At 38.0% G+C, this 548,991-nt stretch overlaps 2 protein-coding genes across 4 annotated transcripts; one reads left to right on the top strand and one right to left on the bottom strand.

The window, feature by feature from the left end:
* Positions 1–24,646: 24,646 nt before the first annotated feature.
* On the bottom strand, positions 24,647–25,174 carry LOC150087091 (uncharacterized). The gene has a single exon (XM_090372372.1). The coding sequence runs from the start codon at positions 25,172–25,174 to the stop codon at positions 24,647–24,649; it is 528 nt and encodes a 175-aa protein (XP_090228498.1).
* A 135,480-nt stretch (positions 25,175–160,654) lies between these two features.
* LOC150087090 (nuclear factor 1 A-type-like) lies at positions 160,655–545,529 on the top strand. Of its 3 annotated transcripts, XM_090371809.1 has the most exons (16): positions 160,655–160,834; positions 198,401–198,557; positions 227,466–227,553; positions 243,889–244,044; positions 281,202–281,393; positions 321,050–321,233; positions 342,816–342,872; positions 351,712–351,774; positions 397,898–398,236; positions 420,727–420,924; positions 452,092–452,273; positions 462,806–462,938; positions 478,797–478,967; positions 512,821–512,945; positions 532,658–532,898; positions 545,427–545,529. In XM_090371809.1, the coding sequence occupies exons 3-16, from the start codon at positions 227,545–227,547 to the stop codon at positions 545,519–545,521; spliced, it is 2,145 nt and encodes a 714-aa protein (XP_090227935.1). In that variant the 5' UTR covers positions 160,655–160,834; positions 198,401–198,557; positions 227,466–227,544; the 3' UTR covers positions 545,522–545,529. The 3 variants fall into 3 exon arrangements, with proteins under 3 accessions (XP_090227935.1, XP_090227937.1, XP_090227934.1); XM_090371811.1 differs by lacking the exon at positions 198,401–198,557 and having other exon boundaries at positions 462,806–462,926; XM_090371808.1 differs by lacking the exon at positions 198,401–198,557.
* Positions 545,530–548,991: the final 3,462 nt, after the last annotated feature.

The following is a 548,991-nucleotide window of genomic DNA, read 5'->3' as shown; positions in this document are numbered from 1 at the left end:
ACCACCAGGGGAAAAAAAGTGTTTAAAAATATGAGGGATACATAGCCATAAATGTATTATGTCTAGAAGTGTTTAAGTGTGGTTTCACAGGCCGATTTTCATGTTGTGTTGGTTGAAAAACCTGGAATAGTTCAAGGGGAAAAACGCTATACCATCCGCATGAAATCTGCTGACTATAGCCTTAGCTGAAGAAAGCTTTAGAATAGGTTACATTACAGTCGTCGAACCCAGATTTCTCCAAACAAGACACAGACAGCGACGTCTCGTTCCGACTAGGCTGCCATCAGTCAGTACAACATGCAAATCAGCCAGTGAAAATACTTGTCGCTCATATCAGTATCGTTTGAAGTCACTGTTCACTAGCCAATTTACATGTCGCGTTCAAAATAACTCACGCGGAAAACTCCTACTTCCTCGACCTAAGACCGACTGACTACAGCTTGTATTATTATTATTAATCCAGTTTTAACCCCTTTAGAGAGAATGCGCTAGGAGAGTATGATCTCATTACTCAATAGCTGTATTCTCAACGCATTTGTACCAAATGGAAGAGGATTTTAGGAATTCCTCCCATCAGTGACGGAAATCGAACCCAAAGCTCTCCAAATAAATTGAAGACGGTTGCACACCCTGCCGACTGAGCTGCCACGGATGACAAAATGAGACATAACGCGGTAATAAGAAGAAAATCACAAATAGCTGCAAAAAGTATGAATTCATAACAAAAAGAAAGTAAATGAATTTTATTGAGCGACAACACGCGATTTGATGAAAACTTTTGATAAACAACAGGTCTGCAAGAATTCAATTTGTTGAGTATCCGATTCGTTTGACATTTTTGAAGACACTGCAAATACGAATTCCATCCCCCCCTTTCTTTCAATTACTAGATGAAATTAATCAGATTAAATTTTTATTTTGTTATTACATATTATATTTGATTTTACGATGTAGCTGAAATCTGAAGAACAATAACCTTTAGCATTTCAGTGTCCTCAGGAATGTCTCTTTTTTTTTTTTTTTTTTACAAAGTTCTTGTATACCCGCAGAAGGAAAAAGAACAAAATGGTTACTTTTTGAGGGGGGGGGGGGAATCCGTTCTGGGTGTAACAAAAATAACTGCTTAGATAGGATTATTGCACTTTCCCACCCTTAAAAAAAATTGCAAGTTAGTGAGTGGTACAACCCTGTGCGGCATTAAGGCTGGGCGGTTCGTTGTCGGGAATGTTTATTATTATTTCTTTTGCTAAAAAAAAAAAAAAAAATGCATCGTTTAAGGTGGAGACAAGAAGCAATCATTAGTTACGTCAATTAGCGATTTTGTCAATTTAAAAGCCGCAAACGAACACATTGCTCAAGTTTTCCAGACTAGCAGTGCGTGGCAGGGAATTTCATCGTGCCTCGAATGACTACATCATAACTGATAGCTGGCAGCCATGAAAGAGTCAGGTTCACGCAATATTCTTAAAGGGTTTAAATATTGGCATTATGAATGAAGTATTTGTAGGTTGTATGCGTATTAGGATCATCTAACATGTAACAGCTTGTAAGTACAGCAACTTGCAAGAACATGAACTGGCAATTAAGTCCCTACATTTTCCTACCCACAAATTTTTATGCAAGTTTTAAGAAAAAAATAGTGAGAAGCCACCCAAAACCATCATGCAGAGCAACCTCCAAATAGAAGCGGAGTGTGACAGCAAATAAAGTGAACAGAATAAAGGCATGCTGCAAATATCATGAACTCAAAGCCTTCATTTAAGAAAAAACTGTCCGCCGTATTTAGATCTTAATCCATTCTTGCACTACCTAGAAACTTAAACTCTTACCAGAACCTGTTATTGTCCTAATGAATGCAAATTATAAATCTACACTGTGGCATAGCGTAACTACAGACCACAGAGGTCGGCTATTAGAAGATTTAATTTTTGCCCATCAGTTATACGTTCTTAATCTCCCAAATAAGTCTTCTACCTTTTGTAGCAGCTTGGGGCAGTCTAACATAGATGTGACTCTGGCAACTAGTAATATCTGTTCTCTAATTTCTGCATGGAATGTACATGCAGACTGGACAGTTTCCGATCATTGACACTTATCTTTTGAGTTATGTTCTTCTAAAACTACTACAGGTCGGCCCAATAATTTTATCACATTTTCCCTAAGTAATATAATTTGGGAAAACGTTGATAAAGCAATATTTCGTCGTAAAAAGATCTTCCGTCTGATTCTACAAACTCTGTGGACCACCTTGATAATCAAGTGACAAATTTTGTTAGAAACACTATCTTTAAACCTATCACAAAATCTACCAAAAGGAAATTTTCCTTACAAAATGAACCCCGTAGTGGCGAATGAGCTAACGATTTAACGTCGCAAAGTTCATCAAGTTAGGCGTCTTTATCAAAAAGCAAAACGTAGTAGACAGCCTTTACTTGTGGTCAATAGGTTACATTTAAATTATAAAATTAAGAAGATATAATAGTAAGGTCAAATATAGGCAGAATTTTGTACACGCAACTGGAAATCAAGATCCGTGAGATCTTATATATAAAATCAGTAGAAATAAATTAACTCCTTTAATACAGTAACTTCAAATAATACCTTTTAAATAAACTCTGAACTAGACAAACTGCCAATCAAATACTGGAGAGATTTTTTTCCCAATAATGATATAACTCTTGATTCTGCATACCATTCTGAGGTTAGGAAAGAAAATGAGCAAAATGATTTGCCCATTCTACTCCTTTGTTTTCTATGGAAGAGCTTAAAAATAGTATTTCTTCTATGAGTAATAACAAATTGCAAGGTACTAATCTACTGGAAAGAATTTTTATTAAAAGATTCCTCTCTATTCAGCCAAACAAATCGTTAAAACTCTTCGACAAGTGTCTTGAGGCTGGGAATTTCTCTGTTTGGAAGTCTCCTCTTATTAAAATAATCCTAAAACTAGTTAAACCACCAAGTGATCCTAAATCATGCAGGCCTATCGCCTTATCATCTCATTCAGGCAAATTATTAGAAAAACTCATGGCATACAGATGTAATCAACTTATTTTAGAAAATAATCTATCCTCCTCACTTCAGTGTGGCTTTAGGTCCGGTTGTAGTTGTGAAGATGCGTTTATTGAATTGAAAAAGCTAATTGATAGCTCTATTCATAAATATACACTAAAAAAATTTTATTGATTTCGAAGGCACCTTCGGCAATTTTGATGGGAGAGTGTCCTACGGTGCCTTAGAATCGCTATTTTTCTAGACATCTCTTCCTTCTGTAAAGAATTACTTTGCTGAACATACTGTTCATCCAAACAAAACATCAGCCGCTATTTAAAGATGTTTCTTGAGTGTGCCCCCAGGCTTCAATTCTTAACCCTCTGGTGTGCAACATCATCCTCGATGATTGTCTGTCTTCTATGTCTGACATGGCCGATATGCAAATGATCACGTTTGCCGTTGTTCTCTCCATCTTAATACATGGTAACTCCAGGTCCAAAATGGAACAACGGGCTAACTCTGTACACGAAAACTTGCTGGATTGCTCTGAAAAATAAATGAAGAGTGTCACCATCTAAAACTAAAATGATGATATTTCCTCGAAAATTAGAACATAATAGACCTCTGGTTGTGTCAAGTTTAATGGAGCATCTTTGCCACTTGTTACCACTCATAAGTACCTTGGAATTATTCTGGATAAAAAAACTGTTATTCTCACAACACATCAAGAACTCTCCAAAAAAGTTAAAACTATTGCTAGCTGTTCTGAGAACTTATAGGATAGTTTCAACTGCATCTTTACAAGCTATTGCAGGCTTATTACCTCTAGATCCGTAAAAAGGATTTCCTACTATATTCGTAAAGGTTATCCTCTTAACTTTTTCTGATTTTATCTATGATCCAACTGCCGATTCAATGAATGAAAATGCGAAATGTAGGACTAAGCTATATAAAAGATGGCAAGTGAGATGGAATTCCTCGACCATAGGACCAGTGACCAAATGTTTTATACCTGATATTAAATTCAGTACCTCAAAACGTAATCAGCTTTTGTTTTATCCAAGCTTTCTTAAATCATATATTTTAATTGGCTCATTAGTTCAATAGTTCACTGCTTCAACGCTTGGGTCAGAATCTATTTTGAGAGGGTACGTGCTTTACTGGGACTGGCCCACCTTCCCGTGGTATAGACGAGTACCCAGAATCAACTCTCCAGATGACTGATGCTTCTAGGTAGCCAAGTGGCCAGAACACAACAACAGAACATGCACACCTCTCACACAATCGCATTTCTGCCCTTTACAGTTGATTCTGTTCTGTTCTTCACAGCGACACGAGGCGGATTTGAACAGACATTCCAGATGCTGCCCTTTACATATACACATGTCCACATATATCCTATTTTCACGTACAGTGATCAAGACCACAAAGAATCCACTGGAGGTAGTATAATACTAGTGGATGCCAGCGGTTCCCGTACCCAGACAGCCCAAATCTGGGTACGAGCAGGTAAAAATTCCGTCTCTAATAAACTGGAGACCAGCGAATCCTATCCCCGAAGGGGCTAGCATTAAAAAAAAATCCTCTCCTCAAAGGGACGTGAAAATAGGAGACTGTTGTATCCATATGACTTGTGCTTCATCTTAAGGGTGCTGGATATAATACATTTAGTATAGAACGTGTATAGTTGTGGCATGCTTCCTCACCACTGCTGCAAACAAGTCGGAATAAATAAAAATAAATACATTTTCTGTTTATACTCCGGAACAACCACATGGTCAGAGGAATTATTTTTCTGATATTCCACAGAGGGTTCTGAATATAATGAAATGTTTGTCACTCAAAATTAAGAAAGCCGATAGACTCTTTTAGTATGTTTTATCTTTTTTTCTTCTTCACCCCGGTAAGTCCTGTATAGTTTTGTCTCAAATTATTTAATGCTATATGTTAGTGTTTTATTGTTATTATATGCGCACTGTAATTGGATCTTCTGTTGTGTTGCGCATGACTTGTTCAATAAATAAAATAAACGAATTTTTAATGTTAATAAACATTTGGAAATTACTTCTATGGATAGCACACCTTTATCATTGACTACCTTGTTTTAAAACATATTTCCTTTTATACAGCGAAATGAAAAGAAAAATTCAGACGAATTTTGAGAAAATTTAACGGAATAAAAAGCAATATAGCAGCACTTCAAACATTCGAAACTAAATGTACTGTATAAAACTTTTATATTTTCTTCGAATGTTAACAAAATACTCAAAAGCATTTATTTTCTTTCGGTTCGCTTTAAAAAGTATATATTTTTAAAAAGTATTTTGTTTATTTCCTCATGTTAATCCGCTGTTATCATTCGAATGTTTTACTCGGTACCATTATGACTCTGTAATACTTCGATTCTTATTATTCGTACTTAGCCTAAAAGTCCAAATTCTGCAATTACTTTTATAAAAAGCACTTTTCGCCACACTCCTCTTTCTTGAAATGTATCTGCACATATCAGAAGTTCTGCGAAACATCATGGAAAGATGACGACCTTCGGTGACGTTTCGGTGCGTGACTAAGCGAGTGATTCAGTCCCTTCCTGATGTTGGTGGTTCCCCCTTTGGCACGGCGAAGTAGTGTTGCATAACTTTGCCGCACTTTCTTCTCCTACAGCTACCTCAAGGACAAGAAGTACAGAGTTTGTTACAAGTTGACGCTGGAACTTGTTTGTTTTGCCGCTAAATAGAAGCCGACGAAATAAGCATCGTCTCTTTTCGAAATAAACAATGCATTTCTCTGAGTAAAGATTACATTTCACTAGTTTTAAATTTAACTACTACTTCCCATAATGTAGAAAGCTTTCTTCGTGTTTGCCTGGATCCGTTCCAAACTTAACACAGCTCTAAATATTTCAAGAAGTGACCAGGGCGAATTCCTTATATAGCGTGTGTGTGTGTGTGTGTGTGTGTGTGAGAGAGAGAGAGAGAGAGAGAGAGAGAGAGAGAGAGAGAGAGAGAGCTTTAAATAAATTCGAAAATTCACGTATTGAAGATATAGATGACGTTTCATTTTGTGTGCGGCTGCCATGTGGTATTTAAAGTTAGAACTTCAAAGTCGTACATAAGTAGAAACTTCAAAAAGAGACATTTCATATGGAACAACTTCACTGCACTGTTCTGTTTGTGGAGAAAAACCTGTTGCTTGAAGAGAAGCCATAAGCTTTTAATCCACAAACAGCAAACCGATCGAAAAATACGCGCAATTACAAACGCATCATTGTCGTAGTTGCTTTGGCACTTAACACACAGACCTAATACCTAACAAGCTGACCTGGATAGGCATTGTGGGATTTCTCTTCAAACCACTTCGGTAAGCACTGAGAAAGAAGGCTGGTCTCTTTTCAAGGTAAGAACTGTGTTTGAATACCATTGATCACACATTTTGGTGTTGGTTTTGTTGTTATAGCAGATAATGCAATTGTTTGGTTGTTGTTGTTGTACGGTTTTAGGGGCAGCGACAACTTCAGTCACATTGCATGTTTCTGTTGTCCATTTGCTGTTTGCTGAACGAAAAACCTCAATTTCTGGGGGGGAGAACCCAGGTTATCCTCGCGTGAGACCGACTAACTTAACCACATTGTGAAAGAGACCGATAAAAATTCCTCGGGTCATTGATCGGATTCGTACTCATTCGGCTTGTGGAAAACGGTGATTATACCAATTGCACTACCACGAGGGAATAACGCACTCAGAGGAGATGTTATGGAAATGTGTTCACTAAAGTACCAATCGATAAAATTCGTGTTCTTGCTCAGTTGGTAAAGAGAAATACCGTAGCTTGCTTTGTCAGCAGATACAAATCCAGAGATTATAGGACCAAAGGTATTCAGATATACCTCCAGGAATATTGTGAATTGTGCCAGAAGTCCTTCACGCATGCTTATCGGCTTAGAGTACCAATATAAATATCATAGGACTACCTGTGTAGCAGCGGTACATTAGAAACCAATATGAGTCACAGATCGGGACAAAGAGACTTTCAGCGTGAGATATTTGTTTGACACAACTGAAACTTCAACCTCCAAAAATCTTCTGTTGTGGATGCTATTCAAAAATGGAAGAGGGTAGTTATACTTCAATCAAAGAAAGGCTCGGACAGATTCACAAGCTCAATGAAAGTGTTTCACGAATCATAAAAATGGTAGTTTGTCCCTTATCCATGTCATCTGTGGAAAAATATCAGAGAGCATGTAAAAGAAGCCACTGGATATATCTGTCTGTATAAAAGATCAGTGAATAACTAATTCACCTTCACCAATGCAAAATAGCCTTTAGATTAGTGTCATTGCCCTTCACGTCTTTTGCATCACCTTTGTGGATTGGGGAGACATTAACGCTTCTCCAGTCCACGGAAATCGTTCGGAGACTAATGATTATCTCATTAGCATTCCCAACGGGAATGATGCACTCACATGCTGTCCACTCCTGGATCCTTTGTCCGCTTTGCTAGTGAATTCTCGTACTCGAGTTGCGCCTGTCTTATCCCATTAGCGGTTTTTTAATATAATACGCCTGTAATACTCATAAAAATCATTACGTCGCTATATTCTCTAACTTTCCCTAAATCAATTCTTTTGCTAAATAAGCCACTAACCTCTCTTTTCATTGATATGCAATTCTAGCTTTCGGAATAAATCCCTTGAATAATCTTGCAAAATGGTGTAACCAGTGGTTGCTTAACTTAAACCCTGAAACATTTTTCATGGTTTAAGTTAAAATAAAAAAGGAATAAAAGACAGGTATACTAAACACAGGTATGACTACAAACTTGAATACTTTTCCATTTCCCAAAGTAACTGTGTCATGGAGCTTGGTGTTACTTAGAATCTAATGGGTCATCCCATATAAATATCTACTCAGCATAGGGAATGGCAGATTTTATTAGAAGGCACGGATCCAAATTTACATCAGACAAGGTACAATTTGTACTCTACTCATCATTGGTAATACGCACTCTAGATTACGCATCTGCTTGTCTGGAATCCACATCTTTCCACACTTGTGGAAGATGTAAAAAAGTCTCAAAAGAGATTCATAAAATACCTCTGTTATAAAAATAATATCGCATACCACACTGAAGATTATATAAAAATTTGCAATGTCTTCAATTCCTTTACAAAATTATTAATACCAAGGTAGACTGGCTGGCACTTCTTGAAGCTGTCAACTTTAATGCCTCTTACTCTGTTACACGAGATTGTTTCTCGACGTTTCGTCAAAGTATACAGAGAAGTAATTATGGTCTATATAGCCACATAACTCGCGTGAAGCCAACTCAATGCATCTTGACCTCTTCGAAGTTGACTCCGCCTTCAAAAGAGCCATTAAGGGCATTGGAAGTGGGATAAATGGCTATTTTATATTGTTATTATGATTGTATTACAACTAAACAGTATTCTAAAATTCATATTTTTAATGATTTAATATTTCCCTTCTATGTTTCTAATATTTTAATATTTCTAATATGCTTCTTCTTTCCGTCTTCTCTCCAGATACAGTTCTATCAGCAAATTTAAAATACCTGCAAAAAATAAATGTGTAACTGCAAAAGTCTGTTCTTTGCGGTTTCAAGAACCTCCTAATCTTCGAGAGCCTGTCCATCGGGCACGTCGTTCTTGCCAGCACTGGACGCAGCACGAGACTGAACGGCTCAGAGGGCTGTGAAAAGAACGTATGTTAAAGCCATAGCAAATTGTAAGCGTGATACTTGGCTTGATTTTGTCCGTACATCAGGCAATTCAAACCTTCTTTATAAAACTGTCCATAAAATAAAATAGTCCAGATTGCAAATTTACATGATACTACAGTATATCATAACGTTGAAACTACACTGTGAACTCTATCCTTGACAGATTATTCCTTGATAACGATCCCTCTACTGATCTGAAAGTTCATTCTGACATTGGTACAGCTAATTATACTTATTATACAGATTCGCAATCATTATTGGAAAATAATTTAATACTTAAATTTCATAAGTTAAAGCCATAAATATTACTCCTGTTATTCAGTAAGTATCTACAGGATGGTATCTTCCCAGTCGTATAAAAGACTGCCCTTTTAAAACTCATCAAGAAACCAAACTTCCTTTAGATGGTAAATTATTCAGACTTATCGCTTTGCTTGCTGACTTAGGAAAGCTTGTAGAAAGCATCATGGCGTCAGAATTCTTCAGCTATTTCAAAGTCAAGACCCTCTTTCCGCCGACCGGGCTAGCCGAGTGGGTAAAGTACCTCCCCGGCAACCCAAAGGTCGCGGGTTCGATTCTCGCCTCGGGCTTGGATCAAAGTGCTGCAAAAACCTTGGGAGGTGCAATATGGCCACAGAAGCCAATGCGCCAACAACTGCCAAATCAAAAAAAAAAAAAAAAAAAACCCTCTTTCCTCAAAACAATACAGCTTCTGCGCTGGCAGGTCTTGTGAAGACCTGCCAGCGCATTTGTTGATTTCAATGTACAAATTGAAAATTCCAATGCCAAATATGAGTTGACTATTTTCGATGATTTAGAGGGCGCTTTTAAATCCCTGTGGAAGGACAGCGCTCTGGACGTCTTCGTCTTCGGTCTCTGCAAGCTGTTATATTCAACTCTTGTTGTTGCTGTTCGGAGTGGTTGCTGTTGTAGTGAAGAATTCCGCCGTGCACTACAGAGATTGTTTTAGAAGCGTATGGGGGAGAAGAGAGAGAAGTCTCAGTGTTAGGAGAGAAAGTATCGAAAAGGGTAGCCGCCGTAGCCTAGTGGTCAGGCGCGCGGGTGCATAAGTACACGTGCCTTGAGTGACCGGGGTTCAAGCCCGTGACTGTTGAATACGGTGCTGTTTCTTGTATTCTGTCTATCTTGTTAACTCCTCTGACTGTTTGGTCGTCCCGGAGTATAAACAGAAAATTTATTTATTTAAAAGGTACCTGTCTTGTCCAGTTACCCCTTAAGCAGTAACGTTATTGGGCAAAGTTTATCTTATCTGTCGTCGGGCATGTTCCTGTGTTACAAGTTGATCCAAAAGTAGAATTACAGTCCAGTCAGATACTGCCCCTGGCTCCTACTACTGCTGCGGTAACTTCCTTCAATATTAGCAGAGAACTGTTCCCGAAATAAGATATTACTGGAAGAGCTATATGGCAGACTTCAACTAAGAAGAGACTTCACCGCACTCCGTGGAAGGAATCCGCACAAAGAAACTCCACCGTGAAAGAGGAGGAAGGTAAGTCCTCTGAACTGTGCTGTATTGGAAAGGGCTGTAGATTATTTTAGAGTAAGGTTGAAGTTGAAGAAATTACGATAAATAATGAAATGTTTGTTAGTGAGTTGGTTTATTGGTTGAAGTTGTAAAGAGAATTCATATTGATAAATTAAGAGAGATATATGGACTTGTTAGTATTAAGTTAGCTTATGGGTTGCTCTTGTGAAGAGAATTGATATTGCTGATTAAGTGAAATATGAGAAAATGATTAAGATTGATTTAGTTTGTTTGCAGCTGTAGAGAGAGTTGATATTGTTAATTGAGAGATATTTTATGGAAATGATAGCATACATTACGTATTAACAGATTAAATGAGAAAAACGAATAGATTAAATGTAAATGAATACCAGTTATGTTACAAGGGGTGACCATTTAATTCGCGGACGGGTCCCAGATTTTACTGGCGCGAACTCTCGATAACTACCGCTACAGGCGCTCTCCCTGATCGCTACTGAGCACACTGTGTGCGCATGCCAGCACTTGCCATGCGCACACAGATTTTTTTTGTAGTCGTATGTCGCTAACGATCGTTTTGAAGCAAGTATCACGTCGGACATACAGATTGAACAGCGATATGTGATTCGTTATTGTGTCAGACGGGGCTTAAATGCATCGGAAACAGTTAAAAAGTTGAATGAAACGTATGGTAACGAGTGTCTTGGTAGAACGGCCATATTCTGGTGTTTATTATTTATTTATTTATTTATTAACACACAACTGTATATACATTCTCAAGTTATATTCCGGTGTGACCGAACTTTCCGGTGTGAAGTGGTTTCTCCATCAAGACAATGCCAGGCCCCATGCGGTTAATATTATGCAGGCAGTGATCACTGCCACAGATGTTGAGGTTCTGCCACATCCTCCTTATTCATGGACTTAGCTCCGTGTGATTTCTTCCTGTTTCCACGTCTGACAGGCAAGCTTTTCGCGTCCGGCACAATGATGCTTGCAGAGCCACAACGGAAGCACTTCGCAGTCTTTCGAAAAATGGCTTGCAAAAAGCATTTAATGCGTGGGTACGATGGTGACGAAAGTGTGTAAAGTTCATGGAAGAGTACTTCGAGAAGGAGAAATCCACAGAAGATCCAGATGATGACAATTAAGATAAAATTTTGCACCAGTCCGCGATTTAAATGATCACCCCTCGTATATACTGTATTTGTAAGTAGTTTTGTATAGTAAATGATTTTGTTTTATAATTTTTGTGTCATTGCTCATGAGAATCCCTCAGCTCCTGGAAATTCTGATATTTTAACCCAGTCAGGTAGCATGTGGACCTTAGTGCTTGAGGGGAGCTGTTGTTTTTGTTCTAAAATAATTACAACAATTGGCACAGATGCCAGATTAATATTCATAAAAAATCAATATATCAATATAAAAGCAATCAAAATAATATTAATAAAATATCAATTAAAAAATAAATAGCATAAAGAGAGAAAATAACCCCCTGCCACAGCCGTCAGAATTCTTCAGCTATTTTCAAGTCAGAACCTTCTTTCCTCAAAACAATACAGCTTCTGCGCTGGCAGGTCGTGTCAAGACGCACTTGTTGAGTTCAGTGTACATATTTACGGAGATGGGAGAAACCCCCGGTGCCGTCAGACAACTAACTGTACATATTGAAAATTCCGATGCCAAATGAGTTGGCTATTTTCGTTGACTTCGAAGGCCATTTTAACTTCCTCTGGTAGGACAGCGCCCTCGAACGCCTTCGGTCTGCAGGCTGTTACAGTCAACTTTATCGGTTAAATATAATTACCAACAGGAAAAATCAACGTAATATCAAAAGGTCGACGCATTTCCCAAATTATGACTAGGGTTTGTCCCCAAGGATCTATCTTGGGCCCTCTTTTATCTGGAATGTACTCCTCAATGACTAGTTGGCTCGTATCTTTGATAATACAAAAATTATAGCAAATGTTGATTGCCTTACCGTCATTATTGGTGGTAGGTCGCGCTCTGCCTTGGAAACTCAAGCCACCATTGTTCTCTCAGACTTCTGCCGCTGGACAGACCTAAATAAATTGCTCATCAGTCCAATAAAACCAAGATGATCATCTAAAGGTAAGCTGGACATTAACAAATCCCCTAAAATAAAGATATACAGACATCAACTACCATTGGTAACGGAAATAAAATACTTATGAATCAGTTTATCACAAAGTAAATTTTGGTTCTCATCTTCTTCATTTATCTGCTAAAATACAATCTTTTGCTCGTTATCTAATCCGGACTTTTAGGATTTATTGGGGTCTTTCTCGAAAAGCTCTACAGGTGTATTACCACTGTCGTCTTTCTGCCCGTATACAATTAACAATTCAGGAAGACACTGTGGAAGGCTATTTATACCCCCCCTCGAAAGCATAGGGTGTCATCACAACCATACAGTTTCGTTCGGGTGCATTAACTTTTGTACCTCGGTAGCTCAGTGAACGTTGTTGTTGATGGTGACATTGTTTTGTTTGATTTTATATGCATCAGCGATTTAGACCTTACTGTACGTTCCCATGAAGTATCAAAGCACCTATTTGTTTTCACCAAGTCCTTCCGTGTATCTGCCGTCCGTTCGCATGTAATAACTCTACTCACGGTGGATGAATTTTTCTTTTTGAAATTTTATTTTGTACAAAGATATGTCAAGCCATCCCAAATTTCATTAAAATCGAACCAAATTTTATGGAATTTTTTTTTTTTTTTCTTCATTCAGTGGCTGATATAGTCAGTAAGATTCTGACTAAATCAACCACGGTTCTTCCCAAGTAAATCTCGGGTTTTACGTCCAGCAAAACAGACAAACCGACCAGAGAACTCACGCAATTTACAGACATAACAGATACGGGTAGATAGATAATTCTCGGGTGGCCATAACATGACAATTTTCTAATAAAAAAAAAAAACAGTTCGCTCGTCTGCATCTATCCTGCAACGAATCAACATCTTTTTTTTTTTTATCTTTTTTAAATTTATAATTCTTGGCAACTTTTCTAAGGAAGAATGCACAAATGTATTTAAATGGAAATTTTTTCCATACACCGCTTGCTCTTCATTAACACAAAATACACAGTGAGGCAAAAAAGTAATGAGACTGAATTAAAAAAATATACATCTAACGCGAGTATCGCTCTAGTGAGGGCGCTAGAGATGCACTTTGGCAGTGCCACCTACCCAACCCAGTTTACCTTAAAGTTTTAAAGACATGGAAATTCTTTGGTCATCATGTCTAACGTCACCATCAAAATCAAAGAATGGAACAACGGATCAACATCAAGTTTTCTGTAAAGCTGTGTAAAAGTCCCATTGAAAACACACAAAATGTTACGAACAAATTATGGAGATAAGGCTCTGTCCCAAGCACAAATATTTCGGTGGTTTAAGCATTTTAAAGAAGTCAGGGAGGATGTCGCAGACGATCCTCGAAGTGGATCGTCTGCTACATCCGAAATCGACCTGAAGTCTCGAACTGGTGGACAAAGTGCGCAATTTACTAAAGCCAATTAACATTGAAAATGCTAATAAGTGAGTTAAATGTGAATAAGGAATTAAACGTGGGAAAAAGAAAAATTTACGCGAAGTTTGTTGTACACTGTCTGCATGATGAGCTAAAATTTATATGACTGGATGCTTGAAATGATTTCGTTGAAACATCTGATTATGAAACTGGTTTGCTAAACAGTATTAAAATTAGAAAACAAGTAGACGGGAGTTGTGTCGACGGTTTTTTTGAGATTTATAGCATCTTGAGCAGACAAAATACCTATTAACCCCTTCGCTAGCAGGCCTGAGGCGCAGACAACACTTTCTGGAAACTAGCGGTAAATTTTAAATTTTCCTTTTAAGATATTCTTTTAGCTTTTGATAGTGCTCTTTAACGAAGACCAGGTGGCCCCAGAGAGCTTCAGATATGCACTTAAGATATTCCCGAAGAGGCCAAGGTCCGATATCCAACAGAGTTATTGGAAATTGAACGTAAAATGCAGGTGGCCTGTTTTCCGGAAACCAGCACCTTTAACTAGCTTAAATGACTCATGTAAGTTAATGGAAAAGCAGAGCGTAACAGCATGTCAGGATTCCTTTATTTTGCAGGTTTCCAGTTCTGTTACTCCATCTGCTTACGGGAATAAACTTTAGTTTAAGCTTATTAAGTCAGCGGCTAAAACAGTGCGCTGATTGGAGGAATGAACTAGCAATACGGCGGATGCGCAGAAACGAAATGTTCTCGCTCAATACTTTTCTCCTGTAGTTTTTTCGTGTTTAAGTTAATCGACGGCAGCTTTTTTTTTTTTCTTTCTTTTAATATACAGTCATCCAGATAAGATTTGCGCAGGGCTTACGTTCCGGGAAAACACTGCGCAGTACAAATCTGCACAATGCGAAACGTAGTTTATATGAAATATGGGGTTTGTTACTGCGGTACATTAAAAAAAAAAAAAATGCCTTTACTCACAAAAAATATTTAACATCATTTTACAATTTTAAAATGATGTAAATTGTAAAATTATCATTTTACAATTTACAAAAAAACAACAAACAAGTCCCAACAATTATTCTTGGTAATACATCGTTTTTAATCTAAATCCGTTACTCCTTAAATGCTGTCTTGCCGAGATAAACTTGCAACAGTACTCGGTGCTTTCTGGAAAAAAATTAAAGTTGTTAAATTAAAATTAAAAAGTTAAAGTTGTTTGCTTAGCAGCACGCCGTTTTTCTTTGTATAATTGTTCATTAGGAGTTAAAGCTAATGATCAACTTGTACGAAATTTTAAACTTCTCACCAAATTCATATCCACAGCTCCTTGGATAAGCTGAATTGCAAGTTTTAAAAACTCAGCTAGTCTTTTCCGGGTCAAATTTAGTGTTTCGCTATCTCTGTATCTTCCTCCTTATATTTGTTTCATCATTTTTGTTATATTCTGCACATTCTGATAACATATCGTCCACAAATAATTGTTCTCTATGAGCTTCAAGGACTTCTATAATATCTGCTGGTTCCAGGTCTTCAAATCCATCTCCACTAATCATTTTTCCAGTTCTCATACCACTACCTCTGTCATTTCGACCATGGCTTCTGTAACGGAGCTTTCTAGCCACAACTTTTTCCAGGCTACTTTCATCGTTGAGTTCTTAAGTTCATCCTAGACGAACTTAATATTTTTTACAGAATCAAGAATGTTATAATTCCGACAATAATCACGAATCGAAGGACTCTTTGTTCCATCAGTAGCTTCCACAAATTGTGAAAAATATCTTGGGTGACAGAGTTCAAAGGTGGCAATAATACTTTGATCCATCTGCTGAATTAACAAAGTTGTATTCGCTGGTAGCAAGTTTACTTTCACATTTGGATGGTGAACAGATAACCGGGCGCATTGCCAACAAACAATAAGCAAGATTTTGAAAGATTTTAAATATTGTCTGAAGGGCTTCTCTTCAGACAATATTTTTCTGCTTCGACGCAAAAGCAATTTAAAAAACCAATTCTCGAAGAGTTTAACTGACATTTAGGCTTTTTTGCTCACTTTCCAATGAACTGGTAAGGAGCTTTTTGATTCCTTTAAAAGCACGAGGATTTGCTGAGGTGTAAATTAAAAACGGTTTCCACTTAAAGTCATCCTCAGCACTGCCACATAACAAAGTGGTAAACTCTTTTGAAACTTTGAAATTTGAAGAGGTTCTAGCCTCTTTTGGAATGAATGTTCAAAAAGAGGTGGGAACATACGGCTTCACATACGATTCCAAAATAAGCTGGTCTCATAAGCATTAAACACTTCACTTGCTAGATAGCCCTCAGTCTCAATAATACCCTTTAAAGTTTTAGGATACAAGGAAGCAGCTTCCGGATCACCACTGGCTGCTTCGCCAGTTAATTTTAGATTGAGAAGATTTTGACGCTTTTTAATATTTTCAAACCAACCCTTACTGACCTGAAAGACATTTGCATTGGATGGACCGGCTTCTTCTTGCATAGGATTAAAAATTTGCAGAGCTTTGGTTCGAATAACATCAGAACTAGAATTTTTTTTTGATTATGATCCTCTATCTAGAAGGCAAGTAATATTTCAGTTTTCTCTTCAAGATTTCTCACTTTTTGAAGTGCTTTTTTTGCAGCCAATATAGAGCAGGTAACTGAAATTTTAATTTTCTAGGCCAGTGGCACAATCTTAATGCCATTTTTTAATTCCTTAATGATTTTTAATTTTTTCCTCTAAATTTAAAATATTTTAGTTTTAGCTTTCTTCATTATAGGCCCTGTAAAATAAAAATACTCTACGTATATAGTTAAACGCACCTTTCATGTACGTAAGAAATAGAGAAGAAAGCAAAGAACTATCATTTTCATATTGAATGGGATGTGTCAGCGAAAAACATTTTATGTTATTTGAAAAATCACTCAGCGGCGAATCTCTTACAGCGCATTCCAAAATACCTGACCGCGCAATAGCAAAACCGCGCAATCGAGGGATGGTTGTAATTAAAAGTTTTTAAAGTTTTCATCTTTCAGAGTTGGCATCCCTACTTCCGTGTGTACATAAATAAATAAATAAATAAATAATGCCACTCAGTGCACACACGCAGACTAGCGTGTGTACTGCTTCGAGTAAAGCAAGTTCGCAGAACTGAAAACAGATGCTGGCTAGCTGCTTTCTGCTTCCATATCTAGTGAGTAGGAGTCATCGTAATATATAAGGTCATCTGCAGGGCTTTCAAGCAAATGAACACCGGCGCTGCTATTTTCGGACGTCTACTTAAGGTGCTTTCAAAGAAGTGGTCAGCGGAAGATCAGTAGGTAAATTTAAGTTACCATCTCAAGGGATGAAGAAGTTAGAAAAATAACACGGTGATTGGGTTGGGGGGGAAAGAGCGGAGGAGGTACACCAGCTGGGGGATTCGTAGCAATGGATCATTAAGGTTGGTCCAGAAGCTGAGAAGTAGGCCAGATTTTCAGAGAACTGTTCTCTATATTAGAATGTACTTGAAAAGCTAAACGGAAAGACTTCATCTAAATAGAAAGGTTTTGCTCCACTTCGGTGGAAGGGATCCGCGGAAAGAAACCCCACCGTGAAAGGAAAAGGAACGTAAATCCTCAGAATTGTTGTTTACAGTGTAGCGTTGATAAAGGGCCGTAATAAACATTTAGATTAATGTAAGATTAAAGTAATTGAGAGTAAATAATATATGTTTGAAGAAAATTAAGATAAATCCAGGTATTATGTAAGACGGTATTGTTAATGGTTAAGAGATAATGTAGTGGTACATGAAAATGTGAAATTGAAAGGAAAGGTTTATATGTGTACATGTGCGATATGAACGGAGCTGAATTTTTTTTGTTGTTGTTTGTTTATTTCTGTAGACAGTAGAGTGTACACGAGTATGATTATAGAGTATATTATATTGGCAAAAGAATACAAAGTAGGCTTATTAATTAATTGTAGGATTAATTGGAATTGCAAAGAGAATTGTGAATTAAGATTGAGTTAGGTTATTGATCGCAGTTGTAGCGAGAATTAATAGTGTTGATTAAGAGAAAATAATGAAATGACAGTAAAGGTGATATTATAACAAATTAAATGGAGGAGCTCAATAATTTAATAGTTACGAACATCATTACGTATATACCTGTACATAGTTTTGTATAATAAACAGGGCCGTGCAAGGGTACTTGGGGACACGGATACAAAAGGTGTTAGGGGGCCAGGTTTATTTATGTTGAGACTTTGATGACTCCCTAGATCGGGGCCCTGCTGCGATGCATCCAATGCATTCCCCATTTGCACGACCCTGATAATAGACGTTTTATAGTGTTGTGTAATTTGCTTATGAGATTCAGAATCTCACTCCAATACATACATTATAAGGAAAATCCCTCTGCGACTGGAAATTTTTTTGATTTTTTCCCCCTCAGTCAACAGGTATCTTGTGGGCCTTGGTGCTTGAATGGAGCTGTTGTATTAATATAAAGACAATTGCCACCGTCGGCAATACTAAGGTACTGGGGAATAAGAAATAAAGTAAAGAACCCCCCCCCCACAGTATAATTCCGGCATTCTAAAAAAAATATCGTTCGAAAATGTTTAGAGAATATTAATTATAAAACTGGTCGTAATGAATAAAGACAAAGACACAATTAGCCAATTATTATTATTTTTTTAAAGCAATATGAAGTTCAAGCCTTTGTGCAAAACAGAAATATCTTGTATGGACAGAACTTTCGATTATTGCGTCAATACCGTTCTTGTATTATCGGTACAAGTTACCATCAAAGAATATCCGGTTTTGTCCAACTTGGGTGTAATTTACCATTGCAGTAGTGAAAAACCTCCTAAAATAAAACCTTTTTCAACTTCTCTGCCCTCAGGCAGGTTCAGGGCGCCATTGACGCCATGCTTCTCTATCTTGTGCTTTCCTTTTAATTCCTGCATAATTTGCTCTTCCCATCCAATCAATCATTCCGATTCACCTTCTCCCAACAGCTCTCTTCCAACACACCTTCCCCTCAATATGCTTGCTCTTCTCAAAACATGTCCTATAAAGTTCGTTTTTCTTCTTCTTAGTTCTTTTACTAACGTTCTCTCTTCTCCTACTTTCCACAATACAATACTTACTCGTTACTCACTCTGTCCACCCATTTCGCCCTTTCCATTCTCCTCCACATCCACATATCTAACCGACTGATCTCTCTTCCCAGTGTTCATGTCTCTGAGCTGTATAGTACACCGAGTGGACAGAAATCATGGGATAACTACAAATAGCGGGTAGGTCTATCTTTCGCCCGGATAAGGACAGTCACACGGCGAGGCATTAAGTCCGCTAGTTCACGAAAGCATTCCACAATTATTTCCATCCATGCTTGCTGCACCGCTTATCATAATTCGGTCGCATTCCTGGGTGGAGGATCCAAAGCACGAACGGGCCTTTCCACAGCATCCCAAAGATGCACACAGGGTTCATGTCCGATGAACAGGGAAGCTTCCATGGTGGTAAAATTTGCGGAATGCTCTTCGAATCATGTTATATTCACCACGGCTCTGTGGGGAGAAGCATTATCCTGGTGGAAGAGTTCATTGCCCTGTGGGTGCACGATGACCATGAAGGGATGTAGATGACCTGCAAGGATGGACACGTAACCTGGACCGTTCAGACCGTTCAACTGGCACACGTTTGGACCTCTAGTATGTCTAGACGCATCTCTGAACAGTCCAGGTTACGCGTCCATCCTTGCAGACCATTACCGACCGTTCACCTGCCTGAACAGTTCTTTGTTGAGATGATGGGTGCATATCTTCGTGCGGTTTCAGCCAGATAAATATGCGGTTTCCGCCAGATAGATACGCATCCTCCCGTCCGCTCGAAATAACTGGAAACGGGACTCATCGGACCAGGAGACCGTCTGCAATCATCCAAGGTCCAGTGCCATGGTTCTTCGCCCAGTTGAAGTGCAGAGTTATGAGTCGTGGTGTTAGCAATAGGAGTCTGGTGGTTCGACGGCTCCCATAACCTATTGCGGCTAATGATCGTTGATGATCTTGGTGGAGACGTTTCTGGCACCTCCCTCGTTGAAGTCGGAGCCGATTTGTGCCACTGTCGCTCTCCGGTTGGCTGAAACAATGCGAGACAGATGTATAGGTGTAGAGGCCTTTCTACTAAAACGAAGTTAACAGCCAAGTTCACCCACCACCTTTTCCCACCCACAGCGCTGTCCATGATGAGATGTTATTCCGGAAATGACGTATTCCCAATACACTCTTGATACTGTCAAACGGGGATAGTACAATTTCTGTACCACGCCCGAGATGCGTCGGGCACCCACTATCATCCCTCTTCCAAAGTCGTTTAACACACGACGTTTATCCATACTGACATCGAATTACTGTCTACGTGAATGCAGTGTACCTATATATCTGCCAAGTGGTGGGTTCGTCTAGTGGAGAGAGGGGTGACAGCGTCGAGTTGCCCAGGAACCAGTTATCCCATGAATTCTGTCCTTTCACTGTACAACAGTCCATATTAATGTTTTCACATTTGCTTTCTTAATTCCTTCATGAAATTTCTTCTCAATAGTTCTTTTCGATTACTAAATGCCTCTTTGCCCATTGAATTCTTGTTTTTATTTCCTTCAGGCTTTTCCCATTTTCTGTCATTATATGGCGCACTATGGCCATAGTTGCCGATGCGCCTAATAAATCCCGAAACAAACAAACTGTCATTATGTTCCCAAATATCTGTATCTGTCCACCTGTTCCAATTTTATTCCATCTAATGTTACATTGGTTCTTCTTCCTGGCCATTTTGATATTAACATTATCTTGGTTTTCTTGCTGTTAATATTCATATTGTACTCCTTTACTTTGCTGTTCAAGATATCCAAGAAGCTCTATAATTCCTCCTCATTATTGGCAATCAATACCTGGTCGTCTGCATCAGGGGCCCTAATATATACACTGAGTGATCACTGAATTATGACCACCTACCTAATATTTCGTAGGTCCTCCTTTTGCCCTCAGTACAGCAGCTATCCGAAATAACTTTGATTCAACAAGATGTCGGAAGCGTTCGGGAGGTAGGGCCAACCAAGCTATGTGTAATGCAGCTAACAATGCAGGTATGGAGGTGATTGGTGTATCCAGACGCCTGATATGCCTTTCCATAGTGTCCCACAAGTGCTCTATGGGATTGATATCGGAGGAGTTCGGAGGCTAATCGGTATGCTGGAAGCCAGAACTGTGTTCCTCAAACCATTCCTGCACATCAAGTGCCCGATATCTCGGCGCATTGTCATCTTGGAAGATGACAATGCACCATCGCCATTCGGGAAAAAGTGTAACATGGGGGGGGGGGTATACACAGTCAGCAAACAGTACAACTACCTCCACCGGCCTGCACTTTTGGTACCATGCATGATGGACGAAGCGCCTCATGTTGTTGACGCCAAATGCGTACACGACCATGCACGGTGTGGAGTAAATAACGTGACTCATCCGACCAGCACACTTTCTTCCAGTCTTCTAACGTCCAACTCGCATGCTCTTGCACCAGGCGAGTCTTTTACGCCGATGAACCTCCATTAGGAGAGGATGCCGTAGGGGTCGTATGCTGGTATAGCCCAGTGGTGCGCAAACTATGGGGCGCGATCCCCAGAGGGGTCGTGGGATAAATTAAAGGGGTCGAGGAAATTTTTAAATAAAATTAGTTTTTGTGTACATGAAAGCCAAAAAGCCTGTTGTTGAAATTACTTTTTCAATACTATAGGGGTAGAGACCTTTGCTACTCGAACGAAGTCTGAGATAAGAATGAAGCATATTACCACTCTTTATTTTTTAGGGTAGTTTCACGTGTGATGCAGGTGGTTTTCTTACTTATTGTCCTTGTGGATAATACGGCTTAATTTGCTCACTGGCTATGGACACAGAAACCAGCTGACTAGTGTGACTTCTCAGTATGTATTAATACTTCTCAGTACTACTCAATTGCGGAACCGTAATCCCTCTAGCTCGTGCTTCCTACAGCAGAAATTGCGTTAAGGCCAGAGGTGCGAATCAAAAAGAATAGAAAATATCAAGAAGAATTTATGAGTACGGCTTTACTTACAGTGTTGTTTATGATGAGCAACGTCCTGCGTGCGTAATATGTACGAAACACTAGCTAACGAAAGCATGAAACCTATTAAATTAAAAAGACACTTACATACGAAACATTCAGAGATAATGAAAAAAACTGAATTCTCGTTCAAAAGACACGCCAACGCCATACAAGATCTGAAATCTTTCATAAAGAAACACTGCAGTTCCTTGTAAAGCTTTAAGAGCATCGTTGGAAGTTTCATATTTAATAGGAAAAAAATTGAAATCACATACTATTGCTGAATCTCTTGTTCTCCCTTCTGCAATAAAAATGATTTCAATTTATACATGTAGAAAAGTATGGCAAAGATTTAAATACCATTCCTCTAATACCAATATCAATCCAGAGACAGTTATCGCGAACAACATAAAATCCAATTTATTAAATCGATTGAGAGAAAGTTCAGTTTTTGCAATACAGTTAGATTAATTCACAGATATTTAAAACCTTGATCAACTTTGTTTTATATGTGAGATTCTGCTACGAGGGAGATATTTTGGAGAATTTTCTATTTTGCAAAGATTTGGAATTAAGAACGACGGGCGAGAAGATTTTTAATGCTATAAATATTTTCTTTCAAACTAATATTGCTTATAGTGGAACTGCTTTGCGATTTGTACTGATGGTGCAGCTGCATTAACAGGATAAAATACAGGTTTTAAAAGGCAAAGTAAAGGAAATTGCTCCAAATATAGTTTTGGATCATTGCATTATTCAGTACATTATTCAGTACATGGAAACTGATTTGCACGAAGTTTTGAAAGATGCGATAAGTCTGATCAACTTTGTTTAAAAAGTAGAAGCTTATATAGCAGACTTTTCACAATGCTTTGTAATGAAATTTCAAAGAATGAAACGCTTCTTTTATATACGAAAGTGGGGTAGTTTTCCAGTGGTAAAGTGTTGCGACGTCTCTTTGACCTAATGAAGTTTTATTGTTTTTTTATCGGGTAAAAATCGGACCCTTGCTCAATTGTTCACAAATCAAAAATGGCTTGGAAAACTTAGTTCCCTTGCTGATATATTTGAAAAACTTAATGATTTAAATTTATGTCTTCAAGGACAGGGAACAAATATACTGTATTAATACTGCGTGATAACATAGAAACTTTTAAAGGGAAGCTTAATCTTTGGGAAACGGAATTTGCGCGTAATAATACTGAAATGTTCCCATGCTTTTCTGATTTTGTTATAATAGTGACATTTTACAATTTAGGAATATCATTGCCACCCACCTAACAATGCTAATTAAGCATTTTTCCAAATGATTTAATGTATCTCCAGAAAAAAAGTTGTAAATTACCATGCAACAAAAGGAAGATCTTATCGACTTGTCGTCTCTCGAAGCATTACTTGCTCTTTTCTTTTGGCTTTCTTTTCGAGACGCGTATGCAGAATTATCGAAAATGGCAATACAAAACATTGCTACCTTTCGGGTCTACATATTTATGTGAGGTTTGTTTTTCAAAATTAACATCTATAAAAACAAAAAAGCGTTCCACAGAAGATGACATGAGATTAGTAATTTCAAACATTTCGCAAAATATAGACCAAATATTACCGGTTATCGAGGCTTGTCATTCTCATTAATGGTTTTGTTTTGTAATTGTTCATTTTTTATTGTTTTGTAATCTTAATTGAAGAATAAGAATTTCATTTGTTGTTTTTCTGTATTCAATTAAAATACTAAACGATTATTTTAATATTTAAATTGAAATGGAAACAATTTTTTTATTCCTTTCTCAGTACTCAAATAAAATTTTGTACTGCATAATCTATAAAATGCCATTTTTCTTCTCTAAAAATCTAGTCATCCTACCTCGGGGTTTACATTGAGGGGTCGCGTCAATTTTATATTTAATAAAGGGGTAGCGATCGAAATAAGTTTGGACGTCACTGGTACTATAGCCCATACGTTCAAGCTTGCGACGCATGGTCATGCCAGATATTGTTCCGGGTTGGCCCATGTTGTATTAGGTAGTCAATTCTTCAACAGTGCTGCGCCTGTTCGCGTCGTCGAACCCGGCTCACTTCTAACGTCAACCTTTCGCTGACCTTTGCAGTTTTGCCATCGGGTCGTTGTTTGACCATATTGACGGCAATCCTGGTACACTTTAACAACGGCGGCTCTCGAACACTTCACCAGTTCAGCCGTTTGGGAAATCGAGGCACCAGCTCGTCGAGCTCCCACAATCTGTCCTTTATCAGAGTCCGATAAATTCTTCCTTTTACCCATCTCGCTCGGAATTTACTACCTACTGAACCACTGACACCTTATCTATGATACGTAGGTCGACTAACTGCTTACTCTCGTACTTCACACGGTCAACGGGTCGCATTCAGTTTTCATAGGGTTGGTCATAATTCAGTGATCACTCAGTGTATGCTTCTAAATATATATTAAATAGTAAAGGGGACAGGGAACATGCTTGCTTACACCCTTACCAATATCTGCTTCTTCTGATTCCTCTGCATCAATCCGAACCACAGCTGTCTGTCCCATGTAAAGTTCCCGAATGAGTTTTAAATCTTTTATCTAGCCCAATCTTTCCTAGGACTTCCATCAGCTTAACCGAATTCACTCTGTCAAAAGCCTTTTCGAGATCAACAAAAGTGATTCCCAGATCTTTTCCGATTTCCATGCTTCTTTCTGCTAGTAGTCTTAATATTCCTATTGCCTCTCTGGTCCTACATCCTTCTCTGAATCCGAACTGATCTTCTTCAGTGAATTCACACTCCTTTGCTTTAATGCATTTTGAGAATCTCTAGTAATATTTTTGAGGAATTGGAAATTAAAGTGATTGTCCTGTAGTCGGTACAATTTATTGCATTTTTATTCTTTTCTAATGGGATAATTATGGATTTTAGAAAGTCTTTGGGCCTGCTTCCACATTTATAAATTTTCCCGGAAATCTTTTCTGAACAATTCTTTTTTGCCTCCTCTCCAAGTCCTTTTATAATTTCTGCTGGCATGTCATCCAGTCCAGCTGCCTTCCCTCTTTTTAACGAGGCCACTGCCATTTCAAATTCTTCTCTTATTAATTTCGGTCCGAAGGTCTCTTCTTCATCTTCTGCTGTCACAGCACAGACTTTCGGTTTATTTGTTTTCTCATAGAGCTCTTCTATATATTCCTTCCATCTTCTCCTTATGCGTTCTTTGTCATAAAGAATTTTTCCATTCTTGTCTTTTATCTTTCCATTAGTCTCATTCCTCTTGTTTGTTAAGCTCTTGACTTTTTCATACATTAGATCACTTCTTCCTCTTCTTGCCATTTCCTCTAGTTCTCTGCACTGTTCTTCCCACCATTTCGGTAAAATAAATTAAATCGGCAAAATTTATCACAGTCCCAGCATGCAAATCCGTGTTTCTCCTCAGTGAAGTGGGACGGAACTTCAAATAGATAGTAAAAAGTTAAAATTAAATATTTAAATGTAGTATATCTGTACATATTTCGTTAATATCACACACACACACACATATATATATATATACATATTATTAACCAACTGCAACATAAGTTTCCGAGAAATATCTTATATAACAGTAATTAAACAATACTGATCATAGGTTTTTGCTTCAACCACCACCCATAGTAAAAAGGGGAGAGTTAGCAGCCCGCCCTGACGTGAGTCATATCCCTGCAGCATCTCACGATGTGTCACCCAGAGACAGGCCAAAACCACATGGGCTGACACCACAATTTGATGTCCTGTCACAGAAAAACCTCATCAAAGTGCGGATGGGGAGGACTAAGTCAAACAGCACACTCTGCACCGCTTAACACCAAGATTAGAATAGGGCTGAGCATCCATTTCTAGCCATAGTAAATAATGCGGCCTAACTTAACAATAGATGAGAGCTCAGTAGGTGTTCCTTTAAGCTCGAAATGCCCTAAAGGCTATTTCTTCCTGCCCACAATCCTAGAAATTTTCGATTGGGGATCTGTATGTGTGTGTGTGGGGGGGGGGGGGGCATTTACAGTTACTACGATTGTTCTGAATGGAATAAACGAAAATTTGCCAATTATCAAAAACACCTTTTTCTTGCCATTTCCTCTAATTCTCTGCACTGTTCTTCCCACCATTTCGGTAAAATAAATTAAATCGGAGAAATTTATCACAGTCCCATCGTGTCCCATCACTCCAACTCTTTATTTTATCATCAGAAAAATCCATAACAAAAGCGTAACCAAAAGTGAGCCGCAAGTCAGTGATTTTTAAATTATGTTTTAAATGGTAAATTCATATTTATATTCAACAAAAAAAAAAAACGAAACAAGTTAGTTATATTTCAGCGGGTTAGATTTCTTTATTCTTTAAATAAATGGAATTTTTTCTTTACCTTCCAACTTAATATTCACGTTTATGATTTCAAGATATTAAACAATGATAGTACAGTATCCTATCGTAATGCAAGTTTTCTTATTTCTGCTTTGATTTTAATAACAATTGAAACACGACAGGTATTTAATGTTTCTACCGTGATTATTATAAGTAAATAGTTTATGTATTTAGCAAACTGAGAAAAAATAAGACCAAAATGCTTTTATGCGTGAACAGAGAACATTTCGTTTATGCACATCCCCATATTACTCATTCACTCAATCAGTGCACGGCAACAAACAATATAAATACTGTACATACTATTTTTGTTTATACATCAGAACGACCACATAAGGCCAGAGAAGCTCATAAGATGACACAGAGAGAAAAAATACAAGAACAGCACCATATTTAATGTTCTGTGCTTCAGCTACAATATATGGTAAGCCCATGCGATATGTATGAGAATAATAATAACTGTCGGATTGCTTTTGGTCTAATTTTACTGAATTTTATTTCGTTTCGAGATACATCTTTCTAAAAGTACCAAACGTCAAGATTCATTAAAATCCATCCACTGGGAGTTGACTTATTACATGCGAACAGACAGACAGATGAACGTGCATGGTGACGACAAAAAGCGCTTTACGCATACTTAAAAATTAACAAAAATTCAATAAATGAATTTAAAATAAAAATTATTAAAATATTAAATAAATAAAAAATATTAAAATACTGTTCTAATGAAATTTGAAAGAAGCGATGCAAGTTATGAAAGATTAAAGTATACAGTACATCTTCGATTAAACGGACTATTTGGGGGTAAAGCGGCTAAAAGCAAAAACAGTTTTCGAATTTTCCAGAATTTATGAAAAAGTGTTGTACTATGAATTAAAAAACATAAAAACATTAAATGTAATACTGTATTTTACTGACTTATTGTGAGGAGTAGAAGGGCTTTAAATTTTGCTGTGAAATTTCTACTGCCACATTGTTTTGTCGTACAGTTGCAGTGGAAATGCTATAAAGCTTAATCTAGTGTCTAAAGAGTTCTGTAGTACTCTAGCTGTAGATACAAACTGCGCCTTACTGATATCTAACACTGTTCTTAGATTGATGGAAGTCATGGTGAGAAAAATTGTGGCACACTAGCACTCTGCTTTATTGGTAAAATATTTTAGCTGATTGCAGATACCCTGAGACTAAGGCAGTTACGTCTCCGGGTCCTGTATAGACACTATCCATTATTTCCATCAAGAAAGTGAGTCAAAAGGCAAGACAGGCCCTCTAGCAAATGAAGTCTAAGCTTCGCGAAGCTGACAAACCTGATTGCCTCTCGACGCCCCCTGTCTTCAATCACTTAAAATCCGAATTACTAAATACTCCTCGATCTTTGTTTAATCTTGTAAATGAGATTCCACTTTTATATATAGAATGCACCGCGTTGGATCTGCATACTCAACATGAAATAATCGCTGAAGCGATTATTTCATGTTGAGAATGTTGTTCTTCATTCTTATACGTTAAGAAAAACAATTTTTGGAGACCCCATTTTAGGAAAGATGTAGACCGCTTGAAAAGAATTATAGAGAAGATCGATCAGATTGGCCAGAAAAGGCCAATCTGAGCATAAAAGGGTATTCTCAAGACAGACGAGATTATTTCAGCTAGAGTGGAAACCAGGTGTGTGCGCGGTGTGATGACCTAATCGAGGCATTTAAGGGCTTCAAAGGTATATATAGAATGCACCGCGTTTGATCTGCCAACTCAATATTAGTAAGGCCAAATTATGAAAGAAAGGCTCACGAACGGAAAACTCTTCTACAAAACCAAAGGATTCATGTTTGCCATCCAAGATCAGGTAATCAACACGAGAAACTACAGGAACTACATTGCAAGGACCCCGGAGTACCAAACGGATTATCATACCGAATATGGAGCAGGAAAAAAGTCACTCGGGTTCAGGATTTGGGTTCGCTTCGAAAAGTTGGAGACAGTCTTCCCAGAAAGACAGTGAAGCAAGTGACGCTGTCCTCCTTATGGCTACAACAAGGAAATTGCAAGACCATTCAACTAATCAACTGGAAGTGCTTCCTGCACAACTTCCTGCATAAGTTTCAGATTAATAGACCGAACACTAGGCAAGTTCGTACTATTAACATCTCCAGCAGGGGAATTATTTACACTATACAGGGTGATTCACTACCAGTGGGACAAACTTACAGGAGGTGTAGGGGGTACAAAGACGAAGCGGAATCACATAGCATTGCAGGGTCCGAAATGCCTTCGTCATGCGGTAGAGGACGTTGAACGGGAGGTCGCGTGAACAGTGATCCCTCTGGAAGTCAGCATTTGCGAACCGTTTCTGTTGAAGAAACCAAGTAGCAAAAGTCCTCCGGAGTGGATAATCCGCAGGCTCCAATGATTGGATGCGTTGCAGATGGTATGAACTCATTTGGTTTGTTGACAGTATCCTCCATACAGTGGATTGGGAAATACCCAATCGTTGGCCTATCGCTCGAGTACTCGTACTCGGATTGCCTTCTGCAATACGTAGGACATTCTTTTCATTGTCTGGCGTCTCGTCGTTCGCTCTCGATTCATGGTACCTATCGTGAAACAACCAGTCTCACGTAACCTTCTGTGCACACGTGCGAAAATCGTATGATGAGGAGCACGCCTGTGCGGGAAACGTTCCTGGTACAAGCGCAGAGCGGCGCGCCCGTTGCAGTCCGCAGCTCCATACGCGAGGTGCATGTCGGCCAGTTCAACGTTTGAATACTCGTCCATCCTACTGCCTCGGGAACCGGGTCGCAAATGCTGACTTCCAGCGGGATCGCTGTTCACGCGACCTCCCGTTCAACGTCCTCTACCGCATGACGAAGGCATTTCGGACCCTACAATGCTATGTGATTCCGATTCGTCTTTGTGCCCCCTACACCTCCTGCAAGTTTGTCGCACTGGTAATGAATCACCCTGTATACACTGGAATTGAGTGTGTTACTCCTCAGTCGTGCTGTTTCCAAGGCCTTTTTGTAGACAGGACAGTTGCTATCTCTCACCGAATGGTGAAAATCATGTTTTCCTTCCTTACAATTGATACACGATGGCTCTTCGTTTTTATTAGGACATTCGTTAAACACATGACCACCATGCCCCAAGCAGTGAAAGCATTTCGTCACAACAGTATAAGGTCTGTGTCTATGAGAACTTCAGGCAAGAGATATGGGCTCCAGAGTAATTATATGTTTGTAAATCTTCGGAGAAAAACTAACAGCCCGATTTACAGATAAATTTGACCTTGCTTTAGTTGAGAAGCGAAAGAAAGTTCCGTTCTTAACCTCCGGAAATGTAAAATCCGAATCACCAAGATTTTTGTTATATAAATTTTCCAAGGATCTCGTCACGTGTCAATTCCTTTGGGACATCATATATCAGTACAGTGGGGTTTCCCTTTCGAGGAACGCCTGAGCTGATACCTGCAGATGTAAGACTCCGAGGAGAACAAACACTCCAGATGTGTTTTAGAGGCCGTTTCCAGACACAAACTGAAACAGAATCTCGTCGCACTCAGCAAGAAACTATGCCGACACAAAGAGAGCAATCAGAGAAAAACAAATAACTGAATCTTCAGTGGCGCCTCCGTAGCCAGGTGGGCAGGAGCAGCAGTGCGTAGCACACGCTTCTTGATTAGACCGGGGTTCGAGCCCGTGGCCACTAAATACGGAGGATGCGGAAAGGTCAGGGAATGACCAGGGCGTATCCCGGGAGCAATATGACCGTAGTTGCTAATGCTCCTAAAAACGAAATAACAAACAACAACATAACTCTTCCATCTTGCAGTATGATTGATGATTTTGAGGTTATGATGAACATCATGGCGAGATACAATATTCCTTACATTTCGAGGGTACAGCTTTAAAACGGTGTTCGCAGGCCGGCAGCTAATTAGTACATCGGAATGAACCTATTGGTAACTCTCTAGGAGGCTTCCGGATCAGCTAGTGTATAATCTTGCTACCTCTACTCTGCCAGATAGTGACTGGAGGGAGTCCGAGTAGTGTGTATGCGGGGAGCATTGTCGAGGCCACCTTATGTCAAGGATCTGGGTATATTCTTACCACATGTACGCCATATCCAAAAATTTCATTACTTCATACAGCATGTCCCACCCACTTTTTCTTACTATTGAATACACAATGAATTGTCAAACTAATAGAGCAAGCTTATCTGCGAAAAGATCTAAACCTCCCAAACACTTCCTAATTCATTTCACAAATATACGTGGTCTCAATTCTAATCTCAACGATGTCCATTTCCACTTGCAGTCTGCCAAACCCCATGTACTTTTTCTGACAGAATCTCAGTTATCGGTTGATTCAACTACTGCTCATCTCAGATGCCCAAACCTTTCGCCTCAAACGTGGTACTTGTGCATATGTCCGTTCTGATATTCCCTGTCAGAGACTTGGCAATTTGGAATCTCCTCTCTTTGATCTTCTCTGGTTTAAAATCTCTCTACCTCATTGTGTCAAATTCATTGTTGTCTCTACCGTTCTCCCAACTCCACTAATCACTTGGAGCTCTTTGACTTCCTCTCTTTGCAACTTGACTTTCTCCAGTCCAACTTTCCCAACAGTGAGGTAATTTTCCTTGGTGATTTTAATGTTCACAATTCCAGCTGGCTTCCGTTTTCTAGTCACACCAACCCAGCTGGTCGAGATGCTGAGGCTTTTGCAATTACTAATGACCTACCACAGGTTGTTCATTTACCTACAAGAATACAGGACAATCCTAATCATACAGCCAATACGCTTGATCTTTTTCTCACAAACAACCCTTCTAAGTACACGGTCGAATTGAGAGGTCCTTTAGGCACTTCAGATCACAACTTGGTGATTGTCTCTTCTCCAATGGAACCTTTATCTCATGGCTATTCCCAACCTCGTGTTGTTTGGCATTACAAGAATGCAAAATGGGATGACCTGCGAGACTTCTTTTCTTCTTTTCCTTGGTAGGATTATTGTTTCAAAACCTCTGATGTCAACGTTTGCTCACATCGTGTCAGTGAAATTATTCTTGCAGGAATGGAATCCTTTATCCTACACTCCACTTTAAAATCTCGTCCTTTATCTAAACCTTGGTTTTCCAATAAATGTGCAAAGTCTGTTCAAGAGAAGAATTTTGCATATCGTAATTGGCTCGTTTCTAATTCTCCAGTTTCATTTTCTGCGTGCAACAATTGTAAAGCAGTTATTAATCAATCCAAACTAGAGTTTTAACAGGCTAAGAGAAGAAAACTTGCTTCTTGCCCTAATGGTAGCTGAGCATTCTGGTCTCTTGCCAAAGCTATTGGCTGCAACTTTTGCCCATCTCTGCTCCCACCTCTGTCCAAACCAGATGGTTCTGTTGTCACTTTAGCCACGGATAAAGCTGACCTGCTAGCATCCCATTTTTCCTCCAACTCGTGTATTCCATTATGCCATGCCTAATAGATCTACGGTAACCTGCCTACAGTCATTATCACAGAAAATACTTCAGGCCTGGAATGACAACGAAGATCTTCACACCATTTTTCTCGACATGAAATCTGCTTTCGACTCAGTCCAAATAACACCCCTTCTTGCCTTACTTGAGAGATTCTACGGGATATCCGGAAAGATGCTCGAGATCCTCAATAGTTTGCTATCTAGGAGAATGCTTCACTTCGAAGGAGTTGGCGTTAAAGTCACTAAAAGCGTCGAAGTAGGGATTCCACAAGGTAGTTGTCTCTCAGCCTTGTTATTTGCAGCAATATTCGTTCCACTAATGGATCAAATTCCAGCGTTCCTATCTTATGCTGATGATATTGTTTGCTATTTGCCATGCAAACGCAATGTTGGTCCTTCACAAGAAAGACAAACCGCCTCTGAATCTGTAAACAGCTACCTAAATACATTCTATAAGTATGCTAAATTTTTTGGCCTGTCAGTCAATCCAGAGAAGTCAAACTATCTCATCTTTACGCCAAGTCGGATGACTTCTACTGATACTGCATCTTCTCTACTTCCGGTATTGGCAGGAAATGTCATGACTCCCACAGACAGTGTCAAATTCCTAGGAGTAATCCTTGATGCCAACCTCACATATAAAAAACAAATCCAAGCTCAGTATTCCAAAGCCCTGAGAGCGTTCTATGGAATGAAAATTGATCTGTGCAAAACGCACAATAAGAAAATAATCAAGAAATACCTCGCAACTTACTTCTGTAGTGTACTCTCCTATGCCGTAGAAGTTTGGTCGGCGGCACCACCCACCAGCCTCAGGAAACTATGGGGCCTCGAATTCTGGGTGCTGAAGTGGGCCAACTTGTTGTCGCACCAGATCTACACAACATCTAAATCTACTCTCTGCTGCAACCTGCAATATACGCCCATAGTCCACAGAGCCCATGTGCTAAAAATAAAGTCATTCCTTCATCTGTGCTCAGCTAGGCAGGATCAAATCAACATCTGGAACACGGTTGGTTGGCGTTTGCCTGCCTGGCAAACGCCAACCAACTCAAGGCTCCAGCGGTTACAGAATTTCAAAAGACACTTCCCAAATGTGATTCTGGACACTCTCAACTCGCTCAACATCGACATCGACCTGTGGACGATAGACAAGGCATATCGAGATGGCATCTCGTCCCATCTTGCTGTTTGTAAAGGACATTTGTGTAAGTGCCGATCTTAGTTAGCCGATGTAATTTCATGTTCAGCTCAACTTGTAGGCCTTTTTCGCTGTAATTACTACTTCATTCATTTTACATTTTGACTATTATCTTTACTTTGATCTATTAATTATTATTTAGTTATTATTATTATTTTATTTATTTATCATTTATTTTTATTTTTTTTTTATAAATCAAAATCACTTGTATAAACAACCAATTGTAAGATTCCTCTGGCTTTCTGTGTAAGGAATCACTAGTGTATAAAATTTATGTTAATAAAGAATCTTATTATTATTATCTTGATAAAACACCTCCAACCATTCCCAACAAGCTCCATTCAATGCTCCCTGTGGTCTTACGTCAAAAGGATGTCAGAAGGATTTTGACGAATCTTGATGTTAAGAAAGCTCCAGATCCCAATGATATTTCCCCACTTGTTCTCAAAACCTCTGCTGAACTTACTCCTATTCTTTGCTGCCTTTTTTCGCTTTCTTATTCCAAAGGTGTTTTTCCTTCTGCTTGGAAATTGGCTCATTTCCAGCCAGTTCCTTAAAAGGCAGAAAATCCCTCCCATCCAATTATCGTTCCATTGCAATTACTACTACTCTTTCTAAAGTAATGGAGAAATCAATTAATCGCCAACTCTTAAACTACCTAGAAACCTTCCGTCTGATCAACGATCACCAGTATGGATTCCGTCAGTGTCGATCCACTGGTGATATTCTGGCTTATGTTACCCATTTATGGACTAATTCAATGGAAAGGTTCGGTGAAACACAAGTAGTTGCTCTTGACATCTCAAAGGCTTTCGATCGTGTTTGGCATAAAGGTCTTCTAAACAAGCTTCCATTTTATGGTTTGCCAACTGGTTTTAGTAAATTGGTTATCCAGTTTTCTCTCTGATCGCTCACTGAGGGTGATGGTAGATGGCTCTCTGTCTAACTTCTCCACTAATGCCGGTGTCCCCCCAAGGTTCAGTTCTTTCCCCCCACTCTTTTCCTCTTGTATATTAATGACCTTCTCCCATTGACTGGAAATCCTATCCATAGTTTTGCCGATGATAGCACATTGCATTCCACTTTCCATTTTGAGAACCTTGTCCTGCTCAAATAGCTTCAACTTCTCGAAAATCTGCTACTAATTCCTTAAATGCCGATCTTCAGGTAATTCTCCAGTGGGGTAAAGACAACTTAGTTGATTTCAACCCTTCTAAAACTGAGTCTTGTCTTCTATCTCGCAAAAAAGGATTCTTCTGCTCCTATGCTCATCTTTAGTGACACTCCGATTTCTAGGCAAAATGATATCTCTTTTGGGGATTACCCTGTCTTCTAATCTCTCTTGGCACAAACACATTACAAATATTGCTTCCTCTGCATCTAAAAAACTTGGTTTTCTGTTTCGCTCTCGGCGTTACTTTTCTTCCAAACAGCTGCACATTCTGTATAAATCGCAAATTCGTCCTGCCATGGAATATTGTTCCCACATCTGGGGTGGTGCCCCCAAAACCTCTCCCAGGCTTCTTGATTCCATTCAGAAGAGGGCAGTTAGGTTAATTAATAATTCATCTCTAACAGAGTATCTCCACTCGCTTTCTCATAGACATACTGTTTCTGCTGCATGCCTCTTCTACAGATACGTCCATGGGCACTGTTCTTCTGAATTGGCTCTTTTATTATTATTACTATCATCAGTTTATTCAACAATAATTCCCGCTCTCTCTTTCAAAACAGTCCGAACAAGTGCCGCCACCAGCCAACATCCATTTAATGTCCAACTCCAAACTCACAGAACCAACTTTTCATCTTCCTCGTTTATTCATTTAACTGCCATTTTCTGGAACAACCTTCCTTCATACGTATTTCCTGAAAATTACAGTCTACAGAAGTTCAAGTCCAATGTCAACAAATACCTTCTTTCGTCTTCTCAACCTCCAACCCAAGCACGGTACTAAGTACTATAGGTTCTAATACCTCTCGTGTTTGGGGTTTACATAAAAAATAAAAAAAAAAAAGAAAACTGAATCTTCGATGAAAACCAAAAAGCCTTCTGCAGGAGCATCAGACAACAGAGGAAACAGGCCACCCGAATAGAAGAAGATTAATTTCTGGGGCAACATATGAAGCAGCGAAATAAGATCTAACAGCCAGTACTCATGGATAGAAAAAGAACGGAAGAAAACCAGGGGCATAAAAGCTATGTCAGAATGGGAGATCCGTGAGGAAGACGAATAACAGGCGTTTAAGTATTCTCACAACTGGCAAATCCTAAGAACAGATAACTTCCACAAATACTGGTACAAGAATTTCACTTATACACACGAGCACCTAGCAGAGCAGTTCACTCGGATGATGTCGCCCAAAGAGAATCGCAGAGTTTCTTACTTAAGGGATCACATACCTGAAGCCTAAGGACCAAAATGTAAGAAACCCGGTAAAATACAGGCCGATCACCTGTCTCCCAACAATCAACAAGATCCTGACCAGCTGCATAATCAAGAAGAACTTGGAGAGCCAAAACATCATGGCCGAACAGCAGAAGGGATATAAGCGGAGGAACAATTAACCTTAAATCGACAGTTATGGAGCAAGCCTACAAGAAGCAGTGCAACCTGTACACGGACTACATTGACTACCACTAGCCAATCGACAACAATCTCCATAGCTGGCTAACAGATACTGAAGATCTACAAAGTCAATAGGACATAAACTTCCTAGAAACAACCATGGTGAAATGTACTACCACCATTAAGGTTGTGAATATCACAAGCAGGCTCATCCCCATCAGCAGAGGTCACTCTAGTTCTGTCTAGCACTCAGCTTCCTATCCACCATGCCCAACAACAGCAAATAAGGATATACCCTCAAAGAAGGAAGGAAAAACCTGTACACTTCCCTCGTGGGTAGCACGGTTGGTAGGATCGCCGTCTTCCCCACAACAGTTAGAAAAGACCTGAGTTCGAGTCCATCGATGAGGGTAGAAATTTTTATAGGCCTTTTTCACAAAGTGGCTGAGTTAGTCGGTCTCAGGGGAGGGTGGTATGGTTTTTTTTTTTCTGGAAACTCGGGTTTTTCGTTCAGCAAACAGAAAATCGACCTCAGTACACATGCAATTTACAGACACTATATATGGAGCAACATGGATATAGTCCCTGATGCTCCTAAAACCCTACAACATTAACAATCTGTAGAGCCTCTCCCACCTGATGTACACAGATGACATCAAGCTCTACGTGGGAAATGAGAAGCCACTGAAACAACTACTTAGGATCACCGAAGGATTCAACAATGCCAGCAGGATGGAATTTGAAATAGACATGGGGGAAGAGACCTGTGAATGACGCAGGCTCTGCAGTTAGAACATAATGAGATAAAGGCCTGCCTGACTGAAAAATACCATCAGAGACCAGAAGTCTGTTCAAATCAAAGCTGAATGGAGGAAACACGGTTGAAGCCATAAACACCTATACAGCCCCGGTGCTAACATACTCCTTCGGAATTACAGATTGGACTAACATTGCGCTGGATGAAATCACGAGAAAGACAAGGACAATGATGAACAGCACTACTCGAAATCGGCCGCAAAGAGAGACTGGCAGTAGCCAGGAAAGAAGGAGGTAGGAGCCTGATAGATTTCATCCAGCAACAAAAGAAAGTGATGGAGAACCTGAAGGATTACTTCCAGAAAACCGCAGCACCACTCTACCAAGCCATGAGGAAGACAGACAAGAGGCATACCCCCACCCAGCCTGAGTGAGGAGACCCCTCCAGCCCAGATAGAACAAACGAAGCTAAAAGGATGGCAAAGAAGGCAACTCCATGGCAGCTACTATAATGACCTCTATCAAGACCACATAGATAAAATGGCTCTGAATGCATGACTCACGAGAGGGACGCTATTCCCTGAGACTGGACGATTTTTGCTCGCCATTCAAGGCCAGGTTATGAACACCAGAAACTATAGAAACATCGCAAAGGAACTCGAAGTGACAGATGAGACATGTCGACGATGCCAACTGGCCTCAGAAACGATATAACACGCCACCGAAAGATGCAGGGTGAATTACCCAGACGGAGTACACTCACAGACACAATCAAGTCCCTAAGATAATACATCAAAAGCTAGCAAAATACCAGTTGATCAAAGAAAGTGTATCTTATTAAAGTACAAACTCCAAGCTGTACTGGACTGCACAATAATAACAGACAATACAATTCCGCACAACAGCCTAGACAAAACCCTCGTTGACAAGAAGCAAAAGTCTACCTGTCTGATCGACATAGCGGTGCCCAACACTGGCAACTCTAGAAAAACTAGGAGGAAAAGATCAGAAAGTACACAGACCTAAGACAGGAGATCAAAGAGATGTGGCATATGGAATAAGCAAAACCATCTCTATCACACTTTGGTATGGTGCCAAAGTCTCTACATAAAAGCTGAAAAGCAATAGGTCTCCCAAAGAACACCTACAAGGAACTCCACAATAACCAAATTCTGAACACCCTGTAGAATAGGGGGATTTCTCGACCAATAGTAATAACAGCTGGATATAACAATCACCCTGTGCACTTGTTACCGCAACCTTCACGGGGGTGAAACACCCTCATCAGGGAGAAATAGCAAATAATAATAACAAGAAACATTCCCATTCCCACAAAGTGATTATCAAATTCTGGATAGCCAAACTCACTGTCTCCACGACCTTATGAGGCAAGTTATTGTAACGTTCGACAATTCGCAGCTTATAGGTGAACTTCATGAGATCTAATCTTCTGTTATTTCCTTAGCTTTTATATTTGTGTTCCCTGATTCGTGTCTCACCCTTGGTAGAACAGAATTGAGGTGGCTGAGATATTGAAGGGATTCAGTAAAAATGAACCTTCCTCATTCATTTTACTCAATGCCTTCAGTGCCTTAAACACCTCAGTTAGATCTCCCCCTTTTGATGTTTAGTTGTCAAACTTTGCAGTCCATATTTTCTGAGCCATATTTCACATTTGCGTTCATCACTAATCTGGTCACTCTTCTCTCAACCCTCTCCATAAGTTCATTTGGAATATTGTATCCAGGCCTGAATACTATGTTCCAAATGCGGTTTAACTGTCCTCTTGTAAAGAGAGATGATGACTTCCTTCTCCCTACTAGCAAAGGCCCTATAAATCATAAGACAAGAACCGCATGCCTTCGTAGCCGCCTGTTTACACTGCATGGAAAATTTCATATTAGATCGAATCATAATACAGTACCTAGTTCTTTTTTCCTGTTGAACCACTTTTAGCTCCACATTTTTGTTCCGCAAATGCACGACCTTACATTTAGAAGCATTAAACTTTATTTTCAATTTTTCAGACTATACATGTAACCGATCCAATTCTATTTGAAGCATTATGGCCTGGATGAAGTTGCCAAACACCCTTCTCACTTACCTTCAAATCATCGGCAAACTTTGATTCCTTAACGCGGATATCCTCGTCAATACCATTTATGAAAATTAGAAATATAAAAGGCCTCAAAAGCGATCTCTGAAGGACCAGGCTTATTCGGTTGGTTCACCCTGAATAATGATCGTATAAACAACCCTAGTCTCTTATTTTTTAGCCAGCTTGCGATCCAGCGTAAGATTTTACCATTTTCCAGTAATTCCAAAATTCCAAATTCTTTCAGTTTATACGTATATCAGCCTTACATCAGGGACGGTATCAAAAGCTTTAGTAAAAAGTCTAGATAAATCACTGTACATGTCGAGCATAAACTGTTTCTGCACATAGCTAGGAGCAAACTGGGTTTATTACTTACTGAAAACATATCGTCACTGAATTGCTCAGGTCTTCAGAATGCCTAACTGCCCACCGATGAGACTCCATTGAGTCGAAAAGCGGAACTCGGAAGTGACATACATATTAAATAAAAAGGCACTGTATAATATATACATGATTATTTTATTTTCAGGCAGAAAGTATGTAGACAGTAATGGCTGAGAACTTGACAGTTGATGAAAGCAAGTGCATACTCAAACAAATAGAACGAGTATGCGGAATTTTTCGTGAAGTCTCCAACTCCCTCAAAAGGGTTATCCATCTACAGATTACGTGATAAATTCTACCCGAGATTCATCGTTAACGCACCTTTATAAATATTAGAGCAACAAGGCTCAATAACTATTGTTATTCGGATAGTTAATGTATCAAACAGAGGTCGATCAATAATTGCTGCCACCCGTGAAAACAAAATGTTCTGACACATGCTTTCTAGCAAAGTCCAAAGAAATTTTCTTTTTTTTTAGGAGCATTAGCAACTAAGGCCATATTGCTCCGGGATAAGCGGTGGTCATTCCCTTGACCTTTCCGCATCCTCCGTATTTGGTGGTGATGGGCTCGAACCCCGGTCTAATCATGAAGCGTATGCTACGCACTGCTGCTCCTTCCCACCTGGCTACGGAGGCGCCCAAAGAAATTGACCAGGAGGGCTGATACAGAGGATAAAATTTCACAGAGAACTTTCGGTCTCTGTGAAATTTCTCTTTGAATTTTTCTTTGGAGGTGTCCGGTACTTACATTTGAAGCTGTATCAACTGAGTCTGAAAATGATTTGTTGGAAGATAACACAAATCGACTCTTTCGATTATACTGAATGAATAAAGATAGGGCCAGAGGCGGATTTAACTGCGGGCGCACCGGGCGCGCGCCCTGGGCCCCGACTTCTGAAGGGCCCACGCAAAACCCCAACAAATTAGTTGAACTAATATGTTCAACTATTAGTTCAAAACTTTGTGATTATTATTATGCTATTATTAATTATATTATACGTATATTATATTCAAATTTTATTGGAAATAAAACATTAATACTACATAATATTTTTTATTTATTTAAAAAAATGGTTAACATGTATTTTTATTTTCCCTGTCTCTCTCTTTTTTTTAAGGGGCCCAATATTTTCTTCTGCGCCCCAACCGACCTCAATCCGCTACTGGATAGGGCAATGTACTCCTTGCGATTATCTGGTTCTACAAAGCTTGCTTCAAATTGTCAGGACATATCAAGAGGCATAACTGTGTTTATTGGACTCCAAACCCGCCCCCCTTGTCACGATAGCCGAACAACTAAAAGTGCTCTTTATGATCACAGTCACAGGAGACAGACACGTCGCTGAGTATGAAGAAGGACATGGTCACACCACAGCTGCACAAACAACCCAATCACTCCAGAATTTTCCTTCCAGTGGGATGATACTTCGCCTCATTGTGCTAGAGAGGTACATGTCTTCTAGCCCCAGAGTTTTTTCAAAGGTAGCGAAGGTCAATCGAATAGCCATCAAGGTCAGCAGACCGCAAACCCATTGACCTTTTCTTTTGGTGAGGCATTATGGACACCTCTTATCACTGGCGATCTCAAACGGCAAAGTACAGTGCACTGCGGCAGACAGACTCCTGGAATGTGTAACATAAAGGCAAACGTTTTGAGCACCTAAGGAATTAACACTTCAAAGTGTTTTTTAAACTTTTGTACAATTCATATATAAACCTATAAAAATAAATAAGCAATTGTACTCCTACTTTTACCCCAATTTATATGCCTATCTTAATTCAATCGATGTAATTGCCTTGAATATTTAAAATGGACACTCCTCTAGACGAACCAGGCTGTTCCGAGGGCAGTGGCGGATTTAGCACTTGAGAGGCACCAGGCGCAATTCAATTTTGAGGCCCCCTCTAAATATTTTCGGTACCACTACATTCTACGCGCACGTTTTTACTACAGCACGCGCTCTAGATTTGGTTTTAATCATTTTGGTTGCGCAATTCTTTCATACATATTTTAACTAATGTTTAAATGAAAAAATGGCACAACTAAGCATTAATGATAATACGTATTCTACTTCAGATTCACTTAGTTCGCATAGATATTTCATATAATATGTAGGGATATTCGCATAAGAGTTTACTAACTTTTCATATTAAATTATAGTTTTATTCAGTAACGGTAATAATGATGAGTGTAAAAATTAAAAATGAAACAATTTTTTTTTTTTTTTTTTTTTTTGAGACCTGAGATTTGAGGCCCCTCTATTTAAGAGGCCCCAGGCGCGCGCCTGTGCGGAAATCCGCCACTGTCCGAGGTGCCCACTAATGTGGAAATAAAAAGATGTTAATAATAATAGAGATACAATGCGGCTTCTCAGTAGTTTGAAGTTGGATAATAGCACTGCGACATTATTTTCTCGTAAAACATACACGAATAGCTTCCCCGGTGAACTTTACCCACCAATCGAAATGTTTGGTAAAGCGTTACGTAACGTTATTATAACGTTAAATTTAAAAAAATAAATAAAATTAATTTTTTAATTTTCGAGAGAGAGACTTGCAATTTCAAAAATATTTTGAAAACATTTTATAATGTTACAGAATAACATAAAAATCTGAAATGTTATTCCATCCCTGCTTAGAATACTTAAGACAAGAAGGCTTTCCAGTGACAGGTTCCCTTTCAGAAACTTCTCTGAGCTTAATGGTACACCAGGGCGAATGAGATCAGGCGATTCGAATTAAAATAAGCAAATGTTTAAAAATGTCCGAAAAATACAAAACTAAACTTGTAATTTTACTGTTTAATCCGTGCAAGGGTAATGTCATACAAAACCAACCTTATTAATTAGAGTAAGTCAATACGAGATCAATAATTCGCTTTTTGAAGATGCAAACTAAAAAAGCAGAAGGCAGATATATTCGGTCTTGGCAAACACGTCTTTCTATTTAATATACTTTAGTTAAGTTCTTAAATTTTATTAATATTTCCATTATTTATTAGACAATTAGAAAAGTATCTTAAATCCTGCTAAAGTTGTTTGTCCGTTTATTTCATATCTTATGAGGAAAAAGGAATTTTTTTCAAAAGGTTGAGTTCAGGAAGATTCGGAATATAATTTTGGAGTCATTAGGATCACTCAGTGTGAGTGATGTTAGCGTACTTTAATTACAAAATTAAATTCTAATTTCGATTCTTTCTAACGTGGTTTTATTAACACATTAAAAATGGAATGAAATTATATCAGAATACTGTTCCCAAAGCTTCGTCTGAGATCGACAAACGCGAAGCAGTTATTAAATTAAAGAAGGTATATGCGCGTTTTGTTTTATGTCACGCGGCTGGAACTTTCAGAATTCGATGTACTCTTCTTCAGAGAACTGCTGCAGCATAATGAAATTTAAAGCAATTCTGTAAGCAATACTATGTAACATAGACACTGAATAAGTTTTTGCCAACCGTTTAATCTATTTGTAGAAAAGAGGTTTTGGCTTGATATTTAAAACCATTGGTAAAACTGCATATCGTAAAGTGACAATGGTCTTAATTATAAATTTAACAGCAATTCTCAGGTGGCAGGACTGGTGCAGCCGATTTAGGAAAGGCCATCCACAACTCTCAGTCAGGAAAGCGGAAGGACTATATAGAGCAAGAACCAATGATATAGTTCGAGAGAGAGACAATAATCTAAGTACGGCATTTGGATTAAAAATATCCATTTTTGTACAGTAAAAAGTTGAAATTTACTCATCTTACTACCTCAAAACCTTCCAAATACTGAAAACTAATGAATCTTACTGGTTTGTAAGTGATAATACTTTCAAAAGAAAGTAATACTGTTCAAATGACCGTTGATACTACTACTTGAACATACTTGCTGATATATAATTTGTATGTATTATTATATATGCAATAATAATATATTACTTGTGTGTACTATAATATGATATGTTCGCATTATGATTTATTTACATTATTTTATTGTATGATTTGATATATTTATTATTGGCTGCAATGTACAAATGTGTGCGGGTTCTCCGTCCCTGAAGGCTGTTCAGGGGCGAAGGAAACTGCAGCAAATCGATTTAATAATAATACTGACGGGTCTGAAATTTAAGCAATCTGCTAAGCACACACCTTTTTTGTATTTACTGCCTTTAAGAAGCACTGTAAGGAGCGAAGAGTGGATAATGACAACGGTGACGTAGCTGATGGCCTCTGGCAGCCGTTCAAAATCGTGACTTGCGTACAGCAGATAGCGACCTGCTAAACATAATAACTAGTGTTTCTACTTTTACTGTTTTTTTTTTTTTATTGTTATTTTATTTTTGTTATCCACCGTAGTGACGGTGATACCGACTACAGTTAACTTTACAGGTTGCGTTGGCGTGATTGCCATGTGTAATATCGCATTTAAATGTGCGCGTGGGTGTTAGCTTTAGAACAACCAGTGGGAGTTATCATCTAATATAAGACACTGTGCAGTGACAGGTTTAATCATCATTGGTTAGCACTGCGTCATCCTCACTGAGTATATCAACAATAGCACTTAATGGGGAAGGTAGGCAACGTGCGTCGTCAGGGGTACTGGAAACGAAGGAAGAGAAAAGTTCAATCTAGCCCTGATACACAGCGAAATATATGAGTAAGTTTCCGAACACTTTCTTTTTCAATCTGAACTGCTATAGACTTGCCAGCAAAAAAACCGAAAACACACGTTCACCAACGCCAAACCGAATCAGTTCTACCGGCTGATTATACGGGTTAACAAATTTAAAACATTTTTGATTTTTCTCGTAAATAATGTGACCTTTTGCTGTCACATTTGCTTTTTGAGAAATTAAATATTGTTTTTCAATTTATTAACAAATCATTTAACAAGCTTTAAGAAAATGTGTATATTTATGAGCTTAATTGTTTTGAGTTCTTATTTCCGCTGGCACACTGTTTCCCCGTCCCCCATCTTAAGTATCCAGCAGCGATCGGCATGCATGCTACACTTGCCTCATACTGTTTTTCTATGCAAGAACTGTTGTGGTGGAATTCCATCCTCGTGTTCATTGCTAACATCATCCAAGTTCGGGAGTAGAAATTAAGATGCGAATGTAGGAAATCAATCTATAAGCTCATATGTACGAGGGGATATCAAAAAGTTCATACCTAGAAATAATAGCCCTAGAAAGGTGAAACTTCACAGGAACTTTAATCCTTTTCTATGTACTCTCCATGTATAGTAACACATTTCTCCCATCTGTCGATCAGTTGTTTAATGCCTTGATCATAGAAGTCCGCACTTTTTGTCTGAAACCACGATTCCACTTCATTGATGACTTCCTGAGACGAATCAAAGCGGCGTCCACGCAATGGTTTCTTCATTTCTAGAAACAAGAAGTCCGACGGTGCTAGGCCAGAAGAATAGGGTGGGTGCTACAGCAGTTTGAAGCCGCACTAGGCAACAAAGTTGGTGGTGGCAACGGCCGTGTGAGCCGATTCATTATCTGACAGAAGACAGGCACCTTTCATTAACGTTCCATGCCTTTTCACGTTCAAAGCATCACGTAACTTTTTCAAAAGATTTCTGTAGTATTCTCCGGTAAGTGTGGAACCACGAGGAAGGTAATCTGTCAGGATAACCCCTTTTCTATCCCAAAACATGGACATCACCTTCTTCGCAGATGGAGTGTTCTTTGATTTTTTGGGAGGTGGGGAAGTGGTGTGCTTCCACTGCTTTGACATATCTTTAGTCTCCGGATTACACTGGTACACACAGCATTCGTCATTTGTCACCAACCGATAAAAAAAAAGTTTTCACCATCCGCATTACAAAAATCCAGCTTTTGGCAAGAACATTGCATTCGGCATTGCTTCTGCAAAGACGTCAGCAATTTTGGAACCCATCGTTCAGAGACCTTAGACATGTGCAGATGGCCAGGAAAAATGCTGTGGACAAACCCGTAACTAATTCCCACTGCATTTGCGATGAAATGAATTGTCACACGTCTGTCACTCAGCACCAGCTGCTCAACCTTTGCTACCGTTTTGCTGTCTGTGGATGTTGATGGTCTTCCTTCTTTTGGCTCGTCAAAGACACTTGTACGACCGCACTGGAACTCCCGTTTCCATTTTTTTTTTTTACAGTGTTATAGGATAGATAATTCTGCCCATGCATAACTTTTATTTATTCGTCAATTTCCTGAGGTTTCTTGCCCTGCAAATGCAGGAACTTTGTCAACCATTGTGTCCTTCCTCAGATTTCCGACTCCACTTCTGGTGTACCTACGGGAATTAAATTTCACATGTTAGTTATTGATTATGTAAACAACTTATATTAAAAACGGCATCTTCCTTCTGATGTTTTATTTAAGTCAGGGTACGAACTTTTTGATACTCCTCGTATTTTATAACTCTATTCTTTTCATACTTGCAGGAGATAGCCACAGTTTGTTGATCTTTGATTTGCTAGAAGGTTTTGACAGAGTGCCTTGAAGGCATTCCACTTTGCTTTTTCAAGTACTGTACATTAAAAACGCCAGCAAAAGCTCTTTCGCGTCCTTCTTTGTCCAGCGCACTTTACTTCTCTGCTACAAGTTTCACCAGTTCACTTGACATCAATTTAGGCACCTTGAAGAGTATTTCTTAGTTGGTAAAAAATTACATGTAGCTTCTATGATTAATTCCTTGAACCCCTTCTATGACTGAACGCTTGAACCCCTCATTTTATCCTTGATAGTACTTAAATCTTTAAGTAAATCCCAAATCAATACACTGTGATCGCTGCCCTAGTTTCAAATACTGCGCCCACTCTCACAATCTTTTTAGGCGCGTTTGCATACATATACAAGTATGCATATGCTCTATTGTCTTCACCATGTCCCTCTGCATGTACCAGATGAACTCCCAATGGTCGAATTTTCATGAAATTTTATATTTGAGCCTTTTAAAAATATTTGTCGAGCCATTCTAAAATTTCATTAAAACGAAATCTGACAATTATTATTTCTTTTTCCGTACGAGTCAGTGGAGAGTAATAAATATTATACAATTGCAATTAAACTGAATAGCTAAGTTTAGAGAACGCAAAACTATAGAGTTTTATTAAGTGTTCTATAAAGTTATAATCTTAGTAATTAATTGATAAGGAGATAATTATATCACAATACAAAAATTTAATTTAAGAAAAAAATCGAACGCGCTTAAAAATTGTATGTAATGCACTGTTTGCCATAACCGTGTCGAGGGTAAGGCGAACGCGGCTCTTGCCTCAGGTTAAAAATTGAAAGGGGCGCCAAAAGAAAGATTAAACAATTGCCAACGTTGCCATCATTACCAGTAGGACGCCATTTTTCATTCTTGCCTCAGGTACTAAAATGGCTCGGCACGGCCCTGCTGTTTGCATTCACTAATTTGTTTGTTTATAATAAGAGCCATAGTTTGAAGAATGTGGTCGGATCCACAGTTACTGTGCTCTTACGCACTTTCACCCTGCTCTAAAATAAAACGCTTACAGTCGCTTAGAAACAGAACAGTTATGAGTACGGTACCGTACTGTAAAAAAACGGCCTCCGACTGTACTGTACACGGACATATCGCAGATTTCGACTGGAAAAATATTTAGTAGGTGATGATATTCTAGTTCCAATTAAATACTATACTGGTCTATAGTGAGATTCAGCCAAGAACAAGGAGTGACATCATAAAAGTTTAGCGCGTTAGATCATGGAAATGACACCCTTAATACAAAAATACAAAGAGTATTTTCGTTTTATTTTTTCTCAAGGATTCCCCATATTGGATTTTTCATACGCGTTTACTGTGTTGTGTGGAGAACGTTGTGGAACGGACGTGGAACGGAAGTGGAACGGACGTGGAACGGACAACATCATATAATCTCCAGATCTCAGCAAGTAAACCAAAATGTATAATGATGAAACAACCCTTTTATCATAATATATTTTAATGTGTCAAAATATATATATATGACACATCTGTTCTGTCTCAATGACATATTCTTGTTGTCAAATACCTAATTGTGCTTCTCGATGAGAAGACGAGTGTTCTCCCACATATGAAATATACACAAAAAATAAAAGTAAAATGATATATGAGTCGTACGTATTGTTAGAACAGCGTGAGGGATAAAAAATAGTAGCTCTATTTTCACTGGGTGGGAAATGTGTTCACTTAACCTGCAGCAACAATATATATCATACAACCTGCAAAAAGGAAATATGCTGTATATATAGACATATAAAGTGCAAATGAAGACACGAGGTCGGAACTCCACACCTTGTTTATCTTAACCTTGATTCTGGAATCTCTACTGTTGTCACGGGAGATTTTAACAAGCCCCTGCCAAGGCAGCAAGATGCTAGAAGGGTCCTTATCAAGGGTAGACCCTGGATACGGTAGGGCTTACGCAACTGGTAGATATCCTAACCAGAGGCAATAATACCTTAGATCTACTCTATCACAATTTGGACGGTATGAATATCATGTCACCCTTCTTTAGGTTCCAGTCAGACCATATCCCGATCGCCTGCGAATTCTTGTTGGTACAAACGCTAGATGCAACTTACCACTCCCGTCAATCTAAACGGCAAATAACGACAAAAACAATCTTTTCAGTGAAGTAATTCTTAAACACTAACCGAGTTTAATTGGCAGAATCTATATGTCCTCCCCCCTCCGAAGGAAGCTTTATCCCTGCTTAGCTGAAGAATTCAGACAAAAAGCGCTTGCAGGGGCATCAAAAGTAATTCGGATCACATCGAGAACGTCCCCATGGTTTAATTTTAACATCAAATTTGCTTTTCATCGCAAGCAGAAGGCCTACCGAAGATGGCAAAGAACTAATAATCAACAGGATCTCACCACCTATAAAGGGAAAGAACTTTATTTTTAAGGCAAAAAAAGAACGGCTGACAGGAAGCTGATAATTTACAGAATGCGACACCCAAAAAGGATACGCGCGTTTACTTGAAAATAGTCTACAATGAATGAGAAGACCTTCATGAAACGGGCAAAATTGGCCATCGAACAGCCCAATGAGCAGCATAATCAGTCGGTCATTTCAGTGGTAGGACTCACGAGCAAACCAGAATTCACTAATTTCACCACCTGGAGAGACCAACTGATCGATACCATAAAGAAGCTACCATTAAAGTCAGTAGTAGGTCCGGACGGGTTTACGCTCTTCTTTCTGCAACTATGCAGTGTCTACATTGTTGATATTCTGGTGCATAATTTTAATCAAATCGTCACCAGCGCGGATCCCCCAGAAATCTGAAACACATACTTTGTGCGCCCAGTACCAAAATGTAAGCATCCGAAGGACTGCAGGCCTATCGCCATCAGCTGTGAATTCCTGAAACTCTTTGAGAAGGCCATTCACTCTGCGCTAACAGAACACTGCTTCAACCATAAGCCTCCCTATCTCCACTGTAATAAAAGGCAGGTCTACTAGTACCAACTTGCTTGACACACTGAGAAGAATACAAAGAACTCTTAGCTGCCGAGTGCAATTTGATGTCGTCTTCTTCGATGACATCAGCATATCACCGTGTCAGTATTTCAACGTATTAAGGCATCAACACTGACACGGTGATATGTTGATTTCACATCGAAATACTTGGAGAACGTTGAAATACTTGGAGAAGTATTTCAACGTTACTGGAAATGCTCTACGAATTTTAGAAGCAATTCTAAATCCTAGACGGCTCCTAGTTACTCATCAAAGCTATCAATATAGATGCTTGGTCACTAGAGAAGTACCGCAGGGAGGGGTCCTTTCCCACTTACTGTTTTCTGCAGCTCTTGAACCTTTCCTTGTATCACAACAGGACTTTGTCTTATGCGGCAGATTATAAACTGTACATAACATCATCTAATCCTGAACAAGCAGCTACCATCAATCAATCAATTGGCCAATCGGGGAAAAAAAAAAAAAAAAACACAACTAGAAAAGTATCTAGATTCAATCAGTTTAGAACTTAATCACGCTAAATCAGTTCAAATTACCTTTATAAACAAAAGGTTAAAAAATGACACAGAAATCGATATCGCAAGGGAACCTGTAAGAAAATACGTTACGCATAAAGACTTAGGCTTAATGTGGGATGAGGGCTTCACGTTTCAGCAACTAAGCGTTACCAAAACGAAGACCTATGCAGCGATGTGGCTGCTACGTCAAGAGCTCGCAGGAATACATGACCCTCAGCTTATTATCCGAGATGTCCAACGCTGCCTTTATCCCATACCATAATATTCCTCCATCATTTGGTCCTCAGCGCCCAAAACCCATTTCAACAAATTTCTCGGGTTAGAGTATTGGATCCTCAAATGCCTTAACAGAATGACAGGAAGGCAGTATACCATTTCTAGAACGGTGCTGTACTCGAATATAGACGTGATGCCTTAGAAATATTCCAACAATATTCCAACACTAATAAACTTATAACCGGACCTATCGATGCACCCAGAATCGACGATATCGTCAGGACTCCCAGGACACTTCCAGGCTGACCATCGGCTCGCTCTTCATGCAGGGCTAGTCAATCTTGGTCGCTTAAGTAATAGGCTTCCCGGAAACACAATTCAGCTAATCGACAGACTAGAGATTGATCGAGACAAGTTCTGTTCTGTGTATACAGATCGGAGAAACTGCAGGAAACCTTCAGGTGGATGGAGCTGTAACCCCTGGCATGGTGCAACCCCTGGCATGGTGCCGTGAAGGGTATTGTATGGTCGTGGTACCTGCGTGTACCGGTGAACTGTACAATAAAGATCTTATTTATCTTCTATCCAGTAGAAAAGCCCGAGAAACCAAGGGACCGAGATGTGGCCAGGTTCGCCCGTGACTCCTGCTGCTAAAATTATATCGAAATTTGTGAAGTTGAAAATTCGTCTGCTTTAAATCTGCTACTTAAATTTGCAACTATTTCTTATTTATGGCAGTTATTTATGTAAGTTTACTTTGTAAAGTCCGCTGTTTGTTAAAATTGATTTATATATAATATAAATAATTAATTGTATTACTGATCGCCCTCCTGGCTGAATGGCCGTGTAAGGGATACAGACATATTTATTGGTTAAATGAACTGATTTAATAATAACAGGTGGAAGCCTTCCGATTATCCACCACGTTTATCTTCATCTTTTCTCTAATATTCGAACTGTTATCCCCGCGCTCCTTTTCCAATAAAATTTTCCAGGGTTTTTTTTTTTTTTTTTTTTTTTTTTTTTAGGGGTCCTCCCTGGCAAGCACAGGCGGTGGCCTTTCCAGGAATGGGGTTGCAAAATAATATATCTTCCATTATATTAGTTTCTGCAACATATCGAACATATGCAATTAAATGAGCATCGAAGTACGCAGCCGAGAAACTAACTGATCGCAAAGATCTTCAGATATATCATCGATTCTTCTGCTAACTGTATTATCAGCAAGCGGTATTTGTCGCAACTGTTTCGCATATGATTCGCCGAACATTATTTTAACCATATCAATAGCTGCTGACAAAACTAGAGTTTCTCCTATTGTGTGTGGTTTTTTACATTTCGCGATTCTGTAAGAAACTTGGTACGACGCTAGAAATGCATTTGATGGAACAGAAACTATTTTTTTGAACGTTTGCTTTTGTTCATTAAACTCGTTCTACTTTTCTTTGAAAAAATTCTATGGGCTTACCAGCGCATTAAGAATGCATAGTTTTAAAGTGCCGTTTTAATTTGCCTGGTCTCACTATCTGCAGCCAAAACTTTCGTACAAAACAAACACATTGGTTTTTCCAAGCCATCTATAATAACACTTGTGAATCCTAATGATAAATAGTATGAATCGTATTTCTTGTCTTGGGAGTTCTACCTCCTTGTTCCCTGTTGCTTGTATTCCCACTACCTTTACTTGTATCGGCATCAGTATCTTCATTATTAGTGGATTTTTCTCTTGTAACCAGTCAAAAATTTATCCATTCTTCTAAAAATATTAGAATTAAATTTATATTCTTAAAAAATACTTCTAAATTCCTAATGATTATTATCAGTAAGTAATCACGCTAAAAACAATAAAAAACACAATTGCACACCGCTGAAACCGTATTTTCAACCATGCAACACTCTGCAATCTACCTATATATGTCATATATAGGTAGATTGCATATTGGTGGCGGCAAACTAACTGAAGTTAGAGTGAGATAGGTGGCGGTAAATGCTTTAAAAATAGGTTATAAAATTTAATATTACGTTATGAAAGTTTATTTATATGTATATATTTTTTATTTATATATGTTATGTTATAAAAATTACATTTCTGTTAAACTTTTCGCGCCTCCTTTTGCACTAGTCCGCGCCTCCCAGTTTGGAAATCGCTGCCGTAGGTGATCGTACACCAGAGGTGGAACCCGGAATCTGAGGAAGGACACTATGGTTGACAAATTGGAGTATCGAGCAGTGATCAAGTTCCTGATTTTGCAGGGCAAGGAAACTCGGGAAATTGACGAAGAAATGAAAGCTGTCTATGGACAGAATTATCCATCCTATGACACTGTAAAAAAGTGGAAACGGGAGTTCCAGTGCAATCGTACAAGTGTCTTTGACGAGCCAAGAGAAGAAAGGACATCAACATCCACAGACAGTGAGACGGTTGCAAAGGTTGAGCAGCTGGTGCTGAGTGACAGAATTCATTTCATCGCAAATGCAGTGGCGATTAGTTTTCATTTCACCGCAAATGCCTCTGCCCACAGCATTTTACATGACCAAAAAAAAAACTATTAATTCATATGTCTGTTAATTGCGTGTGTTCTAAGGTCGATTTGTCTGTTTTGCTAGATGAAAAACCCCAGATTCTGAGAGAAAAACCTTGCTATCTACACCCGAGACCGACTAACTCAGCCACGGAGTGAAAAAAGCCCATTAAAGTTCCTCGCGTCATCGACGGGATTCGAACCCGGGCCTTTTCCAGCCGGTGTGGGGAGGACGGTGACGATACCACTGTGCTACACACGCAGACCATTTTACATGACCATCTGCACATGTGTAAAGTCCCCGCACGATGGGTTCCTAGATTGCTGACGCCTTTGCAACAACAATGTCGAATGTAATGTTCTCACCAACTGTTGGATTTGTGCTACTACAGCACCCACCCTATTCTATTGACCTAGCACCTCCAGAGTTCTTCTTGTTTCGAGAAATAAAGAAACCATTGTGTGGATGCCTCTTTGATTCGTCTCAGGAAGTCATCAATGAAGTGGAATCGTGATTTCAGGCAAAAAGTGCGGAGTTCTTTGATGAGGGCATTAAACAACTGATCCATAGATGGAAGAAATGTGTTACTATACATGGAGAGTACATAGATAAGGATTAAAGTTCCTGTGAAGGAACCTTTCTAGGGCTATTATTTCTAGATAATGGTACGAACGTTTTGATACCCCTCGTATATATTTAAGTGAAGAAAAATATCTTTTTAATATTGCCTTATACGACTGTTATCAACTATTCCCTAAATATTTGGGCAAGTACCAATACTTCTGACTTAAATCTAATTAATGGTTTTTTACAGAGAATTTACTAAATTTGGTTCGGGACCATAGAATTTGATATAACGCCAGCTTGAAAGTTATATTTTATTTCATATTTAATTTCCAAATAAGAATTCATAAATTAAAATTTAAGAAAACAAAAGACATAATATACTCTTTAATTCAATCTCTTCGTCTACATCAAGTTCGCCATTCTTCCAGGCGTCCCGCTTCCAAGATTACTAAATCATCCTTATTATTGATTCTCCCAAGATTACTAAATAAATATTGTTTAAGGAATCCCACTTGTTTCGCTAAACCGGCGTTAGTCAATTCTGATGTTAAATTTAAAGAATCTTATTTCATAAATATATGCTTCGTTTTTTTTTATAAAGAGACTACCAATTACTAATGAGGAAACTGAATTATTTATTAATACTTTTCTTGGAAATATTATCCTATAAACATGATAACAGGACTATACTTTGTATTTCATTATTAATATTATATTAAAAATGAAATATATTAAACTGCTGTGGAACAGTGCAAGGCAGCAGCATCCACAAAATGCAAATAAACTCTAAATACTCGTAACACACATATACACATATACACATACGCAGTCCCAGGATTTTCTAAAGGGAGGACAATACAGCTAAACGTGTTCTGGGGAATCATTAAGCTTTAATCATCATGTAGTTATATGTATATATATAATGACATTAAAAAAATAAAACAGATAAATAAGAAAATAAATAAACATGAAGTATTTATTAGAGGCAGTAAATACAAATCCTCCACATGATACCCAATATATTACTGAAATTACGTACTGAAAAATTAATACAAATGCCCGGAGTATGGCAAAACTGAAGAGCGAAAATTTAACATAAACCTAACAATTAATCGTAATTGGGAGGTAGAGAAGGGGTAACAAGACGGAAACTGTAGCCGAAAGCCTCCGAATAATTCAGAATATAATTTAAATCCAATTCAAGAATTGGATTTAATGGTGAAATTCCATTTTAAAACTAAAAATATAGAACCAATTGTATAACAATTTAGCGGCATCCCCCTAGTAAGGTACCAGTTCCGATAAACGTGAAATATCACCAAAAGTGACTAATCAAACTACTAAAACAAAATAAACTAACAATAGACCGACCATTATGCCCCATATCGACAGAGGACCACGAGGCCAATAATGGTAATGGAATTACTGCATTTCAATCGCTAGACAAATCGTCGCATAGGCGAACCGATCGAAGGACCTACCCACCCCTCGTTCCTCCGATCGAGCCACAAATGCAGAGGATTTGCATAGCGGTGGTCCTTATGCAGTGAAAAATAAACAATAGAACAGACTAGCACTCCACATTTGTATTAATTTTTCAATACGTTTTTTTTTTTTCAGTAATATATATATATATATATATATATACATATATAAAAGGTAAGGAGGGTAAGAAAGAGAAAAGGAAACAAAGAAAAAGGGGAAGAGAGAGGAGAAAAGAAAAGAAGAAGATGAGAAAATAGATGTGCCTGAATGCGCAAGGCGAACGGGATACAACTATAAAATATGAATTAGAAATAATTAACAAAAGATATAGTAAGACGGGAAAGTTATTAACAACGTGCCAGGCCTAATGGAAGAAGATAAGAGAAAAAGAAAATGTTAAGAACCTAATAAATTAAGTGGAATTAATGGTTGAATTAACAAGACAAATCATATTTACAAAAGCTAGAAAGGAAGTTGAAATTAATGAATATTAAAAATAGTGATAAAATAGAAATGAAAATGAAAATAAATTGGTACATAGATCAGCTATTTAATCAGGGGACTACACCTGATTATGTACCAAAAAACTACAAACCCATGTTGATGGAGGTAGCATTAAAGAATAATAATACTGTGAAAAAAAAAAAAAAAAAAAAAAAATTAATAGTAACAATAAAACCTCCAGAAACATGAGTAAGGTAGCCCCAACGCAGTGTGTATATTTAAGTAAAACTGTTGAATTAAGTTAAGGTAAAAGAAAAAAAAAATTGTAACAGGCAGCAGCATAGAAATGGGAAGTAATACAAGGTAGGGGAGGGTAAAGGTAGTAAAAAAAGAGAGGCGAAGATAGCGAGAATAAGAAAAGAAGGAATGTCCGAATCGTCCTCGTATTGCACTAATAGTTCAACGGACGGAAAAAGAAGAACAGAAAGTAGAAAGACGTAAAGAGAAGGAAAAAGATTTTAAAAGATACTAGGCAAGCTAGGTGCGTAAGTACCCAACCTCTTGGAGAGTGACTTGGCTGTGAAGGTGTTAGTAGAAGAGGAAAACTAATATCGCTAGCCTTTGATATATTTTTTGTTAATATCAGATGTAGAAAATATAGCGAAAAAACAAGTAAAAAGTCAAGTGAAAAGAAGAATAAGAAGAAAAATAAAATTAAATACCTTTAAAATTATGTAGCATCAATTAGTAAAATGCATAATAAACATGATTAATAAATAAAATACAAACAGGGAAAGCAATGACGACGGTGAAGTTGCTTAGTAGAAAAAACAATGGGAGGAAAAAGGTGCGATTAATAATAATTAAAAATAATAAAATAAGAACGGAAATGAAAATAACTTAGAAAGTGAAAAGGCATGAGCATCGTTCAGAATAGAAGTCATATGATAGAAGCTTTAGCTACAGGGGGTGATGATAAATTTTTCTTGTAGATCTGAGATGGCGTTTTTGAGATTAGAATGCCTAATATGCGAATTATTATAAAGGTTGTAAGTTTTTGAAACTGATTTTATAATATCTTGATATACAACATTTATCCAGTTATAGAATGCTTCATTACTACATATAGTAATGAATATTGTATTATTAAATTTACACACAAATGGTTTGACAAAATTCCTTGGCATCATTTGCTAAATAATCGTAATAATCTCCTCCGATTTTATAATAATTTCAGGTTTAACATTCATCACTGTTTCAAATATGAGTCTCCTATCGGACTCAAAATTTGCAATTATGAAACTTTAGCTACCAATTTAGGCAATTTGCAACTTTCGGATCTTCCATGTCACTGTAATAACTCTATATATGCTCCTTTCAGAGCCAAAACCATGGACATATTATCACTGGCAATTTGGATATTGTCAACAACATCTCCCTCAAATTGGCCATGGAAAAAGTATTTAAATTTAGACATATTCATAAAGCCTATTTAAATAATATATACAGAGACTTATATCTCAATATCTTAAATTTCTGCAACAAGTTAGCACAGAAATATACACTACCCCATGAAGCATTCTATTTGATTTGATTTGATAGTTGTTGGCGCATCGGCTTCTGTGGCCATATTGCACCTCCCAAGGTTTTTGCAGTACTTTGATCCAAGCCCGAAGCGGGAATCGAACCCGCGACCTTTGGGTTGCCGGGCAGGTACTTTACCCACTCGGCTAGCCCGGTCGGCGAAGCATTCTATAACTGGATAAACGTTGTATATCAAGATATTATAAAATCAGTTTCAAAAACTTGAAACCTTTATAATAATTCGCATATTACACATTCTAATCTCAAAAACGCCATCTCAGATCTACAAGAAAAATTTATCATCACCCCTGTAGATAAAGCTTCTAACAACTTCGCAATCTTCTGTAAGCAGTTTTACTATACTACTCTCAAAAAGGAAGTCGACAGCAATGCCACCTTTTTACGTTGTAATCTTGGCATTAATACTACGACCATCAAAAAACTTATAGCTTTGCATAAAAAACTACATACCAAAATTCGCAATTCTACATTACCTTTTTTATATATGATAGCCAAGTTCCATAAACATCCCGTTGGCTTTAGATTCATCACTAGTGCCAAAAAAAGCGGCTGTTATCTTCCAGGTAAACAATTTTTTAAACTAATAACTACTATCTTTATTAATATTCCATCCACCTGGATCATTAATAATAACCACAAAGTCATTAAAATCTTTAATTCTAATGCCAACATCTTTAGTATCGAAACTTATGACTTTACTAACTTATTTACTTCCTTGCCAGATCATTTAATTATTTATGTGCTTAATCAATCATATCTTAAATACAAGCACGTTCTACCCGTGGATGAGATTGTCTGGAATAATTATATCAACCTATGTATTCTGAACAACTACATTTACGATGGCATTAGTACCTACAGACAATCTATAGGAGTTCCCATGGGCTTACAAATTTCCAGTATAGTTTCTAACGTATTTCTTCACTATTACGAAGATCTTTATATTCATAATAATCCAAACCCTAACTTCTTTGCATTTAGATATGTTGATGACATCTTGATTTTACATAATCATTTTGAAAATATTGCAAAATTTATATATCCTACTGAACTTACCTTAAATAAAGAAAATAATGGTAACCAACATGCAAACTTTCTCGATTTAAATATTACTTTAAATAATTCCCCTATTCACCATACCTTGGAGGTATTTGATAAAAGAAGTCAATTTAATTTCAACATTATTTATTTAACAAATTGGAATTCTAATATTTCTATTAGAGTTCATAAAAATATCATTCATACACAAATTATACGTCTTGCATATCTTAGCAGCAATCAAGCATTTTTTTTCAAAACTTTAAACGGCATTTACACAAAATTACGTGTCAATTATATTCCAATTAATTTTATAAATTGTATTATTAAAAATCTTTCTAACTTTATTAAAAAAATTTTTAAATTTATTATTAAAAATCTTTCTAACATTAAACAAAAATTCGGATTCACCATGTCTCATTTTGATTAGGGTTAACATGATAATTGTACAGTTGTATATTTAAATGGTGGTAATTCCACCACTTTGAAAGTGATCACATCATATGACTTCTATTCTGAACGATGCTCATGCCTTTTCACTTTCTAAGTTATTTTCATTTCCGTTCTTATTTTATTATTTTTAATTATTATTAATCGGACCTTTTTCCTCCCATTGTTTTTTCTACTAAGCAACTTCACCGTCGTCATTGCTCTCCCTGTTTGTATTCTATTTATTAATCATGTTTATTATGCATTTTACTAATTGATGCTACATAATTTTAAAGGTATTTAATTTTATTTTTCTTCTTATTCTTCTTTTCACTTGACTTTTTACTTGTTTTTTGCTATATTTTCTACATCTGATATTAAAAAAATATATATCAAAGGCTAGCGATATTAGTTTTCCTCTTCTACTAACACCTTCACAGCCAAGGCCCTCTCTAAGAGGTTGGGTACTTACGCACCTAGCTTGCCTAGTATCTTTTAAAATCTTTTTCCTTCTCTTTACGTCTTTCTACTTTCTGTTCTTCTTTTTCCGTCCGTTGAACTATTAGTTCAATACGAGGGCGATTCGGACATTCCTTCTTTTCTTATTCTCGCTATCTTCGCCTCTCTTTTTTTACTACCTTTTCCCTCCCATACCTTGTATTACTTCCCATTTCTATGCTGCTGCCTGTTACAATTTTTTTTTCTTTTACCTTCACTCAATTCAACAGTTTTACTTAAATATACACACTGCGTTGGGGCTACCTTATTCATGTTTCTGGAGGTTTTATTTTTACTATTAATTTATTTTTTTTTCCTTCACAGTATTATTATTCTTTAATGCTACCTCCATCAACGTGGGTTTGTATAGAAACGCAGTTTTTTGGTACATGGTCAGGTGTAGTCCCCTGATTAAATAGCTGATCTATGTACCAATTTATTTTCATTTTTATTTTATCACTATTTTAATATTCATTAATTTCAACTTCCTTTCTAGCTTTTGTAAATATGATTTGGCTTGTTAATTCAGCCATTAATTCCACTTAATTTATTAGGTTCTTAACATTTTCTTTTTCTCTTATCTTCTTCCATTAGGCCTGGCACGTTGTTGTTAATAACTTTCCTGTCTTACTATATCTTTTGTTAATTATTTCTAATTCTTATATACATATATGACATTGGCACTGAAGGTATACAAAACAGATTTATAGCATTTAATTCTTATGAGCTGGATATCATCATTCTTCTCTTTCTTGGTGATTACTTTCTACTTCTGGCTCTCTTCCTCTGCATCTAAAAAAACTTGGTTTTCTCTTTCGCTCTCGACGTTACTTTTCTTCCAAACAGCTGCTCACTGTACAAATCGCAAATCCGCCCTACCATGGAATATTGTTCCCACATCTGGGGCGGTGCCCCCAAAACCTCTCTCAGGTTTCTAGATTCCATTCAGAAGATGGCAGTTAGGTTAATTAATGACTCCTCTTTAACAGAGTCTCTCCACTCTCTGTCTCATAGACGTGCTGTTTCTGCTGCATGCCTTTTCTACAGTTATTTCCATGGGCACTGTTCTTCTGAATTGGCTTCTATAATTCCGGCACTCTCTGTCAAAACAGTCCGAACACGTGCCGCCACCAGCCAACGTCCATTTACTGTCCAACTTCAAACTCACAGAACCAACTTTTCATCTTCGTTTATTCATTCAAAAGTTGTTTTCTGGAACAACCTTCCTCCCGTATTTCCTGAAAATTACAGTCTACAGAAGTTAAAGTCCAATGTCAACCAATATCTTCTTTTGTCTTCTCAACCTGCAACCCAAGCACGGTTGCTAAGTATTACAGGTTCTAATACCTCTCGTGTTTGGGGTTTACATAAATAAAAAAATAAAAATGAACAAGCAGACAACGTGCAACACAATATGTCTCCGGGTCAAGTCCTGCTAATTAACCGACTTGTGAATACAGTTCAGCGTGCAGTTAACTAAATACGCCCTGATAGTAGTGAAGGTCCTGACGGCATCCCTGGTTTTATTATTTGATTGTCCAGCGTATACATCATTGATTCGTTAGTGCATATCATTTCCAGGTGAATTTCGCAGCCATTCCTTCCAAGACAATGGAAAACTTTCAGGATTACACTGATTCCTAAAAAAAGCTTGCAGTCATAACATCCCGGCCATCGACCAATTGCTGTTTCGTCAATAATTACTAAAATTATTGAAAAAAATCAGGCTCCCATATCTTCAACATGCAATCTTAGCTAATGCACCTGTTAACATGCATTTTGGTCCTAGAGGGCGCTCCACAACAAGTCTAGCTGACACCGTTGTGCGCATCCAAACTGCGTTTCAAGACAAGGCACAATGCGATGTATTTTACTTTGACATCAAAGGTGCTTTCGACAACATAGAGCTCAAAAAAGATTTTGAAATACTAAAAAATCATTTTCTCGTTGACACAATGATTATTTTCTATCTTCAGTACAGCCTAAATCGCAGATTTCTCCTCTTCCCCACTAGTACTGACAATATTCTCGTTGCAACCTCAACAGGCATTCCTCAAGGAGCCGTTCTTTCAAGTACTATATTTTCAGCATCTCTTCAACCACTTCTACAAGAAAATCCAAATCTACTGGCATATGCCGATGATTTAAAGTTATTTATAATCTCCAAAGCCAGTGATGATATTCGCAAAGTTATCAATGATGCGAATTCACAGATTTGTGAAATCAAGTATCTGAAAAGATCTCAATCTGACTATAAATGCAAGAAAATCTCTCAAATTACTTATTCCCTTCAGAAACAACCCAAACCACATAGAAACAAAAATTGCAGATGACCCAATTCCAAATGTTTATGCTCACAAACACCTTGGAGCTGTTTTTGATAAAAATCTCTCCTTTAATGCCCACTATTTATATTTTTCTCATAAAATTCAAAAAGCAAAATGGTTAATCAAACAAGAAACAGCAGCGATTCAAGACAGAAAAACAGTCATTAAGCATGTTCAAAGATGCATCTTTCCCATTCTTCCGAAATCTGGTCTGGTGCTCCTCAAGTAACCGTCAAGAAATTCCTTGCCCTAGAATATTGGGTTCTTAGATGGCTCAATAGTAAGCTTCGTTTTCCCCATACAATATCCAGGCAACAGCTTTATGAAAACTTAAAAACAAAGCCTCTGCAACAAATGAACAACGAGTCTGGAGTCATGCTTCTTGCAAAGTTAATCACTTCTGCATGCGATTCCCCAAACTTATTCAATATAACAGCTGCCCCCAACAGGGAAAATTCAAGAAACCAGCAATTCAAATCCAACATCAAACACATGGACAGAATGTTCCCCAATGCATCCCTTAACCTCATAAATAATCACAACATTGATTGCAATAGGTTAATCAAATCTGAAGCTTACAGAAGTCAGATATCCGATAAAATGAAGAGAAATAAAAACAGCACCTTGCCTACAACCCAAGTAACTGCAACTGAAACCAAATGTCCTTTTCTGCAAATTATTTTTTAATTCATAAGTATAATTCCTAGTCATTGTTATATGAAATCTGCTATGTACATATATTCGATTATTTTATGTTCGCTATTTCCTTTGTATTATTATCTACCCCTAGCCATGCGCTGTGATGGGCTTGCTGTATTTGCAATAAATGAATATTTATATATATATTAGCAGATTCTTAAACAGGGGTTATCCCCTTGCTACAATAAACCGAATTAGGGTTCAAGCTAAGGATAGGATACAAAATGCTACACCAACCAACAATAGTAATATCAAAAAATACTTTATTTCTGTCCCATATGTTGGACAGTGGCACAAACAGCTTAACAGATTCTTTAAAGATACCGAATTTAAAATTGTGGCCAGGCCAATACCGAAATTACACACTATACTGAACAATCGCTCAGTTCTTTCCTTGTTCGCAACACAAATTAATGACCTGGTATACAACATTTCGTGCGGTGATTGCGACTCGTCTTACCAAGGTTCGACGCATTTTCCTTTGAATATTCGTGTTAATCAACATGCGGCCTCAGTTCGTGCTTCTCGTTCAACAGAGTCATTAGCCTTTCACGCCGTTAACGAAAAACATACTTTTTTTTTTATTTAACGAGGCCAAAATACTTAAGTGTCCAACATAATCATACGCAACTATTAATTGCAGAAACTGTGGAAATAAAGTTAAGCGAAAATTCTGTTAATGTTCGCCGGCCATATCTGATCTCCGATTCGTGGGAGAAGATTTTTTTTTTTTTTTTTTTTTTTTGATTTGGTAGTTGTTGGCGCATCGGCTTCTGTGGCCATATTGCACCTCCCAAGGTTTTTGCAGTACTTTGATCCAAGCCCGAGGCGAGAATCGAACCCGCGACCTTTGGGTTGCCGGGCAGGTACTTTACCCACTCGGCTAGCCCGGTCGGCGTGGGAGAAGACAAATAATCCTTATTAAAGTTTCATGCTCACTCCTATTCGATAATTTTCATTTCTGTGATCACGACATACGGTCGAAAAGCGTTGTCAGCTTCAGGAAGGAAAATCGTTTTGCAATTTTTTCGTTAAATTCTTTTAATTAATTTTCTTATTTTTAACTGCGTTAAATTGATTTTTAATTTTGTTCTACCTACTATATTGAGGTAAACTTCTCTTATTATTTTACAAATATTGATGTCAACGTAGAACGTATTGAACATTACAGCTCTGGTTCATACTATTTAATTTTTAAAAATATTTCTTTAAAAATTACTAAAAATTTTATTTAAAAAAAATCTCTTAATTTTTTAAAATATTTCAGAAGTATTTTTAAAAATTAAGGGTGAATCGTTTGCGCATCTGAAACCATTTGTATGGTTCCAGAAATTTAAGACTAGCCATGAGACGTCTTTCAAAAAAGTTGCAAAAGTGCAGCTGTCGACACTGAGACGAAAGAGAATTGTCTAAGAAATGTTTTGTTGACTTAAGATCAGGACACCTTCGATACTGACAAAACTGTTTTTTTTTTTTTTTTTTAAGTTACTACCTGAAAAACGCTTGGAGGCAGAAATTGTGTGTGCCGAGAACGCATAACGGAAGTTCAGTGAAGCTTCTTTAGAATCTTTTGAAACGTTTATTATTTCAATGTTACATCGGTTTAATATTTTACAATTGTTTTACAAGCTTATTACAAAGTTTTTACAGATCTCTCCATTGTACTCAATGGAGTTGGTTTCGGTGGTCGCATTTGCAAGTAGACGTGCTCTACACGCCTTACAACGCTCACCATACTCTTCTTATAATGCAACATGCTGTTTTAATATCAAATTAAAACAGCATGTTGAATTATAAATGTTTTCCGTCAAAATTTTTTATGAAATACGGTAGAGAATGACGAAAGTAATACTGTATTTGGTTTTCAAATTTTTAAAATCGGACTGCTAGGAGCTGAGATATAGAGATTTAAAACATGAACGCGACACGCGTTCGAGTTACATTGTGGCCGCGCTGTAGGGGTAGTGATTGCACCATGCGTCACTGCTACGTATTTCATTTCGTGTCGCATTTTCGTTGATTTTTGTCAATCCACGGACGCAAGTTACTCGTGAATTGCGTGTGTTCTCTGGTGGGTTTGCCTGTTTTGCTGAACAAAAAACCCCAGTTTCCGGGGGTGACTTGCTATCTCCGCCTGAGACCGATCAACTCAGCCACGGAGTGAAAAAGCCCATAAAAGTTTCTCGCGTCATTGACGGGATTCGAACCCGGGCCTTTTTCCACACGGTGTGGGAAGAACAGTAACGATGTCACTGCGTTACTTGCGACGACATCGGAGGATGTCGTCGCAATGAGGAGGAACTCATTGCAGATGTTGTTTATTGTTATAGAATTTTTGGCGCACCTCAGCCTTATTGCGCCGTATACATTATGTCTGTAAATTACGCGTGTTGTTTCATCGCTTTTTCTGTTTGCTGGCAGAAAAATCCGAGTTTCCGGAAAAAAAAAACCCATGCTACTCTCGGCTAAAACCAACTAACTCATACGCCATGAAAAAGGCTATAAAAATTCTTCAAGTCATCAACGGAATTCGAACTCGGGTCTTTTCCACGCCGTGTGGAGGAAAAGACGGTGATTATACCAACTGTGCTACTAGCGAGGGTTTCAGGTTCCATTGTAGAAGTAATGGAACCTGAAATTTGTAGCAATACAGGAAAGGATTCTACTACAGTTCAGCAAAAAGTTTCGTAGAAAGATGTTCATCAAGGATTAGAACTTTCACATCGTGTTTTTCTAGTGCAGCCCAACTTGAAAGCGAATTAGCCATCATGCGCCGTGATAATTCTCTTTTAAAACATGCTTTGCCACTGAACAGCGAATTTTGACATTGTATTTTAAAAGTTTGAAGCGAATTTCTCTGTCTACAGTTTAGTACTTGATATATATTTTTGTAAATAAAATAAATAAAGTGCAGCCTTTATCAACCCACTGCACGATGGAAGCCTCCTCAACAATTCATGCTGAGGGAAATGGACCATAATCTGCCACGCTGGTCCAGTGCGGGTTGGCAGATCGACCGTATTCAGGGGCTTGAACCCCGGTCTACCCAAAGAGCGTGTGATACTGCACTCCCGCTCCTGACCACTCGGCTACGGACCGATTCTATATATACTGTATTTAAGTAAATTAGGCATGTACAGTAATTACTCTACAAAGTAATTACTATATATACCTAATTTACAAATTAATATTACTACAGCGTACAATCAATGCAATCTTCATTTTCTTTTATGTTATGTTATGTTAGAGCATTACATTAAATGTTCAAACTATTATTTCTTCTTTTGATGATTTTATAAGCAATCGATATAACGTCCTTTCGATATAACGACATTTTTCTCAAAAATGTTGTTATATCTAAAGATTCTACAACAGTTTAGCAAGTTTAGGCCTTGATATATATATATTTAAGTAAATTAGGCATGTACAGTAATTACTCTACAAAGTAATTAATCTTTATAACGATTCCACAGGTGATTTTTCACCTGTGGAATCGTTATAAAGAGCTTCGACTATACATATTTAATACTGTATATATTTTAATAAAGACACACAGATTTAAATCAGGAGAAACAATGAGAAGTCTAAAATTTTAATATTATATTTTTATATTAAAAAAACTATATATATATATATATATATATATATATATATATATATACAGGGTGATTCACTACCAGTGCGACAAACTTGCAGGAGGTGTAGGGGGCACAAAGACGAATCGGAATCACATAGCATTGCAGGGTCCGAAATGCCTTCGTCATGCGGTAGAGGACGTTGAACGGGAGGTCGCGTGAACAGCGATCCCGCTGGAAGTCAGCATTTGCGAACCGGTTCCCGAAGCATAGTGGCATAGTGTTTTGTGGAAGGCGCCACCGGTGGTTTCCCATATCTGCACCATGGTACTTTGTGAAGAATTTACAGAATCTCTGTAAAAGCCAGAAAAAGTGTGGTGTCTGGTTTGTGACAGAGTTGTGCTGTAGTCTGTTGTTCTGTCTCTGGCTGCTTAGCCGCAAGGCCCCTAAGGGAACCCCAGTTTGCCCGCCACCACCACTGGGAGGTGAGCCAGGCTGCCCATTTTACTCTGGCTGGCCTCCGCCAGGGTTGCCTGAGCTTCCTGACGGAGACCAAAAAAAAAAAAAAAAATAAAATAAAAAATAAAAAATAAAAAATTTTAAAAAATAATAAATAAAAAATAAATAAATAAATAAAAAATAAAGTAAAATAAAATAAATAAATAAATAAAGTAAAATAAAATAAATAAATAAAAAAAATAAAAATAAAGTAACAGATTAAAAAATAATAATAATAATAATAAAAAATAAATAAAAATAATAAAATAAAATAAGTAAAAAAAAGTAATAGATTTAAAAAAAAAAAAGAGAGAGCGAGAGAGGAGAGGGGCATAGAAGAAGGGAGGATTTGAGGGGGAATGAATTTGGGTGGGTTGACAGGGGAGAATAAATCCACCCTAATTTAGGCGAAGTATAGGAAAAGTGTGGGCTTAAAAGTCACAGGGGACAGGTGCTCCTGTGTAATTGTCAATGGCATAGTGCCTGTAGATCCCGCACTGAGGTCAGTGCCAGCAATCCCGCACCTAGATCGGTGCCAGCTGTATATCCTACCCATTTCGGGTTTGCAATGACTTTTAAATCCCGCACTCCAAGGAGTGCTAGCATCCCGCACCTTGGATGGTGCCTGCAATAGATCCTACCCTATTAGGGTTTGCATGATTATGTCTGCGTTTTTCTGGGGGAATGGAGAGTTATCCCACGCCGATCCGGTTTAGTTCTTGGGCTCTGAGTTCTGCAATCTTAGCTCGCCTAAGTGCAAATGTTTCCTGCGCGTAGGTGGTTAATGCCTTATAGGTGTCTTCCTCGAGTAGCAGAGTGGATTCTTGATTGCGAGGGTTTCTCTGTATTGTGGTGAGGAATTTAAGCCTAATGTTGTCGTAGCTGGGGCACTCATACATGAGGTGCCCCCAGGACTCCTCTTCGCGGCAGTGGCAACGTGGATCATTCTCGATTCCCATGGCGGTCAGTTTTTGTTGGAAGGATCCATGGCCGGTGATGATAAAGGTCACATGGAGGCCAGGCGAAAACCAGGGTGGAGGTTCTGGGTGAGTTGAGCTTATGGATGGAAGGAATCGTTTTGTGATGACCCCTTTTGTTGTAGTGTCCCAGTCATGTTGCCATATCTCTTGTAGATGTTGGGTTATCCGTTGTCTTTCCTGCCTGGTGCCGTTTGTGGTGTCCAGTTGAAAATTTAGCAGTTGGGTTGGAACTCCCTTCCTTAAGTGATAAAAAAGCCCTCTTTTAACCACTTCTAAGTATAGTGGCTGACATCCAGTTAATACCTGCAGAGCAGGGGTGCTGACGGTGCGGCACGCCCTGCAAATTGAAAGGAGCATGAATCTCTGGATTGAATCCAGCTTACGTTTATTTCTTGCTAGGATGGCTTTTCGGTACCAGATCGAGGCACCATAACACACAATTGGCATGTATGCCGCTTGGTATATCAGAGTAAGAGCTTTGTGCTTTAGCCCCCAGTCTGCCCTGCTGACCCACCTTATCATAGCACTGTACCTTTGAATTTTGTTAGCTAGATATTTTAGGTGGTGGTGGAGGGTAAGCCCCGAGTCTAAGAAGATACCTAAGAGCTTGACTTCAGTGTGCAGCCGTATGGGCATAAAGTTTAATTTTATTGTAGGTGGTCTTGTGATTTGTAGCCTGCCTTTAAGGAGTATGGACTTTGTTTTCTCTCCTGAAATGGTAAGGTTGTGCAGGGCTGCCCAGTTCTGAAGTTTTACCAGTGCTCCATTTGCCATTTTCTCCAGGTTCGTCCTGGTGTTAGCACATACCAAAAGGACAAGATCATCCGCGAAGGCCAAGGACTCAACACCTCCCAGGTCCATGCCCAGGAACTCATCCAGGACAATAGACCAGAGGAAAGGGCCAAGCACAGAGCCCTGCGGACAGCCTCCATCGATGTACCTAGTCACTGTCTGGAATCTGTTGGTAACTTGGACTTTTCTACCAGTTAAATATGACCTTAAACTGTTATATAGAGACAGTAGGATGGACGAGTAACGGGCTGTAACGGGCGCGCCGCTCTGCGCTTGTACCAGGAACGTTTCCCGCACAGGCGTGCTCCTCATCATACGATTTTCGCACGTGTGCACAGAAGGTTACGTGAAACTGGTTGTTTCACGAGAGGTACCATGAATCGAGAGCGAACGACGAGGACGCCAGACAATGAGGAGAATGTCCTACGTCTTGCAGAAGGCAATCCGAGTACGAGTACTCGAGCGATAGGCCAACGACTGGGTATTTCCCAATCCACTGTATGGAGGATACTGTCAACAAACCAAATGAGTTCATACCATCTGTAACGCGTCCAATCATTGGAGCCTGCGGATTATCCACTCCGGAGGACTTTTGCTACTTGGTTTCTTCAACAGAAACGGTTCGCAAGTGCTGACTTCCAGAGGGATCGCTGTTCACGCGACCTCCCGTTCAACGTCCTCTACCGCATGACGAAGGCATTTCGGACCCTGCAATGCTATGTGATTCCGATTCGTCTTTGTGCCCCTACACCTCTTGCAAGTTTGTCGCACTGGTAGTGAATCACCCTGTATATATATTTATTTTTTTGATATTTTAATATCAAATTAAAATTTTTAAAAAATTAAAAATTATTTAATTTAATTTATAAAATAAAAAATTAAATTAAAGTATACGGAACAAGTGAAGTATTATAATATATTTTATAATACAGTACTTCACTTGTTCCGTATATAATCGGTTAGGAGCATATTTTAATATGCTAATTCGCAATTTCATAGCAATGCAGAAGTATGGAGGTTTGCCAGGTACGAAAAATATTTCATTGTAATATTATTATGTACGATTATCAATATTAATTATCATTATTATTGGCAGTTGATACTTGATACGTATTACAAGCTCGTTTATTTTAATTATCGCTGGCATGCACAATTTTATTACGTTATTTTCACTTATACAAAAAAATTAAAAATTAAAACTTTAAAGCAATTTAAAATAAAAGATGAATTCCTCTATACCTATAATAACTCACCTGTTGAGTGTTTCGCCAACAGTTGGATCTATTACCCGCCACCATCTTCTACAATGAAAAGTAACGTCATTTAAATTCATTGAGGTCGAACGCATGAAAACTGATCTCGACATCTTGAAGTATTAGGCATTGATAAATACTATGATACATTATTATTATTATTAATAGCCATATGGTGCAAGAAGGCCTGAGGCTTTTACTGCACCAGCCAAAAAAAAATTGAGTTATCCTGAGTGAGAGACAGACAGAGTCAGAAGTAGTAGGGAATCATCAAGAAAGACAAGAATGATGATATCCAGCTCAGGACCCTGGGTGTGCCTAGCCCATACTCACCAGATGTGAGCCCCTGGGGTTTATTGTACGGAGTAATCGAAAACCTGAAGTAAATTAAGTAAATATGAACAACGACTATATAGGTTGAAAGCAATCATTTACCGATATTTAGAAATTCAAAAGAAAAATGACAGCAACATTTTGTTACCAATCGTAACGTTTACCAATAAACAAATAACACGCACAGTTTTCACTCGTTCTGGCGGACGTGACAAATAATGCATTCTAATGGACAGTAATGGATTTTGAGTAAAACTATTAACATGATATAACCCAATACAAAATCGTATTCAACTTAAACATTTGCTTAAAAGCTAAACAAACTGTTTATATAAATATCTATATAAAAATTTGAAATATTTACAACGATTGCTCTGCATTTAGCAGTAAATATAAACATGACACATACCTAGCCATGCTATAGAATGCAAATAGGATTGCTTTTAAACGCCATTTGACTCTTACGGTACAATTCGTGTACAATCACAAAAATGGGCTGTAGTTTCGTGAAGAAGAGTAGCAGTATACTGAACATTCAAGCATGCAGCAGACCAACCATAGCGCAATGGAAGGAATGTAAACTAGTCCAGCAGGGTAAACTAGGCTGCTTGTCGAGAAGTAAAATGAACGAATTATAAGTAGAATCAATGTGAATATCAGTATGATATCGCTGCTGTTTATTTGGATTTCCACGAACCACAACAGCCCAAAGCGACTGATATTTGTAATAATGTGTGACACAAGCTAGGATGGTTATATATTTTAATTAATATAAATAGATAATTAATTAAATATTGGCAAAAGGATAACAACAACGTCCCTTCACAGTGAAGCGCGAATGGTTTTACATAAGATACATATCAAACCACATAAACAGACAAGAATTAAACAAGAAAGGATAGTATGGTTACAACATTAAATGGGTAAATGAATCGAAGAGAAGTTACTCTCCATGGTAAGGAGGTTTCGTCTCGAGACATAGCTGTGGATAGTTTCTTCATAGTTCAGAGGAGTGGGATTTCTGGCTTACAGCCCACGTGAGTAGCACAAATAGTATAATCATCGTCCTCTCCACACCAGGTAGAAATAACCTGAGTTCGAATCCTGTCAACGATGCTAGGAATTTTTATGGGTATTTTACACAACGTGGCTCAGTTAGTCTGTCTCAGGGTAGCATAGTTTTCTCTCCAGAAATCTCGGGTTTTCCGTCCAACAACATCCAATCGACCACAAAACACTCAATTTACAGACATATTATATACAGCGCGATATGACAGCTGCTGATGTGCCTAAAACCTACAACAATAAAGCAAACTGGCTTACAGTTCTAACAGGAAACTCAGACTAGGGCAGTCTTAAACTAAATAAACTTTGGACAAGCTTAGAAGAGATCAAAACTCGCTAAATTAGAGACACCAAGTAACCAGATTATGATTTGCTGATTTTAGGTCAATACCTAAAACGTGGTTGGTTGCTTGGTTGGTTAGTTGGTTTAAGGGTTTTAGGGCGCAAGAGCGTCTAAGGCTATAGTGAGCCTCCTAAAACACGAAAACTGATTGCCACTCTTCAAACGACCGCTTCGAACCTCATTAGTCCTCATCAGTGAAGAGATTAAAGAAACAGAAAGATCAAATGAATCAAATGATCACAGCAGTAGCTATGATGTAATACACACAGACAGTGTGTATTACAGTAGTAATTGCACGAGGATAGAAATTTGATGACAATCACGATACACGATTGGTCGAAGGCTCACAAAGAACAGTTCCAGACACTCAAGCGGAGGGCTACGACTGCTTTTATAACTGATAGCAACGGCTAATGGAAAACGTAACATGGATGGCTATAAGAGGTGATCTCCAGGAGACGACGAGGGCATCGGTTAGACTCCTGTGTCCTGGCAGACTATGGATTACCTGTACAGCGTTGGTGGAAGATATTTGGAGGTTGCAGCTCAACTGCTGAATTCTATTCTAACTTTGGAGCAACCTTAGATCTTAGAAGCTTGGCGCAGGCTTCAGGAAGGCTTGCTTCTACAATCGCTATATGTTTGTGTATCAGCATGTGCAATTTCTATACCTAAGGTGGTTAAGGAAAGGGACTGTCTGCAGTCCGTGTACGCTAATGTGAAGGATAAATGTATACTGCTCAACAAAATTAACAGAACACGTAGAAAACGAGTGTAACTCGTACAGTTTGTGATGAAGCAAGACAAAATTTGGTATGGTGGTTGTGTACCATAGAATAACCATGAAATGAGGAGACAACAACAAACTTCTGACAAGTATAAGGGACATTTATAGGGACTGTATAAGAATTACCAAAAAGATCGCATTACAGAAGTCGACAAAAGATGCTCGAAAATATGGTCATATGACATTTGGCCTCACTGGAACCATGCAATCTGACACCATCATAGATCATCAGAATATATCAAACCCGCCGGGCCCCTGCCCACGAACAAATTGACTAAGCAAGACAAACACTGAACTTCCACGGACGAACACTCAACTGACCGCACTGAACAACCTAGGACGCGACTACATCCCAGGAATGGATAAAATATGGACTGGACAACTAAACGCACAGCCGGAACTCCATGGACCTGACAAAACAGCAGATTCTCTGTCTGCAGACATCCAGTTGACTGGACTAAACAACTTTGGACAGGACTTCATCCCAGGAAAGGCTAAAATACTTATTGGATAACAAAGCACACAGCGGGACACTGTTCTAGACACGAAAATCCACGGACTCGACAAAAAATAGCTGATACACTATTCTATGAACATCTAGCTGACCTCATTTAATAACCCAGGACGGAACTTCATCCCAGGAATGCTTAAAATACTAATTGGACAACTAAACTCACCGCCGGGATCTGTCCCAGATGTGACAACCCACGAACCTGACAAAATGACATACTGTTACTATGCCTTACTACAACCCAGGATGGGACTCCACCCCAGGAATACTTAAATTACATGAGTTCAGACGACTGAACTCATGTCAGTAACCTGTCCCAGATGTGACAATCCATGGACTTGACAAAACAGTAGACATACTGCTACCATGCCTTACTGGCGATCTGTGTCGGCTGCCTTGCCCGGCCCACTTTCCTCTTCTCCCTGGCGGGGAGGGGAAGTGACGGTCCTCCTGTCTCCTCCCCTCCCTGCCACCCCTCTTTTCCCTTCTGGTGGAGCATGGGCATGCCCCACTGAACCTGTGATCGCCTTCCCTACTGACCCCATACTTCTGTATTCCCTCCCCGCCTTCAGTCTCTCTCTCTCTCCCCTTTTTACCTGCACGTAAGCGAATGCCCCATGTGAAAAATTAAATTGCACACCATTTCGGCCTCTCAAACTCTAGCGAGCCTCCCACATGCGATTTTTTTTTTTTTTTTTAGGTCCTAGTCACCGAAGCCTCAGGAAATGGTTGGTAGATATGTACCTGTCAGAGAAAATATGTAAACTATCGGGTACCTGGTCTGCCTCCATGGGGCTGAGTGCAGGCGACATTGGACCTCAGCAGGGGTCCAGGGGCTAAATGGCCAGAAGAACAACGATACACAACACTGTACTTACAAATCCAGACACTTTTAAATAGTTTATACAATTAACATTAGGCAATCACGAAAACGATTGAGTTCTTGATTCTTTAGGTTTCATGGATGTTGTTATTGTCTTTTCATTTTCTGTTCAACACAACACACCATACGTTTTCTGGAGAATAGGTTTTAAATCTGTGACTTAGATGGTCTATTTAAATGTCCTGCTATCCACTCGTATTCCTCGGGGCAGCTTAAAATAGTAGAAGTCCTGTGAACAACCGACTTCTGTGTTCCAGGATGATAATTGTCCCATTAGACAATTATCATCCTGGAACACAGAAGTCGGTTGTTTTACGCGCATCAGCAATTTAGACCATATTGTGCCGTATACATGTCTGTAAATTGCGCTGTTCTGTGGTCGATTTTCTTTTTACTTAACGAAAAACCATGCTGTCCACACCTGAGACTAACTTAGCCACGTTGCTAAAAAGGTCCATAAAAATCCATCGCTTTATTGACAGGATTTGAACTCGGGTCTTTTCCACCAGGTGTGGGAAGGACGGTAATTATACCAACTATTCTAGCCACGTGGGCTGAATACAGGAGTATTGAAATCATGAGTGTCCCTTAAATATTTAGCAAAAGGCACAACCTGATTATCCAGAATATTTCTATCGCTACCCTGTTCACCTTAGTTGTGCCTTTTGTTTCCACATATATTGCTTCCAAAGAATCACGAATCACTGACCCACTATCTCTTCCACAACAGCATCAGTAGGTCTCTGATGCTGTTGTGGAAGAGTAAAGTGTGTTCGTGTCAAACGGCACCAGGTTTTTTTTTTTTATGTAAACCCCAAACACGAGAGGTATTAGAACCTATAGTACTTAGTACCGTGCTTGGGTTGGAGGTTGAGAAGACGAAAGGAGATATTTGCTGACATTGGACTTGAACTTCTATAGACGGTAATTTTCAGGAAATACGTATAAAGGAAGGTGTTCCAGGAAACGGCAGTTGAATGAATAAACGAGGAAGAAGAAAAGTTGGTTCTGTGAGTTTGAAGTTGGACAGTAAATGGATGTTGGCTGGTGGCGGCACGTGTTCGGACTGTTTTGAAAGAGAGAGCGGGAATTATAGAAACCAATTCAGAAAAACAGTGCCCATGGAAATATCTGTAGAAGAGGCATGCAACAGAAACAGTACGTCTATGAGAGAGCGAGTGGAGAGACTCTGTTAGATATGAATCATTAATTAACCTAACTGCCCTCTTCTCAATAGAATCAAGAAGCCTCAGAGAGGTTTTGGGGGCACCACCCCAGATGTGGGAACAATATTCCATGGCAGGGCGGATTGGCGATTTATACAGAGTGTGCAGCTGTTTGGAAGAAAAGTAACGCCGAGAGCGAAAGAGAAACCCAAGTTTTTTAGATGCAGAGGAAGCAATATCTGTAATGTGCTTGTGCCAAGAGAGATTACAAGTGAGGGTAATCCCCAAAAGAGATACTGTATATCATTTTGCCTAGAAATCGGAGTGTCACTAAAGATAAGCATAGGAGCAGAAGAATCCTTTTTGCGAGATATAAGACAAGACTGAGTTTTAGAAGGGTTGAAATCAACTAAGTTGTTTTTGCCCCACTGGAGAAATACCTGAAGATCGGCATTTAAGGAATTGGTAGCAGATTTTCGAGAAATTGAAGCTGATTGAGCAGGACAAGGTTTCTCAAAATCGAAAGTGGAATGCAACGTGCTATCATCGGCAAAACTATGGATAGGATTTCCAGTCAATGGAAGGTCATTAATATACAAGAGGAAAAGAGTGGGGGAAAGAACTGAACCTTGGGGGACACCGCATTAGTGGAGAAGTTAGAAGGCAGAGAGCCATCTACCATCACCCTCAGTGAGCGATCAGAGAGAAAACTGGATAACCAATTACTAAAAACAGTTGGCAAACCATAAGATGGAAGCTTGTTTAGAAGACCTTTATGCCAAACACGATTGAAAGCCTTTGAGATGTCAAGAGCAACTATTTGTGTTTCCCTGAACCTTTCCATTGAATTAGTCCATAAATGGGTAACATAAGCCAGAATATCACCAATGGATTGACACTGATGGAATCCATACTGGAAATCGTTCATCAGACGGAACGTTTCTAGGTAGTTTAAGAGTTGGCGGTTAATTGATTTCTCCATTACTTTAGAAAGAGTAGATGTAATTGGAATGGGACGATAATTGGATGGGAGGGATTTATCACCCTTTTTAGGAATTGGCTGGATATGAGCAAATTTCCAAGCAGAAGGACAAACACCTTTGGAATAAGAAAGTGAAAATAGGCGGCAAAGAATAGGAGTAAGTTCAGGAGCACAGGTTTTGAGAACAAGTAGAGAAATACCATCGGGACCAGGAGCTTTCTTAGCATCAAGATTCCTCAAATTTCTTCTGACATCCTTTTGACGGAAGACTACAGGAGGCATTGAATGGAGTGTGTTGGGAATGGTGGGAGGCGTTTTACCAAGATCATTAATACATGAGTTTGAAGAAAAATGGGATGCTAGCAGGTCAGCTTTATCCTTGGCTGAAGTAACAATAGAACCATCTGGTTTGGACAGAGGTGGGAGCAGAGATGGGCAAAAGTTGCGGCCAATAGCTTTGGCAAGAGACCAGAATGCTCGGCTACCATTAGGGCAAGAAGCAAGTTTTCTACTCTTAGCCTGTTCAAACTCTAGTTTGGACCGATTAATAACTGCTTTACAATTGTTGCGAGCTTTGGTGTAGGCAGAAAATGAAACTGGAGAATTAGAAGGAAGCCAATTCAACGATATGCAACATTCTTCTCTTGAACAGCCTTAGCACATTTATTGGAAAACCAAGGTTTAGATAAAGGACGAGATTTTAAAGTGGAGTGTAGGATAAAGGATTCCATTCCTGCAAGAATAATTTCACTGACACGATCTGAGCAAACGTTGACATCAGAAGTTTTGAAACAGTAATCCGACAAAGGAAAAGAAGAAAAGAAGTCTCGCAGGTCATCCCATTTTGCATTCTTGTAATGCCAAACAACACGAGGTTGGGAATAGCCATGAGATAAAGGTTCCATTGGAGAAGAGACAATCACCAAGTTGTGATTGGAAGTGCCTAAAGGACCTCTGACTTCGACCGTGTACTTAGAAGGGTTGTTTGTGAGAAAAAGATTAAGCGTATTGGCTGTATGATTAGGATTGTCCGGTATTCTTGTAGGTAAATGAACAATCTATGCAAGGTCATTAGTAATTACAAATGCCTCAGCATCTCGACCAGCTGGGTCGGTGTGACTAGAAAACGGAAGCCAGCTGGAGTTGTGAACATTAAAATCACCAAGGAAAATTACCTCACTGTTAGGAAAGTTGGACTGGAGAAAGTCAAGTTGCAAAGAGAGGAAGTCAGAGAGCTCTAAGTGATTAGTGGAGTTGGGAGAACGGTAGAGACAACAGATGAATTTGACACAATGAGGTAGAGAGATTTTAAGCCAGAGAAGATCAAAAGAGAGGTGATTCCAAATTGCCAAATCTCTGACAGGGAATATCAGAACGGACATATGCACAAGTACCACCTTTGAGGAGAAATAATTACGATATGCAACATTCTTCTCTTGAACAGCCTTAGCACATTTATTGTAAAACCAAGGTTTAGATAAAGGACGATAATACAGCGAATAATTTGGGCATCTGAGAGCAGTAGTTGAATCAAACGATAACTTTGATTATGTGAGAAAAAGTACATGGGATTTGGCAGACTGCAAGTGGAAATGGACATCGTTGAGATTAGAATTGAGACCACGTATATTTGTGAAATGAATTAGGAAGTGCTTGGGAGGTTTAGATCCTTTCACAGATAAGCTTACTCTATTAGTTTGATAATGCATGGTGTATTCAATAGTAAGAAAAAGTGGGTGGGACATGCTGTATGAAGTAATGAAATTTTTGGATATGGCGTACACGTGGTAAGAATATACCCAGATCGTTGACATAACGTGGCCTCGACAATGCTCCCCGCGTACATACTACTCGGACCTCCTCCAGTCACTATCTGGCAGAGTAGAGGTAGCAAGATTATACACTAGCTGATCCGGAAGCCTCCTAAAGAGTTACCAATAGGTTCGGTCCAGTGTACTAACTAGCGGCCGGCCTGCGAACACCGTTTTAGAGCTGTACTGTCGAAATGTAAGGAACATTGGATCTTGCCACGATGTTCATTATAACCTCAAAAGTCATCAATCATACTGCATGATGGAAGAGATAGGGAAGGGTTGACCGGAAGTTAGCTCTAGAGACTAAACATGGGTTCCACCACTTCAAGCCTCCAGTAAGCAAAGTGGTGGTGTTGCACCGGTTGATGAGGGTTATCTACCACTTAGTACTGCCTGGTAACATAGAGGCGACGTTCTTCTATGTGGTGTGGGCGCCACACCTTGACCCCTGCTTATGTTGGTTCACACCTGGGTGGTCACCCACTATGTACTTGTGTATGGAGGTTATACCCAGGATTACTAACAGTTCCACCCTCGTGAAGGTGCAAGCAGAGGATTTGGCTGTCACATACCATCCGGACTTTACCGAAATTGGGTCCACTTTACTTGAGTGTCACCCGAATATCAGTTCCATCAGCGTTTTAGACTCCCAGGTAGCAAGTACAGCTTGTCTGGCATATCTGAGAGAATGTCTGTGACAACCTCAAGGTTACCCCCCCATCTTCGCGTTGCTTTCATTGTAGGTGTACCAGTTCACTGGAAAGGCCAGAGATTTAAGGAGTCTTAGTTGACCCCTAAAAGCAATAATTCATGAAGTGATTCTGTTAAAGGAAGGGTTGCACATTATCAATGTCCGCTTATGTGCGTCGTCCAAGAAAGTGTAAGATTGCCATCGGCATACGCTTCACTCAATCCATTTAACAGCAGCGAATTTGATTATAATATCCTAGATTACACTTCTGCTGTTTAATAACTTGTTTCTGAACTGCCTTAAAATGTTATTTTGTGTACAGAAAAAAATGGCATGGGAGGGGGGGGTATTTCTCACCGAAAGCTGAAGTCTATAAATAACGAGCTTAATTTCTTTTTTTAATCATTTCCCATTTTAATCATTCCCCAGAAATCATTAGCACATGAAGTTTTTGCGTTTATGACGTCAAAATATAGTTCAAGTGACGTGTTGGTAGACCTTGACATGGTTTTAACCAACTGGTGGTTGCAGTCAGCGCGAAACAAGTAAACTATGTACTAGAACCCTTCAACCCCAAATGGGGAAAGAAACTGTGGGGAACTGTTTCCGGTTGGTGGAGTTGAAGCGGTGTACAATGAACATTAATAGGCGTCAAAATATGACTGAAATTTTTACACATCAGAAAATTATTATAATATAGTTATAATTAGCATCCGACACGATATGTCACTCAATGGTCATGCCATTGAGTGACAATGGGTCACGCCCGCAAGACTATCAAATACTGTATTTATATACCTTATGTAGTTTATAATACTTATAATTTATTTTTGTATAATCTAATTTAATAAGATTTTTACCATTTACATACTTATTTAATATTATTTTTATGTTTTCTTCCTCTCCACCTGATATGGTATGCTTCTATCTAGCTGGGGCTCCTGCCATAGCGGTTGACTTAATTTACATCATGTAAAACCCGTGGATGGCCGCGAAGGGCCATATTGCAAGTATCTCTTACAATATAATTGATATTCTAATTAAAATTACACTATTTTTAAATGTATAACGGATTCACCTACTGTGTAACGTTATCTGATTGAAAACGATATTAAATACTTTAGGTTAACTACGTTGATAAAAATAGTCATTTCTCAAGGGCCTAAGCCCAGGTGCTGTCACAGTCATGGAGAGCCAAGAGAGCCCCAAGACAGTCGACGGAAAAACCTAACGCACTATTAAATATGCATGCTACTAGCATGAACTAGAGTAACGCAATTTTCAAATAAAAAGAGTAGGAAAAATTAGTAATGAACTGATATGTATAAAAATATTTAAGTGTTTAACTTATGAATAGAATAGAATAGAATAGAATCTTTAATTGCAGCAATGATAGACATACAATTAGTCCCGTCACGGCAAGGTGGTGCCAGGGGTTAACAAAACATATTTACAAAAGAGATACACATGAGAAAAAAAGATAAATCAGATTATTAACAAAGCACAGTTTTACATTTTCAGTTCGACGAGGATACCCTTCCTGTATTTTTTATCATTGACCACTTCTTGGAGGTCCCCGTCGATGGCTTGCAGTGAGGGCAGCATTTGCTTTGGCAGGAATCTGTCGGTTAGTACTAGCCGGTTACGGTTTGCTAGCAGCTGTGCTGAAGACCGGAGATAAGAAGGAGGAATGCGCCAAGAGCAGTGATCCCAGAAGTTCGGCTCTGTAATTTTACCGGTGGCCATCTTGATGGTGAACAGTAGCAGCCTTCTTTCTCCGATGTAGGACCGGAGCCTGCGTATGTGAAGTGCTTCTGCTAACTGCGTTGATCTGAGAGCTGGGGGAAGGTGGAGTTTGCTGTTGGCCCATTTTAGAAGCCAGAATTCGGCAGAGAATATTCTTTTAATGTTGGATTCGGCGGCCGATGCCCATATATCTGAAGCATACAGTATTGTCGGGTAAAGAATTGATACGATGTATCTTTTTACCAGTTGTGGGTCGGTGGTGTGGAGCAGCTGTTGTTTGGCGACCCAGCGTAGTGAATTCAGCCTCGACTGTATGAGGTTTATGTGATCCTTGAAAGATAGTTTGGAGTCGAAGACGACCCCCAGATCTTTGTGTGTTTGAACACTTGGAACTGAGGAGCCGTTAAGCACAGGCTCCAACGTTGTTGGGCTGTCCTTTAGAGAATAAGTTATTTGTGCCGATTTTAGGGGGTTGATTTGGAGGTTGAAGGTATTGAGGTAGTCAGCCATATCCTGCAGTTTGCTAGTGATTTGCTGAGTGATTTCGGCTGCCGAGTTGGATGGCGATATTCTAGTAAGGAGCTTGACATCGTCAGCATATGTGATCCAATTGCACTTATTGGTCACAAATGGCACCATGATTGCTGAGAAGAGAATGCCAGACAGGACCCCCCTTGAGGTACACCGGCAGTTATGTGACGCGTGAAGGTCTTTGTTCCGATCTTTAGAACAAGGGTCCTCTTCGATAGGAGAGATTCTAGGAACCAGAAAACATCGCCGCGAAAATTGAAGTAGTTTTCTAAGAGACGTAGGAGATGAGATATATAGATGGCATCAAATGCGGAATGGATGTCAAGATATATAACTGACAATTCCTGTCTTTGTTCAAAGGCATCTAAGATGTGCAGAGTGGTTGTTGCAAGGTTAGTTATAGTTGACCTTCCTGATATCCCATAGTGTATTTGCTGAGGACTGTCACGGAGAATTTGATGGGTGACAGACGGTAGCAATGCTTTCTCCAGAATTTTTAGCAATACAGAGGCGCAAGCGATGGGCCTATGTTGGCTTGGGAGCGTCGATTGTTGGTGCTTAGGAAGGGGCCAGACAGAGTACCTGTTCCACTGGGGTGGAAAGAAGTGAACTTCGAGGCATCTGTTGTATAGGTTGAGGAGTGAGTCGATGATGAAGACACTTAAACATTTGATTATGAACTGGGGGATACCATCGTCACCGGTGGTTGTTGTGAGAGGGAGAGTATTAATGGCCTGCATCAGTTGTTGCTTAGAAATTCGGATCGTAGCGAGACTATCAGTGAGATGAGAGCGGTTGAGGAGTGGCCGATTAGGTAGAGCTGGAGGTTGATTAGAAAATCTGGCAACGTAGTTGAGCCAGTCAATTGGGTCGATGTTGCTGGAAGAACTAGCCTTTGTTCTGTAGAATGGTTTTCCCCTTTTTAGGGTTCTTTCGAGGTGTTTTTTAATTGCAGCTGATTTGTTTCTGTTGAATTCGGCCCTGGCTTTGGAGAATGAAATGCGGTCTTGGACATTGCCGGAAGCTTTCCACTTGGCGTGTAGTAATTGTTTGTAGTGGAAACTTTGGTTGAGCTGGGGAGTCCACCATGCTCTGGAGCGCGGAGTAATGGTGACTGTCTTGGTAGCGGTGTGAAGGGCTATGGTATTGATCCATTTGGTCATTAAATCGATTGCGAGGCTCAGTTCACATCCATCTAAGATGTTCCATGGGACTGTGGATGCGGCTTCAATGCAGAGTGCTGGATACAGGAATTTTGGAGCGGTGACCTTTTTCACAGATTTGGTTTTGGGGGTATTGAAATATTTTTTGGGTAGGAGAGCTGTAAATATGATTGGTTGGTGGTCTGATTGAAACATGTCGGCTGTGGTTTCTTCGAGTTGGCATGTTTCCGAGGAATAGACTATGTCCAATAGGTTTTGGTCTCTCGTTGGCTGGTAGTTAACTTGGAATATTTGGATTGATTGGAGAGATTCTGTGAGACGACTTTTGAGGTGTTGGGTAGATGGCGGAAGATTGAAGTCCCCACATACGATGTGAGTGGCTGCGGGGTGGAGATTATTTATTAACCAGTTAGTGGCTGCGTCAATGGCCATCATAGTTGGTGTTGGAGGAAGGTACAGGGATGCGACGTCTATAGTGGTACCTTGATGTTCCAGAGTTATCATTAAGGCTTCCACATTTTGAGAGATACTTGAGACAGTATCTCAATTCCAAAACACGAACCCCGAATAATCCAGATAAGACCATATATAAGGCTTGGAACGCCTCGTATATGGTCTGGGTGATTTGTTAGATGGTCGGAGAGATGCGGAGAAGGTAGGCGCAGTCAGCGGCAACTGAGCCTAAGGCTTACCGGGGAAATCTCAGTGGGCCAGAGGCAGGTGAGATTTTGGCTATAAAAAATATGGCCAGAAACACCAGCATGTGATTCCAGAAGATTTCCCTGGTAAGAATTTTTGTCCGCCTCTAGACGCAGTGAAGGTAAAAATCGACTTGAAGAATTGTGTGATTTAAAGCTACTTTGATTTGACAGCAAATTCTGGTTTTTAGGCCTCCACAATACATGCAAATCGACCCGTGAACACACCGAGCTGTACAGTCAAAAGAGCTGGCGCGCTATAACCAGAAGAGAGTCGATAAATTCCAAAACACGAACCCCGATAAGCAGAAGTACATGTAAATATTTTGACCAGCATTTTTCATATATTTAAATACAGTATAACGTAATATACGAAGTTTAAAATTTGTGAAATATATCCAGTAAGTCTTGTTGCTTGGACTTACAAGCAGGGAAAGGCCCACAAGGAAACTCTCCTGGACCCAGTAGACCAATCCGTCCCTAAAAGCACTGCTGTAAATGGAAACTTGAAAAGTATACCCGTACCCGCCATGGGTAGTCTAATGCAGGTGGAAGACTGTTGGAACAAACTTCTATCTGGTATTCTGGAAGTGGATAGTTTGAATAAATTTAAGGAAGAACTAATTGAAGTATTAGACGGGATGGAAAGGTGATTATTTATTTATCTATTTTTATTTATTTATTTTTATTTATTATTTGTTTATTATTTATTTATTTTTTTTTTTTTTTGGCTGATGCTGTATATAAGCTTGCTTTCTTGCATTATTTACCACTATTAATACTAATGCGTAGTAACTTAAGGCGAACAGGCTCTCGTGGATAGCACAGTTGGTATACCCACCGTCTCCCCCACCACAGATCAGGAAACGGTGAATTTGAATGCCGTCTATGACGCGAGGAATTTTTTTGGCCTTTTTCACAACATGATTGCGTTAGTGGGGCGCAGGTGAGGCTTGTTTTATCTCACAGAAACTCGGGGTTTTCTTCCAGCAAACCCACAGCAGAACACACGATTTGTACATGTACTATATATATATACAGCGTAATGTGGCTTAAGTTATTAATGCGCCCAAAACCCTGCAACCAACCAACGATTTTGAACAGTCCCAATATGTTACAAATAATAATGATATTGATAGAATTTAACATCGCATAAATCTGAATCTATACTTCTCTGTGAAATAACTGGCATAAGAGACAATGAAGAAGTTTTCTATTAATTTGATTCTATATACAATACTATATGTTACTGATATATATATAATACTATATGTTACTGATGTTTTTGATACTATATGTTAAAGAACATTATTGTAAAGGTAGGGTAATAATCTCGGTTTGTACGTAGCTGTAAGCAAATTAAGTTTGCTATGAAATGCATCGATCTCATATTGGTTATACAGGATATTTCAAAACTGCACAGAACAAATGTAGAAGAATAGTCCTGAAAGGATGTCCACCTGAAAGTGTTCAAGAATTACATTAGAATGTTTTCGTTTCTTTTTCCTGAAATTTGGATAGATTGCACATACCTCCTCTCATGAATGATAAGAAGGAATATTTCTTAATTTATATTTATATGATTAATTTGTTAAATAAATAAATATACACAGTTGTGATCTCTGAATTTTTCTAAAGGTTGTGGGGATCTAAAGCAGTGTTCCTGGGAATCGTTAAGCTGTAATCATCATGTAGCATTAAAAAAAAAAAAAAAAAAAATTACATTATTTTGCTCAGAGTGGGGGAAATGACCAATATAACCCCTAATGAGACCTCCACTGAATACACATAGCAAAAATATTCACAATATTCACTTCCCGTGTTATGCATATATTGCCAATAAAACAGAATGAATACCAATATATATATATATATATATTTATTTATTTATTTATATAGAGAGTTTTTTCTTTAGTTAAACCACGTCAGTACAAAGATACAGCAGAAAATAAAAAAATCTCCAGAAATAAAAACTCGATCAGTGCTGCCATCTGAAGTGAAAATATATAACAAATCAGAATGGTAAATGAAAACCGCATGTCAGCGGCATAAATTTATTTTTCGAAACCATTTTACATATTAGGGCAGCAGTCCTTCAGCAACATTTACATTAATAAACAAACGAATCTTCGATGAGGACCAAAGAGGCTTCTACAGGAGTCTCAGAGAAGACGGGAAAGAAAGGAACGGACCACCCGAGCAGAAAGCGATTGAGGAGTTCTGGAGAAACATATGGAGCAGGGACTTATTATTATTATTATTTTAGGATTACCCGTAATTAAATACATTAACCCGTATTTGTGTCTGTAAATTGCGTATGTTCTATGGTTGATTTGCCTGTTTTGCTGGACGAAAAAACCCCAGTTACTGGGGAGAACAACCTTGCTACCTACGCCTGAGAACAACTAACTCAGCCACGGAGTGAAAAAAGCCCATTAAAGTTCCTCGCGTCATCGACGGGATTCGATCAGGAACTCCCACTAAAACAGTGGATCAGGAACTCCCACTACTGGTGAACCCCAGGAATAGATAACAATCACAACTACTTGTACAAGACACACACACACACACACACACACACACACACACACACACACACACACACACACACACACACACACACACACACACACACACACACACACACACTTGGCAGAGCAGCTCACCTGAATGATAAGGCACACAGAGACAAGTCCCAAGTTTCTCACCAAAGGAATCACATATCTGAAGACGAATATACAAGAAACCCGGCGAAACACAGGAAAATTACCTGTCTCCAACGATGTACAAGATCCTAACCAGCTCCATAACCATGAAGATATCAGACCACTTGGAGAGCCAGAACATAATGGCGGAACAGCAGAAAGAATGCAAGCGGATGAGCAAAGGATGCAAGGAGCAAATAACCATAGATGCCGCAGTTATAGAGCAAGCCTATAAAAAGCACCGCAACCTGTACACTGCCCACATCGATTACGGCAAGGCCTTCGACACCGTGCCTCACAGCTGGCTAAAAGAGACACTGAATATCTACAAAGTCAATCCCATGGTGACAAACATCCTAAGAGCAACGATGGCAAAATGTAGTACCACCATTAAAGTAGAGAACATCACAACCAGACCAATCCCCATCAAGAGAGAAATCTTACAATGAGATGACCTGGGACTGCCCCCATTGTCCTCTCTGGAGTCACCTTCCCTATCGTCCACATATTTCTATCTTTCCCCCCACCCAGGCCTTCAGTTCCCCGACTCTAACCATTCCAACAGCGCACGCCACTAATTTAACCAGCTAAATTCCACTAGTGTTCAAATTTAACTTCACCTCCGTTTCAACGTCATTTGGCCTAATTCTAATTTCTAGCACCAATCATTTTTTGTTATAGGCCCTAGCCACCGAAATCTTCGGAAACTAGGTGGCATGGCTTGCCAGACTACTAATATAAACTTCTAATGGGTGCCTCACTTGCCTCTTCGTGGCAAAGTGTGAACAAGGAGATGCCAACAGGGACCCAACGGCTAAAAGGTCAGAGAAACAACATAGCACGAAATTACACAACAGAACAATACTGCCAATTTTTTTTAAAAATCTCTGTCAGAAAAAAATCCTCCAGATTTCTGTTACATAAACACAGAGTACACAACGTGGAGATGGGTGGAAAGCCCTTGTGCCCTTACCACCACAAACCCTTTACACTTTTCACTTTAACCCACTGTGGTTCTGTTTAGCACATAACTCGCAATCCACCATGCCCAACAGCAGCAAGTACGGAGGTTATAACCTCAAAGAAGGAAGAACCTGTACACCCTTACTCACCTGATATACATGGATGACATCAAGCTCTACGCGGCAACCGAGAAACAACTTCAGCAACTACTCCGGATCACCGAAGAATTCAGCAATGATATCAGGATGGAATTTGGTCAGGACAAATGTAAGGTCCACGGATTGCACCAGGGAAAATTAGTCGGCCGAAACCACCAGCTGCAGACTGATAAAGAGATCGACGCCATGACAGAAGAGACCTAGAAATACCTGGAGATGAGGTAGGCTCAGCAGTAAGAGCACAAGGAAATCAAGGCCTTCCTGACCGAAAAATACCGTCAGAGACTCAGAAGCCTGCTGAAAGCAAACCTGAACGGAGGGAACACAGCTAAAGCCATCAACTGCTGTGCAAGTCGGAGTGCTTTTTTTTTATTTTTTATTTTTACTTATTAACACACAACTGTATATACATTCTCAAGATATATTAATCAATTTATATACAATATTTATATACAGATTTTATATACATACTCTTATATATACTGTAGTCTTTCTGTACATTGATTGTGTGTGTCCTGATATGAAGGGTGGCTCCTAGACATAGGTATTAGGTATTAGGTATGTTGAGAGTCTAACGGTTCCTGGGATTTCTCCCATCTCCGCGTATGTTCTCTGTATCGGTCAAGCCAGAGATTTAAAAGTGTGTGGGATATGTACTATGTAGTATGTTGTGCCCATTGTTCATCCGGCCTGTTAGCCGCCGGGCCCCTAGTGGGGCCCGACGTTACCAATACCAGCCACGAGGAGGCCAGCCGGGTGTTACCAGTGATTGAAACAGTACTCTGGCAGGTCCTGCCACCTACTTTCCTCGGATTTCAGTGGCTAGGACCAAAATAAATAAAATATAAATTAGAAAAATAAATAGTCGCGAGGATGTTTTATTGCGTATTTCGGGTTTTGCTTTAGGAGCACTGTTTGGGGTTTTACGCTGAAGGTCTTGATAAAGCCTGATTGGGTCGGGCAAGAATTTTGGTGTGCTTAGAATTTTGATGTAGGGCTAATCGCTGTGTGAGATGACAGATTTGGGTGGGGAGACAAAAGGCTGGGGGGTGAAATAGGAAGCAGAGGGGTCGATAGGGAAGGTGACCCCCGTTTTTCAGTGGGGCATGCCCATGCCTCACCAGAGGGAAATAGGGTTGGCGAGGGGGGGAGCGTGTGTCTCTCCCCCCACCAAGGATTAGGGTTTTAAAGAAATCTCGCAGGTGTGAGATTTGATAGCCAGATGGCACTTTAGTTCTGATGTCATTCCATTTTTCATAATTTTCAAGAACTTCGCTGCGGCGCGCTTGTATCAAATCAGAGATGGTTGGCCGCAGGATTCTTGCTTTGGTCTCTCCCAGGAGGAGTAGCCCTGCGCAGGTCTCTTGAGTTTCAAATGGCGTGTCTATTTCTTCATGCTGAGATTTTATTCTTTTGCTCTTGCTTTGACTCTTCTGTGTCTCTCCTTTATTTTTACTTCGTCCATGACATTTGGTTTTTGATATATCTATTGGGTGTTATTGTCCTCCCGAGGATCAGGTTGCATTGAGATAATTGTTTTCCTTCTTGTGAATAATTGTATTGCGAAGTTAGTTAGTGCTGTGTACTCTTCCTGAGTGTCCAATAGTCGAGACTCTTGGTGAATTGGGTTATACTGAATTCTTACAATAAGTCTTGCTCTTATATCTTCATAGTGGTCGCAGTCATGCATGACGTGACTCCAAGTCTCTGGTTCTCCACATGGACAATTCCTGTCTTCTATTATGCCCATTGTGTTTAGTTTATTTCTGAACGGGCCGTGGCCTGTTAATAAGTAGGTAGTGTTGAGGCCCGGGTATATCCATGTTGGTGCTTTTGGGTATTTTTGTTACAAGGGGAAGAAATTTGTGGGTTATTGCTCCTTTGGTGGTTTCATTCCACCTTGTCTGCCAAATGTGAGTTAGGTGTGCATCAATTATTTTTTTGCTCCTGCTTCCAATCATTGGTAACATTGAGGGTTAAGCCGTTAGTTGTGATTGGTATTGCCTTTTTGTAATAATACAATAATCCAGTTTGTACTACCTCTAAGTCAAGGGGCAGTGCACCAGCAATGACCTGAAGCGCTGCCGTACTAGTTGTATTGCTTGCCCTAGTGATGGTGAGTAGTATGTTCCTTTGTATTGTTTCTAATATTTTCCTATTTGTTACTGTGTTAGTCTTCGTCATCCATATAGGTGAGCCGTAGATAATTGCTGGTATAAATAAGGCTTTATAATATAAGGAGAGGGTCCTCTTGTTTAGTCCCCAGTCCTTTCGCGTTATTCTTATTATGAGTCCTGTATATTTGCGTATTTTCTTCCTGAGGTAATTTAGATGAGGTTTAAATGAGAGATTGCTATCTATAATTATCCCTAGATACTTTATCTGGTTGGTTAGTCTGACAGTGGTACCTTCTATTTTGATTTGTGGCGGCCGGTTTAATTTAAGCTTTCCTCTAAGAAGAACGGAGCTGGTCTTTTCCGGTGCTATTTTTAGATTGTTTATTTTGGCCCACTCCTGTAGGGTTTGTAGTGCTTTGTTTGCTTGCTTTTCCAGATTTGCTCGTGAGTCCGCTGCTGTGGATAAGACCAAATCATCAGCAAAGGCCTGTGCCTCCACATCGCCCAGGTCCTTGCAGAGAAAGTCATCTAGAACAATGTTCCACAGGAGTGGCCCCAGGACCGATCCCTGGGGGCAGCCCCTGCAGACAAGACGGGTGAGGCTAGCATAAGGTGTGAGGATCTGCACTTCCCTGTTCGTGAGATAGGTTTTTAGGCTGTCATAAAGATTTTGTGGCAAAGATGCAGCACGGAGTCTTGCCAGGACGCTCGGCCACCAGAGGGTGTCGAACGCCCCAGCAAAGTCCATTGCAATCACTAGAAAATACTTGTTGGTGCATTGTGTGGCTTTGTTGAGAAGATCCAGAATTGCATCTGTGGTTGAAGAACCCTGTTTAAAGCCATATTGTTTTGGACTGCTGAGATTTGCTTCTGTGTAGTAGTGTTCGATTCTCTTGTACAATAGCCTTTCGTAAATCTTGCTAACTGTCGATAACAGGGCTATCGGTCTATACGATGTTGGTAACTCCAGTGGTTTTGTTGGGTTTTTTGGTATCAATTTTAGTATAGCTGTTTTCCATTGAGTTGGGAAGTGGCCTTGTGCCAAGCAGCAGTTATAGAGTCGCAGAAGGCTCCTAGACATAAGCCCATCTCCACCTTTTACTCCTGTGAAAGCTCAGAACGTCTGCAAAACAGGCCTGAAAAAAGAGCGTTATGTCAGGCCATTTCGCCACCAGGGATTAACCAACACCTGGATCAACCATTCTCTATGTGTGCTGTAAGTCCGAGTGCTAACATACTCCTTCGGGGTCATAGATTGGACTAACACAGCGCTGGAGGACATTATGAGAAAGACAAGGACAAGATGACTAAGAACCGCCAACACCACCGAAGTCAGCCATGCAGAGGCTGGCAATGGCTCGGAAAGAAGGAGGAAGGAGCCTAATAGATCTCACCAAGCAAAAGAAAACAGCGATTAATAACCTGAAAGATTACTTCCAGAACACAGAGCAGCAATCTACCAGGCCATGAGGAAGATAGACAAGCTGTAACCCTACTCAACCAAAGTGAGGAGTCTCCTCCCACAAAGATGGCACAAACGAAACAAGAAAGATGAGGTTGTTGTTGTTTGGTTTTTTAGGAGCATTAGCAACTAAGGCCATATTGCTCAGGGAAATGCGGTGGTCATTCCTTGACCTTTCCGCATCCTCTGTATTTGGTGGTGACGGGCTCGAACCCCGGTCTAATCAAGAAGCGTGTGCTACGCACTGCTGCTCCTTCCCACCTGGCTACGGAGGCGCCTATGGAAAGATGAGCAAACAAGACACTCCAGGCCAGACACTAAAATGACCTCCATCAAGACCACACAGATAAAATTGATTGCGTCCAATGCATGGCTTACCAGTGGGATACTCTTCCCTGAGACTAAAGGATGCGCCCATACAAGACCAAGTAATCAACACCAGGAACTATAAAAAAAAAAAAAAACCAAACTATTATATTAGGCTACCTGAGATCGACTAACTCAGCCACGAAGTGAAAAAAGCCAATTAAAGTTCCTCGAATCATCGACACGATTCGAACCCGGGCCTTTTCCACCCTGAGTGAGGAGGGCAGTGACGATACCATTGTTCTACCGCACAAACATTAGAAACTATATAAAATACATCACTGAGCAGCTCGGAGTGTCAGATGACACATGTCGACGATCCCACCTGGACTCAGAAACGATCCAACACATCACCGCGGGATTCAAGGTAATCAACCCAGACTGAGTACAATCGTAGGCACGATCAGCTAGCCAGGGAAGCTAGCAAGGACATCGGAAGCTAGCAAGGAAATGCCAGCTAATCAAAGATAGTGTACCGTATTACAAGTACAAATCCTAGGCAGTACTGGAAACTCCAACCCACAAGCTGCACTGGGACGCCGTAATAACGGATTAGGCAATTTCTCACAACAGCTCTGAAATTACCCTTGTTGACAAGAAGGAAAAGGCTACCTATCTGATTAAAATGGCAATGCCCAAACGGGCAACCTCCAGAAAACGCAAGAGAAAAAAATCAGGAAGTACACGAACCTAAGAAAGGAAATCACAGATGTGTGGCATATGCTACAAGTAACAATCATTCCGATCATCGTGGCATCCACCAGTATGGTGCCAAAGGCCCAACATAATAGCGTAGTAGCAATAGGTCTACCAGAGAACACCGACAAAGAACTCCAGAGAGTTGCAATCCTGAACATCTGCCGTTGTACCACAGGGTGGTTGTTATGTCTGGTTGAGAGTTCCTCAACGAACAGTAACACCAGACATAACAACCACCCTGTGAAATAATAATAATAAACAAGGGGCTTTTCCACATGCTCGCTTTGCTCGTCAACCCCCGCGCAAGTTTTTCTACATAAAATGTAGAGGTAGGACGGAGTAAGTCAAATATTTTCTACGTCAAAGACACACCTGTCGAAACGCACTGATGTTCTTCCTCCCCCTTTTTACTGCCATTCTTCAGCTATCTCCCGCATGCTTTTTTTCTTCTTTTGTTCTCTACCAGGAAGCTCAGGCAACTCCTGATTGAGAACCGCCAGAGTAATGTGGACAGCCTGGCTCACCTCACACCCCTCACGGTGGTGGCAGGCAACGTGGAGTCCCACTAGGCACCCTGCAGTCAAGAAGCCAGCACAAACAACAGAACTGAACACTAAACTATACATGCAACACACAACAATTTTCTGGCTTTTACAGAGGTTCTGTATTCATCACAAGAGTATTGATGGCGCAGATGTGGGAAAACACAGGTGCCACCTTACCCAAACACTATGCCACTATGATCGATATTTAATCAGAAAATGACCTATGTTATTATTTACCTGTGCGAATTCCTGGCAAATTCAATCCTCAGAGTCAAAAACCAACCCTTTAACCTACCCAACATTCTGCAATACCTTGTGGGAAGCCACGATTGATATCACCCTGACCACGAGGAATATTGAAGCCCACGTGACCGATTGGACAGTGCAAAATGCCTGGACCACATCGGATCACCGTACAATAACCTACCAAATCAGAAGATCAATGACAAAAATAACTACAAACAGACAATTGGCAAACAGATTCGCAATCCAAAAGGCAGACTGGGAACTGTTCAGAGTACAACTGACCAGCAAGGCGCAAAAAACGCTGGAGGAACTGAACAGACAGGCGGTGGACAGAGAGATTAAAAACCCAGATACACTCCAAGAGAAAATCACCAGTATCATAACTGAAGCAGCAGAGACAGCGATGAAGAGGAAAACCCCCTCAGTCGGGGACATGTCCTGGTGGACTCCAAAATTGCAAAGATTGAGAAAACAGGTCCAGACAAAACGGAAAGAAATCCAAAGAGCACGGAGAACATGGCCACCAACAGAGGTAGCAGTACTACGGCAACAATACAAAGAGGTGCGAAACACCTATACAGAAAACATTAAAAAGAACAAGCGAGCCTCTTGGGAAAACCTGGTCTCCAAGACAGGGAACCAGAACCCCTGGGGCGTAGTGTATAAAATCACCACAAACAGGCTCCCCAGGGGAGGAGCATCCACTGTAACGAGAAGGCCTGACCAAAACGTGGGAGGAATCGATTACCAATATCCTTAGTGCTATCATCCATGAACCACCAGATATCCTTAATGAACAACAAAAGGTAATATGCCAGGCAAACCAAACGTGTAGAACCCAAGAAATAGAACCGCCCTTCACAGTCGATGAATTACAGGGTGGGGCCTTGCAAATGCGCAACCGGAAATGTCCCGGCCCGGATCTCATAGAACGAGAGATGGTCAAAAAAGCCGTGGAATATATACCGAACCTGATACATAATCTACTCAACCGATGCCTGGAAACTGGGAACTTCCCGACAAGTTGGAAGACTGCACACCTAAAACTTATCTTAAAAAACCCAACAAAACCTCCGGACCAACCAGCCTCATATCGCCCCATAGCCCTACCCTCTACCCTAAGCAAACTCTATGAAAGGTTGCTCCACAAAAGGATCATGAACCATTACAAAACCGCCAACCTGGAATCACCCAGGCAATATGGATTCAAACCGGGCTTCTCGACCATTGAAGCAGTCCAAAACCTCATAACCAAGGCAACCCAAAGTAACAAGAAGTATTTTATGGTAATAGCAGTGGATTTTGGTGGGGCCTTCGACACCGTCTGGTGGCCCAGTGTCCTTGGCAGACTCCGGAAAGCAGCACTCCCAGAAAACTTGTATAACAGTGTCCGGGCATATCTGTTGGATAGGAAAATTGAGGTCGTCACAACTTTCCGAAGAGTTGTTAAAAGCGTCCGAAGGGGCTGCCCACAGGGATCTGTCCTGCGGCCACTACTGTGGAACATGGTTTTTGATGACTTCTTGGCTCTGGACCTGGGAAATGTGGCCAGTCAGGCCTTTGCTGATGATCTCATTTTAATGGTGGAAGCGGACTCCAGAACGGGACTTGAAACATAGGCAAACCAAGCACTACAAACCTTACAGAATTGGGCAAAAACACATATGTTAATGATTTCACCAACCAAGACAAACTCAGTGTTACTAAAAGGCTCTCTAAACATCAGACGACCACCGCAAATAAAGATAGCGGGATCCACCATTAAACTAGCAAAGCAAATAAAGTATCTAGGTATTATACTGGATGGAAACCTGTCCTTTACACCTCACCTCACCTACTTGAGAGAGACCACCTTGCTTCCTGGACAGTCCGTGAGGACTGGACCACCTCTGACCACAGGGTACTAACCTTCCAACTACACCGTTCACTAGTCACTCAACCAACCAACCGAACTCAACAAAGAAGATATGCCCTGAATAAGGCTGACTGGAACCTTTTTAAGGAGGAATTGACCAGTGCAACCAGCCGCTTCAATCCTAGCGGCCTCAGCCCAGACCAGCATCAATGCGCCATTACACAGCTCGTCAGTAATGCTGCAAACAAGGCTATCAAAAAGAAGAGAATCACACCTGGTGTTGTCCCCTGGTGGTCACCTGAACTCCAGACTCTTAGACGCGAAGTCATTTACCGACGAAAACGCTATCAACGTGCAAGAAGAACATGGTCTCCAGAAGAAACAGAGGCTTTCCTGCAGCAATATCGAGTGACCAGGAACCAGTATACCACAACAATAAAACAGCGCAAAAGGCGCTCATGGGAAGCCCTGGTAAGCACTGAAGGGAACGCCGATCCCTGGGGGATTGTGTACAAAGTGACCACTAACAAGCTCCCCAGAGGTGAGGTCGTATCAACCACAAAATTACCGAACGGACTGTGCACCAGATCGTGGCAAGATACTATCAATAATATTCTAGACGCTACATTCCAGCAGCCTGCTGACCCACACACACCGGAACAGCTACAGCTCTGCACGGAAAATGAAACATATCACACAACTGCAATTGAAAAACCCTTCACCACAACCGAGCTCAACTTAGCTGCATCTAGAATCAGAAACAAGAAGGCTCCGGGCAGAGACATGCTCGATCCAGAAATCGTCCAGAAGGCCATTGAACTTATTCCCACTACAATACTCAACCTGTTAAACCACTGTCTCCACCAAGGATTCTTCCCCACACAATGGAGGACTGCAATCCTTAGACTTATATTGAAGAATGCAACCAAACCACATGATCTGCCACAATCTTACCGGCCCATTGCACTGCTGCCAGTCTTCAGCAAACTTCTCGAACGGATGATCTCCCATAGAATAGAAGCCCACTATAATGACGCTGGTCTCTCCTCGCCTAAGCAGTACGGTTTCCGGAAAGGACGCTCCACGATTGATGCACTGGAAACAATCATTGAAGCTGCTACCAACTGCAACTCCAAATACTTTCTACTAATCTCCTTTGACTTTGCTGGTGCCTTCGATTCCCTCTGGTGGCCCAGCGTCCTGGGCAGGCTCCGAAGAGCGCATGTCCCAGAAAACTTATATAGATGCATCAAGATGCTCCATTACCGGCGAGTTGTCGTGTCTGCTCCCCACTGCAGTGTCTCCAGACCAGTCTTCAGGGGATGCCTTCAGGGATCTGTCCTGGGGCCTCTCCTCTGGAATCTGGTGCTGGATGATTTCCTGAACACCAAACTCAACAATGTACAAACCCAGGCCTATGCAGATGACCTGGTCATGCTCTTTTCTGCCAATAACAGAACCCAACTAGAAGCAACTGCCAACCAGGCCATCTCCATCCTTCAAGCTTGGGCAGAGCATAACAACCTAAAGATCTCCCCAGAGGAAACCAATTCGATCCTACTAAAAGGCATCCTTGATTTGAGAAGACCACCCCAAATCAAGGTCAATGGTGTTACAGTAAAACTAAAAACAGAGCTTAAATATCTAGGTTTGATCTTAGACAAAAACCTTTCCTTCACTCCTCATCTAGACCAACTCAGGATTAAGATCAGGAAGTATGTGCCCAAGTCTCAAGAGTTGCCCGGAAGGACTGGGGCTTAAAGAAGAGAACGCTGTCACTCTTCTATAAGGCAGTTTTCATCCCTGTTATTACTGGAGTCTGGTACAAGAAGGCCAATACCGTAGTAAACAGATCGCGCCTAGGAACTATCCAGCGCTCTCTTCTCCTTCTGTCTTCGCGTGCCTGTCGCACTGTCAGCACCCGTGCGCTCCAGGCCCTCAATGGATCTCTTCCACTGGACCTGGAGATTGTTCGTCATGGGTTGCTCTACCAAATAGCCAAAGAAAGAGCAGTTACTTGTGCAGGTTTCACCACCTACCCAGCAAATAATATAAACGCTGAAAAGAAGAGACTTAATGACCATCTAACAGACACCTGGCAAGAAAGATGGCAGACATCAACTAAAGGCGCTGTCACCAAAAGATTCCTCCCTGATGTCAGGGCCTCCTACCCCCTCACACCTGTCTGGTTTTCAACAGGACTCTATGCTACCTACCTCCTCACTGGACATGGCTCCTTCCAGAAAAAACTACATGACTTCAGAATTTCAGACTCACCCCGCTGCCACTGTGGAGAGGATCAGACGTGGGAGCACCTTGCCCACAGCTGTGAAATCTACGAGGACTTCAGGAGGATCCTAATAACAAAACTACGCTTCAACTACCAAAATCAAGAACACCTCACCCTACAGAATGAAGAAACTTACCGAGCTCTGACTCAATTTGCAATGGACTTATTTACCAGGCAGAAAGCGCTACCACCACCACCTTAGTATCCGAATCAATAGGTCATAACAACCATGACTGCCAATTGTTGCTACGCATAATTGAGCCATGGATGCTAACGCCTTGGACCAACTTGCACAAGACTTGACCAGCAGTGCAATAAAAGACAGGGTCCGCACATACTTTGACAAATTCCTCATCATTGATTTCTGGACAAACTTCTCTCGACCAGATGTGACACATCTCATCAAGAAGAGGCCTAGCATCGATCCCTGGACTTGACCATCAATCTTGGACTCCCGGTTTTGACCACCCCCACTGTTCGTTCTGATGGACTACTGGAGCAGCCTTCAGTCTGGATGCGACACAGACTCACCAAATGGAGTCCCAATGACGGCACCTGAACTAGACCTTACTGAACATGACCCATCCACCATAGCAGCACTCACACTGCTGGATTTCCAGCAAGTTGTCGGCTCCAACTGACTGGCTGTGCTAGCTGTACCTACCCTAAACTTGCAGGGTATATCTCTCTCTCATTTTTTTTTTTTTTTCGACTTCTTTCTTCTGTTTCCTGCCATCCGTTTTTTCACTCCCCCCCCTCATTTTTCTCTTACAGAATGATTTTTTTTTTTTTTTTTTTGTGGGGTGGTGGTTTTCGTCCACCTACTACCCCCACTCCTCTCTCTGGTGAGGCATTGGGCATGCCACACTGTCATCAGGGGCCATCTTCCCTATTGGCCCCTTTCTTCTGTTTCCTACCCTCCAGTATTCTGCCTTCCTCCCTTACTTTTCTCTTGCACAACGTTTTTTTTTTTTTTTTTTATTTAGTTTATATATATATATATGTGTGTGCGTGTGTGTGTGTATATATATATATTTATATATACACACACACACGCATGCCCCACAGGTCTAAATCTAAAAACATCAAAATTATTGCCCGACCTATTTGGCCCTAGAACAAGTTATCAGCGAACAACCCTACGCTCTGTTAAAATTACAACCGTTGCTCAAGAAACAGCGATCATCTCATTCTCAAATCTGGTCCTAGCCACTGAAATCCCAGAAAAGTAGGTGGCAGAACCCGCCAGAGTACTCTAGCTACAGTGGTACACCCGGTCAGCCTCCCCGTGGCATGGTGTGGTAACGTCGGGTCCCACTAGGGGCTCGGCGGCTAATAGACCGGAGGAACAAAGGGCACAACACAATATACAGCACATGACCCCCACACACTTCAAATCTCTGGCCCTGATACAATGTACACCCGCGGAGATGGGAGAAATCCCAGGAGCCGTTAGACACTAACATGCCTTATACCTGATATACTTGAGAGAGAAACTAAGGAACTATGCAGCACTTGTAGCAAGAGTATCTCGCAGGGACTGGGGACTCAACAGGAAGACCCTGTCCCTGTATTATAAAACAATATTCATCCCAGCGATCACCTACGGATCGCCAATCTGGTTCAGGAAGGCCGGAACTGCGGTCAACAGAAGACTGCTGGACACTATCCAAAGAAACATACTTCTAACTATAACTAGGGCATGCAAAACGGTGAGCATCCACGCTCTGCAGGTCCTGGCAGGAGCTCTTCCGCTGGACCTCGAGGTGACTAGATGTGGACTCATGTATTTACTGTCCAAGGATATACCTGCCTCCATCTATGACTTTACTCCGGGGGCTCACATCTGGTGAGTATGGGCTTGGCACACCCAGGGTCCTGAGCTGGATATCATCATTCTTCTCTTTCTTGGTGATTCCCTTCTACTTTTGACTCTCTCTCTCTCTCTCTCTCTCAGGGTTACTCGGGAACTTTTTTTTTTTTTTTTTTTCCTGGTGCAGCATAAGCCTCAGGCTTCCTTGCATCATATGGATATTAATAATAATAATAATAATAATAATAATTTGGCAGCACAGATGGGAGATGTCGCCAAAGGGTCAAGTTACAAGAAGCTTCATACCGATAGTCGCAAAAATGTACCCAAAAGCCCCCTCGTGGTTCTATCCTGGGCTAAATACAACCTTGCTCCTGACGGGCCACGGCCCATTTAAAGCAAAACTGAACGCACTCGGAATAATAGAAGAGTCCACATGTACCTGTGGAGAAGCTGAAATTTGGCAGCATATTATGCACGACTGTGAATGCCACGAAGAACACAGAAGTAGACTTATAACTGAGATTCAATACTTGCCGAAAAATCAAGAGTACCATCTACTGGATTCAAAAGATGAATACAAAGCCCTCAGCCGATTTGCACTTAATGTCTTCAATAGACGACGAACAGAAATAGCCATCCACAACGAATAAATGACCACAAATAATAAATAAAGGCAAACTGATAAAACATCAACACAGAGGAAAGGATAGCAAAATACTAAGGACAAACGGCGTAATATGCAGCAGAATAAATGAAACAGCATCGACCTAGGAACTAATGGGAGTGGCTCCAGCCAGGATGTTGTCGCTCCCAGGATGAAACCACACACATAGAAAAGGACCAAACCCCACCAACGAGTCATCAACAGACTGCACTTGCTGGAGGGCACTGCAAATTGTCGCTATGGCGAACTGGGCAGGGCTTCCTGCCCAGTTCGCCATAGCGGCAATTTGGGAGGGGTTATGCTATTAGTTAAGAAACACATAAAATCCAAGGAAGTGAAGCCAGTCGACATCGCTGGACAGTGCAGTGTCGAGTCAGTTTGGTGTGACATAAGCATTGGGAGATCAAAATTGAGAGTAGGAGTGTGCTATAGGCCTAATGACTCTCATGAGTATAATAAGAAACTGTACAGAGAAATAGAGTGGGCCAGTAAATCAGAGAGTCTTATAATGGGGGATTTTAATTTCCAAGATATTGACTGGAATTTGTGGGTTGGTCACTCGCACACTAGCAAGGCTTTTTGGATTTATTGGATGATTGTTTTCTACATCAGTATGTTCGGGAGACAACTAGAGGGAGTAATACTCTTGATTTGGTTATCAGTAGTGATTCTTCATGCATTAAGAATCTGCAGATAAATGAACCACTAGGTGGCAGTGATCACAGTGTTCTGAAGTGGGAGTTACTCAAAGAGGTAACTACCATTAGGGGTAAAGGGAAGGGGTATTGCTTTCGTAAAGGCGACTACGATGGACTGAGACAGTATTTAAATTCTATACAGTGGGATCAACTGATGATGTTAGCAACAGCAAATTCAAAATGGGGACCATTCAAAGAACTTATCTTGGAAGCTACTAGGCTTTACATGCCAATTAAGAAATATTGTTCAAGGTTTAGGCCTAAATGGATGTCAGATGAACTAAAGAGGCATATGGCAGAGAAGAAAAATGCATGGGATACATACAAATTAACACGTGACACAGAAGCCTATGATAGATACAAGTTGATCTGTAACCAAGTTACAAAGGAGGTTAGGCAGGCGAAGGCAGATTACGAGAGATCCTTGGCAAGGGATGCGAAGAAAAACAGCAAAGAGTTCTTTACTTAAGTAAACTCTAGAAGGAAGGAAGGAGATGGATCAGATTGGTCCACTTGATATCGATGGGTCAACTGTTGATGACCCTGCTCAGGTAGCTAACAAACTAAATGAATATTTTGCATCGACATTCACACATGAGGAGTTATTCAGTGAGGGGAATGCCAGAGGTGTATTCAACTCTGGCGGTAAGCTAGAGAATCTTCTAATAACTGAGAGTAAAGGGGAGGAGAAATTGTTGAAGATAAACACAAGAAAGGCACCTGGGGTGGATGGAATCTATCCAGTTATATTAAAGGAGGCAGCAAAGGGAGTAAGCAAACCCTTAGCCATAATTATGAGAGCTTCCTTGGACTCAGGGGAGGTACCCATGGACTCGAGATGTGCAAAGGTGACCCCAATTGACAAAGGAGGATCAAAGGCTGACACAAGTAATTATAGACCTGTGAGTTTAACTTCTGTTCCCGGAAAATTAATGGAGGCACTGGTTAAAGAAGCACTGCAGGATCATCTAGACAAGACTTCAGTTATAGCTCAGACACAGCATGGTTTTGTTAAGGGGAAGTCTTGCCTGACCAATTTCATTGGACACTATGATGCAGTCACAAAAGAACTGGATGCAGGTAATAACTTTGATATTATATACTTGGATCTTAGAAAGGCTTTTGATACTGTTGCACATGGCAGACTGCTGCACAGATTGGAGCAGTGTGGCATTGGAGGCAAATTGCTGCTGTGGATAAAGGGGTGGTTGAGGAGGAGAAGACAGAGAGTGGTAATCAATGGACACTGCTCATCGTGGACTAATGTTATTAGTGGAGTCCCTCAGGATTCAGTATTGAATCCTTTATTGTTTTCTGTATTTATAAATGATATTGATGATGGTATATCAAGCTTAATGTCCACGTTTGCAGACGATACGAAGGTTGGCAGGGTTGTCAAGGACACTACTGACACTATGCTACTGCAACAGGATCTGGAAAGGTTGAGCAGATGGGCTGAGAGGTGACAAATGAAGTTTAACATTGACAAATGTAAAGTACTACATATGGGAAACAGCAACCACAGAGCAACGTATCAACTCTGTGGTACTACTGACAGTGGTAGAGAATGAACGGGACCTGGGGGTGGTTGTGCAGGCAGATATGAAGTTTTCTGAGCAGTGCAGACGGGCTGCAAGAGTAGCTCATGGTGCATTGTCAATGATATATAGGAATTTTTCTAGCAGGGATAAGGAGGTGATTATTCCCTTGTATAAGGCAATGGTCAGGGCACACCTAGAGTACTGTATACAGGCCTGGAGGCCTCATTTCAAGAAGGATGTAGAGCTGCTGGAACGAGTACAGAGAAGGGCAACAAGATTAGTGAATGGAACAAAGGGGTGCTCTTACGAAGAAAGGCTTAAGTTTTGCGATTTACAGTGTCTGGAGACTAGGCACCAGCGAGGTGATCTGATAGAGATGTACAAATTGGTTTGAGCATGCTCAGTGCTGATGGGATTCTTCCTCTTGCTCAGAATAATCACCTGAGAGGGCATAAATTCAAATTGAGGAAAGACAGATGTAGGATAGATGTGCGGAAATTTGCCTTTAGCCAGCGGGTAGTTGGTTGGTGGAACAGGCTTCCATCCCTTGTCGTGGAAGTTGATAGCCTAAATAAATTTAAGGTTCAACTGGACAGGTATTTGGAACGAACGGAGGGGTAAAGTGGAAGTGGGTTTTTTTTTGGCTGATGCTGCATAAGCTTGCTTTCCTGCCTCATATGCCTTTACTAATGCTAATGCTAATGCTAGTAGACACGACCAAGTAGCCAGGATAATACATCAGAAGCTAGCGAGAAAATACCAGTTGACCAAAGAAAGTGTACTATACCACAAGTAAGAACCCAAGGCAGGACTAGAGACTCGAACCCACAAGCTGGAATGGGACCGCGCCATAATAACGTATAAGACTATCTCGCACACAGAACGGACATAATCCTTGTGGACAAGATGGAAAAGGCTACCTACCTGATTGACATAATTGTGCCGAACACTAGCAATGTCCGGAAAACCCACGAGGAAAAAATTAGGAAGTATATGAACCTGAGACATGAGATGATAGAGATTTGGCATATGCAAGAAGTATTAACCATTCCAATCATCGTGTCAACAACCGGTATGGTACCAAAGACTCTACATAGCAGCCTAGCAGCAATAGGTCTCCTATAGAACACCTACAAGGAACTCCAGAAAATCACAATCCTGAACACCAGTAGTATAGTCAGAGATTTCCTCGACCGACAGTAACACCAGACATTACAACCATCCTGTGTACTTGGTAGCAGTATCCGTCACGGAGTGGAATCCCCCAATCGGGCAAAAAATAATATAAGAGCAACAACAACAACAACAACAACAACAATAATAATAATAATAATAATAATAATAATAATAATAACGAAAGACATCGAGCTTCTTGAAAGGGTGCAAAGAAGGGTAACTCGCCTGGTGAGATCGACAAAAGGGCGTCCTTATGATGAAAGACTTCGAATATGTGGGTTGCAGAGTTTGGAAACTAGACACCTTAGAGGAGATTTGATTGAGTTGTTTAAGGCTCTGAGAGGCATCAGTAAAATGAATGAGGACAAAATTTTCAAGATTATAAATGATGCTAGAACTAGGGGACATAAATTCAAGTTACGGGGGGAAATGTTTAGATTTGACTGCAGGAAGTTTTATTTTAGCCAGCGAGTTATAAATTACTGGAATAAGTTGCCTTCATGGGTGGTAGAGGCCGACAGTTTGGGGAAATTCAAAGGTCATCTGGATAGTACTTTCGGGTAAGGGAAGCGCATAGGATGATAGGTTTAATTTCCTTTTTATTTTAATTTTTTATTTATTGATTATTATTAATTAGTTATTTATTTATTTATTTTTTGTTTTTATCATTGTTTTGTTCGGATTTTTTTTTTTTTTTTGGCTGGTACAGCATAAGCCATAGGCTTTCTTGCACCATGCGGCCGTTACTAATACTAATACTAAGTGTCTGACCGAAAAATATCATCAGAGACTCAGAAGCCTGCTGAAAGCAAAATTGAACGGGGGAACACAGTTAAAGCCATAAACACCTATGCAGCTCCAGTACTAACACCGAGCTAGAAGATATCATGCGAGAGACAAGGACAATGATGATCCAGAGCCGCTAACACCCGAAGTCAGCAGTGGAGAGACTAAAAATAGCTGAGAAAGAGTGGCCTGATAGATCGGATAGAGCAACAGAAAACAGCGATAGTTAACCTGAAAGATTACTTCGAGAACAACACAGCACCACTCCACCAGGTCATAAGGAGGACAGATAAGTGATATACCCCACTCAACCTAAGCGAAGAACCCGAACCCATCCAAACGGCACAAGAAATTAAGAGTTAGAAAGATGGGCAAAGAAGACATCCCATGGAGACATCCCATGGAGACACTACAATGCCCTCCATCGAGATCATATCAATAACATTGCTTCCAATGCATGGCTCATGAACAGAATGCACTTCCGCGAGACTGAAGGATTCATGCTGGCCATCCAAGACCATGTAATCAACACCAGAAACTATAGAAAATATATTGCCAAGGAGCCCGGAGTGTCAGATGACACATGTCAACGATGCCACCTGGCCTCAGAAATCAGCCAACACATCACCGCTGGTTGCTAGGTGATCACCCAGACTGAGTACACTCATAGACATGACCAGGAAGCCAGGATAATACATCAGAAGCTAGCGAGGAAATACCAGTTGTCCAAAGAAAGTGTACTACAAGTACGAACCCCAGGCAGTACTAGAGACCTGAACCCACATGATGAACTAGGACCATGCCATAATAATGGATAAGACCGTCCCACACAACAGACCGGACATAACCCTTGTAGACAAGATGGAATGGAAAAGGCTACCTAACTGATTGACACAGTGGTGCCCAACACTAGCAATGTCCAGAAAACCCATGAGGAAAAAATTAAATTAGGCAGTACACGAACCTCAGACATGAAGTCAAGGAGATTTGGCATATGCAAGAAGTATCGACCATCCCGATCACCTTGTCAACCACGGGTATGGTGCCAAAGACCCTACATAACAGCTTAGCAGCAATAGGTCTCCCAGCGAACACGTAGAATGAATTCCAGAAGGTCGGAATCCTGAACACCTGTAGGATAGTCAGAGATTTCCTCAACCAACAGTAACACCAGACATTACAACCACCCTGTGTACTTGGTAGCAGTACCCGTCACGAGGTGGAAAACCCAGTTAGGGAGAAATAATATAAGAGCAACAATAATAATTGGGGATGATGCAGGCACAGCAGTTACAGCACAAGGAAATTAAGGCCTACCTGACAGAAGGCGGCTCATATCTGGTGAGTATGGGCTTGGCACACCCAGGGTCCTGAGCTGGATATCATCATTCTTCTCCTTCTTGATGATTCCTTTCTACTTTTGACAGTCTCTCTCTCTCTCTCAGGGTAACTTGGCAATTTTTTTTACTGGTGCAGCATAAGCTTCAGTCTTCCTTGCACCATATGGCTAATAATAATAAAAAATACCATCAGAGACTCAGAAGCCTGCTGAAATCAAAACCGAATGGAGGGAACACAGTTAAAGCCATAAACACCTATGCAGTCCCAGTGCTAACATACTCCTTCGGGGTCGTAGATTGGTTTGTTTGTTGTTTGTTATTTGGTTTTTAGGAGCATTAGCAACTAAGGCCATATTGCTCCAGGATATGCGGTGGTCATTGCCTGACCTTTCCACATCCTCCGTATTTGGTGATGACAGGCTCGAACCCCGGTATAATCAAGAAGCGTGTGCTACGCACTGTTGCTCCTTCCCACCTGGCTACGGAGGTGCCTTCATAGATTGGACTAACACTGAGCTGGAAAATATCATGAGAAAGACAAGGACAATGATGACCAAGAGCTGCCAACACCACCTGAGAGCTGCCATGGAGAGACTGACTGACAATTGCCCGGGAAGAAGGAGGAAGGGGCCTGATAGACCTCATTGAGCAACAGAAGACAGCGAGAGTTAACCTGAAGGATTATTTCCAGAAACACACAGCAGCACTCGACCAGGCTAATAAGGAAGATAGACAAGCGGTATACCCCACTCAACCCAAGCAAGGAGTCCACTTCAAATCAGGAGATACAAATGAAGCTAGAAAGATGGGCAGAGAAGACACTCCAGGGCAGACACTACAATGATCTCCATCAGGGTCACAGAGATAAAATTGCTTCCAATGCATGGTTCATGAGCGAGACGCTCTTCCCTGAGTCTGTAGGATTCATGCTCGCCATCCAAGACCAGGTAATCAACACCAGGAACTATTGAATATACATCGCCAAGGAGCCCATAGTGATAGATGACACATGTCGACGATGCCATCTGGCCTCAGAAACGATCCAACACATCACCATAGGATGCAAGGTGATCACCCAGATTGAGTACACTCATAGACACGACCAGGTAGCAAGGATAATACATCAGAAACTAGCAAGGAAATACCAGTTGATCGAAGAAAGTGTACCGTACTACAAATATGAACCCCAGGCAATACTATACTATAATAATTAATGATACACACCAGCCAGGAATTAAACTAAAAATTTACTATACAATGAAATAATATACAATGAAATGTGATGCAAATAAAATAAAACACTGATTAAATTATAATTAAAATATAGTTAAAAACAATAAAATTAATTAAAATAAACTAGGTTAAAAGCGATAAAACAATGAAATCTGGAGCTTTCGGAGAACTGCCGTCTCCTTCTTCAACAGCATACTACTAGTGCTAAGACACATCCTTAAGTAGCCGGTCCATGGCACTCATGCACGTGATCATCAGACACATGATCTACATTCTCCATGCGCGTATCGGAAATGGAAGTGGCTCGGGAGCGTGTCAAACAGAAACGGTCATCCCTTCTGAGGACAACTGCCTCAAACAGGGGGTGTAAACGGATCCCCCTGTCCCTATTAATAGTATTGTGACTGGATGAACCGTTTCGCAATCTCTCGAGCCACTTGCGTTCCCAAAATCCATGGGTGCGGTCGGTAATGACCGCGTCTTCAGGGGAGATCCGATGCTGCTTTTCCCAGAAATGCTCTGCCACAGCAGACCTCGCATAGTTAGCAGTCTTGATAGCGGTCGTGGGTTCCCCCAGACGGTCCTTTAAACGTCGGCCCGTTTCCCCCACACACGTTTTTTAGTTTAATAATTCCTGGCTGGTGTGTATCATTAATTATTATAGTATGGAAATTCCCAGCCCCATAGGCCTGTTTCAAGACCCAGGCAATACTACAGACCCCAACCCACAAGCTGTACTAGGACTGTGCCATAATAATGGATAGGACAAATCCACACAACAGACCAGACATAACCCTTGTGGACAAGAAGGAAACGTCTACCTATCTGATTGACATAGTGGTACCCAACACTGGCAACTTGCGGAAAACCCATGGGGAAAAAATCAGGAAGTACATGAACCTAAGACAGGAGATCAAAAAGATGTGGCATATACAACAAGTAACAACCATCCCGATCATCGTGTCAACCGCAGGTATGGTGCCAAAGACCCTACATAACAGCCTAGCATCAATAGGTCTCCCAGCGAACACCTACAAGGAACTCCAAAAAGTCGCAATCCTGAATACCTGTAGGATTGTCAGAGAGTTCCTTGACCAACAGTAACATCAGACATAACAACAACAACCCTGTGTACTTGGTAGCAATACCTGTCACGAGGTGGAACCCCCAATCAGGGAGAAATAATATTAGCGCAGCAATAATAATAATTCCCTAGGGACTCCCCTGTTTCAACTTCAATCCAGCTAAATAGATCAGTCCATATATTCTTGATCCTCTGTTCTGCCTGGTCAATTTCATCCTCTCTCAAGAGTGTTCCCTGTTACCTGGAGCAAATATGACATTGTTCCACTACATAAAACTCAAACACCAATCCAAGCTGAAGCACTACATTTTTTTTTTTTTTTTACATTTTTATTAAAAATGAAGGTGGCACCCAGAATGTTAGTTCAAATCCACCTAACTCTCAACTGAGTACCTTACAGCTTCCTAAAAAAAAAAATACATAAAATTTAACACCAACAATTGGTCAAAATCATAAACAGTTGTAGGTACCAAGAACTCTAACATTATAAACAAACTTCTACAACTCTAAATATTGTCCAGGTCTTTTTGATAAAACAAATCTTCATATTATCCAATAGGATCTTCAGATGAGAAACAGAAGATTTAAAACCACAACCGCTGCACAACCAGATAGTATGCCTTGATTGTTCAAACTAAATCTTACTGCCATGTAAGGACTTCAGTCTCTAAACTTCACAATTTCATATTGATGAAGATTTTCAAGAAATCACTTCATGCAATAGACATCTAAGGTTAAACATTGTTAGATAAGCACCTTATAAGGTCAAGGTCTTGTTCTTGTCCTACACAACCATAATAAAATTATGTACAAGGAAAGTAACCTCGTGGAAGCATGGCTATTACAAATTTGATGTATGATACCCATTATCGTTATTACAATAACATTGCAAACAGAATGCATCATGCAACAAACAAATTAACTAAATAAAATACTAACATAAACCTGCAGAACAACAAAGTACTAACAGAAACCTGAAGATCAACAAAATAGATAAATTATAGTACATATTGCAAATAAAAACAATCCCAATACCAAGAGTCATGCAACTTCAGTATCCATCCATTATTCCAAAGGCACCTCCATAGCCAGGTGGGCAGAAGCAGCAGTGCATAGCACACGCTTCTTGATTAGACCGGGGTTCAAGCCCATGCCCACCAAAAAGTGGGATGCAGAAAGGTCAGGGAATGACCACCGCATAACCCAGGAGTAATATGGATTTAGTTGCTAATGCTCCTAAAAACCTAATAACAAACAAACAAACATTATTCCAAAGATCAACCTTCACCAATCTATACATTAGATAAATCAACCTTATCCATACAACAGATAAATAAAATATGCCTGTACAGGGTTAAAAATCACACTACATAAAAGTAATAACAAAAATTTATAACATTGAAGTCATAAATTAAACATTATATAATATTATATTAAACTTCCAATCAGCCACAAAAATTCCACTTTTAAATAACTAAAAACAACATATTAATTTAATGGGTAAAACAACAAGGAAGACCCAAAACAGCTATCGATAAAATGAAACAGTAAATCCACCAACATATTTGAGTTAGTCAGGGACCATCTGTTACCATTAACCACTAGAAATAGTGAAAAAACATATTTCAAAATCATCATTCGTAAAAACATCATTTGCAAAAAAAATGCTCTGGTAACCAGGCCTTTGGCAGTCGTGTCCCATCTAGTTTGCCAACTATTAATCATTTCATTAAAACATCTAGTTTTTTTCCTTATTAATATAGGTGTCAGTGTTGATAATTATCCCAAAAATATCCTGAAGCACTATAGACTGATATCTACTACATTCATGCTAATGAAGCTGCTGGAAAAAGTTCTTGTCCTACACAAAAAAAACACCTTCTTCAAAACAATCAGGAAAGCAACTTCAGTATCCATCCATTATTCCAAAGATCAACCTTCACCAACCTTCTGGAAGTTCTAATTTCAATATTAAATGCTTTCAAGCCCAGAGTGGAAATGGCAGCTGTTTATGTTGAATCTGTCAAACATTTACTCCCAGATAACATCATCATTTATCTGCAATTTCTCCTACATAACAGAATAGTGTACCTCAACTCATAACAACGTATCCTAAACCAGATCTATCCATGCATGTATGCTGCAAGGTGGAATTTTATCCAGGTTACTTTACCACTTATTCTTTAGGTTACTTTACCACTTTCTCCTTATTCCATTTCTGTGTAACAGAGATGGTGTAATTACCTATACTGATGATATAAAACTCTTAATGGAAATACTACTATCAACTGATACTGGAGCAATCACAAGAAATATAAAATAAAAAATATAATACAAAATATATTCCTTCTACCTAGAATGCAGGTAATGCTTATAAAAATTTATCCGACAACTTTGCAGAGTCCCTCAGGTCTTGATGGTCAAGAGCCGATCATAAGAAGGATTGGGACAGCGATGACCACGAGTTGTCAACACCATCTGATGATAGCCATTGAGAGACAGACCTAGCCCAGAAAGAAGGAGAAAGTGGATTAACAGACCTTATCAAAACCACAGAAAAAAAAGATTAAATACCTACATTATTTCCAGAAAAACAGAGTATCACTCTAGCAGGCCATAAGAAAGATAAAGTGGCACACCTTTCAGTATCAATGAGATGGGAAACCAACTAAACCAACCCAGAACAAAGAAACAAAAATGGAAAGCGAATGAAGAAAAGCACTCCATGGAAGGCACTACAATCACCTTCAATCAAGACAACCTTCATAAGAAGGCTTCCAACACATGGCTCACCAGTGGGACACTCTTCCCTGAGACCTCACCATCCAAGACCAGATAAACAGCAGAAACCAAAAAAATACATTGCAAAGAATCTTGGAGTGGCAGATTACATGTAAATGATGCAATTTTGCCCTAGAAACAATCAAGCACAGCACAGGATGAAGCATGGTGATTATCCAGATGCAGTACACTTACAAACATAAGCAGGTGGCCAGGATAATATATCAGAAACAGGCAAGGAAATACCAGTTGACCATAAAAATATACCAGATTATAAGTATAAACCTCAGGACATATTAGCATTAGTAGAGGCATACAATGCAAGAAAGCAAGCCTATGCAGCATCAGCCAAAAAAAAAAAAAAACCTCCCACTTCACCCCTCCATTCGTTCCAAATGCCTGTCCAGCTCAGACTTAAATTTGTTTAGGCTATTAGTTTCCACAACAAATGATGGAAGCCTGTTCCGCCAATTAACTACCTGCTGGCTAAAGGCCAATTTCCACACATCTATTCTACAACTATCTTCCCTCAATTCGAAACTGACTGTGCCCCCTCAGGTTAGTCTGAGCAAGAGGAAGAATCCCATCAGCATTCAAGGCTTTATACACCTCAATCAGATCACCTCACAGGTGCCTACTCTCCAGGTGCTGCAATTTGCAGAACTTAAGCATTTCTTGGTAAGAGCACCCCTTTGTTCCCCACAACAATTTTGTTGCCCTTCTTTGTACTCGTTCTAGCAACTCTATATCCTTCTTAAGTGAGGCCTTCAGACCTGTACACAGTACTCTAGGTGTGGCCTGACCATTGCCTTGTATAACGAGATAATCACCTCCCTGTCCCTGCTAGCAAAATTCCTATATATCATTAACAAGATTCCTGACCTGCCCTGAAAGCCCGTCTGCACTGCTCAGCAAACTTCATATTTGACTGGCACCTCCGTAGCCAGGTGGGCAGGAGCACCAGGGAATAGCACACGCTTCTTAATTAGACTGGGGTTCGAGTCTGTGACCACCAAACACAGGGAATGCAGAAAGGTCAGGGAATAACCACCGCATATCCCCGGAGCAATAAGGTCTTAGTTGCTAATGCTCCTAAAAAGAAAACAAATAACAAATAACATATTTCACTGCCCAATTACCCCTAGGTTGTTCTCACTTTCCAACTTCCCTGAGTGTAGTGCCACACAGTTGGTATGTTTCTCTTTGGTTGTTGCTACCCATAGGCAGTACTTTGTATTTCTCAATGTTAAACTTCAGTTGCCACTTCTCAGCCCATTTTCCCAACTTATCTAGATCCAGCTGGAGTAGTATATTGTCTTTACTGTCGTTAACAACCCTGTGAACCTTTGTATCATCTGCAAACGTGGACATTAAACTTCATATACCTTCATCAATATCATTGATAAATATACAAAACAACAATGGGCCAAACACCAAGCCCTGGGGAACTTCACTAATAACATTTGTCCACGAAGAGCAGTGTCCACTGATTACCACTCTCTGTCATCTCCCACTCAACCATCCCTTTATCCATTGTAGCAAATTACCCTTAATGCCATACCTCTCCAATTTGTACAACAGTCTTCCATGTGCCACAGTATCAAAAGCTTTCTTGAAATCCAAGTACAGTAAACCCCCGCTATTTGCGGTTTCGCGTATTCGCGGTCGCTGATTTAATATAAAATGAAACCTAAAAAAATGTGAATTTTAAAGCGCCGTGAACATTTTCCGCCATAAAAAAACGTGGGCATGGCTAAAATTATCTTTCCCAGTCAAAACAGCGCTCAGTGAGTGGGGGATGGGGGTTGAGGGGTGACAAAATCGCGAGCGTGGATGTTTCTCGCTAATCCTTGTTCAGTATGTGTTATGCGCTTGTCATGAAAGGTTTCGTCGTTTGCTTTTAATTTATATGCTTATAAATTGAATAAATTTATCAATTTATAAATTGATATACTTACAAAAGTGATAAATCTACCGTTTTGCAGTGTAAAACAGACTTTTTCAAGTGTGTTAACGGAAGAAAGTGACTTTATTGTGGACAAGTTCTTTCTAACCTGTAGAAAAATATAGCTACGAATAACAAGGGAAATGTGAAAAGATCAAAGAAGGCGATGACATTAGCAAATAAAATTGAGTTATTAGACAATATTTCTAATGGTGAAAGAGTCTCCTCAGTGGCAAAACATTATAAAATCAATGAATAAACGATACAATCAATCAAAAAATTGGAAGAAAAAATCTGCCGTAGTGTCCGTTAAAACGCCCTAATTGCTTCAAAAATTTGCTCTGTAACTCATGAAGTTAAATTAGAAAAAATGGAAAAAGCTTTAAATCTGTGGATAGAAGACCGAACTCAAAATAAAATTCCGTTTAGTTCACTCATAATCCGTGAAAAGGCAAAACTCCTTTATCAACACTTTAGCGAAACTGGTGATAGTACTGGCAGGATAAGTGTTTTAGCTAGCAAAGGCGCTGGTTTGAAAGATTTGTTTGATATTTCTAATAAATATTACATTTAATATTAAATTGTTTTTTATTTTCATTTCATTTGGATGCTATATGCTTGCATTTCACTGTGTACATAGTCAAAATATGAAGATACATATAATACATAGACAAAATTTTAGACTAGTTTTTCTTATATATTTCATACTTTGGAACGGAACCCTTTTATCACTATGGGAGCCATAACTCAGTATTCGCGTTTTCGTTATTCGCGACATATCTCAGTCTTTACATTTGTCAATGTTAAACTTCATTTGCCACCTCTCAGCCCATCTGCTCAACCTTTCCAGATCCTGTTGCAGTAGCATAGTGTCAGTAGTGTCCTTGACAACCCTGCCAACCTTCGTATCGTCTGCAAACTTGGACATTAAGCTTGATATACCGTCATCAATATCATTTATAAATACAGAAAACAATAATGGACCCAATACTGAACCCTGAGGGATTCCACTAATAACATTAGTCCACGATGAGCAGTGTCCATTGATTACCACTCTCTGTCTTCTCCCCCTCAACCACCCCTTTATTCATAGCAGCAATTTGCCTCCAATGCCACACTGCTCCAATTTGTGCAGCAGTCTTCCATGTGCAACAGTATCAAAAGCCTTTCTAAGATCCAAGTATATAATATCAAAGTTATTCCCTGCATCCAGTTCCTTTGTGACTGCATCATAGTATCCAATCAAATTGGTCAGGCAAGACTACCCCTTAACAAAACCATGCTGTGTCTGAGCTATAACTGAAGTCTTGTCTAGATGATCCTGCAGTGCTTCTTAAACCAGTGCCTCCATTAATTTTCCGGGAACAGAAGTTAAACTAACAGGTCTATAATTACTTGTGTCACCCTGTGATCTTCCTTTGTGAATTGGCATCACATTTGCACATCTCCAGTCCATGGGTACTTTCCATGAGTCCAAGGAAGCTCTAATAATTAATTATGGCTAAGGGTTTGTTTACTTCCTTTGCTGCCTCCTTTAATATAACTGGATAGATCCCATCCACCCCAGGTGCCTTTCTTGTATTTATCTTAACAATTTCTCCTCCACTTTACTCTCATTTATTACAAGATTCTCCAGCTTACTGCCAGAGTTGAATACACCTCTGGCATTCCCCTCGCTGAATAACTGCTCATGTATGAATATCGATGCAAAATATTCATTTAGTTTGTTAGCTACCCGAGCAGGATCATCAACAGTTGAACCATCAATATCAAGTGGACCAATCTGATTCATCTCCTTCCTTCTAGAGTTTACATAAGTAAAGAACTCTTTGCTGTTTTTTCTTTGCATCCCTTGCCAAAGATTTCTCGTAATCTGCCTTCGCCTGCGTAACCTCCTTTGTAACTTGGTTACAGATCAACTTGTATCTATCATTGGCTTCTGTGTCACGTGTTAATTTGTATGTATCCCATGCATTTTTCTTCTCTGCCATATGTCTCTTTAGTTCATCTGACATCCACTTAGGCCTAAACCTTGAACAATATTTCTTAGTTAGTATGTAAAGCCTAGTAGCTTCCAAGATAAGTTCTTTGAATGCTTCCCATTTTGAATTTGCTGTTGGTAACATCATCAGTTGGTCCCACTGTATAGAATTTAAATGCTGTCGCAGTCCATCGTAGTCGCCTTTACGAAAGCAATAACCCTTCCCTTTACCCCTAATGGTAGTTACCTCTTTGAGTAAATCCCACTTCAACACACTGTGATCACTGCCACCTAGTGGTTCATTTATCTGCAGATTTATCTGCTTCATAATGCATGAAGAATCACTACTGATAATCGAATCAAGAGTATTACTCCCTCTAGTTACCTCCCGAACATGCGGATGTAGAAAACAATCATCCAATAAATCCACAAAAGCCTTGCTAGTGTGTGAGTGAGCAGCCCCAAATTCCAGTCAATATCTGGGAAATTGAAATCCCCCATTATAAGACTCTCTGATTTACTGGCCCACTCTATTTCCCTGTACAGTTTCTTATTATACTCATCAGAGTCATTAGGCCTATAGCACACTCCTACTCTCAATTTTGATCTCCCAATGCTTATGTCACGCCAAACTGACTCGACACTGCACTGTCCAGCAATGTCGACTGGCTTCACTTCCTTGGATTTTATGAATTTCTAAACTAATAGCATAACCCCTCCTCCCTTCCTATCCTGTCTATCCTTTCTGTAGACATTGTACTCCCCAAATTCCAGTTCTGCATTCCTTATATCTGTGTGACACCACATTTCTGAAATCCCCACAATATCTTCCTTTGATGTTTTGAGCAATACCTCAAATTCATCAAATTTATTTACTAAACTCCTAGCATTGGTGTACACGCAAGTATACATGCACCTGTTCTTTTTCTTAGCTACCCTAACACAACCCATGTGTTTACTTGTACCCCAATGATTCCCAGCAGTCTCTGAAATATCCTGCATCTTATTTTCCAGGCTGCAGCTCATTCCAATAGAAGCAGTGCAAGAATCACTTTCACCTCTGCCAGTGGCTACTGTTAATCTATTAGTCCTTGTATCCCCCGAATCTAGCAGTTGTCCGACCCACCTAACACTGCCGCGATAGCATCAGCAAACATTCTTGCACCCTTTCTATTTAAGTGTATCCCATCCTTGTAGAACCAGTCTCTATTGTTAACAAGTACAGACCAGGCTGAAAAAAATTCTACCCCTTGAGCCTTGCACAATCTTTCCAGTGCCGAATTGATCGACAGGGTTCTCATCGTATACTCCCTCCTATCGTGTCTGGGCAGAATTGCAGACACTTTGAAATTCAACCCTAATTCACAGCTTTTTTTCAACAGTGACCTGTACTTGTTAAGTAATTCCGCCGGTCTCCTACTCTTAATATCATTAGTGCCAACGTGTACAACTATATCACCTTTTGTGCCCTTAAAAGATGATATCCGCTCTACAACGTCATCAACCTTTGCCCCCGGCAGACATACCCTGGTCCTGTTCCACCTATCCTTTTTACAAAGCATGTTTCCCGTTTCCCTGACAATAGAGTCACCAATAACTACTAGTTCCTTTGGGACCAGCGCATTCTGCCTTGGGGGCTGCCGTGTGTTAGAGATCCTTGGAAAAAAGCTGTGGTAGGATTGCAGCACAAGAAATAACAAGATGATCCTGCACAACACTGGACATAATAATCACTGACAACCTACCTGATAAGACTCCTACCTGATCAACATAACAGTATTCAACACAGGCAACCTCCAGAAAAACCTACAAGAAAAAGATCAGGAATTGCACAGACCAAAGGAAGTCAAAGAGATGTAGCACATGGGAAAAGTAATGAACATCCAAATCAATGTATCAACAGCTGGCATGGTGTCAAAAATATTACATAAGAAACTAGCAGCAATACACTTCTCAGAGAACAAGTATAAGGAACTCCAGAAAGTTATGATCCCAAATACCCATAGGATAGTAGTAGTAGTAGTAATGGGAAATGATGCAAGAAAGCAAGCTTATATAGCATTGGAAAAAAAAAAAAAAAAAACATAATTCACCTATTTGTACCCTCCAAAAATGTATCATTCTCCCTTGAATTTATCCACCCTATTCCCTTGAACAACAGATTGAAGCCTGTTCCAATAATCAACCACCCACTGGCTGAAGGCAAACTTCCACATATATCTATCCTGCAACCATCCTTCAGCTTGAATTTATTTCCCCTCGTGTGTAGTCTCATCAAGTGGAAGAATACCATTAACATTCAGCTTCTTCAACCCATTCATCGTTATAAAAACCCTCAATCAGATCTCCCAGCAGGTCCCTTGTTTTGAGATGCAGCAATTTGCAGTGCCAAAGCCTTTTTAGGTAAGAGCACCCTTTTGTTCCCATCATCAATTTGGTTGCCCTTCCTGGCACCTGCTCTAGCAGATCTACATCCTTCCTAAACTGAAGCCTCCAGACTTGTATACAATATTCAAGATTTAGCCTAATCAAGGCCTTATACAAAGGGATAATTGCCTACATTTCCCTGCTAGCAAATTTTCTGTATATCATTGACAAAACCCCATGAATTGTTTTGGCAGTGTCTGCACTACTCAGAGAAAATCATGTCTAATTACCCCAAGGTCCTTTTCAATCTCCACTACCATGAGTGTAGTACTACACAGTTCATAAGTTACATTGGGGTTACTGCAACCTGTGTGCAGTACCTTGCATTCGTCAATATTAAACTTTAACTGTCATTTCTCAACCCGTCGAACTAATTTTCCTAGATCTTGTTGCAATAGCTCACAGTGATGACTGTTAACCACTGTGCAAACCTTTGTATCATGTGGAAACATACACATAAGCACGATATACCTTCATTAATATTAGCATTAGTAGAAGCATAGGATGCAAGAAACAAGCTTATACAAAATCATCTAAAAAAAACAACTTCCCATTTAACCCATCCATTTGCTCCCAAATTTTATTCCAGTTGTTTGTTCAATTTATTTAAGCTATCAATTTCCACAACGTTTGTTCCAGCAACCAACCACCAGCTGGCTAAAGGCATTTTTCTGCACATCTATTTTACAACTGTCTTTCCTCAATTTGAATTTATGCCCCCTCAGATACGTAATCCGAGCGAGACGAAGAATGTCATCAGCAATGAGCTTGCTCAAACCATTCAAGGCCTTATACACCTCCATCAGATCACCACACAGGTGTCTAGTCTCCAGATGCTGCAATTTGCAGAACTCCAGCTTTTCTTGGTAAGAGGAACCCCTTGTTCTCCTCACCAATCTCATTGCCCTCCACTGTACTCATTCCAGCAGCTCTACATCTTTCCTAAAATGAAGCCTCCAGACCTGTAATGTTGTACTCAAGGTGTGGCCTGACCACTGTCTTATACAAGGAGATAATCACCATCTTATCCCTGCTAGAAAAGTTCCTGTATATCAGGGGTGGCCAGCTAATTTGTGATGTGATCTACTTTTTTGTTTCAAAATGTGCGCGATCTAACAGCTCAAGAATTTCATTGCACATGGTTAAAAAAGTTAATCAACACATATTAAAAAATGTTGTTTATAAATCTTAAAATTAAATACAATTCAGAATTCTTATTTTAAATTCATACATATATAAATTTTTAATTTATGTGAAGTTTGTGTGTTCTTGTCATGTGCCAAGCTTTCAAAATCAGGGATACATTGTGATAATGCCAACCGTAAAGAGTCTTCTGTGCGAGAGTCTGTAAGAGTAGGACGATTCTTCATCTTTGTTTGTTTCAAATACGAAAAGGCCGATTCACACAGATATGTGGAACCAAAATAGGAGTTCACTGCATTTTTTTTTTTTTTTTTTACATTTGAGTACTTTTCTCAGCATACATATTTCCAAAAGTCTTTTTTTTTTTGATGATCTGACTTTTAGGAAGATATTGTTTTTCAGTGTAATAATTTCATTTTCAAGTAATATTTTGACTCCATTGGTAAGACCTACCAAGAAAGGCTTAAATTCTGCAAATTGCAGCATCTGTAGTTACCTGCGAGGCTATCTAATCAAGTATATGTAAGGCCTTTAATGTTTGAGCAGGTTCAATGCTGATGGGATACTTCCACTTGCTCAGATTAAGAACCTGAGGGGGCATAGATTCAAATTGAGGAAAGAATAGATGTGCGGAAATTTGCCTTTAGCTAGTGGGGTGGTTGATTGCTGGAACAAACTTCCATGTGCCATTGTGGAACTAGACAGCTTAAATAAATTCAAGGAAGACCTGGACAAACTTTTAGAGTGAACGGTTGTGTGAAATGTTTTTTTTTTTTTTTTTTTTTGGCTAATGCTACATTAGCTTGCTTTCTTGCATCATATGCCTCTACTAATGCTAATGCTAAAAGCCAGATCATGCAACCACTCTGTATCTTGTAGCTGCTGATAATCATCTCCCCTTTGATCAAAAATTGTTTTAATTTCATTCAGCGAATTTTGAAATCTGTGTAGAAACTTACTCCAACGCAGCCACCTCACATCTGTGTGTAACGTCAGATCTGGTTCATTTTCATCAAGTTGCATTTTGAAAAGTCTCCTTTGAAGAGATAATCCTCTGATGGAAATCACGATTTTGAGAGCTGTTTCCATAATAATTTTAGTATTTAATCCTTTGCTGGCTAACATTTGCTGATGAAAGATACAGTGGTAACTCAAAAAATCTGGGAATTCATCATCCTTTTGGCACAATGAGATGAATCTGTTAAGATGCCCCATTGTTGCTTTAGCTCCATCTGTTGTTATTGATACGAACTTAAATAGTGGTAATTGAATTTTTTCAATAAAATTTTTGAAAAAGAAAGTGAGTCATCTTTTTTGCAAGAAGATGACTCACTTTAAATGATGCTGCAGTTACTGCTATAGATTGTAAATTGGGTGTCATGAAGAAATTTTGTTGTGTGAATAATCTGGATTTAAGTTCTTTTAATTTATTTTTTCTAATGTCATTATTAGGTGGAAAATTCGATTGGTATTTACCATGGAGTGCGTTGGAGTGCCTTTCTAAATTTACTTTTTTGGGTATATAGCCACGAAAGCATTGCAAATCAAAAAACATTTTTCTTTTATCATTACAAGAAGGCATTCTAGTTCCCACTCTTGATGAAAATGATACGTTTTACTCTTTTTCATTCTATTCATTTTAAATCAAAGGGTATTAAATTAACTTATAAGTACTGTCCAGTTATTAATATTGAGCAATCTAAATAAGAATTTGACAAATACACTATCCTCTCCACAACATAACTACATGAATTTTCACTAGCAAGCCTAGCAGCTGCAAAGTGCCAAAAGTAGTCATGTGGTTCAATGGATTTCTAATAAGCGTATGCAGTGGGTTGCATAATAATAATAACATTTGACTAATCTGTTTTTATATATATTTAAAATTCATCATGATCAACCGAAATCAAAACCTCAATCAACTTGTTGGCTACCTCTGCTGTATATCATTGACAAGATCCCATGACCTGCTCTGGCAGCCTGTCTATACTGCTAAGAAAACTTCATATCTGACTCACTCATGTCTTTTTCCTGAATCATCCTCATGTCTTTTTCATTCTCCACACAGTTGGAGAATGAAATGTAGTACTGCACAGTTGATAATTTACTCTGGGGTTACTGATACCCATATGCTGTACTTTGCATTTGTCAATGTTAAACTTAGTTTAACATTGACAAATGTTAAACACCTCTGAGCCCATCTGTCCAAACTTTCTAGATCATGTTGCAGTAGCATGCTGTCATTAACAACCCTGCCAAATTTATATCAACTGCAAATTTCATCATTAAGCTTGATATACCATCATCAATATCATTGATAAATAGACAAAACAAGAATAGGCCCAACACTGAACCCTGTGTGGCTCCACTAATAAGATTAGTAAACAAAGAGCAGTGTGCATTGTGTACCACACAATGTCATTTCCCACTCAACCATCCATAGCAGAAACTTGCCCTTAATGCCAAATACAAAATACACCAATTTGTACAGCAGTCTTCCATGTGCATCCATTTCAAAAGCTTTCCTGAAATCCAAGTATATGATATCAAAATTATTTTTAGCATCCACTTGCTTTGCAATTGCATCGTACCAATCAAATTGGTCGTACAAAATTTCCCATTAACAAACCGAAGTCATGTCTAAACTATAAATGCAGTCTTTAGCATAGGCACATGATGCAAGAAAGCAAGCTTATAATAGCATCAGCCAAAAAAAAAAAAACCCCTTATTTCACCCATCCATCCGTTCCAAATGTTTGTCAAGTTCTGCCTTGAATCTATTTAGGCTATCAACTTCTACAACAACAGATGGAAATTTATTCCAGCAATCAACAACCCACTGGCTAAAGGCAAACTTCAGCACATCTAACCTACAACCATCTTTTCTCAATTTGAATTTATGCCTTCTCAGGCGATTATTCTGAGCAAAAGAAAAATCCCATCAGCATTGAGCATGCTCAAACCATTCAAGGCTTTATACACCTCAATCAGATCACCTTGCAGGTGCCTAGTCTCCAGACACTGTAATTTGCAAAACTTAACCTTTATTCATAAGAGAAATTCTTTGTTCCATTCACTAATCTTGTTGCCCTTCTCTGTACTCATTCCAACAGCTCTACATCCTTCTTAAAATGAGGCCTCCAGACCAGTATACAGTACTCAAGGTGTAGCCTAATCATTGCCTTATACAAGGGGATAATCACCTCCTTATCCCTGCTAGAAAAATTCCTATATATCATTGACCAGACACCATGAGCTACTCTTGCAGACAGTCTGAACTGCTCAGAAAACTTCATATCTGCCTGGACAATTACCCCCAGGTCCTTTTCATTCTCTACCACTGTCAGTGTGGTACCACAGAGTTCATACATTACTCTGGGATTACTGCTTCCTATAGGTAGTACTTTACATTTATCAATGTTAAACTTCATTTGCAACATCTCAGCCCATCTAGATCCTGTTGCAGCAGTGTACTGTCATTAGTGTCATTAACAACCCTGCCAACCTTCGTATCGTCTGCAAACTTGGACATCAAGCCTGATATACCATCATCAATATCATTTATAAATACAGAAAACAACAATGGACCCAACACTGAACCCTGAGGGACTCCACTAATAACATTAGTCCACGAAGAGCAGTATCCATTGATTACCACTCTCTGTCTTCTCCCACTCACCCATCCCTTTATCCATAGCAGCAATTTGCATCCAATGCCACACTGCTCCAATTTGTGCAGCAGTCTTCCATGTGCAACAGCATCAAAAGCTTTTCTAAGATCCAAATATATGATATTAAAGTTATTCTTTCATTCCAGTTCCTTTGTAACTACATCATAGTATCCAAGCAAATTAGTGAGACAAGACTTTCCCTTAACAAACCCATGCTGTGTCCGAGCTATAACTGAAGTCTTGTCTAGATGATCCTGCAATGCTTCTTTAACCTCCATTAATTTCCCTGGAACAGAAGTTATACTAACAGGTCTATAATTACCTGTGTCTTCCTGTGATCCTCCTTTGTGGAGTGGGGTCACATTTGCACATCTCCAATCCATGGGTACCTCCCCTGAGTCCAGGAAACCGTCATAATTATGGCTAAGGGTTTGCTTACTTCCTTTGCCACCTCCTTTAATATAACTGGATAGATTCCCTCCACCCTAGGTGCCTTTCTTATGTTTATCTTCAGCAATTTATCTGCCACTTTACTCTCAGTTATTACAAGATTATCTAGCTTACTGCCGGAGTTGAATACACCTCTAGCATTCCCCTCCCTGAATAATTCCTCATGTGTGAATGTCGATACAAAATATTCATTTAGTTTGTTAGCTACCTGAGCAGGATCATCACAGTTGAACCATCGATATCGTGGACCAATCTGATTCATCCCCTTCCATCTAGAGTTTACATAAGTAAAGAACTCTTTGCTGTTTTTCTTTGCATTCTTTGCCAAAGATTCCTCACAATCTGCCTTCGCCTGCCTAACCTCCTCTGTAACTTGGTTACAGACCAGCTTATATCTATCATAGGCTTCTGTTCCACATGTTAATTTATATGTATCCCAAGCATTTTTCTTCTCTGTCACATGTCTAATTAGTTCATCTGACAACCATTTAGGCCTAAACCTTGAACAATATTTCTTTGTTGGTATGAAAAGCCTAGTAGCTTCCAAGATTAATTCTTTGAATGCTTCCCATTTAGAATTTGCTGTTGGTAACATCATCAGTTGGTTGCACCGTATAGAATTTAAATACTGTCTCAGACCACTGTAGTCTTGTCTAAATGAATCTGCAATGCATCTTTAACAAGTGACTCCATTAATATCTCCCATAACAGAAGTTAAACAAACAGGTCTGTAACTACGTGTCACACTTTGATCTTCATTTATGAATTGGGTATACATTTGTACATCTCCAGTCCATAGGGACCTCCGCTGAATCCAGGGATGCTCTTGTAATAATGGCTAAAGATTTGCTTACTTCCTCTGCTACTTCCTTTAATATAACTGGTAGCTCCCATCCAACCTCTCTTATGTTTAACTTCAACAATTTTTCCTCCACTTTGCTCTGTTATTACAAAATTATTTAGCTCCCCATTCAAGTTTGATAAACTTCTTGTCTCTATTCTCTACAGAATTCCTCATGTGTGATTGCAGATGCAAAATACTCATTCAGTTTGTCAGCTACCTGAGCAGGATCATCAAATGTCAAACATCGATATCAAGTGGACCAATCATTTCCACCTCCTTTCTTCTAGAATTTACATTAGTAAAGAAGACTTTGCTGTTTTTATTTGCAACCCATGCCAAACATTTCTCGTAATCTGCCTTTGCTTGCCTAACCTCCATTGTGACTTGATTACAGAGTAGTTTATATCTACCATATGCTTCTGTGACACCTGATTATGTATATGCAAGCCACACGTTTTTCTTCTCTGCCAAGAGTCTCATTAGTTCATCTGACATTCATTTGGGCAGTATTTCTTAGTTGGTATGAAAAGCCTATTAACTTCCAAGGCTAATTCCTTGAAAGTTTCATATTTACAATTTGCTGTTGGCAACATCATCAGTTGATCCCACTGTACAGAATTTAAAAACTGTCTAGGACCACTGTAGTCGCCTTTTCAAAAGCAAAAACCCTCCCTTTAATCTTGATGGTAGTTACATCTTTAAGTAAATTCCACATCAATACATTGTGATCACTATCACCCAGTGGTTCCTTTATTTGCAAATTCTTAATACAAGAATAATCACTGCTGATTATCAGATCAAGAGTATTACTCCCTCTGGTTGCCTCTCGAACATGTTGCTGTAGAAAACAGTCATCCATAAATCCAAAAAAGCCTTGCTAGTTCCAACTCACAAGTTCCAGTCAATATCTGGAAAGTTAAAATCCCCGATTATAAGACATTCTGATTTACTGCCCCACTCTGTTTCTCTGTATTATTGTTCTCTGTATTCATCAGAGTCATTAGACCTATAAGGTGTTGGTCAACACATGAAAAGCAGATATTGTTGGGATAGCCGAGTGGTCAGGCTCGCGGGTGCATAAGTACACATGCCTTGAGTGACTCTGGTTCAAGCCCGTGACTGCTGAATACGGTGTACTGTTTCTTGTATTCTGTCTATCTTGTGAATACCTCGGACCATTTGGCCATCCCTGAGTATAAACAGAAAAATTTATATCAAAGATTATATCAGTGGTGTCACACAGATATAAGGAAAACAGAAATGGAATTTGGGGAGTACGATGTGTACAGGAAGGATAGCCAGGATAGGAAGGGAGTGGGAGTTATGCTATTATTTAAGAAACATAAAATCCAAGGAAGTGCAGCCAGTTGACAGGGCTGGACAGTGCAGTTTCGAATCAGTTTGTGTGACATAAGCACTGGGAAAGCAAAATTGGGAGTAGGAGTGTGTTATAGGCCTAATGATTCTGATGAGTATAATAAACAACTGAACAGAGAAATAGAATGGGCCAGTAAATCAGAGTGTCTTATAATGGGGGATTTTAATTTCCCAGATATTGACTGGAATTTTTAGTTGGCCACTCACACAATAGCAAGGCTTTTGGGGATTTATTGGATGACTGTTTTCTACAGCAGCATGTTTGGGAGGCAACTAGAGGGAGTAATACTCTTCAGTGGCATAGCTACCATGTAGGCAGGCAAGGCAATTACCTCCAGGCCTGGGCCCTTTATGCACCTGGCGTCTTTGGCTGTCTCCTGTTTTTGCAATTTTCATTAATTACGTAGGGGCCCGAACATGTTCTTTGCCTCCGGGCCAAAAACGTGTAGCTACGCTACTGATACTCTTGATCTGATTATCGGTAGTGATTCTTCATGCATTAAGAATCTGCAGATAAAGAAACCACTAGGTGGCAGTGATCACAGTGTGCTGAAGTGGGATTCACTCAAAGAGTTAACTACATCAGGGGTAAAGGAAAGGGTTTTTGCTTTTGTAAAGTGACTACAGTGGTCTGAGACAGTATTTAAATTCTATACGGTGGGAACAACTGATGATGTTACCAACAGCAAATTCTAAGTGGGAAGCATTGAAGGAATTAATTGTGTAAGCTACTAGGCTTTTTATATTAATTAAGAAATAGTGTTCAAGGTTTAGACCTAAATGGAGGTCAGATGAAATAATGAGACTCATGGCAGAGAAGAAAAATGCATCGGATGCATATAAATTATCAGGTGACACAGAAGCCTATGGCAGATATAAGCTAGTCTGTAATCAAGTCACAAAGGAAATTAGGCAAGCGAAGGCAGATTACGATAAATCTTTGGAAAAGGATGCTAAGAAAAACAGCAAAGACTTCTTTACTTATATAAACTCTAAAAGCCAGGGGATGAATCATATTGTTCCACTTGATATTGATGGCTCGACTGTTGATGATCCTGCTCAGATAGCTGATAATCTTAATGAGTATTCTGCATCTGTATAATGCCAGAAGTTTATCAAACTGTAACAGGGTGCTTAATGATTTTGTAATAACTGAGATTAAAGTGGAGGAGAAATTGTTGAAGGTAAACATAAGAAAGGCACATGGGGTGGATGGGATCTATCCAGTTATATTAAAGTAGGCAGCAAAGGACCTAAGGAAGCCCTTAACCATAATAATGAGAGCATCGCAAGATTCAGAGAAGTTTCCTCCCACTGGAGATGTGCAAATGTGACCCCGATTCATAAAGGAGGATCAAAGGGTGACACAAGGAATTACAGACCTGTTAGTTTAACATCTGTTCCGGAGAAAGTAATGGAGTCACTGGTTAAAGAAGCACTGCAGGATCATCTAGACTTCACTTATAGTTCAGACACAGCATGGGTTTAAGGGAAGTCTAGTGCGACTAATTTGATTGGATACAATGATGTGGTCACAAAGGAACTGGATGCAAAGAATAATTTTGATATCATATACTTCCATCTTATGAAGGCTTTTGATACCGTTGCACAAGGAAGACTGTGGCACAAATTGGAGCAGTGTGGCATTGGAGGAAAATTGCTGCTATGGATAAAGGGATGGTTGAGTGGAAGAAGATAGAGAGTGGTAATCAATGGACACTGCTCTTCATGGACTAATGTTATTAATGGAGTCCCCCAGAGTTCAGTGTTGGGTCCACTGTTGTTTTCTTTATTTATTAATGATATTGATGATGGTATATCTGATTTAATGTCTAAGTTTGCAGATGGTACAAAGGTTGGCAGGGTTGTTAATGATACTAATGACAGTACGCTACTGCAAAAGGATCTAGAAAAGTTAATAGATGGTTAAATTAATGAGAGGTGGCAACTGATGTTTAATCTTGACACGGGTAAAGTACTGCATATCAGTAGCAGTAACCCCAGAGTAACGTATCAACTAAATGTTACTACACTGAGTGTGGTAGAGAATGAAAAGGAACTGGGGGTAATTGTGCAGCCAGATATGAAGTTTTCCGAGCAGTGCAGACCATCTGCAAGAGTAGCTCATTGTGTCTCGTCATTGATATACAGGGATTTTTTTAGCAGGGAAAATGAGGTGATCATCCCCTTGTATAAGGCAATGGTCAGGCCACACCTTGAGTAGAAAGGAGAGCAATAAGATTAGTGAATGGAACGAAGGGTTTCTCTTACAAAGAAAGGCTTAAGTTTTGCAAATTACAGTGTCTGGAAACTAGGCACCTGCGAGTTGATCTGACTGAAGTGTATAAGGCTTAAAGCCTCGCCTGAGCCCAACTTAGTTGGCCACATTGTGAAAAAGATCCATAAAAATTCCTCCCGTCATCGATGGGATTCAAACTCAGGTCTTTTCCACCTGATGTGGGAAGGACGGCGATTCTATCAACTGTGTTACCCATGAAGGCAACTGATTCGTGCTCAACGCTGATGGGATTTTTTCTCTTGCCCAGATTAATCACCTGAGGATACATAAATTCAAATTCAGGAAAGACAGTTGTAGAATATATGTGTGGAAGTTTGCCTTTAGCCAGCAGGTGGTTGATTGCTGGAACAAACTTCTATCTGTCGTTGTAGAAGTCAACAGCTTAAATAAATTTAAAGCAGAACTAGACAAACATTTAGAGCAATGAATTGGTACAATTATAAGGGTTTTTTTTTTTTTTTTTTTGGCTAATGCTGTATAAGCTTGGTTTCTTGCATCATATGCCTCTGCTAATGCTAAAGCACTGCATATGGAAAAAGGCTATAATCTGCCTTAGCCTGCCCATGAGTTCCCTGAGTAATTTTACACACTAGTTTATACTTAGGGTAGGATTCTATATTCCCTGACAATTTATAATCATCCCATGCATATTCTTCTGTGGTAAGAAGTTCATTAGTTTATGTGACATCCATTTTGGTCTAAATCTTGCATCATCTCTCTGGATGGTAAAAAACACTTAGTGGATTTCTATAATTACTTCTCTGAACACTTCCCATTCAGTACAGGCACCCCCATATAACATGGTACTTCTACAACACGGGTTTGCTCTAACATGATTGATAAATTTCAGCAATCCTCACATTACATGGTACTTATTTGACACGGTTTTGCCCTAACACAGTTAGAGAATTTTGGCAAACCTCGCATAACAGGGTATTTTTGAGCTTTTGTGTGGAGAAATCCCTGCTATTATGTTGGATGTAATTTTTCAACATTTTCACTCTTTTTGAATCTCCGCTGTTGACTTGCTAGTCAAAAAAAAAAAAAAAAAAAAAAAAACTGAGAAATCCCTGTATTTTATTTTGTTGGGAAATCCCCATGTTATGTTCTGTGCTATTGAACTTGTGGAAAAATCTAGATTTCGAAGTTTTATTACCATTGGATAACACACTAGGCCATCCAAACGTTAAAGTTAAGTTTCTCCCACAACAGTTGAACTAGGTTAATACAATTTCTTTCATTCAGCCAGTTCTATACAGCTTCTTTCATTCAGATCAAGGCATTATATCCACCTTTAAAACTCATTACGATGGATTTTGGAAAAAATTTATTCTGAATCTACTGAAGTAATGGAGGCATGGAAACATTTCTCAATTGTGGACTGTATCAGAATCATAGCTTTATTGTGAAAGAAGTAAAACCATCAACGTAAAATGCATGTGGAAAAATGTATGGCCTGAATCAGTTCATTCCAGAGGTGTATTCAACTCTGGCAGTAAGCTAGAGAATCTTGTAATAACTGAGAGTAAAGTGGAGGAGAAATTGTTGAAGATAAATACAAGAAAGGCACCTGGGGTGGATGGGATCTATCCAGTTATACTAAAGGAGGCAGCAAAGGAAGTAAGCAAACCCTTAGCCATAATTATGAGAGCTTCCTTGGACTCAGGGGAAGTACCCATGGACTGGAGGTGTGCAAATGTGACCCCAATTCACAAAGGAGGATCATAGGGCGATACAAGTAATTATAGACCTGTTAGTTTAACTTCTGTTCCCGGAAAATTAATGGAGGCACTGGTTTAAGAAGCACTGCAGGATCATCTAGACAAGACTTCAGTTATAGCTCAGACACAGCATGGTTTTGTTAAGGGGAAGTCTTGCCTCACCAATTTGATTGGATACTATGATGCAGTCACAAAAGAACTGGAATGAAAGAATAACTTTGATATTATATACTTGGATCTTAGAAAGGCTTTTGATACTGTTGCACATGGATGACTGCTGCACAAATTGGAGCAGTGTGGCATTGGAGGCAAATTGCTGCTATGGATAAAGGGGTGGTTGAGGGGGAGAAGACAGAGAGTGGTAATCAATGGACACTGCTCATCGTGGACTAATGTTATTAGTGGAGTCCCTCAGGGTTCAGTATTGGGTCCATTATTGTTTTCTGTATTTATAAATGATAATGATGATGGTATATCAAACTTAATGTCCAAGTTTGCAGACGATACGAAGGTTGGCAGGGTTGTCAAGGACACTACTGACACTATGCTACTGCAACAAGATCTGGAAAGGTTGAGCAGATGGGCTGAGAGGTGGCAAATGAAGTTTAACATTGACAAATGTAAAGTACTGCATATGGGAAACAGCAACCCCAAAGCAACGTATCAACTCTGTGGTACTACACTGACAGTGGTAGAGAATGAACGGGACCTGGGGGTGGTTGTGCAGGCAGATATGAAGTTTTCTGAGCAGTGCAGATGGGCTGGAAGAGTAGTTCATGGTGTATTGTAGATGATATATAGGAATTTTTCTAGCAGGGATAAGGAGGTGATTATCCCCTTGTATAAGGCAATGGTCAGGCCACACCTAGAGTACTGTATACAGGTCTGGAGGCCTCATTTCAAGAAGGATGTAGAGATGCTGGAACGAGTACAGAGAAGGGCAACAAGATTAGTGAATGGAACAAAGGGATGCTCTTACGAAGAAAGGCTTAAGTTTTGCAAATTACAGTGTCTGGGGACTAGGCACCAGCGAGGTGATCTGATAGAGGTGTATAAAGCCTTTAATGGTTTGAGCATGCTCAATGCTGATGGGATTCTTCCTCTTGCTCAGAATAATCACCTGAGAGGGCATAAATTCAAATTGAGAAAAGACAGATGTAGAATAGACGTGAGGAAATTTGCCTTTAGCCAGCGGGTGGTTGGTTGGTGAAATAGACTTCCATCCCTTGTTGTGGAAGTTGATGGCCTAAATAAGTATAAGGCTCAGCTGGACAGGTATTTCGAACGAACAGAGGGGTAAAGTGGAAGTAGTTATTTTTTATTTATTTATTTATTATTATTATTATTTTTTGTTTTTTGGCTGATGCTGCATAAGCTTGCTTTCCTGCATCAAATGCCTCTACTAATGCTAATGCTAATGCTAATTCAGGAAATATGGTCGAACCAGCAGAAAAGGGAATCGGTGTGATAGTAGAGCTTGCTACATCAGTAGAAGGGAAAGGTTTTTGATGATATGACTACTGAAGCCCTCATGGGTAGCACAGTTGATAGAATTGCCCTCCTCCCTACACCAGGTGGAAAAGACCTGAGTTTGAATCCCATCGATGACAGGAGGAATTTTTATGGATCTCTTTCACAATGTGGCCAAGTTAGTTAGGCTCAGGCGAGGGTAGCATGGTTTTTTTCTCTCAGAAACTCAGGTGTTTCATACATCAAAACAGAAAATCAACCTCAGGACACACGCAATTTTATAGACAATATACACAGAGCAACATGGCCTTAGTCGTCGATGCTCCTAAAAAAATAAAAAAAGATATGTTAACTGAAAGTGTTCAAGAATTACTGGTAGAAAAAGAGACTGGCAAGAGGATTTGGTGGAAATGGCATTGGAGGCAAATCAAATCAATTCAGAGGATGGATAGCATAGATGAAAATTATAAACTTCCGAATTTTGCACTAAAAAGGATACAGGAAAGCATAAAGTTAGCTGAGCAATTAGAATCTTATTTTTTGAATGCAAATTCTTGAATCAAAGGAGCCCAAAGTTCAAAAGGTAGCTTCAAAAATGCTTTGTTCCATACGATGAAATTCACAAAGATTTACCAAGCAAAAGCAAAAGCAAACAAAACCAGATTACAGATTTTTTTAAAAAGAGAAGAAGATACACAAAATCTAGAATAGTGTATTTTTGTTAGTTTCGTTAACATTTTGTTAACGAAATAGTGTATTTTTGTTAGCTTTTGGAACATAACTCCCCCCTTTTTGTACTTTGTCTTAGTCCCGTATAACAGTTTTGCACAACACAATATTTTATAGAAACCTAACTACCGTGTTGTATGAGGGTTACCTGTATTTACATACTCTAATATCAGTTGGCACCACTGAGGAGTTTAAAAATGTCCAAGTCCATTATAAACACGTTCCAAAAACTACAATCCTTCCTTTTATCCTTCCCAGTAGTTATTTCTCTGAACAAATACCTCATCGATATACTATGATCACTGTCACCTAAAGGTTCTCTTTCTTGAATATTCTTAATACATATGAATTACTAACATCAATTTGTTAATTATTATTATTAGCTATAGGGTGTAAGGAAGCCTGAGGCTTATGCTGCACCAGCAAAAAAAAAAATTCCCGAATTACCCTGAGAGAGAGAGAGAGAGAGAGAGAAAAAAGGGAATCACCAAGAAAAAGAGAAGAATGATGATGTCCAGCCCAAGGGTCCTAAGCTGGATATCATCACTCTTCTCTTTTTTGGCAGAGGTCCCTTCTCTCTCTCTCTCTAAAGTATAAACATAAAAATTCAAGCTCCTTTTCAACAGACATTTCACCAACATCTTAATGTTTAGCCACAGTCATTAGCATTAGTAGAGGCAAATGATGCAAGAAAGCAAGCTTATGCAACATCAGCCAAAAAAAAAAAGAAAAAAAAAACCCACTCCCATTTTACTCCTCCGTTCGTTCCAAAAACCTGTTCAGCTCAGCCTTAAATTTGTTTAGGCTATCAACATCCACAACAAGGGCTGAAAGTCTGTTCCACCAACCAACTACCTGCTGGCTAAAGGCAAATTTCCGCACATCTATCCTACATTTGTCTTTCCTCCATTTGAATTTATGTCCTCTCAGGTGATTATTCTGAGCAAGCGGAAGAATCCCATCGGCATCGAGCTTGCTAAAACCATTCAAGGCTTTATACACCTCAATCAGATCACCTCGCAGGTGTCTAGTCTCCAGACACTGAAATTTGCAAAACTTAAGCCATTCTTTGGAAGAGCAACCCTTCATTCCATTCACTAATCTTGTTGCCCTTCTGTGTACTCGTTCCAACAACTCTACATCCTTCTTAAAATGACGCCACCAGACCTGTACACAGTACTCAAGTTTTGGCCTGACCATTGCCTTATACAAGGGGATAATCAACTCCTTATCCCTGCTAGAAAAATTCCTGTATATCATTGACAAGACACCATGAGCTGCTCTTGCAGACCACCTGCACTGCTCAGAAAACTCCATATCTGCCTGCACAATTACACCCAGCTCCTTTTCATTTTCTAGCACTGTCAGTGTAGTACCACAGAGTTGATACATTACTCTGGGGTTACTGTTTCCCATATGTTTTACATTTGTCAATGTTAAACTTCATTTGCCACCTCTCAGCCCATCTGCTCAACTTTTCTAGATGCTGTTGCAGCAGCATACTGTCAGTAGTGCCCTTAACAACCCTGCCGACCTTTGTATCGTCTGCAAATTTGAACATTAAGCTTGATATACCATAATCAATATCATTTATAAATAAAGAAAACAACAATAGACCCAACATTGAACCCTGAGGGACTCCACTAATAACATTAGTCCACAATGAGCAGTGTCCATTGATTACCACTCTGTCTTCTCCCCCTCAACCATCACTTTATCGATAGCAGCAATTTGCCTCCAATGCCACACTGCTCCAATTTGTTCAGCAGTGCAATAGCCAAAAGCCTTGCAAGATCATAATATATAATATCAAAATTATTCCCTGCATCCAGTTCCTTTGTGACCACATCATAGTATCCAATCAAATTGGTCAGGCAAGACTTTCCCTTAACAAAACCATGCTGTGTCCAAGCTATAACTGAAGTCTTGTCTAGATTATCCTGCAGTGCTTCTTTAACCAGTGCCTCCATTAATTTTCCTGAAACAGAAGTTAAACTACCAGGTCTATAATTACTTGTGTCACCCTTTGATCCTCCTTTGTGGATTGGGGTCACATTTGCACAACTCCAGTCCATGGGTACCTCCCCTAAATTCAAAGAAGCTCTCATAATTATGGCTAAGGGTTTCCTTACTTCCTTAGCTATAACTGGATAGATCGAATCCACCCCAGGTGCATTTTTTATGTTCATCTTCAACAATTTCTCCTCACTTTCCTCTCAGTTATTACAGAATCATCGAGCTCACTGCCAGGGTTTACTTCACCTCTGGCATTCCCCTCCCTGAATAACTCCTCATGTGTGAATGTCGTTGCAAAATATTCATTTAGTTTGTTAGCCACCTGAGCAGGATCATCAACAGTTGAACCATCAATATCCAGTGGACCAACCTGATTCATCCCTTTCCTTGTAGAGTTTACATAGGTAAAGAACTCTTTGCTGTTTTTCTTTGCATCCTTTGCCAAGGATTAATCATAATCTGCCTTTGCCTGCCTAATCTCCTTTGTGACTTGATTACAGACCAGCTTATATCTATCATAGGTGTCCATGTCACCCATTAATTTATATGTATCCCATGCATTTTTCTTCTCTGCCATATGTCTCATTAGTTCATCTGACATCCATTTAGGCCGAAACCTTGAACAATATTTCTTAGTTGGCATGTAAAGCCTAGTAGCTTCTAAGATAAATTCTTTGAATGCTTCCCATTTTGAATTTGCTATTGGTAACATCATCAGTTGGTCCCACCATATAGAATTTAAATACTGTCTCAGATCACCATAGTCGCCTTTACGAAAGCAAAATCCCTTCCCTTTACCCCTGATGGTAGTTACCTCTTTGAATAAATCCCACTTCAGCACACTGTGATCACTGCCACCTAGTGGTTCCTTTATCTGCAGATTCTTAATGCATGAAGAATCACTACTGATAATCAAATCAAGGGTATTACTCCCTCTAGTTGCCTCCTGAACATGCTGATGTAGAAAACAATCATCCAATAAATCCACAAAAGCCTTGCTAGTGTGTGAGTGACCAGCCCCCAAATTCCAGTCAATATCTGGGAAATTAAAATCTCCCATTATAAGACTCTCTGATTTACTTGCGCACTCTATTTCCCTGTACAGTTTCTTATTATACTCATCAGAGTCATTAGGCCTATTAACACACTCCTAGTCTCAATTTTGATCTCGCAGTGCTTATGTCACACCAAACTGACTCGACACTGCACTGTCCAGTGATGTCGACTGGCTTCACTTCCTTGGATTTTATGTGTTTCTTAACTAAGAGCATAACCCCTCCTCCCTTTCTATCCTGTCTATCCTTCCTGTACACATTGTACTCCCCAAACTCCAGTTCTGCATTCCTTATATCTGTGTGAGACCACGTCTCTGATATCCCAACAATATCTGCCTTTGATGTTTTGAGCAATACCTCAAATTCATAAAATTTATTTACTAAACTCCTTGCATTGGTGTACATGCAAGTATACATGCACCTGTTCCTATTCTTAGCTACCCTAACACAACCCATGTGTTTACTTGTACTGCAATGACTCCCAGCAGTCTCTGAAATACCCTGAATCTTGTTTTCCAGACTGCTGCTCATTCAAATAGAAGCAGTGCAAGAATCACTTTCACCTCTGCCAGTGGCTACTGTTAATCCATTAGTCCTTGTATCCCCCCAAGCTAGCAGTTTTCTAACCCACCTAACACTGTCAGTCAGGTTTACATACCTATACCACACCCACTGCATACATATAACACAACCACATTTGTAGGAGGACCAGCACTGGCATTTCCCCCACAACACAGAGCCACGGCATCCTCACTGCACTGGGTCATATGCTTTGCTTCTAAAATCGCATGCATAATCTCAGGAAAAAACTGAATTAATCGTACAACACTAAACCTGAATACTAAATGAAACAGGTACTGCAGTAATGCTATGTGATACACTGATAATAGTAATAACATTACACTATTCCCAACTGCTATAGAAAAATATTTATTATGTAAAATTTATAAAACAGTGTATATTATATTAATTATATTTCCACAGCACCTCAGAAAAGAAAATATTCAAAAATTTATACTTATCCTTGAATCTACCATTGTCTCATTTGTTTTGTATGCTAAGTGGAACAAACGTCTATCTGGTGTTGTGATGGTGGGCAGTTTGAATAAATTCAAGGAAAAACTAGACAAATTACTGAAGGGGTGGACAAGTAATGTGGGGATGGTTTTTTTTTTTTTTTTCTTTATAAGCTTGCTTCCCTGCATCATATGCCAATAATAATAATATAAAGGTCAAGAACATCATGATTAGACTGATCCCCCTTTAGAAGAGGAATCTTCAAGGAAGATACCTGAATCTCAAGATGGTTCTCTCTCTCTAGCACTCACTCCCTGTCCACCATACGCAATAACAGCAAGTATACATATACTCTAAAAGATGAGAGGAAGCAGGGGCGTGCAAAGGTACTTGGTGCCCAGATGCAAAGGGGTTAAGTGGCCTCGTTTATTTATGTTGAGACTTTGATGGCTCTTTGATTGGAGTCCCCCCTAGATTGGAGACCCTGGTGCAACATATCCAATGCACTCCCATTTGCATGGCCTGGGAAGAAGAACCTGTACATCCTCTCTCACAAGATATACATGAATAACATCAAACTCAAGGGCACAACTGAAAATCAACTACTCCGGATCACTGAGAAGATCAGCACTAACATCAGGATGCAAGTTGGCCTAGAAAAATATAACACACATGGATTGCATCAAAGACATCCAATCAGATGAAAAAACTATCAGCTGAAAACCAGTGAAGAGTTTGAAATGACAGATGCAGAGACCTACAAATATCTGGGGATGATGCAGGTTCAGCAGTTTGAACGCAAAGAGATCAAGCCCACCTCACTGAGAAATACCATCAGAGACTGAGAAGCCTGCTAAAATCAAAACTGAATGGAGGGAACGTAGTCACAGCCATAAACACCTGCACAGTCCCAGTACTAATGTACTCCTTTAGAATCACAGATTTGACCAATGCCAAGCTGGAGATTATAAGATTGACTAGGATAATGATAACAAAAAGCTGCCAACACCACCCGAAGTCGGCCAGAAAGAGACTGACCATAGCCAGGAAAGAAAGAAAGAGGAACTGACCTGATTGAACAAGAGAAGGTGGTGAGTAAGAACTTACATGATTACTTGCAAGAAAACACAGCACCAATCTACAAAGCCGCAAGAAAGATAGACAAATGTCACACAACACTCAATCTTAACAAGAGAACCCACTCACACAGACAGAATAAAAATACAGAAAGATGGGAAAAGAAAGTATCCCATGGCAGACATTACAATGACCACCATCAAGACTTCCTTGATAAAATAGCTTCCAATGCATGGCTCACGAATGGGAAGCTCTTCACCAAGACCAAAGAATTCATACTTACCATCCAAAACCAGATAATCAACACCAGGAACTACAGGAAATACATTTTCCAAGGATCACAGAGTGACAGATGACACATGTTGATCATGCCACTTGCCTCCAGAAACAATTCAGAATATCACAGTAGGATGCACATTTGGTGGTTATCACACAGATAGAGTAGTAGTAGTAGTAGTAGTAGTAGTCGCATGTGATGCAAGAAAGCAAGTGTATGAGCTTGTGCAGCATCAGCCAAAAAAAAAAAAAATAATCACACCATTCCCTCCAAATGCCTATCCAGTTCTCCTTAAATTTATTTAACATATCAACTTCCACAACGACAGATGGAAGTTTGTTCCAGCAATTAACCACCCGCTGGCTAAAGGCAAATTTCCGCACATCTATGAAATACCACCACTTTGCTTATTGGAGGCTTGAAGTGGTGAAACCCATGTTTAGTCTCTAGAGCAAAGTTTCCGGCATCCCCCTCCCCCTCCCCCCATACTTCTCCTTCAACCCATGCACGGTACTAAGTATTATAGGTTTTGATACCTTTCGTGTTTGGGGTTTTCATAAAAAAAAAAAAAAACATCTGTCCTTCCTCAATTTCAATTTATGCCCCCTTAGGTTCGTAATCTGAACAAGTGGAAGGATCCCATCAGAATTCAGCATGCTCAACCAATTCAAGGCCTTATACACCTCAATCAGATCACTGTGCAGGTGCCTAGTCTCCAGCCACTGCAATTTGCAGAAGGTAAGCCTCTCTTGGTAAGAGGATCCCTTCATTCCCCTCACCAATCTTGTTGCCCTTTTCTGTACACGCTCAAGTAAATCTACATCCTTCCTAAAATGAGGCCTCCAGACCCGTACGCAGTACTCAAGGCGTGGCCTGACCATTGCCTTATACGAGGGACAATCACCTCCTTTTCCCTGCTAGCAAAATTCCTATTTATCATTGACAAAACCCCATGACCTGCCCTGGCAGCCTATCTGCATTGCTCAGAAAACTTCATATCTGATTGCACAATTACTTCCAGGTCTTTTTCATTTTCTACCACCTTAAGTGTAGTACCACACAGTTGGTACTTTTCTCTGGGGTTACTTCTACCCATATGCAGTACTAAAAAGGTTAAATTCAGTTGCCACTTCTTAGCCCATCTGTCCAAATTATCTAGATCCTGTTGCAGTAGCACACTGCCATTACTGTCATTAACAACCCTGCCAACCTTTGTATTATCTGCAAACTTCGACACTTAAGTCTGAAATACTTTCATCAATGTCATTGATAAATATACAAAACAACAGAGGACCCAACACCAAACCCTGTGGGACTCCACTAATAACATTAGTCCACGAAGAGCAGCACCCATTAATTACCACCCTCTGTCTTCTCCCACTCAACTATCCTTTTATCCATTGTAGCAACTTACCCTTAATACCATTCTGCTCCAATTTGTACAATAGTCTTCCATGTGCAAGACTGTGCAACAGTGTCAAAAGCTTTCCAGAAATCCAAATATATGATATCAAAATTAATTTTTGCATCCAGTTCCTTTGTAACCACATCATAATATCCTATCAAATTTGTGAGAAAAGACTTTCCCTTAATTCCTTGAATGCCTCCCACTTAGAATGTACTGTTGATAACATCGTCAGTTTATCCCATTGTACAGAATTTAAAAACTGTCTGAGACCACTGTACTCACCTTTGTGGAAGCAAAAACCCTTACCTTTACCCCTGATGGTAATTATATCTTTAAGTAAATCCCACATCAGTACACTGTGATCACTGCCACCTAGTGGTTCCTTTATCTGCAAATTCTTAATACACGAATGATCACTGCTGATAACCAGATCAAGAGTATTACCCTCTCTGGTTGCCTCTCAAACATGCTGCTGCAGAAAACAATCATCCAGTAAATCCACAAAAGTCTTACTAGTGTGTGAGTGACCAACACACAAGTTCCAGTTAATATCTGGGAAGTTAAAACCCCCATTATAAATATTCTGATTTACTAGCCCACTCTTATTTCTCTGTACAATTGTTCATTGTACTCATTCGAGTCATTAGGCCTATAACACACTCCTACTCTTATTTTTGCTTTCACAGTGCTTTTCACAGTGTCACACCAAACTGACTCAAAAGTGCACTGTTCATCTATATCAACTGGATGCACTTCTTTTGATTTTATGTTTTTCTTAATTAACAGCATAACACCCCCTCCCTTGCTATCCTTTCTGTACACATTGTACTCCCCAAAATTCCAGTTCTGCATTCCTTATATCTGTGTGACAGCACATCTCTGATATTCCAACAAATCCACCTTTGATGTCTTTTTTTTTTTTTTTTTTTTTTTATGAGAACCCCAAACACGAGAAGTATTATAACCTATAATACTTAGTACCGTGCTTGAGTTGGAGGTTGAGAAGACAAAAGAAGATATTTGTTGATATTGGACTTGAACTTCTGTAGATTGTAATTTTCAGGAAATACGTATGAAGGAAGGTTGTTCCAGAAAACGGCAGTTGAATGAATAAATGAGGAAGATGGAAAGTTGTTTCTGTGGGTTTGAAGTTGGACAGTAAATGGATGTTGGCTGGTGGCGGCACGTGTTCGGACTGTTTTGAAAGAGAGAGCGGGAATTATAGAAGCCAATTCAGAAGAACAGTGCCCATGGAAGTATCTGTAGAAGAGGCATGCAGCAGAAACAGTGCGTCTATGAGAAAGCGAGTGGAGAGACTCTGTTAGAGATGAATCATTAATTAACCTAACTGCCCTCTTCTGAATGGAATCAAGAAGCCTGAGAGAGGTTTTGGGGGCACCACCCCAGATGTGGGAACAATATTCCATGGCAGGGCGGATTTGCGATTTATACAGAGTGAGCAGCTGATTGGGAGAAAAGTAACGCCGAGAGCGAAAGAGAAAACCAAGTTTTTTAGATGCAGAGGAAGCAATATTTGTAATGTGCTTGTGCCAAGAGAGATTAGAAGTCAGGGTAATCCCCAAAAGAGATATCATTTTGCCTAGAAATCGGAGTATCAACAAAGATAAGCATAGGAGCAGAAGAATCCTTATTGCGAGATATAAGACAAAACTGAGTTTTAGAAGGATTAAAATCAACTAAGTTGTCTTTGCCCCACTGGAGAATTACCTGGAGATCAGCATTTAAGGAATTGGTAGCGGATATTCGAGAAGTTAAAGCTGATTGAGCAGGGAAAGGTTTCTCAAAATGGAAAGTTGAATGCAATGTGCTATCATCGGCAAAACTATGGATAGGATTTCCAGTCAATGGAAGTAGGTCATTGATATACAAGAGGAAAAGAGTGGGGGAAAGAACTGAACCTTGGGGGACACCGGCATTAGTGGAGAAGTTAGAAGACAGAGAGCCATCTACCATCACCCTCAGTGAGCGATCAGAGAGAAAACTGGATAACCAATTACTAAAAACAGTTGGCAAACCATAAGATGGAAGCTTGTTTAGAAGACCTTTATGCCAAACACGATCAAAAGCCTTTGAGATGTCAAGAGCAACTACTTGTGTTTCACCGAACCTTTCCATTGAATTAGTCCATAAATGGGTAACATAAGCCAGAATATCACAGTGGATCGACACTGACGGAATCCATACTGGCGATCGTTGATCAGACGGAAGGTTTCTAGGTAGTTTAAGAGTTGGCAGTTAATTGATTTCTCCATTACTTCAGAAAGAGTAGAAGTAATTGCAATGGGACGATAATTGGATGGGAGGGATTTGTCACCCTTTTTAGGAACTGGCTGGATATGAGCAAATTTCCAAGCCGAAGGAAAAACACCTTTGGAATAAGAAAGTGAAAAAAGGAGGCAAAGAATAGAAGTAAGTTCAGGAGCACAGGTTTTGAGAACAAGTGGAGAAATACCATCAGGACCTGGAGCTTTCTTAGCATCAAGATTCATCAAAATCCTTCTGATATCCTTTTGACGGAAGACCACAGGAGGCATTGAATGGAGTGTGTTAGGAATGGTGGGAGGTGTTTTACCAAGATCATTAATACATGAGCTCAAAGAAAAATGGGATGCTAGCAGGTCAGCTTTATCCTTGGCTGAAGTGACAACAGAACCATCTGGTTTGGACAGAGGTGGGAGCAGAGATGGGCAAAAGTTGCGGCCAATAGCTTTGGCAAGAGACCAGAATGCTCGGCTACCATTAGGGCAAGAAGCAAGTTTTCTACTCTTAGCCTGTTCAAACTCTAGTTTGGACTGATTAATAACTGCTTTACAATTGTTGCGAGCTTTGGTGTAGGCAGAAAATGAAACTGAAGAATTAGAAACAAGCCAATTACGATATGCAACGTTCTTCTCTTGGACAGCCTTAGCACATTTATTGGAAAACCAAGGTTTAGATAAAGGACGAGATTTTAAAGTGGAGTGTGGGATAAAGGATTCCATTCCTGCAAGAATAATTTCACTGACACGATCTGAGCAAACGTTGACATCAGAAGTTTTGAAACAGTAATCAGACCAAGGAAAAGAAGAAAAGAAGTCTCGCAGGTCATCCCATTTTGCATTCTTGTAATGCCAAACAATACGAGGTTGGGAATAGCCATGAGATAAAGGTTCCATTGGAGAAGAGGCAATCACCAAGTTGTGATCTGAAGTGCCTAAAGGACCTCTCACTTCAACCTTGTACTTAGAAGGGTTGTTTGTGAGAAAAAGATCAAGCGTATTGGCTGTATGATTAGGATTGTCCAGTATTCTTGTAGGTAAATGAACAATCTCTGCCAGGTCATTAGTAATTGCAAAAGCCTCAGCATCTCGACCTGCTGGGTCGGTGTTACTAGAAAACGGAAGCCAGCTTGAGTTGTGAACGTTAAAATCACCAAGGAAAATTACCTCACTGTTAGGAAAGTTGGACTGGAGAAAGTCAAGTTGCAAAAAGAGGAAGTCAAAGAGCTCCAAATGATTAGTGGAGTTGGGAGAACGGTAGAGACAACAGATTAATTTGACACAATGAGGTAGAGAGATTTTAAGCCAGAGAAGATCAAAGAGAGGAGATTCCAAATTGCCAAGTCTCTGACAGGGAACATCAGAACGGACATATGCAGAAGTACCACCTTTGAGGCGAAAGGAATCATACAGCAAATAATTTGGACATCTGAGATGAGCAGTAGTTGAATCAACTGATAACTGAGATTCAGTCAGAAAAAGTACATGGGGTTTGGAAGACTGCAAGTGGAAATGGACATCGTTGAGATTAGAATTGAGACCACGTATATTTGTGAAATTAATTAGGAAGTCCTTGGGAGGTTTAGATCTTTTCGCAGATAAGCTTGCTCTATTATTTTGACAATTCATGGTGTATTGAATAGTAAGAAAAAGTGGGTGGGACATGCTGTATGAAGTAATGAAATTTTTGGATATGGCGTACATGTGGTAAGAATATACCCAGATCCTTGACATAACGTGGCCTCGACAATGCTCCCCGCATACACACTACTCGGACTCCCTCCAGTCACTATCTGGCAGAGTAGAGGTAGCAAGATTATACACTAGCTGATCCGGAAGCTTTCTAGAGAGTTACCAATAGGTTCAGTCTGGTGTACTAACTAGCGGCCAGTCTGCGAACACCGTTTTAGAGCTGTACCCTCGAAATGTAAAGAATATTGGATCTCGCCACGACATTCATCTTAACCTCAAAAATCATCAATCATACTGCATGATGGAAGAGATAGGGAAGGGTTGGCCAGAACTTAGCTCTAGAGACTAAACATGGGTTCCACCACTTCAAGCCTCCAATAAGCAAAGTGGTGGTATTTCACCGGTTGATGAGAGTCATCTACCACCTAGTACTGCCTGGTAACATAGAGGGGCGGCGTTCCTCCATGTGGTGTGGGCGCCACACCTCGACCCCTGCTTACGTTGGTTCACACCTGGGTGGTCACCCACCATGTACTTGTGCATGAAGGTTATAACAAGGATTACTAACAGTCCCACCATCGTGAAGGTGCAAGCAGAGGATTTGGCTGTCATAGACCGTCCGGACTTCGCCAAAATTGGGTCCACTTTGTCTTGAGTGTCACCCAAATATCAGTTCCATCAGCGTTTTAGACTCCCAGGTAGCAAGAACAGCTTGTCTGGCATATCTGAGAGAATGTCTGTGACAACCTCAAGGACCAAACACTTTGAAGTGTTGGTCTTGACCAACACTTCAAATTCATCAAATTTATTTACTATACTTCTAGCATTCTTATACATGCAAGTATACATGTACCTATCCTTATTATTAGTTACCCTAACTCATCCCATATACCCACCTGTTTCACCATGACTGCCATCAGTGCCTGAAACCCCCAACACCCCTAGCTCCAGGTCGCTACTTATTCTAATAGAAGTCGTGCAAGAATCACCTCCACCTCTGCCTGTGGCTACTTTTAACCTTTTAGTCTGTGAATCCCCCCCAAGCTAGAAGTTTTCCGACCCACCTAACACTGGCTCAATAGCATCAGCAAATATTCTTGCACCCTTTCTATTTAAGTGTATCCCATCCCTGTAGAAGATTCTCTCCTGTTAACAAGCACAGACTATGCTGAAAAAAATTCTACCCCTTGAGCCTTGCACGTTCCCTCCAGGGCCGAATTGATTGACAAGGCTGTCATCATGTATTCCCTCCTATCGTGTCTGGGCAGATTTGCAGACACTTTCAAATGTAACCCTGATTCACAACTTTTTTGCAACATTGACCTGTACTTGTTAAGTAAATCTACAGATCTCCTACTCTTAATGTCATTGGTGCCAACATATACAACAATATCACCTTTTGTGCCCTTAAAAGATGATATATGCTTTACAACGTCATCAACTTTTGCCCCTCTCAGACATACCCTGGTCCTGTTCCATCTATCCTTTTTACACAATATATTCCCCATTTCCCTGACAATAGAGTCACCAACAATAACTAGTTCCTTTGGGACCAGCGCATTGTGCCTTGGAGATTGCTGCTGTGTTGCCTGATGCCCAGGAGTGAACTCTGGTGTTGAGTTGGGCAGCTGAGAGCTTGACTGGCTCCTCATATTAATTTCTTCGAGGGCATCTACCCTACACCTCAAGCTCTCACAGACGCCCAGTAGAACGTTGAGTTGATGCTTAATTTCTAGCCACTCTCTGCACCTGGCACACACACAAAGACATCCTCCTTGCTTGGCTAGATCATGTTCTGTTCCAGAGAGTTCGGCAAACATTTCACAAGTTGCACATTTTTTTAGTATGTGATGCTTTGGAGAATTGTCCCCCTCAGTTCTCCCCCGAGTCACAGCACTCCTGCCACTTTGTGCCCGTTGCTTTTCCTAAATAAATTTAAAGCTCAGCTGGACAGGTATTTCGAACAAATGGAGGGGTGAAGTGGAAGTGTTTTTTTTTTTTTTTTTTTTTGGCTGATGCTACATAAGCTTGCTTTCTTGCATCATATGCCTCTACTAATGCTAATGCTCTAGTCTGGGGCATGATATTTTAAATTAATAAGATCAATAAATTTAATCAATTAATTGTCAATACTACGCTATCTAATAGAATCCTAAATGCAGTGATGCATATTATGCTATATAATTATACGTTAGAGCTGCCTAGTTACCACAATTAAAAATCTGAATTCCCTACTACTCTATATAAAAACAAATCCTGCAAGATTCGAATGAAATAACAGTTTTACATATATTAAGTAGTAATCTGCAAAAACTCTATCTAAATTAAAAATAAAAATAACCAGCATAACAATAACTATAAGACTATGTATAAAGTACAATATAAAATAACAATTAGGTAAATAAAAAGGCAAACACATCACTTTTTCGGAGCCTGTAATTCACAGTTGTAATTTTTAAAGAGAGTCAGTGCCCTCTTTATATAATCATGACAGAGTATAATCAGTCGTGACCAGGTGGCCAGGATAAAACATCAGAAGCTAGTGCAAAAATACCAGTTGATCATATTACAAGTGTGAAGTGTACCATGTTACAAGTATGAATCCCAGGCCATACTAGAGACCCCTACTCACAAACTATACTGGAACCACACCATAATAACAGATAAGGCAATCCTACACAACAGACCAGACAATCTTACACAATGGACCAGACAATCCTGTACAACAGTCTAGACATAATCCTCATCAACAAGGAGGAAAGGGCTACCTACTTGATCGACACAGTGGTGCCCAATACAGCAACCTCCAGAAAACCTACAAAGAAAAGATCAGGAGGTACACAGAACTAAGACAAGAAGTCACAGAAATGTGGCATATGTGGAACAAGTAATAATCATCTCAATCACTGTGTCAACCACCCGCCAACATTGTGCAAAAAACCTCCACAAGAAAACCAAAAACAATAGTTTTCCCAGAGAATACTTACATGTAAATTCAGAAAGCCATGATTCTGAACACCAGTAGGATGGCAAGGGTTCCTCAACAAACAGTAATAACAATATTAATAGTAACTGGAGACAACTAACCACCCAATGCAATTGGTACCAGCACTGATTGCAGGGTGGAAAAAATCCACAAAGGGGAAAATTTTTATAATAATAACTAGGGAGCTTTGCTTGCCAACCCCTGGGGACGCTTTTCTACGTAAAATGTATAGGTATGATGGAGTAGGTCAAATCTTTTCTCAGTAAAAGACACACCTGTCGAAACACACCAATCGATATCTAATCAGGAAATGACCTATGTCATTATTTACTTGTGCATTTGTAGTGACGTATTTGCTCCACCCACTTGTACGTGACCCACATCCCTCTTCTCCCATTGGCTACCCCACAACACAGCAACCTCAAGATCGAATAAATATCACTATGTAATTATTTACCTGCATTTACATAGGTCACTTAGGTAAAGGCCTTTTGCTTTGGGTTCCATAATGCATAAAGAATATTGTTGCATCCAAAAGAGGACTAAAATATTTACAAACTATACAAATATTTAAAATATTTACAATACTAAACTATTTACAAATATACAAACTATTTAAAATTTACAAACTGTTTACAAATATACAAACTATTTAAAATTTACAAACTGTTTACAGATATACAAACTATTTACAACACTAAACTATTTACAAATATACAAACTTTTTATTATTAGCTGACATTAATATACAAAAAAACATTACAACGGAACATCAATTGATGCCAGGCATGGTCATATATTTGACAGTGAATCACATGCACAAAGTTGGTGAACATTATGGAGGCAGTTGTCTTTCAATGAGGAAAATACTGGCATGTGCCCACATATGTACTCTCCATTGTCAACAGCAAGTGTCTGATTCTGCCCAGTAACCCATTTGTGTACCATCCATAGTAGAGGTATGATTGTAAATAGTTTAGTATTTTGTAAATATTTGCATAGTTTGTGTTATTATTTGTATAATAATATTATACTAATATATTAACATTGTAACGCACTGATTGAAATCTAATCGGAAATAACCTATGTAATTATTTACCTGCACATTTGTAGTGACATAAATGCTCCACCCTCTTCTCCCATTGGCTCGAATAAATATCACTAGGAGGAAAACTTTTTTAACGTATAGAGAGATAATGCGAGATCTACAGCTCATAATTTAATCTTGTAACTTTATTAACCTAGAATTATTAATGGCTTGATAAATTCTATTCAAAATGTCATGCAATTATAGATTAAGGCAGCCTGAATCATTTTGTAAGACAATTTTCAGCAAAAAATGTTTAATGATTTAAAATAAAAATAGCACTTGTTTCTTGCAATTTATTATTGTCTAAATGTGATTCAAAGGTTTTATTTACTGTAGTAGCTAATATAATAGTAATGTGAAAATATTTTTGTTAACATATATGTATAATTAGATTCAGTTTAATATTGGACATATGATCCAAGCATGTTCCAGTACTTCTAACTATAGATATCTGCTTCCTTGTTATGCAAGTATATTATTTTGCCACTAAAACTATTGAATCTTCTAACCTAAAATTTATTGAATAAAAAAGAAAGACATAAAAGAGAGTGATTTATTAACCTCTTTTATAGCTTGTCTCAATATCACATACCTAGAAATTGATGCTTTAATATTTGGAATATCACCCAGGAGACCAAATATATGTGCATTGGTTAACATATTCTTCACAAATAACAAGTTATGCAACATTGATAGAGATAAATTACACTTGATTTTCTAACTGTATATTGTTGTTGTTATGGGGGTTTGATGGTGCATAAGCTACTTTGGCTATAATGCTGTATATTGTATTCATTCATCAAGTGGAGACGGTTGATAGCAGAAACATGGTTTCTGTGAGTGACCACTTTCATCCTTTGTGTTTTGTTTACAATAAAAACATTGCCATTCAACTTTCTTTGCCTTGGATGTCGATAACTATGTTGATTTCTTGAGGGAACATTTGTAATGGTATTTTTGAAGTACTGCGAATATTTTGAGAGTTATTTACCATCATGAATAATCAAGTAATAGAACAAATCCCACAGTTATTGATAACGATTAATATACCTGGTTCAATTTTTGTTATTCAATTTTGTTAGGGTAACGAAGAATAAGAATAAGTGCGTGCATACGCATAATTCAGCCCTGGAAAAATTGTGCAAGGCTCAAGGGTTGAATTTTTTTCAGCCTGGTCTGTACTTGTTAACAGGAGAGACTGCTTCTACAGGGATGGGATACACTTAAATAGAAAGGGTGCAAGAATATTTGCTGATGCTATCGAGGCAGTGTTAGGTGGGTCGGAAAACTGCTAGCTTGGGGGGATACAAGGACTAATGGATTAACAGTAGCCACTGGCAGAGGTGAAAGTGATTCTTGCACTGCTTCTATTTGAATGAGCAGCAGTCTGGAAAACAAGATTCGGGGTATTTCAGAGACTGCTGGGAGTCATTTCAGTACAAGTAAACACATGGGTTGTGTTAGGGTAGCTAAGAATAGGAACAGGTGCATGTATACTTGCATGTACACCAATGCTAGGAGTTTGGTAAATAAATTTGAGGTATTGCTCAAAACATCAAAGGCAGATATTGTTGGGATATCAGAGACGTGGTCTCACACTTATATAAGGAATGCAGAACTGGAGTTTGGGGAGTACAATGTGTACAGGAAGGATAGACAGGATAGAAAGTGAGGAGGGGTTATGCTATTAGTTAAGAAACACATAAAATCCAAGGAAGTGAAGCCAGTCGACATCACTGGACAGTGCAGTGTCGAGTCAGTTTGGTGTGACATAAGCATTAGGAGATCAAAATTGAGAGTAGGAGTGTGTTATAGGCCTAATGACTCTGATGAGTATAATAAGAAAATGTAGAGGGAAATAGTGTGAGCCAGTAAATCAGAGAGTCTTATAATGGGGGATTTTAATTTCCCAGATATTGACAGGAATTTGTGGGTTGGTTACTCCCACAATAGCAAGGCTTTTGTGGATTTATTGGATGATTGTGTTCTACATCAGCATGTTCGGGAGGCAATTAGAGGGAGTACTATTCTTGATTTGATTATCAGTAGTGATTCTTCATGCATTAAGAATCTGCAGATAAAGGAACCACTAGGTGGCAGTGATCACAGTGTACTGAAGTGGGATTTATTCAAAGATGTAACTATGATCGGGGTAAGGGGAAGGGTTATTGCTTTCATAAAGGCGACTACGATGGTCTGAGACAGTATTTAAATTCTATACAGTGGGACCAACTGATGATGTTACCAACAGCAAATTCAAAATGGGAAGCATTCAGGGAACTTGTCTTGGAAGCTACTTGGCTTTACATACCAACTAAGAAATATTGTTCAAGGTTTAGGCCTAAATGGATCTCAGATGAACTAATGGGACACATGGCAGAGAAGAAAAATGCATGGGATACATATAAATTAATGGGTGCATTGGATGCCTATGATAGATATAAGCTGGTCTGTAACCAAGTCACAATGGAGGTTAGGCAGGCAAAGGCAGATAATGAGAAATCCTTGGCAAAGGTTGCAAAGAAAAACAGCAAAGAATTCTTTACCTATGTAAACTCTACAAGGAAAGGAATGAATCAGGTTGGTCCACTGGATATTGATGGTTCAACTGTTGATGATCCTGCTCAGGTGGCTAACAAACTAAATGAATATTTTGCAACGACATTCACACATGAGGAGTTATTCAGGGAGGGGAATGCCAGAGGTGTATTCAACTCTGGCAGTAAGCTAGATAATCTTGTAATAACTGAGAGTAAAGTGGTGGAGAAATTGTTGAAGATAAACACAAGAAAGGCACCTGGGGTGGATGGGATCTATACAGTTATATTAAAGGAGGCAGCAAAGGAAGTAAGCAAACCCTTAGCCATAATAATGAGAGAGCTTCCTTGGACTCAGGGGAGGTACCCATAGACTGCAGATGTGCAAATGTGACCTCAATTCACAAAGGAGGATCAAAGGCTGACACAGGTAATTATAAACCTGAGAGTTTAACTTCTGTTCCAGAAAAATGAAAAGAGGCACTGGTTAAAGAAGCACTGCAGGATCATCTAGACTAGACTTCAGTTATAGCTGGGACACAGCATGGTTTTGTTCAGGGGAAGTCTTGCCTGACCAATTTGATTGGATACTATGATGCAGTCACAAAAGAGCTGGATGCAGGGAATAACTTTGATATTATATACTTGGATCTTAGAAAGGCTTTTGATACTTGTTGCACATGGAAAACTGCTGCACAAATTGGAGCAGCGTGGCATTGGCGGCAAATTTCTGCTATGGATAAAGGGGTGGTTGAGGGGGAGAAGACAGAGAGTGGTAATCGATGGACACTGCTCATCGTGGGCTAATGTTATTAGTGGGGTCCCTCAGGGTTCAGTGTTGGGTCCATTATTGTTTTCTGTATTTATAAATGATATTGATGATGGTATATCAAGCGTAATGTCCAAGTTTGCAGATGATACAAAGTTTGGCAGGATTGTTAAGAACACTACTGACACTATGCTGCTGCAACAGGATCTGGAAAGGTTGAACAGATGGGCTGAGAGGTGGTAAATGAAGTTTAACATTGACAAATGTAAAGTACTACATAGGGGAAACAGCAACCCCAGAGCAACATATCAACTCTGTGGTACTGCACTGACAGTGGTAGAGAATGAAAAGAACCTGGGGGAAATTGTGCAGGCAGATATGAAGTTCTCTGAGCAGTGCAGACGGGCTGCAAGAGTAGCTCATGGTGTCTTGTCAATGATATACAGAAATTTTTTTAACAGGGATAAGGAGGTGATTATTCCCTTGTATAAGGCTATGGTCAGGCCACACCTTGAGTACTGTATACAGGTCTGGAGGCCTCATTTCAAGAAGGATGTAGAGCTGCTGGAACGAGTACAGAGAAGGGCAACAAGATTAGTGAAAGGAACCAAGGGTTGCTCTTATGAAGAAAGGCTTAAGTTTTGCAAATTACAGTGCCTGGAGACTAGGCACTGGCGAGGTGATCTGATAGAGGTGTGTAAAGCGTTGAATGGTTTGAGCATGCTCAATGCTGATGGGATTCTTCCTCTTGCTCAGAATAATCACCTGAGAGGGTATAAATTCAATTTGAGGAAAGGCAGATGTAGGATAGATGTGCGGAAATTTGCCTTTAGCCAGCCCGTAGTTGGTTGGTGAAACAGACTTCCATCCCTTGTTGTGGAAGTTGATAGCCTAAATTAATTTAAGGCTCAGCTGGACAGATATTTCGAATGAACGGCGGGGTGAAGTGGAAGAGTTTTTTTTTTTTTTTTGGCTGATGCAGCATAAGCTTGCTTTCTTGCATCATATGCCTCTACTAATGCTAATGCTAATGCTGTACTTGCATGTATGCCAATGCTAGAAGTATAATAAATGAATTTGATGAATTTGGATTGTTAGTCAAGACTTCAAAGGCGGATATTGTTGGGATAGCAGAGACATCATGTCACACAGATATTAGGAATGCAGAACTGGAATTTGGTGAGTACAATGTGTTCAGAAAGGATAGACAGGATAGGAACGGAGGAAGTGATATGCTGTTAATTTAGAAAAACATAAAATCAAAAGAAGTGCATCCAGTTGATACAGATGAACAGTGCAGTGTTGAGTCAGTTTGGTGTGACATAAGCACTGCGAAAGGAAAAATAAGAGCAGGAGTGTGTTATAGGCCTAATGACTCAAATGAGTATTATGAACAATTGTACAGAGAAATAGAGTTGGCTAGTAAATCAGAATGTCTTATAATGCGGGATTTTAACTTCGTAGATATTGACTGGAACTTGTGGATTGGTCACTCACACACACACTAGTAAGACTTTTGTGGATTTATTGGATGATTGTTTTCTGCAGCAGCATGTTCGAGAGGCAACCAGAGAGGGTAATACTCTTGATCTGGTTATCAGCAGTGATCATGTGTATTAAGAATTTGCAGATAAAGGAACCACTAGGCAGCAGTGAACACAGTGTACTGATGTGGGATTTACTTAAAGATATTACCATCAGGGGTAAAGGAAAGGATTTATGCTTCCATAAAGGTGAGTACAGTGGTCTCAGACAGTTTTTAAATTCTGTACAGTGGGATCAACTGATGATGTTACCGACATCAAATTCTAAGTGGGAAGCATTCAAGGAATTAATCGTGGAAGCTACTAAAAGTTTCATACCTATTAAGAAATATTGTTCAAGGTTTAGGCCTAAATGGTTGTCAAATGAACTAATGAGACTCGTCGCAGAGAAGAAAAATGCATGGGATGCATATAAATTATCAGGCGACACAGAAGCCTGTGGCAGATATAAGCTAGTATATAATCAAGTCACAAAGAGGTTAGGCAAGCCACGGCAGATTACGAGAAATCTTTGGCAAAGGATGCTAACAAAAACAGCAAGGATTTCTTTACTTATATAAACTGTAAAAGGAAAGGGATGAATCAGATTGGTCCACTTGATATCGATGGTTCGACTGTTGATGATCCTGCTTAGATAGAAAACAAACTGAATGAGTATTTTGCATCTACATTCACACATGAGGAATTATTAAGGTTTGAAAATGCCAGATGGCTATCAAATTTTGTAATAACTCAGAACAAAGTGGAGGAGAAATTGTTAAAGTTAAACATAATAAAGGCACCTGGGGTGGATGGGATCTATCCAGTTATATTAAAGGAAGGCAAAGGATGTAAGCAAACCCTTAGCCATAATTATGAGAGCATCCTTGGATTCAGGCGAGGTCCCTATGGACTGGAGATGTGCAAATGTATCCCCAATTCATAAAGGCGGATCGAAGGGTGACACGAGTAATTACAGACCAGTTAGTTTAACTTCTGTTCCGGGTAAAATAATGGAGTCAATGGTTAAAGATGCATTGCAGGATTATCTAGACAAGACTGCAGCAATAATTCAGACACAGCATGGGTTTGTTAAGGGAAAGTCTTGTCTGACAAATTTGATTGGATATTATGATGTGGTTACAAAGGAACTGGATGCAAAAAATAATTTTGATATCATATACTTGGATTTCAGGAAATCTTTTGACACTGTTTTGCATGGAAGACTACTGTACAAATTGGAGCAGAATGGTATTAAGGGTAAGTTGCTACAATGGACTAAAGTATGGTTAAGTGGGAGAAGACAGAGAGTGGTAACCAATGGGTGCTGCTCTTCATGGCCTAATGTTATTAGTGGAATGCCACAGGGTTCAATGTTGGGTCCACTGTTGTTTTGTATATTTATTAATGATATTGAAGAAGACTTTGTGTCAAAGTTTGCAGATGATACAAATTTTGAGAGGGTTGTTAATGACAGTAATGGTAGTGTGCTACTGCAACAGGATCTCAAAAATTTTGGCAGATTGGCTGAGATGTGGCAACTCAAGTTTAATATTGACAAATGGAAAGTACCGTATATGGGTAGAAGTAACCCCAGAGAAATGTACCAACTGTGTGGTACTACACTTAAGGTGGTAGAATATGAAAAAGACCTGGGAGTAATTATGCAGTCAGATATGAAGTTTTCTGAGCAATTCAGACAGGCTGCCAGGGCAGGTCATGGGGTTTTGTCAATGATATACAGAAATTTTGCTAGCAGGGAAGAGGAGGTGGTTGTCCCTCTGTATACGGCAATGGTCAGGCCACGCCTTGAGTACTGTGTACAGGAGGCCTCATTTTAGGAAGGATGTAGTTTTGCTTGAGCATGTACAGAGAAGGGCAACAAGATTGGTGAGGGGAATGAAGGGATCCTTTTACCAAGAGAGGCTTAAGTACTGCAAATTGCAGTGGCTGGAGACTAGGCACCTGCGAGGTGATCTGATTGAGGTGCATAAGGCCTTGAATGGGTTGAGCACAATGAATTCTGATGGGATTCTTCCACTTGTTCAGATTACGAACATAAGGGGGCATAAATTCAAATTAAGAAAAGACAGATGTAGAATAGATGTGCGGAAATTTGCCTTTAGCCAGCGGGTGGTTAATTGCTGGAACAAACTTCCATATGTTGTTGTGGAAGTTGATAGGTTAAATAAATTTAAGGAGGAACTGGCCAAACATTTAGAGGGAATTGTTTTGTAATTTTTTTTTTTTTGGCTGATGCTGCATAAGCTCACACACTTGCTTTCTTGCATCACATGCCACTACTACTACTACATAATTCTGAACCCAGAATAGTAATGTGACTCTTCAGATACTTGGCCATAAGCCATCTGGTGGAGGAGGATGTTACTAAAAATAACAATAAATGTTGTTTATACCTGGTGGAAACAATTATGCAACTACACAAGTATTCTTATGTTGGTTTGCTGGACGAAAACTGAAAAATAAGAGAAAAAAGCTGTAATCCTAGCCTCATCCACCTTGTGAAGAAAGCCCACAAAAAATTCTCACTTTATTGGCAGAATTTGAACTTGGGTCTTTTCCTCCAGATGAGAGTGGACAGTGATTATAACCACTGTAACTGTTGCAACCGATATACCAAACGGTTCGTAATGGTTCACGCATTTTTTCTTGCTTGTTTTTTGTGGCGTCTTATAGGCGCGATCTCGCAACATGATAGAAACCCAAAGATACATGAAATGAAGTGCATCTAGTCGAATGGCTCGTAGCATAGTGGTATTGTCACCATCCTCCCCACATTGCCAGAAAAGTTCAGGGTTTGAATCCTGTCAATGATGCGAGGAACTTTAAAGTGCTTTTTTCACTCCGTGGGTGAGTTAGTCAGTTTCAGGCGTAGATAGCAAGGGTTATTTTTTTCCCCAGAAACTGGGTTTTTTTCGTTCAGCAAAACAGGAGAATCGACCAGAGAACATACACAATTTACAAGCAAAAATACGGGTTTATGTAATCAATTACGTAAAACCCTAATATAACAACTTTTTTTTTTTTTTTTTATTTTATTTTTTTTTTTAATTTTTTTTTTTTTATCGAAACGCTCAGTGTTTGCTTCATTGGAATCATTCATACATAGCATAACTGGATATCAGGGAAGAAAATCGGGACAAATCAAGTTATAAAGATGAAAAAAAATTGGAACATTTCCGGGATCCAGCATTCACATATATACAGTAGAACAAGGATAAGAAATCCCAGCATAAGAAGTTTTCCTATTTACTGGGCTTGGTTTCCATTGGCAGCTCTGTATACTGTATTCTAATGCAGGGTTTCCGAAATTTTTTCAATCGCGGACCTGTGTTTGTAGATTGTTTTTTTTTTTTTTTTTTTTTTTGTGGCCCACCTATAGCTATTAAAAATATATATACAAATTTGTATTTCTGAATTACCCTGAGAGAGAGAGAGAGAAAAAACAAGACTCAGAAGTAGAAGGAAATCACCAAGAAAGAGAAGAATGATGACATCCGTCTCAGAACCCGGGGTATAAATTAATGTATTTTCAATAATTATACTCGTAGGTTCAGGAAATAATGACACTACCATTAGGACATTTAACGTACCAGTAATAATGCAATTAAGTACTCATTTGCATCAGTAAATATAAATAAAAGATAGGTAATTCATTTCTTTCTTTATTATCAAAAGTTTACATAAAATTGATATGTTTTTGAGTATGTTTTTTGGAAAATAAATATTTATTTTAAATATTATAAATGTTTTTAGTTTAACTGGGTATTTGGTATTTTATTACATTTTCATTTTTCTTATAGTTTTATGTAGGTATATTTCAAATAAGTTGTTCGCGGACTCGTATTTTCTTTTCGCGGACCGGTAATGGACCGTGGACCACACTTTGTGAAACCCTGTTCTAATGTATTAATAGTAGTAGTAGCATATGATGCAAGAAAGCAAGTGTATAAGCTTATGCAGCATCAGCCAAAAAAAAAAAAAAAAAAATCACACCATTCCCTCCAAATGCCTGTCCAGTTCCTCCTTAAATTTATTCAACCTATCAGTTTGTTCCAGCAATTAACCACCCGCTGGCTAAAGGCAAATTTCCACACATCTATTCTACATCTGTCCTTTCTTAATTTGAATTCATTCCACCTTAGGTTCGTAATCTGAACAAGTGGAAGGATCCCATCAGAATTCAGCGTGCTCAACCTATTCAAGGCCTTATACACCTCAATCAGATCACCGCGCAGGTGCCTAGTCTCCAGCCACTGCAATTTGCAAAACTTAAGCCTCTTTTGGTAAGTGGATCCCTTCTTCCCCTCACCAATCTTGTTGCCCAAGATTGGTGCTGTACACGCTCAAGTAAATCTACATCCTTCCTAAAATGAGGCCTCTAGACCTGTACGCAGTACTCAAGGCGTGGCCTGACCATTGCCTTATACAGAGGGACAATCACCTCCTTTTCCCTGCTAGTAAAATTCCCATATATCATTGACAAAACCCCATGACTTGCCCTGGCAGCCTGTCTGCATTGCTCCGAAAACTACATATCTGACTGGACAATTACTCCCAAGTCTTTTTCATTTTCTACCACCTTAAGTGTACCACAGTTGGTACGTTTCTCTGGGGTTACTTCTACCCATATGCAGTACTTTGCATTTGTCAAGGTTAAACTTCAGTTGCCACTTCTTAGCCCATCTGCCCAAATTATCTAGATCCTGTTGCAGTAGCACACTGCCGTTACTGTCATTAACAACCCTGCCAACCTTTGTATCATCTGCAAACTTCGGTATTAAGCCTGGTATACCTTCATCAATATCATTGATAAATATACAAAACGACAGTGGACCCAACACCGAACACTGTGGGACTCCACTAATAACATTAGTCCACGAAGAGCAGTACCCATTAATTTCCACCCTCTGTCTTCTCCCACTTAACCATCCATTATCCATTTTATCCATTGTAGCAACTTACCCTTAATACCTTTCTGCTCTAATTTGTACAATAGTCTTCCATGCGCAACTGTGTCAAAAGCTTTCCTGTATTATTATTTTTCCACGTAGGAAGTTTCCCCGGTAAAAAGCTTTCCCACATAAAAAATAGGCGATAAAGAATATACACTGTATTATTATAATAATGCTTTTACACTTAATACGTTTTTTTTTTAAATATAGAAATTCTTTATTTTTATATTAAAAAATATTAAAGAATTTAAACATTATGGTAATCAAATAAGTTGTGCACAGCGTCATTTTAGTTCGTGGTAAATCACTGAAGTAGGTGAAACGGCATCGTTTTTTATATCTCATATCGTGAATGCCTTCACAACGAGTTGCCCTAATATTGTACTACCTCCAATAAGCAACGCTTATTCAAATTGAGAAGACTAATGTGGAGAAGGATAGATCCAGTCTGAAAGACGGGATCTATCAGAAAGGCACCCCAGGTACCTTTCTGATGTTTAGCTTTAACAATTTGTTCTCCACCTTGCTCTCAGTTATTACAAATTCATTTAGATCCCTGATAATGAGATTTTATGTCTGATATGTTATTAAATTAGCTTTTATGTCTGAACTCCTTAACAAACAAATTCTATTATGAAAGGACAGGGTGAGATAAAAGGCTTGATAAGCTTCTGGCCTCCACTTCCTTACAGAATTCCTCATGAATGAATGAATGTAGATGCAAAATACTGATTCAATTTGTCAGCTACCTGAGCAGGATCGTCAACAATCGAACCATTGATACCAAGTGGATCATTCTGATTCATTCTCTTCTTTCTAGAGTTTACATAATGATACCACTTTCTGATACTGTTACGGGTTGGTGGCTTTATCCCGTATTTACTCCTGAAATTACGCTGAACCTGCGTTTCAGGCCGGGATTCAATAAACCACTCCACCAGCTGTGCTTTGGTGACGGGATCCATTTGCTACCTCTCTATTTAAACTTCAGCACAACCGTCACAATCTGCAAAAGAAAAGAACGGATTATTGAAGTAAAAACTTCTATTGTGTTTCTCACATGTAGCGCTGGTTTTGTGTTTCTATCATTAAAATTACAATTGTTACAAACATTTAAAATTGGTTACACCTTTTTGGGACACACTGTATATGGTTCTGCACTGGCCAAAGGCCAGTGCCAGCAGAAGTCTCCACTAGGAAGGCTAGGAGGTATTACGTAGTTTAGTGAAAAGGCGTCTCCGACGATCAAAAGCATGACGAGCAAATTCTTGCAGTGACTGGAAATTTTCTCTGGTGCTCAGGAAGTTCGGCTCATTTCCGGGGACAGTGATACTAGTGGGGAGAAGAAGGTTCTGTCGAAGATCTAGGTATTGATGGCAGTGTATAAAATATGTTCCCCGTCTTCTGGATTGCCAAAAGAACAGAGAGGTGATTCAGGAAAGTTGAAATTTGCAAGTTTGACATTAAGGGAGCCATGACCAGAGAGTAAGTAAAGAGTGTACAGACCAGGATGAAACAATTTCTGAGTGGACTCTAAAAGTGCAAAGGTGACGTTAGAGATGAAATTTAAAGTAACAAAACCCTTAGAGGTAGTGGACCATGTGCCTTGCCAGCTCTGCATCAAAATATTCCAACATCGTCTTTTCTCTGACTTGGGATCCACAGTGACATCGAAAGTAATATCAAGTAAGGTGACAGAGAGAGCGTGCCTAATGTAGAAGCACAGGCCTCGATACATAAGAAAGAGATCGAGGGACAGACAGCCTTTAAGGACCTGCAAAGCAGGAGTACACACAGTCCTATAGGCCCTGCACTTGCTAAAAGCATTTTACGTTGAATGCTATGAAGTTTACTCTGTACTGAAACTTTCTTAACATGACAGAACCAACCGGCCGCGCCATAGGAACAGATTGGGAGATACACAGCTTTGTAATATAACTGTAGAGAGCGAGAATTAAGACCCCAAGATTGTTTAGAGAGACGCAGAAGTGAGAAGGTAAATTTTTGACTTTCTCTGAGAGATCTTCCAAGCGTTTAGTAAACTTAACCCAGGGTCCTGAGTTGGATATCATCATTCTTCTCTTCCTTGGTGATTCCCTTCTCTCTCTCTCTCTCTCTCTCTCTCTCTCTCTCTCTCTCTCTCTCTCTCTCTCTCTCTCTCTCTCTCTCTTGGGGTAGTTCAGAAATTTTTTTAGTTTTTTTGGCTGGTGCAGCATAAGCCTCAGGCTTATGCACCATATGGCTAATAATAATAATAATCAGACCAAGAAATTTTAGAGAAGAAACCATAGAAAGTGATTTGTTTTGAAGTTTTACAACAGGTGGCCGTGAAATATTAAACGAACCCTTAACTAGCATCATTTTAGTTTTCGTTGAGGATATGGATAATTTATTTATAGTAGACCATTGAGAGAGATCTGACATGACTAAGTTGGCAGTACTTTCAAGAGAGGCACGGGAATTGCCCTGGATCAGCAGGGTGAGATCGTCTGCATAAGCCAATTTGGAAGTATAAGGAATAGTTTTAAGGAGACATTCGTCAAGAACGATGTTCCAGACGAGTGGTCCAAGAACAGAGCCCTGGGGGCAGCCCCTAGTGACAGAGCAGAAGACGGAATTAGATCCAGAAATAACAGAAACTGTACGATTTTCAAAATAACTTCTTAAAAGGCTATAGAGAGGAAGAGGACAATCAGCAGCAGGTAAGCGAGCGAATAAACTAGACCACCATAACAGATCAAACGCCGCAGAAAAATCGACAAATACCAAGAACGTATTTAGAGTTTGCAGAATTAACTCGAAAAAGGAATTCAATGACTGCTTCTTCAGTTCCTCGTCCAGTTCAGAAACCATATTGATCGTCTGATACAAGAGAGGTGTTCGTGAACAGAGAAGTGAGTCTTATAGCAATCAACCTTTCAAGTGTTTTGGCCAAATGCGACAACAGAGCAATAGGACGGAAGGACTTGCCACTTTGGGTGTTTGAAGGTTTAGGAATTAGTTTAAGAAGAGTCTTCCATATAACAGGGAAAGTGCTTTCCTTCAGACATTTGTTGAATAGAGTCGGAAGAACCGTTGGACGTAGCTTGTGGGATTGTTTGATAAAGATGCTGCCACCAGTCAACAGTATCCCTGGTGCTGAAATTAAAGTGAAACCGTGATGTGAAGAGAAGACCTGGGTCAGGCCGTAAGAGAGTGACTACACCTCCCCAAAATCGATATTTGAAATGGCTATGCCTTCGTAATCGCCATGCTAGTGCTTCTGACCTAAAACTGGACTTTGAGATGGCCTCTGGTGTTGAAACAAGTGCACGAACTGTCCAAAGACGGCTTTCGGAATGTGGTCTGCATCCCTATTGGCCCAAGAAGAAGCCTTTTTGACCCATCAAATGAGAGAGAAGCGATTTGCTTGGACTAAAACGCATGTTTAATGGACAAAAGGGCAATGAGACACCGTCATCTTTTCTGATGAATCGAAATTCAACCCGCAAACTAAACTAATCAAACTATTATATTTAGGCCACCCGAATAATTAAATTCATCTACCGTGCTGTGTCTTATATCTGTTAATTGCATGTGTTCTATGGTCGATTTGTCTGTTTGCTGGAAGAAAAACCCCATGTTTCTGCGGAAAAAGTCTTGCTATTTACGCCTGAAACCGACTAACTCAACCACGGAGTGAAAAAAGCCCATTAAAGTTCCTCGTGTCATCAACAGGATTAGAACCAGGGCCTTTTCCACCCGGTGTGGGGAGGACGGTGCGATGCCACTGTGCTACCCGCGCAGACAATTCAACCTGCATGGCTCGGATGAGAAGCGATATGTCAGAAGACGAAAATCGGAGGCATACCATTCTGACTGCATAACACTGACTCTAAATTTTCCCGCCGGTCAGATGGTCTGGGGATGAATAACAGGCAAAGGGGTGGGGCGAATTAAGTTTATTAACGGAACGGCGAATGCAGAAACATACACTGTTTTCTTGGAGGAGTGCCTGAAATCCATTACTAGGGATCACCCCACAGACGTCCAAAACTGCATTTTCAACAGGACTTAGCACCTTGCCACACAGCAAAATTTATAAGTTTTATGCTATTTAGATTTAATGATGAGTTTGTTTTCATGTCTCATAAACCTTAAAACATACTTATACCACCAATGTTTTCCCTCGTTTTTCTCCCTTAAGCTGCAGTCATACCTCAGAAATGCTGGCATTGCAGTGTTGGCAACAGTCCAGATTTGAACCCTATTGAAAATTTCTGGTACATAATGTCGTCTAAAATTGCGCAGAAGAAGCCAACACGTAAGATTCAGTTGCAGGAGAGCATTATAAGGGTGCATTATTAGGGAGAGCATTATTTGTTTGTGGTACCACCACGAGATTGGGCAACCGTATATCCAGAAGTTGATTAATTCTATCCTAGATCGTTGCAAGGCTGTAAGCAATTGCTGTTGGAGGAGAAACAAAATATTGAGGACTTATTTTGCTGATATACAGTACATAATACTATTACGTGAACTTGTCATTTCAGTTTGTACACGTAAATGCAATAAAATGTATGTTTGGTTGTCATGATTGCAATTTGCATGATTTTTCATAATTCCATTAATTGCGCATTTTACCCTTTGGGAAGATATTTATTCACGATATAAGTGTAAAACCTGATATTAACTGTAAAACTTTCAGTTTTACAATTAATATCAGGTGGAGCCTTTTCATTGGATTTCTTCACAGAGATATACTGTATACCTATATAACAAATGCATTTCGAACATTTCTGCAACCCACAATGCAGCGCAAAACACATTATTTGCAAAATTCACAAATGATGCAGTTTTTTCGTTGTCAGCCACTGTACGTCTACACGTATTATAACCAAGGAAATGGTTATATAACTTTAATTAAGAATGAGCACCCCCCCTCCCCGCGTACATCAGAGTCACGAGCCGCCACTGATTTTAGTACTGTTTCATTAGTTAACGAAACACAAGTTTGTTCACTTTGCAGAGAGTTCACTTTGCAGAGACAATTTATTGGTAGATTCCTCTGGTTGTCTGTGTATGGAATCACGAATATATATAATTTAAGTTAATAAAGAACCTTATTATTATTAAATAAGAGCAAAACAGTAATCGGAAAGCGGCTGAAGAACATGCACTGCAACAGTACGACTAATGTCGATGTTAACAAAAAAGGATCACGTGCGGTCTGTGTCTTCTTCCAAAACGAATTTCGGTGTCTTTCTTTTTTGAAAAGTATTGTGAAAGCACGCAATAAGCGTAAAGTCGTTGCCAGCGTGATACAGGAAAAAAAATTTAAAAAAATGCACCAACTGTTTATTGGCATAAAAAGAAATAATAATAAACAAAAGTCCGAAAGATTGCAACGGATCGTTTTTGAAAAACGAAGAGATCGAACTTAATTTCTTCAATGTGTATTGCATCTACTAACACAAAATCGAGGAAATTCATTTATTGGAAGCCACACTGGAAACGGAAAAAATTCTGGTTCGTTGTTATTTTTTTTTTTTTTTTTAGGAGCATTAGCAACAAAGGCCATATTGCTCCGGGATATGCGGTGGTCATTCCCTGACCTTTTCGCATCCTCCTATTTGGTGGTGACGGGCTCGAACGCCGGTCTAATCAAGAAGCGTGTGCTACGCACTGGTGCTCCTCCCCACCTGGCTACGGAGGCACCTCGTTTGTTTGTTATTTGGTTTTTAGGAGTATTAGCAACTAAGGCCATATTGCTCCGGGGATATGCGGTGGTCATTCATATTTCATATTTAGTGGTCATGCACTCGAACCCCAGTCTAATCAAGAAGCATGTGCTACGAACTGCTGCTCCTGCCCTCCTGGCTACGGAGGCACCTGAAAAAATTGGTGTAAATCTGATAACACCGTAATGCGCATTTGATACAAAAAAAGAAGTTTGCTTTATTGTAATTGTTTTTAGGGAACAATATCGGTACAGCACGTTTACTGGATGTATATTTGATCTTTTAACGAAATTTCAAGAAAATATTTCTATTGATAACTGGTGTCTTCGCATCCTTAAAATCAAACATTTATTGCACGGAATCCTTTACAGTGTGGGTAGTAGAGAATGTTTCCTGCTTCAAATGGATGGAAGGTACTTGTCAATATTCCATCAGGAAATAATGTCAAGTGGTCGGGCGACCGTAACATAGTTGTTTTATTCTAAGAAGTCCCGTGCGGTAAAATCAAACAGGAAGTTGCCCTTTATGTTGCCGAAAGGAACTCTGTAAGACACAAAGTCTTACAAATACCTTAATCTCCGAATAAGAATAGCGGGTAGAAATAAAATAATTTTACAAACAAAGAAAACAACATTTCAGAAATATTTCAGTTAGTGGGAGTTGACCTGTCGGTACAGCACAAAAAGCACAGATATAATATCGATTTCGTATTACCGATGTAATATCGATTTCATATTATCACATTCATATCGATTTCGGCATCAGGGTATCAAATTTTGCCTAATTAACATTAGAAGTTCATCAAAACTCTGCATCGACATTCTGTAAAATAAAAAAAAATTTCGGGAGACTTCCCGTGTGTTTCAAACATAATATAAAATGTTCTGTTTTTAAGTTATTTGAATTTTTTGGATGAAGCCACTATCGTCATTTTATCTTTCTACTCGCAATCAACAAAATACTGTAAATAAATGTGCAATATATCCAACTTGAACAATATCCATCTCGAAATTGGGAATAGAAAACGTGAATCGCTGGTGGTATCCAATGGAACGTTAGAAGCGCCCCGTCTAGTTCGAAACGCTCTGGCGTTACGTGTAGTTTTCTGTTTTGGAGGTGTTCACGACGCCAGCTGATGCTCGCGCTTCAAGCGCTCGTCTAGTACATACCTTAGCCATAATTACGAGCATCCTTGGACACAGGGGAGCTCTGCAAATCTCAGACTAACGAAGGGGGAACAAAGGATGAAACGAGTAATTTCAGATCTGTCAGTTTAACTTCTGTTCTGGGGAAAATAATAAAGTCATTGATAAAAAATGCAGTGCATTCTCATCTAGACAAGACCACAGTTATATCAGACACTGCATAATTTTGCTAAGCTGAAGTCCTGTCTGACCAATTAGATTGGACACTATGATGTGGTAACAAAGGAACTGGATGCAAAAAATAATTTTGATATCATATACTTGGATTTCAGGAAAGCTTTTGATGCTGTTGCTTGTTTATACTCCGGCACAACCACCAGTTCAGTGGATTTACAATAAGTCATCAATACAAATGTTAATTGTATTTAGCAGTCATGGGCTTGAACTGCAGTCCACTCAAGGAGCGTGTGCTACTGCACTCATGCTTTTTGACTCGGCTATGTCATGATCATGGAAGACTGCTGTACGAAATGAAGCATTATGGCATTAAGGGATGGTTGCTGTAGAGAAAAGGATGGTTGAGTGGAAGAAGACAGAGAGTGGTAATCAACGGACACTGCTCTTCGTGATCTAATGTTATTAGTGAAGTGCCCCGTGGTTCCATGTTGGGCCCTGTTTTCTATATTTATCAATGATCTTGATGAAAGTACATCAGGCTTAATGTCCTAGTTTGTAAATGATACGAAGGTTGGAAGGATTGTTAATGACAGTAATGACAGCACTTTACTGCAACAGGATCTAGAAAAGTTGGGCAGATGAGCTGAGAGGTGGAAACTGAAGTTTAACATTGACAAATGTAAATTACTGCAGATAACAAATGTAAATGTACTACAGATAACAAACGTACAACAAATGTAAAGTACTGCAGATAAAGGTACTGTAAAATACCTCAAACGGGTAGCAGTAAAACCTTTGTGGTACTACACTCAGGATCGTGGAGAATGAAAAAGACCTAGGTGTAGTTAGCAGTCAGATATGAAATTTTCTGGAGGGTGCAGACAGACTGCAAGAGCAACTCATGGAGTCTTGTCAATGATATACAGGATGTTGTTAGTAGAGATAAGGAGGTGATCCTCTTGTATAAGGCAATTGTCAGGCCACACCTTGAGTATTACATACATGTCTGAAGGCTTCGTTTTAGGAATGATGTAGAACTGCTGGAACATGAATAGTTGTGGAATGATGCAGAGCTACTGAAGGAATATCAGATCTTGCCAGGGGCGGGCAGTCTGGAGGGTGAATGGGTTCACTGCACCTGGTCGCCAAAGTTCAAGGGGCGCCTGAAAACCTGAAACTTACTTACACATATGAAGAAAATTTTAAAGGGGGCGCCAAATTGCGATTGGCACACGGGCGCCACATACTTTAGGAACACCCCTGGCTGTTTCGGCTTATAAAGCCGCCAAAGCTGATATATTCCTTCAGTCCGTCTACTTATTTTCCTTTTAGTAGCAATTTTATTTATTTATTTTGTTTTATTTTTTGAGGTGGGAGTTTGGCTTTTGTCACGGAGTAGTGGGCTTTCTGTAAAGCCCCGAACTGATACCACTGAACTTTGCTTGATGCTCCTGTATAGTTAGTTGTTCTTCTTTATGTGTTGCTTAAAAGCAACACACGTACTTTTTTTTTTTTTTTTTTATTTTGTTTACGCGTTGCTTAAGCAACCTACAAATACTTGTATTGCTTTTGATCATCTTCTTTTTCTTTTCTTTTTTTTTTTTTTTTTTGAAAGCGTTAATGTACAGTTTGAACTATCTTTTGTTTTTCATTTGGTACTCGCAAAAATCCCGATACGTATACTGTAAATACAAAAAAAAAAACAAAAAAAAAAAAAAAACATATGATTTTATAGTCGATGATGATTGGCCAACTGTTTTATTGGCATGCGTCAACCAGTTGACTAAGATTAAGCCCAACAACACAACTGCAGCGCAATTCAACGTTCTAGGGGATCGCGTTTATATCAGAACTGGTATCGTACCGATTCTACAAAAAAAAAATAAAAAATAAAATAAAATAATAAAATAAATAAAATAATATATAAATAATATAAACGATAAAAATAATAAGAACAGTAAGCATGAAGTCAATAATCGTAAAGTGAAATTGTATTATTAGCACTAATAAATATCTGGGATGTTACAACAAGCCTTACGTACTCTGGATATGAATTCCTTTTTTTTAAGTCTTCAATAACGAAACCAGCGGAAAGGCGGTGTGGAATGCAATGTATGTTTACAGGATAGAATTTAGCCTTTAAAAATGGTAAGCAGATTCTGAACCAATCGTCGGAAAAATTCATGTGCTACATTTGTTTATTCCGCTTTACTTGCAATTAAAGTTTGGTTTCTGCCCGAGTATTGGATACAACCGATTAGTGTTAAGTTTGTGAGGGGGGGGGAGAGGTGGTTTGTATATGTGAGGTTTTCAGATTTATATTTTATGGCATGTGTAATGAACCATGATTTTTTTTTACTGTGTCCATGATTTTTTTATGTGATTATACTGACACCAACAGTTTAGACCGTTAGCACACGTTGCTGCTAATTATTCCCCCCTCCCTTTCAGCCTCTCTAATACATCGATGTGACTCCAAAAAAAAGCTGTAAAAATTTAATTTCAAATGATCTAACTGGTTTCAAATTTTTGTAGCTGTATTTAGATAGTAATCGAATTAATTTCTGGCAGATAATAATTGAACTTCCTTAGTAACTTTGCTCAGTTTTTTCTTAATTCTTAGAATGCAAGTTGCAACTTTTTGGTGATGTGTAATGCATATTCTTTGATACATCTAAAGCTCAAACATGATATACATCTAGACATAAACAAAACGTGAGATACATCTAGACATAATACTACTGAAAAAATAAAATATATAAATATATATATATATATATATAAATATATATATATATATATATATATAAATATATATATATATATATATATATATATATATATATATATATATATATACTTATTTATTATGGTATTAATTGGGAGCATCAGGTTTGTAGTAAATAAATTTTAAGTAAATTTTTCTAGCGTAAATACCCTCATTTACGCAATTTAAAAATCTAATTATTTAAATCTAATTGTCATTAGAGATAATTCCAATATATATATATCTTTGTATGCTTTTAAAACAGTGCAGCATGAGTAAATAAGTAGTGTAATTCTGCTTAATTAGTAGCATGAGTGTTTAAAAATACTAATTCCATGCCATTTTTTTTGGGATAAAACAATACAGGTAATACAGCATATTATTATTAGCTATATGGTGCAAGGAAGCCTGAAGCTTATACTGCACCAGCCAAAAAAAAAAAAAAAAAATTCCCCAGTTAACCTGAGAGAGAAGTAGAAGGGAATCACCAAGAAAGAGAAAAATGATGATATCCAGCTCAGGACCCTGGGTGTGCCAAGCCCATACTCACCAGATGTGAGCCCCTGAGGTATAAATGTACACTAAATGTTGTTTCTAACTAATGTAATTGAAATCATCAGTATTTCTTATGGTACAAAAAGACAGAGTGGAAATAACATTTACAGTTTAAAAATATATATAATGCTGATTACTGATTTAATAGTTCAGAAGACCTGAATACCTAATATAGGCATTAAAGATAGATATTCAGGTTTTGAAAACTGTGATCCAACTGAAGATAATGAATTTTAAATTTAATGATGATGATAAAATCTTCACTAGAAAATTCATCTTGCATCGCTCACTGACTGGGAGTCGCAATTGTATTTCTTAGAGCTTTAATGTAAAACAATTTTTTTTTAAATAAAGATGGATTAAGAGTTCATTATAAACCTTAAATTTTAGAAACATCGAAACTGGTTTTTTTATTAAAGGAATACATTAATCACATCATGGTCCACTTAATAACAACCACTTTATTAATTTGTTGGCACTCACAGAAAAACCTTAAACACGTGGGGGTTATTTTAGTATTAGTATTAAATGGCAATAGTGATGCAAGGAAGCAAACTTATTCTGTATGTGCCAACAAAAAATAAAAAAATAAAACCCACTCTCTCATATTATTCCCATTGTCAAAAAGTGTCTGTTCAGTTCCTTCTTGAATTTTGCCAAACATTATGCCCCTGTAACCATTGCAGGCAGCTTATTCCAATAGTCCTATTACCACACTATCCAAATGTAAACTTCATAGGATCTATTGTATTGTTGCTCCCCATGATTTTATAGTTGTGCCAGAGAGGACTGTTATTTTATAGCTTTATCCACTTTGACTAAATATCTTATAAGGTATGTGTCTAGATGCATATCTAGACACACACACACCATATAAAATAAGGTGTATGTCTCAAGTTTTGTCTAACACATCTTCTAAGCCTTTTCTCATAGGAATCATGCTTTGTGATCATTACCAGGTTAGCTGTCCATTTTTGCACCTTCTCTAGAAGTTATTAGAGATATCTTTATATCTCTAAGATATCTTTAGAGAGATATATTATATGTTATCTGTCTTAAGATATAACCTCCAGACCTGGATACAATATTCCAAGTGTGGTGGCATCATCATTTTGAAGGGAAGGATAATGGTCTCCTCTCTACTTGCAAAATTCTAATAAATTATAAAAAGAATAGTGTGACCCTTTTTGCTGCCTGTTTACACTGCATGTTGAATTGTATGTCTTCTGCATTATAATTCCAAAGTTGTTCACATGTTGGACATCCTTTAATCCTGTACCCCTAATATGTAAACTGTTCTGTTCTCCAAGTGCAAGGCCTTGAATGGGTTAGCACGCTGAATTCTGATGGGATCCTTCCACTTGTTCAGATTACGAACCTAAGGGGGCATAAATTCAAATTAAGAAAAGACAGATGAAGAATAGATGTGTGGAAATTTGCCTTTAGCCAGCGGGTGGTTAATTGCAGGAATAAACTTACATCTGTCGTTGTGGAAGTTGATAGGTTAAATAAATTTAAGGAGGAACTGGACAGGCATTTGGAGCGAATGGCGTGATTGTGTTTTTTTTTTTTTTTTTGGCTGATGCTGCATAAGCTCATACACTTGCTTTCTTGCATCACATGCCACTACTACTACTTTGCATTTGGTACTGTTAAACTTTAACTGCCATTTTTCAAAAACCATACTTTCAATCACTTGAAGTCCTTTTGAAGCAGCAGATTTTTGGCTGATGTATAAGCTTGTTTCCTTGCAGCAATTGCCACCACTAATACTATCTACCTGTTTCATTCCTTTCAAGCTTTCTGCACACAATTAATAATAATAGTGTTTGCCCTATAGTGCAAGGAAGCCACAGGCTTTTGCTGCACTGGCAAAAGAAAAAAAAAACGAAAATTAGTAGATAAGAAAAATGCAAATTATACACTTCCCTCCTCACACATCATTAGCATTAGTAGAGTCATATGATGCAAGAAAGCAAGCTTATGCAGCATCAGCCAAAAAAAAAAAAAAAACTCTTCCACTTCACCGCTCCATTTGTTCGAAATACCTGTCCAGCTGAGCCTTAAATTTATTTAGGCTATCAACTTCCACAACAAGGGATGGAAGTCTTTCACCAACCAACTACCCGCTGACTAAAGGCGAATTTCCACACATCTATCCTACATCTGTCTTTCCTCAATTTGAATTTATGCCCTCTCAGGTGATTATTCTGAGAAAGAGGCAGTATCCCATCAACATTGAGCATGCTCAAATCATTCAAGGCTTTGTACACCTCTATCAGATCACCTCGCCGGTGCCTAGTCTCGAGACACTGTAATTTGCAAAACTTAAGCCTTTCTTCGTAAGAGCAACCCTTCGTTCTGTTCACTAACCTTGTTGCCCTTCTCTGTACTCGTTCCAGCAGCTCTACATCCTTCTTGAAATGAGGCCTCCAGACCTGTATACAGTACTCAAGGTGCGGCCTGACCATTGCCGTATACAAGGGAATAATCACCTCCCTATCCCTGCTAGAAAAATTCCTGTATATCATTGATAAGACACCATGAGCTACTCTTGCAGCCCGTCTGCACTGCTCAGAGAACTTCATATATACCTGCACAATTACTCCCAGGTCCTTTTCATTCTCTACCACTGTCAGTGTAGTACCATAGAGTTGATACGTTGCTCTGGGGTTGGTGTTTCCCATATGTAGTACTTTACATTTGTCAATGTTAAACTTCATTCGCCACCTTTCAGCCCATCTGCTCAACCTATCCAGATGCTGTTGCAGCAGCGTAGCGTCCTTAACAACCCTGCCAACCTTGGTATCGTCTGCAAACTTGGACATTAAGCTTGATATACCATCATCAATATTATTTATAAATACAGAAAACAACAGTGGACCCAACACTGAACCCTGAGATACTCCACTAATAACATTAGTCCACGATGAGCAGTGTACATTAATTACCACTCTCTGTCTTCTGCCACTCAACCATACCTTTATCCATAGCAACAGTTTACCACCAATGCCACACTGCTCCAATTTGTGCAGCAGTCTTCAATGTGCAACAGTATCAAAAGCCTTCCTAAGATCCAAACATATAATATCAAAGTTATTCCCTGCATCCAATTCTTTTGTGACTACATCATAGTATCCAATCAAATTGGTCAGGCAAGACTTCCCCTTAACAAAACCATGCTGTGTCCGAGCTATAACTGAAGTCTTGTCTAGATGATCCTGCAGTGCTTCTTTAACCAGTGCCTCCATTAATTTTCCTGGAACAGAAGTTAAGCTCACAGGTCTATAATTACTTGTGTCAGCCTTTGATCCTCCTTTGTGAATTGGGGTTACATTTGCACATCTCCAGTCTGTGGGTACCTCCCCTGAGTCCAAGGAAGCTCTCATAATTATGGCTAACGGATTGCTTACTTCCTTTGCTGCCTCCTTTAATATAACTGGATAGATCCCATCCATCCCAGGTGCCTTTCTTGTATTTATCTTCAACAATTACTCCTCCACTTTACTCTCAATTATTACAAGATCATCTAGCTCACTTCCAGTGTTTACTTCATCTATGGCATTCCCCTTCCTGAATAACTCCTCATGTGTGAATGTAGATGCAAAATACTGATTTAGTTTGTTAGCTACCTGAGCAGGATCATGAACAGTTGACCCATCGATATCAAGTGGACCAATCTGATTGATCCCCTTCCTTCTAGAGTTTACATAAGTAAATAACTCCTTGCTGTTTTTCTTTGTATCCCTTGTCAAAGATTTCTCGTAATCTGCCTTCGCCTGCCTAACCTCCTTTGTAACTTGGTTACAGATCAGCTTATATCTATCATAGGCTTCTGTGTCACATGTTAATTTATATGTATTCCATGCATTTTTCTTCTCTGCCATATGTCTCATTAGTTCATCTGACATCCATTTAGGCCTAAACCTTGAACAGTATTTCTTAGTTGATATGTAAAGCCTAGTAGCTTCCAAGATAAGTTCTTTGAATGGTTCGCATTTTGAGTTTGCTGTTGGTAACATCATCAGTTGATCCCACTGTATAGAATTTAAATACTGTCTCAGACCATCATAGTCACCTTTACGAAAGCAATAACCCTTCCCTTTACCCCTGATGGTAGTTACCTCCTTGAGTAAATCCCACTTCAGCACACTGTGATCACTGCCACCTAGTGGTTCCTGTGTCTGCAGATTCTTAATGCATGAAGAATCACTACTGATAATCAAATCAAGAGTATTGCTCCCTCTATTTGCCTCCCGAACATGCTGATGTAGAAAACAATCATCCAATAAATCCACAAAAGCCTTGCTAGTGTGTGAGTGACCAACCCACAAATTCCAGTCAATATCTGGGAAATTAAAATCCCCCATTATAAGACTCTCTGATTTACTGGCCCACTCTATTTCCCTGTACAGTTTCTTATTATACTCATCAGAGTCATTAGGCCTATAGCACACTCCTACTCTCAATTTTGATCTCCCAATGCTTCCAGCGATGTCAACTGGCTTCACTTCCTTGGATCTTATGTGTTTCTTAACTTATAGCATTACCCACAGGTAATTATCCAGTTGACTTTTGAATTTATTTAAACTGTTAGTCTCAACTACATGCAAGGGCAGCTTCTTCCAGCAAATCAGCCACTCGCTAGCTAAAAGAAACTTTCTGCAATCTAATCTATACCTCAACCCCTGTAATTTGAATATATGACACTTAGTTCTGGAATTCTTTACAGCAGTGAGAATTCCACCTTCATTCATTTTACTAATCCCTCTCAGAGTCTTATATACTTCAATCAGGTCACTGTAAGGTGCCTGGTTGCCAAGCTGTGTAGCCCACGTAATCAGAGTCTTTCCTCATACAGTTGTCCTTCTGTCGATCTCACCATTCGAGTTGCCCATCTTTAGACCCTTTCATGAAGCTTGATGTGTTTATTCAGATGAGGTCTCCATGCTTTAACACTATTCCAAATGTGGTCTTATTGCCTTATACAGTGGAATTATGACCTCCTCATATCTACAGGATAACGTTTGATAAATCATCGATAGGACAACATGGACTTTCCAGGCTGCTTGTTTACACTTTTCAAAAAAACTTTATATCTGCCCATATTGTAACTCACAGATACCTTTCCTCCTCCACTGTTTTTAATTCAACTCCGCCAAGTGTATAATTTATTTGTTGGTTGCTATTCCCGAAGTGTATTTTGCAAGTATAATGCAAGTAGACCTTGCATTTAGTAGCATTAAAACAGCTGCCAACAATGTAACATCATGAAGGAGTGCTGCTTGGCACTGATAATTAAAACTCTATCAATCTTTATCATGCTAAAATTTTGACATCACATGTTCTATCCCTTTGTTGATGTCATTTATGAAAATGAGAATTCAACGGTGGTCCAAGAACCAATCCTTGAGGGACCCCACTCCTGATGTTAACACAGATTTGTAGAATATCCATTAATCACAACCCTCTGCCGTCTGCCCTGCAGCCACCCAGCAGTCCATCTTAGAATCTTACCAGTAATCCCATTCTTCAAGCTTATACATAACCTCTCACGACAGACCAAGTCAAATGCTTTTCTAAAATCCAAATAAACTGTTTTGAAATTGTTCCCTAAATCCAGCTCATGAGTAACTATATCAAAATAGCCCGTAGTAACTGTATCAAAATACTAAGTTAGTTACGCATGATTTACCCTTAACAAAGCCATGTTGTGTGTCCTTCAGAATGCCATATCTAGTTAAATGTCCCTGGACTGCACTCTTAATCATTGTCTTTAAGCTTTTTCCTACCACTGAAGTCAGATTAACCAGTCTGTGATTACCAACTTCACCCTTAGAAAAGTTTTTATGTAATGAAAACTTTGGCACTTCTCCAATCCTAGGTGCACTATAGCCTCAGCAGCTCGTGCGCCATTAAACCCCCATAACACGCACGCACACACACACACACACACACACACACACACACACACACACACACACACACACACACACACACACACACACACACACACACACACACACACACACACACACTTCTCCAATCCAAAGAAATCTCCCCTGTGCCCAAAGATACCCTCTTAATTAACCTCATTGGTTTAATATACTCTCTCGTGTGCTTCCTCAAAACTGCAAGGTATACACAGTGCGGCGGTTAAATAATGAGACTGTGTGCACTCTGTGTTTAGTATTAACTTAAAAGGCCAAAATAGTACATGATTAGATCCACTAGTGTGCTCTTTCCAATGAGTACAAGTTTAAACTTGTCCAGTCAGTAGTCCTTGATTTATGACAGAAAGAGTAATAGTAGTTTTGTGCATGTCGTCAGAAAATTGAAAATGGAGCAAAGAGCAGTTATCAAATTTTATTCTAAATCGGGAAAGAGTGCTACGGAAACTTTTGACAATATAAAAAAAGTTTATGCTGATGAATGTTTGTCTCGACCAAGAGTGTTTGAATGGTTTTCTTGTTTTCTTTAAGGATGTGAGTTGTTAGAGGATGATCCTCCTGGCCGCACAAATGCACCCGCACATTCTGCCATCAACATCAAGCATTTTTTGGCAAAAAAATTTATTCCGATCATCGCCCCCCCCCCCCATATTCACCTGATCGTATAAAAGATGTAAACAGTGTGTACACATCAGAGGTGATTACTTCAAAAATATATAACCTTACTTTGCCGTTAGTGTTATTCTTTTTTTGTAGTAGTGTCAGTCTCGTTATTTAATTGGCACACTGTGTATGTTATAAACTTCAGGAGCCTTACTTGCCTTTATGCTCAAAAGGTTTTTAATAAATAGTCATCTGTAATTATGACATCACTAATTTCATATGGCTTAGTACTTTTCATCACTCTCTAACTGTCCCACACTATTTTTTTCTGCTATATTCGACTAGCCAGCTCTGCAGTCATCTATTTTGATATCCTCCTCCTGCAATATTTTCTTAAAGGTATGTATGCATTCATGGCTTCTGTGATTTTTGGTTTAAAAGTATTCCATAATTCAAATGTATTCGCCATCCCTCGGCAATCTGCTCAATTCACAGATGCCATATAGCACCTTAAACTATCAAAGTGCCCTCTTCTGAAGTTAAAACTGTCTTGTGCCTTTACCTTTAAAGGCACAAGTCTTTCTTCATCTTCCAACTTACGATTGCATGATGATGTCCTGACAATGGTTCCTGTACTTTAAGCTCTATGATATCATGTGATTCTTTAATAATGATGAGGTAAATGACATTCTCACCCATAGTACTTTCTCTAACATGCTGGTACAAATAATAATCATCTATTTTAAAAAGTTTCACCCATGGTGAGTTTTCCTCCCATTTATTCCAATTAATCGAAGATAGATTAAAATCACCGATAATAAGACATTCGTGCTTGCTTACCCATTCCATTTGCATGTAAAGACTCTTGTCATGTTCCTTCACAATCTTCTATTCCCACTCTCATTGTTCCTTTTGTTTCCTACTAACTCACACCACCATTCTATGCTGGCAGATGTAACTTCAGACTCAGCAAAAGCTCTTTTTGCACACAGGCTGCTTTTGATAAGAAGCATGACCCCTCCACCCTTTCTATCTTCCCCGTCTTTCCTAAATACATGATACATATCATTGTGGAACTCATCATCACCAATTTCCATCTAACAGAAATGAGGGTGGCACCACTTTTCTGTTAGCTCTATTATATCAGCATTAGTTGTCCTAACCGGGAGTTCAAATTTAGCCATTTTATTGACTATACTCCTGACATTACTGTAGACCCAGTTGCTAAGTAATCTATAGTTTAATAAATATAAATATAATTTATATTTATTAAACTTCTATACTTAAAATTCTATAATATTTAAATTTAAATTCTCTATTTAAATTATATTTAAAATTCTATAAATATAATTATAAATTCTATAGTTTACTACTCTGACACACCGCTAAAGTTATTTAGGTTTGTATCCCAACTTTTATCTTCCTCAACCCCCATTTCAAACATTGCTCTTCACAGAACATGTTATCAACGTTAGCTGTTAACATTAGTAGAGGCATATGATGCAAGAAAGCAAGCTTATATAGCATCAGGTGCTATATTCACACATTTCATCCATCTATTCATGCCAAAGGTTTGTCTAGTTCAGCCTTGAATTTATTTAAGCTGTCAACTTCCACAATGACAGATGGAAGCCTCTTTCAGCAATCAACCACCCGCTGGCTAAAGGCAAATTTCTGCACATCTATTCTACAACTGTCTTTCCTCAATTTCAATTTATGTCCCCTCAGGTGGGTAATCCTAGCAAGAGGAAGAATCCCATCAGCATTGGGCTTGCTCAAACCATTCTAGACCTTATAGACCTCAATCAGATCACCCTGCGAGTGCCTAGTCTTCAGATGCTGCAATTTGCAGAATTTAAGTATTTTTTTCGTAAGAACAACCAATTGTTCCAACCAATCTCATTGCCCTTCTCTGTACTCGTTCTAGCAGTTCTACCTCTTTCCTAAAATGAGGCCTCATGAATTCTTGTTTGTTGTGGCAACAAACAAGAATTCATGAGGTGAGTGCCATTACTTTGACCCATATCATCAGATAAGCTTCAGTTTTTTATGAAACCCCCAAACACGAGAGGTATTAGAACCTATAGTACTTAGTACCTTGCATGGGTTGGGGGTTGAGAAGACAAAAGAAGATATTTGTTGACTTAACTTCTGTAGACTGTAATTTTCAGGAAATACAAATGAAGGAAGGTTGTTCCAGTAAACAGCATTTGAATGAATAAATGAGGAAGATGAAAAGTTGGTTCTGTGAGTTTGAAGTTGAACAGTAAATGGATGTTGCGGCGTGTGTTCGGACTGTTTTGAAAGAGACAGCGGGAATTATTGAAGCCAATTCAGAAGAACAGTGCACATGGAAGTATCCATAGAAAAGGCATGCAGCAGAAACAGTTTGTCTATGAGACAGAATGGAGACACTGTTAGAGATGAGTCATTAATTAACCAAACTGCCCTCTTCTGAATGGAATCTAGAAGCCTGAGAGAGGTTTTGGTGGCACTGCCCTAGATATGGGAAGAATATTCCATGATAGGGAGGATTTGCATTTGTACAGAGGTTCTCCTCTTGTGTGAGAATGATCAGTCCACAAGTCCCAGTCATTATCTGGAACGTTAACATGGTTAACAGAATGACATTGTATGGGATTCGGGTTTACTGGCCGACTCTTTCTAAATAGGAAAAATTGTTGAAGTTAAACATAAGGAAGGCACCTGGGGTGGACGGGATCTATCCAGTTATATTAAAGGAGGCAGCAAAGGAAGTAAGCAAACCCTTAGCCATTATGAGAGCTTCCTTGGACTCAGGGGAAGTCCCCATGGACTGGAGGTGTGCAAATGTATCACTAATTCACAAAGGAGGTTCAAAAGGTGAAACAAATAACTACAGACCTGTTAGTTTAATTTGTGTTCTAGGGAAAATAATGGAATCACTGATTAAAGAAGCATTGCAGGATCATCTAGACAAGACTGCAGTAATAGTTAAGACACAGCATGGGTTTGTCAAAGGGAGGTCTTGTCTGACCATCGTGGACAAATGTTATTAGTGGAGTTCCCCATTGTTGTTTTATCTATTTATTGATGATATTGATGAAGGTATATCAGGTTTAATGTCCAAGTTTGCAGATGATACAAAAGTTGGCAGGGTTGTTAACGAAAGTAATGACATATGCTACTCCAACTGGATCTAGATAAGTTGGGAAAATGGGCTGAGAAGTGGCAACTGGAGTTTAACATTGACAAATGCAAAGTACTGCATGTGGGTAGCAATAACCGAAAAGAAACATACCAACTGAGTGGTACTACACTCAGGGAAGTGGAAAGTAAAAAAGACCTGGGGGTAATTGTGCAGTCAAATATGAAGTTCGCTGAGCAGTGGAGATGGGCTACCAGGGCAGGTCATGGAATCTTGTCAATAATATATAGGAATTTTGCTAGCAGGGACAAGGAGGTGATAATCCCGTTATACAAGGCAATGGCCAGGCCACACCTAGAGTACTGTGTACAGGTCTGGAAGCCTCATTTTAGGAAGGATGTAGAGTTGCTAGAACGAGTACAAAGAAGGGCAACAAGATTGGTGAGGGAACAAAGGGATGCTCTTACCAGGAAAGGCTTAGGTTCTGCAAATTGCAGCACTTGGAGAGTAGCCACCTGCGAGGTGGTTTGATTGAGGTGTATAAGGCCTTGAATTGGTTGAGCAAGCTGAATGCTGATGGGATTCTTCGTCTTGCTCAGGCTAAGAACCTGAGGGTGGCACAGTTTCAAATTGAGGAAAGATAGTTGTAGAATAGATGTGTAGAAATTTGCCTTTAGCCCCAGCGGGCAGTTGATTGGTGGAACAGGCTTCCATCTTTTGTTGTGGAATTTGGGAGGGATGAAATGGGAGTGCTTTTTTTTTTTTTTTTTTTTTGGCTGATGCTGCATAAGCTTGCTTTCTTGCATCGTATACCTCTAGTAGAGAGGCATACGATGCATTAGTAGAGACTAATGCTAATAGCATTTCGTTATACATACAGAAGTCACTTAGTCTATAACAGCGTTTTCCAAACTACAGTCATTTGCATACCACCTTCATGATTTTTGCCATATCCATTATTGTCATATCCATGTACTGTACTGTTATTTGCATAATATTTTTCTTTAAATCATCTCACTTTAATGCATGAAAATAAAACAGTGAAACATGAATAAATACGATCAAAACAAAACAGTGTTATTAAATAAAAAGAAATTCAAATAATTAAAATTAAAATAAAAAAATGGAACAGGTCTTAAAAGACCTAAGCTGGATCAAGTTCATGATCATGATGAAAATAAAAAAATAAATAAATAAAAAATAAACACTGAATTACAAATAATAATAAATCTAAGCAATTTTTGAAAATGCATAACTGCAAATACATTTCTCAATGAGAAGAATGGAACTGTTTATGATAAGATGAAGGTTTATGATAAGTTTATGTAAGATGAAGATTGAGGCTCTTCGTGAATAAGACAATTCCATATTTTTAACTAGACAGAATCCCAATTCACATATGTACCTAGTCTGAAAGAGCAAAAGATATTTAACCATCATCTGTGATAGGGTTGGATACTGAGAATTAATTTCTAAACAAAATGATTTAAGTTACTTTTTGATTTTACAAACTTTGATTTAACAAACTTTTATTTCAAGAAGCCATCAGAAGCAATTTCCAGAATCTGTTCTTCTGAAAGTTTGCAGAGTGATGAAAAAAATGGTTCCTTATCCACTCACTGTTGCCTGTATTTTTGGAAAAATATTTAAGAAGACCATTTATCAAGTCTTAAGTATCTTTTCGAAATATTTTCTTCAAGTTCTTCAGATGTGTTCATAACCAGGTTGTTTAAACAAAGTAAAGAATTGAATTTGTTATGATCAAGGCATATATCCCATAGCTCCAGTTTTGCAATCATTTCATTCACTTTGTCTTACACTTGGAATACCGATGTAATCTTGCCTTGTAAGAATAAATTTAGGCTGTTCAAATGAGCAAATATATCTACAAGATAGGCTAATTTGCAAAGCTAGCCCAAATCACGCATACCATCTTGCAGATTGAAAATTTTGTCCAGAAAGATTTGAAGTTCTCCCAACAGCAAATAGATGAGTGAAGGCTTTTCCGAAAAATACAAAAGCCAGCAAGCCTCAATGTGAAACAGTAGCTGTTTGTGGTCATCTCCCATCTCTTCATGAAGCTGAGAAAAATGTTGAAAATTTAGTGATCCGCCCTTATCAATTTGATTAGGGCAGATCACTAAACTTAACATGATTATCAATTTTAACAGCTTCATTAAGCACTTTTCTTAAATCTTCATGCATATCATGGGTGGCAAGGGCTTACCCTTGTAGACAGTAGTGAGTAGATTTTGCTTCTGGGCCAATAGCTTGAATACATGGAACAAGTCCTCTTATTGGACCAACCATAATCTTGGCACCATCTGTGCTTATCCCAGTACATCATCTCCAGTCTGCATTATTGTTTGTCATGAAGTCGTAAATAAGTTTAAAAATGTCTTCACCAGTTGTAAGAGTTGGCAAAGGTTGGCATGAAAAAATGTCTTTACAGACTTCTTTATCTTCATTCAGCTCATATATGAAAGAACACCAAAAAATTAACAGAATTCACAGTATTGATGGACTCATCAGTTTGCAGGAAATAATATCAACTTTGTTGTACTCGGGATAATAATTGCTGCTTTACATTTTTGGACATATTTGAAATTCTACAAGGAAATGTGCTATTTGACAAAGGCACGTTACATTATCAGTTGTTTTGCTTGCATTGTCCCTGATCATTGCTTTTGCTTGCATTGTCCCTGATCATTGCTTTTGCTATATTTTTGGGAAGCAGGTTTGATAAGTGCCGTGCCAATTATTTCAGTATCTCCAGCCTTTGCAATTATGTACAGCATTATAAATGACGCTTTTGTATTTTCATCTCCTGGCACACTGCTCATTAGTTTCTGGGATGCTTGAATGTTATTCCACTTTGCTTCAAAATATTTGATAGGTTTTCATGTTTATTTTTGGTATGTTTCAAATGTCTCTTGAGGTTGGATGGTTTCATACTAGAATTTGTGAGTATCTATGAAACACAAATTGGAATATGTTTATTCCCATCACCAGTCCATAAAATACAAATTTCAAATAATTTCATCTTATTTGCATGACATTTTTGCTTTCTTTTCATCTGGTACTTTCACAACACTTACAGGGATTCATTAAGTTGGTCCTTATCTGAAGATAGACTGATTTTGCCATTGTCACTATTAGTGCATTTCAATCATAACCTACATTTCTTGCATTTTCATCATGATCCTCACCTTTGTGTTTTAAAAATCTTGTTTTTGACCATTGATTCATGATGAACTAGCTGCAATTTTTAGAACTTAAGCCTTTCTTGGTAAGCACACCCCTTTGTTCCTCTCACCAATCTCATTGCCCTTCTCTGTACTCGTTCTGGTAATTATACATCCTTCCTAAAATGAGTGCTCCAGACATGTACGCAGTACTCAAGGCGTGGCCTGACCATTGCCTTATACAGGGGGATAATCACTTCCTTATCCCTGCTAGCAAAATTCCTGTATATCATTTACAAGACACCATGAACTACTCTGGCAGCCTGTCTGCACTGTTCAGAAAAGTTCATATCTGACTGCATACTTACCCACAGGTCTTTTTCATTCTCCACTACCCTGAGTGTAGTACCACACAATTGGTACATTTCTCTGGGGTTACTGCTACCCATATGCAGTACTTTGCATTTGTTATCACATGCTTCTTGATTAGACTGGGGTTCGAGCCCGTCACCACCAAATATGGAAGATGCGGAAAGGTCAGGGAATAACCACCGCATATCCCGGGAGCAATATGGCCTTAGTTGATAATGCTCCTAAAAACCAAAAAAAACAAAAAACAACAAACTTTGCATTTGTCAATGTAAAATTTCAGTTTCACTTTTCAGCCATCTGCTCAACTTTTCTAGATCCTCTTGCAGTAGCATACTGTCATTAACAGCCTTGCCAACCTTTGTATCATCAGCAAACTTGGACATTAAGCCTGATACGCTTTCATCAGTTATGTTGATAAATATACAAAACAACAATGGGCCCAGCACTGAATCCCGGGGAACTCCACTAATCACATTAGTCCACGCAGAACAGTGTACTTGATTACTACTCTCTGTCTTCTCTCGCTCAACCATTCTTTTATCCATTGTAGCAACTTGCTCTTAATGCCATACTGCTCCAATTTCTACAGTAGTCTTCCATGTGCAACAGTATCAAAAGCTTTCCTGAAATCCAAGTATATGATATCAAAATTATTTTTTGTATCCAGTTTCTTTGTGACTACATCATAGTATCCAATCAAATGGTCAGACAGACCATTAACAACCCCGTGCTGTGTCTGAATTATTACTGGTCTTGTCTAGATGATCCTGCACTGCAGTGCTTCTTTAACCAGTGACTCCATTATTTTCCCTGGAACAGAAGTTAAACTAACAGGTCTGTAATTACATGTGCACCCTTTGATCTGCTTTGTCAATTTGAGATACATTTGCACATCTCCAGTCTGAGGAGACCCCTCCTGCAGTCCAAGAATGCTCTCATAATTATGGCTAAGGGTTTGCTTACTTCTTTACTTCCTTTTCTGCTTCCTTCAGTATAACTGGATAAATCCCATCCACGCCAGGTGCATTTCTTATGTTTAACTTCAACAATTTCTCCTCCGCTTTGCTCTCAGTTACTACAAAATCATTTAGCAGCTTGTTAAAGTGTAATAAGCTTCTGGCCTCCACTTCCCTACAGAATTTCTCATGTATGATTGTAGATGCAAAATTCATTCAGTTTGTCAGCTATCTGAACAGGATCATCAACAGTCAAATCATTGATATAAAGTGGACCATTCTGATTCATCTCCTTTCTTCTAGAGCAGGGGTGGCCAACAAGTCGATCACAGCTTTAATTTCGGTTGATCGCGGCAAATTTTAGATATATATAAAAAGTAGATTATTCAAAATCTAAATGTTGTTATTATGTGCCACACTGCATACACTTAGTACAAATCCGTTGAGCCATGTGACTACTCTTGTTGCCGCACAGTCGATAGGTTTGTCTAGTAAAAGTTCACGCAGTTACTCTGTGGAGAGCATAGTGTATGTGTTGATTTCTTATTTAGCTTACTTAATATTAATAACTGAGCAGTACTTATATGTTAATTTAATACCCTTTGATTTGAAATGAATACTACGAAAAAGAGTAAAACATATCATTTTCAAAGAGTGGGAACTAGAATACTTTTTTGTAATGATGAAAAAAAAAGTTGTTTGATTTGCAATGCTCCCGCGGCTATACTCAAAAAGCGGAAATTTAGAAAGGCACTTCAACGCAACTCCATGGTAAATACCAATTGGATTTTCTGCCTAATAGTGACCTTAGATAAAATAAATTAAATTAATAAATAAAATAAATTAAATTAAATTAATAAATTAAATAAAATAAATTAAAAAAGAACTTAAATCCAGATTATTCGCACAACAAATTTTCTTCATGACACATAATTTACAATCTAAAGCAGTAACTGTAGCATCATTCAAAGCTAGTCATATTCTTGAAAAAAAATGCAAACCTTTTTCTGGTGGTCAGTTCATCAAAGACACATTTTTGGAAATAACAGATTCTCTTTTTGAAAATTTTAAGAACAAAAATGAAATTAAAAGTGCTCTTCAAGATCTGCAATTATCTCGAAATACTGTGATGCGACGCATCCAAAAAATTAGTAAAAATGTGAGCAAACAAATTACATGCTCATATTGCTAATTGTGTGTCCTTTTCTTGACAACTGGATGAATCTACAGACATCAGTGATATAGCTCAATTGCTTGTTGTTATTCGTATGGTTTTTGATGATTCTGCCACTAGAGAAAAACTGTGGGTATGGTTTCGTTAAAAGAAAGAACTAGAGGGCTTGATATATTTAATGCATTCAATAATTTTAATGAAAAAATTAAATTACCACTATTTAAGCTCGTATCAATAACAACAGATGGAGCTAAAGCAATGACGTGGCATCTTAACGGATTCATCGCATTGTGCCAAAAGGATGATGAATTACCAGATTTTTTGAGTTACCACTGTATATCCACCAACAAGTGTTAGCCAGCAAAAGATTAAATACTAAAAGTGCTATGGACATAGCTTTCAAAATCGTGAATTCCATCAAAGGAGACTTTTCAAAATGCAGCTTTATGAAAATGAATCAGTTTCCACAGAGATTTCAAAATTTGCCGAATGAAATTAAAAAATTTGTTGATTGAAGGAGAGATGATTATCAGCAGCTACAAGATACGAAGTTGTTGTGTGATCTGGCTTTTTTGGCAGATTTTACCAGTAAATTGAGTGATCTGAATTTGGAATTACAAAATAAAAATAAAAATGTGGGCGACATGATTTCTGCATATAAATACCAATTTTTGGCAATGGCTAAGAATCTCAAAGAAAAAAAAATTTGATCATTTTGCAAATATGCAAGATCATTTGCAAAAATATCCTGTTTTTGGATTTAATAGTGAGAAATATGTTTCTGAAATTGAGAAAGTTGTGGATAATTTTGAAACCAGATTCAGCGATTTTAATACAATTGAAGACATTTCTTATATTTAATATATTTCTTATCCATTTAATGTAAATTGCAGAAAAAAATCGCTGAGATTTTTCATGTGGAGAAAATATTACTTGAAAATGAAATTATTACATTTCGAAACGATATCTTTCTAAAAGCCAGATCATCAGAAAAAGACTTTTAGAAATATTGTATGTTTGCCGAGAAAAGTACCCAAATGTAAAAAAATGCAGTGAACTTTTAAATTCCTGTTTTGGTTCCACATATTTATGTGAATCAGCCTTTTCGTATTTGAAATTAACAAAGACGAAGAATTGCTCTACCCTTACAGACTTGCATACAGAATATTCTTTACGGTTGGTATTATCACAGTATATCCCCGATTTTGAAAGCTTGGCAGATGACGTTAAGACACAAACTTCACATAAATTAAAAATTTAAATACGTACGAATTTAAAATAAGAATTCTGAATGTATTTAAGTTTAAAATTTATAAACAACATTTTTCAATATGTGTTGATTAACTTTTTTAACCATGTGCAATGAAATTCTTGAGGTGGTAGATCGCGGCACAGTTTGAAGAAAAAAAGTAGATCGCATCACAAATTAAGTTGGCCATCCCTGTTCTAGAGTTTATATAAATAAAGAAGTGCTTCCTGTTTTTTCTATGCATCATTTGCCAACGATTTCTCTTAATCTGCCTTTGCTTGTCTAACTTCTTTTGTGACTGATCACATACTAGCTTATATCTACCATACACTTCTGTGTTGTCTTATAATTTATATGCATCCCATGCATTTTTATTCTCTTCCACGTGTCTCATTAGTTCATCTGACTTCATTTGGGCCAAAGCTTGAACAGTATTTTCTTAGTTGGTATGAAAAGCCTAGTAGGTTCCAAAATTAATTCCTTCAATGCTTCCCATTTAGAATTTGCTATTGGTAACATCCTTTTTTGGTCCCACTGTATAGAATTTAAAAACTGTCTGAGACTACTGTAGTGACCTTTACAAAAGCAAGCACCCTTCCCTTTACCCCTGATGGTAGTAACATCTTTAATTAAATCCCACTATAAGTACTGTGCTCACTGCCGCCTAGTGATTCCTTTATCTGAAAATTTTTAATGCATGAATAATCAGTGCTGATAATCAGATCAAGATTATTACTCCCTCTCTTTGCCTCTCGAACATGCTGCTGTAGAAAACAGTCATCCAGTAAATCTACAAAAGTCTTGCTAGTGGACAAGTAACCAACTCACAAGTTCCAGTCAATATCTGGGAAGTTAAAATCCCTCATTATAAGACATACTGACTTACTGGCCCACTATTTCCCTATATAGTTGTTCATTGTAGTCATTAGACCTATAACACACTCCTTCCCTCATTTTTGCTTTTCCAGTGTTTATTTCGCACCAAACTGACTCAACATTGCACTGTCCACCAATGGCAACTGCACTGCCTTACATTTTACGTGTTTCTTAACTAACAGCATAACCCCTCTTCCCTTTCTGCCCTGTCTATCCTTTCTGTACACGTTGTACTCCTCAAATTCCAATTCTACATTCCTTATATCTGTGTGACACCACATCTCTGTTACCCCAACAATCCACCTTAATGTCTTGACCAGTACTTGAAATTCATCAAATTTATTTACTATACTCCTAGCTTTGGTGTATAGGCACCTGTTCTTACTCTTAGTTATCTAACACAAGCCTATGCATTTACTTGTTTCATGATGATTACCAGCAGTTCTTGAAATCCCCGGCAACTTGCTTTCCAGGCTCATTCCAATAGAAGCAGTGCAAGAATCATTTCCACCTCTGCCTGCAGGTACTGTTAATCTATTAGTCTGTCAATCTCCCCAAGCTAGCAGTTTTCCGACCAACCTAACATTGCCTCGATAGCATCAGCAAATATTCTTGCAACCTTTCTATTTAAGTGTATCCCAACCCTGTAGAAACAATCTCTCCTGTTAACAAGCACAGACCACACTGAAAAAAATTCTGCTGCACGAGCCTTGTACAGTCTCTCCGGGGCCGAACTGATTGACAAGGGTCTCATCATATACTCCCTCCTCTCATGGTTGGGCAGAATTGCAGATACATTCAAATTTAAATCGCGACTTTTTTCAACATTGACCTCTACTTGTTAATTAAGTCCACAGATCTCCTACTCTTAATGTCATTAGTGCCAATGTGTACAGCGTTATCACCCTTTGTGCCCTTCAAATATGATATTTGTTCTGCAACATCATCAACTTTTGCCCCTGGCAGACATACCCTGGTCCTATTCCACCTATCATTTTTGCACAATATATTACATTCTGGATGACCAAGGCCAGTAGGGTTTACAACTTTATTGTAACTTTTATTGCAGCCAACACAACAGCATAGCAGCTAACAATGGGCTGTGTACTTCGTGTGGTAGCATGTAGGATCGATGTATGAAATTGCATCTGTGCAAGTTATTCCTGGACCATAGCCAGCTACTCTCCATATTCAAAATTCTGCATCCCTTATATCTGAATGGCACCATGTTTTTGATATCCCTAAAATGTAAACAATTTATGACCTAACCGATACTTCAAATTCCTCTAATTTATTTTCTATACTCCTAGAATTAATATCCAAGCATATGTGTACCTGTTTTTACTAGCACAGCCCTTGTAGTTGCTTGGCCTATGAAGACTGCCAGCAATCCTTGTAATCCCCCTCACCTTGTTTTCCTGGCTCCTGTGTTTCCCCAATAACAGCAGTAATAGAATCAATTTACCTCTTCCTATGGCCTCTGTAAAATATATCTTTGTATCCTCCCAGCTAGCACCTTTCTAATACAACTAATGCTGGCCTGATAGCATCAGCAAAATTCTTTCACTTGTATTTAAGTGTATCCCATCTCTGTGAAAACAGTCTCTCCTGTTAACAAGCAGAGACAAAGCTGAGAAAAATTTCACCCCATGAGCCTTGCACAGTCTCTCTAGGACTGAATTGATTAACAAGGCTTGTATTCCCTTCTATCATGTCTAGGCAGAATTGGAATTTGGCATGTGCTCCTTTTAATTTTTGGAAAATGTTAGCATTAGCATTAGTAGTGGCATTTGATGCAAGAAAGCAAGCTTATGCAGCATCAGCCAAAAAAAAAAAAAAAAAAAAACCCACTTCCACTTCACCCCTCTGTTTGTTCAAAACACCCGTCCAGCTGAGCCCCAAACTTATTTAGGCTATCAACCTCCATCACAAGGGATGGAAGTCTGTTCCACCAACCAACCACCCGCTGGCCAAAGGCAAACTTCCGCACGTCCATCCCACACCCGCCCCTCCTCAATCTGAATCCATGCCCTCTCAGGTGATTTTTCTGAGCTAGAGGAAGAATCCCATCAGCATTGAGCATGCCTAAACCATTCAAGGCCCTATACACCTCCATCAGAACACCCCGCCGGTGCCCAGTCTCCAGACACTGCAACTTGCAAAACTTAAGCCTTTCTTCATAAGAGCACCCCTATGAAATCACTATATGCATTATATTTTTTAATACCTTTTATTTTATGATTTATATTTCTATTACCATTTATAATTCTTATCTTTATATTGTTACTGATTTTCCAAGTCTTCATTGATTTGCTGTGTACATGCATCCTTTTACAAGATTGCATCATTATTGAGAAGAAATGCCACCTTATATTAAGAATAAAAAGCAAAGATACCAACCATGTATTCTAGACCAGTGCCTTTCAAAAAGTTTTTGAATGTGGAGCTCTTTTGTAAATATAAATATTCTATGGAATTCTTATCTTTAGAAACACTAATAATTAGCAATAAATTTTAAAAAAAGATAATACATGTAATACAAATTAAATAAAAAATTAATGATAAAAGTTAACAGTATGTTTGCAGATCTTCTAGGATCTCTTGCCATGAGTCCACAGTTCTTTGCAACATACACTTTGTGAAAACCCTACTCCATACTTAATAACAACTGTCAAGTAGACATTATATACACTGATATTAGCTCTGCTCTTGATGCAGTTTACCCGACATCTCTGCTCACTCTTCTAAACAATTTCTTCTTAATTTTCAGAGATATCCTCACTTTCCTTGCGAATTTAATCAACCCTTGAATTGTAATTGATGTTGAAAGTATCATCTGGTTCTCTCTCTCTGCACTTCTGTTTTCTTCCATTTTTTAACTATTTTTGAAAACCAACCCTAATGTAAACTACGCTGATGATGTAAAAATCTTGTTTGATTTGAACTCCATTGAATCCCCCCACCTCCTTTCAGAAAATGTACTCTCTAAAACCGTTAAATAATTTGTGGATTATCTTGCCCTGTTTAATCTCTTAGTAAACCCTCTCTAAACTTCAAATTGCAAATTTCTTTCAAAAAAGAGGCCTTTTGATATCCCTGTCTCCTTGGATGGTATCCTATAAGGCTTTTGTTAGACCACACTTGGAATACTGTGTTCAAATATGGAGACCACATTTAAAGAAAGGCGTCAAGCTTCTTGAAAGGGTGCAAAGACGAGTAACTCGCCTGGTGAGATTGGAAAAAAGAGCGTCCTTATGAAGAAAGACTTCGAATATGTGGGTTGCAGAGTTTGGAAACTAGACACCGTAGAGGAGATTTGATTGAGGTGTTTAAGGCTCTGAGAGGCATCAGTAAAATGAATGAGGACGAAATTTTCAAGATTATAAATGATGCTAGAACTAGGGAACATAAATTCAAGTTACGGGGGGGGGAGGTGTTTAGATTTGACTGCAGGAAGTTTTATTTTAGCCAGTGAGTTATAAATTACTGGAATAAGTTGCCTACATGGGTGGTAGAGGCTGACAGTTTGGGGAAATTCAAAGGTCATCTGGATAGTACCTTTGGGTGAAGGAAATGCATAGGATGATAGGTTTAATTTCCTTTTCTTTTATTAATTATTAGTGTTTTTGTTTTTTTTATCATTGGTTTTTTTTTTTTTTTTTTTGCTGGTGCAGCATAAGCCATAGGCTTTCTTGCACCATGCGGCCATTACTAATACTAATACTAATTACCAAAGTTGAAATTCATAAAGACCTTGGAGTTCTCTGCAACTCTAAATTTAATTTTGCTTCTCAGATTGATTATCTCTTGACAAAGTTTACAACTATTTGGATCTTAAAATGACATTTACTATATGTCATCTCTCCTCAAATGATTATTGAATATTTTAATCTGATAGTAAAACAATCCATTCTTTATGTCTCCACTGTTTGGGTTTGAGTTACCAAATCCAATTTTAAGAGACTCTCCTCCCTAAATTATTGATTTCTCGAGTGGACCTTTTTCAAAGCCAACTTTGAGGAACTCATCTGAAATGTTTTGGGTTTTTTTTTGAATTCACCCTCTTTTGTTCCTGTCAGGTATATCCTGGTCCTATTTCATTAATGCTTTTTGCACAAAAAGGATATTTGTAATTAATTTTGCTACATTTCTTTGCATTCTTTGCTAGAGACTTCTTGTAACCTGCTGTGCTTTGCCTAACATCCTCTGTGACTTAATTGCAGACTAATTTATATCTACTATAGGCTTCTATATTGCTGGATAGTTATGTGCATCCTGTGTATTTTTCTTCTTCTTCTCTAGTAGCCTCATCAGTTCATCTGAAATCCATTTAGGTCTAAGCCTTGAACTCTCTTAGTTGGTATGAAAAGTCTAGTAGCTTCTATGATTACTTCCCTGACTGCTCCTATTTAAAATTTGCATTTGTTAACATCATAAGTTGGTTCACTGAATAGAATTTAAAATCTCTCTGAGACCATTGTAGACCATCACTTTTACAAAAGCACTTCCCTTTGTACCTCACATCTTAAGTAAATCGCACATCTGCACACTGCTGATAATCAGATCAAGAGTATGTATTGCTTCTTCTCGTTGTCTTCCTGCCATGATGTTTTAGAAAACAGTCATCCAATAAATTGACTAAAAAGTCCTGCTAGAATGTGAGTGGCACAAGTTCAGGCAATATCTGGAATGTTAAAAGCCCCCATTTTAAGACATTCTAATTGACTTGTCTGCTGTGTTTGTCTGTACAGTCGTGTATTATACACATTACAGTCATTAGGCATATAACCCACTCCTACTCTTAATTTTGTTTACTCAGTGCTTATGTCACATCAAACTGAAGTTGGCATTGCCCTGGCCACCACTATTGACTGGGAGTGGTGCTTTTGATTCTGTGTGCCCCCCCCCATCCTGGCCTGTCTGTCCTTTCTTACCATTGACAATAGGCAAACATTCTATACTCACATTTCATATTGCTACAAAGTCATAATCTTTTCCTGTTTGCTTTTGAGAGTATCTAGACAAGATTGGGCATCAGTTCTAAAACCATGAAAATTCTTTACAAAACAGTGGCCTTGCCTATTTGTTCTAATGCTGCACCAATATGATTTCATCAGAGTAAACTTTTCATATTCAGAAATAAGTCAGAAACTGTTAAAAGAACATTTATTCTGTCTCTTACTCATGCTTTCAGGACAGTGTCACCTGCTCCCCTCCAGGTCATTTCTGGTTTCATCACTCTTGACCTTTATGTTATTTTCATAGGCCTCAATTATTTATCAGAAAGGGATTATCTTGTGCTTTTTGCGGATATTAATTATCAATCTTGAAAGTGATCAAAAACTGGAAAAGAAAATGTCAAATCCTCTTAGATATTTGGCAAAATTGATTGTCCAACTGTTCAAAAGTCTTAATTACTAAACAATCTTCCCTATGCACAGTTTTCAAATAATAACTTTCTTAAATTCATTCATAATTCCCAAATTCTTTCAGAACTTCACTAAGCTTCTTCCCTAAATTTGTTAAATTCTTAATTTTAAGGAACGTATCCAAAAACTTTCTTGTTGCTATCAGCCTGATAACACAAATTGTATAAACTGTAACATTCAACTCAACTGTTTGCTCCGTATTTTTTTTTACCCTGAAATTTGACATTTTGTAAATATTTTCATGTTTTGTAAATAGTGATTAAGTGTATATTTAAATAACACCTTTGTTTTCTTTAGATTTTGTGATAAAGTATACTCTTTACCACCTTCAATGTTTATTTGATTCTGATCACAACTTAAAAGTTAAGTTATGAAATCTCAATGTTATTGTTATTTGGTTTTTTTTAGGAGCATTAGCAACTAAGGCCATATTGCTCCGGGATATTAGTATTAGTAACGGCCGCATGGTGCAAGAAAGCCTATGGCTTATGCAGCACCAGCCAAAAAAAAAAAGGAAATTAAACCTATCATCCTATGCGCTTCCCTTACCCGAAAGTACTATCCAGATGACCTTTGAATTTCCCCAAACTGTCGGCCTCTACCACCCATGAAGGCAACTTATTCCAGTAATTTATAACTCGCTGGCTAAAATAAAACTTCCTGCAGTCCAATCTAAACATTTCCCCCGTAACTTGAATTTATGTCCCCTAGTTCTAGCATCATTTATAATCTTGAAAATTTTGTCCTCATTCATTTTACTGATGCCTCTCAGAGCCTTAAACACCTCAATCAAATCTTCTCTAAGGTGTCTAGTTTCCAAACTCTGCAACCCACATATTCGAAGTCTTTCTTCATAAGGACGCCCTTTTGCCGATCTCAACAGGCGAGTTACCCTTCTTTGCACCCTTTCAAGAAGCTCGATGTCTTTCTTTAGGTGCGGTCTCCATACTTGAACACAGTATTCTAAGTGTGGTCTAACACAAGCCTTATATAATGGGATTATCACGTCCCTATCTCTACTTGCAAAAGTTCGATATATCATCGATAGGACACCATGGGCCTTCCTTGCAACCTGTTTACAATGCTCAGAGAATTTCATGTCTGACCGTATCGTAACACCCAAGGCCCTTTCCTCCAGTACTGGGTTTAGTTGAACTCCACCAAGTGAATAAGTTTTTTTGGGATTACTGTTTCCCAGGTGTAATACCTTACAATTTGTTGGATTAAAGCACAGCTGCCATTTTTCTGACCATTCCTGAAGTCTATCTAGGTCTCTCTGAAGAAGCTCAGCTTGACAGTGATCATTAACTACTCTACCAATTTTAACATTATCTGCAAATTTAGACATCACACCCTCTATCCCTTCATCAATGTTGTTTATGAAAATTAAAAACAACAGTGGTCCTAATACTGATCCTTGGGGAACCCCACTTCTTACATCAACCCAATCTGAGGAATAGCCATTTATCACAACCCTCTGCCTCCTGCCCTGAAGCCATCCTTCTATCCATCTAAGGATTTTCCCAGTGATTCCAACCTGTTCCAGGTTATAAAGCAACCGCTCATGTGGGACTGAGTCAAAAGCTTTGCTGAAATCTAAATAAACAATGTCGAAATTATTCCCTAAATCCAGCTCGTGAGTGACCCTTTCAAAATAGCGAACCAGATTTGTTAAACATGATTTTCCCTTTACAAAACCGTGCTGAGTATCCTTGAGAATTTCAATTCGATCCAAATGATCCTGAATTCCACCCTTGATCATTGCCTCCATGATTTTCCCTACTACTGAAGTCAGACTGACAGGTCGATAATTTCCAACTTCACTTTTAGAGCCACCCTTATGTATGGGAGATACATTTGCACTTTTCCAATCCAAGGGAATCTCCCCAGAGTCTAGTGATGCTTGCATAATTAGCCTCAATGGTTCAATGCACTCGGTTGCCGCCTCTCTTAAGATTATAGGGTATATTCCATCAACTCCAGGAGCCTTACTGGTCTGTAGGCTCGAAAGTTTTTTCATTAAATAATCTTGCAAAATTTCAATATCATTAATTACATATTTTTTAACTTCGCTCCCACAATTTCCCATTGCCACAAAAGGCTTTTCATGTTTAAATATCGATGCAAAATAACTGTTGAGTTCATCTGCAACGGCAGCTGGTGTATTTATTACTATCCCCTTTCCCTTACGTAAAGGTCCGATCTGATTTGTCCTACTCTTTTTGGCATTTATATATGTGAAGAATTCTTTATCCCCCCTCTTTGCTCTGTTTGCTAGTGATTTCTCATAAACTGCTTTTGCCTGTCGAACCTTTTCTGTGGCTCTATTACACATCAATTTGTAGCTGTTATAGGCTTCAGTACTTTTTATTGCTCTGTAACCTTTCCATGCCACCTTTTTCTGCTCAAGTAATGTAGCAACTTCACTATTCATCCAACTTGGAACCCTTCTCGTGGAGTATTTTTTTAATGGTATATACGCATTCAAGGCATCTGTGATTAATGTTTTAAAAGCGTACTGCAGTTCAATTGTATTCATTCTCTGCGCGATATCTACCCAGTTAATAGAGGCCATGTAGTACCTTAAGGCATCGTAATTTCCTTTTCTGAAATTAAAACCCATTCCTTTGCCTTTTACTTCTGCTACCTCTCTCGTCATCATCCACCGTAGAACTCCGTGATCACTTCCTGCTACTGGTTCCTCTACTGTCAGCCCTGTTATGTCATCTGATTCATGTGTGATGATGAGGTCTAGGATGTTCTTTTCTCTAGTACTTTCCCTGACATGTTGATACAAATAACAATCATCTAGTTGATTTAAAAATTTTGTTCCCCATGTCGAGTTTCCTTCCCATTTACTCCAATCAATTAGAGGCAAATTGAAATCACCCATAATAAGGCATTGACGCTTACTTGTCCATTCCATTTGCATGCAGAGGCTTTTGTCATAATCTTCACAATCACCTGGTCTGTAGATTACTCCTACTCGCATTATACCTTTGTTTGCAACTATCTCACACCATACAGACTCTATACTAGCATGTGAAATGTCTGAATCCGGGAAAGCTATCGTCGCACTCAGGCTGCTTCTGATAAGAAGCATTACCCCACCACCCCTTCTATCTAAACTATCCTTCCTAAATAAATTATACAAGCCGTACTGAAACTCATCATCCCCAATTTCCGGGTGGCACCACGTCTCTGTAAGCCCTATTATGTCCGCGTTACTTGTTTTAACCAGCAGTTCGAATTCGCTCATTTTATTGACGACACTTCTAACGTTACTGTATAAACAATTAAGATTTACTGTTCTTGTATATTTAACAACCCTAACACAACCCTTGAAGTTTTTTAGGCTCTCTTCCCTGATATTAGCTACCCGCTCATGTGAAATGTTTCTGCCCCCAGAACATCTAGATAATACGTCCAGTTGGAGTAACAGATAAGAACTCTTAAGGTATGTGCAAGAGTTACTTTGACCAATATTATCAGATAAACGCGTGTCAGTATTATTCACATTCCCCCCCTAACTAGCAGTTTCCGTGAACCTTTAAGGTATCCTCAATAATACTGGCAAAAACTTTTGCACCACCTTTGTTTAAGTGTATCCCGTCTCTACAAAACAAATTCCTTCTACCTACAAGTGTGGGCCATGCTGATAGAAATTTACCCCCTAAAGCCTTGCAGATTCCTTCAAGTCTTGAGTTAATCCACAAGGCTCTTAACATATAATCCCTCCTATCGTGTCTGGGCAGAATTGCAGACACATAGACATTATGGCCTAGCTCGCGACATTTCCTCAGCATGGTCCTGTATTTTTCCAACAAATCGTCAGATCGTGTATGTTTAATATCATTTGTCCCCATGGTATTACGAGCTCTTTTTTGAATATAGAAGTGGATATCCAGGCAGATCATCAGAGAGAAAAGGTGAGAATGTGGGATACTCTAATAAATGTTTTTGCAGGAGCACTGGAGAGTGTTTGATGAAGGAAGGATTACACAAAAATATTTTCTGGATATAAAACATGCAGCATTGATACAGTCTAAATTGCTTGCACCCAACTTACAGGCTGTGTTCTCGTTAACTGGTCACAGTTCAAAGTTGCATGACTTAGGAATTGCTAAAAGATCTACTTGTCATTGTGACGGAACAGAGTTAACTGTGAGGAGTATAACAATCTAAGAGTTGAATTGTTATCTTGGGATAGTGATCTCAGTATTATGGTAAAAGACTGTGAAATAATTCTAATGGAAACAGAAGATAACTTTTCTGCCTTCTAGAACTATACAACTGCTTTATTTGATAATCAGAGTAAGTTTTTTTCGTCTGGAAGCCTTGGATTAGTAATGTATTATGGTGTAGTGTATGAGCCGGCTAATTTATAATTCTGTGTACTTGGCTTGCACTACCTTGCATTAATGGAGTCATGAAGTTCATGTAGTGGTATCACATGCAAATCCTTATCTCTTCTTGTAGGAGTAGGTCCACTAATTGGAAAAATTGGGATCCCTTGTGGTCAAATATGCTGCTACCATAGATGAGTATCTTGGAATGGTTTGGACTAAACTGTGAATGCAGGTTTGGAAGATGTGTGCAGTATTATGGTTACAAAGATTTATAGTTCTCAAGTGAAGGGATTGTGTGTCTGACAGAACAGAATGAATTCATTTTGGTTGGACTGAACTACAGTGCCGTATTCTATTCCTGAATTTGGGTGGGTGTTCATCCATACAATATTGTGTTCTCCATTTCCACTTCTTGACATCCTCTTGCACTTCAAGCTGCTGTCATCATGGTTGTAATTGTCATGGGCAACTCCTTGTGCTGGTTCTTGATGCCTGTGGCTAGAAAACTGCTCGCACAAGGAGTTCCAACTCCTTGTGCTGGCAGTGATCTTGGGTTAGGCAGCTCCTGGTGGTACAAGCTTTTCTCAGGGGAAGGCTGTTTTAGACTGGAGAAGATGTAGTTTTGTGAAAACATCTTTAACATTGTGAGAATAATGTTTCCTTATTTAGTGTCTAGAAAGCAGTTCGTTGTGCTGCTGAGATAAAAAGGTCTAGACTGAGGCACATGACCATGTCGGAAGATTTTGTTTTTACTGTGGTTTGTTATTGGTCTGCGTTTGATGTGTTGTGCATGGTCACCTTAATTGATGAAGCTGTGGACTTTGAAATGGGCTGAAAATTATTTCTAATCTGGACTTAGACACTTTAACATGGAGTTTGGACTGTGTGAGCTTTCTGAATGTGTTGACTTAGAGTCTTTCCCATACTGTAATTGAGCAAAAATAGAGGGAGAAGTATATCAGAGTAGATAGATTATATGGTGCATGTTATCTCTATGATTAATGGCAGGGTTGCCAAAGGTTTACTGGGACCTGCCTAAATACAGTAAATAATAATAAAAAAAATTGTGGCATGCTGCTGGAAAAGATTGTCCACTCCTGTGGTAGACTTTTGTTCCATGCCAAGGACTGGACACATGACCTAACTGAGTTCCAGTGGGGATGATAATTGGTGCCATTTGAGTGAGTGAGGGATATTTTGTATATGACTATTACTATATTCATTAAGAGCTGACCAACTGTGGAAGAACCACCAGCTACAGGTCCCAGTCACATCTGAATTGATGTGATTGGCCATGTTTTGTCGACAAAGGAGTGAGGAGGAAGATCCAGTGTACTGTCCAGTGGATTAGATGTGTCACAACAGAACAACTGATCATATATTAGTATTAGCTATATGGTGCAAGGGAGCCTAAGGCTTTTGCTGCACTAGCCAAAAAAAAAAAATAAATAAATAAAAAATTATGAATAATAAAGTAAACTACCTATTTGATTTCCTCCTCAGGCAGGTACAAGTTGACCTTTGAATTTCCCCACGCTGTCAGACTGAATGACCCACTTGGACAACTTATTCTAGTAATTAGTAACTTGTTGGCTAAAAGAAAACTTCCTGCAATCCACTATAAACCCTTTCTTCCCCTATAATTTGAATTTTATGGCCCCCTAGTTCCAGAATCATTTATAACAGTGAAAATTTCATTCTTATTCATTTTGCTTTCTTTTCTCAGAACCCAGAACACTTCAATTAGGTCTTCTCTAAGAATCTTCTTTAGTTACCAAGCTCTGTTGCCTTCATATGGATACTGTTCTCATGATTTTACCAAGTGCTTTGTATGTATATGGACCCTTTCAAGTAGTGCTTGATGTCTCTTTTATAGGAAGTCTCTGTACTTGAACACAGTATTGCCTTACACAGTGGGATTATGACGTCCCTGCTTCTACTCAATAAATCATTAACAGGACACCACACCATCCCTTCCACCTGTATCCACTGTATGAGGGACTTTCTGTCTGATTGTATCATAACTTCCAAGTCCCTTTCTTCCTGTACTGTGTTTAAATTCAGTCCCACCAAGTTTATAAGTTATTTTTGGATTGCTATTCCCCAAGTGTGCATTTCGCTGCATTAAAACATATTTGTCAATTTTCTTAACCATTGTTGAAGCCTATCCAAGTTATACTAAAGGAGCCATTCTCATCTTTATATCATCTGGAAATTTTGACATCATGCTCACTATGCCTTCATTTATGTCATTTATGATATTCGGAAACTTAGAACTGATCCTTGGTTTTGCCCACTTCTAACATTAGACAGTCTGAACAATAACCATTAATGACAACCCTCTGCCTTGTTCCTTGCAGCATGTAGTCCATCTAAGGATTTTCCCTGTGTTTCCAACATGTTCCAGCTTATATAGTTCCACATCTAACTCAGTTCCACATGAGAGTTCCTCTCATGTGGAACTTTGTAGATGCTTTGCTGGAATCCAGTTAAACAATGTCAACATTATTTTCTTCATTCAGCTTGTGAGTGACTCTGTCAAAATAGTTAACCAGGTTCAAACATGATTTTTCCTCTACAAAATCATGCTGTTTCCTGCAGAATTCTGTTTCTGTTTAAATGATCCTGTACTGCACTCTTGATCATTGCTTCTATAATTTTCCCTGTCCCCAAAGTCACACTGACTAGTTAGTAGTTATGGAAGGTCTCTGTACTTGAACACAGCATTACCTTATACAGTGGGATTATGATCTCCTTGCTTCTACTCAATAAATCATTAACAGGACACCACACCGTCCATTCCACCTGTATTCACTGCACTGAGGACCTTCACTCTTAGAACCACCTTTTTGTTTTCGAAAATACGTTTGTACTTCTCTAATCCCTGAGCCCAGTGATGCTCTCATAATTAACCTTAATGGTTTGTTGCATTCTCTTGCCACCTTTCTCAAAATTACTAGGTGTATGCCATTACTCTCCCTTAGGCTTAAAAATTTTTCTAATAAATAATCTGAAATTTCAGTATTGTTAATTTCATGTTTCCCAGCTTCATAAATATTAAAAATTTATAATTCTGTAAATATTAATACAATTCATTCAGAATAACACCTGGATCATCTACAGTAATGGACATAAATCGAGAGTAATAATTTAAATAATCAGGATTGATGTGTAGAGATTTGCCTTTAGTCGGCAAGTGGTTGATTGTTGGAACAACATCCATTTGTTGCTGTGGAAGTAAGAAGTTTGAATAAATTCAAAGAAGAACTAGACAAATTATTCGAGGGGATGGACAGGTGATGTGGCATGGTTTTTTTTTTTTTTTTTACTGGTGCTTTATAATCTTGCTTTCTTGGATCATATGCCACTACTATTACTACTAATCATTTTTGCCCTTTTCATAATTTATTATATCAACTACGTCGAGAGAGGACTATTGGTTGAGTGATAATAGCTTTTTATCTTTAGTTTTGATAACATCAGATCATATTCTACCTCTACTTTTTTCCCTCCTTTGGTTTTCTTGTTTTGATAATTTGCATATAATAATCAATAATTGCTTATAATAATCAATTATGCCCATCACTAGTTATCTAAGGCTTTGTCACACTCATTTCACAAGAATCTGTCTGATTTGTTCTTCTCCTCAAGATTTTTTTTTCTGTATTCAAATACGTGAAAAACATCTTATCCTCATTCTTTGCCCTCTTGGGCAGTGATTTGTAAGCTGTAACTTTCTTATGCCATCTTTTTCTTTTCTATTAAACTGACTAGCTCCTATTCATCCACCTCAGTATCCTTCTCCAGCTATAATTTTGTACTGGTATATATGGCTTCTGTGACTATAACTTTAAAGGTACACCACTATTCCAGTATATTTGCAAGCTGTGTGCTATCTCCCCAGTTGACAGAGGCCATGTAGCAGCTTAAGTTTTCTTAATCTCCTTTCCTGAAATTAAAACTCATTCCTTTGCCTCTAACTGCTACCTCACTCCTCATTCGGCGCCCTCCATAGCTAGGTGGGAAGGAGCAGCAGTGCGTAGCACACACTTCTTGATTAGACAGGGTTTCGAGCCCGTCACCACCAAATACGGAAGATGCGGAAAGGTCAGGGAATGACCACCGCATATCCAGGAGCAATATGGCCTTAGTTGCTAATGCTCCTAAAAATCAAATAACAACATTACTCCTCATTATCAAACTTAGAACACCATGATAATTCCATCCTAAGTCTTTTGATGTTTTCTGGTTCATGATTTAGAATCAGTGGTAGAATATTTTTGCTGCTAGTGCTTTCCTTGATATGCTGATACAAATAATAATCATCTGATAGATTTAAAAATTTTGGTCCCCATGGTGAGTTCCCTTCCACTTTCTCCAATGAGTTAGAGGCAAATTGAAATCACCCATAATAAGACATTCACACTTGCTTTCTCATTCTGTTTGCATGTCAGGCTCTCATCATGATCTTCACAATCTTCTGGTCACATTATGTCATTATGATATGGGGGAGCAAGATCCATTTTGACATGGACTCTGTGTGGACACTGGTATAGTTGAGCTATTACAGCCAACAGCCTATCTAAGTACCACTACTGATAACCCACCACAAGCAAATGTGTTTAGGAAGCATAAGAGTGGAACCATTAGACAAGTGGTGCTTGGAAGCAGATTACTTAGTCTAGTGAATTGAGTTTTCCAACTACATTATAGAGATGGGCATAGTGTTTAGGTCAGAGTGCCACCAGTGGTTCCCCACAACTTTGCCTTTGTTTCTTTGTGCGATGAAACAGAACTCTGTAAAAGCCAGAAGTGGGAGTTGTGTGTTGTTTTGTGAAAATGTAGTTTTGGATTGTGTTGTTTATCTGGCTTTCTGCTGTGGGCCCCTAGTGGGACCCCCATGTTGTCCACCACTACCTCTGGGAGGGGTAAGCCAGCAGTTCCATATTTTCGGCTGGCTTCTGCCAGGGTCGCCTAAGCTTCCTGACAGAGACTGAAAAAAAAAAAAAAAAAAAAAAAGAAGAAGATAGGAGTATTGGGGGATGTAGAGGAAGGTGTCCCCAAAGGGTAAATGGGGACAAGCTCTATCAAGCAAAGGGGGGGGGGGATTAAAAGTAGATGTGCTAGGATGAACACTCTAGATTGCCATCTTGTGGAGGATGTCAATTCAACCTTAGTTTGGTCAGGTCCGTCAAATCCAGTGGAATTCCCATGGTCAGGAGAGGTCATAAAAAGGTGAAGGTCATAGTCCGGTGGTTGTCATTCTCTCTGTGGATGTCTCATCCTGTTGTTAGGCATATTCCAGTGATTGTATCACAGTGGAAAGTACTATTGTTTTAGGCTGGTTTCAAGTCAGGTTCCTCGTTGAAGATATTTGGTGCAGTGGCACTTAAAAGGGGTGTTGGTAGTTGGGTGCAGCTTGCTTTTAGGAATTATGGTTCCGGGTTACAGAGTGGGACATCCCTGCGTGAAAATCCTCAGGAAGTTGTGGAGATTGGTTTGGATTGATTAGTCCCTTTATGGCTACAGGAAAGTTCAGCATTTGGCAAAAAGGTCCTGTGCAAATTTAGAAAATGCTTTGTAGTCTTCTTCATTTTCCAGTGGACACTGTTCCTGATCTTTGGGGAGGTAATAAATCTGTGAGATGAGTATACATTGGCGGTCCTCATACAGGGGACAGTCAAACATTAAGTGGTCCCAGGACTCCCTGAGACCACAATGACAGAGAGGGTTGTCTATTATTCCAAGGAATGTGAGATTCCCTCTGATGGAGCCATGATCGGTAAGTAAGTATGTGGTCAGAAGGCCAGGAGAGAACTAAGCTGGTGACCTGGGATAAGTCTTCTGAATGTGAGGGATGAATTTTCGGGTTATTGCGCCTTTCATGGATTCGGTCCATCTTGTTTTCCAAGCCTGCTGTAGGAAGGTGGGCTGTTGTCTCTTTTCCATGCTGTGATTGTTGAGTGGGTCAGTGGTAAAGCCCATGCAGGTGGTAGAGTTTCCTTTGCTCAGGTGGAAGAGTATACCACAGCAAATGACTTCCAGGTCCAGGGGTAGGATGCTCACCAGCAGTTGCAGGGCACGACAGTTCCACAATTTGTTGCTGACCGCCTTGCGCTCATTTATGGTGACTGTCATTCTGGACCACTAAACATCTTTCAGCATGGTACTTCTCCATGTAACAAGGGAACAGCATTAAATTGATTCAGTGAAAAAGGGAATACTCCATTCTCCTATAGTTGACAAACTCAGCCAAGCTGTTTATTTAAGCATTCGTGGGACATAGAATGAACAATTCACTTCCCGGATATATCCTCATGTACTTGGAAACTGTGAGATGCAGTGTAATTGGCATGGGTTAGCATATGTGTCCACTATACAGCACTTCATAAAGTCTGTTCCCTGATATATCCTGGCCATGCTGCATGCTGAAGATTGTGCAACTAGGTACTAGGGTACTAGTTGGTTAATATGTCCATCTCCTCAAATAATTTTTCTCATCCCTGCTGTTAATTTATTGAAACAAACCTCTTCCACAACAATCAATTACTCTCTGACTGAAAGAAAAGTTTGCTCCCTGATGTATATCATCTGAGAAAGAGTAAGGATGCCATCAGTATTTAGTGTGCTCAATCTGTTTAAAGTTCTGCATCCTTTTAAACACTTCAATCAGATAACGTTTTACAAGTGTTCACTTTCCAAGTGCTGCAATTTTCAGAACTAAAGTCTTTTATGGTAAGAATGCCATTTTGTGGCCTTGATTAATCTTGTTGACTAAGCTTGTTGCTCTTCACTGTTCCCATTCCAACAGTTCTGAATCCTTAAAATGAGGCCTCCAGACCTTTATGCTGTAGTCCAGATGCAGCCAACCATTGCTTTATAAAGTGGGATAATCATCTCCTTGTTCCCTCTGGCACAATTCTGGTATATTAATGACAGATCCACATGAGGTGCTCTAGCAGCCTGTTCGCATTGCACTGGGAACTTCATATTGGACTGTAATTCTGGACTGCTTTGAGTATTGTACTGCCCAGTTGGTATGTTATTCTGGGATTACTGCAGCGTGGAGTTTGGGGAGACCCCCAGTGCTGCAAGACAATTAATACTAACACTGTGCCCATATGCAATACCATGCATTTATCAAAGTAGTTCAGCTGCAATTTCTCGGTGCATGCCACTAATTTTTCTTTGCAGATGGTGGCGCATTATGACCTGCGTAGTCCATGCGCCATTAAACCTCAATACAAACAAATCTTTGCAGATGGGATGATTTCTTGTTGCAGTAGAACATCTTTGCAGATGGGGGTGACTTCTTGTTGCAGTAGTACAGTTCCTGTAATTAACCACCCTGCTAACCTTTGTATCATCTGCAAACATAAACAATAAGGAGGCCCAGCATTTAACTCCCAAGGGATGTCACGAATGTTATTAATGATGGGCCCAAGAAGTGAAATATCCATTTATAACCACCCTCTGTCTTCTGCTGTTCAACCACCCCATTATCAATATTGGTACCTTGTCCTTACTACCACACTGTTAAAATTTGTACAGTATTCCTATGGAGCAGTGTCAAAAACTTATTGAAATCTGAAGATATTATGTCAGAATTATCTTGTGCACACAAGTTCCTTTATTGTTGTATCTTAGCAGCATTGGGCAGACAAGATCTTCCCTGAACAGATCAATGCTGTAATTTGCACATAACTGCATTCCTGTGTTTGCCTGTCAGTCTGTAAATTGATAATTAGAGATTGTTCATAAATATTTTCATATACATATAGGTTTGTATTATGTGGTGACATGTTCCACTGTTGAAAATGGCCCATATATATTCTTATATGGTCCATTTTCATTTTTACTGTCAATAAAGCTGTTACTATTTCAATACGTAGATGATATTATATTCTTATATGGGCCATTTTCATTTTTACTGTCAATAAAGCTGTTACTATTCCAATACGTAGATGATAAATTTAGGCATGTAGATTAAAGTTCTCTTTATAAATTAATTACTAAGATTATAACTGTATAGAAAACTTAATAAAATTTTAGTTTTATATTCTCTAAGCCTAGCCATTCAGTTTATATGCAGTTATATAAGTATGTAATATTTACTTCTTCTGTGTATATATAAATATATATATTGTTTTAAGTGGTCTCTTCACTCCCTCTCTTCACAAGTGACACCATGTTCATGAATCTTACATAACAATACACACGAAGCATGCTGTCTAAAGCTAATGATACTGCATTAAAACTACATTTAATTTTAATTCCATTTTAATGAAATTTGGAATGGCTCTGCAAATATTTCTAAAAGGCCCAAATGTAAATTTCATGAAAATCTGACCACTAGGAGTCGAGTTACATACAGATGGACGTGGTGAAGACAATTGGTGCATATATACTTATATATGCAAACATGCTTAAAAAGTAAGGGAAGTATACACAAAGCTGAAAGAAAGAAGAATAACATAAAGGATGGTGCAGGATCTTTCAAACTCGTTTTACATATGATTCTGAATTACTCGTAAAATGTAATTTTCAAAACCACTTAAGTTTATACGTGATTACAAAGGCAGTAACAACCTAGATCTGGATCAAGGTTAACAGTAACTCAGTTAATCTTGATCCAGAAATTAATGTGCACTAGATATTTCATTGAGATGTCTCTCAGACTAGCCACCACTGCTAGGTTAAGACAGTAAGGGTTAAATGACAAAAAGGCATAAATGTGTGCATAACCTTCTGAGATATTTCTAGCAGAAAAATATGGTGACACTTCAGATATATTAAAATTTTGTTTTTCTAATTACACATAGAAATTTAGTTGAGTAGTTTTGGAATGGTGCATTATAGTCTTTGTCACCTTATGTACCACTAAAATCCAAATCAGCCAATTAATGAACATGGTTGTTAATTTGGAATTACAGCGAAAAAGGTATGACAGACATCATGTAATAATGTCTATCATTATTACAATTATTACATAAAAATGGCTTCTTGTCTGATTATTATAATTTATTTATTTTACAAAGCATATTACAGATAATACTTCCAATCAGAGTCTTTATTAATAGATAAATAAATTTTCTGTTTATACTCTGGGACGACCACACAGTCAAAGAAGTTCACAAGATCGAAAGAATACAAGAAACAGCACCATATTTAGCAGTTGCAGTCTTGAACTCTGTTCACTCAGTTCACGTGTACTTATGAACCCTTGTGCCTGACCACTCAGCTATGCAGTAATGCAAGAAGTTAGATGTAAAATATTGGTAAAAATAGATATCTATCAAATATATATTTAATATATATTCTAAGCAGAAATATGTGTGTGCATGTGTGGTGCTTAATTTTGATGTGCTTAATTTGAAAATGGAAAGACTAATAGATTTCGTGATTTTACTTTGTTTATAATGTTTTTATAAGACTTTTTTTCTCCCAAGCAGAAGTAATAAAAAGTTTGCTTTGTTGAAAATAAGAGGAAAATGTTTGCAAAGAAACACATTTGTACATTTTCAATTTTTTTTCATAAAAAATGTATTTAATAAGTCTTGCATTCCATTAATAACAGGTCAAGCATTAATGTATGAGGTATGACCAGAATGGGGGACTTGCTTTTTATCTTGCAATGTTGTAGTGAGTTGTTACTTGCCGCAACATGTTCAGTGGCTCGAAAAGAGTAATGCATGAATTACCCATTATCTATAGTCAGTTGACTTGGCGCATTATAGCCTTAGATGCTAATGCGCCATAAAATCCTAAAACAAAACAAAAAACAAAAAATCTACAGTCAGTCTGACAGAAAGTTTTTTTTTTTGTTTCTCTCTAGGATGGATGTAGATGACCTGTGGGCTACGGAATGTCTTACGAACAAGTGAAGCTCATTTCCAGCTTATGGACTCTCATAGTAGTCTTTAACTATCGTATGCTTTTGTCTTTTACTCAGTTAAATCCTTATCTGTTGTAATCTGTTTGCCATATTTCTTTTGAACAGACAGCATCTCCATTGGAATGAATGGGTTTGTGGCTTTCAGGACCACCTCTTGTAATGGAATTGCATCCAGCAGCAGCAGCATGTAGTTGTCTCTTCAGTTAATAGAGCTGAAGAAATATCTGTTATAGTCCCCTCTAATAGAGTTGATTGTCTTACTATTGACGTTCTCACCTTTTCCACAGAAATTTCTTTTGACACTACTCATTTTATAATATTGTTGTCATTATCCACTATTGGTGTCTGCACTCTCAAGGTGTTTATGCAGTTTAGATTCTTGGTAATAACCAGGTTGAGCATTGTAGAGTCCCTTTGTACTTTTATTTATTCCAACAATATGTTGGAATAAATAAAAGTCATCTAGATGCTTCAAAACACTTTCCTAGCAGCACGTTGCCAGTACATGATTTAGATTATGTTGCCCATAATTAGTCAGCCACATTTGCTTTTCCTATTCTGGTAGCCTGAAGATATTTTTGTCATACTTTTCAGAATCATCTGGCCTCTAATGTATCCCCACTAGAATGTCATCTCATACCACATGGCCATCTGAACTTGTTCTGACTCTAGGAAAAGTCTGGTTTCTTTTAGAGAGCACTTGATCAGAATAATGAAACTGATAGTTGGTTTGTTACTGCATCAGTTTGCTTGTACATGGAAGATCTCACCTTCCATGCAGAAGGAAGGACAAATGAAATACAGCCATATACCCTGGCTGCATTTCTTTTGTCCTTATTACAAAATAAATTATAATATATTATATATATTATCCAATTCCTATACTGTTGAATCTCCCAGTAAGGCTATATCAGCATTACTTGACCTAATCAAATCTCCTTTAAACCAGAACATTTTGCATCAGAAGGACCAGTCCTCTAGTCCAGACTTAGGAGAGAGTTGCCTGGCATAAAATTAGACATTTGAGTCTCTGTTGACCCTTGTACACTTCTGTATTTCGTAACTTATCTTTTACACTCAAATTCACACTTTCTGTTCACTGACTTTTTTTGGGTAGTAAAATTTAAAACAATAAAAAAGATAAGCGTCCATCAATAACAGAGCTTACTGCACACAAAAATTGGAACTAACGTGACCATGCAAATGAGACTAATATAGATATAGGAAAGAAAGAACAGATTTCAGTGAAGAGGGAACACATTTCACCTTAATAACTTGAAAACACAGAATTCCAGCTTTCAGTATTATCGCAAATGCAATAAGATAGAGTTGACTACCCATTTATTGCACTAACATATTTATTCTAATAAACCGGAAACTGCAAATTGTTTTTACTGTTTTGTGGTTGTGACCTCCAGAAATGTGCTTTAGAAAAATATCATAAGGCTTTCACAATTGATTGTTATAATTAGCATTAGCATTAGTAGAGGCATACGATGCAAGAAAGCAAGCTTATGCAGCATCAGCCAAAAAAAAAAAAAAAAATCTCCCATTTTACCCCGCCATTCGTTCCAAAATGCTTGTCCAGCTCAACCTTGAATTTATTTAGGTTATCAACTCCCACAACAAAAGATGGAAATCTTTTCCACCAATCAACCACCCACTGGCTAAAGGCAAATTTCCGCACATACATTCTACAACTGTCTTTCCTCAATTTGAATCTATGCCTCCTCAGGTTCTTAATCTGAGCAAAAGGAAGAATCCCATCAGCATTCAGCTTGCTCAACCCATTCAAGGCCTTATACACCTCAATCAGATCACCTCGCAGGTGCCTAGCCTCCAGGCGCTGCAATTTGCAGAACTTAAGCCTTTCTTCGTAAGAGCACCCCCCTTGTTCCCCTCACCAATCTTGTTGCCCTTCTTTGTACTCATTCTAGCAACTCTACATCCTTCCTAAAATGAGGCCTCCAGGCCTGTACATAGTACTCTAGGTGTGGCCTGACCATTGCCATGTACAACAGGATAGTTACCTCATTGTCCCTGCTAGCAAAATTCCTATATATCTTTGACAAAACTCCATGACCTGCACTGGCAGGTCATGGAGTCTTGTCAATGATCAGCAGACTTCATATTTGACTGCATAGTTACCCGCTTCATATTTGACTGCACAGTTACCTGAGTGTAGTACCACACAGTTGATACTTTTCACTTGGGTTATTGCTACCCATATGCAGTACTTTGCATTTGTCAGTGTTAAACTTCAGTTGCCACTTCTCAGCCCATTTGGCCAACTTATCTAGAGCCAGTTGGAGTAGCATACTGTCTTTACTTTGGTTAACAACCCTGCCAACCATTGTATCATCTGCAAACTTGGACATTAATCCTGATATACCTTCATCAATATCTTTGATGAATACACAAAACAACAATGGACTCAGCACCAAACCCTGGAAAACTCCACTATAACCCCAGGGACTCACATCTGGTGAGTATGGGCTTGGCACAACCAGGGTCCTGTGCTGGATATCATCATTCTCTTTCTCTCACTCTCTCTTTCTCTCTCTCTCTCAGGGTTATTTGGAAATTTATTTTGGCTGGTGCAGCATAATAATGTGCTGCACTATATGGCTAATAATAATAATAACATTTGTCCACCAAGAACAGTGTCCATTGATGACCACTCTCTGTCGTCTCCCGCTCAACCCTCCCTTTATCCATTTAGCAACTTACCCTTAATGCTATACCTCTCCAATTTGTGCAGCAGTCTTCCATGTGCAACAGTATCAAAAGCTTTCCTGAAATCCAAGTATATGATATCAAAATTATTTTTGATATTCAGTTCTTTTGTGGCCGCGTCATAGTATCTAATCAGATTGGTCAGACAAGACCGCCCTTTAACAAACCCATGCTGTATCTTAACTATTACTGGCCTTGTCTAGATGATCCTGCAATGCTTCTTAATCCGGTGACTCCATTATTTTCCCCAGAACACAAGTTAAACTAATTGTGTTCTATAGTTACTTGTCACCTTTTGTGAACCCCTTTGTGAATTAGAGATACATTTGCACACCTCTAGTCCATGGGTATCTCCCCTGAGTCCAAGGAAGCTCTCATAATTATGGCTAAGGGTTTGCTTACTTCCCTTGCTACCTCCATTAATATAACTGGACAGATCCCATCCATCCCAGGTGCTTTCCTTATGTTTAACTTCAACAATTTCTCCTCCACTTTGCTCTCAGTTATTACAAAATCACTTAGCTCTCTGTTAGAGTTTGATAACTTCTGGAATTCCCCTCATTGAATAACTCACGTGTGAATGTAGATGCATAATACTCATTCAAGTAGGCGCCTCCGTAGCCAGGTGGGAAGGAGCAGCAGTGCGTAGCACACGCTTCTTAATTAGATCGGGGTTCGAGCCCGTCACCACCAAAAACGGAGGATGCGGAAAGGTCAGGGAATGACCACCACATATCCTCGGAGCAATATGGCCTTAGTTGCTAATGCTCCTAAAAGCCAAATAACAAACAAACAAACTCATTCAAGTTTATCAGCTATCTGAGCATGATCATCAATAGTCAACCCACCTACGTTAAGTGGTCCAGTCTGTTTCATCCCTTTCCTTCTAGTGTTTACATAAGTAAATAACTCTTTGCTGTTTTTCTTTGCATCCTCTGCCAAAGATTTCTTGTAATCTGCCTTCGCCTGCCTAACCTTCTTTGTGACTTGATTACAGACAAGCTTATATCTGCCATAGGCTTCTGTGTCACATGATAATTTACATGCATCCCATACATTTTTCTTCTCTGCCACGAGCCTCATTAATTCATATGACATCCATTTAGGCCTGAACCTTGAACAGTATTTCTTAATTGGAATGAAGAGCCTAGTAGCCTCCAAGATTAAGTCCCTGAAGTCTTCCCATTTAGAATTCAACATTGGTAACATCATCAGTTGATCCCACTGTACAGAATTTAAAAACTGTCTGAGACCCGTTGTCACACTTACGAAAGCAAAAGCCCTTCCTTTTAGCCTTGATGGTAGTTACATCTTTAAATAATTCCCATATCAGTACATTGTGATTACTGTCACCCAGTGGTTCCTTTATAAAGGAACCACTGGGTGACAGTAATCACAATTCTTATTGCATGATGAATCACTACTGATAATCAGACAAAGAGTATTACCCCCCTCTTGTTGCCTCTCGAACATGCTACTGTAGAAAACAGTCATTCAATAAATCCAAAAAAGGCTTGCCAGTGTGCAAGCGACCAATCCACAAGTTCCAGTTGATATCTGGAAAGTTAAAATCCTCGATTATAAGACATTCTGAATTACTGGCCCACTCTATTTCTCTGCACAATTGCTCATTATACTCATCAGATTCATTAGGCCTATAGCATTCACCTGCTCTCATTTTTCCTTTCCCAGTGCTTATGTCTCACCAAACAGACTCAACATAGCATTGTTCACTGACTGGATGCACTTCCTTAGATTTTGTGTGTTTATTCACTAACAGCATAACCCCTCCTCCCTTCCTATCCTGTCTATCCTTCCTGTACACATTGTACTCCCAAATTCCAAGTCTGCACTGCTTATATCTGTGTGACACCACATCTCAGATATCCCAACAGTATCTGCCTTTGATGTCTTGATCAGCACTTCATATTCATCAATTTTATTTACTAAACATTTAGTATTAGTATACATGCACTTGTTCTTACTCTTTGTTACTCTAACACAGCCCATGTATTTACTTGATCCATGATGACTCCCAGCAGCTCTCTAGGCTGCTGCGCATTACAATAGAAGCAGTGCAAGAATACTTTTGCCTCTGTCTGTGGCTACCGTTAACCTTTTTGTCTGTGAATCACTGCAATATAGCAGTTTTCCGAACCACCTAACACTGACTCAATAGCATCAGCAAATATTCTTGCACACCTTCTATTTAAGTGTACCCCATCCCTGTAGAAGCAGTCTCTCCTGTCAACAAACACAGACCAGGCTGAAAAAAATTCTACCCATTGTGCCTTGCACAGTCTCTTCAAGGCCGAATTGATCGACAAGCCTCTCATAATATGCTCCATTCTATCATGTCTGGGCAAAATTGGCGCCTCCGTAGCCAGGCGGGAAGGAGCAGCAGTGCGTAGCATACGCTTCTTGATTAGACCGTGGTTCGAGCCCGTCACCACCAAATACGGAGGATGCGGAAAGGTCAGGGAATGACCACCGCATATCCCGGAGCAATATGGCCTTAGTTGCTAATGCTCCTAAAAACTAAATAACAAACTGGGCAGAATTGCAGACACTCTTTCACATTCAACCCTAACTCATGACTTTTTTTCAACATTGACCTGTGTTTGTTGAGTAAATCTGTAGATCTCTTACTCTTAATGTCAGTAGTTCCAATGTTTACAAGAATATCACCTTTTGCACCTTTAAAAGATGTCTGCTGTACGTTGTCAACTTTTGACCCTGTCAGACATACACTGGCCCTGTTCCACCTATCCGTTTTGCATAGTATTGTTGGTGACAGTAGTGTCACCAACAATAACTAGTTCCTTTGGGACCAGCGCATAATGGAGCATATAAAAATGATGAAAGTGTACTGCCATTTCTATTATAAAAACGAACTTTTAGAGAGATAAATAGCATAGTTATATAGCAAAAATTTCATCTTCCTAGGTCTTGGAACGAATTACCAAAAAAAAAAAAAAAAAAAAAGAATGTGTAATTGGGTTCACATTACAATATAATCACGATACCTCCATTTATTCCTAGGGGATGCAAAATACATTTCCAAGTTTTTTTTTTTTTTTTTTTTCAGTTTGAACCGGCCGGCAAAAACCTATGTAAAGTCGAATTTTCGTAAGTCAAGTATTACATAAGCTGGGAAGTGCCTGTACACAGTACTCATGGTGTGGCCTGACCATTGCCTTATACAAAGGTATAATAACCTCCTTATTCCTGCTAGCAAAATTCCTGTATATCATTGTCAAGACCCTGAGATCTGCTCTGGTCTGCACTGCTCAGAAAACTTCATATCTGATTGCACAATTACCCGCAAGTCTTTTTCATTCTCCACTACCCTAAGTGTAGTACCACACAGTTGGTACATCTCAGGGATTACTGGTACTCATATGCAGTACTTTGCATTTGTCAATGTTAAACTTCAGTTGCCACTTCTCTGCCCATCTGCCCAACTTTTCTAGATCCTGTTGCAGTAGCATACTATCATTACTGGCATTAATAACCCTGCCAACCTTTGTATCATCTGCGAACTTGGACATTAGGCCTAATATGCCTTCATCAATATCATTGATAAATATACAACACAACAATAGGCCTAAAACTGAATCCTGGGGGCCTCCACTAATAACATTAGTCCACGAAGAGCAGTGTCCAATGATTACCACTCTGTTTTCTCCTACTCAACCATCCCTTTATCCATAGCAGCAATTTGCCTCCAATGCCACACTGCTCCAATTTGTGCAGCAGTCTTCCATGTGCAACTGTATCAAAAGTCTTTCTTAGGTCCAAATATATGATAACAAAATTGTTTTTTGTATCCAGTTCCTTTGTGACTACATAGTATCCAATCAAATTGTCAGAAAAGACTTACTCTTCTCCGTTAACAACTCCAAGCTGTGTCTGAATTATTACTGCAGTCTTATCTAGATGATCCTGTAATGCTTCTTTAACCAGCGACTCCATTATTATCCGAAGAACAGAACTAACAGGTCCGTAATTACTCGTGTCATCCTGGGATCATTCTTTATGAATTGGAGATACATTTGCACATCTCCAGTCCGAGGGGACCTCCCTGAGTCCCACGATTTTCTCATTATTATGGATAAGGGCTTCCTTAGTTTCTTTGCCATCTACTTTAATATAACTGGATAGATCCCATCCACCCCAGGTGCCTTTCTTATGTTTACCTTCAACAATTTCTCCTCCACTTTGCTCTCAGTTATTATAAAATCATTGAGCACCCTTTTACAGTTTGATAAACTTCTGGCATTTTCCTCCCTTAATAACTCGTCTTGTGTGAATGTAGATGCAAAATACTCATTCAGATTATCAGCTATTTCAGCAAGAACATCAACAGTCGAGCCGTCGATATCAAGTGGACTAATCTGATTGGTCCCTTCCTTTTAGAGTAAGGTAGTTCTTGCTGTTTTTCTTAGCATCCTTTGCCAAAGATTTATCGTAATCTGCCTTCACTTGCGTAATCTCCTTTGTGACTTGATTATAGACTAGCTTATATCTGCCATAGGCTTCTGTGTCACCTGATAATTTTTATGCATCTCATGCATTTTTCTCCTCTGCCACAAGTCTCATTAGTTCATCTGATATCCATTTAGGCCTAAACTATGAACAATATTTCTTAATTAGTATGAAAAGCCTAGTAGCTGCCACAAATAATTTCTTAAATACTTCTAATTTAGAAATTGCTGTGGGTAATGTCATCAGTTGTTCCCACTGTAAAGAATTTAAATACTATATGAGACCACTGTAGTCACCTTTATGAAAGGAAAAACCCTTCCCTTAACCCGTCATGGTAATTGTATCTTTAAGTAAATCTCACATCAGTACACTGTGATCACTGCCACCTAGTGGTTCCTTTATCTACAAATTCTTAATGCACGAATAAATCACTGCTGACCAGATCAAGAGTATTACCCTCTCTGGTTGCCTCTCAAACATGCTGCTGCAGTAAACAGTCATCCAGTAAATTCACAAAAATCTTGTTAGTATGCGAGTGACCAACCCACAAGTTCCAGTCTATATCTGGGAAGTTTAAATCCCTGATTATAACAAATCTGATTTACTTGTCCATGCTATTTCTCCATACAATTGTTCATTGTACTCATTAGAGGCATTAACTCTACAACACACTCTTACTTTCATTTTTCCTTTCTCAGTGATTATGTCACACCAAACTGACTCAGCATTGCACTATCCATCTATGTCAGCTGGATGCACTTCCATAGATTTTATGTTTTTCTTAATTAACAGCATAAGACCTCCTCCCTTCCTCTCCTGTCTGTCCTTTCTGTACATATTGTACTCCCCAAATTCCAATTCTGCACTGCTTATATCCGTGTGGTACTACATTTCTGTGCCACATCATCAAAAATCGGATATCCCACACTATATGCCTTTGATGTCTTCACTAGCACTTCAAATTCATCAAATTTATTTACTATACACTTCTAGCATTGGTGAAAGTGCAAGTATGCACGCGCCTATTCTTAGTTACCCTAACATAGTCCATGTATTTATTTGTTTCATGATGACTGCCATCAGTCCCCGAACCCTCAGCATCTAGTCCTCCAGGCCCCTGCTCTTTCTAATAGAAGTAGTGCAAGAATCACCTTCACCTTTGCCTGCGGCTACTTTTAACCTTTTATTCTGTGAATCCCCCGAAGCTAGCATTTTTCCGACCCACCCAATGCTGACTCGATAGCATCAGAAAACACTCTTGCACCCCTTCTATTTAAATGTATCCCATCCCTCTAGAAGCAGTAGTAGTGGTAGTGGCAAGTGATGCAAGAAAGCAAGTGTATGAGTTATGCAGCATCAGCCAAAAAAAAAAAATTACAAAACAATCCCCTCTAAATATTTGTCTAGTTATTCCTTAAATTTATTTAACCTATCAACTTTCACAACGACAGATGGAAGTTTGTTCCAGAAATTAACCACCCGCTGGCTAAAGGCAAATTTCCGCACATCTATTCTACATCTGTCCTTCCTGAATTTCAATTTATGCTCCCTTAGGTTCGTAATCTGAACAAGTGGAAGAATCCCATCAGAATTCAGTGTGCTCAACCCATTCAAAGCCTTATACATCTCAATCAGATCACCTCGCAGGTGCCTAGTCTCCAGCTGCTGCAATTTGCAGAACTTAAGCCTCTCCTGGTAAGAGGATCCCTTCATTTCCCTCACCAGTCTTGTTGCCCTTCTCTGTACACGCTCAAGCAAATCTACATCCTTCCTAAAATGAGGCCTCCAGACCTGCATGCAGTACTCAAGGTGTGGCCTGACCATTGCCTTATACAGAGGGACAATCACCTCCTTTTCCCTTCTAACAAAATTCCTGTATATCATTGACAACACTCCATGACCTGCCCTGTCTGCATTGCTCAGAAAACTTCATATCTGACTGCACAATTACTCCCAGGTCTTTTCATTTTCTACCTCCTTAGGTGTAGTACCACACAGTTGGTACGTTTTTCTGGGGTTACTTCTACCCATATACAGTACTTTGCAGTTTTCAATGTTAAACTTTAGTTGCCACTTCTCAGCCCATCTGCCCAAATTTTCTAGATCCTGTTGCAGTAACACACTGCCATTACTGTCATTAACAATCCTGCCGACCTTTGTATCATTTGCAAACTTCAATACTAAGCCTGATATACCTTCATCAATATCATTGATAAATATAAAAAACAACAGTGGACCCAACACCGAACCCTGTGGGACTCCACTAATAACATTAGTCCATGAAGAGCAGCACACATTGATTACAACCCTCTGTCTTCTCTCACTCAACCATCCTTTTATCCATTGTAGCAACTTACTCTTAATACAATTCTGCTCCAATTTGTACAGTAGTCTTCCATGTGCAACAGTGTCAAAAGCTTTCCTGAAATCCAAATATATGATATCAAAATTATTTTTTGCTTCCAGTTCCTTTGTAACCACATAATAACCAATCAAATTTTTCAGACAAGACTTTCCCTTAACAAACCCATGCTGTGTCTGAATTATTGCTGCAGTCTTGTCTAGATGATCCTGCAATGCATCTTTAACCAGTTACTCCATTATTTTACCCGGAGCAGAAGTTAAACTAACTGCTCTGTAATTACTTGTGTCACCCTTTGATCTCCCTTTGTGAATTGGGGATACATTTTCACATCTCCAGTCCGTGGGGACCACCCCTGAGTCCAAGGATGCTCTCATAATTATGGCTGAGGGTTTGCTTACTTCCTTTGCCATCTCCTTTAATATAACTGAATAGATCCCATCCACCCCAGGTGCCTTTCTTACGTTTAACTTCAACAATTTCTCCTCCACTTTGTTCTCAGTTATTACAAAATCATTAAGCACCCTGTTACAATTTGATAATCTTGTGGCATTTTCAAACCTTAATAGCTCTTCATGTGTGAATGTAGATGAAAATACTCATTCAGTTTGTTTGCTATCTGAGCAGGATCATCAACAGTCGAACTATCGATATCAAGTGGACCATTCAGATTCATCCCTTTCCTTTTAGAGTTAACATAACTCGAAATCCTTGCTGTTTTTGTTAGCATCCTTAGCCAAAGAGTTCTCATAATCTTCCTTCACCTGCCTAACCTCCTTTGTGACTTGATTAGAGACTAGCTTATATATATCATAGGCTTCTGTGTCACCTGATAATTTATATGCATTCCATGCATTTTTCTTCTCTGCCACGAGTCTCATTAGTTCATTTGACAACCATATAGGCCTAAACCTTGAACAATATTTCTTAATAGGTATGAAACGTTTAGTAGCTTTCACTATTAATTCCTTGAATGCTTTCCAGTTAGAATTTGCTGTTGGTAACATCATCAGTTTGTCCCACTGTACAGAATTTACACTGTACAGTCTCTTCTGTTAACGAGCACAGACCATGCTGACAAAAATTCTACCCCACGAGCCTTGCACAATCTCTCTGGGGCTGAATTGATTGACAAAGCTCTCATCATATACTCCCTCCTATCAAGTCTGGACAGAATTGCGGACACTTTGAAATTTAACCCTAACTCACAACTTTTTTTCAACATTACCTGTACTTGTTAAGTAAATCTGCTGATCTCCTACTCTTAATGTCATTAGTGCCAATGTGTACACAGTATCGGCTTTTGTGATCTTAAAAGATGATATCTGCTCTACAACATCATAAACTTTTCCCCCTGGCAGACATACCTTCGTCCTATACCATCTATCCTGTTTACACAGTATATTACTTCTCCCTGATAATAGCATCACAGACAATAACTGTTGTGAGACCAGTGTATTCTGTCTTAGATTGCCGCTGTGTTACCTAATGCACAAGAGTTAGCTCTGATGTTGAGTTGGCCAGCTGAGAGCTTTATGGGCCCCTCATATTAATTTCTTTGAGGGCATCTACTCTACACCCGAAGATATCGTAGATGCCCATCAGAGCTCTGAGTTGGTGCTAATTTCTAGACACACTCTGCACGTAACACACACACAAAGACATCCTCCTTGGCTAAATCATGTTACGTTATTATTATTATTAGCCATATGGTGCAAGGAAGCCTGAGGCTTATGCTGCACCAGCAAAAAAAAAAAATCCCGAGTTACCCTCAGAGTGAGAAAGAGACAGACAGAAGTAGAAAGGAATCACCAAGAAAGAGAAGAATGATGATATCCAGCTTGGGACCCTGGGTGTGCCAAGCCCATACTCACCAGATGTGAGCCCCTGGGGTTAATGTTGCAGAGAGTTTGGAAAAAATTTCACAAGTTTTACAGTTTTTTAGGCTGTAATGCATTGGCAAATCGGCCCCATCAGTTTTCCCCCGAGTCACAGCACTCCTGCCGCTTTGTGCCTGTTGCTTTGCTGCTATAGTCTGGGGCTTGATATTGAAAATTAATAAGATCAATAAATTTAACTAATTAATTATCAATACCACACTATCTAATAGAATCCTAAATGCAGTGATGTGTATTAAGCTATCTAGTTTTACATTACAGCTATCTATTTACTGAAATTAAAAATTTGAATTATCTACTACTCACTCTCTATACGAAAACAATGGCTGCAAGATTCGGTTTTATGTATATTAATCATTTGAGAAAATATTGAGCAAAAATCATGAAGGAAAAATCAAAAAGCAGACATCCAGTAAATACACAGAATCTTGCTAGTCTGCAAATGACCAACCCATAAGTTCCAGTCAATATCTGGAAAGTTAAAATCCTCCATTATAAGACATTCTGATTTACTGACCTACTCTATTGCTTTGTACAGCTGTTCATTATGCTCATTAGAGTCATTAGGCCTATAACGCACTACTACTCCCATTTTTGTCCCAGTGCTTATGTCACACCATACTGACTCAGAATTGCACTGTCCACCAATGTCAATTGGATGCACTGCTTTATTTTTGTGTGCTTCTTAACTAAGAGCATCCTCCCCCCATCTGGTCTGTTCTTTCTGTATACATTGTTTTCTTCATATTCTGCAGCCCTTATATCTGAGTGGCATCACATCTCGGATATCGTTACATCTGCATTTGATGACTTAATCAGTACTTCAAATTCATCAACATTATTCACTATGCTGCTGGCATTGGTGTACATACAAATATATGTGCACCTGTTCTTTCTCGTAGTTACCCTAACACATTTACCATGTATTTACTTGCTTCATGGTGACTCACAGCAGTTCTTGAAATACCTAGCACCTTGCTTTCAAGGCTGCTGCTCATTCCAGTAGAAGCAGTGCAAAAATCACTTTTACCTCTGCCTGCAGACATTGTTAATCTATTAGTATGTGTGTATCCCACTCCCCAAGCTAGCAGATTTCCAACCCACCTAAGATCAATAAATTTAACTAATTAATTATCAATACCAGACTATCTAATAGAATCCTAAATGCAGTGATGCACTGCCTTGATATCAGCAAATATTCTTGCACCTTTTCTGTTTAAGTGAATCCTATTCCTGTAGAAAGCCTCTCGTGTTAACAAGCACAGACCACGCTGCGCTGAGAAAAAATTCTACTCCACGAGCCTTGCACAATCTTTCCAGAGCCAAATTGATTGACAAAGCTCTCATCATTTACTCCGTCCTATAGTGTATGGGCAGAATTGCAGACACTTTCAAATTTAACCCTAACTTGCACCTTTTTTTTTTTCAACGTTACTCTGTAGTTTTTAACTTAGTCTGCAGATCTTTTACTCATAATGTCATACAACAATGTCATCTTTGGTGATATTAAAAGATGATATCTCTTCTACAACCTCATCAAATTTTTCTCTTGGCAAACATATCCTGGGCCTATTTGCTCAATATATTTCCTGTTTCCTTAACAATAGTCACCAACAACAACTGGCTCCTCTGTCTTGGGGGTGGGTTACTGCTGTGTTGCCTGATGATCAAGTGCAAACTCTGGGATTTGGGGCGCCTCTATAGCCAGGTGGGAAGGAGCAACAGTGCGTAGCACATGCTTCTTGATTACACCGGGGTTTGAGTCCGTCACCACCAAAAACGGAGGATGTGGAATGACCACCGCATATTCCCAGAGCAATATGGCCCTAGTTGCTAATGCTCCTAAAAACCAAACAACCAACAACTGGCATTTGGGCAGCTGAGAGTTTGATCGTCCCCCAATTTAATTCCTTTGAGGGCATCCACTCATTCTTCAAGCTGTCATAAAGGCCCATTTCAATGCTGAATTCGCACCTAATATCCTCACGCTTCTTACATCAAGCCTTACGTGTTTTTCAGCTCCTGCGAATGCAAAGTTTTTAATTATATTTAGTTGCTTTATTGATTTAATTGTTAGATTAAATTATTCTCTATAAGTAGCTTATAGACCAAGTTAAGCTCCGTGGTTTATTTTGAATTTAGATAGTGTGATTTGGAAAGTAAATAATACCTAGTGTCCATAGATTAACTGTTCGTAACTTGCCGCCATTGTTATACGATACAACATGTGCATTTGGTTTTTAGGAGAATTAGCAACTAAGGCCATATTGCTCCAGAGATATGCGGTGGTCATTCCCTGACCTTTCCGCATCCTCCGTATTTGGTGGTCATGGGCTCGAAACCCGGTCTAATCGAGAAACGTGTGCTACGCACTGCTGCTAATTGCCTGGTAGGGCATAAATTCAAATTGAGGAAAGACAGTTGTATGATAGTTGTGTGGAGGTTTGCCTTTAGCCAGCGGATGGTTGACAGCTGGAACAAACTTCCATCTGTCGTTGTAGAAGTTGATATCTTAAATAGATACAAGGCAGAACTTGACAAACATATGGAGCGAGTGGATGGATGAAATAAGGGGTTTTTTTTTTTTTTTTTTTTAGCTGATGCTATATAAGCTTGCTTTCTTGCGTCATGTGCCTATGCTAATGCATCAAGCATTAGCATAGGCACATGATCTGCATCAAGCACACACAAAGACTATTGTCTTTGTGTGTGCTTGATGCAGATCAAGAAATGGTAATATCATTTCCCATTCCTGATGGCTCTGAAACATCACACACGCTGTACACCATGGTACTTCCACTCCCTTGAGCCCTTAGCTTTGGTCCTTTAGATTGTCACAGACATTCTCTCAGACATGCCAGAGAAGTTGTACTTGCTACCTGAGAGTCTAAAATGCTGATGGAACTGACATTCGGGTGACATTCAAGTAAAGTGGACCCAATTTTGACAAAGTCTGGATGGTCTGTAACAGCCAAATCCTCTGCTTGCACCTTCATGATGGTGGGATTGTTAGTAATCCTGGCTATAACCTCCATGCACAAGCACACTGTGGGTGACCACCCAGGTGTGAACCAACATAAGCAGGGGTTGAGGTTTGGCACCCACACCACATGGAGGAATGCCGCCCCTCTGTGTTACCAGGTAATACTAGGTGGTAGGTGATGCTCATCAACCAGTGTAATACCACCGTTCTTCTTATTAGAGGATTGAAGTGGTGTAACCCATGTTTAGTCTCCAGAGCTAAGTTCCGGTCAACCCGTCCCCATCTCTTCCATCATGCAGTATGACTGATGACTTTTGAGGTTATGATGAACACAAGGCAAGATCCAAACTTCCTTACATTTCAAGAGTACAGCACTAAAACTGTGTTTGCAGGCCGCTTCTAGTTAGTACACTGAACCGAACCTATTGGTAACTCTCTAGGAGGCTTCTGGATCAGTACTGTATAATCTTGCTTCCTCTACTCTGACAGATGGTGACTGGAGAGCATTAGCATTAGTAGAGTCATTTGATGCAAGAAAGCAAGCTTATGCAGCATCAGCTAAAAAAAAAAAAAAAAAAACCACTTCCACTTCACCCCTCTGTTCGTTCAAAATACCTGTCCAGCTGAGCCTTAAACTTATTTAGGCTATCAACCTCCACCACAAGGGATGGAAGTCTGTTCCACCAACCAACCACCCGCTGGCTAAAGGCAAATTTCCGCACGTCTAACCTACATCTATCTTTCCTCAATTTGAATTTATGCCCTCTCAGGTGATTTTTCTGAGCTAGAGGAAGAATCCCATCAGCATTGAGCATGCTTAAACCATTCAAGGCTTTATACACCTCTATCAGATCACCTCGCTGGTGCCTAGTCTCCAGACACTGTAATTTGCAAAACTTAAGCCTTTCTTCGTAAGAGCACCCCTTTGTTCCATTCACTAATCTTGTTGCCCTTCTCTGTACTCGTTCCAGCAGCTCTACATCCTTCTTGAAATGAGGCCTCCAGACCTGTATACAGTACTCTAGGTGTGGCCTGACCATCGCCTTATACAATGGAATAATCACCTCCTTATCCCTGCTGGAAAAATTCCTGTATATCATTGACAATACTCCATGAGCTACTCTTGCAGCCCGTCTGCTCAGAGAACTTCATATCTGCCTGCACAACCACCCCCAAGTCCCTTTTATTCTCTACCACTGTCAGTGTAGTACCACAGAGTTGATACGTTGCTCTGGGGTTGCTGTTTCCCATGTGTAGTACTTTACATTTGTCAATGTTAAACTTCATTTGCCACTTCTCAGCCCATCTGCTCAACCTTTCCAGATCCTGTTGCAGCAGCATAGTGTCAGTAGTGTCCTTGACAACCCTGCCAACCTTTGTATCATCTGCAAACTTGGACATTAAGCCCGATATACCATCATCAATATCATTTATAAATACAGAAAACAATAATGGACCCAACACTGAGCCCTGAGGGACTCCACTAATAACATCAGTCCACGATGAGCAGTGTCCATTGATTACCACTCTCTGTCTTCCGAGAGAGTCCGAGTAGTGTGTATGCGGGGAGCATTGTCGAGGTCACGTTATGTCAAGGATCTGGGTATAATCTTACCATGTGTACGCCATATCCAAAAATTTCATTACTTCATACAGCATGTCTATCGCACTTTTTCTTACTATTGAATACACCATGAATTGTCAAACTAATAGAGCAAGCTTATCTACAAAAAGATCTAAACTTCCCAAACACTTCCTAGTTCATTTCACAAATATACGTGGTCTCAATCCTAATCTCAACAATGTCCATTTCCACTTGCAGTCTGCCAGATCCATATACTTTTTCTGACAGAATCTCAGTTATCGGTTGATTGAACTACTGCTCATCTCAGTTGCCCAAATTATTCGCTATATGATTCCTTTCGCCTCAAACGTGGTACTTGTACATATGACCATTCCGATATTCACTGTCAGAGACTTAGTAATTTGGAATCTCCTCTCTTTGATCTTCTCAGGCTTAAAATCTCTACCTAATTCTGTCAGATTCATCTGTTGCCTCTACCGTTCTCCCAACTACACTAATCACTTGGAGCTCTTTGACTTCCTCCCTTTGCAACTTGACTTTAATGTTCCAAGGTAATTTTCCTTGGTGATTTTAATGTTCACAACTCCAGCTGGCTTCCGTTTTCTAGTCACACCAACCCAGCTGGTCAGGTGCTGAGCCGTTTGCAATTACTAATAACCTTGCACAGATTGTTCATTTACCTACAAGAATACCAGACAATCCTAACCATACAACTAACATGCTTGATCTTTTTCGCACAAACAACACTTCTAAGTACATGGTCGAAGTGAGTGGTCCTGTAGGCACCTCAGATCATAACTTGGTGATTGTCTCTTCTCCAATGGAGCCTTTATCTCATGGCTATTCCCAACCTCATGTTGTTTGGCATTACAAGAATGACCTTGTGAGATTTCTTTTCCTTGATTGGATTACTGTTTCAAAACTTCTTATATCAATGCACAGATGGTGTCAGTGAAATTATTCCTGTATGAATGGAATCATTCATTCCAGACTCCACTTTAAATTGTCATCCTTTATCTAAACCTTGGTTTTCCAATTAATGTGCTAAGGCTCTTCAAGAGAAGAACGTTGCATATCATAATTGGCTTGTTTCCAATTCTTCAGTTTCATTTTCCTCCTACACCAAAGCTTGCAACAATTGTAAAGCAGTTATTAATCAGTCCAAACTAGATTTTGACAGGCTAAGAATAGAAAACTTGCTTCATGCCCTGATGGTAGCCGAGCATTCTGGTCTCTTGCCAAAGCTATTGGCCGCAACTTTTGCCCATCTCTGCTCCCATCTCTGTCCAAACCAGATGGTTCTGTTGTCACTTCAGCCAAGGATAAAGCTGACCTGCTAGCATCCCATTTTTCTTTGAGCTCATGTATTAATGATCTTGGTAAAACACCTCCCACCATTCCTAACACACTCCATTCATTGCCTCCTGTGGTCTTCCGTCAAAAGAATGTCAGAAGGATTTTGACAAATCTTGATGCAAAGAAAGCTCCAGGTCCTAATGGTATTTCTCCACTTGTTCTCAAAACTTATGCTCCTGAACTTACTCCTGTTGTTTGCCACCTTTTTTCACTTTCTTATTCCAAAGGTGTTTTTCCTTCTGCTTGGAAATTTACTCATATCCATCTAGTTCCTAAAAAGGGTGACAAATCCCTCCCTTTCAGTTATCGTCCTATTTGCAATTACTTCTACTATTTCTAAAGTAATGGAGAAATCAATTAACCGCCAACTCTTTAACTACCTAGAATCCTTCCGTCTGATCAACGATCACCAGTATGGATTCCGTCAGTGTCAATCCACTGCAGATATTCTGCTTGTTACCCATTTATGGAAAATTCAGTGGAAACGTTTGGCGACAAGCAGTTGCTCTTGACATATCAGAGGCTTTCGATCGTCGTTTTTGGCATAAAGGTCTTATGGTTTGCCAACTGTTTTTTGTAATTGGTTATCCAGTTTTCTCTCTGATCACTCACTGAGGGTGATGGAGATGACTCTCTGTCTTCCAACGTCTCCACTAATGCTGGTGTTCCCCAAGGTTCAGTTCTTTCCCCCACTCTTTTCCTCTTGTATATTAATGACCTTCTTCCATTTACTGTAAATCCTGTCCATAGTTTTGTCGATGATAGCACATTGCATTCCACTCCTCATTCCATTTCGAGAAACCTTTCCCTGCTCAATCAGCTTTAACTTCTCGAATATCCGCTACCAATTCCTTAAATGCTGATCTCCAGGTAATTCTCCAGTGGGGCAAAGACAACTTAGTTGATTTAAACCCTTCTAAAACTCAGTTTTGTCTTATATCTCGCAATAAGGATTCTTCTGCTCCTATGCTTATCTTTGTTGATACTCCGATTTCTAGGCAAAATGATATATCTCTTTTGGGGGTTACCCTGACTTCCAATCTCTCTTGGCCCAAGCACATTACAAATATTGCTTTCTCTGCATCTAAAAAACTTGGTTACATTTTTTCCAAACAGCTTTTTCACTTTGTATAAATTGCAAATCCCCCTACCATGAAATATTGTTCCCACATCTGGGACGGTGCCCCCCAAAACTTCTCTGAGGCTTCTAGATTCCATTCAGAAGAGGGCAGTTAGGTTAATTAATGACTCCTCTCTAACAGAGTCTATCCACTCTCCGTCTCATAGATGTACTGTTTCTGCTGCATGCCTTTTCTACAGATACTTCTATGGGCACTGTTCTTCTGAATTGGCTTCTATAATTCCTGCTCTCTCTTTCAAAACAGTCCGTACCCGTGCTGCCACCAGCCAACATCCATTTACTGTCCAACTTAAAACTCACAGAACCAACTTTTCATCTTCCTTGTTAATTCATTCAACTGCCGTTTTTTGGAACTACCTTCCTTTGTACGTATTTCCTGAAAATTATAGTCTACAGAAGTTCAAGTCTAATGTCACCAAATATCTTCTTTCGTCTTCTCCACCTCCAACCCAAGCATGGTACTAGGTACTATAGGTTCTAATACCTTTCGTGTTTGGGGTTTTCATAAAAAAAAAAAAAAAATTCTCTGGTCTGTGGCATGATTTTTGTTCAAATTCAGTATAATTTAAAAAATTTTTTTTTTTTTTTTTATGTAATCTCCAAACACGCGACGTATTAGAACCTATAGTACTTAGTACCATTCTTGGGTTGGAGGTTGAGAAGACGAAAGAAGATATTTGTTAACATTGGACTTGAACTTCTGTAGACTGTAATTTTCAGGAAATACGTATAGAGGAAGGTGGTTCCAGAAAACGGCAGTTGAATGAATTAACAAGGAAGATGAAAAGTTGGTTCTGTGAGTTTGGAGTTGGACAGTAAATGGCTGGTGGCGGCACGTGTTCGGACTGTTTTGTAAGAGAGAGCGGGAATTATAGAAGCCAATTCAGAAGAACAGTGCCCATGGAAAAGTATCTGTAGAAGAGGCATGCAGCAGAAACAGTATGTCTATGAGACAGCGAGTGGAGAGACTTTGTTAAAGATGAATCATTAATTAACCTGACTGCCCTCTTCTGAACGGAATCGAGAAGCCTGAGAGAGGTTTTGGGGGCACCACCCCAGATGTGGGAACAATATTCCATGGCAGGGCGGATTTGTGATTTATACAGAGTGAGCAGCTGTTTGGAAGAAAAGTAACGCCGAGAGAGAAAGAGAAAACCAAGTTTTTTAGATGCAGAGGAAGCAATATTTGTAATGTGCTTGTGCCAAGAGAGATTAGAAGTCAGGGTAATCCCCAAAAGAGATATATCATTTTGCCTAGAAATCGGAGTGTCACTAAAGATAAGCATAGGAGCAGAAGAATCCTTTTTACGAGATATAAGACAAGACTGAGTTTTAGAAAGGTTGAAATCAACTAAGTTGTCTGCCCCACTGGGGAATTACCTGAAGATCGGCCTTTAAGGAATTGGTAGCAGATTTTCGACAAGTGGAAACTGATTGAGCAGGACAAGGTTTCTCAAAATGGTAAGTGGAGTGCAATGTGCTATCATCGGTAACTCTATGGATAGGATTTCCAGTCAATGGAAGAATGTCATTAATATACAAGAGGAAAAGAGTGGGGGAAAGAACTGAACCTTGGGGGACACCGGCATTAGTGGAGAAGTTAGACAGAGCCATCTACCATCACCCTCAGTGAGTGATCAGAGAGAAAACTGGATACAAAAACAGTTGGCAAACCATAAGATGGAAGCTTGTTTAGAAGACCTTTATGCCAAACACCATCGAAATCCTTTGAGATGTCAAGAGCAACTACTTGTGTTTCACCGAACCTTTCCATTGAATTAGTCCATAAATGGGTAACATAAGCCAGAATATCACCAGTGGATCGACACTGACGGAATCCATACTGGCGATCGTTGATCATCCGGAAGGTTTCTAGGTAGTTTAAGAGTTGGCGTTTAATTGATTTCTCCATTACTTTAGAAAGAGTAGAAGTAATTGCAATGGGACGATAATTGGATGGGAGGGATTTGTCACCCTTTTTAGGAACTGGCTGGATATGAGCAAATTTCCAAGCAGAAGGAAAAACACCTTTGGAATAAGAAAGTGAAAAAAGGCAGCAAAGAATAGGAGTAAGTTCAGGAGCACAAGTTTTGAGAACAAGTGGAGAAATACCATTAGGACCTGGAGCTTTGTTAGCGTCAAGATTCATCAAAATCCTTCTGACATCCTTTTGACGGAAGACCACAGGGGGCATTGAATGGAGCGTGTTGGGAATGGTGGGAGATGTTTTACCAAGATCATTAATACATGAGTTGGAAGAAAAATGGGATGCTAGCAGGTCAGCTTTATCCTTGGCTGAAGTGACAACAGAGGTGGGAGAAGAGATGGGCAAAAGTTGCGGCCAATAGCTTTGGCAAGAGACCAGAATGCTCGGCTACCATTAGGGCAAGAAGCAAGTTTTCTACTCTTAGCCTGTTCAAACTCTAGTTTTGATTGATTAACAATAACTAACAATAATTAAAAATACTTCACTAAACAAATATATCTAATGTAGTAATAACACTATGCACTGGTTATGCTGTGAAGTTTACATTATTAATTATACAAAGGGTACTAGGAAAGTTTTGCAATACAGCTTTGTTTATTTAATTTTTTCAAAGTAATTTCCTCTACATTCAATACACCTCTCCATCCTCCGAAACCAATCTTTAAACCAGTTCTGCCAAGTTTCACTAGGGAGTAAAGCACACTCGTCCCAAGCCCGTAGAAGGTCCTCATCACTGGAAAACCACCTCCCTTTTAGCTTCATTTTCACATGCGGGAACAGTGCAAAGTCGCAGGGAGCAAGGTCTGGACTGTAGGGAGGGTGCTCGAGAAGTTTCAGTCCTGTCGTGGTCAAATATTTGGTGCAGGCTTTGGCGCGGTTAGTTGGAGCATTATCGTGATGGAGGTACCAGGTGTCCATTCTTGACTTTGGCCGCAGGTTCTTCATAGATCCAATGACTTTAGGCAGGCATTGTTCAGTATACCACTTAGCTGTGACTGTCTTCTGCGTGTCCAAAACGACACGTTCCACAATTCCACTCGATTTGAAAAATACAGCTATCATTTTCTTCTTTACAGATTGGGATTTTCTGGCAATTACGGGTGTGTCGTCATCATCAAAGACCCAAACTTTGTTTTGAGCCTTGGTCGGCAGATCGTAATAGTACAGCCAAGTCTCGTCACCTGTCATGATGTTGTTCACTTACCGAGATTGTCCCTTATCAAACTTTTTTAACATCTCCCGGCACCAAGTCACACGTCGTGTCATCTGCTCTTCAGTCAGTTGATGCGGCACCCAGAGAGAACAAAGTTTCTTCACGTGCAAATGATCTTGCAGAATCGAACGAATTGCTGGTGCATTTAGGCCCAAAGTATCCTCTATCTGTTGGTAGGTCACTCGCCTGTTTTCGTCAAGCATTTTCCTCCGTAACTGACGTTCGTGGCCTTCCCGGCCTCTCAGAATCCTCCAGAGTGAAATTTCCCATTTGGAATTCTCTGTACCACCTGAATATTGTTGTACGATGTGGACAATCATCATCTAGTGCAAGAGTCATTTCTTCTAAGCACTGGTCTATGGTTAAACCACGCACGAAATTATACCACAAAACTGTCCTTATCTCATTTCGTGACCACGATGCCATCGCAAGCACTTTACACTCTCACTACTAATGAATAACTGAGCCCATCGACTTGGCGCGGCGGCTACTATGCATGTATGAACATGTCTCAACATGCAGCAACAAGCAGCTTCCTGTGATTCATTGTTGCGTCATATTGCAAAACTTTCCTAGTACCCTTTGTATATAATTAAAATATTAACATTCTTATCGATACATCAGTTACACACCAATAATACTACCACGTTACCAAGTTTGCATTATATGTATTAGGCTATACTGTTATGCTTGAAAGTTATATTGTATCACAGAATTATCAAAGTGGTGCCAAACTTAGTGATTTGAACTTTAGAGCTGCCTAATTTGCAACAATTAAAAAATTTGAATTCTCCTACCACTCACTCTATAACTATAACATTGGCAGCAAGGTTCAAACAGTACAAATGTTTTATATTAATTAAGCAGTAACCTACAAAATCTCTAGCTAATATAAAAAATAAAATAATGAGTTTGACTAGGGCTAATAAGCTACTTATAGAGTATGATTTAATATGACAATTTGGTAAATAAAATGACAAAATTCTTCAAAAACATATCGTATTTTGGAATTGAAAATTCTGTGACTAGTGTGTAGATTTTAAAAGCAACCCATATACTTCCCCTTTGGTGCAGTGCTTTTTATTTAAAGTGCATAGTGCAATACCATGGCCCCGGGTGCCAAGCGAATTCGAGGTCAAGCGTTCAAAGTGTGAATATATAGCGATCTTTCCCAGCGATAAAAGTTCATTTTAAGTTATATCGTTTTTTACTAGAAGTTCATTTATAATTTAGTTCTATACTTGAAAAAATCACAAGTAAGAACAAGATAGGAAACTCACCTGTCTTTATCATTACATATATTACTTTATTTTACTAATCAACTAACTTATCTAACCGCTTGACCTCCTTACGGCACTGCTCCTGCCTCCCCGTGGCGGGGCCGGAAACTTGGGAGGGAAAGTCAACCTCCCAGGGCAAAAAGGAGCCTGACGTGGACTACGACAATTACCCAAAGCTTGAGCAGCCTGGGCGCTCATCCAGTTCCGTCAACAATGCTGACCATGAAATTTCTCACGATGTAACAAAGTCTAAATGACTGCATACAGACACAGACCAACAGGAATGCCCATCATTCCTTATCTTACATAATCTGTCGGACAAATCTATGAGCACTCTCTCACCATTTCTTATACAGAAATGTTTGGAAAATGTGGCGGGCTCTCCCAAAATGGTGAGAAGACTCGGATCTGGAGACCTCTTGGTAGAAACAGTGAGTCGTGCACATTCTGAGAGACTGTTGAAACTAACGATATTTGGCGGACTACCCATTCAAGTCACCCCTCATGCAACATTAAATACTTCCAAGAGAGTAACTGCAGAGTGGGATCTGATAAATGTAACAGAAGATGAACTGGCCCAAGAACTCAAACATCAAAAAGTGGTGCAAGCGAAACGCATCATGATCAGGAAAGATGGAGAACTTGTTCCCACCTGTAACATCATCCTGACATTCAGAACACCTATCTTACCATCCAGTGTCAAAGCCGGCTATCTCAACTGCTGAGTACAACCCTTTATCCCGAATCCTATAAGATGCTACAAGTGCCAAAAATTTGGTCAAGCGCAAATGGCTTGTCGAGGAGATCCAGTCTGTCCAAACTGTGGGTCAAAAGAACATTCACAAACTGACTGTGATGCCAAAACACCCCACTCTCTGAATTGCAAAGGCGTGCATCCAGCCTACTCCAAATCATGCGACCTCTGGAAAACTGAAAAAAAAAAAAAAAATCCAGAAATACAGGGTAGAACGAAAAGTCACATACCAAGAGGCAAGAAAGCAAATTATGCGTAACGCACCTAAGAACACATATGCAGCAGCAATGCAAAAATATCAGACAACAGCAACACAAACTGAAGTATCAGTTTCCCCAACCATATTGATTGCAGATTGGGCCCGATCTATACTATCACCATCGATGAAACAGACTCCAAAAGAGCAAAAGGTAGTAGATAGAGCCAACAACAGTCACAGTCCCACCAGATACCCCACATAGACCATCAGATATTTCAAAATCAAAAAGCGACTCTGTTCCAAATAGGAAGACAAACTATCACTTCAGTAAATATGGACACTGATAACAATACTGACCCAAATGAACCTATCCTAGACCTTCATGCAGAAGATGTCATGGATACTGGACGCCCAACCTTTCCAAGAAGAGAGAAAATGAAACTCAATCGCCACAAACAGCCTGGGAATAAAATAGACTCAGAAACTTCTTCAAGTAACAAAACCAAATAATGCACCAAATCATACAGTGGAACTGTAGAGGAATTCGCAGTAACATTGATGATATCCACGAGTTAATTGATCGTTATCATCCCGTAGGCATCTGCCTACAAGACACAAATTTAACACGGCATGTGTCACTCTCAGTTAAGAATTATGCACTCTTTAGAAAAGACAGAACTGCTACAAATAATGCTCACGGAGGGGTAGCCATACTCATAGACTCACGAGTACCTTGCAGATTCACTCCTTTACAAACCTCCATTGAAGCTGTTGCAACACGTATTGTGATTGGTATTACTTTGACAATTGTCTCTATCTACCTATCGCCCAATCACTCCTATAATCCATGAACTGGAAGATCTTATTCAGCAGTTGCCAACCTCTATCTGTTTATTGGGCGACTTCAATGGACACCATCCATTATGGGGTTCTCCCAATGCAGATGGACGAGGACAACTTATCGAACAGCTTGCTGACAGACAAAATCTGACTATACTATATACTAAATACTGGCTTGCCAACTTACATCCGTCTCTCTACGGGTAGAACTTCTGCAATAGACCTTTCCATATGCTCTCCGATCCACTTCCCTAGTATTGAGTGGACGGCCCTCGACAGCCCGCTAAATAGTGATCATTTTCCGCTAATATGTAAGATTCAAACAGGACATTCTATAATTTCCCAAAACTACATAAAATGGAAATTTCACAGAGCAGATTGGGCATGGGCAAAATTCACTTCCCAAGTGTTCTTTGATGAACAGATCATCGAAACCTGTCCTATTGACACAGCTACCGATCACATCACGAGACAAATACTGGCTGCTACATGCACTGCGATTCCACAATCACAGTCAACAACCCATCGAACCATAAACTATTGGTGGAACGAAGATTGCAAAGGTGCAAAAAAAGAAAAAAACCGAGCATGGAATCTGTTTCGAAAACATCCCACCGCTGCCAATCTTATAAACTACAAGAGACTCACAACCAAGGCCCGTCACATTAGGAAGAAAGCTAAAAGAGAATCTTGGATTTCATTTGTGAGTTCAATTAATAAAAATACTGATTCAAGAATAATATGATGGAAAATAAAACAACTAAATGGCAAAGTTCCCCTATTATCCTCCCCATTTCTCAACTGGAATGGGCAGGATCTTTCTTCTTCTACAGATATAGCAAATGCCCTAGGGACTGTTTTTTCAGTTATCTCAACAGCATATGATCTATCATTCCAGAAGATTAAAGTATTAGCTGAAAAGTCCAAACTGAACTTCAGACCTACGAATAAATGTTCTTTACCCTATAATCAACCGCTTACAATGCTTGAACTTCAAAAAGCCATATCTACCTCAAAACACAGTGCTGAAGCCCCTGACAGAATATACTACATAATGCTCCAACACTTAGATAAAGAATCGGTCTCTTCACTGCTCACGTTTTTCAATCGCATCTTTCCAGGAACATTATTTTCCCAGTTCCTGGCATCACTCCTATATAATAGCAATCCCAAACCAGGAAAAGATCATTCCATTCCTCAAAACTATAGACCTATTTCTCTCACCAGCTGCTTAAGTAAAACCCTGGAAAAAATAATTCACCGTCGACTTACCTGGTTTCTTGACTCTAAAAATATAATTTCTGACAATCAATTTGATTTCAGGAAAAATCAGTCAGCCCTGGATCTCATGGTCAAAGCGGAAACAAACATCAGGAATGCATTCATTCAAAATGAGCATCTTGTCATGGTATGCCTTGATGTAGAAAAAGCCTTCGACACCACATGGCGTTTTGGTATTCTGAGAGATCTGCATTTCCTTGACCCGAGAGGCCACTTACCATATTTCATATTGAATTTCCTTCAGCACAGATCCTTTCAAGTCCGATACCGATAAGTTCTCTCCCAAATATATATACAAGAAGAAGGGTCCCACAAGGCTCTGTGCTCAGTGCTACCTTATTCGCAATAAGAATAAATCACATGACTAAAAATATGCCTAGCACTGTGAATTCATACCTCTATGCCGATGATCTCACTTTTTCTTGCAGTTCTCAAAACATGACCTTCATTGAGTGGCAGCTCCAAATTTCAATTAATAATATTCAGTTATGGATGACACAGAATAGGTATCGACTCTCTTGTTCAAAATCTAAAGTAATTCACTTTTGTAACAAACAGAAGATGCATCCAGATCCAGAGGTACACTTAACAAACCAGCCTATCTCAGTTGTGAACAGCATTCGTCTGCTTGGTCTGACTTTCGATAGTAATGAACTTCATAGAACACGTTAAATATCTAAAGACGTCTTGCCAGAAAAAAATGAACATACTCAGAGTCATTTCTTCTACCTCATGGGATGCAGATCGGTACATGTTACTTCATTTGTATAGAGCCCTAATCAGATCTCGCCTTGACTACTGTGCCCCGGTGTATGATTCTGCTAGGGAGAGTGTGCTAGCGCGACTTGCACCAATTCAGCACTCTGCCCTGAGGATTTCTATGGGTGCTTATAGAACTTCACCAGTTCAAAGTTTTTATATTGATGCTCATGAACTTCCTCTAAGCCTCAGGAGAAAGATGTTACTTCTTAACTATATAACTAAAATCCGAAGTCTACCTACCCATCCCATTAAGCCAATACTTAATGAGCCACATTTCACAACATTGTATAGAAATAAACCTAGGGCAATTCAGCCTTTTGCTCTCAGAGCTCAAGCATTATCGCAAACTTGGAATATACATCCTGATAAAGTTCTTCAAGATTTAAGTAGTACAGATCCCCCATGGACGTCTATTAAACCACTCTGTGACAGTTATTTTCTAAACTGGGGAAAACACTCTCTTGCAAATGTTAATATACAACAACTCCATATTGCCCACACACAAAATTATCTGTTTTCAAAAATATACACTGACGGATCAAATTCTGAGAGTGGAGTGGGTACATCAGTCGTTTTCCCTCATAAAACCTTCTCCGTATCACTTCCCAATGAATGCAGCAGCTATACAACTGAATTATACGCCATCAAACTTGCAGTAGAAAATATCCTCCATCTTTCCATCCATAAAAGCATGATATATACGGACTCCCAGAGTGCGATTATAGCTTTACAGAACAATTCTTCTCAAACACATCCTTTAATAAAGCTCATAAAATCCAAACTGATGCATCTTCAAGAACTCCAACAAGTGGCCATTTTCTGCTGGATCCCAGGCCATGCTGGGATAAGAACAATGGAGAATTCAATGGCAAGCCCAAACGCACAATAAACTCCACCAAATAAAACCTGAACCGCAACCGTGGACCTCCAGTTTCCGTATAAACAGGAGGGAGGAAGTAATCTTAACCAGAGTGCGAATTGGCCACAGTCATCTTACCCACCTTTATCTCCTCACAGGTAATGATCCTCCACAATAAACACAGTGCAACTGTCCACTCACAATGAAGCATATTCTTATTGAGTATACTTTATACACCACTGCCCACCAAGTCTCTTTTAGCTTTCTGCCAAACCTTAAAGAACCCTTGACACTCTGCCACATCATAGGTAACGACACTAATCTGCTGGAGTTCTTTCACTTTACGAAAAAGATCAAATTATATGATCGTTTTTGAGTAATGCCATCACAATCACCATGCATATGTAACATTCATAACGGTGATAGGTGCAATATGGCCTAAGTAGCCCTTGCACCAAAAAAACAACAAGTGCAATACCATAACTATTAATATTTAATAGTCATTTCTAAAATATTTTATTATTCTCTAACAATTTGCTCTTTTTTTCTCTTCTCTCTATGGCTTAGGGCATTAATACATTCACTGCCATTACTTGTAGAGTTATGTGGAATCCATTATCTCAATAGTACACCATTTTAGGACTGCATGCCTCTGGTAGGTTTGTTTCTAAAGTTAATAGTAAGAATTTAACATTAAATTAAATTTAACTTTATAAAGTTTTATGTCAAATCATAACCTTAATAGTTTGAGATTACTTTTGTTAATCGAATGCTACGTGATATTTTTCCTGAATTTTTTTTTTTTTTTTTTGTTTATTCGAAACCAGGTATATTGAGGTTATGTATGACTAAGTGCATTTGTATGTAAGGGTTCTTTTATGCAGGTCTAGTCTCCTAATGACTGTATTTTCTTACTCATAATTTTTAAAATATTCTTTTATTTTATTTTTATTTTTTTGTTGGTGCTTTTTTGATGATTTATTTTTATAGCAAATTAAGCCATGAATAATTCGAAAAAATATTTTCTTATGTGTTACGAAACTACTTAAATTCTCAAAGGGTTTCATAACTTTACAAACACTAAACAGTATTGGATGCTTTAGGATAGATTTAATGAATTTGTGTTACACAAAAAAAATAGCATTTCCTTTTAGTTTGTCCAAACAGCAAACATTAAAAACATTAAAAACATTAAAATTTTTTTAATGTTTTCGAAGAGGCTAAGAAGATTAAAGAACAGCTCATTAGAGTCTTTGTTCAAGTCAAGGCAGATCAGCCAGATCTAAGTCTCTTCTCTGGTTAAAAAGTACATTCGCAAGTTTCTCTACAAAAACAAATAAATCCAGGACCTTTCAAGATGCAATGCCATTTCTAGAACAACTTTCCTGTTAAGAAATAATAATAAAACAAAAAATGTTATCTCTGTAATCTTCTTTTTTATGTGTTTGTTATCTAGGAATTATGAGTTATTTTATTTGAGCTTCCCTGTGTATGATGGAATGTAGCTGCAGAGGGAAGCCGAAATAAAAGGACTCATAATCCTTAGATAACAAACACACATAAAAAGAAGACAGTTTCAGTAAGATTATGTGTCATCTACAGAAGATGCATAACGTTCCCTATTTACTGTTTGAATGTGTTCCTAATGCCTGGTAATGTGTTCCTAATGCCATGTGTCACGCTGTCACATGACCACACCTTTTAGTTTTTGACTGGAGAAAACATGGCCCACTTACAGGCAGTATTGTTAATGAGTTCATGATTTCAGTGAGTTCTGAGCCTTGGTAACCTTTCACAAGCAGAAATATAACATAGGAAGTTCTTCTAAACAAGGTATATACAAATTCATTGTTAATTGAATTGTTCTACTATTGGCTTTTTGGGTAGCATAGTGCATATAAGCACCATCCTCCATACACTGGGCGGAAAAGGCCCGGGTTTGAATCCTTTCAGTGATGAGAGGAAGTTCTGTGAACTTTTTTCACAATATGGATGAGCTAATTGACCTCAGGTGAGGATTGCATGGTTTTTCCCTTCTGTAAACTCAGGTTTTTCATCCAACACATGCTTTCTACAGAGATAATATTTATATTATTCAATAAGATGCTGATGTGCCTGAAGCCCTACAACTTTACTAGTTTAATATTTAGCTTTAGTATTAATATTAAGGGTGGGCCGTCCCGATGGTGCAAGGGGTGTGCTGCACCCAGGTGGCAACATTCAAGGGGTGCCTGAAAACCTGAACCTTATATACACATATGAAGAAAATTTTAAAATGGGGTGCCAAATTTCAATTGGCACCCAGGTGCCACATTCCCTAGGAATGCCCCTGATTAATATTCATCTTAAATTTGCAAAGCAATGAATGTTTAGCAGCAATATTGATAGGCATAACAGTTGTCTCTTTTCTACAGCTGCCGTTGCTCTATGTTGCCATTTCTTTTGCAAATTCAGTGGTTCTGTTGCAGTAGTAATAGCAACATTATAGTAGTAATAAGCATATAGTGCAAGGAAGCCACAGGTTTTTGCTGCACTGGCTGGGAAAAAAAATGAGTAGATAAGAAAATACAAATTATTTTGTATTTTCTTATCTACTTGAAAATACATTTCTTGTATTTCTTGAAAATACAAATTAACCTTTGAATTTATTCAAACTGTCAGCCTCAACTACCTGTGAAGGCAACCTGAAGGTAACCTGTTCCATCAATCAACAACTTGCTGGCTAAAAGAAAACTGCCTACAATCTAGTCTAAACATCTTCCCCCGTAATTTTAATTTATGACTCCTAGTTCTGGAATTCTTTATAACAGTGAAAATTCTGCTTTTGTTCAATTTGCTGACCCCTCTCAGAGCCTTAACCTTAATCAGGTCACATCCGAGGTGCCTGGGTGCCAAACTCTGTAGCCCACATATATAGAGTCTTTACTCATATGTTTGCCCTTTTGCTGATCTCACCATGAAAGTTGCACATCTTTGGTCCCATTCAAGAAGCTCAATATCTTTTTTCAGATGAGGTCTCCATACTTGAACACAGTATTCCAAATGTGGTCTTACAATTGCCTTGTATGCGGGACTACGTCCTACATATCTCTACAGGATTATGTTCTATAAATCATCAATAGGACAATGTGGGCTCTCCTGGCTGCCTGTTTACACTGCTCAGAAAACTTCATATCTGCTCATGTTATAACATATATCTGCCCGTATTAAAACTTTGCATTTTGCTGCATTAAAACCTAGCTGCCACTTTCCTGACCATTCTTGCAGCCTGTTCAAGTCATTTTGAAGGAGCACTGCTTGGTACTGATCGTTAACTACTTTATCAATCTGTCATCTGCAAATTTTGACATCAAGCCTGCTAACCCAGCAATCAACGAAGATTGCTGGTTTAGAAGGCTTGATGTAATTTAGAAACAACAGAATCGGAATCAACAGTTAGAATCGGAAACAACAGTGGTTCATCTGATCCTTGAGTGAACTAATCCATGGGTGACCACACTTCTGACTTTACACCAATCTGAAGAATATCCATTAATCACAGCCCTTTGCCTTCTGCCCTAAAGCCACCTGGCAGTCCATCTGAGATTTTTTTTCCCAGTAATCCTTATACAATAACTTCTCATGAAAGTGGGTCAAATGTCTTGATAAAATCCAAATAAACTATACAGTATACAGGAACTTCCTGACTTATGTAATACTCGACTTAGGCAAATTCAACTTTACGTAAGTTTTTGCCAGCTGGTGCAAACTGAAAGAAATATGGAAATGTATTTTGCATCTGTAGAGACAAATGGAGGCATTGTGAAAATATCGTAATGTTGAGCCCAATAACACATTGGTTTTTTTGTAATTCTTTCCAAGTCCTTGAAAGTTGAAAATTTTGCTATATTAATAAGCTATTTATATCTCGAAAAGGTCATATTTATAATGGAAGTTGGCACTCCACTTTCATTGTTATCATATGCTCCCGTTATAAGAATCGATTTTGAATGCTTTTGTGATTTTTTTCTAAAGCACATTTCTGGAGGTCACAACTAAAAAACAATTTGCACTTTCTGGTTTATTGGAAAATCTATTATCCTTAGCGCAATCTATTATTATAAAGGGTAGTATACTTGATCTTATTGCATTTGTGATAATCCTGATAACTGGAATTCTGTGGGTAGATAAGAAAAAAATATATATATTTTTACATTATGGTATTATGGTGAAATGTGTTTCCCTTCACTGAAATCTTCAATCATATAAAAAACAAATTTTCAGAAACTTCTCTTCATTCCTATTTATGTATTACAATGATGAAGGAAAAGGGACCAATGGAAAGTGCAAGTGTTGGCAGTGCCAGAAAACAAAACAAAAGTGATTTAGAAATGAAGATGAAAACGATTAAGAAGTACAAAGCAGGACAAAGTTTGTCATCTATTTCAAGGGAATTAGGTCTTGCTGTTTCAACAGTGAATAGTATTTTAAAGGACAGTTCACATATAAAAGAACATGTCATAGGATCAACACACTTAAGATCAACAGTTATCACAAAACAGTGTCCCTGAGTCCAATGGCCATTCAAGCAAAAGTAAGAATAGTTTATGAAGATATTAAGGATAAGTACGGCAAACCCCAAGACAAGCAAGCAACGGGTGGTTTAATAGGTTCAAGCATCGCGCTGGTTTCCAAAACATTAATGTATGCGGTAAAGTCGCCACTGCCGATTCTGCAGTTGCAGAAAAATTTTGTGATGTGTTGGAAAAAAATTATTGGTTAAGGCGGCTGGCTATTCAATGCAGCAAATTTTTAACATTGATGAGACTGCTCTGTATTGGAAAATAAATACCGGTTCGAACATACATTGCCAAAGAGGAAAAGACAATGCCAGGTTTCAAAAGATAGGGCCACGCTCTTGCTTGGGGCTAATGCAGTGGGAGATTACAGATAAATACCAATGCTTGTGTAACATTCTGGAAATCCTTGTGCATTTAAGGGCATCAATATAGCCACTCTACCCATGCATTTCCGATCGAACCAGAGAGCATGGATAACAGTATCTCTTTTTGAAGATTGGTTTAAATGCTGCTTCATGCTCAAGGTTGAAAAATATTGTAAAGACAACGACGTCCCTTTCAAGATTTTGCTTCTATTAGATAATACTAATGGACATCCTATGCATCTAGATCATTAGCATTAGCATTAGTAGAGGCATATGATGCAAGAAAGCAAGCTTATTCAGCATCAGCCAAAAAAAAAAAAAAAAAAACCAACCACTACTCCCATTTCACCCCTCCGTTCATTCGAAATACCTGTCCAGCTGAGCCTTAAATTTGTTTAGGCTATCAACTTCAACAACAAGCGATGGGAGTCTATTCCACAAACCAACTGCCCGCTGGCTAAAGGCAAATTTCCGCACATCTATCCGACATCCATCCTTCCTCAATTTGAATTTATGCCCTCTCAGGTGATTATTCTGAACAAGAGGAAGAATCCCATCGGCATTGAGCATGCTCAAACCATTCAAAGCCTTATACACCTCTATCAGATCACCTCGCCAATGCCTAGTCTCCAGGCTCTGTAATTTGCAAAACTTAAGCCTTTCTTCGTAAGACCAACCCTTTGTTCCATTCACTAATCTTGTTGCCCTTCTCTGTACTCGTTCCAACAGCTCTACATCCTTCTTGAAATGAGGCCTCCAGACCTGTATACAGTACTCAAGGTGTGGCCTGACCAATGCCTTATACAAGGGAATAATCACATCCCTGTCCCTGCTAGAAAAATTCCTGTATATCATTGACAAGACACCATGAGCTACTCTTGCAGCTCGTCTGCACTGCTCAGAGAACTTCATATCTGCCTGCACAATTACCCCCAGGTCCTTTTCATTCTCTACCACTGTCAGCGTAGTGCCACAGAGTTGATACGTTGATCTGGGGTTACTGTTTCCCATATGTAGTACTTTACATTTGTCAATGTTAAACTTCATTTGCCACCTCTCAGCCCATCTGCTCAACCTTTCCAGATCCTGTTGCAGCAGCATAGTATCAGTAGTGTCCTTAACAACCCTGCCAACCTTGGTATCGTCTGCAAACTTGGACATTAAGCCTGATACACCATCATCAATATCATTTATAAATACAGAAAACAACAACAGACCCAACACTGAACCCTGAGGAACTCCACTAATAACATTAGTCCACGTTGAGCAGTGTCCATTGATTACCACTCTCTGTCTTCTGCCACTCAACCATCCCTTTATCCATAGCAGCAATTTGCCTCCAATGCCACACTTCTCCAATTTGTGCAGCAGTCTTCCATGCGCAACAGTATCAAAAGCCTTTCTAAGATCCAAATATATAATATCAAAGTTATTCCCTGCATCCAGTTCTTTTGTGACTACATCATAGTATCCAATCAAATTGGTCAGACAAGACCTGCCCTTAACAAAACCATGCTGTGTCTGAGCTATAACTGAATTCTTGTCCAGATGATCCTGCAGTGCTTCTTTAACCAGTGTCTCCATTAATTTTCCTGGAACCGAAGTTACACTAACAGGTCTATAATTACTTGTGTCAGCCTTTGATCCTCCTTTGTGAATTGGGGTTACATTTGCACATCTCCAGTCCATGGGTACCTCCCCTGAGTCCAAAGAAGCTCTCATAATTATGGCTAGGGGTTTGCTTACTTCCTTTGCTGCCTCCTTTAATATAACTGGATAGATCCCATCCACCCCGGGTGCCTTTTTTATGTTTATCCTCAACAATTTCTCCTCCACTTTCCTCTCAGTTATTAGAAAATCATCTAGCTCACTGCCAATGTTTACTTCACCTACGACATTCCCCTTCCTGAATAACTCCTCATGTGTGAATGTAGATGCAAAATACTCGTTTAGATTGTTAGCCACCTGAGCTGGATCCTCAACTGTTGAACCATCAACATCCAGTGGACCAATCTGATTCATCCCTTTCCTTCTTGAGTTTAAATAGGTAAAGAACTCTTTTCTGTTTTTCTTTGCATCCTTTGCCAAGGATTTCTCAAAGTCTGCCTTTGCCTGCCTAATCTCCTTTGTGACTTGGTTACAGACCAACTTATATCTATCATGGGCTTCCATGTCACCCATTAATTTGTATGTATCCCATGCATTTTTCTTCTCTGCCATATGTCTCATTAGTTCATCTGACAACCATTTAGGCCTGAACCTTGAACAATATTTCTTGGTTGGTATGTTAAGCCTGGTAGCTTCCAAGATTAGTTCCTTGAATGCTTCCCATTTTGAATTTGCTGTTGGTAACATCATCAGTTGGTCCCACTGTATAGAATTTAAATACCGTCTCAGACCATCATAGTCGCCTTTACGAAAGCAAAAACCCTTCCCTTTACCTCTGATGGTAGTTACCTCCTTGAGTAAATCCCACTTCAGCACACTGTGATCACTGCCACCCAGTGGTTCCTTTATTTGCAGATTCCTAATGCATGAAGAATCACTACTGATAATCAGATCAAGAGTATTACTCCCTCTAGTTGCCTCCCGAACATGCTGGTGTAGAAAACAATCATCCAATAAATCCACAAAAGCCTTGCTAGTGTGTGAGTGACCAACCCACAAATTCCAGTCAATATCTGGGAAATTAAAACCCCCATTATAAGACTCTCTGATTTACTGGCCCATTCTATTTCCCTGTACAGTATCTTATTATACTCATCAGAGTCATTAGGCCTATAGCACACTCCTACTCTCAATTTTGATTTACCTATGCTTATGTCACACCAAACTGACTCGACACTGCCCTGTCCATCAATGTCGACTGGCTTCACTTCCTTGGATTTTGTGTTTTTTAACTAATAGCATAACCCCTCCTGTTCTGTCTATCCTTTCTATACACATTGTACTCCCCAAATTCCAGTTCTGAATTCCTTATATCTGTGTGACACCATGTCTCTGATATCCCAACAATATCTGCCTTTGATGTTTTGAGCAATACCTCAAATTCATCAAATTTATTTACTAAACTCCTAGCATTGGTGTACACGCAAGTATAAATGCACCTGTTTCTATTCTTAGCTACCCTAACACAACCCATGTGTTTACTTGTACTGCAATGACTTCCAGCAGTCTCTGAAATATCCTGCATCTTGTTTTTCAGGCTTCTGCTCATTCCAATAGAAGCAGTGCAAGAATCTCTTTCACCTCTGCCAGTGGCTACTGTTAATCCATTAGTCTTTGTCTCCCCCCAAGCTAGCAGTTTTCCGACCCACCTAACACTGCCTCGATAGCATCAGCAAATATTCTTGCACCCTTTCTATTTAAGTGTATCCCATCCCTGTTGAAGCAATCTCTCCTGTTAACAAGTATATTCCAGGCTGAAAAAAATTCTACCCCTTGAGCCTTGCACAATCTTTCCAGGGCCGAATTGATCGACAAGGCTCTCATCATATACTCCCTCCTATCGTGTCTGGGCAGAATTGCAGACACTTTCAAATTCAACCCTACTTCACGGCTTTTTTTCAACAGTGACCTGTACTTGTTAAGTAATTCCGCTGGTCTCCTACTCTTAATATCATTAGTGCCAACGTGTACAACTATATCACCTTTTGTGCCCTTAAAAGATGATATCTGCTCTACAATGTCATCAACCTTTGCCCCTGGCAGACATACCCTGGTCCTGTTCCACCTATCCTTTTTACAAAGCATGTTCCCCGTTTCCCTGACAATAGAGTCACCAACAACTACTAGTTCCTGTGGGACCAGCGCATTCTGCCTTGGGGGCTGCCTCTGTGTTGCAAGATGACCAAGTGCAAGCTCTGGCGTTGATGTGGGCAGCTGAGAACTTGATGGGCCCCTCAATTTGTTTCCTTCGAGGGCATCCGCCCTGTCCTTCAAGGTCTCATATAGGCCCATAACAACGCCGAGTTGTCGCCTAATTTCCTTGCACTCCTTGCATCGTGCACACACAAAGACATCCCCCATGGCAGTATCATGTCCCGTACCCGATTGCTCCGCAAACATCAAGCAAACGGTGCATCTTAAAAGGCTGTGATTCAGAGGGCAACTTCCCCCCTCAGTTCTCCCCTGAGTCACAGCACTCCCATTAGCTTGAGCCTTTTGCTTTGCTGCTCTGGTCAGAGTCATGATTTCGATTTAAATGTCAATAAAATTACAATTCAAGAACAAAATTAAAACCTTAAACTTGTATCTTAACACAGTTATAACGCTATATTTATTTTTCAGTATCGAGTGTTATCTACGAGTTCCCTTTATATAACTTCCGTATCAAGTATGTATTAATTATTTGTTACGTTTGTACTCTAAGTCGTTATATATATATATATAGTTAAAAGTACAATTTAATTGACAATGAAGTTTAACAAGATTAATAGATCTACTGATTAATTGACAATATTATATTATGCACTATACTATACAAAGCTAATGCTATCAAATTCCGGATATGCTGTATCGCATTTCAGTAACGAGTGTTATCTACGAAATTCCTTTATATAACTTCCGTATCAAGTTATGTATTAATTATTTATTTTTACTAATTATTTATGTTCCGTAACCTAAGTGGTTATGTGTATAGTTAAAAGTACAGTTGCCGACCGGGCTAGCCAGGTGGGTAAAGTGCCTGCCGGGCAACCCAAAGGTCGCGGGTTCGATTCCCGCCTCGGGCTTGGATCAAAGTACTGCAAAAACCTTGGGAGGTGCACTATGGCCACAGAAGCCGATGCGCCAACAACTACCAAACCAAAAAAAAAAAAAAAAGTACAGTTTAATTGCCAATGAAGTTCGACAAGATTAATAGATTTTACTGATTAATTTTCACGTAACAATGGCGGCCTATTATGAATGGTAAACACGTGGATTCGATACCCTTTCCGATACTAAGTAATACCTACAAATCTCTATCTAAGTTACTTTAACTTTAAGTACCGTAAATAGGAATATAAAGCTACTCTAGAAATAAGTTAATATGTCAATTTAAACTAATAAAGCAGAAAATAAATCAGAAAAAACTTCTCTGTTCCAAGAGCGGCAGAAAGGTACGTCCGCACAGGAAACTCTCGTCCTCAAAACCCCATTTGGAATGTGATTTCAATTGGAATGTGAGAGTCATATTTCTACCTCCAACCACAACTTCACTCATCCAACCTATGGATCAGGGTGTTATTTTGAATTTCAAAGCATGCTATTTATGCACAACATTTGCTCAGGCATTGTCTGCAGTAGATAGTGAGAAAAATTTTACGTTAAGAGACTTTTGGAAATCTTATAATATTTACCACGGCATCTTAAACATTAATAAGGCCTGGGTGGAAATTACTAAAAATTGTTTAAATGGCTCATGGAAGAAAATATGCCTACAGCAAGTAAAAGGCTTTGAAGGGCTTAAATAAGATAAATCATATGTAGAGGTTACAGATAAGATTGATAAGGTTGCAGAGCTACTTCAGTTGGAAGTTGCCAAAGACATGGAGGAGTTAATAGAGGAAGAAGAAAAGGAATTATCTACGAAAGAACTTATTGACTTGCAGGCAGCGATAGTAAAAGAAGAAAATGCAGACGAAGCTCAAGATGAACCAAATAAGGAGCCGAGACGCTTAATCACCAGAGAGATGACAATGGCATTTCATGAAATTGTATCAGCAATGGTGAGGTTGGAGAAGATGGATCCTGACAACGAACGATTCTTAAAAGTTAACAGAGGGGTGAATGATATGCTGCTTGCTACAAAGAAATCTATGATGAAAAGAAAAAAGCCACCATCCAATCATCCATTAATATGTTTTTTCATAAGGTTGAGTGGCCGACCCCTTCTAAATCTACACAGCCCTCAACCTCTGCAGTGGTGTACTTGTCAGCTGAAGATGTCAATTCTGGCAACGATGCTCAAGAGGTAAAATTTAGGGCAGAAACCCACTATTATCACGTCACGTGAATCTTGTCATGTCCCTGTCACAGAGTAGTTCTCTATGGTCCCTGTAAACTGCGAAGTCGGTCGGAGAAGAAACGTCACTGTAATGTACGATGGCCACATTAAAAATTTGATCTTGAGGTACTTATGCTTATGTTTGTGGTATTCATTCCTCATTTAGGGGTACTCGCATTATGTCTTAAAAGAAAACCGAACAATTTTAAATAACAACCATTTTATTTCTATATTTTGTTGAATTTTACAAGTTCGTGGAATGCAAAATTAGTCAAATTTTAATAAAACTAGCTGAAGCATAGCCTGTGCTTTAATTCGTTTAATTTGGAAAATTTTATTGCAAGAGTTATAAACACTAAAGGAAACTTTTTATAAATATTAACATCAAATGTTTTATATAATTGTTTATAATACATATTCAATACACCTGATTTATTTTATCAAAAAGAAAATATTTACCTTGCAATACTTTTCTTTTGAGCAAATTTTCTTTAACAGTTTTTCATTTTTTTAGTGCATTTGTGTAAAATTCTTTGCAAGACATTGTGATTGGTTTTCGGCAACAGTTCTCCTTCAACATTTTTATTTCTATCCTTTTTCCACGCGTTAAACATTGAGCTAAATTCTCGCTCACTCATTGCATTTGAGGCAAAGCAAAAACAAAATATTTTTTTCTGTATTACGTACTTTGTACGCATTTAAAATTTTTATGTAACCATCTCTGTTATTTTTGAGGTCTTTTGTCACAATATTTCTATGGAATGATTTCAACAGAAACCGATATTGATATTGGGAATTTTAAATAAAAAACAGTTTGTTGCCTGAGCCTTAAACCATTACAATGAAATAAAAAAGAAGTCAAGTAGAATGTAAAAGGTTACAAAGTAAGCATAATATAAATATTCTATAACCCCCTTTGTAAATAAGATAAAATGTTGGTTTTTGAGTCTTTCTTAAAGAGTGCATTACAACAACAACTTTATCGTCAGTTAATTCTTTCTTCCTAAATAATCATCTCAACAGGTTGTTTTATGATTTCTGCTCTTTTCAAATTCCCCATTTCAAATGTTAAAAAAGGTGTATCTTGGAAATTTTATTAATTCCAAAAGGGCATGTCTTGCAACCTGTAATGTTGTATATGTGTCATTCTCTTTGAGGAAAGCTGAAGCAAAATGAATTGCCACAGTTCATTCTCCTCATCAGATTTTGAAGAAGATTTTGAAAATGCATGTGCTTTTCCAATAGCTGAGAAAACAAAAGAGAGTATGCAATGGATACACGACATAAACTGGAAGAGAACAGAAAAAAGGTGATTTCCATCATTTACTGCAGGACTTAGAAGAAGATGAAAATCGTTTCAAGATGTACTTATGGATGAATAAAGAAGAATTTAATTTCCTATACAATCCAATTAACGATGACATTCAAGGGCAAAATACACGATTTCGAAATTCAATCAGCGCTAAGGAAAAATTAGTTGTATGTTTAAGGAAAGTTGAAATACTGCAAGTTTAATTTTGAATAAGGATTTATTATTTTACAATACGAAACAAAAATTTTTAATGAAATTTAATTACAATGAAAAACTTCTTCTCAACCCTAAAAATTGAACTTGTAAGAAATTGTTATGTATGAGTTGTTCAAATTGAAATGATCGACTTGTTCATCCTCTCAATTTGTTAATTGGAATTCTGTTGATCTGTTGATCCTTTGGCCATTTTTGAGCGTCCCTGTGACTGGACATTTGTGGTAAGTATGCCGAGTAGCTGGTCAAAGTGGAGGGTGCTTCGGAATAGGCACAGGTGTAACGTCCTTGTTGTTGTTGTTATTTGATTTTGGATATTCTTACTTGTGTGCTCAAAACAGATTATTTACTTTTAATTTAATTTTATATTAGCATTTCCTCCATTTTCCTCTTGTCACAAGGTCACGCCTAACGAAATTTCTGTTTGAACAGAAAAATCTGAGATCCTGACAATGTCATTCGGCCTTGAAGCCCGATGTGTTATCTTGTGAATACAGCCAATCACAACAGTGCTTTCCACCGTTGTGATTAGCAATACACTAATTGTTAAATATAGCTCCCCCCACATTTGACGCTAGACATGTATACAAGTGAAGTCTCTTGAAGTGATAATAGTGTTTCTGCCCTTACTGACATTATACCTACTCCTCTCTTTTTTTGTAATTTTATAATTTTGAAATTCCGACTTATGTAGAGTTCCACGGAACGCAACCCTTATGTTAATCGGGGAGTGGCTGTATTCCAATTATTCCTTACATCCAGCTCATGAGTAACTGTATCAGAACAGCTTGCTAAGTTAATTAAACATGATTTTCCCTTAATAAAACCATGTTATATGTTATTTAGAATGCCATACCTATCTAAATGTCTCTGGATTGCATTCAGTCATCTAAGATTTTCCCTACCATTGAGGTCAGACTAACCAGTATGTAGTTACCAACTTCACTCTTAGAATAATCTTTAGGTATTGCTAATATGTTGGCACTTCTCTAGTCCAAAGGAATCTTTCCCGAGTCTAAAGATGCCCTCATAATTAACTTCAGTGGTTCAATACACTCCCTGGTGGCCTCCCTCAAAATTTCTGGGTATATGCCGTCAGCTCCAGGATATTCAGTTACAAATTTTTTCCCTGTCTTTCCCTTTCCTTCCTTCAGTTTGAGTTATTCATTGGCATGATTGGTTGGTTTCCTCTACATAATGGGAACAGTAAATATCAGTGATATTTTATTTTTTAACCAGCCACCGAGATGCAAAGAACAGTTAGTTACTAGTTCAGCATATATGAAGAGCCCACTTCTTTTCCTGATTACCTTAATATGCAGCCAAAATAAAGTTCATACTGTTTCTTTAATGGGGTTGTTATAAACTGCTTGTGAGATTTAATAAAAAAAAAAGATATCCTGTGACATTTTAAAAGCATGTTCAACTGCAGTTGACACTAAAAATTACAAAAAAAACCATGAGTTTACTGATATATAACAATATTGACTCACACAATTATAACTCTAATTGACTTGACTTGGAGGTTTGCTTTATATATCTGGTATGCAGGGAGTAGTAGGTGTGGTAGAATAGCCTAGAAATTGCTGGAAACGGACCACCTGCTACAAGATTCAGATGACCCTTGACTCCAGAATTTTTTTTTTGTCAGCAGTCCAATTAATATGAACAGATAAATCATAATCTAAATACAGGAAAACTAAAATATGAAATATCTTGCAAACTTTAGGGTGCAAGAAAAAAAAACAGGCTACACATTCAAAATTAGTGTTAAGAATACATTAAATCCGCCATATTCTTATTTTAAAAATATTTCATTGTTGTTCTATAACTTTTTTGCCATAACAGTCAAACAGCTTTTTTGCATAACAGTCAAGAATAGAATGCACTTGTATTTTAGTTACTGATTAGTTTTTTTTTTTTGGGGGGGGGGGATAAAAGACAAAAGTAAAATAAAAAAAATAAAAGGGGTTTAAAATGGGACACTTTAAAACTTTATTCTTATTTCTGAAACTATATTAAATAATATGAACAAATAATGTCTTTATTAAAATCAGTCTTGTTATTCAAAAAGGTGTTTCCTTACTACCATACAGCAAAAACAGGTGGAACCAAAGCTCTCCAGACTCTTGGCATTTTGCAGATGTGATGTGAGAGTGGAGTACAAGAAACATAGACCTCAGTTGTTGATGTGACATCTGTTAAATACTAAAGAGAAAATGAATTTCTTGTAGTTAAAATCAAAACAAAAGCAGAAAATACTTTGTAATTTAGAGAATATATTGGATTTCATTTTATTTATTTCCAGATTTAAAAAATTACAGAAAACATTTAAAAAGTGGCATCAATCGGACACCACTTTGTTATTGAAGGATTACCCTTTTACACCTTACATAGCATCTGACAGACATAACCATTTTTTTGTTTTTTCTGTTATTTTTTCTGGAATTGTGAGTGGGATCTTATCCTTTCATGTACTTTTTGCCACTAACTTTCTCTAAGTGTTTAATATTTTGTTTTAATAATTGTTTAGTCAGTAGATAATAGATTCAGAGTTTAATTGTTTAGTCAGTAGATAATAGATTCAGAGTTTAATTGTTTAGTCAGTAGATAATAGATTCAGAGTTTAATTGTTTAGTCTAATAGATGCTGTAATTAGTTGGATTTTGTAATTAGTTGGAGTATGCAAAGATCCGGAAGCAAGAAGAATGGAAGAACAGCGGCAGCTCTCTGCACCTACACCACTCCATAATTTGATCAATCGTACATATTGCATGTGTTTTTTGAAAACTCCATTTCGATATGTGTACTTATGAGATGGAAATGAGTAAAATAGAGGATCAAGTAAAAAAAAAAAAAAAATCAAGGATCAAGTAAAAAAAAAAAAAAAAATTTATTTATTTTTTTTTTATTTTGCTTGGAATCAAGGAATTTCAAATGATGAAGATTATATAAATTATATAAATCCTGATGAATGACAGTCTCCAGTTTAACAAAGATGGTAAAAATGCAGGAGTAGGGATGCAGGTAATGGAAAGTTAAAACTAGATGAGTGTATTAAAGAAATTTATATCCTATGAGACTTTCTCCATTTTGGCTTGGATCAGACTGCAAAAGAAGTGTTATCAGGAAGAGGGACATTCCCCTCTCCACCTTTCATGTACAGATGTCTTATAATCCTACTTTTACTTCAGAAAGTAGAATAATTATATAGAAAAATTTACATATAAAATTCTACGAAATGTCATAATTATCTAAAGATGTTGCGAAAACTTTTTAGTGTTGATGTTTTTTAGTATTGATATGCTGAACACTTTTGTGCATAATGCAAGCTGGAGCCTGTACTCTTTGTCACAAAAAGAAATTTGTATCCCAAGGTACTTTCTCCTTTTGAACTGTAATTTGGCTTTGTTCAGACTGTAAAACAAGTGTTATTACAAAAAGGAACCTTCCTCCCACCTTTCATTTACAGAAATCTCATAAGCTTGCTTCCCTTTCAGAAAGTAGCATAATTAAATAGAATGATTTGCATTAAAATTCTATGAAATTTCATATCTAAAAATGCAAAAACTTTTTACTCTTGATATATTCAGCATTGTTGTGCATATCTGAGCAGTGCAGACAGTCTACAAGAGTAGCTCATGGTGTTTTGTCAATGATATACAGGAATTTTTCTAGCAGGGATAAGGAGGTGATTATCCCTACTCAGGCCACACCTTGAGTACTGTATACAGGTCTGGAGGCCTCATTTTAAGAAGGATGTAGAGCTGCTGGAATGAGTACAGAGAAGGGCAACAAGATTAGTGAATGGAACAAAGGGTTGCTCTTACGAAGAAAGGCTTAAGTTTTGCAAATTAAAGTGTCTGGAGACCAGGCACCTGCGAGGTGATCTGATTGAGGTGTATAAAGCCTTGAATGGTTTGAGCATGCTCAATGCTGATGGGATTCTTCCTCTTGCTCAAAATAATCACCTGAGAGGGCATAAATTCAAATTGAGGAAAGACAGTTGTAGGATAGATGTGCAGAAGTTTGCCTTTAGCCAGCGGGTGGTTGATTGCTGGAACAAACTTCCATCTGTCATAGAAGTTGATAGCTTAAATAGATTCAAGGCAGAACTAGCCAAACATTTGGAGTGAGTGGATGGGTGAAATGAGAAGGGTTTTTTTTTTTTTTTTTTTGGCTGATGCTATATAAGCTTATTTTCTTGCATCATGTGCTAATGCTAATATTGCTAAGTTGAGCTGATGCTGTCACAAAAAGTATCTGGTCTATCCCTAGCTGTTATTCTCATAAATTGGCTATAATAAAGCATTATAGTGAAGTTGTAAATTCTTCCGGCCTTGGTCATCCAGAGTATAAATGGAAATTTATAAGTACCTGTTCCTTTCTACTTCTTCTTTCAGGACTAAGTGAAACAGAAATGTTTCTAACCAGTTTTTATCACCCCAACCATTGTCTTCTTTTAAGTCTTATTTTATATACTACTTAATTAACTCCATGACTTATTTATATAAAATAGCAATCTGATTTTAACCTCTCACTCTCTTTACAGGATGAATTCCATCCATTCATTGAGGCTCTCTTGCCTCATGTGAAGGCCTTTTCCTATACTTGGTTTAACTTACAGGCCGCAAAACGGAGGCATCTGAAAAAGCATGAGAAGCGTATGAGTTTAGAAGAAGAAAAGAAGTGTAAAGAAGAGTTGCAAGTAAATTATTTATTAATTCGGTCAATTAATGAGATGTGTAGGTGTGTTACATGTGAGAAAATCTGTTAAGATATTTTACAAGGAGTAATTACAAAAATAAGACAAAAAAAAATAAAAGAACTCCAATACATGTTAATAGTTGAATGCAATTTCTAGATAATGTGAAGAACACTTCAGTTGCATTGTGTAAGTTCATGTTCAAATGTTTAACTGTGTAACATGTTTAACTGGCTTTAACATATTTAACTTTTTGTGGACATGCCAAGAATGATAACAATATTGGATGAATGGTGCCTCTTTTTGACCAATCTTTTTTTTTTTTTGGAAAATACTTACATTGAAATCATGGGATAGTGAAGGGAAAGAGAAAAAAATGTAAACTAAAACTAAAGAAATCAAAGAAAGTCAGTGGCAGTTCTCAGAGAGAACCACCATTGACTTCCTCTTCTGAGCCAAAGCATTTCAACTACTTTGAGCTTTTCACTTTTTCTGCTAATATTTGAGAAATGATTTTAGTCTAATTTTAATTTGAAATTATCATATGAACTAAGAGGTAGGAGTATGACTGCACGTGATATTACCAGATTTTGTTATGTAGCATGTGCTATGCTATTACATTTGTAACGCTACTTCCTTTCTAATTTCTTAGTTAAAAACAAAAAAAAAAAAAAAAAACCTATGTGATTATCGAACTAGTGGAAGAGTAAAACAGTAACCCGAAACTGTAAAAAAAAAAAATAATAATAATAAATAAATTTAAAAAATAGGCAATTCGAATCTTCGTGGAGGTCACCTGACAGGTTCTCACACTCAGTTGCTCTGTGAAAACTGTAAAAATTCATTTCAGAGGCAATTTCATTAAAAGTTTGTATTTAGGAAGGTAGAAAATTTTTTTGGTTTTTAAGCACTAATTAGTGATTAATGCAGGATTGTTATTTTTGAGGATCACCTATCATGTCACCACTATGAGCTAAATTTTGTTCATAGCAGACATACCTTGTGTCCTATTCCACCTGATCTTTTAACACAGTGTATTTCCCATTTCCCTGGCATTAGAGTCACTGACAGTAACTACTTGTTGTGCCAGCACTTTTTGCCATTGAGGATGTCATTATGTTGCTCGATGCACAAATGTAGCCTCTGGCATTGAGCTAGGTGCTTGATGGAGCTTTTGTTTGAATTCTTTTCAGGCATCACTCCCTGTTATTCAAGCCTTCATATAGGCCCATCAGAATTTGTAATTTTTGGTTAATCTCCTCAACCTCTGCATCAGAAATATACAAAGACATCCCCATTGGCCATATCATATCCTTCTACAGATGACTTGACAAACAAGCAACAAGTAATGTGCTGTATAAAGCCTTGATTTTTAAGAGAACTGTAGTCAGCAGTTCTCTCCAGAGTCAAAGCATTTCCACTACTTTGAGCTTTTTTGTTTTGTTGCACTAGTCAGAGGCATGATTTTAGTCTAAACTTAAACAATTTAAAAATACATGAAACAGAGGTATGAAATAATAATGCTACACTATTCTCAGGTTTTGTGATAGCAATTTTGTGGAAGCCTTCCATACACAAAAAGAATACACCAAAACTATCATTATGAATAGTTTAACCATTTTCCTCCTGCTTGACTCACCCTGTTTGAAAAAAGAGGAAACTATCCAACAACAGTTTCCTATGCCTGATTAGAATTTGTAGGAAGAAGTGCCCAACCCTCTCCAATCAACAATACTAGCAGTATTTGTACATCTATCATTTGATTAGGAGTAACTTGGTGGGGGGGAACTCATGAAATTCTCACTCTGACCCTTGGACATCAGCAGAACAGTAGGATGGAATGTTAGGCCACTTCATTACATGACAGGTTGTCCAGATTCCCTTCAACCTTCTCAACATGTTCTATGGAAGATTTAATGTCTTATCTGGAAACATTAAAATTTATATATTTTTTTCCACAGAAGGAAGAGGCAAAATCTCTGAAATCTATGGTTGCCTAATATTTAATTAAATTAAATTTATGAAATTACTTACTCTGTGAAAAGTAATTTATGAAAGTACTTACACTGCCATTAGTTTATATTATGTATTATGTAAATTAAGTGATTGGCAAAAGCTGATGTTTGTTTGTTTGTTATTTGGTTTTTAGGAGCATTAGCAACTAAGGCCATATTGTTCCGGAAATATGCGGTGGTCATTCCCTTGACCTTTCCACATCCTCCGTATTTGGTGGTAACGGGCTTGAACCCCGGTTTAATCAAGAAGCGTGTGCTATGCACTGCTGCTCCTTCCCACCTGGCTACGGAGATGTCTTCAAAAGCTGATGCTAGGAGCACTAAAAAACATTATTGTAACTTTGTGGCCTTTCTTGCATAGTGTTGACAAATCGAGTTTGCTACTTAGCACACTGATCTTGCAATATGGATGCATGTTCACCACAATTTGCCTTGGTATTGCACTAATCTAAATAAAATACACTGCTCTAACAGCGAAAAATATATTGTTTTTTTTTTTTTTTTTTTTTATTTAAAGTGTTTATCAATTCCCTGCCTGGAGTCATTTGAAGGTGCTTCCACAATAGGAGATCAGTACACTAAGTAGCAGATTTAGTTTTCTCAAGTGCTACATAAAAAAAGCTGCTTTGGTCACCAAAAATGTAACTAAAAAAATGTAATTTTGGCCACCAAAAATATAAATGTAACACACAATACATAATTGTATTGTGTGTTACAGTTACATTATAAAATTACACGCGTATTGGTATAAATTTATAGTTTATAGACAATAAAAAACACTTTTAATATTAATTATACTCCTATGGAATTACATACAGAATACTAAATAGCATTTATATTTTTCTATATTGATTCAATGAACAGTGGCAGCAGAAACCTTTCCTATTTGACTTTCATTTTTTAAGCAATTTCGAAGACCAAGTATTAAAACAGTTTCACCTACTATATCATATAAACAGAAATAATAATTGATCTACTATTAAATACACTACTGAACACAAATAATAACTAAACAGCAAATGGTTAACAAAATCCAATAATTTTTTTGGAAATACAAAAGTCTACTTTACATAACTCATCTCCAGAAACAGTGCAACTTTGTGGAAGCCTTCCATACACAAAAAGAATACACCAAAACTATCAATATGAATGTTGGCAGGGTAACCATTTTCCTCCTGCTTGACTCACCCTGTTTGAAAATAGAGGAAACTATCCAACAACAGTTTCCTAGCCCTCCCACAGGCCTGATTAGAATTTGTAGGAAGTGCCCAACCCTCTCCAATCAACAATACTAGCAGTATTTGTACATCTATCATTTGATTAGGAGTAACTTAGTGGGGGGGAGCTCATGAAATTCTCACTCTGACCCTTGGACATCAGCAGAACAGTAGGATGGAACGTTAGGCCACTTCAATACATGACAGGTTGTCCAGATTCCCTTCAACCTTTTCAACATGTTCTATGGAAGATGTAATGTCTATTTGGAAACGTTCAAATTTATATATTTTTTTCCACAGAAGGAAGAGGCAAAATCTCTAAAATCTATGGTTGTTTAATATTTAATTAAATTAAATTTATGAAATTAATCTATAATTAATGAAAAAAACAATGCCATTTTCACCATTTCAGTGATTCACTTACGTAAAAATATGATGCTAATGCACTAAACTGTTACATTCTATGATTAATCTAAATTAATGTTACAACACTATATAATAGCATTAGCATTAGCATTAGTAGAGGCATTTGATGCAAGAAAGCAAGCTTATGCAGCATCAGCCAAAAAAAAAAAAAACCCACTTCCACTTCACCCCTCTGTTCGTTCAAAATACCTGTCCAGCTGAGCCTTAAACTTATTTAGGCTATCAACCTCCACCACAAGGGATGGCAGTCTGTTCCACCAACCAACCACCCGCTGGCTAAAGGCAAATTTCCGCACGTCTATCCTACATCTGTCTTTCCTCAATTTGAATTTATGCCCTCTCAGGTGATTTTTCTGAGCTAGAGGAAGAATCCCATCAGCATTGAGCATGCTTAAACCATTCAAGGCTTTATACACCTCTATCAGATCACCTCGCTGGTGCCTAGTCTCCAGACACTGTAATTTGCAAAACTTAAGCCTTTCTTTGTAAGAGCACCCCTTTGTTCCATTCACTAATCTTGTTGCCCTTCTCTGTACTCGTTCCAGCAGCTCTACATCCTTCTTGAAATGAGGCCTCCAGACCTGTATACAGTACTCTAGGTGTGGCCTGACCATTGCCTTATACAATGGAATAATCACCTCCTTATCCCTGCTGGAAAAATTCCTGTATATCATTGACAATACTCCATGAGCTACTCTTGCAGCCCGTCTGCACTGCTCAGAGAACTTCATATCTGCCTGCACAATCACCCCCAAGTCCCTTTCATTCTCTACCACTGTCAGTGTAGTACCACAGAGTTGATACGTTGCTCTGGGGTTGCTTTTTCCCATGTGTAGTACTTTACATTTGTCAATGTTAAACTTCATTTGCCACCTCTCAGCCCATCTGCTCAACCTTTCCAGATCCTGTTGCAGCAGCATAGTGTCAGTAGTGTCCTTGACAACCCTGCCAACCTTTGTATCATCTGCAAACTTGGACATTAAGCTTGATATACCATCATCAATATCATTTATAAATACAGAAAACAATAATGGACCCAACACTGAGCCCTGAGGGACTCCACTAATAACATTAGTCCACGATGAGCAGTGTCCATTGATTACCACTCTCTGTCTTCTCCCCCTCAACCACCCCTTTATCCATAGCAGCAATTTGTCTCCAATGTCACACTGCTCCAATTTGTGTAGCAGTCTTCCATGTGCAACAGTATCAAAAGCCTTTCTAAGATCCAAGTATATAATATCAAAGTTATTCCCTGCATCCAGTTCTTTTGTGACTGCATCATAGTATCCAATCAAGTTGGTCAGGCAAGACTTCCCCTTAACAAAATCATGCTGTGTCTGAGCTATAACTGAAGTCTTGTCTAAATGATCCTGCAGTGCTTCTTTAACCAGTGCCTCCATTAATTTTCCTGGAACAGAAGTTAAGCTCACAGGTCTATAATTACTTGTGTCAGCCTTTGATCCTCCTTTGTGAATTGGGGTCACATTTGCACATTTCCAGTCTGTGGGTACCTCCCCTGAGTCCAAGGAAGCTCTCATAATTATGGCTAAGGGTTTGCTTACTTCCTTTGCTGCCTCCTTTAATATAACTGGATAGATCCCATCCACCCCGGGTGCCTTTCTTGTGTTTATCTTCAACAGTTTCTCCTCCACTTTACTCCCAGTTATTTCAAGATTCTGTAGCTTACTGCTAGAGTTGAATACACCTCTGGCATTCCCCTTGCTGAATAACTCCTCATGTGTGAATGTCGATGCAAAATATTCATTTAGTTTGTTAGCTACCTGAGCAGGATCATCAACAGTTGACCCATTAATATCAAGTGGACCAATCTGATTCATCCCCTTCCTTCTAGAGTTTACATAAGTAAAGAACTCTTTGCTGTTTTTCTTTGCATCCCTTGCCAAGGATTTCTCGTAATCTGCCTTCGCCTGCCTAACCTCCTTTGTAACTTGGTTGCATATCAACTTGTATCTATCATAGGCTTCTGTGTCATGTGTTAATTTGTAAGTATCCCATGCATTTTTCTTCTCTGCCATATGCCTCATTAGTTCATCTGACATCCATTTTGGCCTAAACCTTGAACAATATTTCTTAGTTGGTATGTAAAGCCTAGTAGCTTCCAAGATAAGTTCTTTGAATGCTTCCCATTTTGAATTTGCTGTTGGTAACATCATCAGTTGGTCCCACTGTATAGAATTTAAATACTGTCTCAGTCCATCGTAGTCGCCTTTACGGAAGCAATAACCCTTCCCTTTACCCCTAATGGTAGTTACCTCTTTCAGTAAATCCCACTTCAGCACACTGTGATCACTGCCACCTAGTGGTTCATTTATCTGCAGATTCTTAATGCATGAAGAATCACTGCTGATAATCAAATCAAGAGTATTACTCCCTCTAGTTGCCTCCCGAACATGCTGATGTAGAAAACAATCATCCAATAAATCCACAAAAGCCCTGCTAGTGTGTGAGTAACCAGCCCCCAAATTCCAGTCAATATCTGGGAAATTAAAATCTCCCATTATAAGACTCTCTGATTTACTGGCCCACTCTATTTCTCTGTACAGTTCCTTATTATACTCATCAGAGTCATTAGGCCTATGGCACACTCCTACTCTCAATTTTGATCTCCCAATGCTTATGTCACACCAAACTGACTCAACACTGCACTGTCCAGCGATGTCGACTGGCTTCACTTCCTTGGTTTTTATGTGTTTCTTAACTAATAGCATAACCCCTCCCCCCTTCCTATCCTGTCTATCCTTTCTGTAGACGTTGTACTCCCCAAATTGCATTTCTGCATCCCTTATATCTGTGTGACACCACGTCTCTGATATCCCAACAATATCTGCCTTTGATATTTTGAGCAATACCTCAAATTCATCAAATTTATTTACTAAACTCCTAGCATTGGTGTACACGCAAGTATACCTGCACCTGTTTCTATTCTTAGCTACCCTAACACAACCCATGTGTTTACTTGTACCGCAATGGCTCCCAGCAGTCTCTGAAATACCATGCATCTTGTTTTTCAGGCTTCTGCTCATTCTAATAGAAGCAGTGCAAGAATCTCTTTCACCTCTGCCAGTGGCTACTGTCAATCTATTGGTCTTTGTCTCCCCCCAAGCTAGCAGTTTTCCGACCCACCTAACACTGCCTCGATAGCATCAGCAAATATTCTTGCAACCTTTCTATTTAAGTGTATCCCATCCCTGTAGAAGCAATCTCTCCTGTTAACAAGTACAGTCCAGGCTGAAAAAAATTCTACCCCTTGAGCCTTGCACAATCTTTCCAGGGCCGAATTGATCGACAAGGCTCTCATCATATACTCCCTCCTATCGTGTCTGGGCAGAATTGCAGACACTTTCAAATTCAACCCTAATTCTCGGCTTTTGTTCAACAGTGACCTGTACTTGTTAAGTAATTCTGCCGGTCTCCTACTCTTAATATCGTTAGTGCCAACGTGTACAACTATATCACCTTTTGTGCCCTTAAAAGATGATATTCGCTCTACAACGTCAGTGCGTTAATTTCCATCAGGCAATGCGTTAATTTCCATCACTGCATAATGTGTTTTTTTTTATCATAAAAAATGGTTAATGTGTGCTGGAATGACTGACATGATATAATATATTTAAAGGACTGCACATTTTGGGAGAAAGTGTGGGTAACACCTGAGTTATTTTAGTGATTACATTCACAAAGATTATATCTATCAAATTAAATTGGTTAATTATTTCATTGCCTATTAATAATGATATTATTAATTGTGATTAATATCAAATATCTATGCTGTTAATATCGATTAATATAATTAGTTAAAAAGAAGTTAACATTTATTATCGGGCAGGAAAAATGTTATATTGCTAAAACTGTTGAATTGGAATTAGGAAGCACTTGAACCATGAAATAAATACAGCAAATTAATGCTGTTAATAGGGTTACAGGTAAGGCAAGATGGTATTCTGCTCCTGTGACATTAACCACTTTTATTTCAAAACAAAAATAAAAATATTATAAACATAAAAATAAAGAGGAAAGAAAGACCAATGAATACCCACCTCTAGAAAAGTGAATGCATGGCCAAAGAGACATGACCAATCCATCAAAGAATGAGCACCACTTAATAACATACAATATCAAAAATAGAAACAGGGAGTTTACAAGCAACGTCTCTTCAAAGGGACGCTAGCACTTGTAAACTTCAAAAAGGGATCATATTTCAATCACTGATTTGCTATCACATCTGAATGGGTGTCTCAATATTCCTTAGATACAAAGAGCAATAATAATCAACTAAACACAAACTATGCTATGACCGCTGTCCTCTATAGAATAAATAAGGAAATGTAACAGAGAAAATTTAAATTAGGTGTTAACTCCTGCAAATATGCAACCTAAAATTAAAAAACATAGTAAACAGAATTAAACTTAAATGACTAAACTCATTTCATTACATTACAAACCAAATGATAGAATAAATAAAAAAATAATGAAGAATTCAAGTGGTAGACATAAGCATTAAACTTAGCTAAAAATGGGACAGAAGAAAGCAAATAAATGGGGTAGGATATATTGGACTGTGTTATGCCTGTATCCAAAGTAACATATATTTGTAAAAAATTATAAACATAAAAATAAGGAAGGGGGAAAGAAAGACCAAAGAAGCCTCACCTCTGGAGGAGGGAACATACTACGGCTCCTTGCCAAAAGTCACACACACACAAGCACGCACGCACACATTTTGAAATGAAATAGTGGTGGTTAGGTTTCATAGGAGCAGAATAGTACCTTGCCTATAATCCCATTAACAGCATTGATTTCCTGAATTTATTTTGTGGTTTAAGAGTTTATTAATTCCAATTCAATAAAAAAGTAAGTTAATTTGTTATTGAATAGATTTTTATTATATTTAATTAATTACAAGAACTCTCACCGTGGAATGCTATGCAAGTCAGATTTTACATAAGTCAGAATTTCCTCCATGCTTTTGCAGCACTCGCAACTGTGCTCGCTGAAGTAATTGAATCAAAAAAGAAATGTTCAGCGAACATGTAAATAGAATTATTTATTGTATTTATTCAATTTTTTTATCTCATGCGCAGGAAAAAATTACAAAAGCGTGCAATTTAAAAATTTTCAAAATTAAAAAATTACACAAAAAGAGAGGAGACAGGCATAACATCACACACTCAAGGGCATAATTCTTGAGCATCGTTGTCACAGTCAGTGTCTTCAGCTGATAAGTATGCTGCTGCGGATGAGGGCTGTGGAGATTTAGAAGGCGTTGGCAACTCAACCTTATGAAAGAACATATTAATGGATGACTGGACGGTGGCTTTTTTCTTTTCATCATTGATTTCTTTGTAGTAAGCAAGCAATCAATCATATCATTCATCCCTATGTTAACTTTTAAGAATCGTTTGCTGTCAGGATCCATCTTCTCCAACCTCGCCATTGCCATCTCTCTGGTGATGAAGCGTCTCCGCTCCTCATTTGGTTCACTTTGAGCTTTTTCAGCATTTTCTTCATTCACTATTGCTGCCTGCAAGCCAATAAGTTCTTCGTTAGATAATTCCTTCTCTTCTTCCCCTATTAACTCCTCCACATCTTTGGCATTAACTTCCAACTGAAGAAGCTCTGCAACCTTTACAATCTTATCCGTAACCTCTTCATATGATTCGTCTTTTTCAAATCCTTCAAAACCTTTTATGTGCCGTGGGCATATTTTCTTCCATGCACCATTTAAGTAACTTTTAGTAATTTCCGCCCATGCCTTATTAATGTTTAAGGTGGCATGGTAAATATTGTAAGATTTCCAAAAGTCATTTAACGTAAAATTTTTCTCATCATCTACTGCACACATTGCCTGAGCAAATATTGTGTGTAAATAGTATGCTTTTAAATTCGAAATAACACCCTGATCCATAGGTTGGATGAGTGAAGTCGTGTTTGGCAGTAGAAATATGACTCTTACGTTTGAATTAAAATCATCTAGATGCGTTGGGATGTCCAGGAGCAGCATTATCTAATAGAAACAAAATCTTGAAAGGAATGTCGTTGTCTTTACAATATTTTTCAACCTCGGGAATGAAGCAGCATTTCAACCAATTCTCAAAGAGAGATATTGTTATCCATGCTCTCTGGTTCGATCGGAAATGCACAGGTAGGGTGGCTTTATTGATGCCCTTAAATGCATGAGGATTTCCAGAATGTTACACAAGCAGTGGTATTAATATGTAATCTCTTGCTGCATTAGCCCAAAGCAAGAGTGTGGCCCTATCTTTTGATGCCTTTAAACCTGGCATTGTCTTTTCCTCTTTGGCAATGTATGTTCGATCCGGCATTTTTTTCCAGTACAGAGTAGTCTCATCAATGTTAAAAATTTGTTGCATTGAATAGTCAGCTCCATCAATAATATTTTCCAACACACCACAAAAATTTCTCTGCAGCTGCAGAATCGGCACTGGCTACTTCACCGCATACTTTAATGTTTTGGAAACAAGCGCGATGCTTGAACCTATTAAACCACTCGTTGCTTGCCACAAACTTGTGTTGGGCTTTGCCATACTTATCCTTAATATCTTTATAAATACTTGTTGCTTTTGCTTAAATGGTCATTAAACTCAGGGGCACTCGTTTCTGAATCTGATTTTCCATCCATATTATTAACAGCTGTTCCATCTTCGATAGAGTACCCGAATGCTGTTTTGTGATCACTGTTGATCATAAGTGTGTTGATTCTTTGAAACGTTCTTTTATACGCACAGTGTCCCTTAAAATAGTATTCACTGTTGAAGCAGCGAGACCTAATTTCCATGTAAATAAGATAACATTTTCACCTTCATTTCTAAATCAGTTTTGTTTCGTTTCCTAGCACTGCCAGCACTTGCACTTGCACATTGTAATACGTAAATAGAAATGAGGAGAAGTTTCTGAAAATTTGTTTTTTTATATGATTGAAGATTTCAGTGAAGGAGAAAACATTTCACCGTAATAGCGTAAAAACCCACACAATTGCAGTTATTGGTATTATTGCAAATTCAATATCATTGAGTTTACTACCTCTTTATAATAGATTGTGCTAACAAAAAAGCCTAATAAACTGGAAAGTGGCAATTGTTTTTATTGCTTTTTGGTCGTGACCTCCAGAAATGTGGTTTATAAAAATATCACAAAGGCATTCAAAATTGATTCTTATAACGGGAACATATGATAACGATGAAAGAGTAGTGCAATTTCCATTATAAAATTTCCATTATTTATCTCCCTGACCTTTTAGGGAGATAAATAGCTTAGTAATATAGTGAAATTTTCAACTTCCAAGGACTTGGAACGAATTACAAAAAAAAAAAAAAAAAAAAAAAAAAACTAATGTGTTATTGGGTTCACATTATGATATTTTCCCAATGTCTCCATTTAGTCCTACATGGTGCAAAATACGTTTCCATGATTTTTTTAAGTTTGCACCGACTGGCAAAACCTTACATAAAGTCGAATTTTCGTAAGTCGAGTATTACGTAAGTTGGGGAGTTCCTGTATAACCTTTGATATTTCAGTTTGGTTATCCTTTTGGAAATCTGGTGCAGTCATACTCAATGCCTGTTGCTTACTAAATGCTTCTTTCTGTTCATAACAAAACCATACAGCTCTACAATTTGCAGTTATTTTTATTCTTCCAAAAATAAACAGCAGTATTAGCCATATAGTGATTAGAATCAAAAGAGCAATGAAGCTCAATATGTCCTATTATTATAATCTTAAATTATAAGAGGGAACCTCATACCTTTTAAGTAGGACTGTAATTCTCTTGACACTTAATTGCAGATGAATGTAGTATTATATGAACCCACCCCACGTACTTAAGTCTTAAATAAATCAAATTAAAAATAGCTACTAATTAAAATCCTCATGCATTCAATTCTCATATCACACCAATCACATTGAGAGGAGCCATGGACAGTGGGCTGCCACCAACCCCCCAAAAAAACCAACTAATATCACATGCTACCATGAGAATTGAAACAATCTTAAAACCACGAAACAAATATTCGTTAATACACAAACATTTAAACTTTAAAACCATTTACAACTTCTTTTAAGTGACCAACTTATTCAGATTTTCTGTGTTCACAAGAAGTACAAAACCATACGCGAATGATATCCCCCCCCCATTATATACAGCTAGGTTGCGATTAATGCGAGTTTGAATAATGCGATATTTGATTTAGTGCAAATTATATAACAGTACCAGGTCGCGTTTTATGCGAACCAAAATTCAGTTAATGTGAAGTGCAGCTAGCCTCACATTAACTGAATTTTATGATTAGATGCTGCTACACTTTGCGTGTGCATGTGCTGCTGACTGTCGTAATATGTGTTAGTTGTCATGATTTGTTTTAATCATTTTAAGAAGTGCCCTTAACAAAATGGACAAAAGGAAGATTCCTTCAGATAAAAACACTATGAGCACAAAAAAGAAGAGGCTTGTTATTAGATTAGAGCAAAAAATTGATGTGATTAAACGACATGAACATGGTCATAACTCTAAAATAGGATGAGATGTCGGAATGCCTGAATCTACAGTACGGAATATTATAAAACACGCAGGGGAAATAAAAGAAAAATGTAAAGTTGCATCAGCTTTTTGTGGTTTGCAAACATCTACAAGGAATATAAATGTATTACTATGATAGAAATGAAGCATCTTTTAACTGTATGGATTGAGGATTGCAATCAAAAACGCATTCCCCTTAGCAGAGCAGCCATTCAGACAAAAGCTTTAAATTTGTTTAAGAGAGTGAAAGAAAAAAATAATGAAGTAGAAGAAACATTTAGTGCAACTGTTGGTTGGTTTGATCGATTTAAAAATCTAGTTCAGCTGCATAATGTTAAAATTACCAGTGAGGTGGCCAGTGCAGATGAAGCAGCATCTAAATATCCTAATGTTTTAAAAAAAATAATTGAAGATGGGGGATACACTGATCAACAATATTTAACGTGGATGAAACCGGTTTATTCTGAAAAAAGATGCTTTCCAGAACTTACATTTCTAAGAAAGAAAAAACTCAACCTGGATTTAAAGTGTCTAAAGATCGCCTAACACTTTTATTGGGAGGCAGTTCTCAAGATGATTTTAAATTGAAACCGATACTTGTTTATCAGTCTCCAAATCCTCGCACTATAAAAGGCTACAACCATAGATCACCTCCAGTTATTTGGTGATCAAATAAGAAAGCATGGGTGACTCAAGCTGTATTCACTAACTGGTTTTCAAGCTATTTTTGACCAGCTGTTGAAAAATATTGCAAGGAAAGCAACATCGCATTTAAAGTACTACTAATTTTAGATAATGCTCCAGGTCATCCAACTATACTCAGTTCATTATGTGAAAATGTAAAAATCATTATTTAGCCACCAAACACAACATCTTTATTGCAGCCCATGTATCAAGGGATCATCGCAACATTTAAGACCTACTACATAAAAAAAAAAAAAAAAAATTTGAACATGTAATTGCTAAAACTACAGGAGATGATGCAATTTCCTGAACAGAGTTCTGGAAAAATTATAACATAAGACATGCAATAGAAAATATTAAGCATGCTTGGCAACAAATAACTGCAAACAACATGTGTGGAAGCGCAAACGCATTTTGCCTCATTGTGCAAATAGTAGTGGTTTCGAAGAAAACACTGTTATAGAAGAAATAACAAATACAGTCAGTCCTCGTATAACACGTGTTTACACTACACGAATTCGATCATACACGATTTATAAATAGGGAATGATATCGTATATAACATGAACCGAATTCACTTATGCACGATTCACTTTTGTGTTTACAGAAATGGCAGTTGAACGCAGAATCACCCCAACCCAACGCAACACGATAGGAATGAAGAGAAGATTCTGAAAATGTATTTATGTTTTTTATATCAGTGAAAGGGAAACACATTTCACCATAGTAACGTAAAAACCCACACAATTCCATCTATCGGTATTATCGCAAATGCAATTAGATTGAGTTTACTACCCGCTTATAACAGATTCCCCTAACAGAAATGCAACTGGAAATTGTTTTTATCGTTTTATGGTGGTAGTAACCCCCAGAAATGTGCTTTAGTAAAATGTGAGCTAGTGAGGTGTTAATGGTGTGTGTCTCTACCTTTACAGTGTTATTTATTCAGTTGCTACACACGGGCAGCTTTGTTTGTGTTTCAAGCGTGTCTCCTCATTTTGTAATTTTGCTTTATTCCCGAAAAATAAGTAAAATACTTAAAAGGTGTGAAAAGGAAGCATCCTGGTGAAGAAACTACAGATTCAGAGAGAAAAAGAAAAGCAATATCGATAGACAGAGGCGGACTGGGTCAAATATTCTTACCTGGGAAAATTTGTAGTGGCCTCATACTAGCATTTATGGGCAAAATCAAACCGGCCTCCGGTCCACCGGGGTTTCCCTGGTAAGGCTTATAGCCAGTCTGCCTCTGTCGATAGAGGAAAAAAATATATTTTCAGCAAAATGAAAGACCATGTGATATTGCACGTGCTACAGGCCTAAATGAGGCAACGCCAAGAATGGCGCCTCCATAACCAGGTGGGCAGGAGCAGCAGTGCGTAGCACACGCTTCTTGATTAGACCGGGGTTCGAGCCCATGACCACCAAATACGGAGGATGTGGAAAGATCAGGAAATGACCACCGCATATCCCCGGAGCAATATGGCCTTAGTTGCTAACGCTCCTAAAAACCAAAACAACAAAAACAACGCCAAGAATTAGAAAGAATGCAGAGAAAATAAAAACAACTTTCATAGCAGGAACAACTCAAAAGTGTAAAAAAAATCCGTTAGATCAGGACACAAAGAATTGGAAGAGATGGAACGGCTGTCATTTGTGTGTAGAAGGTCAAACAAAGAACAAGTTTGCTTATGATAAAATCAATATTTTTTTACTTAATAATTCTCATAAAATATGTAACTATTTTATTATGATTATTTATTGTGTTTGGTAATGTTTTGGTTACAAATGTGTGTTCAATCTTGGGGTGATTGGCACCTAACCCTATTTTTCCCATAGGGCCTGTTAATTATATTGCACAATTTTGCATTGCATGAGGGTTTCTAGGAACACAACTGTTGTGCTGTATGAGGACTGACTGTATTGGAAGAGAACTTGGATTTGATGAACTAGAAAATTAAAATGTTCATTAACTGCTCAATTCACACTTGGAAGAATTGACTGATGATGATCTCCTTCTTTTAGATCAACAAAGAGCATTTGAAGAAGCTGGCAATGATGCCAAAGAACGAGATAATGTGCAAGCGAAGCAATTCACTCTCAAGGAATTTGAGAATATCTTTCGAGCTGTAGAAGTTGTGAAGCAAAAAATTATGGATGCTGATCCTAACCTTGATGGAAATTTGCTGAGATGGGGATAAAGCACTCTGCAGCTACCAGCATATTTATGAAGATTTAAAGAAAGAGAAAACAGTTCGGTCTGTGTTGCTAAAATATTTCGAAAGACAATAAAGATGTTTTCGTCAGTGTAAGCTTACCTTTTAGGAATGATATTTAGAATTTTTTTGTTTTTATTTTGCTTTCTTACTCTATGACTTTGTTAATAATAAATTTAAATTATAAGTATATTCTTTTTATCTTTTACTGTAATATTTCATTAATAAACATATAAAAACTTATGTTTAAAATTTTTCGCTTGCCTATTTCCGTCGAGCTGGAACCATTTACCATATTTTACACATAATTATAACTTTGAATAGTGCGAATTCAAATAATGTGACTACTTCATGGAATTCATTAGTCACACTAATCGCAACCTAGCTGTATAAAAAATTATCAAAACCTGACTCGAGATTATTTATATAGACCAACATATGAATTACTTCACATACATGTGCTTTAAAGTCCACGAGTCCAAAATATTATAAGATCTGCATATACTAATAGTCGGCATTTAATCTCATTTTTAATGTTTCAGTAATTAATAATTTAAAATATTCCTGCTGTGTATTAAGGACTTTCGATTCATTAAAAAGGAACACGTGCCCATCATTGATCGCATAAAACGCAAGCTCCGAGGCACCTGTCTTTCCTGCCCTAACCGATGCTGCATGCTGCTGAATCCTTATTGAAAGTAAATTTTGGGTCGAGCCAATATAAGCAGAATTGCACCAACCACAAGGAATATTGTACACAATGTTATGAGTCTCCATGGTAGGGACTACACCAATTGCTCTGTTTCGAGACGGCATAGAGTTTACTCATGGGTTGTGCAACAATATTAAATTCAGTGTTCTTAAAATGAATTGTCTATATCAATGCTGTAAATAGGGAACTTTAATAAAATGTTTATGATCCGCTCTGTCATTTGTTGTACCTGTCTCCAATTTATATTTTGCCTGTTGACTAATTTGCATAATGGTTAATAATGAATAACCCCTATTTAAAAATCTTTTTGTAAGTTCCATAAACTCATCCAATAAGAAATCCTGCGTGGAGCTGTATTTATATGCAATGTGAAACTGATTAAAAATAATGCTCCATTTATATGTGAATGGATGATAGCTCGAACAGTGCAAAAATTTTCCGGTATTTGTTGGCTTCCTATAAATTTTAAAATGTATATTTTCACTAACCCTGGTTAAATTAAAATTTAACCAGGGTTAGTGCATACAACGGTTTAACCAGCCAGGTGCGCATCCAGAACGATTTATCTGAGGAATTTACCATCCAAACTGTAGTCCGCCAAGGGGATGTAGCCTACCCGTTGCTTTTCAACATCGTGGTCGACGCCATTATGAGGCAAGCATTCAGAAACAGACGGGGCATACAATATGACAAGGATCACTATGTGACTGACCTGATGTTTGCCGATGATAGTGCTATCTTTGCTGGTAACGATTCTGAAGCCACGGACATCCTCTACGACAATGCCCGCATTGCCCGGCCATACGGTTTGAAGATCAATGCTGATAAGACAAAGGCCCTGACAACAGATGGGTTGCAAGCCACCATCTATCTCAAAGGCGTCCAGATCGAGCAAGTGCAGGACTTTAAATACCTTGGTTCACTGGTCCAGGAGAAGAAAGTTGCATCCACCATGGAAATCCACAGCAGAATTGGACAGGCGGCCACTGCGTTCGCCTCACTCAAATGGTGTCTGTGGAAGAGGACTAACATTTCCTCAAAGACTAAAATCCGACTCTTCCGGACTTTGATCCTGCCCATTCTCCTTTACGGATCAGAAACATGGATTTGTCTCAAGCTAGATTTAAACAAACTTGAGGTATTCCAAATGCGATGCCTGCGGCAGATTTTGGGCATCTCACTTCGTGACCGCATCACTAATGATACCATCCGCACCAGATGCCAACAGCAACCAACCATTGCCGACCAAATCCAGAAGCGAAGGCTTAGATGGTTTGGCCACGTATGTAGAATGGGCACGAACAGAATACCATCCACACTCCTTTGGAGACAACGACCCACCCAATGGAGCATCCAACGGACCGCGCCTAGGAAAACGTGGGCCAAGCAAGTGGAAAATGACTTGAAGAGCCAACGTCTCGACCTTAACCAGGCCAGGACTGACGCCATGGATCGTAAAGTATGGAAGAACATCACAGAGCAAGTCCGAAACCCTGCGGCACCTACAGCAGCATACTGGTTGCGTGGCCAACCGCCTCCCCCAGCTGCCAGCTAAGGACCAAGAAGAAGAAATTAAAATTTAGAAAATTTATGGATTTGTTCTGCGGGATTTCCATTTCTAAAGTGAACTTAAGTCTGGTATTACTTAAAAGGTATGAGGTTTCCTCTTAGCCATATATTATATAAGGAAGTCACAGGCTTTTGCTACACGGGTCAAAATAAAAAAAATATACAGGGTGATTCACTACCAGTGCGACAAACTTGCAGGAGGTGTAGGGGGCACAAAGACGAATCGGAATCACATAGTGTTGCAGGGTCCGAAATGCCTTCGTCATGCTGTAGAGGACGTTGAACGGGAGGTCGAGTGAACAGCGATCCTGCTGGAAGTCAGCATTTGCGAACCGTTTCTGTTGAAGAAACCAAGTAGCAAAAGTCCTCCGGAGTAGATAATCCTCAGGCTCCAATGATTGGATGGATTGCAGATGGTATGAACGCATTTGGTTTGCTGACAGTATCCTCCATACAGTGGATTGGGAAATACCCAATTGTTGGCCTATTGCTCGAGTACTCATACTCGGATTGCCTTCTGCAAGACGTAGGACATTCTCCTCATTGTCTGGCGTCCTCGTCATTCGCTCTCGATTCATGGTACCTCTCGTGAAACAACCAGTCTCACATAACCTTCTGTGCACATGTGCGAAAATTGTATGATGAGGAGCACACCTGTGCGGGAAACGTTCCTGGTACAAGCGCAGAGCGGCGACGCCGTTAAAGTCCGCAGCTCCATACGCGAGGTGCATGTCGGCCAGTTCAACGTTTGAATACTCGTCCATCCTACTGCCTCGGGAACCGGTTCGCAAATGCTGACTTCCAGCGGGATCGCTGTTCTCCACTCGTTCACGCAACCTCCCGTTCAATGTCCTCTACCGCATGACGAAGGCATTTCGGACCCTGCTATGCTATGTGATTCCGATTCGTCTTTGTCCCCCCTACACCTCCTGCAAGTTTGTCGCACTGGTAGTGAATCACCCTGTATATATATATAGAAGTAGTTCTTGTTTTAAACAAGAGCATAAGCTAGGGTGAAATGTGAAAGTGTCTGTAATTCGGCAGAATTACAGGAGGGAGTATATGATGTGAGCACAGACACAACAGGAGGGAGTATATGATGTGAGCCTTGTTGATCAATTTAGCCCTAGACAGATTGTGCAAGGCTCAAGGGGTAGAATTTTTTTAGCCTGGTCTGTGCTTGACAGGAGAGACTGCTTCTACGGGGATGGGGTACACTTAAATAGAAAGGGTGCAAGAATATTTGCTGATGCTATCGAGGCAGTGTTAGTTGGGTCAGAAAATGCTAACTTGGGGGAATACACAGACTAAAAGGTTAACAGTGGCTGCAGGCAGAGGCAAAAGTGATTCTTGCACTGCTTCTATTAGAATGAGCAGCAGTCCGGAAAGCAAGGCAATGAAGATTTCCAGGACTGCTGGTGGTAATCATAGTGGAACAAATAAATATATGGGCTGTGTTAGGGTAACTAAGAGTAGAAACAGGTGCATGTATACTTGCATGTACACCAATGCTAGGAGTATAGTTAATAAATTTTTTGATGAGCTTGAAGTGCTAGTCAAGACATCAAAGGCAGATATTGTTGAAATATCAGAGACGTGGTGTAACAGACATAAACAATGCAGAATTGGAATTTGGGGAGTACAATGTGTACAGGAAGGACAGACAAGACAGGAAGGGAGGTGGGGTTATGCTGTTATACAATGTGTACAGGAAGGATAGACAAGACAGGAAGGGAGAAGGGGTTCTGTTAGTTAAGAAACACATAAAATCTAAGGAAGTGCATCCAATTGATGTTGATGGACAATACAATGTTGATTCTGTTTCGTGGGATATAAGCACTGGGAAAGGCAAAATGAGAGTAGGTGTTGTTATAGGCCTAATGAATCTGATGAGTATAATGAGCAATTGTGCAAATAAATAGAGTTGGCCAGTAAATCAGAATGTCTTATAATGGGGGATTTTAACTTTTCAGATATTGACTGGAACTTGTGGTTTGGTCACTCGCATGCTAGCAAGACTTTTGACGACCGGGCTAGCCGGGTGGGTAAAGTGCCTGCCTGGCAACCCAAAGGTAGTGGGTTCCAATACCGCCTCGGGCTTGGATCAAAGTACTGCAAAAACCTTGGGAGGTGCATTATGGCCACAGGAGCCGATGCGCCAACAACTACAAAAAAAAAAGAAAAAAAAAGAGACTTTTGTGGATTTATTGAATGACTGTTTTCTACAGCAACATTAGCATTAGCATTAGTAGAGGCATATGATGCAAGAAAGCAAGCTTATTCAGCATCAGCCAAAAAAAAACAAAAAAAACACACCACTCCCATTTCACCCCTCCGTTCGTTCGAAATACCTGTCCAGTTGAGCCTTAAATTTGTTTAGGCTATCAACTTCAACAACAATTGCTGGAAGTCGGTTCCACCAACCAACCAACCACCCGCTGGCCAAAGGCAAATTTCCGCACATCTATCCGACATCCGTCCTTCCTCAATTTGAATTTATGCCCTCGGAGGTGATTATTCTGAGCAAGAGGAAGAATCCCATTGGCATTGAGCATGCTCAAACCATTCAAAGCCTTATACACCTCTATCAGATCACCTCGCCGGTGCCTAGTCTCCAGACTCTGTAATTTGCAAAACTTAAGTCTTTCTTCGTAAGAGCAACCCTTTGTTCCATTCACTAATCTTGTTGCCCTTCTCTGTACCCGTTCCAGCAGCTCTACATCCTTCTTGAAATGAGGCTTCCAGACTTGTATACAGTACTCAAGATGTGGCCTAACCATTGCCTTATACAAGGGAATAATCACCACCTTATCCCTGCTAGAAAAATTCCTGTATATCATTGACAAGACACCATGAGCTACTCTTGCAGCTCGTCTGCACTGCTCAGAGAACTTCATATCTGCCTGCACAATTACCCCCGGGTCCTTTTCATTCTCCACCACTGTCAGTGTAGTACCGCAGAGTTGATACGTTGCTCTGGGGTTACTGTTTCCCATATGTAGTACTTTACATTTGTCAATGTTAAACTTCATTTGCCACCTCTCAGACCATCTGTTCAACCTTTCCAGATCCTGTTGCAGCAGCATAGCATCAGTAGTGTCCTTAACAACCCTGCCAACCTTTGTATTATCTGCAAACTTGGACATTAAACTTGATATACCATCATCAATATCATTCATAAACACCGAAAACAACAATGGACCCAACACTGAACCCTGAGGAACTCCACTAATAACATTAGTCCACGTTGAGCAGTGTCCATTGATTACCACTCTCTGTCTTCTGCCACTCAACCATCCCCTTATCCATAGCAGCAATTTGCCTCCAATGCCACACTACTCCAATTTGTGCAGCAGTCTTCCATGTGCAACAGTATCAAAAGCTTTTCTAAGATCCAAATATATAATATCAAAGTTATTCCCTGCATCTAGTTCTTTTGTGACTACATCATAGTATCCAATCAAATTGGTCAGGCAAGACCTGCCCTTAACAAAACCATGCTGCGTCTGAGCTATAACTGAATTCTTGTCTAGATGATCCTGCAGTGCTTCTTTAACCAGTGCCTCCATTAATTTTCCTGGAACAGAAGTTAAACTGACAGGTCTATAATTACTTGTGTCAGCCTTTGATCCTCCTTTGTGAATTGGGGTTACATTTGCACATCTCCAGTCTATGGGTACCTCCCCTGAGTCCAACGAAGCTCTCATAATTATGGCTAGGGGTTTGCTTACTTCCTTTGCTGCCTCCTTTAATATAACTGGATAGATCCCATCCACCCCAGGTGCCTCTTTTATGTTTATCCTCAACAATCTCTCCTCCACTTTCCTCTCAGTTATTACAAAATCATCTAGCTCACTGCCAATGTCTACTTTACCTACGTTATTCTCCTTCCTGAATAACTCCTCATGCGTGAATGTAGATGCAAAATACTCGTTTAGATTGTTAGCCACCTGAGCAGGATCCTCAACTGTTGAACCACCAATATCCAGTTGCAGTTGAACCAGATGAACCAATCTGATTCATCCCTTTCCTTCTTGAGTTTAAATAGGTAAAGAACTCTTTTTCTGTTTTTCTTTGCATCCTTTGCCAAAGATTTTTCGTAGTCTGCCTTTGCCTGCCAAATCTCCTTTGTGACTTGGTTACAGACCAACTTATAACTATCATAGGCTTCCATGTCGCCCATTAATTTGTATGTATTCCATGCATTTTTCTTCTCTGCCGCATGTCTCATTAGTTCATCTGACAACCATTTAGGCCTAAACCTTGAACAATATTTCTTAGTTGGTATGTAAAGCCTGGTAGCTTCCAAGATTAGTTCCTTGAATGTTTCCCATTTTGAGTTTGCTGTTGGTAACATCATCAGTTGGTCCCACTGTATAGAATTTAAATACTGTCTCAGACCATCATAGTCGCCTTTACGAAAACAAAAACCCTTCCCTTTTCCTCTGATGGTAGTTACCTCTTTGAGTAAATCCCACTTCAACACACTGTGATCACTGCCACCTAGTGGTTCATTTATCTGCAGATTCTAAATGCATGAAGAATCACTACTGATAATCAGATCAAGAGTATTGCTCCCTCTTGTTGCCTCACGAACATACTGATGTAGAAAACAATCATCCAATAAATCCACAAAAGCCTGGCTAGTGTGTGAGTGACCAACCCACAAATTCCAGTCATTATCTGGGAAATTAAAATCCCCCATTATAAGACTCTCTGATTTACTGGCCCACTCCATTTCCCTGTATAATATCTTATTATACACATCAGAGTCATTAGGCCTATAGCACACTCCTACTCTCAATTTTGATTTCCCTATGCTTATGTCACACCAAACTGACTCAACACTGCCCGTCCATCGATGTCGACTGGCTTCACTTCCTTGGATTTCATGTGTTTCTTAACTAATAGCATAACCCCTCCTCCCCTCCTGTCCTGTCTATCTTTTCTATACACATTGTATTCCCCAAATTCCAGTTCCGCATTCCTTATATCTGTGTGACACCACGTCTCTGATATCCCAACAATATCTGCCTTTGATGTTTTGAGCTATACCTCAAATTCATCAAATTTATTTACCAAACTCCTAGCATTGGTGTACACGCAAGTATGCATGCACCTGTTTCTATTCTTAGCTACCCTAACACAACCCATGTGTTTACTTGTACCGCAATGACTCCCAGCAGTCTCTGAAATATCCTGCATCTTGTTTTTCAGGCTTCTGCCCATTTCAATAGAAGTAGTGCAAGAATCACTTCCACCTCTGCCAGTGGCTACTGTTAATCTATTAGTCCTTGTATCCTCCCCAACTAGCAGTTTTCCGACCCACCTAACACTGCCTCGACAGCATCAGCAAAAATTCTTGCACCCTTTCTATTTAATCCCATCCCTGTAGAAGCAGTCTCTCCTGTTAACAAGTACAGACCAGGCTGAAAAAAATTCTACCCCTTGAGCCTTGCACAATCCCTCCAGGGCCGAATTGATCGACAAGGCTCTCATCATATACTCCCTCCTATCGTGTCTGGGCAGTATTGCAGGCACTTTCAAATTCAACCTGTTCGAGAGGTGACCAGAGGGAGTTATACTCTTGATCTGATTATCAGTAGTGATTATTCATGCATTAGGATTTTGCCGATAAAGTAATCACTGGGTGGCAGTGATCACAATGTACTGATGTGGGAATTACTTAAAGATGTAACTACCCTCAAGGCTAAAGCGAAGAGCTTTTGCTTTCGTAAAGGGGACTACAGGGGTCTCAGATAGTTTTTAAATTCTGTACAGTGGGAGCAACTAATGATGTTACCAACATTTAATTCTAAATGTTTTCAGGGACTTAATTTTGGAGGCTACTAGGCTTTTCATTTCAACTTCGAAATACTGTTCAAGGTTTAGGCCTAAATGGATGTCAGATGAACTAATGAGGCTCGTGGCAGAGAAGAAAAATGTATGAGATGCATATAAAGTATCAGGTGACACAGAAGCCTATGGCAGATATAATCAAGTCACAAACGAGGTTAGGCAGGCGAAGGCAGATTACGAGAAATCTTTGGCAAAGGATGCAAAGAAAAACAGCAAAGAGTTCTTTACTTATGTAAAGGGATGAATCAGATTGAACCACTTAACATAGATGGCTTGACTGTTGATGATCATGCTCAGGTAGCTGATGAACTGAATGAGTATTTTGCATCTACATTCTCACATGGGAAGTTATTCAATGAGGGGACAGCGAGAACTTTATCAAACTGTAACAGTGAGCTAAGTGGTTTTGTAATAAATAAGAGCAAAGTGGAGGAGAAATTCTTGAAGTTAAACATAAAAAAGGCACCTAGGATGGATGGGATCTATCCAGTTATATTAAAGGAGACAGCAAAGGAAGTAAGGAAACTCTTAGCCATAATTATGAGAGCTTCCTTGGACTTAGAGGAGGTCCCCATGTACTGGAGGTGTGCAAATGTATCACCAATTTACAAACGGGGTTCAAAGTTGACATAAGTAACTATAGACCTGTTAGTTTAACTTGTGTTCCAGGGAAAATAATGGAATCACTGATTAAAGAAGCATTGGAGGATCATCTAGACAAGACTGCAGTAATAATTAAGACGCAGCATGGGTTTGTTAAAGAGAGGTCTTGTCTGACAAATTTGATTGGATACTATGATGTGGTCACAAAGGAACTGAATGTCAAAAATAATTTCGATATCATATACTTGGATTTCCTGAAAGCCTTTGATACTGTTGCACATGGAAGACTGCTGTACAAACTGGAGAGGTATGGCATTAAGGGTAAGTTTCTACAACTGATAAAGGAATGATTGTGTGGGAGACGAAAGAGTGGTGATCAATAGACACTGCTCTTTGTGCACAAATGATATTAGTGAAGTTCCCCAGTGTTCGGTGTTGGGCCCATTGTTGTTTTTTTTTTTATATTTATCAGTGATATTGGTGAAGGTATATCAGGTTTAATGTCCAAGTTTGCAGATGATACAAAGGTTGGCAGGGTTGTTAACGACAGTATGCTACTCCAACTGGATCTAGATAAGTTGGCCAAATGGGCTGAGAAGTGGCAGCTAAAGTTTAACACTGACAAATGCAAAGTACTGCATATGGGTAGCAATAACTCAAGTTAAAAGTACCAACTGTATGGTACTACACTCAGGGAAGTAGAAAGTGAAAAAGACCTGACGGGTAACTGTGCAGTCAAATATGAAGTTCGCTGAGCAGTGCAGACAGGCTGCCATGGTAGGTCATGGAGTCTTGTCAATGATATATATAGGTATTTTGCTGACAGGGATGTAATTATCCTATTATACAAGGCAATGGTCAGGCCACATCTGGAGGCCTCATTTTAGGAAGGAGGTAGAGTTGCTAGAATGAGTACAAAGAAGGGCAACAAGATTGGTGAGGGGAACAAAGGGATGCTCTAATGAAGAAAGGCTTAAGTTCTGCAAATTGCAGCGCCCGGAGAGTAGGCACCTGCAAGGTGATCTGATTGAGGTGTATAAGGCCTTGAAAGGGTTGAGCAAGCTAAATGCTGATGGAATTGTTCCTCTTGCTCAGATTAAGAACCTGAGTGGGTACAGATTCAAATTGAGGAAAGACAGTTGTAGAATAGATGTGCAAAAATTTGCCTTTAGCCAGTGGGTAGTTGATTGGTGGTACAGACTTCCATCTTTTGTTGTGCAAGTTGATAGCCTAAATAAATTTAAGGCTGAACTGGAGAGGCATTTGGAACAAATGGAGGGTTTTTTTTTTTTTTTTTTATATACTGCATAAGTTTGCTTTCTTGCATCATATGCCTCTACTAATGCTAATAAGCATTCAAACTAAGCCAAAAATGGAACAGAAGAAAGCAAGAAGGATATTAAGATTATAAATTCTTGTTTTACAAATTGTCTCTCTCTCTCTCTCTCTCTGTATTAACCTTTTACATACCAGGCAATGTCAAAATTTCTGAAATCAAATGTACTTGCTTGTAGGTTGGTATTCATGTTTTTATTTAATTTTCCAGATTTTTTTACACTTGCCCTTGCTTATGTTTATAACTTTCTTAGATTGTTTTGTTCCCTCTTCTTCAACTGTGGGGGTGCAGAAATAGGATGAATTCACATTTAATTGCAAAAATGGGTAAAAAATAGAAACTGTGAGGATGAGCTTAATGACAGTAGAGACAAAGATTTCAGTGAAATCTTTGTCTCACTGCAGTTGAAAATGGAAACATCGAAAGAATTGTGACATGTTTCATGCTACACAGTATTTGCAAAAATGTTTGCAAATTAAATCGCATATTTGTTGTGCATGCATAGGTGCTAACTGATTCCCAGCATACGATTATTGTTTATTAGAAAAACTTTTGAGCATAAAGGGAAGTAAGATTCTCAGAGTTGAGAGCATATACTCTGTAGTTTTGAGGAAGAGCATAAGGAAGTGTAATGAACTATCAAGGTTAATTATGAGGGCATTTTTGTATTCACACAAGATTCCTTTGGATTGGAGAAGTGCCAATGTATCATCAATACATAAAAACTGTTCTAAGAGTGAAGTTGGTAACTATAGACCAGTTAGTCTGACTTCAGTTGTAGGAAAAATCTTAGAGACAGTGATTAAGAGTGAATCCAGGGACATATAGATAGATATAGCTTTATTAAAGGTAAATCATGTTTAAGTAACTTAGTAGGCTATTTTGACACCATTCCTCACGAGCTGGATTTAGGGAACAATTTCAACATAGTTTATTGGATTTTAGCGAAGCATTTGACTAGTGCGTCATGAGAGGTTACTGTATAAGCTTCAGCAGTTTGAGATTACTGGTAAGATTCTGAGACATATCACTGAGTGCCTTCAGGGCAGAAAGCAGACGGTTATAATTAATGGATATTCTACAGATTGGCGTAATGTCCCTCAAGGATTGGTTCTTGGACCACTGTTATTTCTCATTTTCATAAATGACATTGATGATGTCCGAATTTGCAGATGGCATAAAGATTGGCAGAGTTGTTAAGTTCAGTTCCAAGCAGCGCTCCTTCAGGATGATGTAAACAGACTTCAGAGATGGTTAGAGGTGGCAGCTATGTTCTAATGTAAGATTGAGGTTTATAAGGCTCTGAGAGGGATTAGTAAAACGAATGAAGGTGTAATTCTCACTGTTGTAAAGATTTCCAGAACTAGGGATCATAAATTTAAATTACAGGGTTTTTTTTTTTTTTTTTTTATTTGGTAGTTGTTGGCGCATCGGCTTCTGTGGCCATATTGCACCTCCCAAGGTTTTTGCAGTACTTTGATCCAAGCCCGAGGCGGGAATCGAACCCGCGACCTTTGGGTTGCCGGGCAGGTGCTTTACCCACTCGGCTAGCCCGGTCGGCGTTACAGGGGTTGATGTTTAGATTAGATTGTAGGAAGTTTTCTTTTAGCCAGCAATTCATTGATTGCTGGAACAAGTTGCCCTTTCAGGTAGTTGAGGTTAACAGTTTAAATAAATTCAAAGGCTTACCCCCTCACCTGCGTGAGGGGGTAAGCATATAATTTGCATTTTCTTATTTACTTGATTTTTTTTTCGCCAGTGCAGCAAATGCCTGCTGCTTCCTTGCACTATATAGTGAATACTATTTACAAATTATTATCAGAAAGTTGCAGTCTAAATAGAAAGAAAGGAAGTGGACATTCATGATTATCTTCTGCAGAACAGGACAGGATTCTGGTCTGTCTTGTGTGTCTGAACAGAAGATCCTCATCAGTAGATCTCAAAACAGCATGGGAGGAGGATGCAAGGGTAAAGGCAAGTTCAGCTATAGTATTTAGATGCCTTTTTTCATCAAATAAGTAGCACATCACCTAAGAAAAAGCCACTTTTGATGTAAAAGTTAAAGCCCAACATCTAAAGTAGGTAGAAGAGCATGCTAGTTGGTCTGAGGATCAGTGGAAATGTGTTATTTTCTCTGATGAATCAAAATTCAACTTGCATGGTTCAGACAGCTGGCAGACTATTAGATGAAGAAGAAGAGAATTTCATTCCAACTGTATCATATGCACAGTGAAACATTCTGCATCTCAAATGATATGGGGTTGTATTTCGCACAGAGGAGTTGGTAGCTGTGAATTTGTGAAGGGCGCAGTTAATGCTGAGGTGTAAAAATTCTTGAGATAAAATTACTTCCTACAATTAGAAATCACTATGAGGATGTTGCGAATTCCATTTTTTGGGATGATTCTGCTCCATGTGATAGAACCAAAACCATAATTACTATTTCATAAAATTAACAAAAGTTTTAAATATTTGAAATGTTGCACTCTTGCTTAAATGAATGTGATTTATTTTGCTGTCTTTACTTTCCACAGGTGCAAAAATGGTTGAAGGAAAAATCAGTTTGCATAATAACATAATCTGGGAACAGTCCAGACCGCAATCCAGTTGAAAATTGTTGCAACAAAAAAGGGTGTTTCAATAATGCAAAAGAAACCAAAACTTAGATCTGCAGAGCCACATTAATCCATGTTTGGTACCATGAGATTTCCCAGGATTACATTCAGAACCTTATCCAGTTGATGCCATTTGTGCAGCAGTCACCAAAACAAGGGGTGGGCCAACAAAATACAGGTGAAACCCGTTATAAATCGATGCTCAGGGTCCAAAGAATCACATCATGATATAAGTTGAGTTGGTCCTTGAGGTTGTCACAGACATTCTCTCAGATATGCCAGACAAGCGGTACTTGCTACCTGGGAGTCTAAAACGCTGATGGAACTGATATTCGGGTGACACTCAAGTCAAGTGGACCAAATTTCGGCAAAGTCCGGACGGTCTGTGACAGCCAAATCCTCTGCTTGCACATTCACGATGGTGAGACTGTTAGTAATCCTGGGTATAACCTCCATGCACAAGTACATGGTGGGTGACCACCCAGGTGTGAACTAACGTAAGCAGGGGTCGAAGTGTGGCACCCACACCACATGGAGGAACGCCGCCCCCTCTATGTTACCAGGCAGTACTAGGTGGTAGATGACTCTCATCAACCTGTGAAATACCACCACTTTGCTTATTGGAGGCGTATAGTGGTGGAACCCATGTTTAGTCTCTAGAGCTAAGTTCCGGTCAACCCTTCTTCCATCATGCAGTATGATTGATGACTTTTTGGTTATGATGAACGTGGCGAGATCCAGTATTCCTTACATTTCGAGGGTACAGCTATCTAAAATGGTGTTCGCAGGCCGGCTGCTAGTTCGTACACCGGACCGAACTTATTGGTAACTCTCCAGGAGGCTTCCGGATCAGCTAGTGTATAATCTTGCTACCTCCAGTCGGACTCCCTCCAGGACTATCTCTGCCAGATAGTGACTGGAGGGAGTCCGAGTAGTGTGTATGCGGGGAGCATTGTCGAGGCCACGTTATGTCAAGGATCTGGGTATATTCTTACCACGTGTACGCCATATCCAAAAATTTCATTACTCCATACAGCATGTCCCACCTACTTTTTCTTACTATTGAATACACCATGCATTATCAAACTAATAGAGTAAGCTTATCTGTGAAAGGATCTAAACCTCCCAAGCACTTCCTAATTCATTTCACAAATATACGTGGTCTCAATTCTAATCTCAACGATGTCCATTTCCACTTGCAGTCTGCCAAACCCCAAGTACTTTTTCTGACAGAATCTCAGTTATCGGTTGATTCAACTACTGCTCATCTCAGATGCCCAAATTATTCGCTATATGATTCCTTTCGCCTCAAAGGTGGTACTTGTGCATATGTCCATTCTAATATTCCCTGTCAGAGACTTGGCAATTTGGAATCTCCTCTGGCTTAAAATCTCTCTACCTCATTGTGTCAAATTCATCTGTTGTCTCTACCGTTCTCCCAACTCCACTAATCACTTGGAGCTCATTGACTTCCTCTCTTTGCAACTTGACTTTCTCCAGTCCAGCTTTCCTAACAGTGAGGTAATTTTCCTTGGTGATTTTAATGTTCACAACTCCAGCTGGCTTCCGTTTTCTAGTCACACCGACCCAGCAGGTTGAGATGCTGAGGCTTTTGCAATTACTAATGACCTAGCACAGATTGTTCATTTACGTACAAGAATACCGGACAATCCTAATCATACAGCCAATACGCTTGATCTTTTTCTCACAAACAACCCTTCTAAGTACATGGTCGAAGTGAGATGTCCCTTAGGCACTTCAGATCACAACTTGGTGATTGTCTCTTCTCCAATGGAACCTTTATCTCATGGCTATTCCCAACCTCATGTTGTTTGGCATTACAAGAATGCAAAATGGGATGACCTGCGAGACTTCTTTTCTTCTTTTCCTTGGTTGGATTACTGTTTCAAAACTTCTGATGTCAACGTTTGCTCAGATCGTGTCAGTGAAATTATGCTTTCAGGAATGGAATCCTTCATCCAACACTCCACTTTAAAATCTCGTCCTTTATCTAAACCTTGGTTTTCCAATAAATGTGCTAAGGCTGTTCAAGAGAAGAATGTTGCATATCGTAATTGGCTTGTTTCTAATTCTTCAGTTTCATTTTCTGCCTACACCAAAGCTCGCAACAATTGTAAAGTAGTTATTAATCAGTCCAAACTAGAGTTTGAACAGGCTAAGAGTAGAAAACTTGCTTCTTGGCCTAATGGTAGCCGAGCATTCTGGTCTCTTGCCAAAGCTATTGGCTTCAACATTTGCCCATCTATGCTCCCACCTCTGTCCAAACCAAATGGTTCTGTTGTCACTTCAGCCAAGGATAAAGCTGACCTGCTAGCATCCCATTTTTCTTCCAGCTGATGTATTAATGATCTTGGTAAAACACCTCCCGCCATTCCCAACACGCTCCATTCAATGCCTCCTGTGGTCTTCCGTCAAAAGGATATCAGAAGGATTTTGATGAATCTTGATGCTAAGAAAGCTCCAGGTCCTGATGGTATTTCTCCACTTGTTCTCAAAACCTGTGCTCCTGAACTTATTCCTATTCTTTGCCGCTTTTTTTTACTTTCTTATTCCAAAGGTGTTTTTCCTTCTGCTTGGAAATTTGCTCATATCCAGCCAGCCAGTTCCTAAAAAGGGTGACAAATCCCTCCCATCCAATTATCATCCCATTGCAATTACTTCTACTCTTTCTAAAGTAATGGAGAAATCAATTGACTGCCAACTCTTAAACTACCTAGAAACCTTCCGTCTGATCAACGATTGCCAGTATGGATTCCGTCAGTGTCGATCCACTGGTGATATTCTGGCTTATTTTACCCATTTATGGACTAATTCAATGGAAAGGTTCGGTGAAATACAAGTAGTTGCTCTTGACATCTCAAACGCATTTGATCATGTTTGGCATAAAGGTCTTCTAAACAAGCTTCCATTTTATGGTTTGCCAACTGTTTTTAGTAATTGGTTATCCAGTTTTCTCTCTGATCGCTCACTGAGCGTGATGGTAGATGGCGCTCTCTCTCTCTCTCTCTCTCTCTCTCTCTCTCTCTCTCTCTCTCTCTCTCTCTCTCTTCTAACTTTTCCACTAATGTGGAGTAGTTGCTCTTGACATCTCAAAGGCATTTGATCATGTTTGGCATAAAGGTCTTCTAAACAAGCTTCCATTTTATGGTTTGCCAACTGTTTTTAGTAATTGGTTATCCAGTTTTCTCTCTGATCGCTCACTGAGCGTGATGGTAGATGGCTCTCTCTCTCTCTCTCTTCTAACTTTTCCACTAATGTGGAGTAGTTGCTCTTGACATCTCAAAGGCATTTGATCATGTTTGGCATAAAGGTCTTCTAAACAAGCTTCCATCTTATGGTTTGCCAACTGTTTTTAGTAATTGGTTATCCAGTTTTCTCTCTGATCGCTCACTGAGGGTGATGGTAGATGGTGCTCTCGCTCTCTCTCTCTTCTAACTTCTCCACTAATGCCGGTGTCCCCCAAGGTTCAGTTCTTTCCCCCACTCTTTTCCTCTTGTATATTAATGACCTTCTTCCATTGACTGGAAATCCTATCCATAGTTTTGCCGATGATAGCACATTGCATTCCACTTTCCATTTTGAGAAACCTTGTCCTGCTCAATCAGCTTCAACTTCTCGAAAATCTGCTACCAATTCGTTAAATGCCAATCTTCAGGTAATTATATCTCGCAAAAAGGATTCTTCTGCTCCTTGCTTATCTTTAGTGACACTCTGATTTCTAGGCAAAATGATATATCTCTTTTGGGGATTACCCTGACTTCTAATCTCTCTTGGCACAAGCACATTACAAATATTGCTTCCTCTGCATCTTAAAAACTTGGTTTTCTCTTTTGCTCTCGGCGTTACTTTTCTTCCAAACAGCTGCTCACTCTGTATAAATTGCAAAACCGCCCTGCCATGGAATATTGTTCCCACATCTGGGGTGGTGGCCCCAACACCTCTCTCAGGCTTCTTGATTCCATTGAGAAGAGGGCAGTTAGTTTAATTAATGATTCATCTCTAACAGAGTATCTCCACTTGCTTTCTCATAGACGTACTGTTTCTGCTGCATGCCTCTTCTACAGATACTTCCATGGACATTTTCTTCTGAATTGGCTTCTATAATTCCTTCTCTCTCTTTCAAAACAGTCCGAACACGTGCCGCCAACATCCATTTACTGTCCAACTTCAAATTCACAGAACCAACTTTTCATTTTCCTCATTTATTCATTCAACTGCAGTTTTCTGGAACAGCCTTCCTTCATACATATTTCCTGAAAATTACAGTCTACAGAAGTTCAAGTCCAGTGTCAACAAATATCTTCTTTTATCTTCTCAACCTCCAACCCAAGCATGGTACTAAGTACTATAGGTTCTAATTCCTCTCGTGATTGGGGTTCACATAAAAAAAAAAGTTGCATTGCACAAGAAAATTCTAGCCATTTTTCAGCATTCAAACTTCATACATACTTTCAATTTTGCTTTTCTCTTTTTTTGCATGATAATTGCGATACTACTTCTAAGAAAAATGATGCAAAAAATAATAATGGAAATAAATGCAATTACATTGTTTCAATTTCTTATTGATGCACTGTATAATAAAGTATGTAAAAAACCACTATTCATCTTGTTAAATATACATAAACACAATAAACATACACGTTTTGTCACAAAAACTGCTTTTCCATGTGGTTGTATTGATATTTATGTTTGTGTTTTGAAATTTACAAACGGTTGAAAATTTGGGAGAAAAGAAAAACATAATGCACTCTGTGTTCTTTCAACTTTGTACATTAGTAGACATTTTCGTTGTTCCTTTCAAGTCTTTCATTTTTTAAAAAAACTGTATCAAGGGTTGACTATTGCATTGCATCTCTGTTTCTTTTTAGCAATTTCAATAAGGCGTTTTAACTGTAAAATTGAAAGGGGATCTACCTTTTCTGTTTTAAGAAATTAAGTCCAGTTTGCAAACCAGCAAGTGCCTCCGCAATACAAGTCAACAAGTAAAGTTACAATTGTAACTCTTTGTTAGTCCTCTGGGTTAATTTTTACCTAGTTCAAGTTTCAACTAATAAATTCTATAATTTTTTACACTTGTCTACAGAGCTGAAACTCTGTAGCTGGGGCCAGAACTGATTTCTCTGATATTTCCCACTTCAAATCTGAGAAATCTTTATTGATTATCACACAAACGCAAAAATGTAACATGAAGTGTGCATTTTTTAAAGCCTTTTTTCAGTTATTTTTCACTTCCCCTGCCCTCCCTAGCAAAGCATTCATGAAACATGCTACTCCATTCTTTTGTTTTTCCAGCAAGTGCTCTCCCTCTGTTTACAAAAGGGAGTTATGTTTGCACAAGTGTCTGCATTACAGCACAGTTCTTCATGAAGCTTTATCAAGAAGGCAGGGGGAAAAAAAAAAAAAATGCACGACTGTTTCTTGGTATAAGAAACAATAATGAAAGAATTGCAACAATTGTTTTTCAGAAACAAAAAGGCCCTACTTCCGTTCTTCAAAGTGTATTGCATCTACTAACAAAAAATCAAGAAAATTCATTTATTGGAAGCCACACTGGAAAGTGGAAAACTGGTGTAACACTGATAACAGTACAATGCACATTTGATAAAAAAAAGTTTGCTTTATTGTAATTGTTTTTAAGGGAACAATATCCATACAGCATGTTTTCTGGATGTACATTTGTTCTTATGGAAATTAAAGGATAATGCATATCACAGATTCCCATTAAACTGAAAATATCACCACATGTTCACAAAGAATCCAAAATGTTGATTTTCAGTGACTAAAAACACGTTTCAACTGATGAAAAATGGGAGCTATGCTTGCATTGTGTTATAAGCAGAATCGTGTTTTAACAACTCGCATTTTAACAGGTTTCAGCTGTATTAATGTTTTGTTGTGTTTTTTGGTTATATAGCAGCTAAGCCACTTTATAATTTCATAGAATTTTTGTTATTATGTGTTATTTTGTTATTTGTAACTTGTGGAGCAGCAGTGCGTAGCACATGCTTCTTGATTAGACCGGGGTTCGAGCCCGTCACCACCAAATACAGAGGATGCGGAAAGGTCAGGGAATGACCACCACATATCCCGGAGCAATATGGCCTTAGTTGCTAATGCTCCTAAAAACCAAATAACAAACAAAAAGCAACCAGTGGTACCAAGCATTTGCCAGGATTCCTTCTTTTTCTGCCTTACAAGGCTTCTGTTCTGGTTCCTTAAACTCTGGTAAGTTTCCCTTCTGTCATTTACCTCTGCTGATTAAATGCCAGCCATATCAGATTTACAGTTGGCACATTTTGCCTCCTGTGTTTTCCTATACTCTGTAATCATGATATTTGGCATCATAATGGCTACAAGTGGTTTCTTTTTGGGTGTGAATTATGCCCAAATTTCAAACAACTGTAGCACTTAGATATAGGGAAATGTTCCCAGTACCTATGGCTACCCTGTCCTATATAGATTATCTCTTTCTTTGTGATTATCATCCATATTCTTCCGTAACTCTGTAATCCAGTTGCAGGATTGATTGCATCTGGAGTTGGTAAAGTACTTCAGGTGAAACTCTAAGGCTAGTTCTTCCTTGGTTATATATTCCTGAAAGTTCTTGATATACACCTCTGTCATTATTTCTTTTGTCTTGGACTTATCTGTATCAAAATGTTTGGCTCTTTTGTCTTGAGCTTTTCAGTTTTCAGGCCTAGGTTTAAAAAAACAGAGTTGTGCATCATGTTTTGTGGATACTTATTTCATTTATTCATCACATTGGCATCACATATTTAGATTTCAGAAAGGCATTTGATATTATTGCACATAAAGGACTGTTGTATAAATTGGAGCAGTATGGCATTAAGGGAAAGTGACTGCTATGGACAAAGATGTGGTTAAGTAGGAGAAGACAGAGTGGTTATCATTGGGAACTGCTCTTCTGGAACTAATGTTATTAGTTAATTCCTCCTGGGTTCACTGCTGGACTCACTGTTGTTTTCTGTATTTATCAATGATATTGATGAAAGCATATTATTATGTGTCTAAGTTTGCAGATATTACAAAGGTTTGCAGAGTGGTTAAAGTCAGTAATGAGGGTGTGCTACTGCAATAAGATCTAGATAAATTAGGCAGGCAGGTTGAAAAATGGCATTTGAAGTTTAGCATTTAGAAATGCAAGGTACTTCATATGAGTAACTATATTCCCAGATTAATGTACCAACTGTTTTGTACCACACTCAGTGTAGTTGAGAATGTAAAAGATATAGTGGTAATTGTGGAATCAGATATGATGTTTTCTGAGTACTGGACACAGGGGTGCCTCCGTAGCCAGGTGGGCAGGACCAGCAGTGCATAGCACACGCTTCTTGATTAGACCGGGGTTCAAACCCATCACCACCAAATACGGAGGATGCGGAAATATCAGGGAATGACCACCGCATATCCCCGGAGCAATATGGCCTTAGTTGCTAATGCTCCTAAAAACCAAATAACAAACAAACAACTGGACACAGGTTATCAGGACAGCTCATGGAGTTTTGTCAGTGATATACAGGAATTTTGATAGTGAGGAATTGATCATTCTGTTGTATAAGGCAATGGACATGCCATCTTGAATACTGCTGTACACAAGCTGGTCTGTAAGTCTCATTTGTGGAAGGATGTGAATCTTTTGGAGTGGGTGTACAGAAGAGCAACAAGGTTATTGAGGGGAACAAAAGGGTGCTCTTACCATAAAAGCCATCTGTTCTGCAAATTGTAACACCTGGACACTGAACATCCGTGAGGAAATCTGATTGAGATCTCCTCACGGATGTGAGGAGATCTCAATCAGATCTCCTCAAATCTCTGGATGGATGGAGTAAGTTCATTTTGATGGAATCCTTCCTATTGATCAGTTTATGCATCAAGGTATGAGAGGACATGGATTTATATTGAGGAAAGATGTTTGCGGGATAGATGTGCAGATGTTTGTCTTCAGCCAGTGGGTAGTTGATTGTTGGAACAAACTTTCATGTGGTGTTTTAGAAGTGGATAGATTGAATGAATACTTGGAAGAACTAGACAAACTGTTAAAGGGGATGGAAGGTGATATGGGAAGTATAGTTTTTTAATTTATTTGGCTGATGCTCTGAGCTTGCTTTCTTGCATTGTTTGCCACTACTAACATTAATATCATTTCACTGTCCAACTTCAAATTCACAGAACCAACTTTTCCTCTTCCTTGTTTTTCTCTTCTACTTCTGCTTTCCTTCATATGTATTTCCTGAAAATTGCAGTCTACATAAATTCAAGTGTAATGTGAGCACGTATTGTCTGTCTTCTAAATCTTTAATGCATACTAAGTACTATAGGTTCTAATACTCTTTGTATTTGAGGCTTTCCTTGAAAGGGGAAAAAAAAAAAAAAAAAAACAGTAACTCGGAAAGTAGTAATTTTTTACACCATAGAGCCTATTATAACTAATACAAAATGAGCTATAATTCCAAATATTCATATGGGAAATACCTTTGGAAAAGCATATAGGAAAAACATAAGCAATCACACAAGTTGTGCTAGAGTTATGAAGAACATAAAAAGACACACTTTCACATATTTGCAGCATTAGCATGCAGACAGCTTCTTTTTATGGTTCTTTGTAAATGTAGTTAATAACTTTGATCGTTTGCAATACTAGTAAAAAAATAAGTTCTGACTTCATAGAAATATCAGAATCCTAGTACCATTCTGATGTACTGGATGCAGAATTTAAATATGTTAAATGCAATGTGTACACGAAACACAGACATGAGAGTATTAGAGTTGTTAGAGAAAAAGAGAGGATTAGAGACAGGAAATGCAGATCTGAGAGGATTAGAGTGGTTGTGCTTCTAGAGAGATTAATCATGTATATTTTTATGTTTTCTAATGGTGACATACTTAAAAATGTATCATAATTATCCCAGTTGAATCATAGTCCTATGGTATTCACATTTACAAAGTAAGTGTGGCTGACATAGTAAATGCTTTTATAATGCTTAAATACTGTAAATGAGAATTTAGGACAGTTTTTTATTATATTTTTTTAAAAGAAACTATATGAGCATTTATTGGGAAGTATTTGTTAACGGACAATAATAACAATCATAATTTTAAACAAAATTTGTATGCTTACCTGTGATTGGTTTTGATCATGGAGAGCAGAAAGCCTGTGAGACACAATTTACATGAATTCTGATTTCATTTCAGTTGCAGCATTGAAATACCCTGCACTTCTGTAATAATGGTAGTTTTCATTATAAACACTGTAGTACTTTAAAATAATTTTTTAACAACAGTTTTGATAGAGTATTTTTATTATTTTTATAGAATGAAAAACTAGAAGTGAAGCAGAAATGGGCTTCTCGCTTGCTTGGTAAATTGCGAAAAGATATTACTCAGGAATGTAGGGAAGATTTTGTACTAGGAATAACAGGAAACAAATGTGTAACTTGTGTACGTAGTAATCCAGATCAGAAAGGGAAAATGAGACGCATTGACTGCTTACGTCAGGCAGATAAGGTGAAGATACATTTTTAGCGCTTGCTTTTTTTATTATTTTCTAAATTCATAGTAGATAATAAATAAATAAATGACATAGGTTGTGACTGAGTTTCAAATAATAAAATAACAGCCATAATGCAGTAGGAAAAAAAGTTACCTAATATACAAATTGTCATACATTTCTGCAAAAACTTTATATATACATAAATATATAGGGTCAAATCCTCTTTAGCAAGCTTTTTTTTTTTTTTTTTAATGTTCCAGCACATTATAACCTATGTGGTAGGTGCCAACTGATTTCCTATAAACCCAATGTGATTTTACATTCATTATAATAACTTGAAATACAATTGAATTCTCTATTAAAAATTTTACCACTCGATCTTGTTTTTTTATTCCATTTATTACAATATTCACTTTTAAAAATGAAAATGTGAAAATGCAAAATTACACTGGTCAGCATTAATTTCCTCCCTGAAATAATTTTGACAGATTCTCATAGGAAACATGTTCAAAAACTCAGATATGTGCGTAAAAAGTTCTCATCACCCTCAGTTTTCAAACTATCATCATCGTCAGCCATTTTCAATTTACTGCGGGATGAAGGACTCTAGCAACTTTCCAGTTCCTTCTGTTTTGTGCAATGGCTATCATCCATTTGCTACTCATAAACTCATGAATTTCATCTGTCCATCTCTGTTGTTGTCTTCTAGGTTTTCTTTTAGTTTCTCTTGGGTACCCCATTCTGTTATTTTCTTAGTCCATCTGCCATCATGTCTTCGAACTACGTATCCTGCCCAAGTCCATTTCAGTTCTTTAGCTTTGATCAGAAAGTCCTTTACTTGTATTTGCGGCGCCTCTGTAGCCAGGTGGGCAGGAGCAGCAGTGCATAGCACATGCTTCTTGATTAGACCAGGGTTCAAGCCTGTGCCCACCAAATACGGAGGATGCAGAAAGGTCAGGGCCTTAGTTGCTAATGCTCCTAAAAACCAAATAATAAACAACAGACTTACATTTGCTGCCTAATCCATGTGTTTCTCTTCTTATTTAGCAGTCTGATTCCTAATATAATTTGTTTCATTCTTCGTTATGTAGTTTTCAGCTTCTCTACCATTCTTTTGGTGAGTGCCCAAGTTTCACTTCCATAAGACATTGGTTTATTATTTTATGTTTCAGACAAATTGGGATATTGCTCCTCATCATGTGACTATATTTCCTGAATGTTATCCATCTGAAATTTATTTTACTCTTGACTTCCAGCCATTTATCATTATTAATGAATCCACCTTTTCAATTCATCATCATCAGCCATTTTCAATCCACTGCAAGATGAAGGCCTCTCCAGCAACTTTCCAGTTCCTTCTGTTTTGAGCACTGGCCATCCATTTACTACTCAAAAACTCATGAATTTCATCTATCCATCTCCGCCTTTGTCTTCCAGGTTTTCTTCTAGCTCCTCTTGGGTACCATTCTGTTATTTTCTTAGTCCATCTGTCATCATGTCTTCAAGCTATGTGTCCTGCCCAAGACCATTTTAGTTCTTTAGTTTTGATAAGAATGTCCTTTACTTCAGTTTGCTGCCTAATCCATGTGTTTCTCTTCTTATCTAACAGTCTGATTCCCAATATAATTCGTTCCATTCTTCGCTGTGTAGTTCTTAGCTTCTCTTCCATTCTTTTGGTGAGTGCCCAAGTTTCACTTCCATAAGTCATGGTGGGGAGTATACGTTGATTCATTATTTTACGTTTCAGACAAACTGGGATATTGCTCTTCAGTATGTGACTATATTTCCTGAATGCTATCCATCCAAAATTTATTCTTCTCTTGACTTCCAGCCATTTATCATTATTACAGCTAATAACTTGTCCCAGATAAGTATATGACTCCACCTTTTCAATTACTGCTCCTTCAATCATTATTTCCCTTTCCATGGCATACTTGTTCATCATTACTTTTGTTTTAGCCATATTCATCTTTAGTCCGAAATCCTTACTAACTGTGCATAACTGATTAAGATTTTCCTCTAATTCTTTGGGATCGTGGCTTATGACCACAATGTCATCTGCAAATCGTAAATGGTTTAGGTACTCTCCGTTCACATTGACTCCTTTCTGCGACCAGTCTAATCTTCTGAAAGCTTCCTCAAGGGCAGCAGTAAACAGCTTCGGAGATATTGTGTCTCCTTGTCAAACTCCTTTCTCGATTTAAAATTTGCTACTGTCTTTGTCTAGTCTAATAAAGGATGTAGCACTCTCATATATTTTCTTCAAAATCATAATATATGGAGTATCTATGCCTTGTCTTTCCAGTGCCCGAAACATTGCCTTATGCTGTATGGAGTCAAATGCCTTTTCATAATCCACAAATGCCAGGCATAATGGTGTTTTATATTCATTTGCTTTCTCCATTAGCTGTGATATTACGTGAAGGTGATCCATAGTTGAGAATCCTGTCCTAAAGCCAGCTTGCTCTTTCGGTTGATTCTCATCAAGTATTTTTTCTAATCTGTTAGTAATGACACTTGTGAACATCAGTGCTTTTGAAATGTGAGCACACCGAAGAATGATGAAAATAACATGGAAAAGAAAATTAAGGAATAAAGTGTACTGTGAACATTTAGTAAAAGACGTACACTGTTAATCTCATTAAAGAGAAGTAAACTAACTTAACTTATTTGTATTATTTTGATTACGAAAAACATGACATATTAATAAAGTATAAATATTCAAAAAATAATGTATACAGTAAACCCCCGCTATTCGCGGGGGTTACGTTCCTGAGAAATGTCGCGAATACCGAAAACGCGAATACTGAGTTATGGCTCCCATAGTAATAAAGGGGTTCCGTTCCAAAGTATGAAATATATAAGAAAAACTAGTCTAAAATTTTGTCTATGTATGTATTATATGTACCTTCGTAATATGACTATGTACATAGACAGTACATAGTGAAATGCAAGCATATGGCATCGAAATGAAAATAAGAGACAATTTAATATTAAATTGTAATATTTATTAGAAATTTCAAACAAATCTTTCAAACCAGCGCCTTTGCTTGCTAGCAAAAAAAAACATCACGCCAGTGCTATCACCAGTTTCGCTAAAGTGTTGATAAAGGAGTTTTGCCTTTTCGCGAATGATGAGTGAACTTAACGGAATTTTATTTTGAGTTCGGTCTTCTATCCACAGATTTAAAGCTTTTTCAATTTTTTATAATTTAACATCACGAGTTACAGAGCAAATTTTTGAAACAATTAGCGCGTTTTCACGGACACTACGGCGGATTTTTCTTCCGATTTCTTGATTGATCGTACCGTTGACTTTATAATGTTTTGCCACTGAGGAGACACTTTCACCATTAGAAATTTTGTCTAATAACTCAATTTTATTCGCTAATGTCATCACCTTCTTTGATATTTTCACATTTCTCTTTTTATTCGTAGCCATATTTTTGTAGGGGTTAGAAAGAACTTGTCCACAATAAAGTCACTTTCTTCGTTAATACACTCGAAAAAGTTTGTTTTACACTGCAAAACGGTAGATTTATCATTTTTGTAAGCATATCAATTTATAAATTGATAAATTTATTCAATTTATAAACATATAAATTAAAAGCAAACGACGAAACCTTCCATGACAAGCGCATAACACATACTGAACAAGGATTAGCGAGAAACATCCACGCTCGCGATTTTGTCACCCCTCCCCCCCACCCACTGAGCGCTGTTTTGACCGGGAAAGATAATTTTAGCCACGCCCATGTTTTTTATGGCGGAAAATATTCACGGCGCTTTAAAATTCACATTTTTTAAGGTTTCATTTTATATTAAATCGGCGATCGCGAATACGCGAAACCGCGAATACAGATACCGCGAATAGCGGGGGTTTACTGTATTGAGAAAAAATGACATACATAAGCTATTAATAGAAGAAAATATAGAAGGTAAAGAGGAAAACAATTTCCCAGATAATCATGCATAGGGAATGTTAGAGGATTGGACTGGGTGCAAGTTCAAGAACTTGCACAAGAGGCTTTCCAAAGTGTGGGGGGCACCTCCGTAGCCAGGTGGGCAGGAGCAGCTGTGCATAGCACACGCTTCTTGATTAGACCGGGGTTCGAGCTGCCAATACGGAGGATGCGGAAAGGTTAGGGAATGATCACTGCATATCCCCAGAGCAATATGGCCTTAGTTGCTAATGCTCCTAAAAACCAAATAACAAACAAACCAAAGTGTGGGGTATTCTCCAATGGGGGGGGGCATATGTTTTTTAGCACGAGACTGAGTCAAATGAGTTGCTGAAATCCAAATAAACAATGTCAAAATTATTCCCAAAGTCCAGCTCTTGAGTGACCCTGTCAAAATAGCTAACCAGATTGGTTAATCATGATTTTCCCTTTACAAAACCATGCTAGGTATCCTTCAGAATTCCATTTCTATCTAAATGATTCTTTATTCCAACTTTGATCATTGTCTCCATGGTTTTCCCTACTACTGAAGTTAGAATAACCAAAGTGTGGAATATTTTTCAAGAAAGTAGATGTAATAAGCAACACAAAGTCATTGTAATTTTATTAAATAAAATAGTTCTCCAAGATATTGATTCTGATTTTAAACATATTTTACAATCCTCGGTGATTTTAGTCTGGGGAGAACGGAGATTCTGGGAAAAATTACGATTCGCAATGCCAGAAAAACTTCATTCGAACAGCTATTTCACTGCAGCTGATGTTAATGTATTCTATTCTTTAAGAAAATATTCGGTTGGAAATTCTTTATAACTTAGGATTTTTTATTTAAATTAAATAAATTTTAGGATTGCGTGTAATTTGAGTTTTATTTTTTATTTTTTTTAAATATCAAATACTGTGTTCTAAGGCCAGTTACCAAGCAAATCACAAATGTTATTTGTATATGTATACATGTTACTGTATTAAATAAAAGGTGACATATCACAAATAATTAACCGTGTTGTTCCATTTTTAAATTAATGTAAGGAGTGCCATTTTTTTAGGTTATGTTGTTTAATTGCTGGGAGAGAGAGAAGAATTTAAAAAATTAAATGAGGAATATACACATTACCGAAAGTAAATGAATGCCTGCAAAGAACCTTTTACTGACACAATGTTTAATATCTCAGCCACTTTTGGCCTTAATTACACACTATTTTCATTTGTAGACTACGAACCAATTTTTGATAACAGGAAGGAAGTACTGTAGTTCATTCCTCCTTCACTACAGCGGTTAGTGGAACTATTGATTGCAGGCCTGTTGTTTTGGCCCAAATCTACATTCCAGTTTATCCCAAATGTGTTAAATGGAGTTAAAGTCAGGGCTCCAGGTAGGCCATGCATGCCTGCAAACTAAGTTACTACAGGTTTTGCAGTATAGTATGCATTATCATGCCGAACAAGAAAAGGCTCTCAGCATAACTATTGCTGCCACAGTGTAAGAACAGTGGAACTGTCCAGGAATTCCCCCCCCCCCAGGTCAGTGCAGCAAAAGCCTCTGGCTTCCTTGCACTGTATGGCTATTACTATTTCAGTATATCAATATGCTGCATGTCAGTCATTGTTCAAGGAATAATGACCAATGGTCCAAGCCATATTCCCGAGAACCAACCCCAGACCTCCACCAAACTTTACATTGGGATGGCAATTCACTCCAGTAAATAATGTTTTCCAGGCATCTTCTAGACTCAAACGTTTGTCACTGCCATCAGATTGGAAAACTGTGCACTTCATCACTCCATAACACAGATTTCAAACATTCCAGGGATCAATTATGTTGGTTATGTACCAATGAAGTCGACACTGTGCATTGCATGTTGTTGATTTGTGTGCTGTTCTTTCAAAAAATCTGAGGATATTCAGCTCTACATATCATCTTTTATCAAAAATCAGTTCCTATGGTCTCCCTAGACTCCTATTTGGCAATATTATTTTAGCCAGTGAGCTATAAATTACTGGAATAAGTTGCCTACATGGGTGGTATAGAGGCTGACAGTTTGGGAAAATTCAAAGGTCATCTGGATGGTGCCTTCGGGTCAGGGAGGCGCATAGGATGATAGGTTTAATTTCCTTTTCTTTTATTAATTATTATTATTTATTTATTTATTATTATTATTTTTTATCATTGTTTTATTCGGTTTTTTTTTTTTTTTTTTTTTTGGCTGGTGCAGCATAAGCCATAGGCTTTCTTGCACCATGCGGCCATGACTAATACTAATACTAATACTAATAATGGTGTTTTATATTCATTTGCTTTCTCCATTAGCTGTGATATTACGTGAAGGTGATCCATAGTTGAGAATCCTGTCCTAAAGCCAGCTTGCTCTTTCGGTTGATTCTCATCAAGTATTCTTTCTAATCTGTTAGTAATGACACTTGTGAACAACTTGTAGATATGGGATAACAAGCTGATTGGTCTATAATTTCCAATTTCTGATTTATCTCCTTTCTTATGCAGCAAAACTATGATTGCATTATTCCACTGCTTAGGCATCACACCTTTTCTAATGCACTTTGTGAAGAGCCTTGCCAGTTTTTGTGTTATGTCTCTTCCTCCCAATTTTAACAACTCTACAGTAACTTCATCTTCCCCCAGGGCTTTCCGATTCTTCATTTTCTTCAATGCATGTTCTACCTCATCGGGAAGAATATCGGGTATGTCGTATGTGTTGCTACTTTGCAATCCATCTTCCCCACTGCTGGTATCATTCCCTCGCTCCTTGTATAATTCTCTATAGTAGTCTTCTGCTATTTGAATTATGCCTTCTCTGCTGTTTATAAGTACACCATCGCTATTCTTCAGTTTCAGTATCATTTGTCTTCCTGTATTACTGCTCATGGCTGCTGATTTAAATCCTTTGTTTTCCCTTAATGCTTGTTCTACTTTTCTTGTGTCCTCTCTGAGTCTCTTTCTAATGGCTTTGCATAACTCAGTATACTCAATTTTCTCCCTGTCAGTGTTTTTCGTGCTCTTCATTTGTCGTCTTTGGTTCATCATGACAAGTGTTTCTTGTCTAATTTTTTCTTCTTTGGATTTCTGTTTCCCTATAGGTTTCTTGGGCTTTATCACTTTCAGAAAGTTGTAGTATTCCTCGTCGATATCTTGGTCCTGAGCAGTCTGCAAAAGCTCAAACTTGTTCTTAAGTTCCAGTACATACTGCTTTTTCTCCTCCTCTGTTATTTCAAAGACCTTTGTATTATTTACTCGAGTCAGTTTTTTCCTTTCCTTTCCTACATCTATATCAAGTGTACATCTTACCATTCTGTGATCACTTCCAACATTTACCTTATTCAGGATGGTAACATCATTCACAATATATCTTCTGTTAGTGAGGATGAAGTCGATTTCATTAGTTGTTAATCCATTTGGACTCTTCCATGTCCACTTTCTGTTCACCCTTTTCTTGAACAAAGTGTTCATTACTGACATTCCTTGAGATTCTGCAAATTCCACAAGTCTTTCACCTCTTTTCAATTACTGCTCCCCAATGACTATATCCCTTTCTGAGGCATACTTGTTCATCATTAGTTTTGGTTTAGCCATATTCATATTTAGTCCAAAAACCCTTACTAATTCTGCATAACTGATTAAGATTTTCCTCCAATTCTTTGGGATCATGGCTTATGATCACACTGCAAATCATAAATGGTTTAGGTACTCCCCATTCACATTGACTGCATTCTGCGATCACTCTAATCTTCTGAAAGCTTCCTCATGGGCAGCAGTAAACAACTTTGGAGATTTTGTGTCTCCTTGTCGAACTGCTTTCTCAATTTTAAATTTGCTACTGTCTTTGTCTAGTATAATAAAGGAGGTAGCATTCTCATTTTTTTATTCAAAATCATAATGTATGGGGTGTCTGTGCCTTGCCTTTCCAGTGCCCGCAACATTACCTTATGTTGTATGGAGTCAAATGCCTTTTAATAATCCACAAATGCCTGGCATAATGGTGTTTTATATTCATTTGCTTTCTCCATTAGCTGCAATATTATATAAAGGTGATCCGTAGTTGAGAATCCTGTCCTAAAGCCAGCTTTCTCTTTCAGTTGATTCTCATCAAGTATTCTTTCTAATCTGTTAGAACAACTTGTAGTGGGATTTTTTTTTTTTTTTTTTGGCTGATGCTGCATAAGCTTTCTTTCTTGCATAAAATGCCTCTACTAATGCTAATGCTAATAATGCTAGTCTCCAGACGCTGTAATTTGCAAAACTTAAGCCTTTCTTCTTAAGAGCAACCCTTTGTTCCATTCGCTAATCTTGTTGCCCTTCTCTGTACTCGTTCCAACAGCTCTACATCCTTCTTAAAATGAGGCCTCCAGACCTGAATACAGTACTCAAGGTGTGGCCTGACCATTGCTTTATACAAAGGGATAATCACCTCCTTACCCCTGGTAGAAAAATTCCTGTATATCATTGACAAGACACCATTGAGCTACTCTTGCAGACCATCTGACTGTTCAGAAAACTTCATATCTGCCTGCACAATTACCCCTAGGTCCTTTTCATTCTCTACCACTGGCAGTGTAGTACCACAGAGTTGATACGTTACTCTGATACGTTACTCTGGGGTTACTGGTTCCCATATATAGTACTTTGCATTTGTCAGTATTAAACTTCATTTGCCACCTGTCAGCATTAGCATTACCATTAGTAGAGGCATTTGATGCAAGAAAGCAAGCTTATGCAGCATCAGCCAAAAAAAAAAAAAACCCACTTCCACTTCACCCCTCTTTTCGTTCAAAATACCTGTCCAGCTGAGCCTTAAACTTATTTAGGCTATCAACCTCCACGACAAGGGATGGAAGTCTGTTCCACCAACCAACCAACCACCCGCTGGCTAAAGGCAAATTTCCGCACGTCTATCCTACATCTGTCTTTCCTCAATTTGAATTTATGCCCTCTCAGGTGATTATTCTGAGCTAGAGGAAGAATCCCATCAGCATTGAGCATGCTCAAACCATTCAAGGCTTTATACACCTCTATCAGATCACCTCGCTGGTGCCTAGTCTCCAGACACTATAATTTGCAAAACTTAAGCCTTTCTTCGTAAGAGCACCCCTTTGTTCCATTCACTAATCTTGTTGCCCTTCTCTGTACTCATTCCAGCAGCTCTACATCCTTTTTGAAATGAGGCCTCCAGACCTGTATATAGTACTCTAGGTGTGGACTGACCATTGCCTTATACAAGGGAATAATCACCTCCTTATCCCTGCTGGAAAAATTCCTGTATATCATTGACAATACTCCATGAGCTACTCTTGCATCCCGTCTGCACTGCTCAGAGAACTTCATATCTGCCTGCACAACCACCCCCAAGTCCCTTTCATTCTCTACCACTGTCAGTGTAGTACCACAGAGTTGATACGTTGTTCTGGGGTTGCTGTTTCCCATGTGTAGTACTTTACATTTGTCAATGTTAAACTTCATTTGCCACCTCTCAGCCCATCTGCTCAACCTTTACAGATCCTCTTGCAGCAGCATAGTGTCAGTAGTGTCCTTGACAATCCTGCCAACCTTTGTATCATCTGCAAACTTGGACATTAAGCTTGATATACCATCACCAATATCATTTATAAATACAGAAGACAATAATGGACCCAACACTGAGCCCTGAGGGACTCCACTAATAACATTAGTCCACGATGAGCAGTGTCCATTGATTACCACTCTCTGTCTTCTCCCCCTTTATCCATAGCAGCAATTTGCCTCCAATGTCACACTGCTCCAATTTGTGTAGCAGTCTTCCATGTGCAACAGTATCAAAAGCCTTTCTAAGATCCAAGTATATAATATCAAAGCTATTCCCTGCATCCAGTTCTTTTGTGACTGCATCATAGTATCCAATCAAATTGGTCAGGCAAGACTTCCCCTTAACAAAACCATGCTGTGTCCGAGCTATAACTGAAGTCTTGTCTAAATAATCCTGCAGTGCTTCTTTAACCAGTGCCTCCATTAATTTTCCTGGAACAGAAGTTAAGCTCGCAGGTCTATAATTACTTGTGTCAGCCTTTGATCCTCCTTTGTGAATTGGGGTCACATTTGCACATTTCCAGTGTATGGGTACCTCCCCTGAGTCCACGGAAGCTCTCATAATTATGGCTAAGGGTTTGCTTACTTCCTTTGTTGCCTCCTTTAATATAACTGGATAGATCCCATCCACCCCGGGTGCCTTTCTTGTGTTTATCTTCAACAATTTGTCCTCCACTTTACTCCCAGTTATTTCAGATTCTGTAGCTTACTGCTAGAGTTGAATACACCTCTGGCATTCCCCTCGCTGAATAACTCCTGATGTGTGAATGTCGATGCAAAATATTCATTTAGTTTGTTAGTTACCTGAGCAGGATCATCAACAGTTGACCCATCAATATCAAGTGGACCAATCTGATTCATCCCCTTCCTTCTAGAGTTTACATAAGTAAAGAACTCTTTGCTGTTTTTCTTTGCATCCCTTGCCAAGGATTTCTCGTAATCTGCCTTCGCCTGCCTGACCTCCTTTGTAACTTGGTTGCATATCAACTTGTATCTATAATAGGCTTCTGTGTCATGTGTTAATTTGTAAGTATCCCATGCATTTTTCTTCTCTGCCATATGCCTCATTAGTTCATCTGACATCCATTTTGGCCTAAACCTTGAACAATATTTCTTAGTTGGTATGTAAAGCCTAGTAGCTTCCAAGATAAGTTCTTTGAATGCTTCCCATTTTGAATTTGCTGTTGGTAACATCATCAGTTGGTCCCACTGTATAGAATTTAAATACTGTCTCAGTCCATCGTAGTCGCATTTACGGAAGCAATAACCCTTCCCTTTACCCCTAATGGTAGTTACCTCTTTGAGTAAATCCCACTTCAGCACACTGTGATCACTGCCACCTAGTGGTTCATTTATCTGCAGATTCTTAATGCATGAAGAATCACTGCTGATAATCAAATCAAGAGTATTACTCCCTCTAGTTGCCTCCCAAACATGCTGATGTAGAAAACAATCATCCAATAAATCCACAAAAGCCCTGCTAGTGTGTGAGTGACCAGCCCCCAAATTCCAGTCAATATCTGGGAAATTAAAATCTCCCATTATAAGATTCTCTGATTTACTGGCCGACTCTATTTCCCTGTACAGTTTCTTATTATACTCATCAGAGTCATTAGGCCTAAAGCACACTCCTACTCTCAATTTTGATCTCCCAGTCCTTATGTCACACCAAACTGACTCAACACTGCACTGTCCAGCGATGTCGACTTGCTTCACTTCCTTGGTTTTTATGTGTTTCTTAACTAATAGCATAACCCCTCCCCCCTTCCATCCTGTCTATCCTTTCTGTAGACGTTGTACTCCCCAAATTCCACTTCTGCATCCCTTATATCTGTGTGACACCACGTCTCTGATATCCCAACAATATCTGCCTTTGATCTTTTGAGCAATACCTCAAATTCATCAAATTTGTTTACTAAACTCCTAGCATTGGTGTACACGCAAGTATACCTGCACCTGTTTCTATTCTTAGCTACCTTAACACAAACTATGTGTTTATTTGTACCGCAATAGCTCCCAGCAGTCTCTGAAATATCATGCATCTTGTTTTTCAGGCTTCTGCTCATTCTAATAGAAGCAGTGCAAGAATCTCTTTCACCTCTGCCAGTGGCTACTGTCAATCTATTGGTCTTTGTCTCCCCCCAAGCTAGCAGTTTTCCGACCCACCTAACACTGCCTCAATAGCATCAGCAAATATTCTTGCACCCTTTCTATTTAAGTGTATCCCATCCCTGGAAAAGCAATCTCTCCTGTTAACAAGTACAGTCCAGGCTGAAAAAAATTCTACCCCTTGAGCCTTGCACAATCTTTCCAGGGCCGAATTGATCGACAAGGCTCTCATCATATACTCCCTCCTATCGTGTCTGGGCAGAATTGCAGACACTTTCAAATTCAACCCTAATTCTCGGCTTTTGTTCAACAGTGACCTGTACTTGTTAAGTAATTCTGCAGGTCTCCTACTCTTAATATCATTAGTGCTAACGTGTACAACTATATCACCTTTTGTGCCCTTAAAAGATGATATTTGCTCTACAACGTCATCAACCTTTGCCCCTGGCAGACATACCCTGGTCCTGTTCCACCTATCCTTTTTACAAAGCATGTTCCCCGTTTCCCTGACAATAGAGTCACCAACAACTACTAGTTCCTTCGGGACCAGTGCATTCTGCCTTGGGGGTTGCCTCTGTGTCACGTGATGCCCAAGTGCAAGCTCTGGCGTTGATGTGGGCAGCTGAGAGCTTGATGGGCCCCTCAATTTAGTTTCTTCGAGGGCATCCACCCTGTACTTCAAGCTCTCATATAGGCCCACAAGAACGCTGAGTTGTTGCCTGATATCGATACACTCCTTGCATCGCGCACGCACAAAGACATCCCCCATGGCAGTATCATGTCCCGTACCCGATTGCTCTGCAAACATCAAGCAAACAGTGCATTTTATAAGGCTGTGAGTCAGAGGACAACTGCCTCCCTCAGTTCTGCTCTGAGCCACAGCACTTCCATTAGCTTGAGCCTTTTGCTTTGCTGCTCTGGTCTGAGTCATGATTCTATTAATTAATTAATTAATTATAATTAATTATGTTATGTTATTAATTATGTTAAATATAATTAATTATGTTACGTTTGTAATCTAAGTCGTTATATGTATTTATTTAAAAGTACAATTTAACTGCTAACGAAGTTCAACTAACGCTATCTAGTACGGTATATAACTATCGTATCACAAAGGTGGGAACTTACGAACTTTATATCTACGGACACTTAAGTATTAATTAACTTTCATATCTCACTGTCTCAATTCAGAATAAACTAACGATCCTTACTAGGTCTATAAGCTACTTACAGAAATAATTCGATGTAAAAAATATTCAATCAAGCGACTAAATATGGCTAAAGAACTTCTCGTTCAGCGGAGTTGCAAACACGTGGATACCCTTACCGATACTTTTATGCAATTACAAGGCCGAGTAAAGAATAAATACACCAAATCAATCAGAAAGTCACAAAATAATGTTATACTACTAAATTTAAATCAAAAGTCCTAGAAAAACAATAACTTCAAAGCAATAAACAAGAAAAATCCACTTAGCGGCCTTGAACACGACCGTCTCCTAGTAGCCTCGTCAGCAGACTCGTCAGCCCATTTGCTCAACTTTTCTAGATCCAGGTTGGCTGACTACTGTTGGAATCTTGTATGGGAGACGACAGTGGACGATTTTAAAAGGCAAAAAAAAACAACATTTTTGTAAATGAATAAGGTTAATAGACCCATTTTTCAATATTTAGTTCTGTATGTAACATTTTTCTTAAAATATATGAAATATTTTTTTACTAGAAACTTAGTTTTTGACTTAAAATCTTTTCCCTTAAAATTGGTGGGTGTTACAACAATATGGTTGCTATATTTGAATTCAGCAACAAGAAATCTACAAGAATCATCCTAAATTTTAACAGGGAGTGAAAAAAATGTTTTTTTTTTTTTTTTGTTTTTTTTTGCTGACCACATTTTATTGAAGCTAATGACGAACTTGCAGGTTGACTGGAAGAAATCACTTGTCGGCAAAATGAGATGAATTTTGACTGTAAGTTTATTTTATTATACAATGTCTGTGGACTCTATGTATGTTTATTGATATGGTTTCATTGAAGCAAGTAACTTTGCCACTTGCAGACAGAATTAAGATTTTACAAGCTGTAGATAATAGTGTCATTCTGAGACTGACATTCCTAGCAGTACACTGTTCATTTTGAAAGATTTAAAAAAATAATAAAAAAATTGAAAGCGTAAAGAAATGTGCTATGCCAGCTAGGATTGGAGTATGAAAAATGAAGTATCCGTTTTTTGAAAAGGCTAATGATGACATGTGCAGAAGGGTGTACCTGTAGATGGAAATCTTTTAAAAACTGAGGCTGAATTCATTTTGAGCATTGGATGAAGATGGAAGAGTGAATATTGAAAATTCTTGGTGTTCTGATGGATGGTTCCAGGAATTTATGACTTGTCATCTGCTGTATTTCAAATAAGTATACTGTGAAAATACAAAGCTGAAGCTACAAAAAGATAAAATTGTTTAAAATATGTTTTGTTCACATATGACCAAAATGAAACTTTTAAAACAGTGCTTATGAAACAGGACATTTTTTAAATTTGCTACTAGATAAAATGCTTACATTTTAAGGTGAGAAATAGTGGTTGGAAATAGAAAAAAAACAAGAGATTATGATAAACCTAGAGGCAAACATGTCTGGCATAGAGAAGCTAAGCTTCCTCTCTCAATCATTGGGAAACCCCATAAGTCCCAATACTTTAAAGGTTTGGAGACATTGCTGAATCTGTATATTGAGCAATGAAAAGTCTTGGATGTCATCAAAAATCTACAAAGAATGGATCATGAGAGATGAGTGGGGAGAATAGAAAAATTTTTCTGTTTTTTGAAACCTCACACCCTCATTACTAAGCAAATGGTCTGTGTGCAATCACTGTTCAGTACCTGCCACTTCATATGACATAATTTCTTCGGCCACTTGATCAAGGTGTAATTCAGTGCTTTAAGAAAACTATCAAAGGATTCTGTTAAACAAAATAGTGCTGTGTCTCTAAAGCAAAACACAATGCAAAATCTACATGCTGCGAGCAATATATTTGTGTATTTTCACATGGAATGAGGTTGATTAAAATGTGATCACCAACTGCTTCAAACAAACTGGATTTTGTTGCCTTGAATGATGTTGCTATTTGGTTTTTAGGAGCATTACAACTAAGGCCATATTGCTCTGTGGATATGCGGTGGTCATTCCCTGACCTTTCCACATCCTCCGTATTTGGTGGTCACGGGCTTGAACCCCAGTCTAATCAAGAAGCGTGTGCTACGCACTGCTGCTCCTGCCCACCTGGCTACGGAGGTACCTGCGCCGTGAATGAAACTTGCCATGCTTCTTCTCTGTTAATCGAGAAGAACAGTCTGGTATTAGTGAAGAAACATTTTTGGATTCTAACCTAAAGTTGAAGGGAAACATGTTTTGAAGAATATGCCGAAGTGGATGAAGACATTGCAATTTTCGGGATATGCAAAACTGAAGGGGAGTTCTTCAAAGATGTAATGGAACCTGAAATTTGTAGTGATAAAGAAGAGGAACCTACTGTGATAGAGAAAGACATTTTGTTGAAGGACCCTCGTCAAGGATTAGGACTTACACATTGTTTTTTTTTTTTAAGCACAGCCTAACTGCCAAAGTGAATCAATTGCTATCATGCACCTTCCCAATTCCTGTTGAGAACATGCTCTGCCACTGAAACAGCACATTTTGAGAGATCATTTTAAAATCTAAAACCATTTCCCTGTCTATGTCCAGACCTTGAGATATATATTTAATTCAACTATTGTTTTGTCAGTGGTATGGTTTGGCCATGCGAGTACTAGCCTTTCTGTCTTATTATTTTTCACTGCATAAGGACCACTGTTATGCAAATCTGTTGATCGGTGGTTTGATGTTAGTATCATTCCGTCGTTGCATGGATTTGTTTAGTGTTCAGTGCAAATGCAGTGAGTCCCTGACTATTATTATTGGCCTCGTGGTCCTCTGTCGAGATGGGGCATAATGGTCAGTCTGTTTTATTTCATTTTATTAATTATTATTTTCAGTTTATTTGGTCACGTAATGTTGTTAGTCCACATTTCCACCTTAGTGAGATTTCACATAATTCGGAAACTGGTGCCTACAAGGGAGCCCCACTAAATTTATTTTGAATTGGCTTGAATTTTCTAAATTATTTTAGGAACGTTGCTTCAACATTACCCTTTTCTTCTTTATTCCCCTCTCCTCCCCTATTTTTCTGTTATTTTTGTTATTTTATTTAGTTAAGTTCATTTTAACTCTACTGGTTTGCCATGCCACTGACAAAATTACAAGCTTTTGATACTGTTGCGCATGGAAGACTAGTACAAATTGGAGCACAATGGTATTAAGGGTAAGTTGCTACAATGGATAAAAGGATGGTTGAGTGGGAGAAAACAGTGTGGTAATCAATGGGTGCTGCTCTTCGTGGACTAATGTTATTAGTGGAGTCCCACAGGGTTCGGTGTTGGGTCCACTATTGTTTTTTATATATATTAATGATATTGATGAAGGTATATCAGGCTTAGTGTCGAAGTTTGCAGATGATACAAAGGTTGGCAGGGTTGTTATTGACAGTAATGGCAGTGTGCTACTGCAACAGGATTTAGAAAATTTGGGAAGATGGGCTGAGAAGTGGCAACTGAAGTTTAACATTGACAAATGCAAAGTACTTCACATATGGGTAGAAGTAACCCCAGAGGAACATACCAACTGTGTGGTACTACACTTAGGGTGGTAGAAAATGAAAGAGACTTGGGAGTAATTGTGCAGTCAGATATGAAGTTTTCTGAACAATGCAGGTCATGGGGGTTTTGTTAATGATATATAGGGATTTTGCTAGCAGGGAAAAGGAGGTGATTGTCCCTCTGTATAAGGCAATGGTCAGGCCACGCCTTGAGTACTGCGTACAGGTCTGTAGGCCTCGTTTTAGGAAGGATGTAGATTTGCTTGAGTGTGTACAGAGAAGGGCAGCAAGATTGGTGAGGAGAATGAAGGGATCCTCTTACCAAGAGAGGCTTAAGTTCTGCGAATTGCATCAGCTGGAGACTAGGCACATGTGATATTATCTGATTGAGGTGTATAAGGCCTTGAATGGGTTGAGCATGATGAATTCTTCCACATGTTCAAATTACAAACCTAAGAGGTTATAAATTCAAATTGAGGAAAGACAGCTGTAGAATAGATGTTCAGAAATTTGCCTTTAGCCAGCGAGTGGTTAATCGCTGGAACAAACTTCCATCTGTCTTTGTGGAAGTTGATAGGTTAAATAAATTTAAGGAGGAACTGGACAAACATTTAGAGGGAATGGTTGTGTGAAATTTTTTTTTTTTTTTTTTTTTTGCTCAGTCTGTTTTATATGTTTTATATTACTATTACTGGCATATATTCTATTTTGGTTATATATATATATATATTTAGTTATGTTATTGTAATTCAGATTTATCTAATTTCAAACTTAATTTCCCTCCCCCCCTCATATCATATAGCTTCTCTATATCATTATTCTTGATTATAGATATATATATATGTACTTATTTATACATTATTACTTTTAAATTATGGTACTACTTGAGACCATCAGGTTTGTAGTGATCCCAACTAACCCGCTAGTTATATATAAATCTAGCTCTGGTATGGATAGCGTTACACATAAAAACAACAAAATTAATGTAAATTTAAAGCAGATTAGAGACTCTTAGAGAAAGTTGGAGATTTAGAGAATACTGGTGAAATTGGAGAAAATTAGCGAAAGTTAGTGAAAATTAACATTCTCCCTCATGGCCATGCATCTACTACTTTCTCAGGGGCTTTAAGCAGACATAGCCATCCAGAGGAATGTATTATACATACCTGTTTCTGTAATCTCTATACCAGTTTTGCTAGGTTAATTTTAGGTAATTACTTGGTGAATAATTTGGAATAATGCGAGTAATTTTTTTGAATATATGTACTTAATTTTAAATAAACAGGGTGTTTTATGTATACGACAGCAAACTGTGATAGGAGATTCAAAGCCCTACGGGTATGTATCAGATTAAAATATAATTGTATTTTACCTCGATATTCTGTGGTGGTCAGTCCAAAAATGTTCAATTTTCCCACCTTTAGGTTTTATGTGTGTAGTACTGTTTATTGCGCAAACATACCAGGTTTCATCTGTGGTGTTATAGTTTACCTTGCTGTAGGTTAAATCTAATGCTCTGCATTCCTGAGAGTGGGCTGGATGTTAAATTATAATTTAAAGCTTGAGAAAATTGTATATTTTTGCTATTATTATTGTAGGAAGCAGATACATATGATATCAAATTTTATATTTATGTTTAATGCATTAAATTAAGCTAAAAATGAGAAATAAATGGAAATAAATTGACATGGTAAATATTAAAATAAGAAATAATAGAAATAAAGAAATGTAAATTGACATGATAGATATTAAAATAAGAAATAATAGAAATAAATGGAAATAAATTGAAATGATAGATATTAAAATTAATCATGTTATCTGTAGGGCATGGACCGGCAACGCTTTTCTAAGGCATGAAGGCACTGTATGTGCCATTGGGGATAAGTATTTAAAAATATATACAGTCTCCTTCATTGTGAATCATAACTCTGTGATTTCTCATTATATTCCGTGTTTGTAAATAAATTTCATTTTAGTGGAATGCAATATACCTGCATAATGATGATGACCAGTGTATTTACATTCATGGTGTTAATAACTCTGCTAGTGGGGATTTGGTTTTGGACATCCAGGTACCATTTGGATAGCTGACGAGCCTCACCTATGCGCAATTAACCTGGAGTTCAAATGGGAGTTCAGCTCTAATAGGAGTGTTTATGTTCTGTGGAAAAGATTTTTTCTTTGATACTATTAGGATTAATGTTAGTTGGTTGCTGTTTGAGTTTAGCTTGTCCGGCTGCGTTTATGTGGTGTCTGATGTAATTGTCAGGTATTTTGTTTTTGATGAGGGTATTTTTAAGGCTTCGATCATGTTTTCTAGGTTATTGCATACGTGTATAATTCTGTTGGTTTTGTTTCTGATCACGTTTCCATGTATATTTTTGGCTAAATTAGTTTCCCAGTTAGTTAGTTTAATAGCTGGGAAGCTAAACCAGTCTCTTTTATCAGTGTCTGGTGTATACAAAGTCGTTTGTTATTGTGATTTGACTATGTGTAATTTTGTTTTGTTATTGTGATTTGTAGGTGTAATATTCAGATAGTACTTTTATCAAAATTGCCGTGTGATATGCTGATGAACAAGTTTTTGAAGTCATATGTGTAGAATTTGTTAATATGGTTGTTTCTAATATATTCAATGTACTGCCTGTTAGTGGAGATGAATTTTGTGTTTGTGAGATTGCTGGTTATAATATTGGTTATTAATTAATTTGGTTTCCATTATTTTGCTAGATGTTTTGTTGTAGCTGTTCCTGCATGTGGTGATGAACCTTTTCCCTGTTGGGTTTTTGTGGAATTTGGGAATCCAGTAAATGTATGGATATTGGTGTTATCCAATTTTAATTTGATTTTCTTGTGTAATGCTATTAGTTTTTTAGTGATTGTGTTAGGAGTGGAGCTGATGAACTTATAAGTGTCACTGTGGTCCAATTCCTGTTTTAGGGTGTCTATATAGAATCTCTTACAAATGATGCTGAAGTTGTTATTAGCTTTGTCTATATTGGTGATAATGAACTTATTTTGTAGGTTTTTGATTTTTTGTTTAATACTTTTTAAATTGTATATCTTGTTATCATATTGGTATGTCATGATGTCTCTGAATCTAGTTAAGATAAGCTTTGAGATAATATTAATCCATCTTTGAAACACTTCCACTGTGGTGTTGTATTTTTATGCTGTTTTGTGAGTGAATTGCAATAGATCCATATTAATGGAGTTGTGTATGTTTTAAGCAAATTTTGGAGTTAGGTCTCAATTTTGTTCCTTTGTTCATCACTTCTTGTAGGGTATTGTCTTCAGTAATTTCAAGATCGCCGGTAAGTATGTGGTTGTGATGTGGATCTATATAATACAGTAAATCCCCGATATTCGCGGTCGCTGATTTAATATAAAATGAAACCTAAAAAAATGTGAATTTTAAAGCGCCGTGAACGTTTTCCGCCATAAAAAAACATGGGCGTGGCTAAAATTATCTTTCCCCCGTCAAAACAGTGCTCAGTGCGGGGGGGGGGGGTGACAAAATCGCAAGCGTGGATGTTTCTCGCTAATCCTTGCTCAGTATGTGTTATGTGCTTGTCATGGAAGATTTCGTCGTTTGCTTTTAATTTATATGCTTATAAATTGAATAAATTTACCAATTTATAAATTGATATGCTTACAAAAGTGATCAATCTACTGTTTTGCAGTGTAAAACAGACTTTTTCGAGTGTGTTAACGGAAGAAAGTGACTTATTGTGGACAAGTTCTTTCTAACCCGTACAAAAATATGGCTACGAATAATAAGGGAAATGTGAAAAGATCAAAGAAGGCGATGACATTAGCGAATAAAATTGAGTTATTAGACAAAATTTCTAATGGCCTCAGTGGCAAAACATTACAAAATCAATGAGTCAACAGTACGATCAATCAAAAAATCGGAAGAAAAAATCCGCCGTAGTGATTGCTTCAAAAATTTGCTCTGTAACTCGTGATGTTAAATTAGAAAAAATGGAAAAAGCTTTAAATCTGTGGATAGAAGACCGAACTCAAAATAAAATTCCGTTAAGTTCACTCATCATTCGTGAAAAGGCAAAACACCTTTATCAACACTTTAGAGAAACTGGTGATAGCACTGGTGGGATAAGTTTTTTAGCTAGCAAAGGTGCTGGTTTGAAATTTCTAATAAATATTACATTTAATATTAAATTATTTCTTATTTTCATTTCGATGCCATATGCTTGCATTTCACTATGTACTGTCTATGTACATAGTCATATTATGAAGGTACATATAATACATACATAAACAAAATTTTAGACTAGTTTTTCTTATATATTTCATACTTCGGAACGGAACCCCTTTATTACTATGGGAGCCATAACTCAGTATTCGCGGCATTTCTCAGGAATGTAACACCTCCCCCCCGAATAGCGAGGGTTTACTGTATTTGTATTTTTCTTCATGAGAGAAATAGGGTTGATTTACAGTGTCCATATTGGCTATTGTGTTTTTATAGTTATAGATAGTCATCCCTATGGGTTTGTCATATCTGTGTCTGATTTCTATACTGATATTATTTATTGGAAGGAATGTTTTACTTTTTCATGATATTTCTGAGATTATCATAGTCGTAGACCCGATTTAGAAATTTTATTATGTAATACTCTTTGGTTGTATTTTCAGGGTATACTAATCTTATTCTGAATTTAATGATATCATCTAAAGTGTGTTTAAGAGGTCCAATAACAGGATGTCCATCTCCAATAACAGGCAGTACATTGAATATATTAGAAACAACCATATTAACAAATTGTACACATACGACTTCAAAAACTTGTTCACCCTATCAGCGTATCACACAGCAATTTTGATAAAAGTACTATCTGAATATTACAAAGAATATCAAGATAAACTAGGATGTAAAAAACAGTACTGGATAGCGTTATCAACCTTAATATGAAAAATAACTACATACATTACATACTACAGGTACATTGATGATGTACTTGTCATAAACTATATAGATTTCACAACATGACTAAGAAAATTTATCCTGAAGAACTGACTGCAGAAAGAACCAACACAGAAAACAACCTACAAGCCACCTACCTAGATAGTCAAATCACAGTAACAAACGACTTTGTATAAACCAGACACTATGATAAAAGAGAGCGGTTTAGTTTCCCAGCTATTAAACTAACTAACTGACAAACTAATTTAGCCAAAAATATACATGGAAACGTGATCAGAAACCAAACCAACAGAATTACACATGTATGCAATATCCTAGAAAACATGATGAAAGCCTTAATAAAACTGAAAAATACCCTCATCAAAAACAAAATACCTGACAATTACATCAGACACCACATAAATGCAGCCGCACAAGCTAAACCCAAACAGCAGCCAACTAACATTAATCCTAATAGTATTAAAGAAAAAATCTTTTCCACAGAACATAAACGCTCCTATTAGAACTGTAAATTGGCATTTGAACCCCAGGTTAATTGCGCATATTTGAGGCTCGTCAGCTATCAGCATGGTACCTGGATGTCCAAAATCACATCCCCACTAGCAGAGTTATTAACACCATGAATGTAAATACACTGGTCATCATCACTATGCAGGTATATTGCATTCCACTAAAATGAAATTTATTTACCAACACGGAATTCGAAAATTGTAGATCTCTTAAAGTACCATTTATAACTGACACAATATAATAGCGTAGCTTAATTTAATTTATTATGATACTCACCTTTTTTATAATCTGCATTGATGTTGGAATAAATTGGATTATAATTTTAAATTTAAGTTAGCATGAATCAGTTAGGATTTAAAAACAGAATTAAAATGTGCGCAAGGAAGTAGAAGTGCATGTCTTCGTCCTTGGTTGTCAATGTTGAAATTTGAAACGATTTTAGTTATACGATTGGAAACAGAAGGCCAATAGCCATAACAAGTGCCTTTCGTTTTACATGTCTTCAGTTGGCAATGGTAAAATGAGAGTAAACGCGTGTATTTAAGAAGACTAGGTTCCCGTGATGCTCCTGGATACACGTGGGAATCTCAGATGCATGAGATTCCAGATCGGTGCTATGTTATAGGGTAGTTTGAAGTTTAATACTTGAAGAGTGGAATGGTGGCGAAACCATTCTATAACTAGGGCTTCATATTGGAAAATTTTAAAACTGGATTTTAATTTGATAATAGGAATGGCTGAATCTACTAAGGGGGGTGTGGTTGTGGGATTGAACATGTGTTGCTAATTCGGTATTGGACTGTCCTGTCCTAAAGCTATTGTAGTGGTAGTATGCACGTGTGTTTGATGTTTTGGTAGAACTGTATTTTGTGGTGGTGCTACCAATGTAGCAAGCGTTACAGTTATCTTGACATTTTATTAAGTAGATGATATTATTCATGTCACTAATGTGGTAATTTTGTGTATCTTTAAATGAGTTGAATAATGAACCTAGTTTATTGTAAGATGAGAATGTAAGGGTGATATCAGTACTTTTGAATAAACGGCGGAATTGGTTGGCAAAATTACTATGATAAGGGAGGATAATACGCGGATTATTATTGTACATGCGTTTGGGTGGGTTGTTGATATTATTTTGGACTGTGATAATAGTTTGTTTGATTAATTGAATAGGATATTTCCTAGATATGAATTTACTTGTAAGATATTGTAGTTCATTATTAAGGTCATAATGTGTGGAACTATATTTTATAGCATTGTAAATTTGATTATAAAGGACTGCTTTTTTTGTGTTGAGGGGGGTGATGTGATTCAAAGTGTAAGTATTTGCCCATGTGAGTATTTTTTCTGAAAATTCTTGTTCCTAGTTTTGTATCGCTTCTGTATATAGTGAGGTTTAGGAAATTAATTTGTCCCTTTTCTTCCAATTCCAGGGTATATTTTAATCTATTATGCATGGAATTAAATTTAATGAAAAGATCATTTATTGTGGATTTGTGCCCTGTTAAGAGGATATCGTCAGCGTATCGTATAAATAATTTAAGATCTGGGGAGTATGGTTGTAATATATGATTTTCTACGTAGGCTAGGTAAATTTCAGATGGGGGGGGGCTGAGATCCCTAATCCCATAGATAGGCCGTAGGTTTGCTGGTAAATCCGATTAAGAAATCGGAAGTATCTGGCATCTAATAGAAAGGTTGTAAGCTCTAGTATGCTATTAATTGAAAGGGAAGTGCGATTGGATAAGGTTTTGTCGTCTGTTAAGAAATTACGTAAGTTTTGTAATGTTGACGGCAAATGTACATTAGTGTACAATGAGACTACATCAAAAGATGCTAGGATGTCATCATTGGTTATTGTGATAGAATTTATTTTTTCAAAGGTTTGGGAGGTACTGTTTACTTTAAATTTTGAAAATCTGGTGAAGGGGGAGATAATTTTGAGCAGGAAGGAAGATAAATTAGTGAAAGCTGATTTGCTGAAGGATATTATGGGTCTTAGTGGGTGATTGGGTTTATGGAGTTTGGTAATACCAAACATATGCGGTAGAATATTGTTATGGATACCAATCTGTTGAAGGGTGTATAAATTAATTTCATTGTTGGATCTTAATTTCCTTAAAATAAGACACAACAGAAAATGGGGGATCCTTACACAGAAACCTCACACCGCCACAAAATCTTCCACTATAAACATTTCTTCGTACCCTTTTTCTTCCACTGAACTCGCTAGCCTCGATTACGGTTTTAACTTTGCTATTAAAGATAATAAATATCCCTACAAAGAATGTATAATAGAACTACAAACCAAATTAGATAACCATCCAGATAAATGGCGAATTATACACCAAAGTAATTCAATCCTTAACTCCAGATTCAAACCCTAACCCAATATAAACAAACAACAGTTAATGAACTTACAAAAAATACGTAACAATCCAAATATTATAGTCCAAAAAGCTGACAAAGGTGATTCCATAGTAATTATAAACAAAAGCACATATATAGAAAAAATGGAATCTATACTCTCTGATTCAGATACATACAAACTGGATAACACATATACTATTTCCAAACGTAAAAAACACCCTTACATTCTTATCTTACAATAAACTAGGTTCATTATTCAATTCATATAAAGATACACAAAATTACCACATTAGTGACATGAATAATATCATCTACTTAATAAAATGTCAAGATAACTGTAACGCTTGCTACATTGGTAGCACCACCACAAAATACAGTTCTACCAAAACATCAAACACATGTGCGTACTACTACTACAATAGCTTTAGGACAGGACAGTCCAATACCGAATTAGCAACACATGTTCAATCCCACAACCACACCCCCTTAGTAGATTCAGCCATTCCTATTATCAAATTAAAATCCAGTTTTAAAATTTTCTAATATGAAGCCCTAGTTATAGAATGGTTTCGCCACCATTCCACTCTTCAAGTATTAAACTTCAAACTACCCTATAACATAGTGCCGATCTGGAATCTCATGCACCTGAGATTCGCACGTGTATCCAGGAGCATCACGGGAACCTAGTCTTCTTAAATACACGCGTTTACTCTCATTTTACCATTGCCAACTGAATACGTGTAAAACGAAAGGCACTTGTTATGGCTATTGGCCTTCTGTTTTTTTTTTTTTTTTTTTATGAAAACCCCAAACACGAAAGGATCAAAACCTATAGTACATAGTACCGTGCATGGGTTGAAGGAGAAGTATGGGGAGAGGGGGGATGCCAGAAACGTTGCTCTAGAGACTAAACATAGGTTTCACCACTTCAAGCCTCCAATAAGCAAAGTGTTGGTATTTCACCGGTTGATGAAAGTCATCTACCACCTACTCCAACCGTATAACTAAAATCTTTTCAAATTTCAACATTGACAACCAAGGACGAAGACATGCACTTCTACTTCCTTGCGCACATTTTAATTCTGTTTTTAAATCCTAACTTATTCATGCTAACTTAAATTTAAAATTATCATCCAATTTATTCCAACATCAATGCAGATTATAAAAAGATGAGTATCATAATAAATTAAATTAAGCTATTCTATTATATTGTGTCAAACACGGTATATAACAAGAAACCACAGAGTTAAGATTCACAATGAAGGAGGCTGTATATATTTGTAAATAGTTATCCCCAAGGGCACATACAGGGCCATCATGCTTTAGAAAAGCAGTGCAGGTCCACGCCCTACGGATAACATGATTAATTTTAATATCTATCATTTCAATTTATTTCCATTGATTTCTGTTATTTCTTATTTTAATATCTATCATGTCAATTTATTTCCTTTTATTTCTATTATTTCTTATTTTAATATCTGTCGTGTCAATTTATTTTCATTTATTTCTATTATTATTTTCATTTTTAGCTTAATTTAATGCACTAAATTTTTAGCTTAATTTTTCAGCACTCACCTCATAGTAATCCACTTAGTTGGTTGAAAGTTTTACCACATACATAGTGGTTATGAGATTCTAATAACTTACGGGGATATGTACGTGGTAAAACTTTCAACCAACTAAGCGGATTACTCTGAGGTGAGTGCTGAAAAATTAAGCTAAGCTATATCTACGATCTAGTCATTACATCACAGCACATGAGGACTCCTTAAAATATCATCAGTCACATACATACCATTAAGAAAATATTGCAGGAGGATGCTGAAATGGGTGACTGTGGAGTTGGCTGATCAAAAAGAGCAGAAAAGATAATATGAGATAGTTAGAGCGATGAAAAGTACTGAAGGCTACAACAGGTACAAGTTGATCTGTAATAGTACCACAAGTAAGGTTATTGAGTCCAAGGCTGTGTATCATAAAGCATTGACTAAGAGAGCAAAAAATGGGGGACAAGGAATGTTTCATTAGCATTAGCATTAGTAGAGGCATATGATGCAAGAAAGGAAGCTTATGCAGCATCATCCAAAATAAAAAAAAAAAAAAAAAAAAACCACTTCCACTTCACCCCTCCGTTCGTTCGAAATACCTGTCCAGCTGAGCCTTAAACTTATTTAGGCTATCAACCTCCACCACAAGGGATGGAAGTCTGTTCCACCAACCAACCAACCACCCGCTGGCTAAAGGCAAATTTCCGCACGTCTATCCTACATCTGTCTTTCCTCAATTTGAATTTATGCCCTCTCAGGTGATTATTCTGAGCAAGAGGAAGAATCCCATCAGCATTGAGCATGCTCAAACCATTCAAGGCTTTATACACCTCTATCAGATCACCTCGCTGGTGCCTAGTCTCCAGACACTAATTTGCAAAACTTAAGCCTTTCTTCGTACCCCTTTGTTCCATTCACTAATCTTGTTGCCCTTCTCTGTACTCGTTCCAGCAGCTCTACATCCTTCTTGAAATGAGGCCTCCAGACCTGTATACAGTACTCAAGGTGTGGCCTGACCATTGCCTTATACAAGGGAATAATCATCTCCTTATCCCTGCTAGAAAAATTCCTGTATATCATTGACAAGACACCATGAGCTACTCTTGCAGCCCGTCTGCACTGCTCAGAGAACTTCATATCTGCCTGCATAATTATTCCCAGGTCCTTTTCATTCTCTACCACTGTCAGTGTAGTGTAGTAGCACAGAGTTGATACGTTGCTCTGGGGTTGCTGTTTCCCATATGTAGTACTTTACATTTGTCAATGTTAAAATTCATTTGCCACCTCTCAGCCCATCTGCTCAACCTTTCCAGATCCTGTTGCAGCAGCATAGTGTCAGTAGTGTCCTTGACAACCCTGCCAACCTTTGTATCGTCTACAAACTTGGACATTAAGCTTGATATACCATCATCAATATCATTTATAAATACAGAAAATAATAATGGACCCAGCACTCAAACCTGAGGGACTCCTGTTCTATTGATGTTCTATTCATGTACGTGAATAGAATGGAGAAGGAAGCCGATCAGATTGGACACTTGTGCACTGTGTGCGGGAATGTCATAGATAATCCAGCTGATCTTGTGGTCGAATTAAATAGGTACTTTGCATTGGTCTCTACATGAAAGACCCTTTGTGCGGAGAAGAGACTGTGCGAGCGAGGCTGAACCTCGTGAAAATATTGATTTTTGTAATTACAGATGACTGTTTATAAAAAAACTTTGAGTATAAAGGCAAGTAAAGCACACAGAGTTGATGGCATATACCCGTTAGTTGACCAGTCAAAAAGAGCAGAAAAAGATAGCATGGGATAGTTACAGAGAAATGAAAAGTACTGAAGCCTATAACAGGTACAAATTGATCTGTATCACAAATTAGGATGGCATATAACTGGCCTCCTTAGCCAAGTGGTCAGGAGAAGGAGCACAGTAGCACATGCTCTTTGAGTTGACCAGGGTTTAAGCCCCTGACTGCTAAATATGGTTGATCTGCCAATCTGCACTGGACCAGTGTGGCAGATTATGGTCCATTTCCCTCAACATGAATCATTGAGGAGGCTTCAGTCTGGCAGCGGATTGATAATGGCTGCTTTTTGCTTTACTTTACTTTTTACCCGATAGTTTTGAGGGAGACATTATTCTCATTATTAACCATTCAGGTTAATTATGAGAGTATCTTTGGATTGGAGAACTGCCAATGTATTGCTAATACATAAAGGCAGTTCTGAGAGTGAAGTTTGTAACTACAGACCAGCTAGTCTGACTTCTGGGTAGGAAAAATCTTAGAGGTATTGATTAAGAATGCAATCCAGAAACATGTAGTTAGATATGGCATTCTGAAGGACACACAACATGTTTTTATTAAGGGAAAGTCATGTTTAACTAACTTTCATTAGCATTACTTGAGCATATGATGCAAGAAGGGTCACAACGGTCATTGCTAACAGATTAGAAAGAATATTTAATTCTTAACTATGGATTACCTTCATGTAATATCGCAGCTAATGGAAAAAGAAAATGAATATAAAACACCATTATGCCTGGCATTTGTGGATTGCAAAAAGGCATTTGACACCATACAGCATAAGGCAATGTTTCGGGCACTGGAAAGACAATGCATAGATACCCCATACATTATGATTTTGAAGAAAATATATGAGAACGCTACCTCCTTTATTATACTAGACAAAGACAGTAGTAAATTTAAAATTGAGAAAGCAGTTCGACAAGGAGACACAATATTTCCAAAGTTGTTTACTGCTGCCCTTGAGGAAGCTTTCAGAAGATTAGATTGATTGCAGAATGCACTCAATATGAATGGAGAGTACCTAAACCATTTATGAATTCCAGTGTGATCATAAGCCATGATCCAAAAGAATTGGAGGAAAATCTTAAAATCAGTTATGCAGAATTAGTAAGGGTTTTTGGACTAAAGATGAATATGGCTAAACCAAAACTAATGATGAACAAGTATGCCTCAGAAAGGGATATAATTGTTGAAGGAGTAGAAATTAAAAAGGTGGATTCATATACTTATCTGGGACAAGTCATTAGCTATAATAATGATAAATGGCTAGAAGTCAAGAGAATAATAAATTTTGGATGGATAGCATTTAGGAAATATAGTCACATACTGAGGAGCAATATCCTAATTTGTCTGTAACGTAAAATAACAAACTAATGTGTACTCTCCACCGTGACTTATGGAAGCGAAACTTGGGCATTCACCAAAAGAAGTACACTGTGAACCACGAAGAATGGAACAAATTATATTAGGACTCAGACTGCTAGATAAGAAGAGAAACACATAGATTAGGCAGCAAACACAAGTAAACAACATTCTTATCAAAACTAAAGAACTGAAATGGACTTGGACAGGATACGTAGCTCAAAGACATGATGACAGTTGGACTAAGAAAATAACAGAATGGGGTACCCAAGAGGAGCTAAAAGAAAACCTGGAAGACAGCAACAGAGATGGACAGATGAACTTCAAATTCACGAGATTGAAAATGGTTGATGATGATCCAAGAAAGCAAACTTATACAGCATCAGCCAAAAAAAAAATAAATAAATAAATAACAAACCCTTCCTATTTCACCTATCTGGTCACTCCAAATGTTTGTCTAGTTTAGCCTTAAATTTATTTAAGCTATCAACTTCCACAACAACAGATTGAAGTCTGTTCCAGCAATCAACTACCTGCTGGCTAAAGACAAATTTCTGCTCATCTATTCCAGAGCTGTCTTTCCTCAATTTGAATCTATGCCCTCTCAGGTTCGTAATCTCGTGGGCTGTTTAGTAGGCTAAACATAGTAGGCTATTTTGAGACAGTTACTCATGAGCTGGAATTAGGAAACAGTTTCGACATAGTTGATTTGGATTTGAGTTGGTCCCTCATGAAAGGTTATTGCAGTAGTTTTCAACCGGGGTGCCACAATAACATTCCAGGGGTGCCACATAATTTGGGTTTAAGTTACTTTTTAAATTCATATATTTATTTCGTTATAAAAAGGGACATCCTTATTATTGTGTTCTGGCGGGCTGTTTAGTAGGCTAAACTTAGTAGGCTATTTTGAGACAGTTACTCATGAGTTGACATTTACATACGTCAACTGATCATTCTATTTACAATTCCAAAATAAATAAAATTACAAAAACCTCACATTATAAAAGATAACAGCTTCATTACACACAATATTATGTTACCATTAACCTTTTATGCTCCGTTGTCGAGTTGCACTCAACATAACACAAACATGCTTGAGAAATTATGTATTGAAATAAGCTTGACGGTATCATATAACATATTTTTTTAATATTACATGCACGCGCGCGCACACACACACACACACACACACACACACACACACACACACACACACACACACACACACACACACACACACAGAATAGGATCTAACAGGCAGAAAATTGAGTAGGGGTGCCGCAAAATAAAATAAATTACTTTAGGGTGCCATTATTAAAAAAAGGGTCGAAAACCACTGAACTAGTAGAATAAATAAAAAAATAAAATCTTGGTTTCTTGCTTCATGTGATAATGAAAAACCACGATTACTGCTGGTTGGGGAAGAGAAGGGGGGTACCACCATAATCTGAAAAGCTGCTTAAGGGTGCTGCGAATATAAAAAGGTTGGGAAACATTTGGTTATTGTATAAGCTGGAACTGGTTGCGATTACTAGAAAGATTCTAAGATGGATTGCTGGGTGGCTGCAAGGCAGAAGGAAGATGGTTGTGATTAATGGATATTCTTCAGGGTGGTATAACGTCAGGAGTAGGATCTCCCAAGGATCAGTTCTTGGACCACTGTTGTTTCCAATTTTCATAAATGGTATCGATGATGGAATAGAAGGCATGATGTAAAAATTTGCAGATAACAAAGATTGGCAGAGTCGTTAATGATCATTGCCAAGCAGCCCTCCTTTAGAATGACTTTGAACAGACTTCAGATAGGGTCAGAGAAGTATCAGCTATGTTTTACTGTGGCAAAATACATGTTCTTACACTTGGGGAATAGCAACCTCCAAATAAATTATACACTTTGTTGTGCTGAATTAAAAACATTGGAAGAAGAAAGGAATCTGTGAGTTATGATACGGGCAGATATGAAGTTTTCTGATCAGTATAAACAAGGCAGCCAGGAATGCCCATGGTGTCCTGTCAGTGATTTATTGAACGTTATCCTGTAGAGATGGGGAGGTCATAATCCCACTGTATGAAGCAATTGGAAGACTACATTTGGATTAATGTGTTCAAGTATGGTGTCCTCATCTGAAAAAGACATTGAGCTTCTTGAAAGGATCCAAAGACAGGCAACTTGAATGATAAGATTGGAAAAAAAATGACCATATAAGGAAAGACTGATTATGTGGCCTACAGATCTTGGCAATCTGGCACCTCAGAGGTGACCTCATTGAGGTTTATAAGGTTCTGAGAGGGGTTAGTAAAATGAAAGAAGGCAGCAGAATTTTCACTTTATTTTATTATTATTTTTTTACTTTAGCCTTACTTATGTCACCTAACTTCCCTTTTCTGGTGAATCCATCTGTTTGATCCACTTCTATACTATAATTATATCCTTCCCTCGCCAGGTCTCTTACTTATCCTACTATAAATCTTATTTCATTTTCTTCTCCCTTGCCTCCCTGGGACTTTGTCTCAGGTGGTGCAGCAAGATGTTAGTAGATCCAGGCTGCCTCCACGTGACATGGATGGGAAGTGGGACGTGTTGACCAGGTGTTGTTGCTTCTCACCTGCTAAGGACCAGGTGCCAGCCGACTACAGAACATATCATTATACATACACATCCAACACTCTACATACAAATGGCTGACATTGGCACAAGCTTCTTCACAAGATGTACAACAGCGGATAATGAGGGAAACCCTGGAGTTGCCACAACAACATATTAGATTAGATTAAATTAGATTGTAGGAAGTTTTCTTTTAGCTAGCAAGTTGTTGATTGCTGGAACAAGTTGTCCTCGCAGTTAGTTGAGACTGAGAGATTGAATAAATTCAAATGTCAACTAGATAATTACCTATATGAAGGGAAGCATATAATTTGTATTTTCTTATTTGCTTGTTTCTTTTTTTTTTTTTTTTGCCAGTGCAGAAAAAGCCTGTGGCTTATTTGCACTCTATGACAAATGCTATTACTATTACCAAAAAGGATTGTTCTGTTCCTGTGCTTATTTTTGCAAAACTCTGATTTGTAGACAAGATCACATTTCTCTATTGCTGCCCTGACTTCTAATCTCTCTGGGCATAAGCACATAACAAATACTGATTCCTCTGCAATTGAAACAGTGGGTTTTCTCTTTCACTCTCAGCTTTAATTTTCTTCCAAACAGCTTGCTCAGTACAAATTGCATATCCACGCTTTTGGGGTGGTTTTCTCCAAAACCTCTCTCAGGCTTCTAGATTGTATTGAGAAGGAGTGCAGTTAGGTTAATTAAAGACTCATCTCTAAGAAAGTCTCTTCACTGTCTGTCTCATAGACATGGTTTCTGCTGCATGCCTTCTATAGATATTTGTTTTTTCTGAATTAGCTTCAATAAGCTTCAATAATTCCCACTCTTTGTGTCTTCCAAAATAGTCTGAACACGTGCCACAACCCGTCAGCATCCTTTTATTGTCCAATTTCAAACTCAGAAGCAACTTTTCTTCTTCCCCATTTATTCCCTCACCTTCCATTTTCTGGAACAACCTCCCTTCATATATATTTCATGAAAATTACTGTCTACAGAAATTCAAATCTAATATCAGTAGATTCTAATACCTGTCATGCTTGGGGTTTTCAAAAAAAAAAAAAAAATAAATAAATAAAAAATAATAATAATAAAAAAATATATATATCTGATTATCAATAATTAGCTACATAATCATTATTTTATTCTATTTTATATTTTTATTTTATTCTATTTTATTGCTAATTATATGTTTATTTATAGGGTATAGCAATGTAAACCAACATAGGTAATATTAGTGTTTATAGGTTCTTTTGGCCTTATGGCCCACTTAGTTCTTTTATGCCAATGTTTTAATACTTGTTGAGTACCTATATAGTACCAATTATACTGCTATCTATAGTACACACACACACACACACACACACACACAGTAGACTCTCGATTCTGGTCTAGATGGTAAAAATAAAATCCCGGATAATTGACTTACCAGGTAATCCAAAAATATCAGCAATGTACCTAAAACATATGGCGATAGATAAAGAAACAAAAAAAAAAAAAAAAAAAAAAAAGACCACCCCGTTTTCAAACTTTTGATTAATTTAAATTCTTTGTTCAGTTGTTAAATTTTTGTTCAATTTCTAAACAAAAAAGTATTTACTGTAAAAAAATTTCAGCACTCCTGACATAAATAAAAAAAAAAAAAAAATTTGCCTTTTAGCAGTGCAACGGAACACAACAATCGACGCGACACACTAAAACTAAACATTTGTTCTCTTTCCTTTGTTTTTCTGAGCAGTGGGTGTGAAGACAGCAGGGGTAGGCATCTCCATAGCCAGGTGGGCAGGAGCAGCAGTGCATAGCCCACGCTTCTTGATTAGACTGGGGTTCGAGCCCGTGAACCACTAAATACGGAGGATGTGGAAAGGTCAGGGAATGACCACTGCATATCCCCGAAGCAATATGGCCTTAGTTGCTAATGCTCCTAAAAACCAAATAACAACAACAACAGCAGGGGTTGCGTAAGTATAGGTACATTCATATCCCAATCACAACTTATAACGTTGCTTCTTATCGCTTATCTTTCTTCTTCTTCTTCTTCTTCTTCTTCTTCTTATCTTTCTATTTATTACTATGATTTTGGTGGATATTTTTTTTTACTTTGGAGTTTTGAAGTTTGTTATTGTTATTTGGTTTTTAGGAGCATTAGCAACTAAGGCCATATTGCTCCAGGATATGCGGTGGTCATTCCCTGACCTTTCCGCATCCTCCGTATTTGGTGGTGATGGGTTCGAACCCCGGTCTAAATCAAGAAGCGTGTGCTACGCACTGCTGCTCCTTCCCACCTGGCTATGGAGGCGCCCGAGTTTTGAAGTATCCTGGTTAATCCACTTCCCAGTATATCGAGAGTCTGCTGTTTATATATTTTTTTTATATTTTGTGTACATGTGTATAGGCTGTTTAATTAACAGGAGATGAAATTAGGAAAGTAGTTAGGATAGAAATGGACACTCTTGCCTTGGTATTACACTAATAACCCAGAGTGTGGAAAACTTTTAGTTGCACGAAAGTTAACAGTATGTGATTGAAGAATATAAAGCTAATGTTACTGATACATAAATCTACCATGTTCGGGGCCATTACTAACACGGATGAGAATTCATGCGACTGGATAATCCAAGCACCACCTTTATATTCATCAATCACATACTGTTTACTTTTCTACAACTAATATTTTTCCACACTCTGGGCTATTAGTGTAATAGAAAGGAGGAAGTGTCTATTTCTATCCTAATTACTTTTCTTGTGCCTTCGGCCACAAAGGAGGTTAGGCATGTGAAGGCAAATTATGAGAAATCTTTAGGAAAGGATGCAAATAAAAACATCAAAGATATTTTTACTTATATAAACTCTAAAAGGAAGGGAATGAATCAAATTGGTCCACTTGATATTGATGGTTCGACTGTTAATGATCCTGCTCAGATAGCTGACAAACTGCATAAGTATTTTGCATCTACGTTCACACATGAGTAATTAAACTATAACATGGAGCTAAATGATTTTGTAATAACTGAGACCAAAGTGGAGGAGAAATTGTTGAAGTTAAACATAAGAAAGGCACCTGGGATGGATGGGTTCTATGCAGTTACATTGAAGGAGACGGCAGCGGAAGTAAGCAAACCCTTAGCCATAATTATGAGAGCATCCTTGGACTCAGGGGAGATCCCCTCGGACTGGAGATTTGCAAATGTATCTCCAATTCACAAAGGGTGATCAAAGGGTGACATGAGTAATTACAGACCTGTTAATTTAACTTCTTTTCTGCAGATAATAATGGAGTCACTAGTTAAAGAAGCATTGCAGAATCATTTAGACAAGACTGAAGTAATAATTCAGACACAGCAAGGTTTTGTTAAGGGGAAGTGTTGTCTCACCAATTTGGTTAGATATTATGATGTGGTCACAAAGGAACTGGATGGAAAAATTAGCATTAGCATTAGTAGAGGCATATGATGCAAGAAAGCAAGCTTATGCAGCATCAGCCAAAAAAAAACGCTTCCATTTCACCCCTCCATTCGTTTCAAATCCGGGTCCAGCTCAGCCTTAAATTTATTTAGGCTATCAACTTCCACAACAAAGGATGGAAGTCTGTTACACCAACCAACTACCCACTGGCTAAAGGCAAACTTCGACACATCTATCCTACATCTGTCTTTCTATATATTTTTGACATCATATACTTGGATTTCAGGAAAGCTTCTGATACTGTTGCACATGGAAGACAATTGTACAAATTGGAGCAGTATGCCATTAAGGACAAGTTGCTACAATGGATAAAAGGATGGTTGAGTCGGAGAAGACAGAGATTAGTAATCAATGGACACTGCCCTATGTGGACTAATATTTTTAGTGGAGTCCCCGGAGTTTGGTGCTAGGCTCACTTTTGTTTTGTATATTTATCAATGATATTCATGAAGATATATCAGGCTTAATGTCCAACTTTGCAGATGATACAAAGGTTGTCATGTTTGTTAAATGATTGTAATGACAGTATGCTACTGCAACAGGATCTAGAAAAGTTGGGCAGGTGGGCTGAGATGTGGCAACTGAAGTTTAACATTGACAAATACAAAGTACTGCATATTTATAGCAGTAACCCAGAGAAATGTACCAACTGTTTTGTAGTAAACTCAGAATAGTGTAGAATGAAAAATACCTGGGAGCTAATTGTGCAGTCAGATATGAAGTTTTCTGAGTAGTGCAGACAAGCTGCCAGAGCAGGTTATGGGGTCTTGTCAAAGATATACAGGAATTTTGCTAGCAGGGATAAGGAGGTGATTATCCCATTGTATTAAGGAATGGTGAGGCCAAACCTTGAATACTGCATACAGGTCTGGAGGCCTCCTTTTAGGAAGGGTGTAGAGAGTTGCTAGAACGAGTACAGAGAAAGGCAAAAAGGCTGGTGAGGGGAACAAAGGATGCTTTTACCAAGAAAGGCTTAAGTTCTGAAAATTGCAGCATCTGGAGACTAGGCATCCGCGAGGTGATCTGATTGAGGTTTATAAGGCCTTGAATGATTTGACCAGGCTCATTTCTAATGGGATGCTTTCTCTTGCTCATATTCCACACTTGAGGTGGCATAAACTGAAATTGAGGAATGAGAGTTGTAGAATAGATGTGTGGAAATTTGCCTTTAGCCAATGCGTAGTTGATTGCTGGAACAAACTTCCATCTGTCGTTGTGAAGGCAGAACTGGACAAACTTGTGGAGCGAACAGGTGGGAAGAGGTTTTTTTGGTTGATACTGTATAAGCTTGCTTTCTTGCATCATATCCCTCTGCTAATGCTAATCAGCCAGACAATTTCTTATACACAATGTGTACACAAAATATAAATATATATATATACAGGGTGATTCACTACCAGTGCGACAAACTTGCAGGAGGTGTAGGGGGCACAAAGACAAATCGGAATCACATAGCATTGCAGGGTCCGAAATGCCTTCGTCATGCGGTAGAAGACGTTGAACGGGAGGTCGCGGGAACAACGAGTGGAGAACAGCGATCCCGCTGGAAATCAGCATATGCGAACCGGTTCCCGAGGCAGTAGGATGGACGAGTATTCAAACGTTGAACTGGCCGACATGCACCTCACGTATGGAGCTACGGACTGTAATGGGCGTGCCGCTCTGCGCTTGTACCAGGAACGTTTCCTGCACAGGTGTGCTCCTCATCATATGATTTTTGCACATGTGCACAGAAGGTTACGTGAGACTGGTTGTTTCACGAGAGGTACCATGAATCGAGAGCGAACGACGACGACACCAGACAATGAGGAGAATGTCCTACGTCTTGCAGAAGGCAATCCGAGTACGAGTACTTGAGCGATAGGCCAACGATTGGGTATTTCCCAATCCACGGTATGGAGGATACTGTCAACAAACCAAATGAGTTCATACCATCTGCAATGCGTCCAGTCATTGGAGCCTGGAGATTATCCACTCCGGAGGACTTTTGCTACTTGGTTTCTTCAACAGAAATGGTTTGCAAATGCGGACTTCCAGCGGGATTGCTGTTCATGCGACCTCCCGTTCAATGTCCTCTACCGCATGACGAAGGCATTTCGGACCCTGCAATGCTATGTGATTCCGATTCGTCTTTGTGCCCCCTACACCTTCTGCAAGTTTGTCGCACTGGTAGTGAAACGCCCTGTATATATACTCACTTTGCAGCCATTCGCAAGATATGCGAGGAGTTTTACGCAAATACAGAAAACTAATAGAGAAACCTCTGAAATAATTCTAATACCAAATATATATACCTTCATAAGGGCTGATCATATAATTTGTGCACAGGTGCAAGATCTTATCTGAGTTGTCATCATCTGAATCTTCTGTGGATATAACCTTTTTGAAATACTGTCCCTTGAACTTTACACACTTTTGCCACCGTTGTATCCGTTCATTAAATGCTTTTTGCAAGCCGTATTTCAAAAGACTGCAAAATGCTTTCGTTGTGGCACTGTGAGCATTGTTTTCAGACGTGAAACACTTGCCTTTCAGAAAATATCACCCAGGGCTAAGTGTGGTGAATAAGGGGGATATGGCAGAACCTCAGCACTTATGGCAGTGATCACTGGCTGCACAATATTAGCCGTGCATGGCCTTGAAGTGGTATTGATGGAGAAACCACTTCACACCAGAAAGTTATTAATGTTTCTCACGAATGGTGCGGTGAAATTTGACTCCGAGAACATCAGAATACGCGTCCGATGAATAAAGCATTCATAGTTGTTCCACGATGCACAAAGTGTTAAAAAGAATGCTTTTTATGTTTTCAAAAACATGTTTGTTAGCTGAATGAGATGGTCAAAATTTCTTAGGTCTTGGTGAATCAGAATGCTTCCACTCACTCGACTGTTGTTTTTGTCTCTGAATAATAAGTGAAAATCCAAGTTTCATCACAAGTCACTATTCGATTTAAGAAACTTGGACTGTGTTTAAAACGATCAAGCATTTCTTTGCACAAGTCTACTCTTTGCTGTTTTTGTTCTGGTGTAAAATTGTGTAGAATCCAGCAGGCACAGATTCACAACATCTTTCACAATATTGTGAGCACTACCATATGAAATGGACGTGTTAACAGCTTATTCGTGAAGTGTAATTCGTCTGTCTTCATCCAAGATTTCCTGGGCTTTTGCAATTTGGTCAGGAGTTGTTGAGGAGGAAGCCTGACCAAGTTTTGGGTCATCTGCAGCAGACTCACGGCCTTCACTGAATCGCTTGTGCCATTTAAATATGACCATCATTCCAAGACACTCAGTACCATACACTTCATGCATCTCTTTAACTGTTTCTGATGCATTTAATCCCCATCTGACACAATAACAAATCACATATTGCTGTTCAATTTGTATGTCCGAAATGATACTTTCTTCAAAACAATTGTCAGTGACACGTGCCTAAAAATCTCTTCAGGCAACACTCAGTAGTATCATGGGGAGCACCTCTAGTAGTAGTTATTGAAAGTTTTTTCAGTAAACATTAAATCTTGTGCCAGTTTGCGAAATAAATGATCACCCCTCGTATATATATATATATATATATATTTCTGATATCCTCATAATGTCTGCATTTGGTGGCAACCAATACCTTAAATTTATTATTCTCCTTGCACTAGTATGCAAACAACAACAAATGTTCCTGTTTGTGCTCTCAGTAGTCCTAATGCTGCCCATATATTTTACTTGTCTCATAAGACCCCCCCCCCCCAACAAGATGCACTGCAAGAATCAATTTCGCATCTGTTTATGGCTGCCATTAAACAATTAGTCTGTGTATCCCCAAACTAACATATATAACAAACACACTTTTGACCTGAATAGCATTAGTAAATGTTCTTGCACCTCTTCTATTTAAGTATATTGCATCACTAAAAAATGTTTTTCCTCTTAACAGTTGTATAGACTATAACAATAACAATTGCTAACAATAACCTGAACAGTAGCATTCTCTTTTGAGAGGTTTTAATCTCAGTACATTTATTTCATTACTTACGAAATCACTGGTATTCTTCACAGTGTATTATTTCTTGCTGAAGATTGAGAAAAGTCAGCCTGTGTATATATTGGTGGACTGATGAATGTGACTGTAGAATAGTGAGTTCCCACATTTTTGAACTTTAGTCAGCTCATAAACCAAACTGTCACCCAGCCTGTGTGAGCTTTTCTTTATGTTTGCCTGTACATTCTATTTCCTCAATAAACAGTTAACGTGCAACTCCTTAGATGAATGTTAATTTTCATCTTTCTATCTATTCATCTGTGTTGCTGTCTCCATCAAGTGATAGTCTCCTCTGTTTAGTACCACTATGCTGCCCTATCTAGAGTAGGATAATTTTCTCTTCTTGCTTGAGGGATTAAGACTATTGAACGAATTTTCATTTGACACAATATTAAATGATATTGTGACAAATGTGAAAATTATAATGTTACAAACACAACTTTATGAAAAATTTACAAATGAAATATTTTCAGAAATATTTTACCTGTAATGCATATGATATTAATGGTTCTTAATCATTTTGTTAGTGACTTACCACTTCTGTTTTGTTAAATACACTGTTGACCTAAGTTAATGGAAATGATTATCATTTCCGAATACAGACCTACAAACAGACTGGACGATTCTTCAGATGGGAATTAGTAACAAGTTGGCACTTTAAATTTTTTGTAATTGGCTATTATTATTTTCAGGTTTGGCGATTGGATTTGGTAATGGTCATCCTATTTAAAGCTATACCTCTGGAAAGTACAGATGGAGAACGACTAGAGAAATCACCTGAGTGCCTCCATCCTAATCTTTGTGTCAACCCTTACCACATTAACGTCTCCGTCCGTGAGCTTGATCTTTACCTGGCTAACTTCATATTTGCTCATGGTATGAGTTTTAAAAATTAATAACCAATTTTAGAATTTGCATTAATCTGGATTTGTCCTGGGAATTTCTTGAGTCATTGTTTTAGGATGATAGATAGTTATGTGCTTACTTTGGATAGTTATGTGTTACAAACACATAGCTATCCAGATATCTCTGTTGGAGAATTTCTTGCCAAAACTACAGGAAGTTAAGTTAAGGAAGTTAAGCAACACAAATTTGATTCATTCAATTGTACTCATTATTTCTTAATTTTAGGAAGAAATGGATTTCATAAAACAGCTGGTATGAGGTTTGTACCAGTGAGGTAGGTGTATCAAATGCAAGGCTAGAAGGGGTGCAAGTGTTAAGAAGTTTATTAATGTATACTTATATAATGCAGTTCGGCGTTATTAGTCTAGATGCTAAATCTAGACTAATAACGCCATAACGTTCAAAGAGGTCATTATGATTCTGTTACCATTTAAACTTCTGTATGCCAAGCTATGGAAGTTTGAACAACTCATGATAGCAATGCCTGTTTATACAATTAAACATCAAACTTTAGCCTTTATATCAATCCCTTCCTATTAAGTAAAATTCCTGTTCTCACTCACTCACTCACTCACTCTCTCTCTCTCTCTCTCTCTCTCTCTCTCTCTCTCTCTCTCTCTCTCTCTCTCACTCAGTTGGCGTCTCCGTAGCCAGGTGGGAAGGAGCAGCAGTGCGTACCGCACGCTTCTTGATTAGACCGGGGTTCGAGCCCGTCACCACCAAATATGGAGGATGCGGAAAGGTCAAGGAATGACCACCGCATATTCCGGAGCAATATGGCCTTAGTTGCTAATGCTCCTAAAAACCAAAACAACAACAACAACAACTCACTCAGTTGACGCATCCGAACCCTCGAAAAATTTGTCTAGTTCTCCCTTGAATTTATTCAACCCATCCACTCTACTTCTACAACAACAAATGGAAGCCTGTTCTAATAATCAAGGTGTCTCTGTAACCAGGTGGGCAGGAGCAGCAGTGCTTAGCACACACTTCTTGATTAGACTGGGATTCGAGCCTGTGACTACCAAATATGGAGGATGCGGAAGGGTCAGGGATTGACCACCGCATATCCCTGGAGCAATATGACCTTAGTTGCTAATGCTCCTAAAAACCAAACAACAATAACCAATAATCAACCACCCACTGGCTGAAGGAAAACTTCTGCACAATGCAACCATCCATCCTCGACTTTGCCCCTCATGTGTGTAGTCTCTGCAATGGGAAGAATACCATTAACATTCAGCTTACTCAATCCATTCAAGGCTTTAAACACTGCAATTAGATCTCCTCTCAGGTGCCTGGTCTCAAGGTGCTGCAATTTGCAGAACTGAAGCCTTTCTAGGTAAGAGCATCTCTTTGTTCCCTTCATCAATCTGATTGCCCATCTCTGCACATGTTCCAGCAGATCTACATCACTTCCTAAAATGAGGCCTCCATACCTGTATAGAGTACTCAAGATGTGGCTTAACCATGGCCTTATACCTGGCTAGCAAAGTTTCTGTATATCATTGATAAAACCCCATGAGCTGTACTGGCAGCATATCTGCACTGCTCAGAGAATTTCATGTCTGACTGCACAATTATCCCCTGATCTTTTTCATTCTCCACTACCCTGAGTGCATTACCACACAGCTGATAAGTTACTCTGGGGTTACTGCTACCCATGTGCAGTACCTTGCATTTATCAATATTAAACTTCAACTGCCATTTTTCAGTCCACCGACCCAATTTTCCTAGATCTTGTTGCAGTAGCTCGCCTTGATGACCGTTTGTTAACCGCCCTGCCAACCTTTATATCATCTGCAATCTTAGACATTAAGCCTGATATACCTTCATCAATATGATAGATAAATATTGAAAACAAAAGTGGACACAGCAAACCTTGGAGAATTCCACTAATAACATTAGTCCACAAAAAGCAGTGTCCATTGATAACTACTCTCTGTCTTCTTCCACTTAACCATCCCTTAATCTGAAACAGATATTAAGCTAATAGGTCTGTAATTATTCATGTCACCTTTTGATCACCTTTATGAATTGGGGATATATTTACACTTCCCCACTCCACAGTAATTGTAAATATATCCCCAGTTCATAAAGGCCTCCCCTGAATCCAAAGATGCTCTCAAAATTATACTAACGGTTTACTTACCTTCTTTGCTGCCTCCCTTAATAAAATTGGATAGATTCTATCTGCCCCAGGTACCTTTTTTATGTCCCCCCTCAACAATTTCTACTCCACTTCCCTTTCAGTTTTTAGCTCCTTGTTAGCCTTTGAAAAACTTCTGGAATCCCCTTCCCTAAAGAATTCCTCATGTGTGAGTGTAGATGTCAAAATACACATTCAGTTTGTCCACAACCTGTGCAGGGTCATCAACAGTTAATCCATAGACATCAACATCAAGTGGCCCAATGTGATTCAAACCCCTCCCTTCTACTGTTAATATAAGAATAGAAGTCTTTGCTGCTTTTCTTTGCCAGAGACTTATCATAATCTGTCGTAGCTTGCTTAACCACCTTTGAGACTTGATTACAGACTAATTTATATCTACGATAGGCTTCTGAATCACCTGATAATTTATATGCATCCCATGCGCTTTTGTTCCATGCCACTTTTTCTCAATCGTTTATCTGACATCCATTTAGGTTTAATCCTTGAACAGTATTCCTTCATTAGTATGAAAAGCCTAGTAGCTTCTATGATTACTTCCCTGAATGCTTCCCATTTTAGAGTTTGCTGTTGGTAACCTCATCAGTTGATCCCACTGCATAGAATTTAAAAACTGTCTGAGACCACTATAGTCACCATTATGAAAGCAAAAGCATTTCCCTTTATCCTTGACAGTAGTGCAGAACGATTTGACTTAGCATTCTTTGAAGGGATGGAGGAGGAGCTGTGTTTCAACTGCTCCTTTCTTTCTGGGTGAAAGCGATAGACTCACATCTCATCTATGGTTGCAAACCTTGGAAATTTGCTGGATCTACTTGAAAACAACGAAAATGTTCATTTGACTTGGCAACTCTTGTGCATTTTTGATCTGCTGTCAACAGTTTTATGATCCACTGTTCTAACATGTTTTTCATAGTGAGAACCTGTTATTATGTGGTACTTGTCACTAGATCATGCATGCTGTCAACAACTTCTGGAGTGATGAACATTGCATGTCTGCCATAGTGTGGATCATCTTCCAGGCTCTCTTTCCCTCATTTAAATTCTGCTGCCCACTTCTTAGCCACGGAAAAGGGAAGAAGCATCCTCCTCCAATTTTGTAACGATATTCTCATGAATTGCCTTTGACATTAGTCCCTTTTTCCCCAAATATTGAATGACTGCACATTGACTGATTTTGTCCATCTTTTCTCATTCACATAACAATTTTGACTTCAGGACCTGTAATTAAATAAATAAGTTGTTGAAACTATGGGAAACTTATTGGTTTATTATTTGAATTGTTATATGTTAAGTATAGAAACTGACACAGGATAAGGCACATAGTTTTTCCCCTGAAAAGTGTTACCCAAATTCCTCTGTTTTATGTCTGAAGGTGTGGTGAGTGCATGCAGTGGTCTTTTATATTCTGGCTGGTAGAGAAAATATGGTATAAATGTCAGGTGGCCATCCAAAAAAAAAAAACTAACTTTTTTTTTAATGTGTGACCATTTCAGATCACACATAACCAGAGACAGCAAAAAAGACAGTTGCCGAAATAAATGCTACGTTATCTGTAATTCCAAGAGGTCTTGGCCAGCAGCTATTGGACATCTCAACTAACAAGCCTTTTAAAGCATTCAAGCACAAGGAATGGACTTAATGAGTGGAGGCACCAAATCAATGGGTGAAAAATTCATGGTAGATTTTGAAATATGAGACAGTTACAATCTTTGGAATTAGTAGGGCCTTTCGTGATGTTAAAGATGTTTCAATAAACAAACATTCAGACCATAATATAAGTAATAGATAAGTGTGACAGTAGCATCCAGATTTTGCCATTCTACAAGGAATAAAAACTTCATTTTACACTGACTTTTTTTTTTTAGAGCCTTCTGAAGTGCGGATGTGTCTTATGGTCTGGTTCATCTTATTTTCCAGAAAATAAGGAACTTATTTTTTGTACTTCCTTTATCTTTTTGTCTGTTTTCAGCCTTGGAGGTCTAAGGGCCCCAAGAGAGAAAAAAAACATTATTATAAGGAATGTTCAAAATAGTGGGTAAAATTTATTTATTTATTTTGCTTTAAAGAACCATTCCTTCTTCCCATTCCTTCTAATAATTTATTTATCTTTCTTTAATCCTTTATTGGTCAGTGTGTTTGGGGTTTACATAAAAAAAAAAAAAAAAAAAAAATTTTTAATCTTATATTTGGTTTTATTATTGCTTACACAAACACACACAGTAAACTCTGTAAAATCTGCAATTTACAATCCAAATATTTTAAAATCTGGTAAAAAAATCAATATTTAACAATTCAGAAATTTTAAGAAAACAATGTAACACTCATGCGTATAAATCATTGCATTTGTCTTCTTGACTTGGTTCATTATGGCTTCAGCTGCCAATGTGCCATTAAAACCAAATCAATCAATCAAGCATTTGTTTATAAGAATCCATGCAAAGCAGTGAAATTTCTTTTTTTTTTTAAGATGCTTGTCCTTTAATCTGATTTTGTGGTTGGCAGGATTTAAACAACATAGATAATTCATTGATCTGAATTCTGAGAACAAATTTACATTTGCAACAAGTTGCCCTGATATTGCACTAATTTCAAACAGATGGCTTCTCCAAAAGTTAACCGGCCATTTCTTTAAAAGATGGGGCAATCTATGATTGACTTCAGAACTGACCAGTCAGTTCTGAAGTCAATTTTCTAGTAACAACATGCAGACAAAGTTGTGAAGGTGTTCAATGTGAGCTGCCACATGGTATGCGTAATCAGTCTTCAAAGTTGTAATATAGATAAAGTTATCTGTTTGAAAGAAGTAGAATATCAGAGCAACTCGTTACAAAGTATGTTCTTCTGTGATAATTAAGTCTAGTGCATCAACCATACTATTTAAATTCTTCTGGTCACAAAATAGAAGAAAGGACAAGATAATTATCATAAAAGTTAATAAGTGTAAATAAATTCATTTGTTTATGCTGAATATTTATTGAAATGTGCTCCTCGAAACCTGCTCAACCACTTCTCAGATACACCTTTTAAAATCTGTAACCTCCTAATTCCTTAGCCATATTTTAAAGTTTACTGTATATGCCTTTTATTGCCATATACCAGAAAATAAAATTAAATAAATAAAAAAAATACATGAAAGGAAAACTGTAATGCAGATTTCCAGAGATCTTTACAGACGAACACAAAATCACCAATTTGAATTATAAAATCCAACTTTTCAAAATAAACTGTTCACAGTCCTTATTCTTCCTCTAGAGAGCTGAATCCAATTCCAAATCACCAATTAAGGTAATCATCACATTCACAAAGAACTGGTCATACTTACAAATTCTTGATAGAACTTATTCAAGAGAGGGTCTGGAATATAGAGATTGCATGAGAATTTTCAACCACATGAACTTCCAGAATCTTAGTTCTTTCATATGATCCAAAACTCTAAGTGATTGCATTAATTTTACAAGGCAATTCAACCTGTTTCACTGAGAAATTTTGATAAAGTTTATCTTGAATAAGCAATCACAAGTTAAAGTTTAAAATTATCCCATGAGAAAATAAAATTCGTAGACTAATACTGATTTTAATGAATTCTTAGTTGAGACTAACCAAATAAGAGATGAATAAAGAAAAAGAGGAGTGACAAATACCTTATAATACTTCTTAATTGCCATAGGACTACAGATTAAATTTGGTTGTTCAAAATGGATGTTCCATTTTGAACAACAAAAATGCTTTCATTAAAGAGTTTCTAAGAACAGAACAGTGTGTTACAAAAAGTAAATTCCAATCCAAGTGCATTGAGGAATTTATTAGTATTAACCAACAACAGTGAAACAGTATTCACTATTACTTCCAAGGAGAAAAAACATCAGAATAAGAAAAGGTAATGTATTTGGATTTATAACCAAACAAAAAAACTGAAGATAGCAAAGAAACTGCTCTATTAAAGAATTAATATAAACTAACAAATAATGTAAATTACAGCTATTAAATGAAAATGGAGCAATAGAGATTGTTAGCATATAAAAACAATTGAAAATAAATTTAAAAAAAGGGAAATGAAATAATTGAAGCACAATGAAGCAGATGATGTATTTGGTAAAAATTTCATTAAGGTTCCTTTAAGGCAATAAAGTTCCTTTAGTAATTATAATAAATTATTGATTATAACTCGCTCCAAATGTTTCTCTAGTTTTGCCTTGAATCTGTTTAAGCTGTCAACTTCTATGACAGATGGAAGTTTGTTTCAGCAATCAACCACCCACTGGCCAAAGGCAAACTTCTGCACATCTATCCTACAACTATCTTTCCTCAATTTCAATTTATGCCCTCTCAGGTGAAAAACATCAAGGATTTCTTTACTTATATAAACTCTAAAAGGAAGGGGATGAATCTGATTGGTCCACTTGATATTGATGGTTCGACTGTTGATGATCCTGCTCAGATAGCAGTCAAACTGAATGAGTATTTTGCATCTACATTCACACATGAGGAGATCAAAATTATTCGAGGATAAATTTTTAAAGTTAAACATAAGAAAGGCACCTGGGTTGTTATTGTTGTTATTTGGTTTTTAGGAGCATTAGCAACTAAGGCCATATTGCTCCGGGATATGCGGTGGTTATTCCCTGACCTTTCCGCATCCTCCGTATTTGGTGGTGACAAGCTTGAACCCTGGTCTAATCAAGAAGCGTGTGCTTATGCACTGCTGCTCCTTCCCACCTGGCTACGGAGGCGCCTAGGCACCTGGGGTGGATGGAATCTATCCAGTTATATTAAAGGAGACGGCAAAGGAAGTAAGCAAACCCTTAGCAATAATTATGAGAGCATCCTTGGACTGAGGGGAGGGCCCCCATGGACTGGAGATGTGCAAATGTATCCTCAATTCAGAAAGGAGGATTGAAGGGTGACACGAGTAATTACAGACCAGTTAGTTTAACTTCCGTTCCACGTAAAATAATGGAGTCAGTGGTTAAAGATGCATTGCAGGATCATCTAGACAAGACTGCAGCTATAATTCAGACACAGCATGGGTTTGTTAAGGGAAAGTCTTGTCTGACAAATTTGATTGGTTATTATGATGTGGTTACAAAGGAACTGGATGCAAAAAATAATTTTGATATCATTTACTTGGATTTTAAGAAAGCTTTTTACACTGTTCTGTATGGAAGACTACTGTACAAATTGGAGCAGAATGGTATTAAGAGTAAATTGCTACAATGGATAAAAGGATGGTTGAGTGAGAGAAGACAGAGGGTGGTAATGAATGGGTGCTGCTCTTTGAGGACTAATGTTATTAGTGGAGTCCCACAGGATTCGTTGTTGGGTCCACTGTTGTTTTGTATATATATCAATGATATTGATGAAGGTATAGTTGTCAAAGTTTGCAAATGATACAAAGGTTGGCAGGGTTGTTAATGACAGTAATGGCAGTGTGCTACTGCAACAGGATCTAAAAAATTTGTGCAGATGGGCTGAGAAGTGGCAACTGAAGTTTAACCTTGACAAATGGAAAGTTCTGCATATGGGTAGAAGTAACCCCAGAGAAATGTACCAACTGTGTGGTACTACACTTAAGATGGTAGAAAATGAAAAAGACCTGAGAGTAATTGTGCAGATATGAAGTTTTCTGAGCAATTCAGACAGGCTGCCAGGGCAGGTCATGGGGTTTTGTCAATGATATGTAGGAATTTTGCTAGCAGGGAAAAGGAGGCGATTGTCCCTCTGTATAGGGCAATGGTCAGGTCATGCCTTGAGTACTGCGTACAGATCTGGAGGCCTCATTTTAGGAAGGATGTAGATTTTCTTGTACAGAGAAAGGCAACAAGATTGGTGAGGGGAATGAGGGATCCTCTTACCAAGAGAAGCTTAAGTTCTGCAAATTGCAATGGCTGGAGACTAGGCACCTGTGCGGTGATCTGATTGAGGTGTATAAGGTCTTGAATGGGTTGAGCACGCTGAATTCTGAAGGGATTCTTCCACTTGTTCAGATTACAAACCTAAGGGGGCATAAATTCAAATTAAGGAAAGACAGATACAGAATAGATGTGTGGAAATTTGCCTTTAGCCAGTGGGTGGTTAATTGCTGGAACAAACTTCCATCTGTCATTGTGGAAGGTGATAGGTTAAATAAATTTAAGGAGGAACTGGACAAACATTTAGAGGGAATGGTTGTGTAAAAATTTTTTTTTTTTTTTTTTTGGCTCATGCTACAGAAGCTCATACACTTGCTTTCTTGCATCACATGCCACTACTACTACTACTTAGTTACTCTAACACAGCCTACAGCTTATGTATTTACTTGTTCCACTATGACTCCCAGCAGTCCTGGAAATCCACATTGCCTTGCTTTCCAGGCTGCTGCTGCTCAATTGCATTTCAATAGAAGCAGTGCAAAAATCACTTTCACCTCTGCCAGCAGCTACTTTTTTTTTTTTTTATTTGGTAGTTGTTGGCGCATCGGCTTCTGTGGCCATATTGCACCTCCCAAGGTTTTTGCAGTACTTTGATCCAAGACAGAGGCGGGAATCGAACCCGCGACCTTTGGGTTGCCGGGCAGGTACTTTACCCACTCGGCTAGCCCGGTCGGCCAGCAGCTACTGTTAATCTATTAGTCTTTGTTGCCAGTAAGTTCTCCTTATGTTTTCTTGCTTACTTATTAAACTTTTCTGATAAGTAACTCTACTTCCTTAAAAGCACTAAGAAGAGAGCACAGAAGAAGGAACGTACCTTTTTCTTTAATTTAACTCATCTTACTAACTGTACTAACCTCTATGCTTGGCCACAATGCTGCACTGCTCCTGCCTCCCCATGCAATGACCATTAACCTGGGCGGTAAAAATAAACCTTCAGAGCCAAAAGGAGTTATCACGGATACAAATAGTTATCCACCTTTAGAGTCTTCGAGCTCAAGACAAGATATTTCTGACATTGACCATGACTCTATTCAACCCAAAAGGCTTTGAAGGGAAGTAAAGTGTCATAATCGTATACCAAATTTCCTGGTGGTACATTCTCTCTATCCACCCAACCTGTAGGCAAGTTATCACCATTTTTGATATAAAAATGTTTAGAATCTATTGCAGGGTCACCAAAATTGGTGAAGTGCTACAATCCGGAGACTTCCTGATTGAGACAGCTACCTCAAAACATTCTGAGCTGCTGTTAAACACATCATTTTAGTGGAGGGGTGACAGTATCACTGTCACCCCTCCACCACACAGAACCTTAAATTCATCAAAAGATGTGATCAGTGAGTGGGACCTAATTACAGTCTCTGAAGAAGAACTTAGTTGTCAAAAGGTAATAAATATGAAAAGAATCATGAGTAAAAAAGATGGAAATCTAACCATTACTAGAACCATCATTTTAACATTCAGTACTCCAGACTTACCATCTTCAATTAAAGCTGGCTATTTGAATTGTTGGATTTGACCATATATTCCAAATCCTGTTCGTTGCGTTAAAGCCAGAAATATGGTCATTCCCAGCAGTCATGTAGAGGCGATGCCATCTGTTCCATCTGCGGATCTAAGGAGCATACTCAAGCTGATTGCTCGGCCACAACCCACTTCCCCAAACTGCAAGGGAAGTAACTCAGCCTTTTCCAAAGCTTGGAAATTATAGATAATAGGGAAAAAAAATTCAAAAATATAAAATAGAAAATAAAGTTATGTTTCCTGACGCACATTGGCAAATTATGTTGAACATGCCTGGTAGTCGATCCTACGCTGCTTGCACCAGAAACTATGTATCTACTGGAACACAAACAGATGTTTCAATTCTGCCTAATACCTCTCTGTCTAACTGGCTTAAATCTGCTCTTTCAACTACTAAAAAAAAGAAAATCCTCAAAAGAAAACTAGCAAAGCTACAAATACACCATCAGCATCCCTAGTGATACTCCATCGGTCCTATACAATACAGAGCAAACGAAATCGGAGACACATAAGAAAAAAATGGAATCTTCCACCAACACTATGGACCTAAATGAGAATTTAAACAATGATGAGCCCATTTTATAACTCCATGCGAATGACACCATGGATTCTGGACACCCAGTTTTCCCAAAAAAAAAAAAAAAAAAAAAAAAGCAAAACAAGAAAGACAGAAATGTGCCACCTACAAAAAACAGTGAAATCAGTCTTCATCAATCGAACCCAAACAATGGACAAATTCCTACAATGGAACTGTGGAGGATTATGCAGTAATTTTGATGACCTGAATGATTTACTTATTTAAACTAATGCAGTAGGCATGCCTACAGGAAACCTTTCTATCACCACAAGTCTTTCTCAGATTCAAAAATTAAAGAATGTTTAGGCAAGACAGGGATTTTGACAGCGATGCTCATGGAGGAACTGTTCTGGTCAAATCTACTGTACTGTCAAGACATTTTCAATTACAAACCTCTTTAGAAGTTGTAGCAGTTTGGATGGCAATGGGAATATCATTAACCTTTGCATCCATTTATATCTCACCGAATTATCCTTACTCCCAGACTGAAAACTTGATAACCTAATCACACAACTGCCATCTCCTGTCTGTTTACATGGTGATTTCAATGGTCACCATCCATAGTGGGGATCTTCCACCATGGATAGGAGAGGGCAATTAATTGAAACATTCCTGGATAACCATAACCTAACTCTTAATTTCTGGCTCTCCAACTACATCAGCCATAGACCTATCCATTTGTTCAGCATCTCTTTTTCCAAGCATGGAATGATGATTAGTCCTGAATGATCCATTCCACAGTGACCATTTTCCTATTTATCAGTTCAGTTCAAACACAGGTCGTGTCTTGTCATGTCATGTCCTGTCCTAAAGGCCTTACTTTTTGGAATTTCCACAAAGCAGACTGGAAAAACTATTCTACTTGTGTCCTACTCAACAAACAGTGTGTTGAACAACAATATCTTGACTATGTAACTGATCACATTACCAATCATATATTATCTGCAGCATAAATTTTCATCCCAAAATCCGACCAACGCAAGCACATACATCAAAATCAGTGGTAGAATGCAGATTGTTCCAAAGCAAAAAACCATGCTTGGAACCACTTTCGCATATTACCAATTATCACTAACCTAATTGTTTATAAAAAAAACTCAGAACCAAAGCAGGAAAATTAGAAAAAAAGCAAAACATGACTCCTGGATTAATTTCACCTCAACTATTAACAAAAGTACTGACACTCGAATGATCTGGAGAAAAATACAAGCTCTCAATGGGAAATTTCTACCACTTCAATCTCCAATAATACAATGTAATGGGCAGGACCTCTTTTCCCCTACTGATATTGCAAATGCTTTAATGGAATCTTTCTATAATATTTCTACTTCTTTCTCTTATATGACCTCCTTTCAATGCATTAAAACTAATGAAGAAAGTCATAAATTGAACTTTTCAACTAGTCTCTCACTTTCACATAATCAGCCTTTTACTCTAGCTGAGCTGAAAGAGGATTTTGGGCAAATCACCAAATAGTGCAGCACAACCAGATGGCATTCACTACAGCAGGGGTGGCCAACTTAATTTGTGATGCGATCTACCTTTTTCCTTCAAAATGTGCCATGATCTACCATCTCAAAAATTTCATTGCACAAGGTTAAAAAAGTTAATCAACACATATTGAAAAATGTTGTTTATAAATTTTAAAATTCAATACAATTCAGAATTCTTATTTTAAATTCATAAGTATTTAAAATTTTAATTTATGCAAAGTTTGTTTCTTCATGTCATTTGTCATTGCCAAGCTTTCAAAATTGGGGATATGCTGTGATAAGGCCAACCATAAAGAATCTTCTTTATGCAAGTCCATAAGAGCACAGCGATTCTTTGTTTCAAATATGAAAAGGCCGATTCACATAAATATGTGGAACCAAAAAAAACAGGAATTTAAAAGTTCACTGCATTTTTTTACATTTGGGTACTTTTCTTGGCAAATATATTTCCAAAAGTCTTCTTCTGATGATCTGGCTTTTAGGAAGATATTGTTTCGCAATGTAATAATTTCATTTTTAAATAATATTTTCTCCATGTGAAAAATTGCAGTGATTTTTTTCTGAAATTTGTTTCGTATCTAAATGGACATTAAATGGATAAGAAATATATTGAACAATGTCTTCGATTGTTTTAAAATCACTGATTCTGGTTTCAAAATTGGCCACAACATTCTCAATTTCAGAAACGTTTTTCTCACTATTAAATTCAAAAACGGGATATTTTTGCAAATGATCGATTTTTTTTCCTTTGAGATCCTTAGCCATTGCCAAAAATTGATATTTATAGGCAGAAATACTACTAATCATGTCATCCACATTTTTATTTTTTACTTGTAATTCCAAATTCAGATCACTTAATTTACTGGTAAAATCTTCTAAAAATGCCAGATCACACAACCACTCCGTATCTTGTAGCTGCTGATCATCTTCCCTTTGATGAACAGATTTTTTAATTTCATTCAGCAAATTGCGAAATCTCTGTAGAAACTTACTCAGACTCAGTCAGCTCACATCTGTGTGTAATATCAGATCTGGTTCTTTTTCATCGAGTTGCATTTTGAAAAGTCTCCTTTGAAGAGATTGTCCTCTGATGGAATTCACGATTTTGAAAGTGATATGCATAACACTTTTAGTATTTAATCTTTTGCTGGCTAACATTTTGTTGGGGGATGATACAGTGTTAACTCAAAAAATCTGGGAATTTATTATCCTTTTGGCACAATGCGATGAATCTGTTAAGATGCCCCATCATTGCTTTAGCTCCATCTGTTGTTACTGATACGAGCTTAAATAGTGGTAATTTAATTTTTTCAATAAAATGTTTGAATGAGTTAAAGGTATCAAGACCTCTAGTTCTTTCTTTTAATGAAACCATACCCAGCAGTTCTTCTCTAGTGGCAGAATCATCGAAAAACATACCAACAAAAACGAGCAATTGAGTTGTATCACTGATGTCTGTAGATTCATCCAGTTGTAAAGAAAAGGAGACACAATTAGCAATATGAGCACGCAATTGTTCACACTTTTACTCATTTTTTCGATGTCACATCACAGTATTTCGAGATAATAGCAGATCTTGAAGGGCACTTTTAATTTCATTTTTGTTCTTAAAATTTTCAAAAAGATAATCCGTTATTTCTAAAAATGCGTCTTTGATGAATTGACCATCAGAAAATGATTTGCATTTTTTTGCAAGAAGATGTCTCACTTTAATTGATGCTACAGTTACTGCTTTAGATTGTAAATTAGGTATCATGAAGAAATTTTGTTGCACGAATAAACTAGATTTAAGTTCTAATTAATTTTTTCTAAGGTCACTATTCGGCAGAAAATCCGATTGGTATTTACCATGGAGTGCGTTGAAGTGCCTTTCGAAATTTCCTTTTTTGGGTATAGCCACAGAAGCATTGCAAATCAAACAGCAACATTTTTCTTTCAGCATTACAAAAAAGTATTCTAGTTCCCACTCTTGATGAAAATGATACGTTTTACTCTTTTTCGTAGTATTCATTTTAAATCAAAAGGTATTAAATTAACATATAGTACTGTCCAGTTATTAAATCAACAAAAGCAATGCTTACCGATTAAAACACTTTTAAGTTGCACGAACTGGAAAAATATTCTGTCTGAATGTAGATGACGTAGGATAATTGATGAAGAGGATTCCCGAATGAGGAAGTTGTTTCCAAAATAAACAGACAAACACACCACCGTTTATTGCTCTGTTTGGTTATATCCTTATAAGAATCAGTTTTGAATGCCTTTGTGATATTTCTCCAAAGCTATTTCTGGAGGTCACGACCATAAAACAATAAAAACAATTTGCACTTTTCTGTTAGTGCAATCTAATTATAAACGGGCAGTAAACTCAATCTTATTGCATTTTCAATAATATCTACAGCTGGAATTCTGTGGTATTTTACTTTATAATGGTGAAATGTGTTTTTCTTTCATGAAATCTTCAATCGTGCAAAAAAAAAAAACCAAAAACAAATTTTCAAAATCTGCTCTTCATTCCTATTTTTGAAGCTTCATTAAAAAAAATAAAAAAATATAACGCGAAGGTAGCAAAAACTCTCTGTGCAATATAAAATTTTGGTAGTATACCTGACCGCGCAAATCGAGGGATGAATGTATATTTAAAATTTGTTGTGATCAACCAAAATTAAAGCCGCGATCGACTCGTTGGCTACCCCTGCACTACAGTATACTGAAGCATCTATGTGATGCCGATCTCGGCATATTATTACTCTTCTGTAACTGTATCTTCTCAGAAAATACATACCCTCTGTCATGGCGTCATTCCTATATTTGTGCTTATCAAAACCAGGCAAAGACTCCTCTCTAGTTCAGAATTACAGACCCATATCATTGACAAGCTGTTTGGGCAAAATCTTCGAAAGGATGGTGCATAAGAGGCTCACCTGAATTCTAGACTCCCAAAATCTTCTTTCTGATCACCAGTATGACTTCCGCAAAAACAGACCTACCCCAGATTTACTGGTTAAAATCAAACTCAAATATGCAACGCCTTCGTCATGAGATAGCATCCAGTGATGATCAACCTAGATATTCAGAAAACATTTGATACCACTTGGCATCATGGTATCATTAAATACTTGCATCAGTTAGGGCTGAGAGGCTACCTTTCTCAAATAATCCAGAACTTTTTAAGGTTATGCACCTTTCAAGTTCAATATCAAAACATGCTCTCATCACTCACATTCAAGAAGAAGGTATCCCAAAGGGCTCCATCCTGAGTACTACCCTATTTGCGATTCGGCTCAATAACATATTGCAAAATCTCCCAAAAACTATTGAAGTATACATGTATGCAGATGGCCTCACCATATCCTACTAATCACAAAGTATGAACACTATCGAAAGATAGTTACAAATTGCTCAAAACAGAATAGAATCCTGGACCTTACGAAATGGATACTGTCTTGTGGAACAGAAATCCACCACTACTCACTTCTGTAAACTCCAGTCACTTCATCCTGATCCTGAGCTAAAGATAAATAATGTGCCAATTCCCCTTGCTAACACTGTCTGTTTTCTTGGCCTGCTACTAGGTAAGAAACTTAACTTTCAAGCACATGTGACCTATCTTCGAACTATCTGTTTGAAGAAATTGAATATCCTACGGTGTATGGACTATTTATCCATCTTGGATAAATATTCCAGCAATTTATGATGACTGTTTCCAACAGGGGAAAGAACACCTTGTCTCCCTCCAATATCACACAGTTACATGAAGCTCACTCTGCATCTAACTCACAGGCCTGTAAAATGTATACAGGTGGATCAAAAACTGAGACCCAAGTAGGTGCAACGGCAATCTTCCCTTCATTCACCACTTCTGTCTCATTACCAATAGAATGCAGAGTCTTCACTGCTGAGTTTTATGCTATAAACTTAACCTGGATAAGATTATTGAACTCTTAATTATGCCTGCATTAATATTCACTGACTCACTCAGTGCTGTCTCTGCTCTAAGTACTAATACCAATTGCTCTCACCCTGTAATAAAGCAAATACATTCTAAACTACATACTTGCAATAAGCTAAACCAAACTGTGACATTCTGCTGGATCCCAGGCATTCTGGGATAGCAGGAAATGAAAAAGCAGATCGTGCAGCAAAGCAACCAGATACTACTACTTCACAGACTTTAAAAGTTCCATATACCAATTACAAACACATTATCAGTAAAGCATGTTATAAGAGCTGGTCAACAATCTGGAAACGCTATCCAGGAAACAAACTTTACCGAATAAAACCGGATCCAAAGCTGTGGCTCTCCAGTTTCCCGAAAAGCAGGCGAGAAGAAGTAATTCTAGGAAGGCTAAGGATTGGGCATACTCACCTGTATCTCTTAATGAGTGACAGTGCCCTACGGTGCACATAATATCATGTACAATTGACTGTTTGTCATTTATTAGTGGGCTGTCCTCACTTTTTTAATATCTGCTCAAGCACTTTTAAATCAATTACTAATGCACAGTCATCCTTAACATTACTGCAGATCCTTGGAGATGATCCTAATATGAAAGAACTGTTTACCTTCCTAAATCATATTGGAATATAAATATAATAAAATTAAAATATCATATTAACCATTTGAAGGAAACAATATGGTCCTGGCTGCCTATGTGTCATTAAATTCCACAACAACAACAAAGGAGAACATGCGGAAATTTGAATGAAAATCTGAAATAGCTTGAGGATTAGATACAGGGGGCAGTCAATAAATATTTACCTTCACTTAAAAATATTTGAGTTAAGGATTTGATATTATGTATACTAAGTCTCATAAGTTAATGTTTATCCATTGTAAAATATCTTCATTTACAAAGCCGAGAACCAAATCTATGAAGAGATGAACCTTGCCTAACTCCTTTTTGATTGATGTAGACTAATTTATATCTAATATAGGCTTTTATATCACCCAATGATTTATATACATCCCTGACTTATGCAAAATATTTATTCAGTTTGTCAGTAACCTGAACAGGATCATCAATACAAAGAGTTTAATAATAAGTATTTAACCTCACCCAGAAATATTTGAGTTAGGGATTTGATATTGTGCATATGTACATGCATATATGCATATTCACACACTACTAAGTGTCCTTTATTTACTTTTCTAGATCTACTTGTTAAACTAGTACTGTGATTATAGCAAGAGGTGGTATACAGGAGGAGGTTAAGGTCTGATCTACTATAATTTTTTTTTTATTTGCGAAGCAGAGAAGTAAAACAAATCCAGATTAAATGAAAGCTGTATATGGGAAGGAATGTCCACCATATAAGACTGTGAAAAACTGGAAAAGACAGTTCAGGTATGTGCAAAGCAGTGTGCACTATGACTGAAAAGAAGGAAGACCCATTCTAGCCTGAGATCTTGCCATTGTGGCTAAAGTGAAACAGCTAGTCCTTGAAGATAGACGTGTGCCTATAAATTTTATAATGAATGGAGTGAATGTTAGCCATGAGTCTGTTTGCACTTTAATGCATGAATTGCTGCAAATGTCTAAAGTGGCAGCCTGATTGGTTCTGAGATTATTGACACTTCCTCAAAAGCTCTTCAGGAGGGAATATTTATGATTTTTTACCATATTGTGTTATGAATGAATGCTGGGTACATCACTATGACCCAAAAAAAAAAAAAAAAAAACAGATGAGCAAAGAATAGAAACATTCATTTTCACCATCCCTCAAAAGCCAAGGATCAGTTGTCTGCCAACAAGGTCATATATCCTTATAGATTACCTCCCAAAAAAGGCAACATCCTCACTGGAAAGTACTGCAAAAACCTCCTGAGAAAATTAAGGAAGGCCATCAAGTTGAAGAGATGTGAGAAGCTGTCCAAAGGTGACTGCCTCCTAGTTGACAGTGCTCCACTTACAAGGCTACTCTTGCAGTCATGTGTGATGGCTTTGAAAATCTGCAACATCTTCCTTATCTCCTGTCCTCTTACCTTCAGACTTCTTCCTCTTCCCTAAAATGAAGAAACCATCATGGTGCTGCAGATTTCAGACTGATGAGCAGGTGATTAATGAAATGTAAGCCTGGCTTCCTGTTTCCTGCCAAAGATGAGGAGTTCTGTTCAAGAGTCCTGAAAGAGTTTATCTAGAAATGGAAAAAATGTGTAGTTCTAAAAGGTGGGCACATACTGAAGGATGAAATTTCCAGCCAAGTTTCAAATCTGTAACTCAAATATTTCTTGGTGAGGGTAAATACTTGTCAACCACTCCTCGTAGTTAAGAAATGGAAACTATCCTGTCTTTCTTGAATTCATCAGGAAAGAAACCTTTCACAAGAGATTTCATGTGTAGAAAAAGCAAAATGCCAAAGATATAAATGTTAAGCAGGAAAAGGAGCAATACATTCCCAAACAATAGTAGCAGGAGTTGAACAAATCATTAACAACTGATTTGCTAGAATTTATCTTCTTCAGTATAACCTCACTTAAAATCAGATAATTATAATCAGCTAGAATATCTCAAAAGCAAGCTAATATGGTGATTGTCTCTTCTCCAATGGAATCTTTATCTCATGGCTATTCCAAACCTCGTGTTGTTTGGCATTAACCGAATGCAAAATGGCATGACCTGCGAGACTTCTTTTCTTCTTTTCCTTGGTCGGATTAATGTTTCAAAAGTTCTGATGTCAACGTTTGCTCAGATCGTTTCAGTGAAATTATTCTTGCAGGAATGGAATCCTTTATCCCACACTCCACTTTAAAATCTTGTCCTTTATCTAAACCTTGGTTTTCCAATAAATGTGCTAAGGCTGTTCAAGAGAAGAATGTTGCATATCATAATTGGCTTGTTTCTAATTCTTCAGTTTCATTTTCTGCCTACACCAAAGATTGCAACAATTGTAAAGCAGTTATTAACTAGTCCAAACTAGTTTGAACAGGCTAAGAGTAGGAAACTTGCTTCTTGCCCTAATGGTAGCCGAGCATTTTGGTCTCTTGCCAAAGCTATTGGCCGCAACTTTTGCTCATCTCTGCTCCCACCTCTGTCCAAACCAGATGGTTCTGTTGTTGCTTCAGCCAAGGATAAAGCTGACCTGCTAGCATCACATTTTTCTTTCAACTCTTGCATTAACGATCTTGGTAAAACACCTCCCACTATTCCCAACACACTCCATTCAGTGCTTCCTGTGGTCTTCCATCAAAAGGATGTCAGAAGGATTTTGATGAATCTCGATGCTAAGAAAGCTCCAGGTCCCGATGGTATTTCTCCACTTGTTCTCAAAACCTGTGCTCCTGAACTTACTCCTATTCTTTGCCGCCTTTTTTCACTTTCTTATTCCAAAGGTGTTTTTCCTTCTGCTTGGAAATTTGCTCATATCCACCCAATTCCTAAAGAGGGCGATAGATCCATTCAGAAGAGGGCAGTTAGGTTAATTAATGACTCATCTCTAACACAGTCTCTGCACTCGCTGTCTCATAGATGTACTGTTTCTGCTGCATGCCTCTTCTACAGATACTTCCATGGACACTGTTCTTCTGAATTAGCTTCTATAATTCCTGCTCTCTCTTTGAAAACAGTCCGAACACGTGCCGCCACCACCAGCCAACATCCATTTACTGTCCAACTTCAAACTCACAGAACCAACTTTTCATCTTGCTCGTTTATTCATTCAACTGCCGTTTTCTGGAACAACCTTCCTTCATACGTATTTCCTGAAAATTACAGTCTACAGAAGTTCAAGTCCAATGTCAACAAATATCTTCTTTCGTCTTCTCAACCTCAAACCCAAGCACGGTACTAAGTACTATAGGTTCTAACACCTCTCGTGTTTGGGGTTTACATAAAAAAAATATATATATATATATATTTAATGTCTGATTTAAAAAAAAACTGTATGTATTTAACTATCTGATTTTCTACCTGATTCACTCAAATGAAAGGAAAAAAAATCCAATGTTGAACAATTATAAATGTAATTAGAAGCCTGAGTTTTGGAAATATTAAATTGTTTCATAAGATTAGAACATTCTCATCTTAAGAAGTAGATGAAGAATTTCTCTGAAAGTTTTGATACTTCTGTTGCTTAACTTGAAACAGAAAAGTCAGAGAGGAAGATCACCAATATTTACTTGAAAGGTGAAATATGTCAATCTCAACGTGGATTTCTCTGCAATAAATGAGAGCCATTATACAATCCAAAACCTGCGGCAGGCATAACTACAAGCATATAAACTAGGAAAAGATTGGAAATGAGAAGTCCACATAATATGAATTAATGTATTTTGTAGAAATCATCTTTTTTTTTTAAATAAACAGTACTATTACAGAACAAGCATTAAATAAATCTTGTTGCATAATAATGACATGACCAACAAGAGTAGAAAGGTTGGGAGCGAATGTGTTCTCAGAATTTAAGATAAAAGGGTTCAGAGACACATTTGATAAAATTCTAATCCCACATTAGCTCTAGTAGGGGTAAAGGGAAGTTCCTCACAGTTCACAATGATAATATGAGGTGGATGGGAGGAAGAACAGTAAACATCAACTAGAAAAGGGGGTGGGGTTGGAATTACAAATGCAATGAATTGTAACTGCTTCAAAATCCTGAGACTTAGAATGATAAACGGACACTACCTTCTTTTCTGATTTAATAATAATAGAAATGCATTTGCTTTTTTTATTCAAATGCTTTGTTTCATAAGAAACTCACATAACACCACAGAATCAAATCAGAATGGTTCAATTAAATTGGTTTCAGTTGTTACACGAGGAGTTACTAACCTATATGCTTTATTACAAGCTATTTTCTCCATCTTGAGTAAGTATTGTTTCACTGGTGAATAAACAGTACTTGTGCACATGACTGCAATGGTATTTCATGAGCCTATGTGCATGGCTCATGAAATACCATTATGGAGGCCCCTTTCTTTTGTTATAACTTCATTATGAACATTTATGGAATGTTTTGGGGTCTCCCTTTTATCAGGCGTGTTGCACTGGATGCATCATATCCCCTTTTTCAATTTTTTCACCCCAGTGCTGATTATGATCCAAAGTAGTGTTAGAGGCAGATGAGGTAGTGGATGGCAGTAGTGCAGCCTTATTTCTCACAGTCATTTGTTAATTTTATTCCCTGACACAGGAACAGACAGGGATGGTGTGACAGTGTTGAAAATCTGGCAGATTGTAATAGATCTGCTTCCTGTTGCTAGTTGGTAGGTCCATTAACTTTATGTTCTTCTGTTGTCACCAGAGTTGTGTTGGTATTTCTTCCTTGTACCCGTTTTTCCCAACAGCATTCAGGCAGACTACAGCTTCTGACAACCCAATAATTTGACCTCCTTCAGAGCCCATCAGCTGTACATAATGTCACCTCACCTTACTCAGGTTAAAACATTTGACACTCTTCAGACATTCATTCACACTCCATTTTATCTGTGTGGTGATGTTTACACGTTTGTATACCACCTTCAGATTGTTATATTAGAGCACTAACAGACACGTTATTGGATGCTCTAGTTTTCTAACGGTTTGATGTCTTAATTATTTACATCTACATATGTCACTTATGCAAGCAAATTTTCTGGTGGATCCATCCATTATTTTTATGTGAGGCAGTTTTGGTGAAGAGAAATACAAAACTTGCTGGATTATGGTTTTGGCCCACACCTTTGGTAAGTTTTTATGATGAGCCAAGCAAGGCTCTGTCTTAACTCTGTCTTCTTTTAAATATATTATCTGTTCTTATCTGAAGCCTCATCCTTAAAAATTCTTAGTAGTAGCTCAATAAGTTTATTACTGATCAGACAGTTGTATTTTATGAGATTATACCTGAATCGAGACCAGTTTGAATATGTGATTTTTGCATTTTTTTTTTTTTTTTCAGAAACATTAAGTGGATTAAGAGATGGATTGTGTGACACTTCTGAACATGATGAAAGAGGTGAGTACAAATTACATAAATTAATGATGTCTTTCTCCTTGGAATTAACTCAGCAGTACTCGCATGGAACCTGACAGGTCCCTTCAAAAAATAACTGTTGTGTATTGACTGTTAATTAACAATTAAAAAGCTAAAATTGTTTCTCACTCCCAAAATATAATCAAACTTTTATTTGAGAAGTTTTGGAAATTAACATTTATTGTTTGCTTGGATTTATAAGTGCAAAGGACATGTTGACCATGCAAGTGTTTACTATTTTTGAATCTCAAGCCAAGGTGCAAACCTCAGTAAAAGTGTCTTATAAACAGTACATTGCTAAAACTGATATATGCAGGTGAAATAATTTCACAAGTATGTCTGCCAGGGACAAAATTAAGTTGTAGATTATATAATTATCCTTTCAAGTGCACAAAAGGTGATATTAGTGTAGATGCTGTTACTAATGACAATAACCGTTTGTGGTCTAATGTCACAGCTGCTGCTGCAACATCATAAAATTCTGCTTCCTATCAGATGTTATGGCAGCTGTGATGTTTAGCATTGCCGATTATGGTATTTGTTTTTCTGTTATGCTGGCATAATTATTATACTGCCATCTATATATACTTCATATAAACAATATGAAAAACTAGACTGATGTTTACATTCAATTATTAGCAGCAGGTGACAGTTATAAAGTGACAGTTTCATCATTTCACAAGTCATGAAATGTCTTATACTCGCTTAAAACTCAAATTAAGTTGTTTTATACATAATGGGGGAAAAAGTGTTAGTGCAGTGTGCTGTGAGGTGGTTTGCATGCTGATATGATCCAACGAAGTGGATCATATTCAAAAATTTAATGTTTATAGCAGAAGGGGGATAATTTTATGAATAAATTTGGTAAATTGTGGATTTAGTTTGGCAGGCCAGCTGATTCTCTGATGAATTCTGAAGGCCAGACATGTTTCCTTCCAGCAACCTGCTAGTTTCAGAGTTCATAGATAGCAAGTTGTCCAACTGCGTTGTCATTAAGATAAATATTATTTAAGTTAAATTAATTAGATAGTATGAATCAGAGCTGTACTACTCAATATGTTCTACGTAGATAATAATATCAGTAAAATAATAAGAGGAGTTTACCTCAATATAGTGCGTAGAACACTTCCTTATGATACCCTCCAGAAATTAAAACGGAAAAAACCGAAAACTTACCGGTACATTAGAGTAAAATATAAATAATTAAATAATCAATTTAACACAATTCAAATCAATATAAAACAATTAAAAATCAAATTAACGTAATTAAAAGAATAACGAAAATTTTCAAAACGATTTTCCTTCCCGAAGCTGACAACGCTTTTCGACCGTATGTCGTGATCACAGGAATGAAAATTACCGAATCGGGTTAAACCTGACACTTAAATAGAGATTATTTGTCTTCGCGCATGCGCGTAAAGGTCCACGCATCGAAGATCAAATATGGCCGCCGAACATTAACAGAATTCTTGTGTAATTTAATTTCAACGGTTTCTGCAATTAATAGTCGCGTATAATTACGTTGAACGTTAAGTATTTTGGCCTCATTAAATAAAAAAGTATGTTTTTCGTTAATGGCATGAAAGGCTAATTCTGACGCTGCTGAACAAGAAGCACGAACTGAGGGTTCATGTTGATTTACACAAATATTAAGAGAAAATCGGGTCGAACCCTGATAAGACGAGTCGCAATCACCGCAAGAAATGTTGTATACCAGATCATTAATTTGTGTTGCGAACGCTGAAAGAACGCTGAACAATCGCTCTGTTCTTTCAGCGTTCGCAACACAAATTAATGATCTGGTATACAACATTTCTTGCGGTGATTGCGACTCGTCTTATCAGGGTTCGACCCGATTTTCTCTTAATATTTGTGTAAATCAACATGAACCCTCAGTTCGTGCTTCTCGTTCAGCAGCGTCAGAATTAGCCTTTCATGCCATTAACGAAAAACATACTTTTTTATTTAACGAGGCCAAAATACTTAACGTTCAACGTAATTATACGCGACTATTAATTGCAGAAACCGTTGAAATTAAATTACACGAGAATTCTGTTAATGTTCGGCGGCCATATTTGATCTTCGATGCGTGGACCTTTACGCGCATGCGCGAAGACAAATAATCTCTATTTAAGTGTCAGGTTTAACCCGATTCGGTAATTTTCATTCCTGTGATCACGACATACGGTCGAAAAGCGTTGTCAGCTTCGGGAAGGAAAATCGTTTTGAAAATTTTCGTTATTCTTTTAATTACGTTAATTTGATTTTTAATTGTTTTATATTGATTTGAATTGTGTTAAATTGATTATTTAATTATTTATATTTTACTCTAATGTACCGGTAAGTTTTCGTTTTTTCCGTTTTAATTTCTGGAGGGTATCATAAGGAAGTGTTCTACGCACTATATTGAGGTAAACTCCTCTTATTATTTTACTAATATTAAGTTAAATTATAACATTGATTTAACAAAAAACAAAATAATAAAATAAAAGAGGAAAACAAGGTTTCCAATACTTCTTAATATCATTGAAGGTAAAGAAATATATATTTTATAAATCAGTTCTGTCAATTCGATGTGAGAATCTACCAGACAACATGTGATGGTGCCTCCGTGGGCGGGAGCAGCAGTGCGTAGCACACGCTTCTTGATTAGACCGGGGTTCGAGCCAGTGACCACCAAATACGGAGGATACGGAAAGGTCAGGGAATGACCACCGCATATCCCCGGAGCAATATGGCCTTAGTTGCTAATGCTCCTAAAATCCAAATAACAAACAAACAAACAAACAACATGTGATGGGTTCTCACATGAAAGAAGAAAGAATTTATGTATAGCGGTCCTTGTTTGAGAGAACTGAGAATTGCACAAGGAAGCATGAATTATAACAAATTATTGAAATAATTCCTCGTAGGAATTAATTCAATAATTTGAATTATTAATTAATAATTCCTCGTAGGAATTAATTCAATAATTTGAATTATTAATTAATAATTCCTTGTAGCAATGTTGAGTGTCAAAAAATTTTCAGCCATGAGGATAGGGGAAACCGAATTCCAGTCTTCTTTCTGATCTGAACAGCAATGGCATTGTTATAAACAAACTTTTGACTCAATTTCTAAAGAGCTGCAAAGTGTACTACAATATCTTTCTTGAAGCCATCATAATCACTTGATGTCTAAAGATAATCCAGATGGAATTATTTGAAACTTACAGACAGAGAAATGTTGGATAAACATATTGTATTTATAAACAATCCTGTGAAATAAAATACAAAAAGATAAAGAATACCATTAATTAGAATTGTACTCTGTTTAATGTGTATATATACAGCGGACCCCCACTTTACGATATTAATCCGTTCCAGAGACCATCGTATCGTGAAAATATTGTAATGTGAACCCAATAACACATTGTTCTTTTGGTAATTCATTCCAAGACCTCAGAAGTTGAAATTTTCGCTGTGTAACTAAACTATTTATCTTTCTAAAAGGTCATTTTTTATAATGGAAATTGTATTAGTTTTATATCAATTTATGTCAAATAAGCACAACACAAAAAATCACTTCAACTAAAGGATACAAAAACAAAACATGCATCCAACACATTTACAAACGCTGTTATTGACGGAGAGGAAGGACATATGGTTCAGTTGGAGACAATTGTAAGCCCATCATAAAGTGAAATAAGTAGGCACTGGTTAACATGATTGTTGCCTAGTAGAATCAGCCGCTTTATAAAAATCAAATTTCAAAAAACCAATTCAAATCGTTAAAATGCACTACACTTTCATCATTATCATATGTTCAGTTGTAAGAATCAAATTATTTTTATTTTGGAGGTGACCTCCAGAAATGTCCACAATAAAAATAATTTGCAGTTTCGAGTTTATTGGGCTTTTCTGTTAGTGGAATCTCCTATAAATGGGTAGTAAACTCGATCTTATTGCATTTGGGAAAATACCGATAACTGGAATTCTGTGGGTTTTTACTTTATTATGGTGAAATGTGTTTTCCCTTCACTGAAATCTTCAGTCATAAAAAACAAATAAATTTTCAGAAACTTTTCATTCCTATTTTTTAAGCTTCGTAAACTTGTTACTCCATATCCCACTTGTCCAATTTGTGTGTGCTGGGTCCTTCGTTATTGATTTAAAATTTAAAATTTTAAAACCCAAAAAAATTTTAAAAAAAGTCAGTGAACAGAAATATCATTTAGTTAGTATGTATATATTACAGTATTAATTAAGTACCTAAACATAAATTTATTTTTATTTTACTAAACAAGTGAAAAATATTCTTCCGATTTTCACATACCATTTAATTTTGTTAATTGGTAATAAAGTGTAAACTTGTGCTTTATATCTTAATACTTTTATAGCCTGTGGATAATGTTCCTCCTATTTTGGCAACTTATTAGAATCGCTGTTTAATAGAATTAAAATTCAATTTGCAAACGTGATCACAATGACCAGTGCTTACTACATATTGTATACTGAACGGTATTTTGTGACGGTGAGTTCATCGTAAAGACATTTGATCATACAGTGAACGAATCGTAAATCGGGGTCCACTGTATTGTACTTTGGTATTTTTTCACAAGTGCTTCTAAAAATAAATGAACTAATTTCTTTCAATCCAGTGTTGTTAAATTGAGTAGACTGCATATTTTCACCTTTCACATATATGTTTTTTATATTTTTTTATTTATTTATTTTTTAATCTTCCCTTTATGTGGTGCCTGAATTAGTCATTCCTGGGCAAGGGCTGCATGGCTTTTATCCAGTTATGCATCCCACAAAGAGGCAGCCAACCGGGCTAGCCAGGTGGGTAAAGTGCCTGTCTGGCAACCCAAAGGTCGTGGGTTCGAGTCCCGCCTCGGGCGTGGATCAGAGTAAAAATGCAAAAACCTTGAGAGGTGCATGATGGCCACCGAAGCCGATGCACCAAAAACTAACAAAAAAACAGAGACAAACCAAACATAGATCACACACAAATTTATAGGCATGGTACTTACAACTCATGGTTTGTGCAGGCAACTTATATGGAATACCTTACTTAAAGATAATGTTAGTTTGTCTTAAGCTGTTGTCCATCTCCCTTAAAATTTGCAATTTTGTTATTTTTCTATAATTCTTAACTAATTTTTTAAAACTATGGAAATAAATAATCACACTGAACTTAAATACTACAAATAAAAAAAAAATCTTTAACTGATAAGATAACACTAGTTTACAAATTTAAGTTTGTTCACTGGGGTTTGAATTTCAATAGGTCCTACTGCCGAAATATGTTTCTGTGATTTCAAATATGACTTAGATATTTTTCTATCACATCCAGATACATTACAATTTAAGAAATAAAAAAGTATTGTTTTTTACGAAAGTATATAACTTTATTGTATTTAGTAATGACAAATTGATAGGATTACTTTTTCCTATATCAAAAAATACGTAAATACTAACAAGTATTAATCAAAATTCTGAAACTTTCATTAATCAGATCTTCGTCTCTTTGTTTGAAAAGAACATTTAATTGTTTTTCTTTTATGTACAGTGCCAGGTTTCTCTCTTTTTAAACACCAGCAGTAGTCAGCCATCATACTTGTATTCCACCTTCCCTGGTACTTCTGCTCCATTTCCTTTATATCTTGATGGAATCTTTCCCCTTGTTCTTCGCTCATCTGTGCAAGATTTTTGGGGGGAAAAATCAAGATGGGCATGCAAAAAGCGAATTTGCTTTTTTCAAAAGCAATATGAGCTTTTCAAAAAGCTCATATTGCAACCTAAATTGCGAAGCTTTTCGAGCATATTTTGAACAATTTTCCCATAATCCTGTGATTTATGATTCCTAGAAAGTTTTCCATTACACTTTTAAAAGAAATCCAGGCTTCCCTTTCAACATCAGTCATAGTAGTTTCAAACTGACCATCTAAAACCAATTTTCTAATTTGGGGACCAATGAAGATACCCTCCTTAATTTTTGCATCAGATAAACCAGGAAATTTACTGCAAAGGTACTTAAAGCAGTTGCCATCCTTATTCAATGCTTTAACAAATTACTTCATTATGCCTAACTTGATATGCAGTGGAGGTAAAGTAATTTTATCTGGCTTCACCAAACTCTCGTGCACAATATTTTTTGACCCCGGTGTAAGATTGTGCCTCTGCTTCTTTGTCCAATGTAGCGCTTTAGCTCTGCTATGCCATTCACAAATAAAGCATGACATTTTAGTGTACCCACCCTATTGCCCCAACAACATACATAACACTTTTAAGTCATCACATAGTTGCCATTCGTGATCTTGATATTTAATTTTCTCCAGAAGCAACCTTAGATTGTCATAAGTTTCTTTTAAGTAGACTGAATGAGCAACTGGCACAGGTGTGCACTTATCTCCATTATACAAGAGAACACCTTTTAAACTAGTCTTAGAAGAGTCTATAAATAGTCTCCATTCACTAGGAACATATGATGGAGCTCCTAAGGCACTTATTAAACCAGCGATATCACTACAATATATGAGAGGACCTTCTTGTGAAAAATACTGTATAAACTCCCCTTCATGATTTCTGTACCTGGAGCAAGTAAGTTCTTCACTTGAAGTCTGGATCCCAGAATTTCAGCAGCATACTTTGAAAGACCTAAGTCCCTTACTAAATCGTTCAGTTTGACTTGCGTGAATTGCTGTGGCGTTAAAATATTTTCTAGTTGATAACATTCCTCTTCACTAACCTCTTTAGCTTCTGCTTCGGTGGAAGATGTGGACTCTAAAGTTTCTGGTGGAGGTTTTACAGGCAGATCAGGTCCATGATCTGCCGGTCTTATGGCTGATGGTAGATCTGGATATTTGATGTCCTTTTTATTTTTTGAATTGTAACCTTTAACGTCACATACACAAAAGTAACATTCGGCATGGCTTACCGGCTCATGCCACACCATAGGAACAGCAAATGGCAAGCACACCTTTTTTCCTTGACTCCATTTTCTAAGATGTTTGACACATGTATGGCATACTTTATGCGGTGCCCACGATTTACCCTGATCGCCTAGTTTTATGTCAAAGTATGCATAACACGATTTTTTTACAAAATTGGTAATATTTCACCTTTGCTTTACAGGAACAAAACAACCACATATGTAACCAAATATGTCGGGACTGTTTATACACTTTTTGGTTCCATACTAAAAGAAAACTAACACGCAATGAGAGCTCACGACGGTTTTTACAGGAGTACTGTGACCGTATAAGGGATGTGCCACTTATATAGGCTCTGTGGTTGAGTGGACTGTACAAACAAGTGAATGCATGCTCAGACAAGTTTAACCCATAACTACACACAGGAGTCTTCCAGACTCCACTTGGAAAATAAAATTCTGAGAATCACAGATGAATCAGAAGAGCAGGGTGGGGGCCATCTTCCTTCCTGGGTCAAGATCAGCTACCTTGCAGTGTGTGTAGTTACGGGTTAAACATGCACAATCTGTTGTATTTGAGGCAAATATTTGATACTGATTACGAATATAGGGGTATAAAACTTGTAAACCATTGCAGAAACTATAGTTATGTACATATTTGCATATAATACCTAGGTAATATTTTGTTAATGAATTGTGAAAAATCTTTATGTGATAGAAACAAAATGGACTTCGGTTTAGTAATCAGGAAACATGCATAAATAACTGCCACATACTTGTACTCAAACCCCAGATACACTGTAAACCAGTGTAATGTATTCAGTGCAAAAAGATGTTTGTTGTATTGGTTATCTAGTGAAAAGAACTGATCTTAGCACACAAAGTAGAATGACAGTTTTATCCAAAGCCACTCTTTTGTTGGCCAAATCAAGTCATCCATAGATCAAGTTATATTACCCATTTCTAAGAATGCCTACCACATGTTGAGAGCTAACCTTTTGTGCTGGGGTTGAAAAATAACTTTTTGCAAAAAAAGATTATATTCTTTTAAATGGGACTTACGTGACAAATTTGTGTTATTAAAAGTGAGTAATTTTATGTTAGAAATTATTTCTTACAGGATTTATGTAATTATAAGTAAGATATTAAAACTGGGCTCTACTGTATTTCTCTTTTGTTTCATCTGCATGCCTCATACTAGTAGTAAATAATTATGGTTTCAGTAAGAATCAGAATTGATGCCTTCTCAACTCATATACCCTTTTTTACATCAATTTTGACAACTTTGTTTAGTTGATTGTATAATTTGTTATATTTCTCTTAACTCAAAAATTCATTCAGAAATCCACAATTATGTATACTTTAATTGGTATAAAAATTCTTAATTAAAAAAAAAAATAGTTGTTTTCATTATATCCATAATTGATGCCACCAGCTCTGACCAATTATAACTTTATAAAAATAAATGAAATAAAATAAGTAAAATTGATTGTAAAGTGTAGATTAAAATCGTTAAACCTGTACTACTATAAAATTGAATAAAATTATTCAGTTTTATAGTAGTAGTTAGTGCTTTATAATGAATTGTTGATGCAGCACTACTTATGCTGCCAAAAGCTTCGATTTTATAGTAGTACAGGTTTAATGATTTGAATCTATACTTTACAGTCGATTTTACTTATTTATTTTATTTCATTTATTTTTATAAAGTTATAATTGGTTGGCGGCATCAATTATGGATAGATTTCCTAACCACAGAGGCCTTTTTTAGTGAACTGTTTTCATTATAGTTTTAAAAGAAACTGAGCATCTCACTATTTATGAATTATTTTTCACTCTTAAACTATTCCAAAATTTTATTTTTTTTGAATTTGATACCTACCTTTTATGAATGTTTATTTTACAGAAGCAAATACACTAATTTCTACGTGTGTTTTTACACCAGCTGAGATATACAGACTATCTAAAGGTAGGATGCTAGTAGTTTACATTGTTAATAATGGAGTGTTTTGTTATAAATATAATTTTCTCTACATGAGCATTATTAAATATTATTTTTGTTTTACCATAATTATGAAATATTTTTAGTTGGACCATGAATTGCATCTCAGAAGAATTACTTGTTATACTTGCACTTACATACAGAATGAATTGAAGTTATTTAAGGAGTCCATAAACATCTTAAAAATTAAAGACACTTTTTGGTTATAGTTTTTAAAGATGATCTTTCTATGTTGCATTCATTTAGTTTAGGTTTACTTCCCTATAGCAGGGTTTAAACCCATTGCCTTTCAGTATAAAGAGAGGTGAGTTTATTATTCATTAGCAATAGGTAAGCTCACATCATGTTTTCCATAGGACAAATAAAGTTTCAAATTGTTGAAACATGTATTATCCTCAAATGTACATGCATGTACAAGTCAAGACCTTGGTATAACTTCTAAATAGTTTTTACTTTAGAAACTTAAAATTGTGTCACGAAATGCATTTCTTCACCTTGTGATTAAGTAAGAGCTTCCTGGGTTCCTTTTCAGGAGATTAGGAGTTTGCATATTCTTATAGCTTTCATAGAAGGTATATTTTATAGTGTGTGTGAAATCATTTTTCTGAAAACAGTGCAAGCTACCAAAAATGTGAAGCATATGCCATTCACTTTATATAATGAAATATTTGCCTACTGTCAAATTGCCAGCATGTTCACAAGCACCTTCTTGAGATTCCGACTGATTGAATATTGTAACCTTGCTATCAGATCTAATATTTGCAAGCCTTGTAATTCACCATTCTTATAGAAAGCACCAATCTAGTTGGACATGTCATGTGAGTGTATGAGAAATATGCTGAATACATTGCAAATTTACTTTATGTTAGTTAAAACTTTGTATATAGTTTAATATGAAGTAAATATGGATTGCTGGTTAAATTGTAACAAAAGTGAATCTGAATAACATGAAGGTGCATCCTGCTTGAAAGAGAATAGTAAACTCACATTGGCTGTGTGGAGGGAGATAAAAAAAAAAAAGAAATCTTGAAAGAAACTGGAAACAACTGCTGTTGCTATGTATTAGTATTAATACTGAAAATCGTGCAAGAAAAAAATTTATACAGCATCAGCCAAAAAAACCAGCACTCCTTCCCCATATCACCTATCCATCCCTTCTAACAGTTTGTTTAGTTCTTTGAATTTATTCAAACTACCCAGCCCTACAACCCCAGAGTTTGTTCCAACAATTGACCACCCACTGGCTGAAGGCAAATTTCCAGACATCTACCCTGCAACCATCCTTCCTCTGTTTGAATTTATGCTCCCTCATGTAGCAAGAGGAGGGATTCAATCACCATTGAGCTTACTATTTAAAGCTTCATAAACCTCAACCAGATCTTCTCACAGGTGTGTAGTCTCCAGGCACTGCAGTTTGCAAAACCGAAGCCTTTTCTGGTATTGTTAGACAAGTCATATTAGTATTAGTGGTGGCAAATGATGCAAATAAGCAAGCTTATAGAGCATCAGCCAAAAAAACTATCCACAACTCCTATCCATCTACTCCAAGAATTTGTCTAGTTCTTCCTTGCCTGTCACCACCAAATACGGAGGGTGCGGAAAGGTCAGGGAATGACCACCACATATCCCGGAGCAATATGGCCTTAGTTGCTAATGCTCTTAAAAAAAAACCAAATAACAAATAACAGTTCTTCCTTGAATTTATTCAAATTATCCACTATCACAACAGATAGAAGTTTGTTCCAACAATCACCCATCTGCTGGCTGAAGGCAAACTTCCACACATCTCAATTTGAATTTATGTCTTCTCAAGTGCATAGTTTCAGCAAGAGAAAGAATCATGACCATTAAGCTTACTCAATCTGCTACAAGATCTTAAGCCACCTCCATAGCCAGGTGGAAAGGAGCAGCAGTGCATAGCACATGCTTCTTGATTATACCGGAGTTCGAGCCCGTCACTACCAAATACAGAGGATGCGGAAGGGTCAGGGAATGACCACCGCATATCCCGGAGCAATATGGCCTTAGTTGCTAATGCTCCTAAAAAACAAAACAACAACAACAAGATCTTAAATACCTCAGTCAGATCTCCTTGCAGGTGCCTGTGCTACAGTTTGCAGAACTGAAGCCTTTCTTGGTAAGAAAACCAATTTGTTCCCTTCTCTGCACCCATTCCAGCAAATCTACATTCTTCCTAAAGTGAGACCACCAGACCTGTATACATTACTCATTACTTGAGATGCTGCCTAACCATGGCCTTGTACAAAGATAATCACCTCCTTATCCCTGCTGGCAAAGTTCCTGTATATCATTGACAAAACCCCATGAGCTCCTGGCAGCCTGTCTGCACTATTCAGAGAACTTCGTATCTGACTGCACAGTTATCCAGGGATCTTTTTCATTTTCCACTATGCTGAATGTAGTACCACAGTTAATTTGTGATTACTGCTACCTATATGCAGTACCCTGCATTTGTCAATGTTAAACTTCAGCTACCATTTCTTGGCCAATCAGCCTAATTTTTCTAGACTTTGTTGCAGTAATTTACCTTGATTACAGTCATTAAGTCCACATGAAGTGTGCCAAATTACTAAGGCATTCAGAAATAAAACACAATGAACAAGTTAAAAAAACTGTAGAGCTTTTTTAAGGAGCAAACAGGTGTGGGCAGTACAAAATGTACATAATATACAACAACTCAACTGGTCGCAATAATGAAAATAGCAAATATGAAAATAGTACAAATATCTCTACTGACAGCAAAATAGAGAAATCCTCATGGTGTAGAACAATGTTTCTCAAACTGTGTGCCACGGCACATTAGTGTGCAGCAAGTACGCTTCAAGTATGCTGTGGAAAATGCCAAAAAATTAATAATTCCAAGTTTTATAATATTAAAAATTAATTGCCTTTTTGTTAGTTTTTATATAATTATGTTAATTTTTTTACATATTTTATTTTAAATTTCATGTAATTCATTTGCGTTAAAAAAAAAGATATTAAAAGCATATTTAAAACAAATGATAAGTGTATTATTAATTATGCCCAATAGAAATAACTGCCCATTTGTGAATATATGAGTATAATAGTGATTGTAGTGTGCCGCAAAATGTTAGTATCTTTAAAAGTGTGCCACAGCAATGAAAGGTTGAGAAACACCACTGTAGAAGGTATATTAATTTTATGAGCTTGCAAAGAAAGGCTGGTTTCAACAGTTTTGGGAGATAAAGCAACAAAACATTTTCAATGTTATATCATTGTCTTGATATAACAATAAAAAGCAATGAAAAGCAAGGGGCAGTTGGCAACTGCTCCTTGGCATTGGGGCAGTTTCCAACACTTTAAAACAATTAATTTATTAATAAAATATACATATTAAGAAATGTTTTTTTTTTTTTTTTTTTTTCATATGTACATGATGCTCACAATATTACCACCCTTAAGAATTATTTTGCAAAATATTTGGCTATCTTTTGTTGTTAAAAGCATATTTAAAACAAATGATAAGTGTATTATTAATTATGCCCAATAGAAATAACTGCCCATTTGTGAATATATCAGTATAATAGTGATTGTAGTGTGCTGCAAAATGTTAGTATCTTTAAAAGTGTGCCACAACAATAGTGTACACCGATCATTAAAAAATTTTCGTATTTCTTTTAACTCTCAAATATGTTCAGAAACATTTTCTTCACACTGAATACCTCAACGAAGTTTCAAGAGCTGCCAACATTCTGTGTTTTGCCAACTTTTTAGGTTCATTGCCCTCATTTTCTTTCTCTTGTCATTGATATTGTCACTAGTTCTTTAAACTTGATTCTAATCTCAACGACGTCCATTTCCACTTACAGTCTGCCAAACCCCATGTACTTTTTCTGACAGAATCTCAGTTATCGGTTGATTCAACTACTGCTCATCTCAGATGCCCAAATTATTCGCTGTATGATTCCTTTCGCCTCAAAGGTGGTACTTGTGCATATGTCCATTCTGATATTCCCTGTCAGAGACTTGGCAATTTGGAATCTTCTCTCTTTGATCTTCTCTGGCTTAAAATCTCTCTACCTCATTGTGTAAAATTCATCTGTTGTCTCTACCGTTCTCCCAACTCCACTAATCACTTGGAGCTCTTTGACTTCCTCTCTTTGCAACTTGACTTTCTCCAGTCCAACTTTCCTAACAGTGAGATAATTTTCCTTGGTGATTTTAATGTTCACAACTCCAGCTGGCTTCTGTTTTCTAGTCACACCGACCCAGCTGGTCGAGATGCTGAGGCTTTTGTAATTACTAATGACCTTGCACAGATTGTTAATTTACCTACAAGAATACCGGACAATCCTAATCATACAGCCAATATGCTTGATCTTTTTCTCACAAACAACCCTTCTAAATACACGGTCGAAGTGAGAGGTCCTTTAGGTACTTCCGATCACAACTTGGTGATTGTCTCTTCTCCAATGGAACCTTTATCTCATGGCTATTCCCAACCTCGTGTTTTTTGGCATTACAAGAATGTAAAATGGGATGACCTCCGAGACTTCTTTTCTTCTTTTCTTTGGTCGGATTACTGTTTCAAAAGTTCTGATGTCAACGTTTGCTCAGATCGTGTCAGTGAAATTATTCTTGCAGGAATGGAATCCTTTATCCCACACTCCACTTTAAATTCTCGTCCTTTATCTATACCTTGGTTTTCCAATAAATGTGCTAAGGCTGTTCAAGAGAAGAATGTTGCATATCGTAATTGGCTTGTTACTAATTCTTCAGTTTCATTTTCTGCCTACACCAAAGCTTGCAACAATTGTAAAGCAGTTATTAATCATTCCAAACTAGAGTTTGAACAGGCTAAGAGTAGAAAACTTGCTTCTTGCCCTAATGGTAGCCAAGCATTCTGGTCTCTTGCCAAAGCTATTGGCCGCAACTTTTGCCCATCTTTGCTCCCACCTCTCTCCAAATCAGATGGTTTCTGTTGTCACTTCAGCCAAGGATAAAGCTGACCTGCTAGCATCCCATTTTTCTTCCAACTCATGTATTAATGATATTGGTAAAACACCTCCCACCATTCCAAACACGCTCCATTCAATGCCTCCTGTGCTCTTCCGTCAAAAGGATGTCAGAAAGATTTTGACGAATCTTGATGCTAAGAAAGCTCCAGGTCCCGATGGTATTTCTCCACTTGTTCTCAAAACCTGTGCTCCTAAACTTGCTCCTGTTCTTTGCCGCCTTTTTTCACTTTCTTATTCCAAAGGTGTTTTTCCTTCTGCTTGGAAATTTGCTCATATCCAGCCAGTTCCTAAAAAGGGTGACAAATCCCTCCCATCCAATTATCATCCCATTGCAATTACTTCTACTCTTTCTAAAGTAATGAAGAAATCAATTAACCGCCAACTGTTAAACTACCTAGAAACCTTCTGTCTGATCAACGATCGCCAGTATGGATTCCATCAGTGTCGATCCACTGGTGATATTCTGGCTTATGTTACCCATTTATGGACTAATTCAATGGAAAGGTTCGGTGAAACACAAGTAGTTGCTCTTGACATCTCAAAGGCTTTTGATCATGTTTAGCATAAAGGTCTTCTAAACAAGCTTCCATCTTGTGGTTTGCCAACAGCTTTTAGTAATTGGTTATCCAGGTTTCTCTCTGAACACTCACTGAGGGTGATGGTAGATTGCTCTGTCTTCTAACTTCTCCACTAATGCTGGTGTCCCCCAAGGTTCAGTTCTTTCCCCCACTCTTTTCCTCTTGTATATTAATGACCTTCTTCCATTGACTGGAAATCCTATCCATAGATTTGCCGATGATAGCACATTGCATTCCACTTTCCATTTTGAGAAACCTTGTTCTGCTCAATCAGCTTCAACTTCTCGAAAATCTGCTACCAATTCCTTAAATGCCGATCTTCAGGTAATTCTCCAGTGGGGGCAAAGACAACTTAGTTGATTTAAACCCTTCTAAAACTCAGTCTTGTCTTATATCGCGCAAAAAGGATTCTTCTGCTCCTATGCTTATCTTTAGTGACACTCCGATTTCTAGGCAAAACGATATATCTCTTTTGGGGATTACCCTGACTTCTAATCTCTCTTGGCACAAGCACATTACAAATATTGCTTCCTCTGCATCTAAAAAACTTGGTTTTCTCTTTTGCTCTCGGCGTTAACTTTTCTTCCAAACAGCTGCTCACTCTGTATAAATCGCAAATCTGCCTTTGCCATGGAATATTGTTCCCGCATCTGGGGTGATGCCCCCAAAACCTCTCTCAGGCTTCTTGATTCCATTCAGAAGAGGGCAGTTAGGTTAATTAATGATTCATCTCTAACAGAGTCTCTCCACTCGCTTTCTCGTAGACGTACTGTTTCTGCCGCATGCCTCTTCTACAGATACTTCCATGGGCACTGTTCTTCTGAATTGGCTTCTATAATTCCAGCTCTCTCTTTCAAAACAGTCCCAACACGTGCCACCCCCAGCCAACATCCATTTACTGTCCAACTTCAAACCCACAGAAACAACTTTTCATCTTCCTCATTTATTCATTCAACTGCCGTTTTCTGGAACAACCTTCCTTCATACGTATTTCCTGAAAATTACAATCTACAGAAGTTAAAGTCCAATGTCAACAAATATCTTCTTTCGTCTTCTCAACCTCCAACCCAAGCGCGGTACTAAGTACTATAGGTTCTAATACCTCTCGTGTTTGGGGTTCACATAAAAAAAAAAAAAAAAAAACTAGATCTTAAATATGAATTTTTTTTTTTTTTTTTCCAAAACTGTCCACCAAAATATTGGAGTCACTCAGATATTCAACTACTGTGACCATGTAAACAGAAATAGGGGAAGTTTAAGACAAAGTGTGGATGATTCACTTCTGCAAAACGGCACTAAACTTTTCCTTTACTTGGTGTAAAGTAAAACCACTCTCTCCTAAACCTTTAACAGGGTGCTTACAGTTAAAGATTGACTTTTGATTGATTTTTGTATGTCCGAATGTGAAATACTCCTTGATCTGCCCGCTGGCTACGGATACATAGGAAGTAGTTGACTAGCTCAACTTCTCTGTATGTGGGGCAGATAGTTAGATAGGTTTTATGGGTACCACTCATAATCCATAAAATTTTCTTCATTCTAAGCACTCTATTTTAAATTTAAAAATATTCGCTAAATAGAAAAATTCTCTATAAAGAAGTTCATTAAAGTGTAAAGTGTGTTTAAGGTCAAACAGCACCAGGGGTTTCCCCCATCTCTGCATGGTATATATTGTCTTGTGATACAGAACACTGTAAAGGCCAGAGATTTAAAAGTATATGGGTATTGTTTATGTGTAGTGTTGTTCCTCTGGCCATTTAGCCGCCAGACCCTGCTGAGGCATGATGTTGCCTTCACTTTACCCATGATAGTCACTCTGGCAGGTCCTGCCACCTAATTTCCTGAGATTTCAATGGCTTGGACCAAAAAAAAAAAAAAAAAAAACAACCACACACACATGGAGTGATAGCGGCAGGGATAGCGCTAGAATTTGAGGGTCCGAAAGGTTTGTGGGTGAAGAGTGGTATTAAATATAGTAATAATCTTAATGGAAAACAATCACGTAATGTCCTTCCCTAACTATATTAGATGTAGTTTTTTTATTCCAAAGTGCATTTTGTTATGTGTTCGTTGATCGTTACAAAATATATTAAAATAATTGCTTACAATCCTTTATTATTCTTTGCACACAGGCATCTCATAGGCATGCAGCATTCCTGTCCTCTAGTCTAACTCTCATAACAGTGAGATAATATTCCTTGGCAATTTTAATGTTCACAACTCTGGTTGGCCTCAGTTTTCTAGTTCCATAGAACTAATTGTTTGAGATGCTGAGGTTTTTGCAATTATTAATGACTCCACACTGCTTGTTCATTTGTCTACCCAAATATCAGACAATCCTAACAACACACCCAACACCTTGATCTTTTTTTACCAGCAAATCTTCCAAGCACTCAATCAGTGTTAGTGGGCAGAAGCAGCAGTGCGTAGCATACGCTTCTTGATTACACCGGGGTTCGAGCCCATGCCCACCAAATACGGAGGGTGCAGAAAGGTCAGGGAATGACCACTGCATATCCTCGGAGCAATATGGCCTTAGTTGCTAATGCTCCCAAAAAAAAAAAAAAACTCCTTGCGCTTCAGATCACAACTTGATGATGGTATCTCTAATGGAGCCTCTCCCTCATGGCTATTCAGAGCCTCATGTTGTTTGTCATTACAGGAATGTGAAATGGGATGATCTTGCATTATTTCTAATCTTCATTTCCTTGGTTTGATTGCTATTTTAAATCTTCCAATTCAAGTGTTTGCTCAGATTTTGTCAGAAAAATTATTCTTGTGGGGAAGAAATCCTATATTCTGCATTCCACCCTGCTTCCCTTCTCTTTTCCAATGGAGCCCCCCCCCCCCGCCTCCTGCAACACCAGGGCCCACCCACTAAAGAGAAGCCAACAAGTTTTGAAACAGTGCCGTCCAGCAGTTATCAGCTGAATTATGTGCCATCAAGGTTACCTTAGAAAACATTCTCCATTTGTCCATTGGCCTTGAAATTTGTCCTGTTAGCCTTGAAAAATTCCTCCTCACCAACACATCCTGTAATAAAAACAATAAAAACTCAACTGATGCATATCCATGATCACAAGCAAGTAGTCATCTTATGCTGGATCCCAGGCCACACTGGGATACCAGGGAATGTAAAAGCTGACTATGCAGCCAAACGTTCATCCAACATAGCATCGCCAGATTACTACGTTCCATATATGGACTACAGATCCCATATAAGGAATACATGTAAGGAACAATGGACACTTCTATGGTACTGAATAACAAGCTTCGTGAAATAAAACCTGAACCACAGTTATGGGTCTCTAATTTTTGTGTAAACAGAAGCCGACCGGGCTAGCCGGGTGGGTAAAGTACCTGCCTAGCAACCCAAAGGTTGCAGGTTCGAATCCTGCCTCGGGGTAGGATCAAAGTACTCAAAAACCTTGGGAGTACTGCCACAGAAGCTGATGCGCCAACAACTACCCAAAAAAAAAAAAAAAAAAAAAAAAAAGTGTAAACAGAAAGGAAGAAGTCATCCTGGCCAGAGCACAAATCGGGCATAGTCAGCTCACCCACATTTTTCTTCTTACAGGAAATGATCCTCCGTAGTGTATGCACTGCAACTCTTCTCCCAATAAAGCACGTTCTCGTTGAATGCACCTTATACACTCAAGCCCGAAAAGCCTCATTCAGTATTCTTCAAAATCTTCAAGAACCTTTGACACTCCGCCAGCTCTTAGGTAATGATGCAAATATCCTGGAATTTTTCTGCTTTTTAAAACGGTTACATCTGTATAATTGTTTCTAACCGTTCTTACAGATGCCGTGTGACCTTCATCTCGTTTATAGGCGCAATATGGCCTAAGTAGCCCTTGCACCAGAAATAACCACCAATACCAATCTCCCCCTCCCTGTGTTTGTTCCATTACAGGAATGCGAAATAGAATCATCTGTGTGATTTCTAATCTTTTTTTTTTTTTTTTTTTGTTAGTTGGATTACTGTTTTAACTCTGCCAGTCCAAATGTTTCCTCAAATTGTTTCAATGAAATTATTCCATCCTAAAACATCATCCTTTATCTAAACCAATAAATGCGCTAGAGCTATTTAAGGTAAGAATGTTGCATACTGAAATTGACATGAATAAAAATCTCCAGCTTCCTTTTCTGCCTACACACAACAATTATAAAACAGTTGTTAACCAGTCTAAACCGATTTTGAACAGGCTAAGAGTAGAAAACTTGCTTCTTGTTCAATTGATAGTTGAGCATACTAATCTCTTGCCAAAGCCATTGGTTATAAATTCTGCCCATCAATATTTCAGTGTTATTTACAACTCGACACTTCTGTTACATCTCACCTAAAGGCAAAGCTTACTTACTCTTCTAACTCTTGTATTGATGATCTTTGTAGATCATATCCTGTCATTCCCAATACCCTCAATGAATCATGTCTTCCAACATAGGGATTCTAGAAGAATTTTGAGCAATATTGATGCCATGGAAGCTCTAGGTCCTGATGGCATTTTCCACTTGTTCTCAAAATCTGTGTTCCTGAGCTCACTCCTTTTCTCTATCACTTGTTTACACTTTTTTTCCGACTAGTGTGTTTTTCCTTATTGCATGGGTAGCAGTAAGGAAAATTGTCACTGTCCTCCCCACACTGGGGCCCAGGTTAAAATCCTGTTGATGACGCGAGGAACTTTTATAGTATTTTTTCACTCCATGGCTGAGTTAGTTGATATCACACATAGATAGCAATGTTTTTCCCCTGGAAAAAACTGGGGTTTTTTGTCCAGCAAAGCAGGAAAATTGACCAGAGAACACATGCAATTTACAGACACATACACATGAGTAGTTGAAAGTAACTTTCCAGATGACCCTAATATAATAGTTTAGTTTAGTGTTTTTCCTTCTGCTTGGAAATTTGGTCATATCCATCCAGTTCCTAGAAAATGTAGCAAATCCTTCCCTTCCAGTTATCATCCAATTGCTTACCTTTACTTTTTTCAAAGTAATGGCGAAATCCATCAGCTACCTACTCGTAAATTATCTTGAAACCTTCCATCTGGTTTAATGATCATCAGTATTAATTCTGTCATTGTTGATCCACTTGGCGATATATTGGCTTACATTACTCATCTCTGAAAAAATTCAGTGAAAAAATATTGTGAAACTCAAGCAATTGTGCTTGATATTTCTATGGGATTTGATTGTATTTGGTATAAAAGTATTCTAAACAAGTTCCAATCTTTTTGGCCTGCTGAATTTTTTTGCAAAATAGTATCCAGTTTTCTTTCTGACTGTTCTCTGCAGGTGATGGTGGACGGTGCTTTCTCTTCTAAATTCTCCAAGGTTCATTTCTTTCTTCTGCTCTTTTTTCTCTTGTATATCATTGATCTTCTTTGACTGACTGGAAATCCTATCCATAATTTTGTCGATTATAGGTCTACATTCCACTTTCCAGTTTGGAAAACCATGTCCTGCACAGTCTCAACTTCTTAAAATACACCACCATTTCCTTTAAATGCTGATCTCCAGAAATTGTTGAAGTTAAACATAAGGAAGTCAGTTGCGGTGAACAGGATCTATCCAGTTATATTAAAGGAGGCAGCAAAGGAAGTAAGCAAAACATTAGCCATAATTTTGGGAGCTGCCCATGGACTGGAGACGTTTAAATGTATCACCAGTTCACAAAAGAGTTTCAAAATGTGATACAAGTAACTGTAGACCTGTTAGTTTAACTTGTGTTCAAAAGAAAATAATGGAGGCACTAGTTAAAGAAGCATTGCAGAATCATCCAGACAAGACTGCAGTAATAGTTACGACACAGCATGGCTTTGTTAAAGGGAGGTCTTGTCTGACCAATTTGAATGGCCAGCGGTCATATGGTCACAAAGGAACTGGATGCAAAGAATAATTTTGATATCATATATTTGGATCTTAGAAAGGCTTTTGATATTGTTGCACATGGAAGACTGCTGCACAAATTGGATTTGCTGATAAAGGAATGGTTGAATGGGAGAAGACAGAGAGTGGTAATAAATGGACACTGCTCTTCATGGACTAATGTTATTAGTGGAGTCCCCCAGGGTTCAGTGTTGGGTCCATTGTTGTTTTCTGTATTCATCAGTGATATCGATGATGGTATGAAGTTTAACATTGACAAATGTAAAGTACTGCATATGAGAAGCAGTAACCCCAGAGTAACATATCAACTGTGTGGTACTACCCTCATGGAAGCGGAAAGTGAAAAAGTCCTGGGGGTAATTGTGAGTCAGATATGAAGTTTGCTGAGTTGTACAGACACCCTGTCAATGAAATACAGGAATTATTTGCTAGCAGGGACAGGGAGGTGATTATCCCATTGTAGAAGTCAATGGTCAGGCCACGCCTTGAGTACTGTGTACAGGTCTGGAGGCCTCATTTTAGGAAAGATGTAGAGTTGCTTGACCATGTACAGAAAAGGGCAATAAGATTGGTGAGGGGAACAAAGGGGTGCTCGTACCAAGAAAGTCTTAAGTTCTGCTAATTGCAGTGCCTGGAGAGTAGGCACCTGCGAGGTGATCTGATTGAGGTGTATTAGGTTGTGAATGGTTTCAGCAAGCTGAATGCTGATGGGATTCTTCCTCTTGCTCAGATTAAGAACCTGAGGGGGCATAGATTCAAATTGAGGAAATACAGTTGTAGAAGAGATGTGCAGAAATTTTCTTTTGGCCAGCGGTCAGTTGATTGCTGGAACAGACTTCCATCTCTTGTTGCGTAGGTTGATAGCCAAATAAATTTAAAGCTAAGCTGGACAGGCATTTGGAATCAATGGAGAGGTGAAATGGGAGGGTTTTTTTTTTTTTTTTTTTTTTGGTTGATGCTGATTAAGCTTCTTTTCTTGTTTGTTTGTTTGTTTGTTATTTGATTTTTAGGAGCATTAGCAACTAAGGTTATATTGCTCCAGGGATATGCGGTGGTTATTCTCTGACCTTTCCGCATCCTCGGTATTTGGTGGTCACGGGCTCGAACCCGGTCTAATCAAGGAGCGTGTGTTCTGCACTGCTGCTCTTACCTACCTGGCTTCTTTTTTTGTATTGTATGCCTCTAGTAATACTAATACGGGTTCATCATCATCATCCATTTTCAATCCACTGCAAGATGAAGGCCTCTCCAGCAACTTTCCAGTTCCTTCTGTTTTGTGCAATGGCAATCCATTTACTACCCACAAACTCGTGAATTTCATCTATCCATCTCTGCCATTATCTTCCAGGTTTTCTTCTAGCTCCTCTTGGGGGTACCATTCTGTTATTTTCTTAGTCCATCTGTCATCATGTCTTCGAGCTATGTGTCCTGCCCAAGACCATTTTAGTTCTTTAGTTTTGATAAGAATGTCCTTTACTTCAGTTTGCTGCCTAATCCATGTGTTTCTCTTCTTATGTAACAGTCTGATTCCCAATATAATTCGTTCCATTCTTTGCTGTATAGTTCTCAGCTTGTCTTCCATTCTTTTGGTGAGTACCCAAGTTTCACTTCCATAAGTCATGGTGGGGAGTATACATTGGTTCATTATTTTACGTTTCAGACAAACTGGGGTATTGCTCTTCAGTATGTGACTATATTTCCTGAATGCTATCCATCAAAAATTTATTCTTTTGTTTACTTCCAGCCATTTATCATTATTACAGCTAATAACTTGTCCCAGATAAATATATGACTCCACCTTTTCAATTACTGCTCGTTCAATCATTATGTCCCTTTCTGTGGCATACTTGTTCATCATTACTTTTGTTTTAGCTATATTCATCTTTAGTCCAAAATCCTTACTAATTGTACATAACTGATTAAGATTTTCCTCTAATTCTTTGGGATCATGGCTTATGACCACAATGTCATCTGCAAATCGTAAATGGTTTAGGTACTCTCCATTCACATTGACTCCTTTCACACTGTCTAATCTTCTGAAAGCTTCCTCAGGGGCAGCAGTAAACAACTTCGGAAATATTGTGTCTCCATGTCGAACTCCTTTCTCAATCGTAAATTTTTTGCTACTGTTTTGTCTAGTCTAATAAAGGAAGTAGCGTTCTCATATATTTTCTTCAAAATCATAATATATGGGGTACTATGCCTTGTTTTTCCAGTGCCCGAAACATTGTCTTATGCTGTATCGTGTCAAATACCTTTTCGTAATCCCCAAATGCCAGACATAATGGTGTTTTATATTCATTTGCTTTCTCCATTAGCTGTGATATTACGTGAAGGTGATCCATAGTTGGGAATCCTGTCCTAAAGCCAGCTTGCTCTTTCGGTTGATTCTCATCAAGTATTCTTTCTAATCTGTTAGTAATGACGCTTGTGAGCAACTTATAGATGTGGGATAACAAGCTAATTGGTCTATAATTTCTAATTTATCTTCTTTCTTATGCAGCAAAACTATGATTGCATTATTCCACTCCTTAGGCATCACACCTTTTCTAATGCATTTTGTGAAGAGTCTTGCCAGTTTTTGTGTTATGTCTCTTCCTCCCAATTTTAACAACTCTACAGTAACTTCATCTTCCCCTGGGGCTTTCCGATTCTTCATTTTCTTTAATGCCTGTTCTATCTCATCAGGAAGAATATCAGGTATGTCGTATGTGTTGCTAATTTGCGATCCATCTTCCCCACTGCTGGCATCATTCCCTCGCTCCTTGTATAATTCTCTATAGTAGTCTTCTGCTATTTGAATTATGTCTTCTCTGCTATTTATACGTACACCATTGCTATTCTTCAGTTTCAGTATCATTTATCTTTCTGTATTACTGCTCATGGCTGCTGATTTAAGTCCTTTGTTTTCCCTTAATGCTTGTTCTACTTTTCTTGTGTTAAATCTTCTTATGTCCTCTGAGTCTCTTTCTAATGGCTTTACATATCTCAGTATACTCAATTTTCTCCTTGTCAGTGTTTATCTTGCTCTTTTTTTGTCACCTTCAGTTCATCATAACAAGTGTTTCTTGACTAATTTTTTCTTCTTTGGATTTCTTTTTACCTATAGGTTTCTTGGGCTTTATCACTTTCAGAAAGTTGTAATATTCCTCGTCGATATCTTGGTCCTGAGCAGTCTGCAGAAGCTCAAACTTGTTCTTAAGTTCCAGTACATACTGCTCATTCTCCTCTTCTGTTATCTCCTCTTGGGCTTAGAGGGGAACAGGTATTCTGTGTGTTATCAGACACTCAGTCTAAAACACTGATGGATCCAATATCTTTCTATTACAGAAGATTTAGGAGAAGTCCGGTTGGCCTGCCTCCCTAAAATCCACTCATGCGCACCTTCTGGACAGTAAACCCTGATACGTCACTTAGGTGGCAACGAACGTGTAGAGTGATTCTCTTTAAGACGCCTGGTCAGCATGAAGAGGAAAAGACCAAACCCTCCAGCATATGACAGCATGCAAGGTTATCGTGAAACAACCGCAACAAGCTATTGATCACTTTCACTTGTGGGAAATAGCCAGTGGTTTCAGATTCTCACTGGAAAAGACCTTTATGCCCATTTTTGTCTCAAACATAACCTTTCACCCCAAACCTGAATTAAGACTTAGACAAAGCCCAGTTGCTGCGGGGACAATATTCTTGGGACTCATATTCGAAAAAAAGTTAACATTCCTCCAACATTTCGTTTAGCAGTGCGCAAAGTGCATGACAGGGCTGAGCATTCTCCATGCTCTCTTCTCTACTTCTTGAGTGCAGTCTGATGCACTTTACTCCCTCTGTATGTATTCGCCACAAGTAATGTCCTTCAGTAGCTTGATCCCATTCTTCATCTGGCTATTCATATTGCTATTGGCACATTCAGAACGGCTCCTGTCCCTTGTTGCTTCAACAGAAACAGTTGTCTCTACAGTATGCTTTTAATCGGAACTTCCTGCCAGACCACCCTCACATGGATGTTCATTTTTGAGCTACGATGGGAAAATCTAGACAAGATGGGAAAATCAGCCTCGAAAGCAAGGTAATGGAGATTTCCAGAACTGTTGGTAGTCATAGTGGAACAAGTAAATACTTGGGCTGTGTTAGGATAACTAAGAGTAGGAACAGTGCATGTATACTTGCATGTACACCAATGCGAGGAGTATAGTTAATAAATTTGATGAGCTTGCAGTGCTAGTCAAGACATCAAAGGCAGATATAGTTGGGATATCCGAGACGTGTCACACAGACATAAGCAGTGCAGAACTGGAATTTGGAATTGCAAGTACAACGTGTACAAAAAGGATAGACAGGACAGGTAGAGAGTAGGGGTTATGCTGTTAGTTAAGAAACACTTAAATCTAAGGAAGTGCATCCAGTTGATGTTGGTGAACAATGCAATGTTGAGTCTATTTGATGTGACATAAGCACTGCAAAAGGAAAAATGAGAGTAGGTATGTGTTATAGGCCTAATAAATCTCATGAGTATAATGAGCAACTGTGCTGAAAAATAGAGTGGGCCAGTAAATCCGAGTGTCTTATAATGGGGGATTTTAACTTTCCAGGTATTGACTGGAACTTGTGGATTGGCCACTCGCACACTAGCAAGACTTTTGTGGATTTATTGGATGACTGTTTTCTACAGCAACATGTTCGAGAGGCAACTAGAGGGAGTAATACTCTTGATCTGATCGCAATGTACTGATGTGGGAATTACTTAAAGATGTAACTACCATCAAGGCTAACGGGAAGTGTTTTTGCTTTCGTAAAGGCGACTACAGAGGTCTCAGACAGTTTTTAAATTATTTATAATGTGGGACCAACTGATGATGTTACCAAAGTTGAATTCTAAATGAGAAGCCTTCAGGGACTTAAATTCGGAGGTTACTAGGCTTTTCATTCCAACTGAGAAGTACTGTTCAAGGTTTAGGACTAAATAGATGTCAGAGGAATTAATGAGGCTCGTGGCAGAGAAGAAAAATGTATGGGATGCATATAAAGTATCAGGTGACACAGAATCCTATGGCAGTTTTAAACTCATCTGTAATCAAGTCACAAAGGAGGTTAGGCAGACGAAGGCAGATTACAGGAAATCTTTGGCAAAGGATGCAAAGAAAAACAGCAAAGAGTTCTTTATTTATGTAAACTTTAGACAGAAAGGGATGAATCAGATTGGACTACTTAACGTAGATGTGCTGACTATTGATGTTCGTGCTCAGGTAGCTGATAAACTGAATGAGTATTTTGCATCTGCATTCACACATGAGGAGTTATTCAATGAGGGGAGAAGTTTATCAAACACTAACAGGGAGATAAGTGACTTTGTAATAACTGAGAGCAAAGTGCAGGAGAAATTGTTGAAGTTAAACATAAGGAAGGCACCTGGTGTGGATGGGATCTATCCAGTTATATTAAAGGAGGCAGCAAAGTAAGTAAGCAAACTCTTAGCCATAATTATGATAGCTTCCTTAGACTCAGGGGAGTTCCCAATTGACTGGAGGTGTGCAAATATTTCACCAATTCACAAAGTGTTTTCAAAAACTGACACAAGTAACTACAGACCTGTTAGTTTAACTTGTGTTCCAGGGAAAATAATGGAATCACTGGTTAAAGAAGCATTGCAGGATCATCTAGACAAGACTGCAGTAAAAGTTAAGATGCAGCATGGGTTTATTAAAGGGAGATACTACGATGTGGTCACAAAGGAACTGAATGCCAAAAATAATTTTGATTCATATACTTGGATTTCAGGAAAGCTTTTGATACTGTTGCACTTGGAATACTGCTGTACAAATTGGAGGGGTATGGAATTAGGGGTAAGTTGCTACAATGGATAAAGGGATATTTGAATGGGAGATGACAGAGAGTGGTAATCAGTGGACACTGCTCTTCATGGACAAATTTTATTAGTGGAGTTCCCCAGGGGTCAGTGTTGGGCCCATTGTTGTGCTGTATATTTATCACTGATATTGATGAAGGTATATCAGGTTTAATGTCTAAGTTTGCAGACGATGCAAAGGTTGGCAGGATTGTTAATGACCGTAAAGACTGTATGCTACTCCAACTGGATCTAGATAAGTTGGGCAAATGGGCTGAGAAGTGGCAACTGAAGTTTAACATTGACAAATGCAAAGTACTGCATATGGTTAGCAATAACCGAAGAGAAATGTACGTACTGTGTGGTACACTCAAGGAAGTGGAAAATGAAAAGATCTGGGGGTAATTATACAGTCAGATATGAAGTTTTCTGAGCAGTGCAGATAGGCTGCTAGGCCGGGTCATGGGGTTTTGTCAATGATATATAGGAATTTTGCTAGCAGGGAAAAGGAGGTGATTGCCCCTCTCTGTAAGGCAATGGTCAGGCCATGCCTTGAGTACTGCATACAGGTCTGGAGGCCTCATTTTAGGAAGGATGTAGATTTGTTTGACCGTGTACAGAAAAGGGCAACAAGATTGGTGAGGAGAACATAGGGGTACTCTTACCAAGAAAGGTTTAAGTTCTGCGAATTGCAGAGCCTGTAGAGTAGGCATCTGCAAGGTGATCTGATTGAAGTGTATAAGGCCTTGAATGGGTTGAGCAAGCTTAATACTGATGGGAAATGCTGAATGCTGATTCTTCCTCTTGCTCAGACTAAGAATCTGACGGGGCACAGTTTCAAATTGAGGAAAGATAGTTATAGAATAGATGTGCGGAAATTTACCTTTAGCCAGCAAGTAGTTGATCGGTGGAACAGGCTTCCATTTTTTGTTGTGGAAGCTAATAGCCTAAATAAATTTAAGGATGAGCTGGACAGGCATTTGAAACGAATGGAGGGGTTTTTTTGGCTGATGCTGCATAAGTTTGCTTTCTTGCATTGTCTGCCTCTACTAATGCTAATACTAATATCATCTTTATAATACCTGTCGGACTGCCATCCACCTATTTGGTGATTATGTCCAAAAGCTACTCAGTTGGCTAAACATCATGGTAGATAAGGTTTCCCAACCACAAAAGCAAACTCCTCCCATCCTGGCATGTTCAAATTCCAGCATGTGACTTCTCCCTTAAGGACTGGATGAAGTCTGATATGCCATCCGCTGTCTACCTTCAGCTCTATTCATAACACTGATAGTCAAACATTCAGACTTCTTGCCAAGATGGCTCCAAGTCAGAATTGTGTGGGATCTGTAGCTGTGTTTTCTGACTATAGTATCTTCATGAGCCACAGAGCTGCATGCTGTAGTTAACCTTGGACTACATAAGAACTTGCTAACACAATCATTTTATTGTATATACTGATTCTTTGAGCATATTCCAGTCTCTATCAGTGATGAGATACACCAGTCATCCAACCCTGTTCAGTAGATGGTATGCTCTCTCTATGAAGGTGGATTCGATATCTGTTTCAGCTGGAATTTGTGGGTTGGATCTCCAGCCAAATTGGCATTACCAGAAATGATTTAGCTGATACTGCAGCAAAATCAGCAGCCCCAACAAATAACCTCGGCCTGCTGGTCCCCTATTCAGACTATGTGCAAATAATCCGTAATAAGATTTATTTGCAGTGGCAATATTCATGGCATGGGCACATAACAGACAAACTATACAGATTAAGTCTGTAATCCAACTCTAGCAGTCTAGTCTACGCAGGGATCATAAAATTGTTCTTGCTCGGTCCACATAGGACATAGTCACTTGATACTCTTTTCTGCTGAAGACTGATGACCCTCCTATGTATAAGTAGTGAGACACCGTTTTATCTATTAAGCATGTTTTAATAACGTGTTCAAATTTTAGAAGTGCACATATTTTCACTTTAAACCCTCTGTCTGAGCCATATACACTCAATCAGATTTTATCTAATAATGACCATGTGTCAGCAGTTTTTAATTTTTACTTTACTATCAATATGTATAGACCTATATAAAATAGGAAATTTATGTTTACTCATATACTGCTGTGTATATATTCTTTGATGTATGTACACGTACATACATCAATGAATATACATATTATTAGGTGATGCTATCGAGGCAGAGTTCGGTGGGTCGCAAAACTGCTAGCTTGGGAGGGGATACATGGACTAATTGATTAACAGTAGCCGCTGGCAGAGGTGAAAGTGATTCTAGCATTGCTTCTGTTGAAATACAATTGAGCAGCAGCCTGGAAAGCAAGGCAATGGGGATTTCCAAGATTGCTGGGAGTCATAGTGGAACAAGTAAATACATGGGCTGTGTTAGGGTAACTAAGATTAGAAACAGGTGCATGTATAACTGGTGGACAATGCGATGTTGAGTCTGTTTGGTGTGACATAAGCACTGGGAAAGGAAAAATGAGAGTAGGTGTATGTTATAGGCCTAATGAATCTGATGAGTATAATGAGCAATTGTGCAGAGATATAGAGTGGGCCAGTAAATCAGAGTGTCTTATAATGGGAGATTTTAATTTCCCAGTGATTGACTGGAATTTGTGGGTTGGTCACTCACACACTAGCAAGGCTTTTGTGGATTTATTGGATGATTGTTTTCTACATCAGCATGTTAGGGGAGGCAACTAGAGGCAGTAATACTCTTGATTTGATTATCAGTAGTGATTCTTCATGCATTAAGAATCTGCAGATAAATGAACCACTAGTGGCAGTGATCACAGTGTGCTGAAGTGGGATTTACTCAAAGAGGTAACTGCCATTAGGGGTAAAGGGAAGGGTTTTTGCTTTCGTAAAGGTGACTACAGTGGTCTGAGACAGTATTTAAATTCTATACACTCGGACCAACTGATGATGTTACCAACAGCAAATTCAAAATGGGAATTTAAGCTTAATGGATGTCAGATAAACTAATTAGACAGAGAACAAAAATGCATGGGATACATATAAATTAACAGGTGACACAGAAGCCTGTGATAGATATAAGCTGGTCAGTAACTAAGTCACAATCTGTTCTGCCTTGAATTTCATGGCAGAACAGATACAGGCAGGCAAAGGCAGAGTATGAGAAATCTTTGGCAAAGGATGCAAATAAAAACAGCAAAGAGTTCTTTACTTATGTAAACTCTAGAAGGAAGGGAATAAATCAGATTGGTCCACTTGATACCGATGGTTCAACTGTTGATGATCCTGCTCAGGTAGCTAACAAACTAAATGAATATATTGCATGTACATTCACACATGAGGAGTTATTAAGGGAGGGGGAATGCCAGAGGTGTATTAAACTCAAGCAGAAAGCTAGATAATCTTGTAATAACTGAGAGTAAAATGGAGGAGAAATTGTTGAAGATAAACATATAACTGGATAGATTGAATCTATCCAGTTATATTAAAGGGGGCAGCAAAGGAAGTTAGCAAACCCTTAGCCATAATTATGACAGCTTCCTTGGACTCAGGGGAAGAACCCATGGACTGGAAATGTGAAAATGTGAGCCCAATCCACAAAGGAGGATCAAAGGGAAACACAGGTAATTACAGACCTGGGAAATTAATGGAGGAACTGGTTAAAAAAGCGTTGCAGGATCATCTAGACAAGACTTAAGTTATAGCTCTGATACAACATGGGTTTATTAAGGGGAAGTCTTGCCTGACCAATTTGATTGGATACTATGATGTAGTCACAAAGGAACTGGATGCAAAGAACAATTTTGATATCATATATTTGGATCTTAGAAAGGCTTTTGATACTGTTGCACATGGAAGACTGCTGCAGAAATTGGAGCTGAGTGGCATTGGAGGCAAATTGCTGCTATGGATAAAGGGATCGTTGAGTGGGAGAAGACAGAGAGTGGTAATCAATGAACACTGCTCTTCATGGACTAATGTTATTAGTGGATTCCCCCAGGATTCAGTGTTGGATCCATTTTTTGTTTTCTGTATTCATTAATGATTTTGATGATGGTATATCAGGCTTAAAGTTTGCAGATGATACGAAGGTCAGCAGGGTTGTTAATGGCACTAATGACAGTACGCTGCTGCAACAGGATCTAGAAAAGTTGAGTAGATGGGCTGAGAGGTGGCAACTGAAGTTTAACATTGACAAATGTATATGGGAAGCAGTAACCCCAGAGTAACGTATCAACTGTGTGGTACTACACTGACAGAGGTGGAGAGTGAAAAGGACCTGGAGGTAATTGTGCAGGCAGATATGAAGTTTTCTGAGCAGTGCAGACTGCATGCAAGAGTAGTTCATGGTGTCTTGTCAGGAATATATAGGAATTTTTCTTGCAGGGATAAGGAGGTGATTATCCCCATGTATAAGGGAATGGTCAGGCCAAACCTTGAGTACTGTATACAGGTCTGGAGGCCTCGTTTTAAGAAGGATGTAGAGCTGTTGGAACGAGTACAGAGAAGGGCAACAAGATTAGTGAATGGAACAAAGGCTTGCTCTTATGAAGAAAACCTTAAATTTTGCAAATTACAGTGTCTGGAGACTAGGCACCTGCGAGGTGATCTGATTGAGTTGTATAAAGCCTTGAATGGTTTGAGCATGCTCAATGCTAATGGGATTCTTCATCTGGCTCCGAATAATTGTGTGAGAGGGCATAAATTCAAATTGAGGAAAGACAGTTGTAGGATAGATGTGCAGAAGTTTGCCTTTAGCCAGCGGGTTGTTGATTGCTGGAACAAACTTCCATCTGCGTTGTAGAAGTTGATAGCTTAAACAGATTCAAGGCAGAACTAAACAAACATTTGGAGTAGGTGGATGAGTGAAATAAGATGGGAGAGTGTGTGTTTTTTTTTTTTTTTTTTTTTTGGCTTATGCTATATAAGCTTGCTTTCTTGGATCATGTGCCCTTGCTAATGCTAATATACAACTTTTTGATGAGTTATCCTTTTTAAAGGTCACCAAAATTTCAATCTTGCTGTAAATTTAAATCACCTCCTTTTTCCTGCTAGCAAAATTGCTACATATCATTGACAAAACCCGATGACCTGCCCTGGCAGCCTGTCTGCATTACTCAGAAAACTTCATATCTGACTGTACAATTACTCCCAGGTCTTTTTCATTTTCTTCCACCTTAAGTGTAGTACCACACAGTTGTTATGTTTCTCTGGGGTTACTTCTACCCATATGCAGTAATTTGCATTTGTCAAGGTTAAACTTCAGTTGACACTTCTCAGCCCATCTGCCCAAATTTTCTAGATCCTGTTGCAGTAGCACACTGCCATTACTGTCATTAACAACCCTGCCAACCTTTGTATCATCTGCAAACTTTGACACTAAGCCTGATATATCTTCATCAATATCATTGATAAATGTACAAAACAGCAGTGGACCCAACACCGAACCCTGTGGGACTCCACTAATAACATTAGTCCACAAAGAGCAGCACCCATTAATTACCACCCTCTGTCTTCTCCCACTCAACCATCCTTTTATCCATTGTAGCAACTTACCCTTAATACCATTCTGCTCCAATTTGTACAGTAGTCTTCCATGTGCAACAGTGTCAGAAGCTTTCCTGAAATCCAAGTATATGATATCTAAATTATTTTTTGCATCCAGTTCCTTTGTAACCACATCATAATATCCTATCAAATTTGTCAGACAAGACTTTCCCTTAACAAACCCATGCTGTGTCTGAATTATTGCTGCAGGCTTGTCTAGATGATCCCGCAATGCATCTTTAACCAGTGACTCCATTATTTTACCCGGAACAGAAGTTAAACTAACTGGTCTGTAATTACTCGTGTCACCCTTCAATCCCCCTTTGTGAATTGGGGATACATTTGCACATCTCCAGTCTGTGGGGACCTTCCCTTAGTCCAAGGATGCTCTCATAATTATGGCTAAGGGTTTGCTTAGTTGCTTTGCCGCCTCCTTTAATATAACTGGATAGATCCCATCCACCCCAGGTTCCTTTCTTATGTTTAACTTAAATAATTTCTCCTCCACTTTGCTCTCAGTTATTACAACATCATTAAGCACTCTGCTGCAATACGATAACCTTCTGGCATTTTCAAACCTTAATAACTCCTCATGTGTGAAAACCAACAAACAGTGTGCCTAATGGAAAATGAAAAAGAAGAAGAAGAAAAACAGCAAGAAACGAAAGGTCTTCCCTCTTCATAAAAGAGATCAAAGGGAGAAGTGAGTAATTATAGACCTGAAATCTTGACTTCAGTTTCAGGAAAAATAGTGAAATCAGTGATCACAATTAGTAATATAGGATAATCTGGACAAGAATACAGTTATACGGCAATCACAGCACAGATTATTTAAAGAAATTTCTTCTGACCAGTGTAATTTGTTACTATGAGATAGTAACAGTGGAACTGGATACAAAAAATAATTTTGACATCTTATTCTTCAATTTCAGCAAAGCTTTTGATACTGTTCCAAATAAAAGACTGCTGTACAGGTTGGAGCAGTATGGCATTTGGGACAAGTTAACTGATATGGATAAAAGAATGGTTGGGTGACAGAAGGCAGAGAGTGGTTATTAATAGACACTGCTCTTTGTGGACTGTTATTAGTTGAATCTCTCAGGGTACAGTGTTGGATACAGTTGTTATTGTTTTTAGTATTTATTAATTTACTTATTGCAAGGTGCTCTTGTGATGATATCTGACAAAAGAAATTGAGCTTCTTGAAAGGAGCCAAAGACAGGCAACTCAAATGGTGAGATTGGCAGAAGGATGACTATATGAAGAAAGACTCCAATAACGTGGGCTACAGAGTTTGGCAAACAGGCACTTCAGAGGGTGACCCCATTGAGGGTTATAAAGCACTGAGAGAGAGAGAGAGAGAGAGAGAGAGAGAGAGAGAGAGAGAGATTAGTAAAATGAATGAAGGTGAAATTCTCACAGTTATAAAAAATTACAAAACTAGGGTCATAAATTAAAATTACAGGAATTGGAGTTTAGATTAGATTGAGGAAGGTTTTCTTTTAGTCAGTGAGTTGTTGATTGCTGGAACAAGTTACCCTCGGAGGTAGTTGAGGCTGAGACAGTTTGAATAAATTTAAAGGTCAACTGGATAGTTACTTGGGTGAGGAGGTAAGCATATAATTTACATTTTCTTATCTACTTTTTTTTTTTTTTTTTTTTGTGTGTGTGCAGCAAAAGCCTGTGACTTCCTTGCACTATATGGCAAATACTATTACTATATCTGAAAGTAGTTGGCTAATAGGGCTCTGGGGAAGCTGTCCTATCAAGCTGACAATGGTAACTAAGTGCTTTCAAAACCAAGGAAAACTGGATGGAATTCTACATTAATGACAATGGTAAATGGTAAAAGTACATGAGACTTGGAACACTGAACATTGTAACTTTAAAAAGGTAGGAGGAAGAGTTGTAAATGTAACGGCGGAGGGAAGACTAGATGTGTTGGGATTGAATGAAATGAATTGGTGGAGCAAAGGATGAAAGGACCTGGGAAATGGTTATAAGGCTTGATTATAAGTCAGGAAATGGAGAGAAAGGCAAAGATGGAGTGAGTATAGTATTGAGCCCAGAATGGTGAAGCTGTAACCAAATAAACAACTGGATGGTAGGACAGAAAGGGATCAACATTCGGCAGGTGTATGCACCATAAACAGGATGTAAAAGTGAGGAAGGTTATGTTTGAGAAAGAGATGGAGTATTTAAAAGAAGAAGATTAAATTTTTATGGGGTGTTTTAATGTGCAAGTTGGCATAGATAGAAGAGAATATATGAAAAAATTTTTGGGAAAGGGAAAATAAATGAAGAAGACAAAAGAATATTTGGCCTTTGCTTATTTTTTTTTTTTTATGTAGACCCCAAACACAAGAGGTATTAGAAATTATAGTACTTAGTACCGTGCTTGGATTGGAGGTTGAGAAGACGAAAGAAGTTATTTGTTGACATTGGACTTGAACTTCTGTAGACTGTAATTTTCAGGAAATACGTATGAAGGAAGGTTGTTCCAGAAAACGGCAGTTGAATGAATAAACGAGGAAGATGAAAAGTTGGTTCTCTGAGTTTGAAGTTTGACAGTAAATGGATGTTGGTGTGGTGGCGGCACGTGTTCGGACTGTTTTGAAAGAGAGAGCAGGAATTATAGAAGCCAATTCAGAAAAACAGTGCCCATGGAAGTATCTGTATAAGAGGCATGCAGCGGAAACAGTAGATCTACGAGACAGCAAGTGGAGAGACTCTGTTAGAGATGAATCATTAATTAACCTAACTGCCCTCTTCTGAATGGAATCAAGAAGCCTGAGAGAGGTTTTGGGGGCGCCACCCCAGATGTGGGAACAATATTCCATGGCAGGGCGGATTTGCGATTTATACAGAGTGAGCAGCTGTTTGGAAGAAAAGTAATGCCGAGAGAGAGAGAGAAAACCAAGTTTTTTAGATGCAGAGTGTGCTTGTGTGATGTGCTTGTGCCAAGAGAGATTAGAAGTCAGAGTAATCCCCAAAAGAGATATATCATTTTGCCTAGAAATCGGAGTGTCACTAAAGATAAGCATAGGATCAGAAGAATCCTTTTTGCGAGATATAAGACAAGACTGAGTTTTAGAAGGGTTGAAATCAACTAAGTTGTCTTTGCCCCATTGGAGAATTACCTGAAGATCAGCATTTAAGGAATTGGTAGCAGATTTTCGAGAAGTTGAAGCTGATTGAGCAGGACAAGGTTTCTCAAAATGGAAAGTTCAATGCAATGAAATTTCATCAGCAAAACTATGGATAAGATTTCCAGTCAGTGGAAGAAGGTCATTAATATACAAAAGGAAAAGAGTGTGGGAAAGAACTGAACCTTGGGGGACACCGGCATTAGTGGAGAAGTTAGAAGACAGAGGGCCATCTACCATCACCCTCAGTGAGCGTTCAGAGAGAAAACTGGATAACCAATTACTAAAAACAGTTTGCAAACCATAAGATGGAAGCTTGTTTAGAAGACCTTTATGCCAAACATGATCGAAAGCCTTTGAGTTGTCAAGGGCAACTACTTGTGTTTCACTGAACCTTTCCATTGAATTAGTCCATAAATGGGTAACATAAGCCAGAATATCACCAGTGGATTGACACTGACGGAATCTATACTGGCGATCGTTGATCAGACGGAAGGTTTCTAGGTAGTTTAAGAGTTGGCGGTTAATTGATTTCTCCATTGCTTAAGAAAGAGTAGAAGTAATTTCAATGGGACGATAATTGGATGGGAGGGATTTGTCACCCTTTTTTGGAACTGGCTGGATATGAGCAAATTTCCAAACAGAAGGAAAAACACCTTTGGAATAAGAAAGTGGAAAAAAGGTGGCAAAGAATAGGAGTAAGTTCAGGAGCACAGGTTTTGAGAACAAGTGGAGAAATACCATCAGGACCTGAAGCTTTCTTAGCATCAGGATTCGTCAAACTCCTTCTGACATCCTTTTGACGGAAGACCACAGGAGGCATTGAATGGAGCGTGTTGGGAATGGTGGGAGGTGTTTTACCAAGATCATTAATACATGAGTTGGAAGAAAAATGGGATGCTAGCAGGTCAGCTTTATCCTTGGCTGAAGTGGCAACAGAACCGTCTGGTTTGGACGGAGGTGGGAGCAGAGATGGGCAAAAGTTGCAGCCAATAGCTTTGGCAAGAGACCAGAATGCTCAGCTACCATTGGGGCAAGAAGCAAGTTTTCTACTCTTAGCCTGTTCAAACTCTAGTTTGAACTGATTAATAACTGCTTTACAATTGTTGCAAGCTTTGGTGTAGGCAGAAAATGAAACTGAAGAATTAGAAACAAGCCAATTACGATATGCAACATTCTTCTCTTGAACAGCCTTAGCACATTTATTGGAAAACCAAGGTATAGATAAAGGACGAGATTCTAAAGTGGAGTGTGGGATAAAGGATTCCATTCCTGCAAGAATAATTTCACTGAAACGATCTGAGTAAACGTTGACATCAGAAGTTTTGAAACAGTAATCCGACCAAAGAAAAGAAGAAAAGAAGTCTCGGAGGTCATCCCATTTTGCATTCTTGTAATGCCAAACAACACGAGGTTGGGAATAGCCATGAGATAAAGGTTCCATTGGAGAAGAGACAATCACCAAGTTGTGATCTGAAGTGCCTAAAGGGCCACTCACTTCAACCGTGTACTTAACCGTGTATGATTAGGATTGTCCGGTATTCTTGTAGGTAAATGAACAATCTGTGGAAGATCGTTAGTAATTGCAAAAGCCTCAGCATGTTGAGCAGGGTCACTCACTTCAACCGTGTACTTAACCGTGTATGATTAGGATTGTCCGGTATTCTTGTAGGTAAATGAACAATCTGTGCAAGATCGTTAGTAATTGCAAAAGCCTCAGCATGTTGAGCAGGGTCAGTGTGACTAGAAAACGGAAGCCAGCTGGAGTTGTGAACATTAAAATCTCCAAGGAAAATTACCTCACTGTTAGGAAAGTTGGACTGAAGAAAGTAAAGTTGCAAAGAGAGGAAGTCAAAGACCTCGAAGTGATTAGTGTGATTAGAAGTGATTAGTCAAAGACCTCGAAGTGATTAGTCAATGTTTCCATTGCTTTTTATGAATCCCCGCTGTCGACTCACTAGTCATTATCACATTCGTGATATTTTTCTAAAGCAAATTTCTGGACGTTACTACCCTAAAACAATTTGCAGTTTCCAGTTTATTAGTCTTTTCTGTTAGTGTAATCATTTATAAACGGGTAGTAATCTCGATCTTCTTACATTTGTTGGTCTTGGCGCATTATAGCCTTAGTTGCTAATGTGCCGGCCCCGAGTGCCAAACGAGTGATCAAAGCGAATTTAAAAAGTGAACTTCAAAGCAACTTCTCCAGAATCAGCAGATTACTGAGAATTTAAGTCTTTATTTGCAAAATTATTTAATTTCTGCTCTTCTGAATAAAGAAGCAAGCTCTTCAAAAAAGAAAGGAAAGGTACCTTTCTTCTTGTATATTGAACTAATTTATATAACACACTAACCTCTGATCGCTACTAAAATTATCAAATTTTGGAGGAATTCCTATACGGGTCACCCCTCATGCTACACTAAATAGTTCCAAAGGAGTAATAGCTGAGTGGGACTTGATGAATGTCGCTGAAAATGAGATAGTCGAAGAACTAAAAGAGCAAAAAATCGTCCAGGCAAAACGAATAATGTTTAAAAAGGATGGTGAACTTGTTCCAACTAGAAACATTATTCCAACGTTCGATACACCTACCTTACTATCATGTGTGAAAGCCGGATACCTAAATTGCCGAGTACGTCCGTACATTCCCAACCCAATCAGATGTTTTAAGTGTCAAAAATTTGGACACTCGCAAACAGTATGTCGAGGGGACACTACTTGCCCGAACTGCGGCTCCAAAGATCATACACAAACTGACTGCACTGCAGAAAAGCCACAATGCCCAAATTGCAAAGGCCAGCATCCAGCGTATTCAAAAAATTGCGAACTCTGGAGAGTAGGCAAAAAGATTCAGAAGTACAAAGTCGAACAAAAGGTCACCTATCAGGAAGCTAGGAAGCAAGTTATGCTCGATATGCCAAAAATTACGTATGCAGCAGCAACCAAAAAATATCAGCCAACAGCAACACAAACAGCAGTAATAGTACCACCATCCATTTCACTTGCTGATTGGGCTCGATCAGTGCTATCAACCCCACAGCAGTCACCTACAGAACAATGTAAAGTAACTTCTGCTAGCAATACCCCGCTAACAGTCCCACCAACTGCTTCTGATACCGTAGCAGAAACTGCAAAATCAAAAGCATCACCCCCAAACAGTTCAAACCAACCATGCTCAGCAAATATGGATATCGATTCTGGTACCCTACAGAATGAACCAATACTAGATCTACATGCAGAAGATGATATGGAAATTGGACGCCCCACTTTTCCAAAAAAAGAAAAGATGAAACTAGATCGAGGAAAACAGGCAGGACATAAAAAACAGTCAGAACCATACACAATTTCTAAAATTAAATAATGCACAACATTATACAATGGAACTGTAGAGGTCTACGAAGCAATATTTTCGATATTTATGAACTAATCAAACAACATAGTCCAGTTATCTTATGCCTGCAAGAAACCAATCTAACCCCACAAGTGACTCCAGTGATCAAAAACTATAGTATCTATCAACAGGACAGAAACAGTACTAATTCAACAAAAGGAGGCATAGCCATAATTGTCGACAACAAGGTTCCTACAAAACAGATCCCACTGCAGACCACATTAGAGGCTGTAGCAGTACGAATCGATCTGAGTGTTATGTTAACCGTAGTCTCACTGTACCTTTCCCCAAACAAAGAATTCACTGTGCAAGAGCTGGAGGAACTTATAAGGCAGTTTCCATCGCCTTTTATTCTGCTAGGAGATTTCAATGGGCACCCCAGATAAACAAAAGAGGAAAACTCATTGAAACAATTATTGATAACCAGAATCTCACATTATTAAATACTGGTGCTGACACCTATATTCACTTTCCAACCGGAGTATCTACTGCCATAGACTTATCAATATGTTCCCCAAAATTGTTCCCAATCATTCAGTGGTCAGTCTCAAATAACCCACTGAGCAGCGACCATTACCCGATTATTTGCAAATTGCAAACAAACAGAAGCTCCCATAAAAAGGAAATTCTCCAAAGCAGATTGGAACAAGTTCATGAATGCAATTTCCTTTGATGATCAAGTTATTAAAAACCAGCCTATTGATAATGTTACCGACCATATTACTACACAGATAATAACAGCTGCAACCAGTGCCATACCCAAAGTCATAATCGGTCCACATAGATATGCCAATATTTGGTGGAATCGTGATTGTCGAGATGCTAAAAAGAACGGAATAAGGCATGGAATCTTTTTCGCAAGCATCCAACAACTGACAACCTAATTAATTTTAAGAAACTCAAAGCCAAAGCACGTTACGTGCAGAAAAAAGCAAAAAAAGACTCTTGGATCCGGTTTGCTTCTGCCATCACTAAAAATACTGAAAGTAGAAAAATATGGAATAAAATAAAGAAACTAAATGATAAATACCTCCCAGAACTAACACCTATTCTAAGCTGGAAGGGTAAAGAGTTTTCCTCTTCAGTGGATATTGCAAATGCCCTGGAAGAATGCTTTTCTCAAATATCAGCCACGGCAGCATATGAGCCTGCCTTCAAACAGCATAAAGCCAACGCAGAAAAGTATAAACTGAACTTTCATACAATGGCATCTCTCTCATATAACAGACCTTTTACATTACTGGAACTGGAGAGCTCCCTAAACCAGTCAGCGAATCCTGCACCAGGGCCTGATGAAATATACTACACGATGCTTAAACATCTAAACAATCAAGCTGTGAATTCACTACTGGCATATTTCAACCGGCTATTCTCAGAAGGTTACTTCCCTCTTTCTTGGCGCCACTCAATTGTCCTAGCCTTTCCTAAACCTGGAAAGGATCAGTCAGAACCACAAAACTATCGGCCAATATGTCTCAGCAGTTGCCTTGGTAAGATAATAGAAAAAATGATTCATGCTCAATTAGTCTGGTTTCTAGAATCTTATTCGGTAATGGACAAGAATCAATATGGCTTTAGGAAAAATCGATCAACTCTAGATCTTATGATCAAGGCAGAATCCAACATACGGAATGCTTTTATCCATAGAGAACATGTTGTCATGGTCTGCCTGGACATTGAAAAAGCCTTTGATACAACCTGGCGTTATGGCATACTTCAAAATCTCTATGCCACAGGACTTCGCGGCCAGCTACCACTAATCATACAGAGCTTTCTCCAAAATAGAACATTTCAAGTGCATTATCGCAATACACTGTCCCAAAAGGTTGTTCAGGAAGGAGGAGTCCCCCAAGGATCAGTTCTTAGTGCAACACTCTTTGCAGTTAGGCTGAACAATGCAACAGATAATATTCTGCTTAATGTCGGCACTTATCTATACGCAGACGACCTTACGATATCCTGCCATTCACTAAATATGCGCTCCATTGAACGCCAACTGCAACTCTCAATAAACAAAATAGAGTCATGGGCATCCCACAATGGCTATCGCCTATCCAGATCAAAAACAACTGCTATTCACTTTTGTAAAAAGCGACAGCTTCATCCAGATCCTGAGCTAAGGCTAGGAGCCCAACTAATACCACTTAGCAACAATATCCGGTTCTTGGGTTTAGTACTGGACACTAAACTTAGCTTTCAGGCACATATAATGCAAATGAGAACTCAGTGCATGAGAAAGATGAATATTCTCAAAGTTATCTCTTCTATGACATGGGGAGCCGATCGCTTCACACTCTTACACTTATATCGTACTTTAATTAATAAGATCTCGACTAGATTATGGAGCCCCAGTTTATGACTCTGCGCGTAAGACAGTACTAGCCTGGCTCAATCCAGTCCAGCATAGTGCTCTGAGGATTGCTTTAGGAGCCTTTAAGACCTCCCCAGTACAAAGTTTGTATATAGATGCCAATGAACCCACCAAGAGAAAAGTATTGCTCCTTAACTATGCAGCCAAACTACATAGCCTCCCTTCTCACCCCATCTGGACATATCTGTTTGAACCTCAGTGGGAAAATTTGTATAAAAATAAACCCAATGAAAACAAACCTGCTGGTATCCGGCTACAAGAGCTAACCAAAAATTGGAACATCAGTCTAGGAAACATCTCTCAAGCTGCAGATGTAGTACAAGCACCATGGGCAATGTATATACCTCTTTGCGATAACTATTTTCTACAGTGGGGAAAACACTCCCTATCAAATCACAATCTTAGACAGTTACATGTGGACCATGCATTGACCAATGCTCACAGTCTTCATATATACACAGACGGATCCAAGACTGATATATCCGTGGGAGCTGCAGTAATCAGTCATACATCCACTGTGTCTCTACAATTACCATGTGAATGCAGTGTATTTACTGCCGAATTATATGCAATCAAAATGGCTCTAAATCTCCTTAATGATCTTTTAAATATCCAGGTCATAATATACACAGACTCTTTAAGTGCAATGAATGCCCTACAGGAAAAACCACAAAATTCCCATCCACTTCTCACACAAATAAGATCACAGTTATATCACCTCAATAAAAATAAGCTGACTGTTACATTTTGCTGGATACCCAGCCATGTCGGAATTCCAGGAAACAAGTGTGCAGACGAAGCAGCAAAACACCCTGCTTGCTCTGATCCCATCCCAGTTCCTTTTTCTGATTTCATCTCTGGAGGATATGTACAGAGATGTGGTCTGAAAAGTGGCATAATCAGATATCAAACAAACTTCTTGAAATAAAACAAAACCCACAGCTATGGAGATCTAGTTCCCGATTAACCAGGCACGAAGAGGTTGTGCTTGCAAGAGCACGAATTGGTCATATGCACCTAATGCACCTTTTTTTACTGCTAGGAGAAGAGCCTCCTCTCTGCTTGCATTGTAGTTCCATTCTTACAGTGAAACATATTATTATTGAATGTACACACTATGGTTCAGCTAGAATTGAATGTTTCAGATCTTTAATCAACTCACAAAAACCCTTGCAACTAGCTCATATACTTGGAGATGACGCCAATCTATCAGAACTGTTTAAATACTTAAAAATGATAAACGTATACAGTCACTTCTAGAACAATTCCTTTCATATATTGACCAACAATCTTAAGTTATAGGTGCATTTTGGCCATAGCAGCCCTTGCACCAATAAATCCCACTTCAACAACAGCTAATGTGCCAATAAAATCCAAACCAAACCAATCTTACATTTGCTATAGTACCAGTAGCTGGGAAGTCTGTGGGTTTTCACATTATTATGGTGAAATGTGTTTCCTCTTCCATGAAATATTCAATCATATAAAAAACATAAATAAATTTTATGTTTATCAGAGATAAACATAAAATTTACAAGTGAGATACAGAGTAATGATACTCATTACTCTGTATCTCACTTGTGCATATTGTGTTTGTTGCAAATTGTGCGTGCCTTGTTCTTTGTTATTAATATTGCTTATCATTTTTACTGTTTTAAATTTTACAAAAAAAAAAAAAAAGTCAGTGAACAGAAATATCAATTAGTTAGTATGTACATATTACAGTACGTATCAATTAGTTAGTATATACGTATTACAGTAAGCTGTGTACGTAAGCATAAATTTATTTTTATTTTGCTACCTAGAAAATATTCTTTCAATTTTCACGTATCATTTAACTTTGGTAAAATAAAGTTGAATTTGTTCTTTATGTTGTTGGGAGATCCCTGCTATTGAACTTGTGCTTGTTTGAGACCATAAAAAATGTGACTTCGAAGCACAGTTCGTGAGTTTTAAAATAGAGCAGAAGGTACACAAAATGTAGATGCTGCAGAAGAGATTGTGCTTCTAGCAGTGATGAAGAGGAAGAAAATTAAATGGATGTGCATTATCTCACATATAAGTATCACAGTTTTTAAAGTAAGACGTTTGTTCAGTTATTACTATTTAAGTTACTACTATTATAAAAATAAAGTTAAAATATTAAGTTATTACTACTATAAAAATTAAGTTTCCAATAGTTATAAAAAAAAAATGGCTCATTTTTGTTAGTTTTTGGAATGTAACCCCCATTTTTGTACTGGTTCTTATTCCCGTATAACACTGTTTTGCATTACACGAGATTTTGTAGGAACCAAACTACCATGTTATATGATTTAACATGGTATTTAACATAATATGATTATAATACAGGGTATAACCCTGTGTTATAATTAGTGAACTATAGTGGGCTCCGTAGCTGAGTGGTCAGGAGCGGGGATGCAGTAGCACACGCTCTTTGAGTAGACTGGGGTTCAAGCCCCTGACTGCTGAATACGGTCGATCTGCCAACCCGCACTGGACCAGCCTGGCAGATTATGGTCCATTTCCCTCAGCATGGATTGTTGAGGAGGCTTCCATCCTGCAGTGGGTTGATAATGGCTGCACTTTTTTATAGTGGGCTCACAAGAGCCCATTGTTATTTTTTTTGAAAATTTGCGAGCCCATTGTTGAGACGATCATTTATTTTACAAATGAAATCCTGAATGCAATTATTGAGTATCCAGAGCCGAAACTACGGTGGGGTGAGCGGGTCCCCATTCCCAGCATTTTCATGGCGCAATCGATCGGTTATGTATTTTAAAATTGCTTCATTTTTGATTTAATTAGTCTGACCTCTGTTTAACAAACTTCTTTACAGCGAATTTCTTTTATTCCTCCTTGGTAATTACATTTAAAATAGTTTCTGTTGAACGAAGAAAATTTCCATGTAACGAATGGATTAGGAGAGACAACTTTGTATGCATTGTTCTGACCTCTGGCCTTTAGTCAATTTAGATAATTAGAACGTGTAAATTAAGGGTGAAAGGGATTACCATTTCACAATGTTAGTAGTGTCCGTGAAACCTATGAGTCACATACCGAGAAGTCACACTAGTCAATATGCTTTCCATAGCCAGTCAGAGGAATAAGATTCTCAACATGGATTATAGCCTCTGGTCAACGTGTGTTGTGGTTACCCTTTACTCCGACAAATGGGCATGTGTTTTTTGGAGAAGTGAGCGATCCACACCTTCCAGTAAATTTCTCCTGTCTATGTTTACATGGTCACAGTAGCTGAATATCCATGTGATTCTGACATTTTGCACAGTATTCAAAGAACTAGCAAGAGTAGCAATGTTGGGGGGGGGGGAGATTGAGGCAACTAAGATATTATATAAACTTTACGAAGATGAAATGTTGTCAGATTTTTAAACTTTGTCCAGCCTTTCACTGTGTAGAAAATGTTCAAAAATATAATGGCATACAGGCAATAATTAAAAAAAAAAACTATATCACCAATCTCCAAAAATCTAGCGCAAATTAAGGACTTGCTAAAGAACTTGATGTGGAAACTATAAAGATCGGTCATGTGTTCGGGCCACGATGAGCAGCTTTTAGCTTGCGGACGGCAATTGTGGATTGGAGGAATCATCCCACTTTGTGCAAACGTTTTGAATCAGAAGTTAAATATTCTGGATTATTAAATCCACTTTTAAATTTGGAATTTCTTAACAATTTAGCAATAATGATCGACATCCTGCAGGAGTTCTCTTACCTTTCAGAAGCTTTACAGAATCACAATGGTAAAAGCATATAAATTAATTATTCAAACTATCAGTGCTATTGCTAATTTGAAAAATTCTGAAGGAAATTATGAAGCTAAAATTGAGAGCATGTTGAAGTGGAAAGAATTTGAAGGAATCAAAATCGAAAGTAAAAAAATTACCTTGTGACAAGTTATTAAATGCATTGTGTTATTCTTAAAGGATAAGTTATTAATGCAACAGGGCAATTTTAAATTAAATAAAGAAAAAAAAAGATACAATTGAAATAAATTTTAAACATATGCTACACGAAATCGTGGAATGTTAAAGAGCTTTCGTCTCAGTGGCAAGAGGGTGAAAACCGAATAAGAAATTTAAGTTTTCTCATAAAATATGAAATAAAAATTAATGATTTTAGAGATTTTTCGAAGACAGTTTATCTTTAAAATCGAGGGAAATTACCTTTTCAATTAAGAAAGCCAGAAAATATCTTTGAAACCATGCGATTAGCAGTGCTGAAACTGAGCGAGTTTTCAGCGTAATGAATAATATTGAGTGAATGAATGAGTAACGTTGACAATTAAACACGTTGCAGATTATGACATCTAAATGGAAAATCATTCCTCTGTAACCATCACTCAGCTGTTGAGCAAAGCAGAAGATCGACAACAAATATTAATAAAGTAAATTCTATGTGGCAATTTTTAGAATAAATTTTTCTTGAATATTTGTGAAATTTTTTTTCATGTAATCTGTAATTTTTGTGTACTTTTTCTAATCTTTGTTTTTTATGTAATATTTGTTTTTATATTCTGGAATGTTTTGTGATAGTTTTTGTTATTTGTGATGTGGGAAATATTTCAGTTATTTTTTATTCGCAATATTAAAACTTTTATCATGAAAAAAATGTATCCATTATATTTCCCTAGTTGTTAAAAAAAAAAAAGACAAGTAATAAAGTTGCACATGTGCCGTGCACGCACAGTAGATGGTTTATGTGAAACATCCTTCACATTTCCTTTAGGTATTTTGATTTGTATATATTGATTACGAAATAAAAGAGGTTTTTTATTGTAAATATTTTATTGATCATTCACAGATTTTCATAATTTCTGGAAGGCAAGATACAATGTATTTATGATAACTAAAGTAAGAGATGTATACTTGCGAGTGCAACGTATCTAAATAGCTCTGTAAAATAGCACTGATTGATGTACCGATCTTGTAGTTGAAGCAACATACGCATCTGTTAGGGGAACCTAACAATGGAATGTAACGAAAATGCAAGACAAAAAATTAAATTGTTGACAAATATTTGTATTGTTGCAATCATACTTCTGCAGTAGTAACTTCAGGAAGCATGATTGCAACATCATAGTATTCAAAAATTCTAAAAAGTTAGAACTCCAGACATTGTTGTATCCAGTTATCATCAAAAGGCAAGGCATGACGACCAGGTTTTTAAGTTTTTTTTTTTTTTTTTTAGATAGACCTAGGAATGTTTTACACATTCACTTTTATGCGTGGTTGAGGGGGTAATAAGTCGCATCTGTCCAACCCCCGAAATCCGACCCTGACTCGAGATATCATACTGGTCGCAAAAAATGCGTCACGCACTCTAATCACACTACTAGTAGTGCGAGCGTGGGAAGCACCTCTAGTGGAAGCCGCAGATGACGTCATTTCCGTGACCAATCAAATTTCCTCGATAGAAAATCGGAAAAACTGCGAGCTCATTGTTAAAATATTCACACCTTACAACTGATTATAATCATATTATGATATATACCGAGATGAAGATATGGTAAACACGTAGTATATATACAGAAGGAAAATTTATACAAATATGTCTTATTGCATACCCACAATTCGGGTGACTTTGTCTGCGGGCAACGACCCAAATTGAAAATAAAACAGCGATAAGGGGCTCTCTGTTTCTGTGATGATCAACTTACAATATGTTGAAATCAGTTTTAAAGTGGAATACCAATGTTGCAGTAGAATAACCAATAATATAATCTTTAATAAATAATAGAATTGCAAGGTTTTATAATTTTGAATTACAGTAGAACTTCAGTTATCCGAAAGTCAGTTTTCAAGAATAATTTGAAAGGCTGATTTTTCTTCTTCTTTTTATTAATGGTAGTATTGGCACACCAGGGTCCTGAGCTGGATATTATCATTCTTCTCTTTCTTGGTGATTCCCTTCTACTTTTGACTCTCTCTCTCTCTCTCTCTCTCTCTCTCTCTCTCTCTCTCAGGGCAACTTGGGAATTTTCTTTTTTTTCCTGGTGCAGCATAAGCCTCAGGCTTCCTTGCACCATATGGCTATTAATAATAATAATAATAATAATAATAAAATGTTTATTATGCTACGAGAGTATTTCTATCTGTTTTTTTACATTGTTATATCTGGTGAAATGTTTGATTAGGACTAATCGAACTAAACTGGATTTTCTCGGAAACCATGAGTGATAGAGTTTAGTCATTAGCTTCCTTGAACCCAATTTTCCATGACATATTTTGTTTCATATTATGTTTAGTTTAGTTCCAGATTCAGTAAGAATAATATCGGCCTGAAACTGTGCGATTTATTATATTTCTCTAAAACGTTAACAAAAAGAAACAGCACTGAAATGGGCAGAAAACCAGGAAGAATGCAATATAATCAAATGGATATTAGTAAGGAATTTGAAAGATTTGGCAGCAAAAAAAAAAAAAAAAAAAAGTCACAACAAATGAAACAAAAAACAATCGAACGTTATTTTAAAAATTACTTTTAAAGTTGTTCCACATAAAATTTGCAGTAAAATGTCTATCTGAATATACACACATATGTAAATGTGATTGTGCAAATTTTTATGTATAAGTTATTTATATTATTTTTTAAATTAAATAAATTTGTTTTTTTCACGCTATTTAAAGTCTTTTTCTCTTACCTTAATGCAGCAGGCTCTTGTTATAATGCGGTTCACTCTACGCTGATTCACTATAATGCTGTTCTTATAGTATAACCCATATCTCGCTCTAACACTGTCATAACTCCCTATAACGCTCTTTTACCAGCTTACAGATTGAATTTTTGACATGTTTAACTAAAATGTTTCATCTGATGTAGTTGATAGCTTGAAAATGAATAGCAAAGAAGAGATTCCATATCAGACAGTACAGTGGCCTCCATCAAAAATAGATAAGATGGTTTTCAACACTTGGCTTACAAAAGGAAAGCTCTTCCCCAAGACTGAAGGATTCATGCTCACCATCCAAGGTCAAGTAATCAACACTGGGAACTACAGGAAATACATCGCCAAGGACCCCCAGAGTAACAGATGACACATGTCATCAATGCCATATGGCCCTGACGGCGCCTCCATAGCCAGGTGGGAAGGAGCAGCAGTGCGCAGCACACGTTTCTTGATTAGACTGGGGTTCGAGCCCATCACCACCAAATACGGAGGATGCGGAAAGGTCAAGGAATGACCACTGCATATCCCGGAGCAATATGGCCTTAGTTGCTAATGCTCCTAAAAACCAACCAACCAAACAACAACAACCATATGGCCCCAGAAACAATCCATCACATCACCACAGGATGATCACCCAGACAAAGTACATTTACAGACATGATCAGGTGGCCAGGATAGTACATCAAAAGCTAGCACAAAAATACCAGCTGATCAAAGAAAGTTTACTATATTACAAGTACAAGCCTCAGGCCATACTAGAGACTTCTACTTACAGACTATACTGAGACCCTGCCATAATAACGGAGATGATCCTGCACAACAGACTAGACATAACCCTCATTGATAAGAAGGAAATAGCTACCTACTTGATTGGCATAGCAGTGCCCATCACCAGCAACCTCCAGAAAATCTATGAGGAAAAGATCAAGAGGACACAGAACTAAGACAGGAAGTTAAAGAAATGTGGCATATTGAACAAGTAAGGACCATCCTAATCACTGTGTCAACCACTCACTGGCATGGTGCCAAGGAGCCTCCATAAGAACCTAACAGCAATGGGCCTCCCAGAGTCCACTTATGTGGAACTCCAGAAAGCCTTGACTCTGAACCTGCAGGACAGCAAGGGAGTTCCTCAACCAATAGTAATAATAGCAATAATAATAGTAACTGGACACAACCAGCCACTCAAGGGTGATAAAAATCCTAAAAAGGAGAAAGGTTTTTTTTTTTTTTCTTTAATAATGATAATAATCTAGTTAGAAAACACATTTTGTAAGGAGGCATCTGCTATGAACTATGGAACCACACATCAGCCTACTTGCCGATTTCAAGCTACGTGTGCAAGCATTGTGTTTTTTTACCAGATACCGAAAGGGAAAGTAGCACATTGAAATGAAAGGCAAAAAACCATAAATACAAGTACATACAAGAACCCAGCTTTATGATATTAATCTGTTCCAGAGACTATTTTATTGTGAAAATATCATAATGTGAACCCAATAACACATTGTTTTTTGGTAATTCGTTCCGAGATCTCAGAAGTTGAAATTTTCACTATATAACAAAGCTATTTATCTCTCTAAAAGGTGATTTTTATTGTAAATTGTAAATGATAATTAAAAAATTGATTAAAAATAATATATTGATTAGAGCACAACACAAAAAATCACTTCAACTAAAGGATGCCAAAACAAAACACATGGCTAACACGATTACAAATGCTGCTATTGGCCGAAAGGAAGGACCATGTGGCCCATGTGGAGACAATCATAAGCCCATCCTGTAGTAAAGTGAAATAGTAGATGCCGGTTAACACGATCACTAGCTAGTGGAATCAGCTGCTTTAATTTCAAAAAACCAATTCAAATCATTAAAATGCACTACACTTTCATCGTTATCATATGTTTTGTTATAACAATCAATTTTGAACACCTTTGTGCTATTTTTATAAAGCACATTTCCGGAGGTCACTACAATAAAACTAAAAACAATTTGCAGTTTCTGGTTTACTTGGCTTTTCTGTTAGTGCAGTCTATTATAAACAGGTAGTAAACTCGATCTTATTTCATTTGCGATAATACTGATAGCTGGAATTCCATGGGTTTTTCATGTTATTATGGTGAAATGCATTCCCTCTTCCTCTTCAATGATATAAAAAAACAAATTTTCAGAATCTTCATTCTTTTTTTTAAGCTTTGTAAACTTGTTACTGCGTATCCCACTTGCATGTATTGTGTTAGTTGCAATTTGTGCATGCTATGTTCTTTGTTATTGATTGTTTATCTTTTTTACTGTTTTAGATTTTACAACTCCAAAAAAAAATGTCAATGAACAGAAATATCAATTAGTTAATATGTACATATTACCGTATTAATTAAGTTATGTACAAAAGCATAAATTTATTTTTATTTTGCTTACCTGTGGAAAAACTCTTCCAATTTTCACGTATCATTTAATTTTGTTAATTGATAATGTAATAAAGTGTAAATTTGTGATCTTTACTTTTATAGCCTGCGGATAATATTCTTACTATTTTTGCTTATTAGAATTGCCATTTAATAGAATTAAAATTCAATTTGCAAACATGGTCACAATTGACTGGTGCTTACCACATATTGTATAGTGAACGGTATTTTATTATGGAGAGTCCATCGTAAAATGATTTGATTACAGTGAACCAATCGTAAAGTGAGGGTCCACTGTAATTGCACAGATCGTAATAGGTGTTTTGCATTTTTAATTCCAAGTAAACAATTTTTCACTTCAAAATCTCATCAAATAAAAGGTAACTATATTTAGGAATGTAGAAAAAAAAGGGTTAAGTTTAATAAGATTAATTAACTTGTTTTAAATAGTTAGCTCTATTTCAAACCACTTTTGGGTTGCCTTTATCTGCTTTTGATAATTTTAATGGTAATATTCATATTCAATTATAAACTTTTTAGCACTTGTTCATTCCCAGTTTGGCTTATACAGTTCAGTATGAGTATATTTCTTAAGAGTTGCACTCATATCTAATATAAGATTAGCTCTGCCTTCTGCTGTATTACAGAAAAATCAGAAACATATTCTTGCCACTCTGGGGATTATATTTATGGAACATTTGAGAGAGAGAGAGAGAGAGAGAGAGAGAGAGAGAGAGAGAGAGAGAGAGAGAGAGAGAGAGAGAGAGAGGTTAAGTCTCTACAAACCCTCTAGATGGATTTTTTGATTGTTTTAATAGAAGAGAAAGTTGGGAAGCTGCCATTTTTAGATGTTTTGGTGGATAGGGACCAGAATTCTATTATTATCCAAATACATAGAAAAAGATGGATTCCATACATTAATTTTAATTTGAACCACCTGATGAATATTGAAAAGTGCATCATCAAAATGGCAATAAGCATCTGTGATCCTATAAAATTAGATGATTGGGCTTGAACTGATTGCCACAACTTTTACAGACAGTGGGTTTTCATAGAACACAGGTGGCAAAACTATATACAAATATGTGGAGAATTATAATAACACTGCTTCACAGGAATAAAAAAAAAAAAAAAATGCACAATAAAAACATTTTCAAAAAATACTGATGAATTTTCAACAGTGTAATATTTTTAAAACTTTTTTTTATGTACTTGGGGATTAAAATCAGTGCATATGATTACAAAAGAACTAATCTTTAGAGGGTAAGTTGGAGTTATCCAGTTTCTTTAACTAATCAGGGGTCACTGGCATTCTTATGATTTCATCCTTCCTTGGACACCCTGATCACCGAGAACAGTGGGACGCATGTGATGGTTTGGGAACATGATGTTAACATAGGTAATAATCACATGTATTAGTGTAATAATTTGTAGTTATCTCTTAATGAATTGTGCAGGTTCACTAAATAGAATAAGAGAAACACTTCACTGCATGTAATTAACTTGTATTTATTAAATTTAAAAAAAAATAAACAATAACAAGTTGAGACTTTATATATAACAATATGTTATGATCTTGTTGAAGTTTTCAACTATGCAAAGGTAGCTGGTGTTGGGCTTGGTAGCTAGTGTTGTGAACTGGTGAAATTTGTAGAGTTTTTACAATAATTTTGAGTTTTCCCTAGGAATATATAGGGTGAGTCATAAGTCACTTTACCGTTTTAAAAATTCATAAGTTGAAAGATTTAAAGGATATTTTTTAATTGTTGTTTTGTTTGTTGCCGGAAAGATAAATGATTTACATAGACCATGTCACCTTTGAAATTGAAAGAAAGAATTTTAGTTGTGAAATGGAAGCTACACAACTCTGCAACATCAATGGGCTAAACATTCAGAAGCAACTCCTCCCTCAAAACCAACTGTTAATAACATTATGAAGAAATTTGAGAAGCCGGTTAGTGTTTCAAACTTTCCTAGAAAGAGAAGACCCACTTCACTTGTTTCTGTAAGAAATATTGATAGGGTGCATGCATCCTTGTTAAAAAGTCACCAGGTGTCTGTGTTGAGCCCATTGTTGTTTTCTGTATTTATCAGTGATATTGATGAAGGTATATCAGGCTTAATGTCCAAGTTTGCAGATGATATGAAAGTTGGTAGAGTTGTTAATGACAGTAAGGATGGTACACTATTGCAACAGGATCTAGAAAGCTGAGCAGGTGGACTGAGAGGTGGCAACTGAAGTTTAACATTGACAAATGCAAAGTACTGCACGTGGGTAGCAGTAACCCCAGAGTAACATACCAACTGTGCAGTAGTTGAGAATGAAAAAGACCTGGGGGTAATTGTGCAGTCAGATATGAAGTTTTCTGTGTAGTGCAGACAGGTGCAAGAGTAGCTCTTGGGGTTTTGTCAATGATATATAGGAATTTTGTTAGCAGAGATAAGGAGGTGATTATCCCCTTGTAAATGACAGTGGTCAGGCCACACCTCCAGACCTGCATACAGGTCTGGAGGTCTCATTTTAGGAAAGATGTGGAGCTACTAGAACGAGTACAGAGAAGGGCAGTGAGATTAGTGAGTGGAACAAAGCTTTGCTGTTACCAAGATAGGCTTAAGTTCTGCAAATTGTAGTGTCTGGAGACTAAGTACCTGCTAGGTGATCTGATTGAGGTGTATAAGGCCTTGAATGGTTTCAGCAAGCTCAATGCTGATGAGATTCTTCCTCTTGCTCAGATTCTGCACGTGAAGGGGCATAAATTCAAATTGAGGAAAGACAGTTGTGGAATAGATGTGCAGAAATTTGCCTTTAGTCAGCAGGTAGTTGATTGCTGGAATAAACTTCCATTTGTTGTTGTGAAAATTGACAGCTTAAAGAAATTCAAGGCTGAACTAGACAAACTTTTGGAGTGAATGGATGGGTGAAACGGGAAGGGTTTTTTTGGCAATGATAACTTACAATATTGATAATTCACATTATTTTGTTCATACTTATTCGAGGTAATGCAATATCGTGGTAACTGGTTGTGAAGGTAGTCATAATATGAGATACAATTAAATTGATGCCATCCATTTTACTACTTTGTAGTTCACTATGAACAAAATATTGTGAATTATCACTGCCAGTTCAATAGTTAATTGCCAATTATAGTCCTATGCCTTATGCAATTATTTTCTTATTTTATCACTATGTACACCATGAGGCATCTCTCATATTGTGGAGTTATACTTCTTAACTGGGTTGACATGATTGCAACACCAGGGTACCTACCTGCCCACCGATGATAGGCCAGTAAGCCTTACAATTGTGCCTTCTGGGTGGTGGTATCCATCGAGAATAAGTAACAATAGTCTTCTCAATTAATGAAGCATTACTTATTCGAGGTAGTGCAATATCATGGTAACTTGTTGTGAAGATAGTCACAATATGAGATACAATTAAATCGATGCCATTAGCATTAGTAGAGGCATTTGATGCAAGAAAGCAAGCTTATGCAGCATCAGCCAAAAAAAAATAAATAATAAATAAATAAAATAAAAAAAAAGGAAAATAAATAAATAAAAAATACCACTTCCACTTCACCCCTCTGTTCGTTCGAAATACCTGTCCAGCTAAGCCTTAAACTTATTTAGGCTATCAACTTCCACGACAAGGGATGGAAGTCTGTTCCACCTACCAACCACCCTCTGGCTAAAGGCAAATTTCCACACATCTATCCTACATCTGTCTTTCCTCAATTTGAATTTATGTCCTCTCAGGTGATTATTCTGAGCAAGAGGAAGAATCCCATCAGCATTGAGCATGCTCAAACCATTCAAGGCTTTGTACACCTCTATCAGATCACCTCGCTGGTGCCTAGTCTCCAGACTCTGTAATTCACAAAACTTAAGCCTTTCTTCGTAAGAGCACCCCTTTGTTCCATTCACTAATCTTGTTGCCCTTCTCTGTACTCGTTCCAGCAGCTCTTCATCCTTCTTGAAATGAGGCCTCCAGACCTGTATACAGTACTCTAGGTGTGGCCTGACCATTGCCTTATACAAGAGAATAATCACCTCCTTATCCCTGCTAGAAAAATTCCTATATATCATCTACAATACACCATGAGCTACTCTTGCAGCCCGTCTGCACTGCTCAGAGAACTTCATATCTGCCTGCACAACCACCCCCAGGTTCCTTTCATTCTCTACCACTGTCAGTGTAGTACCACAGAGTTGATACGTTGCTCTGGGGTTGCTGTTTCCCATATGTAGTACTTTACATTTGTCAATGTTAAACTTCATTTGCCACCTCTCAGCCCATCTGCTCAACCTTTCCAGATCCTGTTGCAGCAGCATAGTGTCAGTAGTGTCCTTGACAACCCTGCCAACCTTCGTATCGTCTGCAAACTTGGACATTAAGCTTGATACACCATCATCAATATCATTTATAAATACAGAAAACAATAAAGGACCCAATACCGAACCCTGAGGGACTCCACTAATAACATTAGTCCACACAGATGAGCAGTGTCCATTGATTACCACTCTCTGTCTTCTCCCCTTCAACCACCCCTTTATCCATAGCAGCAATTTGCCTCCAATGCCACACTGCTCCAATTTGTGCAGCAGTCTTCCATGCGCAACAGTATCAAAAGCCTTTCTAAGATCGATGCCATTAGCATTAGTAGAGGCATTTGATGCAAGAAAGTTTGCAGTAACCAAGTATATAATATCAAAGTTATTCCCTGCATCCAGTTCTTTTGTGACTGCATCATGGTATCCAATCAAATTGGTCAGGCAAGACTTCCCCTTAACAAAACCATGCTGTGTCCGAGCTATAACTGAAGTCTTGTCTAGATGATCCTGCAGTGCTTCTTTAACCAGTGCCTCCATTAATTTTCCGGGAACAGAAGTTAAACTCACAGGTCTATAATTACTTGTGTCAGCCATCCATTATACTACTTTGTAGTTCGCTACGAAGAAAATATTATGAATTATCACTACCAGTTCTAAAGTGAATTGGCAATTGTAGTCCTATGGCTTGTGCAATTAATTTATTACTGTTCAGTAATTTGTTTAGTAGGGCGAGTCGGAGTTGGGGGAACTAGACTTTTATAGAAAGTTTTTAAAAATGACTGTTGAACCATTCTTTGGCTACTATTTATATTGAATTGTTTCAAAATGACCAAAATGACATATAATATTATGTTTTGTGCATATCAAGCTTTTAAATTAAATATATCTTTTTAATTTATTAGGATCCATTGTACAAAGTGCGAATGGAGCACAACAATCTGTAGAATTAATCAAGATGGAATCTCCATATTATTGCAACAACTATTCTTCACCAAGTGATCATGGATCATTGTCGCAACGGAATCCTCAACCAGCAGGATCTGTTCCACCTCATAGTAATCATGTATCACCTCATCACAGTTCATCTAGTCCTTCACCTGAATCTCATACTAAACGACTACGTCGGATGTCTTCTAATGAAGATGATGTTGATAAAGGAACAAGTGATTCAGCAAACTACTATGGACATAGTCCCTCGAGTTTGCATAGTCCAGCGTCTTGGGCAAGCGACGTTGACCATGGTGTGTTATTTGCTTACTAAAATATAATCATAGCTGAAGTGTAATACTAGGATATATTGTTTTAATTTAAATTTCAAAATTGACTTTTAATTATGGGGGATTTCGGACCGCTGAAAAGGTAGATATACAGTTTTTTTGTTTTTTTTTTTATGTGTGTGTGTATATATATATAAATATAAATATATAAATCCCTTAACCAATCCCGTGTGAAGCTGTTAGGAATATGAAATATGTTTCATATTTCATATTCACAGAAGAGCAAATCATACTGAGATGGGAACTTGGCTTGTACAGCAGACTCTCGATTTACCGGGATCAGTTTAACTGGGAAGCGGTTTAACCGGGACACTTCAAGACCCCAAATGAAACAAAAAAATAAAAATAAAAAAAAAAAATCAACCAGAAATTATAAAATTCAAGTAATATACCTAGAATAGGTATAAACAGATATTTTGCAAGTCGTAAATAAGCAACAGGTAAGTGGGGCATTATAAAGTCGTCATTGGGAGATTATTAACTTGCAACCCCCATTAAAAAAAAAAAAAGAGAGAGAGAGAAATGTTTAGTTTGTTTTAGTGTGTCGCTTTGATTGTTCTGTTTCGTCTCACCGCAAAGAGAAAAATTGTTTTGTTATTTATGTCAGGATAACAATAATTTTTTTTCTTCAGAAATCATGAAAATGATGGGTGAACGCAAATGAGTTGCACTTTCAATTAAACAAAAACTTGAAATTATTCAATAGTTTGGAAACGATGCATCTGTTAAATCTATAATGTTGGTGACCAAACCATACGCGACATCGTAAAAAATAAAGGGAAGCATCGTATTGGACACGCAAGTAGTGCGTAGTAAGTTTTTTATCTATCACCATATTTTTTACGTACGTTGCTGAAAATTATTGGATCTAGTAGTAAGTCCCCGACTTATGTAACTTCGAACTTATGTTAATTTTTTTCACTCAATTTTTTTTATTTTTTAGGATTGTAAAATTTAAAACAATAATAATAGTAAGCAATCAATAAAGACGATCACAGCACGCAAAAATTGCACAAGCAAGATATGGAGTCACAAGCTTAAAAATAGGAATGAAGAGAAGATTTTTAAAATTTATTTAGGTTTTTTTTTATATGGCTGAAGATTTCAGTGAAGGCGATACACATTTCACCATAATAACATAAAATCCCACAGAATTCCAGCTATTGGTATTATTGTAAATGCAATGCGATCGAGTTTACTACCCGTTTATAATAAATTGCAGTAACAGAAAAGCCCAATAACCCGGAATGTGCAAATTGTTTTTATTGTTTTATGGTAGTGACCTCCAGAAAGGTGTTTTTGTAAAATGTGAGCTCGTGTGGGGGTGATAATAGTGAGCCTTAACCCTGTGAAATTTTTTACATAAAATTTCATTTTGACCATTATCATGTTGCCAACTAAGAGAATAAGTGACAGCAGTACTAGTAAATCTATTAATCAAAAAAAAGAAAAACGATTGATTCGGATCAGAAAATTAAAATAAAGATGTTTGAAAATGGTCAAACATGAACAAGTATCGTGCGGAATTTAGATTTGTCTGTGTCAACAGTGAACACAATAATAAAAGAAAAAGACAGAATACGAGAAGTGAATCAATGAAGTCAACTATGATAACCAAGGCTACAAAATACATATCAGTTTTTACTGTATAATTTCTTCCTTCAATGTTTTCTTTTTGTGTGCAACTCCAACAACTTCAACGCTGTCCCCAGATAAAGTTTTTAATTGAAACTAATTAAAAATATATAACTATTTTTCTATATATATAACTAATATATAAAAAATATATAACCAATTGAAAAATATATAACTATTTTTCTTCATTCTTCTGAGGATATTATGTGGTTTTTGTAATTTTGGCACATCACAGATATAAGAGGAATATTTTATTAGTCATTCCCTAGTTACGTAAAACTCGACTTACGTAAGAAGTCCTGGAACATATGTCGGGGATTTACTGTATTTTTGGATTAACCGGGATTTTTATTTTACTATCTGTCCCGGAAAATCAAAAATCTAGTGTATATGCTAAACGATTTCGAAAAATACCTTATGGTACACATATCTGATAAGACTTCTGTAACAAAAAAATACGTTGTTTTCTTGTATACTTATTTGTGATGCCATTACAGCCAAACCAATTACTTCTTTTCAGATGAAGTAGAGAAATTAACAGCCACAGTTAAGGTAATATAAAAAATTAAGAATACAACAAAAATATTTGGGAACAATATTGCAAATAGGTCATACTATTTAAAGTCATAAATATGCAAGTTTCATATCAAAAGTAAAAGTTCACTTCTTGTAGGTAACTCAGAAATCCAAGTCTTAATGGAATTAATGAAATTGTCAACTGAAATATTTTTTGTTACTTCAGAACTCTGGATCTGAGAGCTTTTTTTCTAGTGGAAGTATGACTGTTATATTGCACATGGAAGTATCTACTTCAGCAGTGACATCAGTTTTTTTTTTTAACTTTTGGTATTAGTCATATAGTATAAGGAAGCCACAGGCTTTTGTTACAATGACCCAAAAAAAAAAAAAAAAATTTCATGCTTCCCTCCTCATGTAGTTAACTATCCAGTAGACCTTTGAATTTGTCAAACTCTCAGCCTCAACCACCTGCAGAGGCAACTTGTTCCAATGGTCAATAACTCGCTGGCTAAAAGAAAACTTCCTACAATTTAGTCTAAACCTCTTCCCCTTTAATTTTAATTTATGGCCCCTAGTTCTGGAATTCTTTATTATATGTATATATAATTATATGTATTTGTATTATATGTATATATAATAAAGAATTACAGAGTTGTTAATTTGGCCTTCATTCATTTTACAAAGCCATCCCGGAGGCTTATAAACCTTAGTTATGCCTCCTCCTCTAAGACAGTGGTTCTCAAGCATAGGGTCTCGACCCCCAAGGAGGAGTTGCAAGCAGTCTTCTCTAGTTCAACAAATATTTTCCTTATTCTCTCAATCCTTGTCTACACTGTAGTGGAATAGTCAATCCAATGATTATGCATTTAGGTGAACATTTGTAAAGATACTGGAACAGTTTTTTAACTTAGTATTTATCTGTGTGCAACTCTGTCAGCATCAGTTTGTACAGCTATGTAATGAGCCATTGTTAAGATCCAGGACATTAAGTTTCTACAAAAAAATTCTAAGAGACACTGTATATTTTCACACAGTGTATTTCCATGCAGTCAGTCCTTAGCATTAGTTGTGTTTTTTGCCTTGGTCAGTAAACATATCCAGTTTTAATTTAAGTGAATTCCCTGGTGGTTATTCCTATTACTTATCTTTGTGAATTTGGATTTTATAGTGTTAATTAAATCTGAAACAACTGAATCTAACTTATTAATATAATCATGTTTATCAAGTATTACAACTGTATCTCCTTTATCTGCCCTCTGTATAATAATGTCTTTATTTTCCCGAAGTTCACATAAAGCTGAATTCTCATGTGTATTCAATTTAGGAAGTCATGTTTCCTTTATGTTATTCACCACTTAGTTTAACTTGTTGAATAAATAAATCTTTTTTAGGAACATTACAAATTCCAAATTCAATATCAATTATGCACTGTTTTTTAGGTAGTTTTCAAGGTGGTAAATTATAATTTAAACCTTTGGATAAAAGTGAAACCTGGTCCTGTGACATATACAAGGAAAGATTTGTAATCTGTTGATATGTCAGTTTGTTCAATGTAAGGCGAGGGGGTGTTCGCGAACTAGCTGACATATTCTGAGGTAGCACGTTGTGTGTATACGGGGGGGATCGTCACCCAACTTTTTTCTTTTTTTTTTTTTTTTGTTAGTTGTTGGCGCATTGGCTTCTGTGGCCATAATGTGCTTCCCAAAGTTTTTTGCATTTTCTACTCTGATCCAAGCCCGAGGCAGGATTCGAACCTGCGACCTTTGGGTTGCCAGACAGGCACTTTACCCACCTGGCTAGCCCGGCGGTCGGCCTGTATGTCGCAAGCCCGCAACAATATGTTAGAATTCACATGAACGTGTTTTGACACTCCCGATAATGTATTCAGTTTGTTAACATGTCTGTTTTTTGTTTCTGAGGCCTGTGCTTCACGTCGCAAATCTACAGAGGTCTTCAATACAGACCAATCATTAGAATGCAGATCATTTTTTAATTTGTCGCGAAGTTTCCTAATGTGGGAAAGGTATTTTCATTTATTAGAATACCGAGATCTTAAGGCAAGTTTAACTATATTACACGATGTGGCAAGTGCTAGTTGCTTTACGCCTGAAATTTAATAATTTAAATTGACCCTGGCAAACTTCGCAACGATGTTGTTTTGAAGGCAATATTTTAGAAAAGAAATATGGTAACTTTGGGCCAAGTATCTTAGTGTTAATCTAATGTAATTTTGAACCAAGCTGTTCAAAAAATCCCCCATAATCATGTGTATTGATAGGTTACACGCGATTAAGGGGGAATTTACTTTCATATGGAAGAGTTCTACATATTGGTGAGGGGAATGAAGGGATCCTCTTACAAAGAGAGGCTTAAGTTCTGCAAATTGCAGTGGCTGGAGACTAGGCACCTGTGCGGTGATCTGATTGAGGCATATATGGCCTTGAATGGGTTGAGCACACTGAATTCTGATGGGATTCTTCCACTTGTTCAGATTATGAACCTAAGGGGGCATAAATTCAAATTAAGAAAGGACAGATGTAGAATAGATGTGCAGAAATTTGTCTTTAGCCAGCGGGTGGTTAATTGCTGGAACAAACTTCCATCTGTCGTTGTGGAAGTTGATAGGTTGAATAAATTTAAGGAGGAACTGGACAGGCATTTGGAAGGAATGGTGTGGTTTTTTTTTTTTTTTTTTTGGCTGATGTTGCATAAGCTCATACACTTGCTTTCTTGCATCACATGCCACTACTACTACTACTACTCTAATATTATAGTGAGGTAAACTTCTCTTATTATTTTACAGATACTTAGTTTATGTTATGAATAAAAATAAAAGAAAATATTTATTCTTATTATTGTTAGACATGGCTTTTTGGTTTTTTTTTTTTTATTTTTACTGTTTTATTTTATTTTATTATTGTTAGATATATGTTCCAAAAAATAATAGTTTTTTTACACTTTTTGTAGACCCCATTACAGGCAGTTCTCGCTTTACGAGTTCCCGGGTTTAAGAGTTTTTTTTCCCATTGGTTCAGTATACATTGGTTCATTATTTTACATTTCAGACAAATTGGGATATTGCTCCTCAGTATGTGACTATATTTCCTGAATGCTATCCATCCAAAATTTATTCTTCTCTTGACTTCCAGCCATTTATCATTATTACAGCTAACGACTTGTCCCAGATAAGTATATGACTCCACCATTTCAATTACTGCTCCTTCAATCATTATATCCTTTCTGTGGCATACTTGTTCATCATTCCTTTTGTTTTAGCCATATTCATCTTTAGTCCAAAATCCTTACTAACTGTGCATAACTGATTAAGATTTTCCTCTAATTCTTTGGGATAGTTGCTTATGACCACAATGTCATCTGCAAATTGTAAATGGTTTAGGTACTCTCCATTCACATTGACTCCTTTCTGTGACTGGTCTAATCTTCTGAAAGCTTCCTCAAGGGCAGCAGTAAACAACTTCAGAGATGTTGTCTCCTTGTCAAACTCCTTTCTCAATTTTAAATTTACTACTGTCTTTGTCTAGTCTAATAAAGGAGATAGCATTCTCATATATTGTGTCTCCTTGTCGAACTCCTTTCTCAATTTTTAATTTACTACTGTCTTTGTCTAGTCTAATAAAGGAGGTAGCATTCTCATATATTTTCTTAAAAATCATAATATATGGGGTATCTATGCCTTGTCTTTTCAGTGCCCAAAACATTGGCTTATGCCGTATGGAGTCTAATGCCTTTTCATAATCCACAAATGCCAAGCATAATGGTGTTTTATATTCATTTGCTTTCTCCATTAGCTGTGACATTACATGAAGGTTATCCATAGTTGAGAATCCTGTCCTAAAGCCAGCTTTCTCTTTCGGTTGATTCTCATCAAGTATTCTTTCTAATCTGTTAGTAATGACCCTTGTGAACAACTTGTAGATGTGGGATAACAAGCTAATTGGTCTATAATTTCCAATTTCTGATTTATCTCCTTTCTTATGCAGCAAAACTATGATTGCATTATTCCACTCCTTAGGCATCACACCTTTTCTAATGCATTTTGTGTAAATTGTTACCCGACGCAAATCGTGTTAGTTGCAATTTTTGTGTGCCGTTAAAAAATTCTTATGCATGAGAGCATTCTTAGAGTCTGGAGAGGTCCCCATTGACTGGAGATATGCAAATGTATCCCCAATTCACAAAGGGGTGCCTCTGTAGCCAGGTGGACAGGAGGAGTAGTGCGTAGCACACTCTTCTTGATTAGACTGGGGTTCGAGCCTGTGACCACCAAATACGGAGGATGCGGAAAGGTCAGGGAATGACCACTGCATATCCTCGGAACAATATGGCACTAGTTGCTAATGCTCCTAAAAACCAAATAACAACAACAATTCACAAAGGGGATTGAAAGGGTGACACAAATATTTATAGACCTGTTAGTTTAACTTCTGTTCCGGGAAAAATAACGGAATCACTGGTTAAAGAGGTGATACAGGATCACCTAGAGAAGGCAACAGTAATAGTTCAGACACAGCATGGGTTTGTTAAGGGGAAGTCTTGTCTGACCAATTTGATTGGATACAACGATGTGGTCACAAAGGAACTGGATGCAAAAAATTTTGATATCATATACTTGGATTTCAGTAAAGCTTTTGATACTGTTGCACGTGGAAGACTGCTGTACAAATTAGAGTGGTATGGGATTAAGGGCAAGTTACTGCAATGGATAAATGGATGGTTGAGTGGGAGACGGCAGAGAATGGTAATAAATGGACACTGCTTCACGTGGACTAATGTTATTAGCGGAGTCCCCCAAGGTTCGGTGCTGGGCCCATTGTTCTTTTGTGTATTCATCTATGATATTGGTGAAGGTATATCAGGCTTAATGTCCAAGTTTGCAGATGATACAAAGGTTGGCAGGGTTGTTAATGACAGTAAAGATAGTATGCTACTGCAACAGGATCAAGAAAAGTTAAGCAGATGGGCTGAGCAGTGGCAATTGAAGTTTAACATTGACAAATGCTTGCTTGTTTGTTTATTAGTTGTTGGCTTCTGTGGCCATAATGTACCTCCCAAAGTTTTTGCACTTTGTACTCTGATCTGAGTCCGAGGCAGGATTCAAACCTGCGACCTTTGGGTTGCCTGGCAGGCACTTTACCCACCCGGCTATCCTGGTCAGCATTGACAAATTCAAATCACTCCATATGGGTAACAGTAACCTAAGAGAAACGGACAACTGTGTGGTACTACACTCAGGATGGTGGAGAATGAAAAAGACTTGGGGTTAATTGTGCAGTCAGATATGAAGTTCTCTTAGCAGTGCAGACGGGTTGCCAGAGCAGGTCATGGAGTTTTCTCAATGATATATAGGAATTTCGCTACCATCAGACTTCCATCTGTTGTTGTTGTGGAAGTTGATAGCAGTGAAATTATAGTAATCTTATAATACCATGATAAATCTGACTAAAAAATGAATAGGAAATGCTTAAAAAACGGTACTCACCTTGTATAAATCTGCAATAAATTTATTGGTAGATGGTGGCTAAATTTAGGTTGGAAAATGCATTAAAAAGAACTAAGGCAGAGAATGGACGAAAATATTTTAAACAGATTTTAAAATGAACGCAAGGAAGTAGAAGTGCAGATCTCCAATCCTTGGTTGTCATAAAGAGGTTAAAGGACACAAATGAAAAAAAGAAGACCGGTGATGCCAATAGTTGTTACGAGATACTTTCGTTGAATAAACCGTCATCAGTTGGCAAATGGGAGGGAAGAGAGCGCGTGTTGTATTTAAAGTTTATCTATACTTTCGTGATGCTCTTTTTGACATGTGGGAACTTTAGCTGCGAGAGGTTCCAAGCGTTAATAATATTGAGATCGGAATGGTGTCGGTACCATTCAATGGTGAGGGCTTCATATTGAAGAATTCTGTAGCTCGATCTAAGTTTAATAATGGTGATGGCAGAGTCAACAAGGGGGTGTCGTTGTGGGTTTGTGCATGGATTGTTAACTCAGTGCAGGATTGACTTGTCCTGAAACTATTGAAGTGGTAATATGTGCGGGTATTGGAAGTTGTGGAGGAACCGAATTTGGTGGTAGTGCTGCCGATATAACAGGTGTCGCAGTTTGGTTGGCATTTTATGAGATATATTATATTATTGAGATCGTTGATGGGATATTTGTGTGTATCTTTATAAGAATTAAATAGGGAACCTAGTTTATTGTGAGTAGAGAAGGTGAGGGAGATATCAGTATCTTTGAAAATACGCTGGAATTGTGCTGCGAGTTCACTATGGTAAGGGAGAACTATGCGAGTATTTGTCTTGTTACTGTGTCTGGTGGAGTTATTATTACTGTTTTTGACGGTGGATATTGTATGTTGGATGAGTTGAGGGGGTAGCTCCTGGCTATGAATTTATCAGTAAGGTATTGAAGTTCATTGTGTAAATCGTTTTGTGAAGAGCTGAATTTTATAGCATTGTAGATTTGGTTGTGTAGGACAGCTTTTTTGGTACTAAGGGGATGATGTGAAGTGAAATGTAGATATTTACCGGTGTGCGTGTTTTTTCTCAGAAATCTTTGTATTTAAATTTGTGTCTGTTGTATAAATAGTAAGATTAAGAAAATTAATCTGGTTGTCCGTTGCGATTTCGAGGGTATTTTATTTTTTTTTTCTAGTTGTCGGCGCATAGGCTTCTGTGGCCATAATGCACCTCCCAAGGTTTTTGCAGTACTTTTATCCAAGCCCGAGGCGAGAATCGAACCCGCGACCTTTGGGTTGCTAGGCAGGCACTTTACCCACCTATCTAGCCCAGTCGGCTTCGAGGGTAATGTTTAGCCTGTTGTGTATTGTATTGAATTTTGAAAAGAGATTGTCTATGGTTGTTCTGTTGCCTATTATTAGGATATCATTGGCGTAGCGTATGTATAATTTAATTTCAGAAGGGAAAGGTTGTAAAATTTGATTTTCAATAGTGGCGAGATAAATTTCAGAAAGGGGGGCAGAAATGCCTAAACCCATTGGTAAACCGAATATTTGTCGATACATTTTATTATTAAATCTAAAATATCTAGCGTCTAGTAAAAGAGTGGTGAGTTCAAGGATGTGGTCAACTGAAAGAGAGGTACGTTTCGTTAAAGTATCATCAGCTGTTAGAAGTATGCATAATGCTTGTAGGGTGAAAGGAATATACACATTAGTGTATAGAGATATGACATCAAAAGAAGCTAATACGTCTCCGTCGGATATGGTGGTGTTACTGATTTTTTGGAAGGCTTGGTTGGTATTATTAATTTTGAATGTAGAGAATTGAGTGAGTGGGGATATAATTTTGACAAGGAAGGTGAATAAATTAGCAAAAGCTGATCTACTAAAATAAACGATAGGTCTTAGTGCGTGGCCAGGTTTGTGTAACTTGGTTATTCCAAACATGTGGGGCAGAATGTTGTTGCGAATACCTATCTGTTGTAATGTAAAGAGGTTGATTTCTTTGTTCTGTCTGAGTTTTCTGAGAATTGTGTCGAGTTTATTTTTAAGTTTTGTAATGTTGTGGTTGCTGTCATTTGTATATGTATCTTGGTCGGCTAAAATTAATTCCATTTGTTCTTGTCCAGGATAACGATTGTGTCTCCTTTGTCAGCTTTTTGGATGATGATATTTGGGGTTTTGCTTAGTCTTTGTAAATCCGAGAGTTGTTGTTTTTTTATGTTAGGGAGAGAATTTATTATCCTGTTAGACTGGTGTATAAGTCGCCACTTATCGGGATGTTGGTCCAGTTTGGATTGGAGTTCGATTATACAATCTTTTATTGGATAGTGTTGTTCTTTAATGGCAAAATTAAAGCCAAATTCTAGGCCGCAGAGTTCAGAAGGGTTGAAGGATTTTGAAGAGAGGTTAACAGTAGAGATTTTTGGGGGGGTTTTGGATGTGAGTGTGTTCCATTTTTTGGTGTGTTTTTGTGTTGTGTTGGATACTGGCGTTGATATGTATATTGTTAGGGTCAATACCTTTTATATACTTCTAATCTCATCTCTGATGCTCTAGACATGCCTGATAGGAAAATACAACTCTTCAAAGTGCTTATCAAATATTTCTCCAACAAATTACACATAGCTTTCCTACAAAAATGTTATTTCACAACGTTATACCCAAATTCACCCGCATTTTCCCCAAAAATAACTGTAAAAAATACCCACATATCATACACCGCATGTCCATCGCGATCATACGTGAAGAACTTAAGAAAATATTCAACAAGAAACATCAATTTTTAAACTGTATACACCAATACGATTCTTTCTCAAAAGAGACATGCCACCTCACGCCTGGATTGAATATATTAACCACAACAATATACATATCAACGCCACCATCCAACACATAACACAAAAACACACCAAAAAATGGAACACACTCACATCCAACCCCCCCCCCCCCAAAATCTCTACTATCAGGGATGGGATACACTTAAATAGAAAGGGTGCAAGAATATTTGCTGACCCTATCGAGGCAGTGTTAGGTGGGTTGGAAAACTGCTAGCTTGGGAGAATACAAGGACTAATAGATTAACAGTAGCCTCTGGCAGAGGTGAAAGTGATTCTTGCACTGCTTCTATTGGAATGAGCAGCAGCCTGGAAAACAAGATGCAGGGTGCTTCAGAGACTGCTGGGAGTCATTGCGGTAGAAGTAAACACATGGGTTGTGTTAAGGTTGCTAAGAATAGGAACAGGTGCATGTATACTTGTGTGTACACCAATGCTAGGAGTTTGGTAAATAAATTTGATGAATTTGAGTTATTGCTCAACACATCAAAGGCAGATATTGTTGGGATATCAGAGATGTTGTGTTACACAGATATAAGGAATGCAGAACTGGAATTTGGGGAGTACAGTGTGTACACAAAGGATAGACAGGATAGGAAGGGAGAAGGGGTTATGCTATTAGTTAAGAAACACATAAAATCCAAGGAGGTGAAGCCAGTTGACATCGCTGGACAGTGCAATGTTGAGTCAGTTTGGTGTGACATAAGCATTGGGAGATCAAAATTGAGAGTAAGAGTGTGCTATAGGCCTAATGACTCTGATGAGTATAATAAGAAACTGTACAGGGAAATAGAGTGGGCCAGTAAATCAGAAAGTCTTATAATGGGGGATTTTAATTTCCCAGATATTGACTGGAATTTGTGGGTTGGTCACTCACACACTAGCAAGGCTTTTGTGAATTTATTGGATGATTGTTTTCTACATAAGCATGTTTCGGAGGCAACTAGAGGGAGTAATACTCTTGATTTGATTATCAGTAGTGATTTTTCGTGCATTAAGAATCTGCAGATAAAGGAACCGCTAGGTGGCAGTGATCACAGTGTGCCGAAGTGGGATTTACTCAAAGAGGTAACTACCATCAGGGGTAAAGGGAAGGGTTATTGCTTTCGTAAAGGCAACTACGATGGTCTGAGACAGTATTTAAATTATTTATAATGTGTGACCAACTGATGATGTTACCAATAGCAAATTCAAAATGGGAAGCATACAAAGAACTTATCTTGGAAGCTACTAGGCTTTACATATCAACTAAGAAATACTGTTCAAGGTTCGGGCCTAAATGTCAGATGAACTAATGAGACATATGGCAGAGAAGAAAAATGCATGGGATACATATAAACTAACACGTGACACAGAAGCCTATGATAGATATAAGTTGATCTGTAACCAAGTTACAAAGGAGTTTAAGCAGGCGAAGGCAGATTACAAGAAATTTTTGGTAAGGGATGCAAAGAAAAACTGCAGAGAATTCTTTACTTATGTAAACTCTAGAAGGAAGGGGGTGAATCAGATTGGTCCACTTGATATTGATGGTTCAACTGTTGATGATCCTGCTCAGGTAGCTAACAAACTTAATGAATATTTTCCATCAACATTCACACATGAGGAGTTATTCAGCGAGAAGAATGCCAGAGGTGTATTCAACTCTGGCAGTAAGCTAGATAATCTTGTAATAACTGAGAGTAAAGTAGAGGAGAAATTGTTGAAGATAAACACAAGAAAGGCACCTGGGGTGGATGGGATCTATCCAGTTATATTAAAGGAGGCAGCAAAGGAAGTAAGCAAGCCCCTAGCCATAATTATGAGAGCTTCCTTGGACTCAGGGGAGGTATCCATAGACTGGAGATGTGCAAATGTGACCCCAATTCACAAAGTAGGATCAAAGGCTGACACAAGTAATTATAAACCTGTGAGTTTAACTTCTGTTCAAGGAAAATTAATGGAGGCACTGGTTAAAGAAGCACTGCAGGATCATCTAGACAAGACTTCAGTTATAGTTCAGACACAGCATGGGTTTGTTAAGGGGAAGTCTTGCCTGACCAATTTGATTGGATACTATGATGCAGTCACAAAAGAACTGGATGCAGGGAATAACTTTCATATTATATACTTGGATCTTAGAAAGGCTTTTGATACTGTTGCACATGGAAGACTGCTGCACAGATTGGAGCAGTGTGGCATTGGAGGCAAATTGCTGCTATGGATAAAGGGGTGGTTCAGGGGGAGAAGACAGAGAGTCGTAATCAATGGACACTGCTCATTGTGGACTAATGTTATTAGTGGAATCCCTCAGGGTTCAGTTTTGGGTTCATTATTGTTTTCTGTATTTATAAATAATATTGATGATGGTATATCAAGCTTAATGTCCAAGTTTGCAGACGATACAAAGGTTGGCAGGGTTGTTAAGTACACTACTGACGCTATGCTGCTGCAACAGGATCTGGAAAAGTTGAGCAGATGGGCTGAGAGGTGGCAAATGAAGTTTAACATTGACAAATATAAAGTACTACATATGGGAAACAGCAACCCCAGAGCAACGTATCAACTCTGTGGTACTATACTGACAGTGGTAGAGAAAAAAAAGGACCTGGGGGTAATTGTGCAGGCAGATATGAAGTTCTCTGAGCAGTGCAGGCAGGCTGCAAGAGTAGCTCATGGCGTCTTGTCAGTGATATACAGGAATTTTTCTAGCTGGGATAAGGAGGTGATAATTCCTTTTTTGTAGAAGGCAATGGTCAGGCCACACCTTGAGTTCTGTATACAGGTCTGGAGGCCTCATTTCAAGAAGGATGTAGAGCTGCTGGAATGAGTACAGAGAAGGGCAACAAGATTAGTGAATGGAACAAAGGGTTGCTCTTACGAAGAAATGCTTAAGTTTTGCAAATTACAGTGTCTGAAACTAGGCACCGGCGAGGTGATCTGATAGAGGTGTATAAAGTGTTGAATGGTTTGAGCATGCTCAATGCTGATGGGATTGTTGCTCTTGCTCAGAATAGCACCTGAGAGGGCATAAATTCAAATTGAGGAAAGACAGATGTAGAATAAATGTGCAGAAATTTGCCTTTAGCCAGTGGGTAGTTGGTTGGTGGAACAGACTTCCATCCCTTGTTGTGGAAGTTGATAGCCTAAATAAATATAAGGCTCAGCTGGACAGGTATTTCGAACGAACGGAGGGGTGAAGTGGAAGTGGTTTTTTTTTTTTTTTTTGGCTGATGCTTTCCTGCATCATATGCCTCTACTAATGCTAATGCTAAAAATGCTTGTTGGCATTATAATTTAATTTCTGGAGATTAAAATTTTCAGGAAATATGTGTGAAGGGAGGTTGTTCCAGAAAACAGAAGTTGAAGGGATAAATGAATAAGGAAAGTTGGTTCAGTGAGTTCAAAGTTGGACAGTAAATGGATGCACATGTCAGACTGATTTGGAAGGGAGATAGAGAAATGCAGAAGCCAATTTAGATGAAGAAATTTGTTATTAATTAACCTGGCTGCCCTCTTTTGAATGGAGCCTATTAGTTTCAGAGAAGTTATAGGTGCACTGCACCATACTCCATAACAATAACACACACCATGACGATATTCCACGGTAAGATGGATTTTAGATTTGTACAGAGTGAGTATGTTTAGAAGAAAAGTAATGCCAAGAGCAAAAGAAGAAACCTAGTTTTTTAGAAGCAGAGGAAGCAATGTTTTCTTATGCCAAGAGCAATTAGAAGTTGAGGTTATCCCTAATAGAGATATGTGATCTTGTCTAGAAATCTGAGTATTAGTGAAGGTAAGCATAGGAACAGAAGGACTTTAGAAAAATTACCTTGAGATTAGTATTTAAGGAATTGGTAGTTGAATGTTCTAGAAGTTGAAGCTGTACAGGGCAGGGTTTCTCAAACTGGAAAGTGAAATGCAATGTGCTGTCATCAGAAAAACAGTGGTAGGATCTTCCATTCAATGGAAGATCCTACCACTGAAGAAAGTAGAAAGAAAGTCATTAATATACAAGAGGAAATTGAACCTTGGGGAACACCAGCATTATTTGGCAAATTAGAAGACCATCTACCATCACCTGCAATGAGTGATTAGAGAGTAATCAGAATGCCAGTTAAAAAAAAAAAAAAAAAGCAGTCAGCAATCGATGAGCTGGAGGCTTATTTAGAAGTTTTTTGCTGAACATGATCAAAAGCCTTTGAAATATCAAGATAACTGCTTGAGTTTCAACAAACTTTTCCATTGAATTTGTCCATAGATGGGTAACATAAGCCAGTATATCACCAGTGGATCAACACTGATGGAATTCATACTGGCAATCATTGATCAGTTAGAAGATTTCTAGATAGTTTAGGAGTTGGCTGTTTATAGTTTCTCCATTATTTTAGAAAGAGTAGAAGTGGAACAGGACAATAATTGGATGGAAGAGATTTGTCACCCTTTATAGGAACTGGCTCGATATGAGCAAATTCCCATGCAGCAGAAAAATACAAATGGAATAAGAAAGGTAAAAAGGTCACTGAACAGGAGTAAGCTCAGGAGCACTGGTTTTGAGAACAACTGGAGCATACTATCCGAATCTTTCATGTCATTAAGATTGTTTGACATTCTTTTGACAAATTACAATAGGAGACATTGAGTGGAATGTATCAGGAATGGTAGGAGGTAGTTTACTAAGATTGTCAATACGAGTTAGAATTAAAGTAGGATGCTAGTAAATCAGCTTTATCTTTAGCTAAGGTGGCACTATAACCATCAGGTTTTGACAGAGGTGGGAATACAGATGGAAAAAATTGCAGCTTTGGCAAGAGACCAGAATGCCCAACTACTATTTGGACAAGAAGCAAGTTTTCTACTCTTAGCCTGTTCAAAATGTAGTTTGGACTGATTAATGCTGCTTAACAATTGTTGCAAGCTTTGGTGTAGGCAGAAAAATGAACCTGAAGATTTTGATGCAAGCCAATTACAATATGCAACATTCTTATCTTGAACGGCCTTAGCACATTTATTAGAAAACCAAGGATTAATAAAGGATGGGATTTTAGGTTGGAGTGTGGAATAAACAATTTAATCCCTACAAGAATAATTTCATTGACACAGTATGGGCACCTCCGTAGCCAGGTGGGAAGGAGCAGCAGTGCGTAGCACACGCTTCTTGATTAGACCGGGGTTTGAGCCCGTGACCACCAAATATGGAGGATGCGGAAAGGTCAGGGAATGACCACCGCATATCCTGGAGCAATATGGCCTTAGTTTCTAATGCTCCTAAAAACCAAATAACAAACATTGACACAATATGAGCAAACATTGACATCAGAAGATATAAACAGTAATCCAACCGAAGAAAAGAAGAATAGAAATTTTGCAGATCATCCCATTTTGCATTCTTGTAATGCCAAACAACATAAGGCTGAAAAAGCCTCTCTTGGAGGATGGACAACCACCAATTTGTGATTTGGAGTGCCTAGAGGACTACTCATCCCAACCACAAACTTCAAAGGGCCATTCTTGAGGTAAAGTTCAAGAGTGCTGTGTGATTAGGATTGTCTGCTGTTCTGGTAGATAAATGAACAATCTGTGTTATTAGTAATTGCAAAAGCTTGAACATCTTGACCAGATAGGTCTGCGACACTAGAAAACCGAAACCAGCTGTAGTTGTGAGCATTTATGAATTTCACCAAGGAAAATTACCTCACTGGTAGGAAAGTTGAACTGGAGAGTGTCAAGGTTTGGAATTGGGAGATTGATAGAGGCAACAAAATAGGGTAGGGAAATTTTAAGCCAGAGAAAATCAAAAAAGAGGAGAGTACAAATTAATAAGTCTCAGGGAATATCAGAGTGGACATATACAGAAGTACCACCTCTGAAGTAAAAGTAATTGTACAGTGAATAATTAGGACAACTAAGATGAGCAGTAGTTGAATCAACCAATAAATGGGATGCTGTCAGAAAAAGTAAGTGGGCTTGGCAGACTATAAGTGGAAATGGACATCGTTGAGATTTGAACTAAGGCCAAGTATATGAACTGGATGCAAAAAATAAATTTGGCATCAAATACGCATAGATTTCTGTAAAGCTTTTGAGGCTGTTCTGCTTGAAACACTGCTGTACAAATTGAAGCAGTGTGGTATTAGAAACAAATTACTGCTATAGATAAAGAATTAGTTGAGTGGTAGAAAACAGAGGGATGGTTATAAATGGGCACTGCTCTTCCTGGATTAATGTTATCAGCAGAAGTCTCAGGGTTCGGTGCTGAATAATTGTTTTCAAGGCATATCAAGCTTAATGTATAAGTTTGCTGGTGATACAAAGATTGGCACAGAAATTATTAATAGGATCACGGCATACTACTGAAAGACTTAGATAAATTAGGCTAATAGACTAGAGGTGTCAGTTGATGTCACATTAATAAATGCAAGGTACTTCGTATATACTGCACTTTGTATATTGGTATGTTATTTTAGCAATCCTAGAAGAACATACTAATTGGGTCGTACAACAATCAAAGTAGTGGTGAAGAATGTAGGAGACCCAGCACAGCCCAACATTAAGTTCTTTACACAGTGCAGACAGTTATACCTCTGGGGGATTTAAGGATATGAGTTATACTTTGTTGTGTAAGTTGATAAAGGGGTATGTTTGTTCGAAAGCTACTTTTAACATTTTGGTTGTAACAACCTTTATTTCTGGTATACTTATTCCCAATGCTCAAGATCTTTTTGCTAACATTCACACTTTCTCACCAATTCTATCTGTATGTGGATTCTCTTGCCAACACGGATCACACAAGTGTTTTTTATTTATTTATTTATTTATTATTATATATATATATATATATATACACACACACACACACACACCCACACCGGTGAGCAAAACATTATGACCAGCGAGTCATCGTGCAAATCGAAGCAGCTGCAGGTGAACTACAGCATGTGCACGGGTCGGGACACAGTATAAAAAACACCTGATACTGAGCTCCATCAATCAGTGTTATTCTTGTTCTTCAGGTGGGAAAGGCAGCAGACTTAAGCGAGTTTGACAAAAGCCAAATCCTAATGGCCAGATGACTGGGTCAGAGCATATCCGAAATGGCACAGCTGGTGAGGTGTTGAACAACCACAGCTCATCGATGCTCGAGGTGAGCAAAGGCTCTCCCAGATGGTACATGGCAACAGAAGGGTGACTGTGGTGCAACTCTCCAGTAATTGGAATGCTGATGACAGGAGTAATGTGTCACAACACACACAGTACATTGAATCCTGCTGAAAATGGGGCTGCGTAGCCACAGGCCGCTCTGAGTGCCCATGCTAACCACAGTTCACTAGCGACAGTGCCTACAATGAGCATGCGAGCATCGAAACTGGACCTTGAGTGATTGGAAGAAAGTTGTCTGGTCCAGTGAATCACGTTTCCTGTTGCACCATGTGGACGGAGAGGTCATGTGCGTCATTTACCTGGGGAAGTGATGGCGCCTGGATGCACCATGGGACGAAAACAAGCCGGTGACGGTGGTGTCATGCTTTGGGCGATATTCTGCTGGGATATTGAGTCCAGTCATCCATGTGCTGGGGACTCTGATGTCTACCACCTACCTAAACACCATTGCTGACCAGCTACACCTTTTCATGGCAACGGTCTTCCCCGTTGGCTGTGCCATCTTTCAGCAGGATAATGCGCCATGCCACACTGCCCGCATTGTTCTAGACTGGTTTGCGGAACATGAGGAAGACTTCCAGGTATTGCCCTGGCCTCCAATTCCCCAAACATCCATCTCAACCACGGACCTTACCGGAGTTAAAGAATCTGCTGGTTATGCGTTGGTACCTGATACCACAAGACACATTTAGAAATCTTGTAGCATCCATGCCTCGCCAGGTACGAACTGTTTTGGCTGCACGTGGAGGACCAACATCATATTAGGTAGGTGGTCATAATATTTTGCCTCATCAGTGTGTGTGTGTATATATATATATATATATATATATATATATATATATATTATTTATTATTATTTTTTTTTTTGGAAAAAATTTCCTTAGCGAATGAGCCCTTCAGGAAAGTGCATTTTGGGCTCCTTATAGTAATAGTCATATATGCAAGGAAGCCACAAGCTTTTGCTGGATTGGCCAAAAAAAAAAAAAAAAAACTCCAATAGATAAGAAAACAAATCATTTACTTTCCTCCTCACATAGGTAACTATCCAGTTGACTGAAGCCCACATAATCGTAGTCTTTCCTTATATGGTCACCCTTTTGCTGATCTCGCCATGCAAGTTTACCCTTCTTTGAACCCTTTCAAGAAGCTTAATGTCTTTTTTCACATGAGATCTTCATACCTGAACACAGTGTTCCAAATATGATCTTACAATTACCTTATACAATGAGACTATTATCTGCATATCTCAAGAAGATAATGTTCAATAAATCATCAATAGGACACCATGGTCTTTCCTTGCTGCCTGTCTAGCTGCCTTTATTATTAATCCCAGATCCCTTTCTTTCTGTATTGTTTTTAATTCAACCCTATAAAGTGTATACTTTATTTTGGAGTTGCTATTCCCCAACCTTACATTCTGCTGCAATAAAACATAGCTGCCACTTTTCTGACCATTCTTGCAGCCTGCTTAAGTCATCCCGAGGGAACGCTGTGTAGTACTGATCATTAACTACTATTTACCAATCTTTGCATCATCTGCAAATTTTGACTTCAAGCCTTCTAACCCATCGTCAGTGTCTTTTATGAAAATCAGAAACAACAACAGTGGTCCAGTAACCAATCCTTAGGGGACACCACTTCTGACTTTACACTAATCTAAGGAATGTCCATTAATCACAACCTCTGCCTTCTACCCTGCAGTCATTCTAGAATTTTTCCAGTAATCCCGATGCATTCCAGCTTATACAGTAACCTCACATGGGGGGATGAGTGAAAATGCCTTGCTAAAATCCAAATAAACTAAGTCAAAATTGTTCCCTACATCCAGCTCATGAGTAACTTGTCAAAATAGCCTACAAAGTTAGACACAATTTGCCCTTCACAAAACCATGTTGTCTGTGTTATTCAGAATCCCATATCTTTCTAAATGTCCCTGGATTGCACCCTTAATCATTGCTTCTAAGATATTTTCCATACCACTGAGGTCAAACTAACTGATCTGTAGTTACCAACTTCGCTCTTAGGACCTCTTTTATGTATTGGTGATACGCTGGCACTTTTCTACTTCAAAGGAATCTCTTCAGAGTCCAAATTGCCCTCATTATTAACTTCAGTGGTTCTGTACACTCCCTGGTGGTCCCCTTAAAATTAATGGGTAAATACCATCAACTTGAGGAGCTTTACTCGCCGTTGAACTCAAGTTTTTATAATAAACAGTTATCTGTAATTTCGAAATTACTAATTTCATTTAAAAATGAAATTTGAAATTTCGAATAAACTCAGCCTCTTCTCAACATGATGGGCCTTTCTTCAATAAAGACAGAAATACCAGTTCAATTCATCCGCAGCATTAGCTAGGTTGTCTAAAACTTACCCACACCCAGTGCACAAGGGTCCTATATGATTCACTTTTTCTTGTATTCACATACATGAAAAATTCTTTGTCCCCATTCTTTGTCTCTTAACCAGTGCATTCTCATATGCAGCCTTGGCCTTTCCAACTTTATTTGCGGTACTATTACAAATCAGCTTGTACCTGTTAGACCTGTTGTATATCATTGAGTACTTTTTATTTTTCTATAACTGTCCCGTGCTATCTTTTTCTGCTCTATTTGACTGGCCAGTTTCACATTCATCCATTGCAGCATCCTCCTGCAATATTTTCTTAATGGTATGCATTCTCTTAATATTTATGGCTTTCATTTTTTCTTCAAAATATTCTATAATTAGTGTATTTGTCCTCCCTCTGCAATCCACCCAATTAATAGATGCTATATAACACCTTAAACTGTCGGCCCTCTCTTCTGAAATTAAAACCCATGCCTTTTTCTAAAACTACTGCAACATCTTTCATCATCTTCCAGCTGACAACTGCATGATTGCTACATAGCATATAGCAATCATGCAGCTCATGAGGCCAAGAATATTCTCAATCCTTGCATTTTCTCAAACATGCTGTTACAAATAATAATAATAATCTAGTTTATTTTAAAAAAATTTCCCCAAGATGAGTTCCCCTCCCACTTATTCCAGTCAATCTGAGGCAGATTGAACCTACCCATAATAAGATATTCGTGCTTGCTTGCCCATTCCAGTTGCATGTAAAGATTCTGATCATATTCTTCACAATCTTTTGGTCTGTGTATTACTCTGATTCTTATTATACTTTTGTTACAACTAACTCACACCATACAGATTCTGTGCTGGCAGACATAACTTCAGATTCAGTGAAAGCTCTTTTTGTACTCAGACTGCTTTTGATAAGAAGCATGACACCAGCCCCTTCTGTCTTCCCTGTCTTTTTTAAATACATTAGAAGAAGAAGAAGAACCTTTATTGCAGCACTTAGAATGATAATTTACATAATAGTAGTTGCAACAGCCCATCATGGCACAGTGTACTACAGAGACATTATTGCCTTAATAAGCCAAAATACATAAATAAATAATAGAATAATAAATAAGTGAAATGAAGTACAGGAAAATAGAGAAATGACTTGAGTATACTGCATATATAGAACATTAAGTGAAGTGTACAAACGATTTGTTTAAAAATACGTACTATAAGGATATACATTGAAGTGCATAAATATGTACATAGTTGGTTGGATTAAGAATATTCATTACTCAAAACTCATATTATAATAGTGGTAGCTTTCGCCACCCCACTGAGTGTTCTTTTCCTATATTGTCGATCTCGACAGAACTCGTTGAAGTTGACATCTAAGTCCTGGACTCGAGATAGCATCTGCTGAGGAAGAAACCAATCCTACAGATGGAGTCTTTGCAGAGGGCAACCTAGGGAGTTGCTAGTAGATGTGTCACTGGGACCCTCCATGCACAGTTGTCCCAGAAGGAGGGGGAGGAGATGAGACAGGTCATGAGTTTGACTGTTGTGACGAGCCTCCTTTCATTAATGAGCCACATGAACTGTTGGATGTTCAGTGCATTGGAGCCAGGGAGGCAGACTAAGCTTGTGGCATGCCCACTTGAGAAGCCAATACGAGGATGAGGAGACTGGTTTGATGGTAGAGGGAGATGCAGCATAGAGAAGTGGCAGATACACTATTGTTGAAATATATCTGACCTTTGTGGATTTGTACATACCATAGTGGAACTCTTCAACCTCAATTTCCGGTTGACACCACTTTTCTGTTAGCCCTATTATATCAGCATTAGTTGTCCTAACTGAGTTCAAATTCAGCCATTTGTTAGCAATGCTCCTGACATTACTGTAGACACAGTTAAGACTAAGTATTCTTCTATAGTTAACTCCCCTGACACAGCCCTTGAAGTTATTTGGGCTTGTTTCCCTATCTTTTTCATCTTACTCATTTTAAACGTTGCTACCTCCAGAACATCTTGCCAATTCGGCTGTTATGGCAACAAACAAGAATTCTTGAAATTAGTACCATCATTACCTTGATCATATCATCAGACAAATGTGGATCTATATTACCCTTCTCCCCCGTAACCAACAGTTACCCTGAACCCTTAAGGTATCCTTAGTAATACTGGCAAAAATCTTTGCACCACCTTTGTTCAAAAGAATGCCATATCTACAAAATAGAGATGGTATTCACACAAACATTTTAATTGTATGTGAATGTTTTTTATTTCTTTCAAAAAGTTTTTGCCAAAAACCATTCTATCTAATACTTCATTAGTGTATAACCTTATGGTCTGCTGAAACATGAATGTCACAGTATAAACATTAATATAAATATTTGCTTACAAAATTAACAGTAATTCAGTTTATCATCTTGCACTTAATATATTATTTCAATAAATTATTATTGTAAATCTGTTAATATTAATTTATTTTGTGTAACTGTTTAAAAGGAATGAGGCATCCTCCAACAATTCAATCACCACTCCTTTCCCATGGAGCTAGCACGAAGTCTGATGGTGGACCTAATAGCTTCTTGCCGGTGAGTACAGGTCCCCTGACTCCGCAGTCTCCACAAAGAGATGTAGTAATAACACCACCAGGAGTTACATCCTCTCAGAGAACTGTGGTATCTCCTCAATCTAGAGATGGTAAGATTTATCTAAGTTTTTTATATGGGTGTCATGTAAAATTAGTCTCAAAAAATGGCTTCATTTTAAATAAATTCATTGCTAAAAATCTTAGTGCCATTGGTGTTTAGAGCATTAGTAGAGGCATATGATGCAAGAAAGCAAGCTTATACAGCATCAGCCAAAAAAAAAAAAAAAAAAACCTTCACATTTCGCCCATCCATTTGCTCCAAAACTTTGTCTACTTCTTCCTTGAATTTAAGCTATCAACTTCTACAATGACAGATGGAAGTTTGTTCTAGCAATCAACTACCCGCTGGCAAAAGGCAAATTTCTGCACATCTATTCTACAACTATTCTACATCTTTCCTCAATTTGAGTTTATGCCCCCCCTCAGGTTCGTAATCTGAGCAAGAAGAAGAATCCTGTCAGCATTGAGCCGCTCAAACCATTCAGAGCCTTATACACCTCGATCAAATCACCTCGCAGTGTCTAGTCTCCAGATGCTGCAATTTTCAGAACTTAAGCCTTTCTTCATAAGAGTTCTCATTCTAGCAACTCTACATCCTTACTAAAATGAGGCCTCCAGACCTGTATGTAGTACTCAAGGTACTACATGCAGGTCTAACCTTTTCCTTATACAAAGGGATAATCACCTCCTTATCCCTGCGCTAGCAAAATTCCTGTATATCATTGACAAGACCCCGTGACCTGCTCTGGCAGCCTGTCTGCACTGCTCAGAAAACTTCATAGCTGACTGCACAATTACCCATAGGTCTTTTTCATTCACCCACTGCCCACATACATACTTGAAATTAACCTGAATCTTGGATAGATTCATGATTTGGGCAAATCTTAAAATTTTGTTTATTTTATAAATTGAAACAGAAACATCAAAAGTTTCATTCATTTCTGGATACTTTTAAAAAATATATGAAAATTCCATATATAATCAATATTTGCTGGCTTCGTTTTGAATTCAATGTTTATTTTATTTTGAAATAAAGATATTGTGTTCAATAATTAAGTGTAAAATTTTATTTATATTAATATTTTATTGGGAAGCTGTTAAAACAACTTCAGTCCATCTTGGCATAGAATTTACTAAATGTATTCATGTAAATGTTTGTACGTTGTTTTCAGGCATGAAGATCCTGTACAAACTCTGAATGATGGCATCAAGTACTTTTTTTTTTTTATTTCTGTGATTTTGACAGGAAACAACTTTCAACCTTGATCACATTTGATTGGATTTAAGTCCATACTTTTACCTCACCATGTGATTACATTTATATTATCATCTTTCAACCATTTTCTGTTAGGTTTTGTTTGTGTGGCAAAGTACACCATCTTGCTGAAATATTTTGTATTAGGGTATAAGTCTTTGATCATTGTTAGCAATTTTAGTGTGTGTGTGTGTGTGTGTGTGTGTGTGTGTGTGTGTGTGTGTGTGTGTGTGTGTGTGTGTGTGTGTGTGTGTGTGTGTGTGTGTGTGTGTTTAATGTATCTTTGATAATAACATTCTTCTGACACCATTCCTTTTCTTCAAGTCTTTACCAGGTTTTAAGTGCACAAATTTGATATTATCACTACCAGGTATGGAAATGTAGTAAAATGCCATTACAATGAACTTCATGGAGTGCAAAAATAATTTCATTGCATTAAAAATTTTGTTCTAAAGAATAGTGATGGAAATTATTTAAAATAATCATTATTTGTTCAAGTCAATTCTTTAGCACTTCTATGATATGTTATGTAGAATTCTAGTAATTTCTGCTTTGATTTACTTAAATATCGACCTGTAAAATCCATAATAAATAAATAAAAAACAAAAAAAATGACAAAATATGTATATAAATAAAGTAAAAGAATTTTTTTCAGTGAATATTATTAAAAACATTTCTAAGAAATACCACACATTTAGAATAGAAATGGATGACAAAATTTGTTGTTAATTTTGTATTAATATAAGTAAATTAATAAGAGGAGTTTACCTCAATATAGTACGTGGAACACTTCCGTATGATACCCTCCAGAAATTAAAACGGAAAAAACGAAAAAATCGACAACTTACTGGTACATTAAAGTAAAATATAAATAATTAAATAATTAAAGTAAAATATAAATAATTAAATAATCAATTTAACACAATTCAAAATCAATTCAAAACAATTAAAATTCAAATTAACGCAATTAAAAGAATCTAACGAAAATATTCAGAACGATTTTCCTTCAAAAATCGTTTTGAATTATTTGTTCAAGTCAATTCTTTAGCACTTCTATGATATGTTATGTAGAATTCTAGTAATTTTTCCTTCCTAAAGATTTTCCTAAAGATTTTCCTTCAAAAATCGTTTTGAATATTTTCGTTAGATTCTTTTAATTGCGTTAATTTGAATTTTAATTGTTTTGAATTGATTTTGAATTGTGTTAAATTGATTATTTAATTATTTATATTTTACTTTAATGTACCAGTAAGTTGTCGATTTTTTAGTTTTTTCCGTTTTAATTTCTGGAGGGTATCATACGGAAGTGTTCCACGTACTATATTGAGGTAAACTCCTCTTATTAATTTACTAATATTATCATCAACGTAGAACATATTGAGTATTACAGCTCTGATTCATACTATCGTATTAATATAAATACAATTTTAATGCTGAAAACTTTTCATCCCTGCTTTCATATGTGAATTAAACATCAGTGCAATTGAAAATATGTAGTTTTAACTAGCACCAAGATGAATTCGACTACTTCGGCCTGCCGGATACCTTACTTCAAATTTTGAAGTCTATTTTACTCCCTAGACATCTGTCTCTGACCCACAATGACTTTCAAGTAACTATTGACGTCTCAAGAGGCATCCCACAAGGAAGTGTACTGTCAGCTATCCTGTTTGCAGCAGTTTTAGAGCCTTTCCTTGCTCAGAATCCAAACTTTGTCTGTTATGCCGACGATCTGAAGTTCTATGTGAGCTCAGATCATAATCATCAGATTCATGATATCAACCAACAAGCTTCTAGGCAGATATTGAGCTTGGAAAGTTATCTTGCCACAATAGGGCTGCATCTGAGCCCTTCCAAATCAGCACAACTGACAATAACCAAGAAGAAAGTCAAAAATGATATCCAAATCTTTGTTAGTGGGGAACCGGTGCAAAAGGTGACCTCTCATACTGATCTTGGTCTCACCTGGGACATTGGGCTCACATTTCAGCCTCACTTTGCCAGGATGAGGCAGAAGACATAAGCTGCTCTTTGGGCAGTGCGTCAAGAGCTCGTTGGTGTGCATCAGCCAGCGCTGCTTGTTCGGCACATCCTGAGGTGTATTACGCCGATTCCTCTCTATGCTTCAGAAATTTGGTCATCTGCCCCTGCCTCATACCTTCAGAAGTGTCTCAGTTTAGAGTACTGGTTGCTTAGATGGACGAACAGGGTGGTAGGCCACCCCCTAACTATCTCCAGATCTATCCCACAAGCAAATCTGGGCACCACTCCCTGGAGACATATCATCATGACAGAAAATGTCCTCACGCTTGCACGGCTTATAACGAGGTGAATTGATGCTCCATCAGTATCCACATTAATTTCTGGCCCTAGGAGGACAAGAGGGGAGCACCCCGACTCCTGTCTCCCTCTACGCCTTACGCTGTCAAGCCTTGATTCCCTGAGGAACATGTTTCCAGTCTTTGGATCTTCAATAAATTTAGGATCCACCCTGATAGGTTCTGTGAAGACAAGCCCTACAGGAAGGAAATCCTCAAGAACTGCTACCAGATTATGAGCTTATAATACTCACCCGCTCCTGGACAGACTGTTTTTTTTTTTTTTTTTTTTTGTGTGTGTTGTTTTTTTTTTCTTTTTTTTTTTTTTTTTTAAACTTGCCTATTTGTATATGACAAAGACTTTTTGTCTTCATGCAATCATATATTTTGTATATTACTGTATATTTTGTACATTACTGTATATTTAATCCTGTAAAAGTCTCGGGTCGAGCACGCATGTACTCTTGTTTATTGTACATTGTGTTCCTCGCACCTTAGTCTGTAAATATTCACACCCTTCTGGCACAGAACTGTCCCGGGGTGACCCAAGGTTTCTTGGGAAATAAACTGATTTTAATAATAATAATAATAATATTCTGATACTTTTTTTTTGAGTGAACTGCTTATGTGAATTTGAGTGGAACAGCTTAAAATTATGAAAAAACTAGGCTCTGTTTTGTTACTGTCTCCCATTTGCTTTTTGTATGTTTTCTTTGATTTGAATAGTTTATAAAAATTTACTATACAAATTAAAGAAGAAAAAAAGTAACTAATGATACCAAAATTTTTATTTTTATTTTTTTCTCTCTCTTTTGTGAAACATTGTTGGAATGCTGTACTTTTGAATGAATCATATGCTTCCTCCTTCAGGATGCAACCCAGAGTATATGATTCATTCAAAAATGTGGTAACTGTAGAGGGTGTAATATCGAATTCTTTTGCCATATTTTTCTAAATTTACATATGCTTCGTCAAGTGACTGCTCCTCTAACCATATTTACAATTTGGGCTACACAATGCTGATTGTAATTTTCTGAAGAAAGTTTTCTTTCAGTATGAACCAGTAAATTAAGGTGTAGATGGGCTTTGAAAATAATTAATTGTGCTGAATTTTTTGCCAAAACTATTTTGTTCATATTAGACTTGAGTTTGAGTCTACAAACTATACATTCAAAGAATCTTGAGCTTTTGGAAACAGATAAGTTTACTAAAAATTTTTGGCCATTTTTTACTTAATTAATATATTAATAAATAATGTTCAATAAATAGTTTTAATAGTTCTAGTCATGTTTGTTAGTTTTTAAATTTATCTAGATATTTTGTAAGTTATCACAATATTCGTATAGCCTTTGAATTGGTGATTTGGCATAAATACCACATCTCGTAATTAGTAATTAGTAGTGTAGTTCACTGTAGTGAAATTGTAGTGTTTTAATTGTGGGGAATAAGTGGCTCAAAGAGTCTAATCGTGTAGGTTGCCATATATATTTATTTTATTTTTATTTGTGTGTGTGTGTGTGTGTGTGTGTTGTTTTAGCTAAGAAATTTTATTATTTAGTAAGGCTATAACTGATTTATAATTACAGTAAACCCCCGCTATTCGCGGTATCTGTATTCGCGATCGCCGATTTAATATAAAATGAAACCTAAAAAATGTGAATTTTAAAGCGCCGTGAATATTTTCCGCCATAAAAAAACATGGGCGTGGCTAAAATTATCTTTCCCGGTCAAAACAGCGCTCAGTGGGTGGGGGAGAGGGGTGACAAAATCGCGAGCGTGGATGTTTCTCGCTAATCCTTGTTCAGTATGTGTTATGCGCTTGTCATGGATGGTTTTGTCGTTTGCTTTTAATTTATATGCTTATAAATTGAATAAATTTATCAATTTATAAATTGATTTGCTTACAAAAATGATAAATCTACTGTTTTGCAGTGTAAAACGGACTTTTTCGAGTGTGTTAACGGAAGAAAGTGACTTTATTGTGGACAAGTTCTTTCTAACTCCTACAAAAATATGGCTAAAAATAACAAGAGAAATGTGAAAATATTAAAGAAGGTGATGACATTAGCGAATAAAATTGAGTTATTAGATAAAATTTCTAATGGTAAAAGTGTCTCCTCAGTGGCAAAACATTATAAAATCAATGAGTCAACGGTACGATCAATCAAGAAATCGGAAGGAAAAATCCACCGTAGTGTCCGTGAAAATGCGCTAATTGCTTCAAAAATTTGCTCTGTAACTCGTGATGTTAAATTAGAAAAAATAGAAAAAGCTTTAAACATGTGGATAGAAGACCGAACTCAAAATAAAATTCCGTTAAGTTCACTCATCATTCGTGAAAAGGCAAAACTCCTTTATCAACACTTGAGCGAAACTGGTGATAGCACTGGCGGGATAAGTTTTTTTGCTAGCAAAGGCATATTACATTTAATATTAAATTGTTTCTTATTTTCATTTCGATGCCATATGCTTGCATTTCACTATGTACTGTCTATGTACATAGTCATATTATGAAGGTACATATAATACATACATAGAAAAAATTTTAGACTAGTTTTTCTTATATATTTCATACTTTGGAACGGAACCCCTTTATTACTATGGGAGCCATAACTCAGTATTCGCGTTTTCGGTATTCGCGACATTTCTCAGGAACGTAACCCCCGCGAATAGCGGGGGTTTGCTGTATTACACTAGGACTATTAAAACTATTTATTGAACATTATTTATTGATATGTTAATTAAGTAAAAATGGGGCAAAATTTTTCAGTAAACTTACCTGTTTCCAAAAGCTCAAGATTCCTTGAATGCATAGTTTGTAGCCTCAAACTCAAGTCTCATATGAACAAAATAGTTTCAGCAAAAAATTCAGTACAATGAATTTATGAACTTAAGGGTGTAGTGTAACACACATACATAAACTTGATAGCATATACAGTCGGACCTCTATATAATGAAATTGATCGTTCTCTTGAAAAAATTCTTTAAACATAAATTTCATTATAAAGAAATATGACCTTTGAACAATGAAAAATACTGTAATTCAACATTCAGAAATACAGTAAAAGATGGGAAATAAATCAGAAATAAGTGGAAATCAAGGACGGACTTCGGCCTAGGCAACTGCCTATGTCCCATAATTTTTTGGGGGCAATAAAATGGTTTTATTATACATTTTTTCATTATTTTATTTTAAATAAATTTATAATGTTCCGCTTGTTTCACGCCAATCAATCAAAGCATCTTTGCACGACACACTATCTGGTGAATCATTGTGTATTCTGCGCCAGCCACAGAATACATGATGATTCACCAGATAGCGCTAGTCGCACATTGATTAAGTAGATTTAGTTACTTAAACAATGCCTTTGTTGTACGTTGGTATGAACTATTTGATTTAAGTTGGCAACTTCAATAATAGGGTTCAAATGTATTTTTATATTTAGTAATAGAAGACCTTTTTTAACCCATTCAACTGTGTCCTCCATTACAATTTCTGAAAGGTGGCAACCCTTGCCCGAAATGAGAATCTTGCCTAGGGCCCAATTTTTCTTTAGTCCGCCACTAGTGGGAATGAATAAAATTCCTAATATTTTAATACAATTAATTTATTTGCATACATATTAAGAAATGACTACTTACATGATGCACACAATGTACTAGTACACTTCTAAGAATTATTTGGTTTTTTTTTTTTTTTTTTTGTTGTGCACTGGATTTTACTGTACATTGTTCATAAAAATGTTTGCATTTTTTTAGACACTGAAACATTTTTTGGTACATTGAAATGACTACTTACATGATGCGCACAATGTACTAGTACACTTTTAAGAATTATTTGGTTTTTTTTTTTTTTTTTGTTGTGCACTGGATTTTACTGTACATTGTTCATAAAAATGTTTGCATTTTTTTAGACACTGAAACATTTTCTGGTACATTTTCTTCACATTAAAGGCTAGAACATAAAGTTTCAAATCCTGCCAACATTACATGTTTTAGAAGGTTTAATATTGCCTTTGTTGCACTCAGTTTCATCAAATTCTTCATCGATATTGCCACTAGTTCTTTGAATACTCTCCAAAATGTTGGGAGTCACTCAGATATTCAGTTACTATGACATCATTATGAACTCCTGAAAATTCGCCAAGAACAATTTCTCCACTGATCAAACCTCTTGCTTGGAATTCTTCCCAGATTGCTCGATACCTTGTAATAATTCATTGCCTCTCATCACTGTTAATTGGCATTTTAGCAAAACCTGCTTTTGCGAAACAATTCTTAATTGTTGTTTCCATCACATCTTGACTCCATACTTTTGCCAACTCTGATATGCACGTCTGCAAATCTATAACAGAATCTATTGGTTGGTTGGTTGGTTTCTTTTCTTAGTATATTTTTTTTTGGCTGCAGTTTAGACAAGGTATTCGGAGCAAAGAAAACAAGCTTCACACTTGCAAGTTTCGAAATTAATGAGTGAAGGTGGACATGGCAGTTGTTGACAATAAACATGATTTTTCTGTTTTCTTTCATCATCTTTCTATCAAAATTCAAAATCCACTGTTCAAAAATTTTACTTTTCATCCAAGATTTTTTGTTTTAGTTGTAGTGCAACTCTAATGACTTTCAGAAACCTTTTGAAACATCGGGGTTGTTTACTTTTGCCTTTTACCAAAAGCTTCAGTTTTTCATTACCAGCCATATTTGCACTAACCAAGACTAATTCTCTCCTACTATTTTTACCACCTAAACATTTATCACCTTTAAAAATCAGTATTTTGTTCGGCAGACATTTAAAAATAGACCTGTTTCATAAATGTTGCATATGTTTTTGAGCTGATAGTCCTCCATAATTTTTTTTCAAAGCTGTTTCTTTCCAATGGGTAGTCGATTCTTTGATTGCAACTCCACTTTCACCAGAAATAACCTTTTCGAGTAACCCATGGCACATTTTAAATTTTTGTCCAGCAAACCAGAACTGACTTGGAATGTTTATTGCCCAAGAAAAGATGTGTACTCCATAGCCTTTTCTTTTATTAATGGCCCTGATATCGGCATGTTCTGGTCTTGAATCAATATCACCCAATTAAAAAAGACTTCATCTGCATCTTCATACAGGGTGCCTCCGTAGCCAGGTGGGCAGGAGCAGCAGCAGTGCGTAGCACGTGCTTCTTGATTAGACCTGGGTTCGAGCCCATGACCACCAAATACGGAGGATGCGGAAAGGTCAGGGAATGACCACCGCATATCCCTGGAGCAATATGGCCTTAGTTGCTAATGCTCCTAAAAACCAAACAACAACACAGCATCTTCATACAGGCCTAATTTCACATGCTTCCGACTAGGTCCCATTTCCTCAAACAGTTTCAGAATCCAAACATGATTTTTCAGAATGGTTGACACACTACTGGCAGGGACACAAAATTTTAAAACGATTTCTTTTTTTTTTTTAATGCCCTGATGTACACTATTAAACACTTCCACTTTTTCCACTACACGCAAAGATTTCCTCTCAGACATTGCACCGCAGCTAAAACAAAACTGATTTAGGGACTACTTGTACCTTCCATGAAACAGAAACAGTTGAAATTTAGTGAAAGTGTGGATGACTCATTTCTGCGAAACAACAGATGAACTTCCACCAAAAGCATTCTCTCCTATTTCTCTAATAGAGTGCTTATAGTAGAAAACAGGTTGATCAGAGCCAATGTCTACGTCGGGAATATGTTTTAATCTTTGCCAATGGCAGTCGACAAGCAACTTCTCGGTACAGTAGAGGAGGTTGTATAGGTTTAACGGGCACCACTAAATTGTGGAATGTTTTAGCTCTTAATTCATGCTCTTGAGAATGAATCCCGTTAGCTCTTAAAAACTAAAGGGATTAATTCTTAATCCTTTTAGCTGTTAATTTATGCATTTTACAGAATCAGCTTTGCTGCCTAAAGGCCAGAAGTACGAACAATGTGTATCTAGGTCTCTCGGAATGAGTTTGTTATACGGAAACTATTTTCAATGTAATGACCAGAGGGAAATCAAAAAAATTCGCTAAATAGAAAAATTGCTAAATGCAATAATAACACTATTAGTTTAGTGTAGTATTCTCAATTTAAATAGAATTTGAAGGAAATCTTGCATCAGACTAGAACAGCAAACAAAGGGCTCAGAGTAGTGGGAGTTTTGTGACTTAGGAGAGAACTGAAGGGACTGTTACAAATCATGGCTTTACAAACTGTGCTGCTTATTCCATGTGTGCTGATCTATCTGGAATGGGACATGATACAGCCGAGAGGGACATTTTTGTGTGTTCAGTGCGAAGAGTGTGAGGAAATTCGGCATTAACTTGGCATTCTGATGGATGTTAAGAGAAATTAAAGAACTAGGTGGATACACTTGAAGGAATTAAAATGGGGGGGGTCATCAAGCTCAGTGCCAAATCTCACACTTGTGCTTTCGGCAAGAGAGTGGCAATCCCCAAGCAGAATTCATTACTCCCACAGGAGATAGTTATTGTCAGGGGGATGAGAAATATATTATGCAAAAAGGATAAATGGAATAAGACCAGGGTATATCTGTCAGGGGCAAAAGTTGATGATTTTGTGGAGCAGATATCTTTAAAGGGTATGAAAGGTGATATTATTGTACACATTGACACTAATGATATTAAGAGCAGAGGATGGAGAACTGACTTAACAGGTACAGGGAAATGTTGAGAAAACTTTGCAAGTTAGGATTACATTGGAAGTGCCTCTAGTTCTGCCCAGACACGATAGGAGAGAGTACATATTGAGAGCCATTTGATGAATTTGAGGTATTGCTCAAAACATCAAAGGCAGATATTGTTGGGATATCAGAGACGTGGTCTCACACAGATATAAGGAATGCAGAACTGGAATTTGCTTCCTATCCTGTCTACAGAAAGGATAGACAGGATAGGAAGGGAGGAGGGGTTATGCTATTAGTTAAAAAACACATAAAATCCAAGGAAGTGAAGCCAGTCGACATCGATGGACAGGGCAGTGTCGAGTCAGTTTGGTGTGACATAAGCATAGGTAAATCAAAATTGAGAGTAGGAGTGTGCTCTAGGCCTAATGACTCTGATGAGTATAATAAGATACTGTACAGGGAAATAGAATGGGCCAGTACATCAGAGAGTGTTATAATGGCGGATTTAGGGGTAGAATTTTTTTCAGCCTGGACTGTACTTGTTAACAGGAGAGATTGCTTCTACAGGGATGGGATACACTTAAATAGAAAGGGTGCAAGAATATTTGCTGATGCTATCGAGGCAGTGTTAGGTGGGTCGGAAAACTGCTAGCTTGGGGGGAGACAAAGACTAATGGATTAACAGTAGCCACGGGCAGAGGTGAAAGAGATTCTTGCACTGCTTCTATTGGAATGAGCAGAAGCCTGAAAAACAAGATGCAGGATATTTCAGAGACTGCTGGAAGTCATTGCGGTACAAGTAAACACATGGGTTGTGTTAGGGTAGCTAAGAATAGAAACAGGTGCATGTATACTTGCGTGTACACTAATGCTAGGAGTTTAGTAAATAAATTTGATGAATTTGAGGTATTACTCAAAACATCAAAGGCAGATATTGTTGGGATATCAGAGACGTGGTGTCACACAGATATAAGGAATGCAGAACTGGAATTTGGGGAGTACAACGTCTACAGAAAGGATAGACAGGATAGGAAGGGAGGAGGGGTTATGCTATTAGTTAAAAAACACATAAAATCCAAGGAAGTGAAGCCAGTTGACATCGCTGGACAGTGCAGTGTTGAGTCAGTTTGGTGTGACATAAGCATAGGTAAATCAAAATTGAGAGTAGGAGTGTGCTATAGGCCTAATGACTCTGATGAGTATAATAAGATACTGTACAGGGAAATAGAGTGGGCCAGTAAATCAGAGAGTCTTATAATGGGGGATTTTAATTTCCCAGATATTGACTGGAATTTGTGGGTTGGTCACTCACACACTAGCAAGGCTTTTGTGGATTTATTGGATGATTGTTTTCTACACCAGCATGTTCGGGAGGCAACTAGAGGGAGTAATACTCTTGATCTGATTATCAGTAGTGATTCTTCATGCATTAGGAATCTGCAGATAAATGAACCACTGGGTGGCAGTGATCACAGTGTGCTGAAGTGGGATTTACTCAAGGAGGTAACTACCATCAGAGGTAAAGGGAAGGGTTTTTGCTTTCGTAAAGGAGACTATGCTGGTCTGAGACAGTATTTAAATTCTATACAGTGGGACCAACTGATGATGTTACCAACAGCAAATTCAAAATGGGAAGCATTCAAGGAACTAATCTTGGAAGCTACCAGGCTTTACATACCAACCAAGAAATATTGTTCAAGGTTCAGGCCTAAATGGTTGTCAGATGAACTAATGAGACATATGGCAGAAAAGAAAAATGCATGGGATACATACAAATTAATGGGTGACGTGGAAGCCTATGATAGATATAAGTTGGTCTGTAACCAAGTCACAAAGGAGATTAGGCAGGCAAAGGCAGATTATGAGAAATCCTTGGCAAAGGATGCAAAGAAAAACAGAAAAGAGTTCTTTACCTATTTAAACTCAAGAAGGAAAGGGATAAATCAGATTGGTCCACTGGATGTTGATGGTTCAACAGTTGAGGATCCAGCTCAGGTGGCTAACAATCTAAACGAGTATTTTGCATCTACATTCACACATGAGGAGTTATTCAGGAAGGGGAATGTCGTAGGTGAAGTAAACATTGGAGTGAGCTAGATGATTTTCTAATAACTGAGAGGAAAGTGGAGGAGAAATTGTTGAGGATAAACATAAAAAAGGCACCCGGGGTGGATGGGATCTATCCAGTTATATTAAAGGAGGCAGCAAAGGAAGTAAGCAAACCCCTAGCCATAATTATGAGAGCTTCTTTGTACTCAGGGGAGGTACCCATGGACTGGAGATGTGCAAATGTAACCCCAATTCACAAAGGAGGATCAAAGGCTGACACAAGTAATTATAGACCTGTTAGTTTAACTTCGGTTCCAGGAAAATTAATGGAGGCACTGGTTAAAGAAGCACTGCAGGATCATCTGGACAAGAATTCAGTTATAGCTCAGACACAGCATGGGTTTGTTAAGGGCAGGTCTTGTCTGACCAATTTGATTGGATACTATGATGTAGTCACAAAAGAACTGGATGCAGGGAATAACTTTGATATTATATATTTGGATCTTAGAAAGGCTTTTGATACTGTTGCGCATGGAAGACTGCTGCACAAATTGGAGAAGTGTGGCATTGGAGGCAAATTGCTGCTATGGATAAAGGGATGGTTGAGTGGCAGAAGACAGAGAGTGGTAATCAATGGACACTGCTCAACGTGGACTAATGTTATTAGTGGAGTTCCTCAGGGTTCAGTGTTGGGTCCATTGTTGTTTTCTGTATTTATAAATGATATTGATGATGGTGTATCAGGCTTAATGTCCAAGTTTGCAGACGATACAAAGGTTGGCAGGGTTGTTAAGGACACTACTGATACTATGCTGCTGCAACAGGATCTGGAAAGGTTGAGCAGATGGGCTGAGAGGTGGCAAATGAAGTTTAACATTGACAAATGTAAAGTACTACATATGGGAAACAGTAACCCCAGATCAACGTATCAACTCTGTGGTACTACGCTGACAGTGGTAGAGAATGAAAAGGACCTGGGGGTAATTGTGCAGGCAGATATGAAGTTCTCTGAGCAGTGCAGACGAGCTGCAAGAGTAGCTCATGGTGTCTTGTCAATGATATACAGGAATTTTTCTAGCAGGGACAGGGATGTGATTATTCCCTTGTATAAGGCATTGGTCAGGCCACACCTTGAGTACTGTATACAGGTCTGGAGGCCTCATTTCAAGAAGAAGTGCAGATTATGTAGAGCTGCTGGAACGAGTACAGAGAAGGGCAACAAGATTAGTGAATGGAACAAAGGGTTGCTCTTACGAAGAAAGGCTTAAGTTTTGCAAATTACAGAGCCTGGAGACTAGGTATCGCCGAGGTGATCTGATAGAGGTGTACAAGGCTTTGAATGGCTTGAGCATGCTCAATGCCGATGGAATTCTTCCTCTTGCTCAGAATAATCACCTGAGAGGGCATAAATTCAAATTGAGGAAGGACGGATGTCGGATAGATGTGCGGAAATTCGCCTTTAGCCAGCGGGCAGTTGGTTTGTGGAATAGACTTTCATCGCTTGTTGTTGAAGTTGATAGCCTAAACAAATTTAAGGCTCAGCTGGACAGGTATTTCGAACGAATTGAGGGGTGAAATGGGAGTAGTGGTTGTTTTTTTTTTTTTTTTTTTCTTTTTTTTTTGGCTGATGCTGAATAAGCTTGCTTTCTTGCATCATATGCCTCTACTAATGCTAATGCTAATGCTAATTTTAATTTCCCAGATATTGACTGGAATTTGTGGGTTGGTCACTCACACACTAGCAAGGCTTTTGTGAATTTATTGGATGATTGTTTTCTACATAAGCATGTTTCGGAGGCAACTAGAGGGAGTAATACTCTTGATTTGATTATCAGTAGTGATTTTTCGTGCATTAAGAATCTGCAGATAAAGGAACCGCTAGGTGGCAGTGATCACAGTGTGCCGAAGTGGGATTTACTCAAAGAGGTAACTACCATCAGGGGTAAAGGGAAGGGTTATTGCTTTCGTAAAGGCAACTACGATGGTCTGAGACAGTATTTAAATTATTTATAATGTGTGACCAACTGATGATGTTACCAATAGCAAATTCAAAATGGGAAGCATACAAAGAACTTATCTTGGAAGCTACTAGGCTTTACATATCAACTAAGAAATACTGTTCAAGGTTCGGGCCTAAATGTCAGATGAACTAATGAGACATATGACAGAGGAGAAAAATGCATGGGATACATACAAATTAATGGGTGACATGGAAGCCTATGATAGATATAAGTTGGTCTGTAACCAAGTCACAAAGGAGATTAGGCAGGCAAAGGCAGATTATGAGAAATCCTTGGCAAAGGAAGCAAAGAAAAACAGAAAAGAATTCTTTACCTATTTAAACTCAAGAAGGAAAGGGATGAATCAGATTAGTCCACTGGATGTTGATGGTTCAACAGTTGAGGATCCTGCTCAGGTGGCTAACAATCTAAACAAGTATTTTGCATCTACATTCACACAAGAGGAATTATTCAGGAAGGGGAATGTCATAGGTGAAGTAAACATTGGCAGTGAGCTAGATGATTTTCTAATAACTGAGAGGAAAGTGGAGGAGAAATTGTTGAGGATAAACATAAAAAAGGCACCCGGGGTGGATGGGATCTATCCAGTTATGTTAAAGGAGGCAGCAAAGGAAGTAAGCAAACCCCTAGCCATAATTATGAGAGCTTCTTTGGACTCAGGGGAGGTACCCATAGACTGGAGATGTGAAAATGTAACCCCAATTCACAAAGGAGGATCAAAGGCTGACACAAGTAATTATAGACCAGTTAGTTGAACTTCGGTTCCAGGAAAATTAATGGAGGCACTGGTTAAAGAAGGCACTGCAGGATCATCTAGACAAGAATTCAGTTATAGCTCAGACACAGCATGGTTTTGTTAAGGGCAGGTCTTGTCTGACCAATTTGATTGGATACTATGATGTAGTCACAAAAGAACTGGATGCAGGGAATAACTTTGATATTATATATTTGGATCTTAGAAAGGCTTTTGATACTGTTGCGCATGGAAGATTGCTGCATAAATTGGAGCAGTGTGGCATTGGAGGCAAATTGCTGCTATGGATAAAGGGATGATTGAGTGGCAGAAGACAGAGAGTGGTAATCAATGGACACTGCTCAACGTGGACTAATGTTATTAGTGGAGTTCCTCAGGGTTCAGTGTTGGGTTCATTGTTGTTTTCTGTATTTATAAATGATATTGATGATGGTATATCAAGCTTAATGTCCAAGTTTGCAGACGATACAAAGGTTGGCAGGATTGTTAAGGACACTACTGATGCTATGCTGCTGCAACAGGATCTGGAAAGGTTGAGCAGATGGGCTGAGAGGTGGCAAATGAAGTTTTACATTGACAAATATTATGGGAAACAGTAACCCCAGATCAACGTATCAACTCTGTGGTACTACGGTGACAGTGGTAGAGAACGAAAAGGACCTTGGGGGTAATTGTGCAGGCAGATATGAAGTACTCTGAGCAGTGCAGACGAGCCGCAAGAGTAGCTCATAGTGTCTTGTCAATAATATACAGGAATTTTTCTAGCAGGGATAGGGATGTGATTATTCCCTTGTATAAGGCATTGGTCGGGCCACACCTTGAGTACTGTATACAGGTGTGGAGGCCTCATTTCAAGAAGGATGTAGAGCTGCTGGAACGAGTACAGAGAAGGGCAACAAGATTAGTGAATGGAACAAAGATTTTCTCTTACGAAGAAAGGCTTGAAGAAAGTTTTGCAAATTACAGAGTCTGGAGACTAGGCATCAGCGAGGTGATCTGATAGAGGTGTATAAGGCTTTGAATGGCTTGAACATGCTCAATGCCGATGGGATTCTTCCTCTTGCTCAGAATAATCACCTGAGAGGGCATAAATTCAAATTGAGGAAGGACGGATGTCGGATAGATGTGCGGAAATTTGCCTTTAGCCAGCGGGCAGTTGGTTTGTGGAATAGACTTCCATCACTTGTTGTTGAAGTTGATAGCCTAAACAAATTTAAGGCTCAGCTGGACAGATATTTCGAACGAACGGAGGGGTGAAATGGGAGTAGTGGTTGTGTTTGTTTTTTTTTTTTTTTTGGCTAATGCTGAATAAGCTTGCTTTCTTGCATCATATGCCTCTGCTAATGCTAATGCCTTGTCAATCAGTTTGGCCATTCAAGGCTCATGAGATTGAATTTTTCTCAGCCTGGTCTTTAGTAGTAGTAGTAGTAGTAGTAGTAGTAGTGGCACTTGATGCAAGAAAGCAAGTGTAGGAGCTTATGCAGCATCAGCCAAAAAAAAAAAAAAAAAAATCACACCATACCCTCCAATTGCCTGTCCAGTTCCTCCTTAAATTTATTTACCTATCAACTTCCACAACGACAGATGGAAGTTTGTTCCAGCAATTAACCACCCGCTGGCTAAAGGCAAATTTTCGCACATCTATTCTACATCTATCGTTTCTTAATTTGAACTTATGTCCCCGTAGGTTCGTATTCTGAACAAGTGGGAGGATCCCATCAGAATTCAGCGTGCTCAACCCATTCAAGGCCTTATAGACCTCAATCAGATCACCGTGCAGGTGCCTAGTCTCCAGCCACTGCAATTTGCAGAACTTAAGCCTCTCTTGGTAAGAGGATCCCTTCATTCCCCTCACCAATCGTGTTGCTCTTCTCTGTACACGCTCAAGCAAATCTACATCCTTCCTAAAATGAGGCCTCCAGACCTGTACGCAGTACTCAAGGCGTGGCCTGACCATTGCCTTATACAGAGGGACAATCACCTCCTTTTCCCTGCTAGCAAAATTCCTATATATCATTGACCAAACCCCATGACCTGCCCTAGCAGCCTGTCTACATTGCTCAGAAAACTTCATATCTGACTGCACAATTACTCCCAGGTCTTTTTCATTTTCTACCACCTTAAGTGTAGTACCACACAGTTGGTACGTTTCTCTGGAGTTACTTCTACCCATATGCAGTACTTTGCATTTGTCAAGGTTAAACTTCAGTTGCCACTTCTTAGCCCATCTGCCCAAATTATCTAGATCCTGTTGCAGTAGCACACTGCCATTACTGTCATTAACAACCCTGCCAACCTTCGTGTCATCTGCAAACTTCGACATTAAGCCTGATATACCTTCATCAATATCATTGATAAATATACAAAACAACAGTGGACCCAACACCGAACCCTGTGGGACTCCACTAATAACATTAGTCCACGAAGAGCAGCACCCATTGATTACCACCCTCTGTCTTTTCCCACTTAACCATCCTTTTATCCATTGTAGCAACTTACCCTTAATACCATTCTGCTCCAATTTGTACAGTAGTCTTCCATGCACAACAGTGTCAAAAGCTTTCCTGAAATCCAAGTATATGATATCAAAATTATTTTTTGCATCCAGTTCCTTTGTGACCACATCATAATAACCAATCAAATTTGTCAGACAAGACTTTCCCTTAACAAACCCATGCTGTGTCTGAATTATTTCCGCAGTCTTGTCTAGATGATCCTGCAATGCATCTTTAACCAGTGACTCCATTATTTTACCCGGAACAGAAGTTAAACTAACTGGTCTGTAATTATTCGTGTCACCCTTCGAACCTCCTTTGTGAATTGGGGATACAAAGCTTTGCTTGTTAACAGGAGAGACTGTTTTTACTGAGCTGGTATACACTTAAATAAAAGAAGAATATTTGCTGATGCCATTTAAGGCAGCGTTAGGTAGGCCAGAAAACTGCTAGCTTGGGGGAAACACATAAATAGATTAACTACCACCTCAGGTACAGGTGAAAGTAATTCTTGCACTGTTTTTATTGGAAAATTCATTAGCTTGGAAAGCAAGGTGTTAGGTATTTCAAGGTCTGCTAGGGGTCATCATGGAACAAGCAAATACATGAGCTGTGTTAGGGAAATTAACAATAAGAACAGGTAGTAGTAGTGGCAAATGATGCAAAAAAGAAAGATTATAAGTTTTGCTTTCTTGTCAATATATAGCATCTAGTCATTATAAAGCATCAGCCAAAAAAAAAAAAAAAAACACTTCAACCATCCTTGCCCTCCAAGAATTTGTCTAGTTCTTCCCTGAAGGTGCATATATAATTGCATATACACTAATGCTAGAACATAGAAAATAAATTTGATGAATTTGAAGTTCTGATTAAGTTATCCAATGCAAACATTGTAGAATTATATCCTGTTTAGTAGAAACTTTAAACAGTACATCCAGTTGACACGACTGGTCAGTGCAATGTTAAGTTTGGTGTGACGTAAGCATTGGAAAGCCAAAAATGAGAGTAAGAATGCATTATAGGCCTAATGGCTATGATGCTATACAGAGAAATGGAGCAGGTAAATAAACCAGAATGTCTTATAATAGGAGATTTGAACTTAACAGATATTGACTGGAACTTGTGGGTTGGTCACTCACACACTGGCAAGACTTTTGTGGATTTATTGGATGATTGTTTTCTATAACAGCATGTTAAAGAGGCAATAGGAGAAATAAAATAGCCTTCATCTGATTTTCACTAGTGGTTGTTCGTCCATTAAGGATCTGCAGATAAAAGACCAACCAGGTGGGTCTTTTATCTGGCAATGATCACGGGGTAGGAATTACTGAAAGATGTAACTACTGTCACGGGTAAAGGGAAGAGCTTTTGCTTTCATAAGAATGACTACAGTGTTCTCGGACAGTTTTTAAATTCTGTACACTAAAAGGATTTACTGAAAGATGTAATTACTGTCAAGGATGAAGGGAAGAGCTTTTGCTTTCATAAGGGTGACTACAATGGTCTCAGACAGTTTTTAATTTCTGTACAGTGGGACCAACTAATGATGTTACCAACAGCAAATTCTAAATGGGAAGCATTCATAGAAGGAAGTAATCATAGAAGGTACTAGGCTTTTCATACCACCAAATACAGAGGATGCGGAAAGGTCAGGGAATGACCACCGCATATCCCGGAGCAATATGGCCTTAGTTGCTAATGCTCCTAAAAACCAAATAACAAACAAACAAATGTCTAATGTTTGGTCATTTAGCTAAATATTATAAGAAAGAAGTGCTGTGTGGTCACCGGGCTAAAGAGGGTCATTCTTTTAAGTATTGTCCTAATCGAGGGAAGCAACTTATATGCTGTAATTGTAAAAAGAGAAAAGTTGAGGCTGCCCATATTGCTGTTGATAGGAAATGTCCTGATTATTTAAAGGCTCTAGAAACTTATAAAAAGAAAATCAATTATAGATAGTGAGATAAAATTTTGCAATTAAATGTACAAGCCAAGAACTTTGCCTCTCGTATAAATTATTTGATGGGGAGAGATGCGACATTGTTGTGATACTTCTGCAGGAGCCATATGTTGTTCATGGACAAGTAAGGGAATACTCATAAAGGTATAGAATAATATAAGGAGGAGACTCATCCATGGCTGCAATCAAGATTTGATAGCTACAAAAGTATCATCTTTGTGTAATAGTAATGCTTCTGTTTTGAAGTGATTTTTTTTTTTTTTTAATGAAAACCCCAAACATGAGAGGTATTAGAACCGATTGTACTTAGTACTGTGCTTGGGTTGGAGGTTGAGAAGATGAGAGAAGATATTTGTTGACATTAGACTTGAACTTACGTAGACTGTAATTTTCGGGAAATACATATGAAGGAAGTTTGTTTCAGAAAACGGCAGTTGAATGAATAAACGAGGAAGATGAAAAGTTGGTTGTGTGAGTTTGAAGTTGGACAGTAAATGGATGTTGGCTGGTGGCGGCATGTGTTCGGACTGTTTTGAAAGAGAGAGCGGGAATTATAGAAGCCAATTCAGAAGAAAAGTACCCATGGAAGTATCTGTAGAAAAGGAATGCAGCAGAAACTACGTCTATGAGACAGCAAGTGGAGAGCTTCAGTTAGAGACAATTAATTAACCTAATTGCCCTCTTCTGAATGGAATCTAGAAGCCTCAGAGGTTTTGGGGGCACCACCCCAGATGTGAGAACAATATTCCATAGTAAGGCGGATTTGCGATTTGTACAGAGTGAACAGCTGTTTGGAAGAAAAGTAACGCCGAAAACGAAAGAGAAAACCAAGTTTTTTAGATGCAGAGGAAGCAATATTTGTAATGTGCTTTTGCCAAGAGAGAGATTAGAAGTCAGGGTAGTTCCCAAAAGAGATATATTAACTTGCCTAGAAATCGGAGTGTCACCGAAGATAAGCAAAGGAGCAGAAGAATCCTTTTTACGAGATATAAGACAAGACTGGGTTTTAGACGGATTGAAATCAACTAAGTTGTCTTTGCCCCACTGGAGAATTACCTGGAGATCACCATTGAAGGAAGTGGTAGTGGGTATTCAAGAAGTTAAAGCTGTGTGAGTAGGGCAAGGTTTCTCAAAATGGAAAGTGGAATGCAATGTGCTATCATCGACAAAACTATGGATAGGATTTCCAGTCAATGGAAGAGGGTCATTAATATACAAGAGGAAAAGAGTGGGAGAAAGAACTGAACCGTGGGGGACACCAGCATTAGTGGAAAAGTTAGAAGACAGAGAGCCATCTATCATTACCCTCAGTGCGCAATCAGAGAGAAATCTGTGGGATTTCTGGAGAAGGAGAGACTCTGGGTCCTGTTCACCGACTATTTGCATACCTTAACAATTTCGTAAGTGCAGTATTCAGTAGAAGAAATACCTCAAGGTTGGATAGTAGAAGCCTGCCTCCTAGTGACAAGGACAGAAATTCACTTGATTGAGATTCATCATCAGCCATTTTCAATCCACTGCAGGATGAAGGCCTCTCCAGCAACTTTCCAATTCCTTCTGTTTTGAGCACTGGCCATCCATTTACTACCCAAAAACTCATGAATTTCATCTATCCATCTCCGCCTTTGTCTTCCAGGTTTTCTTCTAGTTCCTCTTGGGTACCATTCTGTTATTTTCTTAGTCCATCTGTCATCATGTCTTCGAGCTATGTGTCCTGCCCAAGACCATTTTAGTTCTTTAGTTTTGATAAGAATGTCCTTTACTTGAGTTTGCTGCCTAATCCATGTGTTTCTCTTCTTATCTAACAGTCTGATTCCCAATATAATTCGTTCCATTCTTCACTGTGTAGTTCTCAGCTTCTCTTCCATTCTTTTGGTGAGTGCCCATGTTTCACTTCCATAAGTCATGGTGGGGAGTATACATTGATTCATTATTTTACGTTTCAGACAAACTGGGATATTGCTCTTCAGTATGTGACTATATTTCCTGAATGCTATCCATCCAAAATTTATTCTTCTCTTGACTTCCAGCCATTTATCATTATTACAGCTAATAACTTGTCCCAGATAAGTATATGACTCCACCTTTTCAATTACTGCTCCTTCAGTCATTATTTCCCTTTCTGTGGCATACTTGTTCATCATTACTTTTGTTTTAGCCATATTCATCTTTAGTCCAAAATCCTTACTAACTGTGCATAACTGATTAAGATTTTCCTCTAATTCTTTGGGATCATGGCTTATGACCACAATGTCATCTGCAAATCGTAAATGGTTTAGGTACTCTCCGTTCACATTGACTCCTTTCTGCGACCAGTCTAATCTTCTGAAAGCTTCCTCAAGGGCAGCAGTAAACAGCTTTGGAGATATTGTGTCTCCTTGTCGAACTCCTTTCTCGATTTTAAATTTCTTACTGTCTTTGTCTAGTCTAATAAAGGAGGTAGCACTCTCATATATTTTCTTCAAAATCATAATATGTGGGGTATCTATGCCTTGTCTTTCTAGTGCCCGAAACATTGCCTTATGCTGTATGGAGTCAAATGCCTTTTCATAATCCACAAATGCCAGGCATAATGGTGTTTTATATTCATTTGCTTTCTCCATTAGCTGTGATATTACATGAAGGTGATCTATAGTTGAGAATCCTGACCTAAAGCCAGCTTGCTCTTTCGGTTGATTCTCATCAAGTATTCTTTCTACTCTGTTAGTAATGACCCTTGTGAACAACTTGTAGATGTGGAATAGCAAGCTAATTGATCTATAATATCCAATTTCTGATTTATCTCCTTTCTTATGCAGCAAAACTATGATTGCATTTTTCCACTGCTTAGGCGTCACACCTTTTCGGATGCACTTTGTGAAGAGCCTTGCCAGTTTTTGTGTTATGTCTCTTCCTCCCAATTTTAACAACTCTACAGTAACTTCATCTTCCCCCAGGGCTTTCTGACTCTTCATTTTCTTCAATGCATGTTCTACCTCATCAGGAAGAATATCTGGTATGTCGTATGTGTTACTACTTTGCAATCCATCTTCCTCACTGCTGGCATCATTCCCTCACTCCTTGTATAATTCTCTATAGTAGTCTTCTGCTATTCGAATTATGCCCTCTCTGCTGTTTATAAGTACACCATTGCTATTCTTCAGTTTCAGTATCATTTGTCTTTCTGTATTACTGCTCATGGCTGCTGATTTAAATCCTTTGTTTTCCGTTAATGCTTGTTCTACTTTTCTTGTGTGAAATCTTCTTGTCCTCTCTGAGTCTCTTTCTAATGGCTTTGCATAACTCAGTATACTCAATTTTTTCCCTGTCAGTGTTTTCCTTGCTCTTCATTTGTCGTCTTTGGTTCATCATGACAAGAGTTTCTTGACTAATTTTTTCTTCTTTGGATTTCTTTTTCCCTATAGGTTTCTTGGGCTTTATCACTTTCAGAAAGTTGTAATATTCCTCGTCGATATCTTGGTCCTGAGCAGTCTGCAGAAGCTCAAACTTGTTCTTAAGTTCCAGTAAATACTGCTTTTTTCCCCTCTTCTGTTATTTCAAAGACCTTTGTATTATTTACTCGAGTCAGTTTTTTCCTTTCCTTTCCTACATCTATATCAAGTGTACATCTTACCATTCTGTGATCGCTTCCAACATTTACCTTATTCAGGATGGTAACATCATTTACAATATATCTTCTGTTAGTGAGGATGAAGTCGATTTCATTAGTTGTTAATCCATTTGGACTCTTCCATGTCCACTTTCTGTTCGCCCTTTTCTTGAAAAAAGTGTTCATTACTGACAGTCCTTGAGATTCTGCAAATTCCACAAGTCTTTCACCTCTTTCATTTCTTTCACCAATTCCAAAATTTCCTATAGTTCCCCTTTCTGCGCTGTTTTGTCTTTTTCCAACCTTAGCATTGAAGTCCCCCATAATAATAGTGTAGTTGGTTTTCTGCTCATCTAGAGGACTCAATTTTGGTGTACATTTCTTCAACCTCTTCATCATCATGGCTCGATGTTGGTGCATAAATCATTATAACCTTTAGCTTGTATCTCTTAGAAATCTTGAGTATTAGTCTTGACACCCTTGGTGATGTACTTTTGAATTCCAAAATGTTGCTTTTTAAATCTTTATGGACCAGAAACCCAACTCCACCTTCACTCCTTTCATTGTTTCCATTGGTGTACAGCAGATTTCCACTTGATAAACTTATAAGTGATTCATTTATTCTTCTTGTTTCAGCCAAACCGATGATATTCCAATTTATATTTTCTAATTCCTTTTCCAGCTCTAATATCCTGTCTTCACCGATGAGTGATCTTACGTTATAACAGGCTGCCAAGTTCAGTTTCCGTGCATGGCAGTCTGGTCATACCCAGAGATTCTTAGCACCCTCTGCTTCCACTCTGATCCTCTCGGTGCCGTAAGAGGGGGAGTGAAAGCTGCTGGGGACTGAGGGCCATTTGTTTTGTTGTGCTGTCATATGCTGGAGGGTTTGGTCTTTTCCTCTTCACACTGACCAGGCATCTTGACCAGGCTTACCATCGAGAAGGTGTGCATGAGTGGATTTTAGGGAAGCAGGCAACCGAACTTCTCCTAAATCTTCTGTAATAGAGAGATATTGGATCCATCAGCGTTTTAGGCTGAGTGTCTGATAACACATAGGATACCTGTTCCCCTATAGGTTCAAGGCTAATAGTCAAAGCATCTTATTTGAGTTGTGTTGCTTGAGAAATTTGCAATTTCTCTTGCCTTATTCAAGAAAGTTTAAAACCCAGAATTTCTGTAACATTCAAAAAATTCTATGAGTTCTTTTAAGTGCTTCATTGCTATGTCCATATGCACAGTGCATGTCAGTCCCCTATACAGACTACAGGCAAATAATACAGCAGAAGATACACTCTCAATAGCAGGATTTGTGGAATAGACAGACTGGGAATAAATTATATCCTATAAAGCCTGTAATTGAACTGTGGCAGTCTAGTCTGCACAGGAATCGTAAGGAGGAAGTTGTTCTTGCCCAGACCCGCATAGGACATAGTCATTTGACACATTCATTTTTGCTGAGGGCTGATGACCCTCCTATGTGTGAGTCGTGTGGCTCAATTTTAACTATTAGACACATTTTAATTGATTGTCCAGATTTTAGCAATATCCGTTTTACCGCTTTTAATCATCTGGCTGAGCCATATACACGCAGTCAGATTTTATCTGACAATGACCATGTGTCTGCCGTTTTTAGCTTTTTAAAATCAATAAACATTTTTGCTCATATATAAAATTTACACTTTTCTTTTATACCTTTTGACATAGTGACCTAACCAATTAGGTCACTGAAAGTTTAAATTTTTTTTTTTTTTTTTTTATATATGACCTGGTTTTGGCGCATTATAGCCTTAGTAGCTAATGCGCCAATAAAATCAAAACCAACCAACCATATGCACAGAATTTTCCTTCAGTAATTTTCTTACTAATTTTACTGTTGATAGAAGATCATACCATATGATTAGACTAGGTACAAAGCCAATGGAAAACAACAGTTCACGAATGCAATTTATTTCTGACTTAACTATAAATTTGAAAACATATTGTTTTCACACTGTCTACTCTACACTCCCATCTTGTAGTAGACAAAGGTTTTGGTGTTAAATCCCTTACAAGTTTATGTAATATATGCCAGTGTGATGCTGATGCAGTAAATATAGTGTAAATTTTTTGCAAAATGCCAAAGAAAGTAACTGCTATTATTGACAAGTTTGCTATATCCCTAAGCAATAAATTGATGTTATGACATGCACAAGGAGTATTTGATGCTTAGGATTTTCTTTTGAAATAGACATGCACAAGGAGTATTTGATGCTTAGGATTTTCTTTTGAAATATATGCCTGGACACCTTGATAAGCACCCTTCATGTTAATGCCATTGTCGTAGCCTTTGCCTCTACAGTTAGACGATTCTGTTCCTAATTCATCGAAAAGTAATTTTACCCTCTCTGACAATCCTCTTCCTGTTGTGTCATGTACTGCCAAAAAAGTAATAAAATGCACCCAAATAACAATGTTGCTACTGTTAGATTCACTAATGTAAACAAATCTCAAAATAACTGACAGTTGTTCTGTGTGACTTACATCTGGGATGCATTCAAGTAACAGAGAACAGTATTTTGCATTCTTCACCAATTTTACTATTTCTTGTTGTACTTTACTCTCCATAGTATTAATTAATTCATTTTGGATAATATGAGATAAATAGGTATTATGTTTTTGTCCAGTTTTATTCTTTTCCGAAAAACAATTTAAATGGTTGATTGAATTTTGCAATAAGCTCAATGAAGCCTAAAAAGTTTCCGTTATGGGACATGTAAAGAGTGTCATGTTCCTCTTGAAATGTTAAATTATGTTAAGCTAAATTATTGCAGCTATTATATGCTGAAAAACACTGCACCATCTCTCTGTTTCTATTTAGAAAAAATTCTATTTCTATGTGGAGAAATTTTTCATTTGTTGCATCAACTGTACTTCCCAATTTTAAATTTCTCTCCATTTTCAACAAGTATATGTGCTTTCTAAATGCTTAGGAGCACGTTATTGCATTTTCAACGTTTGGCTTTAAATGTGCCCAGTCAGAAAATCCTTCATCGCATAAAAGAATGTCAGAGTTTGAAAATAATTTGCAAGGAAAACACCAGACATTATTCAAACTTCTTGAATATATGTCTGCTGACGAGGCTACTAGTGACGGTCGTGTTCAAAGCCGCTAAGTGGATTTTTCTTATTTATTGATTTGAAATTATTGTTTTTCTAAAACTTTTGATTTAAATTTAGTAGTATAACATTATTTTGTGATTTTTTGATTAATTTAGTGTAATTATTCTTTACTCGGCCTTGTAAAAGTATCGGTAAGGGTTTCCACGTGTTCGTAACTACCGTTACCGTTAGTAACTTTCCCGCCATTGTGATACCGTACTAGATAGCGTTAGTTGAACTTCGTTAGCAGTTAAATTGTACGTTTAAATAAATACATATAACGACTTAGATTACAAACGTAATATAATTAATAACATAACAAAATTAATTAATAAATTAATAGAATCATGACTCAGACCAGAGCAGCAAAGCAAAAGGCTCAAGCTAATGGAAGTGCTGTGGCTCAGAGCAGAACTGAGGGGGGCAGTTGTCCTCTGACTCACAGCCTTATAAAATGCACTGTTTGCTTGATGTTTGCAGAGCAATCGGGTACGGGACATGATACTGCCAAGGGGGATGTCTTTGTGTGTGCGCGATGCAAGGAGTGTATCGATATCAGGCAACAACTCGGCGTTCTTGTGGGCCTATATGAGAGCTTGAAGGACAGGGTGGATGCCCTCGAAGAAACTAAATTGAGGGGCCCATCAAGCTCTCAGCTGCCCACATCAACGCCAGAGCTTGCACTTGGGCATCGCGTGACACAGAGACAACCCCTAAGGCAGAATGCGCTGGTCCCGAAGGAACTAGTAGTTGTTGGTGACTCTATTGTCAGGGAAACGGGGAACATGCTTTGTAAAAAAGATAGGTGGAACAGGACCAGGGTATGTCTGCCAGGGGCAAAGGTTGATGACGTTGTAGAGCGAATATCATCTTTTAAGGGCACAAAAGGTGATATAGTTGTACACGTTGGCACTAATAATATTAAGAGTAGGAGACCGGCAGAATTACTTAACAAGTACAGGTCACTGTTGAACAAAAGCCGAGAATTAGGGTTGAATTTGAAAGTGTCTGCAATTCTGCCCAGACACGATAGGAGGGAGTATATGATGAGAGCCTTGTCGATCAATTCGGCCCTGGAAAGATTGTGCAAGGCTCAAGGGGTAGAATTTTTTTCAGCCTGGACTGTACTTGTTAACAGGAGAGATTGCTTCTACAGGGATGGGATACACTTAAATAGAAAGGGTGCAAGAATATTTGCTGATGCTATCGAGGCAGTGTTAGGTGGGTCGGAAAACTGCTAGCTTGGGGGGAGACAAAGACCAATAGATTGACAGTAGCCACTGGCAGAGGTGAAAGAGATTCTTGCACTGCTTCTATTAGAATGAGCAGAAGCCTGAAAAACAAGATGCATGGTATTTCAGAGACTGCTGGGAGCCATTGCGGTACAAGTAAACACATGGGTTGTGTTAGGGTAGCTAAGAATAGAAACAGGTGCAGGTATACTTGCGTGTACACCAATGCTAGGAGTTTAGTAAATAAATTTGATGAATTTGAGGTATTGCTCAAAACATCGAAGGCAGATATTGTTGGGATATCAGAGACGTGGTGTCACACAGATATAAGGGATGCGGAACTGCAATTTGGGGAGTACAACGTCTACAGAAAGGATAGACAGGATAGGAAGGGAGGAGGGGTTATGTTATTAGTTAAGAAACACATAAAAACCAAGGAAGTGAAGCCAGTCGACATCGCTGGACAGTGCAGTGTGGAGTCAGTTTGGTGTGACATAAACATTGGGAGATCAAAATTGAGAGTAGGAGTGTGCTATAGGCCTAATGACTCTGATGAGTATAATAAGGAACTGTACAGGGAAATAGAGTGGGCCAGTAAATCAGAGTGTCTTATAATGGGAGATTTTAATTTCCCAGATATTGACTGGAATTTGGGGGCTGGTTACTCACACACTAGCAGGACTTTTGTGGATTTATTGGATGATTGTTTTCTACATCAGCATGTTCGGGAGGCAACTAGAGGGAGTAATACTCTTGATTTGATTATCAGCAGTGATTCTTCATGCATTAAGAATCTGCAGATAAATGAACCACTAGGTGGCAGTGATCACAGTGTGCTGAAGTGGGATTTACTCAAAGAGGTAACTACCATTAGGGGTAAAGGGAAGGGTTATTGCTTCCGTAAAGGCGACTACGATGGACTGAGACAGTATTTAAATTCTATACAGTGGGACCAACTGATGATGTTACCAACAGCAAATTCAAAATGGGAAGCATTCAAAGAACTTATCTTGGAAGCTACTAGGCTTTACATACCAACTAAGAAATATTGTTCAAGGTTTAGGCCAAAATGGATGTCGGATGAACTAATGAGGCATATGGCAGAGAAGAAAAATGCATGGGATACATACAAATTAACACATGACACAGAAGCCTATGATAGATACAAGTTGATATGCAACCAAGTTACAAAGGAGGTTAGGCAGGCGAAGGCAGATTACGAGAAATCCTTGGCAAGGGATGCAAAGAAAAACAGCAAAGAGTTCTTTACTTATGTAAACTCTAGAAGGAAGGGGGTGAATCAGATTGGTCCACTTGATATTGATGGGTCAAGTGTTGATGATCCCGCTCAGGTAGCTAACAAACTAAATGAATATTTTGCATCGACATTCACACATGAGGAGTTATTCAGCGAGGGGAATGCCAGAGGTGTATTCAACTCTAGCAGTAAGCTACAGAATCTTGAAATAACTGGGAGTAAAGTGGAGGAAAAACTGTTGAAGATAAACACAAGAAAGGCACCCGGGGTGGATGGGATCTATCCAGTTATATTAAAGGAGGCAGCAAAGGAAGTAAGCAAACCCTTAGCCATAATTATGAGAGCTTCCTTGGACTCAGGGGAGGTACCCATAGACTGGAAATGTGCAAATGTGACCCCAATTCACAAAGGAGGATCAAAGGCTGACACAAGTAATTATAGACCTGTGAGCTTAACTTCTGTTCCAGGAAAATTAATGGAGGCACTGGTTAAAGAAGCACTGCAGGATCATTTAGACAAGACTTCAGTTATAGCTCAGACACAGCATGGTTTTGTTAAGGGGAAGTCTTGCCTGACCAACTTGATTGGATACTATGATGCAGTCACAAAAGAACTGGATGCAGGGAATAACTTTGATATTATATACTTGGATCTTAGAAAGGCTTTTGATACTGTTTCACATGGAAGACTGCTACACAAATTGGAGCAGTGTGACATTGGAGGCAAATTGCTGCTATGGATAAAGGGGTGGTTGAGGGGGAGAAGACAGAGAGTGGTAATCAATGGACACTGCTCATCGTGGACTGATGTTATTAGTGGAGTCCCTCAGGGCTCAGTGTTGGGTCCATTATTGTTTTCTGTATTTATAAATGATATTGATGATGGTATATCGGGCTTAATGTCCAAGTTTGCAGACGATACAAAGGTTGGCAGGGTTGTCAAGGACACTACTGACACTATGCTGCTGCAACAGGATCTGGAAAGGTTGAGCAGATGGGCTGAGAGGTGGCAAATGAAGTTTAACATTGATAAATGTAAAGTACTACACATGGGAAACAGCAACCCCAGAGCAACGTATCAACTCTGTGGTACTACACTGACAGTGGTAGAGAATGAAAGGGACTTGGGGGTGGTTGTGCAGGCAGATATGAAGTTCTCTGAGCAGTGCAGAAGGGCTGCAAGAGTAGCTCATGGAGTATTGTCAATGATATACAGGAATTTTTCCAGCAGGGATAAGGAGGTGATTATTCCATTGTATAAGGCGATGGTCAGGCCACACCTAGAGTACTGTATACAGGTCTGGAGGCCTCATTTCAAGAAGGATGTAGAGCTGCTGGAACGAGTACAGAGAAGGGCAACAAGATTAGTGAATGGAACAAAGGGGTGCTCTTACGAAGAAAGGCTTAAGTTTTGCAAATTACAGTGTCTGGAGACTAGGCACCAGCGAGGTGATCTGATAGAGGTGTATAAAGCCTTGAATGGTTTAAGCATGCTCAATGCTGATGGGATTCTTCCTCTAGCTCAGAAAAATCACCTGAGAGGGCATAAATTCAAATTGAGGAAAGACAGATGTAGGATAGACGTGCGGAAATTTGCCTTTAGCCAGCGGGTGGTTGGTTGGTGGAACAGACTTCCATCCCTTGTGGTGGAGGTTGATAGCCTAAATAAGTTTAAGGCTCAGCTGGACAGGTATTTTGAACGAACAGAGGGGTGAAGTGGAAGTGGGTGTTTTTTTTTTTTTTTTTGGCTGATGCTGCATAAGCTTGCTTTCTTGCATCAAATGCCTCTACTAATGCTAATGCTAATATCAGCCATCTTCTAATTTGTTTAACACTATTTCCATTTTCCTGACATAATATTGTGTTGAAAAGGACCTTTTCTTCTGATCAGTGGTAAAGTGATCAGTCTTCATTTGTACTGGACCATGCTCAACTATTAATGTTCTCATCTCAGCATATAAATATTTCAGCCATGTAGCTGGATCCTCAACGTTTAAATCAGCACTTTCGTTGATTTGCTTTAAGATTGAAGAGGTTTTTTTTTCCATATGCAGCAGATGTCCTTGCATTCGGTGGATAAATTAATAAATTTTCAAAATCCTCCTGCTCTTCATTCATTTCCATGATGTTCCCTTTTTTGTTGGAATACTCATTGCTTTTATGGGATTCACAGAAAACTTCTTCATCTTCCTTCTCTGGTAACTGTTTTATTCGAATTTGAAGAAGTGGTGATAAGACCAAGTGCAGGGCTGGGTGCAGTCGCACCCGCTTCAAGCCGGCCCTGCCTGTCTGTTTTATTCTGCTTCAAAGAAATGAGGACAAGATTTGTGATTATTTACATTGACCATCATGATAATGGCATTTATTGCTTAGATTTAGTAAATTTATATTATTTTTAAGATATATGCTGTTTCTTTTATATGAATGAAACTCTATAGTATAATATAACTTATTGAGGTTTAATTCTCTATCTTTACTTAAATTAGGTATTCCTGCTCAGACAGGTCCTGTTGCTTTGTCACCTTCAGAAGCTAACCTAACTGCATCTTTACCTGTTGCAAGTCCTTATTATATTGCAGCTGGAAAATATCAAGAGAATGGGGATACTCTTTCAGATTTTGTTAATTTGGTATGCCAGGAGGCTCAAAATTCGAATACAAGTTCCCAGGTTAGTTAGTTAGTTAGTTATTTTGGTTTTAAGGAGCATTAGCAACTAAGGCCATTTTGCTCCGGGAATATGCGATGGGCATTCCCTGACCTTTCCACATCCTCTGTATTTTGATGGTGACGGGCTCGAACCCGGTCTAATCAAGAAGCGTGTGCTATGCACTGCTGCTCCTTCCCACCTGGCTACGGAGGCACCTAGTTCCCAGGTAAATTTTTATGTATTTTAACATGACAGTTAGTATCCATGTGAAATAAAATCAGAAAAATGAATGTTAACAGGCCGCCGTACCCGAGTGGTCAGGCGGGCGGGTGCATAAGTACACGTCTTCAGTGACCGGGGTTCAAGCCTGTGACTGCTAAATACGGTGCTGCTTCTTGTATTCTGTCTATCTTGTGAACTCCTCTGACCGTTTGGTCATCCCAGAGTATAAAACAGAAAAAATCCATGAAATAAATGTGCATTATAATAAACAAAGCAAAGTGCAGTAGAATGAGACTAAATTACATGATATTAAAACAACTTTATGACCAGTCAAAACAGCTTTACTAGAATTATATAACAAAATCTTCCAGATAGTTTGCATCATTCCGTAGTCCTGACTTTCTCGAAAAGGTCTCTCAGACCCACATAACCACTGTCCATTAGCTTTAACCTGCCCTCTAGGAAAAGTCATGGGGAAAATGATTGATGCTGTGTAACAGTAATAATCTACTGAATGTTTATCATTTATCTGTATATATTTTATTACTATTCTTAATAGTTTCCACACATCGTATTTTATTTTTACTGTATTTTTAATAAAGTTTTATTTTATACTTTTATGTTTCGTTGTTTGTGGTCTCTTTTGACACAGAAAAGAGTTCGATACAGAGCAGCATTATATAATTCTCTAAAATCTCTGTCTCTGGATTAAGAGGATATCTTCATTGATATATCCAAAATTTCTTATGAAACAGGACCTTTCTAGTTTGGCTACAAATGCCTTTTTGAAAGTTTTCACAAATGAAGAGGGTGTGCCATTGAGATCAGGGCTTGGACTACCCTTTATGCCATCATAATAAACACTATAATTGAATGTATACTAAGGAACATTAGTATACATGTGTTGACAACTTAAGTATTTCTTACCATTCCCAGAATATACAAACTGTATTACATCATCTACAGGGAGTAATAAGCAAGTAAGCAAATTGGCAAAAACATATGGCTTATGGATCTTTACACAAAAAACTGCATGTATGCACTTTTGTAGGAAACTTACACTCTGATCCCAAAATGTAACTTGACTGACCAGAGTCCCTGTAGTACCAAGTGTAAGACTTTTAGGTCTCATATTAGATGAGAAACTAACATTTCTTGGCAAAAAGATTTTGGGCCTTGTGTGTTGTGAATAAGCATACTGAAACAAATCAAGACTATTGATGAAATGTAAACGTATAAAATAAAACTTTATTAAAAATACAGGAACTTTATTAAAAATTGCTGGAGCAAACTTCCATCTGTCATTGTGGAAGTTGATAGCTTAAATAAATTCAAGGAGGAACTGGACAAACTTTTAGAGGGAATGGTTGTGTGAATTTTTTTTTTTTTTTTTTTTTCTTTTTTTCGGCTGATGCTACATAAGCTGATACGCTTGCTTTCTTGCATCACGTGCCTCTATTACTACTACTACAACAACGCCAACGAAACAGGACTTTTTTTATAATTTGACACCTGACAATACATTTAAATTCAAATGGGGAAAATGTATTGTCGGAAAAAAATGAAAGGCTTGCTTGATGGTGCGCCTATGCATAAATATGACCGGAACTGATAAAAAAAAAAACCTGTTTGTCATCAGAAAATCAATAAAACATCGGTGTTTAAAAAACATAAGGAAACTTCCTGTGGATTGCATTCCAAACAAGAAAGCTTGGATGACTTCAGATATTTTTCAGCAATACGTAAATGATTGGAATAAGGAGCTATTCAAAAAGAAGAAAAATATTTTATTGTTAGTTGATAAATGTCCTGCACATCCCCAGATTCAAAATTTGTCCAACATTAAGCTAGTGTTTCTGCCTCTCAATGCAACATCAATTTTACAACCAATATGTCCTAATGATATGTCATAGGTGTAATCAAGAGTTTGAAAGGATTTTATAAAAGAGTTCTACATCTGATCTTACTGAGTCTATATCGATATTGGATGCTATAAATTTATTGAATGATGCGTGGAACAATGTTACTTGACAACCATATCAAATTGCTTCAAGAAATCGAAATTAAATTCAAATGAAATTTCAATTGTAGATGAATAAAACAGCTTACCATTATCCGAATGGTTGCTACGTAACAACATTATAGGTTTTAATACAGATAACATCAGTGAATTTGTACGAGTCGATGACAACTTATTAACCAGTGGTCTTCCAACAGTGAGTGATATTGTACATGCTGTACAATACAAAGACGATAACAACGATGGTAAATTGTGATGATGATGATACGATGACAATTGAAAGTGAATCAAAATCAGTGCTGACAATCTCATAAGCTCAAGGTGCAATGAACACATTAGTCAATTTTTTTGAAGGAACTGAGGCAAGTAATGAGACTTTTAACATGTTGAGTGTTTTAAAAGGAAACTTAAGAAATATCAAAGTGACATCTTTAAAACAAACATCAATTTTAAAATTCATAAATAAAGACTAATTGAAATCGTGTTTATTATTAAGTGTACGGTTTTAAAAACTACAGACAAATTGTAGTTTATACAAGCATATTAATACAAATTATATGTAGGTATATACTTATATTATTTTTTCTCTCTAATATGGCCCCAGGTGCCAAGCGATTTATTAGTGACTAAGCGATTCCCAGCGATTTATAGAGAGTTAGAAAAAAAATATATCAGTTTCTTTAATTTTCATCATTAACTTACTTTCATTTTTTTGCGAAACAGCTCTTTGTCTTACAAGCAGTAAGTGAAGACACAGGAAGGAAACTCACCTTTCTTATTTTTTCTCTTAATCTCACTTTACTAACCTAACACAGTAGCCGCTTGGTCACTAAGTGGCACTGCTCTTGCCTCCACGTGGCGGGGCTGGTAACCTGGGAGAGGAAAGTAACACTCCCAGGGCCAAAAGAGCAAACATGAGTAGTAAAATAACTACTGATACTAAAGAGCTTCAAGAGAAAGCCCTACCAAGTAGAGATACAGAAAAGACAAAGGCAAAGAGACAAAGGACTGATATGGACCCACCAAAATTACCGACATACATTGTTATACATGCGACAGGAGATCAGACATTAGGACATATGTCTCCCTTCGTAATTCAGAAAACGTTAGAGGGTCTAGTAGGATCTCCGAAGTCTGTTCGACGCCTGAGATCCGGGGACATACTAGTAGAAACAGAAAGTCCTAATCACTCCCAGAAGTTGCTAGCTACAACAACCTTGGAGGATTACCAGTAGTTGTAACACCACACAACACGCTGAATTCTTCCAGAGGAGTGATCTCCGAGTGGGACCTCTTAAATGTGTCAGAAGAAGAGCTCACAGAAGAATTAAGAAGCCAAGGGATAACAGCAGTGAAGAGAATTAATATCCGAAGGGATCGAAATATAATTCCAACAAGAACTCTAATCATAACCTTTAATACTCCGAAACCTCCAACAACAGTTAAAGCAGGATATCTGAACTGCCAAGTAAGACAGTACATACCAAATCCACTGCGATGTTACAAATGTCAGAAATTTGGACATTCGCAAATGGCATGCAGAAACTGGGCTACTTGTGCAAAATGTGGTTCTAAAGAACACGAGACTACAGATTGCTCTGCCAACACCTTGAAATGTACAAACTGTAAAGGGGAACATCCAGCCTACTCAAAAACATGTGAAAAATGGCAACAAGAGAAACTAATTCAGAAATACAAAACAGAACACAACACAACGTACCAAGAAGCAAGAAGAATAATACAGCCATGCCCTACAAACAAGCCATCATATGCACAAGCAGTGATCCAATACAAATCAGCAGAAGTGCAAACCGAAATTTCCATGCTGCCAAAAGAATCACTTAGTGGAATGAAGTCACAAAAACAGGAGAAAATAGTGAATACTCCAATTTCTATTCACACAGAACAAATCCCAACAAATCAGCACCACAACAAAGACCGAGGTAAACCTACAAACACCAAAGCAACCGAACAGATGGACATAGGAAAAATAAACACATCTGAAGAACCAGTACTAGAAATTTTCACAGAAGAAAATATGGACATGGACAGGCCTCAATACCCTAAAAAAAGATAAGACACAAAATATAAGAATGTTCCATTTCGGAAGCAACCCGAAAGCCCTAGAAAATCCCAATAATGGATCAGTTCATCCAATGGAACTGTAGAGGACTACGAACCAATTACGACGATGTCCAGTATCTAATTACACACCATATGCCAATATGCTTGTCTTCAAGAGACATACCTTAGACAACAAGAAACTCTTTCAGTAAAAAATTATACAATATATAGGAAAGACAGAATAAGAGATGGGCCAACACATGGAGGAGTAGCCATCTTGGTTCATAACCACATCCCAACTGAACACATTCCTTTAAACAGCAACCTCGAAGTGATAGCTGTAAGAATAAAACTAAGATTTCAGGTAACCATCTGTTCAGTGTACCTTCCACCAGGACCAGATATAACATTTGAAGAAATAGACCAACTAATTTCCGAACTCCAATCACCTTTCTGTATAATGGGAGATATGAATGGGCACGGTCATCTGTGGGGAAACACTGACATCAACAGACGAGGACGAATAATAGAAAGAATAATAGATTACCATAATCTTTCTCTACTTAACAACGGTAAACATACTTATTTTCACTTTCCTAGTCGTACAACCTCAGCAATAGACCTAACCATATGCACCCCTTCACTCCTACCAGAATTAAAGTGGCAAGTAATAGAAAATCCATACAGCAGTGACCACTACCCAGTAATCACCACACTGATCAGGAACCTTCCCTGCCATCCCAGCAGACCATCCCGCTGGAAAATAGAAAAGGGCAACTGGGAAAAATTTAGAGAACTCGCAATATTTAATCCACAAAGCATTCAAGAAAAATCAGTCGATGAAGCTGTGAAATACGTCACGTATACCTTAATACAGGCAGCTGAGAAAACAATACCCAGAACTTCAACTCGTTTTCCGCTACATCCAAAATCCTGGTGGAATGAAGACTGCATGACAAAAAAAAGACAACAAAACAAAGCATGGAATAAGTTCCAGAGATGTCCTACAACGGATAATCTCCTAAAATATAAACAAGCACGAGCGCTAGCCAGGTATACAAGGAAACAAGCCAAAAAAATTCCTGGATCCAGTTTACTTCCTCAATAAATAGAACAACAAATACACAGACAATATGAAATAAAATACGGAAAATGAACGGGAAACACAAAAACCAACCATCCTTAGTATTACACTGGAATGGAGAAAGCATTACTGAACCTTCAGAGACAGCTAATATACTAGGAGAAACATTTGCCAGAGTATCATTAAAACAATCATATCGTGAAGAATTTTTGACCTATAAAGAGAAAACAGAAAAAAACAGAATTAATTTTAACACCAAACATATTGAATCCTATAACCATCCAATTACATTGCATGAATTATGTGAAGAATTATTAAAAATAAAACCAAGTGCAGTTGGACCAGACAACATACATTATGATATGCTTAAACATCTGAAGCAAAAAGAAATAGAAAACCTTCTTAAACTGTACAATCGCATTTTCCAAGAAGAGCAATATCCTGAAGCATGGCATCATGCAATAGTATTAGCTTTCCAAAAACCCAATAAAGATCAGAACAACCCAAACAACTATCGACCGATAGCGCTCACTAGCTGCTTGAGCAAAGTTTTAGAGAAAATAATCAACAAACGATTAATCTGGTTTTTAGAAACAACCAACTGGTTCAACAGTATGCAATGCGGGTTTAGAAGTAATAGATCCACCTTAGATCACCTTGTAAGAATAGAAACAGACATAAGAGATACATTTATAAGTTCAAAACACATGGTTACCATATTTTTTGATATAGAAAAGGCATATGACACAGCATGGAGATACGGTATACTACAAGACGTCCACGATGCAGGCCTCAGAGGACATTTACCGCACTTCATCCAAAACTTTATGAAAAATAGAACATTTCAGGTCAGAGTACAGAACACCATGTCAAAAACCTATAAACAAGAAGAAGGAGTTCCCCAGTGGTCTGTCCTCAGTGCTATACTATTCGTCATAAAAATAAATGGCATCACAAAACAACTGCCATCCATGGTGTCGCATGCACTATATGTAGATGACTTCAGTATATCGTATCAAGCACAGAATATGGGAACAATAGAAAGGCAACTACAATGCGCAATTAACAGAATCAGTAGTTGGGCCCAGAAAAACGGATTTAGAATTTCACAACAAAAAACAGTCTGCGTACATTTCTGTAGAAAAAGAAACTTACATCCCGACCCTGAACTAACAATAGAAGGTCACAAAATACCCGTCAAACAAAGCGTAAAATTTCTTGGACTCATTTTAGACAACAAGTTAACTTTTGTAGAGCATATAAAGCAATTACGAATAAAATGTATGAGACGACTTAACATCCTTAAAGTCTTAACATCAGTATCTTGGGGAGCAGACCGTTATACCCTGCTCAATCTGTACAAATCACTAGTAAGATCAATAATAGATTACGGAGCACCTGTTTATGCTTCCGCCAAAAAGAGCGCCCTCAAATGGTTAGATCCAATTCACCATAGTGCAATACGAATAGCAACAGGAGCCTTTCGCACATCACCTTCATATAGTCTTTATACAGAAGCTAATGAACTACCATTGTTCCTCAGGAGACAACAGCTGGCCCTACTCTATGCATACAAGATAAGATCCACAAGAAACCATCCGATTTGGACATCATTATTCTCACCAAAATGGGAAAACATATATAGGAATCGCAAAAGTGCGAACAAGCCTCTAGGAATCAGACTACAAGAACTGCTGACAACATATGATCTCAACGTAGATAATGTTGCAAATCTTGAAAGGCACATAATACCACCATGGATAAACCACACCACAATTTGTGAACTCTCCACACAAACATGGAATAAAAGTAACTTGTCAGACATTAACTTTCAACAACTGCATGCAGAACTAAATATCCCAACCACGTACCAATATATACAGATGGATCAAAATCAGAGAATCATGTAGGAGCATCGGCAGTATTCCCAGACACTACACTGGCACGCCAACTTCCAAAAGAATGCAGTGTTTACACTGCAGAATTAGTAGCAGTTCAGATAGCCCTGGAGTACTTCAGAACCACATATCATTTAAGAACAGTAATATATTCTGATTCATTAAGTGCAATACAAGACATTCAAACCACGACCAATATAACCCATCCAGCTCTCGTGCAAATTAAACAGATATTAACAGACTTAACAAAAGAAAAACAAGAAATACTTTTCTGCTGAATACCAGGACACAAAAGGATAAAAGGAAACGAAGAAGCTGACAGAATTGCAAAATCAACAACTAACCTTCAGAAACAACCTTTCCCAGTGCCGTATCAGGATTACAAACCAATCATTCAAAACCGCTCTCTAACACAATGGCAAAAACTCTGGCAAAAACAAACTTCAAATAAATTATATGAAATAAAACCAGAAGTTGAACTTTGGAAAACAAGCACAAGGAAATCAAGGAGAGAGGAAGTCGTTCTGACCAGACTACGAATTGGACATACACACATTACACATGGCTATTTACTACGTGCCGAAGAACCTCCAAGATGTCAAACATGCAATACTACCCAAACAATCAGACATATACTCATAGAATGCCCAACCTATGAAAATGATCGACGAAAGATTTTCTCATCATTATATAAAGGAAATCAAGACATCACTCTCAGAGATATCCTAGGTGACAAGGAACGGGTATCAGATATTTTCAGATTCATGCAGATAATCAACGTCTACCATCTACTGTAAATAATGACAGGGTATATAATCACAGAAAATATTTACTCCCGTGCTTTCGACCAAGATATAGAGAATGAATATCCATACAAAGACATAATATAACAAATGAACTGGCGCACTATGATCTCCATAGTCAATGCGCCAATAAACAACAAAACAAACAAACATCTCTCTAATATTTCTTTTGTTTTTTAAATCTATCATTTTATCAAGTTATGGAGAATTTTAAAAAATAGGAGGTAGATTTAACTCATCACTGATATAAAGTGTTCATTGGTTAACATCCCCAGGGGTTTCCCCATCTTCACTATCATGGATATAGCAAGTAATGCTTATAATGAGGAAATTTTGTCGATCCCTTGATGCTTGTTATAAGTTCAACTGTATTTATATTAAACTGAGAAAAATACATATTTATGTTATATTGCATTTTTATTCTCTAATATAATATAAAGTTTCAACAAAAGAGGTTTTTGACTTTATTATACAATTTATTTACTCAGAAGTTAAACATATTTATTCTTTCCCCGATAAATTATTTCAATTTTGCACAGCTATGAAAGTGTAAATTTTGCTAAAATTTACCTATATAGTACTTTTTCTCAGAGATATAATAGTCATGCTATTCAATGAAATAGAAGAGTTTTTCAAAAAATTTTGATTGGATCTAGCAACTTTTTATAATAAAAAACAAAAGAAGTACATTTTTTTTTTTATTTTTCTTTTTGTGTGCTCTCAAAGGGCTTAGCCTCACTTACCCTAATTCATATGCCCTAATCTCAGAAGCACTAATGATCATTTGCCCTAATGGTGACTTGCCATAATTACATATGCCCTAATCGCTTCCCGATGGATGAATATATGAAGTTGGTAGATGAAGAATTTTTCTATTTGAAGATGGTGAGGAAGAAAAGATAATTGGTTTCGGAATTGCGCAGTTCCTTCAGATTCTCTGCAGAAATCCAGGAAATACTATTTACGTGGATGGAACATTTAAAGTTATTCCTTAATTATTTTGCCAACTATATACTCTTCATGCTATGCATAGAGGCCAAATATTTCCATTTCTTTATATTCTTCTTCCAGATTTGTAAAATAATAAGAGGAGTTTACCTCAATATAGTACGTAGAACACTTCCGTATGATGCTCTCCAGAAATTAAAACGAAAAAATCGAAAAGTTACATTAGAGTAAAAAATAAATAATTAAAAACCAATTTGAGTATTACAGCTCTGATTCACACTATCTAATTCTTCTTCCAGATAAGTCAAAATCAACTTACAATCACATGTTCTGATTGATTAAGCAGAAAACAGTGCAAATCGGGACAATATTTCAACTAAGAAAATTCCAAGTTGATTACAAAAGTGCTGTCATCAGATCCATAGAAGGAACATTTTCTGATGCTGATATCAAGGGCTGTTTATTTCATTTCAGTCAAGCAATTTGGCGGAAAGTACAACATTTAGGATTACAATTGGCATACATCGAGGAACAAATTGTCAGAAAGTTGAAGTCAGTGGTGGTATTGGCATTTGTTTCTTTAGATGAACTACAGAAAGCTTGGCAAAGAATCATTCGAGAACATCCTTTGTATGAAAGGTGTGAAGAACTTATAAAATACTTCAAAACGTATTGGCTGGACCCACTGCTTGCTTTCTGCCATAATTGTGGAATCATCATGCTCATTTTGGTTCTCAGATAGAAATCATGTGGAAGAATGGCACTATGCCATAAATAAATCTGTGGGGCACCTTTATGTTAATATGTGGAAGATGATTACCCATTTAAAAAAACAAGCTGACTTTAAGAGTATACTAGAATTAGTAAATGTTTGAAATCTTCCACCGCGTAAAAACCATAAATACAAGGGCATTAATAAGAAATTAATGAAATGAACAGCAGATAGACAAAACGGGGACATTGGTTTACACACTTGTGCAAGCAGTTGGTTACTTTCTTCCACTAAATGATTAGTATAATTTAAACTTTAATCATTTGTATTTGTATTTTAAATTTGTGTTTATTTCTTTATTTGATATCAAAACTTTTATGCATAAAGAAAAATAAATTGTTTATTAACAAACCAATAATTTTTTTATTACTGTATATTTATTTTGTTGTTATTTTTGTTATTATTTTTTTTTTTTCATCATGTTTTTCAAGTCCATTTAAAGTCCGTGCTATTAGGGAAAGTGGGACTTACAGCATATCATTTTAGGGCAAGTGGAATATAGGGCTTAAGCTATTAGGGCATATAGTTTAGGGCAAGAAAGTGAGGTAACACCTTCTCAAAGATGGTGTATGAAAATAGATAGCTTTATCATCTCTCTCTCTCTCTCTCTCTCTCTCTCTCTCTCTCTCTCTCAACAACTTTTCTTCTTATGAGTAATTAACAAGTTAATTTATTTCAAATCAGATGAATTTTTTATTATCTATAATAAATATAATTTTAAAAAAAAATTAACTCCTTTCAGTCTAGCAGGGATTCTGAAGTAAGAAGTCCCACAAAATTACCTCATTTTTATCCCAGTTCCATGCTTCCTCCTCCTCCTCCAGCTCCAGTAGCAAGGCCTGTGGCAATTATAAGGGCAACAGGTAAACTGTTCAGTAGGTGTTATTTATTTGTACAACAGTGGTTTCTATTTTTTATTTATTTTATTTTTTTAATAAATAAATATCAGTGATAATGTTGCTCAGTCAATTCATAAACTTTCCATTATCTTCTTTTTTGTATCAATTGTGGAATTCAAATACAATGTTGAATAATATCATTTTTATGCATATTTCCCTGTCTTGCAGCCCCCCTCCCCATGATTTTTGATCACCAATAACATGGCTGATTAACTTCTAACCACAATAAACCAAAATGCACCTTAGGCAATCAGTAGCCTAGCTGTCAACTCTCAGGATTTAAAATAGAGAATCCACATCTTTTTGAACCCTTCTCCATCTCACCTTAGTAACAGTTTTGTCGATCTTTTTCATAAAAAAATAGTAAATCTATTAAATTTGGATTCTTTAAATATTCTACAAATTTCTTTGCAGTAAAAAATTGGTTGTCAGGTTTGTATTCCAATTTCACATCAGATATACTCGTCTGATGTTAGTACGTTACATCATGCAGTGTATGTTAATCTACATTGCATGATATAGACTTAACGTACCTGTGCTTATATTGTGCAGAGGTAATTAAGATTGTTCTGTAGTCAAGAATATTTAAGATTGTTCTCCACTATGTAAAACATACCAGTGTGCGAGGCCCAAATGGAAAATGAGAATCTATGGCCGACTGACCCTGCGCCCAAAGTTGACATTAGAAACATTCAACAGGTAGTACTGTAATAAATTAAGCCACACTGGGCTTAATTTATTACAGTACAGCATTTGATTTTTTTTTTTTTCCCCTAATCAAATACAATTGGATGAAACTTGTATTGATATTGTTTACAATATTATTACAGCATTGAGCCAGGTTATGCTTCCTATAAGAACTGCTAGGCTGAGAAACTTTTCATCCCTAATTAACAATGACTCGCAAAGATTGTTGACTGGCAAACAGCAACGGACAGCCATTTTGCTCATCAGGAAACTCTCCTTCTTCATAATTCAATTGTAGCTACCAAAATAGATTTTTATGTTGTAAAACAACTGTATTATGCTGAATGTTTACTCGTAGACAGATTCAATGGAAACGTTTGGTGAAACACAAGCAGTTGCTCTTGACATCTCAAAGGCTTTCGATCGTGTTTGGCATAAAGGTCTTCTAAACAAGCTTCCATCTTATGGTTTGCCAACTGTTTTTTGTAATTGGTTATCCAATTTTCTCTCTGACCGCTCACTGAGGGTGATGGTAGATAGCTCTCTGTCTTCTAACTTCTCCACTAATGCTGGTGTCCCCCAAGGTTGAGTTCTTTCCCCCACTCTTTTCCTCTTGTATATTAATGACCTCCTTCCATTGACTGGAAATCCTATCCATAGTTTTGCTGCTAGTACATTACATTCTACCTTCCAGTTTGAGATACCTTGCCCTGCTCAAACAGCTTTAACTTCTTGAATATCCACTACAACTTCCGTCAATGCTGATCACCAGGTAATTCTCCAGCGGGCCAAAAATAAATTAGTTAATTTCAATCCTTAAAAAACTCAGTCTTGTCTTATATCTCACAAAAAGGATTCTTCTGCTCCTATGCTTATTTTTGATGACATCAATTTCTATGCAAGGCCATATATCTCTATTGGGGGTTACCCTGACTTCTAATCTCTCTTGGAATAAGCACATTACAAATATTGCTTCCTCTGCATCTAAAAAGCTGGGTTTTTTCTTTTGCTCTCTGTCTTACTTTTCTTCCAAACAGCTGTTCACTCTGAACAAATCACAAATCCACCCTACCATGAAATGTTCCTACATCTGGGGCAGTGTCCCCATAACCTTTCTCAGGCTTCTAGATTCCATTCAGAAGAGGTCAGTTAGGTTAATTAATGACTCATCTCTAACAGAGTCTCTCCACTCTCTGTCTCATAGACTTTCTGTTTCTGCTACATGCCTTTTCTACAGATACTCACATGGCCGCTGTTCTTCTGAATTTAATTCTATAATTCCCGCTCTCTCTTTCAAAACAGTCCAAACATGTGCCACCACCGGCCAACATCCATTTACTATCCAGCTTCAAACTCGCAGAACCAACTTTTCATCTTCCTCATTTATTCATTCAACTGCCGTTTTCTGGAACAATCTTCCTTCATACATATTTCCTGGAAATTAGTCTACAGAAGTTTAAGTCTAATATCAATAAATATCTTCTTTTGTCTTCTCAACCTCCAACCCATGCAAGTTACTAAACACTATAGGTTCTAATACATCTCGTGTTTGGGGTTTCATAAAAAAAAAAAAAAAAATTGAAATGAGTAAACATTTTCATTGTATGCTGCAGAGTTTTAAGTATGGAAGAAAAACATGAAGTGATACAAGGAAGAGAAAGAGAAGGTGGATCTATGGTAAATGTACTGTAGATTTTGTTTGGTTTGCTTAGGAAACCATACAGTTTTGGATTCATATGTTATCATCCCATTCTGAACTGAATGGGAAGATAAAATACGAATGAAGGGAGATTACTGATTTCTTTGAATAATTACTGACTTACAGAATTTTTTATTAATTAAATTTTTATAACAGTGTTTACATTTGTTTGCGTGTACTTCTTTTACAATAATATTTGCATTATTTCTAAACAAAATGTAACAAAGTTTTGAATGGCTGATCTTAAAAAAACTTCTGGGAAAAACATTTGTAAGTTGGAGACTTTGTATTTATTTTATTTCTGCTATATAAGAGTTTCATATTTACAAAATTTCAAAAGTGCCAAAATGCATAGGTCTACATGGTTACCATTTTCTAATTGTACAACTCATTTATTTTTAAAAAAATCTGTAACATCAAAGTTGTTTTAAAGCCTTGTTTAAAAAAAAAACTTCAGTGTCGTTAGGCATATCAGATCTGTAGACAATGAAAAGAGAACATCTAAAATGATTTGTCAAAATTTTTTAATATAGCAGAAGTGTTGCACATAAGCTTGCTAGGTGACCTCAGAAAACTAGACAGCTAGTAGCTGCACATATCCACAGCATATATTCACTCCTAGTACTAACTGATGATGTTAAAAACTGCATATTCTAAATAGTAAACATTCAGGGAAGTGATGGTAGAAGCTACTGAGTTTTTTTTTTTTTATACCAACTAAGAGATACTAGGTATTGTTCATAGTTTAGATGTAAAAGGATATCAGATGAACTGATGAGACTAGTGGCAGGTTAAAAAAAAAAATGCATGAGATGATTATAAATTATCAGGAGTCACAGAACCCTGCAGTGAGTAAAAACTAGTCTGCAGTAAGTCACTAAGAAGGTTAGGCAAGCCAAACCAGATCATGAGAAGTCTTTTGATTAAGAATGCAAAGAAAAGTTGCAAATAATTCTTTGCCTTGAATACTAGGCATGGATTTGATGAATTTGACAGATATATCGGAACAGTTCTTGTGGGGTCTGATGCTACTATCAAGCAGCCCCTGTGAGATGAAAGGTGGTGTCTTTGTGAGAAAGATTTCACATGGTCAGAGGCATATGCCTCAGAGGAAAAAGGATTATGCTAGAATCCAGACTCTCTATTTTAAGAACTGGAAAAGATGTGCTCATGTTATTTTAGATGAGGAAGAGGTGGAGCCTTATATGATTAATTCTAGTGAATTTGTGGAGTACTGGACTTCCAGAGTCCTGAGGGCTGCTCTCATTCTCGAAGTCCTGCACATCCTATACAGTGAATCTCAAACTTCTCTGGGTTATCTATCAATCAGTGGCGTAGCTAGGGTAAGATCAGCAGGTACATTGTACCTACTAATGCTAAAATCTGGTATTGTGGTGATTTTTAGCATTAGGCATTGGCACCTTTTTTTGTGAATATACCTGCTGACAGAAAATCCTGGCTATGCCACTACTATCATCCTATAGCTGCAGATGAGTTAAAGGCCCCTTTTCCTGCCATCTCAGCCAGTGCTGGACTAGATGGGTTACTTCCAAGACAATTTAGGAGTACAGTATCCTGCGTAGAGTCCTGATTGATATGTGCTACATGTCTTTCTCTGTTGCAGCCAATTGCTTGATTGTCTTTTCAGTGCTTATACAATACTCATTCCCAAGAAGAGTAATTCCATCCATCCTAGAAATTACCATCCTATTAGGGTAGCATCAGTGGTGCTCAGTTTTTATCAAAAGATTCTCAGTAGAAGAATTATGAAAGTTCTGAGTTTTGATCATCATCTGTGCTGACTGATATGCTGAGAATATGTTCCTACTATCAGAAAAAAGGCCTTGTGCGTTGGGTTGCATATCATCCAAGTTTCTTGTGACGATCGACTAACTGGTTAAAATAAATAAATGATATATACATAAGATAAAACAGAGATAAAATAAGATAAAAGTTTTAAAAAAATATAATAATAAAAGTGTTAAAATACATAGAAGCTTTCGAGATGAAGTGCCTCTTCATCAGCTCAATATCTCTCAAAAATACACAGCATAACTTCAGGAATGAGTTCCTCATATGTAGACAATAAAAATATTTTATATCAACATAGTTCCAGAAATGCTTGGTTCCTGAGTTATTAACCAGAATGTCTTATCTCCTGCAGGTGATTTCCTTCATCACAAGGTGCTTTTTTTAAATTTTTTTTATTTATTTATTAACACACAACTGTATATACATTCTCAAGATACATATTAATCAATTTATATACAAGATTTATATAACAGATTTTATATACATACTCTTATATATGCTGTAGTCTTTCTGTATATTTGCTTGTGTGTGTCTTGATATCAAGGGTGACTCCTAGACACAAGCCCATCTCCACCTATTACTCCTGTAAAAGCTCAGAACCTCTGCAAAACAGGCCTGAAAAAACAGGGTTATGTCAGGCCATTTCGCCACCAGGGACTAACCAACACCTGGATCAACCATTCTCTGTGTGTGCTGTAATGCACAAATCCCACACCTACCTTACGATGCACCTTGTGATGCACCAGCATCACAAGGTGCTGACAGAATCTGGTGGTTTTCCATTCCGACCATGTACTCGAATCAGGAGCAAGCGAATATGCACTTTATGTACGGTTTGGCGGACGGCAATGCTCTGGAGGCTCATCGTTTGTACCACAAAACATTCCCAGAATGAAGATGTCCAGACAGGAAAACATTTGAAGGTATACATCGGCGCTTTTGAACATGGGACCTTTACACTTCATGCTGCCAACAGAGGGTGACCAAGATCTATGACTCCTGAAGTAGAGGGGTGGACCAACTGCCTGGCCTCCAAACTCATCTGATTTAAACCCACTAGATTTCTTCTTGTGGGACCATTTAAAGTCATTGGTGTATTCGACTCCGGTCATGAGTCCATGAGACGTCGATGTGAGGCCTATATTCAGGCAGAAGGTGGACATTTTGGACAACTACTATAAGGTGATGTGACCAGTTAAGTGTCATAGACAGATCTTCAAAACTCAGAAACCAAGAATTTCTGGAATATTGATATAAAGTTTATATAAAATATTTTTATTGTCTACATATGAGGAACTCATTCCTGAAGTTATGCTGTGTATTTTTGAGACACCCTGTATATTGATGGTTACAATAGCAAAAGTCAGTTGGGCATGATCATGTATCATGACGCTGGTGTTGGTAGAACAAAATTATGTACACGTGATAACTGCCAGCGCTCATCGAACTGCAATACAGTACATTCTATAATAGGGTGCAAGTGCACTCCCCTCTTGTGATTCATAGTACAGTCAGTCCTTGTATAGCACGATAGTTGTGTTCCTAGAAACCCTCGTGCAATGCAAAATCATGCAATGTAAAACAACAGGCCCTATGGGAAAAATGGGGTTATGCGCTGACCACCCAAGATTGAACACACATTTGTAATGAAAACATTACCAAACACAATAAATAATCGTAATAAAATATTTAGGTATTTTATTACGACTATTACGTAATAAAATATTGCCACTGCTTTTGCTTCTATCGTAAGCAGACTTGTTTTTTGTTTGATTTTATATCCAAACAGATGACAGCCGTTCCATCTCTTCCAATTCTTTGTGTCTTAATCTAATGGATTTTAATTACACTTTGAGTTGTTCCTGCTATGAAAGTTGTTTTTAATTTCTCTGCATTCTTTGTAATACTCAACATTGCCTCATTTAGGCTTATAGTAACACATGCAATATCACATGGCATTTCATTTCGCTCGAAGCGTTTCACAATTTCATATTTTTTCTCAATCGACAGAGGCGGACTGGCCGGAGGCCGGTGTGATTTTGGCCATAAATGCTAGTATGAGGCCACTACAAATTTTCCCGGGTAAGAATTTTTGACCCAGTCTGCCTCTGTTTATCGATATTGCTTTTCTTTTTCTCTCTGAATCTGTAGTGTCTTCACCAGGATGCTTCCTTTTCACACCTTTTAAGTATTTAACCCATTTTTAGGAAATAAAGCATAATTACAAAATGAGGAGATACACTTGATACACATAAACAAAGCTGTGCGTGTGTAGCAACTGAATAAACAACACCGAAGGCCGAGACACACTATGAACACCTCACTAGCTCACATTTTACTAAAGCACATTTCTGGGAGTTACTACCATAAAACAATAAAAACAATTTCCAGCTGCGTTTCTGCTAGTGGAATCTGTTATAAACTGGTAGTAAACTCGATCTAATTGCATTTGTGATAATACCGATAGCTGGAATTGTGTGGGTTTTTACGTTATTATGGTGAAATGTGTTTCCTTTTCACTGATATAAAAAACATAAATACATTTTCAGAATCTTCTCTTCATTCCTATCGTGTTGTGTTCAGTTGGGGGTGATTCCGCATTCGACTGCCATTTCTTGTAAACACAAAGGCGATTCGTGCATAAGCGAATTTGGTTTCTGTTATATACGATATCGTTCCCCTATTTATAAATCGTGTATGATCGAATTCGTGTAGTGTAAACACGTGTTATACGAGGACTGACTGTACTATTATTGGTAGCTAGGTGCAGTGCTTCAAGGCATGAGTGCTTGTGGTAATCACATGATGAGGCTACGATTTCAATATCAATATCCGTCGGGGGGGTCAAAATTGTGCTGCTCAACCCAATAATACTCGGCGACTGCAGAGTGTTCAAAATTTGCAGAGCCACCTCATGCTCAGAAACCCGATCTTTCAATCCTCTACCAGACTCACCTACATAACTCACCAAGATCGCCAGTATGGCTGTTCCGTGTGCTCGTGCTAATTAACGCTCCGTTAATATCAGTATAACTTAGTGATTTTAACTTGTGCTACAGCTTGGATTTTCTTCATACCAAGGTTCTTAAGGACAAAGAACAACGTCACAAGATTTGTTTCTTGATATTATAGGTACATTCGTGTGTGTGTAAACGCATTAATTATTCAACGCCAGTGATAATGTGTCTACTCAATATGGTCATGACTGATGATCACCAATATGGCTACCTTACTGCTTTGATGTGTTGTTATTGTTATTTGGTTTTTAGGAGCATTAGCAACTAAGGCCATATTGCTCCGGGAGATGCGGTGGTCATTTCCTGACCTTTCTGCATCCTCCGTATTTGGTGGTGACTGGTTCGAACCCCCATCTAATCAAGAAGCACGTGCTACCCACTGCTGCTCCTTCCCACCTCACTACGGAGGCGCCTTATTTGATGTGTTGTTTATCTCTCTGTGAATTCTGTATAAAATGTGTTTCTACTCTACTTAAGTTAAAAATTTTTGTTTCCATTTAAAGAATAACCTATAGTGGATTTATTAGGTGAGTTCCTTTTAACTTTCTAGGGATATTTAACCAGATTTTTACATTGTCTATCTATTTCCTTTGTTGTGAGACAGGTCACCATGCTGCTCACAACGAGGTAATGGAGAGTGCTCCGATATAACGCGGCTGCCACGTTTAAATCTGGTTCTTGACTAAGGAGGATCCCCTCGATAGTGCTGCCCTGGGCTTCAAGAGTGCCCACCACACCACTTTGTGATATTTCTAAACAGTGCGGAACCTATATTACCATGTGCTCAGTGCTCTTCCCCCCCTCCATGGTCCTTGAGGTTGTCACAGACATTCTAGCAGATATGCCAGACAAGCTGTACTTGCTACCTGGGAGTATAAAACGCTGATGGAACTGATATTTGGGTGACACTCAAGTCAAGTGGACCCAATTTCAGCAAAGTCCGGACGGTCTGTGACAGCCAGATCCTCTGCTTGCACCTTCACAATGGTGGGACTGTTAGTAATCCTGGATATAACTTCCATGCACAAGCACATGGTGGGTGACCACCCAGGTGTGAACTGTTGTAAGCAGGGGTCGGCGTGTAGCACCCATACCGCATGGAGGAATGCTGCCCCTCTGTGTTACCAGGCAGTACTAGGTGGTAGATGACTCTCATCAACCGGTGCAATACCACCATTTTGCTTATTGGAGACTTGAAGGGATGGAACCCATGTTTAGTCTCTAGAGCTAAGTTCCAGTAAACCCTTCACTATCTCTTCCATCATGCAGTATGATTGATGACTTTTGAGGTTATGATGAACATCGTGGTGAGTTCCAATATTCCTTACATTTTGAGGGTACAGCTCTAAAACAGTGTTCGCAGGCTGGCCGCTAGTTAGTACACTGGACCGAACCTATTGATAACTCTCTAGGAGGCTTCCAGATCAGCTAGTGTATAATCTTGCTACCTCTACTCTGCCAGATGATGACTGGAGGGAGTCTGAGTAGTGTCTATGCGGGGAGCATTGTCGAGGTCACGTTATGTCAAGGATCTGGGTATATCCTTACCGTGTGTACACCATATCCAAAAATTTCATTACTTCATACAGCATGTCCCACCCACTTTTTCTTACTATTGAATACACCACAAATTGTCAAACTAATAGAGTAAGCTTATCTGCGAAAAGATCTAAACCTCCCAAACACTTCCTAGTTCAGTTCACAAATATACCTGCAATTCTCATCTCAATGAAGTCCATTTCCACTTGGAGTCTTCAAAACCCCATGTACTTTTTCTGACAGAATCCCAGTTATTAGTTTATTCAACCAATCATCTCAGTTGCCCAAATTATTCACCGTATGATTCTTTTCGCCTCAAAGGTGGTACTTGTACATATGTCTGTTCCAATATTCCCTGTCAGAGACTTGTTAATTTGCTCATCTCAGTTGCTCAAATTATTCGCTGTATGATTCTTTTCACCTCAAAGGTGGTACTTGTGGAAAGGTCAGGGAATGACCACCGCTTATCCCGGAGCAATGTGGCCTTAGTTGCTAATGCTCCTAGAAGCCTTCCGTCTGATCAACAATCGCCAGTATAGATTCCATCAGTATCGATCTACTGGTGATATTCTGGCTTATGTTACCCATTTATGGCCTAATTCAATGGAAAAGTTCAGTGAAACACAAGCAGTTGCTCTTGACATCTCAAAGGCTTTAGATCGTGTTTGGCATAAAGGTCTTCTAAACAAGCTTCCATCTTATGGTTTGCCAACTGTTTTTTTAATTGGTTATCCAGTTTTTTCTCTGATCGCTCCCCGAAGGTGATGGTAGATGGCTTTCTGTCTTCTAACTTCTCCACTAATGCCAGGCCCCCAAGGTTCAGTTCTTTCGCTCACTCTTTTCCTCTTGTATATTAATAACCTTCTGGAAATCCTATCCGTAGTTTTGCCGATGATAGCACATTGCATTCAACTTTCCATTTTGAGAAACCTTGCCCTGCTCAATCAGTGTCAACTCCTCGAATATCTGCTACCAATTCCTTAAATGCCGATCTCCAGTGGGGCAAAGACAAATTAGTCTATTTAAATCCTTCTAAAACTGTCTTGTCTTATATCTCACAAAAAGGATTCTTCTGCTCCTATGCTTATCTTTAGTGACACTCTGATTTCTAGGCAAAATGATATATCTCTTTTGGGGATTACCCTGACTTGTAATCTCTCTTGGCACAAGCACATTACAAATATTGCTTCCTCTGCATCTAAAAAACTTGGTTTTCTCTTTTGCTCTCGCCGTTACTTTTCTTCCAAACAGCTGTTCACTCTGTACAAATCACAAATCCACCCTACCACGGAACCATATCTGGGTGGTGCCTCCAAAACCTCTCTCAGGTTTCTTGATTCCGTTCAGAAGAGGGCAGTTAGGTTAATTAATGATTCATCATTAACAGAGTCTCTCCACTCACTGTCTCATAGACGTCATACTGTTTCTGCTACATGCCTCTTCTACAGATATTTCCATGGGCACTGTTCTTCTGAATTGGCTTCTATAATTCCTGCTCCCTCTTTCAAAACAGTCCCAACACATGCCGCCACCAGCCAACATCCATTTACTGTCCAACTTCAAACTCACACAACCAACTTTTCATCTTCCTCATTTATTCATTCAACTGCCATTTTCTGGAACAACCTTCCTTCATATGTATTTCCTGAAAATTACAGTCTATGGAAGTTCAAGTCCAATCAACAGATATCTTCTTTCGTCTTCTCAACCTCCAACCCAAGCATGGTACTAATTACTATAGGTTCTAATACCTCTCGTGTTTGGGGTTTACATAAAAAAAAAAAAAAAAAAAAAAGACAATCCATGGATGTGGCTGACCCCATTAACTATTGTACTTGCAATAAATTTGACATTACCAGCATTTTCACCACCTCTGAAAAATAAAGGGGAATTTAATCCCATCTCTCTAGGAGAACTTTTGTGCATAGGCCTTTATTGTAAGTGGGGGACACCCACAAACTTGTGGCTGGCATCAATCACCATCATTTTAAGCAAATTATCTGATCCCAACTTTGTGAACCCGATTAACCGAGGCGCCTCCTTAGCCAGGTGAGCAGGAGTAGCAGTGTGTAGCAGGTGCTTCTTGATTAGACTGGAGTTCGAGCCCGTGACCACCAAATACATAGGATGCGGAAAGGTCGGTGAATGACCACCGCATATCCCCGGAGCAATATGGCCTTAGTTGCTAATGCTCCTAAAAACCAAATAACAACAACTGATTAACTGAACAGTCCCGGTTATCCAGAATCGACAGAAATGGAGGGGAAATTAGATAAGCATAGAGATCTCCTGACTGGACATAAAATGACGACCCCGTCATTATTGGCCAACCAGAGGAAATAGAGGATACCTGACCTGGGATCCCCCTCACGCAAGTGGAAAACCAGCAAGCAAGTGGTTCCCGATTCGGAATGGGAAACACGATCTTGGGCTGAAACAGAGGAACAGCCAGAAGCCACTGCATTGCAAGAAGATACAAATGATGACAAACAACAAGAATGATCCCTGGACCATACCATATCTGAGGGCTCCATATATGAGAAAACCCTCTTTCTGAAAATGGCCCTCGAAACCATTTTCAAGGAGAATCCCAATAGGATATCCGCTGCCCTGAGATCGCAGATTGTCACCATCTTTCACAAGATGGTGACAATTCTACATAGTACACATGCGGAAAACGAGAGAGCGGTCACACAGCTACATGCCTACATGCAATGCGGGGCAAGACAAATGCCACAGCGCGCCCTGACATACTCTGAACCATTGAGGACAAAGGCATGGAAACCACCAGCAATACCAACCCAAACCATTACCAAACGCAAAACACTTCTGCACACTCCACACTTGGTCATTCTCCGACCAACATCAGTGGAAGAACATGCCACAAGTGAAGCTGTGAAAAACACAGATAACTTAAAGACGAGAATCAAGTCCGTATGGAAAATAAGGAACAAGGGCGTAATTATAGAAACCCAAACCAAAGAAGATGCCCAAAGGATAATCGGGAACCCTAAGGTACAGACCCTTGGACTGGAAGCTGCGCCCCCAATAAAGAGAGAACCCAGCATAATCATCTACAGCACAGATAAAGATCTGACACCAGAGATACTACGAGAAGAACTTTATGCAAAAAACTTACAATAAGATCATCCTGGAGCATGCCCAGCAATGCTAATAACACCAAGATACCAGACGAAGTCCAGATCTGGCAGCGCCACAAACTGGGTGGAGGAGCTTTTGCCGGCTGCATGGGAACCATAAATCAACAAAACAGGGTATCCGTAAACTGGGGCAGTCATTGATACAATGAGCACGTAACCATCCTCAAATGTTTCAGATGTGGCCAATTCAGACACACAACGCATACTTGTGCCCAAACCGTACCCACATGTAGCCATTGTGCCGAAAAGGGCCAAAAATACAAGGACTGTTGCAAAAAAGGGGAACCTCCAACGTGCAAACTGCAAGTCGCAGCAACTACAGGCGGACCACTCGATTAGGGATAACACGTGCCCTGTTACAAGGCAAAGAAAATATATCAACTAAGACTAGACTATGGCAACATGCCATAAACAATATAACAACAATAGGGTACAATTCACACAGCTGAATGCCCATAGATCAAAGGCAGTTGCCACACAGCTTACAAAGAAAGCTGATGAGGAAAATCTTGATATTTGCTCATACAGGAGCCCTATACCCATTGTAAGGAGGTCATGGGATACCCACTGAATTACAAAGTTGTTCAAACAGATGGGGAAACCCCCTGGGCAGCAATCTTAATCAGAAACCTTCTACTACACTGTAACCAAGCTGACAAATCACTGCCTCGCCTAGGCCATGTGCCATAGTCACAGCCCTAGGGGAATTCTACACGATCTCACTCTACAGCAGACCAGGGATGACATCCAACCAACCATAAACTACCTGGCACCTTCGTAGCCAGGTGGACAGGAGCAGCAGTGCATAGCACACGCTTCTTGATTAGACCGGGGTTCGAGCAGTGACCCCCAAATACGGAGGATGCAGAAAGGTCAGGGAATGACCACCGCATATCCCCGCAGCAATATGGCTTTAGTTGCTAATGTTCCTAAACAACAACAATAACCTACACACTAACCTCCCAAATGCAAGAATAATCATAGGTGCAGATGTTAACTGCCGTTCACCAGCTTGGCTTCAGCAAAACTCCAGGGAGACTTGGCATAAACAATGGACAACACCTCGAAGAGTTCCTTGCAAACAGCTGCTATACAATTCTAAACCAACCTAACAACCTACTGACCTTCTCCAGTACAAAGTGGGAGGCCACAATAGACATTTGCCTAGTCACCAGATCCATTGCACACCATACTATAAACTGGACTGTCGCTGAAAACTGGACAACCTCAGACCATAGAACTATCACGTTCCAGCTAAACCACACAATAACCAGAACAACAATACCCAAGCAAAAACAGAACAGGTATGCTATTGGAATGGCAGACTGCCCTCTTCCAAGAAACACTGCGGATGACCGCCTTCGCACTTGACATAGGAAGATTAAACTTGGACCAGCATCAAATGGAAATAACAAAATTGATCACCGAAGTGGCCAACAAAGCTATCAAACGGAAAAAAACTGTCACCGGGAGCCGTCCCTTGGTGGTCCCCAGAGCTCCAACAACTAAGACAGGAAGTGAACATCACAATAAAAAATAAAACTGGCCTGCTGCTGAAGTGGAAGAGATGTGAGAACAATATCGCACAGCCAGAAACAGATATACTGCCAAGATCCACGAGCAAAAACAGCACACGTAGGAACACCTAGTTGCCACAATGGGAAACAGTGACCCTTGGGGAGTGGTTTATCATGTAACCACGAACAGATTCCCAAGAGGTGAAGCCATCCTTACAACCAAAAAACCGCAAGAGATTACACAAAGACATGGCAAGAATCCACAAATATTATCTTGGATGTCATCTTCCCAGAACAACTGCTGCTGTGCCACCAGAACTGTAACTACACTACAATGCACGAAGAGGAACCATTTACAAGAAATGAACTGGATAACGTGGCTGCAAGACTGTGGAACAGAAAATCCCCAGGTGTGGGCCTCCTAAACCCCAAAATCATTAAAAAGACAGTAGAAACCATCCCAGACCAATTGCTGAGCCTATACAATAAATGCCTAAAAGAAGTATACTTCCCCCTCACTTGGAGGGTGGCAGAGCTCAGACTTGTCTTAAAAAATCCAAATAAGCCCCAGAATCTCCCGAGTCCTACCGACCCATAGCACTCTTAACAGTGTTAAGCAAACTCCTAGAACACCTCCTACCGAACAGAATCGAGCAACACTATATAAACAACTACAATCTTCGAACCAATTCGGCTTCCGAAGCGAATGCTCAGCTGTAGATGCCCTAGAGAACATTACTAGAGTTGCCACAGCAACAAATAAAAAGTATTTCCTCATCATTGCATTCAACTTTGCTGAGGCGTTTGACACCCTCTGGTGGCCAAGCATCCTCAGCAGACTCCAAGAGGCTAACCTGTCAACCAACCTCTACAACTGCATCAGTAACTACCTCACAAACAGATCCGTCACAGTCACAGCCCCACGTACTGCTCCGTAACTAGACCTGTATACAGAGAATGCCCACAGGGCTCCGTTCTAGGCCCACTTCTCTGGAATGTGGTCCTGGACGGCTTCCTGAATCTAAACCTTGGAAATGCCAAGTCACAAGCATATGCAGATGACCTGATTCTGATGCTAACTGAAGACTCCAGAGCCCAACTAGAAACCACCAGAAACTGGGCACTAGCCACCCTGCAAGAATGGGCTGACCAAAATAACTTATCAATATCATCAAAAAAAACCTGCTCAATATTACTTCGAGGGACCCTAGACATTAGGAGACCTCCCCAAATCAAAATCCAGGGCACACAATCTAACTACTGAGCTGAAACACCTTGGCATCATCTTGGACAGGCACCTATCCTTCACTCCTCATATTAGCTACCTGAGCAACAAAATCAGAACTTACTCCTCCCTTATTGCCACAGTTATTCGCAAAGACTGGGGCCTAAGAAAGAAAACCCTCGCCCTCTACCACAAAGCAACCACTGCAACTAATAGACTAAGGCTTGACACAATACAGCACCACATTCTGCTCACCATCTCCAGAGCATGCAATACAGTCAGCACCCATGCACTCCAAGTTCTCATAGTGCCCTCCCCCCTGGACTTGGAAATAGTTTGCTGTGGTCTCCTCCACCACCTTTCCAAGGGCAAAACTGTCACCTGCCAATGTTTTACAATGGATCCAAGAAATGACATGAAAGCAGAGCAGAAGAGGCTTACCTTATACCTACAGCAAATCTGGCAAACACGCTGAGAAAACTCTCAGAAGGGCACAATAACTCGGAAATTCATACCTCAGGTGCTTGCTGTCTATCCAAAATACAATCTGTTTGTATTGTATTTTGGATAGACGGCAAGTACAATCTGTTTGCTTGTGGCTTTACAAGTCTTGGACTCTACCAATTACATAATCACTGGGCATGGATCTCTGAATGACAAGTCACATCAATTTAATCTTTTTTCCTACTGATCTTTGCATTTGCAGCCTCAGAGAATATTCATCTTATGTGCTTTATACATGCACTTTATATGAACCTTCAACAGCCAGATAATAAAATAATATCATTATCTTCATATACACAAAATGCAACAATTACCTAAAACCACAACTTTCTTGGATCCTGCTTCTTTTGTGTGATTTTTAACTGTGATTCTTGACTGTAGCTGTCCTACAATCTTTATATAGTGACTATCCTAAACCTTGAACTCTCAATATTGACTATTTCACAATCTTTATTATTGTGATACCGACTTAGAAATATTGTATTTAACTATACAGTAAGTAATATTACTATATGTATTATATGGAGTTTACTTGTTTCTATCTATATTTGGACTTGTGTGTTTTACCAATTATCAGAAGTATTGGTAATAATTCCTGATAATTGGTATATATTGGTAATAATGCACACACACAAACTTAAATACATATCTTTATATATTGTACTTTTAACAGATTTAAGTACCTCCAATCCTAGTTCTCCTACCCAAAATTCACCACCACCACCACCTCCACCATCAGGAAATGGAAGCTCTACCTCAGTTCAAGATCGACCCTGCCCTAGTCCAGGAGATCAGGACAGCAGAGAACAATCATCTCCCCCACCTCCTCCTAGTTCTTCTGCAGGTAAATAAAGAATAAAATAATAAAAATATAATAAAAATAAATACTAAAAGCCTTTCCCTGCTAACTGTAGTTAAAATATATTTATCGTTAGCAAGGAAAGACAAATTCTGTGTACAAATTAAAGCTTAATTAGCAGCAGTAAGCTGATGAAAAAAATATGAGTAGATTCAGTGTCAGTCCCCTAGTGACATATTGCCTTATGTTACCCATCTATGGGCAAATTCAATAGAAAAGTTTGGTTAAACTCAAACAGTTGCTCTCAACATTTCAAAGGCTTTTGATCATGTTTGACATAAATGTCTTCTAAACAAGCCTCCATCTATGGAGGCATATTTATGGTTTGCCAACTGTTTTTTGTAATCAGTAATCTAGTTTTCTCTCTGACTGCTCACTGCAGATGGTAGATAGCTCTGACTTCTAACTTCTCCACTAATGCTGGTGTCCCACAAGGTTCAGTTCTTCCCCCATTATTTTCCTTTTGTGTATTAATGACCTTTCTCCATTGACCAGAAATCCTAAAATCCCAGAAATCTTGGCACTGATTTAAGGTGCTTGATTGTCAAGAACTCTAACCCACATATTAAAGTCTTTCCTCATAAGGATTGCAGATCTTACCAAGATCTTTGGACCCTTTCAAGAAGCTTGATGCCTTTATTTAGTTGCAGTTTTACAGTTGCCTTATACAATCAGGTCTCACATAATGAAAGTTCGATTAATGCGTTTTTCAGTTACCACTATTTGAAAAAATTATACCACTTTTCACTTTACACAATGCAAATTTCCAGTTAGTGCGATTTTTTTTTAATGTCATAATTAAAAAGGATTTGAATTGCACACTAAGCTTACTGCGGGTAGGATGGGCAATAAACAAGCATTTGCCTGCTGTCTGCCTCAGTGTGTTTCATCAGCCATCAGAAGCAGACATGTTACTTGTTTGTCTCCTGCTGATATAGTCACGTGCAGACTTGCATTTAAAAATTCTAATTTTTAAATGCAAAAAAAAAAAAAAAAAAAAATTTTTAAATGAGCCAGATGAAAGAAAATGTTACCACAAAGGAGATAATGGTAAAAGAACTATTTTTTCATATCACAGAGAATTTAAAACAAAACTTTTGAGATTCTCTGCAATATTTATTTTGCCAGGGCCTAGAGAAGATTCTTGTTGGTCATTGGAAATTGATTGACGAAAAAAAAAGAAAGCCAACACTGTTTAAACGACACTGTTCAAATATTTCTGTAACAAATAGTATCTTCATTGTGTATTTTATGCAATAAACATTTTATTCTATAATTATTTTCATTCTCATTTACGTGGTATACAGTTAAAAGTTATTTAAAAGGTATTTTTAAAATTCTTTATTGACATTCCTGAAGGTCACATTCCATTTTTTTTTTTTTTTTTCCATTTATTTGTACACACAATTCTTTACATTTTATATACAAGAACTTACAGAGAATATATATATACAATTTTATATACATTAGCATTATCATTCTCATTATATCTATATATATACTATATTATATATGAACACGTGTGTGTGTGTGTGTGTGTGTGTGTGTGTGTGCGTGTGTGTGTGTGTGTGTGTGTGTGTGTGTGCGTGTGTGTGTGTGTGTGTGTGTGTGTGTGTGTGTGTGTGTGTGTGTGCGTGCGTGCGTGCGTGCGTGCGTGCGTGCGTGCGTGCGTGCGTGCGTGCGTGCGTGCGTGCGTGCGTGCGTGCGTGCGTGCGTGCGTGCGTGCGTGTGTGTGTGTGTGTGTGTGTGTGTGTGTTTTACCTGTATCAAGGGTGGCTCCTAGGCCTTAGCCCATCTCCACCTTGCACGTCTGTGGTGGTGCAGAAACTCAGCAAGCTTTTTATCGCTTGTGTATGTCCACCCTGCCATCAGGGAGCAGCCAACACCCAGGCAGCCGCTGCCTGCCCCCAGGCACAAGCAGCCAAGCCTGGGTCTACTATTACCTTAAGTGCCATGGGCACAAATCCCACACCCACCGGAGATAGTGCAATACCGGTGGGTGCCAGCAATCCCGTCCCCAGGTTGCCCAAACCTGGAAACCAGCAAAAAAAAAAAAAAAAAAAAAAAGTAAATATTTACATATGTACAAAAGATAATAGGATTTTGACTCTAAATCCTAGTAATACAATTCAATTTTACATATCTGACAAGTCATCCTATTTATATTTAATGGGATACCAACATTTATATTAACTGCTCAGCTGTCAGATTTATACTCGATTTTGGATTTGAGTTCTTAGTTGAAGTCTTTTCTTAAAGACCGATTCTGCAAAGGTCTGGAAAGTCTCAAAGTTTGTTTTGTTCTCAACTAGTATTTTCACGTTGTCCTCAGCTAGATCTGGAACCTGATTAAGTAGCAATACTCGTTGGTCTGTATATTGCGGACAAAACAGTAAAACATGGATCCAGTCCTCCATTTGACCACAAGTGCAAAAAGGATCCGGCTCCAAACCTCTGTCGAAAAGTTTGGCCCGCAGAGATCCATAGCCTGTTAATAAGTACGTTGTAAACATGCTTGGTGCAAACCACGAAACAGAAGGTTGAGTAGAAGCAAACTCAACATTTTCAATATACTTCTTTGTGACTTCGCCGTGCACAGACGCATTCCATCTACTTTGCCAAATACTAATCATTTCACTCCATAATCTTTTCCGTTCTGTCTTTAAGTTACTAACTGGGTCGGTTGTAATTCCCATAATGGATACCTGCAGTCCTTTCTTATGTTTATAAATCATGCCACGGTATAAGATAAACAAATCTAAAGGCAGTTCTCCTCCAAGAATTTGGAGGGCATTGTTTGATACTGTACGAGGGGCATTGTTTAGTGCCAGAAGCATTGTCCTTTGAATTGATAGTAGCTTGTTTTTAATTATCACCTTAACGACGTTCTGGTGCCAAATACCTGCTCTATACGAAACTATAGGCAGAAATATTGCTTTATAATATAGTTTCAAGGTCTTTTTATTCAAACCCCAGTCTCTTTTGGAGATTCTTATGACCGAAGCAGTAAAATTTCTAATTTTTTCCTTCAGTTTGGTGACATGAGGGAGAAAGGTTAATTTATCATCAAGAATTATGCCAAGATATTTGTTTTGGGGAACATAAGGTATCTGTAAACCATTCAGTTGAATTCTTGGTGGTCTTCCGTAATTAAAGTGGTTTTTAAATGTCATGAAATTTGTTTTACTCGGAGATATCTTGAGCTTGTTGATGTCAGCCCATGCCACCAAATCATCTAAGATCGGTTGAATTTTGTCCTCTAATACCTTATGTGACCTTCCTTCTATGGCAATCACGAGATCATCGGCGTAGGCCACCTTTAGAGAATCCTCGTGTGATTTCGTGAGCCACTGATCTAGTACGGCATTCCAGAGGAGAGGCCCCAACACCGACCCCTGGGGGCATCCTCTCGAAACCTGGGCCTTGTAAGACAGATGCTTTGCCTTGACCATAATGTATCTCTCATTAAAGTATGATCTCAGTACCCTGTACACATAATTATCACATTTAGCCAGCCTTAAAGACCTGAGGGCACTCTCCCACCAGAGGGAGTCGAAAGCGCCCTCAAAGTCCACAAAAATTGCCAAAACATATTTAGAAGATGAATTCTGGATAAAGTTCATCAACGTAAGAATAGCATCGTCGGTGGACCTCCCTTTTTTAAAGCCAAACTGGCAGTTTGAGCATAGTTGGTTTTCCTCAAATTTCTTTAGTATTCTGGGAGCCAGAAGACGTTCATATAACTTTCCCAGATTAGCAAGTAAGGAAATTGGTCTGTAAGCACGGGGATCGGATATATTTTTCCCTGTCTTGTGAAGAATCTTGAGCAATGCCAATTTCCACTGATTTGGAAAATATCCTTCCAGGAGGCATTTGTTCAAGAGATTTAGCAGTACTTGTGGGTAAAAGTTGAAAAACTTGACGATAACAAGATTCTCCACAAGGTCAATTCCGGGGCATTTTTTGCTGTTTAATCCAGCTATGGCAGAACCCAACTCCAACAGATTAAAACACTCAATATCAGTTGAACCCGTGTACATACTGTTTTCAAGACGTATCTTGCCTTGCTCCAATGTATCCAACTCAGGAATATCTTTAGGGAACAGACTTGACACTATAGCATGTACCGTGGAGCTCCAGTCCTCAGATTCTGCTCCGTTTATTCTTACTGTATTGTACACTTCTCCACAGATTAATTTGTTTCTGGAGATTTTGTAAGCTAATCCCCACGGTTCTGAATTTCCAATCTGTTTGACAAATCCTTGCCAACAATCTATTTTAGCATTAGCTATTTCTTTGTGGTATCTCCTTCGAAGATCTCTATAAGAATCCTTGTATGCTTGAACATCCTGTTGAGACAGATGTCTGTGATTTTGATATTCCTTCCTTGCGTTCTGAACTTGCGATCTTAAATTTACAAGATCTGAGTTCCACCAAGGGACAGGAGTTGTCTTGTTGTGTTTTTTCTTCGCTGCATAATCCGTGGCTAGATACAGCTGGGTTTGAACAAAATCAACAATCTCCTCAGCCCTTAATATATTAAGGGATTCGATCATTTCGGTCGTAAAGACAGCAGAGAGAAAATCTTTAAATTTGTTCCATTTAATAGTCTTAATGGAAAATCTCCTAAGATCAGTAAGTTGAAGGTCGTCGACTCGCTGCCCAGGAAGAAGACCATAAACTATGGCACGGTGGTCACTGTTGATTAACTCTGGGACAACATCCCAATGAGAGATACAACAATCAATTTTGACAGAGGTCAGAGTAATATCAATGTTGCTTTCACCGTTGACAGTCGAAAAAGTGTAGGGTTTATTAGGCAAATTTTGAACAGTAAGTCCATGAGCAAGAATAACATCTTCCAGGGCCGAACCACGAGGGTCATTAAACCCGCTATGCCACATATTGGATTTTGCATTTACATCACCAGAAATTATCAAGTTTTTCGAGGCAAACTTTGTACATAATCTATCTATACTGTGCAGAGCCAATTGGAAGTCTTCTGACGGCGGGCAATAGAGAGAAACGATATAGAAATTTATAAATTTCGAGGAGACAAGCACACAGACTGCGTTCTGAGAACACTCACCAGAAATAGAGGTGACCACTAAATCATTATTCAGAATGACGATAGCTGTCTTGGGCGAACTGTCAAGCGAGTGCACAATTCTTGCAGAAGTTGGGAAGCCCATTAGCTTAAATGCTCTACCACCAATTTGTGCAGAGCAATAAGGTTCCTGAATACAAATAATATCCATTTTATTCTCAAATGCCGCCACCCTTATCTCGTCCATAGTTGCTCTAGCTCTTTGGCCGTTAATTTGCAGGATTTTAATGCCCTGGTAAGAATAATTTACACTCAAAAGAGGATTTGGATTAGCCGTATTATTCATATTGTGTTCTCTTTTCTGTCAATTCCACCGCTCTTATGTATTCGGGACAGCAGCTATCACGAACAGAATGTTGAAAATCTCGATTTCTCCTCTTACAGTTGACACATTTTGGTGGCTCCTCTTTGTGCGTGCATTCCGAGAAGACGTGGCCTCCATTGGCACAATGGCCACACGAGACTGTTTTGTGCGAACAGTTTTGCGCTGAATGTCCATACCCCAGACAGCGAAAACATTTAGAAACAGCTGTAAAATGACGAAACCTGTGTGAGGAGAACCCCAGAAAAATACGATCATTTTGCATTATATATTTGTATATTTTTGGAGCTAATCCAATGACCCAGTTAGTAACACGATTTCCTGCACCAGAACTGAACCTGAAAGTGGTTCCTTGCCTCACCTCTTCCAAGCTACAGCCAAAGTCTTTCAAGTTTTTAATGTAGAGATCCTCTACAATGTCCTCTTTGGAATAATCCTTGGGGATATTGTATATTAGAACAGTGGGACGTTGCAAACGGGGTTTATCCATAGCCAGACCAATACCAGTCAGCGTTGTTGAATTGCAAATGGTTTTTGCATCTGTATAGTTTGTCGTTTCGACTAGAACACCATTGTTTCTTAACAATCTAATGTTTTTAATCTTGATATTTCTGTGCTCTTTTCTCATTGTGTCGATGACCTTGTTTTTTATGTCCTGACCACTGGATATTGAACTGTCAGGTGATGGCTTTAATATTATTATATTGTTAGGATCACTACTGACCGCACTTTTGTTCCTGGGTTTATCATATTCTGTAGTTCTGGATTCAGATACACTTATGTGTTCTTTAGTAATAACTCCTGAGGGGATAGTCCGATCAGCCGGACATTGTGCCCAAGTTCCAGTGTCTTCTCTAACAACGCCCGCATAAGACGTAAGTTTAGGATCTTCTTTAAAAAGGCTTTCAAAAAGGTTTGCTCTTATTTGCAATTCCCCTGCCTTGACTTTTAAACGCTCATTCTCAATTATTAGTGCAGTAGTTACAGCCTCAAAATCTGACCATAAACTCTGGATACAATTAGAGGCAACCTTTGTTACCTTACTCGATTCGGATGCTAAGTAATCCCCTAAAGATCTTTTAATTTTTGTAATTGTATTATATACCCTTGTTGGGTCAAGAGGTTCAGAAAAATCAAATCCTTCCACAAAAGAAGTGTTTTGTGTCAAGTCAGACTTGGGCAAAGCTTGTTCCTTTTCAGGATTTTTAACTACTTCAGAGTATTCATGTACAATTTCTTGATTACTCAGAGAACTTAAGTTTGAGGTATCCTGTACATCATGATTTTTACATACCTTTACTTCACTGAAATCCGAAGTAAGAGAGTTTTTCTTTTCATCAGTATTGGAGATCTGAACACATTTTTTGATCACTGTCTTAGGGTACACTTTGCCCACATTTTTATTAGTTCCCTCAGATTTTGAGTTCCCAGTTTTGGCGAAGCTAGATGTTAGCAATTCCTTTTCTCCTTTTTTACCAACAGTTTTTACATTTGCTGTCTTAGCTATCTGCTCCCCAGCATCTACGTCAGTCCGTTTTGGGCCCTCGTTTCCAGCTTTAACAGAGAATTCATTGTCTGAATCAGACATAATCGTGGCACGTTTTCTCCTGGCACTCTTAGACAGGAGTTCTGATGCAGATTTAGCACTCGCATCTGAGTCTATAGTCTCAGACTCAGAGTTCTGAGAGCTAGGTATGTTTTCATCCATGGGATTGGGAAAAAAAAAAAAAAAAAAAAACGCACAAGATCTGTTAATTAAAATCCTCTTCCCTGAAAGCGAAATAAGTTTATTTTGCTTGGTAGGTGAATTCGGTGGCAGGTAGCTTCTGCACAGCAGATGGACGAAAAGAAAACTAGCAATACAGTGCTAAGATAAGTGAAGACTAATGAACATATGATATTAAATCAAAATACTGCGATGGCGCTAGTAAATGTTTTCCGTTTCCATGACAAAATTCAAAAATAGAATATTTCAAGTCGCCATTATCGTCCATACAAAGTCTATGGGATAATGGTATCTCTATGGGAGATTTCAGAGTTATAAGTATAAGCACTATGCAATCCTGAACGTCACAGACCAATTATAATTTTTCTGTTGATTATTATATTCGATTAACACATTTCCGTTTTGCGCAATACACGCTGGACGAATTAATTGAGGCCAGCCTGTATAGTGGGATGGATGGCCTCCTTATCTCTATGAGAAAATTTTCAATAAATCATCGATAGGATACTATGGACCTTCCATATCACATCTACACTTCCCAGAGAACTTACCTACCCATATTGTAACTCCAAAATCCCTTCTTCCTTTAGGGCTGTAAGCCATTATAGCTCTAAAAGAAGAAAGGGAGTTAGGATAAGGAAACTGTATTAGCATTAGTAGAGGCATTTGATGCAAGAAAGCAAGCTTATGCAGCATCAGCCAAAAAATAAAAAATAATAAAAATAAATAAATAAATAAAAAATAATTGTTGTTAAACAATTGTTTAACAACAATCTCTGTATTGTTGTTAAATGCTGTAAAACTCTAACAATAACAGCAACAACTGTCTTCCTTTGCTATTTTAATTTAACCCCACCAAGTCTTTAAGTTGTTTTGGGGTTCCTATTCCCAAATGTAACAACCTGAATTTTGTACCATAAAAACATGGTACTGTCTTCACCTCTGGAGTTTATCCCATTTTTTCTGAAGAAGCATTGCTTTGCACTGATCATCAACTATTCTGATCCTGACATCACCTGCAAATTTTGATATTTTGCCAAGTATCACTTCATCGTTGTCTTTTAAGAAAATCAGAAACAACTGTGGTGCTAGTACTGAGTCCTTGAGGGACCCCACTTCTACTGTATTAGTATAGTGATGTAGTGCAAAGAAGCCACAGCCTTTTGTTGCACCAGCTAAAAAAAAAAACAACAGAAAGGTAGATATAGATAAGAAAATACAAATTATACACTTCCCTCCTTGTGTAGATAACTATCCAGTTGACCTTTTAATTTCTTCAAACTGTCACCTCAACTACCAGTGAAGACAACTTGTTCCAATAGTCAATAAATCTGGCTAAAAGAAAACTTCTACAATCTAATATAATAATCCTCTTCCCTGTCATTTGAATTTATGGCCCTTCATTTTGGAATTTTTTTATAACAGTGAAGATTCCATCTTCGTTCATTTTACTAAACCTTCTCGGAGCCTTTTAAACCTCATTCAGATCCCCTCTAAGATGCCTGGTTGCCAAGTTCTGCAGCCCACATAATCAGTCTTTCCTCATGTGGTCACCCATTTGCCAATCGCACCATACGAATTGCCTTTCTTTGGACCCTTTCAATAAGCTTAATGTCTTTTTTTCAGATGTCTCCATACTTGGGCACAGTATTTCAAATGCTGTCACGCAGTTGCCTTATTCAGTAGGGTTATGACCTCCCTATCTCTACAGGATAGTGTAGGACATCATCATGGGCTTTCCTGGCCACCTGTTTATGCTGCTCAGAAAACTCCACATGTTAATAGGGATCATAACTCCCTGATCCCTCTCTTCTTCTGCAGTTTTTAATTTAATCCTACCAAGTGTATTTATTTTGGGATTGCTGTTCCCCAAATGTAAGACCCTGCATTTTGCTGTAATAAAGCATTACCACTCTTATGACCATTCTTTAAGCCTGTCCAAGGCATCATGAAAGAATGCTGCTTGGCACCAGTCATTAACAACTCTCCCAATCTTTGTTGTCTGCAAATTTTGACATTGCACACTTTGTCTTTGTCGTTTTGTGAAAATCAAAACACACATTGGTCAAAGCACCACCAATCCTTGGAGAATCCCCACTTCTCACTTGACACCAATATGAAGAATGTCCATTAATTACAACCCTCTACCTTCTGCCCTGCAGCCATCCTGCATTCTATCTTAGAATCTTTCCAGTAATCCTAACATGTTCCAGCTTATACAGTAATTTCTCATGGGGGGCTGAGCCAAAAAAGTGCTTTGCTAAAATACAAATAAACTGTGTTGAAATTGTTCCCAGCTCATGAGTAACTGTGTCAGAATTGCTTACTAGGTTAGTTAAACATGATTTTCCATTAACAAAACCATGTTGTGTGGGTATGTGCTATACCACTGAAGTCAGACTGACTGGTCTGTAGTTACTGACTTCACTCTTGGAACCACCTTTATGAATTAGCAATACATTGCCACTTCTCCAATCCAAAGGAATCTCAAAGTCTGAGTTTAATCATGCCTTCATAATTAACCTTGCCGTTTCATTATGCTCTCTAGCCATCTCCCTCAAAAGTACTAGGTATATATGCCATAAACTCCAGGAGACTTACTTCCTTTATGCTCAAACGTTTTTCTAATAAACATCATCAGTAATTTTGAAATCACTAATTACATATGGCTAAAACTCACTTGCACAGCCTCTCGTCCGCATGAAAGGTATTTCAGCAGATATACTGATGCAAAGTACCTATTCATTTCGTCAGCAACATCAGTTGGGTTATCTAAGACTTTCCCATACCCAGTACACAGAGGTCCTATCTGATTCATTTTTTTCTTCTTTACCTTATTTGTTTTACTTTTACATTTCCATGCTATATTTTTCTGCTCTATTATACTAGTCAGCTCTGTATTCATCCATTATGGCATTCTTGTGCAATATTTTCTTAATGGTATATATGCATTCGTGGCTTCCATGATTATTGCTTTAAAAGTATTCCATAATTCAAATGTATTCACTCCCTCTGCAGTCAGCCCAATTAATAGATGCTATATAGCATCTTAAATTGTCAGTCTCCTCTTCTGAAATTAAAATCTGCGAACTTCTTTACTATTTGCAACATCTTTTGCTTCATCTTCAACTAGTAATTTTGTTATCGCTACCTGCCAATGGTTATTGTACTTTAATCCCTACAGTCTCATCTGATTTGTGAGTAAAAATGAGGTCAAGAATATTCTCATCCCTACTATTTTCTCTAACATGCTGATATAAATAATAATCATCTAGTTTATTTAAAAATTTTGTTCCCCTTCCACTTATTCCAGTCAGTTAGGGGCAAATTGAAATCACCTATAAGACATTCACACCTGCTTGCCCATGCATTCTGCATGTAGAGACTCTCATCATAATCTTCACAGTCTTGTTGAATTACATTAAATGTCAGCCTGAGTAGAGGAAGACTATGCAGTTTCAAATAGGTATAAAATATTTTTATTAATACAGTGCAGCCTTGATATAACACAGGTGTTAGGCAACAGCTTTAATATATGCGTTATAAGCAAAGTGCATTATAGCCGAAAATTTTTTTACCATTTTCTCCCCCAGTTTCTTCAACATAAATGCACTTTACCTAGTAAATAAATACTTTATTTACTAATGTTTTATGAGTATACAGACTAAAAGACAAAGCATATCATCATATCATTCCACTTTCATTCTACTGATACACAATGCTTTTGCGCATCCATTCTGAAATAGTCATGTAATTTAGTTTGCCGAAACTGATGACTTTTTTTTTTTTTTTGTACATAATTCTTCTTAACACTGGTGAGATGCAATAAATGAAGATGTTCACTATCATTCTGACATTCTAACCATGCCATTACTCCATTAATGTTTTCAAGCAATTTGTTAATTTCTCTTTCCTTACACACACGTCATCCACATTATCTTCCAAATCACTCCCTAGGTCAATATCCTGTTTGTCTATTGTCTTCCCACTGTTCGCATTGGCTGCAATTCACTCAGGTAATGTGCAATGGAGCTATTGCATCCACTTCAAGCCAAGCAGCCAGGTCATTTGCTCCAAGATTGCCACCAAGTACATTACAAGAAGCCTTTGTGTTTTGTTCTGAAAATGCTACTGATTCAAGGTTATTATTAGTGATCTCATCTTTTCCAGTGCATTTTTGTCAGCAGTTTTCAATTGTTGTTGAGCTTACTTTCTCCCATGTTAATCTATATTGTATGCAACATCTTTCAGTGTTAATGTTTTCAGAAATTTTGGAATTGAATTTCTGAGTTCGCCACACCAGCAAATAATTCACCATGCTAGTAGGCTTTGCCCTGATCCATGCACTGAATTAGTGCACTTGTGTTCCTGGGGCGCCTCCGTAGCCAGGTGGGAAGGAGCAGCAGTGCATAGCACACTCTTCTTGATTAGACCGGGATTCGAGCCCGTCACCACCAAATACGGAGGATGCGGAAAGGTCAGGGAATGACCACCGCATATTCCCGGAGCAATATGGCCTTAGTTGCTAATGCTCCTAAAAACCAAACAACGAACGAACTTGTGTTCCTTGGCAGAAACATGACTCTGATTTTGCCATCTTTTGATTTCAGGGCATCAGATGAAAGATAAGCTGGGCACTGATCTAACAGTAACCACACCTTTTCTTTGAGTTTTTTTGGAAAGCAAGCGGTGCCTCATCAATGATACAAACTTGCTTTCAAACTATGAAGCAAAAATATCACTCGTCATCCAAACATTGGAGCTATTTTTGCAATTCACAGGTAGAGATTTCATGTTAGCATGCTTAAAACACAGGGGAGTTGGACTTTTACCAATGCACAATGGCTTTAGCTTGTGATTTCAGTCTTGTTTGTGCACAGTGACACAGTAATTTTCTTTGTCTTGTTTTCTTTCTTTGCAGGCCTTCGTCTTCTGCAGTCTACAAATGAAGGCAATTTTTCTTCCTCTTTCACCCACTCATGGATCATTTCTTCTGGAATTCCACGCTTACGAAATACATTGTATTTTGTTTCACCAGTCTTTCGATAATCTTTAATTTTTTCTTCAAGTGTATAATTTTTTCTTTTGGTGGCCATTACTTCAGGCTTACTAGTTTACTAATTTTGCTGTGTATTTATTTCTAGTGTTCTCGAATTTACCATGTTTTGAGAAAACTAAATCAAAACCAAACTGTCTGGCTTGTCAGTTCATGTATATTTTTGTCTAGTTTAGCCCTTAGCAGTTTTTGGTATCCTAGGTGTAACTTCTAGTCGAAGAAATGGTGTCATATGCTGTTGTTTACAAAAATTTATTTGTAACTAATGTAACACACTTGACGAACAGTAGCTAGCTGTAGGTGGCTGTTTTTAATTAACATTCTACACATATACTCTTTTATTGCATCTCCAGCTGAGGGAGAAACTGAGTGTCTACAGTAATTAGTCTCTGAACAGTCATGTTTACAAAAATTACTCTGAATCTGAATCTATCTAAGCAAATATATAGCCAGTTTTTAGCTAATTTTCCCCCTCTGGAATACAGTAGTAGGATGTACAGTAAATATGAGTACAGGTAGTTCTCAACTTTGAGTTAATTCGTTCCTAGTGCGTGCTCGTAAAGCGGGAATTTATTGCCCATAGACATAAGGTTAAAAATAGGGGTTACGTTCTCAACAATGAAATTAGTTAGCTGATTAGTTTATGTTTAAACGATGGTTGATTTATCGAAAGAAATGAAAATGTAGCCTGTAAAATCAAGCAAATTATAATAATAGAGAAATTATTTACGACTTACAAATGTTAAAGAATGTTTATTCTTCATCATCATCGACTAAATGCACACTCGTTGATCACTCATTGTTGGTTTGTTGCACCAGGAGTCATCTTCTTCAGAGAAGCTTCAAGGGGCATTTATTTCCAAGATAATCTTCTCTTTTAATTATAAATTTTGTGATTGCATGCATAAGCATTTTTTAGCGGCACACACAAATTGCAACTAACACGAGTTGCGTGGAGTAACAAGTTTACAAAGCTTAAAAAAAAAGGAATGAAAAGAAGATTCTGAAATTTTATTTATGTTTTTTATACGATTGAAGATTTCAGTAAAGGGGAAACACATTTCACCATAATAACGTAAAGAAACCACACAATTCCAGCTATCGGTAGTTTTGTAAATGCAAGAAGATCGAGTTTACTACCTGTTTATAATTGCTTCCACTAACAGAAAAGCTCAATAAACCGGAAAGTGCAAATTGTTTTTATTGTTTTATGGTCGTGACCTCCAGAAATGTGCTTTAGAAAAATATCACGAAGGCGTTTAAAATTGATTCTTATAACGGAACATATGATAACGATGAAAGTGTAGTGCATTTTAATGATTTGAATTGGTAACTAATACAATTTACAAACCATGCTCACAACCTTTTATATGGCCTTAAGGCCACGCTCGTGACCTTAAAAATGACATTTTAGAGAGATTAGTTATACAGCTTAGTTATAGAGTGAAAATTTCAACTTCCAAGGTCTTGAAACAAATTACCAAAAATCAATGTGTTATTGGGTTCACATTATGATATTTTAGCGATACGATGGCGTCTCTGGAACTGATTAATATCGTAAAGTGGGGTACACTGTATTATATAGCTACGCACGTGGTTTGGAATGCATTTATAAATGTTTAACATTAATTTTTTGCAATAACGTTCATATTTTCGATTTTGTTGATACTTGATACTTGGAGAGAAAAACTTGTAAAGCAAAAATATTTACTTTTTCCAGTTTTCAATATGGAATTTCTAATTCTTTGAACACTACATTTTGACGTGAATAATGTCAAAATGTTATGCTATGTTGGGGGTACCCTCAGGCTGTCACAAAAGGTGAAGCTTCTAACCACTGTTATATCTCCAAAACTTCTTCTTTCTTCTTCTTTGGTCCTTAGCTGGCAGCTGGGGGAGGCGGTTGGCCACGCAACCAGTATGCTGCTGTAGGTGCCGCAGGGTTTCGGACTTGCTCTGTGATGTTTTTCCATACCTTACGATCCATGGCGTCAGTCCTGGCCTGGTTAAGGTCGAGACGTCGGCTCTTCAAGTCATTTTCCACTTGCTTGGCCCACGTTTTCCTAGGCGCGGTCCGTTGGATGCTCCATTGGGTGGGTCGTTGTCTCCAAAGGAGTGTGGATGGTATTCTGTTCGTGCCCATTCTACATACGTGGCCAAACCATCTAAGCCTTCGCTTCTGGATTTGGTCGGCAATGGTTGGTTGCTGTTGGCATCTGGCGCGGATGGTATCATTAGTGATGCGGTCGCGAAGAGAGATGCCCAAGATCTGCCGCAGGCATTGCATTTGGAATACCTCAAGTTTGTTCAAATCTAACTTGAGACAAATCCATGTTTCCAAAACTAATAGACAATAGTATAAACAATTTATATTTATTTTGTTGGGTATATAATGCTGTCAACGAATATGCAAGGAAAAATTAGAAATTTTTATATTTAATATCATTTTTTTCAAAAAAACTAAAAAGTTCACGTTTTGGTTATTTGTCGTTGTGCCTTGGTTACTTTCACTCTCAATAACTTCTAAACCATGATAGATAGACATAAAATTATTCAGTAGGAAACATAGGTTTTACATCTATAAATAGTTTTGATGTAGCTCTTATAGTTCCCGAGTAATAGCGATGAAAAGTTGAGAGAGTTGAAAAATTTGAGCATTTTCAAGTTTGTTTTCGCAATATCTTGAACACTATAAATGTTAGACAAAAACAGTTAGCAACAAAATTGTTGCCCTTTGAGAGCTCTACAAAGATATATATAACTAGATTTCAAATCGGGTTTTTAATTTTCGAGAGTTGAAAAACTTGTTAAACTAACTACTTTGTTCAGTTACTTCGCATTTGTCGAGCAGTGCAGTTGTGTTTCATTTTGTTAAGTTGTGACAATGTCAAAAGTTACATCAACTAAACTTGTTCAAAGATTTTGACAAAATCAAATCTCACGTTGAAAAGCAAGCACCAAAATTGGCGGTGGAATGCAAGAGAGAGAGTCATCTAGATTTACATTTCTGTCCAATTTCCCTTTCTTTCTTTCACAATATAACTTCGAATGCTGGGCTATAGATTTTGGCGTGCATTGTACTTGTTGTGTGCAGCGACGCAACAAGTACAATGCATGCGCCCAAGAAAACTCAGTTGTATGCAACAAGTTGCATACAATTGAGCAACAAAATTGTTGCCCTTTAAGAGCTCTACAAGGATATATAATTAGATTTAAAATCGAGATTTTAGTTTTCAAGAGTTGAACAGCTCGTTAAAGTAACTGCTTCGTTCAGTTACTTCGCATTTGTCAAACAGTGTGGTTGTGTTTCATTTAGTTAAGTTGTGACGATGCCGAAAGCTACATCAACTAAATGTGCTCAAAGATTTTGACAAAATCATGAATCTAACATTGAAAAGCAATCACCAAAGTTGGCGGCAGAGCACGAGAGAGAGAGTCGTAAATGTGAGTAAGATCAATTAGAGCCCATCAACATCGAAAAGAACAGTGCAAACATGCAACATTCAAGGTTAACACAAACCTTTATTGTTGATTGTAAATGAAAATACCGAATGAAATAAAACTGATTTTATTAAGCTTAAATTGTATTTTTTCATTTCACATGACATTATTCACGGATCCACCTTCGGCTGCATGGAGCAACGTCGATTTTTTTCCCTAATTTGTTTTGGGCAACCCAATTTCATTTCAATCCACGGTATATCTGAAACTGCATGAGAAAGAGGCACGTTATATCAAAGTTGCACTGTTTGTATAAAAGTCAAAACATAGTGACGTGCAGCATCTCAAATGTATTGCCAAGTTAGATTACTGCTTAATAAATATTTATTTAGTAGCGGTTATAAATGAAGTCTGTTCATTGTGTGCTTGTCTTTTGTTGTCCCACACTGTTACCAATCTCCATCAAATTTGATACGATGATTTGTAAGGATCCTGAAGTAACCTAAAAGGATCATAATTCTCACCAAGTTACAAAAAGTTATTTGAATTTTTAGTTTATGTTATCTGTGTGATAATTGTGTTTGTCTTCTGGATAATTATATGAGGGTTATCTAGAGTTGCCAGATGCCCTTATTTCAAAGGACAATCCTTTATTATAGCCAAACTGTCCTTGTCCTTTATTGAAACGAGAAAAGATGCAATTTGTCCTTTATTTTCATTTTTCAATGCCTGTGCCTCGTAATGGCAGTGGTGGATTTCCGCACAGGCATAGGAGGTGTACACTTCGGACCCCACATGTGCAGGGCCCCCCCCAAACCAACAAAAAATTGCAATTTCATTTCAAAGCTTTAAAAGGGAATAAATTAAAAAAACCCTCAAATGCAAAATATGCCACTGAGAAATGAATCATAAAGAGGTAATCTTAACCTATTCTAGCCTCTCCGACTCATATGCGTAGTTTCACAAACACCATTCACTTAACTTTGTAATTCTTGATGAAATTATATTTTTTTGACAAAGCATAAAAACTTGCACCTGTGTGGCCATGATATAATTTTCACAAAAATCATGTGACTGGTAGATAATTAATAAAATCATAGGAATCAGAAAACTCACTTTTTATAATGTGGAGTTCAATAGCTTTGTTTAAACTGCTTTTCCTATAATTTTACAAAGAAATATTTATCTATTTCATTTATACGAATATAGGCACCTACCTATTTTATGTTATATATACAAACATATTTTAAAAACATATTTTATTTTTTAGCCATCAAAAATGGAATTTCCCCCAAAAAAGAAGAATAGGCTTTGTTCTAATAACAAAAATTGGGAGCAAGAATATGAATGGCTAGCTTCAATAAATGATCCTCATGAGGCAAGATGTCTTCTATGCAGAAATGTATTTAAAGTTGGTTATATGGGCATCTTAGCAATTACTCAGCATAAAGACTTACAAGCTCATAAATTGGCTCAAAAATTGGCAAATTCTTCAAATTTTCTTGATAGGTTTCTTCTGAAAAAGAATACGAAAGAAGAGGATGTAGTTACTGCAGCTGAAATAACTCATATTTATCATTCAACTAAGCATCACCATTCTTATAACTCATTAGATTGTAGCATGAAATTGAACTCTGAACTTTACAATGATTCAAAAATTGTACCAAAAATATCTTGAGGAAGAACTAAATCTGCTGTCATTGTTTGGAATGTTTTAGGTAAAAAAGTATTGCAAACTGTTTTGGATGATTTAAAACATCATGATCCACCATTATTTTTTTTGTTTACAGATTGATGCTTCTAATAAAAAGAATATGAAAATGTTTCCTTTGTAAATTCAGTACTTCAACAAAGAATATGGTCCTACAAACTATTTAATTGATTTTTTTGAAAATTCTGATGAAAGTGCAGACGGAATGTTTGAATGCCAAAAAAATTCAATGAGTAATGTAGGATTGGATTGGCAAAGGGTATCTAGTTTCAGTGCAGACAATGCAAATTGTAATTTTGGGAGTAATAACTGTTTATTCCAAAATATGAAGAATATGAAGCATGAAGACATAATTAAAGCAAACTACTATGCTCACATTATTCATAATTTAGTTAAATATGCTTTTGGTAATTTAGATATTGATATAGAAAATATTGCCTTGAAAATATATGGTCATTTTCTGTTTAAGTTAAAAGAAGGGATAACCATAAAGAATTTCATGAGTTTGCCGAAACAGAGTTTAAGGAAATTTTAAGGCACTTACCTACTAGATAGCTTTCTTTACAACCATGTATTGAATGAATTTTGCTTTCATGGAAGGCTTTGAGCCTTTATTTCATAAGCAAACCAAAAGACTGTTCCAAACAGCTTTTTAAAATCCTTCAAATTAATGAAAATTCAACAGACATCCCTATAATTGTAGGATATATTTTCTTTTCTCAATGTGTGCAATCAAAATAATTTGCAAAGCAATAAAAGAGCTTGAAAAGAATGAAACGTGTGTTAGTGATATTTTTTATATAATGAATGATCTAAAAAATTCACTGATCTTGATTCAGTCTTGATCAAAAATTTTTTGGGTATCAAGTTCATCAGCATTTTCAGAAATTAGACTCTGTAGTTAAATGCACAGTAATAAATGATTTCAAAGCATTTTATAATGCTGCATTGAAATAATAAGGAAAGAAATTTAATTTTAATGAAAATACCCCTTTTTTGAAACTCAGAAAATTAAGCTTTAAAAATGTTGTCCTAACAATGACTAATTTGTTGAAGTAGCAGAATATTTTAAATTAATAGAAAAACTAAAGTTGAATGTGAATGATTTATTTGATGAGGTTTCGGTACTGAAACCAAATTATGAAACTGTGTCAATCTCTGAAAAATTTAAAACTTGTTTGAGTACTTCAAGTCAATGGCATTTAATTTTGAAAAGTGTTGATTTTAAACTTTTCAAATACTTTCAAGGTCATTTCGTATGTTTTTTTAGTGCCTGGGGCTTCAGCAAATTCAGAAAGCATTTTTAGTGTAATTAACTCGAAGTGGAGGGATGGATGAAACAGATGTTCAGTTTCACTCATAAAAAGCAAACTAGTGATCTACTTCAATTTTAAAGATAATTGTTTAGATTTTTCTGAGAAAATTAAAGATTATGCTGAAGTTCTTAAGGCTTCTCGAAGTAGTACTGAATGATTTCTAGCTTAGAAAGATTTAGAAATGATTTCTAGCTTAGAAAGATTTAGAAATGATTTATAGCTTAGAAAGAAAGATTTCTAGATTAAACCCAGTACATTTTTTTTTTTCACTTACCTAAAATTACTTTAGCTTGATGTCAATTAATGCACTAAACTTGCATTAAAATATTTGGATCAATTCATGGTTTTTATATCATCCATGTCATTCATTATCCTTGTATATCAATCCATATCCTTCCCTCTAGAAAGCCATGGTTTACCATTAAATATTTTAAATTCTAAATTAAACTAAAATTTGCAAATGTTTATAGTTTATATGAAAACTATAATTTTTAAACCAAAATCTAAAAAAAATATAAACAAAATGTTTAATTATTAACTGAAAAATTCGATTTTCCTTTTTTGGGATGGGATGGGGGTGGAGTGAGAGTTGGAGAGTGGTAGCATTAATTATTTTTAATCCAATCATAGAATTCTGGCATGTCCTTTAATCCAATCATAGAAATCTGGCAACACTAGGATTATCCCAAAAGTAATTGAGGTGTATAAGGCCTTGAATGGTTTGAGCAGGCTCAATGCTGATGAGATGCTTCTGCTTGCTCAGACAGATTAAGAACCTGAGGGGGCATAGATTCAAATTGAGGAAAGACAGTTGTAGAACAGATGTACGGAAGTTTGCCTTTAGCCAGCAGGTAGTTGATTGCTGGAACACACTTCCCTCTGTTTCTACATATTCAGTAACTAACATGTGAAATTTCATTCCTGTAGGTGATTGTACACCAGAGGTGGAGCCTAGAATCTGAGGAAGGACGCTGTGGTTGACAAAGTGGAGTATCGAGCAATGATCAAGTTTCTGCATTTGCAGGGCAAGAAAGCTCAAGGAATTGACAAAGAAATGAAAGCTGTGCATGGGCAGAATTGTCTATCCCATGACACTGTAAAAAAGTGGAAATGGGAGTTCCAATGCTGTCGTATAAGTGCCTTTGACGAGCTAAGAGAAAGAAGGCCATCAACATCCATAGATAGTGAGACAGTTGCAAAGGTTGAGCAGCTGGTGCTGAGTGACAGATGTGCGAGAATTTATTTCATTGCAAATGCACTGGGAATTAGTTATGGGTCTGCCCATAGCATTTTTCATGACCATCTGCACATGTCTAAGGTCTCCGTATGATGGGCTCAAAGATTGCTGATGCTTTTGCGGAAGCAATGTCAAATGCAATATTCTCACTTCAAACTACTGTAGCACCCCACCCTATTCTCCTGACCTAGCACTGTCAGACTTCTTGTTTCAAGAAATGAAGAAACCATTGCATGGATGCCACTTTGATTTGTCTCAGGAAGTCATCAATAAAGTGGAATCATGGTTTCAGGCAAAAAGTGCAGACTTCTATGATCAAGGCAGTAAACAACTGATCCATAGATGGGAGAAATGTGTTACTATACATGGAGAGTACATAGAAAAGGATTAAAGTTCCTGTGAAGTTTCACCTTTCTAGGGCTATTATTTCTAGGTAAGGGTATGAACTTTTTGATACCCCCTCGTATATGCAAAGCTCTATTGTCTTCACAATGTCTGTCTATCTGTATATAACAGAGGTACCTCCAGCAGATAGATTTTCATGAAATTTTGTATTTGGCTTGTTAATATTTATCAAGCCAAACCAAATTTCATTCAAACAAATAGAAATCCAGCAATTACTGTTTCTTTTATTCACCATACGATTTGTATGGAAAAAAAGAAATTCATAGATCAAATTTAGTTCTAATGCAGTATGTAGTTTTTACAAAGTAATGAATATTATAAATAGCTGTAATTAAACTAAATGGCTAAGTTTAGTGAATGTAACCCTATAGAGTTTTATTAAGTGTTCTATAAAATTGTAATCTTAGTAATTAATTGATAATGGGATGACTATAGTTACTTTTTATTTCTATTAATCACAGAAAATTAAAAAATCATTTAATTTAAGAAAAAAATGTAACATGCCTGATATATAAAGTGCTGTGTACATTAACTGATTTATCATGCACTGAGCACAGGTAGGCCCCTTATTTTAATAGTGTTCTGCAAGAGTATGACCATCACCAAGACAATGACAACACCTTGCCGCCAAGTGGAAACACTTAAACTTGCAATTTTGCCACCTGATAAAGATTCTTTCTAAATTTTCAAAAGAAGAATGAAGTTTAAAAGGAATCTCAATCACTCAGTTCCTCCCTATACCATTTCTGTTTATCCTAAAGAAATTAAAAAACTGTCCATTTTGTAACTCAACATTGAGTTACAAAAAACACACAAATTAGAATAAAACTTTCTTTCATGAGTTCGCTCTCATCTATGTCAAGATCCATATCATAGATTATAATTTTAGGTTTAGTGCTGAGGACTTTTCCCAACCCACAACTTATAGTGTACTATTCAGTACCACAAGTGTTTAACATCTTTAGTAACGTGAACTGAATAACAATAGCTTAGTCTCTCACTTCTCTAACCAAGTTTACCCTAAGAATAGATAATGTCGAGCTGACCTCTGCACAGAAAATTTCATAATGGCGACACTAAAGTTAATTGTTGGTTCTACACCAGCCTTTTAAGCCACCTTGCTTGTACTAGTAGTAGGTGTCTTTACAAGACCCGAAGACTCGGCGCTATCCTTGACTACATCACTAAACAGTTTAGCAGGGTTAATCATAGGGGCTCACATCTGGTGGGTATGGTGGGTATGGGCTTAGCACACCCAGGGTCCTGACCTGGATATCATCATTCGTCTCTTCTTGGTGATTCCCTTCTCTTTCTCTCTCTCTCTCTCTCTCTCTCTCTCTCTCTCTCTCTCTCTCTCTCGCTCTCTCTCTCTCTCAGGGTAACTCAGAAATTTTTTTTTTTTTTTTTTTTGGCTGGTGCAGCAAAAGCCCGAGGCTTCCTTCCACCATATGGATAATATAATAATAATAATAATAATACATAATAGTATGTGATGGCCCAGTGGTTAAGACACTTGACTACCAGCCTGATGGACCCGGGTTGAAATCCCACATTGGTGGAAGCGAACACGGCTCTATTATTCTGGGAGACTGATATAATAATAATATTAAATGATTAAAAAAAAAAAAAAAAAAACCATTGCGAAAGTTACCCCATTGGACTTACCTTCCCCAAGGTTGGAGTGGCGGCTGAGGTATATAGTGGTACCATCTGGTGTCACTCATGAGAACTAAAATAAATAAATAAACCACTGGACATAAGCCAAAGCTAAACAAGTCCACCTCACTAGATGGATGATGTTGCAGATAAATATTATTCATATTGTATCGAGTGTGGCGCAGGATAAAGTCACTCGCGTTCAGGCCTTAGGCAGAGGGGTCGGTTCGAAAAGTTGGAGCAAGTGGCGCTGTCCCCCCCCCCGTAAGGCTACCACAAGAGAAGAGCAAAACAATCCAGCCCCACCAACTGGAAGTGTTTTCTGCGCAACTGCGCTAGTGACTACCCAGGAAGGAAGAAAACACCAACGCATGAAGTGGAGCATTGAAATGAATACATACATCATGCGCTCATCTATGAAATAACCAGGCTAGAGACCGATGTGACAATGTACAGATCGCAACTACATACCAAGTGGTTGGAATGATACCCAGATATTCGGGTCACCGAACAGCAATTAGTAGACCAAAGAAGGACCATCGTCTCGAAGAACCTAATAGCTCCTGCCATGTTGGAAAAAATCAAGCAGGATATCAACGATCTTCTACAAAGAAAAAAGAATATGGTCAATATGGAACCAGAGGAGGAACAGCAAGAAGAAATACAACCTAGAGTAGCTGAAGTGGAAAGAGACGAAGTCATGCTATTCAGAATAGAAAATGAGTGGAAGAAGGCCCTAACAGAATTCGAAGGAATGGACCCCACATGATACCTAAGCAGAGGACAAATAAAATCCTGTGGAGAGTAACAGACCACCTCAATCGGCAAATAATGCCACATTACCTTGACAACAATTGTGCAACACTGGAGCCTATTCACAGCCGTATACTGTTCTGTTATAGCAGCTACTAGGATTAATGGAAAAGAAATGAGAGACCAGCAGCAGAAGAACCGAAAACAGAAGGAACCGCCAGCTTGGGAAAGAAGACTTCAGAAGATAGAAGAATTAAGAGTCAAGATAGGTCAGTTGACCCAGTACCAACAGGATAATAGAAGTAAGATATTGATTGGAAAGGTGAAAAGCATCCTCAAGAGAGACAGCGTCCACAGCAAACATGAGACCAGAAATCAAAGAATAGGAGAATACTTGGACACACTGAAGCAGAACCTCCTCACACTCAGCAAGAGACTACACCGATACAAAGACAGCTCCCAGAGGAAAATAAAAAACCGAATTTTCAATGAGGACCAAAGAGCCTTCTACAGGAAACTGCATGAAGATGGGAAAGCAGGAAACGGACCACCACCCGAGAAGAAGACGATCGAAGAATTCTGAGGAAATATCTGGAGCAGTAAAGTAAGACATAACAGCAGAGCACCCTCAATAGAAGTAGAACGGAAGAAAACGAAGGACATACAAGAGATGAGATAATGGGAGATTCTAGAAGAAGAAGTAAAACAGTCGATCAGGAACACCCAGACCTGGCGAACCCTGGGAATTGATAACATCCACAACTACTGGTACAAGAAGCTCACCTGCACACACAAGCACCTAGCAGAGCAGTTCATTCAAATGATAAGACACCTGGAGACAATCCCAAAGTTTCTTATTGAAGGAGTCACATATCTGAAGCCTAAAGATGAAGATACAAGAAACCAGGCAAAATACAGGCCAATCACATTCCTCCCAACAATGTACAAGATCCTGACCAGCTGCATAACTAAGAAGATATCAGACCACTTAGAGAGTCCGAACGTAAAGAAAGTCAGAACAAAATTAGTTGGCCGAAACTACCAGCTGCTGACTGGTAAAGAGATCGAAGCTATGAGAGACCAAAGGAGAGACCTAAAAATACCTAGGGACGATGCAGGCTGAGCAGGTAGAACACAAGGAAATTGAGAAGTGCCTGACCAAAAAATATCATCAGAGACTCAGAAGTCTGCTGAAATCAAAATTGAATGGAGGGAACACTTGCCTCTAATTGATTGGAGTAAATGGGAAGGAAACTCGACATGGGGAACAACTAGATAACTTATTTGTATCAACATATCAAGGAAAGTACAGTCAGTCCTTGTATAACATGTGTTTACATTACACGAATTCGATCATACACGATTTATAAATAGGGGAACGATATCTTATATAACACGAACCAAATTCGCTTATGCACGATTCGCCTTTGTGTTTACAAGAAATGGCAGTCGAACGCAGAATCACCCCAACCGAACGCAACACGATAGGAATGAAGAGAAGATTCTGAAAATGTATTTATGTGTTTTATATCAGTGAAGGGGAAACACATTTCACCATAATAACGTAAAAACCAACACAATTCCAGCTATCGGTATAATCGCAAATGCAATTAGATCGAGTTTACTACCAGTTTATAACACAGATTCCACTAGCAGAAACGCAACTGGAAATTGTTTTTATTCTTTACAGTGTTGTTGTTTATTCGGTTGCTATACGCGCACAGCTTTGTTTATGTGTCTCAAGTGTGCCTCCTCATTTTGTAATTGTGCTTTATTCCCTAAAAATGAGTAAAGTACTTGAAAGGTGTGAAAAGGAAGCGTCCTGGTGAAGACACTTCAGATTCAGAGAGAAAAAGAAAAGCAATATCGATAAACAGAGGCGGACTGAGTCAAAAATTCTTACCCGGGGAAATTTATAGTGGCCTCATACTATGGTTTATGGCCAGAATCACACCGGCCTCCGGCCCACTGGGGTTTCCCCGGTAAGGCTTATGGCCAGTCCGCCTCTGTCGATAGAGAAAATATATGAAATTGTGAAACACTTTGAATGAAATGAAAGACCATGTGATATTGCACGTGCTACAGACCTAAAATGAGGCAACCCCTAGAATTACAAAGAATGCAGAGAAAATAAAAACTTTCATAGCAGGAACAACTCAAAGTGTAATTAAAATCCATTAGATTAAGACACAAACAATTGGAAGAGATGGAATGGCTCTCATCTGTTTGGATAGAAAATCAAACAAAAAACAAGTTTGCTTACGATAGAAGCAAAAGAATTAGCAACATTTTATTACATAATAGACGTAATAAAATACATATTTTATTCGTAAAAAATACGTATTTTTTATTATTTATTATATTATAATAAAATATAATATAATAATAAAAAATATTATAAAAAATTATAATATTATTATTTATTACGTATTTTAATTGTTATAAAATACGTAAGTATTTTATTACGATTATTTATCGTGATTCAAGATTGAACACACATTTGGTTACCAATGTGTGTTCAATCTTGGGTTGTTGGCACCTAACCCTATTTTTCCCATAGGGCCTGTTGTTTATATTGCACGAGGGTTTCTAGAAACACAACTATCGTGCTATACGAGGACTGACTGTACTAGAGAAAAGAATATCCTAGACCTCATTATCACCACCAATGAATCAGATGACATAACAGGACTGACACTAGAGGAACCAGTAGCAGGAAGTGATCACAGAGTTCTGCAGTGGATGATGATGAGAGAGGTAGCAGCAGTAAAAGGCAAAGCAATGGGTTTTAATTTCAGAAAAGGAAATTACGATGCCTTCGGGTACTACATGGCCTCTATTAGCTTGGGTAGATATCGCACAGAGAATGAATACATTTGAACTGTGGTATGCTTTTAAAACATTAATCACAGACGCCTTGAATGTGTATATACCATTAAAAAAATGCTCCACGAGGAGGGTTCCAAGTTGGATGAACAGTGAAGTTGCCACATTACTTGAGCAGAAAAAGGTGGCATAGAAAGCTTACAGAGCAATAAAAAGTACTGAAGCCTATAACAGCTACAAGATGATCTGTAATAGAGCTACAGAAAAGGTTCGACAGGCAAAGTCAGTTTATGAGAAATCACTAGCAAACAGAGCAAAGGGGGGGGGGGGAATAAGGAATTCTTCACATATATAAAAGTCAAGAAGAGCAGGACAAACCAGATCGGACCTTTACGTAAGAGAAAGGGGATAGTACTAAATACACCAGCTGCCATTGCAGATGAACTCAACAGTTATTTTGCATCGATATTTACAAATGACAAACCTTTTGTGGAAATGGGAAATTGTGGGAGCGAAGTTGAAAAATATGTAATTAATGATACTGAAATTTCGCAAGATTATATAATGAAAAATCTTTCGAGCCTACAGGCCAGTAAGACTCCTGGACTTGATGGAATGTACCCTATAATCTTAAGGGAGACGAAAAGTGAGAGCATTGAACCATTGAAGCTAATTATCCGAGCATCACTAGACTCTGGAGAGATTCCCTTGGATTGGAAAAGTGCAGATGTATCCCCCATACATAAAGGTGGCTCTAAGAGTGAAGTTTTTTTTTTTTGTTTTTTTTTATGTAAACCCCAATCGTGAGAGGTATTAGAACCTATAGTACTTAGTACCGTGCTTGGGTTGGAGATTGAGAAGATGAAAGAAGATATTTGTTGACATTGGACTTGAACTTCTGTAGACTGTAATTTTCAGGAAATATGTATGAAGGAAGGTTGTTCCAGAAAATGGCAGTTGAATGAATAAATGAGGAAAATGAAAAGTTGGTTCTGTGAATTTGATGTTGGACAGTAAATGGATGTTGGCGGCACATGTTCGGACTGTTTTGAAAGAGAGAGTTGGAATTATAGAAGCCAATTCAGAAGAAAAGTGCCCGTGGAAGTACCTGTAGAAGAGGCATGCAGCAGAAACAGTACGTCTATGAGACAGTGAGTAGAAAGACTCTGTTAGAGATGAATCATTAATTAAACTAACTGTCCTCTTCTGAATGGAATCAAGAAGCCTGAGAGAGGTTTTGGGGGCACCACCCCAGATGCGGGAACAATATTCCATGGCAAAGGCAGATTTGCGATTTATACAGAGTGAGCAGCTGTTTGGAAGAAAAGTTAACGCCGAGAGCAAAAGAGAAAACCAAGTTTTTTAGATGCAGAGGAAGCAATATTTGTAATGTGCTTGTGCCAAGAGAGATTAGAAGTCAGGGTAATCCCCAAAAGAGATATATCATTTTGACTAGAAATCAGAGTGTCAGTAAAGAAAAGCATAGGAGCAGAAGAATCCTTTTTGCGAGATATAAGACAAGACTGAGTTTTAAAAAGGTTGAAATCAACTAAGTTGTCTTTGCCCCACTGGAGAATTACCTGAAGATTGGCATTTAAGGAATTGGTAGCAGATTTTCGAGAAGTTGAAGCTGATTGAGCAGGACAAGGTTTCTCAAAATGGAAAGTGGAATGTGATGTGCTATCATCGGCAAAACTATGGATAGGATTTCCAGTCAATGGAAGAAGGTCATTGATAGACAAGAGGATAAGATTGGGAGAAAGAACTGAACCTTGCTGGACACCGGCATTAGTGGAGAAGTTAGAAGACAGAGCGATCTACCATCACCCTCAGTGAGCGATCAGAGAGAAAACTGGATAACCAATTACTAAAAACAGTTGGCAAACCATAAGATGAAAGCTTGTTTAGAAGACCTTTATGCCAAACATGATCAAAAGCCTTTGAAATGTCAAGAGCAGCTACTTGTGTTTCACCGAAACTTTCCATTGAATTATTCCATAAATGAGTAACATAAGCCAGAATATCACCAGTGGATCGACAATGATGTAATCCATACTGGCAATCGTTGATCAGACGGAAGGTTTCTAGGTAGTTTAAGAGTTGGCAGTTAATTGATTTCTCCATTACTTTAGAAAGAGTAGAAGTAATTGCAATGGGAGGGATTTGTTACCCTTTTTAGGAACTCGCTGGATATGAGCAAATTTCCAAGCAGAAGGAAAAACACCTTTGAAATAAGAAAGTGAAAAAAGTTGGCAAAGAATAGGAGTAAGTTCAGGAGCACAGGTTTTGAGAACAAGTGGAGAAATACCATCAGGATCTGGATCTTTCTTAGCATCAAGATTCTTCAAAATCTTTCTGGCATCCTTTTGATGTAAGACCACAGGGAGCATTGAATGGAGCGTGTTGGGAATGGTGGGAGGTGTTTTATCAAGATCATTAATACACGAGTTGGAAGAAAAATGGGATGCTAGCAGGTCAGCTTTATCCGTGGCTGATGTGACAACAGAACCATCTGGTTTGGACAGAGGTGGGAGCAGAGATGGGCAAAAGTTGTGGCCAATAGCTTTGGCAAGAGACCAGAATCCTCGGCTACCATTAGAGCAAAAAGCAAGTTTTCTACTCTTAGCCTGTTCAAACTCTAGTTTGGAGTGATTCATAACTGCTTTACAATTGTTGCGAGCTTTGGTGTAGGCCGAAAATGAAACTGGAGAATTAGAAATAAGCCAATTACGATATGCAACATTCTTCTCTTGAACAGCCTTAGCACATTTATTGGAAAACCAAGGTTTATTTAAAGGATGAGATTTTAAAGTGGAGTGTGGGATAAAGGATTCCATTCCTGAAAGAATAATTTCACTGACACGATCAGAGCAAACGTTGACATCAGAAGTTTTGAAACAGTAATCCGACCAAGGAAAAGAAGAAAAGAAATCTTGCAGGTCATCCCATTTTGCATTCTTGTAATGCCAAACAACACGAGGTTGGGAATAGCCATGAGATAAAGGTTCCATTGGAGAGGAGACAGTCATCAAGTTCTGATCTCAAGTGACTAAAGGACCTCTCACATCGGCCGTGTACTTAGAAGGGTTGTTTGTGAGAAAAAGATCAAGCATATTGGCTGTATGATTAGGATTGTCCAATATTCTTGTAGGTAAATGAACAATCTGTGCAAGGTCATTAGTAATTGCAAAAGCTTGAGCATCTCGACCAGCTGGGTCGGGGTGACTAGTAAACGGAAGCCAGCTGGAGTTGTAAACATTAAAATCACCAAGGAAAATTACCTCACTGTTAGGAAATTTGGATTGGAGAAAGTCAAGTTGCAAAGAGAGGAAGTCAAAGAGCTCCAAGTGATTAGTGGAGTTGGGAGAACAGTAGAGACAACAGATGAATTTGACACAATGAGGTAGAGAGATTTTAAGCCAGAGAAGATCAAAGAGAGGAGATTCCAAATTGGCAAGTCTCTGACAGGAAATATCAGAATGGACATATGCACAAGTACCACCTTTGAGGCGAAAGGAATCATACAGCTAATAATTTGGGCATCCGAGATGAGCAGTAGTTAAATCAACCGATAACTGAGATTCTGTCAGAAAAAGTACATGGGGTTTGGCAGACTGCAAGTGGAAATGGACATCGTTGAGATTAGAATTGAGACCACGTATATTTGTGAAATGAATTAGGAAGTGCTTGGGAGGTTTAGATCTTTTCACAGATAAGCTTTCTCTATTAGTTTGACAATTATGGTGTATTCAATAGTAAGAAAAAGTGGGTGGGACATGCTGTATGAAGTAATGAAATTTTTGGATATGGCGTACACACGATAAGAATATACCCAGATCCTTGACATAACGTGACCTCGACAATGCTCCCCGCATACACACTACTCGGACTCCCTCCAGTCACCATCTGGCAGAGTAGAGGTAACAAGATTATACACTAGCTGATCTCAAAGCCGCCTAGAGAGTTATCAATAGGTTCGGTCCAGTGTACTAACTAGCAACCGGCCTGCGAACACCGTTTTAGAGTTGTACCCTCGAAATGTAAGGAATGTTGGATCTTGCCACGATGTTCATCATAACCTCAAAAGTCATCAATCATACTGCATGAGGGAAGAGATAGGGAAAGGTTGACCAGAACTTAGCTCTAGAGACTAAACATGTGTTCCACCCCTTCAAGCCTCCAATAAGCAAAGTGGTGGTATTTCACTGTTTGTTGGGAGTCATCTACCACCTAGTAGTGCCTAGTAACATAGAGGGGCGGCATTCCTCCATGTGGTGTGGGTGCCACACCTTCGAATATGTGGGTTGCAGAGTTTGGAAACTAGAAACCTTAGAGGAGATTTGATTGAGGTGTTTCTGAGAGGCATCAGTAAAATGAATGAGGACAAAATTTTCAAGATTATAAATGATGCTAGAACTAGGGGACATAAATTCAAGTTACGGGCGGGAAATGTTTAGATTTGACTGCAGGAAGTTTTATTTTAGCCAGCGAGTTATAAATTATTGGAATAAGTTGCCTACATGGGTGGTAGAGGCTGGCAGTTTAGGGAAATTCAAACGTCATCTGGATAGTACCTTCGGGTCAGGGAAGTGCATAGGATGATAGATTTAATTTCCTTTTCTTTTATTAATTATTATTATTATTATTTTTATTTATTATTTTTTTTATATCATTGTTTTATTCAGGTTTCGGGGTTTTTTTTTTTTTTGGCTGGTGCAGCATAAGCCATAGGCTTTCTTGCGCCATGCAGCCATTACTAATACTAACACAGTTAAAGCCATAAACACCTGTGCAGCTCCAGTACTAACATACACATTCGGGGTAATAGATTGGACTAACACCGAGCTAGAAGGTATCATGCGAAAGACAAGGACAATGATGACCAAGAGTCGCCAACACCACCCGAAGTCAGCAGTAGAGAAACTAACAATACCTCGGAATGAGGGAGGAAGTGGCCTGATAGACCTGATAGAGCAACAGAAAACAGCGATAGTTAACCTGAAGGATTACTTCGAGAATAACACAGCACCACTCAACCTAAGTGAGGAACCCCTTTCTGCCCAGACGGTACAAGAAACGAAGTTAGAAAGATGGGCAAAGAAGACACTACAATGACCTCCATCAAGATCACATCGATAACATTGCTTCCAATGCATGGCTCACAAGCGGGTCGCTCTTCCCCAAGACTAAAGGATTCATGCTGGCCATCCAAGACTAGCTAATCAACACCAGAAACTATAGAAAATACATTGCAGAGGAGCCTGGAATGTCAGATGACACAATTCGACAATGCCACCTGCCCTCAGAAATGAATCAATACATCACCGCAGGGTGCAAGGTGATAACCCAGTGTACACTCATTGACACGATCAGGTAGCCAGGATAATACATCAAAAGCTAGTGAGGAAATACCATTTGACCAAAGAAAGTGTACCATACTACAAGTACAAACCCCAGGCAGTACTAGAGACCTGAACCCACAAGCTGTACTGGGACCACGCCATAATAACAGATAAGACCATCCCGCAGAACAGACTGGACATAACCCTTGTGTACAAGAAGGAAAAGGCTGCATGCCTGATTGACATATCGGTGCCCAACACTAGCAATGTCCAGAAAACCCATGAGGAAAAAATTAGGAAGTACACGAACTTGAGACAAGGTCAAGGAGATGTGGCATATGCAAGAAGTATCAATCATGTGTCAACCACCGGTATGGTACCAAAGACTCTACATAGCAGCCTAGCAGCAATAGGTCTCCCAGAGAACACCTACAAGGAACTCCAGAAAGTTTCAATCCTGAACACCTGTAGGATAGTCAGAGATTTCCTCGACCAACAGTAACACCAGACATTACAACCACCCTGTGTACTTGGTAGCAGTACCCGTCACAGAGTGGAATCTCCCAATCAGGGAGAAATAATATAATAATAATAATGCATGCTTCGCATGTGCATCTCACTTCAAACCATTGCATGACTAACGTATCAGAATAATAATTGGACATTTAACACATTCACTGATTTGTTACACAAATATGTGGCAATAGGTTTAATCCACTTGGAAGGGAAACTGCCCTCCTTTTAGAACATTTTCTTCCAGTTTTATAGAAGAAAAACTGGATTTTTTTCAAGAAATCTTTCTCTTAGGCTGACTAATTCAATCACAGTGAGGGAAAATCCCAAAAATGTCTCTGCCCTCTTCAGTCCAGATTGACTCAGTTTCGTGGTTTTCTATCCCATCTCAAAAAATAACCAGAAAAGCCAGCAGCAAAAGTGTTAACCTCAACATTAGCATGCTTGAAACAGAATTCCTGCATTGAATATTTGTGTAGAGCTTTTAAAAATGGATAGTAATATTGCTTCAGGTCAGATTACAGTTTCAGCTCAAAGATCTTTCATCATAATTGATATTTTACCATCTCGAATGCAGACGAATTTGTGCTGCACTGTGTGCACATGGCATAACATGCCATGTGGCATTATTAAAAGAAATAAGCTAAATATTTTCATATGTTAGCCCTTGCATATATTTAAATTTTATAAATTTAAATTTATATTACATATATATAAATTTAAGCATAAGCCATAGGCTTTCTTGCGCCATGCAGCCATTACTAATACTAACACAGTTAAAGCCATAAACACCTGTGCAGCTCCAGTTTTATAGAAGAAAAACTGGATTTTTTTCAAGAAATCTTTCTCTTAGGCTGACTAATTCAATCACAGTGAGGGAAAATCCCAAAAATGTCTCTGCCCTCTTCAGTCCAGATTGACTCAGTTTCGTGGTTTTCTATCCCAGCTCAAAAAATAACCAGAAAAGCCAGCAGCAAAAGTGTTAACCTCAACATTAGCATGCTTGAAACAGAATTCCTGCATTGAATATTTGTGTAGAGCTTTTAAAAATGGATAGTAATATTGCTTCAGGTCAGATTACAGTTTCAGCTCAAAGATCTTTCATCATAATTGATATTTTACCATCTCGAATGCAGACGAATTTGTGCTGCACTGTGTGCACATGGCATAACATGCCATGTGGCATTATTAAAAGAAATAAGCTAAATATTTTCATATGTTAGCCCTTGCATATATTTAAATTTTATAAATTTAAATTTATATTACATATATATAAATTTAAGCATAAGCCATAGGCTTTCTTGCGCCATGCAGCCATTACTAATACTAACACAGTTAAAGCCATAAACACCTGTGCAGCTCCAGTTTTATAGAAGAAAAACTGGATTTTTTTCAAGAAATCTTTCTCTTAGGCTGACTAATTCAATCACAGTGAGGGAAAATCCCAAAAATGTCTCTGCCCTCTTCAGTCCAGATTGACTCAGTTTCGTGGTTTTCTATCCCAGCTCAAAAAATAACCAGAAAAGCCAGCAGCAAAAGTGTTAACCTCAACATTAGCATGCTTGAAACAGAATTCCTGCATTGAATATTTGTGTAGAGCTTTTAAAAATGGATAGTAATATTGCTTCAGGTCAGATTACAGTTTCAGCTCAAAGATCTTTCATCATAATTGATATTTTACCATCTCGAATGCAGACGAATTTGTGCTGCACTGTGTGCACATGGCATAACATGCCATGTGGCATTATTAAAAGAAATAAGCTAAATATTTTCATATGTTAGCCCTTGCATATACATATTACATATATATAAATTTAAGTGACATTTTAAAATTTTTGTGTCTTTTGACTATTTTATATAAGTTTAACTGTGAACCCTATAAAAATAGAACAGCCGGCTCTTGAGTGGCGCAGCAAATGAGGACTGCTACTCTGGCACCCTCTATACTGTTGTACTATGAAAATATTTTTTGCTGTTTTAAAACCATTATTATTACAAATAATCTATAATTTTCTATATCAAAGGGTGTTCTTAAGCTTTTTTTAGTCTCCGTTTTTTTGTGTTTTTCGCAGAAAATTCATATAGATGTATCAAAAACTGTACAGAGCATACTGTTTTCTGTATTTGTAGCATATCTAGTTTGTATCTCCTTTGAATATATAGCTTTTACTGTATACTCTGCTGTATTATAAAAAATATATTTTTTATAACAAAATAAATATATTTTTATTTTTATAAAAAAAAAAAAAAAACAGCCTGAAGTAATTTTAGAAATTAACTGTATTTTTTACATTCATGTCTGTTGCTTATTTATAATAAAGTGAGACTTGCATTTGGTTAAGATGCATCTAATTTCTATGAATATGCAATCAGGGAGCAAATTTTACTAACTAATACTTTTCTTTCCTTTGTTTTATTTTAAAATAGGGGTTACTGTTAACAGCACTTCAGACACACCACCTCCAATACACAGATCAGTTATTAGTCCATTTGCAACACTTACTAGGGCAGAGCATACTTTTGCTCATATTCATCCACAAGCTGCTGCTCAGGTAATTATTGAAATGCTTTAGTTTAATCAATTATTTTAAATAGCTTTTAAAATTAATTATATTTTAATCAGTTTTACTTTGCCAAAGTCATTCTTGAATGTGTTTCTCCATGAGCTTACAAAAACATTGTGTATAGGAAGGACAGTTATTTTTATCTTTTTTTTAGTGAAGACAGTCTCAGGCCAGGCTACAGCAACTAGAGCTTACAATCCCAGGATCCTGGTAATTTTTTTCTGGTATTCAAATACCGGTATTTGAATACCAGAAATTTGATACAAAAATACCGGTTTTTTGGTACTAATTTAAAAAAGAATTGTTTATAATTTAATCACATAAAAGTTATAAAATCACCTTTATGTGATTTTATAACCACCAACCAAAAATTATAAATATTAAAAAAAGTATACTGCAGCAGAATTTGGCAAAAATTGTCATGCAATTAGATTCCAAGACACATTGGAACAGTTTATTGTCCATGCTTGAAAGCTTTTTTGAGTTGATATATTGTGTGCAGAAAGCTTTAATTGATTTAGCTTTAAGTATTTATTTCTGTGAGGATGAATTTAATTTATTATCTGCAGCTACATCTACATTAATGCCTATAAAGTTAGCAGTAGATGTACTATGCAGCAAAGAAGCAAATCTTTTAACTGCAGATGCTGCCATAGAATTTATGCTGAAATGCTTGGAAATCAGAATTCTGAAATAGCTAGAGAATTGGATATAGCATTAAAACTGTATTTCACAGAGGTGTACAATTTTATCACCTTCTTCAGTATTTGCAAAGCGGGACACAATATGATAGCAAATTATTTAGTATTAGTATTGGCCATATGGTGCAAGGAAGCCTAAGGGGAAAATAAAAAGAGTAAAATAATGATAATAATTAAATTAAATTAAATTAATAATTAATGAATAATAATAATAAAATAAATAATTAATGAATAATAAAAGAAAAGCAAATAGACAACCTATGCATTTCCCTCCTCCCATCCAGCTGACCTTTGAATTTCCCAAACCACCCATTTAGGTAACTTATTCCAGTAATTTCTAACTCACTGGCTGAATTAAAACTTCCTGCAATCCAGTCTAAATCTCCTCTAAGGTGTCTAGTTTCCAAGCTGTGCAACCTACATATTCGAAGTCTTTCCTCATATGGTCTCCCCTTTACTGATCTCATCAGCGAGTTATACCCGTCTTTGTACCCTTTCAAGAAGCTTGATGTCTTTTTTAGGTGCGGTCTCCATACTTGAACACAGTATTCCAAATGTGGTCAAACAATAGCCTTATATAATGGGATCATGACGTCCTTATCTCTACTAGCAAATGTTCGATAAATCATTGATAGGACACACTAACGTAGCTACCCTTTTTCGGGCCCGGAGGCAAAGAACATGTTTGGGCCCCTACTTAATTAATGAAAATTGCAAAAACAGGAGACAGCCAAAGACGCTGGGACCCTAAAGGGCCCGGAGGCAATTGCCTTGCATGCCTACATGGTAGCTACGCCAGTGATAGGGCACCATGAAGCATTGCAACTGTCCACAATTCTCGGAGAACTTCATGTCTGACCGTATCGTAACTCCCAAGTCCCGTTCCTCCAATACTGACTTTAGTTCAACTCCGCTAAGTGTATAAGTTATTTTGGGGTTGCTGTTCCCCAGGTATAAGACCTTGCATTTTTGCTGAATTAAAGCATAGCTGCCACTTTTCTGACCATCCCAGAAGTCTATCTAGGTCACTCTGAAGAAGTTCTGCTTGGCAGTGATCATTCACTGATCATCTACTGATCTTTACATCATCTGCAAGTTTAGACATCATGCTCTCTATCCCTTCATAGATGCCATTTAAGATAATCAAAAACAACAGTGGTCCCAATCTGAGGAATAATCATTTATCACAACCCTCTACCTGATGCCCTAAAGCCATCCTCTATCCATCTAAGGATTTTCCCAACTTCTCAAAAGTAACTGCTCATGTGGGACTGAGTCAAATGCTTTGCTGAAATCTAAAAAAACAATGTCGAAATTATTCCCAAAGTCCAGCTCACGGGTGGCCCTGTCAAAATGGCTAACCAGATTTGTTAAACATGATTTTCCCTTTACAAAACCATGCTGTGTATCCTTCAGAATTTCCTTTCTATCTAAATGATCCTGAATTGCACCCTTGATCATTGCCTCCATGATTTTCCCTACTATTGAAGTTAGACTGGCCGGTCTGTAATTTCCCATTAAACTCGTAGAATCGCCTTTATGTTCTGATTTATGCGAATCCAACGGAATTTCTCCGGAGTTCAGTGATGCTCTCATAATTAGCCTTGATAGTTCAGTGTACTCACTTGCCGCCTCCTTTAACATTATAGGGTACATGCCATCAACCACAAGAGCCTTACTTGCCTGTAGGCGCAAAAGTTTTTTCATTAAATAATTATTTGAAATTTAAACATTGTTAATTAACATTTTTTTCAACTTCACTCCCATAATATCTCGCTGACACAAAGAGTTTTTTTTTTTTTTTTTTTTATCTCTAAATATGCAAAGTAACTGTTGAGTTCATCTGCAGCATCAGTTGGGGTATCTAATACTATCCCACACAATTACATATGAGTCCAATCTGATTTTGTCCTCTTCTTTGCATTTATATATGTGAAGAATTCCTTAACTGCAATGCTTTGCTCTCTTCTTTATTCCTTATCCCCACTCTTTGCTCTCACCCAGACTCAGTAAAGATATTATAGTGAAAATTATATTTCGCTTAATAAAACTTCTTTCTCCTTCAGAAAATAATGAACGTAATTCAATCTTGGATGACCAACATGGAACAGAACATCAATGTTCCACAAATTCTTTCCAAAATAAGAAATTGCTAGACTCCGATGAGATTTTAAAAGATAAATTTCAGTCGGCAATTAATGAAATACTTTTAACTATTTCTGCTAAAAAGGTTCAAAGCCTAGAAAATATGGACTGAGATCGTCTACAATTATCATTATCCAGCATAGAATCTGAAAGCCGTTTTCTGCCGCTAATCAAATATGTAGCAAAATTACATCCATTTTCATATTGTTGATTGCTTATGTTTCTTAAGAGCTCACTTTATTTGGACAGACAGTGTGGATGCTTACACATAACTAAACTTTGCAGTAACAATATGTATTTTTTAGTTTTAGAATAACCGTATTTTTAATAATTTTTTTTTTCAGAATATTTATTATTGCAATAAAAGTTTATTTCAAACATGAATTCAAGTAATTACAGTACTTGTTTTTTCCTTACTTTATTTCACCTAATTGTTATCAAAATTTATTGAGAAAAATGTTTGTTTTTGAAATACTGCTATTAATACCGGTTTCATAAAATAAAAATACCAAAATACCAGTATTAAGATTTTGACCTGTATTGTAAGCCCTAATAAGCAACACTGCTGTGTGTATGTGGAGGTACTGTACCCAGCAAAGCCAATCAGTGCAGTGGCACCTTCTCAACGTAATGTAGTATTGGGTTTGTTGTCCATGTTGAGAATGTGCCACTCACCGGTTTTCATCCTTGCCCTTTGGAGACTGGCTGCCTGCTGTTGTCATTCTCAATACTCAGCACTGATGAAACATACCACCCTGTGTTCCATGGTGATGGGATCAGCAAAAAAAGAATAAAAAAACTCTAATGGCCTTAGTTATTTGGTAGGTTTCCTTCATTCCTGCTAACTCTCAATCTTAGTCCTGTTTACTCAAGACCAGGAAGGGCAGGCAAATCAATAAGGAGAACCTATACAGACAAGCAAAATAGGCCTGTAGATCAGAATGCCTTTTAATTGGGGAACTTTAACCTTCCTGATATTGACTGGAAATTTGGGTTGCTCACTTACACAATAGTAGAATTTTTCTGGATTTATTGGATGTTTTGACTGTTTGGGTGACTGTTTTCTACAGCATCATGTTAGCAAGGTAACAAGAGGAAGGAGTACTCTTGATCTGGCAGTTATCAGTGACTCTTCATGCATTAAGAATATCCAGATAAAGGAACCACTAGGTGGCAGTGATCATAATATACTGTATTGGGATATATTAAAGACATAACTACTGTAAAGAGTATGGGGGAAGTGTTTTGCTTTCATATAGGAAACTACAATGGTCTCAAGCAGTTTTTAAATTATGTTCAGTGGAACCAGCTGATGATGTTACCACCAAACAAATTCTGAATGGGAGAGGCATTCAGGAAAATAATCATAGAGGCTACTAAGCCTTTTATAGCAAAGCAAATATTGTTCAAAGTTTAGATTTAATGGGTGTCAGATGAATTGATGAGAGAAGTGGTGGAGAAAATAGCGTGAGAACATTATAAATTTGCAGACAACATAGAAACCTAGATTAAGTACAAACTTATCTTCAGTCAGGTCATAAGCATGTCAGGGAAGCTAAGACAGATAATGAGAAGTCCTTTGCTGGGATAGCAAAGAAAAGTAACAAAGTATTCTTTGCTTATATTAATACTAGAAGGAAAGGGATGAACAACATTGGCCCACTAGATATGAATGATATGGCTGTTGCTCATCCTGTTCGGATTGCTGATAAATTAAATAAATATTTAGTTTATCAAAGTAGTGGGAGTGCTGTGGCCTGGGAGAAAACTGAGGGGGGGAGGTGTCCTCTAAGTCACAGCCTTTTGAAATGTACTGCTTGTTTGATGATTATGGGCTTTCAGGAACAGGACATGATATTGCCAATGGGTATGTCTTTGTATGTGCTTGATGTAAAGAGTGTGAGGATATTAGGTGCCGACTCAGAGCTATTATGGGCCTTTATGAGAGCTTGAAGAACATGGTGGATGCCCTCGAAGGATTTAAATTGGGAGCCCATTAGGCTCTCAGTTGGCCACATAAATGCCAGAGCTTGCTCTCGATCATCAGGCAACACAGCAGCAATCCCCCAAGGCAGAATACACAGGAGCTAGTTGTCGGTGGCTATCGTCAGGGAATCAGGAAATATATTGTGCAAAAAAGGATAGGTGGATTAGCACCAGGGTATGTCTGCCAAAGGCAAAAATAGATTACATTGTAGATGCCGATTCCATTTTCATGTAGAGGCTTTCGTCATAATCTTCACAATCACCTGGTCTGTAGATTACTCCTACTCGCATTATACCTTTGTTTCCAACTATCTCACACCATACAGATTCTATACTAGCATGTGAGACGTCTGAATCTGGGATAACTATCGTCGCACTCAGGCTGCTTCTGATAAGAAGCATTACCCCACCACCCCTTCTATCTACCCTATCCTTCCTAAATACATTATATAAGCCATACTGAAACTCATCATCCCCAATTTCCGGGTGGCACCACGTCTCCGAAAGACCTATTATGTCCGTGTTACTTGTTTTAACCAGCAGTTCGAATTCGCTCATTTTATTGACGACACTTCTAACATTACTGTATAAACTTGACTTACTGTTCTTGTATATTTAACAACCCTAACACAACCCTTGAAGATTTTTAGTCTCTCTTCCCTGATATTAGCTACCCGCTCACTTAAAAAATTTCTGTCCCCAGAACATCTAGATAATATGTCCAGTTGGGGTAACAGATAAGAACTCTTGAGGTATGTGCAAGAGTTACTTTGACCAATATTATCAGATAAACGTGTATCAGTATTACCCACATCCCCCCCCCTAACTAGCAGTTTCCCTGAACCTTTAAGGTGTGCTCTATAATACTGGCAAAAACTTTTGCACCACCTTTGTTTAAGTGTATCCCGTCTCTACAAAACAAATTCCTTCTACCTACAAGTATGGGCCAAGCTGATAGAAATTTCCCCCCTGAAGCCTTGCAGAGTCCTTCAAGTCTTGAGTTAATCCACAAGGCTTTTAACATATAATCCCTCCTATCGTGTCTGGGCAGAATTGCAGACTCATAGACATTGTGGCCTAGCTCGCGCCATTTCCTCAGCATGGTCCTTTATTTTTCCAACAAATCGTCAGATCGTGTATGTTTAATATCATTAATCCCCACATGAATAATAATATTCTCTTTACCCCCCTTAAAATCTGACAATCTGTTGGTGACATCATTAATAGTTGCCCCGGCAGACATACCCTGGTTCTACTCCACCTATCCTTATTACAAAAAATATTACCCGTTTCCCTGACAATGGAGTCTCCTAAAAAAAACAATGTCCTTTTTAACCAGAGTAGTTTGCACTTGGTTTTTCTGTTTTGAGGCCTGAATCAGGTGTGCATCACTTGGTAGATTGCTGGAGTCTTTTCATACCAACTAAGAAATACTGTTCAATATTTAGGCCCCAGTGGATGTCAGATGGACTAATAAGACTCGTGGCAGAGAAGAAAAATGCATGAAATGCATATAAATTATCAGGTGACACAGAAGTCTAAAACTCTAGAAGGAAGGGGATGAATCAGATTCGTCCACTTGATATCAATGGTTCGGCTGTTGATGATCCTCCTCAGATAGCTGAGAAACTGAATCAGTATTTTGCATCTACATTCAGACATGAGGAATTCTGTAGAGAAGTGGAGGCCAGAAGTTTATCAAATTCTAATAGGAAGCTAAATTATTTTGTAATAACTGAGAGCAAAGTGGAGGAGAAATTCTGAAAAAGGCCTCTAAGGTTGGGCAAATTCATATTTTAGCATTAAGTCAGCTCATACACCAACCATAAGAATAAGTGTTTACTGTAACTAAAATATTTACAAATTAAAATAAAATAAATATTTACAAAAACTGCTATTATATTAAATTAAATTATATACATGGGAAAACATTAAAACTGTGATAAAATCCTTAAGATAAAATACACTAAAATAAACTGGATTAAAATTGATAAAAACGATAAAAAATCTCTGGAGCTTTCGGAAGCATCAGCTTCTTTCCTCAGCAGTAACAAAACTTTCTGTAGCACGTCCATATATAACAGGCTCATGGTACTTATACACGTGGTGCAGTCGGCGCATGGTCTGAACTGGAAGCGGAAATAGCTCGGGAATGTGTTAAGCAAAACCGTTCATCTGTACTTAGGATGATAGTTTCAAACAGATGATGCATACGCATACCTCTGTCCCTATTCATAATATTGTGGTCAGATGAACAGATTCGTAGGCTCTCGAGCCATTTACAGTTCTAGAACCCATGCACTCGATCCACAATAACCGCATCCTCTGGGGAGATTTGATGCTGCTTCTCCCAAAAATGTTCGGCCACAGCAGGCTTATTGTAATCAGCGGTTTTTATAGCGTTTGCATGCTCCCCAGACGATCCTTGAGCCGTCGTTTTGTCTTGCCCACATAACATTCCCCACAATCCGGGCATTTTATCCTGCATTTTATTTTATCCAGCATTTTATCCCATTTTATACTACTCCACTACTCAGGTCCTTTGCTATTGGGTCTTTTACCTGAGACAAAACTGTGTGCAACCTCCGCCCGGGAAGCTTCACACAGCGTGTTTTATGACGCCGCAAAACATGATTTCTTTTGATGTGGTGTCACTATTCACATGCATTCCAATTAAACATGGAATATATTGTGTTAGAAAATCTTGAGTAATGATGTCTCTTTGGGTAATAGATCACTTTTAAATGTAGAGGATATTTGTTCTGGTGTGGAACTTTGCTAGCCAACACCACTATGGTGTACCAAGGTGTTATATACAAACAGGTTCACGGTACAGCCATGGGATCTCCTATTAGCGCCATCGTGGCCAGTCTGTCCATGGAGGAGTTAGAGGACAGGGTTTTTAGTGGATGTCATTTTCCCATAAAGAAATGGAAAAGGTGTGTTGATGATACCTTCACCGTGGTCCAGAAGGGGAGAGAGGATGATGCACTCCATTGGCTTAATAGCTTCTCCCAATTTATACAATTTACCTCAGAGGTGGAGACAGGAGGTACCCTTCCTTTCTTGGATGTACTGGTCTCTAGGATAGACCCTAGGCTCAAAACTTCTGTGTTTAAAAAACCTATGTGCAGAGGCCAATACACCCATTATAGTTCAGCACAAGCTGGGCAGCATAAGAATAGTGTAGTGAAAGTTCTACTAGATAGAGCAGGGTCACACTGCACTACCTCTGAGGACAAAGAATGTGAAATTAGACGAGTCACAGCAGACCTTAGAAAATGCGGATACCCCCAGAGGATCATAGACAGGTTTAGTAGAGGAATAGAGTCTAACCGTCAGGAACCGTTTGTTTCTGTGGCTACCGCATACATTCCTTACTATCGGGCGTTTCTGAGCATCTTGCTAGAGTTTTGCGGGGTTATAAAACACGCTGTGTGCAGCTTCCCGGGCAGAGGTTGCACACAGTGTTGTCTCAGGTAAAAGACCCAATAGCAAAGGACCCGAGTAGTGGAGTAGTATACAGGATAAAATGCCCGGATTGTGGGGAATATTATGTGTGCAAGACAAAACAACGGCTCAAGGATCGTCTGGGGGAGCATGCAAATGCTATAAAAACCGCTGATTACAATAAGTCTGCTGTGGCCGAACATTTTTGGGAGAAGCAGCATCAAATCTCCCCAGAGGATGCGGTTATTGTGGATCGAGTGCATGGGTTCTGGAACCGTAAATGGCTCGAGAGTCTACGAATCTGTTCATCCTACCACAATATTATGAATAGGGACAGAGGTATGTGTATGCATCCTCTGTTTGAAACTATCATCCTAAGTACGGATGAACGGTTTTACTTAACACGTTCCCAAGCTATTTCTGCTTCCAGTTCAGACCATGTGCCGACTGCACCACATGTATAAGTACCGTGAGCCTGTTATATATGGACGTGCTGCAGGAAGTTTTGTTACTGCTGAGGAAGGAAGCCGATGCTTCCGAAAGCTCCAGAGATTTTTATCGTTTTTATCGCTTTTAATCTGGTTTATTTTAGTGTATTTTATCTCAAGGATTTTATCACAGTTTTAATGTTTTTCACACGTATATAATTTAATTTAATATAATAGCAATTTTTGTAAATATTTATTTTATTTTAATTTGTAAATATTTTAGTTACAGTAAACACTTATTCTTATCGTTGGTGTATGAGCTGACTTAATGCTAAAATATGGAGGAGAAATAGTTGAAGTTAAACATAAGAAAGGCACCTGTGGTGGATGGGGTCTATCCAGTTATATTAAAAGAGGCAGCAAAGGAGATAAGCAAACCCTTAGCTGTGATAATGAGAGCATCCTCGGATTCAGTGGATGTCCCCACAGACTGGAGAAGTGCAAATGTGTCCCCAATTCACAAAGGATCAAAGGATGACACGATTAATAAGTTTAGCATCTGATATGGGAAAGTAATGGAGTCACTGAGTGTTTTAACTATAAATACAGTCAAGACTGCATTTATAGTTCAAACACTGCATGGCTTTGTTAAAGGGAAGTCTAAGGTAGTGCACCAATTTGATTGGTAGTGACCAATTTGATTGGATATTACTACTAATCTGTCACAAAAGAACTGTATGTAGAAAATAATTTTGATATCATACATTTGGATTTCAGGAATGCTTTTTGATACTGTTGCACAAAAAAGGCTGCTGTACAAATTGGAGCAGTATGGCATTAAGGGAAAGTTTTTGCTATTGATAAAAGGATAGTTGATTGGGAAAAAAAACAGAGAGGCAATCAATGGGCACTGCTCTTCATGAACGAATGTTGTTAGTGGAGTCCTGCAGGGTTTAGTGTTGGGACCATTGTTGTTTTCTGTATCTATCAATGATATTGGTCAAGATATATAAAGCTTAATTTCTAAGTTTGTAGATGACACAAAGGCTGGCAGGGTTGTTGTTGACAGTAAGCTACTGCAACAGGATCTAGAAAAGTTGGGTGGATGGACTCAGAGGTTGCAAATAAAGCTTAACATTGACAAATGCACAGTACTACACATGCGTAGCAGTTACACCTGAGTAATGTACCAACTATGTGGTACTACACTCAGGGTAGTGAAGAATGAAAAAGACCTGGGGTTAATTGTGCAATCAGATATGAAGTTTTTTTGGCAGTACAGACAGGCTACCAGAGCAAATCATGGGGTCTTCTTAGTAATATACAGGAATTTTGCTGACAGGTATAAGGAGGTGATTATCCCTTTGTATAAGATAATGGTCAGGCTACACCTTTAGTACTGCATACAGGTCTGGACGTGTCATTTTGGGAAATATCTAGAGTTGCTAGAATGAGTACAGAAAAGGGCAACGAGATTGGTGAGAGGAACAAAGGGTTGCTCTTATCAAGAAAAGGCTTAAATTTTACAAATTGTAGCATCTGGAGACTAGGCACCTTCGAGGTGATCTGAATGTGGTGTATAAGACCTTGAATGGTTTGAGAAAGCGTGATGCTTATGGTATTGTTCCTCTTGTTCAGATTACGCATTTGAGGGGGCATGAATTCGAATTGAGGAAAGACAGTTGTAGGATAGATGTGCCCATCTTTGAACCAAAGATGCTCTCATAATTAGCATTACCATTAGTTGAGGCATATGATGCAAGAAAGCAAGCTTATAGAGCATCAGCCAAAAAAAGAAAAAAATCCATTACCATTTCACCCATCCAGGCACTCCAGATGTTTGTCTAGTTCAGCCTTAAATTTATTTCAGCTATCAACTTCCAGCAATCAACTACCCATTGGCTAAAGGCAACTTCTGCACATCTATTCTATAACTGTCTTTCCTCAATTTGAATCTATGCCCCCTGATGTTCTTAATCTCAGCAATTGGAATTATTCCATCAGCATTGAGCCTGCTCAAATCATTCAAGGCTTTGTACACCTCAGTCAGATTGCCTCGCAAGTGCCTATTCTCCAGATGCTGCAACTGACATAATTTAAGCCTCTTCTTTTAAGAGAACCCCTTTGTTCCTCTCACCAATCTTGTTGCCCTTCTCTATGCTCGTTCTAGCAATTCTACGTCCGTCCTAAAATGAGGCCTCCAGACCTGCATGCAGTACTCAAGGTGTGGCCTGACCATTACCTTATGCAAAGGTATAATCACTTCCTTGTCTCTGCTAGTAAAATTCCTATATATCATTGACAAAACTCCATGACCTGCTCTGGCAGCCCATCTGCACTGCTCAGAGACCTTCATATCTGACTGCACAATTACCCCCAAGTCTTTTTCATTATCCACCTCCCTGAGTGTAGTACCACACAGTTGGTACGTTTCTATTGGGTTACTGCTGCCCATATGCAGTAACCCAAGAGAAACCTTTCTTACTTTGCATTTGTCAATAGTTAACTTCAGTTGCCACTTCTCAGTCCATCTACCTAACTTTTCTAGATCCTGTTGCACTAGCATACTGTCTTTACTATCATTAACAACCCTGCCAACCTTTGTATCATCTGCAAACTTGCTCATTAAGCCTCATATACCATCATCAATATCATTAATAAATACACAAAACAACAATGGGCCCAGCACCAATCCCTGGGGAAATCCACTAATAACATTAGTGCACATAGAGCAGTGTCCATTTATTACCACTCTCTGCTGTCTCCCACTCAATCATCGCTTATTGCAGCAACTTGCCCTTAATGCTGTACTGCTCCAATTTGTTCAGGAGTCTTCCATGTGCAACAATATCAAAAGCTTTCTTGAAATTCATGAAATTTATATGATATCAAAATTATTTTTTGCATCCAGTTCCTTTGTGACCACATCATAGTATCCAATCAAACTGATTACTCTTTAGCATTAGCAAGGGCACATGATGCAAGAAAGCAAACTTATATAGCATCAGCCAAAAAAAAAAAAAGAACACATCCCCACCTTGTCATTTCACTCATCCGCCCGCTACAAATGTTTGTCTAGTTCTGCCTTGAATTTGTTTAAGCTGTCAACTTCTACAACGATAGATGGAAGTTTGTTCCAGCAATCAACCACCCCTTCTAAAGGCAAGCATCGGCACATCTGTCCTACAACTTTCTTTCCTCAATTTAAATTTATGCCCTCTCAGGCGATTATTCTGGGCAAAAGGAAGAATTCCATCAGACTTGAGTATGCTCAAACCATTGAAGGCTTTATACACTTCAATCAGATCACCTCACAGGTGCCTAGTCTCCAGACACTATAATTTGCAAAACTTAAGCCTTTCTTTGTAAGAGGAACCGTTTGTTCCATTCTTTAAACTTGTTTCCCTTCTCCGTACTCGTTCTACATCCTTCTTAAAATGAGGCCTCCAGACCTGTGTACAGTACTCAAGGTGTGGCCTGACCATTGCCTTATACAAGGGGATAATAATTCTGTATATCATTGAGAAGACAACATGGGCTACTCTTGCAAACAGTCTCAGTTGCTTAGAAAACTTCATATCTGCCTACGCAATTACCCCCAGGTCCTTTTCACTCTCTACCTCTATCAGTGTAGTACCACACAGTTGATACGTTACTCTGGGTTTACTTATTCCCATATGCAGTAATTTATATTCGTCAATGTTAAACTTTAGTTGCCACCTCTCAACCTATCTATTCAACTTTTCTAGAACATGTTGCAGCATCATACTATCATTAGTGTCATTAACAACCCTACCGACCTTATCGTCTGCAAACTTGTACATTAAGCCTGATATACCATCATCAATATCATTAATGAATACAGAAAACAACAATGGACCCAACACTGAACCCTGGGGGACTCCACTAATAACATTAGTCCATGAAGAGCAGTGTCCATTGATTACCACTCTCTGTCTTCTCCCACTCAACCATCCCTTTATCCATAGCAGCAATTTGCCTCCAGTGCCACGCTGCTCCAATTTGTGCAGCAGTCTTCCATGTGCAACAGTATGAAAGGCCTTTCTAAGATCCAAATATATGAAATCAAAATTATTCTTTGCATCCAGTTCCTTTATGACTACATCATAGTATCCAATAAAATTGGTCAGACAAGACTTTCCCTTAACAAACGCATGCTGTGTCTGAGCTATAACTGAAGTCTTGTCTAGGTGATCCTGCAATGCTTCTTTAACCAGTGCCTCCATTAATTTCCCTGGAACAGAAGTTAAACTAACAGGTCCGTAATTACCTGTCTCCCTTTGATCCTTCTTTGTGGATTGGGGTCACATTTGCACATATTCAGTCCATGGGTACCTCCCACGAGTCTAAGGAAGCTGTCATAATTATGGCTAAGGGTCTGCTTATTTACTTTGCTGTCTCCTTTAATATAACTGGATAGATTCCATTCACACCCCAAGTGCCTTTCTTATATTTATCTTCAACAATATCTCCTCCACTTTCCTCTCAGTTATTACAAAATCATCTAGCTCACTGCCAGAATTTACTTCACCTCTGGAAATCCCCTTCCTGAATAACTCCTTATGTGGGAATGTAGATGCAAAATACTCGTTTGGTCTGTTAGCCACCTGAGCAGGATCATCAACATTTGAACTATCAATATCCAGTGGACCAATATGATTCGTCCCTTATGATTAGCATTAGAATTAGGAATATTGTTCACACATCTGGGGCAGTGCCCCCAAAACCTCTCTCTGCCTGCTAGACTCCTTTCTAACAGAGTCTCTCCACTCGCTGTCTCATAGACATACTGTTTCTGCTGCATGCCTTTTCTACAGATACTTCCTTGGGCACTGTTCTTCTGAATTGGCTTCTATTATTCCCGCTGTCCCTTTCAAAACAGTCCGAACACGTGCCACCAACATCCATTTACTGTCCAACTTCAAACTCACAGAACCAACTTTTCATCTTCCTCATTTATTCATTCATCTGCTGTTTTTTGGAACAACCTTCCTTCGTACGTATTTCCTGAAAATTGCAGTTTACAGAAGTTCGTCTAATGTCAACAAATATATTCTTTCATCTTCTCAACCTCCACCCCAACACATTACCAAGTACTGTAGGTTCTAATACCTCTCGTGTTTGGGGTTTTCATAAAAAAAAAAAAAAAAAAATTCCATTGCATTATTTCAGATGAGATGTGAATAATTGAAAGACCGAGGAGGAAATAAGAAAAGAAAGAGAATAAAACCTTCCCTCTCTCTTGTTTCCTAATAGTTTGGGAAGATAAAAATTAATGCTTTTATAAGAGGGAGAAGAACAATGTTTTCCATTCAGAAATACAGGTTCATGTGGTTTATGACACTTGGCCAATGCTTTTATCTATTTCATTTCTCATCAGATTTCAAAGATATTTGGAATTAATAAATTGGATGGGAGATGATATGTGGTGCGTCATTATTAAAGAAATTAAATAGTCCTTTGATGTGTGGAGATTTGATTCTTACATTAAAACAATTCATCTGCATGCAGTATGAGTAAATACAATGGCTGAAAATTGATTTAGCATTTTGTTATATGTGAAACGTACATTTCAGAATGTTTTGGTTTTATTTTCAATGCAAATATTTGCTCAACTATTGTAGCTATATTCGATTTTCCTACAAAATGATGTCATTTTTCTCTACTCATAAGTTTTTTATAATCATAGTTACTTTACTTAATTGTTCAGTAGATGGCTTTATTGTCATTAATTCAATAATCACTTATGCCAGTAGAAGACTGTATCAGGTGAAGATTATTTTATCTAGCACTTGGATATATGCTTTTGTCATTTTTTTTTTATTGTCCAATCTAACTAACAAATTAACATGTGTTAGCTTTTCTTCTGAGAGTAGGTACTGTAGTTAGTAGTTATTAATTGGCATCATTAAGTATATCTCATATTGTGGAATACCTTCATGAGTTACCATGATATTGCACTACCTCAAATAAATAAATAATGATATTGCACTACCTTGAATAAGTAGCTAACTACTAAAGTAGTTGGCTACGTACAGAAATGATGCAATTGCACTAACTTGTATGCTAGTTAAGTCCCTAAACTATTCTGTAATCTAAATTACTCCACACCATCAGGCATCTCTCATATTGTGGAGTTATTTATACTTCTCAACTGGGTTCGTCATTGAAACACCAGGGTGTACCACTGATGAGGAGCCAATAAGCTCCAAAACGGCGCCGTTTGGGTGATGGTATCTGCTGAAAATAAGTAACAATAATCTTCTCCTATGGTGAAATATTACTTATTTGAGGTAGTGCAATATCATATTAACTCGTGAAAGTATTCACTATATGAGATATACTTAATGATAGCAATTTATAACTACTAAAGTAGTTGGCTACTTACAGAAATGATGCAACTGCACTAACTTGTACTCTAGTTAACTCCCTACGTAACCTGATGTTTTAGCCCAAAACTATTCTGTATCCTGAACTCTTTAATGAAATTATATGGGTAATTGAATATAACAAATATTTTTACTACTCATAACTAGGTTTGTTAAGGGGAAATCTTGTCTGACCAGTTTGATTGGATACTACAATGTGGTCATGAAGTAACTGGATGCAAAAAATAATTTTGATATCATATACTTGGATTTCAGGAAAGCTTTTGATACTATTGCACATGGAAGACTGCTTTACGAATTGGAGCGGTATGGCATTAAGGGCAAGTTGCTGCAATGGATAAAGGGATGGTTGAGTGGGAGATGGCAGAGAGTGGTAATAAATGGACACTGCTCTACATGGACTAATGTTATTAGTGGAGTTCCCTAGGGTTCGGTGCTGGGCCCATTGTTGTTTTGTGTATTTATCAATGATATCGGTGAAGGTATATCAGGCTTAATGTCCAATTTTGCAGATGATACAAAGGTTGGCAGGGTTGTTAATGACAGTATGCTACTGCAAAAGGAGGTAGAAAAGTTAGGCAGATAGGCTGAGAAGATGGGCTTCTCATATGGGGAAGTAGCAATTAAAGTTTAACATTGACAAATGCAAAGTACTCCATATGGGTAGCAGTAGCCCAAGAGAAACATACCAACTGTTTGGTACTGCATTCAGGGTGGTGGAGAATGAGAAAGACTTGAGGGTAATTGTGCAGTCAGCTATGAAGTTCTCTGACAGTGCAGACAGGCTGCCAGAGCAGGTCATGAAGTTTTGTCAATGATATATAGGAATTTTTCTAGCAGAGGCAAGGAGGTGATTATCCCCTTGTATTGGGCAATGGTCAGGCCACACCTTGAGTACTGTGTACAGGTCTGGAGGTCTCATTTTAGGAAGGATGCAGAGTTGCTAGAGCATGTACAGAGAAGGGCAACAAGATTGGTGAGAGGAACAAAGGGGTGCTCTTACCAAGAGAGATTTAAGTTCTGCAAGTTGCAGCATCTGGATACTAGATGCTGCAATCAGATCACCTAGGCATGTGCAAGGTGATCTGATTGAGGTGTATAAGGCCTTGAATGGTTTGAGCAGCCTCATGCTGATGGGATACTTCTGTTTGCTCAGATTAAGAACCTGAGGAGGCATAGATTCAAATTGAGGAACAACAGTTGTAGAATAGATGTGCGGAAGTTTGCCTTTAGCCTGCAAGTTAGTTGATTACTGGAACAGACTTCCGTCTGTTGATAGCTTAAATAAATTTAAGGCTGAACTAGACAGACATTTGGAGTGACCAGATGGGTGAAATGGGAAGGGTTTTTTTTATTTATTTATTTTTTTTTTTTTGGCTGATGTTATATAAGCTTGCATTCTTGCATCGTATGCCTCAGATAATGCTAATGATATTATTACTCAAATTTTAGCAGAAAATTACTCATGATAATGTATTCTACCAAGCATTTAAACCACCAAAGGACTGAATAGTTGTCAGATATTTAGCAGAGTTCTATCTTTTTTTAATTTTTTTTATGAAAACCCCAAACACGAAAGGTATCAAAACCTATAGTATTTAGTACCGTGCATGGGTTGAAGGAGAAGTATGAGGGGAGGGGAATGCCGGAAACTTTGCTCTAGAGACTAAACATGAGTTTCACCACTTCAAGCCTCCAATAAGCAAAGTGATGGTATTTCACCGGTTGATGAAAGTCATCTACCACCTGTAATCTGATGGAAATTTAAAATAAAATCATTTCCAAATACTTTCTCCCCCCCCCTTCTCTCAATTAAAAAATGTACAGAAAATGAAAACTTCTTAGTATCAAGATATTTCAGAATTATTCTGATGGCCTCGCGACCGACAACATAGGAAGCATTGAGTGGAATATGCTTGGTTTTGTTGGAGATGATTTACTATGATCATTAATGCAAAAGTTAGAGGAAAAGTAGGATGCTAATATGACTTTGTCTTTAGGTTAGAATGCAACAGAATCATGAGATTGTAACAGAGCTGAAAATATGAATGGTCATAAATTGCAGCCAGTAGCTTTAGCTAGTTATCAGAAAACTCAGCTACCATTTGAGCAAGAACCTTGTTTTCTACTCAGGAATAAAATGAAGTTAATTTTTAATGAGCTGTTGTAATCTTTAGAGTAGCTATAAAATGAATCTGGAGATTTGGATATAAGTCATTTGCAATATGCTATGTTCTTATCTTGAATAGCACTTTTACACTTTTAACATTAACACTTATTTAAAAACCAAGATTTTCCAATAAATGTGCTAACATATTTCATCCTTACAAGATAATTTCACTGACACAATCTAAACAAACAAACATTAGGATTGGAAGATTTTAAACATAATCCAACCAAAGAAAAGAAGAATAGAAATAATGTGCATAATCTCATTTTGCTATGTTGTAATGCCTAACACAGGGCTGATAATGGGCACAGAAAGATGTCGAGATTCTGATATTCTCATATGGGGAATATTTTTGTGATAAGCCATTGAATCTCTCAATATTCTGGAGAGCTTTGTCACCTGCAGGATGCATGTGAACATTGTTGTGAACTGACCAGTTTCATCCCATATTGTTGCCATTGTTATTACCATATTTCTATTCCAAGAGAAAATCATTCCAGAACTGTTATTCTTGATGTATATTTTGAAAGTGCTTCTGAAATAGTGTAATAAGGCTGATAAAACCATGGACTCATGGTTTTATCAGTCTGTCACTCTGTTACCTATTCTAGGAGAAATATATAAATGGCTTCTCCACACATATGCAGTTTCTGTATATGTGAGGAGAACTATATGATTTGTTCATTGCAGTCACCAAACCAGTTTTGTTTTGTTCAAAGCAAAGGAACCAAGGATGCTCTTAAATCAGTTCTGGTTGAGATACATTTGACTACTAAAAACTGCATGCTAGAAATTTTTATACCATTTGCATTCATCTGCTCAATGTGGCAGTCAGTACTTAGATGACAGAATAGCAAACTGTTCCGCCAATTAATACATGATTTTTAATGGCTATATCTACAATAAAAAATTTTAGTGACAATCAAGTATGACCAAATCTTAAGTGATATGTTAACAAGCTACCCTCCTTAGCCTTTTTTTTTCTTCCCCCAAACCGCATAAGCAGTTTGGGAAAAAAAAAGTTGGAGAAAATTTACTTTAAGGCTAATGCAGTGATCTGTTAGTAATAGGAACAGCTGATTCTAGGAAAGAATTTCAAGAGAGATAGATGGAAGTGAATTGACTGAATTATGAATCTCAACTACAGACTCTGCTACAGGGATATCAAAAGGCCATTTTAATAATTGTCATCATTTTACAGTACATTAGGGCACTTCAAGTCCCAAATGTTTTAAAAATTAAGTATCTGGAAGTGGCACTCTGGATCTTTCTTTTCGTTTTAAGTTCTTGAAGGAAAACATTAAGAGAACCTTTTCCAAAATAAGAAGTATTACAGGAGTGAGTTGGGAGTTTTAGGACAGACTCCTGACTATGTTGTATAATGATGTATTTTTGCCATTTATAATGTATGCATTGCTGTCTAGGCACATAAAGTGATGTAATGGCCAAAATAACAACTGATCTTTGCTCGAAGACATATATGTTTGTCAGTTACAAGATTCTCTCTCTCTCTTAGTGTCAAATGATACATTAAATGTTGTGGAAGGAATGACTAAATCTGGAAGGATTCCAGATTTAGTCGTTATTAAAAGAGCTTTAATATATTATGTAAAGAAGAATATTTAAAAAGAAATCAGTGACTTTTTTTTTTTTTTTTTTTTTCAATAAAGATTTAGAAAGTTAATTACGGTTTGCAATCATGTCCTGATTCATGAGTGAAGTATGGTATTCATATGACCAACAATGAGAAGTTAAGAATTTACATAAGAAATAGAATACCATAGGTAATTCTTTCAAAAAAAGGAAAGAATTACTTATGACATATTACCAAAAGTTGATATAAAACTAAATTCTGACTAATCTTTGAACTATCTATGTATAAATTTGTCACCAGATATAGATCCTTTAAATCAAAACTAAGGGAATTAGGATTTGTGGAGTCCAGTAGTTTTTGTGGTTGAGATAGGGCTTTTTTGCTTTTTTTTTTTTTCCTCTCTCTCTCTCTCTCTTCAGTTGTAGTAATTATTGAGATTAGCCTGTACAACATGTATTCAGCCCCTTGAATTTGAATGTACAAATATCATACAGATAAAATAAAAATAAAATGCATATTTTATCACCCACATATTTCTCCATAAGAACTAGTGCACCCTATCTCTTGCAGTCATTACATCTAAACATCTCAAACTAACCAATGAACTTGCATGCTTAAGAATATAATTAAGGAACTGATGTTATTTCATTTATTGATATAACTGGCTGCTAGCTTTTTTAGATATGCCTTTTAATATTTTTACTTATGTTTTTAAATTTAATAGCCATACAGTTTTGTTTGTTCTATAGAATTTATTACAGTAGCCTAAACATTTAGCTGCTCAATTTTCATTCTAAAAATTTTCCTGTATTGCAGTTATTCTCATATCCCAACATTAGCCCTGTAAGTGGCTTAAGTGGAGTTATTAGTCCCACTAGTCTCTCTTTGTTCACTTCACCTGTAACTACACCACGTTCAACTCCACGTACCACACCCATACCTCGATGGAGTGGTGCCTTCATTCCGTTGGATGAAAATATAGATTACAGCATGATGGTAGGGCTTATACCTGGAACCAATCCTGATGCTGATCCCCCACACATCATTGGTGCTGAAGGTATTATGTTGTATTATGTTTTTTTTTTTTCCTTTTTCAATTATGATTTAGAATGCTGTTTAATAATTTAAAAAATATATTACACTGAAAATACAGAAGACAATTTGTAGGATTGCTTTGTGTTTTTATAAATTATAAAATTTTTAACACCACAGTAATCAGTACATGAAAAATCAGTTTGTCTACCTGAAATTGTAGGTATTCAGCTGTTCATAATTACAACTTAAATGATAATAAGTAATTCACACATAGATATATAAAAGTCATTAATTAGTTTGCCAGGCACTGCACTGAAAAGGTATCTCTCCATACTTTGAAAAAGCCATACTGTTTTAAAAAATATGAGTGATCATTGCCATTCAAGAAAAAAAAATTGTCTTGCAAATAAACTTATTTAAAATTAACAAATTTATTTGCTATAAGTGGATAACAAACTCTAATTTGTTATCCACTTATAGCAAATAAATGAAATTCCCTCTATTTATATATAATATAAATAAATATAAATAAAACAAAAAAATTTTCAGCAAAATGCTTCAAACTACACATAAATTCAACTACATATAAATTAGTGTTAAAGCATCATATCTATAGCAGTTGAACCAACCGAAGTTGTAATATTAAAATGCATTGTTACATTATATTGTGAAATCCTTCACTAGTTGCCTAGGTGCCTCCGTAGCCAGGTGGGCAGGAGCAGCAGTGTGTAGCATACGCTTCTTGATTAGACTGGGGTTCGAGCCCGTGAGGCACCTCCGTAGCCAGGTGGGCAGAAGCAGCAGTGTGTAGCACATGCTTCTTGATTAGACCGGGGTTCAAGCCCGTGACAACCAAATATGGAGGATGCGGAAAGGTCAGGGAATGACCACCGCATATCCCCGGAGCAATATGGCCTTAGTTGCTAATGCTCCTAAAAACCAAATAACAACATCGAGCCCGTGACCACCAAATATGGAGGATGTGGAAAGGTCAGGGAATGACCACCGCATATACCCAGAGCAATATGGCCTTAGTTGCTAATGCTCCTAAAAACCAAAATAACAATAACTAGTTGCCTATCTTTCACACTTTGAATAAGTAACACTTTCCAATAGAGAAGACTGTTGTTACTTAGTCTCAGTGGGTACTACCACTGGCTGTTTAAGGGCTAGTTACCAGGAACCTACCAACTCACTGAAGTGGGCCATCTAACCCTGAAATGGCCATATGAATGATGAGAGCCACTAAGAATAAGCAACTGAAAGATAAATGACTCATTGTGAAGGATTTCATAATATGAGATATAATGTAATGATGTCTTTTAATAATGCAACTTCAGTACATACATGATGCCTTAGCACTAACTTATATTTAGTTGAATTTATCTACAGTTTGAAGCCTTGTGCTTTAAATTTTTTATGTTTTAAGTACACACCTCTTTGCATCTCTCATATTGTGAAATCAATTTTTTCAATTGGATTGTCAAGTTTTATACCACCAGATGCCTACCCATTCACCACTTCACAATATGAAGTATAACATAATGATGCCTTTTAATAATAAAACTTCAGTTTTCTTCAACTGCTGATGCTTTTGCACTGACTTATTATGTAATATAATAGATAAATATTGCTTTTGATTACTTTCCCTTTCCTGATTAAGCATACTTTATTTAATTTCTAAGTTGGCATGACACAGTTGTTTCAAACTGTGACAGTTTTGTTGGGACACCTTGATGCATTATTTAATAATAAATATGCTATAAATGCAACAGAATATTTGTTTAAAGCCTTCATAATAATATCAATAGAAACAGCTGTACATAATTTGATAATTTGCTATTGAATAAACTAGCTTATTTTTGAAGTCAGAGCAGCAGCAGCAGCAGCAGCAGCAGCAGCAGCAGCAGCAGTGTACTGTAATTAACCAGCAGTGTACTGTAATTAACCACCTGATTAAACATCTGATTGGTGCTCGGGGACGAGCACCAATAATTGGGAAAATAGAAAAGGCTGAAATGAAATTATATCATATTTGCTGAAATGAAAGATCCTGCAGCAACAGCAGTTCTAATTTTCTGTTCATTTTTCTTTATGGTGTGTGTGTGTGTGTGTGTGTAAAACTTCGGCTAGATTTAATATCTAAATTATTAGATTTAAGTGCTTTGTATACATTCACTGTAAGAATCTAGGTCAGTGGCCTTATAGGCTTTATTTATATACTTTTAACTTTCTGTGATATGTATTTTAACACCCTGGGCTGTTAGGTTATCAAAGTAAAAATTTTGTCTATTTGTGTCCTAAGTATTTATCTAGTTTCACCTCCATTCAGCATAAGTGTTAGGTATTTACCTCTGAACTCAAGACCAAAATGTTTAAACAAATAAGAAAAAACTGAACGTACACAATGTAATCTACATTTGTCAATGTTAAACATCTGATTACTGTAATTAACCACCTGATTAAACATCTGATTGGTGCTCGGGGACGAGCACCAATAATTGGGAAAATAGAAAAGGCTGAAATGAAATTATATCATATTTGCTGAAATGAAAGATCCTGCAGCAACAGCAGTTCTAATTTTCTGTTCATTTTTCTTTATGGTCTGGCTTGTTGCTTCATTTAAATTTAAACTTTTTGCAATGTATGATACCTTTTCCCCCTTTTTAAGATGATCCAAAATTTGTATCATTGATTCTAGAGAAGTGAAGTTTCTTTTGAGCTTTTTTATTTTCCTAGGGTATAATTGAAAGCTGGAATTTAAATCACAACAAAGAAATTATTCCAATACTGTTCTTAAGAACAAAGTTTAGTTCTTAAGAACAAATATGCGGAAAAATTTATAAATGATCAAATTAAAACCAAAATAAAGTTACAAAAACCTTAAAAGTCACGAACTTCACTCTCCGAAGTTGCGATGTCTCTGTGGTCTCAAACAAGCACAAGTTCAGTAGCACAGAATTTAACACGGGATTTCCCAATAATTTTTTTGCATAAGACTAGTGAGTCAACAGCAGGGATGCACAATAAAGAATGGAAATGTTGAAAAATTACATCCAACATAATAGGGTTCCCCCTGCAAAAAAGCTCAAAAATAACGTTATGTCAAGGTTTGCGGGTGTTGCCTGTATATAAATTTGCTTCTTTGGATTATTTGGCCTTGTGAATAATATTATTTTTATGAACTTATTTTGTTTCATTTATTTCAGATTCACCATATTCGTGTTTACAGTTTTCTTCGTCTATATATACAATCTCTTCCTCCCTGGAATTGCAGTTTGTCATTCAGTTGGAGAGGTCTGGGTTCAAACTACAATGGGAACTGGATGTGTCTCTCACCCACAAATATATACAAAATCCGTACAGATGTCCATAACATAAACATAAATCAGCATGTGAATATGTAGATATAATACACTACAAAGATCACATCTAGTACCATATGAACTGTTGTGCCATGACTGATTTAGTTGCTGCACGAATGCTGTGCTTCCAAAAAACAACTATTTAGTCTCTACATTTAATAATCTCTGTTTTGCTTTTGCATCATCTCTTGTATATGAATATAGTGCTTTTAAAAATATTTATTTATATTGAGCACCTTCAGATTTTACTTAAGAGGGAAAATAATGGAGTCTCTGGTTAAAGAAGAGTTGCAGGATCATCTAGACAAGACTGCATTAATAGTTCAGACACAGCATGGGTTTGTTAAAGTCTTACCTGACCAATTTGATTGGATACTACGATGTGGTCGCAAAGGAACTGGATGCAAAAAATAATTTCAATATCATATACTTGGATTTCAGGAAAGAATTTGATACTGTTGCACATGGAAGACTATTATGCAAATTGGAGCAGTATGAAATTAAGGGCAGGTTGCTACAGTGGATAGAGGGATGGTTGAGTGGAAGGTGGCAAAGAGTGGTAAAAAATGGACATTGCTCTACGTGGACTAATGTTATTAGTGGAGTCCCAAGGGTTCAGTGCTGGGCTCATTGTTGCTTTGTGTATTCATCAATGATATCAATGAAGGTAGATCAGGCATAATATCCAAGTTTATGGACGACACCAAGGTTGGCAGGGTTGTTAAAGACAATTAGACAGTATGCTACTGCAACAGGATCTAGAAAAGTTAGGCAGATAGGCTGAGAAGTTTAACATTGACAATTGCAAAGTATTGCATATGGGTATCAGTAATCTAAGAGAAACATACCAACTGTGTGGTACGTTTCTCTCAGGGAAGTGGAGAATGAAAAAGGCCTGGGGCTAATTGTGCAGTTAGATCTGAAGTTCTCTGAGCAGTGCAGACAGTCTTCCAGAACAGGTCATGGAGTCTTGTCAATGATATATAGGAATTTTGCTAGCAGGGATAAGGAGGTGATTATCCCCTTGTATAAGGCAATGGTCAGGTTACACCTTGAGTACTGGAGGCCTCATTTTCGGAAGGATATAGAGTTGCTAGAATGAGCAACTCAATATAGAGTTGCTCGTTCTAGCAACAAGAATGGCAACAAGACTGGTGAGGGGAACAAAGCAGTGCTCTTACAAAGAAAGGATTAAATTCTGCAAATTGTATCATTTGGAGACTAGGCACCTGCCAGGTGATCTGATTGAGGTGTATAAGGCCTTGAATGGTTTGAGCAGGCTCAGTGCTGTTGGGATTCTTCTGCTTGCTCAGATTAAGAACCTGGGGGGGCATAGATTGAAATTGGGGAAAGACAGTTGTAGAATAGATGTGTGCAGAAGTTGCCTTTAGCCAATGGGTAGTTGATTGCTGGAACAGACTTCCATCTGTTGTTGTTGTGGAAGTTGATAGCTTAAATAAATTTAAGGCTGAACCAGACAAACATTTGGAGTGACTGGATTGGTGAAATGGAAAGGTGTTTTTTTTTTTTTTGGCTGATTCTGTATAAGCTTGCTTTCTTGCATTGTATGACTCAACTAATGCTAATGCTAAAGTTGCAGCCACGTGGGAGTGCTTGACATCCCATACCATCTGCAGAAACTCACATCAGAGTCACTAATATCAAAATTATGGCCAAAGTATGAAAGCTAATATAGTTTTAAGCAAGTGCACAGCACCATAGGCCAATTCTTCAGTAAATATTAATTTGACAGCGAAATGTGTGAAGGAATGTGAGAATATTTCTGAATTTTAAATATTAAAAAAAGGAAAATAATAAACAAAACTCATGTAAACAGTGTGTTTAATATTTAGTGTACTGAAATTATATAGAATCACCTTAGGAAATTCTTCAACTAAAATTGGCAAGCATAGTTATTTGTCTAAATTTCAGAGCTTATTCGAGTTCCCTTTTCAAAATTATAGAGAAAAGGTAAAAAGAGAATAGTTAAAATGCTGAATGGTAATGTACAGTAGACTCTCGATTTTCCGGGATAGATCGTAAAAAACAAATCCTGGGAAATAATCAATTTCCCAGTTAATCCAAAAATACAGAAGTCCCCGACATACATAAGAGATACGTTCCAGGACTTCTTACTTTGTTAAGTTTTACATAACTAGGGAATGACTAGTAACATATTGCTACTATATCATTATTGACAAATCTGAATTCAGCGTGATACTTGTTAATGTGTGACCATTTTCATACATTCTTATTAGTTTAATTTTCTGATCCAAATCGATCGCTTTCCTTTTGTTAGTAGATGTACTAGTATCGCTGTCACTTATTCTCTTAGTCGGCACCATGATAACGGTCAAAATGAAATTTTCTGTAAAGAACTTCACAGGGTTAAGGTGAAAACTCACTACATATTATCATCCTGCGCAAGCCCACATTTTACTAAAGCAAATTTTTGGAGGTCAATTAAAAACAATTTGCACTTTCCGTTTTATTGGGCGTTTATGTTAGTGCAATTCATTCTAAACAAGTAGTAAACTCGATCTTATTGCTTTTGCAATAATACCAATAGCTGGAATTCTGTGGGTTTTTACGTTATTATGGTGAAGTGTGTATGTCCCCTTCACTGAAATCTTCAGTCATATAAAAAAAAAACCTTCAATAATTGTAAGAATCTTCTCTTTTTTTCCTATTTTTTTGCTTGTTACTCCGATCTCACTTGTGCAATTTGTGCATGCCATGATCATCATTATTGATTGCTTATTATTTTTTTTTTTTTTTGTTGTTTTAAATTTTACAATCCTAAAAATAAAAAAATTGAGTGAAAACAAATTTACTTAAATCTGTAGTTGCATAAGTCAGGGACTTACTGTATCGAAAAGTGTTCAGCAACCTACGTAAAAAATATGGCGATAGTTAAAAAAACTAAAAAACTTAGCATGTACTACTCGCGTGTTCAATACGATGCTTCCCTTTATTTTTTACAATGTCGCGTATGTTTGGTCATCAACATTATAATGGTTCTTTAGAGATTTAACGGATGCACCGTTTTCAAACTTTTGAATAATTTCAAGTCTTTGTTTAACTGAAAGCGCAACTTGTTTGCGTTTACCCATCATTTTTGCAATTTATAAACAACAAAATATATATATATATATTTACTATTTAAAAAATATTCGACATCCCTGACATAAATAACAAAACAAAATTTGTCTTTTTGCGGTGCAACAGAACACAACAATCGACGCAACGTACTAAATCAAACTAAACATTTGGTCTCTTTTTTTCTTCTTTTCTTCCTTCTCTTTTCTTTTCTTTTGAGCAGGAGGTGTGAAGACAGCAGGGGTTGCAAGATAATGGGCATATTAATCTCCCAATGACAACTTATAAAATATCTGTTTATACCTATTCTAGTTATTACTTGAATTTTATGATTTCTAGTTGGTTTTTTTTTTTTTTTTATTTGGAGTCTTGAAGTGTCCTGGTTAATCCAATCCCGGTAAATCGAGAGTCTGCTGTATTTAAATAATTATTTATGCATCTGAAGGTAAGCAGTTGCTGTTCCTGTGGATTGGAATAAGCTTACAACTGGGGATGACCTTTAGTCTTCTGACAGTGCTGCCACAACATGTTTCAGGTAAGAAATCCTTTCCGCAGATACTCAAATCCCTAACCTTCACATATATAATTATTTATTTAAATATATTAGAGTTAAGGAAGAATTTCAGTAATCAGCATAACCGGTCAGTATTTTAACCATTCTTTTTCTTTCTTTCTGCAGTCATTAAAAATACTCTAAAACATAAGAAAATAACTGTATTTGCATTGTTTGGTTTAAAGAATTTGCTTAGGTGAGTCTATACAATATCATTAAACTTAATATTAAGCCTAATATTTATGTGAGTTTTGTGTGTTATTCAATTATAACCTTTGGGGTGTAAAGCAACCTGCACCACCATTCTTCCACATTTAGCATTGTTCTTCCAGAAAAGATGTTTGAATTTCATAGTTATTAGCATTAGCATTAGTAGAGGCATTTGATGCAAGAAAGCAAGCTTATGCAGCATCAGCCAAAAAAATTAAAGTAAAATAAATAAATAAAAAATAACCACTTCCACTTCACCCCTCTGTTCGTTTGAAATACCTGTCCAGCCGAGCCTTAAACTTATTTAGTCTATCAACTTCCACGACAAGGGATGGAAGTCTGTTCCACCTACAAACCACCTGCTGGCTAAAGGCAAATTTCCGCATATCTATCCTACATCTGTCTTTCCTCAATTTGAATTTATGCCCTCTCAGGTGATTATTCTGAGCAAGAGGAAGAATCCCATCAGCATTGAGCATGCTCAAACCATTCAAGGCTTTGTACACCTCTATCAGATCACCTTGCTGGTGCCTAGTCTCCAGACACTGTAATTCGCAAAACTTAAGCCTTTCTTCGAAAGAGCACCCCTTTGTTCCATTCACTAATCTTGTTGCCCCTCTCTGTACTCGTTCCAGCAGCTCTACATCCTTCTTGAAATGAGGCCTCCAGGCCTGTATACAGTACTCTAGGTGTGGCCTGACCATTGCCTTATACAAGGGAATAATCACCTCCTTATCCCTGCTAGAAAAATTCTTATATATCATTGACAATACACCATGAGCTACTCTTGCAGCCCGTCTGCACTGCTCAGAGAACTTCATATCTGCCTCCACAACCACCCCCAGGTCCCTTTCATTCTCTACCACTGTCAGTGTAGTAACACAGAATTGATACGTTGCTCTGGGGTTGCTGTTTCCCATATGTAGTACTTTACATTTGTCAATGTTAAACTTCATTTGCCACCTCTCAGCCCATCTGCCCAACCTTTCCAGATCCTGTTGCAGCAGCATAGTGTCAGTAGTGTCCTTGACAACCCTGCCAACCTTCGTATCATCTGCAAACTTGGACATTAAGCTTGATATACCATCATCAATATCATTTATAAATACAGAAAACAATAAGGGACTCCACTATTAACATTAGTCCACGATGAGCAGTGTCCATTGATTACCACTCTCTGTCTTCTCCCCCTCAACCACCCCTTTATCCATAGCAGCAATTTGCCTCCATTGCCACACTGCTCCAATTTGTGCAGCAGTCTTCCATGTGCAACAGTATCAAAAGCCTTTCTAAGATCCAAGTATATAATATCAAAGTTATTCCCTGCATCCAGTTCTTTTGTGACTGCATCATAGTATCCAATCAAATTGGTCAGGCAAGACTTCCCCTTAACAAAACCATGCTGTGTCTGAGCTATAACTGAAGTCTTGTCTAGATGATCCTGCAGTGCTTCTTTAACCAGTGCCTCCATTAATTTTCCGGGAACAGAAGTTAAACTCACAGGTCTATAATTACTTGTGTCAGCCTTTGATCCTCCTTTGTGAATTGGGGTCACATTTGCACATCTCCAGTCCATGGGTACCTCCCCTGAGTCCAAGGAAGCTCTCATAATTATGGCTTTGCTTACTTCCTTTGCTGCCTCCTTTAATATAACTGGATAGATTCCATCCACCCCAGGTGCCTTTCTTGTGTTTATCTTCAACAATTTCTCCTCCACTTTACTCTCAGTTATTAGAAGATTCTCTAGCTTACTGCCAGAGTTGAATACACCTCTGGCATTCCCCTCGCTGTATAACTCCTCATGTGTGAATGTCGATGCAAAATATTCATTTAGTTTGTTAGCTACCTGAGCAGGATCATCAACAGCTGACCCATCGATATCAAGTGGACCAATCTAATTCATCCCCTTCCTTCTAGAGTTTACATAAGTAAAGAACTCTTTGCTGTTTTTCTTCGCATCCCTTGCCAAGGATTTCTCGTAATCTGCCTTCGCCTGCCTAACCTCCTTTGTAACTTGGTTACAGATCAACTTGTATCTATCATAGGCTTCTGTATCTCGTGTTAATTTGTATGTATCCCATGCATTTTTCTTCTCTGCCATATGCCTCATTAGTTCATCTGACATCCATTTAGGCCTAAACCTTGAACAATATTTCTTAGTTGGTATGTAAAGCCTAGTAGCTTCCAAGATAAGTTCTTTGAATGCTTCCCATTTTGAATTTGCTGTTGGTAACATCATCAGTTGATCCCACTGTATAGAATTTAAATACTATCTCAGTCCATCGTAGTCGCCTTTACAAAAGCAAATTCGTAAGAGAATTCTTAGAGAATTCTGAGGAATGAGTCCTCTAAATGAGCCTTTTTTAATGTTTTTTGAAAGCATATATATAGCATGACATAGTGTGATTGGTAAATAGCTTACAGTAAAACTAAATACACCTGTGCATAATCGAAGGCATTATGAATTAATAAACTTTTTCATAATAAAAACTTCATTTTAAATGTATATCTTTAAAGACATATGCACAAAAAATGCATAAGTAACAAAGTTGCCAACACATATAGCAGCAGCAGTTGATTGTTTATGGAATGTTGGTACTGAGAGAAAATGAAGCATTTTATATATAAACAAAGTTTTTATCTTATCTCCATTTAATAAATTTTTCTAATCGGATTGTATATGGTTGGTCATACTGGATCACCCAAGTATCATCAAGTTAATGTTACAATAGGGAAATTTGCAAAAGGAAAAACCATAAATGGTTTTTCCTTTTCAATTTCACTGTGAGAACTCACAGTGAAACTAAAACACAGGACAACAGAACTCAATTGTTTTTGGGGTGTTAAACTGCTGAAAAAGTATAACATTTCATTTAGAAATAAAAACTATATATTGCTGGTAAATAATAATAGGGAATTTTCCTGACCTAACTATGTAGCAGTTAGAAGCAGTGGCATAACCCCCCACCCCCAGTCCTTTCATTGTTTCTTTATGTATCACACTGAGTTGTTGTTGTTGTTTTTTTTTTTTTTTTAATTTGAATTTCACATGGCTTAAAAATAAGTCAGCAGGGTGGATAACCACACTGCTGACTTATTTTTAATTTAATTTAAATTTGAAATTTAACTTGCAATATATATCTATATAGATAGATAGATATTAAATGTAATTTAAAGTCAATGTAACAGTTGATGGAAAAATAAAAATAAAAAATGAATAAGCAAGGTATGACAAATGCACCAAAACGCACAGAGCAGCAGTAAAGGATGCAAAAGTATATAAGCATGTAAGACTAGATAAGTCTGATAAAGTTTACATAGATAGAGATGAAAATTACACAAAGTGCCAACGACTAGAAGGGTAAAAAAGAATGTTAATATCCTAAAAGTTATGATGAATTAAGAAAATTATGGGCTGAATTGCAAAACTTGGCTTTGCAATTCAGCCCATTCTTTCGCCTTTTTCAAATCTACATTACTTCTTTTTCTACTATCCTTACCCTTCTAGTCCTTGGCATTTTGTGTAATTTTCACTTCCATCTATGCAAACTGTATCAGACTTATCTATTCTTACATGCTTATATATATATATATATATATATATATATATATTTTTTTTTTTTTTTTATTATTTATAAAGTTTGTTTTTTTTCCCAGCATAATAAAAGTTTTGTTTCATTGAAAACAACAGGTGTAAAAACATTCTTAAATGTTCAAGATTTTTCATTAGAAAAATTAAATTACATTTAGCAAATTTACAGTCCATTGGTGAAAAAGGAAGCATTGGTATACTCCAAGCAGGGGAATACACAAAAAAATTCTGAAAACGGAAAGAAAGTTGTTCACCTGTTGCTTACTGTGTGACCATTTTAGTTACTATTAAGGGCATAACCGCTGCTAGATTAATCTTGGCAACTTAATTTTTCAGACGACACATAGAGCTGGAACAAATTTTTTGATACCTGGTTTCCACATGTGTGTTATTCTATGTATATTTAAAAATTCACAACTTCACTATTTCTATATCAAATTTATTCTCTAATTTGTGTGTTATCTAACTTGAAAATTTCATTATTCAAGAGACACTTGTACTTGAAAGTGTAACAAAAGCTTTTCTAATATTTAAAAATGGCATTTTAAGATTTCTAAGGTTATATTTCTAAATAAGATTATGAAGGTCATAATATTATATTCTCAAGCACCTGAATTATTTCTTATTTATAATATAACCCTTATAAAGGGTTATATTATAATTAAAACCTCTTTGTGCAGTAAACCTCAATATTTTGGTTTTGATTATTTGTGGGTTTGTCTTTTTGTACAGGGTAACATTCATGGTTTCAGTTATTCTTGAGTAGTTTTTCTGCAAGCCCACATTACATTTCTATCATATATACTTACTTGTCTCCATATAGTTATGCCACAGAGATGAGACCTTGATCCGACTGACAAATTAGGGTCCCATCACACCATTTCAGTTATATTAGGACCTCCAATTTGGGAATTCTCAACCAGATGAACAGTGATCCTTCTATCAGTGAATAATTCTGTAAAAAGTACAATATCTGTAACATATATAAAGAAATCACTAGATGGAATTGAACTATTGACTTGGATGCTTGCTGTAGGAAGATATTTCAAAGAAAGTGTGGTGAAAGCAACAGGAAAAAGAGAGTGATGCAATTCAGAAGCTCCTCAGCTGTTGCATAAGGCACTGGCGAGGAATTTTTATATGTCCAAGGTTCTGGCTGACAAGGTGTTTAAAATGGATTCTTTAATTAGAGCGTAGTCTAACATTTAAAAGACTACTGGAAGCTCTTACAGCCCCTGTTTCCTTGTAGGGAAACCTACAGGGAATTGCAACAAAAAACAGCATGAACAGCCGTAGTGGGTTTACTCTTGTAAGTCGCCCTCCTAGAAAGATCTCAGGAGTGTCCCATATCTGTAATCTATCCTCTCCTCTATCTTTTTACTGTCATTATCATTGGTGAATTAAATGTTTTTTTTTTTTTTTAATTTATTCTTCATATAATATGCATTCATAGTTTTTATATATATTTGTGATTTATAATAGTAAACATGGTTATTTCATACATTATATGTTAATTCTTATTAATTATAAACATTTGCCTTGATTTCCATAAGAAGGGTTCACCAAACCCTAATTTTTCTATATGGCTTTAGTCTTAATATTTGTGGTGATTTCCAGGAATGTATCCTCCAAAAATATTGGTAGTTTACTGTATATAAGATTAGATGTGTTTATTTAAATAATATTCAATATGATCACATTAATATACTGAACGTGCTTTATCCTCAACAGACCGTTTCTTCACAGTAGTCCAAGCCACTGAAGCAGTTGATGCGAGTAGTCAGACAGGAGGGTCTCCTGCACCTTCTAAATCACAGACATCATAAAAAAATAAATAAATAAAAATAAAAACCGACATCAAATGCTCTTATTGTATATTTGTAAGCAGAAACAATTAAAGTTGGCCTTAAACTTGCAACTCTTGGAGCAATATAGACAAATCACTTTGTGGAAATTCCACTGCATTGTATGAATATCTAAAGAGGGCAGGTTGGCAAAAGTTGTGCAATATTATTAAATTGTAATAGTGAATTAACAATTATGTCAAATACAAATGGTATATAGGTGCATTGAGTTATGCCAGTTTGACTGTCATAGTAAAATCACATTAAAAAAAGTGCATGTAAAATAGCAAAGTAACAGTTTTCAATTAGTAGCCAAAGGATAACTGTGATACATCATTTATTCATATGTACAGTAGTATGATACTTCATTGAAAAGAAGCTTATAAAAGAAGAAATGTAATATAAAGACATTTGAATATGTTCATAAATGCTGTGTTCATAAATTATTATAATAGATTATACAAATGCAGTATATTCATCTAAAATAATTTTTAATAACTTAATCTTTGATTTATTAATAGATCATTTTCACACCAAAACTGCATATATTTTAATTAAATGATAATGATTAAAGTAAGAAAAAAATTCTAAAATTTGATAGTTATGATGCCCATGTTTATATATATTAAAACATTTCATTAATATCTTTTATACAATCCTTAAGTAACTGTTCACTCTTTGATACCTGCATGCCCTTATTTTGAATATAATGCAACATTTATGTTGAAATGCTTTTCTGGCTTAAAAAATAGAAGCAACATTTAGTTCAAAGCATATAGTTTGGTAGAAATATAATAAATAGCTTAACATTAACTTTGAAATAAAGAATATTGATTAATAAAAATCAGAACACTATTAAGTGAAATCAAGAATTAGATACTATATAGGCATATTCTCACATGTATTAAAACTGATATAACTGCTGTTTCTGTCACACATCTCTGTCTGACTTTAATTGATGTATTAGCTTGTAGAACGTTTGTATATTTATTAATGTATACCTTCCAAAACACGGACATCCATTTTTCATTATGCATTAACAGTAATTGCCTTTTACACATTTTAAAACATGACGATATGAAAATTTATCTTAATCCTGCAAGTTATTCATACTAGATCAGTCTATAATATGACTGAAGATGAAATTTACATTCTAAATTCATAGGTAGTATTTAATACAGATTCATTAGATGTCTTCTGGCAAAACAATAACTATTTACATGGAACTCAGAATGTCTCCTCTAACAGTACAGTTGTTTCACCACTTGTCTTGTTTGAGGAGGTCTGGATTTGAATCCTTTCAGTGACACTGGAGGAATTCTTAAAAACCTCTTCAATCTGGACTGCATTTGGCCAGTCTCAGGCAGAGGAAGTAGCATTTCCTTCACCGCTAATTATTCTTGATTTTTTTAGCCTATATAATATGAAAATTAGCCCATTAATACTTTTGACTAAATTAACATCTTTGGACTAAGATGTTTATGCTCCATAAAACCAATAACAGCTAACAGAAGGTGCATGATCAAAAAGCATCTTTTTTTTTTATCCAAAAAAATAATTATTTCCTGACTAAGTTGGCCAAGTTTCAGGATAGAGAAAGGGTTGAATTTTAAAGGAAACAAAAAGTCTGTAGAAAATTAAGATGTATATTATTCAAAAATAATGATTTATTTAGTTATTGAATCATTTCTTTCTGTATAGTTGAGAGGAGGGAGTCATTTGGTATATAAGAGTAAGTTACTTATGAATTGTAAATACAAATATTAGTATAGAGAAAAATTTATTTAAAAATGTAAGTGGAAATGTTATTTCTCTGTATTTATTTATTTATGGGTTTTTTTTGTTTTTTTTGTAAGATAAGTATTTTATGGTTTCAGACAAGCGTTATTTTCAGTTGCAGCTAATGTAAATGTTGATCATTTTAATTACTGTTTTTATCATAAACTGTTAACTTTATGTCACAAATTATTCCAATAAGCAAATTTTAATAGTTGCATGATATGTAAATCATTATATGCATTAACTCTTGTTTATGTAAAAGCTTACACAGTGTATATTTAGATAGCTACTTCTATCCTGAGATATCATGAATTTTGTAAAATTACCGTACGCTGACCTGCGCGCGTGCATGTGTGTGTGTGTGCGCGTGCGCACATACATGTGCATTATCACAACTTTATTATTTTTAAGTATTCTTAATTTGAATAATCCTCAAATTTTTTCATCGTGACATTTTGAAGCAACTGTTGAATTTTTGTGGTATATGAAATTGTTATAGTTATTGTTGCATTGTTAATATTTTATGTACTCAAGTGCATAGAATATGGAACTTGATATAGTTGCATTTTTTTACATCTGAATTAAACACTTATAGTTTGAAACTGTGTATTCGCTGTTTACTCTGCATTTTGAGTAAAACTAATAAGAACTCAGGATTGTAGTGTAAATTGACAAGTTGGGATTGGAGCTTGATACATAAAATGTATCTAAGTATTGAGATCATGTATGCTTATTGAGCTTGTGGTACTGAAGTGTGGAATTCAAATCATCAGAAATACAGATGAACTTAAATTTGTTTAATATTAAAAAATAAATAATTCAATGTATAATAAAATAATATCAATGTTGAAATATTAGCAATGCTAGCTTATAATTGATTCATGGAACACTAATAACAAAATATGATAACTAACTTTTTATATATAGTTACTGTTACATAGATGTTTAGTTACCCATATATGCAGCAATCATAATACATCCACACGGAAGTAAATCTTGTTAATTCAATATTGGTTAAAGTTTCAGATAATCCAAAGTCACTGACATTTCTTTCCCCAGCCAAACTGAATAAGATTTTGCATGGTTTTTAATGCATTTTTATTATATACTGCAGTTAACTTTTAATTCAAGTACAATATTTGGTTTCATGGATGCCTAATAATCCTTGTGTGATGAACTGTTTGCAGAGATGGAAGAGGGGCTTACTAAATGAGAGCTGATAGAAAGAAAAAAAAAATTACATTCAGCATAGCACCATAATAAATTAACACAAATTTATTTAGCAATGACATTCATGAGCTTCAAAATTCATAAGGAATTGAATGGTGGGTATCCAATGAAAATAAAAATATTGAAAATATCATATTACTACTGTATTCTTAAACATGAATGAAAAAAAGGTATTTGAACTAAACAAAAGAAATTAATTCATAACGCATCTACTGTAAACTTAATAATTTGAACATTAAAGACAGAATTTTTGGTACTATGTTATTATTATTTTTTTTTTATATTTATTATATTTTTTTTTTTCGGAATTTCCATAGAAAGCCCTTCTTTCATCTTTGAATTTACACTGAATCGTTCTTTTTTTTTTTTTCCCCACAATGTCTTCTAAACACCCCCACAATGTCTTCTAAACACACAAGTGCTTTCTCTCAATATTTGCACTT

This window comes from Mastigoproctus giganteus, chromosome 4 (genome assembly GCF_048544385.1).
Source record: "Mastigoproctus giganteus isolate SK-2022 chromosome 4, ASM4854438v1, whole genome shotgun sequence".
Classification (NCBI taxonomy): Eukaryota; Metazoa; Arthropoda; class Arachnida; order Uropygi; family Thelyphonidae; genus Mastigoproctus; species Mastigoproctus giganteus.
The sequence above is the reverse complement of the archived record's forward strand: the minus strand, read 5'-3'. Positions and strand labels throughout refer to the sequence as shown.

Bases quoted from the DNA above. Each gene is read 5' to 3' on its own strand.
- LOC150087091 (XM_090372372.1), bottom strand. From the start codon at position 25,174: ATGGCAAGAAGAGGAAGAAGTGATCTAATGTATGAAAAAGTCAAGAGC.
- LOC150087090 (XM_090371808.1), top strand. The intron at 462,939-478,796 runs GTAGGTGTTATT...TACTTTTAACAG, and splicing joins GGCAACAGGTAAACTGTTCA to ATTTAAGTACCTCCAATCCT. The intron at 532,899-545,426 runs GTATTATGTTGT...TATCCTCAACAG, and splicing joins ACACATCATTGGTGCTGAAG to ACCGTTTCTTCACAGTAGTC.